At 42.3% G+C, this 517488-nt stretch overlaps 9 protein-coding genes across 24 annotated transcripts; 3 read left to right on the top strand and 6 right to left on the bottom strand.

Moving 5' to 3' along the window:
* The first annotated feature begins 8196 nt into the window (after positions 1-8196).
* On the top strand, positions 8197-36016 carry GATAD1 (GATA zinc finger domain containing 1). 5 transcript variants are annotated; one of them, XM_033931167.1, is made up of 7 exons: positions 8197-8276; positions 14574-14609; positions 20869-21103; positions 22401-22526; positions 29895-29954; positions 33398-33581; positions 34570-36016. In XM_033931167.1, exons 3-7 carry the CDS (start codon positions 20879-20881, stop codon positions 34758-34760), a joined length of 786 nt encoding a protein of 261 aa, XP_033787058.1. In that variant the 5' UTR covers positions 8197-8276; positions 14574-14609; positions 20869-20878; the 3' UTR covers positions 34761-36016. The 5 variants fall into 5 exon arrangements, with proteins under 5 accessions (XP_033787058.1, XP_033787059.1, XP_033787055.1 ...); XM_033931168.1 differs by lacking the exon at positions 8197-8276 and adding an exon at positions 8860-8878; XM_033931164.1 differs by lacking the exon at positions 8197-8276 and adding an exon at positions 9694-9911.
* A 3949-nt stretch (positions 36017-39965) lies between these two features.
* LOC117355505 (protein lifeguard 1-like) lies at positions 39966-92076 on the bottom strand. 2 transcript variants are annotated; one of them, XM_033934179.1, is made up of 11 exons: positions 91944-92076; positions 87026-87187; positions 86191-86597; positions 79617-79695; positions 73377-73430; positions 71973-72063; positions 59797-59834; positions 59615-59702; positions 56979-57068; positions 49085-49132; positions 39967-40418 (listed from the first exon to the last, which is right to left on the bottom strand). In XM_033934179.1, the coding sequence occupies exons 3-11, from the start codon at positions 86489-86491 to the stop codon at positions 40269-40271; spliced, it is 939 nt and encodes a 312-aa protein (XP_033790070.1). In that variant the 5' UTR covers positions 86492-86597; positions 87026-87187; positions 91944-92076; the 3' UTR covers positions 39967-40268. The 2 variants fall into 2 exon arrangements, with proteins under 2 accessions (XP_033790071.1, XP_033790070.1); XM_033934180.1 differs by lacking the exon at positions 87026-87187 and having other exon boundaries at positions 39966-40418; positions 91944-92052.
* A 12990-nt stretch (positions 92077-105066) lies between these two features.
* Positions 105067-169870, bottom strand: LOC117354165 (1-aminocyclopropane-1-carboxylate synthase-like protein 1). Of its 2 annotated transcripts, none has more exons than XM_033931145.1 (14): positions 169663-169870; positions 166857-166916; positions 158916-158986; positions 145841-145910; positions 145209-145275; positions 142153-142250; positions 136667-136744; positions 132418-132518; positions 128442-128531; positions 127667-127712; positions 123198-123339; positions 114469-114611; positions 110387-110540; positions 105067-105603 (listed from the first exon to the last, which is right to left on the bottom strand). In XM_033931145.1, exons 1-14 carry the CDS (start codon positions 169789-169791, stop codon positions 105416-105418), a joined length of 1437 nt encoding a protein of 478 aa, XP_033787036.1. In that variant the 5' UTR covers positions 169792-169870; the 3' UTR covers positions 105067-105415. The 2 variants fall into 2 exon arrangements, with proteins under 2 accessions (XP_033787036.1, XP_033787037.1); XM_033931146.1 differs by lacking the exon at positions 169663-169870 and adding an exon at positions 169338-169472.
* Positions 169871-180918: 11048 nt separating this feature from the next.
* PEX1 (peroxisomal biogenesis factor 1) lies at positions 180919-337989 on the bottom strand. 2 transcript variants are annotated; one of them, XM_033931139.1, is made up of 24 exons: positions 337819-337988; positions 336296-336439; positions 331308-331391; positions 326888-327002; positions 326027-326802; positions 310627-310746; positions 297537-297660; positions 288527-288633; positions 281797-281891; positions 281568-281700; positions 277878-277974; positions 262478-262648; positions 253829-253983; positions 246593-246782; positions 242619-242785; positions 239565-239699; positions 233507-233571; positions 227054-227196; positions 226866-226969; positions 216751-216927; positions 207960-208190; positions 198362-198553; positions 193488-193618; positions 180919-181252 (listed from the first exon to the last, which is right to left on the bottom strand). In XM_033931139.1, the coding sequence occupies exons 1-24, from the start codon at positions 337936-337938 to the stop codon at positions 181168-181170; spliced, it is 3861 nt and encodes a 1286-aa protein (XP_033787030.1). In that variant the 5' UTR covers positions 337939-337988; the 3' UTR covers positions 180919-181167. The 2 variants fall into 2 exon arrangements, with proteins under 2 accessions (XP_033787030.1, XP_033787031.1); XM_033931140.1 differs by lacking the exon at positions 239565-239699 and having other exon boundaries at positions 337819-337989.
* Positions 337990-338101: 112 nt separating this feature from the next.
* On the top strand, positions 338102-355712 carry RBM48 (RNA binding motif protein 48). The gene is made up of 5 exons (XM_033931142.1): positions 338102-338442; positions 342373-342563; positions 350531-350676; positions 353047-353576; positions 355518-355712. The coding sequence occupies exons 1-5, from the start codon at positions 338329-338331 to the stop codon at positions 355605-355607; spliced, it is 1071 nt and encodes a 356-aa protein (XP_033787033.1). The 5' UTR covers positions 338102-338328; the 3' UTR covers positions 355608-355712.
* Positions 355713-358185: 2473 nt separating this feature from the next.
* On the bottom strand, positions 358186-394117 carry EFCAB1 (EF-hand calcium binding domain 1). The gene is made up of 6 exons (XM_033931143.1): positions 393981-394117; positions 384906-385061; positions 382193-382297; positions 376604-376755; positions 372468-372572; positions 358186-358495 (listed from the first exon to the last, which is right to left on the bottom strand). Exons 1-6 carry the CDS (start codon positions 394060-394062, stop codon positions 358445-358447), a joined length of 651 nt encoding a protein of 216 aa, XP_033787034.1. The 5' UTR covers positions 394063-394117; the 3' UTR covers positions 358186-358444.
* LOC117354164 (translationally-controlled tumor protein homolog) lies at positions 389909-390560 on the top strand. The gene has a single exon (XM_033931144.1). The coding sequence runs from the start codon at positions 389924-389926 to the stop codon at positions 390353-390355; it is 432 nt and encodes a 143-aa protein (XP_033787035.1). The 5' UTR covers positions 389909-389923; the 3' UTR covers positions 390356-390560.
* Positions 394118-408145: 14028 nt separating the features above from the next.
* On the bottom strand, positions 408146-418839 carry LOC117355482. Of its 4 annotated transcripts, XR_004538382.1 has the most exons (6): positions 418719-418839; positions 411639-412222; positions 411456-411547; positions 411246-411314; positions 409448-411149; positions 408146-408502 (listed from the first exon to the last, which is right to left on the bottom strand). XR_004538382.1 is itself a non-coding variant. In XM_033934112.1 (5 exons), the coding sequence occupies exon 5, from the start codon at positions 410916-410918 to the stop codon at positions 409803-409805; it is 1116 nt and encodes a 371-aa protein (XP_033790003.1). In that variant the 5' UTR covers positions 410919-411149; positions 411246-411314; positions 411456-411547; positions 411639-412222; positions 418719-418839; the 3' UTR covers positions 408146-409802. The 4 variants fall into 4 exon arrangements, 1 of the variants encoding a protein (XP_033790003.1); XR_004538383.1 differs by lacking the exon at positions 418719-418839 and having other exon boundaries at positions 411639-412260; XM_033934112.1 differs by having other exon boundaries at positions 408146-411149.
* Positions 418840-428062: 9223 nt separating this feature from the next.
* Positions 428063-517108, bottom strand: FAM133B (family with sequence similarity 133 member B). Of its 6 annotated transcripts, none has more exons than XM_033931134.1 (12): positions 516931-517108; positions 516109-516206; positions 501326-501370; positions 500747-500825; positions 497699-497773; positions 497566-497598; positions 484788-484853; positions 476386-476478; positions 469796-469846; positions 450883-450975; positions 446728-446778; positions 428063-431482 (listed from the first exon to the last, which is right to left on the bottom strand). In XM_033931134.1, exons 1-12 carry the CDS (start codon positions 516952-516954, stop codon positions 431396-431398), a joined length of 795 nt encoding a protein of 264 aa, XP_033787025.1. In that variant the 5' UTR covers positions 516955-517108; the 3' UTR covers positions 428063-431395. The 6 variants fall into 6 exon arrangements, 5 of the variants coding, with proteins under 5 accessions (XP_033787025.1, XP_033787026.1, XP_033787028.1 ...); XM_033931135.1 differs by having other exon boundaries at positions 497566-497595; XR_004538129.1 differs by lacking the exon at positions 428063-431482 and adding an exon at positions 469528-469596 and having other exon boundaries at positions 446764-446778.
* Positions 517109-517488: the final 380 nt, after the last annotated feature.

Here is a 517488-nt window from a genome sequence, read left to right as displayed (position 1 = left end):
TCCAGGAACTCCTGCTGGTGTTTTTAATAATTAAATAGATGAAGAAGTGTTGTTTAAAAGGAGGGAGCTCAACTGTCAGCCAGCCACCATCCAGCCTCCAAGTTCTTAAGCTATCTTGTCTCGAGCTTAAGTTTTTCTATCTTCTCTTTCATCGCTTGTACTTCTTAATATCTTCTTTGTTATTTTTAAAGAAGATATAAAGGCTGTAGACTACAAAGTTGTTTTTGCTGTGTATGTAAAGCTATTCTTATGTCACTTTGAGACATAATGATCTGTAATTGAATGGAGGAGTAGCCTAATGGTTAATACTGCAGCCTGAGAACCAAGGGAACTGGGTTTAATTCCCATTGCAATTATTTGTGACTCTGGGCATGCCACTTCACTGCCCCAATACGAGAACTTCTATTTAGATTGGAGGAATAGCTCTCTAGTGGTTAATGTAATAGAATAGATTGTAAGCCAAAAGATCCAGGTTGAAATCCCATTTCAAGACTAAAGGAGTAGCCTAGTGGTGAGTGTAAACAAAAGGACACGGGTTTAAACTCCACAATTAATCTTTAGCCAATGCCGGATGGACTTCTACAGTCTGTTATATACAGCAAGATGGATCAGGAGTAAGTATGCATATTTTATACGACATTCCTATCATCTTAGTATAATTCTTGCCTATCTCAGTGGAGAGGGAAATACACCTTATATTGGAACTTAGCAAGTAAAATGAATAATTACTAGATTGTTGATTCAAAATAGCCTCACACCATTCACTGACACCTATGCCCCATGCTGAGATCTAGAAATTATCCATTGTAGTATTTCAGAATATATCAGCATACATGTAATGTTTTATGAAACTAATTGTATTAGTTATGATCCATTTATAAATAGGTGGCAGAAAGTGTTACATTGCTTATGCATAGGATCTAACTAGGCCTAGATTCACTAAACTATCTGATCCGTGGGTGGGAGACTGATTCACTACAAGTCCTTATGCAAATTGACACAATTGGAGGCATGCCCCATACCGACCCCACGGATCACTGCAGAGTGATCCAGACGCCTGTGCTGAAGAGCCCGGGGCAGGGAATAGGAGCGCAAGAGGTGCTAGAGCAGTGGTCTCAAACTCAAACCCTTTGCAGGGCCACATTTTGGATTTGTAGGTACTTGGAGGGCCTCAGAAAAAAAACAGTTAATCTCTTATTAAAGAATTGACAATTTTGCATTAGGTAAAATTATGTATAGTTTATAAATCTGTCCTTTTGGCTTAATAATAATATTTACAAACTTGCCCCGCTTGTAAGGCTGAGAGTATTAACGGAAGAAAAAGCCTCAGGTTTGTTCCGGCAGGGCATAAAAGCTCAAGCATCCTCCACCCACATCATCGGCATAAAAAACTTTTGTGGAGAATATACAATTGCCACTATGCTAATTTTAAGTGTGGGACTGAGATGTTATTTAGCAACATTGACAACTGTGTTGTAAAGGTGGAGTCTTGTCTACTAGCCAACGTTTCACGGTAAACAACTGTTTCTTCAGAGCTTCCTGACCTCCACTTTCATTACACACATCTGTAAAAATAAGGATATAAACTTCTCTCATCCTTTGTCATAACAACGTGGAGGAGAGTGATTGGTGTATCTCTCTATAAAACACTTTGAGAAGCTGCTATGAGAGGAGGACGTTGGTGAGATCGTGCAAGCAAACAATGCAGTGAGTACTATAGATTTATATCTCCTTAAGGGAATTTTTGTTATGACAAAGGATGAGAGAAGTTTATATCCTTATTTTTACAGATGTGTGTAATGAAAGTATAGGTCAGGAAGCCCTGAAGAAACGGTTGTTTACCGTGAAACGTTGGCTAGTAGAAAAGACGCCACCTGAAAGTTTTACAACACCGTTGTCCATGTTGCTAAATTCCATCTCAGTCCCACACTTACAATTGGCACAGTGACAATTGTATATTCTCCATGGAAGTTTTTTATGCCGATGATGTGGGTGGAGGAGGCTTGAGCATTTATGCCCTGCCGGAACAAACCTGAGGCTTTTTCTTCCGTTGAGTTAATACTCTCAGCCTTACGAGTGGAGCAAGTTTGTGATTCTTATTGATTTATCCACTTTCACTTTTTGTAGATTTAATAATAAAATTGTCATTTATAGCTAAAGAGCCATATGATCAAGAAACTGTTTTATTTTACTTTTGTGATTATGATAACATACCAAGGGCCTCAAAATAGTATCTGGCGGGCCGCGAGTTTGAGACCACTGTGCTAGAGGCATGCAACAGGCCAGGGCAGGATCCGAGTGCTGATTGACAGGCTGACTGGTTGGCTGAGCCCTGCTCTGCCCCTCAGACTCGATGGAGTCAGTCAGAGTACTTTGCACAGCAGACATTTTTATTAACACCATAGTGCAGCCCCGCTTTATACCCGCGGGTTAAAACAGCGGGATAAAAACATGGGCTTGCAGAGAAGCAGGGGGTTTTTTGCACAAGGGAAATGTTTGGTTTCAGAGCTGCAGGGCTTGGATTTTAGTGTGGCAGAGAGCAGGACAGTTGGCAAGGTTGTGAACGACTGGTCCTCAGCAGTCACTTCTTTTAGGATCGGTAAGCCCAGTCGGTGAATCACAGCCTTCTTACTTTGCATGCCATTTTCCCTCATTTGCATGGGTGGATCGGATCGGGTCAGAGGTTGCTCGGCCAGGTTAGTGAATTGGGTCGGGGTCAGGAAACACTTTCAAACTGGTCGGGACACGATTGGTGAGCTTAGTGAATCTAGGGCTATGTCGCTTGTCGACAATATAGTAGAACTTACAGTTTCTAAGGATGAAGCCCTATATTTTATGTAGAATGTAGAGATCAGCATTGATACCAAAAGAAAAATATCCCTGGGGTGGGGAGGGCTACTCTCATTGAACAATATTGAACAGTGTTGCCAAACAGTATATTTTTAATTAGTGTAGTGAGTCCTCAGTAGTAAGCTGTGAAGAGCAAGAACCTAAATAAGGAACAAGATCAATGCTGGCGTAAGGAGGTGGCAAATAGATCGGCTGCCCTAGGCCCCACAGCTCAAGGGGGCCCCGCGATCCAGGCAGCTCACTTAGCTGCCATCAGCCCTGCCTTCGGCTATGGTACAGCTAAAACGAAGACAGAAGCCGCGGGACTTTTCCTCTTGCCTGCATCGCTATAAGCTCTGCCGATCTTGATCCTGCCCCCCTCTGAAGTGACTTCCTGTTTTTGAGGGGCAGGATTGAGACCAGTGGAGCTTATAGGAAGAGCAATGCAGGCAAGCGGAAAGGTCCCACGGCTTCTCTCTTCGTTTTTTCTGGTTAACTACCTTGCACTCCTCATCTCTCTGCAGCCATTCGCCAATGTTAGGCCACGAGACCCAACCTTGCTCGTGGCTCAGAAGGCATGACAATCCTTAGTGGCAGGCTCGAGCCAGTGCATGCAATCGCCCTGCCCACCCTCCGGTGTAACTTCACGTTTCTGGCAGGCGCGCCGGTCAGAGGAAGCTACCAACAGGTAGCCCGGGGGAGGGAGTGAGAGAGGGAAGGATAGCCTCCCTCGGGACACGTGAAGGACAGGGTAGCGGTGCTGCTGCTGCTGCTGTCCCCAACCAAGGACAAAAAAAGAGATGCTGAAGGCACTGGGAACCACAGCCAGATACTATTTCCATGAAGATGATTAAAACAGAAACGACAAAAGGTAGAAAAAAGATTTTTTTGTTGCTTTAAAACAGCGATCTCAAAGTCCCTCCTTGAGGGCCGCAATCCAGTCGGGTTTTCAGGATTTCCCCAATGAATATGCATTGAAAGCAGTGCATGCAAATAGATCTTGTGCATATTCATTGGGGAAATCCTGAAAACCCGACTGGAATGCGGCCCTCAAGGAGGTACTTTGAAACCCCTGCTTTAGAATATAAGGTAATCTTTTTATTGGCTAATTTTTATATATTTTTTACTAACATTTAGAGACCAAAACCCCCTTTCTCAGGTCAGGACAGTATAATGTAACAGCAGTATACTATATTGACCTGAAGAAGGAGGCTATGGCCTCTGAAAGTTAATTGAAAAAGGGATTAGTCCAATAAAATGGTATATTCTTATTTTCAATTTTTGTTTTATTTCTATTTGTTAATTTGTAAACTGGTGATTGTTTATCAGTTTCTTCAAATGTACATCTGCTATATGTATATTTTGCTGAGTATTAGGGGGCTATGTGACATTGTTTCTGTGGTGTTTCACTGTATGTAGTTTGGCTTCTTGGTGGTTCAGTTTAACCTTTATCTACATATTTCTATTTTTAGTTTGTTATTACTTATTCCATACTGGGTGAGGGTGTATCTGTGTGTATGAAAGACATGGTTTTCTGTTAGCGTTGACTAGCTTTGTTTGGCTAAATGCATCGGGCATATGGTTCTTGGGAGCACCTGATTTGAATCTCCTTATTGTCTGCCGATCTTCTTTTGTTCCACGTTGGATTCTATGGACTGCTTGCTTTGTTGTTTCGTTACAAGTTAACATACATGGAGTGGAACATGCTAGAGGAGTTAGATTTGGTTATTTATGCATACATATGGGTTACAGTTGGTCGATACAGAGGCAATTGAGAGGCATTGTAAACTTGGTTATTAATATAGACATATTTCAGATAGTATTACTGCTTTACAAATATTTGAACACTTATGTATGCTTGGAAAGGGTTCAGAGTTAAAGCCCTGGGTAAGTAGGTGGGAAGGGAAGGAATGGGGATTTGTTCAGAGATGTTTGGGGGTTGCATAGAAGAAAAAATGTGCACTGGTATGCTAATCTTTGTTTGTTTTGAATTTAAAAAAAGAAATGCAAGTGGAAATAAAGAAGTAAATAAGAAAACAGATAAATGGAGGCAAGACATGGACGGGGCAGGGCCAGGGGGGCCCAGTGTACTTGGCTGCCTAGGGGCCCTCGTAGAATTAATCCTGCCCTGAGTGAGGTGATTAAATTTGTGGATACAAAATTATTCAGAGTAGTGAAGACACAGGGGGATTGCGAAGATCTGCAACTTGGCATAATCAGGCTCAAGGAATGGGCATCAACAAGGCAGATGAGGTTCAATGTGGGTAAGTGTAAAGTGTTGCATGTAGGTAACAAAAATCTCATTCATGAATACAGGATGTCCGGGGCGGTACTTGGAGAGATCTCCCAGGAAAGAGACTTGGGAGTTATGATCGACAAGTCAATGAAGCCGTCCATGCAATGTGCGGCGGCGGCAGCGGCAGCGAAAAGGGCGAACAGAATGTTAGGAATGATAAAGAAGGGGATCACAAACAGATCGAAGAAGGTTATCATGTCGCTCTACCGGGCCATGGTGTTCCCTCACCTGGAGTACTGCATCCAGCACTGGTCACCGTACAAGAAGAAGGACACGGTACTACTCGTAAGGGTCCAAAAAAGAGTGACTAAGATGGTTAGGGGGCTGGAGGAGTTGCCGTACAGTGAAAGATTAGAGAAACTGGGCCTTTTCTCCCTCGAACAGAGGAGATTGAGAGGGGACATGAGCGAAACATTCAAGGTACTGAAGGGAATAGACTTAGTAGATAAAGACAGGTTGTTCACCCTCTCTAAGGCAGGGAGAACGAGAGGGCACTCTCTAAAATTGAAAGGGGATAGATTCTGTACGAATGTAAGGAAGTTCTTCTTCACCCAGAGAGTGGTAGAAAACTGGAATGCTCTTCCGGAGTCTGGCATAGGGAAAACACCCTCCAGGTATTCATGACAAAGTTAGACAAGTTCCTGCTGAACCGGAACGTGCTCAGGTAGGGCTAGTCTCAGGGCACTGATCTTTGATCAGAAGGCCGCCGCGTGAGCGGACTGCTGGGCACGATGGACCACTGGTCTGACCCAGCAGCGGCAATTCTTATGTTCAGTCCATTTCTGGAACCTATTTTCCTTTCGTACTTTGTAGGTCCTGTTTCCTAAGAATTCTAAAAACCATTTTAGGACTAATCCATGTAAGCCTAATTCACTCAACTTTAAAAATAGTAGAGAGTGATCAAGTGCAGCAGAAATATCAAACTGCCATCCTGGGCTATCCTCCAGTACCTCCGTTCATACCAAAGCAGATAGTCAGCCATGGAGAGGAACTATAACAAATTAAAACAGATAAACAAAACTTAACTATTTGCAATATATAACAAGGTGAAAAACCAAACAAGTCACTAACTTGAGTGCAACTTTTGGCCTAAGGCCTTAAAAGTTGAAAGTAGAAGCAGGGAAAATGTTCATTATCCAAAGGAGTTTCTTTGTAATTGCAGTAATTTTTTTTTTGTATTAATACCGCTTAATACCCATGTCAATAACAGTATATCAAAATGAATACAATTTAAAAGGCCAGTTAGGGCTCCTGGCCATTTAAAATGCTTGTGTGAGGTTATCTGGGGATATTCAGCGGTATTTAACCAGATAGTGCCACTGAATATTCGCTGTAACTGCCTAATTTGTGGGCAGTTCAGGGGCAGAGTTAGGGCAGACAGATTTTCAGCCTGGTGACCGGCTAAGTAACTGCAAAAAGATAGGACAGCAAAACAGCTGCCCTACACCCCCCCCCCCTCTTTTAGAAAACTACGCAAAAGGTTTTTAGTGGCGGTTGGCACGCTGAATGTTCTGAACTGTTCTGATGCTCATAGGAACTCAGCATGCCGGCCAGCACTAAAAATCTCTTGCACAGTTTTGTAAAAGGGAGGGGGGGTTATGAGGTGAGCTAACCAGGCACTTGACTAAATATTAGCCAATGCTCAGTCATACCCTCATATTCAATGCTGGGAGTCAAGGGCTGAATACTTGACCCTAACGAATTCAAACATTCAAAAGTCACATTATCTGGTATTTTTATTGAAAATATTTCTGCCTTTAGTATTGCTTCTTTATTATACTGTTTTCGATTTCTCTTGTCTAACCTAGACAAACATACAAATTCCTATAACCAAGCCAACACCAAATTCCCTAGTGTCTCCCACCCACTCCTACCATCACTACTTACCCATGACTGATCCCCACTACCTCAATCTCTCCTTTACAAGCAACCCCAAGCCTTTTCTTCTTCATTTTCCACAAGACTTTGTTGAGGCTGAGAGGGGAGTTTGGAATTTGTGTGGGAAAGTAGTAAGGACTCGCATTAGGTTGGTCCCAGCCATTATTCAGCCAGGACTTACATAACTGTCTTATGCAGGTCCTGGCTCAATTTAGGCTAGGACCTGCCTAAGCTCTGGTGGCTATGATGTCTGGTCAGACTCAATTATTCAGTGTTAGTGCCCAGACATGGCCTGGCACTGAATATTTGGGTCTAATTTAGCTGATGATGGTCAACGCATTAAAAAAAAAAAAAATACCCCAACACTTTTTATTATCTATCAAACTAAGAATTTCCTATTTTTAAAACCCAAACAACTGTTAGAGTTTATTGAATCAAGAGAAGGAGGAGCATCTGTAGCAAATAATATACAGTTTACCCTACTGGCTGTAGGTAATGCAGAATATTGCCGCTTTCTTATTGTATGATATTTCATTTGAATTTTTATTTCCTATTGATTTTCTCAAAATATTGTGGACTAAATATCCAAATAATTTGTTTTTCCTGTTTTTAGGTGTTTCTATTATGTTTAGGTGTTTCTATTATGTTTAATTGATCTATTCAAGTTGTAATTATTCTGCTTGATTGTAATAAGAAAGTTGTTATAAATAAAAAAAAATTTAAAAATCCCAACCCAACATTAACTGCCTCTGGCTGAATATTGACCAGAGGAAAATTTATCTCCGTATGTGTTGCTGATAGAAACCAGTGAAAAGAAGAGAAAAGCAAAAGGTTGTGTTGAATAATTTTTGAAAAACAGAAGTAATTTTCAAAATTTCTTGATTTACAAAGCACTGAAACTTACCTGAAAGAATGTTATTGATAGAATCATTCTATTAAAGTTAATTGCAGTTTCAAATTCTTATAGTTCTCCTTTCCAAGACCCCCCCCTTCCCTTCGTCACCCTCAAAAATTCTCTTTACCTGTATGTTTTGAAAAATAACTATTTTTACATAACTGAAAGGTGCATAATTCTATCATAGCATTTTATTATTGATGCTATAACATCTGAGCATTTGTTAATATCTAACATTTTAACACCTGCTAACCTGTTATTTTTCTTCCCAACCTCCAGGGACACCATTGCTATAGTAAACAAAATAACATTATTTTGAAAGAATCTGAAACTTTTCATTTATAAAGATCCACTGGTTGTCCTGACCGTCTATTCAAGGTATCTGGCTACTGTGACATTAATAAAATTGACTGTACAGGCAACAAGAGGCTATTTAACACATTTTTAAGGTATACACTATTTAAAATTCCATTTCAGTTTTCTCTGTTACTATCAGTATAGTATATTTTTCTCAGAGCAGACTTTTCTTTCAATGTCACATACAAAATCAGTACAGCCATTCACTTAAACATAACACTCTATGGCTGCTGAAAATCCCCCACAGTAATATAGTAAATGACGGCAGATAAAAGACCCACGTGGTCCATCTGGTCTGCCCAAGTCTATTTTTTTCCTTTGATATTTCTGCTGTAGAAGTCGGACTGACACCATCATTAGGTTCCAACAATTGGAGTTGCTGTCCAAGCTCACTTCCAGCCTTTCTAAATCATCCCAAATTATTGTAGTTCCCGTTGAAGCCTCCCCAGCCCATCCGTATAGTCACATACGGTACACAAATCGAGCAAGTCTGCTCAGTTCTAGCCCTAGTTCTTCAATCTATATCTTTCACTTTCTGCTTAGAGATCCAGTGTTTATATCACGCTTTTTTAAATTCCGTCACCATTTTGCTCTCCACCACCTCCCTCGGGAGGACATTCCAGGTAACCCTCCCTCTCCGTGACAAAGAATTTCCTAACTTTGCTTTTAAGTCTACTGCCCTGTAACCTCAATTTATGCGCTCTAGTTTTACCATATTCCCTTCTCTGGGAAAGATTTGGTTCTGTATTAATACCTTTTAAATATGTCAACGTTTGTATCAAATCTCCGTCTTAGCTTCTTTCAGTCTTATCCGGTATTCCTTTCTACACACCCCTTCTTGAGTTGTTTTGGGTCCCCCCCCCCCCCAATGCCCACTATTTTGCTTTTATTTTCTTTGCCACTACTTTAGAGAACCATATTGGTTTCCTTTTTCTCTTACTTTATTTTAATTTACTTTTTCTTAATTTTATTTATTTCCCCCTCCCCCAACTTTTTCTCAGAGCCCAATAGGAATAAACTGGGAAAGCTCTCTTATATTTTGCCTAGTGCAAAGAAATCTCAGTGAAACAAAAACATAAACCGTAGAAAAAATGCCAATCATAACTGTAGAGTACAAAAAAAATCTCCCACTATTAAACACAATACAAAACATCGTCGGTCTGAATGTTGTGCGTGGCAGACTCAAGCGTAGAAATTTATGGGTTCGTCTACCACTTCCAGATCTTTGGGTGAAGATCGGCAAGTTGCAACTTTAGTACGTACAAATTAAAGTACAAAGAAAACTCGACTGTGGCGTAAAGCCTAATCGGATTTGTATTCCAAGCCTCATACTTGTGTTCCAATAGCCTCTCTCTGAGTATTTCAACCCTCATTTTGGTGCACCAATAGCTTTTCTCCGTGTTTCCCGAGTCTTAGTCTAGTACTCCAATAGCATGTCTTTTCAATGCGTTCCAAGTCTCATTCTGGTGCTCCTTATTTGGTTCTGTCTACTCTCAGAGATTTTGTGCTGATTCTTACCCTTCACAACGCGATGACGGCAAATAGCTGTTTTCGAGGCAGATTTTGGAGGTTAGAGAACAAGGTATCAAAATAAACTGTCTTTTCTGTGTGAAGGAAATCGGTTCCTGGGAGTTGGTGGTCCAGACTTCTAGAAAAGTAAGGAAAGCTGGATGTGTTTCTTCATATATAGATCTGTTTTATGCATGGGTTTAATTGGTTTTAGATAATTAAAAATCAGGATTTGGAAAGTGTAATGCTGGGCCTTTTGCAAAATAAACACAACTAAAAGACTAGGACGAGGTGGAGGGGGGAGGATTAGGTAAAAGGCGGATCCTCTGTAGTCCACCTTATGTTGGTCTGTGAATCATAGGATCTGGAGTAGAGAATGACACGGGGACAAATTGTCCCCCGTCCCTGCGGGATCTATCTTCATCCCGTCCCTGTGAGTTCTGTCCCAGTTCCATCCCTGCAAGCTCTGGCCTCATCTGCACAAGCCTTGAACACATGATTTTAATTCTGGAGGATACAGTTTTTAAGCTTCTGGAGACGTACTGGAGTCTCCCAGCGGAGCTATCCTAGAGGATCTGGCTCCCTTTTCTTATCTGTGCTGATCATGTAGCTCTCTTTTCTTGTATATCTCCAGCTGCTCAAAAGCCATATTCTCTGAATCCTCTGGATCTGCTGATGCACAGACTCAATTTGAGATGGAATACTTGCCACCTCTTCTATAAAAGATTTTCACACTGGCCTAGCATGAAGAGAGAGAAACTTGGCTGGGGAAGGGAAGTATAAGAGAGTTGAAAACTTGAGCATGCTTTACTTTTTTTTAATACCCAGGAAACAGGTTTTTGAGTATGTTGTGTTCCAGGAAAATAAGATCTCTGAGTTTCTAGAGCAGCACTGGATCATACCAGTAGAAAGTTTAAGATCCAGAGGATATGGCTCCCTCTTCTTGTCTGTGAGCAGTTTACCAAATCAACTTCCATGTCTCCCTTTGCTGCTTTTCATCAGGAGCATGGAGAAGAAAAGGAAGTCAGAATCTCTTTCCACTTTAGAAGTCACTGAAAGATCCAGAGGACATTTGGGCAAACTGAAGAAAAGGGAGCCAGATCCTTTGGATTCCACTTGAAGGATCCAGCACAGCTATAGCAGCTTGATTGAAATTCAAAGGATGCTTGGGTGGACTGTTTATTGACATTTTATGAATGAGAATAGTAAAAACTTCTAAGCTAGAAGGTCCTCATTTTTGATCTGGTGGAAAATCTCCATTTTGACTTCCAACTGGAGACCTTTGCAAAACTAAAAGCTACATGCTCTGGATCCATCTATACAGTATATGGACCCAATTTAAGGTGGAATGTATGAAATCTGGAGGATCTGGCTTATACCCAGCCCCCATTTCAGAGGAGTGCACTCAGTGACCACCTGGGGTGTCACAGTTTCATGTGATATGCCTTTCCTCTGGAATGTTGAGAGCAGGGCTGGCCCAACCGTTAGACCAGTGGCTCTTAAGAACATAAGAAATGCCTGCACCGGATCAGACCTGGGGTCCATCCAGTCCGGTGATCCGCACACTCGGAGGCTCAGCCAGGCGTACCCTGACACATACATTAGTCACTCGTATCCCTCAATGTGTCCTGCAAGAAGATGTGCGTCCAATTTTCCCTTAAATCCTAGAATGGTAGTTTTCTCCACCATCTCTTTCGGGAGAGAGTTCCAGGCGTTCACCACTCGCTGTGTGAAGCAGAACTTTCTGACATTTGTCCTGGCCGTGTCCCCTCTCAGCTTCAGGCCATGACCTCTGGTCCGAGTCTGGGTCACATTCGCCAATGTGAATAAAGCTATTTCTTGCTCTCCATCCTTTCCCCCTGCTGGTGAGTGAGCTTGCTCCATTTTATCGATTCCTTTTAGCAATTTAAAAGTCTCTATCAGATCCCCTCTCAGTCTTCTCTTCTCAAGGGTGAATAATCCCAGTTTTCTGAGGCGATCCTTGTAGCTCTTAAATCTGTTGGGTTTTCAAGATAATCACTAATAAATATGTGTGAGGCAGATTTGCATATAATAAAGGTGACAGGCATGCAGATTTGCCTGATTGGCTAGGAGTCCCCCAGGACAGATTCAATAACTACTGCATTAGACAAAACTAACAGTCACCTAGGGCAGCAGCTTCTGGGGGACAGCAAAGAGCAGTTGTAGTCAAGCACAGAAACTCAAAGATCCGTCCATGCATACTTTTACCTATGGAAAGAGTGGGTAATTTTCATGTAGCCTATTTACATGGATAACTGACTTTAGGAAACTGCTCACATTATTTGTGTGTGATATGTTTCTATTTATATAGATAGGTACACACAGACACCACAAAAGTTAACATTTAAATGCATGCCGTCTTGGTGGAGTGTTGATTAGAGTCCTGAAAGTTAAATGAAGGGGGCATGAGGTTGAAGGTTCGCCTAGGGCAGGGGTGAGTCCCCTCATACCTTAGGGTCATAACCTAGTTTGGTTTTCAGGATTTCTTCTTCGAATATGTATGAAATCTGTTTGCATACAAACCCATCCTCTCTCAAATTTGATCCTTTTTTTATTCCCCTTCCAGATCGCTTTGTTCTGTAGATGGAAATTGTTTGGTTCTCTGCTCTCTTCCCCCCCCCCCCCCCTTCAATGACCTTGCATTTCTTAGCATTAAATTTTAGCTGCCAAATTTCATTCTTCAAACTTCGCTAAGTCATTTTTCATATATACACACAATATAATCTTATTAACAGCACATAATGGTTAACCACAAAATTAAACTACACAAAGCACACTGTATGCTTCTCAACATTCATTCCTACCAGAGCACCTGGCCTTGGTCACACATGCAGAACACAGATTATAACCCCTATGCAAACACAGGACCACAGACTAAAAGTACTAATATACACAAATGAAACCCTAAGATACCAGACTCTGCATCCATTATAACACCAGAGAAATAGAAAGAAATTAATTTCTTCCTGAATTGCAAAATATAGACAGCAGATATAAATTCTCAAAACTGATACATTTTAATTAGTAAATAGAAAATAAAATCATATTCCCTACCTTTGTTGTCTGGTGATCTACTCATCTTTTCCCAGTCTCTGGTTGCACTTCCTTCTGTCTGTGATCTTGTATTTCCAGGGTCTTCTTATCCATTTGCTGTTTTTCTCTCCTTCTTCACTTTCTGCCCTACATTTGGCATTAACTTTTAACATTCAACTTTATTACTGCTTTCTTCTCAAAATCTACTTTTCCATGTCTTACCTTCCCTTCTATCCATGTGTACCATCATCTCTCTCTTTCTTCTCCCCTATTCTCAACTATCCTATAAGAAGCATTTCTTCAATCTCTCTTCCCTGCTATACCCATTGCTGTGCACCATCTAATCCCCCTCTCTCCTGTGCTCTGACATCTCTGTCTTCCCCTTTACCCCCTCATATGGTCTGGCATCTCTCTCCTCTCCCATGGCGAGATGCCTGGCAATGGGAGTGAGGGAAGAGAGTTGGAGAAAAGCTGGACCATTGGGGAGAATGCAACAGGGGACAGGCAGATGTCAGTCTACAGGGGTGGGGAGGGAAGGAAGAGGGGGCAGATGCTGAATTATAATGGTGGAGGAAGAATGGTAGAACCTTGAGGAAAAGGCAAGGAGGGGGGAGGAAGGGGTGGTAAGAAAATTGATGAAAGGGCAGTTAAAAGGGTAGAAATATTGACACGAGGAGTGCATTGAGTTTGAAAAGGAATGGATAATAATTAGTAAAACTATTGTTTAAATTTTGAAAAATCAACTTGCAGAATTTGCTTTTATTTGCACAGAATTCTGCCAGGAGTAAATGTATCTTCACATACTGGCATATATGTATTTAGCAGTATGAGGACTGCATGAAAGAGCATGGAGATACCAGGGCTCAAACCTACTGAACTCATCATGTAGTGATGGGAAAATCCTATGAAGGGATTGAAAGGGGGTCAGGAAGAGAATTTAAATAGGGAAGCAGTGTGAGGGCAGAGATTGGCTAGACTAGGGATGAAAGATCAGTATAAAGAACAAATGTGAAGGGCCTCTTGGGGACAGGAGAAACAAGCTAGACTGAGGGAAAGGTGTAGAGAGCGTTAAGAGTGGAGACAGGTATGTGGAGGGTAAATAAAGGAAAAGGAAGATAAAATGTTTGAATAGAGAAGTTATGAGGAGACCGAGAAAACAAAGATATGAGACCTGCTCGGATTATAAAGCAAACCAGAAACAGAAAAATATTAGAAAAGTTATATGTTTTTTTTGTGTGTGGGGGGGAGTTTTTAATTTATGGTGCTTATCTGTTTGACTTTTTCTCTGCTAATTCCAGTGGCATACCAAGTGGAGAGGGGGAGGCGGCTGTTGCTTTCCCCATGTGTCACAAATGCTAGGTACGCCACTGGCTAATTAATTTGATTTGGCTTGCATTTAGTTCTTAGAAACAAACTATATGAACCCCATCGGGTTCTTTTTAGGTTTTCCGACTTGCTTATCTTTAGGGGGTGTTAAAGACACAGGATTGATTCAGAGCTGTGTGTGTTAGTGTAGACTCATGGGGTGGAGAAAATTATGTTCCTTCTTCCTCAGAGTTGACAACCTGCATCCTGGGAAGTGTTCTATTTTTCAGAATAGAGAAGAGCTTAGTGTCTTTAATTCTCAAGTGAGTCCTATTTTTTTTAAAAACTAGCTTATTTCTGCAAAATGTCTTTGTTTATCTTGCATCCAAACTTCTATGTGCCCTTGGCATGGCACTCCATATTTTACTAATGACATTTTTTTCCCCACAGGTAGCCATCATTGTTCAAAGTGACTCTTAAGACAAGGTAGGAGAATGTTGCTGAAGATTGAGCTTTCTGCAGTAGTACACACATGGGTGAAATATGGTGATGGTGGTTACCTCCTAGGTCTCTTAAGAGGCTAAAACTTATTAGTGATGGTTTGTGCATAGATTCATCTGTCAATAATTGAAGAAGTGAGCTCCAAACCCTCTTAAGTATGAAAAGCTGTACTCTAGATAAAATGCAAGTTTTTATTTTCAAGAATAATAGCCATGTAATTAATTTATTTGATTGCAAGGTTGTTTATCTTGATCATTTGCATTATATTAAGTGTTTTTACACTTTTAGGAAGGGTGGATGGGGAGGGGGTTATGTATTTATTGTATCATTTGAAGGAATTGCGTGCTGTCTATTGTGTTAATTGATATGTTGCACTTTGTGCTGGTTTTAAAATGAATAAAAATTTAACAACAAAAAAAAGAACCATAGCCACCATATGAATAAATTCTATTTAGTGCAAATTTCACACATCTTTTCACTGTCAATAAAGGCACTCTTGTTTTCAGTATGAATGTTTTTTTATCAGGTTTTGGAATTCACTTTCCCAATTTCAATTCAGCGATATCCAGTCAATTCATTTTAAAATATTTTGGTTTACTCATAGCCATATTATTTTCTGACCTTTTCATTTATTTTAATAAGCTGTTCCTTTACATTGGGGTCCTTTTACTAAGGCGCTAGCCGTTTTAACGTGCGCTAAATGCTAATGCGTCCATTATAGTCTATAGAAACATAGAAAATGACGGCAGATAAGGGCCACGGCCCATCCAGTCTGCCCACCAATAACCCTCCCTTACCTTTCTCTGTGAAGAGATCCCACATGTCGATCCCATTTAATCTTAAAATCAGGCACGCTGCTGGCCTCAATTACCTGTAGTGGAAGACTATTCCATCGATCAACCACCCTCTCGGTGAAGAAGTATTTCCTGGTGTCGCTATGCAATTTCCCGCCCCTGATTTTCCACGGATGCCCAATTTGGCCCTGATGCAGTGGTTTTGAAGTGTCATCCATGAAACGCTGGCCACGTTGGCTCTTTTTGAAATACAAGCGCTGACAAGCTAAGTAACTCTCTAGCAGCATGTAACTATGATTTGCTGAATGCAAATGAAAATATGTATTGATTTAAAAGAGTAGTTTCAGTGCAGTCTTATGAAGTTGAACTAGTGCAAAGAAAAGAACAATGATAAGTTAAAAGAAAACATAAATTAGAGGAAGATATGGTATTATGGAATTTTTATAAAAAACTAAGAAAAATTTGAATAAGTTATTAGAAATCTTTTATAAATAAAATGGGTTGGATTAAGTGGTTTAGAATAAGAGATACTGGAGTGTGGCCGATGATTGGAGATAAAGGAGCTAAATAACTACGCTGAATACCTCAGTCATTGAATACGACTACGCGTAGGCCCCATTACTGAGGCCTCCCCCTGTATGTAGATTATACTATGCACTTTGTTATAAAAGTGGGAAGTGGTTGATATATATGATTTAGCCTAGTTAACAATAACATGTCTATTTCAAAATCTCTGCTGCTCGAGGGGTACTTGATTGAAAAAATTTTGTTCTACAGTGTGCTTGGCCTGAAGAAGTTGGGAAACACTGATCTAGAGGAGCAGAGCAGGTGGGACTTCCTTGATAAGAACTAGGTAGAAGTTTGCTAGCTGTGACCCCTCAGCTCACTTATCAGTAGTAATCATTTCTTAGTCTCTTCTTGGGTGGGCTGTGGTCTCAAGATGGTCTCTTGAACTTTTGGCTGAGCTTTAGTATGTATGCTAAAAAGGGTACCAATCTTATTTGGGATACGAAATTTGCAGCCTTGCCTAAAGCCGTGCGTCCCAACTTCTTCAAGCCAAGTACCGTCTAAGTCTAAATAATATCAACTGAGTACCCCCAACCAGCAACCGCCCAATCTCTGCCTCAGACCCTGCTCCATAATGGTACTAATTAAAATGCAATTTCTTCCATTTATTTTTCATATACACACAATATAATTCTTATTAACAATACATAATTGTAACCCCAAAATTAAACTATACAAAACACACTATGTAGAGAAAATTTTAATTATCATTTATATACTGTTCTTTTTCCGTGGTCTGACATCGCTCTCCTCTCCTTCTCGCCCTCCCCCTTTCCATGGCCTGACATCTCTCTCCTCCTCTCCTTCACGCCCTCACCCTTTCCTTGGCCTGACCTCTCTCTCCTCTCCTTCACACCCTCACCCTTTCTATGGCCCGACATCTCCTCTCCTTTACACCCTCACCCTTTCCATGGCCTGACATCTCTCTCCTCTCCTTCATGCCCTCACTCTTTCCGTGGCCTGATATCTCTCTCCTCTCCTTCCTGCCCTCTCCCTTTCTGTGGCCCACCATCTCTTTCCTCCCCGCCCTCCCCCTTTTCATGGCCCCCCATCTCTCTCCTCCCCGCCCTCCCCCTTTCCTTGGCCTGACATTTCTTTCATTCTGCCTCCTGCATACTTCCTCTCCTTCAATCCTTATTCCCTCCCCCAACCAAAATCTATCTCCCCCTCCATGAGTCCAACCTTTCACACTCTGCCCTCTCTCCCTTCCGCTGTCTCTGACATTTCTCCTTCTCTCCTTTCTGCCTTCCCCATCCAACATCTCTCCCTCTCTTTCTCCATGAGTCCAACACTTTCTGCCTCCTGCACACTTTTTCTCTCTCTCCTCACCCCATCCCTCAAGTGTGACATCCCTCCTTCCTGCCCCACCCCGGGTCCATCTCTCCCCAACCCCATTCACAACTAACATGCTCTCTCCCCATGCATCATCTCTCACTCCCCTCCACCCCATGTTCATTTCTACTTCTCTCTCCTCTGTCGCGTCTCACCTGCGCAGAAACAGGAAGTTCTGAGAGAGGGCAGGACCCAGCAGAAGAGAAGCTTCCGGGTTAGTGGCAAGCAGCGTATAGGAATTGCTACCAGAGTAGTGTGGGAGAAGCAGGGATAGCGGAATGCAACACTTCAAAATGAATTGCAGGGCGGCTGCAGTGGTGACAACAGAGGCTCCACCAGGGGTTGAGGAGGGTGGGAGACCCATGCAATGCTGCATACCCCTAGGAGTACGTGTACAATGAATTGAGAACCTCTGATCTAAAGCAGCAAATTAAACCCCTTAGTTATTTATGGTTTATTTAATTTGTTATAGCCCCTATAATAAAAGAAACATAAACAATATCAGATTTTTTCCTCTTTCATGATGCTAGTCAGTGAGAAGTAAAAGTACAGAGAAAATGAGAGGGTCAGCTCAAGATAGCATGGCACATCGGATCAGTTGTGCATGCATTCTTTTACTAAAAGAAACCAGAAATCACTCGGGAAGCTGTCTGACTATAATCTATATTGATTCTGCTTCTACTACTTCTGTTAATTCTTTTGCAATCCCACTTTTATTCTGGGACCAGAGGGTTATTTTCATCTACCTGCCAGGACTTTGTAGGAAGCCTCAATCTTCAGAGGCTTAAACCCCTCCCCCTCATACCTCATCACTGTAAACATCGATCTTCCTTCTTACAAGCTAAGCTGTAGGAACTTATTTTTTCTGCTTGTGTTTATTTTCGTTTAATTTCAGTATTTTGTGTTTGCGGTTTTGCTCTCATGCTGCGGGGATTTGGGAAAAGTCTGCTTGTCAGTAATCCCCCTGAATAGCCTGATCAGGCTCAGGGACCTTCCTTTGGGAGCTTGCTCACCCTAGGTTCGTCCACTAGTAGGTTGAGGGCCGGCTATGTGGTTCCATGGAGGTGCGCCCAGGATCAGAGCCAGACTGCATTCCTCTGCCAGGCGTGTTGCGTAGCGTGTCTGAAGGTGGTGAAGGTGACTGGCCATGGAAGTCAGGCCGGTGGGGCAGTCGGAAGATTCAAAGTTCAGCTTTCCAGCAAGTTGAGGCAGAGGATCTCCCCGTGAGCTGTTCAGCTCTTATCTGCAGTGTTTTCCTGTCAGCACATGTTTCTGTGAGTAGAAGCTAACAGCTTGAATCAGATATTTTTTTTGGGGGGAGGGGGGTTTAAAAAGGGGGTTTTAGGTGGTTTCCCTGCATGCTCTACTATGCTGCAGGGTCCAGACCCCTTTGGCTCTTACGCGCGCAGCCTTCACTAGCCGGGGCTATTCGGAGTTGATTGATACATTGCTTCACAGCACACGGAAGTCCACTGGGGCGGCCTGTGCAAAGGCTTGAAGTTGTTGCCATGCCTGGTGCACCCTGAGTCAAGTGGACCTGTCTGTTCCATCGATTCTTCATGTCCTGGATTTTCTGCAGGATGGTCTGATGAAGGACCTAGCAGTAGCTTCACAATGAGTGCAGATTGCTTGTCTTTCATGTATGAATTCTCCCTCTTTGAGGGGCTCACTGACAGCTCACCTGGATGTGGCTCTTTTTCTGTGGGGTGCTCTGCGACTTAGGCCTCCATTGCACCTACCCTGTCCCACTTGGAATCTTACTCTGGTTCTCTACTCTTTGGCTCGTCCACCATATGAGCCTTTTGAGCAGGGGCTCTTTATGGATCTTACGATCAAGGCAGTCTTCCTGGTGGCTATTACCTCAGCCTATGGAATTTCGGAACTTCAGGCTCTCTGCTGCCGGGATTCCTTTATGCATATTTTGAATTCTGGTGTGATGCTGCGGATTCCTTTCTTCCGAAAGCAATTTCCCCTTTTCACATGACTTGGGAAGTCCAACTTCCTGTTTTTTTGCTTCCTCTGGTTCAAGGGAGTAGGGCCGCGTGTTGCAGTCCTTGGACATGCACATGTTTTTGTTGCGGTATCTGGAAGTCGCCAACGAGTTTCTCCTCTCTGATCACTTGTCTGTTCTAGCGGATCCTGCCAGCAAGGATAAGTCTGCTTCTAAGGCCACCATTTCCAGGTGGATCCGTATGGCCGTTTCCGTGGCTTACATGGTGGCTGTAAAGAAACCTCCCTCCCCCCCCCCTCCGAGCGAGCTCATTCTACCAGAGGTGTTTTCTTTGCATATGTTCACCAAGTTTTACAAGTTTAATTTGGTGTCCAAGCAGGATGCTGCTTTTGGTGCCTCTGTTTTGGCAGCGGGCTCTTCAGTCCCACACTGATTCTCTAGGACTACTCTGTTACATCCCACTGGTCCCAGAATAAAGTGGGATTGTAGAAGAACGAAAGATTAGGTTCTTACCTTGGCTAATCTTCTTTCCTGTAAATTCTGGGAATCCGCCCTGTATTTTCCTGATTCGCCAATTGTCTGCCTTTCAAGTACTGATAAGCTGGATTTCTTTTTTCTGACAAGCCTTTATAGAATACCATCTGTTTGGGTTTCGCACTCAGTTTTTTTTTTTGGGGGGGGGGGTCCCTAGTTAGGGGGTCCCTTTTCTCAGTGCATGCTGTTTCTACTTATAGCACTACTGTTATCGTTCAGGTTACTAATGTTTGCTATACTGATTCAGTCGTTTACTTGTTGCTGTTTTGCATTTCTAATTGTGAACAGAATACACTTACTTGTCATGGAGTTTCCCCATTCCCCTCTCTCGTGTTATTATCCTCTACAAATGTCCCTGGCTGCTTTGCTACTGACTGATGTTTACAGAACCAGTGATAATGATGAGGTATGAGGGGGTAGGGTTTAAGTCTCTAAAATTTGAGGCTTCCTACAAAGTCTTGCTGGGTAGATGGAAATAACCCTCTGGTCCCAGAATAAAATGTGGATTTACAAGAAAGAAGATTAGCAAAGGTAAGAACCTAATATTTCATTATTTCTAGAGCGCTATCAGGCATATGTAGCGCTGTACAGACAGGATGCCAGGGTAGGGGTTAGCTGGAGAAGCAAGGTGTTTTTTATATGATATATATTGAATTTCCCTTGATATACAACCTAACAGAATTCATACTGTGACAAATATCAACCTTCAATACATCTGGCAATATAAAGTATCCGCGTTTGATATTTCACAGAAGCTTTAAATAATATAACTAGGAACAGGTGAAAATAAACAACCCACTTCCCCTTTTCCCTTCCCTTCAGCATCAAGAATTCAATAGTATACTACGTGCTGTATGTGACAAACCATCCCATATAGGTGACCGCATTTCTTTATACTGTTTCCATAGTCAAAGTGAGCCTCGCTTAACATCCAAATATTCCCTTTTCAACAATGTAACTATTTCATCTCTCCATAAGGTAAAAGTGGGGGTTTCAGATTGTCTCCAATGTACAAGAATGCATTTCCTTCTTGTTCTCTAGTGTTTAATTGTCTGTTTACCTTCAGTGCCGGAGTGATGCCGCTTGGTCTGAAGCCAACATGCACCATGTGCAAAACCAACTCTTCCTCTATGTGGAAGAAGGGCAGCCAGGGTGAGATCCTCTGCAACAACTGCACTGGCAAAGGCGGCAGCGGCGGTGGCTCGTACAGCAGTGGCAATAGTGGCGGCAACACTTCCGGTGGATCCGGCTTTACAGGCACGTCCTCCTCCTCTCAGCAAAGCAACGGTGGAAGCAAACAGGTGAGCTAATGGCATTCGCAGGCCATTGTGTCTCGCCAGCATGGTCTTCTTGGATTACCTATCTTCCCCCTCTAGTCACCAGCTGTGTACAGTTTCAGAAGCACCCAGTGAGCAGAATGGAGCATGCCTTAAATTTCTGTCTATTTAAGGACCCAGAACTGGGTTTAGATAAATAGATCCCAAGGCGTTTTATGCCCATTTAGTAAAGTTTGTTGTCCTCCTTCTGTGGCGGCTTTAAATTTTGCCCCATTTCCTTTCTGTGTTGATACTGTTTGTTCAGAGTCTAGAATCTAAACAGAGATGTGTGTGCAATACGTGAACAAGTCATTAACAGAACATATAGTGGTCCTTGAACGAAGCTGGGTTAAGCAGTAACACATGCTTATTGCACCTTTAAATGGCCTACTGCGGACATCCTACAGTAAGTTTTGCATGTGGACACGCTAACTACATGGGAATAAAATATTTGAGGGCAGAGAGTGGACATGACAATGCTAATCAGTGTGTGGGGGCATTTTTGTGCACCAGTTGGCACATGAGCCCTTGCTGCCTATCAAATAAGTGTCAGTAAGGGCTCATGCACTAATGGCAGCGTGCTAGCGGGAAAATTATGTAGCTTATGGCCATTATTGCAAAAATTTGCCATTTACCAGCAGCACTAAAAGTGGCCTTAGCACATGGGAAAGACCCGTGTTGGCGCCGTTTTTTTTTTATCCCTTAAGTAGCAGAAAGGTTTTGTCTTCTTTCGGTGTCCTGTGCCACTTTGCATACCTGCTCACCTCAGAACGTAAGTCTGGGCCAATGTTCTCTCTAATTTTTGCTGACCCTTGTTCACATAAAAAAAAATTTCTGTGCAAGTTTTCAGCCTTGACACTATGTGCACACTACTATATCCTATGTTTACAATAAAGAAAGCCAGCAAAACCTTTGTGTACACAGCTGCTAGGTGTGCTCGTAGCTCAACAGGGAATACTGGTCATGGCTCAGGATGCACTTTACATTGGAATAAAGTGCAGTCCCCTGCTATAGCACTCTCAGTATGAAAGACACTAGAAATACTTCCCTTTCACTAGTTACCATCAGTGAATTCCCCCTTTATTGGATTGTTGAGAAAAAAAAACCCTCTCCTCCTCCCTTGTAACTCCAGATTCACTTCAACCTCTTCCTTGTCAGGTTTATGGTCTTCCTGTTTTGCCTTTCCTCAAGAAACAGGCTTTTGCTGGCTATTTAGAGAATACGAGCTCTTTGACTCACCCAGTGCTTTTCCTAATGCTGACTCTGTATGTTTGCTATGCAGTCCAAGCAGGAGATGCACCGGCGCTCAGCACGCCTCCGCAACACAAAGTACAAGTCTGCTCCCACCGCTGAAAAGAAAGTCTCCACCAAAGGCAAGGGAAGAAGACACATATTCAAGCTGAAAAATGTATGTTTTCAAGTACTCCGGTGCAATGGAATTGTTGGTGCTGGGATCTGTGATAACATTTGGTCTTTCATACCCACTTTGGTACAGGGAAGGCCTTTGTGAGTTAAGATGTTTGGTAGCTAAAGTAGCAATTGAACATGTCCTTTTATATTTTGCCCCGGTCTTGGGAAGCTCTACCTCACATTCGAGGCTAGTTAGGTAAGTGCATGAAGATAAGGTATCGGCTAGTATGCCAAAGGATCACAAGTCTGCTGGTCAGGGAGATATGGAGATATTCTTCTACAGCAGTGGTCTCAAACTCAAACCCTTTGTGGGGGCCACATTTTGGATTTTTAGGTACTTGGAGGGCCTCAGAAAAAATAGTTAATGTCTTATTAAAGAAATGACAATTTTGCATGAGGTAAAACTCTTTATAGTTTATAAATCTTTCATTTTGGCTAAGTCTTAATAATAATATTGCAATTTATAACTAAAGAGACATATGATCAAGAAACTGTTTTATTTTACTTTTGTGATTATGATAAATATACCGAGGGCCTCAAAATAGTACCTGGCGAGCCGCATGTGGACCCCGAGCTGCGAGTTTGAGACCACTGTTCTACAGGAACCTACTGCTGTTTACTAAGACACCAAGGTTATTTTGTGTTTTACTGTTCTTTGTATACGGGGGAGGGCAGTATGAAAGGAATAAAAGCTGGGAGGAAAGCCTTAATTAGTTACGAATGAAAACTCATAGCACCAAATTTTAACTTTGTGAAATTAAAGCTCAAGTGAGCCGAAGGGAAGTTGTTGGGATACCAAAAAAAAAAAAAAAAAAGAAGGCCCTGATTTTATAAATTACGCCTAGCTAATCTAGGCACCTAGCTTAACTTTTTTAATTGGCTTAATCGGCGCTGATAATTGAAAGCACCATTCAAAAAGCTTAAAAATCGATTAATCAATACTATCTCCCTGCTTAATTGTGATATGTACAACTAGTCTGTTTCATGTTTGAGTTATCTTTTATAAATTTGTATATTTATAATAATTACCTGTATACTTTATATATTTATTTTGAAAAATGAAAATGATTCTAACAAAAAACAAACAAACAATTAGCTGGTAGGTGCCCACCATTTCGAGGTAGGCATTTACACTGAGGTGCCTACCAGCAAGTAGGCGTGGTTGGGGGTGGATTTGGGGCAAATTTTAGGCGTGATTTGACTTAGTCACAAATAGGTATCTAACTTAGGCGCACTCATTTAGGTCAAGGAATTCCTGGCCTAAATAGCAGTACGCCTTAGCTTTCAATGCCTATCGGAGCCTAAGACCATAATTCTTATAAGCAGCGCCTAGCAGATGATTGACAACTGTGCTGAACGATGCCTAGGAGTAAAGCACCCTTTATAGAATTGGGCCCAAAATGCCCAGAAAGGGATGATTTAAATATATCTGCATATGTCTGCTATCGTGCCCAGTGCTTCCTCCTAAGGAGTGGCCAAGTGCAGGCAGATTTTTTTTGTCTTGTGAGCAACGAGTTCTAAAAACCAAACTTTTTGATCTCCATATTAGCAATGCATTTCTTTAAATCGCACACAAAACCATCACACATATGGTAATTGATTTAGTTTAGTTAATTTTTTATAGTTTTAATTTTGCTTGACAGTCTGGTCCAGTCAGTGTTTTTGTGAATAACCATGTAAAATGTATGAGCGATGGCTCACGCATTCTGCTTAGTGAGAACATAGGTCATGCCAGCTGTGTATTTTACAATAATTCAGGACCTTCTTAGTCTCCAAGCTCTACTTTTCCGATATCGTTCACAAGGCTCCTGGCCAAGGGTTTATGCGTATTTTGTACAGTAGTCTTTTTTGGGTGCCCATTTTTAAATGTGGTTCCTTTTATCATCTTGCTAGACCAGCCTAGACTTATGGTTGTATCTCCTTATTAGCAGATGGATGCAGAGACAGAGTCTGACATCATCATTAGAACAGGTGGTGCAGCCAGAAAATTTCCAGTACTTCTCTGTCTCCAGCAGATATGCAGGTGGACTGGTACTGCAATTTCACTCTTCTTGTGTTTTTATCAGCTTGTGGGCTAGATTCCCTGAGTCTCGGGCTTCAACCTTTGGTTCTCTGGTTTGAAGTCTCACCAGGAGATTCTCTGGTAGGATCTAAGCCAGTCCACTGGTTGAGGTTAAGAAAGAGTTCCTTCTCTGCAGCCTGGAGTTTTGATCTACTGGCTTTAGCTCTGTATGCAGGGCCATGCTGGGCCCTATGGGGCCAAGCAGCTGGAATAAATCACCCTCCTTCCCTTTCCCCTCCCCCAACCTTCAGAAAAAAGGCATTGGTTGCTGTTGTTTCTTATCTTAACAAGCAGGTTGCTTTTTGACAAATAAAAAGACAAGAATGAGGGACAGAATGGCAGGCTGAAGCACAGCTTTCTTGCCCAGCAGGTAGCAGGCTTGTTATAGTTGGATACATGACAGCCAATTCTGCTTTTTCTGGAGCTGGAGGAGAGCTGCATGTCTGCGTTTGGGCATGTGCAGCGCTTCCAGAGCTTCTGTTTTGCTGATTCTGTTGTAGGGCCTGCAGGTCCCACTGCTGAAGCACAACAGACAGTTCCTTTTGCATTGTGTGCGATGAGGATAGTGCTGCATTGCATGTGGAAACCAGAGAATGCCTAGGACTCTTCCCAGGGCAGGAGCACACTTGAGGAAATCTGTTTTTTCACTGCATCTGAACTCATTTCTATGGTAATGCCAGCCATCATATTCCTGCATTGTGTTTTGCACACTTGCAGTCCAAAATGAAGTTTTCCCCAGCCTTGGGGGAGGGGTTGCCTGGTGGCTTCCCCCACTGTTAGACCTAGTGTTGAAGGAGAGGGGCATTTTTTTTGGCCTTTCTAATGGAGTGTCTTGGGCAGGTACTCTTGGAGCTACTAGGGCATTGCCAGTGGTCAAGCCCTCCCAAGGGTCACGTCCTGGGTGTCCCCAGGAATCTATAGTCACCAATGCAGTCATGGTCCTCCAGAGGTGGCAGGAGTGGCTGATCCACCTAGTTTTCTTCATTCTCCTTTTGTGAATGATGTTTGGGAACTGAATGAATTCCTAGAAGGGGTTCTTCTCTGGGGGCTTCTCTCCAGACTCTGGAGTCTATTTCATCAAGAAGGGTTGACTTCGCTCATTGATCAGATGTTAGCAGTCCTTATGGTTCTCTCTGTGTTTGCAGAGTTTTAGAGGGCTCCCTAATTTTGGAGAGCCTGAAGAGGCCTCCAAAAGCCTTCTTTTGTACAATGATCTATTGAAGTTGATACTAGCAAAGTGGGGGATCCCAGGTCTGATTCTTAAGGTGACTTTGAGTGTTCTGATTTTTAAAATATATTTTATTATTTGTTTACTTAATCTTCCAAGAAATGTGGATTATGCAGGGATATAAGTATTTTAAATAATTTATTTTTTATTTATGTTGCTTTCTTTGTTAGTCAATGGCATTAGCTCATTGGCACATTTCCTGGTTGTACCACCTGTTGCATTGATGACATCAGAATCTTCAATTCTCTATCTCCATCTGTGGAACAACTTAGTTGGACAGCTAAGGATAATGGGTAACATATAGCACTTTAAAAAGCTTTTGAAGACATCTCTGTTTGTAGAATCTTTTTTTAAATAGATGAGTACTTTTTAATGGGAAGTAGTAAATGCAGGTTGAGAAATTCTTATGTTTTGTTATTACTTTTTATTTTATGCCAGGCAAATCCACTAGGTAGATCACGAAGGAATCAGAGGTAGATCACCAACCCCAATTGGATCCATCTCTCCAGCAGTTTGCCCCGTCGCTAGGAGAGAGTTCGTGCTGGCAGGTCATCTGCCGAGGGCTTACCGCCACTGCTGATCCTTTGCCTGTCTTTTTTCCCTGCCTGTGGGAATCTTGCCTGCAGGTGCTTTGGGGGCGCTTGTTGATTTCGTGCCAATAGTTTGTGGGTACCCCAAGGAGCCGCTACCCACGCCTTGCGACGATACCCCACAGGCTCGGCTTCATACCTGGTCTTCTGCCTCTCAGAATCACCAATTCCTGCCCCCGCCCCCAACACCCCTTAGAGGTGTGTTAGATACCAGTTGATATTCATTCACCGGGGCTTTACCTGAATACACTTACCATATTAGTTGTGTCATGTGCTGGTCGTTGGTCGCTTTATAGTTCGCTTTCATTAAACGTTTTTGGGCAGACACAACAAAGTGTCAAGAATTTGGTGATTTTGGCGGGCTTTTCTAATTTTGTTCTAACTTGCCTTCGAATTGGTTCAAACCACTGTGACTTTTGCTTGCCTCTGAAATTTATTTTTGCCTAGCCTTTGTGTTGATTCTACACTGCAATTTTATTTTGCCTTTGCTTTGATTCTACACTGTGCAGAATTTATTAAATCGCTTGTGGTGGTATTTGAACTTGTTTGGCGGTATTTGATTTCATCTGGTTTGCTGGACAGGTGTTTGAGTTTTTTGATGATTGTTTGGTGGTATTTGATTATGAGTGCCAGTATGATGAATTCTTATTTTTACTTTTAGAACTGCATGAGTGGTTTTGGCATCTCCAGTCCTTGTATTGCACAACATCCAGAGGTCTTCAGTTCCTATTGATCTTTAATATTTTGGGACAGTGACAATTTTGGACCAGATTCAGCCAGTGTTTATACTAATTTAACAGATTTGGCTTTCTTACATCCAGTCACCCTAGTATAACAAAGATGAGTGTTCAAAGAAGATCAAAACCTACCACTTTCATGATGAATGGGAAATGGACTACTTCATCATGGTGAAGACAAGTGTTGTTGTCTAATTAGTAATGTCCCAGTATCCTTGCCCAAAAAAGGGTAATCTGGAATGTCATTATAAGGCTCTGCATAGCAATAAGGTTGATGCTGATTGTCTACCCAAAAATGAAATTCGTAAACTGAAGCTCAAAGAACTTAAAGCGAAATTGGCTACTCAACAACTGTTGATGGCGAAGCCAAGGTCACATTCGGTCAATGCAACCATAGCATCCTTCAAGGTCAGCAACCTGATTGCAAAGAAATGTAAACCTTTCACTGAAGGGGAATTTGTAAAAGATTGTTTTTCTTGAAGCAGCTGACAATCTTTTTGAAGGATTTAAAAATAAGAAAGAGATCATAGCTGCTATTCAAGATGTACAATTGTCAAGAAACACCATCGTGCGGCGAATAGAAAAGATGTGTGGAGATACAACTGAACAATTGTTGGAGGATGTTTCAAATTGTGTTGCTTTCTCACTCCAACTGGATGAATCTACAGACATAAGAGACATATCCCAGTTACTAGTGTTTATCTGGATGGTTTTTGAAGACTTCATTGCTAAAGAAGAACTACTTGGAATGATTTCTTTAAAAGGGAGAACTACCAGTCAGGAAATATTCTGTTCTTTCCATTCTTTTGTGACAAAGTGTAATCTTCCATTTCATAGACTTGTTTCCATCATTACTGATGGAGCAAGAGCAATGACAGGTGAGGTTAAGAGTTTCATAGCCCTCTATAAACAGCATGACGACTTCCCAGATTTCCTTTCTTACCACTGCATCATTCACCAGCAAGTTTTGGCAAGCAAGAGACTCAATGCAAAGACTGTCATGGACATCACTTTCAAAATTGTAAATTCAGTTCGTGGAAGATCACTTCAAAGATGGCTTTTCAGTCTTACTCTTGATGAAGGGGCAGCAGAAATCATTTTGCACATGTATTGTGGCTAAGTAGGCATAAATTTCTGCAAAGATTTTGTGATTTGCTGAATGAAATCCTAAAGTTTTTTGAAGGAGAGGGGAGATGACCAGGCAGAGTTGGAAGATGAGGAGTGGTTATGTGATCTGGCATTTCTTGCTGACTTTATAGACAAACTAAGTGATATGAACCTTAAACTACAAGGTAAAAACAAATGCATTGGTGAGATGATGAGTACAGTTTCATCCTACAAGAGCTAATTTGAGCTAATGATGACTGACCTTGCAAACAACACTTTTGATCATTTTCCTAATATGCAGGACCATCTGGAACAATATCCAAATTTTGTTTTTCAGAATGGGAAATATGTGACAGAAATCTGTTCTGTTATCCAGGAATTTGAAAATAGGTTCTATGACTTCCAAAAATATTGGGACAGTTGTGGAGTACGTGTCATACCCATTCAAAGTAGATGTGAACATTAAAGAAACTACAGCTGCTATCATTGAACAAGAGTACACAATGTTTCAAAATGACAGATGAACATCTCCAGGATTCCCTGAGACTAGCCCTCATGCAATATTCACCCAATTTCAAAAAGCTGATGGATGAAATGCAGGCTCAGACGTCTCACTAATGAGAAATATTAAAGATTGTGCAAGATCAGCCTAGATCAATACTCGACCTAAATTTAACACAAATTACTTGATAAAAGTTAAAGAAAGTTATTACTCAATAAAACTTTAAGAAAAAATGTACTTTCCATTTCCCCTCACAGTTCTTAGTGGATCTTTGTCTCTCTGTTTTGTTTTTGCTTAATTTGTTTAACAGCTGATCACATCCAAGTAAATGACAGAAGGTTCATTAAAAAGGGGGGGGGGAGAATCCTCCAACTTTATTGGGTTAAAATTTAATTTGAAACTCATTTGAAACTTAATTTTCATGGTGGTAGATCACTGGCAGTTTGGGCCGGAAAAAGTAGATCATGACCTGTTCAAAGTTGGGCATGCCTGTTTTATGCTATTGATTTTATTTTGTATTTTATGTATGTATTTTGTAACCAGCTTAGGTTTTAGGTGGGCTTTAAGTTTTTTTTTAAATAAATAAACGCATTGGTCTAGCAGGACTCAAAAAAAAGGAAATTAACAGATAAGAACAAATTTCAACTTATAGTTAAGAGAAATCTTAAAATGATATTTATTGCATTCTGTGTTTCCTAGGTGTGTAACTGCTCCACCTAGCCTTAAGTCCAACCTGCATGTTTGTGTTTATCGGGTGTTTGGTTTTGTTCTTTTTCTTCACAGTTCAGTATATACATTTTTTCTAGAAAGGCTCTTTGACCTGTTGTTTTCAAACATCCTTTCTTCATAGAAAAGGTAGAGGTTATATAAAGCCATCTCCTGAGAGAAATGGTAACATCCAAAACAGTAGCAGACCTCAAGAAAGTGTAGGATAAGTACAGAGGATCATTACCTGTGAAGAAGTGAACTCCTACAGAGATCAGGTAGGGTCTGTAGAAGGAGACAGGTTTAGCAGACTAGATGAATCTTAGTTTTTGGTTTTACCTAAAAGCACCCACATTGGCAGGATTAAAAACTTGAAACATGCTCTTGTTTCACTCTCTACTTGTACCACAATAACCTTTTTTGTTTGTCTTTTAGCCTATTAAGGCTCCAGAAGTTGTGTCCACCATAATCACAGCTGAATCCATCTTCCACAAGGTATGTTCTTTCTGTCTGAGTGATTTTCATTCTGCATCTGACAGGTGTGCAGTCACGTGGTGGGAAGGAGATAAGTCTTGTCAGACAAATCTGAACAATTTCTTTGCCTGGGTGACCAGAGAATTGGATAGAGGGAGAGTGCCACTGTAGATGTGGTGTATTTAGATTTTAGCAATACCTTTGACACAGGCATCTAATAAATAAACTGAGCATCCTCAGTAAGGACCCCAAAGTGGAAGGCGACAGAGGGTAGTAGTCAGTGGAGATCGCTCTGAGGAAAGGGATGCTATTAGTGGTGTGCCTCAAGGGTTCGGTTCTAGGGCCTGTTCTTCTTAACATTTTTGTAAGTGATATTGCTGAAAGGCTATCAGGTAAGATTTGCCTCTTTGCGGATGATATCAAAATCTTCAATGGAATAGACACCTCTGATGGTGTGGAAAACATGAAGAAGGACCTAACAAAGCTTGAGGAGTGGTCTAATGCTAAGAGGGCCATGCATTTGGGCTGCAAAAACCCGAGGGAACGCTACAGTTTAGGGGGTAAAGAACTTTTGTGCACGAAAGAGGAGCGAGACTTGGGTGTGATAGTGATGATCTTAAGGTGGCCAAACAGGTTGAAAAGGTGATGGTGAAAACTAGAAGTATGCTTGGGTGCATAGGAAGAGGTATGTTCAGTAGGAAAAAGGAGGTATAGATGCCCCTGTATAAGACTTTGGTAAGACCTCATTTTGAATATTGTGTACAATTCTGAAGACCGTACCTTCAAAAACGTATAAACAGGATGGAGTCGGTTCAGAGGAAGGCTACTAAAATGGTCTTCAACCGCCGGTCTGCGGACTGGTGCCGGTCCGTTTTCAGACCTCCTGTCCCGTTGTCTCCAGACACAGTTTTGGGACAGCGTTCCGAAGCTATGCTCGGGGACAACGGGACAGGCGATCATTTCCTGTCCCTCCCTCCTTCCTTTCCCCGGGTCCCCTTCTCTTACCACCCTGCCGCTGCTGCTAAAGCCGACAGGAAGTCTTCTTTCTGACGACAATTCTGACGTCGGAGAGGACGTTCTGGGCCAGCCAATCACTGCCTGGCTGGCCCAGAACATCCTCTCCGACGTCAGAATTGACTTTGGAAAGAAGACTTCCTGTCAGCTTTAGCAGTTGCAGCAGGGCGGTAAGAGCAGGGGAAAGGAAGGAGGGAGGCTTTTTTTTTTTTTTTGCAGGGCAGGGAGGGAAGGAGGTAGGCAGGCAAGCAGGCTGGCTTTGGCCAGGGAGGGAGAGAGAGAGGTAGACAGGAAGGCAGGCTGCCTTCGGGGGTGGGCGTGGGACAAAGTGTGGAAGGCAGTGAGAGGGACATAGGAAGGAGGCACTGGGTGCACTAAAGACATGGGAAGGATGCACTGGGGACAATAAAGACAGGAAGGGGCACTAAGGACATGAAAAGGAGGCACTGGGGGCACTAAAGACAGGAAGGGGCACAAAGGACATGAGAAGGAGGCATTGGGGGCACTAAGGACATGGGAAGGAGGCACTAAAGACATGGGAAGAAGGCACCGGGGGCACTAAGGACATAGGAAGGAAAGAGGGAGGGAATAGAAAGGGACAATTCTTGGGCCTGAGTGCAGAAAGAAAGAAATGAAAGAAAGGATACACAGACAGAAGGAAAAGCAACCAGAGACTCATTAAATCACCAGACAGCAAAGGTAGGAAAATGATTTTATTTTCAATTTAGTGATCAAAATGTGTAAGTTTTGAGAATTTATATCTGCTGTCTATATTTTGCACTATACAGTGGAACCTTGGTTTACGAGCATAATTTGTTCCAGAAGCATGCTCGTAAATCAAGTTACTCATATATCAAAGCGAGTTTCCCCATAGGAATGAATGGAAACTAGCTTTGATTCGTTCTACCTCCTCCTCCTCCCCACCCCCACCCCCGAGGCTACCAGCGCTGCTCCATCACCCCCTCCCCCCCACTCTAACCGGCATCGCACCCCCCCTCCCCCGAGAACGCAACCCCGCGAGAACTGCATCGCAACCCCGTGCTGAAAGCGGCATCCGCCTGCCCTTTCTCGCAAACATGCTCCTTATCCCATCTGCCGGTTGTGCCACTGAAAGAAATCTCCCGCCTCTTGCCTGGGCTGGGCCTTGAGCATCTGTGCATGCTCAAGGCCTTCTGGCTCTCGTTCTCTCCGAGATTCAAGTACATTTATTTTTTTATCCATTGTAGTCAATCTATCTTGGGGTTTTTTAATTTATTCCTTGGAAGTTCAGGACATGATGGTGGTAGCACTTCGATCTCTTATGAGAAGAGACTACATCTCTCTAATAGCAATTTTTTTTTTATTTTTTTTTTTATTATTTTATTTATAACATTTTACAATATTACCAAGCATATACATCTTGTACAGAAAAGTGAGATCAAACTACATATTAAACTATAATTCCAAACTTAATATTGCTACAAGGAAATACCAAACTAGCTGTTCTCACACTAATCCTCAATATTATTGAATCCATTATTAAGAGCAGAACTTATATACTTCAAATTAATTAAGCAAGAAAAATCCTTGTCTAACTGAAGTGCAGGGAGCTAATTTCACATAGGCGTTATTACGTTGTTATTCCTTTTTCAAGACGTTTCATTGAGAGAAAACTAATCAATTGAGATGGCTCTGTAAATATATATTTCAATGATAAATATCTCACTACACATTTACATGGATATCTCAAGAAAAAACTACCCCCTATTTGAGTCACTCCAGGTTTTAAAATTAAAAATTCTTTCCTTCTTTTTTGAGTCTCTCTGGAGACATCTGGGAAAATCTGAATATGTTGCCCCAGGAAGTCTTTAGACCTATTTTTAAAGAAAAGTTTCAATATCCAATCCTTGTCTGGAGCCAAAGCCACAGACAACAAGAGAGTAGCTGGAACCGCCAACTCTCTATCTGATTGTTCCAATATTGCTGAAATGTCCAATGACCTCTCCCGGGGTTCCTCCATGTTTTCTTCTTTGAATTGGGGCTTAGCAGGTAAGTAATACACTCTTGTAAGAGGAGGTAAGGAATTTTCAGGAATTTTCAGGAATTTCCATAAAATATCTTTTCACCATTTCTCTGGGAGAAGTTGACAGGATCTTTGGAAAATTTATAAATCTCAAATTATTTATTCGACCATTATTCTCCTGCATTTCCAACTTCTTCCTGAGTAATATATTATCTTTTACCATAGCAATTTTATCACTAATGTATGAAGATGGATATTAGGATTAGGATTGGGTTTGGGAAAGCTGGGGTTTGTGTGCCACTATCAAGGCAGCCTGCTGAGACTGTGTGCTCAGGGAATAGGCTCAGAATTCTCATATTCTGCCATCTCTGAATGTCTGCAATCTTTGACTAGAAATATACTTACCCTTTGTCTGGAATGCCAGAGGTAAAATTGTATTTTGTTTCAGGGAGTGTATTATCAGATTGGAGATGTTGTCTCGGTGGTTGATGAGCAGGATGGCAAAGCATACTATGCTCAGATCAGAGGCTTTATTCAGGATCAGTACTGTGAGAAAAGTGCAGCCTTAACCTGGCTAATTCCTACTTTACACAGCCCCAAGGAAGAGTTTGATCCAGCATCATACATCATAGGTAAGTTCTAGCACTTTGCTGTCTCCTGCTTGCAATCTCTTATGGTAAGCTTATACTACCATTACCAGGGCTGGACCTTGGATCTCCAGAGATTTAATACCCCTAAAATGTGTACCTTTTTGTTACAAAATTACTTTATGATAATTGAGGATTCTGGATTAAGGCTATACCAGGCTCCAGAGGGCATTGTGGTCTGAGGCTCCTGACTAAGGTCCTTTCTTGTGCTGACTTGGATTACTGAACATTATAAAAATAGGACAGTTGCACCATTGTCCCTTAGAGGCCAGGTCGGATTAAACTAGAATCTCAAACAAGCAAAAAGAAACTTCCAGACCAAAACATACAATAAAAAGAAAGAAAACATTCTCTTTAGTTGTGCTTCTTTAAAAATGTTTTTATTTCATTTTGAGTTCTAAACTTTGATAGTTTAAATTGTGAGATGGTCAGGACTGTCCACTCTGGGATCAGTCTGCTTACCCCTTATTTTGAAACCTTATGTACTATGCCTGTGAGCATTTGTAGGCTATACGAACAGTGGGGCAGGAAAAACAAACAGCCCAGTGTGAGCACAGCTTCTTGCTGGATTTCTGCAGTCCCAGATACTCTTCTAGCTATGATGGCATAGCTGACAGAGCTGATGAGAGAAGTTCTTAATGGCTTCACAGCGTATACAGTTCTTTGCAGTTTGACTTCTGTGTTTATTTTATTTGTGGACTTGACACATTTATGCAGCTGTCTCTTAATTTTAGGATATTTTCCTTATAGTATAAATCATATTTTTTTATTATTATTATGAGAAGAATCATTTCTGGAAATTCCAGTGGCCCCTAAGGAATATTTACAAATAGAGCAACACACATTACCCATCTAAAGGCAGTTTTGGATTGGATAATGCTGTCATAATGTCTCTGCAGATCTACTAGACCCTAACCCATGATTTTCCCCAGAATTTCCTGAGTTTAATACTCTTATGTGGTTCTCTTCTTAGGGCCGGATGAAGATCTCCCCAGGAAAATGGAGTACGTGGAGTTTGTCTGTCATGCACCTTCTGAATACTTTAAGTCTCGATCATCTCCCTTCCCTACGATTCCTACTCGACCAGAGAAAGGCTATATCTGGACTCACATTGGGCCTACGCCTGCAATAACAATCAAAGAAACAGTTGCCAATAGCTTGTAGCTATTCTGTTTTGTTTCATGTTTTCAGATGGTCAAGTAATTTATTCCTATTTTTCTACTGGTAGGCATCCCAGTGGCATGCTGGAAAATGCAGACCTAAGATATATAGACTGTTACACCAGGAAAAAAATTTTAAAGCCATTGCATAGCTGCTTTACTTTTTTTCTCAAACAGATAAACAGAGAAAATCTTGCCTTGTTTTGAATCCAGAACAATGAAAAAGGCAAGAGAGATGTCCTTTCAACCAACAGTGTCTTTATTTTCTAGTTGCTTTGTCCCAACAAGAATCCAGGTTTCGGCACATATATATGCCTTCCTCAGGGGACACTGGTTATAACTGCTGGTAACAAATAGCCAGATGAAAAAAATCAGAGTATGCTGCTTTGTGTTTCCTTGAAGCGTACTCAGATTTTTTTTTCATCTAGCTATTTGTTACCAGCAGTTATACCCATGGCTCCTTTTACTAAGGTGCGTTAGGGCCTTAATGTGCTGAATAGTGCATGCTAGACTTTAATGCCAGCATTGAGCTAGTATTATTCTAGAAGCATAATGCGCAGTTTAGCGCGTGGTAATTTTGTGCATGCACTAAAAATGCTAGCGCATCTTAGTAAAAGGAGCCCCCAGTGTCCCCTGAGGAAGGTATATATACATGCCGAAACCTGGATCCTCGTTGGGACAAAGCAACTAGAAAATAAAAATACTGTTGGTTGACAGGACATCGGTCTTGCCTTTTTCGTTCATACTTTTTTTCTCATCACCAAACATTTTTTTGGGACTTCAGCGTTATTCAAGCTTTTGTAACTTGTGATCTAGGTGCACATTATCTGTAAAAACAAAAATCTATTTTTTTTAAATCACTAGGATTAAAGGTTCTTTTAGTTTAATTACCATATATACTCAAATATAAACCAATCCGAATATAAACCAAGGTGACCCTGTTCTCTCCAAAAAAGGAAGAAAAAAGGTTAACTCAAATATAAACTGACATTAGAAACTTGGGTGATCCTGGTGAGCCATTCTACAAAGACCAGACATCCTTGCCATATGTTTTAACACAATTTATTTTAGCATTAAATATTTTTATTACGGAAAACCCTTGAGGAGGGGGATTTTGGATCTCCAAAAGTTGGTATAAAATGTATTAAAATTAGTCCAATAAAAACATTACTTTATTTCCATTTTCTATTTATAAATGTTTATCAATACATCTACAATACTACTTTATTCTAAAGCAACAAAATAAAAATCTTTTCTCTACCTTTTTGTAAGCTCTGGTTTCTGCTTTCCTCATCTTCTCTTCACTCTCCATTCCAGCCAGCATCCACCCTCTTTCTCTGTTCCTTCCATTTTTCTCTGTCTCCATTCCCTCCCCCATGTGCTGATATCTCTTCCTTCTCCTTTCCTTCCTTCCCACCCTTCCCTTCCCTCTCCCTCCCTCCCTCAAAGTTTAGCATCTCAGTCTCCTTCCCTCCCATGCCCTGGCATCTTTCTCCTCTCCTTCTCTTCCACCTTTCCCTCCCCTTCCATGCTTTGGTATCTCCTTTCTCCCTAGTCTAGCATCTGTGTCTCCTTTCCTTCCTTCCCCTCATGCCCTGGCATCTCTTCCTCCCCTTCCTTTCTCTCCATCCTTTCTGTCTGGCATCTCTCTTTTGTCTCCTCTCCCTTCCCTTCCCTGGTCTTCTCTCACCCTCCAACGCTGCCTTCACAATTTACTACTCTTGGCTTCGGGCCTCCCTCTCTGCTGGGTCCTGTCTACTTCTTGTTTCCACAGAAACAGGACCCAGCACAGAGGAAGTCCCAACACCAAGAGTAGTGAATTGAGAACAGTGCTGCTGCCCGGAAGAGGTTCTTGGCGCCGGTCATCAGAGCACCGGTCACTATCCTGCCTATGGGGGTGAGGGGGACGCCGCTATCCACAACACACACACCGGAGCTGCTATCCACAATGCATGCCCCCACCCTCTGAGTCACTGACCTCCAAAAACCCGTTGGTGGTGCTGCTGCTGCCAATCCACTGTATGTTGAACCGGGTGGGGCCTTGAGCATCTGCGAATGCTCAAGATCTGCCAGCTCCTGCCCCCTTCGAGATTCTCTGAGAAGGCGAGAATCAGCAGGCCTTGATCATGCGCAGATGCTCAAGGCCACACCCAGTTCAACATACAACAGATCGGCGGCAGCATAATCCACGAGTGTATGGAGGTCAGCGGCTCTGGGGGGTGCATGGAGATCAGCGAATCTGCTGCATCAGAAACAATGGGTATATGGGGATCAGTGACTAAGGGGTGGGGGCATGTATGTGGATAGCAGCTCTGGGGACAGTACATGTATTGTGGATAGTGACTGGGAGGGGAGGACACCCCTGTAGTTCAGGAAGAGGACAGCTGTACCATGTGGTCAGGTGGTGGCTTGAATATTAACCGAGATCCCCATTTTTGGGTGATTTTTCTGACCCAGAAATCTTGGTTTATATTCAAGTATATACAGTATTTAAGTACAGACTTCATCAGGATAAATTCTGATCTTGTCAGCAGACCCTTGCAACCCAGGTCTCATCTGCAAGCTATGTTTGATTCACCTTTATTAGTTTCTTTGACTCCTATATCATATAGAGGGGCATTTTCAAAAGGACATCCAAGTCAGAATAGAGAGCTCATAATGTCCAAATCCACCTTATATGTATTTTCCAACAGGAAATATGTCATGATTTCTGTTCTAAAATACATGAGATGGACATCCAGTATGAACAGCCATTTTATAAAGTGGAACATCTAACATGCACAACAATAAAACAGGGGCAAGGACCAGGTCCAGTTTTAGACATTGAGGTGCCCAGGCAGAAATTAAAGGGGAGTCCCCTGATCCCCTCTCTTCCTTGACCTCCACCCCCCCCACCCCCACATGCTGCTATTTTTATATTTTCCATCGAACACTGTGGTGGTGTAGTGTCTAGCTTCTTAAGAGTTCCATTTTGTCTAAATAAAGAGAAAAAAGTTAAATAAGTACCTTCAGTGTCATTTTGATTTATACCGATGGTTTTGCAAAAAAAATTATATATAATTGATAGTTACCATCAGGTTTTCTCTATTTATTGTTGTATACTATCTTAAATTAAAAATAAAATTCTTTTTTTCTACCTGTATGGTCTGGTCATTTAATTTTTTTAATCATGTTGATTCCAGTCTCTGATTTCTGCCTTTCTCTCTCTTCTCTGAATTGCCAGGGTTTCCTATCCATTTGCCATTTTTTTTCTCTTCTCCTGTCTTCATTTCCTCCATTACATCCCTCTCCAGTACTGATCTTTTCCTTTCAATTTCTTCCATTTATTTTTCTGCCTCTCTATCTAGATTTCATTATTACTACCCATCCTTCAATTTCCTTCTTTTTACTATATCTTCCTAAAGGTTCTGTCTCTTTCCCTCATCCTGGCTCTCCCATTCACCTTCCTCCTGCCTCATATTTTTCAGACTTTACATTAACTGTGTCCTCTCTTCCATCTAATGTCTCTCCTCCTATTCCATCCAGCACCATCTCCTCTCTCCCTTCCAACCATCTTACCTTCTCTCTTTCCCCTTCCATCCACCGTTCCCCCCTTTTCTCCATTTACATTCAGTGTTGACCCTTTTTCCCCCTTCCATTCATAATCTCTTCTCTCTTCCCCCATCTTCTCCAATACAACCATCCAGGATCTCCTCTGACTCTCTTATATACCCACCAGCATCTTCTCTATTTCTTCTCCATCTAACATTCCCTTTTGTCTCTCATCCCCCAGCATTACCCCATCTGTCCCTCCCCCAGTACTCCTGCCCCACTCTTTTTTTTCTTTCCCCCATCATGCCGCATGATTCCATCTCTCTTCCCCTCATCCTACTATTGTCCCATTCTCTCCCCTTCTTCCTCCTAGTCACTCATCGAAGCCTCTTTCCTGGTTCCTTCCTTCTGGAGTACCTGTAGGAATTGGGAGCACAAGTCCCTGCCTGTCACCTGTGTTGCAGGGCTCTAACCCTACGCATGCCGTTGCCAGCTTCCCACCATTCCCTGCCTGTTGTTCACTTGCTTTCCCTCTCCCTGCCACCGCAATATGCAAACAAAGCTAACCCATTCTACAGGGCCCTAACACTGTGCGCACCTCTCATGATGCAACTTTTGTGGAGGGAAGAGGGAGGAAGCCAGCCAGCAGAGGCACAGACAGCTTTAGGACCCTGTGGCACAGGCTAGATTTGTTTGCGTAATGCCATAGCGGTGATGAGAGAGAGGGCAGCAAGTGACAGGGAAGGAAGCTCACCTCACCAGGCAGTCAGGGACCCCTTGTAGCCGTGAGGCCCAGGGCAACAGCCCTGTTTTCCTCCCCCCACGCCGGCCCTGACAAGAATGTCTGGCAACATTCATAGTAGAATGATCTCACAGATATCCCTGCTGAATAAAGGAGCAGCCTAGTGCATTAATCTTTAAACCAAGGGTCCCAGGTTTAAATCCCTCTTTAGTTATTTGAATTTGTTATTGTGAGACATCCAGGAACAGAAAAATACCTAGACCTTTACAGCTTCTGATGAACTCAGCTGCTACACTAATAGTGGGTATCCCTAGGATTGAACATATCACTCCAGTTCTAAGATCTCTACATTGGTTACCTATACAACAGCAGATATGCTATAAAATATTGTCAGTTGTTCACCAGACATTGTACTTTTCTGCTCCCACTTGTTTTCAAAACTTGTGGGATGTTTTATCAACCAGCGAGAGAGATTTTTTTTGGGGGGGATGTTTCTAACTAGCTTAAAGGAAGACGGGATTCGCTATCTGAAATCTAGAATGGCTATTTTTTTTGCATTGCTGGAAAAGTTAGCCCAACCAAGAAGCAAAACTTGGCTCTTTTCAAAAATCTAATCACCTCCCATTCTCTAGTATCTAGTATCCTGTCCCTCTCTATCTTCTTAGTCCCTCTCCTATATCCTTTCATTGTAGTTCCTTTCCTCTTAACTCTGTAAACCGTGCCGAGCTCTGCGCTTGCGGAGATGGCGCGGTATACAAACCCAAGGTTTAGATTAGTTTAGACATGGAGATGGTTTTTAATCAATGATCTGAAAATGTCAAAACAGAATTTCGTTTCTGCAAATTGGTACTTAACAAAATAAGATACTCGTTTCAGCTACAGTGGCAAAATAACATTCAGAATTTAAGAAGTTGGTTGGTTAGGCTGAGACCTTGTCAGCACCCTTTCCTATAGCTAGCCCCCAACACGAAGGTGAAGTGAATTATGTACGAGTAGAAGGCTGATGATGATTACTGCAGATGAACTCTTCTCGAAAATGTAAAGCTCTTCCTCTGGCTATGGAAAATAGGCAACTATTAGTTTTTGCTTCTAAATTCTTTATTTTTTCTCTGCATACAGTGCAATGACTTCTCTCATACATGAGTAGAAAAGGACAGCTCCCCCCAATCTTTTCTGACATTCAGCAGTATTCTTCAGTGCATAAAATTAGACAACTAGTGTCCAATCCTAATATATCATCTAGCGCGCAAGTCCTATTAGTTGTAGGATGAAGACAAATAGGTTTATAATATCCAGGTACAGGTTTAGTGCTCCAAAGACATATTCTTCCAGGTCTATGCTGTAGCGATGTTTCCCTCCAAGCATGAGCTGTGTGTCCACCACCAAGTACTTGCAGAAGAGAAGAACAAATGGGAAAACACAAGCCCTACATTAGAATTGAATTTTTACTTGAGTAATATGAACAGCAAATGCTCTTTAGCCTCCATCTGTCTAAGATTCAAGTGCAGGGTCTAACTTGTACACTTGGGCGTTTTGGATGCAGGGAGGATTAATATCATCTGATCATCAGGAGATCATGATGATGATATTGTTGTTAGGATGGGCCTTTCCATTTTGTGTGGTTTCCTTTCATTATAGAAAGCACTAAATAAACACCAATATGAAATTATATGCATAAAAAAATGAAACTGCAACAAACATTTTTCCCTTGCTACATCCTTTGCTAACATCAACTGCAAAAAACTTCCCCACATGCAGTGAATCGCTAGGGAGTCAGTTCCTGACTGGTGATCACATTAATTCAAATGTATAAAATTTTGTACATGGAAGGGGAGAACTATCAGTGTTTGAAAGTGCACGCCAGGCACCAGAGTTAAGACAAATATGATCCTCCTGCTATATTTTTTTTGTTTTGTTTTGTTATTTTTAAATTCTTTATTCATTTTCAGACTTACAATAAGTGTGACAATATGTCCAAACAAATTAACAATAAATTTATCACTTAATAATCATCAATGATACAAATAATATACCCTTATCACCCATCCTTCCCACCCATTCCTATCCTGTAATCAAATATCATATACAATATGTAATTATAAAATTACCCCCCCCCCCACTTACCATTGAACTTGTAAATTTAAGGGAAACAATAACATCTACTCAGTACAATACTTTGTTAATGGCTCCCACACATCTTGAAATTTCCCGAAACATCCACGCTGTATTGCAATAACTCTCCATTTTATAAACATGACATAAGGAATTCCACCAGAAATTATAATTTAACCTACTCCAGTTTTTCCAATTATACCTTATTTATTGAATGGCAACACCAGTCATTAGGAGTAATAATTTGTTATTATTTGTAGAAATCTGATTTTTTGCTCTCATTGCCATACCAAATAGCACAGTAACATATGACAATGCCACTGGGTTGTCCAACAAACAATTAATTTGGTCCCAAATTGATTTCCAAAAATTCATAATAAGTGGACAATAGAATAATAAATGATCTAAAGTCCCTTCTTCAAGATGACAGTGCCAACATTTATTAGACTTAGAGCTATCCAATTTTTGCAACCGAACAGGGGTCCATAATGCTCTATGTAACAGAAAAAACCAAGTTTGTCTCATAGATGCCGACACTGTACATCTCATCCTCCAAGTCCAAATTGAGATGCAGTAATTTGATGCTTAATCTCAATGCTCCAAATGTCCCTCAGACCCGTGTTTGGTTTTGTTTTTTTAAAATAAATCCAGTTAGTAATTTATACCACTGAGCGGCCTGGTGACCCAAGAAGTCCACCTGAAAGCATAAGAATTCTATACTATATTGATTATTAAGGTTTTTCCATTCAGGGAACCCTGCCTGATGGCATGCTTCAGTTGCAACCATCTAAAACTTTCTGATTTATTAAGGCCATATTTATGTTGCAACTATGAAAATTCAAGCATTTTACCATTAGAGATAACATCTTCTAATAAACGTATTCCTGCTATCATCCAATGCTTCCAGGCAAGCCTTTCTCCGCCAATTTGAATCTTGAAATTCAGCCATATAGATTGATTTGTAGATTTATGAATTGGAATAGTTGTTAAATTACTTACATACCGTAATGTTTTCCAAGTATCTAATATAATAAAACGCTAGGCCGCGCATGCGCACTTCCTAAGTGTGCGCCGGTTTTCCGTGAGCTGTAGCGACACATAGGAAGTGCGCATGCGCGGCTTATGCTCTGTCCTGCTCCCTGTTGAAAGACACAGCATCTCCCTTACACTAACTTTGCCGTCGCCGCCAGTCTCCGCTCTCTCTCTCTTCCTCCCCCCCAAGGCGGATGTCGACCGCGGCTGCCCGAGTCGGACAGAGGACAAGATGAAGGGGGTGCGGAGCAGCGCTGGTGGCAGCAGTAGGGAACACGTCCATGAGTCCCCCCTCCCGCATCAACTGCTGCTGCTCCTGTTTGAAGCGGCCTGCTGAGGTTTGCGGCCGACTGTAGTGAACCTCGCAGGCCGCTCTCCACATGGAGCACATTCCCTCTGACACGATTGCGTCAGAGGAAACATGCTACCATATGGAGAGTGGCCTGTGAGGTTCACTACAGCCGTTCGTGAACCTAAGCAGGCCACTTTGAACAGGAGCGGCAGCGGCGGCAGCAACCATGGGTGGATGGAGGGAGGGGAAGAACGGGAGGGGAAGCGAAAAAGAAGGGCTATGGAGCAGGCAGGAAAGAGGGCTGCTTTGGGGGAAGGGGTGTGCTGGGGCCAGACAGCAATCGGGGGGAGCAACAGATGGGGGGCCATGAAGCAGGCAGGCATTGCACAACAGGGGGAAAGGGGGCTGCTTTGGGGGGAGAGTTGTGCTGGGGGCAGACAGCAATCGGGGGGAGGGAGGAACAGAAGGGGGGCCACGAAGCAGGCAGGCATTGCACAACAGGGGGAGAGGTGAAAGGGGGCTGCTTTGGCAAGCAGGGGGGGCAGGGAGACAGACAGAAAGAAAGACGCACAGACAGGGGACCTGGGAGAGACACAGACACAAAGAATGACAGACAGACAGCGTCCAGGGAAAGAGACAAATAAAAAAAACAACACACCATACATACAGACATCTACTCTAGCACCCGTTAATGTAACGGGCTTAAAGACTAGTCAGCTAATATTCTGTTATCTTTACTATAACTAGGCAATTTGATACTGAGCACATGGCAAAAGCGTAATGGAGACATAAGTTACCATTCTAACCACAGCCAATCTGGAAGTTTTTCCATGAGCTCTGGAAGGACCCAATACATACCTTGGCGCAAAATATAGGCTTGATGATACCTATAAAAATTAGGAAAATTTACCCCTCCCTCTGAAATTGGCCTTTGCAAAGATACCAAAGCCATTCTAGGAGTTTTACGTCCTGCTATATTATGACAAAACAAAAGAAGAAAAGCAGCTGTCAGGACTACTGAAGCTATTTTTTTCAGGCCACGTCATTATTTGAGCCAACTTTGAATTCCTTGATGGAAGACTAAAACCCTACTTGCCTGACAAACCCATGCTGGGGGAAGGGGGTTTCTATGATCAGGCAATATTTGGGGGATAACAAAGGGGAAATGGGTGGTGGGTTTGTTTACCCATGATTGCTTTAAGAGCAGATGACATAAGTCCATATAGGAAAGAAATGTTGGTTAATATGGAAAAGTTACATTCAAGCTCATAGTTTGGTGCAGCAAAACTAGACCACCACCTCTCCAACCTGCTGACCACGACGCCCAAGTACAAAACCTTCAGGAAATGATTAAAAGCCAAGTTATTTAAGAAATTTGTCAAACGATCCCTGGAATTTGTCAATATATCCCCGGAACTTACCACTTCTGCTAACTATCTATCTTGTAATTTCTCTGGGTATGCCCAGAACAAATCTTTTGTAATCCACCATGAACTGAAAGGTAGCGACGGAATAGAAGATACTAATGTAATGTAATGTACATATGGGGACAGAAGAATTGGGCACATAAACTTATTGTTACGAGAGGTTTTGAGAGTCCAAATCTTTTTTGGTGCAGGATGAGAATTATGTATCATACAGTTTTGTTTTGGGGTAATGAGGGGACTAGGCTAGATAGAAATAGGGGGTGTATGTTTTAAGATTTTGTCAGGAGACTTTTATAGTTCAATAATTTTGTCAGTGTTTTCATAGTTATAACACTCAATGTAGAACAGTTACAAAAGGTATCACATTTAATTAATTGAGTATTTGTAGTCTTTTGGATAGGTAGAGGTTCTATGATTGTATTCATGCACTTTTTGTATTTTTGCACTGTTATGTTTGTCTCATAGGGCCTGTTTTACAAAGCCGCGCGGTAACAGCCCTGAAGCCCTTAAAATCTCTATGGGCTTCGGGGCCATTACCACGCTGTAGCGCCTAGCGCGGCTTTGTAAAACAGGCCTATAGTTGTTTTACCCTCCAGTATTTATTTGTTGATATGCTTCCTTTATTTATAATGCCAAGGGTAATGCCAAAACTCTCTGGGAGGTTGTTATAGAATAAAGCATACTATTGAATACTGGCACGTATATGTTGAATGATATTTTGAATTGGATGTTCAATTAAAAAAAAAACCTGTTTCAAATAAAAGCAGATGACAAGAATGCTGCAACTTGTGATGTTTGTGAAACTGGACAGAAAACTGATGCTTAATGGGCCAATCAATCGTTCCTTGGAATCGGATAGAATTTGCAAAATCTACTGGTACTCTTTCTCTGAGGGCTCTGTACCAAGAGAAAAAAAAAGTACACAGGAAGTAATTTTCTAAATCTTTTTCATAAAACGCTGAATTTATATGCAATTAAAGCTGCTCCTGGCTCATATTCAGACTGCGGACTGAAATTGCCAGTGATCTCCTGCAGTCCGCAGTAATACCGGAAATTCAATGTTGGCGCCATAGCCAGCCACAGGCATGGAATTTCCAGTCTATTTTTGGCTGACTGAGACTTAGCTGGCTATGTCAATATTCAGATGGTCAGGAATGGCTCTCAACGGCCAAAGGTATGCCATGCTTCTAGGCATTTGTCTTTGGCCGCTGAACGTAGCTGGCAAGCTGCTGAATATTGGTGACCAGTTACATTGCCCAACACAGCTGCTCACTGGCCAATCCAGAGACTGGAATATTCAGCATCCCTCACTGAATATTGGTGAATAGCCTGCTACGTGTTATTTAGACGTCCGGGAGCCATTCCTGACCATCTACATAGCGCTAAATATTGGACCCCCTAGGCACCTCGTTATAAAATTACCCTCAAAAAGCAGTGAAGGTTCAAGATATCCTCAATCTACCCCTAGAACACTTTCTGTGGATCGATTTTTCACTCTGTCAAAAATGACAAAGACTAGGGGACCCTCGATTAAGTTACAAATAAATACTTTTAAAACCAATAGGAGGATTTTTTTTCACTCAGAGAATAATTAAGCTCTGAAACGCATTGCCAGAGGATGTGGTCAGAGCGGATAGCGTAGCTGGTTTTAAGAAAGGTTTGGACAAGTTCCTGGAAGAAAAGTCCATAGTCTGTTATTGAGAAAGCCATGGGGGAAGCATAGAATATTTGAGCTTTCACTGAAGAAACAACTATCTGACAGTACCACATATACTTTGCTTGATGTAGATCCAACTGCACAGTTGAAAGCTCAAATATTGACTCTGACACAAGAGGGTTTTGACGAAGGGTATGTTACAAAAAAAGAATTTCAGTTTTTGAATAAAGATCATAGTGCTATCCCATGGATATATCTAATTCCAAAAATACATAAGAGACTGCACAAACCTCCTGGGAGACCAATTATTTCTTCTATTAATTCTATTCTAGAGCCTCTCTCTACATATGCGGATCATTTTTTGAAACCTATAGTGATGACAAGTAGCTCTTACATTAAGAATACGAGTCAGTTTTTGTTATGGCTACAAACTATTGAGCTAGCTGACAAACCTATAACGCTTGTGACTTTGGATATAGTATCACTCTATACGTCATTACCCCAGAACAATTGCCTAGAAATTGCATACGAGGCACTTCATTCTCGAAGTCGACCTCATCAAAGTCCGACTGCATTTATTATGGCACTGTTAGAATTGGCGTTAACAAAAAATTTTTTTACAGACGGCACAGATTTGTATCTGCAGATAAAAGGGGTAGCGATGGGCGCTACGTGCGCCCCGTCCATTGCCTGTCTGTACATGAAACATTATGAAGAAACCTTTTTAATAAGTCACCAGTGGAGTCAATACATTGCAGGCTGGAAGAGGTACATCGACAATGTTTTTATGATCTGGCAAGGTTCAACTACCCAATTATCTGAGTTTACCGAGTGGTTGAATACTAATGATACCAATATTCAATTTACCAAAAACCAATCCACTGAAGGTATCAACTTTTTGGACACATGGGTTAGCGTCAGGGATGATCATTTAGAAACTAAACTGTATATCAAACCTACAGATACCTCCAGCCTGCTTCATTATGACAGCTGTCACCCTATTCCTCTTAAGAATAGTTTACCGTTAGCTCAATTTTTGCGTTTTAGACGCATTTGTACCCACACAACTGACTTTAAGTCTTCAGCTAATAAGTTAGCAAAAAACTTAAGACATAAAGGGTATCCTGAAAAGACTTTAAAAAAATCATACCGTAGAGCTAAGTGTAATCACCAAGAATGGTTATTACAACCCTCTACTAGTGATAGTTTTCAAAAAAGATACCATATAGGGGAAGACAGCAATTTGGAGCATATTGAAGAATGTCAAACGTTTGTGCTAAGATACAATGCGGAATCTGAACATATAGCAGAGATTGTTCATAATCATTGGAGGATAGTTCAAAACAATTTGTGTTTCGAAAATTCAAAATTATGTTTAACATACTCCAGGTCACGCAATTTAAAAGAATATTTGAGATTGCAACCAGATTTAGTAACAATAGATACTGGTAATAAGACTGGGTCTCACTCAAGTTGCGGCAAATGTCAAGTTTGCCCTTTAAATATCCAGGGCAGGGTTTTCGTGAATCCTCTAGATCAGAGACAATATGAGTTAAAATATACCACTACTTGTAAATCAGATTTTGTGGTTTACTTAATTATATGCCCTTGCCAAAAAATTTATATTGGCAAAACCACCAGGCAGTTTAATATACGAATGGCAGAGCACAAATCTTGTCTAAAACTTAAAAGAAAAGAAGCTCCACTTGTAGCTCATTGTTTAGAACATCATCATACTTTTGAGGAATTAAAATGTATGATTATAGACAGAATACCGGCGTCTGTAAGAGGAGGGGATAGGGGGAAAAAACTGCTACAATCTGAACAAAGATGGATTGACCGCCTACACTGTTTACATCCGCAAGGTTTAAATATAGCTATTAACTGGCAGGTCTTTTTTTGAGTAAGGATCGGATGTGGGCTTAGGTTTAAGCTAACTGAAAAATATTTAAAACTACTTTGAGAAGCCAATTTAAGAACTTTTTGTGCTGCGTTTAAAGATGAAAATAAGCAACATTAAACTTAGCCAAAGTTCTTTGAGTTTGCTTTAGTAAAATCTTTTGTTCATTTCTATGGTTGGTGACCTATATTCTAAAAAACTTCCATTTTATATATAAAAAAAAAAATGTTGATTAACACATTTGCTGGAACGACACAGTGTAGCCATAAAGTAGGTGGAACCGGATGTGACATCAGACGCCCTCACATCTTTTAAAAACTAGAGTTGCACTGGGTGTTCTTGAAGACGGCGAGAAATACCGACAGGCACTTTGTGCCTCTGTGATTTGCAGTCTTTCTGCATGTTAACTTTATTATTCAGTTAACTTAAGCAAAGATGGTGAGTAGGCTTAACTTTTGATTATAATATACCCTTGCTTTATGTGTTTGGAAATAAGCATTGAAATAAATCTATAGATGATGTAAAAGTGATAAAAATGGTAGTAAAAACATAAGGTTAGTGTGTTGACACTAGCTGACTATGAACAGCGAAAAAAAGGCTTTGGAGGGGCTTTAAAACGATAAAGAGTTCCTTGGAACGTTTGAAAAGCAGTAGAACATTTAAAAGTGTTACCGGAAGGATCACCATATAGCTTTCTTTAATGCAAGCATTTAATATCAGTATTTATAGTAAAATATTTTATGCATTTGGAGTTTAAGTGCTGTTTTGTTTCATTTACAGCGGTAATGCTGGTGTTTTTCCTGATGAAGCTCTTATATAAAAAATAATGAGCGAAACGGAGATCTTCCGTCGTCATGAAGCTAAGTACTCTTTAAATACAATCTTGAATGAGAGAGTGCTATTTATTAATCAAAACCAGTATACTGAAGAAGTATCGTAATGCAACGTGTATGAAGCAAAATAGGATTTATATTACACTTTATAAAAAAATATATTTATGTATAAAAAGTTTGTAGATAAAAAAAGAAGAATTTAAAATAGGAGAATTTATGGGACCAATGATAGCTCACCTTTTGGTTATTAGCTTGAAAAATAAATCGAGCTTTTAGCTGTGAGCGCTTGAGATCCTTATGATAATTCTCCAATAGTTCCAGTTTGGACACTTGATCTTGTATGGTAGCCAAGCTTATAAGGATTTAGTGTGTTTCACATATTTTTGAGGATTTTTAAGCTGACAAGACTATTAACAAACGTAACAAAACTAAGAACATAAGGGAAGAGAGGGATAAGAACTACAAATTATTTAAAAGTTAAAGAGACATATAAGGGAGATACAGAAGGAAAGGGAAGTTAAAATTACTTCAATAAAATTAGAGAGAAAAAGTAAAATTGGTTGGAAGACTAAATGGCTAATTTTCAAAGGCGTCTTTAAAAAGGTAGATGGGGAAGGGGAGAGCCTGACCCAGCTGCATCAGAAGGTCTGTGAGAGGAGGAAGGTGGAAAGGCAGGGAAGAGACTCTGATGAACAGAGGCATTGGGGAAGAGCATGATATGATGCAACAATGGGCAGGAAGGTGACTAGGAAGCACTGTTCTTTTTTAAGATCATGAAGAGTAACAAGATGGAAACGCTTACCACGGCAAAGATGAGCACTCCCAGGGAAGCATAAACTATCTGCAGCCACTGCAAGGAAAAAGAGAAAAAGAGTATCAGAGGTAGAGGGATTAAAATAGTACAAAGCACTAAAGCAGACACCTGCAATGTGTATTCAAATAAAATTATCATTAAAAACAAGAACCTAAAATGCATTATTGCCCCTTTGTAATAGATGTTTTCTGATCAGCTGGGCTGTGCAAACAAAGTAACTGCCCTCTGCCCCCATGCTTACTTGAATATGAAGAAGGCATAGCCTATGAGTGGTCTTTAGAAACCCTCTTCATAATATCTGTCCTGGACGCCAGCATGTCTAACACTGGTCCTACCCATAAATGAGCGACATCATTACATGTTGCCAGGATGCCACTTTTCTCCCAGAGCTCAGAAATGTGTGTAACATTCTGAGCATGTGCAGTTCATCCCACATGCTGCATTATTCTCAGCTCTTCAGTTAATTCCATAGAACAAAATATTCTGGGAATCCATGAGGCGGTGGGAGGGATTGTGTTCTTGAGCAATCCTACTATCTATAGGAAGCACCTTTACAGGGAACAAAAATACATACTTCAGTCAACAAGCAGGACTGAGTGAGGCACACAGTCCCATGGAACAGGGGGCTTCTTGTGATTGTAGTTTGACACAGAGAAGCTGGACAACTATAAACTGGAACATGATTGGTGGAGAGGGAACTGAGATGCACGCTGATGGAAGACATGTGGGGAGTGTGTGGCACAGTGGTTAGAGATACAGCCTCATCACCCTGCTCCTTGTGACCCTGGACAAGTCACTTAATCCCCCTTTGCCCCAGGTATGTTAGATAGAGTGTGAGCCCACCAGGACAAACAGGGAAAAATGCTTGAGTACCTTAATGTAAACCACTTTTGCTATAAATGCAAAAAAAAAAAATAATAATAATAATAAATAAATCTGGGGTCTAAGATTATGTAAATGATAACAACACTGAAGTATGGTGGTAGTTGAGCACAAGGCAGGATTGTTACCATTTGCAAACATATGTATGCTTAGTGGATAGTTTTATTGCAGCTATTAGAATGTCTTGGATTGATGTTGGCAAACCCAGAGCCGAGACTAAATGCTGCTTGCAGTTACAGTCGCCTATATTTTACTAATTACCATATAAGTTCTAAATGGATCACATTAAGAGGACAGCAGGTCATATATCTAGGAAGTTTAACAACGTTTCAAAATATAAATGTAATGCAAATAAAGACAAAATATTTTCTTAAATAAAAAAGGTTTAAACTGTTTTCTTATAACAGTCAAAAATATACAAAGTTCTTATCGCCATAGGGAGTGATGATCAAAAAGAGTGACCTATGAAATGAAAAGAGGATTGGAAAATTGGCTTAAATCGTACATTCCTAAAACTTGGATAAGATAATAAATTCCAATAGTGAATTCATAAGATATAGGGCTTCTTTTATGAAGCTGCGCTATCGGCTGTGCTGCGCTAATGGCCCCGAAGCCCATAGAGATTTAAAGGGCTTCGGGGCCGTTGCCATGCAGCTATGTAAAAGAAGAAGATAATCTAGTAACAGTCAGCCTGCTAATTAACTCTGTTAAATATAACGGACTTAAGCCATGTAAGATCTTAAAAATCAAACATGCCAGCTTAAACAGAACACGCGCTTCTATTGGTAAAACATAGTAACATAGTAAATGATGCAGATAAAGACTCGAATGGTCCATCCAGTCTGCCCATCTGGTTGAGTGGAAGGCGACAGAGGGTAGTGATCAATGGAGATCGCTCTGAGGAAAGGGATGTTACCAGTGGTGTGCCTCAAGGTTCTGTTCTTGGGCCTATTCTTTTTAACATTTTTATAAATGATATTGCTGAAGGGTTGTTGGGTAAGATTTGCCTCTTTGCGGATGATACCAAAATCTGCAATAGAGTAGACATGCTGGATGATGTGAATAACTTGAAGAAAGACCTGGCGAAGCTTGAAGAATGATCTGAAATTTGGCAACTAAAATGTAATGCTAAGAAATGCAAGATCATGCATTTGGGCTGCAAAAACCCAAGAGAATGGTACAGTTTAGGGGATGAAGAACTTATGTTCACGACGGAAGAGCGGGACTTGGGTGTGATTGTATATGATGATCTTAAGGTGGCCAAGGTGACGTCAAAAGCTAGAAGGATGCTAGGTTGCATAGGGAGAGGTATGGCCAGTAGGAAAAAGGAGGTATTGATGCCTCTGTATAAGACTCTGGTGAGACCTCATTTAGAATATTGTGTACAATTTTGGAGGCCGCACCTTCAAAAAAATATAAAAAGGATGGAGTCAGTCCAGAGGAAGGCTACTAAAATGGTGTGTGGTCTTCATGATAAGGCGCATGGGGACAGACTTAAAGATCTCAATCTGTATACTTTGGAGGAAAGGCGCGAGAGGGGAGATACGATAGTGATGTTTAAATACCTACGTAATATAAATGTGCATGAATTGAGTCTCTTTCATTTGAAAGGAAACTCTGCAATGAGAGGGCATAGGATGAAGTTAAGAGGTGATAGACTCTGAAGTAATCTGAGGAAATACTTTTTTAAAGAAAGGGTGGATAGATGAGTGGAACAGTCTCCCAGAAGAGGTGGTGGAAATAGAGACTGTGTCTGAATTCAAGAGGGCCTTGGATAGGCATGTGGGATCTCTCAGAAAGAGAAAGAGATAATGGTTACTGTGGATGGGCAGACTAGAAGGGCCATTTGGCCTTTATCTGCCGTCATGTTTCTATGTTTAAATTGTCCTTTTTCTTAGATATTTCTGGGCCAGAAACCCAGAGCTGTGCTTAGGTTCTATCTACTGGAGTCTCCATTAAAGCTCATTCCAGCCCATCTAAAGTCCCATCCCAGTCATCAATACCCTCCCCAGTTCATCTTTAACTGAATGGCCATATACGGGACACAGACCATGCAAGTCTGCCCAGCACTGGCCTTAGTTGTGCAAAGTCACATAATATGGAGTGATTTCATCGGAAAATCTTAAAGAATAAATTAAACAAACAGTTGTATTCTGAGTAGTCTGTATCCATTTCAAAAGATCTTTAGATATACCCAAATACACCATATTAATCTAATTTACTTTATATAAGTGACTGCACTACCAGTCTGAGCTGATGGACATGTATATACTCAAGTTCATCTCAGTTTTTGTATAACCCAGAAACAATTTTTAAGCAATGTATTGACTTGATCAGGTTTCTCAAGCAGCAATCCCAAAGAAGATATCAATATATTGAACAGAAAAATAAAGAATTTCACACAAAAAAATGGTCTACAGGTTTTTTTTTATCTCAGGCTGCTACGATAAAAGCTCTGATGCTCATAGAATTCCTATGAGCATTGGAGCTTTTACCGCAGCAAACTGCAATAAAAACCCCTAACGCAGCTTGATAAAAGGGGGACAGTTTTACAAGTTTGAGGGTTTTTTTTAATATAAATTCCTTTATATTGAAAGTTTTCATATTACAAACTCACACATCAAACAGTACAACGAAACAAAATTCAACAGTAGACAACACAAGGCCCTTCATGTTAGTCCTTCACGGAGACCTAAAAGACCTAGACCCCCCCCCCCCACCCAAAAGACCCAGCCATCCCAAACCCCACCACTGCCCCCCTACCCTGCACTCTAGTGTCAAAAGTTCAGAAGAGAAATTCTAGCTCCCAAACCGGGGCCCAAATTTTCTTAAATTTCTTCTAGGGACCAGGGCCACCCCTATGTACATCCAAATATTCAAATTGTAATAATGTAAACAGTTCATTTCTTCATATCGTGACCGTAGGCACCTCAGGTTGGCGCCACAGTACAAGGATACATTTTCTGGCCAATAATGATGCTTTGTGTAACAGCAAACTACCCTCTCTAGACAAACCCAATATAGTAACTTGGGAAAAAAAGCAGAATATCCGCCCTCAGGGGGATCAGCTTACTCAATATAGTTTGTAAATACAGAGCAACAAAGGACCAAAAAGTCTGAAGTCGGTCACAAGACCAAAACATATGAAGCAAACCTGCCGGGGTGGACTGGCACTTGGGACATTGAGCATGAGAAGCAAACCCAGAAACATAGGTCCGGTAGGGAGATACATACAACCGCAGAAGAAACTTGTACTGCTGTTCCTGCAAAACTATGGAACGAGTCAGCCAAGGTAGATGTTTCATAAGCAGGCGAAGGCCATCCCCTGTGACTTGTTCAGAGGGAGACAAATCCTGGTTCCACACTGCTGCCACGACCTCAGAATCCCAAAGGGCACTAAAACTCCCAAACTGATTTGATGAAAAGACAAACTAATCCTGGTCAGGATTTTCACCATATCTGCCATATACTCATGCAAAGTAGCAGCATCCAAAGAAAGTAAGTAGTGAGACACTTGATGATAGTAAAGCCATTCAGTGGCCTCCAGGAAACCATCCACTTGCAAGTCCTGAAAGGAACGAGGCACTCCCTCCTCCGGCACCACATCACACACATAACAGAGTCCCCGAGCACTCCATTGCTGTAAATACCATTTAGAGGCATCAGGATCCAGATCTCGGTTACCCCAGAGGGGCAGCAGAACCGTGGAGGTAAAAGGCAGATGCATGCGCTTGCACAACCCTGCCAACATTGTCGCATGGATCACAACAATGGATGACTTCGAGTAGGAAAAATCCGATGAGGGTGCATCGCATGAAGATAATACAGCAAGTGGGTTGGCGCCATCAGTTGTTGCTCAAGGGTGGCAGGAGTATAATGTTGAGTGTTCTTTATCCAGTACACCAGGTGTCAGAGAAGGCAAGCAATGTTGTATCTCTGCAGATCCGGTAGTGCCAGTCCCCCACGCTCAACAGGGAGAGACAATTGAGTAAGCATCATGCGGAGCTTTCTATTATTCCACAGAAATTTGCATAATACAGAGTGATACACACCAATATCCTTGTTAGTAATATACATAGAAAAAGTCTGCATCACATAAACCCACTGGGGAAACAAAACCACTTTGAAGAGAGCAATACGCCCTTTCAACGACAGAGGAAAACGGGTCCACAGACCCAAGAGATCTTTAGTTCTCCCCAATAACACTGTAAAATTTTCTATATAAGCCTGAGCTAAATTACCTGTAATATAGACCCCCAAATATTTTAGTTTATGTGCTACCTTTTGCAGGGGGAAGGGAAAAGACTAAACAGTGTTACAAGTTTTAATCTAAGGTCAAAAAACTTGTCAGGAGAGCTCTGTTTATCATCTGTTTCAGTTGCCTGGAAGATCAAAACTAAGAAGTTGAGGAGACCACTGCCTGCGGGAAGAGCCATGCATACTTAGAAGTTTACACCATATTTTAAGCTCTAGGAGAGCCGATCCATCCCAGATGTCACCTACTTGTGTCCTTTAATGTAGGTCAGGACTCACATGATAAGTAGAATCAGCCTCAGTCCCCATAATACCTCCCTCTCCCCCTGATGCTCCCTCTAAGGATTAGCCGGGTGTGTGCAAATTTTTTCTCATGTGAGCGACAAGTTCCAAAACCAACAATTTTCCAGATTTGCAAGTATTTTTGTGAGCGGCCATGTAAAATCTGTAAGCAACACTTCTAGAATATATGAGCAATTGCTCATATGCTCAGCTTAGAGGGGACATAGCTCTCCCCCACCCATTACAATCCCCCTTCCCCCCTGAAGACAATAATATCCCCTGTCCAAGCCCCAATTCCTCCACTACTTCCATAGCCGCCTCCCTCCCCTCCTCCCCCCGGGTCTACTTGGAATCTCCCTGATGGTTTACAGGGTCCTATGGGCAGGAGTATGTATGCATGTATGTATGTATGCTTACTTAATTACTTATTGTCTTCCCAAAAGAGCTCAGCACGGTTACAAGTTTACATAGATAATAAAATATAAGTACTCATTCCTGCCCATTGTGAGTCCAGCCTCAGAAATGCCACTGCAATCCCTAGCAGCAGCCAAGCAGTACCCAAAACCTGTCTTGCCACTTCCTGGAAATTAATCAGGCATTGGTCAATATTCAGACTGGTGCCCAGTTAGCTCTGCAGTTAACTGCTTTGCTGAAGTTTATTTTATTTATATTTATTAGTTTTCAAATGTAACTACAAGCATTGTAATAATATATCAACGCAACAAAAACATATACATATTTTACAATAATATAATCATTATAAATGTAAACATTGTAACAATACAATACTAAAATATAATCAACCCCCCTCCCTTCATCATCTTCCCTCCCCTCTCCCAGAACTGTTAAAAAAAAAAAAAATCAATAACAATCAATCAAAACACGACTTCTTGCTGTTGGAGATAACGTGTTTAATAAAGGTTGCCAAAGCGTGAACAACACTCGTCCCTTCTTGGTCTCTCATTCAGAAAGAGACATACTTTCCATAATTAAAAGATGGAGCATATTGGAATGCCAATGACTATTATTAGGATGTAATGGTTTAATCCAAAGAGAAAGAATGACCCTCAAGCCTGAAAGTGTGGCTCTTTTCAGAAAACCCTTAAGTCCACTGGGAATAGGATGTTTAAAATAAGCTATAACTGTTACAAATGCCATTTAGTATTCCACATTTCACTCAACTCTAGAAAAAAACTATAGACCAAAATTTATACACCCAAGGACAGAACCAGAACATATGGGATACATTTGCTTTAGGGTGACCACATTTGGGGCAAGAGCCTTCAGAGACGAGTGTTGCATGATAAGCACGCCAAGGCGCTATATATAAATGACAAAGAAATTTATATCCCATTTCAAAATATTATATATAATAATTTTAAAAAACGATGTATGATTTGATGAATATCAAAGCTCCGTAAATATATACATAAAGTTACGTACCAGCTCTTCCCAGGCTCTGTCATAGCTCCAACCATAGACTGTGGCACTAACCAGACAGTGCAGGGGTTGTTAGTGGTGATAGCCAATGATACTGTCTGGTCAAGTGCAGCATTCAGGCATCCACAAACCTTTTAATTAAATTACTCTGAATATCGGGTGGAGTATTTTTCTAATCAGACTCAACCAGTTAACTTTAACCTTACTGTATAGTATTGAAGATCAATATTGTAGTTAAAATTTGACTCCATCCCTGGGATACCTCTGATTCCTTCCATATTTAACTGGATTAACTTTCAATTAAACAATAGTTAATTGGTGAACGGGGATAGAAGTTAAAAATTGAAGACTTAGCCAGGTAATTCCATATGTAATCCAGATATTTTGAATGATCACCTTCTTTAGTTTCATTAAGCCATTTAATATTTTTAACAGAATGTGTCCAGGATGCAGAGGCAGCTTAGATGTTGGGGGGGGGGGGGGGGGAGAGAGGAATATTCTGAAAATGTGCCACTTTGAAAAAGATTCCTTCTCCTTTGTCTTGCAACTTTTTCAAAAGTACCGCTTCATTTGGTTGGCATTGTCTTGCCTGATCCACCTCTTATAAGTGGAGGAGTGAGCCATTAACAGTTCTATTTTACTGCACTTTGGCACTTCTGGCTGAAGCTTCAAAGGCAAGACCATACTGTAAACTTCCTCAGAAGGTCAGCTATGCTATTTCTCTGGTGGAACACCTCTGGGTTCTAGTAGGATCAGCCATTGGTACCAGGACATTGGTGGCATCTAGGGTTGTCCAAATCCATGTGCAATCAGCAACCTTTTATAAATTGGAGATGGGATCGACAACAGTACAGCCAACTGTGAATCAATCAGTGGTCCACTCTGAAGATATTTTCTTATTTTTTTAATAATGAAGCAAAGTAAAACGAAATAAATTTCCAAAAAGCCTTTTATTAATCATTTCAAATTAGACTGGTATCAGCTATGTTAGTGTCATTTGAACCATATGAAGGGTAATACTCACAAATGATCTTATTATTGCACAAAGAAGTCCAAAGGCCAATAGCACCAAGAGAATGACGACCATAATCCCAGAGGCCATGGTGAAGTCCCACTAAAAAAACAATTACAAAATGCATGAAAAACGATTGCCTGGAATAAGACTACTCCTCCTTATGACTCTGGAGTAAAGCCACACTGACGTATATTTCTTTTGTATATTTATACATATTTGGTATTTGTTATGTTGCCTTTCCAGTAAAAAAAACAAAAAAAAACCCCAAGGTCATTCATTTGGGCTGCTAAAATCTAAAAGAATGATACAATATAGGGGGAGGGGGTCACTCCTCTGTATAGAAAACAAATGGAACCTAAGGGTGATTATATCTGATGATTTTAGAATGGCTAAACAGGTAGATAAAGTGATGGCAAAAGCAGGATTCTTGGGTGCAGGAAAAATAAGGTGATAGTGCTTCTCTATAAATTTCTAGTAACACCTCATTTGGAATACTGGAACGTCCGCCATATATAACAAATGGAGTTGGTCCAGAGGGTAGTTACTGCAATGGTCAATAGACAAATATAGGATTTACAAATATATAAACATGGAGGGGCATAATAAAAAAAAAACATGTAAGTCCCCTTTTGGCCTAAGCCCCTAAATGCTGAAAGTAGCAGCAGGGAAAATGTCCATTCTCATAAAAAACATTCAAAATGAGGGGTTTTTTTTGAGAATGGCCTGCCTCTATGTTCAGCAGTTTAATCAGCCAGACCACCATTATGTCTAACCTTAAAACACATTATCAACCCAAAAAATGCCCAAGTCCCAAACGCCCAAAACAAGACCTTTTAGGCAAAGGAGGGGCCAGTCCCTCGCCTAAAAGCTGAATTCTGTAACTGGCATCTGTCAAAAACAACACTGGTTACAGAATCTCCCCCCCCCCCGCAACGATCATGATCCCCCTCCACGAACTGTCATGAATCACGACAGGAGAAATGCTCAATTTCTCCTGCCATCACCCCAACCCTTCTGACAATACCGGCAGGAGAGAGCTCAAACCCTCCTGACGAGGCGCAGGCCCCCGAACCCCCGAACCCTGACCTTACCGGCAGGAGGAAGCCTAGGCCTTCCTGACCACAGCGCACCCCCGTGACCCACCCATTGAACCCCTGAACCCCCGAATGACCCCCCTAACCCCCAACCCTGACACCCCCCAACTTACTTTAAGGTTGGCCGGACGGATGGGTCCCAAGCCTGTCCGGCTGGCAGGCCCGACATCCTCCGAATGATGGGCCTAGGGCTTGATTGGGCCAGGCGCCTAAGGCCCCACCCATAGGAGGGGCCTTAGGTGCCTAGGCCAACTGGAATTGGCCCAGTTGCCTTAGGCCCCTCCTGTGGGCGAGGCCTTAGGCACATGGGATGAGTTGGTCCCATGTGTCTAAGGCCCCACCCACAGGAGGGACCTAAGGCAACTGGGCCAATTCCGGTTAGCCCAGATGCCCATGGCCCCTCCTATGGGCGAGGCCTTAGGCGCCTGGTCCAATCAGGCCCTAGGCCTGCCATTCGGAAGATGGCAGGCTGCCAGCCAGACAAGCTTGAGACGTCAGTCTGGCCAACCTTAAAGTAAGTTGGAAGGTGTTGGGGGTTGGGGGATTAGGGGGGACCATTCCGGAGTTTGGGGGGTAATCGGGGGTTCAGTGGGGTCAATTGGGGGGCATGTGGGAGTACACCATGGATCCCTCCTGCCGGTATTGTCGGGGTTCGGGGAATTCGGGAGGCCTGTGCCTTGGCAGGAGGGCTTGGGCTCTCTCCTGTCTGTATTATCGGGGTTTGGGGGTCTGTGCCTTGGTAGGAAGGCTTGGGATCTCTCCTGCCGGTTGCCAGCAGATACCGGAAGTTCATTGAAAGCTGAATTGCAAGCTAAACCAGAGACTGACACATTTTGGAAGACTTAAGAGTCTTTCGCTGTTACCATTTGGCTTCCTGAAGAAATTTTGAAATGTGGCACGTCGAGGCCAAAGAACTATACATAAAACATAAGTGCTTTTTAATAACACAATCTTTCAAGTCATGCACATAAAAATGTGTTAAGGTGGAAGTTTTGCAATGATTGGGTGGTGAGGTTTTTTGGGGACTTTCTGTCCCCTTTTTCCTCCATTTCTCTGAGCACAATCTATCCACTGATTAAAGTATAAGGAATATGGAGTTTCAAGAGGACTTTTAAGAAGTTACAGCAATTACACTAGCGTGTTTTTTGTTTATTTTTAGTAAAAAAAAAATATCAGCTTTTCTGTCTATATGAGGGGTGGGCAACCTTTATATATAGAGGGCCGCATGAATGTCAGTATTATCCTTAGGAGGTGGCACACAGAAAATTAACAAATGCACCATATAATTCACTGCCATCAAATCTCAGTGTGATGAGTGAACATAAACTACTAGCAGAATGGTCTGTTACTATATATTTCTGTCATTACATTACAAGTTTAATGAAATCTCTGCCTCTATTCTGAAAATATTTGTGAAATACAGTATTTAAAATCAGCAAAACTCTGACTAATGATGTTTGTCTGATGCTGTTTTCTGTGTATACTTCCCAAGGTCTCACAAGCCACTTTAAGTTCAATGATGTGTTTTATTGTTCATCAAGTGATACTTACTTTTGACTGCAGGGCAAATATGGACAAACCTAAAGTCACAAATGCCGTTGCTCCAACAGCCCACATCACCGCATCAGCTTCAAAGAAGCTAAAATCCCCAAACAGAAAACAAACCTTGAAACAACAGGGCACATTATGCCATGGCAAAACAAACTGCAACCAAACTTTTCTCAAAGACTTACGCTGAAACAGCTCCAAGCATTAGACCTTCTACAATTGTCTGAAAAACAAAGAGAATTGAGATAATAGTTACATCGAGTCTGTAGAATGTGAAAAGTTCTTGTACAGTGGGTCTTAAACTGTGGGCTAGGGGGACCAAGAAGGATTGTGGGGGGGGAGGAGATGCTACTTGTTTGGCTTGAAAGAGTTTAAAGATAATAGTTTTATCTTTCTTTTTTGAGGGGGGCAAAGGAAGGAAGCTGTATCAAAAACATAGAAAAATTACTACTACTATGAATTATTTCTATAGTGCTATTAGACGCACGCAGAGCTGTACAGTCATGATGGCAGATAAAGGCCAAATGGCCCATCTAGTCTGCCCATCTGCAGTAACCATTAACTTTCTCTCTCTCAGAGTGATCCCACATGCCTATCCCAAGCCCTTTTGAATTCAGACATAGTCTCTGTCTCCACCACCTCTTCCGGGAGACTGTTCCACACATCTACCACCCATCATATCAAAGCTGAGGTTTCTCTACTGTACAAATTCCAGCAAAAATTAAACTACAGACTATTCAGGAATTTTGGTTGACAGATTGTCTTATTAAGACTGGTGCCTGGTTAACTTGCCACATTACCCTCCACCCCCTATCCCTTTTACTGAGCTGGAGCGCTAAATACTCTGACACTGTTCTAATGCTCATAGAATCCTATGAGCGTTGGAGCATTTGAAGGTTCCCAATTCATCTGAAAAGGTTGATCCAATTCTGTGTTTATCACACTGCATGTAAGGTAATAAGTAGAAATTAAAAAAAAAACCAAAAACCACAGGACTGGCTTAATATATATTTATAAGCTGTTGAAGGCCAGAACCTTCTTCCTACTGTCCTGATCTGAGGAAGAAGTTTCTGATCTTTGAAAGCCAGCCAACAAATTTTTTAAGTTAGTCCAATAAAATATTATCATCTTATTTTCCTTGTTCATGTTTGTTTGTTTCATGCAATTGGGAAACCATAACTACATGTCCCTATGTCTAATGGGGTACTTGAGGACTATTGTGTAAATCCAGCCAATCAGCTATCCTGCCAGTAGCTACAACGAACCACAAAGCGCTCCATAGTAAAAGCCGCACAAAAACGAACCGCCACTTTTCCTATAACCTTCACAAAACCTATTCTCCCTCACCTAAACAGACTTGCTCCAATCCAAACAAAATAATATTTTAAAGCTGTAACTCAAAGACCAAAACAACAGAATTCTCCAGCATCATCTTCTCTCATCCCAGTGAGGGACCACTGAGGAGCAGAGACTCATCCAGTCACATTGGGGTAGAGTTCTTGAAGTCATTGTGAAGAACAGTCAAAGTCTCTGGCTTCTTATCTTATCTTGTACTTGCGTAGAAAGAAGTCAATTGTTTTCTTTTGGGGGGTTTAAATTTCAAAATCTTTATGTAGACTTTGTAATCTAAAGTTAGCACTATTACTCCATGTCTATAGGAAGAGGCCGAGCCAGTCTCTGATATTCAATAATGAAATAAAGGAGTCAATATTCAAAAGGCTTTAACTAGGCAGGAGAGCCTCCTGTCCAGTTAAACCCCACGGAGCAAGCCAAAGGCATATAACCATTCTCTCACCAGATAGGTTAGAGGCATGGCAGGGGCAAAGCAGCAACCTGGCTGGTTATTGGTCTGCTAACTGGCTAAGTGACCACATAAAGTTTGGATATCAAAACAGCTGTCTTAACTTTATTATTATTATTATTATTATTTTAAAGCCTAAGCAGATTACAGTAGATACATACTTCATAACAATAACAGCAGCACATCAGCTATCTCATCATCTTCTTCCTCCTTACAAATATCTAATTACACCAGTGTCACTTAAAAACATTCCACTCTAATAAAATGCTTGCACAAATAAACATAGAAACATAGAAGATGATGGCAGAAAAGGGCTACAGTCCATCAAGTCTGCCCACTCTGCTTACCCACCCCCTGTCTATGCCCTAATGACCCAATTTTCTTATCTTGACCCTCGTAGGGATCCCACATGGGTATCCCATTTATTCTTAAAGTCTGGCACGCTGTCTGCCTCGATCACCTGCACTGGAAGCTTGTTCCAATGATCAATAAACGAGTTTTCAATTCTTTCTTAAAATACCTCAGATCCTTACACAATCTCAAACAACCTGGCAAACAATTCCACAGTTGTGAACATGCTACTGAGATTGCCATTGCCAAATGCTCTGACGCTCATAGGAATTCTATGAGCATTAGAAAAACGTCAGAGTATTTAGCGCTTCAGCTCAGTAAAAGGGGTGGGGGAGGAGGGTAATGTGGCAAGTTAACCAGGCACCAGTCTGTCAACCAAAATTCCTGATTATTCTGTAGTTTAATACTTAACTTCAGAATTTTTGCTGGAATTTATAGCACATAAAAATGAGGGGGGAGGGGGGTTGCGTGTTTTTTGCTCTAAATCAGGGGTGTCAAAGTCCCTCCTCGAGGGCCACAATCCAGTCGGGTTTTCAGGATTTCCCCAATGAATATGGATGAAATCTATTAGCATACAATGGAAGCAGTACATGCAAATAGATCTCATGCATATTCATCGGGGAAATCCTGAAAACCCGACTGGATTGCGGCCCTCGAGGAGGGACTTTGACACCCCTGCTCTAAGTGAAAAGCAGAGACCTCTAATTACTCTGCTAAAATACTGGACGTGACTTGTAACCCCCCCCCCCCCCCCAACTTCCAGAACATTACCAGTGAGGTAATGGCAGGAGGAGAGCCCTTTCGAAGGAAACTGTGATTGGTATTAAAGCCCATCTCAGTGAATTCTTCATCCGTGGTCCTGCCTCCTCAAACATCACACCACAGATTAAGGGGAAGGTTCTTTGGCTTTGATACTCCAAGATCACTGCATCAGTCCAGCCATAGTGCCAGAAGGAGCAAAGAAGAGAAGTGACAGAGTTGCTGAGAATTTCTGCAATTTTCTCAGCCAGGGTGGGGAACCAGCCCACTGCTACTGGTACTTCTAAGCAGGAAGATGAAAGGATTGGAGTAGTTGAAGAAAAAGATAGATAACAGGGGATTCTGGTCCTGAGAAGCAGAAAGGGGCATGTCTCCCGGGAGCAAGAACGAAGGACGTCACCGACAGAATCGAGAGGATCCTGGAAGGGGCCGAGACGGAGGAGACAGCTGTAGTAATCCATGTTGGAACCAACGACGTCAGCAGGAGGGACTACAACAGGACTGCACTAACCAATCAGTTCAGGATCCTGGGGAGGAAACTGAAACTGAGGGCAAGGAAGATAGCCTTCTCAGAGATCCTGCCAGTACCTAGAGTGGATGCAAGGAGGCAGAGCGAACTACAAGCAATAAACGGTTGGCTCAGGAGATGGTGCGAGGAGGAGGGTTTCCTTTTTGCACGGAACTGGACAACCTTCCTGGGAAAGAATAAGCTCTACAGGAGAGACGGACTGCACCTGAGCACGACTGGGACTAGGATGCTGGCACGCAACGTCCAGAGCGTCATTGATCTGGCTTTAAACTGAGGAAGAGGGGAAAGCCGACAGTCGATCTGACACATCGGACAAAAGTATCAAGTAAGGATACTGAGCAGGGACATTGTAAAAGAGGGCTGGGGACTGAGTGGGAACTTTTGGGAAAAGGACCTAAGGATACAACACAGGGGCCCAGGGCCATGGACATAGAGCAAGGACATTGTAAAAAAGGGATCGGGACTGGGAGGGAACTTTTGGAAAAAGAACCTAAGGATACAACACAGGGGCCCAGGGCCATGGACATAGAGCAAGGACATTGTAAAAAAGGGATCGGGACTGGGAGGGAACTTTTGGAAAAAGAACCTAAGGACGCAATGCAGGGGACCCGGGCCAAAGATATTGAGCAAATACACTGTAAAAGAGGGCTCAGGTCTGAGTGGGAATTTTTTGAAAATGGACCTAAGGGAGAATTGCAGGGGTCTAGTGCACAAATAAAACTGGCAAGCAGCACTAATAGAGAACAATGGAATCCAGAGGGACAACCAAAAACAGGGGAACAGGCTGAGGACGAAACAGACACACCACAGGAGGAGGATGACCGAGACGAGGCTTGGGGTCTGGCAACTCACGAGGGGGCCAGGAGCACCAAACCACGAGGACATACAGCAAAAAAGGCAAACAAACGGGACTTACTTTGCCTATACACTAATGCTAGGAGCCTAAGGACTAAAATGGGAGAGCTGGAAATCCTAGCCAGCAAAAAGGGCATAGACATAATTGGAGTCACAGAAACATGGTGGACTAATGACAATGAATGGGATGTGGCTTTACCAGGATTCAAACTCTACAGGAGAGATAGGTCACATAAAAAGGGTGGAGGAAAAGCGCTATATATAAAAGATTCTATACCTTCAACCAGGATGGAAACAACAGTAAAGGCGGATGACTTGGAATCACTATGGGTTAAGCTACCAGGAGGAACTGGAGCAGACATAAAATTGGGTCTGTACTATCGCCCACCTGGACAAATGGAAGAAATCGACCAGGATCTGGAGGCTGAACTGAGGCAGGTATGCAAAAGCGGAATTGTGGTGGTGATGGGAGACTTCAACTACCCGGGAATAAACTGGAGTATTGGGCACTCAAACTGCATGAGGGAGACCAAATTCCTGGAGGTCACGAGGGACTGTTTCATGGAACAGCTGGTCACGGAACCAACACGGGGTGATGCCACCCTTGACCTGATCCTCAACGGACTAGGGGGACCCGCTAAGGAGGTGGCGGTACTATCCCCGCTAGGAAACAGCGATCACAACACGATCCAGTACAGGCTAGAAATTGGATCATCAAAGGTGAAAAGAACTACAATGACTGCACTTAACTTCAGAAAAGGGAATTATGATGCCATGAGGAAAATGGTGGGAAAGAAACTCAACGACAGCACAAGGAAGATGGAGTCCGTAGAAAATGCCTGGACCATACTCAAGGGCACAGTGCACGAAGCACAGAACCTGTGCATCCCCAAGTACAGGAAAGGGTGCAAAAAAAATAGAACAAAAAACCCAGTCTGGATAACAAATGCAGTGAAAAAGGCGATAAGTGACAAGAAAGCATCATTCAAAAAATGGAAAAAGGACAAAACAGAGGAGAACCAAAAGGAACACAAAAAACACCAAAAGGAGTGTCATCGAGTGGTTAGGAAAGCAAAGAAAGAATATGAAGAGAGACTGGCAGGGGAAGCAACAAACTTCAAATCATTCTTCAGGTACGTTAAGGGGAAGCAACCAGCAAGGGAGGAAGTGGGACCCTTGGATGATGGGGACAGAAAGGGAGTGGTAAAAGAGGAAAAGGAGATAGCTGACAGGCTAAATAAGTTCTTCACGTCAGTTTTCACGAGGGAGGACACAACCAACATTCCAGAGCCCGAGGAGATCGTAAAAGGAGAGCAGGATGAAAATCTGGTCCAGCTAGAGGTGATCAAGGTGGATGTCCTCAGGCAGATAGACAGGCTAAAGAGCGACAAATCGCCAGGTCCGGATGGCATTCACCCAAGGGTACTCAAGGAACTAAGGAACGAAATAGCTGAGCCACTTCGACAAATATGCAACCTATCCCTAAAGACTGGAGAGATTCCGGAAGACTGGAAAATAGCAAATATCACACCCATCTTCAAGAAAGGCTCAAGGGGAGACCCAGGAAACTACAGGCCGGTGAGCTTGACCTCGGTCCCGGGAAAGATGATGGAAGCGCTGATTAAAGACAGCATCTGGGAACACATCGACAACTATGGGCAGCTAAAGTCGAGCCAGCATGGCTTCTGCAAGGGTAGGTCATGCCTCACAAACTTATTGTACTTCTTTGAGGGGGTAAACAGCCAGGTGGATAAAGGGTAATCCATAGATATCATTTACCTCGACTTCCAAAAAGCCTTCGACAAGGTGCCACATGAAAGACTACTAAGGAAGCTATGGAACCATGGGGTGCAAGGGGAGGTCCACCGATGGATCAAAAACTGGCTGGCGGACAGGAAACAGAGGGTTGGAGTAAAGGGACATTACTCAGACAGGCAATGCGTCACGAGCAGAGTTCCACAGAGGTCGGTGCTGGGACCGCTCCTATTCAATATATTCATTAACGACCTGGAGGCAGGAACAAAGTGTGAGGTTATTAAATTTGCGGATGATACCAAACTATATTGCAAGGTCAATAACATGGAGGACTGCGAAGATCTCCAAAAAGATCTGACAACACTGGAAAAATGGGCCAAAATGTGGCAAATGAGTTTCAACATAGGGAAATGCAAGGTCATGCATATAGGGAAAAAAAAAAACGATGTTCACGTACAAAATGGGGGGATCAGTGCTAGGGGTGAGCGACCTTGAAAGAGACCTGGGAGTGATGGTAGACACAACATTGAAGGCGTCGGCGCAGTGTGCCACGGCCTCAAGGAAAGCAAACAGAATGTTGGGTATCATTAAGAAGGGTATTACGACCAGGACAAAGGAAGTCATCCTGCCACTGTATCGTGCTATGGTGCGCCCGCACCTGGAGTACTGTGTTCAGTTCTGGTCGCCGTACCTCAAGAAGGACATGGAGGTACTTGAGAGGGTCCAGAAAAGAGCAACTAAGCTAATAAAGGGCATGGAGGACCTCTCATATACTGACAGACTGAAAAAGCTAGGGCTTTTCTCCCTGGAAAAGCGGAGACTAAGAGGAGACATGATAGAAACCTTCAAGATCATGAAGGGCATAGAAAAAATAGACAGGGACAGATTTTTCAAATTAAGGGGATCAACAAGTACAAGGGGGCATTCAGAGAAACTGAATGGGGAGAGGTTTAGAACAAACGCCAGGAAGTTCTTTTTCACACAGAGGGTGGTAGATACATGGAACGCGCTATCAGAGGATGTGATAAACAGGAGCACGCTACAGGGGTTCAAAGAAGCTTTGGATAGGTACTTCGAAGACAAAGGGATTGAGGGGTACAGGTAAGAGTAGAGGTAGATTATAGGGATGGGATTAGAGGTAAGTTACAAAATTAATCAAGGACCACTGTTCAGGCACTAGGCCTGATGGGCCGCTGTGGGAGCGGACCACTGAGCAGGATGGACCTCTGGTCTGACTCAGCGGGGGCAACTTCTTATGTTCTTAGAAGATGCCCCTGGGATCCACAAAGAGAAGAGAATAACAAAAGAGTCTCTCAGGAGTCCTGAAGAAGGTACTTTGCATTATTATGTAGCAAACGTTCTGGTGAATTAACATATGTTAAGAGCAAATTTTCCTTTTAATACAGGCTGTGGCGCACTTTGATTCAAAAAAGTTTAAACCTGCTATATTAGAGACTTATATCCATGCACTGCTCTACTAACTCAAGAATAGTTGGGATCCAAAGATCACAGCACACCCATGATATTATAAGTATTTATCCAGGAAATTATCTCCTTCCAAAATTATTTTATTTCTGGATGAGACAAACAAATGCAGGAAAAGGTCCCTGCTTATCCTTGCCTTTTACAGCAGAATGGGGAGAAATTAAGCCACATTTCATTTCAGGTCTCAGGAGTCAAGTGCCATCTATAGATCATTTTATTTCATTCTCTAAGGCCACTGATCTGCATTTTGTAAGAACTCCACTATGACTTCCTCTACCCTACATTTCCAGCAGTCCTGCTATGATAAAGGGAGCTCTATCTTTATATATCCCACTCCTGCCTGTACCCTGTGGTTTCTACAATGCAACCATTCCTCATATTGACTGGCATTTTATCTTCAAAGCTAGGATGCCATCCCTACATTTTCCTTCCTGCCTGCCTGTTACCCCAAGAAGAGGAAAAATATTCAGCTTGATATTCATTCCACAGTGGCCGGCAATTTTTAAAGCTGCTGACAGTCGCAGGCTGAATTAAGCCCAGATATTCAGTCCTAGGCTATATCCGGGTTCTGGCATTGAATATCTAAGTAAGGGCAGTCACCAGCCAATATTTCGAACAATGCCTGGTTTGCTTGGCAGATAAAGTTTGAACATAAGAATATAACAATTGCCATACTGGGACAAACCAAAGGTCCATCAAACTCAGTATCCTATTTCTAACAGTAGCCAACTCAGGTCCTAAGAACCTAGATAGATCCCAAGTAGTAAAACAGACTTTATACTGCTTATCTAGGATTTCCCCAAGCCATCTCAATAATGGCCTATGGACTTCTCTTTTAGGAAATTATCTAAACTTTTTTTAAACCCTGTTAAGCTAACTGATTTCACCATAGCGCTGTACATAAAAGACTCCATACCATCAGCCAGAACGGAAACAACAGTACGGGCGGATGGCCTGGAATCACTATGGGTTAAGCTACAGGGAGGAGCAGGAGCAGACATTAAACTGGGTCTGTACTACCGCCCACCTGGACAACCGGAAGAAATCGACCAGGAGATGGAGGCTGAACTGAAGCAGGTATGCAGAAGCGGAAATGTGGTGGTGATGGGGGACTTCAACCATCCTGGGATAGACTGGAGTATTGGGCACTCAAACTGCGCAAGAGAGACAAAATTCATAGAAGTCACGAGGGACTGTTTCATGGAACAGCTGGTCACGGAACCAACAAGGGGCGATGCCACTCTTGACCTAATCTTCAACGGACTAGGGGGGACAGCAAAGGAGGTGGCGGTATTACCCCCACTAGGTAACAGCGATCACAACATGATCCAGTGCAGGCTTGAAATTGGATCATCAAAGGGGAAAAGAACCACAACGACGGCACTCAACTTCAAAAAAGGAAATTATGATGCCATGAGAAAAATGGTGGGAAAGAAGCTCAAAAGCAACATAGGGAAGACGGAATCCGTAGAAAAGGCCTGGACCTTATTCAAGGAGACTGTGCACGAAGCACAAAGCATATGCATCCCCAAGTTCAGAAAAGGGTGCAAAAAAAATAGAACAAAAAACCCAGTGTGGATAACAAGTGCAGTAAAGAAGGCGATAAGCGACAAGAAAGCATCGTTCAGAAAATGGAAAAAAGACCAAACAGAGGAGAACCAAAAAGGGCACAAAGAACACCAGAAAGAGTGTCACCGAGTGGTTAGAAAAGCAAAAAGAGAATACGAAGAGAGACTGGCAAAGGAAGCAACAAACTTCAAGTCGTTCTTCAGATACGTCAAGGGGAAGCAACCGGCGAGAGAAGAAGTGGGACCATTGGACGATGGAGACAGAAAGGGAGTTGTAAAAGAAGAGAAAGAGATAGCTGACAGGTTAAATGAGTTCTTCACGTCAGTCTTCACGATGGAGAATATAACCAACATTCCGGAACCCGAGGAGATCGTAATAGGAGACCAAGACGATAAGCTGGTCGATTTAGAGGTAAGCCAAGAGGATGTACTCAAGCAGATCGACAGACTAAAGAGCGACAAATCGCCGGGTCCGGATGGCATTCACCCAAGGGTACTCAAGGAACTAAAAGACGTAATAGCGGAACCACTTCGACAGATATGCAACCTATCCTTAAAAACCGGAGAGATCCCGGAGGATTGGAAAATAGCAAATGTCACGCCCATCTTTAAGAAGGGTGCAAGGGGGGACCCGGGAAACTACAGGCCGGTGAGCCTGACCTCAGTCCCGGGAAAGATGATGGAGGCACTGATTAAAGACAGCATCTATGAGCACATCGAAAAAAATGGGCAGCTAAAACCGAGTCAACATGGCTTCTGTAAGGGTAGGTCATGCCTCACAAACTTATTGTACTTCTTTGAGGGAGTGAACAGCCAGGTGGATAAAGGGGAATCTATAGACATTATTTACCTTGACTTCCAAAAAGCCTTCGACAAGGTGCCACACGAGAGACTGCTTAAAAAGATATGGAACCACGGGGTACAAGGGGAGGTCCACCGATGGATCAAAAACTGGCTGGCAAACAGGAAGCAGAGGGTTGGCGTAAAGGGCCACTACTCAGACTGGAAAGGGGTCACGAGCGGAGTTCCGCAGGGGTCGGTGCTGGGACCACTCTTGTTCAATATCTACATAAATGACCTAGAGGCGGGAACTAAGTGTGAAGTCATTAAATTTGCAGATGACACCAAACTATACAGCAGGGCTCAAACCAAGGAAGACTGTGAAGATCTCCAAAAGGATCTAACGCAGCTGGAAAAGTGGGCCGAAAAGTGGCAGATGAGCTTCAACGTGGGGAAATGCAAGGTCATGCACGTGGGGAAAAAGAACCCGATGTTCACATACAAAATGGGGGGAACACCACTAGGGGTTAGTAACCTGGAGAGAGACCTGGGAGTGATGGTAGACGCAACACTGAAGGCATCGGCGCAATGCGCCACAGCCTCTAGGAAAGCAAACAGAATGCTGGGTATCATTAAGAAGGGTATTACGACCAGGACGAAGGAAGTCATCATGCCGCTGTATCGTGCAATGGTACGGCCGCATCTGGAGTACTGTGTCCAGTACTGGTCGCCGTACCTCAAGAAAGACATGGCGTTACTTGAGGGAGTACAAAGAAGAGCAACCAAACTGATAAAGGGAATGGAAAATCTCCCATATTCTGACAGATTGAAGCAGTTGGGACTTTTCTCCCTGGAAAAGCGAAGACTTAGAGGAGACATGATAGAAACCTTCAAGATCCTGAAGGGCATAGAAAAAGTAGGCAGGGACAGATTTTTTAAATTAAGGGGCACCACAAGTACAAGGGGGCACTTGGAGAAATTGAAAGGGGATAGGTTTAGAACAAATGCTAGGAAGTTCTTTTTCACTCAGAGGGTAGTGGACACATGGAACGCGCTTCCAGAGGCTGTTGTAGACAAGAAAACATTAAATGGTTTCAAAGAAGGTTTGGATAGATTCCTAGAAGAAAAAGGGATTGGGGGGTATAGATAGGTATAGACCATTGCTCAGACAATGGGCCTGATGGGCCGCCGCGGGAGCGGACCGCTGAGCAGGATGGACCTATGGTCTGCCTCAGCGGAGGCAACTTCTTATGTTCTATGTTCTTATGTTCTTATATACTTCAGCAACAAATTCCAGAGTTTAATTACATATTACATATTTTCTCCAGTTTATTTTAAATTATGAACTCTCAAAATACAACAGCCTACCTTCTGTACCTACATTTAGGAGACACCATTAGGCTTGAAGGCTATTGTAGTGTTGTACAGTTAGATACAGTAGGTTTTATTCTGTTCCTGAAGGACTCACAATACAAAACAAAGGAGTTTTGGGTGCCATTGTGCACTAACCACTAGGCTGCCCCTCTGCTTTGTGGCCATTTTCTCTCAAAATGATGCCAGGCAGATGTTCTTGTGCCTGGATTTTTGGCATTGATAAGTTAGATGTGTCAGTTTGGAAAATGGCTCTTCTTTTTAGATGCCTTCTATGCAAAGATGTCCATCATTGAGTCATTTTCCAAACAGAAACCTAGATGTTTTTCCCAGTTTGAAAACAACTCTGAGATAGATTTTTTTTTTTGGGTGGGGAGGGGAATGTAATGAGCAGAAAGACCCAATTTGGATTTGGATGACTTATCAAAAATGCCTTTTTACGCATTATAAATGGTCACAAAATTAAAAGTGTCTTCTTCTCTTCCTACACCAGATATTCATATGTGGCTCCTCTTGCTCATAACAGTGTGACAGTGGGAAGCAGTGCGTTATGAGAGACAGAGGCTCTTGAATAAATTATCCTCTAATCTGAATCCATTTTCTCATTAAATTTAAAGTGTTTGGCAAACATGGCATTAACAAATTATTAAACTGTCTGAGAGACTTAAAACAGGTAATGATTTTTATTTTTATAATTTGTTAGATTTTCCCATTAAGAAAGAATGACATGGGCCAGTCCCATGGCTCATAGTGTAGCACAGGGGGGGGGGGGGGGTCTGTGCTTGGGATGGTCCACTTAGCCCCAGGGAGGGGAAGACGATAGATGCTGTTGCTATGGGAAACAATCAGCAGTGAGAGTGCCACTCTAACACAAAGCCAGCCAGAGCCTCCTGAATTCCCCTGGCATGTAGTGGGGATGAGGGGGTGGTGGAGGAAAGGCTAGATTTTAAAAGCACTCTAGATTAAATAAAGGCAGAGAAGTGAGTAAAATAAGGGCTATGTTGATTTCTAAAAGAAGCTGTCAGGCCAAAACAGGAAAGAAATATACTTACAAACAATCCCAGTAAAATGTAGTTGACTGGGAAAACAGGAAAGAAATATACTTACAAACAATCCCAGTAAAATGTAGTTGACTGGGAATTTTCTACGAGCATCATTGCAACAGGAAAGCACAATTACCAGAACAAAAATGATAGGGCTAGAAGGAAATCAAATGAGCTTTTATTGAACAACATTGCCAATAAATCTAGATCAAAACAACTGTGATTTTAGTCATTTCTCTGTCCTAGTGGGCTCACAAGCTCTGTTTTGTAAGTGGGGCAATAAAGGATTAAGGCCCTCTTGCACTAAGCCTTGGTAGAGGTTTCTACCGCGGCACTAAATGCTCTGACACTGCTCCGATGCTCGTAGAATTCCACAAGCATTAGAGCATTTAGCGCTCCGAGCATCGGTACAAACCTTTACCGCAGCTTAGTAAAAAAAAGGAGGGGGGGGGTAAGTTACTTGCCAGGTTCATACGGAGCTGCAGTGGAAACTGAATCCTGTTGTCCAGGATCTCAGCCCACTGCACTAACCACTAGGTTACTGCTCCACATCATGCAGTTATTCCAAGGGGGTGTGGTTTAGGCATGGCTCGAGCAGGACTAAATTCTGCACATATAGTCTCCATATGCAAGATGAAAAATATCCATAAATATAAACATTTGTTCTGCTCATCTTTTACACCAGCTCATAGAGATACGTGGGTTAAAAAAAAATGCTTTTAGAAGAGATGAAAATGACTAAATGAAAACATTTCACCTTCAAGAAACTGTAATCCAGGTGAACAGGCCCTGGCAGTTGATGGTGAATTTTCTCTTGTATGCACTTTCAAGAATGAAACTGCCTTGGAAGCAGCACAAAGGGGATAAAAGCCTACGATTGTTCTAACTAGGATGCGTCCGGGGAGGAGTTTGCCGGGTTCTGTAGATAATATAAGGCCCCAATTTTGGAGGACAAGTGCCTTTTGTCTGTTGGTCTCTTTTTGCCAACCCATTGCAGACTTTGGGGAGTCCTGTCAGCTCAGCTGATTGGGGAGTCCCCTGCCACAATCAGCTGATGGCAAGTTGTCTAGTTTTAGATCTCCCAGCAAAGATAGGCGGCTGAAATGTAGGGCAGGTTTTTCCAGCCTACATTTCAGCTGCCTATCTTTGTGTGAATCAGGTGTAATTCTCTAACCAGCGCTGCTGTGTGATTGACAAGAGATCAGCGGCCGCTTTTAAGATGGCTGCCAACATGGGCGCCGGTTAGAAAATCCAGGGGTTAGGGTCTATAATCTTAGTTGGAATAGGTTCCAGGATAAGGGGAAGTCCCCCCCCACCAAAAAAAAAGGAGGAGGCTGCCAATCCAAAATTTAAAAAGAAAGGATGTGAGAAGGTTTACTTTCTGACAAATATAGTTGATTGTTCATTAAAATAACTGAGTGAACTTAATGAAATATAGCATCTTAGCATGAAATAAAAGGATACTTACAAAAGTGCATAGGTAAACCATGAATTATATCTCACCCAGTCTTTTAGGGTAGGCCTAGAAAATTTAAAATGGAAGCACATTTTTGATCAATTCAATGCAACAAATCATTACACAAACCATCCATATTACATTTTTTACATGTAAAGTTATAATGTAAGAGTAATAGCTGGGACAGGAGTGTTTCTTTTTAAAGGTACAATGAAGGTTAGTGTTGGCTCAAGGGATTGCAGCGTCTAAGCCAATTGTTTAACTGGCACCTTTCTTCCTCCTCTATCAGCACCTCCTCACTGGCACTAGAGCTCTCCCTCCACCCCTTTTACAGAAGTGAGAGCAAGTCACTTTGTTCTCACCGCAGTGTTCTCCTCTGTGCTTGGCTGCCAGAACTGACCCAAGCAAAAATGTTTTTTGTGGCTTTTTATTTTGTTGACATGGTTCTGACTTTGGAAGCCCCCAGGCTTAAAAAGACCAGGGCCGGCTTAATCATTAGGTAGGCTATGCAGACACTTAGGGCAGCAGCTTTTGAGGGACAGCAAAGCATGGCTGCAGTCAGAGCAAAATCTAAGAACACAAACCCAAAGAACCTTCAAGTGTGTACTTTTACTTGCTAATAACAAAGGTGAAAATTTTTTAAATAGCCTTTTTAATCAGACCTTTTTGGGAAGAATGGTGGTAGGGTGATCATGACTGTTGAGTTTAATTATCAGAATCAAAGGGGGTGGGGTTAAGGGCCAGATAATTAACTTGTGGAGGAGGGGCTGCAAGGCTGAAAGTTTACCTGTTACCTAATGCAAGTTGCACTTACCCTGATAAATACTCCACATCTCAGCACCAAACTCCACTGAAAAGCTTTAGGAAAGTCATGGGCAGATAGCCAATGAAACATAACATTCAACAGCCAGAAGAAGAGAGAATTGTGACATGATCAGGAATAACGTCCAGGGAATTCCTAAAGGCGGATATGTATACTTTGGAGGAAAGGCGGGAGAGGGGAGATATTATAGAGACGTTTAAATACCTACGTAATATAAATGTGCATGAGTCGAGTCTCTTTCATTTGAAAGGAAACTCTGCAATGAGAGGGCATAGGATGAAGTTAAGAGGTGATAAGCTCCGGAGTAATCTGAGGAAATACGTTTTTACAGAAAGGGTGGTAGATGCGTGGAACAGTCTCCTGGAAGAGGTGGTGGAAACAGAGACTGTGTCTGAATTCAAGAGGGCCTGGGATAGGCACGTGGGATCTCTTGGAGAGGGAAAGAGATAATGGTTACTGCGGATGGGCAGACTAGATGGGCCATTTGGCCTTTATCTGTCATTATGTTTCTAGGATATTCCTAGATGAGGAGGACCTCAGTGTCTCACAGCCTGGCTGCTTTGTGCTGCCTTTTCCCATCTCACTGTGCATGGAACAGTCACAATATTGCAAGCCAAGTGGAGATCTTGGCTTAGAAGTAGAGAGTTGCGCGGGGACAGAAATCCCACCCGTCCCCACCCGTCCCCGCCAAAATCCCACCCATCCCCACCCGTCCCCGTGAGGAATCCCTCCGTCCCCACCCGTCCCCGTGAGGAATCCCTCCGTCCCCACCCGTCCCCGCGAGGAATCCCCTCCGTCCCCACCCGTCCCCGCGAGGAATCCCCTCCGTCCCCACCCGTCCCCGCGAGGAATCCCCTCCGTCACCATCCTTCCCTATAAACTTCAGAAATAGTTATTTTATTTAATTATGCTACTGAATTAAAGGCTCTGGTAGAGACCCATTTACAAATAAGCAAAGAGACTATTAATTTGGAAATATTAATTGGGAAGAATACATACTTTGTAAATGGGTTTCTACCAGAACCTCTAATGTAAATATAAAATATAAATACTCAGCTGATGAGAACCCACAAACTGTCAGCTGAGGACTTCCTTTGCAGTTGGCCTGGGGTCCCTTTTGCCAAGCTTGGCAGGCAGCAGTAGCGTCCCTGAGTCACAGATGCTGGCACCTCAGTGGCTCATGGATGCTGCCAGCGACTGCTGCGCTTGGTGGAGGGGAGTTCTGACCATCTCTAGAGGAGGTCCTCTGCTGGCGGTGCTTGGGGATCCCCACCAGTCACAGCAAGGGCCAACAAGTACTTCAACACTGTAGAAATAAAACCAGAAATGCATTTCCTTTTCTTTTGAACACAAAATAAAGATATCTGCCATATACATTTCCCAAGGCAGATGACTCTATGCAATGTCACCTCGGTAACAAAATACAAAAATAGACAAATACACCCCCTCCCTTTTTACTAAACCACAATAGTAGGTTTTAGCACAGGGAGTTACGCTGAATGCCTCGCGCTGCTCTCAATGCTCATAGGCTCCCTGCGCTAAAAAACAATATTGCGGTTTAGTAAAAGGGAGCCATAGTGCAAAATATAGACAGCAGATATAAATTCTCAAAACAGACACATTTTGATCACTAAATTGAAAATAAAATCATTTTTCCTACCTTTGCTGTTTGGTGATTTCATGAGTCTCTGGTTGCACTTTCTTCTTCTGACTGTGCATCCAATCTTTCTTCCTTTCTTTCAGCCTCCTGTATGTTTCCTCTCCTCCAGACCTCATTCTCTCCCCCAACTTTTTCTTTCTGTCTCCCTGTTCCCCCTTCTTTCTGTCTCTCTGTCTGCCCCCTTTCTTTCTTTCTCCGTGCCCTCCCCCAAGCCACTCGGTTTGCTGCCACAGCCATCGGAGAATAGCCCCTAAGCCACCGCCGTCCCAAGCTTTCCCTGCAGAAGCGTCGCGCTGACCAGCATTCCGCTCCCTGACGTCAATTCTGACGTAGGAGAGGAAGTTCCGGGCCAACAAGGCATTTCTCCTCATTCCATCCAGCCTGAGCCCCATCTCTCCTTGATCCAGCATTTCCCTTCTGTGTCTGTCAGAATTACCATTCCACCTATTTTCCAGCATCACCCTTCTTTGTGTCCATCTCACCTATATCCGTATCTCACCACTTTTTCAGAATCTTCATTTGTCTCTGTCCTTGTCTTTACCCCATATTCACCATTTGCCCTTTCAATGTCTTTATCTCCCCCCCCACACACACACTTTTTCAGCATTACTTCTATGTCTCTATTTCACCTCCTCTTCATGTCCCCTCTGTATCTCTATCCTTATTCAGAAGGTCCTGCTTACCCTTTCTCTTCTTTGTGTCACTATCTCCATTTTCAGCTTTCCCCCCTTTTCCTTTGTTAATGCACCCTGTAGCCAGAATCTTTCCACCCTCTCTCCACTCCGGCCCAGCCCAGTATGAAATATTTCCTTTTGTTTCTCTCCCCTCTCTCTTCTCCTCCCTCACCCACGAGTCCTGCATCTGGCCCTCTCCCTTCTACCTGCACCTGGCAACACCCCCCTGCTCCGCGGCTCTCTTAAGCAACTCGTCAGCAGCGGTGATCAAGACAAGCTGCCGACATCGAGGCCTTCCCTCTACGAGTCCCACCTTTGTGGAAAAAGGAAGTTGAAACAAGCGGGACTCGCAGAGGGTAGGCCCCGACGTCAGAAGCTGCTGCTGAGTTGCCGAAGAGAGCCGCAGGTAGAAGGGAGAGGGAGATAGGAAGGCTGTAGAAGCTCCGGAGCATGACACCGAACCCGGCCAGGATGATTTCTTTTTCAGGCTGCTGCTGCCGCTGCCATCCCCCACCCGAAATGACAAAAAACAGCCTAATGCCCGCGTCGGGAAATAGCCATGCTGAGCAGTGAGCTCAGCACGTACACAGATGAAAGCCTTGCTTGCTGATTGGTCCGGCGGCACGGTGGGGCGGGGCCACCGGACCAATCAGCAAGCAAGGCTTTCATCTGTGTACGTGCTGAGCTCACTGCTCAACATGGCTATTTCCCGACGCGACGCCGGCCAGACTTGTAAGCTGCATGCTTGCATCGCCAGAATTTAGGTAGGTTGTTTTCATCCCCGTGGGAGTCCCGTGGGCAAGGGGGCGTCCCCGTGGGAGTCCCGTGGGTCAGGGGGGCATCCCCGTGGGAGTCCCGTGGGCCAGGGGGCGTCCCCGTGGGAGTCCCGTGGGCCAGGGGGGGAACCCGCGGGATCCCCGCGGGACCCGCGGGATCCCCGCGATCCCCGTTCCCGTGCAGACCTCTACTTAGAAGATGGAAATGGGCAGGGACTTACAGCACAAAGTGAATCACAGATATTGTAGGTGAAAGGTCCTTGAATACCTTTCACCTGCAATATCGCACCTTGCAGATAATTTATCTCCTTGAGGGTATTTTCCATGTGAAAATAACTACAAGGTCAGCAGGTATAAAAATATCCATAAAACTTGTACCTTCACAACTAAGTGAAAACTGGCCCCTTCCTGTTGAATCATTATGTATTAGAACATAAGAATAGCCTTACTGGGTCAGCCCAATGGTCCATCAAGCCCAGTAGCCTGTTCTCACGGTGGTCAATCCAGGTCCCTAGTACCTGGCCAAAACCCAAGAAATAGCAATATTCCTTGCTACCGATCCAGGGCAAGCAGTGGCTTCCCCCATGTCTTTCTCAATAACAGAGTATGAACTTTTCCTCCAGACGATTGTCCAAACCTTTCTTAAAACCAGCTATGCTATCCACTCTTACCACAACCTCTGGCAATGTGTTCCAGAGCTTAACTATTCTCTGAGTGAAAAAAAATTTCCTCCTATTGGTTTTAAAAGTATTTTCCTGTAACTTCATCGAGTGTCACCCAGTCTTTGTAATTTTTGACGGAGTGAAAAATCGATCCACTTGTACCCGTTCTATTCCACTCAGGATTTTGTAAACTTCAATTATATCTTCCCCCAGCAGTCTTTTTTCCAAGCTGAAGAGCCCTAGCCTTTTTAGTCTTTCCTCATATGAAAAGAGGTTTGGTTTGCATGAGGATTAGCAGTTCTATTCTGCTCAGTTGCCATCCTGCTGAAATAGACCCTTCTTGATCTTTGGGGTTCTCTTCACACAGAGGGATCCTATCTTACTTATCAGATTTGCTTGAGTTTTGCTACTGCTTTACTTCTATCACTTTCACTGGGAAGCTGTTTCATGCATTCACTATTCTTTCAGTGAAGATAGGATTATCATATGGCTCCAGAAAAAGGAGGATGGATTGAGACATTCAGGTTTTACCTCCATTGCTCTCAATGGAAGTAAAACCAGATATCTCAATCCATCCTCTTTTTTCTGGAGCCATATGGTTACCCTAGGCGAAGAAATATTTCATTAGGTTTCTCCTGAGTCCACACCAGTGGAGGGCAACCTATTCTTGAGGGCTACATCTAGCAAACAGTGTCTCTTCATCTTCATTGTTCTTATAGAAGATGAAAAAGGCAGCATTAGCCAGTGTGGGCCTGATGGACATGGTAGTGTCAGCTCATGTAGACCTGAAGAAGGAGGAGATGTCACATTGACTGGAAGAAGGCAGCTGCAGCTGAACATGTGAGAAAAGTTAAAGATGAAGGGGTAAGGCCCAGGGAGGGACAAACCTTGCATCCCTTTCAATTAATTTTCAGGCCTCTAGGACTGCCCTAATGTGTAAGATATTGATATTTATTTTTATTGTATTTATTTACATACCACTCATATCCTAAGTGGTTACATTCAGGTACTTTATCATATTTACCTATCTGTCCCAGCGGGCTCAAACTCTATCTAGTGTATCTGGAACAATGATAAAACCAAAGCACCACCTCTACCAGAATGAGCCATTATTTTACATCATGCTTTTCAATATTAATTATTATTTTGTACATAATGAGGACAATTTCCAAATGCCATTTACCTGGGTATAAGGTCTATCTGAAAAGTGTCCACACTCTCTGCAAGGTACATGCTGATATCTTTGAGTTTGGCAGTCAGTTTGACTGAAGCTGTTGTTGGCATCCATCCCCTTCTCCCAGAAGCTGTCTCCTTATGGAACTGCCTAGAATGCTTAATGATTAACCTGCTCTAGTTGACCTGGAAATAGGAAGGGTGCTGAAGCTGGACCTGATGAATGTATGTGTTAGAGAAAGTGAGAAAGAAAGTTGTGCCCGATAACATTCACATGTACCTCCCTCCTCATACTAATCTCCAGAGGTGAACCCCAACCCTTTGAATCTCTACTGGGTCCAAAAGGTTTGCCCAACATTAGTCTACCCACTTTGAGTTTCATATCTTATTTTCTTCTTCTAGAACTTTCTTTCCACCCAAAAAATTAAATTGAAATAAGCTGTGATATACTGTATGAGATAATAATAATAATATAAAAACTTACCAGTAAATAAACATGCAAATAATAGAAACTGTAATAACCAGCTGAATTGCCAAGATGATGTAAACCTTCCTGATAAAAGCTGGAGACAGAAACATTTCATTCAGACTTATCCACAACATAGAAAAATGCGTTAATACCACATCCAAATAACACAGAGGGATTATAAGCACCAGTGGTAAGCAAGAAGTATCCTCCAGCAATTCAGAATATCTCGGGAGATAGCAAACACATCGGACATGTTAGTACCATGCTAACAATAAGTTCTAAACAATTATATTTAGGAACAACTTGCAGTTATTACAAATATTTTCCATTTTGGTCCAGCTGTTAACAATTTTGGTCCCAATATTCAAACAACACATACCTTCATCAGAGGTGGGTAAATGCATAATTTAATTATTTGTGAGTTTTGGGCTACTATATTATTTATTGAAAGCTTCTATACCGCTACTAATGATTGGGAAGTCAGTCCTGTAAAGGTGTTACAATACATGTTGGCATTTTCTGGGAAGGTTTTCAATACTGACATAATTAAACCATAACCAATCATCCTACTTCTTTGCGCCTATTGTTACCATAATCAATTTACCTGCTTATATACTGTATACACTTATATTAGTATTGTGTACTGTGTTCATACTAGAGAATGACACGGTGACAAAATTTATCACCGTTCTTGTCCCCGCGGATAACCGCGGGAAATAATCCCATGTCATTTTCTAGTGTCTATTTCAATCTCAATCCTTCTACACCAGCATTCTTCAAAGCAAAGCTTGCGGGTCAGTGGTTGTGGCCATTCATACTCTGATTCTTCCCTCTCTCCTTAAAGAATGACATGAAGATTGTTTACCGCGGTTATCCGCGGAGACGGGAACAGTGATGAATTTTGTCACCGTGTCATTCTCTAATTCATACTACTACTATTTCTTTGCACACTTTAGTATCTGTATTGCGCTCTATGTTCACACTATATGAATAGTATTGGGTTGAATATCCCTCTAATTGGCCCAATATTATCTGTATGGTAGAGGAGCAAAACAAGAACTGTACTGTGAAATTCTGCAGGGAGCAGTGATATTCAGACAGAGGTGGTGGTGGAGTCTTTGGTCAGTCTCCCATAATCTACTTGCAAGTCCATCTTTAAGACACATCAACACCTTACGTGATAATATCATCTCAGTAATGGCTCCGTCTCTGTGGAACTCTATTCCCATTTATGAGAAGCTTTCTCATTAAAGAATTTTAAATCCAACGTAAAAACATTCTTGTTTAAAGATGCCTTTGTGCTCTAATGGCCCTTATAAGGATGAGTTCTCTCTTTCTTCTCTTCTTTAAAGAATTTGATTCTTCTTTCTTTTAATGGACTTATGTTTCCCCTTCCTACTGTATTTCCCTTTTCTTGTTCTCTTTTTCCTATCAATAATGTAGTTCTCTCCATATTCCTCTTGCTCCTGTTGTTTTGTCCTGTTTTGAGTCTGCCGGTTTTATTTTATGTTTTTTGCTTTGTTGTTTATTTTATGTAATCCCTTTTTAATGCACTGTAAACCACTTAGAAGTTTTGATTTAGTGGTATAACAAAATTTTAATAAACTTGGAAACTTAGAAACACGATGGCAGCTAAAGGCCAAAGGGCCCATCTAGTCTGCCCATCCACAGCATCCACTATCTCCTCCTTTCCCTAAGAGATCCCACGTGCCTGTCCCATGCTTTTTGACATAAAGGGCAATTCTATAAAGTGCCCTCTAGGTAGGTGCCACTTAGCATATCAAAGGTGCCATGAATTGACAGCAAGGTACCCATGTGTACTAGCACCTAAATGCCATAGTACCTAACTGCACATGGGCAGAGCTCGTGCGAAACATGGGCATGTATCCCAGGTATGCATGTAGGTAATAGAATACTACTTGTATAAGATACTTGAATCACCTGGCGCACTTAGGCATGCCAACACCTACAATAGAGGGAACACCTACACTATGACAACCCAATGACAACCTTATGCTAGTATTAAAGAGCTAGCACTAAGCACACAGCATTGGGGATCCTTGTCTGAGGTGCCAATTTAAAGACTTGCTCCCGTGGAGGGGCAAAATCAAAACAAACGTCTAAATTTAAGTATCACTTAACTGGAACCTTCCTAAACTTGCTTTCTTTTTTCTCCATTGCAGTGGGAGCCCACCCCACCAGCCCTCCCCAGTACATTTCTTTTAAAAAATATCCCCACTGTAGACAATTTTGGTTATATCTGAGACTCCAGAGTGCTCACTTCATATTATCACATCCTCTCAAAACCAAAGGTCCATCAAGCCCAGTATCCTGTTTCCACAACAGTGGTCAATCCAGGTTACAAGTACCTGGCAAGATCCCAAAGAGTAAAACAGATATTATGCTGCTTATCCTAGAAATAAGCAGCAGATTTTCCCAAATCCATCTCAATAATGACTTATGAACTTTTCTTTTAGGAAACGATCCATATCTTTTTAAAACTCTGCTAAGCTAACTGCTTTCATCACATTCTCTAGCAATGAATTCCAGAGTTTAATTACATGTCGAGTGAAGAAATATTTTCTCCTGTTTGTTTGAAATCTACTACTTAGTAGCTTCATTGCATGCCTCCTGGTCCTAGTACTTTTTGAAAGAGTAAGCATTCAGGCCCTCATTTACTAAGCCACGGTGGAGGTATATCCTGCAGCCAGAGGTGCTAAATGCTTCGATACTCATATAATTCTATGAGTGTGTTACATATGCACAATATCTGCCCCATTTAACCAATCCCCCCCCCCCCCACGTAGCTGTGAAAATGGCAGGAGGTATGCCGATTTCCTCCTGCTATGCTGCTGCCCCCACCATGAAAGAAAATTGGCAGGAGGGATGCCCACTCACTCCTGCCAACAGAGGCTCCCCCCCAACCATCCTCTACCCTCCCTCCTTCCTCCTGGGAAAAAAAAAAGAAGGACAGGAGGGATGCCAACTCCCTCCTGCCATCAGATGCTCCCCTGAACCCCCACCACTTCCTTTCCCCCAAAAAGCAGGAGAGATGCCCACTTCCTCCTGTACTTTGAACCCTAGCGGCTTCCTGGGTTGTTTGTCATTCTTCCCCTTGGTTGTCACTGCTGCTTTCCTTTGTGTGAAAGAAATATGAATATTTTCTTGTATAGACAAAGCAATCTGGGTCTCAAGTGGTGATTTTCTAATTTAAATAAATAAATAAATAAAGCAAGCCACATTAGATAGATTGTGAGCCCACTGAGACAAATACTCGCGTACCTGAATAACTTCATGCAAACCGTTCTGAGCTCCTTTGGGAGAATGGTATAGAAAGCTGAATGAATGAATAAAAGTAAATATATATATATATATATATATATATATATATATATAGTTAAGTTTGTGAACTTGCCACCATGCGCTTATGTTGGCAGCACTGTACACACAGCTCAGTAAGCTTTCATAACCTTGGTGTATTAGTGTCTCACAGCTTTGTTTGTGTCGACTCGTGGCAATGTCTCGCTGAGTGGTGTTCATTATTGTTGTTGTGTGTTTTTGTGTGTCATCACAAGAATGTCAGAGTATGAATTTGAGCAACGAACAGACATTAATCCCCTCCTTTACTAACACGTAGTGCGTGTTTTGGCGCCGGCAGCGTTGGTAACTGCTCCGACGCTCATAGGAATTCTATGAGCATCGGAGCAGTTACCACTACTGCGGGCGCTAAAACCCACGCTATGTGCTAGTAAAGATGGGGGTAAATTTCTTGTTAAACTTGGCAAGAATGGAAATTAAATCAGGGACATGTTAGTCCAAGTGTATGGGGATAATGCCATGAAGAAAATGGCACTGTATAAATGGACAGAAATTTAAAAAAAAAACAAAAAAACCAAACAAACAACTGCAGATGGTGGATGATGAAATGCATGTTCGCTTGTCAACTATTGAGCCATGTTTTGAGTTAATTTGCACTCAAAAACAATCCATCGCATTGATTAGCAATTCTATTCTATCTATTTAGTTTCACCGTTGTTATATAGCTTTAAATAAATATTTCTCAAAATTTAATTTTTGTTGGTTTTGCAATTTTATAATTTCAATTATAAAGTGCCACGAAAAACATTTGCTCTGTTTAATGTGCAGGAGCTAAAAAAAAAAAAAGTTTGAGAAACACTGTCCTACTGTCTTAGATTGATTTAGATCTTTTCTGCAAAATAGAACTTATTCAGTTAAATGAGAAACATCTGTCTTAAGAAGATTTCACTTATTGTGTAGAGTACCTCAGGGTTCTGCATTGTCACCAGTACTATTTAATATTTTCATTGTACCCTTGATCACTATAATTCAGGAATTTGGACTTCGAGTTAAACTCTGGAACGCATTGCCAGAGAATGTGGTGAGAGTGGATAGCGTAGCTGGTTTTAAGAAAGGTTTGGACAAGTTCCTGGAGGAAAATTCCATAGTCTGTTATTGAGAAAGACATGGGGGAGCCACTGCTTGCCCTGGATCGGAAGCATGGAATGTTGCTACTCTTTGGGTTTTGGCCAGTAACCTGGATTGGCCACCGTGAGAATGGGCTACTGGGTTTGATGGACCATTGGTTTGACCCAGTAAGGCTATTCTTATGTTCTTATGAGTATATTGTTATGCTGACGATATACTTATTGTGGCTAAAATTGATCCAATTCGACTTGATTTAAAATCAATTGATGAAGGCCTTATAATTGTAGCAAAAACGCTTACAGATCATACATTAGTTCTTAATTAGAGAAGTGTACTTCTTGTTGGCTAACAGGCCACTATCTACAACCACGGGTAGATATAAATATCATTGGAAAGAAGATTCCATCAATACAGACTTTCAGATATCTCGGCGTGATTGTCGTTCAACTAAATTTCGAAGGACAAGTTTCGGCATTAGTGAAGTCATGTTTCCATTTATTAAGAACTTTACAGGCAGTGAGAGGGTACTTTCATGAACAAAATTTGCATACTCTAATTCATGCATTATTGATCTCTAAATAAGATTATTGTAACATCATATATATATGGGTCTTTCAAAGAATAACTTGAGGAGATTGCAAACGATTTAAAACACTGCTATATAATTATTGGGTTATAAAAAGAAATTTGATAGAGTCACCCCATTTTATTTGCAATTTCATTGGTTGCCAGGTTTTTTTTTGTTTTTTTAAAAAATAGAATCCAGTTTAAAGCAATGATTCTTACAAATAGAGCATTTTTTCTTCAACCACCCGGTTACTTAATTGCCTTACATTCCAACAAGAATTCTGAGATCAATTCAAGACAACCAGGCTGGTTCTTTCCTCAGCTAACAGAGCTAGATGGAGAAATAAAGCATTTTATTTTATTGCTCTGCAGTTATGGAATCACTTGCCACGGGAATTGAGATTAGATGGAAATATTAAAGCATTTAAAACCATACTGAAAACTTTTTACTTTTGTGAAGGATTTGGACAAGATATAAAATAATTCATATATATTAGGGAAATGGGTCTTTAAGTGGGAACCCTGTGATGTAGAATTTATACAGGAAGGTTAGAGTTTGCACATGGGGAAGAATGAGTTTATATCTTCTTTTTGTGATATGTATAGGTCTGTCCTATTTTCAGTTTCAACAGTTTATTAGTTTTATAACGTCATACAGAAAATGCTTATAATGTAATACAATAAAATCCATAAAAGCACTTCAGTTCTACATATGAAACATTAATGGCCTCTTTTACAAAGCCCTAGCAGTTGCCGCATGGAAACAGCCCCGAAGCCCTTTAATTCTCTATGGGCTTCGAGGCTGCTAGCGCAGCTTTGTAAAAGAGGCCGTAAATCCTTTTCCTCCCACCCACCCTCCCTCCCAATTCCACCTTTTCATTTTTACTCTAGATACGCTTTCAGAATTTGAAAGTTGACCTTATTTAAAGATCTTTTATGTAAAGTTCCAATGATCCCCAAATTTCCTTAAATTTCCTGGAATCACTTAGTTCCTCTGCTAATATTTTCTCATATCGATAGTACAAACAAAGAGTCTCCCACCAGAAAGGTAAATTTAATCGATCCCATTGTTTCCAATTCCTCATAATCATTTGTAAAGCAACTCCAGTCATAATAAGGAGAAGTTGATCCTTATGTTTTTTTAAGTGGATTCTTAGTCATGATTGAGGTTCCAAACAGTATATTTTTATAAGATAATGAAATGGGCACCTCAAGAATAGACATTATGTTACTCCATATTGATTTCCAGAAAGTTAGTATTAAGGGATATTGAAATAGAAGGTGATCTAAGGTACGCACCTCCAAATGACAATGCCAGTACCTGTTAGACTGCGTTTTATCATTGTTTTTTGCAGTTTCACTGGGGTCCTATTTTTAAAATGGAGTTCTTTTCTACATATTATATATTTGAAAACCACTTGGACCTGTCGTAAGAACAAACGGTATAACAAGTTTTAATAAAACATAAACACTGCAGTGAGAAAAAGGAAACAATTTGCCACGATTCAAAAAAGGTTCCAGATCAGCAACCTGGCAGAAATCAGCACCATGAAACTCCCTCCACCCTTCTCCTTACCTCTGCGGAGGACTTTCTCAGAGAACCGACTGTTTTCTTCCATAGGATTGCTGTATTCCGGTGCTGGATCATCTTGGCCCGCTTTCTCCACTTGGGGGAATCCTCCTTCCTGGAAAGATGGTTCTGACCAGGCCCTGGCTGGGGAAATGCTGTATGCAGGCAATGCTCCCGGCCCCTGTTGCAGTGAATCTGGCGCGGAGATCATGTCAGGGTGTGCTGAGGCATGGCTTCCTGGTGGCGGGGTTTGGTACTGATGAACTCCAAAATAATAATCTGGAGGAGGCTCAATAGTCTTCTCCATCTCGGGTGGCGGCTGCTCAAATCTGTCTTTTCTCAAACCCACAGACAGACCAGATGAGAAACTCTGCCGGTAATCACCCCAGCCACTTTCAGGAATTAAACAGCGTCTGCAAGAAACAAATACTCTGTCAGAAATCACTTCCCATATCAAGGGCTAGCACGTTGGCTAACACACTTACTCTAACACATTATTGATCACTAACATTGGGACAAAAGCACTAATAACACATCTAAACACTGCAACTAACGAAAACTCAGACTGTGAATCCACTAAGGACAGAGAAAGTACCTGCATACAATAAAACCACTTTGGTTATATCACAGAAAGGCAATATATCAAATCCACGACCCCCTCCAAACACATTAGCACCACATCTAAAATTGCTACTAACACTGCACCTGACACCCTAACAACACAATCCTGCATCTAACACAATAACATTAGCACTGCCCTCAGGAAAAAAAGATTATTTGACTGTAAGGCTGTGCTGACTGCAGAAACCAAAACCCAAACTCTGCCATCGGCAGACATTACCTGCCTCTAGAGCTTAGCACTATAGTGCGATTGGCAATTCAGTAGAGTGGAGAAGGGCCACTGGGTGTTTCAGTCTGACATCAGCTCACCGAGACTTCTGTCGGTGACTTTATTCCTCTAGTGAGACTTCCTCATATCTGACCAATTTATCTTCCTCTCAGCCTATAGAGGTCAAAAGTTTAGTTTACACACGGGGAAATGATTAAAGTACCCATAAAACATTAGCCTCAAAGTCAATGGCAATTGTTTTGTGTTTGTTTGGGGTTTTTTTTATACAGATGGAAGCTTTGCAAATGGTTTGGTTTCATTTCACACCCTGAAAATTATATTTAACCTCCCAGAGTTACTTTCTTGCTAAAAATGCAGGTGCAACACACACATTTTGGTATATTGCCATTGGTTAAAAAAAAAAAGGTCTCCCAAAACCCCCGTACCTTTTTAGAGAAGTCCATCTCGCTCATAAGTCCGCCAGATAAAAATGGCAGAAATTTCCCTCCCTGATGCATCATGTGATACCCCTTGGAAGGGCCCTTAGGCCTCTGAGTCAATCAGGGCCTTTTTGTATGCCCTTTGTTCCTCTGTTTGACTTCAATAAAAATGATTTACAAAAAAAAAAAAAAAAAAAGGTTCCTCCCCCTGTATCCCTTGATAAAAGGGAGAGGAAAAACCTATGAGTGGGATGGACTGAGCTTCCCTCCCGTTCCAATTTCTCTAAAAAGGTATGGGGGGGGGGGGGTTCGGAGGGTGGGAAGGGTTCAGAGGACCTCCAGTGGCAGGTGGGAGTGGGCAACCCTCCTGCCTTTTTTTAAGGGGGAAATGGGAGGGGAGGGTATGTTTGGGGGAGGGTGCCTAGCACGAGAGTGGGCTTTCGGTGGCAGGAGGGAGTGGGCATCCCTTCTGCCATTTTGCTGTCGCAGGGGGGGAGGAAGTAACCATGGCAGGGGGGAAGGGATGCCCACTCCCTCCTGCCACCGAAGGCCCAATCTCGTGCTAGGCACCCTCCCCCAAACATACCCTCCCCTCCCATTTCCCCCTTAAAAAAAGGCAGGAGGGTTGCCCACTCCCTCCTGCCACTGGAGGTCGTGTCCCCTTCTGCCATTTTTACGCGCTTGTGGGAGGTGGGGAAGGCATGGCAGGAGGAAGTGGGCATTCCTCCTGCTGTTTTTGCTGGCGAGGGGTTGGTTCCCAGTGCTGGTTTGTCAGAGAGGCCATCAACGGTGATGGTGGTGGGGGGAGTGCGTGTGCTTTTTTCTTTTTTTTCTAATGGGGCAGATATTGTGCATGTGTAACATTGCACAGCATCTGTGCCTATAAAAAAAATGTTAGACAGGTAAGTCACTAAAAGCGATTGGGAAGCCATGATAGAGCATCAATTGCTCTACTAATTTACATGCCATTTTAATATTAATTAGCTTATTTGTATGGTCAGATCTGGGAATGAGCGATCGTGCAGAAAACCAGGCGGGTCAGCAAATGTGATCGTCACTAAAGCTGTTAAAACAGGTTTAGCAACGATTACTGACTTTAGTGCATCTGGGCTTATGTGAGCAACTGCAAGGGAGGTGTGGACTTGGGCGGGGCAGGAGTGTGCCTTGCTCTTATGTTTTATTGATTATAGAATAATATCAGTTATGTGCCTAACTGAAAGCAGTGAGGAACAAGCATTTACACCAGCCTTTGAGCTATTGTAGGTGATCAAACTATAGTATAACTGCATACTTAGGCCATCCTTTATCAAACCGCGGTAGTGAGTGCCACAGGGCAAATGCATCAAATCCCATTCAATCCCTATGGACTTCAATGCGTTTACCACGCTGACCTGCACTATTCGGCTTGATAAGAGACCCGTGGAAGGGCATAATCGAAAGGGACATCTAAGTCCATTTACCTCCAACTTGCAAGTCATCCAAAGTAAAAAAAAAGCCTAAGACACATTTTCGAAAAATATGTCCAAATTTTTTTTTTTGTTTTGAAAATCGTCTAATTATACGTCCTGCTGAACTGATCGTCCAAGCTGCTAAATTGTCCATCTTTATACCATATTTTCGTCCAACTTATCGTCCAAGTCCAAAACGCCTAGAACAAGCCCTGTTGGATGTGGGAGGGGTCTGCAAAGTGATGGACTGCACACCCAGACATTTCAACTAAATAGTGGGGTACCTTACAGGGTACTGCTGTAAACTTCACAAAAAGGGTGCCATGTCTTCTCCTCCCTACATCTCCCTTATAGGTTATGGTGAGCCCCCAAACCACCTCCAGAATCCCCTAGACCCACTTATCTACCACCCCAATAGCCCTTATGGCTGCAGGAGCCACTTATATGCCAGTAAAAAAGGGTTTTGGGGGTGTATAGGGGAGTGCACATGTTTACATATCAATACAGTGATTACAGGGGCTTATAGGCATGGGTCCTCCTCTCTATGGGTCCCTAACCCACCCCCAAGACGACTTAAGCTGCCTCTGTGCTGGACGACTAGGCTTTCCTATGCCAGGCGGCCAGGTGATGATGGTCTGGAGGCTGAATTTTAAAGGTGTGATTAATATTTTTATGGGGGGGGAGGGTCGGTGATCACTAGGGTAGTGTGTGGGGGTTTGTGTTATGTGTTTTCAGTGCTTATCTGGTGAGTTTAGGTGGGTTTTTGTGACTAACATGGTCTAAGTCACAACGTCCAAGTTCTGTCAATCGTGGGCTGTATAACTTTCGGTTATACATGCTGTACGACTAAGTATAAACCGGCCCATGTCCCGCCCAATTCCTGCCCTCAACACTCCTTCCGAAATGCCCCATTTAACTTTGGTCGTTCAGCAGCACTATGAAGGCCTAGGTCATTTAGAAATACATCCAAAACCCGTTTTTAGTATCGGCACTTGGACGTTTTTGAGAAATGTTCGTCCAAGTGCCGACTTAGGCCGGTTTTTGTACGTATTTCTCTTTCAATATGAGCCCCTTAGGCTCTATTCCAATGATCTCCAACCTTTTTCATGTTCAGGGACGCAGTGTGACTATGAGAAAGCTCTGAGGGCCGCCAAAAGATGTCACGCTTACACATACTAATTTTGTAAACTGCCGTGACCTGCTTATTCAGACTGGGTATTAAACATTAAAAATTCATACTAATTTTGACTCTACAACACTTCAAGGATATATTTCTTAAACTTACTTTATTTTGGATGGTCAACAGTAGCAAATTCCATCATTGAGACACCTGAGTAACATACTTGCTTACAGTTACTATATCAAGTGGGCAAAATTGAAATTAACACAGTTTCAGGATTTAAAGAACTTTTTAGCAACTGTTTGAGGTCTGCAATGGAGAACTATGAGGGCTGCATGTTGGAACTACTGGTCTATTCCATAGGAACCAACTTTTCAAAATTATTGGGGGTGCCCAATATCCTTCCTCCCCTGGCCACCACAAAAAAAAGAAATACAGTAGTCTTACATTTTATTGAACTTGAAGGTGTGGAAAGCTCACTTCAAACTGGGATGATGCCACAGTATCCTGTATAAGCACACTTAGAGCGAGAGGGGGGATACTTAGGCAGGAATGTGTATCAAAGAGGACGGTTTTCAGTTTTATCCAGAATGTGATGTAGCTGGGTTCCGTTCTGGTCTTTTCGGTGAGGTCATTCCAGGTTTTCACTCCTAGGAAGGTTAGCATGGAGTGAAAAACACATTTGTATTGGAGGTTCTTTGCTGTAGGGAGGTTTAGTAATATCCTGTTGAGGGTTCTGTGAGAAGTAGATCATGCCTTTGAGAAGAGTTGGATAAGTGGAGCCGGTGAATTTCCATGAAGTATTTGGTAAATGATGCATGATGTTTTAAATTTGATTTGTGAAGGGATGGATAACCAGTGTAATTGCTTAATGAAGGCTGACACCAAGTCATATTCTTTCAGGTTGAAAATTAGTCTTATTGCTGTGTTTTGAATGAGTTGCATTTTATGGACCAGTGTGGAGTTAATTCCCATGTAGGCAGAGTTACAGTAGTCCAGCTGTGGTAGAATCATCAACACCACATTCAGAGCAAGGTGATGCTGATGGAAGTATGGTCTGATGAGTCTTAGTTGCCTCATGGTGAAGAGGGATTTTTTTTCGGATATTAGAGATTTGAGCTTCCATGGTTAGTGTGGAGTCAAGAATGCAGCCTAGGATTTTGGAGGTTTTATTGATAGCAAGGGTGTTGCCTGATCGAAGAGTGATGCTTGTAGGTGCTATCTGTTGGGCAGTGTGGAAGTATAGGACTTTGGTTTTAGCTGGGTTTAGTTTTAGCTTGTTGATTGTTGCCCAGTTTTGGATTCTTTCAATGTTGGTTAAGACTTTGTTGGTAACATCAGATTGGTTGTAGGAATGAGGAATAGAATGTCATCTGTGTAGGACATTATGCTTTCATCGTCAAATTTGATGTTTCCGAGAGAACTCATGAAAAGGTTAAACAGGATGGGAGAGCCTTGTGGGTTGGATACATTTTAGGATGGAAATAGTGCATGTTGGGGATAGGAAGGATAGAACTTTTTTTGTATTTTAAATTAATTTTATTTGAATTATAATTCACCTCTGGCTTATTTAGTGAGACATGGCATCAATTATTGTAACAGAAAAGAATGCTCCCCTCACATCCCCCTCACTCAACATATCATTTTGATCCTGCCGGATTAGACACAGTTAGAGACAGGATTCTGGGTTTGATGGACTTTTGACCTAATCCAGTATGGTACATCTTATCCCAGCATATATAGTCATAGTTACATTTTAAATTTATTTAATATAACACTATATATATAAAAAAAAAAATATACAGTACAGTGGTTTACAATTAAAATTAATTAAAAGGAAAAGAACTCCAAAATTTAAACAAGAGAAATAAAACAGCATCATTTGTATCAAGAAAACAACATTATATAAAGGAAAACATTACCAGCATTCAATCAGGACACAATGGAATTCTCACAGCACCGAACAGGATTCAGACTCCATTTTGACTGGCTATTTGGTTAGTAGGCACATTTCTTGCAATTCACATAGTCTTATGGTTAATTAGTATTGTAATCTCACCCCAATATCACTTCTACAGCTTATTGCTGATCAGATATACAATCCCAAAGTTAATATTTTCCTAGTTGAGCTTCAGAAACTGAACTTTGCTCTGTTGTCATAGCATTGAACTGGCAAACAACTGGTACGGGGATTTAATAAAATGCCTGAAATTTCTCATTAATAGAATGTTATCAGGCCTAACCCTACCCCAATATACTTCCAACTCAGTCTGAACCAGGGCTGAGATGTTTATATTTATTAGTATTTATAGACTGCTATTCAATACATCATAAGAACATAAGAATTGCCGCTGCTGGGTCAGACCAGTGGTCCATCGTGCCCAGCAGTCCGGCTCACACTGCGGCCCTTAGGTCAAAGTCCAGTGCCCTAACTGAGACTAGCCTTACCTGCATACGTTCTGGTTCAGCAGGAACTTGTCTAAATTTGTCTTTAATCCCTGGAGGGTGATTTCTCCTATAACAGCCTCCGGAAGAGCGTTTCAGTTTTCTACCACTCTCTAGGTGAAGAAGAACTTCCTTACATTTGTAAGGAATCGATCCCCTTTTAACTTTAGAGAATGCCCTCTCGTTCTCTCTACCTTGGAGAGGGTGAACAACCTATTTTTATCTACTAAGTCTATTCCCTTCATTGTCTTGAATGTTTCGATCATGTTCCCTTTCAGTCTCCTCTTTTCAAGGGAGAAGAGGCCCAATTTCTCTAATCTTTCACTGTACAGCAACTCCTCCAGCCCCTTAACCATTTTAGTCGCTCTTCTCTGGACCCTTTTGAGTAGTATCGTGTCCTTCTTCATGTACGGCGACCAGTGCTGGACGCAGTATTCCAGGTGAGGGCGTACCATGGCCCGGTACAGCAGCATGATAACCTTTTCTGATCTGTTCGTGATCCCCTTCTTAATCATTCCTAGCATTCTGTTCGCCCTTTTCGCTGCCGCTGCACATTGCGCGGACGGCTTCATTGACTTGTTGACCAGTACTCCCAAGTCTCTTTCCTGGGGGGTCTCTCCAAGTATTGCACCGGACATCCTGTATTAGTGTATAAGATTTTTGTTACTGACATGCATCACCGTATACTTATCCATGTTAAACCTCATTTACCATGTCATGGCCCATTTCTCAAGCGTGTTTATGTCACGTTGCAGGTCTTCGCAATCCTCCTGCATCTTCACTACTATGAATAACTTTGTATCGTCTGCAAATTTAATCACCTCACTCATTGTACCAATTTCCAGGACATTTATAAATATGTTGAAGAGCATGGGTCCAAGCACTGAACCTTACGAGACTCCACTCGTGACGCTTTTCCAATCCGAGTATTGACCATTTACCCCCACTCTCTGTTTCCTATCCGCCAGTCAGTTTTTAATCCACATATTTCACCCTCGATGCCATGGCTTGCAATTTTTCAAAGTAGTCGTTCAGGCGGAACCTTGTCGAACGCCTTCTGAAAATCCAGATATATGATGTTGACCGGGTCACCCTTGTCTATCTGCCTGTTTACTCCCTTGAAGAAGTGTAGCAAGTTCATCAAGCAAAATCTTCCTTTGCTGAAGCCGTGCTGGCTGGTCCTCATCAGATTGTGTCCGTTGTGATCAATGATGCGGTCCTTTATCATCATAGTGATTTACATTGTACTAAACATAAAAGAAAAGAACTCCATAATCAATAGGAAAATTAAATACAAAGAAAATAATAAATTACAAAGTAAATTCTAATTAAAATAGAAAAAAAAAAAGATAAAAAACTTAAAATCTGGTGCTATGAAACTTTATTTGCAACCGCCCAAAGATCTTCCTGAAATTATACATCCCTCTTGCTCAACATATCTACTCTGATCATTGTGATGATCGTTCTGGGCTGGGCAGGGTGCATTCACCAGAGCTTCTTCCAAAACTCTACAATCATGGGCTGTGACCACGTCTCCCTTGCATTTGTAATGGACTCATTTATATTAATTTGAGTTTGGTATTAAGGATCTTAAATGAAAATAAAAACAAAGTTCTGATCCTTTCCCCATTGTTTACTGTACGCAAGTCACATTCTTTATTTCTGGAAGCAAATTCTATTCCCTCCATCCAGAGAGGCTTAACATCAATCCTTCTTGATCCATAAGCAGAGAGATAACTGAGCTGCGTGTTGCAGATGCGTTTGTATAAGGCTTCCCATAGTTTCTTTAACAAGCGACATATGTCTCTGCGGAGATTTCGGACCTCATTAAGGAGAAGAAAAAAGCATTCATTTCTTACAAACAATCAGGGAAACAGGACTCTAGGGAAGTTTATCTGGCCAAGTCAAAAGCCGTCAAAACATCAGTTAGGGAGGCCAAATTCCGCATGGAGGAGTCTCTAGTGAAGAACATCAAGAAAGGAGATAAATCCTTCTTCAGGTATATCAGTGACAGAAATAAGAACTCAGGCGGGATAGTACGTCTTAGGAAACCAGACGGAGACTATGTAGAAGCGGACTCGGAAAAAGCTCAACTGTTAAATGAATACTTCTGCTCAGTCTTCACCAGCGAGGCGCCAGGACTCGGCACTCAGCTACAGACAAGGGTTGATGCAGATGACCCGTTTAGTAATTTTGAGTTTACACCCAGCGGTGTCTACTGCGAGCTGTCAAAGCTTAAGGTTAACAAGGCAATGAGGCCTGACAACCTACACCCCAGGGTGCTCAGGGAGTTGTCTGATGTCTTGGCGGAACCGCTATCCGCGCTCTTCAATCTCTCCCTTAGTACGGGTAACGTCATTCCACTCCACAAGAAAGGCTCCAAGATGGAGACAGCAAACTACAGATCGGTGAGTCTCACATCAATAGTGTGCAAACTAATGGAAACTCTAATCAAACGCCAATTGGATACGATCCTGAACGAGGAGAATCTAAGGGATCCCCGTCAACATGGATTTACTAAGGGGAGGTCCTGCCAATCCAACCTGATCAGCTTTTTTGACTGGGTGACGAGGAAGCTGGATGTTGGGGAGTCCCTGGACATCGTATACCTGGACTTCAGTAAAGCATTCGATAGCGTACCACACCGCATGAAGACTGCCAATCAAGTGGAGCAAGCTTCATCCAAGGCAAGGCAAATCATAGGTTGTATACGCAGGAGTTTCGTCAGCCTGAAGTCATTATGCCATTGTATAGATCCATGGTGAGGCCCCACCTGGAATACTGTGTGCAATTCTGGAGGCCGTATTGCCGTCTATTTCTATGTTTCTATGTCTCCACCAGGAGGCATACATGACTGAAGTTAGAGGAGAAATGTAGTGCATTTTAGACACACCCCAGGGTGGTACTTGAGGATTTGGATCTCAGGAGCTGTCTGAGATATTAGGACAGGAGAGCATGTCTGAAGCAGCCCAGGAGGAGCTTCAGAAAGGAACCTGGAGAGGATTCCTGGGGTGAGGATGTCAGTGGTGATTTTATACCAGGTCTGATCATGTCTGACTTTTTTTTTTTTTTTTAACCTTTCATTTAACAGGTTTTTAGCAAACCACCTACAGCATAAACCAGATTGTTATGGTCAGGGAAAGGATAGTAACAGTAAAGAACAAGAAACAGGGGGGAGCAGAAGGCCTGTATGTAGGCCAATCACTATCACTGCCCTCTGTCCCATCACCTCCAGTAGCAGTTGCAGGTCTTTTCATACCTGTCCAAACATCCCTTTCAGACTTGCAGTGATCATAAGGGTAGCCATCTAGAGACAAGGCTTAGTCTTCTAAAAGGAAGCGATAGTAAGTCTGGTTGCATGTACCAGGTGTACAAATTTCTTAGTCACGGCTAGAAGCATGCAGAAGAGGTCAGCTTAATTGACACAAGTAATTTTAGCAATTTCACATGAAAATAAAGACCGAAAGTCCTGTATCGACACTGCCACCAAATGTACATAAATGCCCTTCCATGCCCACATCCTTGCCAACATTCACCACTGGTAGTTCCAAACTTCATGAACCAGGCTGGTTATTTATATGCATGGTGCAGAGTATATAGCCTCAGTTCCTTCTGCCACATACAAATAGATATGTCATGTGCTGCCTTCCAAAGCTTAGTCCATGTTTGAGACTGGCCATTATTGTGATTTGGTTCGACCTAAGCAGTGCCTTTGATTTAGTTGATTTTGATCAAATGATAGAGATTCTTGACCAATTCAGGCTATATCATGTTTTATCATGGTTCCAAGATATTCTTTTTTATTAAACATCATTATATGGTGGACAAGGATTAAACATTTTCAGATAGCTGGTGCCCTTTGAGTGGTGTTTCTCAGGGTTCCCTACTCTCTCCTGCATTGTTTAATGGGCTTATGCAGTCTTTAGGTTATTACTCTGGATCCAGAAGGGATACAACATTACATAAAAGCAGATGATATTACAGTGATATTGCAAGTATCTTTACTTTCAGTAAATACTATTTATATTAAAATATATGCTTCAATATCAGAAAAATGGATTGCCACTCATCATCTTAAACTTAAGAACAAAACTAAATTTTTGTGGTTAGGTTCTCAAAAGGATCCAAGATATATTACAACTATTTCTGTAGATGAGAATGATTTTCCTCTGGAGTTACAATCATGAATTCTGAATTCGAGGGGTAGAAATAGATAATTTATTTGTGTGTCACCACGTACAACTTGTGGTTAAAAAACAATATTTTCTGATAATGAGAAAACTTAGATCTAGAAGGAAATATTTTGAGATTGAATCTTTTAAGATTCTGGTGTGAACCAGCTTCCTCTATGACTGCATTTTTGTGGGTATTACTTTCAGTTTATAAAACTTTTAAAATCTTGTCTGTTTCAGCATAACTTAATTTAATTAGGTACAATCAATCATAGTAATATGGGTTCTTGCTGATTAATTTTGTAATTCCTAGACAAACTGGTCCAGTTTTTCATTTTTGTAATCTGTCCCTGAACTAGATAGGTAAAGGCAGAATAGAAGTAACATAGAAACATGATGGCCGATAAAGGCCAAATGGCCCATCTAGTCTGCCCATCCTCAGTAACCATTCTCTTTTCCTCTCTCTAAGAGATCCCACGTGCTTATCCCAGGCCCTCTTGAATTCAGACACAGTCTCTGTCTCCTCCACCTCTTCTAGGAGAATATTCCATGCAAATACCACCCTTTCTGTAAAAAAAGTATTTCCTTAGATTACTCCAGAGCCTATTACCTCTTAACTTCATCCTATGCCCTCTCATGGCAGAGTTTCTTTTTAAATGAAAGAGACTCAACTCATGCGCATTTAAATGTCTCTATCATATCTCCCCTCTCCTGCCTTTCCTCCAAAGTATACAGTTTAAGAACTTTTGGTGGGAATCTCTATGCCATATTTCTAAAATGGAACATATGATGGCCATACAAAAGGGACATTTTAGGAAATTTTTGGATGTTTGGGAACCATTAACAAAATTCTATAAGGAATGATAATTGAACTGATCTTATTTTTGGCCCTTTCATTATACACCTCCAGGGTAGGGTGGGGAAAGGGGGGAGGTTGTTGTAATATTTTAATTGGGGAAAAATATTGAAATGTATTTGTTTTTCTTGATTATTTATTAGGTGGGTGGGAGGGTTAAAATGATTGCTCATATATATCTTTATGATCAATGTGAGTTTTTTTTGTACTACTATATGTATATATGTGTATATATATATATATATATCTAATATAATAAAACGCTAGGCTGCGCATGCGCACTCCCTATGCATGCGCCGGTTTTCCGTGAGCTGTAGCGACCCGCATGTAGGAGTGCGCATGCGCGCGAATTTCCCAAGGCGGCTGTTGGCTTAGCGGCGGGTTGGAGACAGCGTCATTCCTCGGGTCCCCCTCCCCCCTTCTCTCCCTCCCAACCCAGGCAGAGGCGCAGCTGACAAACATACCCGGGGCCGAAGGACCAAGGCTTTAACTGAGAGTTACGGGTGTCTTGAACCAGCACTTCCGCTCCTCTTTCTCTGGCCATGAGGTGCAGGGATCAGATTAAATACATTACGGCAAGGCAAACAGGCCCATATCGAAGCTCCGACTTGAACTGCCAGTTGCCCGGCTCCCTTGCCGGAGTTATTTTTTCAGTTTAAAGGTGCCGCGGCGGCTCCTGTCACAAGCCGCATCTGCTTCAAAGAAGACTTCTAATGCAGGCGGGGATCATTAGAGGAGCCGCCGCGGCACCTTTAAACTGAAAAATAGCTCCGGCAAGGGAGTCAGCCAGATCACCACGGAAGCCACTCCCCCCCTCCCGCCCTCTCTCTGTCTGCAAAAAAAACAAACTACAACCCCAACAATCGCTGGCATGTAGGGGGAAAGGGAAGCTTGCAACAATAAAAACTCCCGATGCCCGCGACTGTGACCCCCCCCCCAAAGTAAACTCCCCTGGAGCAAGGGGGGAGAGGGAGATCATTCCCATCTGTCCGAAGAAGGAACCGGCAGATTAGACGGTCAGCTGAGGGTAGGAGCAAGGGAATCAATCATGAGATGAGGGTGGAGGACAAGGAGGAGAATGATAGTTGGGTGGGGGCGGAAAGAGATGCCTGATTGGAAGTTGGGGCCTGGATTGGTGAGCAGAAGAGAGACATGGGATAGCCACTAGAGAGGCTTTGGGCAGGTGAGAGAAGCAGGCATTTGGAGTACAGGTAGGAGAGAGAGAGTGCATGGATGGGGTGGCCCACCCCCACCTCAGCGAACGAGAGCTAAAGGAACCCCTCCCCTCCCCCACCAGGAGTGTGCGGGCAACTGACCACAGCTGGATTGAGGAAAGGGCAAGGGATCCCTTAGCTGGCACCACTGGAAGGCAGCTTCAGTGAGGGTCTGGGCAGGGAGAGCGACATAAAGAAAAAAAGATAGAAAGAAAGAAATAAAGATAGCGGGAGGGAGAAAGAAAGATAGAAATAAATAAAGAAACATAGGGCAGGGAGAGAGACAGAAAGAAAAAAGATAGACGGGGCAGGGAGAGAGACAGAAAGAAAGGAAGAAAGAGACAGGGGGGGCAGGAGAAAGACAGACAGACATCTATTCTAGCAACCGTTAATGTAACGGGCTTAAACACTAGTATATATATATTTGTTTTGCAGAGTTGTTTGAAAATCAATAAACATTTAAAAAAAAAAATTACTCCTGAGCCTATCATCTCTTAACTATGCCTATGCCCTCTTATTCCAGAGCTTCCTTTCAAATGAAAGGATCAACTCATGCACATTTACGCCATATAGATATTTAAACGTCTCTATAAGAATATAAGCAGTGCCTCTGCCGGGTCAGACCAGAGGTCCATCCCGCCCAGCAGTCCGCCCCCGCGGCGGCCCAACAGGTCATAACCTGCCTTAATCACCAGAAGGGGCCCCCTTGCCCCCTAGGTTTCTCATCGAAGTCCTATCTTCCCATCAATGTCCTAACCCTCCGGCCTTGCACCTGCACGACCTGGTGAGCTGTCTATACTTATGCAACACCCCAGTACCTCCCTCAGTACCCCACGATCCCCTTTTCCCTCAGGAATCTGTCCAATCCCTGTTTGAATCCCTGTACTGTACTCTGCCAGATCACTTCCTCCGGGAGCGCATTCCATTTGTCCACGACCCTTTGGGTGAAGAAAAACTTCCTTGCATTTGATTTGAACCTATCTCCCTTCAGTTTCTCTGAGTGCCCCCTCGTACCTGTCGTCCCTTTTAGTCTGAAGAACCTGTCCCTGTCCACCCTCTCTATGCCCCTAAGTATTTTGAAGGTCTCTATCATATCCCCCGAGCCTCCTCTTTTCCAGAGAGAAGAGCCCCAGTTTATCCAGCCTCTCGGCATATGGGCAGTTTTCCAGCCCTCTTACCAGTTTCGTTGCCCTCCTTTGGACTCTCTCAAGAACTGCCATGTCCTTCTTGAGGTGCGGCGACCAATATTGAACGCAGTATTCCAGATGTGGGCGCACCATCGCTCGATACAGCGGCATGATGACTTCCCGCGTCCTGGTTGATATGCCCCTCTTGATGATGCCCAGCATCCTGTTGGCTTTCTTCGAGGCTGCTGCACACTGTGCGGATGGTTTCATGGATGGATCCACTAGCACACCCAAGTCTCTCTCAAGTCCGGTGTCTTCCAGCAATCTCCCCCCCATTTTATACTCGAACAACGGGTTCTTTTTCCCTATGTGCATGACCTTGCATTTATCTACGTTAAAGCGCATTTGCCATTTGTTTGCCCAGTCCTCCAGCTTATCGAGGTCCCTTTGCAGTTCCTCACACTCCTCCCTGGTCCTAACTCTGACGCAGAGTTTGGTATCGTCTGCAAATTTTATAACCTCACACTTTGCCTCCGTTTCCAGGTCATTGATAAATATGTTGAAGAGTAGCGGCCCCAGCACCGATCCCTGCGGCACACCGCTCGTGACTCCCCGCCAGTCAGAATATTGGCCCTTTACTCCGACCCTCTGTAGTCTACCTGACAGCCAGTGCTTGATCCATCTGTGTACATCCCCGCCCACCCCGTGGTTCCACAGCTTCCTAAGCAGCCTTTCATGTGGCACCTTGTCAAAGGCCTTTTAAAAATCAAGGTAAATGATGTCTATGGGTTCCCCTTTGTCCACCTGACTGCTTATTCCCTCAAAGAAGTACAGAAGGTTTGTCAGGCACGACCTTCCCTTACAGAATCCGTGCTGGCTTGTCCGCAGTAGGCCATTTTTCTCTATGTGCTCGCAAATGCTGTCCTTGATCATTGCTTCCACCATCTTCCCTATAACTGAAGTCAGGCTCACCGGCCTGTAGTTCCCGGGGTCACCTCTCGATCCCTTCTTAAAGATAGGTGTGACATTCGCCAGTTTCCAGTCCTCTGGTACCTCTCCATTTTTCAAGGATAGGATATCTCCCCTCTCCTGCCTTATTTTGGGTAAGCATTTCTCCTCCCCACAAGTTCATACATGACTCTATGCAGACAAAATTTTTCTCCTCTGTATTGCCAAAGATTCCTTCACCGACACATATCAAAGTTGGTTGAGGATCTGAGTGCATAGTCACAAAGAAACTAAACTACCTTAAACTAAACAAACAGAAGACAAAGGTGTTCTGGTTTGGGGACTACAACTCAATACCACATTCTGAATCAACACTGACTACAGGTGAGAAACTAACAAAAGACAAAACCATCAAAAAGTACTAAGTGTTATCCTCGACTCCAGTCTTACATTTGGAGGTAGAATGACTCACTGATCAGGAAATTTTTTCTTCAGGCTGGGACAATTAAGAATGATAAGACCAGCCGAGTCCGACCAGTTTCAGAATAGTAGCTCAGGCAGTCTTACTCTCATATCTAGATTATTATAACTCTCTATACCTGGGGTACCCAATACGTCGATCGCTCAGGCAAACCCAGTCGATCGCAGAGACATGCGGTTTCCCTTCTGTGCTGTGGTGTCCTGCTTCCCCCCTGGCCTCCCGCGAATCCCTTTACCTAATTTTAGCAGGGAGCAGCCTGCAGAAAGGATTGCTGATACTTTAGCAATCCTTGCAGGTTGCCATAGGCCTCAGGAACTGTCTTCTCTCTGCCGTGAACCTGCCTATGATGTCAGAGGAGGGGCGGGACCGTGGCAGAGGGACGACAGCTTCTGAGGCCTATGGCAACCTGCAAGGATTGCTAAAGTACTGGCGATCCTCTCTGCAGGCTGCTCCCTGCTGGAATTAGGTAAATGGATGTGCAGGTCTGGGAGGAACATGCAGGCCTTCTGAAGGGGGAGGGGTAGTACAGATCTTTGGGGGGGGGGACAGTGCAGGCCTTCGGGGGGGGAGGGCCCTGGTGTAGAAGGGAGGGAGAGAGGGAAAGGGGGTTCAAAGAGACGTGCATATGCCGAACTTTGGGGGGAAGAAATAATGGATCTAAAAACAGGAGTAGGAGTGAGATGGTGGACAATGGGATTTAGGGAGGGAAGGAACAGAAAAGGAGATAAGTTGGCCACAAGGGATGGTGTGGAGGGGGGATAGAGATACTGGATAGGAGGGTAGTTGGTAAAAGAAAGGGAAAGATGGGGTGGTGGGGAAGGAGGGAGAGATGCTGAATGAAAGCGTAGTTGAGAAAATGTGGATGTGGTTGGAGACGAAAAAAGGAAAGATGTCAGACTTCCAAGGGAGGGAAGGGAAATGGAAGGGGAGGACAGAGATAGAAGATGGATGGTTAGCACGGAGAAAGGAGACCCTGGCAAGCAAGTTATCAGAAGACAACCAGAGCCTGGGATCAACAAGATTTGAATAATGACCAGACATCAAAGGTAGGAAAAATGATTTTATTTTCAATTTAATGATCAAAATGTGTCCTTTTTGAGAATGTATATCTGCTGTATATATTTTGCACTATGGCCCCCTTTTACTAAACCGCAATAGCGGTTTTTAGCGCAGGGAGCCTATGAGCATCGAGAGCAGCGCAGGGCATTTAGCGTAGCTCCCTGCGTTTAAAACCGCTATTGTGGTTTAGTAAAAAGGGAGGGGGTATATTTGTCTATTTTTGCATAGTTGTTACTGAAGTGACATTGCATAGTTATCTGCTTTGATCTCTTTGAAAAAAACCACCCAGAATATAAATAATTAACATTTTTTATGCATACAGTGTGCTTTGTGTTTTTTAAAATTTTATTGTTGGTAGATCATTTTGACTTGGTCATTTTAAAAGTAGCTTGCAAGCCCCAAAAGTGTGGGCACCCCTGCTCTATACTGTAATATCCCAATGAAAGGTCTTAAGACTGAAATTGCTCCACAAGACCCGGTTTGAGAGGGCCAGTCTGCTACTGGCAGAGCTACATTGGTTGCCCATTAAGAGCAGAATCCAATTTAAAATCATATGTATGGTCTACAAGGCTATATATGGGGACAATTTGACTGGACTATCATCAACCATTCAGGTCACACATTTCTTCTACAACTCGAGAATGACCTGCTTCAAACCCTTTTCCCTCTCCATGTCATATCTGGAGACCACTCTTCAAGTCTACCTTTGAATTCCAAGGCTCTAAGATTTGGAACTGCCTTCCAGCCTGCATGCGACAGAACTCTTTCTACCTTCAATTCAGGAAATTGCTAACGACATATCTATACTCACTGGAACCTAGGACTAACCTCAATATAACTATGATCCTGGAAGTAATAAGAAACTTAAAATTACACAGGCTACTGGGCAAATAAAATCATTTATCTCAAGGCTAAAGGAACCTTTTCCTATATTAATATTCAGAGAAGAGCAAATACTTTCCCAAGTGTAATATAATAAAACTTGACATTTCAGCTATTTTGCAGCTGTCTATGCACTGGTGCCACCACTGAACATATTCATCCTGTTTCTAGAAAGGGTCTTAATGTATTTGATTCTCTCCCAATATGATAACTCATTGAAGTAGTATGACAAAAAAAAAAAAAAAGACAGCCCTGCTCTAAACATGTAAGAGCATAAAACAGCCCTTTCATATCCACTTCTGAAGTTTTGAAAGTTGTCAGCAGAAACTTAAGACAGGTAAGGAAGAGGTGCAAATAAACACTTTCCATTAGAAGGGCTTTTAACACAACCAAGAAAATTTTTTTAAAAAAATTAATGGTTTTTGGATTTCATATTCAATTGCATACATCTCTCTCTCTCTCTCGTCAGTCTTACTAAACTACAGTGGAACCTTGGTTTATGAGCATAATTCGTTCCAGAAGTATGCTCGTAAACCAAATTGCTCGTATATCAAAGCAAGTTTCCCCATAGGAAGGGAAACTTGCGTTGATCCGTTCCACCTCCTCTTCCTCCCCCCCCCCCCCCCGAGGCTACCGGCACTGCTCCATTCCCCCCCCTTGAGGCCACCAATGCTGCTCCATATCCCCCTCTCTGCGATCCGGCATCCCCCCGCTCACGTGACTCAGCTCCCCCATGATCCTACATTCCCCCCCCCTCCCAAGCACCGAAACGACATCCCTCGGCACCAGCACCAAGGCACAGGACGTGTCGGTGCCTAAATATCCTCCCTTTTCTGTGCTAGGCTGGGCAGTGCGTCGGAGGTCCTCCCTCTTGCCTGTGCTGGGCTGGGCTTTGAGCATTTGTGCATGCTCAAAGCCTTCTGGTCTTGCTCTCTCCGAGATTCTCAGATTTAGAATGTCCTGTGCATTGGTGCTGGTGCCCAATCGGGGTAAGGGATGTCGTTTCAGTGCTTGGGGGGGGGGGGGGATGCCGGATCGTGAGGGGTGGCGCTCGTAAATCGAGTCAAACTCTTTCCGAGGCACCGATTTTGCAAATGTTTTGCTCGTCTTGCAAAACACTCGCAAACCGGTGCACTCGTAAACCGAGGTTTGACTGTATAAGTCTGTCATGCTTCTGTTCATTTCTGTCAGTGCATCCCTTATCCTTATTGCTCAACCTCTGGATTCCCTTATGTAGCCAAACCCCTTCTTTATCACTTGCATTTTATGAAAAAAAAATATTTTAAATTGAACTGAAGTGGTATAGCTGCAGCATGGCTCTTGTCATATGCAAGAGCCTTCCTCCAGCCAGACCTGCTGCTTCCACAGCTCCCAACCACCCACTTCCTTCATCGGCCCCGAGTTAGAGAATTGAGTGTTATGTGACCAAGTAAACACAGGCCCATGTTGAAGTACTGCTTTATTCTGGTCAGAGGAGGATAATACAACCAGCATTTCAGCATAGGCCTGTACTTCTAGGGCCCACATAGTGCATAGCGCTCAGTCCTTTAAATCAGGGCCAGTATAGGAGAAGGTAAGGAGGATAGCAGTGGCCCAAAAGCAGGGAAGGGAGAAGGGGAGATGAAATGATAGGCCTTGAGGCAAGGAGTATAGAGGGGAATGGAATATTGGCTGATGCTAGCAAACTGGTGGGGAGGGGATCATAAGGAGGAAGAAGGGAGATTAGAGATGAAGGGGACACATAGTTGAAGATTTGCCCAAGGCATCTGCTACCCTTGATTTGGGCCCTGGGTCATCAGCATTTCTAGGTAGTGGTATTGATAACACTTAGAAAACACTGAACCAAAATAAGAGCATACAATGATATAAATCCACATATTTTATTTTAAAAAAGTCAAATACATGTATACACAAGAGAACTATACTTATTAAATATAAAACATAAGGGATTCTACAAACTGAACCAAAGCTACAACTTAACAGTCAACACACAGATCAGTTGTAAGATGCATAATTTTTTTGGTAAACAAAATATACTGACTCTTGGCTGTTAAACGGAGGGTCACAAATTGGCCTGTTACATCCTTAAATATGCATGAAAGTATTTGCATATAATTAAGATAGTGCATGCAAATATATTTCATGCATATCCACTATGGATAGTCTGAATAATAAATTAGATATAGTCCCAACTTTAAGACACAAATGTGTCAATATACGACAATCTTCTCTGACAGTAAACATGTTTCTGTGACTTCACTATGAGGTGATTCTGCATCACTGCCCACAAGTTCACATTCTGGACTGGATAATGGCAGTTCACTGAATGCAGTGGGCATGTTATTCTGAAGCAGCTCACAACTCTCTTTTTCCAGTACTTTCTGTAGTCGCTGAAGGCCTGCAGGAAGAAAAAAAGGCATTTTTGCACTTGAAATACATGAATGCAAGCCTTTATTCCCAACTATTATCTGCTGAAATGTAAAGACCAACCAACAAGCTCTTCTCAGACTATTTTCTTGCCCTGGTGTGCAGTACTAAAAGCACACTGTTGTACACAATTAGGAGAATGTATGCTAAATTAAATATTTGGGATATTGAAACATGAAGGCAGTTGAAGGCCAAATGACCCATCCAGAATATTTTTCTTACTGCCCCTGATGGGAATAAGAGAGCAGCTGAGTCCTAGGAGAAATATCTACAAGTTACAGAGTTCAGGGCACAGGAAAGGGTTAGAGCAGGGCTGTCCAACACCGGTCCTCGAGGGACACAATGCAGTTGGGTTTTCAGGATCTCTCTAATTAATTTGCATGCACTGCTTCCATTGTATGCAAATAGATTTCATACATATTCATTTGGGAAATCCTTTTTTTTTTTTTTAAATTCTTTATTCATTTTTAAATTTTCTTCAAGTGTACAAAAATTCATAATAAACACAATTAATTTGAGCACTTGAACATCTTATCATTATAACTTATAAGTACAAATGTAACCCTCTCCCCACCTTCCCTCAAAGCCCCTTAATCATTATAAGATCATATACTTGAAACCCTCCCCCCACCCCCTACTAAATGGTGTATAACTAATAGAAAAATGGCATTCAATCATGACAAAAAGATGTTAATGGCTCCCATATTTTAATAAAATTTTTATATTTTCCATTCTGTACCGCTAATGATCTTTCCATTCTATATATGTGACAAACTGAGTTCCACCAAAAATTAAAATTAAGTTTACTATGATCTTTCCAATTATTAGTAATATGTTGGATGGCAATTCCAGTCATAATCATTAAAAGTTTATTATTACACAATGATATCTGACTCCTGAAAGCCTGACCTAGCGAGGGCCGAGGTTGAACATCCCTGGTCTACATCAAGACAAGCAGGGAATTCCTGTCAATAGGGAAGCCTCTTCTTTTCAAAATTACTGAGCTTTGGAATAATTTTCCTGTCCAGTTGCGTGATCTGGGCTTTCTCCAATTATTCCTTCTATATTATCCATAATTCCTATTGTATTTATTCTTTTTAATTTCTGTAAAGCATGCCAAGCTCTATTTTTATAGAGAAGATGTGGTATATAAGCCTAAGTTTTAGTTTAAAAATTGTATTCTGTTGAAAATGTAGTTCTCCTATAACTTAACAGATACAAAGGCCACTGTTTATAAATGTCCACCCCCTGTAGAATGGTTCTTCATAGACTTCTCACCCCATACAGCTGTACTTATGTTATCACCCTCTCCATCCTAGTAAAATCCTTTCACATGACCCTGTCTTTGGCTGTAGCAATAGTTAAGAGTAGATTTTCCAAAAGGTATGGCATAGAGAATGACACGGGGATAATTTTTTCCCTGTCCCCGCAGGAACTCATTTTCCCATCCCGTCCCACGAGTTCTTTGCCTGTCCCTGCCCCATTCCTGCAAACTCTGTCCTAATCTGCACAAGCCTCAAGCACTTTAAAATCATAAGTGTTTGAGGTTTGTGTGGTTAAGACTGAGCTTACAGGAATGGGACAGAGGCAGGGATAGGGACATTAAGTTCCTGTAGGGATGAGGACACATTTGTCCTCGTGTCATTCTCTAGTATGGCATATATTCTTGTTTAAAAAATTATTTATCTTGAAATTTATCATCATCATCATCACCTTATTTAATATCTACATTTCATCTTTAAGTCATCTATTACAAAAGTTAAACCTAAAATACTACATATATGCTGATATCCCTATTTTAATTCCGCTGAATAACGTTACCAACAAAACTTTAGAACACATTACCCATATCATGACTGAAACTGAACATTGGACAATCAATTTTAAATTGAAATTAAACACAGAAAAGACAAAAATTTTCCTGGCAAGCCCAAAGGATAAAATTACCAGAATATCTTTACACCTAAATGGTCACGATTACCCAATAACAAAAACCATAAAAATACTAGGAGTCACATTAGACACCCACCTGACCATGATCGAACACACAAACCTGGTGGCAAAAAAGTGCTTTTATGCACTATGGAAATTGAAGACCATTAAAAAATATTTCGACCCTCTAGCTTTTCGACTTCTGGTTCAGTCATTGGTCCTTTCCACATTGGACTAGTGCAACATCATCTATGTGGGTATGCCTAAAAAAACTATTTAAAAAAATTAAGAATAGTGCAGAACACGGCCGTCCGCTTAATATTCGGACTAAAGAAAAGCGAGCACGTTAGCCCCTACTATAAACTACTACACTGGTTACCAATAGAGGCGCGAATAATTTTCAAGTTCTCTTGCTTATGCTTTAAACTGGTGTGGGGAATGGCCTCTACCTATCTCTTACCACATTTCGAGCTACACATTCCCAATAGGACAACCAGAAAGTCCAATCTTTTTGCCTACCCAAGGATCACTGATTGCAAATACAGGTCCTTTATGGACAGAACTTTAAAGTCTCAAGCTAGCAAACAGCAGACCTGGCTAGGCAATTACCTCAAAAGAGCTAGGCTGACCTATGTCGCATTTCGGAAAAAAATTAAGACAGCACTATTCAACAGATTTATCTCCTAATCAGTTACCAGTTCTAAACGATTAACTCCATGCTGATACCTTGAGAAATACATGTACTGTACTAATTGTTTTGTATCGTATTGTATTTTACTAATTGTAATCTGTAATTCACCGATTGTACTGTATCATCCTCGCCATTTGTATTCTGTAATTCGCTGACTGTCCAGCTCTCTAAACTGTGAACCGCCTAGAAGTCGTAAGATTATGGCGATATAGAAGAAATAAAGTTATTATTATTAATGTTCTTTTTGAATATTTGTCATTGTTTTAGGTTCAACTGGGTTTGTTCCTAGTAATAGAAATACAGTCAAACCTCGGTTTACAAGTGCACTAGTTTGCGAGTGTTTTGCGACGAGCAAAACATTCACAAAATCGGTGCCTCGGAAACCAAGTTTGACTCGATTTACGAGCGCCATCCCCAGCGATCCGGCATCCCCCCCAGCGATCCGGCATCCCCCCTCCACGATTCTGCATCCCCCTGAGCACCAAAACGAAATCCTTTACCCAATTGGACACCGGCACCAGCACCAATGCATAGGACATGCCGGTGCCCGAAGATCCTCCCTCTTCTAGGCTGGGCGTCAAAGGAGATCCTCCCTGTTGCCTGCGCTGGGCTGGACTGGGCTGGGCTTTGAGCATTTGCGCATGCTCAAAGCCTTCTGATCTCGCTCTCTCCGAGATTCTAAATCTGAGAATTTCGGAGAGAGCGAGATCAGAAAGTTTTGAGCATGCGGCATGTCCTATGCGTTGGTGCTGGTGCCGGTGCCTAATCGGGGTAAGGGATTTCGGTTTGGTGCTCGGGAGGGGGGGGGGGGATGGATGCCAGTTCGCAGAGGGGGATGCCAGATCGCGGGAGGGGAGTATGGAGCAGCATCGGTGGCCTTAAGAGGGGGGGAAATGGAGCAGCGCCGGTAGCCTCGGGGGGGAGGGGGGATAGCTTCGAGGTGGAACGGATCAAAGCACCAGAATGGAGCAGCGCCGGTAGCTTCGAGGTGGAACGGATCAAAGCGAGTTTCCCTAACTTCCTATGGGGAAACTCGCTTTGATATACGAGCAATTTGGTTTACGAGCATACTTCTGGAACAAATTATGCTCGTAAACCAAGGTTCCACTGTATATTGGTATCCACCATGAGCTCGTAAGGGCTTTGGTGGAATATAAATAGAATGTAATGGAATATATATCTAAAAAATCTTCAAAATTACGGTGAAGGACATCAGCAGAGTCACATTTCCACTAAAGGTAAAAGCTAAATCCAATCGTTTACAAAAATTAAACAGTTCTAAGTCCAATAGATACTGGCACTGTAATCTGGAACTGGGACACTTGATCATCTACTTTATTATTGTCCCTATATTAAGAAATTTTGGAATTCAATTTGGTCTCAAGTAAATGCATTAATGGAAAATCATGTGGCACTCTCTTATGATACAGTGTTATTTGGCATGATGATGAGGAAAAAAAAGTCAAATATCATCAGAAAACAACAAGCTTTTATTAGTTATGACAGGGGTTACCATCCAACACATAACCAATAATGGAAGAATCACAGTAACCTTAGTTATACATTTTGGTGGAATACATTATGTCATATATTTAAAATGGAACGAGCAATAGCAATACAAAGAGGGACATATACTAAATTTATAAAAATATGGGGGCCATTGACAAAATATTGTAGTGAATAGTCATCACTTCTTCTTTTCTTTTTCTTCTTTTGGCACATCAAAGGGGGGAGGGTGTTGGGTACAATTTTACATAATATGTTATAATATATTCTATAATATGTGTATATTCTGATTGAAAATATGATGAAGGTTGGGAGGTAGGGGGGTAAACGTATCACTAGATTTTTATGTAGTAGATATCAAAGTGCTATTGTGTAATAACTTGTTGAAATATATTATTTTGTGCACTTATTGTCAAATTTGAAAATGAATAAAGAAGGAAAAAAAAAAAAAAAGAAATATTTACATTTTAAATGACATCAAAATCACAGCTTGTTTAAAAAGAACCCATGAGGGAAGTCACCTTGCTTTTATTTGTGGGTGCATCTAGACTCCATCAGGGTTTTGACACACTATTTGAGGCCATACATTTTTGTTCATTATTGTGAATATTTAAGATGTACATACACAACTTTATCTTGTCTCTGGAATCCGAGAAGACCAATCTAAACCACCCTGGCTCATAACAATAGAAAGCACTCCCAGGGCTAATGTAGAGTTTCTCTTTAATCAGCTTCCACCACAATGCCAGTTCAGCCTCAACTGTCAGGGATGTTAGAAACTAAAAGGAGGGAAAAATAAATTATTGCCTGAAATATCACAAATCTGTAATCATAATGGTAGCTTTATTTATAAGATTTATCTGGATATCTTGGAGATCAGCAAAGTTGAGTGCAAAAAAAATCCATCAGTATGTAGTGATGAAAACACAGAAGAGCCGTTTTTTCTTTTCAGAGTACTAAAACTAGAAAACACGTCATGAAACTAACAGGCAGCTCTTTTAAGATTACAACAATACACAATCACACTGTGGAATTTGTTTTCCTCACATCTTATCAGTCAATTTACAGTTGTGTAAAAAAGTTCATGCGTCACTAGAAACATAGGATGCTTTAAATGAATTATCGTCACCTGACTTACAAGGGGCCTAATGAGTTAAATCAGCTATTTGGGTCTTTTAAAAAGTAATGATTCAATTAAAAGGGTTTGCAAGATCTTTTCCTGTCCCTTGCCCCATCCCTGCAAGTTCCATCTTCATCTTTGCAAGTCTCAACACTTTAAAATCATAAGTATTCAAGGTTCATGCGGATAAGGCTAAGCTTATAGGAATAGGGCGGTGACAATGACAAAACTCGCAGGGACGGGGACAAAAGAAGATATGTTTATAACTGCATCTTGGTTGTGTCAGCTTTGAATTGTTAAGGGGTCTGTAGAAACATACAAAATTTGATTAGATGTATCTGAAGTTTTACACAACTTAAAAAAACATTATTAGCCAGGTAGACTTGGGAAAGCTGCATCTTATCCTTGGATATAATTTACAAGGAATGATCTATTTTTTGAATCTTGTCAGGTATTTGGAAGCTGGATTAGCCACTGTTGGAAAGGGATTAAAAATATCATTTTATCTATCTGATTCAGTAGGGAAGATTAGGTACTTACCTTAATAATCTTCTTTCTAGTAAATTGGCACATCATTCTGGAACCTGTGGGTGGTCACTCTCTGATCGCAAGATCCTGCATAGAGAGCATTATTTATACTTTTCTGCTCTGCCTCCCCTCACTGTAGGCTGCCCTGTAAATCCCAAGCTCATATCAAAGCAGATGGTCAGCCCTAGAGAAGACAATACTGTGAAAAAAGCACAAAGGTGCCTCAATGAACAGGGACTTGTTCTGTCCCTCTCTGTGCTGGTCAGCCCTAGAGAAGAAATATAATAGGGAGGAATATAGAGAGACTCCCCAAGAAACAAGTCTGCTCATATCACAATATGTAACACAAAATAATCATGAAACATTTAACCATACTATGAGGTGGAACAAACAGGCCACCTACCTGAGTACTTCAAAATAATAGTGGTTTCCCCTGTTCCTTGACAGTGCTGGACAGGGGAAAGAAATAAGTCATCCAGTAATACACACGTCTGCGACAGCAAGCAGGCTAATGAACATCTGACAAGATGAGTTTCCAGAATGATGTGCCTATTTAATAGAAAGATTATCAAGGTAAGTACCTAATCTTCCCTTCTAGTGAAATAGGCACATCATTCTGGAACCTGTGGGACATATTAAAGCAGTCCCCCAGAATCTAGGGCAGGACAGATGAGCCTGCTGAAAGTCCTGAAGATCTGAACACAGTATCCAATTTAGCTGCTACATCCACCCTATAAAACTTCATGAAGTATGAAGGGAAGACGATGTGGCCACTCTACAAATTTCCTCAGGGGAAACTGCTCTGGATTCCACCTAGGAAGAAGCTATGCTCCAAGTGGAATGGGCCTTTACGTTTGCTAGAGGTTGCTTTCAACTGCCGATATAATCTGAAGAAATGGCCTTATGAATACATCTAGAAATGGTCACTTTTGAAGCCAGCCTGCTCCAGTGGTTAGTACCTGACTGCACAAAGATGACCTAACTGTAATGATTATTTAAAGATTTCCATTTAGGGAACCCCGCCTGAATAGCCTGCTTCAATAGCAACCATCTAAAACTTTGCGATTTATTAAGTCCAAATTTGTGTTGCAACTGTGAAAATTTAAGCAGCTTACCATTAGATATAACATCATCTAAAATATGTATTCCTGCTATCATCCAATGCTTCCAGATGAGCTTAAATCCGCCAATTTGAATCTTGGGAGTTTAGCCATATAGTTCGATTTGTAGATTTATATATTGGAATAGGTGTTAAATTATTGATATATCTTAAGGTTTTCCATGTATCCACTAATATTCTGTTTTCTTTATATAATCTAGACATTTTGATACTGAGAACATGGCACAATCTCAGAGGAAACATGAGTCGCCATTCCAACCATAACCAATCCGGGACATTTTCAATGAGTTCTGAGAGGACTCAATACATACCCTGGCGCAAAATATAGGATTGATGATACCTATAAAAATTGGGAAAATTTACCCCACCCTCTGTAATTGACTTTTGTAAAGACATTAAAGCAATTCTAGCAATTTTACCCAGCCAAATAAATTTTGTAAGAATATTGTTTAACTTTTTGTAAAAAGACCCCTGAAAAAAAACTGGTATCATACCCATTTAGTAACAAACCACAGGCAAAATCATCATTTTAATCGTTTGCACTCTCCCCCACCAAGACAGATGTAAAGGATTCCATTGCTCACACATTTCTGTCACCTTCTGTAATAAAAGTTTTTCATTCACTTTCATTGTGTCTTCCAGTGTGTTTTTTATCCAAATGTCTAAATATTTTATTCCATCTTCTTTCCATAAAAAGGGGAATGTTTCAAAATAAACCTTTTGTACAATGAACATTAAGTGGAAGACCTTCTGATTTACTCCAATTTATCTTGTATCCTGAAAACTTTCCAAATTTTTCTATTAAGTCAAGTAAGCATGGCATGGTTGTTTCAGGATTTCTCAAATGAAGCAGTATATCATCTGCATAAGCAGAGACCTTATATTCCCGATCTGAATAAGGAATACCCTGTATCTCCTTCGCCTGTTGAATAGCTAATAACAAGGGTTCTAATACAATATCAAAAAGCAAAGGAGACAAGGGACATCCTTGTCTAACCCCCCTCTGCAAACTAAAACTCTCTGAGAGATTATTATTAATATACAATCTAGCCACAGGGGAGCTTGCCTTAAAAACAGATTAGAATTGTGGAAAATATGTTTTAAATATTTTACATAAATAAATTAAACAAGAGAACCAATCACTGGTGTCTATCAAGAGATGGACTCATAACCACACCTAAATATAACAAAAGGTGGGCTAGGACTGAAAACTAATATGGACTTCATATAATTGCAGCAGAACAGCTTAATTTGCACTTATTGACAGAAAATTTGCCTGAACGATGAACCTTACTGTACTGAGTAAAACAAAGGGAAAAATGGTAACCCAAAAGTCCACAGCACCACAGATGGAACAAGGCGGCAGAGTCATGTTCACAGGGAAGCAACTTTATTTCAAGACCTGACACGGCTCGTGTTTTAGCAAATGCTTGCGTTAGGGAGTCTACAAGTCCTCAACATATGAAACACACTTAAAGAAAATAATAATAGCTCAATGCAATTTGACTTGTTGTGCAATTATGGGAAGCTGCAATCAGCTATTTGTTATTTTATGTATCTTTGATAGAAGATCTTTGGAAGTGTGTTTCATATGTTGGGGACTTGTAGACCCCTAACGCAGGCATTCGCAGAAACACGGGCCTTGTCAGGTCTTGAAATAAAGTTGCTTCCCTGTGAACGTGACTACCTTGCTGTTTCATCTGCAGCCTTCTACGCTTTTATTGTGTCAAGTCTTACTTTATAGTAGTTGCTACAAGTGTCTTGGAGCCTTCATAAGACTCTGAAGCTTGCTATATAGTTCACAAAAACACACAGTTTAAGGTTTTTATGGAGAGAGTCAACTTTTGGTCAATTAGCACCTGTACTGTATACTGAAACTTTTCTCAACTGGTTACTGTCTGGAGACATGCATGTATTTCTCAATATACAGCACACTTACTTTTCTGAAGTCTGCCCATACAAATAAACCCCCAAAACTCCTGAGAACAGGGATGCCAATCTCTGCTAGTCCACCAACAAGCAGGCTGTGGGCTTCGTGCAGTCTCAGTTTGTTGGTAGGAAAATATTCGTTGTCCAGCCAGTCTGCAGGGAGAAACACCCCCCCACACACACAGAGTTAATTAGATCTTTTAATCCATTGTTTATATTATATAAAAATAGAAAACATAAGAACATAGCTTTACTGGGTCAGACCCATGGTCCATCAAGACCAGTAGTCTGTTCTTATGGTGGCTAAGCCAGGTCACCAGTACCTGGCCAAAACCTAAGGAGTAGCAACATTTCATGCTACTGATAAGAGGGCAAGCAGTGGCTTCCACCATGTCTTGCTCAATAACAGATGGACTTTTCCTCCAGGAACTTGTCCAAACCTTTGTTAAAACCAGCTACGCTATCCACTCTTACCCCATCCTCTGGCAACGCATTCCAAAGCTTAACTATTCTCTGAGTGAAAAAAAATTTCCTCCTATTGGTTTTATTTTATTTTTATTTTTTTTTCCTTATTATTTTTTATTTTCAAGTTTTACATAAAGTGTACAAAATATTAAAATACAATTGATGAATACACAATATCACTTTTATATCTAATACATCATATTTTAAATATATTTTTATCCCCTCTCCCACCCCCCACCCTTCTATTACTTTTCTATCATATATTACATATTATATATTATATTAAATCATATTATGTAAAAATTATTTTCACTATCCCCCCTCTATGTGTGTCTCATAAAAGATATTGAAAAGAAGAAAAGAAGAAGAAAAATCTAATTATTTATTCATTACAATATTTTGTCAATGGCCCCCATATTTTTATAAATTTAGTATATGTCCCTCTTTGTATTGCTATTGCTCTTTCCATTTTGAATATATGACATATTGTATTCCACCAAAATGTATAATTTAGGTTATTATAATTTTTCCAATTGTTGGTTATATGTTGAATGGCAACCCCTGTCATAATTAATAAAAGCTTGTTATTTTCTGGTGAAATTTGACTTTTTTTTCTCATCATCATTCCAAATAACACTGTATCATAAGATATTGCTATATAATTTTCCATCAATTTATTAATTTGTGGCCAAATTGTATTCCAAAAACTTTTAATGTAGGGACAATGATACAGTAAGTGATCTAACGTCCCTGGTTCCAGATTACAGTGCCAGCATTTATTGGACTTAGAACTATCTAATTTTTGTAAACGTGTAGGGGTCCAAAAAGCTCTGTGTAATAGAAAGAACCAAGTTTGTCTCATAGATGCTGACACTGTACATCTCATTCTCCAAGACCAAATTAGTGGCCATTGAGATGCATTAATTTGATGCTTAATCTCAATGCTCCAAATATCTCTTAGAATATTTTTTGGTTTTTTATTCAAATATCCAGATATTTTTTTTTTTTTTAAATTTTTATTTATAAAATTTTCATTCTTACAATAAATAAATAGCATAATATTTAGTTTATAATAATTATAGTTGTATGTACAATATCATATCATATATATTGAATCCCTTTCCCCTGTTATTTGTTTTTTCATTTTTCCTCATATTAATTTCTATATTTCCCTCCCTAACCCTATATTATTATTATCAATGTGTTAAGATATCTGATCTTTAGAATATTTTGTCAATGGATCCCATATTTTCTTAAAATTTTTTATATTTCCTTGTTGTAATGCTAATATTTTCTCCATTTTGTATATGTGACACACCGAGTTCCACCAGAATGTATAATTTAGCTTGGTATAATCCTTCCAATTTTGTGTGATTTGCTGCATGGCAACTCCTGTCAATATTAAAAGCAATTTGTTATTGTTTGCTGATATTGGACTTTGTGTTCTCATTGCAGTACCAAATAATATGGTATCATATGAGAGACCAATATGATTTTCTAGTAATATGTTAATTTGGGGCCAAATTAAATTCCAATAGGCTTTTATGCAAGGACAAAAAAAAATTAAATGATCTAATGTCCCTACTTCTATTTTACAATGCCAGCATCTATTAGATCTAGTATTATCTATTTTTTGCAAGCGCGTCGGGGTCCATAACACTCTATGTAATAAAAATATCCATGTTTGACTCATAGATGCTGACTTTGTTAATCTTAATCTCCAGGACCAGAATCTTGGCCATTGAGATGCAGAAATTGTCTGTCCAATCTCAATGCTCCAAATATCCCTAAGTCCAGTTTTCTTTTTTTAATTTAGAAATCCATATATTAATTTATACCATTTTGCGGCTTGGTGTCCCAAGAAATCCGCCTGGAAACATAAAACTTGCAAACTATATTGGGTATTAAGATCTTTCCATTCAGGGAACCCTACCTGAATGGCTTGCTTCAATTGCATCCATTTAAAATATTGTGTTTTATTTAGTCCAAATTTATTTTGCAATTGTGAAAAACTAAGCAAGGAACCTTCTGATATGACATCATTCAATGTTCTTATTCCTGCATTTATCCATTGTTTCCAGACGATTTTAAATCCGCCAATTCTGATCCTGGAGTTTACCCATATTGATTGATTTAGAGATTTAGCTATTGGTTCTGGTGATAGGTTACTTATGTATCTCAATGTTTTCCAAGTATCTAAAAAGATTCTGTTATCTTTATATCTCCTAGGCATTGTTATGGTAATTAGATGTTCTGGATATAAAGGGAACAGGAGCTGCCATTCTAAATACAGCCAATCTGGTACATTTTCCATGAGATCTGGGAGGATCCAATACATACCCTGTCTTAAAATATAGGCTTGATGATACCTATAAAAATTTGGAAAATTTACCTCCCCTTCCACAATTGGTCTTTGTAATGATACTAAAGCGATTCTTGGTCTTTTCCCAAACCAAACAAATTTTGTAAGAATATTGTTAAGTTTTTTATAAAATGACCCCTGAAAAAATATTGGTATCATACTCATTTGATAACAAACCACAGGCAATACCATCATTTTAATTGTTTGAATTCTTCCCCACCAAGAAAGATGTAATGGATTCCATTGCTCACACATTTGTTATTTTTTTCAATAAAAGTTTTTCATTCTCTTTGACTGTGTCTTCTATTGTATTTTTGATCATAATTCCTAAGTATTTTATTCCATCTTCTTTCCAAATAAATGAATATGGGTCAAATAGTCCTTTCGTACAATGAACATTAATTGGGAGGACTTCAGATTTGCTCCAATTAATTTTATATCCAGAAAAAGTGCCGAATTTCTCTAATAAATTAAGTATACATGGAATAGTAGTATCCGGTTCTCTTAAATATAATAAAATATCATCTGCATATGCAGAAAGTTTAAATTCCCAGTTGGAAAACGTGATTCCCTTTATCTCCTTAGTCTTATTTATTGCAATTAATAAAGGTTCTAAGACAATATCAAAAAGTAATGGAGACAAAGGGCATCCTTGTCTAACTCCCCTATGCAAATTAAATCTAGTTGATAAATTATTATTAATATATAATCTTGCACCAGGAGAGCTATACAATGTCTGGATCATTTTAATAAAACCGGAGCCTATACCAAACCATTGTAAAGCTTGATACATAAAATTCCATTCCACTCTATCAAAAGCTTTTTCTGCATCTAAAGATATTAGAAAAGCTGGATCATTTATATTTTTTGCTAAATTTAATGAGTGGAATGCTAGTCTAGTATTATTTGATGAATGTCTTTTAGCAATAAATCCTGTTTGATGTACATCTATAATGAAAGGAAGAGCTTTTGCCAATCTAAGTGCTAATACTTTAGCCATTAATTTATTATCCACATTTAATAACGAAATTGGCCTGTAATTTGAAACCAGAGTAGGATCTTTGTTTGGTTTTGGTAAGACTATAATTATCGATTCTGCCATAGTACCTGAAATATTTTCATTCTTTATTTGATATTGATATAAATTTAACAGATGTGGTAAAATGATATTTTGAAATGATTTATAAAATTCAACAGTATACCCATCTCCACCTGGAGCGGATCCAACTCTAAGAAACTTCAATGCTGTTTCTATTTCTTTTAAAGATATAGGATCTTCTAAACTTCCTTTTATATGATCCGGAATATTAGGTCCAAGAAAGGAATTTAAGAATGTTAATCCTTCTTGTTCTTTATTTTTATAAGAATTAGAAGTGTATAATTCTTTATAAAAATCAAGAAATTGTGTTATAATATCTTTTGTGCTGGTATGTGTGTTACCTTGTATATCTTTTATTGCAATAATCTTAGATTTTCTTTTCTTTGCTTTAAGAAAATTTGCTAATAATTTTCCCGCTTTATTTGAATTGCCATAATATTGTACTTGTTTATTGAAAATGTCTTTTCTCACATATTGAGAAGAAATCTCATTATATTTAACTTTTACTTTTAACAACTCTTGTAATGTATTGTTTTCCCATTTTTTAATTAATTTATTTTCTAATAATTTAATTTGTTTTTCCATATCTTCATATTGTTTTTTAAGTTGTTTTTTAATAAAAGCTGAATAAGAAATAATATTTCCTCTCATTGTTGCTTTAAAAGCATCCCATAAAATTTCTATATTAATGTCATCTGAAGAATTAAGTTGAAAGAATTCTTGCATTTTTACTTTAAGATCTTCTAAGAATTTCGAATCTGCTAATAAATCATTATTAAATCTCCATATTGAATTAAATTGATCAATATTATAATTCTTAAGGTTAATCCACACACCAGCATGATCTGAAATTATAATAGGATCTATAACTGCTTTTGATACACGCTGCGCTATGTTATTAGTTACAAAAATATAATCAATTCTTGAAAAAGATTTATGGACCTGAGAACAAAAAGAATATTCCCGATCATTAAAATGAAGGATACGCCATATATCTATTAAATTACAAGATTGTATTAAATTATCTAATCCTAAAGATTTTATGATTTTACTTGGTTTCTTGTCCACAATTGGATCCATTACAGCATTGAAATCTCCAGCTACTACTAAGTTAGAAGTAGCCAGTGGTAGTAATATCTGTTGAATTTGATTAAAAAACTCCATTTGGTTCGAATTAGGAGCATAAAGATTAAATAAATCCAGGGTTGTATTTCCCAGATCCATTTTAATATGTATCCATCTTCCTGAAGAGTCAGAATTTATTAATTTAAAATCAGCTTTGCATTTCTTATTTATTATTATCGCTACCCCTGCTTTCTTCCCTATTGCCGGTGAATAAAAACATTTTGATATCCATCCTTCTGTTAGCTTCCTAGATTCAGTGTCCGAAAGGTGTGTCTCTTGTAGGAAATAAATATCTGCGTTTTGCTTATGGAGAAAACCTAATAATTTTTTTCTTTTTATAGGATGATTTAAGCCATTGACATTAATTGAAAAAATTTTAATATCCATTTACTTTTGTAATTAAAATTTGACATGAAATCATATGATTATTATTTTCAGATATCCACACATTGTAATAATATATTTTCCCCATTCTCTTTCTTCCCCTCTTCCCTCCCTCCCCTCCCTTCCCCCCCAATATTATCTGTGTATGCTTGGCAACACGCATCTTAGGTCAGGTATCAAAACACTCCACAAAAGTCCATTTCCTGTTAAGATTCAGATATAAGTCACAAATATATCATATATTACTAAATAACATTAACAATCCATATAATATTTAAACATTTTGCCTTTTTTTTTCCCCCAATGTTAAATTTAATCTTTTCAATTATTATTTTCTGTATCATTTTCATATTTTATAACTATTAGTATATCTTATTTTTTTTTTTTTTTTTTTAAATAAAACCACAAATCTTTATTTGAACACAGCACAAATAGTGATGTCTCTAAAACATGAGTTTTCAACAGAGATAATATGAAAAATATTGTAAATTTTTTTTTTTTTTTTAAATTCATATATATCACCTTTATATTTTCTAATTCTATTTCTTTATAATATTTTTAAGTAATATATAAGTTTATGAATATATTCTAGATCCTTATAATTCTTTTAAACTTATATATTATATAATGAGATGTTTCATTTCTTTGGAAAATAAACAATGTTTCACATATGTGTGCTACTTGTACTATGTGATTTTTTTTTTTTTTCCCGTTCCAGAGCTTCCTTCCTTCATTATACAGAGTCATACCTCATTCATATAACATACTTCCTAGTTTCATTTTTAAGATATATCAAAGTTAAAGATGTGTCATTCCATTATCTTTATTCATCCAAGTAAATATTATTTTTTCTTCCTTTCTTCTTCTTCGTATTTTTTATATCCAGAGTATTATTCATTTCTTTTCAATAGTTTGTTAATTCCGAATAAGTTCCGGTTCCAGCGACGATCTAATTTTAGTTTATTTTGTGATCTTTCATCCGATGTAATCCTTTATCTTTTATTGTCAAGTCTAGTAGTTTATTTATTCATATTTGTTCATAGTTCATCCGGTTTTAAGAGTTATTCTTTACATGTATTTCCTTTTGCAAGGACTTCTGGGATTTGTAGTTCCATTGAATCCGAGAAAGGATTTTTAATAGGTTTATTCTTCCTGTATTGTCTTCTGAGAAGTGGGTTATATATACATACATAGATCTTCATTCATTCTTACATACATTCCATAGGAAGAAAGCTCTGGACCATGATTCAATCACATAATAGTATTTAGGATCTGCTCATTACAGCATCTGTTATTATTAATATCAATAGTTAATTTATTTATTAACTTTCTAAAACCAATTAAGGGCTTATATCTCGTTTTTATATTCAAGTTCTTATTTATTATCTAATAAATATTATATTCTTCCTTGTTTAAAAACTATATTACTTTTATCTAAGATCTTGTATACTTATATGTTAATTTATCATTTAAAGAATCATTCCATTCTAGAATGTAGGAATTTTTTGAACAGAGTCAAAAACATTCTATACCGTTTTTCATCTGCTAAATACTTATTATATTCAATCAATAATTTCAAAAAATACAAGGTGATATTAGCTCTTCTTAATACATATCATTTCCCCTACCTGTTTATATTATAAGACATTCAAACTTGACATTCATTATAATAAAATAAAGAAAATTAAGATGACATTGGCATTTCCTGGTTTAGTATATATTTTTGTAGCTCTTCAGGATTATCAAAGGTTAAAGTTTTGTTTGCTATGGTTACTTTCATATTTGCTGGGTATACAAGACCAAATTTTGCTCCCAGTTCACGTAGTTGTGGTCTCAAATCCAGCAGTTTCTTTCTTTTAATTGCTGTGCTTTTTGCAAAATCCGGGACAAAGTGAATACGGGCATCTTGATATTGTAAACCTTTATTCTGTTTTGCAAGATGAAAAATTTCCATGACCTGTTGGTGGCGTAGTAGTTTAAATATCAGTGGCCTCGGTCCTTGATGCTTTTCTGACCTCTTTGTTGGCACTCTATGTGCTCTTTCAATCTCTATGGGATATTTAGTTTGTAGAGGAAGTAGTTTTGGTAATAAGTTTTCTATAAAGGTCACCGGATTCCCCTTTTCTGCTCCTTCCGGTAAACCTATCAGACGAACATTGCTTCTTCTCTCACGATTCGAGTAATCCTCCAGTTCTTTAGTAAGTGTTTCAATTTTCTTTTTTTCAGTTTTTGTGTTTAAAATTTCTTCTTCAACAGTTATCATTCTTTCTTCTAAATCGTTAGATTTTAATTCGATTAGATCCATCTTTTTATTTAATGTTGAAACATCATCTGTTAATTCTGTAACTTTTTTTGTGAGAATTGAAAGCATTTGTTTGATTTCTTTAAGTTCTTTCATTACTTCTGGATCTGCGGTTTTGGATCCTGTCTCTTGTTCGGGCTTTGCTCTCTTGCTGCTTCCAGAGACTGCGAAGTCGTTTTTATTTTGCTTTCCTGACGCCATCGAGTTTATTTTTATCATAAATTTAATCTTAATTCTTCAAATTTTTGCGACTTTTTTATTCTTTCAAGGACTTTTTATATGGAGCTCTTCTGCTAACCGACCTCCTTCATGCGTGTCCAAGCCACGCATGTAAATAATATCCAGATATTAATTTATACCACAATGCGGCTTGATGTCCTAGGAAGTCTGCTTGAAAACATAAGAACTTTAAACTATATTGATTATTCAATGTTTTCCATTCAGGGAACCCAACCTGAATGGCCTGCTTCAATTGCAACCATTTAAAGCTTTGTGTTTTACTTAGACCAAATCTATGTTGCAATTGTGAAAAATCCAGCAGTTTATTTTCTGAAATAACATCATCTAGAGATCTAATGCCTGCAATAATCCAGTTCTTCCAAAGGATTTGAGCTCCGCCAATTTTGATCTTGGAGTTTATCCATAGAGATTGATTAGTTGATTTATTTATTGGGATAGGTGTTAATTTACTAATAAATCTCAACGTTTTCCAAGTATCCATTAATATTTTATTTTCTTTGTATCTTCTAGGCATGTTAATACTTGGAAGGTGAACTAAATTTAGGGGAAACATAAGGCGCCATTCCAAATACAACCAATCTGGTGCATTATCTATAAGTTCTGGGAGAATCCAATACATACCCTGACGTAGAATATAGGCTTGATGGTACCTATAAAAATTTGGAAAATTTACCCCTCCCTCCTTAATTGATTTTTGCAAAGTTACTAAAGCTATACTAAACCTCCTATTGGTTTTAAAAGTCACAGGCCAAAATTACTAACCTCTGTCACTAAGCAATTGACTAAGAACATATTGAACCGGTCCTGGGCACCCATGAAATGTAGCAAGCTGGCCAACAGCTTTAAAGATTTCTTGATTCTTGGTGTATAATATACCAACACGAATGCCAGCCATTGCAAAATCCTTGAAAAGAAAGAAAGAAAAAAATTAATTCCGATTATGCTGGTCTTAAACATGCACATTTACAAGGCAGCGCCTTGGGCAATTCCTGTGTCTTGGGAAAAATCAAAGCAATTACATTTAAGAGTAAAATGGAAATCAAGGAAAACACAACTTCAGATAGGACATATGGGTTAAAAAAAAAAAAAAGAAACAGAAGGGGGAGTTGTAGTGTAGAGAGAAAGAAAAGAAGTACAATGTTCTAGTCCCTCAGGAAAGCCACAGAAAATAGGTGGGTCTTTACCGCTGTCCTAAATTTATGGTAGGACTGCTCAATACAGAGACCCACAATGCGGGAGTGATGTAAAAGAAAGCTGAATGACAGGTAGACTCAAGATGGGAACAACAGACATAGTAAAAGCTTAGAGGCATTTACCACCAGGCACCTACTAAAATTCACCTGTGAAGGGGGTGTTAGGAGGATTCCCTGTAATCAAAAGAGTTTGAAGGCCAGAAGAACCTATTCACTAAAGGGTGAAAATGATCAAGCTGCATTAGGACACCAACTCACATTATTTGCTCCTTAATGCATGTCAAAAAGCTCTATCAGGGCTTTAGGCTCCTCCCTAGATAACCTGGATACAGAGGGAGGTGCCTAAGGCCTGATTGACTCAGATGCCTAAGGCCCCACTGTATATTCTATGGAGTTTCCCTGATTCATTCCAGCTTCCTCAAAAACTATCACTGTAACTAAATGACCAGCAGCTATTGTGCCATGCTAATCACCATTGATTTTGATGCAGAACTTCGATGAGTAGCATAAGATCCAATGAGCAACGATTTAATATTGTTCCATTTATCTATAAATTCAGGGTCATTTTGGAAGATCTGTGGGCCTGAATTCATTCTTAATCCACCAGAATTTGTTCTTTCCTACAATATGAAACCCCCCTGGCCCCGTTCATTCACTTATATCTTAATGTGTTTAAATCTTCCCATGGTATCCAAACAATCTTGGGAAGTAGATGTATTGGTTACTGTGTCCGAGACTAAACATTTCTACATTTTGTCACTTCCAGACAAAATTTAAAAAAAGGTATCTAGAATGGTCTTTGTTAAATCTTCAAGTACAAGACTACAGGTAGTTTAGCACAGTGGTTCCCAATCCTGTCCTGGTGGCCCACCAGGCCAATCGTGTTTTCAGGCTAGCCCTAATGAATATGCATGGAGAAGATTTGTATGCCTGTCACTTCCATTATATGTAAATCTATCTCATGCATATTCATTAGGGCTAGCTTAAAAACTCGATTGGCTTGGTGGTCCTCCAGGATAGGGTTGGGAACCACTGGTTTAGCAGGTTGTAATGTTATAAAAGAAAGACTCAAACAAGTGGGGATGGTCAGACGTCAGGCTAAGGCAGGAGTAGGCAATTCCGGTCCTCGAGAGCCACAGGCAGGTCAGGTTTTCAGGATATCCTATATAATAAAACCCTACCTCACGCATGCACACTCCTATCTGCATGCTTCCATGATCGGTAGGTCTGGACGCCAGCACTGGACTCCCTGCTCTCCGTGTCGGCTCCTCTCACAAGCCGCACCAGCGTTGGAGAAGGCTTCCAACACTGGCGGGATCGAGAGGAGCCGCGGCGACACCTCGTGGGAAGGGAAACCCAAAACACTCCAGCCGCGAAGGGATGCCCTGGTCCCGACTCCAAATCAGCTGATTCCAGCAGCGTGTGCAGCACTCTACACACACTGCTTCGGGGCCTTTTACTGCCCTGATTTGCTCTGCCGCGTCTCTGATGATGTCATCAGGGACGTGTCAGAGTAAATCAGGGCAGTAAAAGGGCCTGAAGCAGCGTGTGTAGCATGCTGCACACGATGCTGGAATCGGCAGATTTGTCGGACCGCGGGAAGGTAAGGGTGGGGGCGGCAAGGGACTAAGGGAGCAGGCAAGACCGAGGGAAGGGAAGGGGGGGGTAAGGGAAACGCCGCTGCTTCTGCGGCTGCTGCACATGGAAGGGAGGGATCTAAATGCTGCTGTACAGGGAAGTTATGAAGGGGGAGGGAATGCTGCTGCACAGGGACATGGAGGGGGAGGGAATGCTGCTGTGGCTGCTGCACAGGGAAGTGGGGGGGGGGAGAGAGACAGATAGATAGAAAGAAAGCCAGACAGCGAGAGGAAGGGAGACAGAAAGAAAAGAAGAAAGGCAAAGGGACAGAAAGACAGACAGACAAAGGGGGCCAGGGAGAGAGACAGAGAGAAAGAAAGACAGACAGCGGGAGGGAGAGAGACACAGAAAGAAAGACAAACAGACATATATTCTAGCACCCGTTAATGTAACGGGCTAAAATACTCCTGCCCCGTGCAGAGCTGTCATCGAAAATAGCTACTGTGAGTTCCCGTGGTCTAATGAGACTACAAAAGGAACTCACGGCAGCCATTTTCGAAGACGGCTCTGCACGGGGCAGGAGTGTAGGAAGATCGCTCCTGCCCCGTGTCACCGCTAGACCACCAGGTAAGGTCCGGGAGGCAGGAGGGAGGCGGGGGTGGGTCAGAACCGGCCCAAAAGTTATTCGCAAATTTCAATATTTGCGGGCCGGCTCTGCCTCTGACCACTGCGGATATGGAGAGGGGGGAAGGTAGTCGAGAAAAGATAGCATTGATGATATGAACAAAAGAATCGCAACAGGCAAAAGTAGGAACAACTCAATATCCAAGAAACACACACTACTTTACTTCAGGAGATGTGGGAATGATCCTGCCAATACAACCTCAATAATGTGGAGAGAAAAAAAAAGACCTCAATGCTCACAGCATACCTCCTAAAAAGGACAAGCCAATATAGTCAAGAGGGTGCACACTAATCAAAGGTCAGGAAAAAAACTTCACACATCATCAATATTGTAAACAGTCAATCCCCACGAACTTCTGGACTTGGTAAAGGAATGAAAAATTTCTGGTGCAAAATCCAAACCTCTATAGTATCCAACATGCATGGGAACTATAAAGTCACTAATACACCCCCTCAATTGGTGTTAATCTTCCCATAAAGCACAGGAACATCAATAGCTAAACAGTGTACCGATCGGTTTGCGACCCGATTTTCCTCTGACCCGATTCACTAAGCTTGTGGCCGATTATCCTCTGATCCGATCCTGCTCTCCCCGACTATCTGCAGCGATTCTCCTATTCTCTTGCCGCCTGCTCTGCCCCGATTCTCCTGCTCAATTCTCTCTGACTCTCCTGCGCTTCCCCGCAGTGCAAGCCGGTGGTTTTAACCAGTGGGTTTAAAGCGGGTTAAAACCACAGGCTCACAAAAAAGTAGGCCTTGCAAAAAAAGTGTTTCCTAAAGTTAAAAAAAAAAAGTTTTGTTTCCTGCTGCCGGGAATAGATCCATGGCCTTAGTGAATCTAGCCCTCAGTTGCTAGACGCTGCTTCCAGTAGCTGTTAAACTCCTTTCTCCAGTGCTGCAGATACACCCACTGCAACTTGATCTTGCTGCTTTTCACACAGTTCACAAACACTAATCTCAGGGGCAGTTTCTCCTCCATTGTGGTAGCAGAAATCCTCTCACCCATGCTGAAATCCCAAAAGGCGTACCCCATTTCGCTCACTAGCGTCTTCAGGGGGGAAAAAACCCAAGAGACACACAGCTTGCCCTTTTTAGGAAGTGTGCTGTGAAAACCGAGGTCTTTTTATTCTCTACTTTATTGAGGTTGTGTTGGCAGATCATTCCCATGTCTCCTGATGAAAGTACTGTGTGTTTCTTGGATACTAATTTTCCTCACAAAATGTTTTACAGGTATCTGCTAGTAAGTTAACACTTTCAATGTATCCAAGTCAAAGAAAAAAAACCCTGATTTGTGCATCTTGTGTGTAAATTGACAGCAATGTGTCAGATGTGCATGGGACCCTACCAGAAAATATGGAATAGCTATGTAGCTTGGCAGGCGTCTTCATTGGGGGGAGCTGGGAAAATAGGGTGGAGTTAGGGGACTGGGCTAGGGGGGATTGGTTATTGGGGGAGGGGGGATTAATGCTCTTGGAGGTGGTGGGATGTGACTGTATAAGGGGGTGTTTTGCTTAGTCAGTGATTCCTTCTTAGGCGAGGTGATCATTGTTAGTAGCTAGGATGGGGTTTCATGACTTCTGAGTGCAATTGAGTGTTATTTCTTGATCTGTATCTCAGTTTGTATTTTCTATTCAAAAATTTTCAATAAACAATTTTTGGAAAAAAAAAGAAAAAGAAACAAAACAAAATACCTACAAACCATATGAAGTACATGTTCACCGATTTAAAAAAAAAAAAAAGAAAACACAAACAGAACAAGCAACGTTTTAAACATACCTTACTAAATCCCCACATTAGATGTGTCCGTTCTGGGTCTGGTAAACTAAACAAAGAAAAAAGAATCCTAATCAGATCTCTTCTCCAGCAACAAAGCTTATACACTTCTCCCTTCGTATTTGCTGTAACAGGGGATTAACAGACCCGCGAATACAGAAAAACCATGAATAACTTTTTCATATGTTATTCGTTGTTTTCTATTAAAAACCATCGTGAATATGGTGAAACCGTGAATAACATGGTGGGAGACCTGGCCTGTTACTGAAGGAGAGGCAAAACACGGTGAAGAAAGTGCTGGGAATTGGCAATTTTATCTGTAAACGCTTGGAATCTGCGATTTCTCTATGCAAGCTGATGTAATATGGGGGGAGGAGCCAGCAAGCTAAAAACCGCGAATAACTGAAACCGTGATTGCTGAGATCACGAATACGGAGGGAGAAGTGTATACTTACATTATATTTATATGCATTTAATATACTAAGCTTACTATGAAAAGAAAAAACTAGCCAGTATATAAATGTGAATAAAGGAGACAAAGACAACTAGAATTTCATTCACAATTACCTGGGGATATTTCCTTTCTTTCCTAAATGGCTCGCTTTGCCCAGTCATTTTAGTGACCGTCCTCAGCCAGGGCTCCTTCTGGAATTTCACAATCCGAACCCCTAAATCTAGCCACTAAGCATCACAATGAGAGACTCTCTTATCCCTTTCCCAGACCCAGGGAGCAAAAGACCCGACCCAGAAATCAAAACTAGGTTTTCATTCTACTTACTTGTCTAAGGCAAGGATACTGGTGAATGTTTTATCTTCTGCATAAACGGAAAGCATGTAAATTTCATCCATTATTACATGCAATTTATACCTACATTAGAGAAAGTTATAATTAGATACATACAGTAAAATACATATTTCCACAATCATAGCTGGCCACATTAATAGGGTTACCATATGGCTCCAGAAAAAGGAGGACGGATTAAAACATCTAGGTTTTACTTCCACTGAAGGTAATGGAAGTAAGAAACACAGATTGAGGCATCTGGGTTTTACTTTCTTTGAAAGCAATGGAAGTAAAACCTGAATGTCTCAATCAGTCCTCCTATTTCTGGAGCCATATGATAACCCTACACATCAAGCTACTGTGCACACCTACTAATTCTATACTTATCCTATTCATTTCCAAATGTACAAGGATTCTCAAAGTCTAATCACTTGCACACAATTTAGAATTTTTATTATTACCAAATCAGAACATCCTATTTTCATTACTGAAATGCCCAAAGTTACCCAATTGTGCTGCACAAAATTCTGTAATATATTTTCATTATTCGTTGGCCGTTTTTACATCTGAAACACTGGCTAAAGAATGACATGGTGACAGAATTTGTCACCGTCTCCGTCCCCACGGATATCTGCGGGAAATCATTCCCATGTCACTCTTTAAGAAGAGAGGGTAGAATCAGAGTATGAATGGGCACAACCACTGACCCTCAAGTCTTGCATTAAAGAATGCTGGTGTAGAAGGACCAAGGTTGAAATAGAGACTAAAAGAATGACATGAGGATGGAGACGGTGACAAAGTCTGTCACTGGGTCATTCTCTACAAACTATTCAGGATTACAACTTACATCCAGAATAAAATAAAAGGTTTCTACAAGAAATGGCCCTAACCAAGAAAGCAAAACAGTCCAAAAAATAAAACCCCACCACACATACATTATGTTCTTGTACAGTTATTAAATAAATTTAACTGTCTGCTCTTTTAGGGGGTTAAAGCCTCAGTGGTCTTCCTTTTTATTCAAGCTTCTAGCTCAGTGAAACTGGGTGTCAGGTCAAAAGCGCGCCGGGACAAAGGCGCGCCCAGACAATTGAGCGCAGCACGGAGGTGCGCGCCGCTCAAAATTACTGTTTTTAGGGCTCCGACGGGGGGGCATGGGGGGAACCCCCCCACTTTACTTAATAGACATCGCGCTGCGTTGTGGGGGGTTGTAACCCCCCACATTTTATTGAAAACTTCACTTTTTCCCTGTTTTTAGGGAAAAAGTTAAATTTACAATAAAATGTGGAGGGTTACAACCCCCCAAACCCCCCATAATGCCGGTGCGATGTCTATTAAGTAAAGTGGGGAGGTTCCCCAACAAAAACCCCCGTCGGAGCCCCTAAAAACTGTAATTTTCTTCGGTGCGCGCCTCCATCTTGCGCTCAGTTGTCGGCGCGCGCCTTTGTCTTTCGCGCCGTTGTCTATGAACCGTGAAACTGGCCTCTGGAGGTTACATCATCACAAACCTTTATTCTCAGCTATCCAGCATCTACCCTCTCCCCATTTTATTGCCATTCCCTCTAGATCAGGGATGTCAAAGTCCCTCCTCGAGGGCCGCAATCCAGTCGGGTTTTCAGGATTTCCCCAATGAATATGCACGAGATCTGTTAGCACACAATGAAAGCAATGCATGCAAATAGATCTCATGCATAGTCATTGCGGAAATCCTGAAAACCCAACTGGATTGCGGCCCTCGAGGAGGGACTTTGACACACCTGCTCTAGATAGTTCAGCCACGACTGTGACAGCCCAGGGCTCCCTGTAAACTGCAGTACATGAGTGCTCAACTCTGACCACTAACCCCCTCTTTTACGAACACACAGCGTGGGTTTTAGTGCCGGCAGTGGCGGAAACTGCTCTGACATTCATAGGAATTCTTTAAGCGTTGGAGCAGTTATTGCCGCTGCCGGCGTTAAAACCCGTGTTATGTGTTCGTAAAAGAGGGGGTAAGTGTTAAATGTTATGCAATAGCTGGAAAACCTCTCCTCCCCCCCAAAGGTTTGTGAATGCTGTCTCCATAGACAACTCAGCCAGTTCAAGAACACAAGCAAAACCCAGGAATCAAACCCAGCTCTTCCAACCTACACTAGTTTTAAAGATAGCCCGATAACATCTTATCTCCTTTTGCATACATTTTTTAGTATAGCAAAATATAAAACTTCTCCTGGCAGTCCTTCAAAATCCTCAAATTCCCACTTAAATTCTTCCCTTCTATTAAATCAATAAGTAAATTAACTGTGAGCATCCATATCTTAAAACTGTTAAAATATTTTAGCTACAGCCAGCTATTGTTTTGGTAATCACCCATGTTCATATAGTGCACATGAGCACTGGTTTAGGATCTAAATGAAAAAAAAAAAAAATATTCTTAAAATGTTCAAACAACACTTTCTTTTAACTGGCTCCTCAGAAACCAGGAGAAAGGTGAAATTATCCTTACCCATTAAATTTCCTTTCCTCGAGTCCTGCTAGACTAGTCCAGATTTATGCTTTATGTCTCCCTGCCAAATCAGCATATGGGGGCAAATTCTGATGTCATGATCAGTATAACGGGTGTTACAATTAGGAAAGTTTCAGTATGCTAATACCAAAGTGCTACTCAACAAAGAGAGCAACACAATTAAGAGGGCTAACTTTGCAGACAAGCAGCAGGACCAGTCATTTACTATGTTACTAAGACCCAGGAATCTACCAAATTCCTCATTTTCAGGGACTGGCCTAGCACGACTCAGGGAAGGGAAATTAAGCAGGCAAGAACCAAAATTTCACCTTCCTCATCTTGCAAGACTAGTCCAAACCAATGAAATGTACCAGAGCTTTTTATCCTGCAGGCAGGCTGGGAAAATGACAATACCTTCCAGAACTGTCCTAATCTGTCTCACCTAGCTCAGATATCAAGCTTATAGTCCAAACATTTTATTCACAAGATTCACCCCAAGTTCTCATCCAGGACACCTTCCCCTCACCCCCCCCCCTTCCAGCTGTCCATTCTGCCAGCCTCCCTTCAACCCATACCACCTTTTTTGAAATTACTGTAGAGGAAACTGCACATCTCTCCTCCTCCAAACCCACTACCTGCTCCTCTGATCATATTCCCTCCCACTTACTCAGCACTCTCTCTCCTACTGTCATCCCCCTCCTCCCTTCCCCAGCTGACATCCTCAACCTATCACTCACTACTGTCAACTGTTCTTGATGCCTTCAAATATGCTATAGTTATTCCTCTCCTCAAAAAACCCTCCCTAGACCCCACATCCCTCTCCAACTATCATCTCATCTCCCTCCTTCCCTTCCTATCCAAGCTACTTGAGCATGCTGTATACCGCCATTGCCTGAACTTTCTTTATCTCAAATTATTCTTGACCCACTTAATCAGGCTTTTGCGCACTTCATTCTAAGTAGCTAGCTTGAAGATATTGTATAACTAGAACCTTTAGTCTCAATTTACATACTATCTTTAAAGCCATTGTCTTAGCGAATATATTAAAGAGATGATCTGCTTCCTCTACTTAAAAAAATTCAACCACCCTAAAGTGGGGGTCGAGAGGGGAGGAAAAAGGAGCCCTCTCTCTACACCCCCCAACCCATCCCTCCCTCCACCAACCCATCCCCAGGAAAAGGTGATAGTATACAGAAACAAAAAAAAAACCTCAAGGTTTTTAATGAATTCTGTTACAGCAAACAATTTGTAATCAACATCCTTTTATGTGAAAAAATTAAAAAGTTAGAGAGGTTCAAACATGGCCTATGGATTCATGACAAAATGTAGAGAATGGCCAATTTTCAGACTCAGACTTTAGTCACCTTTTCCTAGAGATGGTCACATATTGTGCTCACCATGAAGAAAAAATGGGAGATTACCAAAACTCATCGTTACACTTATGTGACTAATGGAAAACGAAGCCCAAACAAAGAGTGCTCGGACTCAAACCTGTGCGCAAACTCTAGACATTCTTTCAGTAAGTGTGCAGGGTAAATGTCCCCTAATGGATTGTGAGGGTTGATCAGGATTAAAGCTCTGATTCTGATGCCCTGAAAAAAGAAAAACTGATAGTCGGAGACGCCAAGAGGACGTCAAACAACGGTGCAGCATGGACAGGTGGTCTCTAGTCCTTTCATACAATGCTGGTATTAGAACTGCTTCAATTGTACGTTAACTTTTGCAATTCTGCACCAATGACAGCTGCTAAATGGCCACTAGCGGTAGATCTTTCCCCAGATTTAACCCATGCCAAAACAAGAAAACAAATTAAGCAGCTGATCAGTTTTTGTACGACTTTCAAGGCCTTAAGTGCAACTCTTGGATCCCAATCAAATTTAGGGAAGGAAAATGCAGTAACATTCAGTTCAAAGTTTCCTTACTTGCTCCAGAGCACAACTGTGCAGAATTATGGTGCAGTACAACCAAAGCAGTCTAAAGGGTAAATACTTTAGCAGGTTTTTAGCTTACAGCCAGCCTTCTCCATAGCATTAGGACCAAGAAGAGAGAGATGTTTGCTGAAATATGTAGTACAAGTTTTTGCTGGTGAATGCACGTCTTTAAGGCAGGGGTGTCGAACATATAGAAAATGGGATTCGTTATGTTAAATCTAGAAGCTCTAGAATTCAATTCCAGGTGTAAAGAGATTATGCAAAGATCGTATGTCTTTTAAGAAAATGTTAAACACAATTATTTGTGGACGCCTTTCTCTAACGCTGTGGTTATTATTTGTTTTAGATTTAAAGAATTCTGTATTGAGGAAATTTGTGGAGAAGCCTTTGTTTACTGCATTTTATAATGTTTGTGTTTGAAATGTGAATATAAATGTTTTTATACATTGCTTAGAATTAAGTGATTCATAAATTTTTAAATTAAATAAATATAGCGTGGTAAGTTTCATTAAGTACCCAGCACAACTTTCCTCCTACTTTAGCTGTGCCACATAACATCAAGCCCAGAAGCACCCTGAAATTAAACCTGCACAGGAAGCGAGCAAGCACAGTGGTTAGCAAATACTCCATGAATCTGAGAAACAGACTCAGATATGGCAGTGCTGCCCATCATAGTGGGGGCTCAGGCTAGTGCTTTTGAAAAAGTTACATCTTCTCTCTAGTACCCTTCATTCCCCCATGTAATTTCCTTCTACCAAATTAGGCCTCTCCACATTCTGGCCCTGGATAGCCATAATCAGGAGACCAACTTCTGGTACAGTTTGTCCAACATGACAAGCTGAAATGAGTGACTGCTAAAATGAGATCTCTGTCAAGCATAGGTGCCACTCACTTTTCCCCCACCTCACACTTGTTTTTGAAATAAAATTGTTGGCTTTATGCACCCTGATGCTACTCTGAAACTAACACACCTGCAACGGTCATTCTGTGTACAGCAGGTTTAGAAACTTTAGTTTTAGCAAACAAAGATGCTAATAATCTGAACCGGTTTGCAAAGACCTAAAATCTATGTTGTAACTATTCTTAACAAGCAAAGGGGGAGTGGAAAAGAATCTCAGCAAAACATATTTCTGCAAACAATCTTGACTTCTTTGTTACCTTTTATTACATCAATATAACAATTATCCATTTTATCACTTTTGTAAAACTCTTTAGGTTGGCCCAATTTTGGCCACAGTACAGTGAAAGCTATGTTAAAATGTACTGTAGCGTTCTTTCATTAAAGATTTTCCCACAAGCACAAAATGGTAAAAATGCAACATGTCTAAACACATGTTTTCTCATTTTACAATAATGGTAAATATCAACACAGCCAACAAGGTGTAGAGAAGTGCTTCACTTACATTATGAATAGCATTAAAGAAGTTTATTCTGATTAAAAGTAGTCAGTCACTGAACTCAAACTAAGGCAAATATCTGCCTGTGTCATCCCGAACTAAACCATGAATTTACCCATACCTTGTTTGGCCCAAGGCTTTCTCTCATTTAGATCTTTAAAAATGTCCCTACTTACAGAAAAAGGGAAAGAACCAGGTTTAAAATATAACTCAAAATAAAGCTGAGAGGTGAGCATTTTATTATTGATCTAATCAGAGGCCAAATATGGTTCTAAAATTTTTTAAAAAATCTTTTCTTTAATGTGCCAAAAACTCCATGCGAAAGGTAATTCTATAACAAGCCACCTACCAAAGGTACCAGCCTAGACAGCTATTTCCGGTATATTCTACAAAGAAAAGTAAGTATCTACTTCTTTATGGAACACTGAAAATGCACATAAATTTAAGGTGCACTCATTTAAAAGCTGGTATAAATGACAGTGCCTAGGCGTATAAAAGAATATATGTAAATTATAGTATTCTCTACTTATGCACAAAACTCTTTCCATGTGCACATCTGCCAGCAAAGGGATTCTAGGCAGCATTCTATTTAAAAAATGTTTACTTGTGCAAATGACTAGAATTTTGCCAAGTATGTGCTTTCTTGCTGTCTACAATTAAGTGGCTCTTTATAGAATTACCTGCAAAGTATACAGATCATTTATCATTAAGTCAGTTAGAGACAGATGTACTAAGCATTACAAAATGGGAAAAACTTTGTACTGCATCTGGCACTTTATACATGAAAGAAAAGGAAACACGTGCATTAGCATAGTTATTATTGAAGATGCTTGATGAACTCTCAAAGCCCAAAAGTCCAGAAAGAGACAGCTAATTTACCCTTCCCCCCACCCTTTTTACAAATCCGTGAAAGCAGTAAATTTTTAGCACAGGTCGGCACGCTGAATGCTCTGTGCTGCTCCTGATGCTCATAAGAACTCCATAAGTGTCTGGAGTAGTGTAGAGCATTCAGTGTGCCAGCCTGCGCTAATAACCCACTTTTGTGGTTTTGTAAAAGGGGGGGGTTATAGCACTGAAATACTTTATAATGTCTTTCTCATTTTCTTAATTTTCATTTTAGATCAACCAAAAACATTAGGAAACATACGTTAGTTTTGGGAAGTAGAAATAGTAAAAATGAGGGTATATATTTAGCAAATAAGTACCATTAAGGGATTAGAGCCTACGTACATGAATATATAGCAAGCGACTTCTATGCTGTAGAATTCTACAATAAAAAACTCACAGAATCAATATGAGGAATGTTGGCTCCTCAGTTAAATCCTACACTTCTACCTAAGAGGTGGTTTTTGGTTATAACTAGGGCTGTACCGACTATTCATATTTGATTTGGCCAGAAATAGTGCCCCAAATATATTATTGATGTTTGGCCGAATAGTGATTTAAATTTATATACAAATAATCTGGGGCTTTACCGAGCTAATAAAACATTTGATCTCAGATTTCACACTGCTTCTTTGGATTTATGATGTTAAAGTTCAATGCCCATTATTCGCATCTGGTTGAATAGTAAAATATGCCGTTTGGTACAGCTCTTATTTTTATAAACCATCCAAAGCACAGCAATTCATGCGCTATGTCAAGTAACGCCCTTTAAACAGGGAGGCCTCTGTGCAGCTGCCACAGTATAGTCTACTTTACTTCTTAGAAAGCAGTTTCTTGAAATCTTAAATCAGCGTCCCCCAAACTTTTCAGCCGAAAGGTAAACTAAGCCCAGTGCCCCGGCCGAAAGGCACCTGGAAGTGCGGACACACCCATCTGACCACAACCTTGAACCCATCACTTTGGTGGGGGATCCTGGAGGAGGAGAGATACAGGGGTGGAGACATGCCAGTGAGAAGAGTCGTCAGCGCCACGAGAGGCATGTACTATAAGCAGTCAGCCCACGCCAGCACCTCTCCTCCTTACCAGCGTCTCGTCGGGGAACACCTGGAATCTGCTGCTGCTGCACACAGTTTATGATGATACACTGTCTTAAATGATTCAAGCACTGCATCAAATGTCTATGTTAAAATAATTACATAATAAATATGAATGCTCCACTTGTTAATTTTAAGAGCACTATCTCAACGGAAGAAAAAGCGTTTTTCTTCCGTTGAGATAGTGCTCTTAAAATTAACAAGTGGAGCATTCATATTTATTAATATTTATTTGCCCACTTCCATCTTTTTAAATAAAATAATTAGGTATACATTTTGAAGATCATTTGGATATCACAAGTGCAAAGAACAAGTTGAAAATTAACTCTCAAAGTCAGCGGTAGCTTATTTGTCATACACCCATCCTTTTGAAAGCATCTATGAAAAGAGGGTTACAGCAGCTGGTTTGACTGCAATGCAAATCTTTTCTTACCTTCTCGATGGCTCCCTGCATGGCAGTTTCTAGTTTTTCAACTGTTAACTGAAAAGGGTGCATGTCTCCACAAGTTATCTATGCAAAAAGGAAAAGAGATGGCAGAGCTTTACATTGGTGTGCTTTTTTCATTCATTTATTTTTTTATGTGTGTGTTGGCAGTTTCCTTCTGCTTCTTTTGGGCTCAAACAGAACCAGCCTCTACTGCGCTATAGTGCCATGAGCATTTGTTTGCAACTATCTAGAGTTTTTCCTGTATTTATGGAGAAGTGCCATACTTGCTAAATTTCTTTCTTCGAGTCTCACTTCACCAGTCCAGAAACTATGGGTTATATCCATCTACCAAGCAGATGGAGACAGAGAAATTAAGTCTTGTGTATAGTGTGTGTCAGGTGTTTATAGTCAAGAACAAAACAAAAAAAGGGACCAAAAACAAAATTTTAAATACTTTTGAACCAAGAAGGTACTCAGAACTAATACATGGTAAGAAAATCACCAAACCGGGGACAAACCCCTGTAAGGACTTTCAAAGAGTCTATCATTGCACCATCCACAATCGGTAGAAAGGTGTTTTGATTTTGTTTAAATAAATATATCCTTTAAAGCCTGACAAACTTATTGCACTTCTTCGAAGTGCAAACGAACGAATGGACAAAGGGGACCCCATAGACATTGTATACTTAGACTTCCAAAAAGCCATTGACAAGGTACCCCATGAACACCTACTTCGGAAACTGAAGAACCATGGGCTGGAAGGAGACATACACAGATGGATCAGGAATTGGTTGGCGGGCAGGAAGCAGATGGTAGGAGTGAAGGGCCACTACTCGGACTGGAGGAGGGTCACGAGTGTTCCGCAGGGGATGGTGCTTGGACTGCTGCATTCAATGTATTTATAAATGATCTAGAAACAGGGACGAAGAGCAAAGTAATAAAATTTGCAGATGACACCAAGCTATTTAATGGGGCTAGGACTAAAGAGGACTGCAAAGATTTACAAAGGGATCTGAACAAACTAGGGGAGTGGGCGATGAGATGGCAGATGAAGTTCAATGTAGAGAAATGTAAAGTCTTACACTTAGGAAACAGAAACCTGAGGTACAGCTACACGATGGGAGGGCTGTTATTGAGTGAGAGTACCCAAGAAAGGGACTTGTGGGTAATAGTGGACATGACAATGAAGCCGTCGGCACAATGCGCAGTGGCCGCTAAGAAAGCGAATAGAATGCTGGGAATAATCAAGAAGGATATTACAAGCAGAATGAAAGAAGTTATCCTGCCGTTGTATCAGGCGATGGTGTGCCCCCATCTGGAGTACTGCGTCCAATATTTGTTGCCATACCTAAAGAAGGATATGGCGATACTCGAGAGGTTCAGAAGAGAGCGACACGTTTGATAAAAGGTATGGAAAACCTTTCATATGCTGAAAGATTAGAGAGACTGGGGCTATTTTCGCTGGAAAAGCGGAGACTTAGAGGGGATGTGATAGAGACTTACAAGATCACGAAAGGCATAGAGAAACTTTCGACAACTACAAGAACGAGAGGGCATTCAGAAAAATTAAAAGGGGACAGATTTAGAACCAATGCTAGGAAGTTCTTCTTCACTCAACGGGTGGTGAACACCTGGAATGCGCTTCCAGAGGGCGTGACAGGACAGGGTACGGAGTTTGGAGTCCTGTAATTATGGGTGAAGAGTGAGGAAGGAATTGAACTCGATGTTACAACCAGCATGAGGGGGTTCTCTGAAGAAGCCTACCGGCGAAACGCGTTAGAACCCGCGAGTACCCACTGTATCGAGACTACTTCCAAACCACCCAAAGTTAAGTGCTTAAAAAACGTTCACAGTTTATTATTTAGAAGACAACAGTTTCACTACAGAATTGGACACTTCAAATGGACACATTAAAGGATATATTTATTTAAACAAAATCAAAACATCTTTCTACCGATTGTGGATGGTGCAATGATAGACTCTTTGAAAGTCCTTACAGGGGTTTGTCCCCGGTTTGGTGATTTTCTTACCATGTATTAGTTCTGAGCACCTTCTTGGTTCAAAGGTATTTTAAATTTTGTTTTTGGTCCCTTTTTTGTTTTGTTCTTGTTCTAGGCTCTTTGGGGACATTTTTTGTTTGAGTTTCACCCAGTTGTTATATTGAGGTGTTTATAGTCACCTGTATCTTGCATTGCTTGGTTAGTAAACAAAAAAATGAGGTTCTAATGAATTCTGTTAGAGCAAACAATTTCTATTGTCATGTCTACTTATTTACCTAAAGAAACAATGGAAAACCCAAAAAGAGGAGTACTGACAAGTATCCAAAAAAAATGTAATCTCCCCTGACCCAAAAACACGGGGTGAAGGGAAGAGATATCTCTTCCCTTCACCCCGTGTTTTTGGGTCAGGGGAGACTTAATTTTTTAGGATACTTAATTACCTAAGCAGGAAGAGTTCTTTGGGGAGGGGCGGCAGTTTTAGGACCTGTGGAAGATTCCCAAGATACTATTGCCTCTCGAGATACTTTGCTTGTAACTCTAGCTTCAGAAAAATGCTACTGGTGTCAATTTAAATATAAAAAGAAACCACTTTACAGATAGCCCAATTCAGATTTTTCCAGATGTGTAGGAAACAGTGTTTCATAACAGCATAATAGCAACCATACTGGGTCAGACCAGTGGTCCATCTAGCACAGTATAAGGCTTTTAACAGTGGCCAAACCAGGTCTTAAGTGCCTGGCAGAAACCCAAATAGTATCAACATTCTATGCTACTAATCCCTAAACAAGCAGTGACTTCTTCCATGTTTGTCAATAGCAGACTATGGATTTTTCCTCCAGAACATGTCCAAATCTCTTTTTAAACCCAGCTATGCTAACCACTGCTACCACATCCTCTGGCAATCAGTTCCAAAGCTTAACTATTCATTGAGTGAAGAAATAAATATCGTTCTTGTTTTAAACATGTAAATTCATTGTGTGCCCTCAGTGTTTTGGTCCTTGGAGCAACTTTTTTCTCCACAGATTCCTTGTAGATGCAATGTTTATCTGCAGGGAAAGCAGTATATTTTCTTTACATCTTGATAAATCTGTCTTGGAACATAAGAACGTTAAAATTAGGAGGTTTAAAGTTACTAGACTCAAGATAGTTGGGGGGGGGGGGTAAGTTTCCCTTATAATTGCCTCATTTTATTTTCCAATTGTTTTCAATTTCTTTTCTTGGTGTAGACTTTAGCATTAATTTCTGTTCATCTGATTATTATTTAGAAAAATATTGTTAATGTTTTCTTTCATAGACACCTGCATATGAAAAAAAAAAAAAAAGGTATGAATCTTTGAATAAAAATTGAACTGGCTGCATATAAGAGCTCATTTACAATTCAAATTATTAATGCTGAACCTGTCCCTTTGCTGGTGGGGGAGAGGAAGAGAGGCATAGGTGCCAGCTGACAGCCTATAGGACGTGCCTCTCACCGCGAGAGGTATGTCCTGTAAGCAGTCAGCCGGCGCCTCTCGGCACACTTGGCATCTGCCACAGCACACAATTTGTGATACACTGCTTTAGAGGAAAGACGGGAGAGGGGAGATATGATAGAGACGTTTAAATATCTTTGTGGCATAAATGTGCATGAGGCAAGTCTCACTTGAAAGGAAACTCCAGAAAGAGAGGGCATAAGATGAAGTTAAGAGGTGATAGGCTCAGAAGTAATCTAAGGAAATACTTTTTTTTTTTTTTTTACACAGAAGGGTAGTAAGGTAGAGGTGGTGGAGACAGACTGAATTCAAGAAAGCATGGGACAAGTTCTCTTAGGGAGAGGAGGAGTTACTAGATGCTGTGGATGGGCAGACTGGATGGGCCAATTTACTTTATCTGCCATCATGTTTCCATATTTAGTTATTTGAAGTTGCTAAGAGAATAGAGATACTTAAAACTAAAATAAAGTTCCTTAAATTTGTTAAGTATATTCTATACTATTTTAGATTTGCTTCTCAATGAATGTGACAGACCTAAAATTCATCTATTGTTCAGGAAAATCTTCAATTAAACCTTGTAAATAAAAAATTCTTCCTATCTTAATTGGTTTAAAAGCCTATAAATAAATCACAAAATTTCAAGTGGTTGCAATTGAAGTAGGCTATTCAGGAAGGGTTCCCTGAATGGAAAGTTCTTAATTCTCAGTATAGTTTGGAATTCCTATGCTTTCAGGCGGATTTCTTGGGTCACCAAGCCCCACAATGGTATAAATTATTGTATGGGTATTTGAATAAAAAACAGAAAACTGGTCTTAGGGATATTTGGAGCATTGAGATTGGGCATCAAATTTCTGCCTCTCAATGGCCACGTTTTTGGTCTTGGAGAATAAGAACTACAAGGTCGGCATTTATGAGACAGACCTGGTTCTTTTTGTTGCATAGAGCTTTATGGACCCCAGTTCGTTTACAGAAGTTGGATAGCTCTAGGTCCAATAGATGCTGGCATTGTAGTTTAGAAGCTGGGACTTTAGATCATTTAATTTTTTTCTGTCTCTATGTAAATGCCTTTTGGAAGTTAATTTGGTCCCAAATTAATTCATTGTTAGAAAATCATGTTGCCCTTTCATATGACACTATATTATTTGGTACATCTATGAGATTTAAGAGTCCAATCTCAGCAAATAATAATAAACTTTTATTGATACTGACGGGGTTCGCCATGCAACATATTACTAGAAATTGGAAGGATTATACTAAACTTAATTATACTTTTTGGTGGAATTCAGTCTGTCATATTTATAAAATGGAGAGGATGCTTGCTATACAGCAAGGGAATTATCATAATTTTAAAAAGATTTGGGGGCCATTGATTATATATTCTAATGATCAGACACCTTAAACACCTTGTTATTATATAAGATATAGGTGGGGTGGGATAGGGAAATGTGATATTTGCTAATTGATTTATTGTTAATGGATAGGGGTATATTTCTTTTATACTTTAATGATTATAAGTAAGATTGTCAAAAATTTTTTTGTGATTGATTATTTTACACTTCTTGTAAGATATGAAAATGAATAAAGATTTACAAAAAAAAAAAAAAAAAAAAGCCTATAAATAAAAGGCCAATTCCCATCCACTCCCGAGTCAGAGCGCTTTTACCTACCCTTGCTGCTTCACCTTCTTTAAATAAATACACAAAAAGCCAAATTCAGTGTCTTTCCCCCTCAAGTTTTAGACGATTTCCTTATTCACAAGGGAAGAGTCCCTACAAGCAGTAGCAGGTCCTGTCTCTGCATTACTTCAGGAGCATTATAATTAACCAAATTAATGCTGCATCATTACTTAAATGATGATCAAAAACTACCCAAGCCAAATCACATGGCAAATTTTCAGTCAAATAAGATTCAGACTACTTTAAGAATCCATATTATTGAAACAGACAGCCACCTTTGAAGTCAGAACAAGACTCATAACATACAGTATATTCATTAAAATTCTTGATTCATAATGTCTTACCTCACTTAATAGCGGTACATGAACTGGCTGAATTTCTCCATACAGTCCAGTATGAGTGTTTATACTACCATAGTAAGGGGTGGGAATGAGGTAGCCATCTAAACAGAAACAGTCAAAATTAAAAAAAATAAATAAAAAAATAATTACCCCAAATAAATTCCACACAAAAGCAAGCACCAGTGCTCGTTATGAGGGTGCAAGGTGATAACACTATCTATGTAGTAATAGTGAACGATGGCAGAAATGAACAAATTTGCACAACACATCTTCCAAGTGGCAATCTTATAGTTTTTTTGTGGGGGATTTCCCCGCTCCCCAATGCTTTTGGTAGAGAAGCATATAAAGCAAGTCATTTACTTGTAACAAAATGACCTCTCCACAGATGGCAGGATAAAATCAGCCACATAAGTGAGCATCATCATCTGACAATGCCAATGATGAACCACCACTCTCGGAGCTGAGAATCAGTTAGAAAATTTTTGAATGACATTTTTTATTAAAGAAACACAAGGAACAGAACAAAATATACAGGTTGAAATTTTGCATAACAAAACAAAGAATAACAATCCCTCCCTCCTCCCCAGCACAGAAATCCCAGCTGCCCCAACATGTCAAGAAACTACAATCAAAAGAACACAGTTGGAAACAGGTGCCAAAAGGCAGTGAGAAGTCAAGTGATGCAGCAGAGGGAAGGTCCTGGCGGGGAAGGACGTGAAGCAGCCTGATCAGAGTGCTACAACCTGTTTTGAGGCTTTGGAGGTATGTAAAGCGGTCGGTGAGGTTCCGTTACACAAAGGGATGGGAGGGATAGGTATAGCATGGCAAGTGTCAAGGGTAGATACCGTGTTTCCCCCAAAAGTAAGACATTCCTCGAAAATAAGCCCTAGTGCATTTTTTGGAGCACAAATTATTTTTGGGGAAACATGGTATGTTACAGGCAAATAACAGTCTGGGAATGCAAAATACTGGAATGGATCCTTCTCTTAACAAAAAGCATGGCTATTTAATTAAACACCTCCCTGAGGGTCTGCCTAATTATTTCCCAAAACTCCTGGGTTTTTGGGCAGCTCTATCTTAAGTAGTCTGAAGGCCCACACTAGAGTCTTCCCTCCAACAAGGGAGAGATCCGAGGGTCCCACTTGTTATTTGGCATAGACATCGACAAAACCCCCCAGCTTTATCAGTTTTGGCGGAAACCAAAACTGCCATTGAAATGGTCTGAAAGCTTTCAGCCGAAACCAAAACTGTAGCTGAAAATCACCTGGTCTCAGCTGAAGTCAAAACCTCAAGTTTAGTTGTATGAATGTGAACTAGTGATGGCACTGGAGACTGCAGTCTGTACCTCTTTTATTTATTACATATTAGAACATTGGAAAACATGATGGACTTCAGGAAAGCAGTTAAAACCTTCCTCTTCCAACACTCTAACCATAGCCCTACCACCCGTTAACGTAGACTAAAGAAACAAGCACGCTCTCATCCACACTGCAGCACATAAGCTATGGCGTCAGAAAAATGAAGGACTACAAGTCCTGACATTTTAATCTTTTTCTGTAGTATCCCCTTGCCCCCAAATTGTTACCCTACCATGTTCTGTTACTTTCCCAGCATTTAATCCGGACTCCCTCACCCCAAAATTGTTAACACAATATATGCTCCGTTACTTCTCCAGCTTGTAACCGTACTCCCTCCTGCCTGTTTAATGCTTTGTATGCTTACTTGTAACTCGTTCTGAGCTTTCTGATAGGACGGGATATAAATCCCCCTACTAAACCCACAGTATCAAAACCAGAAAATAACCATTTTGGCTACTTTGCTTGGAGGTAAAATGCAGTCTCCACATATATGGACTGCAATTAGTGAAAAACTAAAAGCCATGGTGCTTTTACAATGGCCGACTTCACGCCAGAGTGATAGCTTATGTCATAACTCCAGAGAGACCAACTCCTAAAGAGATTATGCCAAATTTACAGACTTGAATTCCTGCTAAAATTTTGTACCCAAAGCATTTATTTGGAGAACTATTTACCACATAAACTATTGTGCAAAATAGTAAGTGCATTACAAAAAAAAAAATACTAAGCTGTCCCCCCCATGAATGCCTTACAATCCCTGGTGGTCTAGTGATAGTCGGGACAGCAGTGATGCCCCAATCACTGCAGACATTTTGAGAGCAGAGCTGGAATGGGCAGGAGTAAGTGAGGATTGCTTCTGCCCTAACTACACCCCTAGACCACCAGGGATTGTAAACTAGCTTCAGGGCAGACTTTTGGAATGACTCCTTGCAGCAACTTTAAAATGTTTGGATTGATTTAGTCCTGAAGTACTTTTTTTTTTCAAATTCTTTATTCATTTTTCATCTTACATCAAGTACACAATATTACATCATTTGAAACTTTTACACATTACTTGAAATTCATTCAATTATGATTTTACATACATAAATTTATTCCCTCCCCACATAAGACCAATAAAGGAACTTTCTACCCTCCCCCCTCCCACTACGTATAAATGTACTTTCAGTGGAAAATGAGGTCTATTCATTACAATAATTTGTTGTCCTGAAGTACTTCTACGCTTGAGAAAATTATTCTGCAATCCTGATTGAATGGTATTTTGAATATATGAACATTGTGGAGTTTTTTGAGAGACCAATGACTGTATTGTGCCCCAGTTTGCACGATTTGATGTGCTGAATTATGTGGGGTCTTTTCTTCCGAGAACTCTTTCTCCACTTATGTTAGTGATTGCAGTAGTTTTATCATAGGGAGTATATACTATATAAATTGATTTGACACCTATAGTAATGACATACTCAAGAGGCTGCTGAAACAGAATTCCTGAAAAGATTGAACAGTACACCTTTTAGTTAAATATTGCAGAAAATATTCCTAACATCTATAGCGCAGACTCTTGGCAGCCTTTACAAGTAGTTGGCAAAATTAACAATTACATATTGTTAAGGCAGAAGGAACACTCTATGAAAATGACAAAACAATGAAAAGAAATACACAACCAAACTTATGCATTTCTAACTGAACATTATTTTTACTTACCTCCAGGATCAAATAATACAGTTGAAAGAGAAGCAAAAATGGAACAGCAACCATTCATAACAATAATCTAGAAAGAGACCAAATTGAATCACTTCCGTAATAAAAGACGGCAGTTTGACAGAAGTAGCAGGTACAGAAATCTGCCTCCCAATTTGCCTCGGGTCGGTGGCTTGGGGCGCCGCCTCAGGGTGGAGGGCATGGCATGGGGGGCTTTTTTTTAATGGGACAAGTTGTGTTTAACACAGCACATCTGTGCCATTAAAAAAACAAAACCAGAATCCCTAACAGCAATGTCACTGCGGTTAGGGCTTTGCGCATGTGTCAATCGCTCAATGAGTGATTGAATTGGTTGCGTTTGCGAGCAAATCATTTGCATGCAAACTTGTTTGTGCTTCGATCGCTGTTGGGGAATCGGCCAGCAAATTGGTAATACTGACTGACTTTTGTGCATCTAGGCCAAACTCAGTAAAATCATTAGTAAATCTGATAAACAGAGCTGTGGGTTGTACAATTGTAGAAGAAACATGCCTCCTTTCATCTACCTGTTACACCCAGTACAAGCTGTTGAACCAGTACTGAAGTGAAAACATCACAAAGATCTATAGACAACAGACTAAACAAATTATTTTTACCTGCTCTGGATTCACTGGTGTTGCTGCTTTCCCATAAGATGTAAGGAAGTTTGCAATTGCCTCCCTGAAACTGAATCATCATAGAAATAAGTGGGTATTATAAATCAAATAAAATAACTCCTCCAAAACTCTCATCGATAAAAAATAAATGTATTTTCTTTAATACACAACTGCCATTTAAGTATTGCTATTTAGCTGCCATTGAAACACTATATATAAGAAGAGAATATTAATTTCTATACTGTTAAATATATCAGATGAAAGGAACTGAAGCATGATATCAGCAGGGCACATTTCTTGCAACCTTTTGCTGTCTAGTAACTTGATAAACTGATTAACAAGGTGGTTTAAAGGCATTTCATTTCTGCTAACATTTTTCATGTGTGGTTTTCTATACATATATGTATAATATCTGAAACAGGCAGTACACAAAGTCGGAGCAGTTAGGAGAATCTCTAGGTCCACGGAAAAGTTCCAATTGTTCAATGGCTGGTCCCCGACTTCAACCACCCTCCTTCCCTGCCCTGAATACATGGACAAAAGATCTGCTTAACTAAGAACTGTATTTCAGTCAAATAAATGGACACAGATTTCATTTATGTATATACCATCTTCCCAGTCAAATTGGCTAACTAAGATGCAGATACCCCTCCTGCAAAAAGGTATCGATAGCTGCGAGAATAAGGCACAACTGCTTTTATAGAATAGCTTAGAAAGATGGATGATATATAAGGGCTTTGAAACACTATGGGGCTCATAATCGAAAGAGAAAAAAATATCCAAAAACCGGCCTAAGTCGGCACTTGGACAAACATTTCTCAAACACGTCCAAGCGCCGATAATAAAACCGGGTTTTGGACGTATTTAAAAACGACCTAGGCCTTCATAGTGCTGCTCAACATCCAAAGCTAAATGGGGCATTTCGGGAGGCGTGTCAAGGGTGGGATGTGGGCTGGCTTAGATTTAGTCGTACAGCATATATAACCAAAAGTTTAACAACAGAGCCTAGATGGAACTTGGATGTTGTGACTTAGACAATATAAAACATGGGCTAAGTCACAAAAACCCACCTAAACTCACCAGATAAGCACTGCAAACACATAACACAGACCCCCACACACTACCCCAGTGATCACCAACCCCCCACCCCCATAAAAATTTTATTCACAACTTTAAAATTTCAGCTTCCAGACCATCATCACCTGGCCGCCTAGCATAGGAAAGCCTAGTCGTCCAGCCCAGAGGCAGCTTAAGTCGTCTTGGGGGTGGGTTAGGGACCCATAGAGAGGAGGACCCATGCCCATAAGCCCCTGTAATCACTGCATTGATACTGAAACATGTGCACTGCCCTATACACCCTCAAAACCCTTTTTTACTGGCATATAAGTGGCTCCTGCAGCCATACGGGCTATTGGGGTGGTAGATAAGTGGGTCTAGGGGATTCTTGAGGTGGTTTGGGGGGCTTACCATCACCTATAAGGGAGCTATAGTGAGGAGAAGCCATGGCACCCTTTTTGTGAAGTTCACAGCAGTGCCCTGTAAGGTACCCCACTATTTAGGTGGCATGTCTGGGTGTGTAGTCCATCACTTTGCAGACCCCTCCCACGTCCAACAGGGCTTGTTCTAGGCGTTTTGGACTTGGACAGAATGTTGGACGGAAATGTGGTAAAAAGATAGACGATTTAGTGTCTTGGACGATCAGATCGGCAGGACGTATAATTAGACGATTTTCAAAAGTAAAAAAAAGTTGGACGTATCTTTTGAAAATGTGTCTTAGGCTCTTTTTAACTTTGGACGACTTGTGAGATGGACGTAAACGGACTTAGACGTCCCTTTCGATTATGCCCCTCATAGTGTCTGACTTTGCAAGAGCTACTGCCAGGGCCGCCATCAGGGCAGTACTACCAGTCCTGCATTCAGGGGCCCGGAGCTGACAGGGGGCCCGGGCTCCCCCAGGGTCCTAGGCAGTGTTCTAAGGCAGGGGCGCCAGTAGCTCGCCAAGGCAAAGTGAGTCGATCACCCAGGACTCACTTTGTCTTGGCGATCTAATCTATCGGACGATCAGTCTTCCTCTCCCCGACGTCAATTCTGCAGTCGGAGAGGAAGTTCGGGCCAGCCAATCGCTGCCTGGCTGGGCAGAACTTCCTCTCCGACGGCAGAATTGACGTCGGGGAGAGGAAGACTGATCGGCCTGAAGCAGGGAGAGCATGCGTTGGCGTCGGCTTTGGGGCCTGTTATCCATTGGTGGGTCCTGTTCCCCGATGGCAGCGGCAGTGGCTTGGGGAACGGCAGAGAGAAAGAAAGAAAGGGGGCAGGCAGGGAAACAGAAGGAAAGAAGAGAAACAGAAAAAAAGAAAGAAAGGTCAGGGAGAGAGGAAGAAAAAGTTGGGGGAGGGAATGAGGTGTGGAGGAGAGAAAGCATATAGGCTGATAGAAGGGAAGAAAGATTGGATGCACAGTCAGAAGAAGAAAGTGCAACCAGAAATCACCAGACAAGGTAGGAAAAATGATTTTATTTTAAATTTAGCAAAGTGGAGGCAGTATTACCACAGTTTTCAAAGGAATTTGCCCAAATAACTTAATAGTTAACTGGGTAAATTCCCAGAGATGAAAACTTCCCTTCACTTACTATGCACAGTTCTGAATTTATATCTGCTGTCTATATTTTACAATATGGTCCCCTTTTACTAAACCACAATAGTGGTTTTTAGCGCAGGGAGCCTATGAGCGTCAAGAGCAGCACTGGGCATTCAGCGCAGCTCCCTGCGCTAAAAACTGCTATTGTGGTTTAATAAAAAGGATGGAGGGTATATTTGTCTATTTTTGTATGGTTGTTACTGAGGTGACAATGCATAGAGTCATCTGCCTTGACCTCTTTGAAAAAAACCCAGAATAGGAATGATAATTAACATTTTCTCAGCTTATAGTGTGCTTTGTGTTTTTTAATTTTATTGTTGGTAGATCATTTTGACTTGGTCATTTTAAAGTAGCTCACAAGCTCAAAAAGTTTGGGCACCTCTGAGCTAGAGCGTTGAAACTGTGTATTTCTATTTTATCCCCCCTTTTACAAAACTGTGGAGCGTTTTTTAGCGCCAGCCGTGGTGGTAGCAGCTCTGATGCTCAGAATTCTATGAGCGTCAAGGCTGTTACCACTGTGGCTAAAATCCACACTACAGTTTTGTAAAAGAGTGAGGGGTTAGTTTGTGATGACATATTCCATACTAGGCGAAGGTGTTTTCTGTGTTCTGTGTGTTCGAAGGACATGGTTTTCTGTTAGGATTGACGGTGTAGGATTGATCTGTGCTGGTCTGGCTTGTTTAGTTTTACAATGGGTGTATTGATGTACTGCTCACTGCAATATGTAAGATGCTGCCTTTTCCTAGGTACTCATGTGTGACGTGTGGTTTGTTACTAAAAATCATGTTTTTCATACAGATGGGGGGGGGTGCCAAAAAATGATGGGCCCCGGATGTTACATATGCTACGTACGCCACTGTATGTAAAGATACCAGAAAGCTGGCGTAGCAAAACTTTAAGTAAATTGTTATTCTTCTAAGTTTTGAGTATTTAACCCTCCCACAATCTCACGGGCACTCGTTTCAAGTTTATTGAGATTTTGATTTAAACACAATATCAAATATTTTCAATGCGTATAACAAAAATAAATTTGGGGAAATAAATAAAACCATTTGAACAATAAACATACAAACATATCCATAGATGATTAAAATTACATAAGGAGTACAAGGATAAACTACATTTGTTTAAAAATGCATTCTCCGCGCCTGCTCATAAATTTGTTGACTGGAAGGATCCAACAATGTGGCCAGATGTCATTCAGGACAAAGACAGAGAAAGAATTGTTGAATTTGGATTAATGATGGAAGATGATTTAAAGCAAATGGCACAGTCTATGAGTAAAGATCTTGACGGACGTTCTTTTAATGAATATCTCCTCTATGCCAAATCACCCAATGGACGTGAGAAGATTTTACGGGACTGGCTTAGGTGGAGCATTAGCAGAAAAGTATGTGTGTATTCGGCCCATGGAAGAAGGGGGGGGGCGTCGGGGGGGAAGGGGTGCGTGGGGGGCCCAATAGGATTGCTCAGTAAGGGGCCCAGAAATTTCTGATGGCGGCCCTGGCTACTGCTAATGAGGAAAAGATTTTTAGAATTAAGACCTCAACTAAGAAATATTGGAGCAAAATATGGGTTAATATACCCCGCTATTATGAAGGTAACTCAAGGAAATAAAACACTTAATTTTGATGAGCCAGGAAAATTACAAGAATTTTTAAATCAACGTGTGCAGCCAATGTCTTTATAAAACTCATGCTGGATATATTTGAATTATTTAAGATCTTTTGGAAGTTATTTCAATTCAATTTGATTAGTGATGTTTTGAAATTGGAAAGTTACAAAAATGTGTGTAAATACTTGAAGTTTGATTTTATAAACAATTGGTAATAAACGTTTGAGAGAATTCTGGTGACATTTAAAATGTATGGTCTAACAACTACAACCACGAGATATAGAATGGCTGAGTGTCATGCTCTGTAGATGGACAAATGATCTCCTGCCTTAAATACAGAAGTTTAATACCTACAAGAGATTGTTCTTTAAAATTTTATTCATCTTTCCCTGTTATTAGAGACAGCTTCATTTGGAAGTAAAATCTTACCAAATGCACTAGCAAAATAAAGTGATTATGGATAGGCTCTTTGGCTACTGAAAAGCATTTGAGATCACAGCTGTTCCAGCGTGCCTGGTTTGTTCCGGCTCTAGGTTTGATAGTAAGTCTCTTCTGGGATAGGCTTTACCTCAGCTCAGGCGAAAAAGCACCAGTGACCCTTTCCATATCCCTGACAAACTGTAACAAACGCAGAAGGAGGTGAACGAGGCTTTGCTAACTGGAGGGACGCAGATTGCAAATAGAATAGCAGCAGCAATATGGATATATCTCTGAACCTTGTATTTCTTTTTGAAATCATTAATATAAGCAACCTGGAAAGACACTTTATCCTGAAGTCCACGAAATGCCACCTGAAATTGATTATCCTCGAATATGAGGCTATGGAACTGATGATGCAGTATATTTATAGGCTTCAGAAAACGCCTGCTGCCCAGCCCCTCACTCTATGAATGTACAAAGAATTAAACAGGACCTTAGCACCAGATGCTTGAAAAAGAATGAAATACACAGTTAAGCTAAGGTCCTACTTTATAAAAGACAACTCAAACAGTGAGCAAAAAAGGAAGAAAGTAAAATAATCTGATCCAAAATACAAGTAGTACCTAGCTTTTTCTACCAGCTAGATGAGCTGTGAAATTTGGGCTAAATGTTTATGCTGGACCCACGTGGTGATCTCTAGTTTGGTATTAAAAATATATTGATAAGGTACCAGACAAACCGGAAGAGTCTACTCCTGTATTGACGCTAATAATTGGAATATTAACAAGGAAAATTCTATTACATCTGAAAGAGATCTACAATCAACAAACTTGCCAGATTCTTCTAAAGGGAGAGATCTCTCTTAACATGTTCTTCGGAGTCAGACTTTATACTATAAAAATATGCATTGAAAAGATATTTTGATTCTGGAGATGGAGAAGAAATTGGAGTTAAAAAATAGAACATTACTATGGAAGTTCACATTTAAGAATAATCCGGAGGTCTGCTGGGAGAAACGGTCATAAAGCCGATAAGAACAATTGAGCATGTCTGATTAGGATATTGACAAAAATCTTAATAAACAGTGATGTGCCATACATAGAGAGATAAGGGAATTAACTAAAAATGAAAGAATTATCTTAAATATGGATTAATTGATTATTAAGTAAGGGGATTTTAGTTATTAATAAGACAAATTAAATAATGTATATTGTCCTTATTATATATGCTGATTCTGTTAGATCAATTATATTTAACTGAATTTTTTTTTCTTTATATTGAGACTCTTAAGATACTTCAATGGTTAATTTAATTACCATATGGATAGTATTTATTAGATATTGTTAAATAATATAAATATAACAAAATAATATTAAAATATGAAGATGATAAATAAGTATTTTTTAAAAAACAGAATTTACGTATAAGATAAAATGATAGGAAACTAGTAGGAGTCTAATTTGAATTATTTAATTGAATAGAATTGGGTAAATTAGTTTAATGCTCCAATATACTTTTACTTTTCTACTCTTTGTAAAGATTATAATGGTTGTTAAGAAAATATCAATTTAATGATTAGATAATATGATAAAATTAATAAGATGCGAGATGTATTAAGAGATTTTATGTATAATTGTAGTCTGTTAGGGGTTTTTTGTTACTTGGTCTATGTGCGTTCCCAAGTTTTCACGATTAAAAATTATATGGGAGAGGGGAGGGAGGAGGAGGGAAGGAGGAGTTGGGTTAGAGGGAGATATCTTATGTTCAGAGTTTAAAATTTTGGAAAATGGTATATGTTCATAAAAATAAATTCAAATTTTTCTGTTGGTTCATATATTTTAAGGATAAAATTTATAATGGAGATTAAAATCTTTTCATTAAATGTTAATGGCCTCAACCATCAAATTAAAAGGAAAAAACTGCTCACCTTTTTGAAACAACAAAATGCAGATGTATATTATATACAGGAGACACATCTATCAGCTGTGGAGTCAAAAAAATTAGAAGGGGGTTGGGTGAAACATTGTTATTTTGCCCCTGTGGTGGGGAAAAAAAACAGGGGTAGCTATCCTAATAAATAAAAAATGTACAGCTAATTTTCAGTTGATTGATTCAGATCCCTTGGGAAGGTGGTTACATGTGGATATGAGCATGGGAAATAATACCCTGGCATTGTTTAATGTGTATGTCCCTAATTCGAACCAAATTGAATTTTTCAAAACGTTACAACAATTGATACTCCCACTGGCAGCTTCTAATATAGTAGTAGTGGCTGGAGATTTTAGTGCTGTGATGGATCCATTGATGGATAAAAAAAACCTAGTAAATTTATGAAATCATTAGGTTTAGATAATTTGGTGCAATCTTGTTTTTTGAAAGATATGGCGGATACTTCATTTTAATGATCGGGAATTTTCTTTTTGTTCACATGTTCATAAATCCTTTTCAAGAATAGATTATATTTTTGTCTCAAATCAAATAGTTCAGCAGGTGACACAAGCCTCCATAAATCCAATCATTTTGTCTGATCATGGTAGAGTGTGGATTGAATTTAAAATTGCTGAACAGGGTAATAGTAGATCTGTATGGAGATTCGATAATACATTGATTGCGGATTCAAATTTCCTTGAAGAATTTCAGTTAAAGATAAAGGAATTTTTTCAAATTAATACCTCAGAAGAAATTTCCATGGAAATATTATGGGATGCCTTTAAGGCTACCATGAGAGGTCAAATTATTTCATATTCAGCATATATTAGAAAACAACTTAAAAAACAATTTTCTAATTTGGAAAATGAAATCAAGAATCTGGAGTCTAAATTGAATTAAAAAATGGGATCAAAATACTTTGCAGGCTCTTTTAAAGCAAAAGGTAAATATAATGAGATATCTTCAAAGTTGATAAGGAAAGATTTGTTTTCTCAGCAGACTCTGTATTATGGAAACTCAAATAAGGCGGGAAGATTATTGGCAAATTATCTTAAAGCAAATTATTGCAATTAAGGATGAGAAAGGAGATACACATTCTCAAATTGGAACTATTTTAAATCAATTTTTTAGAATTTTTGAATCTAATTAATGGACCGAAAGTTCATATTCAAATTAAAAATAGTCTAGAAGAGCCTATATCATTAAAAGAATTACAAACAGCGTCGAAATCTCTTAGAGTTGGATCCGCTCCAGGTGATGATGGTTTTACGGTAGAATTCTATAAATAATTTCAAATTACCCTATTACCTCATTTATTAAATTTATATCAGACTCAACTAAGGGTTGCATTACAGGTACTATGGCAGAATCTTTAACTATAGTTTTGCCAAAGCCAAATAGAGATCCCACTTTGGTTTCAAATTACAGGCCTATCTCGTTAATCAATGTAGATTGTAAACTTTTAGCTAAGGCATTAGTTTTACGCTTAGCTACGGCTCTCCCCTTTATTATTGATATGCACCAAACTGGGTTTGTTGCTAAGAGACACTCATCTAATAACACCAAATTGGCTTTTCATATGTTGAATTTAACAAAAGCCATGAAAGATCTGGCTTTTTCTGTGTCCTTGGATGCAGAAAAGGCCTTTGATCGGGTGGAATGGACCTTCATGTATCAATCTATGGAATGGTTTGGCATAGGTTCAAGATTTGTACAAATGATTCAAACATGTATAGCTCCCCTGCTGCTAGATTGTATATCAATAATTTCTCAGAGCATTTTAATCTGCAGAGGGGAGTTAGACAAGGCTGCTCCCTATCTCCTTTGCTTTTTGATATTGTATTAGAACCCTTGTTATTATCTATTCAGCAAGTAAAGGAGATACAGGGTATTCCTTATTCAGATCTGGAATACAAGGTCTCTGCATATGCAGATGATATACTGCTTCATTTAAGAAATCCAGAAACAACCATTCAATGCTTACTTGATTTGATAGAGAAATTTGGAAAATTTTCAGGATATAAGTTAAATTGGAGCAAATCAGAAGTTCTTCCACTTAATGTGTATTGTACAAAAGGCTTATTTGATTCATTTCCTTTGTATGGAAGGAGGATGGATTAAAATATTTAGGAATCTGGATAAAAAATACACTGGAAGACACAATGAAAGAGAATGAAAAATCTTTTATTACAGAAGGTAACAGAAATGTGTGAGCAATGGAATCCTTTACATCTTTCTTGGGGGGGGGGGGGGAAGAGTTCAAACTATCAAAATGATGATATTGCCTGTGGTTTGTTATCAAATGGGTATGATAGCAGTTTTTTTTTTCAGGGGTCCTTTTATAAAAAATTGACACTGGACCGGGAAGACAATTTAGAAACATAGAAAAATGACGGCAGAAAAGGGCCAAAGCCCATCAAGTCTGCCCACTCTAGTGACCCTTCGCCTTGAATTTGTTCACCACCCCCAGCCTTTACATCATTAGAGATCCCACATGAATATCCCATTTATTTTTAAAATCTGCCACGCTGTTGGCCTCAATCACCTGCAGTGGGAGTTCGTTCCAATGATCAACCACCCTCTCGGTGAAGAAATACTTTCTGAAGTCACCATGAAATTTTCCTCCCCTAATTTTCAGCGGATGCCCTCTGGTGGACGAAGGTCCTATAAGACGGAAGATATCATCTTCCACCTCGATACGGCCCGTGATATATTTAAATGTCTCAATCATGTCCCCTCTCTGTCTTCGTTCCTCAAGTGAGTACAGCTGCAATTTATTCAGCCTTACTTCATACGGGAGATCCTTGAGCCCCGAGACCATCCTGGTGGCTATCCGCTTAACTAACTCAATTCTCAGCACATCTTTCCGGTAATGTGGTCTCCAGAATTGAACACAATATTCCAAATGAGGTCTCACCATGGATCTGTACAGTGGCATTATGAATTCTGGCATCCTGCTGATAAAACCTCTACGAATGCAACCCATCATTTGCCTTGCCTTGGAGGAAGCCTTTTCCACTTGATTGGCAGTTTTCATGTCATCACTAATGATTACTCCTAAATCCCGTTCTTCCGTGGTCCTAGCTAAGGTCTCACCATTTAACATGTAAGTCCTGCATAGATTTCTTTTACCCAGGTGCATCACTTTACATTTTTTGCATTGAAGTTGAGCTGCCAAGTCAATGATCATTGTTCCAATAGTAGTAGGTCCTGCGTCATACTGTCAGGCATAGTGCTTTTACCTACTATGTTGCACAGTTTGGAGTTGTCGGCGAACAATGATATTTTTCCTCTGAGCCCTTGGGTCATATTACTTATGAATATGTTGAATAGGACTGGACTCAAGACCGAGCCCTGTGGCAATCCATTGGTCACATCTGAGGTTTTGGATTGGGTACCATTTACCATCACCTTCTGAAGTCTACCGCTCAGCCAATACTTAACCCATGCAGCTAGTGTTTCCCCTAATCCCAGCGATTTCAGCTTGTTCAATAACCTGCGGTGTGGGACGCTATCAAAAGCTTTGCTGAAGTCCAAATACACCACGTCCAGGGATTCCCCGACATCTAGTTGTCTTGTTACCCAGTCAAAGAAGCTAATCAGATTTGATTGGCAGGACCTGACCTTGGTAAATCCATGTTGATGGGGATCACGTAGATCTTCTTCATCCAGGATTGTATCAAGTTTCTGTTTGATCAGTGTTTCCATGAGTTTGCATACTATGGATGTGAGACTCACCGGTCTGTAATTCGCTATCTCTGTCCTGCAGCCCTTTTTGTGGAGTGGAATAACGTTAGCTGTTTTCCAGTCCAAGGGGACTCTTCCTGTGCTTAGGGAGAGATTGAAGAGCACGGATAATGGTTCCGCCAGGACTTCACTCAACTCTCTGAGCACTCTGGAGTGTAGGTTATCTGGTCCCATGGCTTTGTTTACTTCGAGTCTTGAAAGTTCGCAGTAGACGCTACTGGCCGTAAACTTGAAGTCTTGAAACGGGTCTTTCTGGCTTTCCCTTGTCCGTAAATGTGGACCGGATCCCGGCGCCTCACAGGTGAAGACCGAGCAGAAGTATTCATTTAGTAGTTCGGCCTTAGAGGAATCCGATTCTGCATAATTCCCGTCCAATTTCCTGAGTCATTCTATCCCATCTTTGTTTCTTTTCATGTCACTAATATACCTAAAGAAGGATTTATCCCCTTTCTTAATGTTCCGCGCTAGATTCTCCTCTATTCAGAGCTTAGCCTCTCTGACTGCCTTCTTGACAGCTTTAGACCTATCCAGATAGTCTTCTTTTGCCTCCTGCTTTCCTAAATGTTTGTATGCAATAAATGCTTTTTTCTTCTCTTTAACGAGGTCCGAAATTTCAGTACTGAACCACTGGGGTCTTTTGTTTCTCCGACTTTTGCTGACCGTTTTTACATAGCGATTTGTTGCTTCATGCAGGGTGGATTTCAGAGTCGACCACATATTCTCCACGTTGTCAGTTTGTGCTTGGTTTTGCAGCTCCCAATGGACAAAATCTCCCATGCGTTCGAAGTCTGTGCCTCTAAAGTTGAGGACTCTCATCAATGTATTCGATCTAGAGAAACCCCACCTGAGGTTAAGCCATACCATGTTATGGTCGCTGGAGGCCAGCGTATCTCCTACCGATACCTCTGTGACGCTGTCTCCGTTGGTGAATACCAGGTCCAGTATCGCCTGGTTTCTAGTGGGCTCCAGTACCATTTGTTTAAGTCGTGCACCCTTTATGGAGGTTAATATTCTTCTGCTGCCAAAGGTAGTCGCAGAGAGTGTGTTCCAATCTGCATCGGGCATGTTGAAATCCCCTAGCAGAACTGTGTCCCCATGCAAAGTGATGTTCTCTCTATCCTCGATCAGTTCTATATCCTTGTCTTCCTGTTGTCTAGGAGGTCTATATACCACACCAAGGTATAAGCATTTTTCGTTCCCTCTGGCCAGGTTCACCCAGAGGGATTCCCCGGAGTATCTAACATCTGTGATTCTGGTAGTCTTGATATTTTCTTTAATGTATAGTGCTACCCCTCCTCCTAACTTGCCCTCTCTGTCATGACGAAGCAGGTTGTAGCCCGGTATAACCATATCCCACCCGTGCGAGTCTGTGAACCAGGTCTCAGATATTGCCACCACATCTAGGTCTGTGATTTGGGAGCGATTTTGGCTGACCCTTACTCCTATGGCGGTTAAAGAAATATGACCACGCGACACCCCTTTACCGGACGTTGCATTGGTTACCAGTGGAGGTGCGTGTGAAATTCAAACTCGGTTGCTTTTGTTTTAAGGCTCTATTTGATTTATTTCCAAATATATAAAAGAGCTTTTGTCTTTTACAACTAATAGACATAAAAGAAGCTCACATTTGAATTTTGTTCCCCTGCCTGTTAAAGGATGTAAACTTAAAAAACATCATCAGCATCTTCTTTCATACCAAGCAGCAGCATGGGGCAAAGAGTTAGATCAGCTGCTTATGCTTTCTGAAATTTATGGGGAATTTAGAAAACATTTAAAAACATTGAAATATTTAGGTGGTTAATTTGTGAAATTTTATTATGCAATAATCAGATCTTTTAGGGTTTTTTACTCATTGGTTTTAACTTTCTAATTCTCTTCAGTTCTATTGTATTTTAAACAATGTATTTGTAAATGATGTAAACCGCATAGAACTTCACGGCTTTGCAGTATATAAATAAATTGTTATTATTATTATTAAATATATACTGGACAACACACAAGAAATAAAAATTCCAGAGTGCAAACTCACTTTTTTTTTTTTAAATGTTGCCATATATTCAATATCTGCTTATGCTCAACTAAACGTATGTATACTAAGTAAATGGGTTCTACTTTTTCCCCCTGAAGGCAATAAGTTTGCTGCAAATCTTCCAAAATGTTCTTTCATTTGAAGGAACAAATTTCTCAGTTGGTTAATTCAATAACAGGAGATTAAGGCTCCAGGCAGCATCAGTAACACCGATTCTTCCTTTATTTTACTGGGTAAATACTCCCAGGCTAGCTTCCTAGCTACTAAAAAAACATTTTTTTTCCTTACCTCTAAGTTTCGCTTCTAGAATCTTCTCTGAAAATACCAGAGTAATCTTATATAATCCCCTCCTTTTAATAAGCCATGGTAGAGCTTTCTACTGTGGCCCGGAGTGCTACATACTTAGACATTCATAGAATTCCTAGGCATTGGAGCATTTAGCCCCCTGGTCTTGGTAAAAACTTCTACTGCGGCTTAGTAAAAGAAGGCCAATATTAGAAACTATTTCCTGACCTCTTATCAGGCAAAGCTCCTGCTGTAAATCATGAGGAAACAAGTGATTCATGAAAGTTTTCAAAAGATGTACAGTAGCTAAGACTTACGCTGCAACATTTGTTAGCTGTAGAACCAAAATTTAACAAACTAAACATTGAAAATTCCATTTTATGATCATAACATTGCAGGTATTTTTCTCTTACCTTTTAATGCCCACTGTATCAGAATATTGCAACAGATGGGACTCCACATAGTTCATGCCAGGTCTTGTGAGCTGTTCACAACCAAATATCATTGTTGGTAAAAAAGTTATGATTAATTTTCTTCTAGAATTGTTATTACTTCAAGTAAGAGCAAAGATCATCTGTATAAATCTGAACTGGCAAAAACAAACAAAGGGGCCTCTCCACTGGTGTTTTTGATGGATTTAATTGCTGTTTAAATCTTTTATTAATTTTTCAAAGGGGTTATTCCATGTCAAGTGATCAAGGGCTCCCTGCATGACCATCACGGATTTTGATAAAACTTTATGCACAAAGTCCCACATGTATCAAACGAACTTTGGTAAAGTTTTAGTTTCGCCTGTGGAATATTCGTGGAGATATAGCCATTTGTTTGACCCCATACTGCAATGACATACAGTACGACAGTGACATTCTGACAACTTTGAGACACAATATCTCACGAGCTATGTTTCCAAAAAAACTGAAACTTAGCTACCCTGCACAACTTTTGGAGCTCTATTCAGTGCTACCAATAATAATTTTTGTCGTGAATGGCTGAATTACAGTAAACTTGGCCGAAAAAATTAGTGCTCCAAAAAAAGTCAAAGTTTGACATTACTTAGCTCCCACAATAATTGAGTAATAAATGCGAAATTTGGCGCATAATGTCTCAGTACAACGTTGTTTTCAAAAGTACAATTTCAACCTCCAAGCTCTTTCCATTAGTTTACAAATTAAGTGTAAAGTTGCTAATTTGTGTAAAAAGGCCAAAAATAGGGTATTTTCAGCCTGCTTTTACAGAAAAATACCTTTCAGAAACTCTTTCAAATCAGTCTCATTAGAAAGAGCATATTTCAAACCCCCTAGAAAAGTGGGCTTCATTTTTCAACGCAGGTTAACAATGCCCGAAAAAGGGGGACAAAGTTGGGAGATGTCACCATGGCAACGGCCTACGTTTCAACTTACAATTATGTCACTTTTCACACTGTTTTTCCCTGTTTATTTTTACTCAAGCTTTGGGTACAATTATAGTGTTCTTAATTAATGATTATTCCTAACTAGAAATTGAGGTGATAATTTTGTTGCATGCAGATCACAAATTACAATCTCTACTTTCTTGGAAACTAAATCTCTCAATATCTTAATTCACTCTCTCATCATTTCTAAACTGGACTATTGTAACGCGCTTCTTATTAACATAACCCAAAAAGAAAATAGACGTCTCCAAATTATCCAAAATACAGCAGTTAAATTAATATTTAATGCAAAGAAATTTGACCACGTTTCACCTTTACTAATTAAATTACACTGGCTGCCCATAACCCATCGAATTACCTTTAAAATATTATTTTTAGTCTATAAAACATTAAGCACCAATGAACCTCAATTTATCTCAAAAATGATTGTCCCACATAATTCTGCTCGTTCTCTAAGATCTTCTTCATCTAATTTGCTTTCAGTCCCATCACTAAGAATCATAGGTACTAGACGCAATGACATTTTTTCAGTAAAAGCTCCCACACTATGGAATGCCCTCCCAAATTTTATTAAAAATGAAACCGACCTTGTAGTATTTAAGAAAAACTTGAAAACATATTTATTCCAGGACGCTTTTGACCTATAAAACACCGTCCTTCTAGATTTCTGTATTCTTCTTTCTTTTTTCTCTTAACCCATTATTACCTAATTTGTTTTTATCCTTTGATGTCAAACTCTAACAAATAATAAGATTGTAATTTCTCCCCTCCCTTCCCACCCTTTCTTGTTTGTCAATCTTCGTTTGTCCTAAAAATGAATTTAGTATATTAAATGTATGTCTGTCTTTTAAGTGACCTTGTAACCTAAATTGTATTACCACACTCTGATGGTTTTTTAACTGTACATCGCTTAGATATCTTGATAAGCGATTCATCAAATAAAGGTAAACTTGAAACTTGAAACTTTTCTTTTTCAGATCCACATTATTATTAATTCAGTTTAAAATGGATGCCAATGAATCGACTAATAATAATCCTTTTCTGCCAGACTGTGCCATTGGGCAAAAATTGTTGTCAAAGTGTCATGACGGCACATTTTATTCTAAAAAATGTGGGCTCATTTTTTTACATAATTTGTCAACCGATGAAAAATTGCTTATCACTCGGCGCTCTGAAGTTGAACTGATGGATAAAGACCAAATCTGCCTCCACCACAAAGCAAAGTATCTCGACAAATACGAATTAAAGCAAACATCGTGTTGTAATCCATTTGAAAAGAAAAATCACATTGTTCAAAGTGGATTGTTAAAAGTCGATCTTGCCATGTCTAATGATTTTAGAAAAGTGGCAAAAATAAATATCAAGCCAGGTCAGAAACTTTGCAGTAGGTGCAAAGCCCAATACGTTTCAATGAGTGAAGCTACTGCAGCATCTTCATCTTCAGACGATTTTGATATCAGCATCTCCGATGCAGTTGATCAAAGCTTGACTGCTTTAGGAACCTCTCCATTGAAAATTCGAAGGTTAACTAGTAGAGATAAAGCCGGCTATGTGATACGAAAAATTGAACGTGTGCAGAATGTGATAGCCAAGAAGATTACATCTGCTGCTGGAGTTTCAGCTGAAGAAGTTGGGCCGTCTCGTCAGTCTGTAGAATGCAAGTTATGTGAAGATTACACTGACCTCATTGAAGAAATGAAAATGAAAATTGCAATATCCAACAGGTCAATGAAAGTTCAATTATTGACGATGGCCCCAAAAAGTTGGTCAATAAAGGAAACAGCAATGAAGTTTGGCGTTTCAGAGCGCATGGTCAGAACAGCCCAAAAAGTAAAGAAAGAGAAAGGCATTTGTTCTATACCTGATGCAAAAATTGGCAAGTCCCTTCCAAAAGAAATTGCAAATAGAGTTCAACATTTTTACGAAGACGATGAATTCAGCAGAATATGTCCTGGCAAAAAAGATTGCATTTCAGTCCGCCTTAATGGTTTAAAAGTACAAAAGCAAAAGCGGCTGCTGTTGTGTAATTTAAAAGAGCTGTACGTGGCATACTGTAACAAATACGGAACTGAAATTGGTTTTTCCAAATTCTGTGAGCTCAGGCCAAAGTGGTGTGTAACCGTTGGTGCATCAGGTGCACACTTCGTGTGTGTCTGCACGATACATCAAAATGTAAAGCTCATGCTACAAGGCGCCAATGTCAAAGAGAACTACAAAGTTCTTATGGAAAAAACTGTGTGCGACCTAAATGTCAAGGACTGTATGCTACAACGATGTCAAAACTGCCCTGGTGAAGAAGCACTAACAGCATACCTGGAAGAAATATTCAAGGATTTAGATCCAGAAGAATCAATAGAATTTAAGCAATGGGTTCACGCTGACCGTGAAACATTAGAAACAAGCGTACTAACCATGGACAACTTTATTGAAAGACTTGCAAGCAAGATTTAGAAGTTGACAAGCCACCATTTCATTTCAAAACATCAAAGTGAATATTTGAAGATGTTGAAGACAGGCTTAAAAGAAACGGAAATGATCGTTTTGATGGATTTCGCTGAAAATTACTCATTTGTTGTACAGGATGCCGCCCAAGGCTTTCACTGGGAAAATTCACAAGCTACGGTACATCCTTTTGTTGCATATTACCTCAATGAAGTGGGCACATTGCAAGTTGTAAACTGTTGCATTATTTCTGATCATATGCAACATGATACAATATCTGTACATGTGTTTATTCAAAAGTTGATCGAATTTTTGGTAACTCAAACAAACATTACCAAAATATACTACTTCAGTGACGGCTCAGCTGCACAATATAAAAACTACAAGAACTTTGTGAATTTGTGCAATCACAGAAATGATTTCAACATTGAGGCTGAATGGAATTTTTTTGGAACTAGCCACGGAAAATCACCCCTGCGATGGAGTTGGTGGAACAACTAAACGACTGGCTGCCCGGGCTAGCCTCCAACGGATCAACGGATCAAATATTGACGCCAAAGGATCTATTTAACTTTTGTGACCAAAATATACACGGAGTTAAATACATTTATGTTCCAAAAGAAGAAATTGAAGAAAGCAAAAAGTTTCAAGAAGAAAGATGGCATGAAAGCAGCACAGTAGCCGGTACCAGAGAGCACCACCAATTTGTACCAGTCGACTCAAACTCGGTTCGTGTCAGCAAAGTTTCAAATGACACAATAAATTTTGTTGCCAAAATTTCTGATACTGCCATTCCAAATTTGAAAGTGTCCGAAATCTTTCCTGGTTGCTACGTTGCCTGTACTTACGATAATCAATGGTGGATAGGCAACGTTGTTGAAGTCTCAATTGAACAAAATGATGCATTGATAAAATTTATGCATCCTCATGGTCCAGCTCATTCGTTTTATTGGCCAGAAAGGCAAGACGTTTGTTGGGTTCCAGAGCAACACCTCATCTGCATGCTTTGTGCCCCTTCAGTTACATCATCCGGCCGCCAATATCAATTTCCAGAAACTGCATTGAAGAAAGTGGCTCAAAAATTTAACAGAATGTTATAAAGATTGCTGGCAATTAAAATCAAAGTGGACTTCACTTCGGCTTGGGAACCATATAAGATACCCAATTTAGGCTTGGGAACCTAGGATAAGAACATAAGAACATAAGAAATTGCCTCCGCTGAGGCAGACCAGAGGTCCATCTCGCCCAGCGGTCCGCTCCCGCGGCAGCCCATCAGGCCCATTGCCTGAGCAGTGGTCTCAGACTATCCCTTAACCTACCTCTACTCCTATCTGTACCCCTCAATTCCTTTATCCTCCAGGAACCTATCCAAACCTTCTTTGAAGCCTTGTAATGTGCTCCGGCCTATCACAGCCTCCGGAAGCGCATTCCATGTATCCACCACCCTCTGGGTGAAAAAGAACTTTCTGGCATTTGTTCTAAACCTGTCCCCTTTTAATTTCTCCGAGTGCCCCCTTGTACTTGTGGTTCCCCATAATCTGAAAAATCTGTCCCTGTCTACCTTTTCTATACCCTTCAGGATCTTGAAGGTTTCTATCATGTCTCCTCTAAGTCTCCGCTTTTCCAGGGAGAACAGTCCCAGCTTTTTCAGTCTGTCAGTATATGGGAGGTTTTCCATACCCTTTATCAGTTTAGTTGCTCTTCTCTGGACTCCCTCAAGTACCGCCATGTCCTTCTTGGACACCCTAATCATTGGCTTTGGAACCAGAAAGATACCAACAAAAGGCTTTGGAACCTTGACAAAGAAACCAAATGCGAGGCTTGGGAACCTGGATGAAGTGGCCCACCCGTGGCTGGTATTGCACAGCTATCGGGCGTGACCCCTATGGCGATGGGGTTGCCAGTTCAAACTCTTGAACTGGTAGTGACAATGTCACCATGGACCAACGCAATAGAGTAGTAGTAATACTACGTCAATACAAAACTGTAACTTTAAAAATGACAGAACTATGTTGAAATAGAGGTTGTTGCCGTGGCAACGTCTCCCAACTTTGTCCCCCTTTTTCAGCCATTGTTAACCTGCGTTGAAAAATGAAGTCCACTTTTCTAGGGGGTTTGAAATATGCTCTTTCTAATGAGACTGATTTGAAAGAGTTTCTAAAAGGTATTTTTCTGTAAAAGCAGGCTGAAAATACCCTATTTTTGGCCTTTTTGCACAAATTAGCAACTTTACACTTAATTTGTAAACTAATGGAAAGAGCTTGGAGGTTGAAATTGTACTTTTGAAAACAACGTTGTACTGAGACATTATGCGCCAAATTTCGCATTTATTACTCAATTATTGTGGGAGCTAAGTAATGTCAAACTTTGACTTTTTTTGGAGCACTAATTTTTTCGGCCAAGTTTACTGTAATTCAGGCATTCAATCAGTGCTCGGCAAAAATTGTTATTGGTAGCAATGAACAGAGCTCAAAAAGTTGTGCAGGGTAGCTAAGTTTCAGTTTTTTTGGAAACACAGCTCGGGAGATATTGTGTCTCAAAGTTGTCAGAATGTCATTGTCGTACTGTATTTCATTGTGGTATGGGGTCAAACAAATGGCTATATCTCCACAAATATTCCACAGGCGAAACTAAAACTTTACCAAAGTTCGTTTGAGACATGGTGGACTCTGCATATGAAGTTTCATCAAAATCCGTGATGGTCATGCAGGGCACTTTCCAAGAATCTGATCACTTGACATGGAATGACCCAAAGTTAACAAAAATGCAGTACAGTATTTACACAAACAGCATTATTCATATATGCATTTATAATCAATCAAAATCCCCATAGCATGATAACCCCCCCACCCCACCCAACCAATATCTTGCAAGAGAATAAAACCATGACATAAATATCTCTCTCCCACCCTCCCTCCCCCTGGGAGTGTGTGCAATATACCAACAGGATCACAGGGAAACCCCTCCCCCCAACAAAACCAATTACAACGCATCCATAAAAGATATCAAAATTGCTAACATATTATAAAACACACTTCAGGCACTGTCAAGACACTTGGAAGCAGCATAATTTAAAAAAAAATAAAATAAAATAAAACCAGTCTTAAGTCCGTTTTGGGCCTGGGGCACTAGTTGTCCAAAACTGGCAGTGTCTAAAGTCCATTGTCGAAAAATACGTCCAAAATATATATTTTTTTCAAGAATCATCTACTTCTACATCCAGCCATTTGATCGTCCAGACCACTAAGTTGTCTATCTTTATACCACATTCTCGTCCAAAAAATCTTCTATGTCCCAAATGCCTAGAAAAAGACCTTTTGGATGTGGGAGGTAGTAGCAAAGTGATTGACTGGCCACCCAGACATGGCAAAACAGTAAAGGGCACTGTTGTGAAATTCACAAAAAGGGTGCCACAAACATTTCACCACAACTCCCTTATAGGTCATGGTGAGCTCCCCTAAAACACCCCCAAAACCTACTATACCCACCTGTCTACCACCCCAATAGCCCTTATGGCTGCAGGTGCCACCTATATGGTAGTAGAGTAGGGTTTGGTGGGCTCACATTTTTCACCATGAATGCAGTGGTTAGAGTGGCTTATGGGCCTGGGTCCTCCTTTCTATGGTTCACTAGCTCACCCCCCCCCCCCCCAGACTACTTAAGTCACCTCTATGCAGCTCTACTAGGCTTTCCTATGCCAGGTGCATAGGTTCTGGAGGCAGGTATGTACGGGGTTTTTTTTATTCACCATGTACGTTTGTACATTTTTATTCCGATTTTTATGGCAGGGTGTGTGTGTGTTTGAGGGGGTTCAGTGATCACTGGGGGAGTGTATAGGGGTCTGTACTTTGTCCCTACAGTTGTTATTTGGTCACTTTGGATACCTTCTGGGCACTTATCTATTTTTAGATTGCCTAAGTCACAACATATAAGTTCCATCTAGGCAGTCTTATTAAAAACTTTCGATTATCACTGAAGGGCGACTAAGTCTAGGTCGGCCTAAATCCAGTCTACCTCCCACTTTAACCACTCCTTGAAAAATGCCCCTTTTTACTCTGGGCGCACAGTAGCAGTCAAAAGGCCTAAGTTGCTTTTAGATACGTCTAAAACCTGTTTTGATTATCAACACTTGAACGACCTGCCATGTCGTCCAAGTACCTCTTTAAATCTTTGCCAAGTCGTCCAAGTACCTATTTAGGAGGGTTTTAAGACTTATTTCTGTTTCAATTATGAACCTCTTAGTCTGCAAGTGGTAGATTATCAGACATCGTACAACTCTGCCAAGGCATCTATTATTATTAAAAGGCCGCTGTGTCATGAGGGACAAAATCTTATTTTTATTCAGAAAACTATTTGCTTGGTTGACATTTAACATCATACTGCATTTATAGAACTGAAATCTTAGTTGTCAACTCACTTGCTAAAGTATCAGAACTATTCAACTTTTGATCAACATTTTCATCAGAAAGGAAACAATATTTACATGTACAAGAATACTTACCCTTTCTTGCAATAAATCAAAACAAAGTTTGTTTTCACTGGTACCAAAATTCAGAATGCCCTAAAAAACAGATCATTTAATTACAGACCAGTAACAAAGAGCATATAAATCCTCCTGTGCATTCATCTTCAGACTCTGATAAAAGCTATTAAAGTTAAAAAAAAGGCCCCATTTAAAAGTTCTACTAAGGGGTCCTTTTATCAAGCTGCGCTAGCGGGGTTAGCGCGGACATTTCATCACACGTTAACCCCTGCGGCAAGCAAAAAAACTAACGCCTGGTCAATGGAGGCGTTAGCGACTAGTGCGGCAGGCGGTTTAACGCGCGGTATTCTGCGCATTAAACCCCTACTGCGCCTTGATAAAAGGACCCCTAAATGTATATACATGTTTATTTAGGCTATTTAAACTATAGGATTAGTTGCCAGCTATGACAGATTTGGGACTAGAAAATGAATTTTTCAGTATTCTTGCTCGCCAGCTGTTAAAGATGCCACTTCTTGACGCTCACTCTGTACAACTGACACCAGTAAACAAGTCAGCAAGATTTTGCTAAAGGATTAGGGGCCTCCATAGATACCATCCAGCACAGCTCCCCAAACATCGTTTTCTCATAGGCTATCACTCAAAGAACAAAATCAGTTTAACTTATCCCACTATTAACAAAATTACAATGACACAAGCAATTTCAGGTTTCTGTGTACAGTTGTAGCTCAGCAACAAAAAAGTGGCTTGTGTACTACCAAAATCATATTTTCTACTTAATGGCTTTAATAGCTTTTGCAATCACTAAACTCACACAGGAACTGAATTGGTCTGAACAATGTGTTCAATATCTGCATATAAGTTTTTTTGTATAGACAGTACAAGGATAATATAAAGTGTGCCAAGCAGTTAAGGCAAAAATACGTAAACACATTGCATTTGCCACCTAGTATATAAAAAGATATTACTTGTGCTCAAATAGACGTGTAAACTTTTAGCACAATGGGGCGCTGAGACCTTTCATTCTTTCTTTGCTTCCTGCTCCCCCTGTCCAGCAGTACCCCTTCCCTGCTCCCATGTCCAGCAGTAGCCCTTCTCCCTTCCTTTTACTGCCCCCTATCCAGCAGTACCCCTTCCCTGCTCCCCCCTGTCCAGCAGTAGCCCTTCTCCCTTACTTTTACCTTCCCTGACGCCAGGCCAGGTGCGTACAAGCGCTGGGACCACAAGCCTTCTCCCCCTTGCAATCAATACTGATGTCTGAGAGGAAATTCCAGGCCAGACAATCGCTGCATGGCTGGCCCGGAACTTCCTCTCTGATGTCAGAATTGACGGCAGGGGGAGAAGGCTTGTGGGCCCAGCGCTTGTATGCATCTGGCCTGGCGTCAGGGAAAGCAGGGAGAAATCGGTGGAGGGAGAGAGAAATTAAGACAGAAAGAAAGAAAAAGGGGGCAGGGAGAGAGAAAGACAGAAAGAAAGAAAAAGGAGGCAGGGAGAGAGAAAAAAAGAAAGAAAAAGGGGGCAGGGAGAAAGAAAAAGTTGGACTCATGGATGGACAGAGATTCTGGTTAGGGAATGGAATGAGATCTGGAGGACAGGCAGAAATAAATAAATATTGGATTTACAATCAGAAGGAAGTGCAACCAAAGACTTATGAAATCAGACAGCAAAGATAGGAAAAATGATTTTATTTTAAGTTTAGTGATCAAAATGTGTCCGAATTTATATCTGCTGTCTATATTTTGCACTATGGCCCCCCTTTTACTAAAGTGCGCAGGGAGCCTATGAACGTCGGGAGCAGCGCTGGGCATTCAGTGCAGCTCCCTAAAACCTGCTATCGCGGTTTAGTAAAAGGGGAGGGAGTATATTTGTCTATTTTTGTATAGTTGTTACTGAGGTGACATTGCATATTTCAAAGTCATCTGCCTTGACCTCTTTGAAAAAACCCCAGAATATAAATAATTAACATTTTCTTCAGTACAGCATGCTTTGTGTTTTTTGAAATTTCTATTGTTGGTAGATCATTTTGACTTGGTCATTTAAAAAGTAGCTGGCAAGCCAAAAGAGTGTGGGCACCCCTGACCTAGAAGTTAAGTCTTTGTCTCAAGAGCCTGCTTTCAAAACCGAGGTAACCAGATTTGCAGGGGGAGATATTGTAGTCTGTTAAGTTTATTTAATTAATTCGTTTTCTATCTCGTTTTCCCCAAAGAGCTCAGAACGGGTCAGATGGTGGTCTCTGCAGGAGGGATGGGAGAAAATTGTAACCTGAAACCACAATTGTCAAAGCTTCGGGAAGCGGATTTTTAAGGGCGTGTGGTTGAGGTCCCCGAGATCCGTATATTACCCAGTCCCTTATAATCCTACGCAATCACACCCAAGGCCGGCGCTACGGGGTTGCAGAACAGGGAAACGTGTCTTTTTGACTTCCATACCACAAGCAGCCTTTCTTGTTTACGTTCTGACCCTCTACGTATCTTAACATCTGCCCTAGTCCTATCTCACCGTTTTAGGGCTGCGGACACGGTTACAAGGATGCTCTAAACACAGGCATAAAATTACGATAACAAAACAACCTTTCCTGAATTTGTTTCTACAGTTCCCGGAAAATGCAGTACTACGCATAGGCAGCGCAAGAGGCGCCACCCTTCCGAGATACGGGGTAGAACCAGGACACGCAATGACGTCACAGCCCAGCCGCTGGAACCTGTTCCAGCTGGTAAACGAGTACCAGGCAATCTACCGCAAGTACCAGTAGGGATGCGCTCAGCCCGTTTAACATCCACCCCCCCCCTCTTCCTCCTCCTCCTCCATACCTCTCCCTTCATACCTGTGGATTACAGTCCGAATGGAACGGGTCCTGGATATACATATCAAAGCCTTTACTTGCGGCACCGGTTCCGGGGCTGCCAGTAACGCGAGCGCCTCGAGCTGACAGATAGCTCCCATGGCTGCACATTTATCACAAATGCGCTTTTCAACTGAAAACACGATCAACAAACCGGGGGGCAGCAATAGCGGCCGCCTCGCCTGCCTCGCACGTTTTAAAGAACGGTCATTACGTCACAAAGGCTTTTGCTCATCCATTGGTTGAGCTCCCGGCAAAAGCTGACCAACCACTTGATGCCGGCCTACTCAGTCTCCGCCTCCTTTCTTCTCCTAATGGTAGAATGGTTAAATTTTTTTGGAAGGGATTGAGACTTATGTACCACCTTTTTGTAATTTTGCAGCCCCTTTCAAAGTGATTTTTACAGACAGGCACTTCAAGTCCCTGTGGGCTCACAATCTATCTAATGTACCTGGGGCAGTGGAGGATAAATGACTTGCCCCAGGTCACAAGGAGCAATGTGGTGCTGAAGCTGTAGCTCTAACCACTCGCCTCCACCTGTACAAACTTGATTACAGGTACATGCCGGTCGAGAAAGCTTTCTTAGACGCCAGAAAAAGGGAACCTTATAATGTTTGCTCATTCAATTACAATCCCAAACAAACCTTACCATGTCCTAATTGATGATGCGAGTTAGGCAGAATATACTGTGGTAGGGCCACCACTAGTGCTGTCCGATTCAGGAAAAAAATTTGATTCGATTCAGCCTATTGAATTGATTTTTTGGTTCGATTCGATTTTCCTGCCCAAGTGGATGTTTTTTTCAAATATCCTGGTGGGTTTATTTTATAACCTCTTCACCCACTTTGCCCTCTCCTGGCGCTGTGGTGTAAACAAAATAAACAAACAAAAAACACTTTTCCTCTCTCTCTTAAATCCTAGCTCACATTTGTGGTCTAACACCATAAAATAGAAAATAAAATTATTTTTTCTACCTTTTGTTGTCTGATCATTATTCAGATCTTATCGGTCCCAGGCTTCAGTTGTCTTCTGCTAACTTGCTTCTTCCTTCTTTCTCCATGCTAACCATCTATCTTCTGTCTCTGTTCTCCCCTGGCGGTCTGAAATCTTTCCTTTTTTTCATCTCCATCCACAGATCCACCTTTTCTGAATTACCCTTTCATCCTTCATCTCTCTCTCCTTTCCCACCACCCCAGGGTCCACCATTTCTCCCTTTATCTTCCCAACTACCCTCCTATCCAGTATCTCTATCCCCCCTCCACACCATTCCTTATGTCCAACTTCTCTCCCTTTTTGTTCCTTCCCTCCCTAAATCCCATTGTCCACCATCTATCTCCTTCTCCTGTTTTTTAGCTCCTTATTTCTTCTATCCTTTCCCCCATCTCCCCTCTAGTCCATCTACCCCCCTCCACCACGTTCATTTCTCCCATCTCCCCATCTCTCCTCCAGTCCACCAACTCCCCATCTCACCTCTCCCTCCATCTACCTTTTTTATATTTTTTTATGGCACTCCTAAGCCCCCACCCCCACCACACCCTTCCCAAAGAGGTTTGCCGGTGGCGGTAGCGATCCACTCCTGCCACTACTCCTAGAGTCTTCTCTCCACTGCAGCCCACCCTCAGTGAAAACTTCCCATTTCTGCTTGGGCAGCAGAATGGAGAGAAGACGCCCAGAGTAGCAGCAGGATAGTGAATTGAATTCGCTACCACCGCTTTTGCCTGGCCAGGGAGGAGAGGAGAAAGCCTTGCTTGCGGGAAGGAGAGCACCTTGCTGTCCCGATCTGCACCAGAGATCCGTTCGGGCTTCCCCTCTACTATCGGAGTCCTTGCTTCGATGTAACTTCTGGTTACTTCCGCCAGCAGGGAAGTCTAATAAATATCAACCCACCCAAGCTTTACTAAAAATTGTAATACAATTTTTTTTCCCATTCATTTTTCATATACACACAATATACACAGCAAATATAAATCTCAAAAATGACACTTCTCAATCCCTACATTGAAAATAAAATCATTTCCCTACCTTTGTCTGGTGACTATTTTTCTGAACTTTTAACTATGTTTCCTGAGCCTTCTTATCTATTGACTGTTTTTCTCTCTGTCTTGCATCCATCTTTGGAATTAACATTCAGTATTTCCATTTTTCTGCTTTCTTCTCAAAATCTACTTTTCCATGTCTTACCTTCCCATCTCTCTCTCTCCTTCCCTCCTTATTTCCATGGTCTGACATCTCTCTCCTCTCCTTCCCATAATATGGCATCTCTCTTTACTACTACTATTATTATTGCTATAGCGCTACCAGACACCCTTTCCCTTCCATTCCCTGGTCTGGCATCTCTACCTTCCTTTAGTCATCTCTCCTCCCACCCCTCCCAGTGTAACATTTCTCTTTCCCTTCCTCCTTTCTGCCCCCTGCAGTCCATCTCCCTTCCCCCTTTCTGGCCCCCCCTTCCAGGCCAACATTTCTCCCTCCTTTCCACCAGTCCAACATTTTTTTTCTCTCTTCCTCCTGCACGCTTCTCCTCTGGTCCTCCTTGCCTCCCCCAACCAACATTTCTCTCTTCCTCCATGAGTCCAACTTTTCACTCTCTGCCCCTCCCCCTTCCCCAGAGTGTAACATTTCTCCTTCCTGTCTTTCTGTCCTCCCCATCCATCGCGCCCTCTCCATGAGTCCAACACTTTCTGCCTCCTGCACGCTTTCTCTCTGTCCTTGCCTCCTTCCCACCTTCCAACCCAACATGCTCTCTCCCCATGCACCATCTCACCTTCCCCTCCAGTGTGTAGCACCTTTCCCTCCCTTTCTGCCAGGTCCAGCAACACCTCTTCTCCCTTCCTTTTATCTCCTCCCTATCCAGAAGTACCTCTTCCTTCATCCCCCTGTCCAGCAGTAAAACTTCCCCCTTCCCCATGTTCAGCAGTACCCCTTCTCCCTTCCCTGTCGAGCCTAGCAGCAGCTCACTATATACTTTTAACTTTGGCACACAGCTGCCGCTAAGCAGTAGTTTACCCCCGGTTTCATTAGGCAGCCTCGGGCTTTTGATAAGCCGGCACACTTCAATGATGTGATGCAGGCTCACCTAGCAAAGGCCCAGAGGCTGCCTGATGAAACCGGGGGTAAACTACTGCTTAGCGGCAGCTGTGTGCCAAAGTTAAAAGTACACAGAGCTGCTGCTGCTGCTGCTGGTCAGGGGTTGTGGAGTCAAGGAAGGTATTGCCCAGTGAGCCGCGGCACACTTAAAATCTCAAAAGGCACACTAGTGTGCTGTGGCACACAGTTTGCGATACACTGCTCTAATCTAATTTTGTAGCTGCTTTATAGACAAGGCACTGCAGACAGCAGTATTTTGCTCCTTTAAATCTAAAAGGGCATTAAGTAAAACTAAGGGCCTGTTTTACAAATCCACACACCAACAGCCCTGAAGCCCTTTAAATCTCCATGGGCCGCTAGTGCGGCTTTGTAAAACAGGCCCTAAATATCTAAGAGCAAGGGCAGGCAGGAAAGGTAAACAGCAGGTATAATGAAAGCATAAACCAATCCTACTAACTCAAAGAACCATCCACACATACTTGGAGAAATAGTGGGAAATTTTCAAATATCATGTACCTGGTTAAAAGCAGTCTGAAAATTGCTTTGGAGATGTTATTACACACATAGTTTAATATTCAAAAGCATGAAGTCTTTTACTGTTGCTCAAAGTAGTAGATCAAAAATAAATTTTAATTTTAATACCTAAGTACAGTGAACACATGAAAAAATTATTTAAATAAAAGGTAAAAGAAAGCCAATGCTAATGTTCAGTTGCTATTTATCATATATTGCCTCACCAGGGCTGCTCAATTCCAGTCCTCGAGCTCTACTGGCAGGCCAGGTTTTCTGGATATTCGCAATGAATATGCATGAGAGAGATTTGCCTGCACTGCCTTCTTGGTATGCAAATCTCTCATGCATGTTCATTGTGGATATCCTGAAAACCTGGCCTGCCAGTAGATCTCGAGGACTGGAATTGGACAGCCCTGTCTCAGACTGTATGAATAATTTGGTAAAAAGAATTATACATGCTAAATAATGTTAACATATTTAACTCTATACAAAATTCTATACTGTATAACAATATGTTGCCTATAACCCACTTAGAACTCTCGAGATTACACACAATACAGGGGTCTCCACCCAGTCCAGTTTTAAGGATATACACACTGAATACGCAAATTTCTCTCATGCATATTCTTTGTGGATATCTTGAAAACTAGATGGACTTGGTGTGGCCTGAGGACTGGGTTGAGAACTCCTGGACAAATATACTTTTTGAGTAAAAAATAAAAATACTACAAGGAATGTAACTTTTGCTAATGTGTTTTTTTAAAAAATCCCAACAACTTTATTGCACTACAATTAATCCACTTTGCTTTTAGTGAAGCTAAATTTTGAAAATGATCATCTCGCATGTGAGTACACTTGTGAGTCATTAATTCAGCACAGCTAAAAAGGTGTTCGATTACTACACTAGCAGGAAGTGGAATGTCCAGTCTCATTTTAAAATAAAGGTCTTTCAAATGAGGACAGGCTAGGAAACAGTGATGGAAATATGATCCTCTTAGCTCTTGTGTATTTTGTATTGTATGACTACTTAACTTTTATTATATATGTGATTCAATGGTAAACAACCTGTGCAGTATAAAATTTTTAAAATAAAATATTACTGATATCTTGTAATTGGATTTGTAGGTATTGGTCAGAGGAATCTCTGTAAAACATTTGATTTCCTTTTAGCAAAGAATATACTGTTCTCATAATCAGTATCTGCATTAGCAGTAGTGCTTTCTAATTCATCACTTGCATCTTCATTGTTGTAATCACTGTCATAAAATTAGAAGCATTGTCTATTGTTCTAATGAATTTTCATTTGATGGAAAACTTTAAATATCTTTAAGAACTGAGGCAAGAATGTCAAATATATGGGAACTTTTAAACCAAGACAAGGAGACTTCCTCTTTAGAGACTTGTCATTCCACTGTAGCATTTTCCATGGGATTACCAGCCATCGGTTTTGATAGAGACATAGATAGATGTCTGTTCACCAAGAACTGGAACCAGCTTTGGCTCCGCTTCAAAGTGACCCAACTCAGCACTGTTCTGTGTGGATGGAGACCAAAACCAGTTCATCCAACATAGGCTACTCCACTATTCTCATGGCCTATATTCACTGAACAGCAACATTTAAGATCAGATGATCCACTGTTTGTGTGACTAGGTTTACAATAGCAAAATCCTGTTCCAGGTTTTGATGTTTTACTGGGTTTACTGAAGAATCATCATTTGCATTGAACTTTTTACTGCATACATCAGATGTAACTGAGTACTCATACAGTAACTAGTTACATTTACTTACTAAACAAAACAGTCTTGCAGGAGTGTAGATGAAAGCTATTGGATTTGAATGGGGTGGGTGTTCTCCTAGGGCAGGGGTGCCAAATTTGGCTTGCAGGGTAATTAAATTTGGCCCGAGATTTGGCCCGCCGTTCTTTCCCTCCCTCCATCCTGGCTTCCCGGTCTTATCTTCTAAGCAGCCTGCCAAGGATCGCTGGTCGGCTGTTAACGAACCTAGCAGGCTACTCTTCGCTTCTGGTAACCATGGAAGCAGTTGCTTGAGCAATGTCTGAGGAGACCAGCGAGAAAGGAGGTAACTGGAGGGGTCTCATGCACTCTCACACAAGGGACTACCTCTATGGCTGCCGCCATTGATCCCAGGACCTGCATATAGCACCATGCCATGGGAGTTGGCCTCTGAAGCAGATCTAAAATCTGCTTCTGGATCTTCAGTCTGTATGGCTCTGGAAGAAAAATCTAGGGATCTTTTCCAGATAAGCCCCGCCACCCAAAAAAGATTATAAAAAGAGACGCGATCTGTATAAAGTAAAGTGGGGGGGGGGTTCCCCCCCCACGCCCCCTGTTGGAGCCCTGTCGACAGTTTATCCTATTTTTTATAATGTTAAGTTTCATATCCTCTTTTTTATAATCTTTTTTAATATTGTTAAGTTTCATATCCTCTTTTTTATAATCTTTTTTTGGGTGCTCCGATGGGGGGGCGTGTGGGGGGAACCCCCCACTTTACTTTATACACATCGCGCCGCGTTGTGGGGGCATTGTGCTGAGAACTTCACTGGTTAAGGTTGCGTGCGCTGGCAAAAGGTGGCGGGGCTTAACTTTCGGCGCGTGCACTTTTTCCATTAGTGGCGGGGCTTATCTGGAAAAGATCCAAATCTAGTTCAAGGTCATGTCGAACAAAATTCCCAGGTACTCCAGGTGCTAGGTCAGCTCCAGCTGACCCTTCTTGAAGTTGACAATCCATCTCAAGATCTGGAGGAGTTGGACCACTCTCAAAACTGTCAGTTCGCCTTCCTCCTTGGACGGAATTCTGATGAACCAGTCATTCAAATATGGGTGCGTTTGGATCCCAACCTTCCGGAGGTGTGCTGCCACCATTACCACCACCTTGGTAAAGGTGCGAGGTTCTGCTGCTAGGCCAAAGGGGAATGCCAAGAACTGGAAGTGCTTGCTCTAACACATGAAACTGCAAGTACATCCTGTGGCTGGGAAAATGGGAATATGGAGATAAGCCTCTGTCAAATTGAAGGAGGCCAGAAATTCCCCCGGCGTCACTGCCGCTATGACCATTTGAACATTAACCAACTTGAGGTCTAGAATTGACTGACCATCCTCCCAGTCTACATCAGACTGAACTTCCTGGTCCAAGCCTGTGTCTTTGATTGGTTGGGGTGCATGCTAGAACTACTCTGTGCCACTGCCTCTGGTGTGCTGCAAGGATATGCTAAGGACCCTTGGCAGTTCAAATAGGCATTCCACATAAGGCTCACAAAATTTGACAGTTTACTGCAAGCAATTTGTGAGTTCAGATGCAAAACCCTATGGGTTCAGGACCGCTAGACACATTGCTCTAGATAATATGCCATACTTTGTAACATTTTTACTGCTATAAATGTCTATCACCTATGTTTGACTTATTCTTGCTGTACATTGCTTTGATTAATTTTCTTCAAGACATTGGTAAATAAATCTCAATAAATAAACTATTTCAAACTACATTGAATTTGGTACAGGACATTGGGAAAAATCACCATAAGCATGCAAATGCAGCAAGGCATAGACTCTCTAGCTCTTGTTATGCTGTAATGTAAACACTGGAGGTTCAGCTCAATAAGGATGTAAGATTTCCAAACTCCAGATATCATTGGACAAATATTCACAACACTGAATCTGCTGTCAGGTTTCCTCTGAATTCTGCTATATAGCTCATTCATTAAATGGCACTAGCCATGAAAAATCAACTTTCCTCTCCAAAAGCAAGATTTCTAAGCACTCCTTTGCTGTGTGCGTCTGAAACAGATCTACAGCAATATTTTACAGGCAAGTGTTCCTTATATTTTAATATTATACAACATTAGGCCTATTAGTGAGTTGTGGAATTTGTAGTGAGATGTCCTCTTACCACATTCCTGTTAAGATTACCCTCATTTCCTCTGGTTAAGAGTGAGGGCTGGGGTCAGATCCAGAACTCCATCGAATCTTTCTCTTCGGCGCCTTTCTTGCCTGGAGCCAGCCATCTTCAGCCCTCTAAAGGGCTCTGTTACCCTGCACGTGGCTGATCTATCTGTGGCTTCTTCAGCACAGTGAGGGGAAAGGAACCCAGTTGTTCCCCTCACTGCACCGAGCAGAACAGAACAGAATGGATCCACTGGAAACTTTTTGTTCGGCAGGAAGCCTGCCCTTTTCTTGCCCAGAGCCAGTACCAAGCAGATCAATTGGAAACTTTCTTTGGCGTGAAGCCCGACCCTTTCTTCCTAGAGCCAGCCATCTTTTCCAGCTTTAAAGGACTGCTAAGCAAGGGCCCTTGGTGAGTTCCTTTCGTGTGGGCCAAGCAGGACAAGGCCCAAACCATGCCAAAACCCCTCAAGACCCCTAGCCAATCAAATACACCAAGCCCTATCTCAGCTGTCACACTTATACTTCCCATAATGGCTCTCCACATCCCTGTCATCACAGGCTAGGGACGCTATGGAGACCTGATAAACCGCTCTCACATGAGGCAAATGACAGTCAGAACCCCCAACCTCATAAAAATCCCAACAAATACAGAACTACCCAAAACAAACTCCATCGCAGCAGCTCTAGTAAAAGTCAGATCTGTTAACGGCAAAGACTTCATCCTTCTAGATGCCAAAAAAGACAACAGATGGGATCTCCTTCTAGTGACTGAAACATGGCAAAAAGACAACAATGGGGCCACCCTGGGTGCACTATGCCCTCAAGGCTACCAAGCACTGGCATGTTCCTGACCCCCCCAAAAAAGGGGGTAGGGTTGCAGCTATCGCAAAACTCCATCTCACTAGAAGGTCTGGATGGTCTCATTTTCTCTATAGGCCATGACAAAAAAACATATTTGTATTAATCTACAGATCCCCCTCCTCCCCTATGTCTGTATTAGACGAACTAATAACCATTATAAGTGACCTCTCAGTCAACCACAAACAAATTATTATCTTAGGAGACTTTAGCTTTGCTGAATACCCAGACATCACCGGTGCACCAAGGGAATTCACAAAGACACTGTCTGACCTAGGTTTCATCCAACAAGTCAACTCTCCCACCCACTCCTCCGGGAACACTCTAGATCTCATCTTCATCTCTAAAATACCACGAATGACCGAGACCGCAAATTGCTGACCGTGAATTTGTGGGGGAGCACTGTATATTTATACTGGAAATGCTGCAATTTAAACCACCCTATGTCCACTAAGTCTGTATTTGTAAGTCTGCATGTTATGTCTATATTGTAATTGCTATAATCTAAACCCCTTGTCCATGCTGCAAATGCTGAAGAGTCTATGTTTCGCTAACGTTTGTCCTACCCATACTATGAATGTACTTTTGTAACCCGTTTTGGGCTCCTTTGGGAGGACGTGCTAAATAAATGTCTAAATAAATAAAAAATAACTGGTGCTTTCTATGAGATCTCATGTCCTCTTCAGTCCCTTCATTATGTGTCCTTTGGTTTTACTGGCCCTTGTCCCTTTAGTGTGGTTACTTTTCTAAGTGCTAACCCCCAACAGCCAAGTCCTTTTAATTGTACAATCAAACAAAAGTTAAAGATTAGGTGGACCTAATGTTAGTTGTCAACCCTAAAGATACTATCCATTCCTGGATTTACATAATTACATACATGGAGATATAGTCCTAGTTTTCTTAGGAATATTAGCACTAGGACTCTTGGGACTAAAAGATCTCAATATGTGAATTTCGGAAAAATGGCAGGAGAAGGGAGATATGGATATATTTGTCTCTAGCATAACAAATGCACAGGAGGCAGGTCTCTTTCAACTGAAAACAAATTCTAGAATGAGAGGTGAAAGGGGACAGACTCAGAAGTAAGGAATTTATTTTTACAGAAAGGATGATAGATGCATGGAGATGACAGAGATGGTGGAAATCAAGACTATCTGAATTCAAGAAAGAATGGGACATGCACAGAGGATCTCTTAGGGAGAGGAAGGGATAGTAGAAATTATGGAAGAGTAGACTGGATACACCATATGGTCTTTATCTGCTGTCATTTTCTATGTATGAAACAAACAGGACTGGATCGGCATCATCAGGAAGTTACTGGGGAAGTTAGCAATCGTATTATGTAAGGTTGCTCTTCCTTGTGCTACATAGCTAGAAAATACTTCTGTAAAAAGATCATTTAATAATTAATCCCAACATTTCACAAAATACCCCCAGCACAAAACTCTGAAGTGTACAAGCATTGTACCCAGACTGATGTTATCAAAATCAAAAGCATGTACCTTATTTATTTAAAATACTTGTAACCCATACTACCAAACAATTTCACAATAAAATCTTAAAACAGAACAAAAAATTGAGTAATCCACTAACTCGTTCTCATACTCAAGTTTACACTGGAACAGTTAAGAGACGTTTTCTAAATATAAAACAATTGCACAAGTTTGAATGCAATTTACATTGCTCAGTATAAATAAAATATCTGCTTCTTTTCTCCTGATTGTTCCTCATTTCCCTTTTTTTTTTTTTTTTTTTAACAGCTCTCTTTTGCCTCTTCCCATTACATAAGAGAAATCAATGGAGAAAACCTGGGGTTTGGTGGGAGGGAAACAGGTTAATAAAACCCAAACTAAAAAGAAGGGACATGTAGCTCATCTCCCATACATACTTGTATGTTTATGTTGCTGTTTTCAGATTTATCAAGGTCATCACTCCCCTTCCCTTCCTTTGTTTAATCCTTTCAGTTTGTTCACGGTCAAAGAAGATTCGTATTCCAGTATGGTCAGACACAAGTTTCAGCCAAAAATGGATCTTTCCATAGTTCATGATTCAGAACTTACCTTTGATGTTGTTCAGAGAGATTTGAGGGTTCCATCTAGAGTCCACAAACCTTCACTGCATAAAAATCTATTATAGGACAGTATATTGTAGTGTTTCAGAATCCATATTGGATTGGACAAATCTGGAGTTTTCAGTATGAGCAACAAAGGCTGGTACAAGGTCTGAGATCTCACAACAAACAAATGGCTTAAAAGATGCAATAGGGGATGCCGAGATGGAATAGCATTTTGAACAAGTTACAGAACTTAAAACAAACTGCATTCATACACTTCTTAGTGAATCAAAGCATGTTTGGTGCATTTACAGTATATGTAAAAAAACAAACAAACCCTGAAATGACCAATTATATGAATTCATTTTGTAAAAATAATTCTCAGATTTACAGCTTCCACTGAAACATTACACAGTCCAGTATTCTTAAGGACTACTATATACTTTCAATATTGCATCCAAGCCACTTTATTTCAGTACTAGACATGAAATCCATAGCTGCTGTCCATGATTATCCTTGAACTGTAATTTCTGAGAAATAAGCAGTTTCTAGAATTTATGTTTGTCTTCCTTAGTATGAGACAAATATCCTTCATTATGCAGTCTTCTTTCATTCACTTATTTATACTCTCCCAAAAGTTCTCTGCAGTAAGCATCGGATCATAGATTTTCAGGCAAGGCTGTAATCCAATGGACATTTAACTTGCTAGTTTAAGAATTATTTTTTCTCAGCAAAAGCAAGACACTTTTTTTTAGAAATAATACTGTCCAATAAACTCAAACTATGATAGCTCTTGGGAAACAAAATGGTGAATCACAAAATAATTAGTATTAATATTAGAAATTTAATTAATATACACCACACATACTTTACACAAAATAAATTGATACAAAGCTTAAATAATTTATGCTACTCAAAAAACATTTCCAAAATTCTTCAACCAATTTGTACATGAAATCAATTTATGTAAAAATAAAAGAAGACTAGAATTTTTCTTTTAAAAATCTGACAGTCTATAATTCACATCAGCAGCAACCCAGTACATAAGGGGGGTGGAATACAAAAACAAGACATTATGCTAAAGTGACTTTCTGCCCTGCTCTTACAGTGCCTCTGCTCTGACCTTTCGTCTTGCCAGGATTCTGGAAATTATCATAGCTGGAAACAAAGAAAAGAATGTGTTACTGGGGCTATGATTGCTGGAGGTCCTGCTCAGAAAAAGCTTTCCAGCTAGAAGATAGACTGGAAAGGCAACATGGTTACCGACAGCCCTAGGTTTTATCTTTTGCTTTAAACACATAGCAACAATCCAACAGTTGTTTTTTGTTTTGCTTTTTTACTATAAACTTAATATTCTGTCAATCTGACATTTTTTAATAGAAAATATGGCTATAGTTAACAATGTATTTGTTGCAGGTCTGTTGGGTCAGATTAATTAATCTGTGGAGTGAAGTGGGCTCTTCTCTGCTGAACTGGGAGAGAAATAACTATAGTTGCAAACCACTGATACTTAACTTATGGACAAGTTAATTTTGGCCTCTTTATTATTATGGGCAATTGGCAATTCTAGTTAACTTTTTTTTAATAGAGCTGCAGTTTGACTAAAAAATTTAATCACAATTAACCACACAATCAAAAGTATTTTTCTGTTTTAATTATTGATTTTTTTGTTTATTTTCCACTGAAGCTCTCTGTAACTCTGGGCAAACCACTTAACCCTCCACTTCCCCAGGTACAAAGTATACACAGAAAAGTAGTATATTAAATCACATCTCCCTTTCCCATCATAAAGGAATGATAATCTTCCTTCTTCTGACCCCCAGATACAACATCTCTCCCTTTATCTTTCTTCCCTCCTTCTCTTCTTTCCCCTGGTCAATTATCGTATTTTTCGCTCCATAAGACGCACCGGACAATAAGACGCACCCTAGATGTAGAGTAGGAAAACCAGAAAAAAAAAAATTCTGAGCCAAACTGTGTACTAATATACACCAGGCTCTGCACCCAGCCCCGCTCACTCCCTGCTAGGCTCTGCACCCTTTCTCCCCTTCCCTGCCAGGCTGTTCCTTTCATTTTTCATATACACACAGCAGATATAAATTATCAAAACTGACACATTTTGATCACTAAATTGAAAATAAAATCATTTTCCTACCTTTGTTGTCTGGTGATTTCATGAGTCTCCTTCCTTCCTTTCTTCACTCAGGCTCAACAATTGTCCCTTTCTATTTCCTCCCTCCCATGTCCTGAGTTTGTGCCTCCTACCCCTCACTGCCTTCCAAACCTTTGTCCTTCCTGCCGCGTAAGACACTGCTTTCCTCCCTCCCTGCCATGTTGAAGCCTGCCTACCCTTCGCCGATTCCTCTTCCTCTGTCCCGGGTCCGCCGCCGCTGCGCCGCCACTCAAAGAAGGGAAGGGCCAGCGTGCGATTGCATGTCGCCATCCCACAAGCTTTCTCCCGACATCGGGAGAAGGCTTGTGGGCCAGCGATGTGCAATCGCTGAATGCTGGCCCTTCCCTTCTTTGAGTGGCGGTGCGGCGGAGGCGTCCTGGACCAGAGGAGGAGGAATCGGCGGAGGGTAGGCAGGCTTCATCAGCGCAGCAGGGAGGGAGGAAGGCAGTGTCCGACGCAGCACGCTGGCCCTTACCTTCCCTTCCTGGAGTTGCAGCGCAGTGGCGGCCAGCATGGAGCAGCAGCAGCGGCAGGCAGGCGGGCGGCAGTCAGCCCGCGTACCCCCGAGTGGGACATTTTGAAAAGGTACAACGGGGTGGGTGGGGGTGTTTAAAAAAAAAGAAGTTACCTTCGCTTTATAAGACGCACCAAAATTTCCACATTTCCAATTTTGGGTGGGGGAAAAAATTGCTTCTTATGAAGTGAAAAATACGGTATCTCTTTCTTCCTCCTCCCACTGTCCAGCACCTCTCCCTCTACCCACATAAGCAAAACACAAACTTGGTGGTAAGTAGCACCAAGCTTTCTCATGGCTGCTGGAGCTCACCGCCTCAGCCATATTTTCAAACAGTGGCCCCTCTAGTTCTGCTTACAGGTCTGCAGTTTGCTCCCCTTCCCCCACCCAATATTCACCATCTGTCCCTTCCCTCTGATCTACCTTAAAAGGTGGCCTTCTGCTGGTCCCCAGGATTAGCACGGTTGCACATATGCTGCTTCCTGACTACTATGAAGCTCTCCCTCTGTCTCATCCTGCCTCCTCTGACATCACTTCCTGTTTAATATTTACATGTCATCTCCTGGACAGGTTTTTCAAAGCTTAGGGGTGCAATACAGGATTTATGCAGATGATATTCTTTTTCCCTCCCTATCAACGGCCGCTGGAATGATGTTGAGATGCGCCTGAACCAATATATGATGAAAGTATGTGAGTGGATGGTCTTTATTTAAATGTTATGAAAACTGAAGTGATGATTGTGGGGAAGGAGAATGAGGTTGATTTGATTGAGGCTTTGAATGTTATGGGTAAGCAGATACAGTTAAAAGAAGAGATTACTGCTAGGTGTCTGTCTTGGTATGTTTTTGACTATGGGAAAACAAGTTCTGAATGTGATTCAGAAGGGCTACGCTTTGTTTCGTGTACTGTATAGGTTAAAACCCTTCTTGACAACATGACTTCAAAACGGTTGCCCAATCATTACTCTTGAACAAGTTAGATTACTGCAATTTGCTATTTCTGGGTTTGACAAAAACCAAGTTGAAGCATTGCAAGTATTGATGAATTCAGCAGCTAGGTTGATTAGCGGGGTTTCGAGGACAGCACATATAACTCCTATACTTAAGAGACTTCACTGGCTGCCAATGGAAAAACATACAGTGGAACCTTGGTTTACGAGCATAATTCGTTCCAGAAGCATGCTCATAAACCAAATTGCTCGTATATCAAAGCAAGTTTCCCCATAGGAAGTAAGGGAAACTGATTGGTTCCACCTCCTCCCCCCCCCCACGAGGCTACCGGCGCTGCTCCATTCTCCCTCCCCCCCCCTTGAGGAATCCGACGCTGTTCCAAACCTCTCCCCGCGATCCAGCTTCCCCCCCGTTCGCGTTGCCCCCTTCCACCGTGATCCTACTTTCCCCCCTCCCGAGCAGTCAATGACACCTTTTACCCGACTTGGCACCAGTGCTGGTGCCCGAAGATCCTCCCTCTTCTGGCGCGGCTGGGCAGTGCGTCGGAGATCCTCCTTCTTCTGGTCTGGGCTGGGCTGGACTGACTTTGAGCATTTGCGCATGCTCAAAGCCTTCTGGTCTCGCTCTCTTCGAGATTGAGAGCGAGACCAGAAGGCTTTGAGCATGCGCAAATGCTCAAAGCCAGTCCAGCCCAGCCCAGCCCAGAATAAGGAGGATCTCCGATGCACCACCCAGCCCAGGCCGCGCCAGAAGAGGGAGGATCTTCGGGCACCGGCACTGGTGCCAAGTCGGGTAAAGGGTGTCATTGACTGCTCGGGGGAGGGGGAAGTAGGATCGCGGTGGAGGGGGGCAACGCGAGCGGAGGGGGGGCGCTCGTACAGCGAGGCAAGCTCGGTTTACGAGACACCAAGTTTGCGAATGTTTTGCTCGTCTTGCAAAACACTCGCAAACTGGTGCACTCGTAAACCGAGGTACCACTGTATTCATTTTAAGATTTTATCTTTAGTACATCAGTCTGTGTTCTGTGCCTAACTGGTTTCAGGATCTTTGGGAGGTCTATAGACCATCGTGAGCTTTGAGATCAGATGGTAGTATGCGATTGATATCTCAATCGGCTGTGAACATAAGGTACGTGGCCATACAACTAAAAATGTTCTCATGCATGGGTGTTTCTTTATGGAATAAACTATGGGGTCAACTCAGACTATCCGGATCGTCTTAGCTTTAAGAGATTGCTTAAAACAAAGCTTTTTGTCGATGCATATGTGTGAACTGCTCCCTAGGATTTTGTTCAACATTTAACTATAATGATAGCGAGTCCTTAGGTTGCACTTTTTAAGTTGTTTTGATTTACTGTATAATGTTATGCATGCACTATTTTTATGTATGTTATCCTGGAAATCACTGAGACTCCAGGCAGTATATAAATTTTTTAAATAAATAAACAAACTGTACCATTCCCTGAGTTTTTGCAGCCCAAATGCATGACCTTGCGTTTCTTAGCATTAAATTTTAGCTGCCAAATTTCAGACCATTCTTCAAGCTTCCACAGGTCTTTCTTCATGTTATTCACACTATCCTGGATGACTACTCTATTGCAGATTTTGGTATCATCCGCAAAGAGGCAAATCTTACCCGACAGCCCTTCAGCAATATCGTTTATAAAAATGTTAAAAAGAACAATCCCAAGAACAGAACCTTAAGGCACACCACTGGTAACATCCCTTTCCTCAGAGCGATCTCCATTGATCACTACCCTCTGTCACCTTCTATTCAGTCTTTAAGAATTGCCAACTAGGGTGAATAAGCACAAACAACTCCACATTCACATGGAGAAGACAATGGAAGAGTCCAAAATCGGACCAGTAAACACTGTTGGATACTGATTAGAACAAGACTTTTCAGAACACCCCACAATTTGCCAGTTAAACCAGGTGAACCAAATGCTGTTGCTCTTTAAACTCCCCCAACAAGCTAACACAATCAAAAAACCTGCAGAAAATAAACCATACTCTTCGCAAAAAACACCAAACAAAATTACAGGGTGGGGGGTCTGTGCCGGTCTGGAGGGACTAAAAAGAAAATTAGCAGGTAAGGCCTTAACTTCTTCTTCTTTAGCATCTCTCCAGACCGGCACAGAAACGGATGGGATATACTAAAGCAGTACCCATCATGGGTGGGACTCCTGAAGGGCCACCACAAGAACATGCTCACCGAATACTGCGTCCCGCAATGCCTGAATGTCCACCCGGTAGTGTCGAACAAAGGAATGGAGAGAAGGCCAAACCGCAGCTTTACAGATATCCACCGGAGGTACAAGCGAAGATTCAGCCCACGAAGCGGAAATGAGCTTTGAGAAATTCCGGAAAAGGCTTCTTTTGGAGAAAGTATGCCGAAATGATAGCCTCCTTGATCCAGCGTGCAATGGTAACCTTGGAAGCACCGTCCTCCTTACGACAACCTGCTAAGAGGACAAAAAGATGGACCAACTTACGAAACTCTTGGGTCCACTGAATATAAGAGCGAAGGACCCTACAGGTATCCAACTTACGAAACTGCCTCTGCTCCAACGAGCTCTTTCAACCACCCAAGACTGGGAGGACTATGGAATGATTAACATGAAATGGCGAGACCACCTTCGGGAGAAAGGAGGGAACAAGCCGCAGCAAGACCCGCTCCATAGAGAACTCCAGGAAGGAAGGCCTACCCGAAAAGGCCTGCAGTTCCAAAACTCATCTCACGGAAGTAATGGCCACCAAGAAAACTGTCTTAAGTGTACAGGCGCTGAGAGGCTCAAACAGAGGACAAACGAGCACGGAGAGAACCAGATTGGTATGCCAGGCAGGAACTGACAACTGAACTGGTGGCTGGAGCAACTTCACAGCTCTCAAGAACCAAATTACATCCAGAGAAGAGGCCAAATGCTTACCACGCAAAAGACCGTGAAAGGAAGATAAAGCGGCAATCTGCATCTGAAGGCAAAATCAGGCAAGACCTCACTCCAGGCCATCCTGAAGAAACTCCAAGATGTGAAGAAAAGCAGCTCCAAGGGGAACTACGCCATGCGTGGAACACCAAAAAGTCGCCAAATGTGAGCCCTTCCAAGAACCAAGTCGTAAGACAAAAGGGACCCGGATCGAACATTAGAATGGGAGCCTGAATCAGAAGATCAGACGAGAGGGGCAACAGGAGAGGATCTGGCACTAGCAGATGATCCTGATCCACATACCATGTGCTCCTGGGCCAGTCTGGAGCCTCAAGAATCATGTGGCCTGTGTGCTGGGCAATCTGAAGAAGAGCTACCCACAAGAGGCCAAGGAGGAAAGACGTACAGCAGGCTGCTGTCAGTCAAGCCTGCACCAGCGCATCCAGCCCTTTGGCCTGGTAATCCCTGCGGTGACTGAAAAACCTTGGTGCTTTGTCATTGACACTCATAGACATAAGATCCATGATCGGCCAACCCCAGGACTGAAAATCAACTCGAAGGCTTTCAGCCCAAGACACCATTTGACAGGATCCAGCGCAAAATGACTGAGAAAATCCACCTGGACATTGTCCACACTGGCAATGTGGGAAGCTGAGATGTCCTGAAGATGAGCCTCCATGAGCAGAGAGGTCTCCAGCGCCACCAGACGACTCTTGGTGCCCCCCTGACTGACATAGGTCACCGCTGTGGCATTGTCTGAGAGAACTCTAACTGATTTGCCCTCCAGCAAGGACTGGAATTCCACCAACGCTAGCTGAATGGCTTTGGTCTCCAGAACATTGATTGACCAGGATGCCTCCACTGGTGTCCTGCTGCCCTGAGCCAAGAGACATTGAGCTCCTCAACTGAGGAGGCTGGTGTCCATAAAAAGCACCATCTACTGGGGCTGATCGAGACTCACTCCCTGAACCAGGTTGGAAATCTGGAGCCACCAGCTTAGGTTGCACCAAACTAAGCCCCTGAGCAGGATTGGAGAGTCCAGATCATGAATCTGTGGCAACCACTGCCGAAGAAGCACATACTAAAGAGGATGCATGTGAGCCTGAGCTCACTGGACCACCTCCAAGGAGGCCACCATGGACCCCAAGACCTGCAGAAAGTCCTGCGCCAGAGGACATTGGCAATCCATCAAAGAGTGAACCTGCATCTGCAATTTGCACACCCTGGCCTCCGGAAGGAAAACTCTCCCCAAACTGGTGTCGAAAAGCATGCCAAGATACTCCAAGTGCTGAGACGGAGTCAACCGACTCTTGGCCAAGTTGACCACCCAAGCCCAAGGACTGGAGAAACTCCACAACTTGAGCCATGATCTGGGAACTCTCCTGCAACGATTTCGCTTAAATCAACCAATCGTCCAGATAGGGGTGCACCAGAATGCCCTCCTTGCACAAGGCAGCTGTCACCACAACCATAATCTTGGTAAAAGTGCGCAGCGCCTTAGCTATTCCAAATGGAAGCGCACAAAACTGATAATGCTCTCCCAAAATCGCAAAATGTAGGAAGCGTTTATGAGAGGCATAAATGGGAACATGCAGATAGACTTCTGTCAGGTCGAGAGAAGTCAAAATTTCCCCAGGCTGAAAGGCCAGAATTACCGATTTCAGGGTTTCCATGCGAAAAGACAGAACTTGAAGAGCTCTGTTGACACCTTTGAAATCCAAAATGGGCCAAAAAGACCCCTCTTTCTTTGGCACCATGAAGTGCGAATCTCCTGAGGAGGCACTGGGACTACCTCTTTGAGGTCCAGCAACCTGAGCAGTGTCTGCCGAAAAGCCCTTCTCTTCCAAGTTAACTGATAAGGAGAGGAGAGGAAACGATCTGGCAAAGGATGTGAAAACTCCAGAGCTTAACTGTCCCGACTCACCTCCAGGACCCACTGATCCATTATGATCTCAGCCCATCCCTGGTAAAACTCCCGCAACCGGGCTACGACTGGAACCCTGGGAAGGACCCACAATGAATTATTGGGCTGGATAGGCGACAGAGGAGACACTGGAGGAGTTATGACCCCCACACCCCGGCGGGCCTCCCAAAAGTACTGCATGCATTGGAAGAAACGTCCTCTAGAAGGAAAAGAGGTTGCACCCCGGCCAGGTGGTACCTTCAAAACTCATTCAAATGTCCCTGAGCAGAACCATAAGACCATAAGAACATAAGAAGCGCCATCTCCGGAACAGACCCTAGGCCCATCAAGTCCGGCGATCTGCACACGCGGAGGCCTCGCCAGGTGTACCCTGGCATAGTTTTGGTCCCCATATCGCTCCAAGCTTCTCGTAAAGAGAAATGCATCTAGCCTACCCCTACCCATGTCACTTCATGCCACTCATAAGGAGATGTACATCTAACTTACACTTAAATCCTAGAATGGTGGATTCCGCAATTACCTCTTCTGGGAGAGCATTCCCGGTGTCCACCACTCGTTGTGTGAAGCAGAACTTCCTGATATTTGTCTTGAACTTGTCCCCCCTTAGCTTCAGCCCATGTCCTCTTGTCCGTGCCACATTGGACATTGTAAATAACGTTTTTTCCTGCTCTATTTTGTCGATTCCTTTCAGTATTTTGAATGTCTCGATCATATCCCCTTGTAGTCTCCTTTTCTCAAGGGAGAACAACCCCAGTCTCTTAAGTCTTTCCTCGTAATCCAGGTTCTCCATACCTTTCACCAGCTTTGTTGCTCGTCTCTGCACCCTCTCTAGCAGTATGATATCCTTCTTTAGGTATGGAGACCAATGCTGGACGCAGTATTCCAAGTGTGGTCTGACCATCGCTCTATAAAGCGGCATTATGACTTTCGCCGATCTACTCGTGATTCCCTTCTTTATCATGCCTAGCATTCTATTCGCGTTCTTCGCTGCCGCTGCACATTGCACCGACGGCTTCAGTGTCCTATCGATTAATACTCCCAGGTCCTTTTCCTGTTCAGATTTTCCCAGAGTTGCACCTGACATACTATACTTGTGTTCCTTATTTTTTCTGCCTAAGTGCATCACTTTGCATTTTTCTACATTAAACTTCATCTGCCATTTATCTGCCCAATTCTCCAATCGGCTCAAGTCAATCTGGAGTTCTTCACTGTCCTTCTGCGATTTGATGGCCCGGCATAGCTTTGTGTCATCTGCAAACTTGATGATCTCACTGGATGTTCCATCCTCTAGGTCATTGATGAAGATATTAAATAAGATGGGCCCAAGTACCGAGCCCTGGGGCACACCACTAGTCACATTTTCCCAGTCCGAGAACTTCCCATTTATGCCCACTCTCTGCCTTCTGTTCTCCAGCCATTTGCCTATCCATCTTAGTATATCTCCTTCTATTCCATGGCCCTGCAGTTTCCTGAGGAGTCTTACATGTGGAACTTTGTCGAACGCTTTCTGAAAATCCAAGTATATAATATCCACCGGTTCTCCATTATCAATTTGTCTGTTCACTGTCTCAAAAAATTGAAGTAGGTTCGTCAAGCATGACTTCCCTTTCCTGAATCCATGTTGGCTGGCTTTCATCAGGTCGTGTGTGTCTAGGTGCCGGGTTATGCTATCCTTGATCAGCGCCTCAACCATCTTCCCAGGGACCGACGTGAGACTCACAGGTCTATAGTTGCCCGGTACTCCTCTTGATCCTTTTTTGAATATCGGCGTGACGTTCGCTATCTTCCAGTCGTCTGGTATCTGCCCTGTTTTGATTGACAGATTGGCAAGTTTTTGGAATAGTTCTCCGATTTCCACTTTTAGCTCTTTCAAGACTCTCGGATGAATTCCATCCGGTCCAGGGGATTTGTCGCTTTTGAGTTTGTCGATCTGGCGGTATATCTGGTCCAAGTCCACGTCTACTGTGGTAAGGCTGTCCTCTGTTACTCCTTTGAACACTTTCACTGCTTCTGGAATTGTTGCAGTGTCTTCCTTTGTAAAGACAGACGCAAAGAATGAATTTAGTCTGTCTGCGATTTGTTTGTCTTCCTTGATGTACCCTTTCCTTCCCTGGTCATCCAGCGGTCCCACAGCCTCATTTGCGGGTTTTCTCCCTTTCACGTACTTGAAGAAGGGCTTGAAGTTTTTGGCCTCCTGCGCTATTTTCTCCTCATAGTCCTTTTTGGCATCCCTCACTGCCCTGTGACACTTCTTCTGATCACCCTTGTGTTTGTTCCAAGTTTCGATTGTTTTCGTGCGCTTCCATGCTTTGAAGGAGTCCTTCTTTTCTTTTATGGCTTCCTTCACCTCTTTAGTAAGCCACGCCGGCTCTCTTTTGCCTTTGGTTTTCTTTGCTTTGGATATCCTCGGAATCCTCCATCTTGTGAAGCCTAGCGAGGTCGGTCCTCTGGCAACCGAGGCACCTTAGATTCATTCAAGGTCTGAACCAGTTTATCCAACTCCTCTCCAAAGAGAAAGGAGCCCCGAAAGGGAAACTTACTGAGCTTAGTCTTAGATGTCGCATCCACCGACCAACCCTGAAGCCACAGGGTACAGCGGGCCGCTACACCCAGAGCCATGGACTTGACTGAGGCATGCAAAAGATCATAAATGGCATCAGAAAAATAGAAGCTTCCAGCTCAATTGTAGCTACTTCCTGATCCACTAAGGACCAGTCAGCTGACTCAGTCATGAACTTTCTCAGACCACCGGAAATAAGCCTAGGCTACCAGACCACCACAAATCGCCATCTAGACAGCCAGGGTAGTCACATCAAAACTGCATTTAGGAAGAGCGTCCATCTTACGGTCCTGATGGATGGGGAAAGAGCGGGATACTGACCGGATCCCTCTAAGAAGAGGGTCCACCATACGAGGGGGATCCTTAGCTTCCTTTTCAAAGTGTAAACAGAAGACACTTGAATTATGAGCTCCTGCAACTCTTCCCAGTGAAAAATGCACACAACAGATGCGTCCTCGCCAATCGGTGCCTCTGAAAAATCTCCATCCAAAACATACGAACCCCTTAACAAATCTGAAAAATCCTCCCCGAGATCCAAGTCCTCATCCAAAGAAAACGGATCAGCCAAAAAGAATCCTTGTCCCAAGATACCTGTGGCCGCTTGGATGATGGCTGAGGGGGCTGGAAAGAGGCAACCATAGCAGAAGACTATGGAAGACAACCATAGCAGGGCAGCAGTGGAAGGGGAACCCTCCCAGATGCCCCTGACCCAGGACCTTCAGCTCCCTGTAAATAAACCTTGTACATGCCAACAAAAAAATCAGGGCTAAACAACCCCAGGGGCAAGCCAAAAATCATTGTAGGAGCCAAAAACACATTTAAGACCTGTTCTTATTGTTCTAAGACAGGTGGAAGGTTGCCTGAGGCTGTGGGCAAAATGGACACGCTTCCCGCCAAAACTGAGGGAAGCGCCATTGCTAAACTGTTACCTGAAAGCAAACATGACACTGAAGCCAAACTCGACCACGCTACTACAGAAACACCGCTAGAAGCCCCAGCCGCAGTGACAGGGGCATCCCTAGCCACTTTGGCAGTTCGCAATCCCACATCTGCTAGACTGCCAGCCGCCGAGGAAGCCCCAGGCATGGGCGGCAGGTGAGGCTCGGACGTCACTAGCACCTCCCGCTGACGAGTGGTACACGCACAAAGGGGAGCCTGACATGCCAACACCCACCAGCCATATCCACCGCTTGGCGCCCACTTAAAACACACTTGTGTTGCTTATTTGAAGTGCTCATACTGAATGCACCAAAAACCCATGTACAACACCACCATACAAAAATGGCAGCCTCAGGACCACTTTATGCTCTGTTTATTTCTTGGGGTTTTTTGGGTTTTTTTTTTAACTTCTCACAGCTCACCAACTGTCAAGTTAGAGCAGACCCCACATGGCATTCTAAATTGTAGTCAGTGCCGGTATAAGTGGCAAAGTGTACAGTTGAGGCTCCTCTAAACACAGAAATCCTGGGAGGTGGGGGAAATGGGGGGGGAGGGGAAGGACTCAACCCTTTCAAATGTGGCACCCCCGAGGTCGTAGGACCCCCAAGAGGGTTCCTCAAGCTCTATCCAGACAGCAAAAGGGACCAGAAAAATTCCCTAACCAGATCCAACAGACCCAAAACAAACCTCAGCAAAGACTGCACAATCTTACCACTCCACATGCTGGAGACTGAGAGAAGACTGAGTGTAAGAAGGACTGCACAGCCCACTTGTACTGTAGCCAAAAGTTAGTGTGTCAGTCTCCACCTGCTGGCAAAGGAGCATAAACCATCCGTTTCTGTGTTGGCCTAAAGAGACGCTAAAGAACAACTCTTTGCCAATCTCTACAAAGAGGCATGTCAACCAACCAAATAACCTCAATGGCTGATGGCCCCGCACACTATAAAAGCTAAAATGTAACAGCCTTACTACGATAGCATCAGTTCACTCAAGTGCATGTTTTAGCTGACTATTAAAGAATTCAGGTGGTTGCTTTCTATTTCACATTTCTTTTATTATTTATTAATTTCATACTCCTAACATTCCCTCTCTTCCCTCAAGAGTTTTAGTGGGGAATAGTGTGGGGATTAGGAGATATGGAACACATGTATAAAACACATCACTTACAATATTCCAGTTTTCTGTCTCACACTTTAGAAACTTCAAACAATTTGTTATTGAAAAAATACAAATGAAAAAAAAAAAATTATATATATACACACACATATACACACACACACACACATATATATATATATATATATATATATATATATATATATATATATACACACACACACACATATATACACACATAAACACATACATATACACATACATATATACACACATACTTGGTATACTTACAGCTCTATAAAACTCTTCCAGTCTTTTTGACTGATTGACGGTCTTGTGTTGCCAAGTGCAATTAATAGATGGGACTGGCAAACGAACACATTATTTTTGGCTGGCCCAGCTTGACCATGGGACACATCCTCCTTCAAAAAATAACAAGGAAACTAGGTAAATGAGAAAATACAGATCAGACTCAGCAGGAAGAAAACAGTTAGTTAACCTTAAGGAGAGCAAAAACATGTTGTTTCTACTACTACTAATCATTTCCATAGCGCTGTACATTTTAAAACATTCAAGAGACAGTCCCTGCTCAGTAGAGTTTACAATCTAAACAATGGGAAGATTAGGTTCTTACCTCGATAATATTCTTTTTGGTAACAGGGCATACGAGTCCTGATGAGTGGGATGTATCAAAGCAATCCCTTGAATCTAAGGCAGGACAGTTGAGCCTTCCATTAATACTGAGGACCCCAAAAGCGATGTCCTTTTGTGCTGTCACATCCATTCAATAAAACTTTATAAAGGTATGAAGTGTGGACCATGAAGCTGCTCTACAAATCTCCTCGGGTGGGATCACCCAGGCCTCTGCCCATGAAGAAGCTACACTTCTCGTGGAATGTGCTTTCAAAGATATTGGTGGCTGTTTACCACAGCCAATATATGCTGACAAAAATCGCCATGTGAATCCGTCTGGAAACAGATGCCTTAGAAGCTGACTTGTCCACTCTGGCCATACTAGTTAGGCCAAAAAAATGATTGGAGATTCAAAAGTCATTAGTCACTTTGAGATAACAGAACTCTTCACACATCCATTAACTTCAACACTTTGTCCTGTTTCTTCAAACCCATGGACTGGAACGCAGGCAGTCGGACCTTTTGATTGACATGAAAAACCAAAACTACTTTCTGCACAAATAAAGGAACCATGCACAGAAAGACCCCAGATTCTTGAGGAACGGCTCTCTGCATGAAAGTGTCCGCCACTCCAAGACTCAACTTGCTGATAAGACACCAGAAAACTGTCTTAACCATACAATACAGCAAAGGTTCATAAGGAGTGTACTGACACCCTGCAAAACAACTTTCCACTCTCGACCCGCTAGTGCATACCTGCACCACATTCTCCATATGCCCTATGCTGTGCATCTATAATCTCTCTTTCTTCTCCAAATTTCAACACTGGTTACAGAAGGATCAAGATGGTACTAAGAGGTTTTTATGAAGTTGACTCCAACCCAGATTCTGCAATAGTTGGACCACTTTTGCCACTGCTTTTCCCCCTATTTGGCAAAGCTTTAGGGCAACAATCTGCCAAACTGGCCATAAGATTGTACAATTCCTTATCAAATAGCATTCATTCCTTAAAAGAGAGCCTGGCTTCATGTTGCTTTAGAAGCTGAATCTCCCGCCCATTGTCTGATTAAAACATTCTACAAACAGAGACAGCAAAAGCAGAAACTGCTCATAACTCTGATTATACCATATAGAGCAGGGGTGCCCAACCTTAGTCTTCTCCAGGCTGGGTTTTCAGGATTTACTAAATGAGTATGCATGAGATTTATTTGTGTACAATGGAAGCAGTGCATGCAAATAGATCTCATGCAAATTCATTGGGAAAATCCTGAAAACCCAAATGAATCACAGCATTGAGCAACCCCGATACAGAGCATTTGCTACATAGTCAACCCCCGCCATTACCAGCTGGGGGTAAATGGTGTCATCTGTTGTATCTGGTATGTCAAATGTGTACCATGAATGAGGTTGCTACTGCTGCCTTAATTCCCAAGGCCAAGGTTTCATATTGCCTTTGGAGGGCAACATCTACCCTTTGATACTGTATATAATTTAAAATGACACCTTCTTCACTAGGCAGGAAAGTATGCTTGGTAATCTGCGCTACCAATGAATCCCCTTGGCTAAACAGCTGATGAAATTTGGGAGCCATGTGATACAGCTTTGACATCATCCTAATAACCCTTAAGGAGCTCTCTGGGGACTCCCAATGCTCCGTGACTAGCATTGCAATGTCAAGATACAAGGGGAAAATGTAGTCCAAGTCTAAACAGAGCAGTGTAGCCAAGTCTATGGGACTTCCATATTTAATTCCTGCAATGAAACCATAATAATCTCCAGCTAGGCTGTCTGCTTTAAAAAGCGGCATACAATTGGGCCCTCCCCTTGATCAAGAGACAGTTTCTTGACTAATGGCTTCTGCCCGAGGCCCCAAATCTCTTAAGGGGCAGTAAAGGCATGGACTCTGACCACAGTCTTTCTCTGAGTGGTCTTCTGGTTCCTGATTGGAAACCTTCTCGGTGGGGGGGGGGGGGGAGTATAGTTTGAGGACAGACCTCCTTGAGTAGCTACAGGCATGCCTTCAGAGAGTGCAGTAGGACTCTAACAATCTACTTAAGCTTTCCACATGAGACTCACAAAAGCAGGGGTAAAGCCCTGAGTAGGAAGCCCAGAGGACCCCTTCAGGGACTCACCTTGTCAACTCTTGGGCTCTGCAGCCATCTACACATCTGCATTTCACAAAATCACTCTCCAAAGATTCCAGAAGAGATTTTCTCCCTGAAAACTGAGCCCCTTGCAATTTCCCAACCCTAGAGGTACAAGAGAAAACTAAGCCCAAGGCCCCTCCTCACGTGTTCTGTGGTACATAGAAACATAATGGTAGATAAAGACCAAATTGCCCATTCAGTCTGCCCATCCACAGTAACCATTATCTCTTCCTCTAAGAGATCCTACATGTCTATCCCATGCCCCTCAGCTGACCATCCAATGCAAATCTGGCATGATATAAAGGTAGAAGAGTCTGAGGAGTCCATTATAATTGATTTTAAGCAAAATTGAGACAGATAAATGCTTTTAAATATCGGGAAATTCAGGATGGCCACTATGGCAGCATTTTGGTGTCAAAATATGGCCTGGGGAAGCTGCAGCAAAGTCTAAAAAATTTGGGGAAAGGGTTTTTGGAGTTAGGAGATCTTATAGCTAGCCTGAGAAACCACCAAAACTGCAATCCTGAGACCTCCCCGATTTTCCCATAGGCTATAATAGCCTGTACTCACTGTGCTGTGCTGTGCTGTGAGAGATGCTATTGCCTGAATCAGCTCACACTGCAGTTGGATAGTAGAGAAGACCACTGTCTCAAACAAGCATATCCCAAGTTCAAGATGCTGCAATCTTCAGACTGCCAGTCGGTCAGACCCCCATGGATCTGGACACAGCGGGGGGGGGGGGGGGGGAGGGTAGGAAAACGCAGCCAGCACATGTCAAAGTTCTTCTGGACCATTGTGGGGTCAAACAGTCTGCATTCAAGCACATGATAAATCAAAAGCGAGCCTTGCTCCCAGGAGAACCGTCCCTGAGCTCTTTAAGTGCTAGTGCAGGCTGTCTGGACAGTTTCTTTCAAAGGGTTGCTCTGTTAGCTGAAGACTGCTACTCAGGTCTGCATCTAGGGTCCTCTTGAGCACTGAAAGCATCAGAATTTGGATAAAACCCCCAAATGTAACAAAACTTCTCAAAGCAGAACAGAAATACACCTTCCAGCTCACTGAGTTGAGGAAGGAGGTAGAGCTAAAGAAAAAGTATATGATTCCTTCTGCATAGCTCACTGTTAGGGGAAGTTAGCCCATCCGCCAGGACTCGTATGCTCTGTGTACTAGAAATATATTTGTTTCAACCAGATGGCCCAATAAATCTGTGTATAAGACCATACCACCTCAATCATTCTTGCAGGTTCTACATTAATACATTCCTTTGGCATCTCACAATATAGTAAAGAAAAAACTGTTACCGTGAAATGTACTGAACCTTTATATCTGTGTCTCAGGAGCATATGATCAGTTATTTTCAAAGCACAAAACAAAACTAGTTTTCCTTGCTGTCCCCCCTTTTTTTTTTTGTAAATTCTTTTGTGCATAACAAGATTTTTTGTTCATCTTTTTACACAGCTGGAGAATGATAGCAAGCTTTAACTTAAGGGGCATGAATTCTAGCTGAAGGTTCACCTTGAATCACAGCTCTACTGCACTTAGAATGCAATGAAGAGGGATGTACAAGACACTCGTTTTCTTAATAGTATATAGGTGATCTCCATGTCAAAGAATTCACTACTACCATAGAGCGACTAGTCTGGCTCTCTCTCAACATGAGTGTAAATAGTTGGTATGACACATTTAATTAAATGTTTATTAGAAATGAGTATGAGGATATATCATCAACAATATCATGCATTCAGGTACCACATAACAATGGAAAAGGAGTGCCACAGGTTTCATTATTTTTCCATCTTTTGAGGATATATCATACCAGTTAATGCCCTGGTGGGAAGAGTGTCATTGGACCCTAATCCAACAGGGCAGTAAAAGGGAAATATTGTTCTTGGATATCACCATTACTACTGTACATCTCACATCAGCTTAAAATCAGGGGCGTAGCCATAGGCCAGTCATGGCCCACCCAGTTTGGGCACAGGCCTGCCCAACCAGCAACAGAGGATATTGACTTCACAGGCTGTCGGCAGCAGTTCTTACACACTGCCACTGGCTGACCCAGAAGCCTTCCCTCTGACACATTAACATTTTGCATCAAAGGGAAGGCTTCTGGGTCAGTCACTGGCAGCGTGTAAGAACCGCTGCTGGCGACCTGAAGAGAAATGCTGTAAGAAGCAATGATGCATAGGTTGGGGGTTCAGGGTCTGCCCAAAATTGGCTGTCTGGCTATCCCTCTACTTAAAAGGATTGTATTTACCTCAGAACAGCCACAAACGTAGCTATCAGTAATTTCCTTGCATACCATTGAATGTCTAAATGTACTATATACACACAAAAAAACACTATAAACCAAAAACACAGTAGAAATCATTTTGAAAATTGTTATACCCCATTCTTGTAGTTGGCTTTGATGACACTGATTTCAGTCCTGAGTTGTTCTATTTGCTCCTGATTAAGCGCCTGGTATCCTTCTTGCGAAGATGTTATGAATGCTAAAGGCTGTGAGGAAACGAGATCTCTTATAATCAACCCAGAAAAATCGTGTGTTATAGAGTTTGGTCCAGAAAGGCACTGAGAATTCTGTAAAGACAGAAAGCATATCTATATTATTCAAAGAGACACTCATGTATTGCAGCAAATGAAGCATTGATTTCATAAAAAGCAAAGTTGTTCACCTGTAGCAGGTATTCTCCAAGGACAGCAGGACATTCTCTCATATGGGTCATGTCATCCAATGGAATCTGGTGTGGAGAACTTCCTAGTCATTGATGAAGTCATGTTTGGAAGTCTGCACTACACAAGCCCACAGGATCAGACAGTCTAATATAAAAGCTATTACAACACAAAACCTAGGGGTAGTGGGTATGTGAGAATGTGTGTCATCTTGTCCTTGGAGAATATTCAAGTTTTATTTAAAATTTGATTAATCGCTTAATCTTACTTCTAAGTGATGTACAAAAAATAAAAGGTTTAAAAACATTCAGGGAGATACAATATACGAAACATGGACTTAACATACTAATACTTACATTGCCAATGGGGAAGAGAGGTAAGAAATACAATATAAAATAGGAAAGAAATGACTATGGGAAAAACATAAAGGTAGGGATTTGATTTAATTTGTGTAATTATTGGATTGTTATTCACTTACCCCCTTTTCTACGAAACTGCGCTAGCAGTTTCTAGCATGGGTAGCCGCGCTGAATGGCCCCCACTGCTCCCAACGCTCATAGGAACTCTATGAGCCTCAGGAGCAGCGCGGGCCATTCAGTGCGGCTCCCCATAAGAACATAAGCAATGCCTCTGCTGGGTCAGACCCGAGGTCCATCGTGCCCAGCAGTCTGCTCACGTGGCGGCCCAACAGGTCCAGGACCTGTGCAGTAATCCTCTATCTATACCCCTCTATCTCCTTTTCCAGCAGCAAATTGTCCAATCCTTTCTTGAACCCCAGTACCATGCTCTGCTCTATTATTCTCTCTGGAAGTGCATTCCAGGTGTCCACCACACGTTGGGTAAAGAACTTCCTAGCATTTGTTTTGAATCTGTCCCCTTTCAACTTTTATGAATGCCCTCTTGTTCTTTTATTTTTCAAAAGTTTGAATAATCTGTCCCTCTCCACTCTCTCTATGCCCTTCATGATCTTGTAAGTCTCTATCATATCCTCTCTAAGTCTCCTCTTCTCCAGGGAAGAGAGTCCCAATTTCTCCAATCTCTCAGTGTATGAAAGATTTTCCATACCTTTTATCAGACGTGTCGCTCTCATCTGAACCCTCTCGAGTAACGCCATATCCTTCTTAAGGTACGGCGACACAATATTGGACGCAGTACTCCAGATGCGGACGCACCATCGCCCGATACAATGGCAGGATAACTTCTTTCGTTCTGGTAGTAATACCCTTCTTGATTATACCTAGCATTCTTTTCGCTCTCTTAGCGGCCGCTACGCACTGTGCCGTCGGCTTCATTGTCATGTCCACCATTACCCCTAAGTCCCTTTCTTGGGTACTCTCCTTCAATAACATCCCTCCCATCGTATAGCTGTACCTCGGGGGGTTTCTGCGTCCCACATGTAGTACTTTACATTTCTCAACGTTGAACTTCATCTGCCATCTTGTCGCTCATTCCCCTAGTTTGTTCAAATCCCTTTGCAATTCTTCGCAGTCCTCTTTAGTCCGAGCTCCACTAAATAGTTTGGTGTCGTTCGCGAATTTTGTTATCTCGCACTTCGTCCCTGTTTCTAGATCATTTATAAATATATTAAATAGCAGCGGTCTGAGCACTGAGCTCTGTGGAACACCACTCGTGACCCTCCTCCAGTCCAAGTTGTGGTCCTTCACTCCTACCCTCCGTTTCCTACCTGCCTAGCGCAGTTTCGTAGAAGAGGGGGTTAGTAATGCCAGATAAGCGATTATCAAAATTTTATTAAACTTGAAATGAGAAAAAAAAGAAAAGGGTTATGAAATAGTTAAGATCGGAAAGGAGCTTATCCTAGCTTAAAGAGTCAGAGATTGAAGGCATCCCTAAAAAGAAAACATTTAAAATTGCTCTTGAACCTGTCAAGAAGACACTCCTCTCTTAAATAAGAGGGAAGAGAGTTCCATCTTTGAGGTGAAAAAATAAATTGTCATCTTGTATTAATGACTTTGAGAGGGGACTATTAAAAAAATGTTGATCATTTGATCTGAGCGATCGAATGGGGGCGTAGGGTATCAGAAGTCTGTCAATGAAAGATGGGGCCTTGGCGAGAAGCATTTTAAAAGTTAATAAACAGATTTTATACGTTATCCAGTAGGATACTGGAAGCCAATGTAACTGTTTTCTCCAAGGACAAGCAGTGCACACTATACTCACATATGGTAATCCTTTGCTACCAGATTGAAATAAAAAAGGAGAATAAATAAGGTCCAAGTCCCCTGCTGTCTTGGGCAGAAGCAAGAGCTCTAGGCTGATTGGGGAGAGCAGGATGCAGGAGGGTCCCTATGCCTTTGAGAGTAGTTGGGTCTCTTCTCTCTTGCACCTGAATATCTGTTGGAATAAGGTCACAACAGGAATGGACCAGAAGAGTGATTTCATATCAGCCTGTTTTTTTGATGAGGCTGGAAATGTTCTCCACCTTATGACCAAAAAGATTAACCTGGCAAGGGATACCCACCAACTTCTCCTGAACTGCTAGTTCTAGGTTTGATAAATCCTTTAAACGTGGTCACAATTCTTCATAATTGGCTCATTATAACACGTTAATTAACTGCATCAGCCAGAGATCCACCTTTCAAATAAGCCCAACGTTTTAGTTTCAAATGACCTTCAGAAGCAGCACTCAACCATAAAACTTTAAGATTGAGTATATGGATCCAAGATGGTGTTGAGGACAGACTCTTGACGTGGAGTTCTCCACCAGCGTTGGTCTTTTTGACCTTCTTTCCTTACCTGGGATTTTCTTTTTGGCTGACTATCTGCTGCTAGAGTTGCATATTTTCCTTGGCGGGTTGCTCGCAGCCACACTAGAATGGGGAAGAGGAAGGGAGCTTCCCGGCCAAATCCTCCTATGACCGGGACCTCCATCAGGTTTCTCTTAGCCTGATCCAAGGGCAGGCTCCTCTCCAACCTGGAAGAGTGAGCCCTGTGGAGAGAGAGACAATTCAGTTCACCAAAGAAGAGGTGCAACTGTTGAGCCCTGGAGGAGCAGTGGGAGGAGAGTTATCGGTGGAGAAGGTCACTGCTGGAGCCCAGACAACAGCACTCAATAACAGAGGCTGATGAGAACTCATCTTCTGTAATAACAAATATTTTGGAGAACTGGTCAAGCCTGCAGTGGTAAATATGGATGAACTGTGGAGAGCTATTATAATCATGTACTTCAGTCTCAAAAAGGCAGTATCTATGGTAATATTGTCTTATTCTTTGTGACTGTGCAGCGCTGCGTGCATCTGGTAGTGCTATAGAAAAAATTAATAGTAGTAGTAGTTCTGACTGTGCCTCTATTAGCTCCCAGGTAGATGTCCATGGGGTACTGTTAAAAGAACAAAGTGAGAATATAAAGAGATATGAAGAACAGATTAGTCAAATACAAACTTTAGAAGTGGAGATTGTTAAAGAAAGATCTTTTATTCAGAAAAGGCTGGAGTATATGGAAAATAAGGAGAGAAGAAATAACTTGAGGCTGTTAAATTTTCCTAAATCTCCAATAATATCAGCAGTGGAAATGGTTCGGAGATATCTGAAGAGAGACTTTGTCAATACTAACAAAAAGTTTACCACCAATAGTTGGGGCCCAATATATTTCCTTGGGGAAGAAACAAGATAGTTCAACCCCTACTGAAAGTAGTGGGGATGGAAAAAGGTGGAACAAATTCGACAAATTTTTGGAAAACTCACTAGAAGTAATAACGGAAAGATCTACTCTCATAGTTACATTTACCTTGGAGTTTGATAGAGATCTAATTTTTTGAACTTACTTTAGACATATGAATGACATATTTTTCAGTTCGACAATTCGTGTGTTTCCAGATATATCTCAAATGACACAGAAGAGAAGAAAGTATTTTTGGTCTATAGATCCAGGGTTCAAGCTTTGAGTGCATCTTTTGTTTTGAAATTTCCTGTGGAGTGCTTCACTAGAGGGGAAAAGTTTTCTGTTTTTTGAACCGAAACAATTGTTGGAATTCATTGTGGCTAAGGAAGGAGGGGTGGGGGTGGGAGTGATGATTGGTCCAATAATGTCGTCTGCAGTGTAACGAACTGGCTGTTGGGGAGTCTTCTTTTTGTCTTCCTAAGCTGTCCTTAAGATTTATATATATTTCTTCATTTGTTATGTTCTGTTCTTGGATCACCTCAATTTGTGGACTAAATAATTATGATTTCTTATGATGCTTTGTGCTATATAGTGGAACTCTTTATTTCTAATCTGTATTCAAGTAATATTTACTTGTTCGTATTTTGAAATTTGAATAAATAAAAAGTAAAAAAAAAAAAGACTGAGTATATACCACTAAGCTTCTTCACTAGTTGAACTATTTGTAGATTCTTCACAATTTATAATCATAATCTCAAATTTAACAAATTGAGTGAGGCATGATCTTCTATAACAAAAACAAAAATGTTATACAATGAGGAAAACCTTTCAAATGTCATTTTCAACCAAAGGATTCAAAAATATGTTTTAATTTTATAATATTACTCACTTGCAAAGTAATTCTCACTTAGTCATTATCACTATTTTCTTCAAAATCTCAGGAGCTCTGTAACATGGCTACTTGGTGATCGAGCTGCCGTTCAAGTCATCTGATCATCGATGTCACTACAGATGTGGCACTCACTAAATTGTCGCTTTGTGTTAAAAATATCCAGTCTAATGATTTAATACTTTCAAGAGTCTGAAGCTCAAAAATTCATCGTTAATTAAGAAACGTTTCCATATCTCTGCCTCCAAAATACACCATCTAAGAACTACCAATGTGTCCAGTTTGCTCCCAATGAAATACCAGCTAGGGACCCCCAAAGTAAATTGCTTAACATATTTGGATGGTACTCTTAGAAAGGCTGGTCAAGAAACCATAAGTTCAGCTTACCAGTACTTATCAAGGCAGACAATTGGTGAATCAGCAACTCCAGGAATAGAGCGTAGATTTATAAGAAACAAGATTAGCAAAGGTAAGAACCTAATATTTCATTCTTGTACAATCCTGCTCTATTCCTGGAGAAGTGGGACATAACAAAGTATTCCTTTAGAGTCAGGGTGGGACTGATGAATCTGCTGCCAAAACAGAGGAACCAAAAGCAGCATCATGCTTGACTGCCACATCGATCCTGTAAAATTTGGTAAACACAAGCAGAAAAGACTAGCTCCTACTGTCTCGCTTGTAGAAAAGCAACTGGATTCCTGAGGGCAGTCCTGAGATAAGAGGGATGGGTCTAAAAGGTTATATAAATGAGGTTTCCTACAAGCAGTCTCATGACATGGGATGCATAACCCACTTGTCCAGGAATAGAGCAGGATTGTACAATAAATTGCAATTAGTATTCTATGAATTTAGCTATATAAAAAATTCTTGTAGATGTTCTTCTGTGTCCAGTGGCGTAGTAAGAGGGAGGGGGGGGGTGCGGTCTGCCACAGGTGTGGTCTTCCTAAGAACGGGGCAGCACCCCTCCTCCTCTCTGTCTGTGTCGTCCCACCCCACCCCCCTGCTGTCCCTTGCTTTCCCAAGTACCTTTTTGGTGCTCTCTCTGATGTCACTTCCAGGACCTGCGCCTAGGAAGTGACCTCAAAGTGGATATGGGTAAAGAGAAAGGGGTGGGGGCTCGTGGTGCCACCATCCCGTGCGCCCCTCACCCTTACTATGCCACTGTCTGTGTCTATCCAAATAAAAAATATGTTATCCCAAAATCTTTTTTGAAATGCAGATTATAATGTTCTGATAGCTATATATATATATATATATATATATATATATATATATATATGTTTCTTCAAATTCAGCCATAAATGAAAAGGTATCTCTATAGTGCAATGAAGAACATATGAGTCCAAAATTTAACAGTAGAGAATTAATATTAACAGTTTTTAGTGGGACTCAAACTGATGATACATCATTAACATGTGTCATAAAATATTGTGCTCTTGGGAATTTTGCTGTGAAATACATCTGAAACAACTGGGATATTGTTCATTTGCATTCAGTGTTTGCTAATAAAGATTTAAGGATTATGTTCAGCAGAGGTAAAAATTTAAAAGAGGTCTTCAGTCAACAATCACAAACTGGAAGTGGAAAAGTTTGTGTTTCAAAGATCAATGGTCACTATTATTATGGGATGTGTAATATATGTGATGTTACCAATGTCAATGTCAGTTTGGTCTACTGGTGCCAAATCTCTGGAAGAGAGGAGGTGGAAATTGACCCTTCTGGTGAAGATGCTTCTTGGGTACCAGCATTGCCAATGCCATGGTGACATGCCTCGAAGGGGACTGATGTTGATACTTCTTGGCCTCCGCCCAACCTTGGTATCCCTCAGGACTGACAAGGATGGGGTGTGGAAATTATCGATCCCAACAGGTAACTTTGATGCTCAATAAGGCAGATGTAGACCTCCTTGATGCCCATGCATCCTCAGTGTCCAATGCAGCTCCAGGGGCTATTGGGATCATACCATACCATACCATACATTTTCTTCTATATCGTAAGTTTTGACAAGGATTCAATGTGGTTGTTGACAGACTGGACTTTTTGGCATCAAAAATATTTCTGAACTGTTCCTCATAACTCCTAATGGTTCTTTGAGATCTTCCAACAGAATTTAGAAAAAGAAACATTATGATTAAGCCCAGACATGACAGGTACTAATTGTGTGTCAGTAAGCGACATGGTCCTGGCACAACCGGAACACTTATCAAAATTCTTGGAAGATTTTTGAGACATATTGGGGAAGACAGAAAGCGAAATCAAATGGCCCAACTATGAAGAAAGTAGGAAAAAAAAGGTCTACCCCGATCAGAGTGCTCAGGTCTAAGGGGGCTGATGCGCCACAAAAAAATAAAGAAAACCTGAAAGTGGCAAAAACGCTATGAAAACAGAGAAAAATAAGAGGAAAAAATGGTTCCACACAGCACTTACACACACAAAGAATTAAAGCCAAAGAATGAAGGCCACAAACTGAGTCAGACGTGAGCTACAAAAAAATGACAGGAGAGCACATACTCACTACTTTGCAGATGAAGAGAGATAGTCTGGTTCTGCATTACGGCAGCAGTGGAGTGCGGGAATGTGCATGCATGTGCGATGTGATCTTCCAAAGGCTTCTAAAACAGTGGCTGGAAGTGCTCCATCAGATGATATCACCCATTTGTGAGTATTTTGTGTTCTGCTTGTCCTCAGAGAAATACATTATATGCATGCAGGAAAGTGCATTTGAATACAAGACCAGTAATATTTTATATTGCTTGTAATCCTTCAATAGCAAGTATTTAGGGCTGGTGTGCCATAACTCAACATAATAAAAGCTAGTGTTACCTGGTGAAACTTTTACCATCATCCCCCAGGTGCACTAGACGTCTCTCCAGTCAGCATGGCTCTTCCCTTCCACTGGATGGCATATACAAAAGCAAACATGATTGATGAATGAATGAGAAAGGAAAATATATTTTTAATCCTGATTTTACAATAAAGTTTTCTTTATCATCCATCAATCGTGGTCTGCTTCTACGTATTCCATCCTTTTGGGACTCGTAGACTGCTTGCCCATCTGTTTCCTGGGATATTTCTTTCACTGTATAGGGTCTTCATCTAGCCTATAGATTTGCAGGCAAGAGCACATGCACACCAATAGCTCCTACAAATATTACCTTCCAGGAGCTTTATTTTATATAAGATGAAGGTAGCGTTTGTTAAAGCCACTGGTGTGAACATGTGCTTGCTTGCACCAGCTTATACCCAAACAAATTCCCCAGCAGGCTAAGGTACTCTCCCTGAGCCTGCAAAGTCTCATTGACTGGATGCGTACTGCATCATCACTGCAGTGTAGTGGGCTTTATATGCTGGTCTTCTTTGTGATAACACAAATCTTTTAGTCTTCTTCCAGTTTCTCATACTTCTCCTGCTTTACTTTTGAACCAACCAATGAATAACTTCTGCATTCTTTGAATAACTTCTGCATTCTTGCTGCCTGTATACCTCAAGAGCACAATAAGGGCTCTAGTTATACTTAACAGATAAGAATAATCTATATATTCATGAGACTTACTTATAAATGGAAATGAAGTTCAGCAGGTTACAGTGCACATTCAGATAGAAGAGATACAATAGACAAGTTTTAATAGCAAGAAAACTGCAATAGCTGCAAGTTTCTTGTGTAGTTACATTGACATCTTTACAACAGTAGCAGACTGATTAAAGGGCTACATTTACTCAAATGTGCTAAAATGTCAGCACTGCCTAATGCTGATAATGTAGGATTAGGTTCTTTCCTCGATAATCTTCTTTTCATTAGAAAAGCACATGACTCCTGAACCTGTGAGTAATGCATCTTCACTTGCAAAGGATGAAGAAGGTATCATCTTACATTTTCAACTCTGCCTCCCTGCATCACCGGGCACTGCCCTTTCTCCTCAGTTCGTACCAAAGCAGAGATAACCCCTGAAAGAGAGAGAGAAAAAAAAAACAACAACCCAAGGAGAGGCATGGGGAAACTCCCCGATCATATACTTTTTATCTGCTCTGCAAGAAAACAGAATTCATTAACAAATGCAACAAAGCCACTGCTGTGACATTGTCTGAGAAGACTCTGACTGCTTTCCCTTCCAGGGTCTTTTGAAAGGCCCATAACGCCATCGAATGGCTCTCAGCTCCAATCTGTTGATGGACCATGTTTCTCTGTGAAGGTTCCCAGTGGCCTTGGGAAGGATGACCCTCACTTTTCCCTCCCTTCAAGTCTAGAAAGTATTGCTCCCTCTTCCCCTCTCCTATTCCCTTCCTTTCAGGTCCAGCATCTCTTTCTCCCTCCTCCTTATCCACACCACCCAGGGCTATCCTTTAAACTTAATTTTGTGGCCAGCAACAGCAGTGCTAAAAACAGCCTGCCTCTGACCCATTTTGGAACACTTCCTTTGCTGTGCCTCCCTACCCACTGGAAACATTAAGTTATATCAGAGAAAAGTCAATGGATGGCCAGAAGCAGAAAGTCTTAGTACTGCTGCTGCTGGCCACAAAGTTAAGTTTAAAGGAGTTACCAGGAATGGTTCTCTTCATGACAGGGGGAGGGGGAAGAAAAGGGAGATGCTGGACCTATGTGGGGGGAGGGGGGAAGAAAAGGGAGATGTTGGACCCTTGGGGGAAAGAGGAAGAGGGACAGAGATTGCAACAAGGAATTTAAGAAAAGTTGCGTGGTCATGCAGTTGTGCAGCTTAGCAGGAACAGTGCTCAGCAGGCCTGAGGGGGTGGGGGGAATAGTAAAGTTATATTTACAAAAATACTGAGCAAATACTTATGAAAGTTACCAGTTCTGATGGTGTTCCATTTCCTAGTTCGGATTCATAGGAGCTTCCAAAATAAAGGCGCCATATATTGGAGCGAGGATCTTCAGGGACTGGCTCTGAAGATTCCGTGGATAACAAAGAAGGTTCTATACTGCCTTCTGCATCCCCTGTTGAATCATCAGATCCACTGCTGTGATTTAGGAAAATCATGGACGACAGACTGATGTCACTGTCAGAACTAGAACCTGTCTCCTGAATCAAAATAAAAAAAATTTAAAGAAAAATAATCTGTTAATGATTAAATATATAAATAAATAAAAATATATTACACATACATAAATAGTACATAAATCCAATGCAAAACCAAGGACATTATTTTAGAAACTTCCATGTGTAAATAGTAGCCTTTACACACATGTAAATACAGATTTATTTATCAGTTTGTTTTTATTGAAAAATTTTTCTAAACCATCCAAAACATACAAGTACGTCATAAAACAGTTGTAATATGACTCTTTGAAACAATGCAACCAACTCAGCAGCAGAAAGTACTAGAAACTCCCCCTCCCACCCCCGAGGTTCTGAAAATGACACTAATAGCCTGTAGGTGTCCCTATACAGAAAGCCCCCCTTTGTTCACACCAGGCAATATAGGATTTCCACCGTAGCAGAAACCATCCCAGTCTATGGTGCTTCATAGCTGTCAACTTGACAAAGATATAGTCCATTTTTTTCACTACTTGTGCCTGAAATGGAGTCGACTCCTGACGCCATACTGCAGCCAGTACCAAGCGAGCTGCTATAACAAGAGTCGCAATGATGGCAGAGAAATTAGAAAGCCACTATTTACATGTGGATAAACACACCATGTAGAGATTTCAAGAGGGTGTGATCTAGGTGGGACTAAAATCTACATGCATATTCCCCATTTTAAAAATGGAATACATGTGTATAGGGAAAAAGTCCCACATCAGGACTTATACCAGCTCAAAGGCATGTTTCTTTTTTAAAAAGTGGGGGGTTTTTTTTTTTTGGAAAGGGATTTAAGGGAATCATTCTCCTTACTCCCACATAATTCATGTCTATCTCCAAAATGAAACATCACTACATAATTGGTAACATTTATACATGTAGGTTTATGAAATGAAATACAGTATAACATTGGTTTGCGAGCATAATTCGTTCCAGAAGCATGCTTGTAATCCAAAGCACTCGTATATCAAAGTGAATTTCCCCATAGGAATAATGGAAACTCAGATGATTTGTTCCACAACCCAAAAACTTTAATACAAAATACTATACGCACTTATTGCAAGACCTCGCTCATTTAGAACAGTCACTACACTTCTGCAGTGTCAGAGAGAGAACCATCAGCTCAGCTGTGATGATGTGACGCGTATATACTGTATTTACTCGTATTGCCAGACTTTGCTTGTTTAGAACAGTCATTAAACTCTTGCAGTGTCAGAGAGAGAAGAACCATCAGCTCAGTTGTGATGTGTGTATACCAGGGGTGTCCAATGTCGGTCCTCGAGGGCCGCAATCCAGTCAGGTTTTCAGGATTTCCCCAATGAATATGCATTGAAAGCAGTGCATGCACATAGATCTCATGTACTTGTATGTACTTGTATTGCAAGACATTGCTTGTATATCAAGTTAAAATTTAATAAAATGTTTTGCTTGTCTTGCAAAACACTTGCAAACCAAGTTACTTGCAATCCAAGGTTTTACTGTAGTTCAATTTAGAAGTGGCACCACTTGCATATGAAATCATCCCTATATGTTGGTGCCAATACTTCCATGTGGAAGCTGCTATATCCAAGCCATTCATTTTTTCCCAGCATATAAAATGGCTGAACCTGCGGCACATGCCAGCATCTACTTATGTATTCTTGCAGGTATTTTAGAAAAGACTTCGCATCAACATATCCTTTTGTAAAATACTAGCAGAATTGAGCACATCCTGACCTGGTCACCTTAATTCTGGATCTCCACATTCCATTTAAAATGGGGTGCAAAATATCATCAATATGTACTGGTTTACATTTAATAAATAAATTGCAGCAATTAAAATATGTAACATAGCTTTTACAACAAACCCAAGTCATACCTTTAATGTGAACCCTCTGCAGTATTTTCTTTACAAAAAAAGAAAATATCAAAGGGGATCTTTATTAAAGTGCAGTAAAGTTTGCTGTTACTGCTTTGTAATTGCCAAAATTAACATGTGGTAACTTGTCAGGAGCATTCACAGAATCTGCCCATGCAAGCAACACAGACAAAACACATTTAGCTTGCATTAATGCAGATAATACAGATGGACTTATCACCTACCGAGGGCTCTGCATAATCAATTAATATATATTACCATACTGCATATTGTGAGGCGCAGCCCTCACTCTTTCCATTTCTTCTTTCTCATCTTCTTTTCCTTCTCTACATCTGTATGCCACTGATCTTTATTATGGGCTTTTTTCCCCACTTCTCTTCTCTGAATTTATGTCCATATCAGCTTTTCCCAACTTCCATTCATTCCCTCTCCAGGACTCTCATTGTTCTGTCTCCTTTTCCTCCCTTCCAATCTTTTACCCATTTTCTTGTCCTCTATTTCCATCCTCTGTATGTACCCTCTTGGCCTTCACCTACCCTCCACTATCTCTCAACCCCTCACTAGTCCAGCGTCATTCCTCTCTCTCCTTCCTTTCCTTGTCTTCAGGATGCTATCTCTCTTACCCTTTACCCCATCTTCTATTGCCCCTATTTCCCTATCTTTTAACCCCATTTCCACCCTCCTCAACCCCTGCAAAGACCCATCTCCTTCCTCTCATCCCTTTCCTCAGTACCCTCATTCCTTTTCAATACGTTTTATTCTCTCTTTAGTCTTCCAGGTTATGTCTCAACCTTTCCCCATACTTTATCCCCTTTCTCTTATCCCCATAAGAACATAAGAATAGCTTTACTGGGTCAGACCAATGGTCCATCAAGCCCAGTAGCCCGTTCTCACTGTGGTAAATCCAGGTCACTAGTACCTAGCCAAAACCCAAGGTGTAACAATATTCCATGCTACCGATACATACCCTCACTCATTCTCCCAAAATATTAACACATCCCATCATACTTATCAATTGTCAGGTCTTCCCTAGTCCCTCAAAATTCTATCTCCATCTCTCCAATCAATAACTCCTTTCTCCATCCCTGCCCCCAGCATTCTCCTATTCAATCACTAAGTCCCATCTATCTTCTGGTCTGTTGCTCCATCTGAGTCCCATCTATCTTCTGCTCTTTCCAGGGTTTCAGTCCATTTACTATTACTTCTATTATTTCTAGAGTGCCACCAGACATTTGCAGAGCTGTACATAGTCATGAGGGAGACAGTCCCTGCTCGAATGAGCTCACAATCTAATCAATCAAGAAACATGATGCAAAGGTAGAGGTTACAGTTAGTTGGGGATGGTTAAACTGTTGGCTAGGGCAATGAGCAGAGGGAGAAAGTTATGCTTGAAGGCAATCTCAAAAAGATGGGCTTTCAGTCTATTTTTGAACAAGGGAAGGGGCATGACGCATGGACTCAGGTAGAGTATTCCAGGCATATAGGCAGCGAGCTGAAAGGAACAAAGTCTGGAATTGGCAGTGGAGGAGAAGTGTTCAGATAAAAATAACTTATTTGAAGAACAGAGTTCTTGGGGAGGCGTATAAGGAGAGACAAGAGAGGACTGTTAAGAGGTAGACCTGGGAATCAGCATATAGGTGATACTGGATGCCATGGGAGAAATTTCCAGATCTACTTCTTGACAACTGAGATTTCACCAAAAATCCAAGGAAGAATGTCCAGCCACCACCTGAAACTAAACATGTTCAAGACTGAGCTGCTCCTCTTTCTTCCTAAGCCCTCCTTCCCCTCTTTATCCATTCTCCATCTCTGTAAATAATACTGTATCATTCCCGTCTCCTCTGCTCATAATCTCGGAGTCATTTTCAACTCCCACCTCTCATTTTGTATGTACATTCAACAGACTGCTAAAGCCGGTCACTTCTATCTCTACAACATCACCAAAATTCGCCCCTTCCTCTCTCAGCTCACTACCTAGACCCTTGTCCACACCCTCTTAACCTCACGCTTAGACTACTGAAATGTACTTCTAACAGGTCTCCTGCTGAGCCTCTCCCCTTGCAATCTGTACAATTCTGTAAAACTCATCTTCTGACAACCTTACACTCATGTTACCCCCTCCTCAAATCACTTTACTGGCTCCCTATCTGCCTTCACATACAGTTCAAACTCCTATTACTAACGTAGAAGTGTGCTCATTCTGCAGCCTCTCAGTATTTCTTCTCTCTCCTTATATGCCTCCCCAAGAACTCTGTTGGCAGATAGCAGGGATAACAACATGTGAGATGGAGTCAAGTAGAGGGGTGGGAATGGGGTCAGAGGGGCATGTAGTGGGCTTGGCTGAGAACAGAAGTTGTGCAGTTTCTTCCTCATTGATTTCAGAGAAGAAAGAAAAGTCAGCAGGAGTTGAAGGATGGTCAAGATGGTGGGATTGAGCGAGAGGAGGTGGGTCTGGAGAGGGAGGATTTACGGGTTCCTCCTGGGTTGTTTGGGCGAAGGAAGAAGGGATGATGGACCTGGAAGGTCAGAAGAGTGGATGGGAGATAGGTGAGAAGGATGTGAATTTACAGCTAATTCAAGGGCTATTTATGAGCCTTGTTGTGAAGTATTCAGCCATAATCTGGGGAGAGAGGGAAGGAGGAGTCCAAGGAGGGGGTGCTTTGAGGAAGGAGTGGCAAAGAGACTACGGGGTTTGGAAGAAAGATAGTTAACTGGGTGTCGTAGTCCTACTTAGCCAGTGTAAGAGCAGAATAGTAGGTGGTCAGCAAAAGTTTAAGTCATCAAGTGTGAGATTTAAGCCAAAGGCATTTGGTGGAGTGGGTACAAGAACATTAAGTAATGGATACTGGGAGTGAGCCAAGGCTGAGGTTTGGTGCCCCTGGGAAACAGGAGGAACAAGGGTATCCAGGGCAGAGGAGAGAATAGTGGATGAAAGGAGACGTGAAACAGTGGTGGAGAGCATGGAAGGATTGAGGGTTTGAGGATTTTGAAACCTGTTGGTGATGAATGGGCATGACTGAAGGGGAGGGTAAGTGTGAGGGTTATCAGATAATGCTCAGAGATGAGGAGCAGTGAAGTGGAGAAGTTGGAGAGAAAGCTGTTAGAGAAGACAAGATCGAGGCAGTGGCCATGCCTGTGAGTAGGGATGGTGAAGCATAACTGGAGGTCAAATTAGGAGGTTAAAGCAAGAAACATAGAAGCATAAGTGTCAGAGGGATCATCAGTATGAATGTTAAAATACCCAAGAAGGAGGGAGGGAGAAGATGAATCAAGGAAGATGGAAAGCCAGGAATCAAACTCAGTGAGCAAAGTGGAAGGATTCAGGAAGACAATAAATGACCGCTACCTGAATAGGTAGAGAAGTGAATAGGCAGACAGTGTGATTTAGGTGAGAGAAGAGGTTGAAATCTGCAAGAAGGTGAGAGAAGAAGCCCAACACCACCCCCTTGACCAGCAGGGCACGGTGTATGGGAGGACTGGTAGCCTCCGTGGGAAAGGGCAGCAGCTGAAAGTGGAATCCTCGGGGTGAATCCATGTCTCAAGTAGAGCAAGTAGAGGGACTGGGAGATAAAGAGGTTGTGACTACAGGTCACTTTGTTGGAGGCAGAATGAGAAAGGGAGAGAGGAGGACAGAATGAGAGGAACAGGAATAAGGCTGGAGCAGTTATACATGTAGGGAGGCAGATGGCGTGGAGGACCTGGATTGGGACCGATATCACCTACAGTGAGTTGGAGGAGTAGAAGAGCACATGTTTTTGGTTTTATATCCCGTTTTCTCCAAAGAGCTCAGAACGGGTTACAGTTTTACATTCAAAGTGATATAATGTACCATAACACAAGTTACAGCTTATCTGCAAAGGTTATGGCTTTACAAAATTACAAGATTACAAATTTACATAAGTATAATCGTCAAACAGCGCACTGGGTTGTCCTGCATAGGGTATAACTTTAGAGTCGAGTGGAAGATACAGTTGAGGTAAGTAGAAAAGGAGACTGTCTAATAATACAGTTTACAATTTAACAAGCCTGGCATGTGAAAAATATGCTTTGGAAGACTTGTTTCCCGGTGTGTGGGCATCGATTGTACATAAATGATCAACATCTTCTAGTATCAGATACCTCAGTCATGATCTGTTGAGTAATCCGCAGAGATAAGTTTGGGGAGATAGGGTAGGTTTGAGTATGAGGGATGAGGCTAGGTAAAGAGATAAGATCTCATAGTTTTCCTGAAGTTTAGAAGTCTCTCAAGGGATCTGATGTGTGGTGGTAGGTTGTTCCAAAGGTTTGGCAGGAAATAGGAGTAAGATTGTTTTTGAGCTGTTTGGTGCTGGAGGGCGAGTCCTGGGGGTGGGGTGGGTATATAGGTGTATCTCACTCAGGGAGTGTAGCGCTCTCCTTGGAGTGTAGAGAGGAAGTTTGTGTGAGAAGTATCTGGGTACCATGTTGTGGAAAGATTAGTATGCTAGTACTAGGCCTTTGAAGATGCAACGTTTAGTTATGGGCAACCAGTTGGCTTGTGAGATCTCTCCCTATGTCCATCATTATTCTCTCTGTGTCCCTATCTGTCCTAACATCTCTCCTGTATCCCTGTCCCTATCTTGCCCCCATATTCAGCACCTGCCCTCTTGTCTCCCTTAAACCTCTGTCTCTGACTCTCCCCATGTCCAGCTTCTCTCTTTCTCCTGCATAAACCCTCCCAAGACCAGTATCTCTCACGCTCTCACTCTCCTGCCCCCTCCCCACAGTCCAGCATTTTTGACCTTCTCTCCATCTTTGGGCCCAGAGTCTCTCCAACTCTTCCTCCCTCCCTCCCATCCTTCTACTCACCTTCTCCATCCCAGAATACTCTTTCTCTTCCTCCAGTATTTCTCTCCCTCTCTTTCCCACTTTCCCATTTGATCTCTCTCCTCTCCATTCCAGCCCCTACTCCATTTCTCTTCCTCCATACAACCCATGTGGTCAGGCATCTCCATTTCCCTCCACCCCCTCCTTGTCCAGTATCACTAATACCTTCCTTTGCCCCCCCCACTCCCCTTTCAGTCCTCCAACCTTTTAGTAGATTGCCAGCCATGTCAGGAACTTTGGGGGAAAGGCAGAAGAGCAGATAGGATAGAGAGGTTTAAATACCTACATGATGTAAATACACATGAGGTGAGTCTCTTTCATTTGAAAGGAAGCTCTGAAATGAGAGGGCATAGAATGAAGTTAAGAGATGATAGGCTCAGGAATAATCTAATGAAATACTTTTTTACAGAAAGGGTGGTAGATGCATGGAACAATCTCCCGAAAGAGGTGGTGGAGACAGAGACTGTGTCTGAATTCAAGAAAGCGTGGGATAGGCATGTGGGATCTCTTACAGAGAGGAAAAGATAATGGTTAGTGCAGATGGGCAGTCTAGATGGGCCATTTGGCCTTTATCTGCCATCATATTTCTATGAGTTTTCTGCAAGCAACTTGCAAGTTGAGATACAGAACCCTATCATTTTAGGATCACCAGACACATTGCACTAGAAAGGTAGTTTTGGTTTAGCAATTTGAAAATGTCAAGTTTTGCAAATCTGAATGTGATGTATCTCCGATATCTTTGTATTTTGCACTAGAGAATGACATGGAGACAAATTTTTCCCCATCCCCGTGGGAACTCATTTTCCAGCAAGTTCTGTCCTCATCTGCACAAGTCTCAAACACTAAAATCATAAGTGTTTGAGGCTTGTGCAGTTAAGGCACAGCTTACGAGAATGGGGCTGGGGCTGGGGCAGGGGCAGTGAAAAAACTTGCTGGGACAGGATGGGGAAATTGAGTTCCTGCAGGGACAGGTCAAATTTGTCCCAGTGTCATTCTCTATTTTACACACTGCAGAAGGAAAATGATTTCTGTTTCTATTTCTCTAATTGAACTGTGCAGGTAACATCCATTTTCTTGAGGGTTTCCAGTTCGGTCTGCAAATCTCTATTTCTACTACTATTATGTGGATATTTATTCTCTAATTTGGTCAAGCTTTAGAATATTTAGGTTCTGTATATGTGCCCAAGGTGAGATATTTTATGAACATGTAGTTTCTGTGTAGGGATTTACAGCAGTCCAGCTCTTTCACTTTTCCCAGCAAGACGTGTATTCTAAGGACTGCTGCAATAGTTGCAATATTGTCTCTGCTGCTGGTTGCAGTGGACATGACTATTGTGAGGCAATTCCATCAGTAGTCACACCATTCCTAGCCCCCAACAATGAAAACTCTGTTTAAAAATTTAAGTATGATTTAGGAGAAAATCAAAAGCAAATGGTTGAAAACCTATTTTTAAATATCACCTAAATCATATTAAAATAATCCATAATTAGGATACAGGTCAATATTTCTGGGTGCATCATCTGCAGCATTAACTCTTACCCTCAAACATTTGGTAAACAGATACTGTCTTTCAAAGACATCGATATGCTCTGTCATGTCATTTTTTTATGATATTCCACCCTTGGTTGTAGAGATAAAAACACAAAGTAGGAAGCAACAATATATTATTTTCTAACAGGTGGAAAGTGCTGCTTTCATCACCAAAAGTCCAGAGCACCACATGCCTGGGATAAGAACAAAATCTTCTTATAACACTGCCTTAACCACTGTCAGGGAAGATTCTTATTAAAACTGAAGTATCAAACACTGTTTTTTAATTTTATAACTGACACAAACACAACCATGTATAAACATACTTGTGGTAAATTTGATAGCAGGTTGACATGTACCGCCTCTAACTGGGCATTGTAAAGCAAAGCTTTCAGATCAGCTCCAGTAAAATGCTCCGTCACTGCTGCCAAATACTGAAGGTCCACATCCTCTGTCAGATGCAAGGAATGACTCAATGCTTTTAGGATTTCAAGCCGAGCGGCCTACAGGGAAGGACAACAGCAGTTTACACAAACTCAAAAGTTGAATTTTTGTTTTTTAAACAATTATTTTCTATTGTTAAAGCCATAGACACGGCAAATGTAGTGACAGTAACAGGTAAAGGCCCTTGCTGCAATTTCAATGACCTACTCCATGCTGCAAACTCTGAACCAATACTATCATTGCTGGCTGTTTGAGGTCGTACACATTAGTTGAAAATACAAACTGTAGATTTATGAAAATGGCTTAGAATACAGAGCCTAGGAATAAACCACTGTCCTTCCTAATTTTATAAAGTTGGGCACCCAACCATATGCTTAGTGTGCAAAATTGTGAAAGCAATTCATATTATAACGGCAGTTGTGTGCAAAACTTAATTCAATAATTGGCCTTAACTGATGCTAATTGGCACCAATTAGTTACACACAATTGCCCTTACTCAGTATTCTATAAGTTGTACACTCAAATTCCAGAATGTGCAACATGGGGCTCCTTTTACTAAGCTGCGCTAGCAGTTTTAGCACGCACTTAGCATGCACTTAGCACACGCTACAATGCCGCGTGCTAGATGCTAACGCCTCCATAGAGCTGGCGTTAGTTTTTCCGCATAGCGCAGGAGTTAGCGCACGCTAAAAACGCTACCACAGCTTAGTAAAAGGAGCCCATAAAAGGGAGGCATGGATATGGGAGAGACCATGGGTAAGTTGGGAGTGCCAATAAAACATAGTGAAGGCGACCTCTGAGTTCTAGAATATTTTATTCTTTAATAACAAAGGCTCGACATGTCCGTGTTTCAGCTTGAACAGCCTGCATCAGGAGTCTCAGTATTCGTTAGAAAATTTTGAATCGGCCCTCTGTAAACTTGTGGTTGATGAACTCAACGTGACGTTACATTCACGAATAGCATGAGTGAATCAAAACCAAATGAAGCGCCTCTGGTTGCTGCCACTCTGAAAAATCCATTCTAGAACCCCGAGGTCGCTTTCACTGCGTTTTGTTGATTCTCCTGCATGAGAAGGAACTCTCTCCTGTGTTAGTTACCTAAGTTGGGGGTGCGCCACTTATGCAAGCTCACACCTAATGTTAGGCACTCAGATGCAGAATTATGCTCATATATAAGTTGTACTTAGTGCACCTCATCCTGGATGCCTAAATTTTGGCACCATTTCTTGAAATTTACCCCTTTATCTACAGTTCATCTTCGTCTTACAAAGATTATGTTAAGAGTCATAAATGAATCAGTAAGCTAAGTGTGAAAATTATTGAGCTCAGTAAATCACAAGGTACTATTTCTGCAGATTTCTGCAATATGTAGTTTAGTTTTTTTTCTCACATTCAGTATACTGCCCTTTGACAAGCAGACTTCAAAGCAGGTTACAATTTTAACAATAAAAATAAACAAGTAAAAGCAGCAGAAAGAGATGGAGAGAAAAAGCAGGCGATTCAATATGCTCCATTTAAAACTCTATTTTCTAATATCTTTGGATTTGATGTCCCTTTCTTTATAAAATGTAGATAATGTTTTCAAATAAAGATGTTTCATAATTTCATTTATATTCTTTTACTCCATTTTTAGCCTATGACATGGAATGTTCATATGTCAGAACGGAAATCTTTATTGTCTATATTACTGAACTATTTCTGTTTTGTGTTATGTTAAACGAAAATTCAAATTTAAAAAAAAAACAACAAAAAATCTTATGATTACATACAAGAGAGAAAGTAATCTCAGTTCTACCCCAAACAACAGGAACTTGGTCATTATAAGTTTGTGGAGCCGATATGAATACTAAGATTTTTAAACATCTGAGAACAGGGAAGAAGCTCCTTCTGAATACTTCTCCAATTGCAAAACTGAGGGCATTATTTATGCTACCGTTTGCCCTTGTAAATTTATATACATCAGTAAGACAAAAGACATTTGAATATTCGCATCATGGAACACAAGAGTGCCATCAAGAGCCAAGCGAAAGGAAAGCCACTTGTGGAGAATACTTTTGAGGCTGGGCATCATTTTGAGGATTATACATTTTGTGCAATAGCTGTTCTAAGAAAAACATGGAGAGGATGAGATATGGAAACTCTTATTTAGAAATGAGCAGAGGTTCATCTTTAAGTTTGGTACATTAACTCTTGGGAGGACAGTAGTGTTTCAGTCTGGATGACAACCATCCATAAATTTTTCAACGTTATTTCTTTATCTGAAATTTGAGACACAGGAACTAAATCTTTAGGATATCACTTCCTTAGGCAACAACATAAGAACATAACAATATCCCTACTGGGTCAGATCATTGTCCATCTAGCCCAGTAGCCCGTCTTCACAGTACCAATCTAGGTTACTAGTACCTGGCAAAAACCCAAAGAGTAGCAACATTCCATACTATTGATCCAGGGCACCAACTTCGATACAGGAGTAGCTATCCCTTCTATAGAGTTTTGCCAATTCTGTATCTCTGGAATAATCATTGGCTGAGGCTGAGGGGAAGGAGTTCTAAGAGGGAGAGATAGTGATATTCCATTTGAGAAAGAGCTATCTGGAAGCTGTTTCTTAAGAGAAGCAACCACTAATTGTTTGTCCATAGACCTACCACTTTGGGTGTTGATGTAACAGTCTCAGTTTTTGGTTTCCTCTTGCGTCCTCCCATACCACAAAATTAGTCTTAACAGCGTAGAGAATAAAAATTACCTTCTGACCCTTGCTCCACTCAGTATTGCTAAAAAGAACACCCCCTCAGATAAACCTTTTACTCCTCTCGGCTCCTCTTGAAACCTTGTGGCTCCAAAGGGGCCTGGCATGCCCCTTTGGTCAAGCCCTGTGACCACGCCGTAGCAGCAGCTTGATTTTTTCAGGAGATGAGAGAGGTGGTACCCAAATTACATCAGACTTCGACAATCACAGGTGGCAGCCAATGGAACTTTCAAGCAGTGGCGTGACAAGGGGGGGGGGACGGTCTGCCCCGAGTGCACGCACCAAGGGGTTGCACAGCTGGCCACCCTCCAGTGTTCTCCCTAGGCCGGCAAACTGCATCTCACGAGCCACATGCGGCTCTTTAGCCACTTGAGTGCCATCGCCACCATCGGGAATAGGCCAGCGCCGAGTTCGCCCTGCTTCTCTTCCCCGCGGGGCCGACCAACTCTCGCTGCCCGACGTCAATTCTGACATCGGAGAGGAAGTTCCAGGCCAGCCAATCGCTGCATAACTCGGGAGACCCGTTTCAGAACCACGAGTTTACACCCAGTAATGTCTACGGCGAGCTATCAAAACTCAAGATGAACAAAGCCATGGGACCGGACAATCTGCACCCCAGGGTGCTCAGAGAACTGTGTGACGTCCTAGCGGAGCCATTAGCCATACTCTTCAATCTCTCCCTGAGTACGGGAAAAGTCCCTTTGGACTGGAAAACAGCTAACGTCGTTCCTCTACACAAAAAGGGTTGCAGGGCAGAGGCTGCGAATTACAGACCGGTGAGTCTCACTTCAATGGTGAGTAAGCTCATGGAAACGCTAATCAAACGCAAATTAGACACTATCCTGAATGAGGAGAATCTACGCAATCCCCACCAACACGGTTTCACCAAGGGTAGGTCATGCCAATCCAATCTTATCATCTTCTTCGACTGGGTAACTAGAAAGCTAGACCAGGGAGAGTCCCTGGACGTTGTGTACTTGGACTTCAGTAAAGCTTTTGACAGCGTCCCCCACCATAGATTATTGAACAAAATGAAATCAATGGGACTAGGTGTAACACTAACTGCATGGGTCAACGACTGGCTAAGTGGTAGACTTCAGAGGGTGTTGGTTAATGGTACCCTCTCTAAAACATCGAAGGTGACCAGTGGAGTGCCGCAGGGCTCGGTCCTGGGTCCAATCTTTTTCAACATATTCATAGGAGACCTGACGCAGGGGCTTCAAGGTAAAATAGCATTATTCGCCGACGATGCCAAATTATGTAACACTGTAAGTAAAAATGATTTGTCAGACAGCATGAAGCAAGACCTGCTTTTACTGGAACATTGGTCCACGACCTGGCAGCTGGGCTTCAACGCAAAAAAATGCAAGATCATGCACCTTGGCAACAATAATCCGTGCAGAACATACACACTGAATGGCGAGACCTTGGCTAGGACTACAGCAGAGAGGGATTTAGGGGTGATCATTAGTGGAGACATGAAAACAGCCATTCAAGTGGAAAAGGCTTCATCCAAGGCTAGACAAATGCTGGGTTGTATCCGTAGAAGCTTTGTTAGCCGGAGGCCGGAGGTCATAATGCCATTGTACAGAACCATGGTGAGACCTCATCTGGAGTACTGTGTGCAATTCTGGAGGCCACACTACCATAAAGATGTCGGTTCAGCGCATGGCCACCAGGATGATCTTGGGGCTCAAAGATTTCTCATACGAAGACAGGCTGCATAAATTGCGGCTATACTCTCTCGAAGAGCGCAGGGAGAGGGGAGACATGATTGAGACATTTAAGTACATCACTGGTCGCATAGAGGTGGAAGACGACATTTTCTTTCTCAAAGGTCCCTCGGCCACAAGAGGACATCCGCTGAAAATCAGGGGTGGGAAATTTCACGGGGATACCAGGAAGGACTTCTTCACAGAAAGAGTGGTAGACCATTGGAACGAACTCCCGGAGCAGGTGATCGTGGCCAGCAGCATACAAAATTTTAAGAAAAAATGGGATGCCCATGTCGGATCTCTACGAGGGTAGTGTAGAGATGATGCCACCTGTGCGTGACCCCTTGGAGGGTAGTTTGAGGAGGGATAATAGAGTGGGCAGACTTGATGGGCTATGGCCCCTTTCTACCGTCATCTTTCTATGTTTCTATGATAATTAACATTTTCTCTGCGTACAGTGTGCTTTGTGTTTTTAAAATTTTATTGTTGGTAGATCATTTGACTTGGGCACGATGGTAAAAGGGAGGGAGGGAAGCTGCTGAAAGACATCTAGTAATCCTTGTAGGCTTGACTGTGCAGGGAATTATTTTTGTAAAATCATGTTTTGTTATGTGACTAGCATTATTTAGACTTTAATTTCTATGAATGAATAGAATGAATATTATATAAAATTACTTGCTTGTTTTTATGTGCGTGCGCTGAAGGAAAGTGGAGAGAGAGTGGGGAGAAGACACTGATTTATAAATTGACAATTGTACAGAATATTGTTTCTTTTTATACTTTAATATAATAAGTTCAATATAAAACAATTCAAGGCTTGTGTGGATGGAATCAGGTGGTTTGCGGGGATGGGGACCGAGCTGACTGGGAGGGGACGGAGACATATTTTTCCCCCTGTCATTCTCTATGCTCTGCCACGAATCGATTTTGACTATGTGCGGATGGGTGGGGTGTCAGTCGGGTTGACATAGCCATCGTAGCGCAAGCGGGCACGGAGTATGGCTCTCAAAAAAAATCTTAATCGTTGTACTGCTGATTTTGGCTCTTTTGACTACCACTGCCCTAGGGCCTTTTAGCTGGGCGCTGCACCCGGCTAATTTAGATGATCGCCCAGCTGCCATCTATTGCGAATCCTGCAGCTGCTCAACATTTTTTTAAAAAACAATCCCCACCTCTCACTGGCTTGGCGATTTCCCACCTTAGCCTGTAGTGAACTCATGCTTCGGGGCTTTAAGGTGTGCGTGCCAGCTTCCCTCCGAAACCGGAAGTTATTTTCCAGGGGGGGGGAGGGGGGAGGTCAGCACGCACACGTTTGAGCCCCGGAACATGAGTTCGCTAGGGCTAAGGTCAGCGACGGAGGGAAGCTAAGGGAGACAGGTCAGCAACGGAGGGAAGTTAAAACTTGTCTTGCTGCACTTCCTTGCTTCGGGCCTTCCTGGCTGCCAGGTCCTGCCTACTTTCTGTTTCTGCGAAGACAGGACCCGGCAACGAGGAAGGCCCAAAGCAAGGAAGAGCAGCAAGAGGTCAGCGATGGAGGGAAGCTTGTGACACCGCCGATGGGAAGAGAAATGCTGCTGCTGCTGCACCCAAGGGGGGAGAGAGAGGGGAGAAGGAACACCAGGGAAGGGAGAGGAAATAGATGCCAAGGCCATGGAAGTAAAGGAAAGGAAAGGAACTACCAGACCATGGAGGGGGGGAGAGATGTCAGGGAGGGAGGGGGAGGAGGCAGATGTCAGACCAGGTGGAAGAAAGGAGAGAAAGGAAGAATAGATGCTAGATAATGGAATGGGAGGGGGAGACGGAAGGAGAGGAGAGAGATGCCAGGGCATGGGGGGAAGGAAGGGAAACTAAAGGAGACAAAATGCCAGACCAGAGGGAAAGAAAGGAGAGGAGGTGCCAGAGGGAGAGATAGGAGGGAGATGCCAGGGCATGGGGGGAGAGAAGGGAAGGAGATAGAAATGCCAGACCATGGGGTGGAGTGGGAAGGAAGGAAAGGAGGAGAAGAAAGAGATGCCAGAGCATAGGGGAGGGGGTGAAGCCAAAATTAATCATGTACAAAGGAGAGAAAGGGCACAGGATATACAGTTTATTGAAGGGACATAGAAAGAGGGAAGATGCCATATGGGTCAGAGAGAGGGTGGACAGTGGATGCAAGGGGCAGAGAGAAGGTGAACAGTAGATGGAAGGGGTAGAGAGAGAGAGAGGGCACAAGCTGGGTGGAAGGGGCAAAGAGAGGGCAGATGTTGCATGGAAGGGAGAGAGGACAAACGCTGTATAAAAAGAAGAGAGCAAAGAGAAGATGATTAAAGCAGAAACGACAAAATGTAGAAAGATTTTTTTGTTGCTTTACTTAGAATCAAGTAGTATTGTAACTGTATTGATAAAATTTTATAAATAGGAAATGGAAATAAGGCAATTTTTTGGACTAAACCCTTTTCCTCAGGTCAGGACAGAATACCATAACAATACTGTTCTGAAGAAAGATTTGGCCTCTGAAAGCTAATTGAAAAATGGATTAGTCCAATAAAATGGTATTTTCTTATTTCTCATTATTTGTTTTATTTTTATTTGTTAATTTGTAAAGTGGTGATTGTTATGTATCAGTTTTTTCAAATTTACATCTACTGTCTTTATATTTTGCACAGTATTAGAGGACATGTGTTACTGTTTTTGTGGTGTTGTATTGTATGCAGAGTCTGGTTTCTTGGCGGTTCAGTTTAACTTTTGTCTACATATTTCTATTTTAAGTTTGTGATTATTCCATATTGGGCGAGGGTGTATCTCTGTTCTGTGTGTATGAAAAGAACATAGTTTTCAGTTGGCATTGACTGCAGGATCAATTGACTGTGCGGGATCTGGCTTGTTTAGTTTTACAATGTATGTGTTGGTGTTCTAGTGCTCACTGCAGTGTTCAAGATGCTGCCTTTTCCTAGGTACACTCTTGTTGTGCGATATGTGGATTGTTACTTAAAATCATATTTTTCATATAGATGGGGGGATGTCAAAAAATGATGGGCCCCAGGTGTCGCATATGCTAGGTACGCCACTGCTTTCAAGCACTATTCCTGCTTTTCTGATAAGCCCAATCACTGCTTTCTCTGACGATGAAACTGCAGCAGCAGCCCGATTTAATGGAGAGATGAGCGAAGCAGCGCCCAAATGATGTCAGACGCTGATAATCACATGTGGCAGCCAATGGAGTCTTCAAGCTATTCCCGCTCCTCTGGTAAGCCCAATCACTGTTTTCTCTCAGCCCCTAAAATAAAACTTGACAGATGTGGTGAGTGAAATATGATGCAAATAATTGTAGATAGTGTCAATGATACCAATTTGACAGTCTGTAGAGCATAAGCGAATAGTTGATTGTGTCAAAGGCAGCGGTGAGGTCAAGAGAGAGGAGAAGTAATGGCTTGTGGTGGTCTGGATGGTAAAGAACAAAGGTAATGAGACCAACAACTGAAAATTCAGTTGAATAATGTCATCTAAATCCCATTTGATTTGGTTGAAGAATATTACCGTGTTTCCCCGATGGTAAGACACTGTCTTATTTTTTTTGGAAGGCCAAAATATGCTCTAGGGCTTATTTTCGGGGGGATGCCTTATTTACCCTTTCATGTCCCCTCTGTATCTCTATCCTTATTCAGTAGGTCCTGCTTACCCTTTCTCTTCTTTGTGTCACTATCTCCATTTTCAGCTTTCCCCCCTTTTCCTTTGTTACTGCACCCTGTAGCTAGAATCTTTCCACCCTCCCTCCACTCCGGCCCAGCCCAGTATGAAATATTTCCTTTTGTTTCCCTCCCCTCTCTCTTTCTCTCTCTCTTCTGCTCCCTCACCCACGAGTCCTGCATCTGGCCCTCTCCCTTCTACCTGCACCTGGCAACACCCCCCTGCTCCGCGGCTCTCTTCAGCAACTCGTCAGCAGCAGTGATCAAGACAAGCTGCCGACATCGAGGCCTTCCCTCTACGAGTCCCGCCTTTGTGGAAAAAGGAAGTTGAAACAAGCGGGACTCGCAGAGGGTAGGCCCCGACGTCAGAAGCTTGTGTCGATCGCTGCTGCTGAGTTGCCGAAGAGAGCCGCGGAGCAGGGGATGTGGCCGGAAGCAGGTAGAAGGGAGAGGGAGATAGGAAGGCTGTAGATCTCCGGAGCATGACACCGACCCCGGCCAGGATGATTTCTTTTTCAGGCGTGCATCTTACAAGTCCGGCGTCGCGGCGGGAAATAGCCATGCTGAGCAGTGAGCTCAGCACTACACAGATGAAAGCCTTGCTTGCTGATTGGTCCGGCGGCATGGCCGCCGGACCAATCAGCAAGCAAGGTTTTCATCTGTGTACGTGCTGAGCTCACTGCTCAGCATGGCTATTTCCCGCCGCGACGCCGGACTTGTAAGTTGCATGCCTGCGTGACACACTACCGGAGCCACGGCAAAGGTGGAAAAGAGCCGCATGCAGCTCTGGAGCCGCGGGTTGCCGACCCCCGCAGTAGACGGAGGGACCACACGGAGTCACCCACCGTACCACCCGATTCGGGTAAGCGCAGGTATCGGTGGGTGGCTTATTTGCGGGGGGGGGGTGCCTTATTTTACAATTTTTTCTAAAAAGGGGGGGCTGTCTTATTTGATGGCCCTGCCTTATCATCGGGGAAACACGGTAGTTTTATCAAGAAAATCAGAAACATGGGAGACCATCTGTTTTGGCGATTTTAGCCATAACCTTGCAATCTAAATACTCAGGATATTCCAAATGTTTATGAATTTAATGTTGCACCACCTGCTGTGGTTTTCTAAATACTCCAGTTTATTAAGGACAATGATTCCACATTCTTATAATCCCGCCTCCGAGTATCAAGAGTAGCAACGGCTTCCACCTGCTCATTCATATGTGTCTCAACTTCCTTGAGCCTATGGCCTAAATCAGCAATTTCTCCCCGTAATCTGTAGCTAGGGCAGTAAGTTTTGTATGTACTGCTTTTATTTCCTGTAGTAAATCTCGAAGTTTCAGTCCCCTGCCCCCGTGCTGGTTAGGTTGATATGCACAAGCTTTTAAATTCCAGTGATGTAGTTAGTGGTGCTTTCAACTTAGAAAAATTACTCTGAATGCTCAGCCAACTTAGCTTAAAAGGCGGCAACAGCAGATGAAAATCCCTTAGATTGATCTTCTTGAAAAAAAAAAAAAAAAAAATTGCTGACGTCACTTCCTCCTCAAGGCATTCTTGACAAATTTTGAGCATTTAACCACCTAGAGATCATACTGACTATGACTCTTGACAACCATAGGAGATGAATTGCATAAGGGCCTACTTTGAGCTCACATCCACTGTACCAAATCCAGGATTGCTACCAGCACCTATATATAATTTCAGCCCCAGGGAGTTTCAGTTTTAAAGGGCACAAATCTGAGCCTGATGTTTTTGGATATTTTCTTTCAGCACACTTTGCCTAAGCTCCCAAATATTCTATGCACCGAGAAGGCTCCAACTTGTAATTAAGCTTGACCTATGATTTTAACCAGTTTATTTCCTAATGTATTCCTTTACCTCATCTGGAGGTGAGCAATATAGGCATTTATCCAGTCGACCAGGCCTCAACAGAGCAGGGTCAATTAAATCAGGGCGACTGGTAGCTGCTAATACATAAACTCCTGCAAAAAACAAGGAAACAAATGATATGTACTTGCTGAATTCTTGGTAGTAATATGATGATGAAATTCACTAAAGCAAATTACCCTGTAAGCCTTCTACACCATCCAGTTGAGTCAGCAGTTGATTAACTACTCTGTCTGTCACACCAGTATTATCATGACCTCGGCGAGGAGCAATTGAGTCAAATTCATCAAAAAACAGAATGCAGGGCTTAGCTGCTTGTGCTCTGGAATAGAAGACAATTCAATCAATGCAAGGCACAATCTGCTTACCTTTTTTTCTCAAGTAAAATCAAATCAATTCATAATCATTAATATTTTTGGTTAGCAAACTACAATATTTGACAATTCATTATGTTCAGCTATTAAGTATAATTTTAAAAACACTGTTCTTTATGATATAACTCTGCACATAACAGCTACCATATTCTTGTCTTTGGGTTCATACTAAGTAACAAATTTCTTAGTTACTGCATATACTCGAAAATAAACTAAGGTCTTGGTTTATATTTGAGTCTTCCCCCCTCTGCAGCTGCCAACCCCTCCTGAACTGGCAGACTTCAGCATGTGCCCATACCCCTACACCGACTGGACGGCAGCTAGCATTACCTCCCTCCCACCTTCCAAGCAAGAGAACAACCCCCCCAGGCCTACTATGATTTCCTGGTGGTCTAAGAGCGCTTTGGGGCAGGAGTGATTCCCAATTGCTCCTGCCCATTCTTTCTCTGTAGTAAAAAATGGCCACCAAGACTTCTATGTGAGACTACCACTGGAAACATCGGCGGCCATTTAGACAAGAATCACATAAAGGCCTTAGGCTCCTTCCAGGTGCCCCTAAGGCCCCTAGGGAGAGGGGGTCTTAGGTGCCTGGGCCAATCAGGGCCTTAGCCCCTCCCAGAGCATCCCAGGATGCACCAGTAAGGGGAAAGCCTGCCATTTTGAAGAGGTGGGCCTACCGGCAGGAGGGAGTAAGCATCCCTCCTGCTGGTCTTCTAAAAAAGATATTGAGGGGGCGCAGTCCACTAGACCATCAGAGTTTTGTCTTAGGGGCTTGTGTAGCAGAAGGTTGTCAGGGAGGAGCTTGCTGTCAGAGGTGGAACCTAAGGCAGGAGAAAGTGGGCATCCCTCCTGTCGATCTTTCAAACAAATAAACAACCCCCCTCCCCCCGATATTGGGGCTCTAAGAGTCTTTCTTTTTTTTTTTTTTAATAGGTGCAGATCTTATGTGTGTGTGTTGTGCACACACAACAGCTGCATCCATTAAAAAAGCAGCTCTTTCTCTCCCTGCTTGCCAGTTAAGGCAGGCAGGAGCTGTGCTAGCGATTGCTCTTCTGAGCAAGCGCCCGGCACAGTTCCTCCCCCACTATATTGGTGATTCTCCGCACAAATTTGTATGCTACCCTGAATGTAATTATACCAGAAGATAAAGACCTCTGATAATTGCCCCAGTGCTAACAAGATCTGTCTCTTAGGGCTAGATTCACTAACCTGTCTTCCGGGGGCGATCCGTGGCCGATCCCAGAAGTCTGACGAATTCACAAATTGAAAAAATTCAAATGAGGGCAATCAGAGGAATGTCCTCTTTTGCCGACATGGATCGCTAGTATGCAATCCCACACATGCGCAGACCATCAGTAGATGGTTTGCACATGCGTCTAATACCCCAATGATCCGTGACTTTTTTTAAAAAAAATTTTAAACTTTTTTTTTAGCCCAGCGAGCCCATGGTTTTAACCTGTTTTAAATCCGCGGATTAAAAACCACAGACTCGCAGTGTGGGGGAAGGGCAGGAGAGATTTGGGACAGAACAGGGTGGTGATTCGGGGCAGAACAAGCAGGAGAGATCCGGGGAAGAGTATCACAGCGGCAGACAGGAGAGATTCGGGGCAGCAGAGAGCAGGGCTTCAATGGAGCTGGAGAGTCAGAAAGATGTTTTTGACTGGTCCCCAGCAGTCACTTCTTGAGTCGCTTCTTGAGTTGATCGGTCAACCCAGTCAGTTTCAAAAATTTGTTTGGTGAATCACGTCCCTGTCTACTTTGCATGCGTTTTCCCCTCATTTGCATGCACGGATTGGAAGCGGATCGCAGGAGAGGTTAGTGAATTAGGCCGGAGGGAAATCTGGTCGCAAAGGGGTCGTAAACTGATCAGTACACAATCGGTTTGCTTAGTGAATTTAGCCTTAAGCTCCTTTCTTAGGCCATATGCTCAAAACTCACTGTGTGTTTAATGACTGATGCTAAACCAGTTTAGCATCAAAAGTACTGTATTTCAGCTATCTGTGCCCAAAATGGCTAATTGTTTTCTTTTCTGTGGGGAGTGGTTAAAGCTACAACCTCAGCACTCTGAGGTTGTGGGTTCAAATGCACGCTGCTCCTTGTGCCCTAGGCAAATCACTTAATTCCCCCCATTGCCCCAGGTACATTAGACAGATTGTGAGCCCACCAGGAGAGTGAGGGAAAAATGCTTGAGTAACTGAATAAATTCATGTAAACCATTCTGAGGTCCCCTAGGAGAATGGTATAGAAAACTGAATGAATTTATTTTTTTTTTTAATTCTTTATTCATTTTCAGACTTACAATACAATAAGTGTGACAATATGTCCAAACAAATTAATAATAAATACATCACTTAATAATCATCAATGATACAAATAATATGCCCTTATCACCCATCCTTCCCCCCATTCCCATCCTATAGTCAAATATCATGTACAGTATGTAATCATAAAATTACCCCCTCCCCCCTTACCATTGAACTTGTAAATTTAAGGGAAACAAAGTCATCTATTCAGTACAAAACTTTGTCAATGGCTCCCACACAACTTGAAATTTTCTGAAACATCCCCGCTGTATTGCAATAACTCTCTCCATTTTATATACCCGACATAATGAATTCCACCAAAACTTATAATTTAATCGACTCCAGTTTTTCCAATTATACGTTATTTGTTGAATGGCAACACCAGTCATTAAGAGCAATAATTTGTTATTATTTGCAGAAATCTGACTTTTTGCTCTCATTGCCATACCAAATAGCACAGTATCATATGATAATGCCACTGGGTTGTCCAATAAACAGTTAATTTGGTCCCAAATTGATTTCCAAAAATTCATAATAAATGGACAATAGAATAGTAAATGATCTAAAGTCCCTGCTTCAAGATGACAGTGCCAACATTTATTAGACATAGAGCTATCAGGAGCCCATAATGCTCTATGTTACAGAAAAAAACAAGTTTGTCTCATAGATGCCGACACTGTACATCTCATCCTCCAAGACCAAATTCGTGGCCATTGAGATGCATTAATTTGATGCTTAATCTCAATGCTCCAAATGTCTTTCAGACCCGTTTTTGGTTTCTTTTTAATAAGTCCATTAAGTAATTTATACCACTGGGCAGCATGGTGACCCAAGAAGTCCACCTGAAAGCATAAGAATTCCATACTATATTGATTATGAAGGTTTTTCCAGTCAGGGAACCTCGCCTGAATGGCATGCTTCAGTTGCAACCATCTAAAACTTTCTGATTTATTAAGGCCATATTTATGTTGCAACTGTGAAAATTCAAGCATTTTACCATTAGAAATAACATCTTCTAATAAGCGTATTCCCGCTATCATCCAATGCTTCTAGGCAAGCCTTTCTCCGCCTATTTGAACCTTGGAGTTCAGCCAAATAGATTGATTTGTAGATTTATGAATTAGAATAGTTGTTAAATTGCTTACATATCGCAATGTTTTCCATGTATCAGCTAATATTCTATTATCTTTACTATAACAAGGCAATTTGATAATGAGCACATGGCAAAGGCGTAACGGAGACATGAGTTGCCATTCTAACCATAACCAATCTGGGAGTTTTTCCATGAGCTCTGGGAGGACCCAATACATACCTTGGTGCAAAATATAGGCTTGATGGTACCTATAAAAATTAGGAAAATTTACCCTTCCCTCTGAAATTGGCCTTTGTAAAGATACCAAAGCCACTCTAGGAGCTTTACCCAGCCAAATAAATTTTATAAGAATACTATTTAATTTTTTATAAAAGGACCCTTGAAAATAAACCGGCAACATGTCCATCTGATAACAAACCACAGGCAAAATCATCATCTTGATAGTTTGTACTCTCCCTCACCACGAAAGATGTAAAGGATTCCATTGCTCACACATTTCTGTTACCTTCTTTAATAAATATTTTTCATTTATTTTCATTGTTTCTTCCAACGTATTTTTAATCCAAATGCCTAAATACTTTATTCCATCCTCTTTCCAAAGAAAGGTAAATGAATCAAACAGACCCTTTGCACAATGAACATTAAGAGGAAGAATTTCCGATTTACTCCAGTTTATCTTGTATCCTGAAAATTTTCCAAATTTCTCAATCAGTTTAAGTAAGCAAGGAATAGTTGTCTCAGGATTTCTCAAATAGAGCAAAATATCATCTGCATAAGCAGAGACCTTATATTCTCGATCTTTATGGGGAATACCCTGAATCTCCTCTGTCTGTTGAATAGCTAATAATAAGGGTTCCAATACAATGTCAAAAAGCAGAGGAGATAAAGGACAGCCTTGTCTAACCCCCTCTGCAACTTAAAACCTTCTGAAAAATTATTATTAATGAATTACTGAATGAATTTAATTGAATTATACACAGTGATACCACAGAATGAAGCACTGAAGGTTCTCACCGATTGCTCTCTTAGGATTCCGCGGTTGGCATTATGATTGTAGTAGGTTTACGGGTCTTGCTGCGTCTGGGTAGAAAGAACAGATGTTTCAGCCACAGGTCTGCAAACCCTAAGAAAGCCACAGCATAATGGCTGAAACGTCGGGTCTTTCTACACAGTTACAGCGAGACCCGGAAACCTGCTACAGTTCTCACTGATTGATTAGATGATGATGCTCCTGGTAGGAGGATTCCTACATCCTTCATTATTAAACTAGCAGACCTAGCAATGAAAAGTAATTTTTTTAGGTTCGGTGATTTTTTTCCAGCAGTCGTTAGCAATGGTAGCCACTGAGGTTCCATCGATAGCCAATTTATTTATGGTGGCTTTTGAGAAGCAATGGATACTTAATAACCCCTCTGTATTTCGTATTATGTGGGTCAGATATATTGATAACATTTTTTGTCTATGGACTGGCACCGGTACATAACTATACTAGTTTTGTCACTGGCTTAATGGACATCATTTGAAGATTCAATTCACCTTAACTATGGATCCTTTGGAAATATCTTTTTTAGATATTAAAATTATGAAACGCGGTAATTCATTTTACACCACCGAATTCAAGAAAAGCACAGTCAAGAATACATTCCTTGAGTTCAGTAGCTGCCATCCTTAAGCACTAGTAAGATACCGTATATACTTGAATATAAACTGACCCACATATAAACTGAGGTAACCTTTTTTTCCCTAAAAAAAAGGAGGAAAAAGGTTCATTAATATAAACCAGGGAGTTAATATTCAAGTGCAGTACCCTGCTAGGCTCTGCACCCAGCCCACCCTCCCTGACTCATTCCCCTGTCAGATTCTGCACCCATCTCCTCTCCCTCCCTGCAAGGCTCTGCACCATGTTTCCCATCCCTCTCTGCTTTGCCAGTCTCTGTACTAGGCCCCCTCCCTCCCTGCCTAAGAACTTTTACCTCACTCCCACCTCTCCAGTGTACCTTTTAAATGCCTGGTGGTCCAGCAGTGGGCTGGGACAGGAGGGATCCCTCCCGCCTTCTGTCCCGGCCGACTCTTGAAAACTTTTTACCTCCTTCCTGCCTTTCCGGTGTACCTTTTGAATCCCTGGTGATCCAGCAGTTATCTTCTTTTGCTTCTGCCCCAAGAAAAACTGCTAGCTTTTTAAAAATCAGCGTTACACTGGCCTCTAATCTTCAGGCACTAAGGCCATTTTAGAAAGAGGTTGCAGATCAGCAATTTCATGTTTGATTTCTTTCAGTACTCTGGGATGTATACCATCCGGTCCAGGTGATTTATCACGCTAACTTATCAATTTGGTTCAGTACATCTTCCAGGTTCATCAAGATTTCTTTCAGTCCTTCCACATTGTCACCGTTGAAAACCATTTTCAGTATAGGTAGATTCTCTTACATCTTCCAAAAAGACCGAAACAAAGAATTCATTCAGTTTCTCCACTATGGCCTTGTTCTCCCTCAGTACCCCTGTTGCTCCTTGATGATCTAGCAGTCCCACAGATTCCATCACAGGCTTTCTGCTTTTGATGTAGTTGAAAAAGCTGTTATTGTGAGTTTTTGCCTCTGTGACAAGTTTCTGTTCATGCTCTCTTTTAGCCTTCTTTATCAATGCTATGCCTAAAATTTATGCCTAAACTAAACGTGATGCCAAGAGAGAAACCCACATGCATCTCATTAACACTGTGAAGTCACCAAGGTATGTTGGATAAGCAAGGCTCTCATGTATGTTAATTTTTAAATCATGCACTAATATATTAACAATATATTTCATCTTTTAGCACCAGAAATGAGCAAGTCATTTGCTATTTACGGATTGCAGATCTGTACTCACCTATTAAAGACATCTCGCACAGCTTGTTCACTAGCTCCAATATATTTATTAAGCAGCTCTGGGCCCTGTTAAAAAGTAATGAAGTTTTGGGTTAGTTACAGGTTCAGTAAAGTCCAAGTGGCAGTCCTATCATATAGCAGTTTCAGTAGGATCCTGCAGTCCAGCTGGTAACATAGCAAGAAATGTCTGAGCAGCCACAATCTCATCGAAGTGGATGGTGTGGCCATCATTGATCATTTGCAGCTTTGTAGGATACAATAAAGCAAATTTAATCCATTTTTGTACCAAAGTAGAACGAATAGGGGCAAATGTTCTATGGCCTGCCTACACCTACACAGAGTAGTCTCAAAAGCAGAGAACAGTGTGATTCTCACAGGACAAAATTTTTCCTTCACAGATAATCTGTAATATTAATTGCTTATGAACAAAATTTAAGATCTTAAAGATGACTGCACGTGGCTTAACTTGCTCTGGTTTCTTGGCACCTAGGCCCCCATTCACTAAAGTCAGTGATCGTTGCTAAACCCGTTTTCACAGGTTTAGCGACGATCACTGCAACTGACCTAGTTCACAAAATGGCCCACTGTGTGTTTTTCCCCTTGATTGCCCATTTTCCAATCCGGCAATGCAAATTTGTAAAACCCCATGCATAATAGCCAAGCAATTGATTCACTAACAGTTGCTTGGCTATTTTGCATTGGGTTTTACGATCCTAAAACCCAACTGCGGTAGACAGGTCTGCCTATTTTTGTTTTTTCCTATGGCACAGATTATTTTGCATGTATTACATACGCAAATATCTGCACCCCCCCCCAAAAATGAAAAAAATCCCCCTGCCACTCGCAACAACCCCCCAACAATCGCGCCCCCCCGACACATGGCGACCCACAAATGGAAAGAGGAATGCCCAGTCCCTCCTGCCATGCTTCCCCGAAAAAAACCAGCAGGAGGGATGTCCAAACCAAATGGCCAATCAGGTACTTCATTAGGCTCCTTCCTAAGGAAGTCCCTGATTGGCTCAGATGCCTCAGGCCCCTCCCAATGGAGGAGCATGAGGCGTCTGAGCCAATCAGGGCCTTAGGCCACTCCCCATGCATCACATGATGCACCGGGGAGGGGCCTAAGGCCCAGTGGCATAGCAGGCTGGACGGAGGAGCAGGAGGTGTTTGCAGTTCCTCCTACTCCCAACGCAAGGTATAGACACCGGGGAGGGGGCATTGTGGTGCAACCACTATTTTGGACAAATATCTATCATAGGCAAAAATCTTCTTCCTTCTTCTTGCATACAAATAACTTTATGGAAAATTATATGTAGAACAATAGTCCATTGCTGTAAGCAAACAACATATGTCAAAAAATCAAAAGGCAGACACTTAGCTTAATATATATACAGTACATAAAGTGGAAACAAATGTGTTGGGGTTTGGCTCTATTCAAGGGATGGGAGGCCAAAAGAACACAGGCCTTCTATCTTAACACTGCTGTTTATCAACGAGTATTTTTGTGAGAGCAATGGTAAGAAAAAAACTTAGAAACAGCTCAAGGAAAACAGAAACTGTAGAGCAAGCCTGGTCTCTATTCAAGGGCACAGTGCAAGAAGCACAACATATGTACATCCCCAGATTTAGAAAAGGGTGCAAAAAAAAAACAAACCAAACAAAAGACCCCGCATGGATAAACAATGAGGTGAAGAAAGCGATAGGAGACAAGAAAAAATAATTCCGGAAATGGAAAAAGGACCAAACTGGGGAAAACTGGAATGAACACAGGAAACGCCAAAGAGAATGTCATCAAGTGGTTAGGAGAGCGAAAAGAGAATATGAAGAGAGACTGGCCAGGGAGGCAAAAAACTTCAAATCATTCTTCAGATATATTATGGGGAAGAAACCGGCGAGGGAGGAAGTAGGACCATTGGATGATGGAGACAAAAAGGGAGTGATAAAGGCGCAAAAAGAGGTAGCTGACAGGTTAAACAAATTCTTCTCGTCAGTCTTCACAAGCGAGGACACATCCAGTGTACCAGAACCCGAAGTGATCTTCCATGGTGATCAAGAAGAAAAACTGTCAGCAATAGAGGTGAGCCATGAGGATGTCCTCCAACAGATAGATAGATTGAAAAGCGACAAATCACCAGGCCCGGACGGAATCCACCCTAGGGTACTAAAAGAACTAAGAAATGAGATAGCGGGAATACTCCAACGAGTTTGCAACCTATCCTTGAAAACTGGAGAGATTCCGGAGGACTGGAAGATAGCAAATGTTACACCTATCTTTAAAAAGGGGTCAAGAGGAGACCCGGGAAACTATAGGCCGGTAAGTTTGACATCGGTTCCAGGAAAGATGGTAGAAGCACTGATAAAGGACAGCATCTGTGAGCACATCGAAAAAAATGGGCTGATGAAAGCGAGCCAACATGGCTTCTGCAAGGGAAGATCGTGCCAAACAAACTTACTGCACTTCTTTGAGGGGGTAAACAGCCAGTTGGACAAAGGGGAACCTGTAGACATCATTTACCTTGACTTCCAAAAGGCCTTTGACAAGGTACCCCATGAGCGGCTACTTAGGAAGCTGTGGAACCACGGGGTGGAAGGGGACGTACACAGATGGGTCAAACACTGGTTGGCAGGCAGGAGACAGAGGGATGGAGTGAAGGGTCACTACTCGGGCTGGAGGAAAGTCACGAGCGGAGTTCGAAAGGGGTCTGTACTTGGACCGCTGCTGTTCAATGACCTGGAAATGGGGATGAAATGTGAAGTTATAAAATTTGCGGATGACACTAAACTCTGTAGAAGGGTTAGAACTACGGAAGAGTGTGAGGACCTACAAAGGGACCTAAACAAACTGGAGGAGTGGGCGAATAAATGGCAGATGAAATTCAATGTAGGGAAATGCAAGGTCATGCATATAGGGAGAAAGAACCCGATGTTCAGCTACCAAATGGGGGGATTAGTATTAGAGGGAAATAACCTTGAAAAAGATTTGGGTGTACTGGTGGATACAACAATGAAGTCAACGGCGCAATGCGCAGCAGCCGCAAAGAAGGCAAACAGAATGTTGGGTATTATTAAAAATGGTATTACGACCAGAACAAAAGAAGTCATCCTGCCGTTGTATCAGGCAATGGTGCGCCCGCACCTGGAGTACTGTGTTCAGTATTGGTCACCGTACCTTAAGAAGGATATGGCAATACTTGAGAGGGTCCAGAGGAGAGCGACACGAATGATTAAGGGCATGGAAAACCTTTCATACACTGAAAGATTGGAGAGGCTGGAGCTCTTCTCCCTGGAAAAGCAGAGACTCAGAGGAGACATGATAGAGACCTACAAGATCATGAAGGGCATAGAGAAAGTAGAGAGAGATAGATTCTTCAAATTTTCAAAACATATAAGAACAAGAGGGAATTCGGAAAAATTGGAAGGGGATAGATTCAAAACAAATGCTAGGAAGTTTTTCTTTACTCAGCGGGTGGTGGACACCTGGAATGCGCTTCCATAGGATGTAATAGGGCAGAGTACGGTACTGGGGTTTAAGAAAGGATTGGACAATTTCCTGTTGGAAAAGGGGATAGAGGGGTATAGATAGAGGATTACTGCACAGGTCCTGGACCTGTTGGGCCTCCGCGTGAGCGGACTGCTGGGCACGATAGACCTCAGGTCTGACCCAGCAGAGGCATTGCTTATGTTCTTATGTTTATTGCCTTGTATATGGTTATCTACCAGTATGTGGAGAAAGAGTGGGAAATTTTCAAATGTCATGTACCTGGTTAAAAGCAATCTGAAAATTGCTTTGGAGGTATTATTACACATATACCATGTTTCCCTGAAAATAAGACCTTCCCCAAAAATAAGCCCTAGCATGATTTTCAGGGTAGTTATCAGCAGCCGCTCTTCCCCCGCCGCGCAGCCAAACTGCTGAACCCCCGCTGACCCTCCATCCTTCTCCCCCCATCTGAACTCTGCCGACCGTGACCATAAATACCTTCCTGCAGAGTAGAGTCAGGCCAGCAGCACTCTAAACAGGTTGCTTCGGGGCCTTCTCACTGGGGAATTCCCTCTGCCGCATCACTGATGATGTTATCAGTAACACGGCACACAGAAGACCCCGGCGAGAAGGCCACGAAGCAGCCTGTTTAGAGTGCTGCTGGCCCAACGCTGCTCTGCAGGAAGCTATTTATGGTCGTGGTCAGTGAGGGGTTCGGTGGTTCGGCTGCATGGCGGGTGCTCAAGGGTTCTGCTGCACAAGGGATGGGAGGGAAGGATGGAGTTGGGTAAGGGTTCTGCTGCATGAGGGAAGGAGGAAGGGAAGGAAGGATGGAAGCTGAGCAAGGGTTCTGCTGCACAAGGGATGGGAGGAAGGGAAACAGGGCAAGGGTTCTGCTGCACAGGGGGATGGGAGGGATGAAGGGATACAAAGATGCTGCAGAGGGAAGGCACAAGGGGATGGGCGAGAGGGGAGAAAAAATGTACATGTGGGGGAGAGAAAGGAAAGAGGAAGAATTGGGGTGAAGGAGAGGAAGGGAGAGATGATGATGTATATGAAAAAAATAAGCTCTACCTGAAAATAAGACCTTTTTTGGGCCCCAAATGAATATAAGACACTGTCTTATTTTCGGGGAAACATGGTACTATACTCATTGAGTTGTTCAATAAAAAATTTCAACTAAAGCAAATCAAAAAATATTTTTTTTACTTTTTTACTCAATGCATACTTAGGCTCTGGAACTCATTGCCATATGCTGTGGTTAAAACAGTTAGTGAGCTGGGTTTGAAAAAACATTTGGACAAATCCTAGAATAAAAAGTCCATAAACTTAAGTAGAGCTAGGGAAAGCTATTGCTTACCCCTGGGGATAAGTAACACAGAAAATATTTACTTTCTGGGATGCTGCCAGGAACTTGTGATCTGGATCAGCCACAGTTGGAATGAGGACACTGGGTTTGATGGACCTTTCATGAGGCCTAATATAGCAATTCTTACATTCTTAAGGCACAGCTGGTATAAAACTTATGTGACAGCATGCTGTATATATCTTCCCCAGTAACATTTAAAAAAGGACTTCCATTTCAACACAGTAGTATTTAAACATGGAAACTTTTTAAGAAGGCATAGATTCAGTTTTGGCTGGAAAGAATTCAGCCACACAGTTTATGATCACTGAATATTTAAACTGATTAGGATGAAATGCTTATGAAGATTCATGAATAACTTTTTTTTAAAATTTAGTATCATCACACAGAGTACTTTCCACTGAATTAAAAATGTAGACAATTGCATTTTGTTTTCAACAGATTGAGTACAAAACATCCCGTGGAGCTGCAGTATTAGCTTTTTCTTCCACAATCTTCCCATGGAGTTCCATGCACATCTCTAGACTTGAAAGGGAGCATCATTGTCTTGTGTCAGTTACTTCTTATCTTGAGCACCCTGTCAATAGTGTCAAACAGTGTGCTGATACTATACCTCCTGCTTACAGAGTCCTAAGCCCAGTGTCCTAAGCCAAGTCATTTCCATTCAGTGTCTTTTGGTTTTAAAAGTTTCCCATTCCAATATGTTCTACTTAAAATATTCTTAAACCTCTCGTTTAAGGATTTGTGATTATTTTTCTGGGGGAAAAAGACCTCAAGGGCTTGCAGCTGCCCGATTTTAGAACTTGTCTTAACAGGTTAGCCCCTTGCAAGCTATCATTAGTCAAACAAACCCCTTCACTAATGATAGCTCGCAAGGGGCTGACCTGTTAAGACAAGTTCTAAAATCAGGCAGCTGCGAGCCCTTGAGGTCTTTTCCCCCAGAAAAATAATCACAAATCTTAAATGAGAGGTTTAAGAAGTACGGTTGATGTTTAGGAAGACATTTCCACTCATAATCATCATTATTTTTGTGGGTTATTAGTCTATGACAGTTTTTTTTAGGAAGATTGTCTACTTAAAATATTACTACCAATCTTATGCAAAATCTGACCACTATTAGTCATGCAGACTTACATTAACAGATGCACAAAGGACCTGCTCATTAAGGCTTTGTATGTCTGTAGGTAAAAAGATTAATTGGACTTAGCTTACCTTAATGCTGATAAAATTCATTCCACTTTCCCGAGCAATTACACTTGCCAAAAGAGTTTTCCCAGTCCCAGGAGCTCCATATAGCAAAATGCCTGATCGTTGGCGTATAGGTAAATTTGCAAATAATTCTGGATACTTTGGGGGGGGGGGGGAAGAGTACATACATTTAGATAAAGAGGGAAAAGTTGTATTATCTGATTTATCAATTCAACCAAAGATTATCTTATCAATATGGTTGATTCCTGTTAATATGGCCTCCTGACCACTCCTTTCTTAGAATAATACTTATATTCCGCAACTACCAACAGTTAATTCTGTGTAGATTACAAAAAGATATCGCTGATTTGACATTAGGATAAGTTTTTAAATCTTACAAACTACATCAACTGTACTTAAGGGTAAGATGTGATGAATGATAGCATAAGCAAAAAATTGACCCTTATGATTCCACAGAAAATGCAGATCCAGAAAAAAAAAACCCAAAAAAACTCTGTGGAGATGGTGATGTTCAAGATGCAGGCTTTATTTGAAAGTACAGTTTAATAATCCACATAAAATATATCTAGGACCCAAAACGTTGGGAGCTATGGACCCAACACTAAAAATGAAACTGAGTCGTGGCTCTGCACAGTAGAGGATTCCTCAAGAACGGGAACCCCTCCAAACAAACAAACAAAAAAAGTGGAATCCTCCACTGCACAGAGCTACACTCAGTTTCGTTTTTAGTTATTAATCCACCAGCTTTTATATCTGGACCTTTAGGGACCTCTGAGGAAGACAGCATTGTTGAAACACGGACTGTGTTGGGTCCATAGCTCACAACGTTTTGGGTCCTAGATATATTTTATGTGGATTATTAAATTGTACTTTCAAATAAAACCTGCATCATGAACATCACCATCTCTACAGAGTTTTTTGTTTTTGTTGAATGTACTGATAGCAGCACATATGGACAGAAAGCAATTATTTCAGTTTCAAATTATAGTGCTGGTTCACTCTCTGATTAGAGTATATTAATACCTTTTTATATAATTCAGATTTTATGTTTTGGGCCCAGTAGTTCTTCTGGGATCCTTGTGTTGTAAAGCCTTAACTTGTAGCTCCCCTAGTTCTGAATGGAGCCTCTTGGTTGACAGTGCTGTGAACAAATGAATATTAAGTGCCAGCCTACTCAGAGGTGTCAATGTATACCTGACGAAGAAACAGTTCTCCTCTTGATTTTGTACTGTGTGTGTGGGGGGGGGGGGGGGGGGGGCGGTCAGAGATGAGGGCCCCAGCTCAGTTTTCAATCAGAATGCTGGGAAGAGAATTCCAATGTGTAGTGTTTGTTCTTTTTCAATTGACCAGGAGAGCTTAAGAGCCTAGAGCAGGGGTAGGGAACTCCGGTCCTCGAGAGCCATACCAGTCGGGTTTTCAGGATTTCCCCAATGACTATGCATGAGATCTATTTGCATGCACTGCTTTCAATGCATATTCATTGGGGAAATCCTGAAAACCCGACTAGAATACGGCTCTCGAGGACCGGAGTTCCCTACCCCTGGCCTAGTTTGTGCTGTGCACTCGGCAGTTAAGATTAGATACCCAATGATGAGAGCTCTAAACCCAGATTGCCAAGTTTTAAATGCTTAGATTTAGTATGATTTTCAAATGAAAACTTAGCCAGCTAATTAAATCAGACAAACCTTTTAGGAAAATCTATTTAAACAGTTATTTTATATTGCTTTTACTATACTACATTGTTCTTGACTGGATTTTGTTTAAACATTCTAGGTAAAGATATTACAGTAATACAATGCTTATATTGCCCAATTCCCACACTTGCCAGTAACACATACAATAAAATACCAAGTCTTGCAGATATACAGCTGATGCCTTAGGCCAGGGGTAGGCAATTCCAGTCCTTGAGAGCCGGAGCCAGGTCAGGTTTTCAGAATATCCACAATGAATATGTATGAGATGGATTTGCATGCACTGCCTCCTTGAGATGCAAATCTATCTCATGCATATTTATTGTGGATATCCTGAAAACCTGACCTGGTTCCGGCTCTCGAGGACTGGAATTGCCTACCCCTGCCTTAGGCTTTTTAAAGGAGGTTATTACTTAGATTTATGGTACCATTTCAGAAGGCTACACCAGTGCATCTCAAACTGTGTGCAGAGGCACACTTGTGTGCCTCCTGAGATTCCAAGTGTGCCACGGCACACTGAGGAGGAAGAGAGATGCCTGCCAGCTGACTTCCCTTTGCGGTACAGCGCCAGTGCTGCCCGATTTGCCGAAGGCCTGCATGTTTCCCCCTTCTCTCTAGCATCCTCTGGCTTCCCCCCTGGCCGCTTGGTCTCACCTTTAAAGCTAATTACAACAACCTGCAGAGGATCGCCGGTAGATAAAATGATTTTATTTTCAATATAGTGATTGAATATAGGGTCAGTTTTGAGAATTTATATCTGCTGTGTATATGAAAAATGAATGGAAAAAATTGTATTACAATTAGCAAAGGTGATGGGATCTGGGGCAGAGCTTTGGTGGGTCTAGGGAGGTCTGTGGTTGGGATAATCAGTTGATATTTGTTAGACAGGGGGTATTTAGCTCGAAGTAGTTGAAAAACACTGCTGTAGGCAATCAGCTGGCGCCAGTGCCTCTCCTTCTCTCCAGCCCTCTTCCCTGCTTGCACCTCCTACTGGCGTCTCAGGGCCCATCTGAAGGGCCTCTGCATATGCACGGACGTTGACGTGATGATGTCATCACAGTGATATCTGCGCACTTCTGGGTGCCTCAAGCCATGGCCACTACCTTTAGTGTGCCCCGGCTCGAGAAAGTTTGAGACACACTGGGCTACACCATTTATGTAATTACATTCCTAGGGAGGAATACTTTGGTACACATCTAAGATCTAGCCACGCAAGTTGATTACAAGACATGACCATCTCTGGATCTGAATATTACTATAGATCACAGAGAACATATATGGAATAATATGTATTGAAAAAAATATTTTAATCTAAAAGATTAATAGTGCATAAAGTGGATCTGGTTGTTCAAAGAAGAGGGGATACCTTTGCTGGCAGCTGGATTGTATCCAGAAGTATCTGCTGAACATCATGCAAGCCACCAACCTTTTCCCAGCCTAAGTCTTTTGGTTTATGAAGGATAATATTTCTCATAGATGTAGGAGTAAAGCCTTGCAATGCTTTTTGGAAATCCGCGGTTGATAACACCAGTTCTGTAAAGTTGAAAAGTAAGCTAGGTTTCATTCATTCTTTTTTTTTTTTTTTTATTTTTATTTATAAAATTTTCATTCTTACAATAATGAATATCATAATATTTAGTTTATAATAATTATAGTTGTATGTACAATATCATATCATATATATTGAATCCCTTTCCCCTGTTATTTGTTTTTTCATTTTTCCTCATATTAATTTCTATATTTCCCTCCCTAACCCTATATTATTATTATCAATGTGTTAAGATATCTGATCTTTAGAATATTTTGTCAATGGATCCCATATTTTCTTAAAATTTTTTATATTTCCTTGTTTATTTTCTTTAAAATCTTCTAACTTGGTTTATCTACACTTCTGTGATGAGTACAAAAATATACATAATAAAATAAACAGCGTAATACTGCAACATGCTGGACAATATCAGCTCTCTATGTAACACCATATCAGGAACCTGAGATAAAATTAAGAAAATTTTAGGGCACATTACAATCATTATACTTTTCTGGTTTTAATAAGCAAATACATAACTTCCTAGCTAAACACCTAAAAGGTATGATAAATAGGGAATTCAATTCAGATTAAACATTATCATCACTTAATCGATAAAACAAAAAAATTAATTAAATTAATAAGATAGATGATCATCAAAACCTAACAGAAGCATAAAGTTTCAATAAAAACATGTAAAAGGTAACACTCTCAAAAGCCTATTTAACCCTTTAATTGGCAGATAGTGAAATGGCTGCTTTACGTAACTTGATATTGAACGAGAGCAACAGTGCCAAGTAACAGGCATTTGGAGATGCAGATCTCCCATAAGAGCCACAGAAGATACATGTTGCTTCTGAGCAACAATGCCAAATAAAGGGTTAAAAAAGTTACTCATTATGGAATTCTGTACAAATTCTGCATTGTGCAGAAGTCCTTGCTCTTTTCCCACTCCCATTGCTTGGCAAGAAGGGGAGGTAAACAGCTGCAAATTGAGTCATGTCATCCTACTCCGCTGTCCAGAGCCAAGCTGTTCATCTGAACCAGTGGTCTCAAACTCGCAGCCCGGGGGCCACATGCGGCCCGCCAAGTACTATTTTGAGGCCCTCGGTATGTTTATCATAATCACAAAAATAAAATAAAACAGTTTCTTTATCATATGTCTCTTTAGCTATAAATTACAATATTATTATTAAGACTTAGCCAAAAGGAAAGATTTATAAACTATAAAGAGTTTTACCTAATGCAAAATTGTCATTTTTTTAATACGGTAACATAACTTTATTCTTCTATACCGCCACAATCATACGATTTCTAGGCAGTTTACACTGAAGAGAACTGGACAATCAGCGAAAAACATTATTTTTCTGAGGCCCTCCAAGTACCTACAAATCCAAAATGTGGCTCTGCAAAGGGTTTGAGTTTGAGACCACTGATCTGAACTGTGTGTGGCTGTATTGAGGCCCACATAGTTTAAAAAGACCAATTAGAGCTAGAAGAGCAGAAGATGTTATTTTGATGTGTAGCCATTCACCACTACCACCTCTTACCAAGTAATTGTGGGCAGGGAGGAAAAACAAAGCAAGCTAGATATGTGGCAGACAGAGGAGAAATAAGGCAAGATGTGAGTATGTGGCTAGGAGAGGGGCATTGAAACCTTGCGAGCGCATATAGGACTGGGCATCTAGCTGGAAATTAGATGGAGAGCAGAGGGTAGTAAGGATGTGGCCCTCTGGCTCAAATAAACAACAGTGTGGCAAACCTTTCTAGGATGGACAGTATAAAAATATTTGGTTGATATTTGCAAACATAAAAAGCAAAAGAAACAGTCACTTACTTTCGTATTGTTCTTGGGTTTACTAGCTAGAGATATAAAAAAAATTATAGAGAAGGAAACACCCATATTAAAGAGCATGTAAGAAAGTTCTATATCACTTACAAAAAAGTGGATATATGAGGGATACAAAACCAGATAAACAAATATTGTAATAAATGCTGAGAAATTTGTAAGAATAAATATATGGTTTTTGCTGAGTTACAGAGGGAACACAGGAAAAGAATTAAAATATATTAGGAATCCATTTTGGTATTACAACTAAAAGATTCTTTTCCCTGCCCTGCTGTTTAGGATAGAGTAGACCAGACTTCCGCCTTTTAGTTTTTTCTTTGTTCAGTGTTTAACTGGTATGCCCAGAGATTAGCTGGTAGACTTGGGTTGCCCTTTGACCTTGTTGCTAAAGAAATGTACCTTTTGACTTTGGGCTGCTTGAGCCACATTCCAGTGTGAGGCCTCTTTTGAGGACAGGGTTACATATACAGTAATCAGATACATAGATAGATATTAGTAAGCTGTTGAAATATAAGTCAATACTTAAATACTTAAGGGCTTTCTTTTGACTAAAACATATATACAGTGCTCCCCTGTGAATTCATGGTTCGCGAATCATGGACTCACTAATTTGCGGTATGCTCCAACCGCCTCTTCCTGTACTAAAGTCAGGCTACACCAATCAGGAGCTGCGTGTCTAAGCAGTTCCCGATTGGTATAGACTGACTTTAGTAACAGGAAGAGGTGGTCGGAGCATACTACAAATGATTTTCTGCACCCACCGGCATCCCAGCTGCCCTCTCCTGCCTCTTGACAGGCACAAAACCGTATTTGTGGTTTTTTGGAATTCACAGGTGTTTCTGGAACGGAACCACTGCAAATTTCAGGGGAGTACTGTACCTCAAATTGTAGTAGGTGACTTACATAGAACTTAGAGGAATGTATATCATGATTTTTTTCAGAACTATTCAACCCCTCCCCTTCTCAACACTGAAGACAGGGAATTTCAGACTGCTAAAGATAAGTGGTTCTGAATTTTAAAGTGCTGTGATCAAAAGAGGGACAGTTTCCGTCTTTTCACCTGAATATTTGAGTAAGTAATATTTTAGGAAAATATACATTAGAGCTGGTTTTCTGTTCTTTCCTTTTCTCTACTTTCTCTTTAATTTCAGTATTCTGAATTGTAAATTTAGGAATGTCTTTGTTAGTGATAGCTACACCTTCTTACTATGCATGGAATATATGAAAAAATGCATTATATGGAAAGAAAAATGTTTTAACCAATTATATGAAGGTAGTAAAAAATGATGCCACAATTATTTTAGGTATATAGGTAAAAGAATTGGTACAGCAGACGGGATCTCTCTCCAGAAAGATGAAGTTACACTTCTGCTGAGACGTCTCCATTGCATAAATAAACTGTTGTGAGCCTTTTGATACAAGATCATTCTGTCATTAAATGACTTCTAATAAACACATTTGGTTGAAAATAACCATATTTGTGCAATTATTGACTCAGGAGCTCAGTTTAAACAGGATAAAAAGAGATCCTGTTTAGTGGGCAGGAAAGGTTGAAGGGTAGAAAGATAGCACAAGCTGGGGAGGATGGAGTTTGAGGAGGGAAAGGGCAGGGGGATGTCAGGCCTTATGATGGGGGATTTCTGCAGAAAAAAAAGTTACAAAAACTTTGATGAAATATCAGAGCTTTGTCTTTGGTTTTCTGTGATGCAATCCCAGCAATACTGACTCATGAAAATCAAACAACATCTGGGGAACTATCAGTTTTCTTTTCAAGAGAACCTCTAGAAGCAGACACATCCTAAATTAAGCTAAAATACAAAACAGCTTAACTAAACCAAGCATGGCTTAACAGGAAAAAAGTTTTCCAACTGAAAAGAGTGCTTATCTGAAATGCTGAACAGTACTAGAAGATAGGAGTTTCTTTTGTACAGATATATTGTGTTTCTTAATATGCTAAAATACATACCTTCTTTCACATACGCTCTTCTCTTTGAAACATAAGCATGAATAGCACGATCCACTAGCATTGTGAAATCTCCTGCCACGTACCCTTCTGTTTCCTTTGCAACAAACTGAAGATCAAGCTCCTCCAACCTTTTTATATCAATACCAAGTTTATTTTGTATCACAGAACACAAAATTTCACCTCTTTGCTCCTAATTCAAACACAAAGGAAGAGATTTTGCATATTACATCAGAGAAATAAAAATACTGAAATGTAGTCTGAAAATTATATTTAAGCTCTTTAAATCCTCCTGGATATCCAGCCCTTGTGTATATCAAAGTGTTCTCAGCCTTAGTGATGGTACAAAGGATTTAAAACAGATAAAAATAAAATCAATATAAAATCAAGCCAAGCCCAATTAATTAATCTTTTTACCTACAGACATACAATATAATAAAATTATTTAAAGAACATTAGTTCTGAAGGAAACAACTAAATTTTCAGTATCCCCAAACAATTTGCAGTACAAATGCACCCTTAGATTTTGTTGGAATATTTTATATTTCATACTAAAGCATTCCACTCAGCTGTCACCCTATACTGTACAAATCTTTCAAAGTTAGATTTCAGAAAAGGCATATACAGTATGAAGACATTTTATAAAATTGGGTCAAACTTCGATCTTACAACAACAACAACAACAACAAAAAAGAGAGAGACAAGTGACAGGGAAAGGGGGGCACAAGAAAGCAGAGACAAGTAAGCAGGCAGTATGGCTAATATGAGAACTAGCAAAAGGGACAGGTGACGACCATCATGAGGGGTAGGGAGAATGAGACAATGGAGCATGGGATGACAGGTGGCTAAAGAATAAGGTGGTGGCAGACAGGCCAGCCAAGGTGATAGCCTTCCACCTTGGGCAGAGAGAGGTAGGGAGATTGGAGTGGCAGGCTTGATGGGGTGACGAGGAAGGGAGAGAATCTGGTGACAGGAACAGGCATAAGGGGTACAGATATGATGGTGACAGCCAGGCAGGCCTGTTAGGATCAGGGGTAGGGAGAATGTGGTGATGGTGACAAGGAAGCAAGTGGTCCAGTGTGATGAGTAGGGAGGTTGTGTTCTGTATGTATGAAAAAGATTGTTTTCTTTTAGCATTGACTGTGCAGGATCGATCTGTATGAATCTGGCTTCAGTTTAACAATGGGTATATTGATGTTCTAATGCTCACTACAGTGTTTATGATGCTCCCTTTTCCTAGGTGCACCCTTGCTGTGTGACTCATGGGTTATTATTAAAAATATTTTTTATAGAGAGAAGGGGGTATTAAAAAAGGAGGGGGGTGTTAAAAATATGATTGTATTTTATTGTTGGTTTAAATAAACTAAGACTTTAAAAAAAAAAAAAAATCAAAACTTTCTGAAGTAATTGCTGCTTTTTATAGGGACAGGTAACTTTTATGATGGGACGGGTGGGGACAAAAGAGATTCCTTGCAGGAACGGAGGGGATTTTGGCGGGGATGGGTGGGATTTCTGTCCCCATGCAACTCTCTATTGCCCAGTCAGGGAAGCTTCAGAGTACCTGACAGAAGAACAAAATCAAGATGATGACCACTGATGAACATGTGATGATGGCAGTAAACACAAATTGAAAGCTTTAACCAAAGTAACAAAAGCTATTTTTCTAGAATCTATAGCAAATGCTAAATGAATAGCTAGATCACTCAATTTTCAAAACCTAATGAAAAGTTAATACATGTTGAGTAAATAAGAGACAAAGGGCTCTTTTTACTAAAGTGCATTAACAATCAACACGCGCTAAATGCTAATAAGCCCATTGGAATAAAATGGGATCTACCTTCTTCTCTCTGTAAGTCACCTTGAGCCTGCATAGGTATGTGCGAAGCACAAGTAGAAGATTAGACTAGATTTAAAAATCGATCCACTTGTACCCCTTCTACTCCACTCAGGATTTTATAGACTTCAATTATATCTCCCTTCAGCCTTCTCTTTTCCAAGCTGAAGAGTCCTAACCTTTTTAGTCTTTCCTCATACAAGAGGAGTTCCATCCCCTGTAACATCTTGGTCAATCTTCTTTGAACCTTTTCTAGTGCCACTATATCTTTTTTGAAATAAGGAGATCAGAATTCAACGCAGTACTCCAGGTGAGGTCGTACCATGGAGTGATACAGGGGCATTATAACATTCTTAGTTATGTTAACCATTCGCATCCTGTTTGCTTTTTTGGCTGCCGCCACACATTGGGTGGAAGGTTTCATCATATTGTCTACAATGACACCCAGATTCTTTTCTTGGGTGCTAACCTCCAAGTAGGACCCTAGCATCCGGTAACTGTGATTTGGATTATTCTTCCCAATGCGCATCACTTTGCATTTGTTTACATTAAATTTCATCTGCCACTGTTTTGAATAGGTTGAGCCTGTGATTTATTTCTTGAGTAGTGGCGCTGGCTGGCTGGTAAGGGGCGCTATAATGCTGTAATGGATTGGATAGTATACAAGACGTGTTTGTGGAGTATGTTTGTAGACTTTTCTACAAATGACACCTGCTTTTCATATGGTTCTGGGTAAATCTAGTTAGAAGTACATGTGAAAGTTAAGGCCACGCCCAACAGAAACTTATGAAAAGTTGGTGCATAAATACAAAAATAAAAATCTGAATATGGATTGCAGCCAAGGCCGTAAAAACACTACAGATTAATATTAAGGAAAATCATAATAATATTCTATTTATGCATTTTGCTGGATTAAGCCAGATCATAGAGGAAACTAGGTAGAGGTATAGAGGTATTAATGACTCCATTTTGTATTAATCTGATTCCATTTTGTTTTCTGTTTGTTGTTCTTTGTGTAAAACATACTGAAGTTTTCCTGCTTAGAAAAGGCCTGGGATTCTAGTGTTCTTTGTGTGGACGGCTATGCCCAGGGGGACTAGGAGAAACCTCATGGCCTGAGTGAAAACAGACGTGCCTTGCATTCCATTGCTGGGTAAATAAGAAAGCCTAAAGTTTAAAAATATGCTCTAAAGAAGTATTGAATAGGACTGAAATATGACATGTGGCTATATGGGATCCCATATTTGTGTGTGATTGGATGGATGAGAATTGTATGAGTATTTAAATATGGAAATGTTTTGAAAATTTTATTTTTATCCTGAAGAAATCTTGAGAACATCTGCAGTTTAACCTATCTGACCTTTCAGCTAGCCTACCATAGAAACACTCTTCAGTCTATAGCTGTGAAGGGAGAGGTCTTTTGGCCCACTTAGGAATGTGCAAACACAGAAAGGCTGGTTGATTTAAACTTTTTGAGAACTACAAAGTGTTCATTGGGTATGTTTTTTTTTTTTTTGTAAATTCTTTATTCATTTTCAAAACTTTCATTAAGTGCAACTGAAATACAATCACTTTACACTTTAACTTCACTTACTGACCCATCAATGAATAGATTACATCAAATATCCCCCTCCCCTAAATCTATCATTAGAACTTTAGCATAAGATAACATTAAGTATCTCCCCCATGGATGTTTATGAATAAAAGGGAAAAGAAAAATTAAAATTTAATCTGTACAATATTTTGCTAATGGCTCCCAAACATCATTAAACTTCTTAAAGTGCCCCTGCTGTATGGCAATTACTCGTTCCATTTTAAAAATATGGCATAATGAATTCCACCAAAAACTATAGCTTAATTGATCACAGTTTTTCAAATTTTTCATAATGTGCTGAATGGCAACACCTGTCACTATGAGTAAAAGTTTATTATTATTGGAGGAAATTTGGCTCTTAGCCCTCTTTAATGTACCAAATAACACCGTATCATAATATAATGCCACCAGATTTTTAAGTAAATTATTTACTTGACCCCAAATAGATTTCCAAAAGCTAAGTATCAGAGGACAATAAAACAACAAATGATCTAATGCTCCAGCTTCAAAATGGCAATGCCAGCATTTATTAGATTTAGATCTTGTTTCTGTAAGCAAACTGGGGTTCAAAACGTTCTGTGCAACAAAAAAAACCAAGTTTGTCTCATAGATGCTGACCTTGTACATTTCATCCTCCAAGCCCAAATTTGTGGCCACTGAGATGCAGAAATCTGATACTTAATCTCAATACTCCAAATATCCCAAAGACTAGTTTTTGGTTTCTTATTCAAAAGTCCCAATATTAATTTATACCACTGGGCGGCCTGGTGTCCCAGAAAGTCCACCTGAAAACTTAAGACCAGCAGGCTTAAGATCTTTCCATTCAGTGAACCCCTCCTGAATGGCCTGCTTCAACTGTAACCATCTATAATTTTGTGATTTATGAAGACCAAATTTATGTTGCAATTGTGCAAAGTCAAGCAGTTTACCACCTGAAATAACATCATCCAAAGTGCATATACCTGCCTTCATCCAATATTTCCAGATGACCTTAAATCCACCAATTTGAATCTTGGAGTTCAACCATAGGGACTGACAGAATGATTTATTAATTGGGTATGCTATAATGTGTTGCGCATTCAGAAATTGATGAAAACAAAGATGTGATTTGTAAAACTTGTCTTTGAGCCTGGCAACTATGTTAAAAGGAATTTCTTTATTCAAACCTAAAGACAGCCTCTATTGGCTGATTGGTTGACAAGTGTGATGTCATACTAAGCATTGTAAAAGTATATAAGTGAACCTTGTGGCAGGGGTTCTTCGAGATCATATTTGCCAGAAGAGATGTACTTTGACATGCCTGACTTTATATGATGTCCTGCACAAATTACCTAATGAAAGATGCTTATTACATTACATTACAGATTTCTATTCCGCCATTACCTTTCGGTTCAAAGCGGATTACAAAAAGAGTTATGGAAGAAGGGTTACAACGTTAGATCAGAGAAGGTTTCCAAGAGAGGGAAAAGCAGGATCTGGGGTTAGGGAGGGGATGGTAAGAGGGGGGTTAAGCTTTATCATGGTATTAAGCTTTATTAAGGGATTTCTTGAAGAGTATAGTTTTTATTTCCTTTCTGAACATCTTGTAGTCTGGGGTTGTTGTCTATCTTCGCTGCCTGAGTGGCCAGTAGTCCGTTGTATAGTTTTTTCCATTTTACTTCTTTGATTGGGGGGTAAGTGAATGGGGTGTGTGTTTTTCTATGCCTGGTAGAGGTGGTTTGGATGAGGCGGTCGTTTAGGTAGGTTGGGCTGTCTCCATTTATAGTTTTAAATAGTATACAGTAGAATTTAAATTGTATTCTTTCCTGGATTAGAAGCCAATGAGAATTGATGAATGCCTCAGTAATGTGATCATGTTTTTTCAATGAATTGACGAGTCTCAGAGCTGTATTCTGAATTGTCTGTAGTTGTTTAATCATTATTGCAGGGCAGGGGAGGTAGAGGATGTTGCAATAGTCTAGGATACTTAGGATTAGAGATTGTACTAGGAGCTGAAATTGTGTTTTTTCGAAGAATTTTCGGACTTGTCTAAGGTTTCTTATAACTGCAAAAGATTTCTGTATTGTTTTGTTAATTTGTGGTTGCATGGTGCAGCCTCTGTCAATAGTCATACCTAGAAGTTTTAGGGTGATTTGCAAAGGGTAGTTGATAGAGTTGATTTCTAAGTTGGTTATGGTTGGGATTTTATTTTCTAGGAGGGTGAATTGTCAAAGCTAATAAAAAATAACCGATTGAAAAAGATGTGTGCAATTGTCATTATTCCCGGGCAACTAAGGGCAGGATTTGGTAAGTTACCCTGCTCATTTCTGCTGATTAGTAACAAATAGTTTTGTTTTTTGACTTGTGCCACTTATTCCCAGTTATGAGTTCATTTAAGAACCAAAGTGGGTGAAGAGTAGTGGGGTACTGATGGTGTTAGGTAAATGATGGAAAAAGTTAGTTAGGGATATTGTAATTGGTTTGGAGGAAGAGAACTACACTTCTCCCTCTGTATTCGCGATGGATGCGGGCGGAACATAGTCGCGAATATGGAAAAACCAGGAATAACTTTTTATGTTATTCGCATTTTTTTTGTAAACAGCCACTATTATTACTATCAAAATTCGCAATTTGGGGGGGGAATAACAATATTTATTGCACAATACAGTTGTGTACGTACAGTACAGTAATAATCTCAGGGTTTAGGGCAGGCAAGCAGCGATTCCCAGTGATCCACAGTGATTTTAAGCCTTATAGCAGGCAAGCAGCAATTCCCAGATAATTTTTGGGCTTATGGCAGGTAAGCAGCGATTCCCACAGCTTTTTGGGCTTATTGCAAGCAAGCAGCAATTCTCAGTGATTTTCAGGTTACAGTAATAGCGATTTTCTCCAGGCATGCTGGGATGCAGCATTTCTCTCTATGGATGCTGGGAAGCAGCGTTTTTCTCTGCACACTGGAAAGCAGTGATTTTCAGGGTGAAAAATTTGAACCAGCGATTTTGTGGGAGAAAGCATGTAAGCAGCGATTTTCAGAGTGAATGTTGGTAAGCGCTAAATTTTTTTATCGGTATAGTAAAAAAAAAAAAAAAGGAACTTTATTCATGATGTAATTTTTGGGGGGCGGAGTCAGAATGCGAAAAATTATGAATAGGCGAAACCGCGAGTGCCGAAACCGTGAATACGGAGGGGGAAGTGTATAAGAAACAAGGCCTTCTTTCTCAACCTACAGTTATATATTACAGATTGCAGTCCACTGCACTAACCACTACGCTGACCCGATTGCTGTTTTGTTCAGAATGGCCACAATACCTGCAGCTGACAGAGTCTGGTTTTCCTTCATGGTTTTCCTTTCAGGGAAGAAGGAGGGTACAGCAACCACTGTGGAATTAAGGAGGGGGTCACGCCTTAACCCCTCCAGTGGTCACATCCTCAATCAGAACCCCTTTTTGTAACTTGGACATGACTGAAAAAGGTCGATAAAAAATGTCCTATAGACAGACATTTCTTCCCATTTGAAAATCACTGTTGAACATCCTAATGTTGGGCCCTCCCCAGTCCCAGCCAAAAATTGCCTCAAACACTCCCCCTTGCTATTTGGACAAACTGTAGTGCAAAACGTCCAAATTCTGATTTTCCAAAATTAGGATTTAGATGTTTTTAGCATTTAGATTTAAGCCATTTTGAAGCATCCATCTGCTTTGAAACAAGCACCATAGTGTTTTGAAAATTTTAAAACTTAAAAATTTTTTTTTGTAATAGCAAGGTCCCTTCCCTTTCTGTTTGCTGCCAATTTATTGACTGTTTACATAAAGGAATATAGAAAACTATTTACCTGTGTTGGCGATGGGATATGTTTGTAGCACTGGAACAGGTGGGTCCCCTGAGTGGAAACAAGTGAAGGATGCAGGGAATGTTCAGACTGGCTAGTGGCAATCACTGCAATTAGACTGCCTTGGAAAATCACATCCTTCATCTTGTCTTTCAAAGCTAAAGAGTAAAAGACACACCTTTAGCCTTACAAATGAGAAGTACAGTTCAACAAGAAATAAATTCTACATATCTAACCACCACAAGATAATGCAGTTCCATTCAAGGATAACAGTATTTGAAATACAAATATTTGGGTTATAAAATTTATCCTTCTGAATAATCTAGCTCAGTGTTCTTTAACCTTTTTACACCAATGGACCGGCGGAAATAAAAAATTATTTTATGGACCGGCAAACTACTAAGACTAAAATAACCCCCCCCCCCCCCCGTCTTCGCAGCTCGGCCCCAGTCCCATCCCCATGAACTCAGTCCCCATCTCCATCCCGTGTACAGAGAGTGGGAAAAGAAAGAGAGATTCATAGTGCATCTCTCCAACTCCCTCTATTGCCATATCCAATATTTTTCCCTCTCTCATCCCCCAGATCATGTGCAGCATTTTTCACTACTGCCCACTAGCCCCATGCACAACTTTTCTCCTCTCACACCTCTCCAGCACCATGCCACATCTCTCCCTCTGTCACTCTGTTGACCCGGTTCTGGTTCAGCCATGTGCAGCATGCAAGAGCCACTGTGCGCTGTCCCAGCAAACAAGTGCAGCTGGCGCTGAAGATAAGGAGCAGCCAAGCTAGAAGGAAGACAGTATACAACGGTCGAGGTAATTACCTGGAAGGGACCGCTTGCAGGGGATACAAATTCTTCAAAGACTAGCAGGAAATTTTTGCGGCCTGGTACCAGTCCACGGACCACCGGTTGAAGAACACTGATCTAGCCAATGCAACTACTTTGAGTCATGAAACATGCAGCACCGATACTGAAGCTTTATGTTTAGAGAACTTATCTGTGTACCCTGGAAATCTTTAACACCCAATGTTATATGCTACACTAGAATCCAGGGAAATTATTTTTTTCAAATAAATCTGGTTTATTATTTATTTAAAACATTTATAGTCCGCTTTAAACCAAAGAGGTTCACAATAAACATACAACAGTAAAAATAGGTGTTCTGTCTTAGTCTCGGTGTACTGGTGGGTCCTTTGTGCTCATGAGGTTTGACATTACTCTGGGACATGACTTTTTGCCTAATATTCACTTTGGTGGGTGGGTGGCATTTATTGTTTATCTTCATACTGGATGTGGACATTGAGTTTGTATGCAGACTATATAGCTGAGTATTTTGTACTCTGTTGTATAGGAGATTGTCCTATTGATGTTTCCTTTTCTTTGTGGTTTGCTTTGCTCTTTCAATAAAAATAAGTTTTTTAAGTTAAAAAACACAACACACAGTAAAAATACATAACAATAGCAATAGTGATTAAGAAACAAAACTGTGGAAAGCGAATGAAAAGAACATTTTCATTAAGGCTTTGCAAGACATAGAGGTATCAAAAATACATCAGCCGAAATAAATCTAATCTCTTCATACCAAGATAAAAGCTTGGGCAAAAAAATGGATCTTCAATAATCTTCTAGCCTGTAATAAGTTCCCACAGAATATCAAAATGCCAAAAAAACCAATCCATAGATCAGGTCCAGCAGTAGAGAAGCACAAATTTCAAGTACTTATATATTTTACTGTATACCTTTTGCTGGTATCAAGCAACAAACAGTTCTCAGATCTCTCATTGGTTTGTACACTGTCAAAGATTTAACCAAATAATGTGGCAGAGTATTATAAATACCCTTCTGGACAAGTGTCAAAATTTTAAATTGTATCTGAAAATGTATCGGTAACCAATGTAATTTTTTTCAAAATTGGAGAAATGTGCTCATATAGGGGCACATCCATCAAGACCCGAGCTGCTGAGTTCTGAACAGATCATAAAAGGACCTACCACAGCTGGTGCAAGGGTGATACATGCCCTAGGGCCTAGGCAAATCTTAAAAGCCTTACACCCCTTCAACAGAACAAGTCACGATCATCACACAAACATTCTATAAAAATGCAGGCCAAAATTACTAGTGCTACTAATCATTTCTATAGCACTACTAGACATATGCAGATACAGTGGTACCTCGGTTTACGAGTGCACCAGTTTGCGAGTGTTTTGCAAGACGAGCAAAACATTTGCAAACTTGGTGCCTCGTAAACCGAGCTTGCCTCACTGTACGAGCGCCCTCCCCCCGCGATCCGGCATCCCCCCCCCCCGCTCGCATTGCCCCCCTCCACCGTGATCCTACTTCCCCCCCCCGAGCAGTCAATGACACCCTTTACCCGACTTGACACCAGTGCAGGTGCCCGAAGATCCTCCCTCTTCTGGCGCAGCCTGGGCTGGGCGGTGCGTCGGAGATCCTCCTTCTTCTGGTCTGGGCTGGCTTTGAGCATTTGCGCATGCTCAAAGCCTTCTGGTCTCGCTCTCTCCGAGATTGAGAGCGAGACCAGAAGGCTTTGAGCATGCGCAAATGCTCAAAGCAAGTACAGCCCAGCCCAGACCAGAAGAAGGAGGATCTCCGACGCACCGGCACTGGTGCCAAGTCGGGTAAAGGGCGTCATTGACTGCTCGGGGGGGGGGGGGGGGGGGAAGTAGGATCGCAGTGGAGGGGGGCAACGCGAGCCGGGGGGGATGCAACAGCGTTGGATTCCTCAAGGGGGGGAGGGAGAATGGAGCAGCGCCGGTAGCCTCGGGGGGGGGGGGGAGGAGGTGGAACCAATCAAAGCAGTTTCCTTTACTTCCTATGGGGAAACTTGCTTTGATATACGAGCAATTTGGTTTACGAGCATGCTTCTGGAACGAATTATGCTCGTAAACCAAGGTTCCACTGTACTTCCTTTATCCCTAGTGGGCTCAAAGTTTATTTTTGTACCTTGGGCAATGGAGGGTTAAATGATTTGCTTTAATATATCATATAGTGTAGTTAGTAATAGAAAGAGGAGGTAAACTAGGACTTTGGATTTCCCGCTTTGAGTCATTACAAATTTATTAAACAGAGGCATTAGTGCCACTACCCTTCTGTGTCAATTCCACTTGCTTCCAGTAGGAGAAAGTGCAAAATTCAGGTAATCATACTTGGGCCTATTCCCCACAGTATTCAGAAAGTTAAAGCATCTAGCAGGCATGTTGGAATGGTATGTCCCAGTACAGGAATTATACTTCAGCCAGGGGAATCTCTTGAGGTATGAGTTGCACCTAATTTAATATATAGCATAAGCATATGTGGTTGCAGTTCCAATCTGGTGGAATAGTCTATTGTTAGAAATTTATATAGAAACATGATGGCAGATAAAAGACCAAATGGCCCATCTAGTCTGCCCATCCGCAGTAACCATTATCTCTTTCTCTCTCCTAGAGAACCCACATGCCTATCCCAGGCCCTTTTGAATTCAGACACAGACGCTGTCTCCACCACCTCTTCTGGGAGACTGTTCCATGGATCTACCACCCTTTCTGTAAAAAAGTATTTCCTTAGATTACTCTGGAGCCTATCACCTCTTAACTTCATCCTATGCCCTCTCATTGCAGAGTTTCCTTTCAAATTAAAGAGACTCAACTCATGCGCATTTACATTATATAGGTATTTAAATGTCTATCATATTTTCCCTCTCCCGCCTTTCTTCCAAAATATACAGATTGAGATCTGCTTGAACTGAACTGCTTGTGGTATTGCGGTATACAAAAATAAAGTTATTATTATTATCATTAAGTCTGTCCCTATATGCCTTATGATGAAGACCACATACCATTTTAGTAGCAATGATTTAACCTTATAAAACAAGGGTGAAAATCTGGCTGTCCCCCCCTTGGTAAACTAATTGGCTGGGTGGTTTCTGTGGGGAAGGAGCTGAAGTAGAGAATGACACAGGGACATGTCCCCGCAGTGTGTGGAACAGTGGTTAGAGCCACAACCTCAACACCCTGAGGCTGTGGGTTCAAATTCCATGCTACTCCTTGTGACCCTGAGCAAGTCACTTAATCCCCCCCATTGCCCCAGGTACATTAGATATATTGAGAGCCTGCCAGGACAGGTAAGGAATAATGCTTGAGTACCTGAATGTAGAATAAACCACATGCTATAAGTGGTATATAAATACTTAAAATAAATAAATAAATAAAATAAACTTAATTTCCCCGTCCTGTCCTTGCGATTTTTGTTGCTGTCCCTGTCCAATTCTTGTAAGCTCTGCCTTAACCACACGAGCCTCAAACACATATGATTTTAAAGTATTTGAGGACTGTGCAGATGAGGACAGAGCTTGCAGGAATGGGACAGGGACAGAAAAAGAACTCTCCGGGACGGGAAGGGACAATAAGTTCCCGTGGAGATGGGGAAAAATTTATCCCCGTGTCATTCTCTAAGTTGAACCAAGATGGATCGTTAAGGTAAGTTGGGCTCCTAGTATTACCACTTTGGTTTGCAGTTTCTGCTATGAATAATAGAGTATATTTCGGTAGTAAATGGAAGGCATTATATGGGTCATTGGCAACAGTAATCTGGTCTGTTGTCATTCATTATTTTTTTTTCCACTTTTTTTGTGCTTGGGTTGGTGTGTTTAATGATTGTTTTCACTGATATAAACTAATCTGAATGGAATATTCACAACAGCAATACAAAGAAATTGTTAAATACAGTACTGTAATTCTGATTTAGCAGACAAATATCAGCTAACTTGAAATGCTCTCTGTATTGGCGAATACACTATGAAAAAATTATTAAATAGTTATTTTCTGTTCAGTTCAGATCTTTCAGTAACACAAAAAAGGTCTCATTTTCTCATGGACATGAGAACGTAAACACCACTACATTTTAGCCTTTTACAACCATAGGAAAAGAAAGCACTGAACCTTGTTAAGTTGAGGCACCATGAGCTTCAATGAAAGCATATTTAGTTACCTGTAAAAAGGAGAATCTCCATAGATAGCAGAGGAATGCATTCGCACACACAAATGGGTGATGTCATCCTGATGGCTCCCAGTGGCAGTGCTCTCCAATTGCCCAAGGAAGGCTTTGCAGAGGCTCCCTTGAGCATACATCGGAATTCCCACGCTGTCTCTATGCTCAAGGGAGCCTCCTCTCTCAGTGCATATGCTACTGCCAAAGTGTAAGGAAGGCAGGTGGGAAAGAGTGTCTGCATTCCCTTACTGTCTACAGAGAACCACCATTATAGGTAGGCAACTCTACTTTCGCTACTGACAGTCTGGGGAATGCAGCCACATGAATGGATGAGTCCATCGCTTAGGGTTGCTCAGACCAGATGTGGAAAGCTGATTGATTTATTTACACAGTTATATCCTGCATATCCGAAATCTATGCGGGTATCATCACACTCATAAAATAAAACCAATATAATTACTCAATAACACAACACAAACACAATACATGTGCCTTTCAACTTATTATCAACAATCCACAACGCCACTGGAGGGGCCTGCTGAAAAGACTGCAGACCTGGAAACAGAGGCAATAGACCAGGCTTTCACAAAGAACCAAGAGATATCCACAAAGCACACAACATGGAGCCAGTTCCTGGACACAGGAGTTTAAGAGTTCAAATGCTTTATTTAAAATAAAAACTACACCAATGATCACTGGAATCTAGACCCAACACGGGCCGTGTTTTGGCAATTTTAGCCTTTCTCAGGGGTCCTCAGCAGGCTCTTACGGAAGATGACAACCATCAGTGAGGTCTTCATATCTTGGTTATCCCTTTGTACTGTCAAATCAAAAGTACTTTGTAGAGTAATAAAATTTCACAGAAATTTCAAAGAAAACAGGCCGTTGTTAAATCTTCAAATTTCCCTTCTAAGTCTATCCCACCACAACTGAATAACGGCTGCAGATTCTTTGTTTTAAAATTCTCTGTCTAGTTTACAAGGTTTATTATATGGGCACTCCACTTTTATCTGTCCTCCCTATCCCCTATACTTCAATATGTTCATTAAAGTACTTTGATTACCATCATCTTGGTCTTCCAAACCCTAAATAGGTACACAATCTACTAGACATCTGTCTTTTTTGCCCTTAGTACCTAGAGTCTGGAATAATCTTCCATCTCTCCTTCTGAACTTCAAGGTCTTTTTAAAAAATATATATATTTTTTTTACTTTGGCTTGACAATCAATCAGTTAGTGGGTTCAGTTGTGTAGTTTAGTGCTGGTTCTCTTTTCTTTGTGTGTATTTATAACTTCAGTTCTATCAATTTAATGGCATTTCTTCCATTTATATTTTATTTTTGAATTGTACACTACTTTGAGCTGTATACCATCTAAGCCGGTATAGAAAGCATTCAATAAACAAACTCCTGGTAATAAGGAATGGCAGAAAGGGATATAACAGATTCTGATTCCATGGGAACGCAAGGCATTGTGTGCTAGCCTGTTGTGAGCCAGATATAGGGAGAAGTTGCTGCATTTTTCTTTGTATGGTGTTGTGAATAGATCTATGTCTGGCAATCTCCATTTGTAAAAAAGTTGTCATACCATCAAATGTTAAGTGATCATGCGTGAGGGTTGGTTGATTCTGTGATGGAGGGCAGATTTTGTTCTCCAGGAAAATACGTGGCTAGAGTGTTGTCCTGAAAGAAAGTAACGTTGTTGTTGCAAGACATAGCGACTCGAATGTTGGTTCAACCAGACAACCAGAATATCCTCATATGATGTGGAAAGACTGCTCCTGGGACATCTAAATTCCACAGATTTGCATGCATGGGCTCCCATCTTACCAGCAAGGCATAAGTCATGAGAGTGATGATGCAAGGCAGCATGTAAAATGGGCAGCCACTGGAAAGAGCTGCATTATCCTGTCATAAAACCAGTCATTTCCTAACTTCTTATGACAGGGGTATTTTGGTGAATATGTGTTGATCCCAATGCAGCTCAAGATGTCACTGAAGTTGACAGACTCTGCATGTAGTCAACAGAATTATATGAACTGTGAAAGCCATGTGGCCTAGGACCTGCATATCTTGAGCAGTTGAGATTATTTCCTGTTGTCTGGAAGACAGAACTTAAAACTGCACATTGGGAGCTATATTTCTGGAGGGGACACATTTTCTTAGCTGACTTTGTATGTTCCCATTCAGAAGATGGTGCCTCTAAGAGAAATCAGCACTTCTACCATGAAGGCTTGTCACTTTGAAGCCAACAGACTACTTATTTTGATTGAGTGCCCCTTGGTTTGCTATAATGTGGACTACTACAGGAGCAGGTGGAAACTGGGGGGGGGGGCATTATGCAAGATAACAGGCTTGGTTTTTCCTGAGCTGCCTAGAACTGTGGCTTTGGCGGGAGCATGGCAGGATCAGGATCAGGATGAAAACATGACTGCCTGTACATGAGCTGAAGCACTTGTTTCCTGTATGCGCCAGGAGCTGATGTGATATTAGCATCTGGTTTGTTGGCAAGCATAGAAACTGCCAATTAAGTTGTTGCTCCCATGTGTTCCAATTTCAGGTCCTTTGAAAGGAAAGAGTGCCATGGGGTCTTGTGCTTGGGAACTTGTGGATACCTGGCTTGGTCCTGGTGGAGTTCTGTTGTCAGCCATCACTTTCTTTCCATTTTTTTCTCTCTCTTTTTAATTTTTCTGGAAGTTCCAATGTCTTTATATATAATGGAGGAGGATTTTAGTTCAATTGATTTGGTTGTTGGTCAGCATTTGATGAATGTGAGGAAGAGCAAAACACGCTGCCATTCGTCAAAGTGGTAGAATTAAACAGAGAAGAAAGAAGAGAAACTAGTTAAGGGGAGGTTCTTCAAAGGATTCCCTGGCTATGGGAGAACACTGCCACCAGGTATCATCATGATGACATAACCAATCCCCCTGACTATAGATCGAGAAAGCTCATAATGCTTTCTATAGAAACACTGTCTACTCACTTATGTAAATCTTAGGTTTAGAACTGTTGTCTTTCCTACCATAGATTTTAATGAGTATCATTTCAGTTATCAACAGCAGCTGTAAACACATGCTCTGCTTATATGTATGCACTTAACTGGTACTCCATTTATGTGCAGAGTTAGGTTCTTCAAATACCTAGTCTACCTGGTATTCCTTTATTGGCATGCTGCTACTACTGCTGTCCTATTAATTAATAAATGGTGCTACGCCATCTTGACTACATCTATGATTGTTTAGTCTGATTATTGTTTTTACAAAATTGCTACTGCCTTGTTAATAAATCAACAATGCTACACTGGCTATATAAGTACTAATTTGTATGGTAAAAGCCACAGTTCAGAAATGGTAATGCTGATTATGTGAAAGTTCAACTTTGGTCCTGAGGTCATGTACTTAACGGGAGTCCACTGTATGCCATAATGCCTTTAGACTAACACTTCAGAGGATGCCTATGAAAAATCAGCTTATCAGAACAGTTAGTTTCACAAACTAGGATTCTTTCTAAATAACAAAAAAATCTGACCTTCAAACGGTAATAAAATAAATCTAAAAACATCACAAGACCTCTTCCATTGAATTTTTTTCCTTATAATCAAAGGGATTTCAAACCAAAGAGAAAAATGCTTTATGAAATAGTGTATCTGGGATAAGCGTGTCTTACCTTGTGCTACACGTCTATTCTGAAGAGCTTCAGGAGTTTGCTCTTGCTCTGGTGAAGGAGGAACTCCTGCAATATGATCCATGTCATCTAACAGGATGACTGATGGTTGTCTCCACACTGCCTCTGCTATGGTCTCCTCCAATTTATGTTGAATAGTTTTAAATCTTTTACCTGAAACATGAGCAGTGTGGATAAAAATTGATGATTTGTTGTTTTTTTTAAATCATATATTTTTTTATTTCAATCAGATTTTGTTGATTTAAATTGGATTTTTTTAAAAATAAAATGCTTTTTTGAGGAAAAAAATCTATCTAGTTTTCTATTTAAGATACATTATAGTCCAACAATTATTCATCATGAAATAAGGATTAGTTTTTAATTATGCAGCATGAGGCTGCATATTCATGCAATGTTTACATTTTTTGGTAAATGAATTACATTAATCCATTCATAATGTCATAGATAATTTTTCTTTCTAGAAGACATTGTCACAGATGTTTGGTTTTGCATTTCTCAAAACTGTGAATGTGTGTCTGCAGAGATAACATGCTCCTTCTTCACAGCAAAAATGTTATAAAATATACAGAGTTCAGAAAAAGACCTTAACCCCATTGTTCCTTTGCAAATTGATGTACACTTCTCCCTCCGTATTCACGGTTTCTGTACTCGCGGTTTTGCTTATTCACGATTTTTTGGATGCTGACTCCGCTCCCCAAAATTACATCATGAGTAAAGTTCCTTTTCTTTTACTGTACCGATAAAAAAGTTTAGCGCTTACCAACATTCACTCTGAAAATCGCTGCTTAAAATCTTTCATCCTCAAAATCGCTGCTTCCCAGCAACTCCAACACAGGCAGACACCCAGGTGTATAGCGGGTGCAAGTGGTGGGGCCCTGCCATCCCCTTGCCCCCACTTCCTGATCATCCAACATCCTTTCAGACTTGGGGTTGGGGGGGTAGTTATGTTTTTTGCTGTGCTAACAACCCTTGCCTTTACGCTTCCCAGCACTGTAAGTGATTCAGCGTGACAAAGAGGAAAATACACATTTCTCGTCTTCTCGTGCAGCCGCCAAACTGCGGAGAGCATGCTTTGGCACGCAGCACTACAGGGGGGTGGGCAAGAGAGCTAGAAACTTAGCGAGAGCTGTTCTCTCCAGCTTTCAGCATTCACAACCTTTAGGTTTGGGAACTGTTGTCTTTGGTTCTTTTTTTTCGTTGTTTAATATAGAAACAGAGTATGACGGCAGAAAAGGGCCGATAGCCCAAGTCTGCCCACTCGAATAACCCACCCCCCTAAGCACTTCCTCAAAGTGAACCCACATGTTTATCCCATTTATTCTTAAAATCTAGCACGTTGCTGGCCTCTACTATCTGGAGTGGAAGATTATTCCATTGATCAACCACCCTTTCGGTGAAGAAATACTTCCTAATGTCCCCATGAAATCTCCCACCCCCTGATTTTTAGTGGATGCCCTCTTGTCGCTGTAGGTCCTGTAAGGAAAAAGATGTCTTCTTCCATCTCCATACGGCCAGTAACATATTTGAACGTCTCTATCATGTCTCCCCTCTCTCTGCGTTCCTCGAGAGAGTATAGCTGCAACCTACCTAGCCGTTCTTCATATGGGAGATCCTTGAGTCCCAAGACCATCCTAGTGGCCAATCTCTGAACCGACTCTATTCTCAGCACATCCTTTCGATAATGTGGCCTCCAAAATTGAACACAGTATTCCAGATGTGGTCTCAACATTGACCTGTAAAGTAGAGTTGCGTGGGGACAAAAATCCCACCCGTCCCCATCCATCCCCGCCAAAGTCCCACCCGTCCCCACCCGTCCCTGCGAGGAATCCCACCTGTCCCCGCGAGGAATCCCTCCGTCCCCACCCGTCCCCGCGAGGAATCCCCTCCGTCCCCACAAACTACAGAAATAGTTATTTCATTTAATTATGCTACTGAATTAAAGGCTCTGGTAGAAACCCATTTACAAATAAGCAAAAAGACTTTATTAATTTGGAAATATTAATTGGGAAGAATACATACTTTGTAAACGGGTTTCTACCAGAGCCTCTAATGTTTATAAATTTTTATCAACACAACTAATATACTACTTTATCCTAAAGAAAAAAAAAAAGAAATAGAATTTTTTTCCTACCTTTGTTGCCTGGTTTCTGCTTTCCTCATGTTCTCATTCAATTCATTCCATCCACTGTCTCTCTTCTCTCTGCATCTTCCATTTGCTCTGTTACTGTGCATCTCCCTTTCTCCCCCCTTCCAAATTGGTCTGGCACCCATCTTCTTCCCTCTGCTCCCCCCATAGTCTGGCATCTCGGTCTTCTTCCCTGCCAGCGTCTTCTCCCCACTCTCTCTTCCCCATTTCCTTTCAGCGTCCTTCTCCCCCCCTCCATCTTCCCCCTGTCCTGTCAGCATCCTTCTCCCCCCTGTCTTCCCCATGTGTATTGAAGTATTGAAGCTGCTGTAAGAAAGTAATTTAGATTCACGGCTACAGGGCAGGGAGGTTTGTCGGACCGGGCCTGTTGTCGGTCGGTCGGGGGAAGCGCCACAAAGGTAAGGAGACCTGGATGGCTGTGTTGCACCCGGGGCGGACCGTCCTCCCCGCCCCCCCCCCCCCTTGGTACACCACTGCTTTTTCCCTACCTGCCCTGCCGCAGCAGACAACCGACCGGAAGTCTTCCCGATGTCAGCGCTGACATCGGAAGGAGGGAGGGCTTTGTTTAAGCCCTCCCTCCGACGTCAGTGCTGACATCGGGAAGACTTCCGTTCGGCTGTGTGCTGCGGCAGGGCAGGTAGGGAGAAGACGAGCCTCGCGGCTGAGTACATCCAGCCCCGCAGGAACCCCGCGACCCTCGGAGGCATCCCCACAGGATTCCTGTGACCCTAGGGGGCATCCCCATGGGATCCCCGTGACCCGAAAGGGGAACCCCTGGGATTCCCGTCGTTCCCGTTTCCATGCAGCTCTCTATTGTAAAGCGGCATCACCACTTTGGGCTTACGGCTGATGAAACTTCTCCGGATGCAACTCAGCATCTGTCTAGCCTTGGATGAAGCTTTCTCCACTTGATTGGCAGCCTTCATATCTTCACTAATGATTACTCCCAGGTCCCGTTCTGTAACAGTTCTAGTTAAGGTCTCACCGTTCAGAGTGTAGGTTCTGCAAGGGTTTCCGCTACCAAGGTGCATAACTTTACACTTCTTGGTATTAAAGCTCAGCAGCCAAATAGTAGACCATTTCTCCAGTAAAAGTAGGTCCTGTGTCATACTGTCGGGTACGGTACCTCAGCCTACCACATTACATAATTTAGCATCATCGGCAAATAATGCAATTTTACCCTAAAGTCCCTGAGGTAGATCCCGTACGAAGATATTAAATAGGATTGGACCCAGGACCGAGCCCTGCGGTACTCCACTGAACACGTCCGATGTTTCGGAAGGAGTGCTGTTTACCACCACCCTTTGAAGTCTGCCACTGAGCCAGTCTTTAACCCATGCAGTTAATGTTTTTCCAAGTCCCAGCGAGCTCATCTTGTTCAATAATCTATGGTGTGGGACACTATCAAAAGCCTTACTGAAGTCCAGATACACTACATCCAGGGACTTTCCCTTATCCAGTTTTTTTGTTACCCAGTAAAAGAAGCTGATTAGATTGGATTGGCAGGACCTTCCCTTTGTAAATCCATGCTGATAGGGATCCATCAGCCTCTCATCGTCCAGAACCATATCTAATTTGTGTTTAATCAACGTTTCCATAAGTTTACACACTATTGATGTAAGACTTACCGGCCTGTAATTTGCAGTCTCTGACCTGCATCCCTTTTAGTGAAGCGGAATGACGTTAGCTGTTTTCCAGTCTAATGGAATTTTTCCCGTGCTTAGGGAAAGATTGAAGAGCGCGGCTAACGGCTCTCCCAGGACATCTCTCAATTCCCTATGCACTCTGGGGTACAATTTATCTGGTTCCATGGCTTTGTTCACTTTTAGCCTTGATAATTCTTGGTAGATGCTGCTGGTAGTAAATTTAAAATTCCTGAATGGGTCTTCTGAGCTCTCCCTTGTTTGCAGCTGTGGACCGGATCCCGGCGCCTCACAGGTAAAGACTGAGCAAAAGTATTTGTTTAGCAGTTTGGCTTTATCGGAGTCCAATTCTGCATAGGTACCGTCGGGTTTCCTTAGGCGCACTATCCTGTCTGTATTCCTCTTTCTATCATTAACATACCTGAAAAAGGATTTATCCCCTTTTTTTAATATTCATAGCCAACTTTTTTTCCATCCGGAGTTTGGTTTAATGGGGTATATAAATTTGGATTTAAACTCTTGCTCCCCCTTTCTTTTTCGATCCAAGTAATTCTGTACTGTATTGGGGAGTGGGTGCATCATCATTCTCCTCAGCCTTGCAAGCTTTTCTCCCCCTTCCACCACCACAAATAGTAATAATAGTGCCTTTTTTCAAAAAATTGCGAACAGTTGAAAAGTTATTTGTGGTTTCAATAGTAAAAACGATGGCGTTTACACAAAACCGCAAACAACATATAAAAAGTTATTTGCGGTTTTTCTGTATTCGTGGCTATGTTCCGCCCGCATCCACCGCAAATACGGAGGGTGAAGTGTACACAGAATCAACCCCTTACCTCTTAAGTGCTAAGTTTACAATATGTATCTGCACAGGGAGCTAAGAATAAGGAGGGAGGGGCAAGCAGTAAAAATGAAAGTGAAACCTTTGGAGTGAATATGTCTGTGGAGACTAGTGCTGCCCGATTCAGGGGAAAAAAATTTCGATTCGATTCAGCCAACTGAATCAATTTTTCGATTTGATTTTCCTGCCCAATTGGGTGTTTTTTTCAAACATCCTGGTGGGTTTATTTTATAGCCTCTTCACTCCCTTTGCCTTCTCCTAACCACACTGGCGCTGTGGTGTAAACAAAATAAAGAAACAAACAAGACTTTTCCTCTCTCTGTTAAATCCTAGCTCACGTTTGTGGTCTAACAAAAGCTCTGGCAGGATACACGTTTCAAATCTGACATATTGTAATCACAAAACAGAAAATAAAATTATTTTTTCTACCTTTTGTTGTCTGGTCATTGTTCAAATCTTGTTGGTCCCAGGCTCTGGTTGTCTTCTGATAGCTTGCTTGCCAGGATCTCCTTCTTTCTCCATGCTAACCATCCATCTATTATCTCTTTCCTCCCCTTCCGTTTCCCTTCGCTCCCCTGGAGGTCTGGCATCTTTCCTTTTTTTTCATCTCCATCTACAGATCCACCTTTTCTCAACTACCCTTTCATCCAGCATCTCTCCCTTTCTGTAACTTTCATCCCTAAATCCCATTGTCCACCATCTCGCTCCCTCTCCTCTGTTTTTAAGACCCCTTATTTCTTTCCCCCCCCCCAAAAGTCCGGCATATGCACGTCTCTTTGAACCCCCCCCCTTCTCTCCCTCCCTCCGTGTACTTCTACACCAGGGCCCCCTCTCCTGAATGTCTGCACCCTCCTGAAGGCCTGCGTATTCAATTTACCTAATTTCAGCAGCCTGCCCTGCAGAAGATCGCTGGCTCTAGCAATCTTTGCAAGCTGTCATACGTCGTCCGAGTTGTTTTCTCTCTGCCGCGGTCCCGCCCCTCCTCTGATGTCAGAGAAGGGGCGGGATCGCGGCAGAGAGAAGACAACTCGGATGATGTATGGCAACTTGCAAAGATCGCTAGAGTCAGCGATCTTCTGCAGGGCAGGCTGCTGAAATTAGGTAAATTGATGCAGGGAAGCCGGATATCAGCGGGGAAGCCACTTCCCCGACTGACCCTCCCCACTCGCCCTCTAAAGCAGGAGTGGCAGGCCAGCAAGAGGCAGCGCTGCCGCTCCTGTTTTAGGTGCGAGGGTCAGTCAACGAATCGGGAGGCCGATTTTTTGTCATGGTAAATCAATTCAAATCGTGAATCGGGTAGCCCGATTCTCAGCTTCCCCAGCCCAATTCTAATTTTCCCCAGCCCCCCTGCCCAATTCTCAGCTTCCCCAGCCCTCCTGCTGATTCCCAGCTTCCATCCCCAGCCCCCAAGCCGATTCCCAGCTTCCATCCCCAGCCCCCAAGACTCACTAGCCCTCCTGCTGATTCCCAGCTTCCATCCCCAGCCCCCAAGACTCACTAGCCCCCCTGCCGAGTCTCAGTCCTCAGCCCCCCCCCCCGCTGATTCTCAGCCCTCCTGCTGGTTACCCTTTGCTTCCGAGGTCTGCTCGCTCCCCCCTCGACGCTCCCACGTCCTTTTGTTTCTTCTGATGTAACTTCCGGTTTCGCAAAACCAGAAGTTACATTAGATGGGAATGAATCCAGCGGCCGGTGGTGAAAAAGCACAGTTACTTACCGTAACAGGTGTTATCCAGGGACAGCAGGCAGATATTCTTGACTGATGGGTGACGGCACCGACGGAGCCCCGGTACGGACAATTTTAGAGTGATTGCACTCTAAGAACTTGGAAAGTTCTAGTAGGCCGCACCGCGCACGCGCGAGTGCCTTCCCGCCCGACAGAGGCGCGCGGTCCCCAGTTAGGATAAGCCAGCTAAGAAGCCAACCCGGGGAGGTGGGTGGGACACAAGAATATCTGCCTGCTGTCCCTGGATAACACCTGTTACGGTAAGTAACTGTGCTTTATCCCAGGACAAGCAGGCAGCATATTCTTGACTGATGGGTGACCTCCAAGCTAACAAAAAGAGGGATGGTGGGAAGGTTGGCCATTAGGAAAACTAATTTTGCAAAACAGATTGGCCGAAGTGTCCATCCCGTCTGGAGAAAGCATCCAGACAATAATGAGATGTAAAAGTATGAACTGAGGACCAAGTAGCAGCCTTGCAGATTTCCTCAATAGGCGTGGAGCGGAGGAAAGCCACAGATGCTGCCATAGCTCGAACTCTATGGGCCGTGGCAGAACCTTCCAGTGTCAGTCCGGTCTGAGCATAACAGAAAGAAATGCATGCTGCCAGCCAATTAGACCACGTACGTTTAGAAACAGGACGTCCCAATTTATTCGGATCAAAGGACAGAAAGAGTTGGGGAGCTGATCTGTGGGGCTTAGTACGCTCTAAATAGTAAGCCAGAGCCCGCTTACAGTCCAAAGTATGCAGAGCTTGTTCTCCAGAATGAGAGTGAGGTTTCGGAAAAAAGACAGGCAGAACAATGGATTGGTTGAGATGGAATTCCGAGACAACCTTAGGGAGAAACTTTGGATGTGTACGCAGAACCACCTTGTCATGATGAAAGACTGTAAAAGGTGGATCAGCAACTAGTGCATGTAGCTCACTGACCCTCCTGGCAGAGGTAAGAGCAATAAGGAAAAGTACCTTCCAAGTGAGAAACTTGAAAGGAGCGGTAGCCAAAGGTTCAAAAGGAGGCTTCATTAAGGCGGAAAGAACCACATTGAGATCCCAGATTACCGGAGGGGCTTTGAGAGGTGGTTTCACATTGAAAAGACCCCGCATGAATCTGGACACCAAGGGATGAGCCGAGAGAAGTTTTCCATGAACTGGCTCATGAAAAGCAGCAATAGCACCGAGGTGGACTCTGATGGAAGTAGACTTGAGGCCAGAGTCAGACAAAGAAAGAAGATAATCCAATAAGGTCTCCACTGCAAGGGAAGTGGGATCATGATGATGAAGAAGACACCAGGAAGAAAACCGTGTCCACTTCTGATGGTAACATTGCAGAGTGGCCGGTTTCCTGGAGGCATCCAGAATGGAACGAACGGGCTGAGACAAAAGAGTATCATGAGAAGTCAGCCCGAGAGAAACCAAGCTGTCAGGTGCAGAGACAGAAGGTTGGGATGCAAAAGGGTCTCCTGATGTTGAGTAAGCAGAGAAGGAAACAGTGGAAGAAGGAAAGGCTCCCTGGAACTGAGTTGAAGTAGAAGGGAGAACCAATGTTGCCTGGGCCACCGTGGAGCAATCAGAATCATGGTGGCTCGTTCCCTCTTGAGCTTGAACAAGGTTCGTAACATGAGAGGCAGAGGAGGGAAAGCGTACAGGAACAGATTGGACCAATCGAGGAGAAATGCATCCGCTGCCAGACGGTGAGGGGAGTAGAGTCTGGAGCAGAATAGGGGCAGCTGGTGATTGTGAGGAGCTGCAAAGAGGTCTATCTGAGGAGTACCCCACTGAGCGAAGATGGACTGAAGAGTTAAAGGATCGAATGTCCACTCGTGAGGCTGGAGAATTCTGCTGAGCTTGTCTGCTAAGGAATTCTGTTCTCCCTGAATGTAGATAGCTTTCAGGAATAGTTGGTGATCTGTGGCCCAAGCCCAAATCTTCTGGGCTTCCTGGCACAAGAGGCGAGAGCCTGTCCCACCCTGCTTGTTGATGTAGTACATCGCAACTTGATTGTCTGTGCACAGCAGGAGGACCCGAGGAAAGAGAAGATGTTGGAAGGCCTTGAGGGCATAAAACATCGCTCTGAGTTCCAGGAAATTGATGTGATGTTTCATTTCCTGGGCTGTCCAAAGTCCTTGAGTTTGGAATTCGTTCAAATGAGCTCCCCAGGCATAAGGGGAGACGTCGGTGGTGATGACAAGTTGATGAGGAGGTAGATGAAACAGAAGACCTCTGGAAAGATTTGAGGATATCAACCACCATTGTAGAGACTGACGAAGAGATGATGTCACAGATATGTGTCGTGAGCAAGGATCCGTCGCTTGGGACCACTGGGTAGCTAGGGTCCATTGAGGAGTGCGCAGGTGAAGACGTGCGAGGGGTGTGACATGAACTGTGGAGGCCATGTGACCCAAGAGTATCATCATTTGCTTGGCAGAGATGGAACGTTGTGGAAGAACCTGCTGACAGAGATTGAAGAGTTTGAAGACGGTTGGACGGCAGGAATGATCTCATGAGGACTGTGTCCAGCACCGCTCCAATGAATTGAAGACTCTGAGTGGGGATGAGATGAGATTTGGGTAGATTGATCTCGAACCCCAGAAGCTGTAGAAACAGGATGGTTTGGTTGGTGGCCAGGAGCACTGTTTGAGATGAATTGGCCTTGATTAACCAATCGTCCAGATAAGGAAAGACTTGAAGGTGGTGAGAGCGTAGAAAGGCAGCCACCACAATCAGATATTTGGTGAACACTCTTGGAGAGGAGGCAAGACCGAAGGGCAGCACCTTGTATTGGTAATGACAATGATTGATCATGAAGCGGGGGTACTGTCTGGAGGCCAGATTGACCGGAATGTGAGTGTATGCCTCTTTGAGATCGAGGGAGCATAGCCAGTCGCTTTGATGGAGAAGAGGATAAAGAGTTGCCAGAGAAAGCATCTTGAATTTCTCCTTGACCAAGCATTTGTTGAGATCGCGAAGATCTAGGATGGGTCTGAGATCCCCTGTTTTTTTGGGGACCAGAAAATAACAGGAGTAGAATCCCTGCCCCTTCTGATCTAGAGGAACTTCCTCTATGGCGTTCAGGAGGAGGAGGGATTGAACTTCCTGAAGAAGGAGAGAAGACTGAGAGGTGTTCAAAGCAGACTCTCTTGGCAGACTTTGTGCAGGACGTGTCTGAAAGTTGAGAGAGTAGCCGTGGCGGATGATGTTGAGGACCCACTGATCCGATGTGATGTTCTCCCAACGGCTGGTGTAACAAGAAAGACGTCCTCCTATGGGTCGAGGGAGATTGGCAGATAGTGGAATACTGGCTATGCTTTGGAGAACCACGTCAAAAGGGTTGGGTAGACTTTTGTGGTGGAGGAGGCTTCACCTGTTGCTGCTGGGCTGGCCTAGGTGGTTGTCGCTGTTGCTGACATTGACGTCTAGGCTGTTGAGTAGCCGGTGGCAAGGGACGGGCAGCATAGCGGCGCTGGTAGGCAGATTGTTGGCGAAAAGGCCGAGCAGGTGGAGTCTTTTTCTTAGTCTTCAGGAGAGTATCCCACCGAGTCTCATGGGCAGACAGCTGTTGTGTAGTGGAATCCATGGACTCTCCGAAGAGCTCATCACCCAAGCAGGGAGCATTTGCTAGGCGGTCCTGATGATTTACATCGAGCTCTGAGACTCTGAGCCATGCCAACCGACGCATGGCAACAGACATAGCCGTGGCCCTAGAAGTCAATTCAAATGTGTCATAAATTGACCGAACTAGGAACTTGCGTAACTGGAGAAGAGAAGAAGAGCAGGCATGAAATGCAGATTTCTTGCGGTCAGGGAGGTACTTTTCAAAAGCAGCCATGTTTTGAATGAGGTGCTTTAAATAAAATGAAAAATGAAAAGCGTAGTTCCCTGACCTATTGGCTAACATGGCATTCTGATATAAACGTTTGCCAAATTTGTCCATGGCTTTTCCTTCTCTGCCAGGAGGGACTGAGGCATACACACTAGCTCCCGCTGATTTCTTAAGTGTGGATTCCACCAAAAGAGACTCATGCGGGAGCTGAGGTTTGTCAAAACCAGGGATAGGGATAACCTTGTATAAGGAGTCCAATTTACGAGGAGCTCCCGGTACAGTCAGGGGAGTCTCTAAATTTTTATAAAAAGTCTCTCTTAAGATGTCATGGAGAGGAAGTTTGAGAAATTCCCTTGGAGGCTGGTCAAAGTCCAGAGCATCAAGGAATGCCTTGGATTTCTTCGACTCAGCCTCCAAGGGAATAGAAAGAGATTCACACATCTCTTTTAAGAAAGAGGTAAAAGATGTGGAATCCTGCTTAGAAGAGGGATCAGCAACAAGATGATCCTCTTCATCAGAGGAACACTCACCCTCAGACAGAAAGGGCTCTTCAGAGTCACCCCACAAATCAGGGTCCCGAATCTGAGAGCCACGGTCTCGAGACTCCGGGGTGGAGGGTTCCAGGTGTCGGGTTTTGCGCACCGACTTACCCAACCTCATAGACACGGTACCAGGAGATGTGACATGCTGCGTCGGTACCGAAGTCTGCACCGCCTGGTGTTGAGCTCTCGGTTCCGGTGCTAAGATTGGCATCGAAGTCGAGGAAGCAGTGTGAACCGGTACCAACAAAGTGGATGCCGATAAAGGAGGGCGCTCCACTGTCGGTACCGGTGGCTCAGACCGGACCGGGACTGGAAGGCTCGGTGTCAAAAGTGCGGGAAGGAGTTGTTGCAACTGCTCCTTAAGTTGCACTTGCTGGACAGCAGCAATCCGCTCGTCCAGCAAAGGCACCGGTACCGCCTTTTTCTTCTGCGGTACCTGTGGTGCCGCTCTACGCTCCGAGGATGAGGAACCCGATGTCGAGGGGCTCACCTCAATAGGAGCGGAGCACTTCCGTGGGCGCCTCGAGGTCGGCAGGATTGGACTCGCTGCTACTGAGACCGGAGGACGCTCCAACGGAGATGGCTTCTTAGCCGGCTTACCTGAGTGTTGCGACGCCGGCGCGGTGTTGCGCGGCATCGACGAAGTGGGTGCCGACTGAGGTGGTGCCGATGCCGGTGTCAATGTCGCAGGGTCAGACATATCGGCACCGAAAAGCAAACTTTGTTGGATTTGTCGGTTTTTTAATGTACGTTTTTTCAAAGTGGCACAGCGGGTGCAGGTAGAAGCCTGATGCTCTGGACCCAAGCACTGTAAGCACCAATTGTGCGGGTCCGTAAGAGAGATAGGCCGTGCACACCGCTGGCACTTTTTAAAACCTGGCTGGGGGGGCATGAAAGGAAAAATGGCTTCTGCCAAATCGAAGGCCGAGGCTTCGATGGCGGCAGTAGGCCCCGCTGGGGCAAAACAGACGAAATGAAGAAAAAAAAAAAAAAACTGTTGTTTTTTTTTTTTAAAGAAAATAATAAAAGAAAAAAAGGAAATATAATTTCCAAAAAGATTTCGCGAGCGGGAAGGCGACAGAAAAAAATCTTTTCAACAGCTGTTGAAAAGTGCGACTTCTTAGCTCCGCGGAAACTAAGAAACTGGGGACCGCGTGCCTCTGTCGGGCGGGAAGGCGCGTGCGCGGTGCGGCCTACTAGAACTTTCCAAGTTCTTAGAGTGCAATCACTCTAAAATTGTCCGTACCGGGGCTCCGTCGGTGCTGTCACCCATCAGTCAAGAATATGCTGCCTGCTTGTCCTGGGATAATAAGAATTAACTTGAATCGGGGCTGAATCGGCAAGTCTGGTTTTTTACCAAAACGAACCAATTCGAATCGGTGAACCGATTTGAATCGTGAATCGGGCAGCACTAGTGGAGACCAGCGGGATAGTAGGGTGTCCTGAAGAGGGCGTATTTGAGCTTTGATCCAAGGAACCACCTCTATGGCTGCCAAGTCATAGGAGCTGGCATCACTGGGAGGCCTGGAATTTGGCATGTGAGCTTCAGTTTGCATGGCTTGGGAAGAAAAATATAGCCCTTCACTATGTTGTAATGGACTCCCTAGTATGCCAGGGACTGAGTTGACTCCAGGTGGCTTTTCCCCAAAATTGATAATCTAACATTGGACTTGGATGGAGCACCAATCATCCAATTGTCCAGGTACTTGGAGATGCACTGCTACCACTACCATCCCTTTGGTGAAGGTGCAAGGAACCGTCACCAGACCAAAGGAGAGAGCTGAAAACGGGAAATATTTCCCCAGCACATAGAATCTGAAGAACATCCTGTGATCCAGAAATATGGGAATGTGCAAGTAGGCCTCTGTCAAATCCAAAGAGACTAGAAATTCCCCCGGTGCCACTGCTGCAATGACCAAATAGTCTCCATGTGGAATCGGGCCGGCACTTTCAGTGCTATGTAGACCGACTTCTGATCTAGGATTGGTCTCCAGTCATCCGAGTCTTTCTTGGGCACATTAAAGTATATAGAGCAAGGATACCCACACTTTTTTGACTTGCGAGCTACTTTTAAAATGACCAAGTCAAAATGATCTACCAACAATAAAATTAAAAAAAAAAAACAACACACTGTACGCAGAGAAAATGTTAATTATCATTTGTATTCAGATTTTTTTTCCAGAGGTCAAGGCAGATGACTTTAAAACATGCAATGTCACCTCAGTAACTATACAAAAATAGACAAATATACCCTCTCCCCTTTTACTAAACCGCAATAGCAGTTTTTAGCGCAGGTTAGCGCAGGGAGCTGCGCTGAATGCCCCTCGCAGCTCCCAACGCTCATAGGCTCCCTGCGCTAAAAACCACTATCACGGTTTAGTAAAAGGGGGCCATAGTGTAAAATATAGACAGCAGATATAAATTCTCAAAAACGGACACATTTTGATCACTAAATTTAAAATAAAATCATTTTTACTACCTTTTTGTCTGGTGATTTCATGAGTCTCTGGTTGCACTTCCTTCTTATGTAAAGCCAATATTTCTTTCTTTCTCCCTTTCTTTTTCTCTCCCCCTGCACCCATCTTTCTGCTTTTCTTTCTCTCTCCCCCTGCCTGCCTGTCTTTTTCTCCTTCCCTGCCCCCCCCAAGCCATCGCGCCGATTTCTCCACTTCCCCGATTCTTTCCCTACTCACCCCCCTAAGCCACCATGCCGATTTCTCCCTGCTGCATCCCCGAGCCAGGACTGGTGCGTACAAGCGCCGGGCCCACAAGATTTCACCTCCGACGTCAATTCTAATGTCGGGGAGAAAGTTCCAGGCCAGCCAGCAGTGATTGGCTGGCCCAGAACTTCCTCTCCGATGTCAGAATTGATGTCAGAGGTGAAGTCTTGCGAGTCCGGTGCTTGTATGTGCCAGGCCTGACTCAGGGAAGCAGCAGGGAGAAAAAGATCGCAAAGGCAACACAATTGACTCGCGTTGCTTTTGCTATCTACTAGTCGATCGCGATCGACCATTTGGGCACCCCTGATATAGAGTTTCTGCCCAAGTCTGATTCTTCAGGTGGTACAGACTCTATAGGTTCACTACTACTTGGACCTTGACCACTTTCTCTGGTCATCCAGTCTGAGAATCCACAAACAAGTCCACCAGAGGAAGAAAAAATTTGAGCTTGTAACCCTCTCAGATGATAGCCAGCACCCAATGATCCTGCAAAATCTGTGCCTAAGCATCCCAATAAGCCAATAACCATCCCCCCTATCATCAGGGTGAGGGCTACTAAACTGACATCACTGGGTCTTCTTGAGGCTGCTGTGGTGTGAGAACTGGAGATTTGGGGTTGTTTGCTGCTGCCAGAACTCTCTCGAGAGCCTTGATATGATCTCTGAGCAGAAGATCCACCAGAGTACTGACAAAATCACTGAGAGCCTCAAAAGGTACCACGACCAGACCTCTGAGGGGCATGTGGTCTGGTATCTGATAAGGATTTAGGGCAATAATCTGTCACACTGGTCATAAGATTATCCAACCCCTTACCAAAGAGCAATTGGCCTTGAAAGGAAGCCTGCTCAAAGTGGCTTTGGAAGATGAATCTCCCACCCATTGCCTGATCTAAAGCATTCTGTAGGTGGAAAAAGAATAAGCCAAAACTTTCCTCATGATCCTGTATACGTCATACAGCACATCGACCATATAATACAGCGCCGTCAACCACCCATCTCCCAGACCCCTCCACACCTTACCTTAAAGTCCTGGTATTCTAGCAGTGAAGTGGGGCAGGAACAATCTTCTTATGCTGCTATCCCATGAAAACTGCAATCGAACTCACAAGATAGCTGCAGGAACTTGCAGCAACCATTTTTGATCATGACTTTCAAGGGACATGGGGCGTAAGAAGATCACTCTTGTCCTGCTTTACTGCTAGGATGCTGTGCTGCTATTTCCACCTACGGGTCGGAGAGCTGGTCGCAAGTCCGGGCGGTCATTAACTGGTAAGTCGGTAAGTGAGAAGTAGTTGCAATCAAATCTCCTGGCTAGCTAAATAGCTCTGAATATCAGAATGTTCTGTCTTGTGGCAACATACACCTGGAACAGCTTTTAAGTTGGTGCTTCTTGCTCCCTCTAAGGTCATATTCAAGGCTCACTTAAAATTCCACTATGAAAGGCTGCTGCTTGCAACTGCTCTGGACCACTATCAGAACCCTGTGACCACCATACCCCTGCCTGGTGATTGCAGTAACCATCTTTATTCCAGTCTGTTACTTCAGTTACAACATCTGGCAATTCAAATATCCAAATCAAATACAGCAGTGGTATGCAGCTCCAACTCTTGCTTCTATTATCAGTTCACAACTTTATGACCTGCTACTTTCAAGAATTTCATTGGACCTCTGACCTTTTAGTATATCAGTAAGCCATAAACCCAGGAACCAACATGTTCAATTCCAAACTCTCGAGATTTATTTCCATATTCCAGGGCTGAAGTTACTATTCAAGAATTTCATTGGACCTCTGACCTTTTAGTATATCAGTAGGCCATAAACCCAGGAACCAACATGTTCAATTCCAAACTCTCGAGATTTATTTCCATACTCCAGGGCTGAAGTTACTATTCATCCTTTACTAACAGTCAAAATACTTGTTATCTATTTATTTATATTTATACGTGTTCTTACCTCTTAAGGATTTACAGTCAATTTCTTCCACATGGGCTTCTAGCCTGTCAAATGCTTCTTTGCAAATAGCCCTTGCCAAAGTTGATTTCCCACTGCCCTAGAAAAATAGAATTTTGTGATTAGCAGTTGTTCAAATACTAATTCTGTACCCCCCTCCTAAAATCAGATTAGCACACTGATGGACAAAGGAAACTAACATTTATAGTATGATATAATCAAAGCAAAACATACTTCTATTTAATAGCAGTTATATGTATGTCACCTTTCAATTAATATCAAATTGGCTTACAACACTTTGTGACAATCATAAAATCAAGAATATGGGGGTGGTGTGATGCTCATTGCCTCAGGAAGGAGTTTTGGGCCAGTGATTCTTAAACCTATCCTGGGGTGTAATGGGATGATTCATTGTGGGACATTTCATCACAGCTGTGCTGAAATGGCCACAATGAATCGTTCCATTCTGGCAGCAGATTACAAACATTGGACAGCAGTTGCAGGCTCAGCCTGTTTTGATCATGGCACTAGCATGTGTTGATTTCATGCCTATGACCCTTGTTCTCTGGCTCCTGCTGCTATTGAGTCTCCCACCATCTTCCAGCTCCTGAGACAATGGCTTAGGAGGGTTTCCTCTAGTCTTGGACTTGTAGTTTGTGATGTGCAGCTTAGGAGGGTTTGCTCTGGTCCCGGCCTTGTGAAATCCCAAGAGTTGTGGCAAGCAGGAGAGGGTGTAGGGAAGAATTTTTTTTTTTTGGGGGGGGAGGGGACATCACCCCCCCACCAAAAATCTGCTGCGGCCAGATCGTGAATTTTGGGAGGGGGGGTTGGTCCATTGCCCCTGGATGATTCATTGTGGCTGTTCATTTCATGGGATGATTCAGTGCTGAAATGGCCATGCTAAATAGTCCTAGACTATCCTGGGGGACCCAAGTTTCCAAGTTTTATTAAAATTTGTTTAAACGCCTATCAGAAATTCTATGCGTTTTACAATAATTTAAAAAAAGGGAGACAAACTATGACTCATTAGACAAGACATAATATTGACGTACAATAAAACGAAAGGTAAGTAGTGAGAACTACAATATTTAAAAGTAAAGCAGAGAGAGAGGAAAAAAACAAGAGGAAGGGGGGAAGAGGCCAATTTAATGTTGGAACCAAAAAAAAGCATTAAAGAAAGAGGTCATTATTCAAAGGCATCTTTGAAAAGGATGCATTTTAATTCTCCTTTGAATTTGTCCAGGTTTTGCTCTGCCCTAAGATTAATTGGCAGTAAATTCCAGATCATGGGGGCTGTAACAGAAAAAGTAATAGCCTGATGAATGCTGATAATCTTTAATGAGGGCACGTGAAATAGGTGTTGGGTAGTGGATCTTAGGGCTCTAGGTGGATAGTGTGGGATAAGTAGTCTATTGATAAAAGCGGGTTCGTTGGTCTTTTGGGTTTTGAATGTTAGAACAGCAATTTTATAAGTTATTCTATGAAGACTTAGAAGCCAATGAGCTTTTTTTAAGAGGGGGGGGTGTGTGACATGATCGTATTTTTTAGAATGTTATGCTTTTAATGGTAGTATTTTGAATTACTCTTCTCCCTCCGAATCCACGGTTATTCGCAATTTTTTTTTTTGGGGGGGGGGGACGATTTTAATTTTTTGCCTATTTTTATGCCTTACCTGGTGGTCTAGCGGGTTTTTGGGGTAGGAACGATCTTCCTATGAAATGACTGCCATAAGCACCCGTAGTCCAGGTAAGGTCCGGGATGCCAGGGGGAAGGCAGGAGGGAGGTGGGGGTGGGTTCAGAGCTGGCCGAGAAGTTATTCACGGTTTTTCAAACTTCACGGTCTGGCTCTGCACCTAACCCCCGTGGATACGGAGGGAGAAGTGTAGTTGAAGGCATCTAATACCTTTATGGCATATACCTTTGTATAGTGAGTTGCAGTAGTCAATTTTAGAAATGATGAGAGAGTGGATCAAAATATTTAGAGATTGAGGGTCCAGATTGCTAGCCAAACACCTTATCATTCAAAGTTTATAGAAACAATTTTTGACTACTGCACTGATTTGAGGGTGATAAGTTAACTTATTATCGATGACAACAACACCCAAGATTATGACTGTATTGGCTGATTCAACTGGAGTGTTGTCGATGGATAAAGGTGCTAGAAGTTGAATACTATCTTTCCATGGAAAAAGAAGATAATTTGTTTTAGAAATACCGAGAGAGAACATGTTTTCACTTAGCAATAGTCTGATACTATCTAATTTTGAGTTGGTGATGTTGATGTCAGTAGTGTTGGTGGGATCGATAGGGTGAATGATCTGTATATCATTGGCATTTGCGAAGGCAGTAAAGCCGATTGATTGGCAAAGAGTCAATAAAGGAGCCAGGTAGATATTAAAAAGTAAAGGAGAAAGTATAGAACCTTGGGGAATGCCAAAGTTATTTTGAAAAGTAGTAAACGTGGAGTTATTGATAGTCACTGTAGAAATGCGGTCTGTAAAATAAGAGATGAACCATTCATGAATTTGGTTAGAGATAACAACTGAGGCAAGCTTTTTAAGTAAAAGTTGATGATCTATTGCGTCAAAAAGCCGCTGAAAGGTCCAGGCAGTCAGGTTTTCAAGACATCCCTAATGAATGTGAATGAGGCAGATTTGCACATAATAGAGGTTATCTGGGGACAGCAGGAAGATATTCTCACATGTTGGGTGATGTCATCCACGGAACCCAGTATAGACAGAGCCATGTGCCTAAGGCTCCGCCCACAGGAGGGGCCTAAGGCTACTGGGCCGATTCCGGTTGATCCAGGTGCCTCAGGCCCCACCTGTGGGTGGGGTTTGAACCACCTAGGCCAATCAGGCCCTAAGGCCAGCCATTTGAGGGATGGCTGGCCTGCCGGATGGACAGGCTTGGGACCTGTTTGTCTGGCCGATGTTTCTCAGGTACGGGAGGTGTTGTGGGTGGGGTCAGCAGGGGGGAGTGTCTCGCGAGTCGGCGGATGGGGGAAGATTTTCGGCGGGCTGATCAGGGGTTCGGGGGGCATTTGGGGAGGGGTGGTTGCGTCGGGGCAGGAGGGCCTGGGATCTCTCCTGCCCGGATCTTAGTGGGAGTGGGGGGTGGGAGGGGTCGCCTGGCCAGGAGGGCTTGGGGTTCCTCCTGGCCCGATCGTCATCGGCGGGGGGATCACGGCTCGGGCAAGAGGGCTTGGGCTCCTTCTTGCCCCGATGTTGTCGGGGAGGGTCACGGCTGACGGGGCAAGAGGGCTTGGGTTCCCTCTTGCCCCGATGTTGTCGGCGGGAGAGGGTGGATTCTGTAACTGGTGTTGATTTTAACAGACACCGGTTACAGGATCCAGTTTTTAGGCGAAGGACTGGCTCCTCCTATGCCTAAAAGCTCTTGTTTTGGGCATTTGGAGTTAGGCTTTTTTTAGGTTTATTATACATTGTTAGTGTAGACGTAGTGGTGGTCTGTTTTTTTTTATAATGGACATTTTCCCCGCTTCTACTTTCAAAGTTTAAGGCCTTAGGTCAAAAGGTGACTTAGACTTTTTTTTTTAAATTATGCCCCTCCACGTACCTATAGGATCCATTCCACAAAATAGGCATTGAGACAAATAGCAAACATTAAAGGTGTTGGCCTACATTAACTGTTAGTAAGTGATCCCCTAGGTACGGAGCTTATGACATCAGATACCTTTATTCCTGTGAGCAGAAGCGCTCCACTGCGGAGTCCCACAACTGTAGTGGCTAGTTGCCGAGATACAGCACTTCCCAAGAGACTATAGGTGATGTGCTCAAATGATGATTTTCCCAATTTAGCAACTCCTCTGCAAAGAAAGAAAATCAAACATTACATGGAGCTACATTTTAATTTGTTCCTCTCTTCGTTAAAATATAGAAAATCTTTAAATTTCAGGGCTTACCCCAAGCAGCTTAGGTCATAAAATGGCAAATTCTGGTCAATATCATCTGCTGAATTTTGGTGGTCTACTTCTGCTTTTATGGGTTGCATGATAACCTATATTGGTCAAAAAAAAAGAATAAACTTTAAACTAAAATCTTTATTCTGTTTTATTTCAATATTCATTCCGATTTTCTGATGTAAGATACAGCAATTTTTCAACTCTACAACATGGCCTTGATGTTACAAAGTACTATTTGACAGAAATGCCATCAATGTGATTCATCAGAATATTTTAAATATGAACTGAAAACACTGGTGCAATGTCACAAAACTTTGTAATCAAGATAACTTTACCTATTACAAATATATTAACCTCTTTCAAACCATTGAATGCTGCTACTTAGTCACAGATGACCTGATTCTCTGTAAAAGTGATACTAAGGCGGAAATTCATCAAGCAGCATTAGAGCTTTAAGTCATGTTATTTGGCCCTTAACGTGTCTTAAATAGCCCTAATGCCACCTAACTAAAATTACCATGGTGATATCTAAGTTGCTCTAGGTTAAGTACTAATGAGAATCTTGATTACTATGGCGTGTAGGAGTAGCCTACTAGTTAGTGCAGTGGCTTGAGAACCTGGGAACTGCAGCTACTTGTGACTTTGGGCAAACCTTCCACTGTCCCAGGTACAAAATAAGTACCTGTATATAATACATAAACCGCTTTGACAAACCACAGAAAGGCAGTATATTGAGTCCCATCTTTTTTCCAATATGACTTTTTGCTGGGGTTATTTCACCACCCAAGAGCATCAGGCCACAAAGCCTCGACCTGAATGTTCATGGGCTGACAGAACATCCCCTCCCTCAAAGATTCCAGGCTCCTCATTTCCCCTCCCAGGCATAGCCCACTAGAGGTTACATTTGAAAGCACTGGTGGTTTGAGGGGGGGAGTGTGAGGCTTTTGGCAGGATTAAGACCTAGTTGCTTCTGTCCAGTCTGGCGCCTTCAGTAAAATGGTGTGATTTACTGATGCTGGAACAACATTGCTTGCATGGTGGCTCACAAGCTGCATTATTCTTTTAAAATGGAATTCAGCAAACTGTATTACCAAAATCTCATAGTTGCTGAAACCAGTGATGAACTGAGGTGCAGTAAAAAGCAATCTTTTACCACACCTTGATGAATTTCCCTTCCAAGTATTTATTAGAATGAGTAATGAGACATTCTACCACCAAATTTTCATCGGTTTAATCTCATGAACTTGGATACTATCAGATGTGAGACAGCAAGAACCTCAAAGGAGAGGTCAGCATTAACAGCAAATTTGAGAGACTGAGCTCATACTCCGCATATCCTAGCTTGGGAGTGAGATTCATTCCTGTTATGCTATGTGTAAAACAAACAAAGTCCAGTGTCCAAAGGCACCAGAATAGTGGAGTATATTTATTTATTTATTTAATTTTATATACCGTTCTCCCAGGGGAGTTCAGAACGGTTTACATTAATTTATTCAGGTACTCAAGCATTTTCCCTTTCTGTCCCGGTGGGCTCACAATCTATCTAATGTACCTGGGGCAAAGGGGGGATTAAGTTACTTGCCCAGGGTCACAAGGAAGGTGCGGTTTGAACCCACAACTTCAGGGTGCTGAGGCTGTAGCTTTAACCACTGCACCACACTCTCTCCCAGCAGGTCCCAAATAAAAATCATAAAAACAAATACATAAATAATAATAAAAGTATTTAATAAAAACAATGCAAACAATAATAAAAATATACAAATCCACAGTAAAAAAGGCACTGGCTCTAAAACATAAAACGAAGAGTCTCAAATACTGTGTAAAACTAATCCACTTGGAGAAATTTCCCACGGGATGTCAAAATATTACCAATTAAGAATATCCTATTACATTTTAGGGGTAATTCTACAAAGGGAACCACATCCAATGTATGCATGTATACATTTTGGGGCTGATTCTGTATAGGACGCCGGTCACCTAAGAAGCGGCCAAGAAGTGCACACCGGCGTTCTACACAGATTTGTGTGTCTGTCTTAAAAAACAGACACCTTACCCCTTCGGTAAGGGGGCCAATTGGAGCTTGGGTCAATCTGAGTCTTAAGCCATATCCACTGTATCCTAGGATGCACCAGGAAGGAGGCCTAAGGCCCTGATTGGCTCAGATGCCTAAGGCTGCAGTTAAAGACCTGAACGGTCTATCCAGTCTACCCATTAGTTATACCCTTTAAAAATACATGATTAAATTGTTTCTTCTTTGATATTTCTGGGTCATGACTGTAAAGTCCACCTGGTATTGTCCACATATGGGACACAGACCGTGTAAGTCTGTCCAGTATTGCTTTTTTGAATTCCATTACAGTTTTCCTCTCACCCCTCAGGAGGGCATTCCAGGCATCAACCACCCTCTCCATGAAAAAAAATTTCCTAACATTGCTCCCGAGTCTTCCCCACTGCAACCTCAAATTATGCCCTCTAGTTTTAGGACACCGGTCACCTAAGAAGCGGCCGAGAAGTGCACACCGGCGTTCTACACAGATTTGTGTGTCTGTCTTAAAAAACAGACACCTTACCCCTTCGGTAAGGGGGCCAATTGGAGCCTTGGGTCAATCTGAGTCTTAAGCCATATCCATTGTATCCTAGGATGCACCAGGAAGGAGGCCTAAGGCCTTGATTGGCTCAGATGCCTAAGGCTGCAGTTAAAGACCTGAACGGTCCATCCAGTCTGCCCATTAGTTATACCCTTTAAAAATACATGATTAAATTGTTTCTTCTTTGATATTTCTGGGTCATGACTGTAAAGTCCACCTGGTATTGTCCACATATGGGACACAGACCGTGCAAGTCTGTCCAATATTGCTTTTTTGAATTCCATTACAGTTTTCCTCTCCACCCCTCAGGAGGGCATTCCAGGCATCAACCACCCTCTCCATGAAAAAGAATTTCCTAACATTGCTCCCGAGTCTTCCCCACTGCAACCTCAAATTATGCCCTCTAGTTTTACTACGTTTCATAGTTTATTAAAATTTGATTGAACGTTAATGATAAAACTCGAAGCATTGTACATTAAAAATAATATAAATATAAATGGGGAATGAACAAGAAGTAATAAACATAACCCAAACAAACCAGACAAACTTGACTTGGAAAGGGAAGTGGAACATGAGGAAAAGAGGGATAACTACAATTTGTAGAGAAAAGGAACATAAAGGGTTAAAAGAGAAGAGGAGACTGCGAGGGGATCTGATCGAGACTTTCAAAATACTGAAAGGAATCGACAAAATAGAGCGGGGGAAACAGTTATTTACAATGTCCAATGTAACACGTACTAGAGGGCACGGACTGAAGCTGAGGGGGGACAAGTTCAGGACAAATAACAGGAAGTTCTGTTTCACGCAGCGAGTGGTGGACACCTGGAATGCTCTCCCAGAAGAGGTAATTGCGGAATCCACTGTTCTAGGATTTAAGGGTAAACTAGATTCGCATCTCCTTATGAGAAGCGTAGAGTGATATGGGGACCTAAACTATGCCAGTTTCACCTGATGGGGCCTCCGCTTGTGCGGATCGCTGGACTTGATGGACCTAGGGTCTGATTCAGAGATGGCAATTCTTATATGTTCTTATAAGATATGAAAGAGTAGGGATTGGTGCTGGGGTGAAATTTTTAAAAAAGATAGAAAGAAAGGATGAATCGATCGTAGGCATCTTTAAAAAGAAAGCATTTTAGACTACTCTTGAATTTATCCAGATTTGTTCTGCTCTGATATATAATGGGAAGGAATTCCAGATTGAAGGAGCAATGACAGAAAAGATGGAAGCACAGCGGGTGCCAATAATTTTAAGTGGAAAAGATTTGGTTCTACATTAATACCTTTCAAGTATTTCAACGTATGTATCATATCTCCCCCTGTCCCTCTTCTCCTCCAGAGTATACATATTTAGGTCTTCCAGTCTCTTCTCATACTTCTTTTTGTTCAAACCCCTTACTATTTTCGTTGTCTTCCTCTAGACCGCTTCAAGGTTTTTTTATATCCTTCACCAGATACAGCCTCCAAAACTGAATACAATACTCCAAGTGTGGGCTCATCAATGACCTATATAGGAGCATCAACACCTCCCTTCTTCTGCTGATTATTCCTCTTTCTATACAGTCTAGCATCCTTCTGGCTAAAGCCACCGCCTTATCACTCTGTTTAGCTGCTTTTAGATCCTCAGACACAATCACCCTAAGGTCCCTCTCTCCGTCAGTGCTTATCAGCCTCTCACCTCCCAGCACATACAGTTTCCTCAGATTTAGAAACATAGAAACATGATGGCAGATAAAGACCAAATGGCCCATCTAGTCTGCCCATCCGCAGTAACCCATCTAAGTCTGCCAATCCACAATAACCATTATCTCTACCCATAAATGCATCACTCTGCACTTCTTCACATTGAATTTTAGTTGTCAGATGTTGGACCATTCTTCTAATTTTTGCAGATCCTTTTTCCTGTTTTCCACTCCCTCCGGGGTGTCTACTCTGTTATAAATCTTGGTATCATCTGCAAAAAAGGCTAACCTTACCTTCTAACCCTTCAGCAATATCGCTTGCAAACATATTGAACAGAATCAGTCCCAGCACCGATCCCCGAGGTACTTCACTACTCACCTTTCCTTCCTCCGAATGGATTCCATTAACCACCACCCTCTGGTGTCTGTCTGCCAACTAGCTTCTAATCCAGTTCACTACTTTGGGTCCTAACTTCAGCCCATGGAGTTTGTTTAATAGCCTCATATGAGGAACCGTGTCAAATGTTTTGCTGAAATCTAAGTAAATTACATCTAGCACATGTCCTTGATCCAATTCTCTGGTCACCCAGTCAAAGAATTCAATCAGATTCGTTTGGCATAATTTATTTTTAGTAAACCCATGTTGCCGCGGGTCTTGTAATCCATTAGATTTTAAGAATTTCACTATCCTTTCCTTCAGCAACATTTCCATTATTTTTCTAATAACTGAAGTGAGGCTTACTGGCCTGTAGTTTCCCACTTTATCTTTGCAACCACTTTTGTGAAGAGAGACCACGTCTGCTCTTCTCCAGTTCTGTGGAACCTCTAGACAAAGCCCAGAAAACTGGACTCTGAGGAAGATAATATTTTGTAGATAAACATAAAACACAATACAGATACGTGTATACAGATTATATTTAGTTGATTTGACCAACCTCCTTAGCTGCAATACTAAACCTAGTATTATATGTGAATATACGTAGGATGATTGATTTGGTATAAACATATGCATATAAGTAGAATGATCAATGTGTCAATAAGGTAAGTAGGATGATTGATTATGACATAATTATGACAGTATTAATAGCTCTGTATTGTAACACCTCTACAGAAGCCCCTATAACTCTGTATAGAGCCCATGTACTGTAACACCTCGCAGAAGCTCTTTGTAACTATATTTTAACACCTCTACTGAAGCTCATGTATTGTAACACATTTACAGAAGCTCATGCAGACCACTCTGAATTGACTGTCTAGTCATTAGTAGTGGTATAGAAGCTCTCAATAAACAATAAATAGCTCCAAAGAAAACAAAAGACTAGCATGGTCCTGTGTGACAGCATCAGTCAACAGATGGTACACACTCACAGTCAGCTGAGCTACCTCAAAAAAGTTCTGTAATTCAGTACTAGAGGAAAAGTTCAATATGCAGGACTGTGTCAGATGAAATCGCCCATGTGTGAAGTAATTAAATCTACTTGACTGCAGCAGCTAAAGGACAGGAGGTGCTTACTATATATGAAGCTGTTATTATTGTACTTGTTAAATCAATGTTAGTATAGAGCTTTGCTTAGAAACTTAAACAGTTGATAGTTTATAAACAAAAGCTTGGAAATTGGAAGATACTGCTATTTTGTTCTTCTATTCTTTTACTTCTACCACTACTAATCATTTCTTTATCACCTCATTTTTCTGCTTTAGTGATGGGTTACAGATCACTAACAGCAGATCAGGAATTTCATGTTTGAGTTTTCTTTACCCTGGGATGTATACCACCCGATCAAGGTGATTTATCACTCTAACTTGACAATTTGGTTTAGTATGTTTTCCAGGTTCACAAAGATTTGTTTCAGTTCCTCCGAATCATCACCCTTGAAAACCATTTCCGATTCAGGTAGATCTCTTACATCTTCATCTGTAAAGACTGAAGCAAAAATTTGTTCAGTCTCTCTGCTATGGCCTTAACCTCCCTGAGAGACAAAAATATCTAGTGTGTTTATGTAAAACAAAGTTCCTATTATATCTGTGTGTGCTTATGTATGTGTATATCTATTTATATTAATGCTGTTGATTAATCACTACTAACAGTAGAGAATGACACGGGGACAAATTTGTCCCTACGGGAACTCATTTTCCCATCCTCTCCCAGAGAGTTTTCCTGTCCCTGCCCTGTTCCTGCAAGTTCCGTACTCATTTGCATAAGCTTCAAACACTTTAAAACCATAAGGGTTCGAGGCTTATGTGGTTAAGCAGAACTTACAGGAATGGGGCAGGGACAGCGACAAACAGGTTCTACAGCAACCTGTCTGTCGGGCACCATCCCAAGAATAATGGGAGGGCAAGAGAAGTGTGTCAATATCAGCATCTCTGTTATGTCTGATAAACAAATACAAATTCATAATCTACAGTTCAATAGCCAAACAAGTTCATGGTATACAATACCTGATATTACTTGATATTTACTTTTATACTGGTCTTCTGGAGAAAGCTGGGACTCAGCATAAAAATATTCGCTGAACTGTTCTCTTCAAAGGTAGGATGTATTACAGTAAGAACAAACTCCTTCACTCCTAGAAAAAAAAAAGAAAAGCTAATATTGATACCTGATCGTGTTCGCGCGCATGTGTGTGTATATATTTATTTATATATTTATAAGGGAGGGAAATTGAGATCAGAGGGTCCTGAAACTATGGGCCTGTTTTACAAAGCCACGTGGCAACAGCCCTGAAGCCCTTTAAATCTCAATGGGCTTCGGGGCCATTATCTCGCTGCAGCCGCTAGCGCAGCTTTGTAAAACAGGCCCTATTGTCTCCTCTCCCAAGACTGGATATCATGACTCCTATTCCCCATCCTCTCTCTCCCCACACTTAATCTGCATTAATTCTCCATCTGGACCCCATGAATCCTCATAGCTCTCTTCCAAGGTAAGCCATACTGAAATGATCTTACCTTTATGACTTTTTAGGCATGGCAGCAAGTAATTAACTCACAGGTACTTTTTCCAGGCTTCTATCCAAAGAGGAGACATGCGAGCACTTGTGGGTGCAGTGAGCCACCATTATCCTTGGGAAGACATAGGAGCCATGGTGCAGAGTTTTTGTTGTTGTTGACATGGTCACCTAGCCCTCTCCTGCTCCAGAATCACTGCAACTCTAGTTGGTGTTAAGTGCTAGCGACTCGTGTTCGAGTCCTAGTAACTTGATAATGATATCAAGTTTTCAAGGCAGAATACAGAAGTAGATTGCCAGGCCTTTTTAAAAAAATGTTTTTTTAGTATAAACTGTTTATTCAAGGTAATCATCTTAAAGCATACAGAACAGATACAAGTTATTCAAATTTCAGGAGTACAACTAAATCAATCACGGCCGATGGCCATACAAAAGATAAAAGAATCCGGATCTTCACTCTTATGGCCCAGATCAAGCGATCAGAACAATATCCCTACAGTGTTCCCCCCCTCACACCCCTTATTTCTGCTCCTCCTTCTCCCCTCAGTAACTAGGCTTTGGTAACAAGGGAAGCGCTGGCTTCTGCAATGTTAAATATTTGGCTCCTCAACGTGGGAGAAAGAGTGGATAAGTAGGAAGACCACACTGAAAGGAAGATTTTACTCCAGCTCCTGGAGAAAATGTGCAGATTCCCATAACATCAATGTATGGAATTTATTCCTCCAGTACCATCCAGGGAGGGGGAAGTTTGCAGCCAACATTTAAGAATACACTTCTTCTCCAGGATATAAAATAGAACTTTGGCAAGACTAATATTTATGTTCCCATTCCTTCTTATAAATCCAATTACAAGCATAAGAAGTGATAATGTCACAAGTTCATTGCCCTTTTTTTCTCCATACAGATCAGCGTTTTAAAATTCAGATTTGACCCTGCCACATGCAGACTGGTTAAAGTGGCACTGCACATTGGAATAAAATTACAGCAATAGATGGATGAGAGCACAAAAGATTACAAAGGTCCCCCCCCCTCTGCCTTTTTTGTACTTCATGAAATCAGTAAAACCTCAAAAATAATCTTTAAATTTACTCATTTATACACCACCTTTCTAAACTCATGGAAATGGTCAAAGTACAATATACATATAGAACACATCAACTTATTCAATCAATGTGTTCATTTTTTTAGGGACCATCAGAGGTGAGATATTCACTTAAGCAATAAAGTTGCTGCTTACTTACAATTCATCAGTCCTGGCTTCTTAATTAACAAAACTCCTATTGTTGCATATTGCATCCATAAATAAGGGTACAACAATAACCAAAATCTTCATTCTATCAAATGAATGGCTATATTCTGAATCACTTAGCAGTTCCTCTGTTAAAAGCATCTATTGGAACCAACTTGTGGTAACACAGTCATAAAGGTGGCCAGGGTTCCAAACATATACCTAGCTCTTGCTCCTCAGGCTGGCTGGAAATGCCATATTTACAGTTTTCCAATTAAGAAGGGGGTATTCCGTCACTGCTGAACAGTGATATCTACTGGCTGGCTAAAGTGCACTTTTACCAGATTTCAAAAATGAGTCAAGATTTATGCCTGTCAGCTATAGGTCTGTCCTTGGGCTAGTTTATAAAGTCAGTAAGAAAATGTGCAGAAAGTCCACATCAGAGGAGAAACCTTTCAGGAAAAATAAAAATAAAAGAAAATGCCCCAGCTTTGAGTACTGTTTCCCAACCTTGTCCTTGAAGCACACCTAACCGATCTGGATTTCAGAATATCCAAAATGAATACTTTTGATACCATACCTTATAAAACTAAAATTCACACCCTTGTACAAGTTTCATATTCCATTGGTTAAAAATACAGTTCAAAGTCTATTATGAGGAATGTGTTTTCCTGATCTATAGAACATGCTGTACACTTTCAACATGAAAGAGCACTTATAAAAAACATTCAAAAAGCATTTATGATAAGAAATTTAAGTCTTGATTGCACCAGTCTTCACATCCCTTGACATAATACTTGGTAGAAACTCCTGCAGAAACAATGGCCATGAGAAATTTAAATCAAAGTCTATCAACTTTACACAGTGGAAGACATGGGTTTGGCTCATTATTCATGGCTCAAGCTCTTTCAGATTGGTTGTGGATCATGTGTGGAATTTCGATTGGATTCAGGCCGAACCACTTGACATTCACTTTTTTCTTGCTGAGTATTGTTGTCTTAGGTTTGTGCTTAGAATCGTAGTCCCTACTATAAGGTAAAATCTTTTCCCCAGTCCTAGATCTAAGACAGACAACTATTCCTTCAGGATTTGCCTACACCTAGCAAGATTCATCTCTCTCAATTTTCAAAAGCCTCCCTGTCCCACTGCTGCAACCACCAAGCTTTATGTTAGGGATGGTGTTAGCAGACTAATGTGTTCTGTTAGTTTTTTATAACAAAACAAAACAAAATCCACAGTCAAACAAAACAAAACAAGTTTCCAGTATAAATACACACTGGTGAAACCCCTCTTAAACATATAGCTACAACCTTACCCCGCAGACTCGATGTGTTGCTAACACTTCAGAGCCCTGAAGAAATGATCAGCAGATACTGAAACTGCTGGCCACTGTCAGCTCATTGACTCAGAAGAGAAAATAGCAGTGGTTTATTGACTCAGTAGAGAAGATAACAGTCAACGCAGCTAAAAGATAAGTACTGCTTTGTTTTTTCAAGCAAACCTTAGGAGGTTTTTTTCGCCTATGATAGAATGCTGAAAGGGAGCTAATTAATTATTTAAGCTCTCCTTTCTAGTTACAAAGCTAGTTAGCTTTGCAACATCTGAGGCGTTTCCCCACTGTGCTATACTGGCTTGAAGTTAGCTTGTAGCTATATATTTAAGAGGGATGAAGGTATTGAGCATGTTTCACCAGTGGAAACTTTGTTTTATTTTATGTTAGTTTTATACATATTGCTTAGGACCGAGACCAAATATTCCACTCTGGTTTCATCAGACAACAAAATCATCTTGTGTATACATGTAGGCATGCTTCTTGCCACCTTTCCGCACAAATTATATTGTGAAGTAACCTTGAAACTGCCAAACAGTCAAGATTTGCCCCAGTCTCAACCATAATCTCTGCAGTTCTTTTAAAGTAATCTCAATTAAAATGATGGCCTGATTGAGGCAGAACCTTAGTAATGCCAAACTGTTTCTGCTTTATAATGACAAATATGACAGTGCCCCAAGAACACTCAAACATTTACAATTTCTCATATGGCCTCTTTTACAAAGCCACACAGCAACAGCCCCGAAGCCCTTTAAATCTCTATGGGCTTCAGGGCCACTAGCACGGCTTTGTAAAAGAGGCCGATAATCTCCCTCAGCCTATACATAAGTAACTTTATCCTCGAGATCTTTTGGCATATCTGTATACATAGAACTTAGAAATATGATGGCAGATAAAGGCCAAATGGCCCATCCAGTTTGTCTCTCCACAGCATTCACTATCTTCTCTTCTCCCTAAGAGATCCTCATGTGCCTGTCCCACACAGTCTTTGTTTTCACCACCTCTACCGGGAGCCTAATCTACACATCTACTACCCTTTCTGTAAAAAAGTATTTTCTTAGATTATTCCTATCACCTTTTACCTTCATCCTATACTCTCATTTTGAAGCCTCATGTGCATTTATGCCACACAGGTATTTAAATGTCTCCATCATATCTCACCTCTCCCACCTTTCCTCCAAAGTATACATATTGAGATCTTTAAGTCTGTCTGACTAGGCCTTATGATGAAGACCACTGACCATTTTAGTAGCCTTCCTCTGGACTGACATCCTATCTGTATCTTTTTGAAGGTATATGTTTTAAATTTTTGTTCATATTCACTTTATACAACAGAAATCGGTTATTTCTTTATCCAGGAATTTTCAAATGAGCTGAACTACTGTGATAAGAGATATGTGGATTCTATTTAACCTTAGTACAACACAGAGTATTGGTATACATCTACTGGATTCTCTATTCATCTCACCTTTTTGCTTTACCTTGGTTATTGCTCTATGTTCAACTCTCCAGCCCAACAACTTGATTCTTGCTCCTCAACTGGTTTACTGGTTCGTGCTCTGACAAGTTTTGAATCATTTAAAAGAAAAATCAAAACTGTGCTATTTATGCATGTATCTGGCATTTCTTCTTCAGAAGTTTTGACTTTATGTTTTTAATGTCAGATTTATTTTATAATTGATATTTTATTACTTTTTTCATATTTTTAATGATTTGTTCTATAATATTCTTTTTTTTTTCTTTTTGTATGTACACCCTGTTAACTCACCTAGAACTTTAGATAGTGCAGGCTAGAAATACTGTAAATAAAAAAATAAATAATACCTCAACATGTATACTCTAGAGGAGAGAAGGGACATGGGTGATATGATAGACATTTAAATATTTGAAAGGTATTAATATAGGACCAAATCTTTTCCAGAGAAGGGAAATTGGTAAAACTAGAGGACATACTGTACATTGAAGTTGAGCAGTAGTAGACTTAAGAGTAATATTCATGTTTTAGACGATTACTTGTATTCCCCTCATTTTAATTGAATATCGCTTAGAATTTTATGTAAAGCGATTAATCAAATTTTAATAAACTTGAAACTTAAACTTGAAATTCTTTTTCACAGAGAGGGTGGTGGATGCCTGGAATGCCCTCCCGAGGGAGATGGTAGAGAGGAAAACTGTGATGGAATTAAAAAAAGCATGGAATGAATACAGACGTTCGCTATTTAGAATATGAATGGGCTAACTTTCACCATAAAGGAGATGGTTTGGATAGGCTGAAGTGAGCGTCAATGGCAACTCCAGTAGTTGGAAACCAAGGTCAGTACCCAGTAGACCTCTAAGGCAGTGTTCTTCAACCTTTTTACACCTATGGACTGGCAGAAATAAAATAATTATTTTGTGGACCAGCTAAGAACACTGGGCTAAGTCATGGGCCAGACCCTGCCCATCTCTACCCAATCTCTACCCTAGACCCTGCCCCCATAGTCCTAATTGTAACACTATTTTTTCCATTCATTTTAATCTTATTAACAATGCATCGATCACACCGCGGACCGGCAGTTAAAGAACACAGTTTTGAGCCTGATGCACATGCCAGCCCTGTGGACCAGCACCGGTCCATGGACTGGTTGTTGAAGAACACTGCTCTAAGGTCTATGGCCCAGAAATAAGAAAAACACGCCATTTTAATCATGAAATTGTGATTACAGGGCAGACTGGATGGACCATTCATGTATTTATCTGTTATCATTTACTATGCTACTGCTTCAGTGTTCCTATTCCATGCCGTTCCTGGTCTTCTTGGTCATCCAAGATTCCACCAATACAGTTTTCCTGGGCTTGGCCATATGAAATCAGTGTAAGCTGCCACTGCAAGACTGAGTAGTTTGGCAGGATGTGCATGTTTGATTCTGCCCCTAACTGGTGACATCATTACTTTCTACCTGAACAACCCCAAAGAGGCACCACTATTTAAAAGCTGCAACTTTGTTGTGTGTTGTTTCTATGTGCCTGAATGCTGCTCTTTTATTCAGAGCAGGGGGTTCTTAATCTGGAGTCCATGGATGGGTTTCAGGGTGCCCATGAGGGTCAGATAAAAATTAACATTTATATTCACTATAAAACCCGGTACTGTTGATTTTTCTCACAGATAGCAAGAGAGTGGATATTGCAGTACCGTAGTAATGATAGTAGAAAATACTAGTAGTAGATCTGTTTTATTTTGCACAAGAGGATTGTATTTCATAATTATAAATGAGTGGCCATTATGTTTTGCATAATTTTTTAAAAAATATTGTTTACTTTAAAGTTTAATAATACTTTGTGTATATCATATATGTATGAGACAATAAAATCTTGATAAATAAAGCTTTCATCAGATTCTTAAAGGGATCCATTTCTCAAAAAAGGTTAAGAATCACTGATTTAGAGGCTTGCCTAAGAATCAGCGTCAGCTGCTGCTGCAGGTGTAACTCTGGTCTCACTCATACTCTTCTGGGGCACCAGCTAGCTCTTCAGGTCTGGTATCCGCAACCAGGATCTACAAAACAAGTTCAGGGGTTTATTTTGAGCTAGGCACAGGCCAGAGTCGAACTTACTCCGGTAGACCTAAGGATACCGTCCCCTGGGGTCCAATCACTTCATACAGTCTTTCACATGTAAATCAAGCTGAGACTGATGAAATATTAATAGACGTACTTTACTTGAAAAATCTGAATTGTAATTCCAAACTTTTAAACTATTTACAAGGAGTGTATTTTAAATCCAGTTTCAGTTCACAAATCCTTTATAGCAGTCTCCATATTATTTGCAAGGAGGTTTGTGGTAATCCCCATCCAATCAATCACTCTGATAGCAACTGACATGCGCAAGGCCAATTTGGGGAAGCTCCTCAGCTGTTGGGGCTTTTTTCTTTTTTTAATGGCACAGATGTTGTGCATGTGTTACACACGAACAAAATCTGACCCATTAAAAAAGCCTCCCCCAGGCCAATGATGGCTCTCCCCAGCACCAGGAGACCCCCCCCCCCCACAGCAGCAAAAATTGTCAGGAGGGATGTCCATTCCCTCCTGCCATGGCGACCCCCCCATGTGAGACAAAATTGTCAGGAGGGATGCCCATTCTTCCCTGCCAATGGAAGCCCCCCCATGCAAATGAAAAATGGCAAGAGGAATGCCCACTCCCTCCTACCACCAGATGCTCCCCCGAACCTCCCCCCCTCCAGTACCATTGTAAGAAGTTGAGAGCAGGAGAGATGCTCGGTCCCTCCTGCTCCAAGGCCCGCTATTACAAAATGGTGGGCCTTCCCCATCATGTAATGCATAGAGAGGGGCCTAAGGCCATGATTGGCTCAGATGTCTAAGGCTCCAGCTGGGACACAGAGGGAGGAGCCTATCGGGCTTTAGATACAGAGGGAGGGGCCTAAGGCTTGATTGGCTCAGAAGCCTAAGGCCTCTCCCCTTGTGTCTGAACCTATCAGGCCTTAGGCTCTTCCCCGTGCTTCAATACCTTAGATCCCTTTTAGCATCTCCAGATTTTCCGACCATTTTGCAAACTATTTTAGTTTCCCCTGTTTTAATTATGCAAATGCCATATTGGTAAGGTTACTGGGGTCAATCATTAAGCTTTACACATAGCTCATTACCCGCTCATTATTTATTATAAAATTTTGTTTTAAGTTTTTTAATTCTATTAAGGGATAAGATGACCCTACTGTTTTAGTATGGACACTGTACTTTTCTGTCAGATCCTCTCATGCTTGTCTTTGTGATTTTTTGATTTCCCCAATGTAAGGATCATTTTAAAAATGAAATCATGTGACAAGAATATTTTCAGTGATTGCATCTACTTGTATCTTATGGAACAGCATGTCTGATAAGGGATTTTTGTTTATGCTGCCTTTCATAAAAGATAATGGCATTTTCATTTGAAAATGTTTTTAATGGTTCCTAAATAGGATGATATTTGTAAATGAATACTATGTGTACACCACTTTGGAATAAGGCAGTCTGTACATTTTTAATAAATGCAGTTTATGTTTTCCTAATTCATGTGTGTACCATGTACAATATCTTTATTCAATTTTATTTTTTTAACCTACTCAGAACATTGCTGACAGGCAGGATTTAAATATAATACTGTATATTTTTTTAAACCCACAAAAAATCCATAATGTCTTAAAGCAACATTTTTTGGAACCAGAGCAAATCTGGGTTTGCTATAGCAAAGGGTGTGGAAGACTTATGCAATCAAGACTTTTTGGTTTCTTACTTTTAACTCTTTTTTTTTTTTTAGTATTTCTATAAAATTGTTCTTTCCAGTTTAAAGTATACAGTATGCTGTATCGATTGAGGAACATTCTTATGTTAATTCTGCCAGCAGAATACAACTTTGTACAAACTTTTACAATGAACAGTAGATCTATATTCAACAAAGACCCAATCTATGCATATTTACTGTGACAATCCTGAAAATCTACCTGGCTAGGTATGCCTCTACAAGAGGGCTAAGAAACTCTGACCTAGAATAGAGAAAGAACAAGGAGAACTCTGATACTTCTTAGTACCCAGTTATTTAAGTGGATACTATACCCAATTTGAAGGACAACCTAAAAAACACTAATTAATGGTTTTCAAACCTTTCCTCAGTTGTTTCGACAAATGACTAGGAACTGCTTATTTATAAGCTCCTTTCATTCTCATCCTGCAAATGAAATGTTGCAACAATTAGGAGAGACACATAATTCTCCAGAGAGCCCATCAGACTCAGAGAAACAAATCCTACTATGCACGGGTTCTCATGAACAGCCCTCAGAGCACCCTACACCAAATATATTTAACACTTGAGCTGCATAATGGCAACAGAATATTAATTTATAAATATTTTTTTGCACATATTTTAAAATCTATAGAGCTTTTAACCTAATAAAAATGAATTATTGAAACTCCATGCACATATAAAGCACAAAATTACCTTCTTTAAGGGGCAGCTGAATACTGTCTGTAGATGCCACAACCCAAGGGAAAGCCACAGAACTCCCTAACTGTACCCAGGTACTGAAGGAAGATTTTATTTCTTCTTCATTTGTATTTTTATCCTGAACAGGAAAAAGAAACACAAACTACCTGAATACCACAGATAAAAAAAAATGCAGTAGACTGTTTATATCCTTCCATTTGTCATTAAGCTGTCCAACTCACCCCTCACTAGTGTAATTTGAAACATGTGCCTTAAACATGATTGCCTAAAACCTCTATACAAGGCCAGTGCAAGGAAGTTGAGAGACTATATCTATGACTGATCCCTCTCCTTCCTTGCTAACAAAAGCTCCTAAATATGAGGAAACAATTGGAAGCCCAGCCAGTTGGCTGCTAGAGGTTTTTATTGGGCTCAAAATACAACTTATCACCTATATTATATACTAGCATTCAACAGCTGAGCTCCTTATAAGATCAGTGGAAAATTAAAGATGATGTTGCCCAAAGTTACAAGTTAATTACAGAAGGAAGAGATTGAGGAAAGAAGGGTAATATAGAGAGGGCCGAGAAAGGTGAAAGATATTATAAGACTTATTCAAGAACTTCCTCATTCTCAAAATGGCATAGCGAGGCTCAAGGGTGAAGGGGACAAATATGCACACACCGATAAGGATTAAGGCTGAACTGCTTAATTATTTCTGTCCTGTGTTCATGGTTGAAAATAGATGTGTAGTAGATCCAGAAAGATTCTCAGAAGACCGTGTTTGTGAGGAGCTAGCTAAATTAAAAATATACAAAGTCATGGGGTCTGACGGGATGCATCCCAGGATACTCAAGGAACTCAAAGAAGTTCTGGTGGTTTCGTCGTCTCACCTTTTCAATGCTTCCTTAGAGTCTGGTGTGGTCCCGGAGGACTGAAGAAGGTAGATGTGGTCCTTCTGCACAAGAGCAGAAGTAAGGAGGAGGTTAAGAATTAATCTGAGCTCAGTAGTGAGTAAACTAATGGAAACGCTTCTGAAGCGGAGGATAATGAGATTTCTAGAATCAAACAGATTGAGGACCCGAGGAAGAATGGTTTTACAAGAGAAAGGTCTTGTTAGACGAATCCGATTGATTTCTTTGACTGGGTGACCAAACAGTTGGATATGGGAGGGGTACTAGATGTAGTGTATTTGGATTTTAGCAAAGCTTTCAACATGGTGCCACATAGGAGATTGATAAATAAAATGAATGCATGTGATCCTAAAGTGACAAACTGTATTAAAAGCTGGTTAAGAGAAAGGAGACAAAGGGTAGTGCTAAATGGAGTTTGCTCGGAGGAAAAGGTTGTTGTTAGTGGAGTGACATAGGGATCTGTCTTTGGGCCGGTTCTATTTAATATCTTCGTGCGAGTGATATTGCGGAAGGACTGTCCGGCAAAGTTTGTCTTTTTGTGGACAATATTGCTCTGGCCTACATAGCTGAAAACAGTGTACAATCTATTGACCTCATCTGCCTAAAATGTATGTCCCTGCCTTACCACATTGTAAGCTGAATAGATAAGAGTTTGAGCCATGATGTACCCTGCCCTTCTGTACATGTAACATTTAGAGCTGTAAGATTTAGATAAGCAGAGAAATGAGCTAGTTTCCTATAGGACTATAAGTTGTATCCCTGAACCTATCATAAGTGCTGGCTTAGGACCAATAATAATTGTAGAAAAGTTATAGAAGTAACAAATGAAAATTGTAGTTTTTGCATATATTAGTTTGCGAAAAGGGCATAAAAGTCCGTGTATTTCCTGATTCTAACACTCTAGTAGGCAGACTGTTAACTGCACTAGAGTCCGGTATGCTGTAATAAACCTCTTGTACTTTCTTCACACCTCTGACTTTGTGTGTCCAAGTGACCTTTCAGTCAAAGCCAGGAAGATGCTTGGGTGCATAAGAAGAATGGCCATTAGGAAAAGGGAGGTGATAATGCCTTTGTATACATCTCTGGTGAGGCCCCATTTGGAATACTGTGTGCAATTTTGGAGACATCTTCAAAAAGATATAAATAGGATGGAGTTGGTACAGAGGGCTGCTACAAAACTGGTTAGTGGCCTTTGTCATAAATCGTATGGGGACAGACTTAAAGAACTTAATGTATACACTGGAAGAAAGACAGGAAAGAGGGGATATGATAGACATTTAAATATCTCTGTGGTGTTAATATACAGGAGTTGAGTCTTTTTCAAGTGAAGGAAAACTCCGGAAGGAGATGGCATAGAATGAAGTTAAGAGGCGATAGGCTCAGGAGTAATGTAAGAAAAGGAGAAATTAGGTTCTTACCTGCTAATTTACTTTCTTTTAGCTTCTCCAGACCAGTAGAGGTTAATCTTTACGAATGGGTATATATCCAATCATGACCAGCAGGTGGAGACTGAAAACAAAACTGTGGGACAGTATATAATATACTCCCTAGAGAATGACACGGTGAAAAAATTGGTCCCCGTCACCGCCCCGTCCCCGTCTCACCATCCCCGTCACCGCCCCGTCCCCGTCTCACCATCCCCGTCACCGCCCCGTCCCCGTCTCACCATCCTCTTCACCGCCCCGTCACCGCCACTGCCACCCCATTCACCGCCCCGTCACCGCCACTGCAATCCCATTCACTTTTCTTTATTTACGTATAAAGGAAACATTCTTTAAAACTTTAAAACTTAGTTAAATATTAGTTAATAACTATACAAAAACAAAACACGCAGAGAAAAAATTAATTAATATAAATTCTCAAAACTGACACATTTTGATCACTAAATTTAAAATAGTTATTTTTCATACAGTTTTTCAATCACTAATCTTCCACCACCCCTGGGGCTAGCAATGCAAAAACAAACACGACATGTACTTTAAATGCTTACAATGTTAGCCTATATGGTAAGTAGACGCGGCCGCTGTACGGACCTCACGGACCTGACGGACCTCGCGGATCTAAACCCGTACGGCCTTAAAAAGCTGAGGTCCGTGTTGGTCCGTGTCCGTGCCGCTTGTAGTTTCTGTCGCTGACAGACCTTGATGAGATTTTTGCACTGACGGATCCGTCTCAGCATAGGGAGGGAAAAGTGTTAGGATCCGTCAGCGCTAAAAATCTCTTCGAGGTTTGTCAGAGCCAGAGACTCGTGCTGGAGTTTGGAGACTTCTTTTCCATAACACACGTCCAAAACCTATGTCCCCGCTCTCTTGGCTTCTGCTTTGCTACTCCAGCACGAGTCTCTGGCTCTGACAGACCTCGAAGAGATTTTTAGCGCTGACGGATCCTAACACTTTTCCCTCCCTATGCTGAGACTGATCCGTCAGCGCTAAAATCTCATCAAGGTCTGTCAGCGACAGACAGTACAAGCTGCACGGACACGGACCGACACAGACGGACCTCAGCTTTTTAAGGCCGTACGGGTTTAGATCCGCGAGGTCCGTCAGGTCCGTGAGGTCCGCGTTTTACCCCTTCCCCGCTGTACCTAATCGCGGCAAAGATCTCCCTGCCGTGATTAGCATAGTGACCGCGGCTACGGCTGCAAGTCTCCCCTCCCCCCAGCGATCACGGCAGGAGGGCACCCAACCCCTCCTGTAGACCCCCCCAACGGCCCTCCCGACAATCGCAGCAGAAGGGTACCCAACCCCTCCTGCCGGTCCTCCCAATGGCCTCCCCTAAGATCGCCGGCAGGAGGGTACCCAACCCCTCCTGCTGGACCCCCCCCCCAACGAACCCTCCCACCCCGGAACCCCCTTAGTCTTACTTTCCAAGTTGGACCGGACGGCTCCTCACACGTATGGCCAGCAGGCTTGCCTCCGTCCAAATGAGGCGGGCCCGCCCCTACCCTGCCCAACCCACAGGATCCTAGGGCCTGATTGGTCTAGGCACCTAAAGCCACTCCCGCTATAGGAGGGGCCTTAGGTGCTTGGGCCAATCAGGCCCTAGGATCCTGTGGGTTAGGCAGGGGGGGGGAGGGGCGGGCCCGCCTCATTTGGACGGAGGCAGGCCTGCTGGCCAGACGAGCGAGGAGCTGTCCGGTCCAACTTGGAAAGTAAGACTAAGGGGGTTCCGGGGTGGGAGGGTTCGTTGGGGGGGGGGGTCCAGCAGGAGGGGTTGGGTACCCTCCTGCCGGCGATCTTAGGGGAGGCCATTGGGAGGACCGGCAGGAGGGGTTGGGTACCCTTCTGCTGCGATTGGCAGGAAGGGTTGATCTGACAAATGAGGAGCACGGTGAAACACAGGTAAATAGCGGTTCCTAGAAGGGGGTACATTGGCCCGCGGGGACAAACCTGTTCACCGTTTCCGCGGTCGGTGAATGGCCTTGTCCCCGTCACCGCAGCGACTGCTAGTTTTCTTCCCCGTTTTCGGCGGTGACCCGCGGCTTAAATGCGGTGGCCGCGGGTAAACCGCCACCGTGTCATTCTCTAATACTCCCTTCTCTATTTACATCAGTCTGCCGAATAGCCAAGCAGAAGAACTGGAAACAGAAATAAACAATACTCCGAACAGGAGTAGCAACTAATATACCCAAATGCTGTTGGAAAATGCAGAGGAGAAATACCAGAAGGAAAATGTCCCCACAGCTCGCCAGCTAAGCCAGCCGAGCCACAGCCGCTGTTCTTTAATTCTCCCCGGCCCTAGAAAAATACTAGAACCCGCAGCAAAAAACAAAAACTGCCCGCGAAACAGCCCCAACAACAACAGACAGGGTGGGGACCTCTACTGGTCTGGAGAAGCTAAAAGAAAGTAAATTAGCAGGTAAGAACCTAATTTCTCCTTCTTTAGCACTCTCCAGACCAGTAGAGGTTAATCTTTATGAATGGGACGTACCAAAGCAGTCCCTCACACGGGCGGGACCCCCGAAGGGCTGACACCAGAACACACACACCGAACACCGCGTCCTGACGCGCCAGAACATCTACCTGAAAGAGTCTGACAAAGGAATACAAGGAAGACCAAACCGCAGCCTTACAAATGTCCACTGGAGGCACGAGCGACGACTCAGCCCAAGAAGCCGCCTGACCCCGAGTAGAATGAGCTTTGAGAAACTCCGGAACGGGCTGCTGCCCCAGAAGAGAAGCGGAAGCAATAGTCTCCTTGATCTAGCATGCAATAGTAGCCTTAGAAGCGCCAGCCCCCCTAAGAGGACCAGTCAGAAGGACAAAGAGATGATTTTATTTCCTGATCTCCTGGGTCCACTGCACATAAGAGCGAAGGACCCGACCAACATCCAACTTGCGCAGCTGTCTTTGCTCAGAAGAGCCCTCCCAACTACCCAAGACCGGGAGGATCACAGATTGATTGACATGAAAAGGAAAAACTACTTTCGGCAGAAAAAGAAGGAACAGGCCTCAAGACAACCTGCTCCCTAGAAAACTCCAAGAAGGGAGCCCTACAAGAGAAAACCTGTAGCTCAGAAACATGCCTAGCGGAAGAAATGTCCACCAAAAAGACCGTCTTCAGAGTAAGGTCCTTCAAAGAGCAGCCGCCCAACGGTTCGAAGGGCGGGTGCATCAGAATAGAGAGAACCAGACTGAGATTCCAAGAGGGAACAGAGGGCCGCACGGGAGGCCTGAGCACCTTGGCCGCCCGCAAAAAGCGAATCACATCTGGAATGGCTGTCAAACGTTGTCCTGTCACAAACCCCCGAAAGGCTGACAAGGCAACAAGCTGAACCCAGAGAGAAGCCGAAGCCAGGCCTCTATCCAGGCCATCTTGCAAGAACTCTAGGATGTTAGGCACAGAAATGCGAAGAGAGACCACTCCCCGCGCCAGGCACCACCCCTCAAAGAAGTGCCAAATCCACACAGAAGCCTGAGAGGTAGAAAGCCTCCAGGACCCCAAGAGTGTAGAAATCACCCTATCTGAATACCCCTTCTTACCAAGGCGACCCCTATCAAAAGCCAAGCCGTAAGACAGAAGGGAGACGGGTCGAACATGGGAATGGGACCCTGCATCAGAAGGTCGTCCAAGGGAGGCAGAGGAAGAGGATCCGCCACCAGAGTGTCACCAGATCTGCGTATCACAGATGTCGAGGCCAATCTGGAGCCACCAGAACCACCAGACCCGGATGGCGAACAATGCGGAGAAGAACTCTGCCCACTAATGGCCACGGAGGGAACATGCACAACAGCCCCTCTGTTGGCCATGGTTGAACCAGAGCATCCAGACCCTCAGCCAGTCCATCCCTGCGACGACTGAAGAAGCGGAACACCTCGGCATTGCCACTTGTGGCCATCAGGTCCATCAGGGACTGACCCCAAGCCTGCTCTATCAACTGAAAAGCCACGTGGCTGAGACACCACTCTCTGGGATCTAAGATGTGACTGAGGAAGTTCGCCTGAATATTCTCCACCCCAGCCATGTGAGAGGCAGAGAGGTCCAGAAGGCGTGACTCCGCCCCAAAGCATGAGCCGAGCCGCCTCCTCCACCACCTGAGCGCTCTTGGTGCCTCAATGATTGACATAAGCCACCGCTGTGGCATTGTCAGACAGGACTCTGACCGACTTGCCCATCAAGAGGGAGTGGAAGGCTAACAGCGCCAGAGGGACGGCTCTGGTCTCCAACACGTTGATCGACCAGGACGCCTCCTCCATGGACCAGGTGCCCTGAGCTGAGTGACCTAGACACTGAGCCCCCCCAACCGAGGAGACTGGCATCCGTGAGAAGCACCGTCCACTGCGATAGATCCAGACTCATCCTCTGGACCAGATGAGAGGTCTGGAGCCACCAATGAAGACTGCAGCGCGCCAAGCCTCACAGAGGGACAGGGACCTCCAAACTGTGCTCTGGGGTGACCATCTACGGAGCAGAGCATACTGAAGAGACACATGTGGGCCCACGCCCACCTCACAACATCCAGGAACGCTGCCATCGACCCCAAGACTTGGAGGAAATACTGTGCCCGAGGACACCGGGACGCCAAAACAAGGCGAATCTGAGATTGCAATTTGCTTACCCGGGCCTCTGGAAGGAAGACCTTCCCCAAGGAGGTGTCAAACAGAACCCCGAGGTACTCCAGATGCTGAGCGGGGACCAACCGACTCTTGGAAAGGTTGACCACCCAGCCCAGTGACCGGAGAAACTCAACCACCCGAGCCGTAACTCGGGCGCTCTCCTGCAACGACTTCGCCCGAATCAACCAGTCATCCCAGTAGGGTTGCACCAGAATGCCCTCTGACTGCAATGCCGCCGTGACGACCACCATCAACTTGGTGAACGTCCGGGGAGTCGTGGCCAGGCCCAAGGGAAGCACACAGAACTGAAAGTGCAGACCCAACATCGCAAAGCAAAGAAAGAGCTGAGGAGAGGTCCGAATGGAAACAGGCAAGTAGGCCTCCGCCAGAGCGAGAGAAGTCAGGAACTCCCCCGGCTGAACCGCCAGAAGGACAGACTGCAGTGTGTCATGCGAATAAAAGGGAATTCTGAGAGTCCTGTTGACCTTGGTTTAAACCAAGGATGGGCCGAAAGGTCCCCTCCCTTTAGGGCCCCACAAAGGAAATGGCGTACCAGCCGATACCACACTCCTGAGGGGACACTGGACAACTGCTTTGAGATCTAGCAAGCGCTGAAGGGTCTGGCGAAAGGCTAGCGTCTCCCATGCCACCTGACATGGAGAGCCTAGATATGATCCGGCAGAGAGCGGGCAAAATTCAAGTACATAACCGTCCCGCACTACCACCAGGACCCACTGATCGTACGTGATCTCGGCCCACTTGGGAAACAAGTTACGAAGCCGGGCACCCACGGGAACCAAAGGGGGTGCCGGCAAAGAGCCATCGCGCAGGACAGGCAGCAGGGGAACCGGGGGGGGGGGGGGGGGAACTCCCAGCCCCCCGACGGGCCCCCTGAAAGGACTGCATGCGCTAAGCCAACCGACCCCGGGGAAAAACCGAAGCCTGGAAAGAAGCAGTCCCATGCCCCAGGTGAAACTTGCGAAATTCCCGCAGACGCCCCCCGGCAATGTCAACCCGAGACGCCGGGCGGGCACGGTCCTCAGACAGACGGGGCACATCAGAGTCTGTCAGAGTCTGAACCACCGGATCTAAGTCCTCTCCAAACAAAAACAACCCCCGAAAGGGAAATTTTGGGAAGTTCAGTTCTGGACGCGGCAACCGCCGACCAAGCGCGAAGCCACAAGGTACAGCGTGCGGCCACCAAAAGTCCCAGACTTAGCCGTACCAAGTCACAAAGAACAACCGAGAGGAACGAGGCAGTCATCTCAATCTTCACCACCTCCTGATCCACCAAGGACCAGTCATCAGACTCACGATCCAGGACACGCTCAGACCACCGAAACACGGTGCGAGCCACCAGCCCCACACAAATAGCCGCCTGGACCCCCAAGGCAGAGACATCAAAATTATACTTAAGAAGTGTCTCTAACGTACGCTCCTCAGAGACCCTAAGAGCAGAACCGTCCATAACAGGCACAGTATGCCGCTTAGTAAGTGCCGAGACCACCGCGTCCCCCATTGGCGAAATTAAGGTAGCCCTATCCCTCTCCGGGATGGGATACCCATGAGCCAAGGCGCACACCAAACGAAACGGCGCCCGTAGGCCACTGCGCCAGCACAAAATCCCGAAAATCCTGACGCACAGGAAAAGAGCGGGAAACAGGACAGACCTCCTGAAGCAGAGGGGCCCCCATACGCGGGGTCTCCGTTGGCGCAACTTCAAAAATGCAGCACCAAGGAGACCTGCTACATCAGGTCTAAAAACTCATCCCTCTGAATAAAAAGCGCACCACGGACGCATCTGCTCTGGAAGACGGGAAACCCGCCGCCCCGCTGCCAGCGGGCGTCCCCTCTAGAGGATCCTGGAAGCCCGCCAAAGCGGCCAGGTCCTCAATCATGCCAACACGCTCCTCCGACCACCAATTTGCAATCCAAGCCCCCCCGCGGGCGCTTAGATGAGGAAGGAGGAAGAGGGGACGCCAAACGAAAAGAGGGAGGCAAAGCCATAGGGGGCGCGGAGGGAAACCACCCCCGAAACCCCCCAGGTGCACGTGGGACCCCCAATTATCTGCACAAAGAAAGAAATTAAATTGGGGGCAAAAAAACCCCTGGGGGTCCCCAGGGACTCCCTGCCCCAGCAGGGGTCCTTGCTGAAACCTGCCCCTGTGTTTGCAATACAGGGGGAAGGTCACCTGAGGTTTCAGACAAAATGGAGGGGCCAGACAGAGAAAATGGCGAAGTTCCCGCCAAAAATGCTCCCTCCATGGCCTGTAGCGGCTGAGAAGCCTGAACAGTCCCAGCCGCTAAAACAGGCAAGTCGGCATCAGCTGTCAAAAAATCAGCTGAGAGGGAATCCTTCGGGGAATCCCTCCGTGGGCGGTTGGGGAAGACCGGGCTTCCCCACTGCTCCCAGCTGACTCGCGAGGCACCATCGGTGGGGAGCTCTGGGCGCCTGCAGCCGCTGCCGACAGAGCTCCACCACCTCACCGGCCCAAACTACCGAGATCAGTCCGGCCGCGAGTGCCTCGCGGCTGGACCGAATTGTGTCCCACTCCCCCGGAGAAGGGCACAATTGCTCCATACGCGACCTAGCTAGAAACAAAGTGCCAGTTAGATGAAAAAATACTGTAAAAAACAGTAAACTGACAGGGAAGCAACCCTGCAGACCGGCACTATCTCAGGATTTTTTTTTTTTTTTACAGAACAGACTCCACAGGCTCTCGAAGCAATATGCCTTGCTTGATTTAGGGGGCAAGGCTTACTGCTGAGGCTCCTCTAAAAAAATGTGGGGAGGTGGAGGAAGTGGGGGGAGGGACCCCGCTCGAGACCCGCCGGGTTTGACACCCACGAGGTCGGACGGACCCCCAAACAGGGCCCGCCCAAGCTCCGTCCGGCCAAAAACAGGGATTAGAAACCCCCTAAACAAATTCCAACAGCCCTACCAAGGGAGATGGGCACAGATCACTCAACACCTGCTGGAGACTGAAAGAAGACTGATGTAAATAGAGAAGGGAGTATATTATATACTGTCCCACAGTTTTGTTTTCAGTCTCCACCTGCTGGTCATGATTGGATATATACCCATTCGTAAAGATTAACCTCTACTGGTCTGGAGAGTGCTAAAGAATATGTTTTTACAGAAAGGGTGGTAGATGCGTGGAATAGTCTCCAGGTGGAGGAGGTGGAAATGAAGACTGTATTGATCTCTTAGGTAGAAGAGGAGATAATGGATGGTGTGGATGGACCGACTGGATGGACCATTTGGCCTTTATCTGCCATCATGTTTCTATGTTGGAACAACTCTATAAAAAATAAGGAATGTCTGGTAACAAATGAACAAATCAAAGTCCCTGTCAAGTCTATATTTCAAAATTTTAGGATCATTTTAAATTGTGAATGTCTCAAATTCTTGGATAGCTCTAAAGTTTCCTTTTAGCATCCTGATAAAAATCATACTGATGCAGTGATATGACCTACAAATTTGTTTCTCCCCTAGGAATGTTACAATGCAAATGGCACAAAGAACAGCAAAGGTGTCTGAAAGGGGATAGATTCCGTACGAACATAAGGAAGTTCTTCTTCACCCAAAGAGTGGTAGAAAACTGGAACACTCTTCCGGAGTCTGTCATAGGGGAAAACACCCTCCAGGGATTCAAGACAAAGTTAGACAAGTTCCTGCTGTACCAGAACATACGCAGGTAGGACTAGTCTCAGTTAGGGCGCTGGTTTTTGACCAGAGGGCTGCCGCGTGAGTGGACTGCTGAGCACGATGGATCACCCAGCAGTGGCAATTCTTATGTTCTTATGACTTTATTCCTAACATTTTAGTTATTTGATAACATTCAGATATCGACTTCCTGCTGAGTAACCTGTTCCAGTATACTTGAATATAAATCAAGGTAACATTTTTTCCCCCAAAAAGGAGGCAACCAGGTTGACTTGAATATAAACTTGAGGTTAGAAATTTGAGTCATTGTGGTGAGCTACTCTACAAAGCTTAGATATCCTTGTCATGTTTTTACATGCTTATTTACTACTCTCCTGCTTTCCCCTCTCCCACTGACTAATACAGCTGCTATCCTTCCCCCTCCCGATTATTGATTCTGTCTTTCCCTTTCCTTCCTCCATGACTGATGCTACTGCTGTCCTTCTCTACCCCCACCCAATGATTGATGCTACAGCTGTCTTTTCCTTCTCCCCATGACTTAACTGGAATGACTGGATAGGCCAATTGGTTATTATCTGCCATAACTTCATGACTAGGCAATACAAGTTTGTTCTTTATGAAGCTATTCTGGAGGAGATATTCAAGGAAAATTGTGCATTTAACCCTCATAGGTGGTATGGAGGACAAAGCCTCCCATATACTGACGTACTTGTAGAAGACAATGAATTGGTATAGTTACAACTTCTTTAGACACAGAATACAATTGAAAAATAGATCTAAATTTTTTCTTGCTTCCCGATGCATGGGTATAGTAATAGAGGATTTTAGAGATCATCTGCACAAATTTGCATATGAAAATTCCACTGGTCAACAGGCATTTTGCTACTGGAATTCTGTCACCTGTACCTTAATAAGGACTACATGCTGACTCTAAATCTGAAAACAGTTTTCGTCTATCAAATGCTGTTTTTAATTATGCGTCAGTTTGTTTACACTTCTCCCTCCCCATTCGCAGTTTCTCCATTTGCGGTTTCATATAATCGCGATTTTTTTCTGGGGAGGGGAAAAATAAAAAAAGCAGTCTTAATTTTAAAATAACCCATATTTTTTTCCTCCCTGCCGCCTTCCCGGCCTTACCTGGTGGTCTAGAGGGCTTTCGGGGCAGGAGCGATTTTCCTACGCTCCTTCCCCGTGCAGATCACCATGAGGAAATGGCTGCTGTGAGTTCCCGTAGTCTCTTGAGACTACGTCGGGAACTCCCTACAGTCATTTCCTCATGGCGATCTGCATGGGGCAGGAGCGTAGGAAGATCGCTCCTGCCCCGAAAGCCCTCTAGACCACCAGGTAAGGCCGGGAAGGCGGCAGGGAGGTGGGGGTGGGTCAGAGCCGGATAATCGCGGTTTTTCGCCATTCGCAGTCTGGCTCTGCCTGTATCCCCCGTGATTCAAAAGCAACAAACCACACTGTTTCAATTAACAATATAATTCAACAATAAACAGAACCCAACTGACATTGTTGCCTTGTTTCTCAAGTAAGCATACACTAAGACTTTGTACCTTTTCTTAGATTGTGACACAAATATATACAAGTTTGGTAACCTTCACGGTTGCAGGTAGCTTATATATTTATTTAGGTACAGTAGGTATATTTCCATTTCTGGAGGGCTCACAATTTAAAGGAAAAACTGAATTAAAGTGGGATTTGAACCAGGGTCCGTTGGTTTCAAGTCCACCGCTTTAACCACTAGGCTACTACTCACACTTGTTTCCTACTTTTGTCAGAATGCCTTAATCCCCAAGATGGTCAGCTGCCTAATCAGAGCATCTTTTTTCACCCTGGACATAATTGAAACAGGTCTAACAAACTTAGGATGTTCTAAATCTAAGACTTGGATATTTCTTCCTGTTCGATTACCCTTGTTGGACGTCCTTTTCTGGACCCTCCCTAGTCTTGCCCAAAACATGTTCCCTATCCATCCCCAATACGCTCCTTTACTATTTGTATGAACTGCTGTGTTGGATATTTTTTCCTTTCTTTCCAAAATTGCTAGTTGGACATTTTTGGCAGATAGATGTCTCAAAATGTCCAAAAAAATGTCTATGTGCTTTGAAAATGAGCAACTTAGTTTTGCAAGTATGATTTAAAATATACTAAAAACACTGATTTTACCATATTGTTTATTTTTCTGAATTTCTGTTGATGTAACCAACAAAAATTAAATAGACCCCAATTGTTTTAGTAAGAAATTCACTCTCATTTGGTATGCTTATTAAATTTGCTGGCTAATGTCTTATTCTTTTACTAAATCTTAGCATACGGTAAATTCTAGGAAACCCCTAGGTATATAAGTAATGGGCTTCTTAGCACTTAGTGTATGGTAATGTCTGTCAGCACATGCTAAGCTTTAGTAAAGGGGCCCCAAAAGCAAATAAGCTCTCACTAACCAGACTAACAATTAAAAAACTTACCAAAATCAGTTTGGGTTGTAGCTTAAGTGAGGTGGGAATTTTAGGGGCCAAACAAGATGATTTTACTAGGACAGCTGCAGAAGGCTCTATATTCAGCCTCTTCCTCAGGCATCTGGGAATCTGAAATGATTAACATGATTTGTTGTTTATTATATGTGATACATTGGAAATAATAAATATCGAAGCAGTTTACAAATTTATGCATTCAAATAATTTTTAAAAATAGTAACAGCAAAATAAAATAGTAAGTATACAAGTATATCAATTGTTTTATCTAATTTAGTTAACATATGTAGCATATTGAAAATGAAAAAAATTCTTAAAAAATATACTGATCTACAGTTATTCATAACACAAAGAAATATGCTTCAAAAGTAATACATTTTAACAAATACTTCTATTCTGTGTTCATGGAATTAAATCATAGAGATTGTCTGGCAAAGTTACACACGAAAATGTAGAGTAGATTCCGTGCCATTCACGGAGGAAAGTGTTTATGAACAACTTGAAAAATTGAAGGTGGACAAAGCAATGGGTCTGGACGGGATCTATTCCAGGAAATTGAGGGAGCTCAGAGAGGTTCTGAGGGGTCCTATTAAAGATTTGTTCGACACATCTCTGGAAACAGGAGTGGTTCCTGGGGATTGGATAAGAGCAGATGTGGCCCCTATTCACAAAAGTGGTCGCAGAGATGAAGCCTCACTTTGGTTTTTGGAAAAATAATGGAAGCATTGCTAAAAGAAAGGATAGTGAAATTCCTAGAATATAATGGGTTACAGCAGGGGTGCCCAATACGTCGATCGCGATCGACCGGTAGCTCAGGAAGGCAACGTGAGTCGATCGCGGAGCCTAACCCGGGCTCCGTGATAGACTAGTGTTGTCGTCCTGATCTACCGGGCCGATCAGCCTTCCTCGGTGTTCTCCCTAGGGCCTTTTAGCTGCTGCCGCCGCTGTTGAACATTAAAAAAAAAAAACCGGCTTGGAGATTTCAGCCCGTAGCGAACTTATGCTCCGGCTCTAAAGTGTGCGTGCCGGCTTCTCTTCTCTTCCCTCCGAAACCGGAAGTTATGTCGGGGGGGGGGGGGCGGGGGAGAAGGGAAGCCGGCATGCACATGTTGAGAGCCCTGAAGCAAGCGTTCGCTACGGGCTAAGGCGGGAGACATGTTAGTGAAGCATTTCCTCTTCTTGCTGCCGGGTCCTGCCTACTTTCTGTTTCCGCAAAGGCAGGACCCGGCAGCATTTCTCCCAACAGCTCGGTCGCGATGCTGGTCGACCGAAGCAGGGAGAGGTTGGGGCGGTGTCGGTTTTCGGGCCTGTTATTGGTGGCGGTTTGGGTCCTGGTCCCCGGTGGCAGTTTGGGTCCTGGTCCCCGGTGGCAGTTTGGGTCCTGGTCCCTGGTGGCAGTTTGGGTCCTGGTCCCCGATGGCAGTTTGGGTCCTGGTCCCCGATGGCAGTGGCAGTGGCTTGGGGGAGGGCAGGGAGAAAGAAAGTAAAAGGGCAGGCAGGGAGACAGAAGCAAAGAAGAGAAACAGAAAAAAAAAGAAAGGGAGGCAGAGAGAAAGAAAGGGCAGGGAGAGAAGAAGAAAAAGTTGGGGGAGGGAATGAGGTCTGGAGGAGAGGAAGCATACAGGCTGAAAGAAGGGAAGAAAGATTGGATGCACAGTCATAAGAAGAAAGTGCAACCAAAGACTCATGAAATCACCAGTCAACAAGGTAGGAAAAATGATTTGATTTTAAATTTAGTGATCAAAATGTGTCTGAATTTATATCTGCTGTCTATATCTGCTGTCTATATTTTACTAAACCGCAATAGCGGTTTTTAGCACAGGGAGCCTATGAGCATTGAGAGCAGCGCTGGGCATTCAGCGCAGCTCCCTGCGGTAAAAACTGCTATCGTGGTTTAGTAAAAAGGGAGGGGGTATATTTGACTATTTTTGTATGGTTGTTACTGAGGTGATAATGCATAGAGTCATCTGCTTTGACCTCTTTGAAAAACCCTGGAATAGGAATGATAATTAACATTTTCTATGTGTACAGTGTGCGTTGTGTTTTTTTAAAATTTTATTGTTGGTAGATCATTTTGACTTGGTCATTTTAAAAGTAGCTCGCAGGCCCAAAAAGTGTGGGCACCCCTGGGTTACAGGATCCAAGGCAACATGGTTAAAGGTAAATCATGCCAAATAAAGTTGATTGAATTTTTTGATTGGGTGACTAAAGAATTGGATCGACATATGTTAGATGTAATTTACTTGGATTTCAGCAAAGCCTTTGACACGATTCCTCAAAGGAGGCTCTTGAAAAAAACTTGAAGGGCTGATGTTAGGACCCAAAAGTGGTGAACTGGATTAGAAACTGGTTGACGGACAGATGCCAGAGGGTGGTGGTTAATGGAATTTGCTCAGAGGAGAGAAAGGCGAATAGTGGAGTCCCTCAAGGTTTGGTGCTGGGGCCAATCATGTTCAATATGTTTGTGAGCGAAGGGTTAGAAGGAAAGGTTTGCCTTTTTGTGGATGATACCAAGATTTGTAACAGAGTAGACACCAAGGAGGGAGTGGAAAACATGAAAAAGGATCTGCAAAAGTTAGAATGGTCTAATATCTGGCAACTAAAATTCAATGCAAAGAAGTGCAGAGTAATGTAATGCATTTGGGGATTAAAAATCAGAAGAAGCCATACGTGCTGGGAGGTGAGAGGCCGATATGCACAGATGAGGAGAGGGACCTTGGGGTGATAGTATCCAAAGATCTAAAGGCAAGGAAACAATATGACAAGGTGGTGGCTGTTGCCAGTAGGATGCTAGAGGCTCTATAGAGAGAGGTGTAACCAGTAAAAGAAAGAAGGTGTTGATGCCCCTGTACAGGTCATTGGTGATGCCCCACTTGAAGTACTGTGTCAATTTTGGAGACCATATCTGGCAAAGGACATAAGAAGACTTAAAGTGGTCCAGAGAAAAGTGACGAAAATGATAGGAGATTTGCACCAAAAGATGTATGAGGAAAGACTGAAAGCCATGAATATATATACCCTAGAAGAAAGAGGGACAGGGAAGATATGATTCAGACGTTCAAATACTTGAAAGGTATTAACATAGAACAAAAATATATTCTAGAGAAAGGAAAATAGTAAAACCATAGGGCATAATTTGAGGTTGAGGGATGTTAGACTCAAAAGTAATGTTAGGAAATTCTTCTTTACGGAAAGGGCGATTGATGCCTGGAATGCGCACCTGAGGGAAGTGGTGGACAGGAAAACGGTGAGAGTTTTCAAAAAGCGTGGGATGAACACAGAGGATCTCTAATTAGAAAATAATGGTACTGTATATATTGAAGAACTAAAGCCAGTACTGGGTAGACTTGCATGATCTGTGTCCTGTATATGACTGGGGAGAACTTCGACAGCTGGTATGGTTTAGAGCAGGGGTGTCAAACTCAATCACATTAAGGGGCCAAAACCTAAAACACAGGCTAAGTCAAGGGCCAGACCCCATCCCCATAATAGTATCAATTGTAATACCATTTTTTCCCATTCATTTTTCATATATACACACAATATAATCTTATTAACACCACATAATGATTAACCACAAAATTAAACTACATAAAGTACATCGTATGCTTCTCAACATTCATTCCTACCAGAACACAGATAACTCCTATGCAAATATGGGACCACAAACTAAAAGTACTAATACATACAAACAAAAAAACTAAGATTCAAGATTCTGCATTAAGTACAACTCTGGAGAAATAGAAACAAATGCATTTCTTTCTCAACAGTGCAAAATATAAACAGCAGATGTAAATTCTCAAAACAGACACAATTCAATCACCTTTAAATTACTGCTTTTGGTGTTTAAAGCTTTAAACTTTAATGAACCCCAATTTATTAACAGATGGCTTATCCCTTATAGTATAACACGATCACTTCGTTCAACTTCATTTAATCTTCTTTCCGTGCCTTCAATTAAAATGATAGGAACTAGAAGACACGACATGTTCTCAGTTATGACCCCGCATTCATGGAATCTTTTACCACAATACATTAGAGAACTAAAAGATCTAACACTGTTTAAAAAAACGTTAAAAACCTTTCTTTTTAAAGATGCGTATGGATCTTAGGACACTAAAAAAATCGATTATTTTTCAACTGCAACCTGGAGTTTTCTTTTTTTTTAAAACAGCTATTATTACCCCTCTACTTGTTCTTCCCTTTTATGTTTTTTCTTCTCTTCTATCAAAAATTGTAACTATTCCCCTTCTTAACCACACATGTCTTGTAAGTCTTACCCACAAAATTATTTAAAGTTATGTCTACACTCAGTCTGTTAAGTTTGTTAAATTTTAACTAACAACAAATTTGTTTTTATGTCAACATTAACATTTATTTGTTTAATTTTATTCATTTATGTTATTATTATTGTACATCGCCTAGTAATTTAAATAGGCGATTCATCAAGAATAAATAAACTTGAATTTGAACTTGAACTAAATTGAAAATAAAATCATTTCCTCTACCTTTGTCTGGCGATTCTGGTTTTCAAACAGATTCTTGTCCTTCTGTAGCCAAACTAGGTCTGTGTACTAAGGCCTGTCGTCCCAGTCCAGTACCACCAAGCCTGGGTGATTCATAATCCTGCGAATGACCCGCCCTATCATGGGCCATGGGGGAAAACATAAGGACATAAGAATTGCCACTGCTGGGTCAGACCAGTGGTCTAACGTGCCCAGCAGTCCACTCACGTGGAGGCCCTTAGGTCAAAGACCAGTGCCCTATTAGAGCCTAGCCTTACCTGAATATGTTCTCTTCCAGTAGGAACTTATCCAACCTTGTCTTGAATCCCTGAAGGGTGTTTTCCCCTATAACAGCCTCCGGATGAGAATTCCAGGTTTCTACCACTCTCTGGCTGAAGAAAAACTTCCTTACATTTGTACGGAATCTTTTCCCTTCTAACTTCAGCGAGCGCCCTCTCGTTCTCTTCACCTTGGAGAGGGTGAACAGTCTCTCTTTCTCTACTGACAATTCCCTTCAATATTTTGAATGTTTCGATCATGTTCCCTTAGTCTTCTCTTCTCAAGGGAGAAGAGGCCCAGTTTCTCTAGTCTCTCAATGTACGGCAACTCCCCCAGTCCCTTAACCATTTTTGTTGCTCTTCTCTGGACCCTTTCCAGTAGTGCTATGTCCTTTTTCATGTACGGCGACCAGTGCTGGACGCAGTATTCCAGGTGGGGGCGTACCATGGCCCGGTATAATGACATGATAACCTTTTCAGATCTGTTTGTGATCCCCTTCTTAATCATTCCTAGCATTCTGTTTGCCCTTTTCGCCGCCGCAGCACATTGTGCTGACGGTTTCATTGACTTGTCTACAAGTTCTCCCAAGTCTCTTTCCTGGGGGCTCTCTCCGAGTATAGCTCTGGACATCCTGTATTCGTGCAAAAGATTTTTGTTACCGACATGCATCACCTTGCACTTATCCACGTTGAACCTCATTTGCCATTTCGCGGCCCATTCCTCGAGTGTATTTATGTCTCTTTGTAGGTCTTTGCAATCCTTCTGTGTCTTCACTACTCTGAATAACTTTGTATCGTCCGAAAATTTAATCACCTCACTCGTTGTGCCAAGTTCTAGGTTGTTTATAAATATGTTGAAGAGCACAGGTCTGAGCACTGAACCCTGCAGCACTCCACTTGTGATGCTTCTTCAGTCCGAGTATTGTTCATTCACCCTCACTCTCTGCTTCCTATCCGCCAACCAGTTTTTAATCCTCATGAGTATATCACCCTCGATTCCATGGCTCGCAATTTTCTGAAGTAGGCGTTCATGCGGAACCTTGTTGAACGCCTTCTGAAAGTATACATACAAGAGCCCTGTCCTAGGTTGAACTAATGCACTTAATCCTGTGCTCCCGGGCTCAAATCATCGGCTATAGAAGCAATCTGCCTTTTTGTTCACTGAGGTCATGAGGTCCATCCGCAGCTGACCCCAGCACAGATCAATGCAGTCAAACACCTATGGAGACAACAACCACTCCCCCAGTTCCAGGGTTGGCTGACTGAGGAAGTTGGCTTGAATGTTCTCCACTCCCACATGGACTGTGGAGATTGCCTGTAGATGGGTCTCCACCCATCAAAACAGGAGATGAGCCTCTAGCCATAACGGAGCAGTTGATGCTCCCTTATCAGTTGACAAGCCACTGCATTAGTATTGTCTGAAAAGACTCTGACCGCTTTCGTAAGAACATAAGAATTGCTGCTGCTGCATCAGACCAGTGGTCTATCATGCCCAGCAGTCCGCTACCGCAACAGCCCTCTGGTCAAAGACCAATGCCCTAACTGAGATTAGCCTTACCTGCGTACGTTCCGGTTCAGCAGGAACTTGTCTTTGTCTTGAATCCCTGGTGGGTGTTTTCCCCTATAACAGCCTCCGGAAGAGCGTTCCAGTTTTCTACCACTGTCTGGGTGAAGAACTTCTTTACGTTTGTACGGAATCTATCCCCTTTTAGCTTTAGAGAATGCCCTCTCGCTCTCTCTACTTTGGAGAGGGTGAACAACCTGTCTTTATCTACCAAGTCTATTCCCTTCATTATTTTGAATGTTTCGATCATGTCCCCTCTCAGTCTCCTCTTTTCAAGGGAGAAGAGGCCCAGTTTCTCTAATCTCTCGCTGTACGGCAACTCCTCCAGCCCCTTAACCATTTTAGTCACTCTTCTCTGGACCCTTTCAAGTAGTACTATGTCTTTCTTCATGTACAGCGACCAGTGCTGGACGCAATATTCCAGGTGAGGGCGTACCATGGCCCGGTACGGCGGCATGATAACATTCTCCGATCTGTTCGCGATTCCCTTTTTAATCATTTCTAGCATTCTGTTTGCCCTTTTCACCACCGCCGCGCATTGCACGGACGGCTTCATCAACTTGTCGACCAGTACTCCCAAGTCTCTTTCCTGGGAGGGTCTCTCGAAGTACAGCACCGTACATCCTGTATTCGTATATAAGATTTTTGTTACCGATATGCATCATCTTACACTTATCCACGTTGAACCTCATTTGCCATGTCGCTGCCAATTTCTCGAGCACGTTTTGTCTCTTCAGTTTATGTCATGTTGCAGGTCTTCGCAATCCTCCTGCATTTTCTCTACTCTGAATAACTCCGTGTCGTCTGCAAATTTAATCACCTCACTTGTCGTACCAATTTCCAGAATGTTTATAAATATGTTGAAGAGCACGGGTCCAAGCACCGAACCCTGTGGCACTCCACTCGTGACGCTTTTCCAGTACAAGTATCGTCCATTTACCCCACTCTCTGTTTCCTATCCGCCAGCCAGTTTTTAATCCACGTGAGTATTTCACCCTTGATTCCATGGCCCGCAATTTTCGAAGTATTCATTCATGAGGAACCTTGTTGAACGACTTCTGAAAATCCAGATATACAATGTCGACTGGGTCACCCTTGTCTATCTGCCTGTTTACTCCCTCCAAGAAGTGCAGCAAGTTCATCAAGCAAGATCTTTCTTTGCTGAAGCTGTGCTGGCTGGTCCTCATCAGATTGTGTCCGTCAAGGTGATCAATGATACGGACCTTTATCAATGCCTCTATCATCTTTCCCGGTACTGAGGTCAGACTCACCTGTCTGTAGTTTCCCGGATCACCCCTCGAACCTTTCTTGAAGATCGGAGTAACATTCACCACCTTCCAGCCTTCCAGAATCCTTCCCGATTTGATTGACAGATTGGCTATTAGTTGAAGCAGTTCAGCTAAAGCCCCTTTCAGTTCCTTGATTATCCTCGGATGGATGCCATCCGGTCCCAGGATTTATCGTTTTTAAGCCTATCAATCTGCCTGCATACCTCTTCTAGACTGACAGTCAACCCTCTTAGGTTCCCGTCTTCGTTTCCTGCGTATAGCCTGTCGGCTTCCGGTATGTTGTGTATATCCTCTTCGGTAAATGTGTTCAGTTTGTCGGTGATGGCTTTGTCCTCCTTTAGCACTCCCTTTATTCCATGTTCATCCAACGGTCCCACCGCTTCCTTCACAGGTTGTTTCCCCTTAATATATCAAAAGAACGGCTTGAAGTTTTATGCCTCCTTGGTTATTTTTTCCTCGCAGTCTCTTTTGGCCCCTCTTACCGCCTTATGGCACCTGCTTTGATGATGTTTGTGCTTTTTCCAGTTTTCGTCCTTTTTTGACCTTTTCCATTCCTTAAATGAGGTCTTCTTGTCTCTCTGATCACTTCCTTCATCGCTACAGTGAGCCACGCCGGTTCCTTGGTCTTTTTCCTCTTGGATCCCTTGTTGATACGTGATATATATAGATTTTACACCTCGGTGACTGTGTCCTTAAAAAGGGACCATGCTTGCTCTAGCGATCTTACAGTGCTTATCCTCTTCTTAATCTTCTTCCCCACCATGAGTCTCATCCCTTCATAATTCCCTTTTCGGAAGTTCAGTGCCGTGGCCGTTGTTTTGGATTGATGTTTTGCCCCTGTGTCTAGGTTGAAATGGATCATAGTGATCACTAGTGCTGCCCGATTTCTGATTCGAATCAATTCACCGATTCACTTTGGGTGAATCGATTCGAATCGATTTGTATTTTTAAAAAATCGGCATCGCTGATTCGGGGCCCAACTCTCCTTCCCGCGCCATTAACCTAAAGCTGCCGCTCCGGCTCTTGGACAGTTTCTGTCTCTGAGGCAGGAGACTGTGTTTCAGCACTATAAGTAGTAGTAGTAGTAGTAGTAGTAGAGATGCGGTGAAATCCACACCAACCATCCATCCCACTCACCAGACTCAGACGCCTACCGACGGGAAGTTGTGGAAAGCTCAGATCCTATCACAGACGAGCTTCAGCTTCTGCTCTGTACTCCTTCCGCTCATGTCTGTGCGCGAGGAAACGCCTGCACTGCCGCGAAGGAAGCTAGAGCCCGGGGCTGCAAGCGCGTAGACAAGATCAAAGGGAAGGGGCAGTGCACAGACAAATGTAGGCTCTAGCCAGGCCGTGACGTTAAAGCTAAAAGCCTGAAGAGCAAGGAGGAGGGATGTCTAAAACCGAGCATCCAAATCACTCAAATGCAGCAAGCAGAGGCTTTCTGACCTCTTTACGTCCCAAAGCAATGTGTGATTTGGTCCTTTGACATCAGTGCGCCCAATCCTATAATGCATCAGAAAGACAGGATTGGTTTACAATCTCCCTCCTGCAGCTGGGTAACTTGGAAGCTCTGATACTTTCTTATTATATACCATAAGAACATAAGAGTTGCCATACTGGGACAGATCGCAGGTCCCACAATCCCAGTATCCTGTTGCCAATAATGGCCAACTCAGGTTACAAGTACCTGGCAACATAGGCACCAGCTCTGTGGGTGCATAAGCACCCCCAATAATTTGGGGACCTCACGTGACCAGGGATAATGTGCAGTCCATCCGGACATCTCTTCCCCCTTCTGTCCCTCTCCCTCCCTTCCCTTCTCTCTTGATGTTACTTGCAAGTAGCGTCGTTCTGTCTCTGCTGAGGTGGAGTCCATCCTTCCTGAATAGCTTGCTCTTTCCCCAGAACGTCATCTAGTTGCGCACGAAGTGGAATCCTTCTTCCTCACACCAGCGCCTCATCCACGTGTTGACTGCTTACAGCTCCATCTGCCTCTTCTCATCGGCCCTAGGTAGCAGCAGGATCTCTGAGAATGCTACCTTTGGTGTTCTAGTCTTCAGCTTCCTTCCTAGCATCTGGAACTGGTCTTTCAGTCCTTCCCTGCTGTAGTTCCTGTTGCTCACATTGTTTGTCCCCAAATGGATCACCATTGCCGTATCTTCCTCTTCCACGCTGTTGATGATCCTGTCGATGCGGCTCACTATGTCTTCTATCTTGGCTACTGGTAGGCAATTGATGAACCATTTTCTCTGAAAGAGAGAGACCAATGGCCCCACATCAGATGCCTGTTGTAATGACCACCCCAGCTATAAAGGCTGGTGTCTGTCATTAGGATGACCTAGAAGTCTATGTGGAGAGGCATGCCCTTCGAGAGGCAGGCTAAAGCAACCACCACAAGCTGCTCTGCGCCGTCGCCTGCCATTGATGTGACTGCTAGAGTGAGTCCAACTGAGGTGACCAGCGGGACAAAAGGGAATCCTGCAGGGGACACATATGAGCCTTCACCCATAGTACTACTTCTGTGATCACCACCATTGACCCCAGAACCTGGAGGCAATGCCAAGCAGTAGGCATCTGCCTTGTCAGTAGCTCCATCTCAAGCAGAAAAACATGGCCCACTGCTGTATCGAACCAAACTCCCAGGTACTCCAGTTGTTGGGTTGGGGCCAAATGACTTCTTGAAATTGATTATCCAGCCCAGGTTCTTCAAAAGATGGACCACTCGCATCACAGCCTGCTCTCCTTCCTCTTTGGACAGGACTCAGATCAGCCAGTCTTCCCTAGACTTTGATAAGGTGGTATATCAAAATTTACAAATAAACGAGTAAACATTAGGCCTCTCCCCTGAACCCAGGTACTTCCTCACTGCCCTGCTCTTCTGCTACTGCCATCGAGTCACCTTCTCCATCCTTGGGCTCCTGTTTCCATGTCTCCTACTGCTAAATTAGGGCTAGTATTAGGCTGTGGAGATTCTAGTGGCCTGCTGTGCACAGAGAGGACCCATAGAGGGGAGGGGCAGATAAAACACAAGGCAGTAGGAATCAAGGGTCTAAGCCTCCTTTTCTTTATTTGCAGCTTGTTGTTCTAGCTGCCCTTCAGAGGGCTTGCTGCTGTGCCTCACCTGGTCAGCTGAATTCACTTATTACTGCTCAAACTGGGGCTTGGCCAGAGCCTTCTGCTACTGGTATCTTGTCTTTGGATCTTGACCTCTTTGCAAACAAGCTAGCAAATACAGAGCTCCCCAGTGCCCTGCAATTTAAGACAGAAGGGATCTCATTGCAACAGATATTTAAAAGGCCAGCTCCCTGGGGAAGAATATCAATCCTATCTATTTTTCACTCCTGGCCTTGACTTCCACTGTGAAAGTAAACCCATCAGAGCCTCTGCCACAGAAGCCACTCTTTTTCTGTACCAATATTATCTGTCAATCTGCTAGAGACAGAATATTTGTTTCAGCATGCTATATAAAGAAGTCAAACAGTTTTGCCCCCGTCTACACAGGGGCGGCTCAAGGCAATCTGCTGCCTGAGGCGAGGGATGAGCTGCCCTCCCCTCCCTGAGCATCCAAAATGGGATGGGGGCAAGGGCCGCTCCAATTATTAGGCAAGACTGGCCAGCTATTTATGGCAGCAGCTTCTTAAGAAGGTAGTAGCTTCAGTAAAACAGCAAATCAAAGCAGAGCCTCACACACCACTCCTTTTAGGCCCAGGTCACTCATGTTTACAGCAAAACAATAAATCCAGCCAAACAAACTCAAAGAACCATAGTTCTCATCACACATACTTTAACCTGCTTTTCTGCAAAAGCACAATGGTGAAACAAGGAGCAAAATGAAAAAGAAAGCAAAAGAAAAGCTCAGTTTAACACATCATAATAAAATTAGTTATATGGGAGCTGATATTCTACCTCCCCACAACATGCAGAACATTTCTCCATGGAAGTTACCATAACATGAATATCCAATGGTCTTGACCTTGGGGCCGCTGCGTGAGCGGACTGCTGGGCAGGATGGACCATTGGTCTGACCCAGCAGCGACAATTCTTATGTTCTTATCCAGATTTTTTTTTTTTTTTTGTATCAGAGCAATATCAACACAAAACTCTCCACTACCAGGCACACTGTGAAATACAAAATCTGAACAGGTGCTCCATATTTTGTACTGAATATATTTGCAATTAATATTTACCAAAGCCAACATATTTAAATTAAAAAATTCCAAATAAAACACTTTATTCTACCTTTGTTTTCAGGACGGTTTCATGTTCTATTATGCTGGTTCCAATTGTCTACTTTCCTGTCTTTCTTCTGTTTCCAGTGGCTGTTGTCTCTTTTTCAATTCTCTTCTCTCCTCCTGCCTTATTCCCTGAATATACAGTATCTGTCTGATACTGATTTTTCCTTTTTAGTTCCTTTTTTTGCCCCTGCCTACTTAAATTTCTGCCTCTTTCTACTTTTCACCTACCTACCCTTTATCTCCTTCTCTCAGCCCCTAGCTCTTCCATTTCCTATCTTGCCCCTTTCCCAGCCTCCTAGTCCCATTTATCTTTCACCTATTTCCAGTTACTACATGTCTATCCTCTGTACTAGTGCTGCCCAGTTCAGGGAAAATTTTTTCTATTCGATTTACCCTGTTGAATCAATTTTGATTCAATTCGATTCACTGTCAATGACACAGCTTTTTAAGTTTAAACATTTTATTTAACCAAGGCAATATCATGTCAAAGATAGGAACATCCAATCTAAAACAGTGTCTATATTGGTCTGACCCAGTGTGGCTGTTCTTGTGTTCTTATCTTTCTCTTAAAGTGATCTCTTTCATTTTTCTCTTTTCTGCCTCTATCTACTCAAATGTAACTCTTGCTTTATTCCTTTTCACTTTTAATATAAATCGGCTTTCTATCACCTTCTCTTATCCCCTAGCTTTCACATTTCCCATCTTCCTATTCCCTTTTATCTGTTCCCCATAACCACATTTTTGCCCTCTGTACTCATTATCCTCCTCTCACTCATCTTCACAACTCTCCCACACAGATCCACCATTTTTAGACTCACCCTCCTCGTAACCCAGCATTTTTTTCCTCTTTTCCTCCCTCCCACAAGTCCAATATCTCTTCTTTCTGCCCTTCTACCCCCTCCTCCCAAATCTGACATTTCTACCTCTCCCTGCTAGCCCCGAGTACATATTCTTTCCGCCTTTCCCTGTCTATCTCTCCTCCCCCTCTTCTATCTCCGAGTTTTCATCTCTCCCTCTCCCCATTTTGCCCTCCTCCACCAAGTCCATCTCTCTTCCCCTTTTCCCCCTCCACCAAGTCCATCTCTCCCCCTTTTCCCCCCATCCTCCAAGTCTGTCTCTCCCTGACCCCATTTCACTCCTTTGCCATCTCTTTCCCTCTCCTACCTCCTCCATCCTCCCCAAAGTCCCCTTCTACCCCCTCTGCCATCTCTCCCTGTCCTTCTGTCGCCTCTGTCCCCCCATCCACTTCCAAATCTGACATCTCTCCCTCCCTCACCCCATCCCCGAGTATCTTTCCTTCCTTTCCTCACTTGAGTCCAACATCTCTCCCTTCTCCCACTCCCTCCCCAGAGTCCAATATCTATCTTCAGGTGACACTGTTGAGGGAGAGGCATCTTGCTGCCAGCCAGCCTACCTGCTGGTCAGATCTCTGTGCTGCTCCCCTACCTGGCATCTAATCCTTTCATCTTTCTCCCCCCAATCAGCATTTTTCCCATTTTCTCTCTCCACCCCACCTCTAATTTGCTGTAAAAGGTGCCAGGTGGCAGTAGTGATTCACAGAGCTACCCTGCCACCAGTCCTGGAGTTCTCTTCACTGCAACCCACCCTTTCTGACAACTTCCTATTTCCGTTAGGGCAGGCTGCAGTGGAGAGAAGACTCCAGGACCAGAGGCAGGGTAGCTCTGCGAATCGCTACCCTGCAACGTTTACAACAAATTAAAAGTAGGTGCGTGGGGGGAGGGGATGGGCAGAATAGGGAAAAAAACTAATTGGGGGAGAAGGGTGAAAGGATTAGATGTCGGGAAGGGGAGCAGCAGAGTGAGCCGACCAGCAGATAGGCTAGCCAGCAGCAAGATGCCGCTGCCTCAGTTAGCCTCATTATAGGGCTGCCCCTGTATCTACAGGTGGGAGATGTAACCCATTCATCTGGACTAGTCTAGCAAGGACAAAGAATATAATCATTTTAATCAAGAAAAGTAAATTTTCCATTTTTTCCCCAGTACTCGAGCACTCTAACTAGCTTACAGCTTAGTATGCATCACCTTCCCGTCTCTCCCAGGTCTTCAGAAGGTATTGCTTTTCACTCAGCAATTCAGCAGAAATATTTCAAGGACTCAATTACTCAGCTCAGAAAGTTTGTAACTGTTAATCTTTGTTGTGGTTATCTAGTTCAATATAAATTTCAGAAATTAAGAAGCGAGTCTGCCTTATATGTAAAGCTGAATCTAGATTTAAGTCTCTGTTACCTGTATACACTATTACAGGCAGTTCAGACATAATATTTATTCATTCCCAATTTACTAGCAGAGCAAAGCTGTTCACAAACTAAACAAAATCAGACGAAAGGAACTCCAAAGAAAATATAAAATGGACATATCCATACCAGATTTACAATCTGAATTTCTAAGGAGGTGAAGTCAGCAGATCGTCAACCCAAGACTAGAATCAGAAATCAAAGGCCTTTTCAAATAGCCAGGTCTTTAATAAGCATTTAGGCCTAGATTCACTAAACTCGCCCATCGTGTCCCGACCAGTTTGCGATCGTTCCCCAACACAATTCACTAACGTTCTGCCCGATCAATCTCCCACCTGATCTGATCACGCAAATGAGGGGAAATGGTATGCATAATTAGGAAGCCATCAATTCACTAAGCAGAAGAAGAAACACCGATTGGGTTTGCCAATCCGAAATGAGGCGACTGCTGAGGACCAGTTGTTTACTGTCCTTGCTGACTTCTGCTCTCTGCCACCCTGAAATCCCAGTATCAGGGTTATAAACCCCAACCATCAAAATAAAAAATATAAAACTGTACAACTGCAAAACTATAAAATATCTATACATATGCATATGAACTCCCTTTCTGCAAAAAGCGAAGTGCTAGCCTGCGGGTTTAAAGAGTGTTCTGTTCCATAATCTGGCTGCACAAAAATCATTCCTTTTAAAATGTCCACTCGTAGGGCCAGCAAGTAAACTGCAACCACCCCTCCCCCTTTATTTTGAGCTCACTTGTGCGAAGTGCAAGCGCATGCGCAAATGGCATCTATAACCAATAAGGATAATCTGCGCATGCGTCTCAATTGCTCTACAGCGATCCATAGGATCGCTTGTGGGCGTGCGTCCAATCAGATCATATGCATCCTGAATCTGTAGTGAATCGGTCACTCGGCAAAACTTGGCCACGAATCATCCAACAATGATCCAGATCGGTGAGTTTAGTGAATCTAGGCCAAAAAATGTTTTCACGGACCACTTGCAACATAATGCTAAAAACACTGAGTTCCATAATGCAAGGTCATGAAGAATACTGTGACTAGCAATAGATTGTTATATCTTAAAGCCTAAAACCGACCTGACGGGGACAAGGAGGGGGAAGGCAGGAGGGAGGGCAAAGAAAGGGTCACATAACATTTGTTGTATTTTTGTGGTCTAGCACATTAATATATAAACACCTTCAAAATTCTAAGAACATATTTTAGACATTCATCCATATGCAATTTTTTTTGATACCAGATTTAGACTAACCCAGATTTTTCCAACATGCATACGCTCATCCCTGGTTTTAAACTTTATGGCATTTTTCAGGTCCTCAAACTTGTGCCAAACAATTTTCACCATGGAAGCCTCAGAAACATTTCTGCCAATGTTCAACTTGGAATTTTCAGTGCTCTGAGGAGCACCATCTTGTTTTTGCTCGTCAAGGGACAGCAAACTCTGTCTTGTCTCTTCTTGGCGCTGTCTTGGAGAGGGCAATTTAATGAGTTCCCCACAGGTTACAACGATATCTGGTAGTAAAGCATCTGGTTCGAAATTCCATGGAAATACATGGACAGAGTTCTCATCGCTGTGACTGGGATGAGCAGATGATGTCTTTGGGACTTTGTGGGGCCAGTTTTTGCACGTTCTGAAAACAGCCTTAAGCTGAATGAAGATTAACAAAGAATCTTTGGATGCTGTTATCTCACTAGCACGTAAAGGTGTTTGCTGATTCTCTAAGCGTAGAGAGAAAACCCTGCCCAGAAGGCTCCACAGATTTGTAAATTTACTAGAGAAAAATGTCTCTCTTGTATCAGGCATATCCTGCCCGTTGCCTCCTATATTCAACACAGCTTCTCTGGCACTCTGCTTGTTCAGAATTTCTTTAGATGTCGACTCATTTTCTCTGAATCTTTCAGGTATGACACGAGTCGTCGAGGAGGGCAAATACGAGATATCCCCTTCAGGTTGGCGTGGTTTGGGGCAGACAACAAGCTCTGTGAGATGTTCTAGTCTTCCATAGGTAGCTAGTGGTGTTAGTGCACCTGCAATTACAGGAAAGTGTCAGCAGGATTCTTTCTTAGCCTAAGGAAATCAGTAGTTGCCCTACATTTCCATCACTATCCTTACCAATTCTGATATAAATACAGGTATGCTGCTCAACCCAAACTGGGAAAATGGCTCCAGGAAACACAATTCGAATCTGATCAAGAAGATGTTTTTCAAGAGAGGAAGCATGTAGCTCCTAAATAATAAAAGTAAACATTGTCAAAAAAATGTAGACAGTAAGGCTACATTAAGTACATTGCTTTTTATGTGCTTTCAGGGCTGGCTCAAGGGACTCTGGTGCCCTGAGTTTAACTTTTGATTCAGTACACACCTTTTTCCCTCGACACTCCCCCACATCGGCTCCCTTCTAGCTTGCCAGTCAGCAAGCCTGCATGCATAACCCCAAATCACTCCATTCCCACTCATTCCTGCACTAGTGGCTGCCTTCTTCAAAGCAGCACTACCAGGGGGTTTAAACTGCCATATAAAACTTTTTTAAAAGCCCTTATACGGCAACTTGAACCCCTTAGCAGTAATACTCCAAGACTGTCACTAGGGATCAGACGCACCATTTTGAAAAAGGCTCTAAACAGGAGTAGGCAAGCTTTATAAACATAAGGCCGCATGAATACCATTCCTATCACACTGGAAATGCAAAGAGCTCCACAGACCTTCTATATAATAAATAAGTAAAAATTTAATTTAAAGCAGTGGAGACAAACTGTTAGAGCTTTCTGAAAATATGGTATTTTAAAATTGCCAAAATTCGGATTGACATTTTCTGTGTCTACTTCCCATGGCCACCTCCTGCATCTGTGCCGTCTTTCCTTATCCTTTCCAATGTCCAGCATCACCTATCAATTTTCTTATACCTTGTGTCAAACATTTCTACTACTATTACTAATTTCTACTAAACAGTCCCCTCCATGTCCAGCATCTCCCCTCTATTCTATCTTCCTATATTTCCCTCCCTCCCCAGTGTCTAATTAATATCTCCAGTCCATCTCTCTACTATTATTTCTATGGCGCTACCATATGCACGCAGCGCTGTACAGAGTCAAAGAGTAATAAAACAGTCCCTGCTCGAAAGAGCTTACAATCTATGTACCCCTGTTTTCTTTGCCCCATGTTTAACATCTCCCTATGCCCCCTTATAACCAGCATTTCCCCTCCATCCTCATATGTACCCCCCACTATTTTCAGTATCTTCCTTCCATCTAATATCTAATATTCAGAACCTCCTCTCTATCTTCCAATACCTATTTCTCACATGTCTACCACCAGCACTCTCCTGATCTCTCCCCATATCCAGCATCTGCACTCTCTTCCCATCACTCCTTATGTTCAACTTCTCCCCATTTACTGCTCTAAATCTAAAATCTTCCCTCCACTTCCCCATGACCTCATGTAATTTCAAGTTTAAGTCTTGATATACCCCTTTATAGTCAAAGCGGTTTCCAATTATACAAAGCATTAAAAAGTTTAAAATATAAAAATATAACATAAAGGGAGCGAATACACAATTACAATACAGATGCAACATGATACACATGGGCAAATAGGGAGGATACATTGCTTAAAAGAAAAGGGAGGAAAAAACCAAAAGGTAAAAAGGAATCTTTAATATAAGGCCTGTTGTCTGAGTTTTTTGAACAAAAAAAATGAAGTATAGATCTGAAAAGAGATGTTTTAAGATTAGATTTAAAATTATTGAGATTCTTTTCTTGTCTCAGGGTAAGAGGTAAAGTATTCCACAATGTTGGAGCGGTTACAGAAAAAGATTGTTTTACATGTTGTATCATAAAACAATTGGCAGACTGAGGGGACCGCTAAAAAATATTGTTGGGAGGAGCGTAGCATCCTATGTGGGTCATATGGCATTAACATCCTATCTATAAAGGATGGAATGTGATTAGATTGAACTTTAAAGTAAGAAGTAGTATTTTGAAAGTAATCCTATGTGAAATGGGTAGCCAGTGAGCTTTCCTGAGAAATGGTGTTACATGATCGAATTTTTAGCGTCAAAAATGATTTTTACTGCAGTGTTCTGAATGATTTCTAATCTCCTGATCTCCTTTTGAGTGATGCCCTGGTAAAATGAGTTACAATAATCTAAAGTTGAAATTACTAAAGAATGAACAAGGATATTGACTGAATTTGGACTGAGTAGCGATTTGAGAGATCCGATCATTTTTAGTTTGAAGAAACATTTTTGTACCACAGAGTTGATCTGAGTTTGGAAAGATAGCGTGCTGTCCAGGATCACTCCTAGAATTTTAATAGTTGGTACAAATTCTATTGGTATTGAAGAAATACATATTGCGGATACGAGGGTTTCATGTCAGCCTCAGGAGAAAAGCATACATTTGGTTTTTGCTATATTAAGAGAGAAGATTTTGACAGAGTCATTCAGACACAAGATTTAATTTCTTATTAATAATCTGGATTTTAGCATTATTGTAGTTCTGAACTGGGTGGATTAGTTGAATGTCATCCGCATAGGCATAGACTGTGAATCCTATAGACTGAGCGACAGTTAACAATGGCGCAAGAAACAAGTTAAAAAGCATAGGCAAAAGAAAGGACCCTTGAGGTACACCCTGAATCTTGGGAATATGGCTTTGAAGAAGAGTTTTGAAAATAGATTTGATATTGTCTGTCAGAAAGGTAAGAGTTGAACCATTTAAGAGCAACACCAGAGATTCCTAATGTTTCAACACAATTTAAGAGAAGTGTATGGTCGATTGTGTCGAAAGCTGCCTTCAATAAAGTGAAATCAGGAGAACCGATTTTCTTTGATCCAAATAATTTCTGACCGCTGTGACTAAGCCCAAGAGAGATAGTTCTGTTAAGTAATGTGGTCTAAAACTAGTTTGATTGGGATGGAGTGCATTTGTTTGCTCGAGGAATGATGTTAATTGTTAATTGATTAAAGACAATCTTTTCTGTTAGTTTGGCAAGATAGGGAATATTGGCTATAGGGCAGTAGTTATTACAATCATCAATATCTCCAGAAGTAAGTTTGGGAATGGGTCTTATTTTTGCTAATTTCCAGTGAACCGGCATGGTACCTGATGAAAGTCTATTAGCAATCATGGATTGAATGAACGGACCAAAGATAGAAAAATATTTCTTAATTAGGAAAGGTGGTAGAGAATGTCCTAGGTTTCCTGTGTTATTGATGGAGTGCATTGTTTTATCTATTTCCAGCAAAGATGGTTTTTAAAGTTAGAAAATGTGTTGAAGGAAATGGGAGTGGAAATTGTCTAATGGTGTGGTTGGAGGCACTGAATTTGTGGGAATTATGTTGTTACGTATTGTAGTAATTTTATTTGAAAAATAATTTGCCAAGTCTTGTGCTGAGAGAGCGGTAGAGGAAAGGGATGAATTACCATTTCCTTTCATTGTAAGTGGCTTCACTATAGCATATAAAGTAGAAAAGTTTTTTGCTGCAGCAATTTTTTTGTTATACTACCTATGCAATCCCCCTCCAATGCAGCATCTGCCCTTCAAGTACCTTGGTTTCACCTCCCCAATTCAAGTCCAATATCTCCCTTTAGATTTCCCTATATTACCCACAGGTCCAGCTTCTTTGATCCCTCTCCCTCAGGTCTCCAACATCTCTTCTCACTCTTCCCTCCATCTATTCACAGGTCCAACAACTCTCTTGCATGCAACATCTCTTCTCTCTTCCTGTCTTCCCTCCAACAGGTATCCCCCTTCTCTCTCAACCCCCTCTCACCTCTTCCCCCCAACAGTCCAGTAGTTAGCCCCTCTTTCTCATCTGCCCCCCTGTGTTCCAGCAACTTTCCCTTTTTCTCTCTCACCCCAAATCCAGCATCTCCTCTCCTCTTACATCCCCCCAATCTTGTAGCTCACCCTCTTTCAACAACTCCTCTTTCAATCCTCTTTGGTCTGGCAGCTTTCCTCTTACTACTCCTAGCCCTTACTATCCAGCAGCTGCCCCTCTCTCACACCCTTCCTCATGATTCGGTAGCTCCTCCCTCTCCCCACCTCCCCCAAGCTACCTTTAAACATTGTTACTCTTCTCTAGAGGCAGCTAGCAGTCTTAGTGATTCACCTAAGGCTGCCTGTGCCATGCTCATTTTCCCTTTGCTGCATCCCACCCCCTCTAACATAATTTTCAGCTGATCACAGCAAAGGGAAAGCTCCAGGAACAGCACAGGCAGCCTTAAGTGAATAACTAATACTGCCAGTAGAGAAGCACTGGTTGAAGGCAGATGTGAAGGGGGGAGGGGGAGCATAGATGATGTGCTGAACTCAAGTAGATGGAAGATTGCTTCTAGTTGGGAACAAGGAGATGGCCATTGCAGGGAAACAGATGAGCCCTGAGCCAGTGCTCACCTGGTCTATGCCTTGAACCAACCCTGTGTGCATTTGTGCTCCATGAGAATTTTAGTGGTGCAAGATAGAAATAGTAACAGAGACAGAAAGCACACTACAAAGTACATAATCAATGTCATCAAAATGTTCCCGTTACCAATATCTCCCAGTCATCAGCTGAAAGGGGTTCAACTTCTACATGTTCACAAGATAGGACCTGGGAGCAAGGCTTGAGGAACACCTGGGAAATAAAAATGACAAAACATTTTTTATTCAAGTTCAAATGTGGTATGCTATTTCTACTTTAACTTCCCTTTCTGAGGTTATAACACAGAATATTCAATAAAATGGAATATCTTTTTGCAATTTTTTATCCCATGTTTTTCCCTAATTTATTATATGTCCCATCCCTCTATTGACAAGTCATTCCAACAACAGATCCTTTGGTCCTCAAAATCCAGTGCACATATACACTGGGAGGCTATTGTGCGAATGCTGGAACTCCTTCCCACCTAGGAGCTACGATTATGATCTTTGCATCCTTCCCAATAGTTTCCAGGTCCAGGAATCATGCTCAGTCTTTCCTATGTAGAAACCATGTAAATACTGAGCATGGCTTCATGGGTGAGCTGAAGCCTACTGATAAGCAGTTCTAGGTTAGCCAAATAGTGATCAAAAAACTGAAGACAAAGTACTATATATAAAGCCTAAAGAAAATAAGGTGGGAGAGTTATAAAGTACATAGCACTGAATGAAAAGGTAGATTAATATACATCGCAGAGACTGGTGGAAAGAGAATAGCCAAGGATACACTATGATACAAGTAATATCACAATAACACAGTAAATCAAAATGTTGGAGGGGAGGCACTATATATTAAGGAGAGTACTAAATCAATCCCAACACAAGATCTATAGGAAACAGAATACACTGTGGAATCTTTATGGATTGAAAATTCACAAATACAGGAAAAGAAAATAGTGGTGGTAAAGCTACCATGCAGGCTTAAGACATTTTAAAATACCATCTTAGAAGCCTAGACCTGATGCATCCCATGTATTAAAAAGAAAGAAAGAAAGATAACTAAATGGCCAAAATGGTTAAGAGAGGGGGGTGAAAACTATTACAGGCAGTCCCCGGGTTAAGAACGAGTTCCATTTTTAAAACTGTTTTTAAGTTGAGTTTGTATGTAACTCAGATCCTAGTATTCTTTCCCCCTTCTCCACCTCAAGGCTCCTCTTGCATCCCTTACAGTCCATCCCACTATTCCCTCTCCACCACCATATCCAACATTTCTTCTTCTCAACTCTCTCTTCCCCATGCATCTCCAACATGTCCAATAATTCTCTCACCCTCCCTATGCGCAAGAATTTTCCTCTTTCTTCATTTCCCCATGTGAACCATCTTTCCTTCCCTCTCACTCAGACACCCAGTTCTCCCTTTCTATTCCCTCCCCCACCTCAGCATCTCTTCCCCTCCCTCCTTCTATTCTGAGTCCCAAGTTCATGCCCCTTCCCTCCTTCCTTCCTTTGTCCGAAGTTTGTGCTCCCTTCCTCCCGAGTCCCAACGCGCCTCTCCTTCCCTACAATCTGTATCTGAAGTTTGTGCCTCCTTCCCATGGATGTTTACCTTTTGACCAGCTCCCTCCTTCCAGACTCAGTCATTTCTCTTCACAAAGCCACAGGCAGTGACTCCTAAGCGCAGCCCATGGCTGATCTGGAAGCCTTCCTTCTGACATCAGAGGAAGCTTCCGACTTTAGAAGAAAGGCTTCTGGGTCCACTGCAGGCTGCACATAGGAGCCACAGCCTGCAGCTTTGTGAAGAGAAGCAACTGCGGCCGAAGGAGGAGGGAGCCAGCCAGAAATTAAACACCCAGGAAGGAGGTTTGAATTTTGGACATAGAAGGGAGGGAGGGAGAGGGGCATGATTGGACTCGGGAGGGAGAGGGGTGCATTGGGACTTGGGAGGGAGAGAATGGGACATGTTGTTACACCGAAGGTAGAACAAGGACCCCCGTTCCTAAGTACAAGTCTGATGTAAGTCAGACATTTGTAAGACAGGGACCGCCTGTATAGCCAAAAAAAACAACACATCGTTCATAAAATGGAAAAAGGGTCCAAATGAAAAAAACAGAAAATGGCATAAGCTAGATGCAAAGCACTGATAAGGAAGGCTAAACGAGAAACTGAAAAGAAACTTTCCAGAGGCAAAAAAAACTTATAATTAAAAAAAAAAAAACCGCCAACCTTTCAGGTACATTTCATGGAGCCTGTGAGGGAGTCAATTGGCCCATTAGATAGATCAGTGTCCCGCAAACCTTTTGGCTGGCAGCACACTAAATCTGGAAGTGAGTGGACGTTGACACAATGACATTACATGCATGAGTGGAGACTCTCCAGCTGCGACCCTGAACCTATCACTTCGCTGGTGGGGGATTCTGGAGGAGGAGAGAGGCCAGCAAGGAGAGTCGTCAGCGCCGGCTGACTGCCTGTGGAACATGCCTCTCGCCATGAGGCATGTCCTATAAGTAGTCAGCCTGCACCTCTCCCTCCTTACTGGTGTCTCATCAGGGCACACGGGCACACCTGTAATCTGCTGTGGCACACTAGTGTACTGTGGCACAGTTTGCAATACACTGGGATAGATGATCATGGGATAAAAGGGGCATTCGGGGAGTGGAGACACTAAAATTCTTTGCTTCAGTCCTTACCAAGGAAGATGTAAAGGAACCACCCATGTCTGACATGTTACTTAATGGTGACAATTCAGAAGAACCAAAACATATCTCTAAACCTGGAAGGTTTAATAAGCCAAATTGATAAACTACCAGAAAAGCGAAGAAAATCATCTGGACTGGATGATATACACCCGAGTACTGAAAGACCTCAAAAATGAAACTGCAGATCCTATAACCTATCATTGAATCATTCACAATACCCAAAGACTGGAGGGTGATCAATGTAATGCCAATTTTTAAGAGGAGGTCCAGGACTGATCCAGGAACCACAGACTGGCGAGACTGACATCAGTGCCAAGCTAAACAGTAGAAACTATTACAAAAGGTCAAAATTACTGAACATATAAATAAAACATGGTTTAATGGTACATCCACATGAAGCCAAGACAAGTCTTACTTTTTTGAAGGTGTAAATAACCATGTGGATAAAGGAGAGCCAGTTGTTATAGGATATCATTCAAACACTTTCTGAAAACCCAAAGTTCTTCATAAGAGGCTCCTGAGGAAACTAAAAGGCATGGAATAGAAGGCAATGTTCTCTTATGGACTGGGAATGGGAAAAGATAGAAAAAGAATAGTGTTAAATAACTATTATTCTGCAAGGAGGATAGTAAATAGTGGAGTACCATGGAGATCTGTACTGGACCTAGTAAGTTTGTTGGGATTTTTTGTTTTCTTTTTAAATGTATATATAAATGATCTGGAAATGTGACCAGTAAGTGACCTTGGGAGACGAAGACTGGGTATCCAAATGGCAGATGGTAAATGCAAAGTTTTGCACAGAGAATAACTGCACATTTGGAGTATCACCCAGAAAAATGATCTAGGCATCATAGTGGTTACTATGTTGAGATCTACTTAGTGTGGGGCAAAGGGGGATAAAAGCATACAGGATATTAGGCATTAAGAAAGGAACAGAGAATAAAAGAAAGGATACCATAATACCTCTGTATAGATCCATGGTGTGACTGTACCTTGAGAGGCTAGTTCAAGGGATAGTAACACCCTGAGCCAACTTGCTTTGGTGGCACCCCCAACACCCCAAGGGTTTGGCATTTTACTTGCCCTTGGGATGGGATCTCTCTCCTCCTCCTCTCAACAGGTCTGGGAGTTCCCTCCCCTTCTCTCACTTCCCTGATATGTTGCAGTCTGTGACAGAGTATGAATAATAATCCACTGAAAATCCAGAAGATGCTCTAAAGGAATGTATTGCTCGAAGTCGGTCAACCATTGAACATGTTGTTGAAGATACATAGACATGTAGAAAGTGTAATTAAGGATTCTACTCAACAGCATAGAGTTTTGATAAAGGCAACATCCAAACTTGTCCATAGTACAACCTTCACGTTCCAATTATGTAAGTCAGTTATGGAAATAGGCCTCTGGCACCTGCAGCACTTTATAAACCCCATCGTAGGTTTCGACATGGGAAAAATCTCATCGGTGAGATTGAACTCAATGGTGATCGAAGTCCTGCTGGGAAAATCACCTCAAGGCAGAAGCCTGAGGTTGAACAAAAGAAAAGAAATATATCTATTTTTTTTAAACAAAAGTAAAACTAGAAACTATGAAAAAAGAAACTCAAAGCTCCATGGAAAACAAAGAACTGAGGTACCACAAGCGGGCATCGAGCTGGAAGGCACTCGCATGTGCGTGGTGTGGGTAGTCGCAAAGTGTCATAAAAATTAATGTGAAAGTACACTTTTTATGCTGTTCGTACTGGGCTCCATGGATGACATCACCCATATGTGAGAATATGCTGCCTGCTTGTCCTAGGATAAATACTTTTTCCACTCAATGCATAATTAGTTTTGTTGGCAGATGATATGGCAAAAGCAGTTAGAGCAGAAGGATTAAAAAAAAAAAAAAAAAAAAAGATTTGGATTAATTCCTAAGTGAACCGTTATTATAAAAAAAAAAAAAAACTAAGAAAAATCATCCTGCCAGGTACTTGTTACATAGTGGTCAATCCAGGTCACAGGATAATGGGCTTTGGTAATACTTTGATCTGACCCAGTAAGGCTATTCAAATGTACTTATATTCTTCTTTATTATTTATGAGCCAAATCATGTATTTGTTTTTTTTCTGCTATCAGTAGGTAGAATGGCAAAATATATTCATTATGAAACCTTTATAATTATCTTTTAATTCAAGAGTAGAAGTGTACCTAGGAAACCTGTGTACCTATGTACCTGAGAAAGCAAGAGTGAAAGGGGACAGACTCATGCAACTCTTTCTCCACAATTTTTTTTTTTTAACTGATGGTGTTATAAGACTGCCCCTCCACATGCTCCCTTCATTCATACAGTATATGCCTAAAGTTGGTAGAAGAGATCTAAGGTCTAGAAGACTCATATAGATGGTATTTCATTCTAGTTTATTTGACAGAAATGCCATGCTTTCTCACTTGTTCTCCATCTTTCAAGCCAAATTTCTCCCCAAGACATCGATTAATTTCTACAATATTTTCCCCATGGTAATCAAAGTGATGGAGCTCCACCCAGCTCAGGAATATAGGTTCTTCACCCCAGGACACTTCTATGGCTTGGTTCTGTTAAAAGAAAACAAAAACACATACAATTTAGAAAGCAAAACAATAATTTAAAAAAAAAAACTTCCAACACAAATTGTTTTATTGTTACAAGCTGAAATGCAACTCAATCTAAAATCCAGACAAATTGAATACTCCAATAAAGATTTTCATGAAGGAAATGCATCTAACAGAAGACTCAATTAAACTAAACTAAACTAAACCTTAAGTTCATCTCCACAAAAGTAGAGCTTGACAATTACAGAAAACCCACCTCAAAATCCTTCATACAGCATATATACAGTACACCTAAAAGAGTACATAAAGTATGATCCAAGAGAACCTAATTTTGAACAAATGTAGGAACTTGGAAGGTGGGCACTTATTTCCACATGTTTTGAAGTTGCCAGTGCATTCAACAATCTATCTATTGGGAGCTCCCACAAGTGTATGGTTTATTTTCAGTCTAGAGCACAAGTACTATTCATTAGAAAAGCCTGTGTAATAGTGAAATATTGTATTTTGAGAAAATGGATTAAGGAAAAGCCACTAGATAGAGGTTTAAAACAAATGCATGAGCTAATGTGTATAGAATGTTTGTCTGCAAGTAAAGAAGGGAGGGAGAACTCTCTTTGAATTCACCTACTATGAGAATGCATAAACAAATACAGAGATGCAAAGATATATTAAAACCTTTCTAAGGCAATACAGAAAATCCAATGACTGGGTAACCATGAGCAGACATGCATTTCCTTTCAATCCCAAAATCCTATTATAATTTTGTAATTCTCAGGTAATACCATAAAGATATAATAGGAAAACATACAAAGGTGTGCTGAAAAGTTCTCAGCCCAACCAACTTCCTAAATTCCGAGTGTTATTTTCAGGGCTGTGGAGCTGGTATATAAAACCTTTAACTCAAGACTCCTTTATTATGATATCTCCACTTCGACTGACTCCAACTCGTTTATATAAAGGTGTTTTCCTACAAGCAAGGTGTGGTGTCTTGGGATTTGGGAGTTTAATTTATGTTTCTCATTTTTAGTCAGCTGGATTTCACAATCCTCCCCCTCCCCCTCAAAAAAGAGCGAGAAAATGATAAGTAGTAAAACTGAGTGGGAGTAATGGGAAGAGAAACAGCAGCAAATTGCATTACATCCTACCAGCCAGCAAGAAAACCTAATCAGATCAGGAACCCAAGGACGACTGCCTGAACCTAAGAATTGTCCTTTCCGTATTTTTACCCCCAAATTACTACATGTTCTCAAGCCAGCATGCGACTCATAAAGGCAGAGTTCCCGCACCCAGTGCAAAGTTCAGCCTCCCGACCTCGGACTGTCAAAAAACAGCCAGACTCTAATTGGGCCACACGACCTCCCTTCCTCCTTCGTGTTCATTACCTGCTGCAAACGCAGCTGCGCCACCAATCGCCTGGAAAGGTGCAGAAAACAATTCCGCAAATTCCTGAATCTTAAGGAGACCGCAGAGCCGCCGCGAGACCCACTCCCCTCTCCTAGCATTCCGAACCCGCGCCTGCCACAGGCTGTTCCGGATTGTGCGCACGCCCTGCGTCTTACCAACCGTCTGTGTTCCGACGCTACCATCTCTGATCAGGGGGAAGAAGGAAGGGACGTGGTTGAAAACAATTACCCGCGAAGACCAGCAATATACAGCTGACAGGCTTTCTTCAGTAGCACATGTTTTCTAGTCAGCGCGTTTGCTAGCGAGCAAGTTATGGGCCTTACAAACGCGATTGATTTGTTATAAATGACATCGTTCCCTCTCCCAGATCCTTGTCAACATTGTTTGGAATTGCCTTTGTGAAAGAGACCAATCAGAGCAGCGCTGAGGCGGAGTCTAGGAGTTCTACAGTGTCTGGTTGGCTGGCAGAAGGGGAAACCGGTAGGGAGATGGCGATGGCGGTTCAAGCGACGGAGCTCGCACAGCTTAGACATCATGAGCAGCGAGAGATCTGCTACTCTAGGCCTAAATATCGCGAGGGGCGGCGGCCGCGAGCAGTGAAGGTAAGCAAAGCAGGACTTTTCAGAGAATTACCTCAAGATGTTAAGTGCGTTGGCTTGCTGAAGCAGGTAGTATATCGCTTGGCAACGTGCATCTTATTGGGGGCCCCGCCTCGATATTTGAAAATTAATTTGAAAGTTTAATTAAATGTTACAGAATCTGATGAGAAACATCCAAGGAGCTTCAGGATATGTATGTGTACGGTTGTAATTTTAGCATATTTGGCGTCATAATGAGGCCCACCTCTCTCTGAGGAGGGGTTGTTGCGATGTGAGGAGGGCTGTGTTTCTCAATGATTCGAGCACCTGGAATACCCAGTCAGTGTAGTAGTGTTTAGTGAACGTGCGGAAGGAGGACCAGATTGCGGGAAGGGGTAAAAAAACACGGACCTCGCGGATCTTAAACATCCGAGGTCCGTGCCACTTGTAGTTTCTGGCTCTGACAGACCTCTGTGACAATTTAGCTCTGACGGATCCTAACCTATGCTGAGACTAAAAGTGGGACGGACCTCAGATTTTTAAGAATGTGCAGTTCAGATCTGCGAGGTCAGATGCACTGCAGACCTTTGCACACATTTTGTAACCCCCCCAAAACCCTCCCCCAAACAAACAAACCCCAGCTATTTGCCATCCAGTGTCATATTGCGGGGGCTCTCGGAATCAGCGCAGAGGGATGCTGCGTTACAAATGTCCTCCGAGGGCATGGAGTGCGGGTAATGGTGGCCATGGGTCACATTTGGTGGGTGGGTGCTGTCCTTGTTGACTCCATGCCCGTGTTGTGGTAAACAAAGAGAATGGCATAGAGCTTTCCAGAAGGGTAGCATCCGCTTCGTGACCAGTTGAGTGGGGCTATAGCTTCTCAAGCTGTTTATATCCTAATTGGGCTTGTCTCATTCAGTGCAGAAGACCCACGGTCGGCAGTTGTCTCTGTTCTGATATGGTGTGCAGTTCCGGGAAGAGTGTAGGTAGCACTATGGATTGGTTCTTGTGGATAGCAGAGACCAATTTGGGTAAAAATGTAGGGTGCAGTTAGTCCTTATGGTTTAGTTTTCCAGCACTAGTGTATAGGAGGAATAGTCCACAAGCTCGTGTAGCTTCACTGTTGCTCCAGCTCAGTGCACTCACTGATAGTGAGGAAAAGGGTTTTCTAGGTTAGGAATTTCATGGCAGAATCTGCAAGAAATTCAGAGTGGTAATGTGAGCTGCTGCAGCACAATATTGAAGTCCTACGGTATGGGGGTGGCAGCTGACTGGTGATTTGAGGTTAGAGGCTTTTCATAAACCAGGTCATTGGGGATGAGCAGAGGTTGGTTTGTTCTTCAGTTGGTCATGATAGAACATAATAATGGTCTTAGGTTCATCAAGCCCAGTAGCCCGTTCTAATGATGGCCAATCCAGTTCACTAGGCTGCAGTGCTGCTCCGATAAATTTTAATAGCGAATGACCTGAGCTTCTACCCACCCACCCACCTTTAGTTGGGGTGAGCAGGTACTAGAAGAGGGAGGATATTGGGTAAGAGTAGGGGATAAGGTACAAGGAGGAACACCAGATATGAAACCTTTTCCATTTGAAAGAGTGAGAGATTTTTGTTGATGGCCTTCTTGAGCAGTTAGTGCAAGGGTGTGAAAACTGTATCATCCTGGGAAATTAGATCCACTGAGATGGATAACTGAACTGGTGTTTCAGGTACAGGAACCAAACCAGTAAGGCGTGATCAGGATCACAGAGGCCCTGATACACAGTAACAGTTGAAGGGTCTTGGTGATCAAAGGTGTGGGGGATATGCATAGAGCAGTCCCTGAGCCTAAGGAGTAGCAAAAACATCTGAGGCATGTCCGTGTTGAGCAAGTCGCTTGGAGCAGAAGATGAAACATTTCACACCTAATTCACTGGCAAACAGGTCCATGTTGGGCATTCTCTCACTGGAATAACTTCCTTGTGATTGCGGAGGGCTACTGCTCTTCTTTGTAATGTTTGGCACTTTTGGTAGGTGCCCTCAAAGGGTCAAGGGAAGAGGTGGGTTTTTATTGCCTTCCTGAACTTCATGCATGAATACAGGATGTCCGGGGCGGTACTTGGAGAGACCTCCCAGGAAAGAGACTTGGGAGTTATGATTGACAAGTCGATGAAGCCATCCACGCAATGTGTGGTGGCGGCAAAAAGGGCAAACAGAATGCTAGGATTGATAAAGAAGGGGATCACGAACAGATCGGAGAAGGTTATGATGCCGTTGTACTAGGCCATGGTGCGCCCTCACCTGGGGTACTGCATTCAGCACTGGTCGCCGTACATGAAGAAGGACACAGTACTACTCGAAAGGGTCCAGAGAAGAGCGACTAAGATGATTAAGGGGCTGGAGGAATTGCCGTACAATGAAAGATTAGAGAGACTGGGCCTTTTCTCCCTCGAACAGAGGAGATTGAAAGGGGACATGATCGAAACATTCAAGATACTGAAGGGAATAGACTTAATAGATAAGGACAGGTTGTTCACCCTCTCCAAGGTAGGGAGAATGAGAGGGCACACTCTAAAATGGAAAGGGGATAGATTCCGTACGAACGTAAGGAAGTTCTTCACCCAGAGAGTGGTAAAAAACTGGAACACTCTTCTGGAGTCTGTTATAGGGGAAAATACCCTCCAGGGATTCAAGACAAGGTTAAACAAGTTCCTGCTGAACCAGAATGTACTCAGGTAGGGCTAGTCTCAGTTAGGGCGCTGATGTTTAACCAGAGGGCCACCGTGTGAGCGGACTGCTAGACACGATGGACCACTGGTCTGACCCAGCAGCAGCAATTCTTATGTTCTTATGTTATGTGAGTAGGTAGCTTGTTCCAGAGGCGTGGTAGGTAGTGCGTGTAAGAATACTTTTAAAACAAATAGGAGGAAAGTTTTTTTTACTCAAAGGATAGTTAAGCTTTGGAATTCGTTGCCAGAGGAGGTGATAATATAGGTTACTGTAGCTAGTTTTAAGAAAGGTTTGGACAAGTTCCTGGAGGAAATGTCCATAATCTCCTATTGAAGCAGACATGAGGGAAGCCTATGCTTTCTCTGGATTGGTGGCATTGAATGTTGCTATTATTTCTGTTTCTGCTAAGTACTGTGACCTGTATTGGCCACTGTAGGAAACAGGAGACTGGGCTAGAACGACCATTGGTCTGATCCAGTGTGGCTATTCTTATGTTTCTTCTTCAGCAAGGGACTATAGCATTGGATAATTGTCTTTGAAGGGGTAAATCTCCTGGATCTAGACACCCAAATGGTTTCTCTAGAGCAGGAGGCATCTTCCAAATGCTCGTGCATGTTCTTTCACAGCACTGACAGACTAAGCTAAGCTATGCTAAATGGCATGGTGCAGTGTGAGGGATATATTGACAATATCAGAGGCTGATTTGATGAGGTGCTTTTCCACATTCCTGTAGTTCACAGACAAGTGGGAAGAGAGAGTATTTCATGTCTTTGGAAAGTGATAGAGGCTGCTATTGATCTTGTTCAAGATAGATTTCTGGTAGAAGAATAGCTGGAACCGAAGTGCAGCAACGCAGAGTTGAGTAGCAATGCCTAGTAGAGACCCTCTTGCCTATCATATTCAAGGTTTTTGGATTTTTACCGAGAGGCACATTGGAATGATGTCTGAGAAAATTTGCTCCATTTCTTGGGGGGAAGCCAGTACAAAGATGAGCAATGCTTTTATGTATTGCCCTTAGCTCCAGTCAGTTGATCATCTAAGAGGTACAGCAATAAAATGTAGGTGGAAAAAAAAGATTGAAAAGGAAATCCATAAAAAGCTTCATCCAGAAACTGGACTGAAAATCCAAACCTTCAAGTATTTTATGAAATCTTAAATAAGACTTCAGGTTTTACTTTGCATGTGGTGATGGATGTACATACCATGTTCTGTTTGTTTGAATTAATTTACCTTTTTTTTTCACCTAGGTGTACACTATCAACTTAGAGTCTCGTTATTTGCTTGTACAAGGTGTTCCAGCTGTGGGGGTCATGAAGGAGTTGATTGAACATTTTGCACTGTATGGTACCATTGAAGAGTACCATGCTCTAGATGAATATCCAGCAGAACAGTTTACAGAAGTTTATTTAATCAAATTTCAGCGCTTACAGAGTGCCAGGTAAACTATATAACATTCTGCAGTGATGATAACCTTCTGAGAACAGCCTCTCTATAGCAAGTCAGTGTGAAGCATCTGTTTAGACATACTAAAATCCCATAGTACTTTGCCTCCTATCTGATCCTTCCTGTTCATGTCCAGTGATGTAATGTACTAAATACAAAGCTGATTTCATAAGTGCTTTAGCAAGTTTAGGGCTAGATTTACTGCCATGTGTTAACATATAATTTCCCTATCTCACCAGAACAATCCAGACATTTGGGTTTGTGCTCTCCTGCCAGCAGGTGGAGACTGAGAACTACTGAGCCGAGATGTGATGTTCTCGCTTAAGAATTCTGTGCAGTCCATTGTTCAGTCAGTATTTTAGTTTCCAGGAGATAGTACATCTGGCATCCTGTGCAGTGGGAGTGGTCTAGTAGGACTTTTATTTCTTTGGTCAATTAAAGAAAGAAAATAAAATAAAACAAGAGATAAGCAAAGTACCTAAAGAGCAGTCAAAGGAAGTTTTTAAAGCAGGCTAAGCCATCTGTAGCTTGGCTTTTCTTTAGCCTTGTTGGGTCCCAGGTATTTCCTTCCTCCCCCCATCCCCCACACACCTTTTTCCCATACTTCCCTTGTATCTAATAAAGGGACAGGTTATGTTTGTGCCTTAGACCTTTCATATTTGGAAATCCCAGAGTGCCTGAACTGATTAGCTTTTCAACAGACATGTATGTAATTATAAGCACTTAAGATATTAAACTGCTTTTATGGTACTGCAATTTATGATTGTAATGGATGGGGAGAAGACTGCACTAGGAGTGGCCAGCTGCCTCAGCAACCTGAGGTTGTGAATTCGATTCCCACTGTAGCTCCTTGTGACTCTGGGCAAGTCATTTAACACTTAATTACCCCAGGTACAAAATAGTATTTGTCTAAAAAATATGTGAATCGCTTTGATTGTGTAAACACAGAAAAAGTGGTATAGAAGTCTTTATCCCTTTTACAAAATGGTTTTCAATGCTGATAAAGAACTTAATTGTTCTTGCAGCTCTGGGTCAGCCAAACATGGTGGTATTCTCTTTACCTATGACATCGTTGCCAGAGAAAAGTAAATACTGTTCCATGTATGGTACTCAATGGCACACTGGTTCAGTGCCAAGTTTGTGAGAAAAAAGCCGTTGCTTCTTCTGTTCTTAAGCTATAATGCCTTTGGAAGAGCAGCACACTAGCATATTAAGCTAGATGGCAGCAAGAGTGAGTTTAGCCAACAAAGTGCTGACTCCTTTTTTGGAGAGAACAACCACCATGTTTATTGCCCCTGTGGCGGTTGCCACCAGAGAGGATCTGCCATAAATGTCTCTTCCCCATGGGATTTTGATTGCCACACAGTTGTGTAAAGTCTCAGGACTTTACTCAGACTTTCTCAAGAATTTTATCCTTCTTTTGCATCATTCTTTTTGTATAGGTTAATCTTCTTTCTGCTTTCTTATTTTTACCTCGCGTACCAAGATCTACAGGAGGCTTCCGAGGACACTTGGTTGAATGTGGGAGAGAAAGAGATAATGGTTACTGCGGATGGGCAGACTAGATGGGCCATTTGGCCTTTATCTGCCATCATGTTTCTATGAGTTGAAAGAAGGGTTTCTTTCTGAGGAACAGCGAAGTCCTGCCTAGTCAGGACCTTTCTAAAAGTTCATATTTTTTTGTAAGCATGACTTGCAAACCCTAATTTCTTAGATGTTATGTTCTGGAGTTCCTGCATCCTCTTCAGAGACACATCTTGAATCACCTTGCTGTTCTTACCCAAAGGTGAAAGCAATTTGGCAGATCTTAAACAGGTTACTTCAGCTGAAAGTGGTATGTCTCTCTTTTTATACCCCAAAATTTTAACCTTTTTTATTGTAACCTTGTACACCACTTAAACAGCTATTGTAAGCGGTATATCAAATTTTAATAAATTTGGAAACTTGGAAGAAAGAACCAGGACACTAGTCAATTTTATTTTGTAGTGCTGGTTAAAGAAAGCACTTTTTGGCCTGTTGTAGAGCTCAAGTCAGTCAAATTTCTCAAAGTTCCAGCTTTTTGAATGGAAACAAGTCTGATAGTGGTAGCTTAGCAAAAAGAGTTTCTTACTGCCTTAGATCTTTCAAAAGCATATTTGCACATTCCTATCAGAGATTCTCATCTTCATCTGCTGAGATTCATGATCTTAGGCCAACAATTCCAAGTCTGTGCTCTGTTTGGTATGGTCTTAGCACCTAGAACTTTCACTAAGATTATGATGGTAGTTGCAACTGCCTCACTCAACGAGGACATCAGAGGAGAAATTTTTACTACCAAACATCTTTTATGAAAAAGCAGCAGAATGTGCAACAAAAGTGCTTCTATTATGCCCTTGCCAGGGCCATGAGCCTCCGATGCCTTGGGCATGTGGTGAAATCCTTTGATGTACATTGTGGAATGCGTTGCTGCCTGAGACAAAAACCCATGTTTTGTTTTGAAAATAAAGTTAAATGTTAAGTTTTAAAAAAGAGTACGTCTTTGTTCATCCTTATTTGGATGATTGGTTAATAAGAGCAAATTCCTTCAAGGAGAGCAAGTTAGCCACAGCAAGGGCGGTACAGCTGTTGCAGGAATTAGGATGGATAATCAACATTTTCCAAGAGCAATCTTACACTGTTACAGTAGATAGAGTACCTGGACCAAATTTGACACCAGATGAGGCAAAGTTTTTCTCCTGCCAAAGACTGCAAAAGTTGTAAGCTCGGATTTAGAGCCTCCTCACACAGACAACGACAGTGTGGTATCTTCATGTACTGGGTTTAATGATTGCAATGTTGGAATTAGTGCTGTAGGTCAGGATGCATATGCTTCCTTTGCAGAGCTCTCTACTCTCATATAGGTCCCCTCATAGAGAATTTCAGTCTGGTTTTGCCACTACCATTGGAGGTTAGGAAGAGCCTTTGGGGGTGAAAGAGCCTTTGGGGGTGGAAAAGAGTCTGGAGACCCACCAGAGTAGATAATGGTCATGATGGATGCCAGTCATATTGGATAAGGAGCATATTGTTTTGATAGATGGGCACTAGGCCAATGGTCTCAGAAGAAAGTCCAGTGGTCCATCAGTCACATGGAAGTGTGAACAAATCAGTTTGGTTCTCTTGGAGTTCTGACATTATATAAGAAGGTGAGAATTCTTTCTGACAATGCTACAACGGTAGTGTATGTCAACAAGCAATATGGAACAAGAAGGCTTCATGTAGCAGAAGAGGCGCAAATAGTAATGGCATAGACAGCCAGAAATCTTGAAGACATCCCAGCAGCATATGTAGCTAGGGTACACAATGTCTAGGTGAATTACCTCAGCTGGAATATCTTGAATCCAGGAGAGTGGAGTCTGGTGGAAGAAGCTATCTTGGATATGGTGCTCTGCTGAGATTTTCCAGAAATGGACTTGATGGCAACAAGCTAGAAGTGATGAGCATCTTGAGTTGTAGAAAAAACAGCAAGTCAGTGGGCAAAGATGCTTTAATTCGACCTTGGCCTTGGGTTGGACTTCTGTTTTGTGCTTCCACCGTAGCCACTTATTGGCAGAATCATTCAAAGGATACAAAAACATGTGGGGCTAGAGGTCCTGATAATAATAATAATAATAATTTAACTGGAGATTCTTGGCACAGAGCTTGATATGTCTAAAAGTGGAAGACCCTCTAGTAACAAGTATTAGTGCAGGAGCAGTCTCCACACTGGACATGTCTCCATTTTTGTCTTATGGCTTGGTTCTTCAGAGGGCATGTTTGACAAAGAAGGGCTATTTAGTGGAGTGATTTCTTCCTTTTTGCATTCTAAAAGAGATCTATATCTTAGTCCTCTGCAAGAGTTTGGAGAATTTTTGAGGACTGGTGTTGGTAAAAACAAATTATTCCCTTCCATGTCTGAGTGCACCTTTAATTCCATCTCATGAAACTTGTACAGCAGCTAATTTGGGCCCCTGTGCATTCATTCATCTGTCATTATAAATTGGATGTTCAAGCTGGAACCGACCTTTAGATCAAAGTCTTGACAGCAGGGCTTACTTTGTCCCACCTAGATGGATTGGTCTGGTGGAATAAAAAAGAAGGGTAATGTTTAGTTCTTGCCTACTAATTTTCTTCCCTTGAGTTCCTCCAGATCAGTCTGGAAACCACCCAATCCTGCTAGATTCAGTTTTTATGTATTAAGTTCTAAATCTTTATGCTTTTTGGATGGTCTCTTTGTGGCTTTGCCCCAGCTTTATATATATGAAGGTTTCTGCACTTTTATTTATTAAACACTATTAAATATCTCAAAAGCAAATTACATCACTTTTCCACATAGTCACATGACATTCTACGACATGCCCTCTTACCACTTCTCCCGTCCCAACAGTTTCCCACGAAAATATGAAAGTGCAGAAACTTTTTGAAGAACACTCATATATTTATGGATTCTTTATATAGTAGTTAATACTTAGTTGTTTGTTGGGTAGTCTTTTAGTTCTTGGGAGAGTTCTATTTGATAATCTTTGTTACTGTTTTGTTATAATCTATACTGGCTGGCCAACAGATTGCACAGGATTCTAAAGGGATATCATCACAGCTCATCTAAGTACAGTGGAACCTTGGTTTGCAAGCATAATTCGTTCCAGAAACATGCTTGTAATCCACAGCACTCATGTATCAAAGCAAATTTCCCCATAGGAAATAATGAAAACTTGAAGTATTCATCTCACATCACAAAAACTTTAATAGAAAATACAGTACTGTAATAATAATAATAACAGTTTATATACCGCAATACTGTTAAGTTCTATGCGGTTTACAGAAGATTAATGGGGTACAAGTTGAGTTAACTTAAGGGATGTGGGAACAATGGGGAGAAAGGGCAAGAGAGGGGAAGGAGGGAAGTATTACAAGATCTCACTCGTTTCGAACAGTCACTCCACTGCGGGTAAATTGGGCATGATGCTTTTATTAAGTTCAGCCGCGCTCAGCGTGAGATGTGCATGTGTTGTGCGCACTTGAACTGCAGGTGCATGTATTACGTTCAGCCGTGATCAGTGATGCGATGTGCGTATATTGTGCGTACATAAGAATAGCCTTACTGGGTCAGACCAATGATCCATCAAGCCCAGTAGCCCGTTCTCAAGGTGGCCAATCCAGGTCACTAGTGCCTGACCAAAACCCAAGGAGTAGCAGTATTCCATGCTTCTGATAGGGGGCAAGTAATGGCTTCCCCCATGTCTTTCTCAATAATGTATATGTGCTCGTACTGCTAGACAACACTTGTTTATTGAGTTAAAATTTAAGAAAAAATGTTTTGCAAACATTCGTAAACCACGTTACTCGCTATCCAAGGTATGATAATAGTTCCTAGTACAAACTCAGCATCTGAACTGGTGTGGAGAAACTCAGGGAAAGAAAATTAGCCAGCAAGAACTAATTTACTTTTTATCTGAATGTTTAGTGCAAAGACTGCATTGTTAATAAGGGAACCTGCGTTAAATAATTAGCAAACGGTGGTAAATCTAGCCCTTATGTACAGTATTTCCAGATTCACAGATTGATAACAATGAAGTCTATTCAGTCTGCCAATTTTCACTACTTACTAGAATACCACACACTCTACATAATCTAAATTAACCCAGCCATTCTTACAACTTCTCATCTCCCCATTAATGCACTTTCATAGTTGAAAGGTAGAAACAAATTTTCCACTTATAGAATTCAGTAGTCTTTGGAGCAAGTTCATGTAGAAATATGAAGTAAATAGTTGAATTTGACCTTTAGTAAGTTCCTTTATTCAAGTTTATTAGGTTATTCTAGGGCTATGTATCAAATACAGTAGTATGCAAAAAGTCTGGAACCACTTGTGAATTTTACATTCTTTCACCTTTCTAACTTTTTTGTTACAATTTTTTTGTTGACCCAATAGTTTGTCTGTGTACCACATAAGGAATACATCTGGCTATTAGAATCAACTTTTTATTCTAGCTTGGCCTTAACATTTCTGAGTTAAAGTTGCCATGTTAATTGTTTTTCTGCATAAATTGAGCAATGTACCTCACTGGCCAAAAAAGTACACATGAGACCCTAACCCCAAAATGAGTTCTTCTATTGACTGGATCCTAGGGATGTTTTGAGATCTTTTTCCTCTGTTTTAACAAAAGTGTGCATTTTACATAATTGGAGCACTCTATATTGTTGATGTTAATCTGAGGATTTTGTTTTTGGAACACTCCACTAAGGTCTTCACTTTAGCTGTTCAGTTTGCTCAGTATTTGGTGGGACAACCTCTGTTCTTGATCACCTTTCTGCACCATGTCGACATTGAGTGAACCAGTTTGATGAGGTGATCATAGGTAACTAGACGGTTCCAGGCTGCAATGAGTGACTCAATCAACTCATATTTTTATGGTGGATGTCTCTTGGATATCTCCCAGGCTACCTTGTGCCACAAATTCTCAATCAGATTCAGATCTGGAGATTGGGAAGGCCAGTCAATTGACTCGATGTTCTGAAGTTTCCAGTTGATCATCTATTTGGAGTGATGGCAAGGTACGTTGTTATCTTGGAACAGGAACTGGCCTGGAAACAGCTACTTAGCTGATGGCATCATGCATTTTTGCAGTATTATGATGTACTTGATCCCACTAACTATTCCATCAATGATGTGCAGACGTCCGACGCCACAGGCAGCTATTCAGCCCCAGACCATGACCTTCAAAGTATGCTTCATACTGAGTTTGAGGCACTCAGGCTTGAACTCCTTTCCAGGAAACCTCTTCACATAGGTGTGGGCTTGGTTACTAAACAAGCAGGAAGTGCTTTCATTGCTGAAAGCACCTTTTCCCGCATGTCACATGTCCAGCTTGAGTGCTGCTGCACCCACTCAAATCCGGTTGTGCCTTTGGATGTCAGTCATCAGTGGCTTACTGCATGCTTTGCAATCCTGCAGACCAAACTGGAGGCACCAGCAACAAACTATTGATGAGCTGAGGTGAGGTCGACTTGTGATTGGTCATTGAAGTGCACAGTCTTAGGGTGATGTTGATGCATGTGGACGACTGAACCAAGGTTTGTTTACCACTGAACCTGTCGCTTTCTTCCTTTGTACAATCTTTGCTATCACAGTATGACTGCAGCAGACTGCTGGCGATCTGGTGGCACAAAAATCCTTCCTCACTCATCACTGATACATGAACACATTCCTCCAGTATCAAGTTCTGAGTCTTGTTCATGGTTGATACAGAAAACAGAGAATGACACGGGGACAAATTTTTCCCCGTCCCTGCAGCAACTCATTTTCCCGTCCCCATGAGTTCTTTTCCTGTCCCTTCCCCTTTCCTGTAAGCTCCATCCTCATCAGCACAAGCCTCAAACAGTTTAAAATTATAAGTGAATGAAGCTTGTGCGGTTAAGGCACAGCTTACAGGAATGGGGCAGAGATAGGGTTAGTGACAAAACTCGCAGGGGCAGGGAAATTGAGTTCTTGCAGGGACGGGGAAAAATTTGTCCCCCATGTCATTCTTTAGCAGAAAGTGTATGAATCCCAAAAAGTCTGTGCTTTTTATAGCTGCCCTGTTACCTAGATATCTGGATTGTGATTGGCTGACAAAAGCAGCCACCTGATTGGTCAGAAATAATGCATGCTGATTGGACAGTCTCAATCTAGTTTAAGCATGAGCTGTAAAAATTATAGTAGCTATGTTCCATTATCAACAAAATTGTAAAATTAGAAACAAGTAATCTTAAAAAGTTGATTCTAATGGCCAGATGTATCCCTTATAATGTGGTACACAAACAAATCTATTGGGTCAACAAAGAAATGAAAAGGTCAGAAAGTTGAATTAATGCAAAATTCACAAGTGGTTCCAGACTTTTGCATACCATTGTATCTTCCTTGAAACTTCTGTGAAATACAGTGCCATTAATGTCCTGCTTATGGATATTTATTTCTTTTTTTTATAGAATAGCAAAAAGAAAACTAGATGAAAGGAGTTTCTTTGGTGGTTTGCTTCATGTGTGTTATGCCCCAGAATTTGAAACTGTCCAAGAAACAAGAGAGAAACTGCAGGAACGCAGAAAGTTTATAGCCAAAGCAACGTCTAAAAGAGGTGATTCTGAGCCTTCATTTGGTTTTACTTGCTCATATAAGTGAGATGCCAAAGCAAGATCTATGTTTTCCCTTACTGTAGATTTAATTATTCAGTGTTACATTACTGTATATAAGATTTAATGGCTGAAGAATAAACATACTCAGATGCAGCATAATGTATTAAAGTTGCACAGTTTGCTAATATCAGTTCACGCAGTAGTTAACATTTGGAATTGCTCTGCATTTTTGTTGAGCTTTTTGTTACTCTTATGGAATTTATCCATATATTTATTGTCATTGTGGGGTGATGCAGAAGTGTGGATAACGTTTAAAGGAAGCTATTTATGCCATAGTTAATGCCTCAAATAAATAAATATTTGTATGTCGCATAAAAAACAGAATATCTGAGACTGGAGTGCTAAGAATATGCTCCCATTTTTTTTTTAATTATTTTTACTGAAATTTGAAATGAAATGTAAATATAAGTTAATACAAGAGTCAAGTTTGCTGTTTTAAACAAGAACTTTCCAAACCCGAGCTCCCATTTTTTAAATGTTTTAAAGTAGACCAACAAGGAAAGTGTTTCTTATCCATGGGAGATTTTCTGCTGTGCATTACTGTAGTTTGTGTGCACTTTCTGAAGTTCACTAACTTTGCAAGCAAAATGATATAATCTAATTAATATGAAAAATATCAGTGCTGAAATGAAGGTAATTTTATAATAGGTTGTCTGTGTGTCTTCATAAAGTACTGGGGATAAACCAGCTAGATTGAAGCCACAGATATTTGCACCTGCTGATAAACGAGCATATTTGTTAGCACACACAATGTGCAGGTTGCATAAAGGCATGTGCAATTTTGACACTGCATGTATTTTTATGTGCATAATCCCTGGGGTAATTTTTACTAAAGTCCTTTATATGGCCCTCTAAATGTTAATTTAATGTTGAGACATGAACACATTCATTGTGCTGTGTTTAATAGAACCAGTGTCTCCCTCAAGTTTAAAATGTGAAGGAACTAGAACAGTGTTTTTCAACCTTTTTACACCTATGGACCGGCAGAAATAAAAGAATTATTCTGTGGACCAGCATCGGTCCTTGGACCGGCGGTTGAGGAACACTGGGCTAAGTCGTGGGCCAGACCCCGCCCCCATAATAGTACTAATTGCACTTTGCACATCCCGTGCCTCATCTGGAAGCCTTCCCTCTAACGTTGCAACGTCAGAGAGAAGGCTTCTGGTTCATGCGCAGGATGCCCGTAGGAGCCACTGCCCATGGCTTTGTGCACTGAATCAGTTAGGAAGAGGGAGCTGGCTCGAAGATAACGCCGCATCGATCGCACCATGGACCGGCGGTTGAAGAACACTTTTTGGACCTGATGCACGTGCTGGCCCTGTGGACTGGCAGGAAATTTCTGTGGACCGGCACTGATCCATGGACCGGTGGTTGAAGAACACTGAACTAGAAAATCTCTCTTTAATCAGTATTCAAACGCTGCTTAGGAGTGTTTCAACAGACTAAAATGCTTCTTCCATCCTGTAATTTGATTGTTGAAAGGGAAGTCACAGCTGTTAGTGGGACAAAAATTATGTTGCAGTTTTATATTTTTTAATGGCTGTTTAGGTTAAATGTTCATACCAACTAAAAAATAATGCAGCTGTACAGGGAGAATCATCAAAGATCATTGTCAGGAATGCATATCATTTTATATCTAGCATTTTTATGTAAGCTGTCTGAAGCAGTGTACAGATAGCTTCATGTGGTATATGAGCATATATTAGATGTCCTTATACTAAATACAGTGTAAATATAGTTGGTTAAACTTGTTGCCAAACTGTTTTTTATTTTTGTCAATATTGTGAATTATTTAATGCATCTGGCCAAAGGCCCAGTATTTTTAGATGGCCCCATGAGTCAGTGCTGAGCCTTTTGACCAAGTCTAGTAATCTTACCTGGCTCTTAAAAAGTATGTACTCTTTTTTTAATTATTATTAGTGGGGAAAGATGTCAGATGATTTAGCAATCCACAGTGCTAGTAATAAATATCTTTGTGATTTTTTAAAAGCATTGTTTAGCATTGTTAGTAAGCTGTGGAGTTTGATGAGGAACGTGTGTTGGATTGTAGGGTGAAGCTCTACTTTTTGTTTTTGCTCAGCAGATTAATTTTTGGATTATCTATAGCTAAAACCAAGCAGAAAGACACTACATTATTTAACACAAGTTCTATGTTTTTATGCTGTTGACTTCAGTGGCATGGAGTTTCTTATGGAATAAGGAAGCAAAAGTGTGAATGTTTTGTAAACCATTGAAGTCTGTCACAAATCATTTCTACAAAATGATTTAAATACTATTAGTAAGTTATATGCTTTTGTGTTTGTTTTTTTAAGAGTGGCTTGTAACAGAGAAGGACCAGGGCCAGAACCTGACAGCTTCAGAATATTCAGAGCCCAGTTCACAGCCTGGAAGAAGTAATACAAGCATTTCCAGTGAGACTCCATACTCATGTTTTGCCCACTCTTTTGAGTTACCTTCCTCTTGTTCTATATCCCAAAACCCAGTGACGGCAATACCAGCCTATGTTGGAAACTGGCCATCTGAATCTACTGCAAACAATAGCCAAGCAGCTTCATCAGCTGATATAGACCAGTGGAAAGAACATAATATGATTGCACCCACTCCAGGGCCACAGAGAAAAGAGCCCTCTAACAAGGGAATTGGTAGATTTATACCGCGAACTACACTACTAGAAGAGAGAAAGAGAAGGCGAGACCAAGACACTGCATTTCATCTTACTGGGGCCAGTATGGATAATACTGAAGTAATTATTGGGCCGTTGCTGCCAGAAATACCCAACGTAGACATGGATGATGAATCCTTAAATGTGTCGGCAAATGCAATTCGAAACAAGCTGAAAGAGGTGAGTCTTTCATATAATGTACTTCTGCCAGCAGAATCAAATGTACTAAACTTGTATTTATTTATTTATTTTCCATTTTTAGAGAAGACAGCTGTGCCCAGAAATCTGCACAGATTCTGAAATTTGGGCTCTGTGTTTTCACATGTTGCAGCCATATGAAAAAAAATTTTCAAAATTTGGTCCGTCCATAAAATAAACTTTTGCTTAGTTCACACAAATTCATACATAATGCAAAAACATGCAAAGCAGCTCATTTTGACTTCTTTTTTCTTTTTACATCTTTGCATAGTGAGGGGGTAGTGGAACTGAAATCTTATTGTCGACAGTGAGGGATCAGATTTATGTTTACTTGGAAAATAAGTGTACCTGTACTTCTGTCATTAGCTCTGTCAGCAGCATTTGGACACATTAGAACCAACCATATTATTAAACAGATCCTCGGTGCTTGGTTTAAGAGGTGGGTCTGGAAATTACCTTCCTCTTTTGGAAGGATGTAGCCTATAAAGAAATGTTGAAATGTTTATTCCTACAACAAACACCATTATGGTTCTGTCCTCCCTTATGATCAGAAGAGACTCCATTATCATATGTGAAAGAACAATCCTTCCCTCTAAAAAGCAAGCAGTGTTTTGTTTGAAAATATCATTTTCAGCTTATTGTAGAACACCTCAATATCTCTTTAAAAATAGAGCCAAAATTAACCTTAGAACATGTGCATTGCAAAAGGTCCATTCCCTAGGGTCAAGCCGTTCCAGCATCTAGAGCACGTGTCAAACACAAGGCCTGCCTGCCATTTTATGTGGCCTGTGGTGACTGTGTGCCTGACACTACACACTAGGAACCTCCTTGAGTCCTGACTCCCCCACCTACCACCTCCCCACCGCTGAAATTTTAAATCTTCAGGCAGCCAACGTGAAGCCAGCCTCCCCGTTGTTGCCCTGTGTTCTGTTCCTAGTCACAGCCTAATGATGTAGGTTGCCTTGTAGACTGCATTATCCTGGAGCCAAATTTGATTTGTGTTTAGACATGCATCATTTCTGATTCACTCCCTATACCTCTTTAAACTGTGGAGCTCCCATTCTATCTTACTGTTGGCTAGTTCTCATTTTTGATGTTCTGAGTGTAGTTTGGATTCTGATCCTTGACTGCCTTCTCCATATGAGCCTGTTCTGCCAGCCTTGATCTTAGCCTGTTCCTCTATTTTGGTGATGGTCTTGCTTGCTAATACTGCCCTGTTGGATCTGATCATGTTGTTTTTGACCCAGCCCATTTGCTGCCTCTTTTCGTCTGGTGACTGGGGTTGTGGGGAGCAACTTATGCCTGAGCTCCAAGTCCTGGCAGGGAAAGAGGACTGTTACAGGTGAAAATACAGGTCCCTGGCGATTCTCATGGTGTTTAACGTTGCTATGAGGCACTTTTGTTGAATTTAATTTTCTTTTTGAGTGAAACAACATATTTTTCTTAGCTTTTGTCTCTGTTAGCTGCCTTTGCTTGTGACTAATGGAAGCAAGACAAAAACAGAAAATATCTCTACTATTCCTGTCACCTGCATCCATAATCAGTATCATTCAAGCTTTATTTTTAATTATGTATATGTATACCCTTGATGTAGGCTTCATGCTGATACACAGCTGGGTTGGCTTTTTATTTGTGGAACTGTCATTGACATTTTTTATCTGATGTACATTTTGGGTCGGAGAATGGTTAGATGTGTATTTGTTACATAGGATTTCCTTTCTGTCTTTACTCACTGATATATTATTTTTCAAGCCCTACTGTTGCTGCTGTCTTCATGTCTTATTTTGACCAAAATCTTTTCTGGCTGGGGCATGCTTTGAGGACTCCTAGATGTGGAGCAGAAAGGAAGTGTTTCATCTTTTACAAGAAAGAATCGAAAAGTCTCCTTTTTAAAATTTTGTAATTTTCCTGTTTTGTTACCAGGTTTCTTCTATTCCAGTATTGAAATCGGAAAGAGCTGAAGAGGAAAACAGCCAGAGGGCCCCACCACTAAAGCAGAGGAGGAGAATATAAGTGAAAGATTTCAGTTAGAAATGTTTAAGCAGAAATAGAATATTAACAATGTATCATCTGCAAGCTATACAAACCAAATTTATAATAAAGAGAGGTGTAAGTGTGTATGATTTGTATTAAATAATGAAAAATATTAAGCTTCCAGATATAAAATAGAATATTCCATTTGCTGAATTGGTTAGAAACAGAGTGAGCCTAGTCTGTCTTCATGGGCTATTTTCAGACAAAACGTAATAGAAATGCTTTCCCCATGTTGGTTCTAACATTGGCTGGGTGGCCACCTGAGCAGAGCTGATCATCTAGTATGATTTCATATAATAGCTAATGCAGAAAGGAGTCACACACGTCTGATATTTCAAAAATACCAACTGTGATAAAATGGGGAAATATATGTGAGGAGGAAGAAGATCAGTGGACTAAAATGAGTTTCAGGAAACGTGACAAATTTTAGGATTGGGGGCTGGATTTTTTGAGGTTTCTTCTGATTTTAGAACCCTTAGCAACTCGCAAATTGCTTGCAGAAAACTATCAATCAACTTTTCAACTCCACCTCCTTCCCAGGGAGCTGCTCCTGCCCCCTCAGTTTCTTTTCTGCAAGCAAGTTGCTCAAAAGTGTTTCTGATCTGCGGTTTTATTAACCTAAAGAAAAACAGTGCATATTATAAATATACAAAATGCCACAGTTGTGTGAATGCAAACTACACCATGGCAGTTTTTATTACTTTCATGTATGTACTTAACTATGGCAGTAATATTAATTGTATGGTCCTTGAGAGCCATAGAAGGTTTGAGTCTTCAGGCATGGGATGTAGTATGCATGCAAACTCTCATGCATCATTAGAAACACACAGTAACACATCAAGACTCACATGGCCCATCCAGTCTGCCCAACAACATGGCCAGAGATGCAGCAGCCACTCTGCACAGGACCCAGTCTCCCATGCTTAAATGCTGGTTGTCAAGTCTCCACCATGCCAACTATATAAGCAACCAAACATGGTGGGGAAGATAGGTGATTATAACCAAGGATTGTTAACAGTATTCAACTTACCAGTCAAGATGTGTAGCTCAGGTAGGAGGGGAAGACAGCACCCTCACATGCAGCACGTAGCAACAAACTGATCTACAATACTGGACTTGGTGAACTTCGCCTGTTTTTTGTCATTTGTAGGATGCAGACCATAGAAGCCTGTCTGAAATAGAAGAAACCATGCTGGATTTGGCAAATCTTTTAGTTTTTGCCATTTAACATAAGAACATAAAAATAGCCATACTGGGTCAGACCAATGTTTCATCTAGCCCAGTATCCTGTTTCGATCAGTGGCCAATCCAGGTCACAAGTACCTGGCAGAAACCCAAATAGTAGCAACATTCCTTGCTACCATTCCCAGGGCAAGCAATAGCTTCTCCCATGTCCATCTCAACAGAAGACTATAGAATTTTTCTCCATGAACTTGTCCAAACCTTTTTTAAACTTGGATATGCTAACCACTGTTATCACATCCTCTGGCAACAAGTTCCACAGCTTAACTATTCGTTGAGTGAAAACATATTTCCTCCTATTTGTTTCAAAGGTTTTTGCAGGGAGTAGGCATCCCTCCAGCCAGCCTTCATGAACAAGGTGTGACGGGCAGGGGGGGGCACGATGGCAGTGGCAGGAGGGAGTGGGCATCTCTTTCCCTGTGGGGGGGAGGGGATGCTGCTTGACTGTGGTGGTGTGATGGAATGGGCATCCCTCTTGCTGCCAGGGAAGTGTGTGTTGGGAGGGTTGCTTTACAGCAGTAGCAGGAGGGAGTGGGCATCCCTCCTGCCGTGGGTGTTGGGGGCAAAATTTTCTGGTAAATCTGAGCTTTATCAAGCCTTGCTTTCCTGTCAATGCCTAAGCCAATCAGTGCTCCTGAAATGACTAGGCAGTAAGGCTACGACAGCTTAGACCTGCCGGAAAATTTTGCCTGCAAATGTAGGACAGCAAGGTTAGGGAATTGCCCGGCGTGCTCGTTTAAATATTAATAACTTCATTGTAATACATTTGCATGGCACAGTCTGCCAGAAAGCTTGGAAAAGACTCAGCAATGGGAGAGATGCCCTCTCCCTCCTGCCACTGCCCTCAAGCAACCCACCCAACACACCCCCAGCAGTGGAGGGATGCCCACTCCTTCCCACCACCGCCATAAGCAACTGCTCTGACACATGCCCCCCCCCCAGCAGGAGGGATGCCCAATTCCTCCTACCACTGTCAAGCAACCCACTGACACACACCCTGACAGTGGGAGGGATGCCCACTCCCATTTGAGAATTGGCTAATAGAATACTTCCATGCTAAACCGTCTGGAACCGGTTTAGTGACCATCATTAAAGGCACAGTGGTTTTGAGAGTCTTCCCCTTTATGTAGGTTATGATTAGCTTTCGAAAGTAACCCTTCCTCAGATCAGAAATAAGCAAATGTTGGCAAAATCAGTATATATAAGGGAAATACGAAAGCATTTCAGAGGTAGTTGGAGACAAGGGTGACAAAAACAGTTTGAATTTCTTTGTAGCATGAAAGAAAGCCAAGGTCTTTGTTAAGTAGGCGACAAAGCAAATTCAATTCCTTTATAGTGGGAAAGAACCCCTCAATAAACTGATAATATCCATTGTCTTCTGACATAGCTTTTTATTGTTACATCACTAAATGCATTGCTTACCAGCTAGCACTGATGATGACAAGTTAAGACCATTGCAAACATAGTAATAAAAGGTGTGTGAAGCCTCATAAAAAAGTTTTAAGGTTATCAAATGGAACAGTTAGCACAAGTGAAATAAATCTGTCAGTCTACCATCCTTCGGCTTTTCTGTCCTAGGGTTCGTTGACTTGAACAAAGGCTTGTCTTTCAAATGCCAGGATGTTCTGTGAGCAAGGGCAGAAAAGCAATTGATTAAACATAAAAATATGATATTGCAAGAACACTTCTCTGATCTATTTCCGAATTACAAGAGCGTGTAGTTTATAAGGAATGTAATTACTGGGATTCAAGCGCAAGTTGGATGCACACCTTCTTGCATATCATATTGAGGGACACGGTAAAGTCAGGTCTCCAAAAAGGAGTACCTAATTTGGCCGCCGCATGTGCGGAGCACCGGACTAGATGGACCTCGGTCTGATCCGGTGGGGGCATTTCTTATGTTCTTATGTTAATTCATATGAGTGATATTCTTAAATTGCAGTTGCTTAAGCAGCAAACTTTTTGCAATGATTGGATGTTCTATTTCTACTAGCCAACGTGCTACACAGTGTCCTCTCTAGCAAGCCAGGGTAGATGAATACCGCTGAGTGTGTAGGGCATCTCTTTGTACATGACAAAAATAGTATAAAACATCTTTGTGAGGTGTATAATGTACCATAATAACAGCAACAACTGGTTCACTCTAGCCAGAATCCCCTTACAAAATGTGCCTTTCACAGTAAGAGAAGCACACTCTGTCCACTCCCCCTCCCTTTTTTTTTTAACATTTCTTCAGTTTTTATGTACTACATCTATTCCCAATGGAGTTCAATGCAGTTTACAGATCAAGAGAGGCATTTCTAGGATCATTCAAATATTTCTTCTGCTGCTGGATAAAACATGTGTTTTTTGAATAAGAGAGTTTTTAACATCTTTAGAATAATAGGACACTATTCAGTTTACTAAATTAGCCAGACTCAACTGAGGTACAGCCACAATAAGGTACAGAGACAAGGAAAATGGCATATTCTAGACATGGGAGGAATAGATTTCAGGTTAGAAAACAGAGATTATTAGGTGCATTTTGCTCATGTGATAGTGCCTTTTGGGGATGGTCTGTACATATGATTATGTTAGACCACTTCTGAAGGAAGCCCACTAGTTGCCATGTAATTTATCGCATGAAATGCAAAATGGTAATTCTGACACTTAAACCTCCAGATGCTATATGTGGCTGCCAACATTGGGTGCTAATTCAAGATATGCAGCCAATTAGTGCCAATAACGGGGTACTAATTGACACTAGTTGCACCAATTGGGAACTGGGCCCACATTTTGCTATGCACTATTCTGTAATAATGTGCAACCCAGTGTGTTCAAGATGTTAGAATCCATCATATCCACTCAACTCTCATCCTACCTAGAAAGATTTTCTATTCTCCTACCCTACCAATTCGGCTTCAGACCCAACTTCAGCACCGAATCCCTATTAGCCTCACTAATCTGTAAGGTACAACAACTTCATTCTCGCAACAAATTCGCTGTACTTCTACAATTTGACCTCTCCGCAGCTTTCGACGTCGTCCATCATGATATCTTAATCTTCCAACTCTCTGAAATAGGCATAAGTTCCACAGTCCTAGACTGGTTCTCGAAATTCCTACGCCTACGCTCCTACACCATTAACATAAACGGTACCTCATCCCCTCCCTGGAAGCCGATATGTGGAGTCCCGCAAGGCTCACCCCTATCTCCTATCCTTTTCAATATTTACATGTCCTCTCTGAAACTTCTTCACCTATCCCCCCTGGAAACTCTCTACACCTATGCCGACGATATCCTCATCCTCCTCGAGACCGACTCGAACCTCACTAATCTCGCTGAGAACATATCCACATGTATAATGAACCTCCATTCCTGGGCACATTTTGTACAAATGAAATTGAATGAGTCCAAAACAAAATTACTTTGGCTCGGCCCAATATTAGATCATTAACCCACCTCCATCCCATTATATTCCGGCTCCACTCTTCAGCTTGAGTTTTCAAGCAAAGTCCTTGGCATCATCATAGACTCTTCTCTCTCCTTCAATGACCACCTCAACTTCTTGGTAAAAAAATGCTTCTGTAGTCTTCATATGCTGAGGAAAGTGAGATCGTACTTTCATCATTCAAACTTCATCGTCCTTGTTCAATCCACCATCCTCTCTAGACTGGATTATTGCAACTCCATCTATTTAAGCCTAACTAAAAAAATACTCCATAGACTTTAGCTAATCCAGAACGCCGCAGCCAAGCTTATTTTCGCAAAAGGCAAGTTCGACCACGTCTCCCCACTCCTGTCCAAACTTCACTGGCTCCCAGTTCACTCCAGAGTCCTCTTTAAATGTGCCTGTTTAGCCTTCAAGATCCTACATGGCATCCTCCCTCCCGTTATCCCACTCTTCTGGAATTCCTCTAACCCTAATTCCACTAGATCCTCCCAAAAACTGAAACTATCATTCCCCTCTACAAAAGGTATATCCCGCGTAGGATAACTAGGAACATCCCTCCCCTTTAGAACCACAGAACTCTGGAATAACCTCACATCCCCACTCAGAGTTTCAAGTTCCCTCCAATCCTTCCGCAAACACCTGAAAACTTGGCTTTTTTCAAAAATCTAACACTTCCCGCTTTTTGGTTCCCTGTCCCTCTTTATCTTCCTAGCTCCTTTCCTATAACCCTTCATTGTAGCTCCTTTTCAACCTAACCCTGTAAACCGTGCCGAGCTCTACGCTTGTGCAGATGGCGCGGTATACAAACCTAAGGTTTAGTTTAGTTTCATGGGAGGTGCAGGGGTGTTCCTATAATTTGTACATTGTGTTATAGAATAACAGGATGTGCACCAAATTACAGCTGGTTTCACCAGGTCTGAATCCTGGTGCCCAAATCTGGATACTAAAACTGGCACTCTGCTATTCTATAATGGACTCTGCTATTACAGAATAACACTGAGTGCCAATTTTGTTTGGTGCTCATTTTTTAACACCATTAAAGAATTTTCCCCAAAGCTTTTTATTAGGTCATCTTCAGTATTTGGCTAATCTACTGATTTCATATGCTTATGGCCTGGTTGCCCTGGGTAGGCCTGTTCTTGCCATTGGAAGCTAAGCAGGATCAGGCCTGGCTAGTACCTGGATGGGGGACCACGAGGGAATACCAGGTGCTGTAAACTACAGGGCCTTATGTTGTGCAGCAGTAACATAGTGGAGCAACACACTGCCCAGGAGAAGGCAATGGGAAAGCACCCCTGTACTCTGCCTTGAAACATCACAGAAAGGATTCTTCACGGTGCATGCAGCCATGGGTCAGTGGTTGACTCACCAATTTCATATAGCCCAACATGTACCCTAAGGTTTCAGGATCAGAGCAATCTTGTTATTCCATGTCTTTCACATGCCAGATTAAATTCTACTACAGAATTTACATTTTTTTAGCTGTCAGGTTTGAAACTCTCTGCCATAACATTTAGAAAGTATCTTTTAGAAATATCTTAAAACATGATTTTTTCATTAGTATTCTTGGAATCTTAAATTATCAGGAAAGACTAACTGCTGTTCTTTAGCACTCTCCAGACCAGTAGAGGTTAACTTTACGAATGGGTATATATCTAATCATGACCAGCAGGTGGAGACTGAAAACAAAACTTTGGGACAGTATATCCTAGCCCCTCCTCTCTATTTCCCTCAGTCTTCTTTCAGTCTCCAGCAGGTGTTGAGTGATCTGTACCCATCTCCCTTGGTAGGGCTGTTGGAATTTGTTTAGGGGGTTTATTGTCCCTGTTTTTAGCCGGACGGAGCTTGGACGGACTCTGTTTGGGGGTTCGTCCGACCTCGGGGGTGTCAAACCCGGCGGGTCACGAGCGGGGTCCCTCCCCCCACTTCCTCCACCTCCCCACATTTTTTTAGAGGAGCCTCAGCAGTAAGCCTTGCCCCCTAAGTCAAGCAAGGCATATTGCTTCGAGAGCCTGTGGAGTCTGTTCTGTAAAAAAAAAAAAAAATCCTGAGGTAGTGCTGGTCTGAAGGGTTGTTTCCCTTTAAGAAAACTGTATTTTACTGTATTTTTTCATGTAACCAGCACTTTTTTATAGCTAGGTCGCGTATGGAGCAATTGTGCCCTTCTCCGGGGGAGTAGGACACAATTTTAGTCCAGCCGCGAGGCACTCGCGGCCGGCCTGAACTCGGCGGTTTGGGTCGGTGAGGTGGTGGAGCTCCGTCGGCAGCGGCTGCAGGCGCCCAGAGCTCCCCGCCGATGGTGCCTCGCGAGTCGGCTTGGAGCAGTGGGGAAGCCCGGTCTTCCACAACCGCCCACGGAGGGATTCCCCGAAGGATTCCCTCTCAGCTGATTTTTTGACAGCTGATGCCGGCTTGCCTGCTTTAGCGGCTGAGACTATTCAGGTTTCTCAGCCGCTTCAGGCTATGGAGGGAGCTTTTTTGGCGGGAAAACCGCCATCTTCTCTGTCTGGCCCCTCCATTTTGTCTTCCACCTCAGGTGACCTTCCCCCTGTTTTGACTATGCAGGGGCAAGGTTCTGCTGGGTCCCCTGCTGTGGCAGGGAGTCCCTTGGGACCCTCGGGGGGTTTTTCTCCTGAATTTTTCTTTTCTTTATGCAGAGCCTATTTTCAGGCGGCTGGGGGTCCCGGTTGCGCCCAGGGGGTTTCGGGGGGTGGGTTTTCCTCCGCGCTCCCTGCGGCTTTGCCTCTTTCGTCTGGCGTGACGTCCCCTCCGCCGCCTCCCTTGTCCAAGCGTCCGCGGGTGTCGTGGGACGAGAATTTGTGGTCGGAGGAACGGGTCGGTCTGGAGGAGGACCTGGACCCTTCTGAGGAGTTCCAGGACTCTCTGGAGGGGACGGAAGCTGGCGGCGGGTTGTCGGATTTCCCGTTCTCCAGTGACGAGGCGTCCGTGGTGCGCCTTTTTCAGAAAGATGAGCTGCCTGACCTTATTCAACAGGTTTCTTCGGTTTTGCGTTTTGAGGACGCGCCGCCGGAGACTCCGCGTGTGGGGGACCCCCTGTTACGGGGGATCCGTTCCGTTTCCCGCTCTTTTCCTATGCATCAGGATATTCGGGATATTATTCTGGAGCAGTGGAAAACGCCGGAGACGCCGTTTCGGCTGGCGCGCAGCATGGCTCGCCTGTATCCCATTCCTGAAGGGGATCGGGCTACGTTAGCTTCGCCAGTTGTGGATGCGGTGGTCTCGGCAATTTCCAAGCGGCATACCGTGCCTGTTGAGGGCGGTTCTGCCTTGCGGGACCCTGAGGAGCGCAAATTGGAGAGCATCCTTAAGCAAAATTTTCAGGTCTCTGCCTTTGGGGTCCAGGCGGCTATTTGTGGGGGACTGGTCGCTCGCGCCGTTTTTCGGTGGGCGGAGCGGGTCTTGGATCGAGAGTCTGACGACTGGTCTCTGGTGGATCAGGAGGTTGCGAAGATTGAGATGGCGGCCTCATTCCTCTCATATGCTCTATATGACTTGGTGCGGATATCGGCTAAGTCTATGGCTTTTGGCGTGGCCGCAAGGCGTGTGTTGTGGCTGCGCGCTTGGGCGGCGGATGCTGCGTCCAAAGCTAAGCTTACTAAATTTCCCTTTCGGGGGTCGTTTTTGTTTGGAGAGGACTTGGATAAGTTGATTCAGACTCTGTCGGACTCGAAAGTTCCCCGTCTGCCGGAGGACCGTGCCCGCCCGGCGTCTCGGGGGGGTGCGGCCAGGGGGCGTTTGCGGGATTTTCGCAAGTATCGCCCTGGGCGTGGGGCTGCTTCTTTCCAGTCTCCGGGATTTTCCCGGGGTCGGTTCTTCCAGCGCATGCAGCCCTTTCGGGGGGCCCGTCGGGGGGCAGGGAATCCCTCCGCCGGTTCCCCCGCTTCCCGTCCTGCACAATGACGCCTTGCCGGCGCCCCCTTTGGTTCCGGTGGGGGCTCAGCTGCGCGAATTTTTCCCCAAATGGGCCGAGATCACGTCCGATCGGTGGGTCCTGGAGGTGGTGCGGGACGGTTATGCCCTGGAGTTCGCCCGCTCTCTGCCGGATTTTTTCCTCGCTTCTCCGTGTCAGACTCCGGGGAAGACGCAGGCTTTTCGCCAGACCCTTCAGCGCTTGCTAGATCTCAGGGCAGTTGTTCCGGTGCCCCCTCCGGAGTGGGGCACGGGCAGGTACTCCATTTACTTTGTGGTGCCCAAAAAGGAGGGGACCTTTCGGCCCATCCTCGATTTTAAAAGGGGTCAACAGGGCTCTCAAGATTCCCTCTTTCCGTATGGAAACTCTGCGGTCGGTCATTCTGGCGGTTCAGCCGGGGGAGTTTCTCACTTCTCTCGATCTGACGGAGGCCTACTTGCATGTTCCCATTCGGGCCTCTCATCAGCGTTTCCTGCGCTTTGCGATCTTGGGTCGGCACTTTCAGTTCTGTGCGCTTCCCTTTGGGCTGGCCACGGCTCCTTGGACGTTCACCAAGGTGATGGTGGTCGTCGCGGCAGCCTTGCGGTCGGAGGGCATCCTGGTACACCCCTACCTGGACGACTGGTTAATTCGGGCAAAGTCGTTGCAAGAAAGCTCCCGGGTTACTGCTCGGGTGGTGGAGTTTCTCCGGTCGCTGGGCTGGGTGGTCAACCTTTCCAAGAGTCGGTTGGTCCCGGCTCAGCGTCTGGAGTACCTAGGGGTGCTGTTCGACACCTCCTTGGGGAAGGTCTTCCTCCCAGAGGGCCGGGTGAGCAAATTGCAATCTCAGATTCGCCTGCTTTTGGCGTCCCGGTGTCCTCGGGCGCGAGATTTCCTCCAGGTCTTGGGGTCGATGGCGGCGTCCCTGGACGTGGTGAGGTGGGCGCGGGCCCACATGCGTCCTCTCCAGTATGCTCTGCTCCGGAGGTGGTCTCCCCAGAGGCACGGGATGGATGTTCCGGTTCCCCTGCGAGGCTTGGCGCGCTGCAGTCTGCGTTGGTGGCTCCAGACCCCTCACCTTGTTCAGGGGGTGGGTCTGGATCTCCCGCAGTGGACGGTGCTCCTGACGGATGCGAGTCTCTTGGGTTGGGGGGCTCAGTGTTTGGGTCACTCGGCTCAGGGCACCTGGTCCGCGGAGGAGGCCGCCTGGTCGATCAACGTGTTGGAGACCAGAGCGGTCCGTCTGGCGCTGTTGGCTTTCCACTCCCTGTTGATGGGCAAGTCGGTCAGAGTGCTGTCGGACAATGCCACGGCGGTGGCTTATGTCAATCGTCAGGGGGGCACCAAGAGCACTCAGGTGGCGCAGGAGGCGGCTCTGCTCATGGTTTGGGCGGAATCCCATCTGCTGGACCTCTCGGCCTCTCATATAGCCGGAGTAGAAAATGTTCAGGCAGACTTCCTCAGTCGTCACTTCCTAGATCCAGGAGAGTGGTGTCTCGGCGCCGAGGCGTTTCAGTTGATAGTGCAGGCTTGGGGGCAGCCCCTGATGGACCTGATGGCCACGGGTGGCAACGCCAAAGTGCCCCGCTTCTTCAGTCGTCGCAGGGACGGTCTGGCCGAGGGTCTGGATGCTCTGGTCCAGCAGTGGCCAACGGAGGGGCTGTTGTATGTGTTCCCTCCTTGGCCGCTGGTGGGCAGAGTGCTTCTTCGCATTGTTCACCATCCGGGTTTGGTGGTGCTGGTGGCGCCGGATTGGCCTCGCCGTCCGTGGTATGCGGATCTGGTGAGGCACCTGGTAGCGGATCCTCTTCCTCTGCCTCTCTCGGACGACCTTCTGATGCAGGGTCCCATTCCCATGTTCGACCCGTCTCCCTTCTGTCTTACGGCGTGGCTCTTGAAAGGGGTCGCCTTAGCAAGAAGGGATATTCAGACAAGGTGATCTCTACACTGTTGGGGTCCCGGAGGCTTTCTACCTCTCGGGCTTATGTGCGGGTTTGGCGTCTCTTTGAGGAATGGTGTCGGGCGCGGGGAGTGACCTCGTTTCGCGCTTCTCTGCCTAACATTCTAGAGTTCTTGCAGGATGGCCTGGATAGAGGCCTGGCTTGGTCTTCTCTCCGGGTTCATCTTGCGCCCCTGTCGGCTTTTCGAGGGTTGGTGTCAGGTCAGCGTTTATCGGCTCTTCCTGATGTGATTCGGTTTTTGCGGGCGGCCAAGTTGCTTAGGCCTCCCCTACGGCCCTCGGTTCCCTCTTGGGATCTTAATCTGGTTCTCTCTGTTTTGGTGCGTCCGCCTTTCGAGCCCTTGGACGTCTGTTCTTTGAAGGACCTTACTTTGAAGGCGGTCTTTTTGGTGGCCATTACTTCTGCTAGGCGTGTTTCTGAGCTGCAGGGTTTCTCTTGTAGGGCTCCCTTCTTGGAGTTTTCTAGGGAGCGGGTCGTCTTGCGGCCTGTTCCTTCCTTTCTGCCGAAGGTTGTTTCTCCTTTTCATGTCAATCAATCGGTGGTTCTCCCGGTCTTGGGTGGTCGGGAGGGCTCTTCTGAGCAACGGCAGCTGCGCAAGTTGGATGTCGGTCGGGTCCTTCGCTCTTATGTGCAGCGGACCCAGGAATTCCGGAAGTCCGATCATCTCTTTGTCCTCCTGGCGGGTCCTCGTCGGGGAGCTGGCGCTTCTAAGGCTTCTATTGCGCGCTGGATCAAGGAGACGATTGCTTCCGCTTATCTTCTGAAACAGCAGCCTGTTCCGGAGTTTCTCAAGGCTCATTCCACTCGGGGTCAGGCGGCTTCTTGGGCTGAGTCGTCGCTCGTGCCTCCAGTGGATATTTGTAAGGCTGCGGTTTGGTCTTCCTTGCATTCCTTTGTTCGTCATTATCGGGTTGATGTGCAGGCGCGTCGGGACGCGGTGTTCGGTGAGCGTGTATTGGTATCGGCCCTTCGGGGGTCCCGCCCGTGAGAGGGACTGCTTTGGTACGTCCCATTCGTAAAGTTAACCTCTACTGGTCTGGAGAGTGCTAAAGAAGGAGAAATTAGGTTCTTACCTGCTAATTTACTTTCTTTTAGCTTCTCCAGACCAGTAGAGGTCCCCACCCTGTCTGTTGTTGTTGTTGTTGGGGCTGTTGCGCGGGCAGTTTTTGGTTTTTGCTGCGGGTTCTAGTATTTTTCTAGGGCCGGGGAGAATTGAAGAACAGCGGCTGTGGCTCGGCTGGCTTAGCTGGCGAGCTGTGGGGACATTCTTCCTTCGGGAATTTCTCCTCTGCATTTTCCAACAGCATTTTGGGTATGTTATTTGTTACTCCTTTCGGAGTATTGTTTTTTCTCTCTGTTGTTTTCCAGTTCTTGGTTCTGCTTGGCTATTCGGCAGACTGAGGGAAATAGAGAGGAGGGGCTAGGATATACTGTCCCAAAGTTTTGTTTTCAGTCTCCACCTGCTGGTCATGATTAGATATATACCCATTCGTAAAGTTAACCTCTACTGGTCTGGAGAAGCTAAAAGAAAGTAAATTAGCAGGTAAGAACCTAATTTCTCCTTGTGTAATGTCTACTTCCTTAACATGTCAAATATCTAGTTGCTTTTTTTAGGTTTAAACATTTTTATTGATAATAATAATAACAGCTTATATACCGCAATACCGTGAAGTTCTATGCGGTTTACAAAGATTAAGCAAAGGTACAAATTGATTGACTTTAAGAGGGGAGGAAGAAAGAGGGTTAATAGGACAGGAAATCCATTTTTGAGGAGAGAGTGATCAATAGAACAAGTTAATCGCTATAGAGGGGAGAGAGAAGAGAGAATCAGTTGTCTAGATATTTTAGGAACAGGTGTGTTTTCAGACATTTCCTAAATTCCTCATAAGTAGTGGGCGAAAGCAATTGTTCTAGGTCTTTACCCCATGATGACAATAAAAAGGAAACACACAATATTAATGCGGCCATCCATACAATGGTAACTGCTACATAAACAGATTTGTACAGACCCAATAAGAAAGTATTATCATTTTTACAAACAAAGTATCTAACAGGTCACAACTATTCCCAATCCCAACTATCAAAAGTAATTCAAGCATATCCGTCTCAGGGCCCTGAACTCTTACGAGCCCTGAGAAACAACCCCCCCCCCCCCCCATTCCGTAACTTTACATCAGTGAAAAAGAAAACCCCCCATCAAAAAACATATGTGACTGATGACATGTAACAACAAAAACAAGAAACTCAAGTACTGCCATTCAGGCATCCGCATAGAAACCAACAAGAGCCAATCCATCAAAGTTTATACAATTACAAGTGCCAACATCCTTCCCACCCCCCTGGGTTGTGTTATATGTAAACATAAAATGGTATATTCAAACATATGCCGAAGCTCATTGAACCGGCAGTCTTCATTCTGAGCTAAGTTCTGTGTTTAACAGCTATTAATTATTAAGAAAAATTAATTTAAAAAATTTTGAAAAATTCTTAAATCTTAAAAAAATCAAAATATAATGCCAAGTTAAAAAAAAAAAATAAGATTAATGATAGCTCACATGCTAAGGTCTACACTAAATTCATTCTAATTGTGTAGTACTCAAGAGCGCTTGAAGTCTTTCCCATCCAAGAGTAAAATTGTCATAGATACTGCAAAATCTAATAATGGAACATGTTCAAAAGTAAACTACAGCCTCTGGGGGACAGCGATTGCAAATATGGATCCCAAATGAGTGGAAATTGCAATTTACATTTTCTGCTCCCCCCCCAAGCATCCCTAGCTTCCCAGCTCACCAATTGGTGAAGTAAGTTGCGCCAATGCCAGTATGCTGGGGGTTCTGCCACAGTCCAATTCTGCAAAATACATTTGCGAGCAATCAAACACATTTTCTGGTAGAGCAAACGCTGGCCCTTACTAAGGCACCCAAATGCTTCTGGGACATCCAAAACTAACGAGAGCACCATGCAGGACATAGGCTTTTGCAGAAGCACTGAAATATATAGGCCACCACTCTATTGGGACCGGGGGATAATTGCTGTATAGTTCTTGAATAAATGTATCTTCTACTGTATTCATTGTCCTTTTTTCGGGCTTATTTCTAAAGCTTCAGAAGCCATAAACGTGATGGGGCACTGGATGACAAACTTAATTCAGAAAAGACAACTTTCTTCGTTGCTTTGCCACATCCGCTTGACACCAAATCACCACTATGTATCAATAATCTTAATTACCCTATCCAACCTACCATAAAGATACTAGGTATAACTTTGGATCAGTGCCTAACAATGAGAGACCAGGTGGACTCCTTGATCAGAAAGGGATTTTTCACTCTCTGGAAACTTAGATCCATTAAAGCTTATTTCGATACAGCGGCATTCAGAACCCTAGTCCAATCCCTCGTACTGAGTCTACTTGACTACTGTAACATCGCCTATTTAGCAATTTCCCAAAAGAACATGCAGCGTTTACAATTGATGCAAAATGCAGCGGTCAAACTGATCTTTGGGCTGAGGAAGTTTGATCACGTGACACCCTATTACCAGCAGTTGCATAGGCTGCCAATGGAGGCGCGCGTAAAGTTTAAATTTGCCTGCTTCTGCTTCAAAGCACTACACGGACTTGCCCCTAAATATATAACTGACCTTTTTGTCTTCTAAGCCAACAGACACAAGAGAAGCTCACATTCCAACTTCGTTTCCCTCCCAGTGAGAGGTTGTAAACTGAAAAAACACCATGAACATCTTCTCTCGCACCAAGCAGCATCAAGGGGTAAAGACCTAGAACAATTGCTTTCGCCCACTGCTTATGAGGAATTTAGGAAACGTCTGAAAACACACCTGTTCCTAAAGTATCTAGACAACTGATCCTCTCTTCTCTCTCCCCTCTATAGCGATTAACTTGTTCTATTGATCACTCCTCAAAAATGGATTTCCTGTCCTATTAACCCTCTTTCTTCCTCCCCTCTTAAAGTCAATCAATTTGTACCTTTGCTTAATCTTTGTAAACCGCATAGAACTTCACGGTATTGCGGTATATAAGCTGTTATTATTATTAAATAAAATATTTTCAACTTAAAACTCATTTTTCTACAGGCATTTATGATTGGATAAACTGTATGTATCCAATAATAAACTGCATATGATGAAAATGGGTTTGTGTACAGAATGATTTTATGTTTTTGTGTTAAATGGTTAATATTCTCAATGGAGAAGGGTAAATAGTGGGGTTCACGCAGCGAAAAATACTGAGCAGGTAAGAAAGTTCAACTTATTATATAAATTCCAAAGCTTCCTCTTCAAACTGTGCAGGACAGCAGTCCACAGAATATAAATTTAAAACTTAATCTTCAGAAGGAGGACCGGACATTTTCTCATCAGTATTTCAACTCCATGCTCAATGGCATCAGTCAGCATAAGTTGAAGTGCTAATAAGAAAATGCTTATTCCCCGTTACAAAACCATAGCGCAGACTTTAGTGCTGCCCACAGCGGTAACAGCTCCGACGCTCATTGGAATTCTTTGAACATTGGATCTGTTACTGCCTTGGCTGGTGCTAAAAACTGCACTATGGTTTTGTGTAAAAAAAAAGGGGGTGGGGTGTTAGTTCTTTGCCCTGATGCAGCGCTAGGCGAAACACTGGCTGGCCACTATCGTTTGAACTGATTTACAGATAAGTGAATGTTGTACATTGTTGAACTGAAGAGTTTTTTATGATATAAGTTTCCTATACGTCCAGTATATAATTTTGCTATTCACTATTTTTTTTTAGCTTTTTTTATACTTTTGGCGCATTTTATCTAAACCTCTTATTTATTTAGTTTTATATATCGTAATATGCTCACCGATTTTATTTATGATAATCAATATGATGGATGCAATTACAATGATCATCATATACTTTCTTCACATAAAGAGTAGGCAATTTCATACATGTGCTGAGGTATTTTTAAAGGACAAAAGTCCACTATCACATCTCATCACTTGTACAAGGTATTGATTTGGGTATAAGTTATTATTTCACTAATCATTTAGGCCAGGATTCTCTAACCGGCGCCCATGTTGATGGCTGCCTTAAAAGCGGCCGCTAATTGCGTGTCAATCAAGCGCTGGTTAGAGAATCACACCTGATTCACGCAGATAGGCAGGTGAAATGTAGGCTGGAAGCCCTGGCCTACATTTCAGCCGCCTATCTTTGTGACTAGACCACAGCTTGCCATCAGCTGATCGCAACAGGGGAATTTCCCCTGTTGCAATCAGCTCAGCCAGCTGAGGTGGGCAAAAGACCCCCAACATCAGCAGGAGAGATGCTACCCCCTTCTGCATGAATGACTTCACCCGACATCGGCCTTAGGCCCCTCCCAGTTCATCCCAGGGACGCACAGATAAGGGGGGCCTTAGGTGTCTGAACCAATCAGGGCCTTTGGCCCCTCCCCCTGCATCACATTATGCAGCAGGGAGTGGAAGGCCCGTCAATTAGATAGGCAGGTCCAAAGCAGTAGCCAGAGAGTGGGCTTCCTGCTTCCAATGTTTTAAAAAGGTACGGGAGGGAGGGAGTGGGCATCCTTCCTGTCATTTTTTTTGGTTCGGGGGTGGGGGGGGGGGCAGTGGTTTGAGGGGTTTCTTTATTTTTTTTTTTTTTAATGGCACAGATGTTGGGTGTGTGTTATATATGCACACACAACATCTGTGCCATTAAAAAAGAAGCCCTAACAGCAGTGACAGGAGGCTGTTTCCCCTGTCACTGCTGTTAGGGCTCTGTGCATGTGTCAGTCGTATTTGCATGCAAATGTGATAGCGCACCATTCACTGCTGGAGAATCAGCCAACAGCAATCAAGTCGGTATTTTTAGTGCATCTAGCCTTAAAAGTCTCACTATCCTATTTATGTTAATTCCTACTATAATACCATAGCTGTATCATCTTAAACTCAAACAGCAAGGTAAAATATTTCACAAAAGAAAAACATCTCAATACAAATTTAAAATGTAGCACAGAAGATTTGCTGTTGGACATTAACCTTTTCCTATCGTAATAAATTTTACGTTACGCTGGTTCAAATCGTAATTATTTTAGCAAAGTTTTGTATTATTCACTGTTATCATTTATGGCTATTGTAAACATAATGTAAATAAGTCATAAGTTTGTAAATTCAAATATTTTGTGTTCCTGGCTCTTTATTAGTCCATACAGACTGTTTATCCACTGTCTATGTCATTTTTGGAATGTCCCGTCATCCGGGACACACGATAGGAAAAGGTTAAAGATTGTTGTACAAGTCTTTAGTTCAGAAAAACATACCTTAGTATCTGGTAAACATGGGCCAAATGCTTCCAGAAGAAGAGTTTCCTCCTTAACAGATTTTTGAAAGTCATCATACGATACCTTGCTATCGTGGTCGTGGTCCTGAAAAAAGTGATGCACATGCTGCCTTTACTTCTGTACAGCTATATTACCTTCATGCCATATATATATATTTTAAAATTAGGTCATAAATGGCTTTCATGATAGGATTTTATGTGTTTGAATTCTGTGCAAGACTTGATTAATTACACCATTCTCATCTCAGTGGGTCAAATATAAATAGCAGTAAGCATTCAGTCTAGTGGCTATAATCTAGTCAAACTGATACATATTATATAAATATGTAGAAATTACCTTTGTATGTTGATTCCTAGAATAAACACTGAATGTAAGTGCTACAAAGGTGAACATGTTAGGAAAAGATCCTTTCTTTATTACTTTTAAGTACTATAGGGAGACTGAGTATAAATCTCGCTGTAGAACCAAAAGGATTAACTGAAGCTGGAAATGAAAAATAAATGGCATGCACCCATAGTGGCGTTAGGAGACAGTAGGCGCTCCTGGAGGCATGATTCCAGTGCCTTTTCTGTAGGCGCTGGTAGTTGCTTTAAATTTAAAGCTATTTTCCTTTCAAACTGTATTTCCCTATTAACTAAGGTGCCGGTAGGGTGCCATTTGTAGAATTGCCCCCTGTCTGCTCAAGAGAAACAATGATTATCTCATATTCAGTTAATTTTTGAGAGGCTCTCTCTGAAAATTTAGACAGCAGCAATAAATTATCATGCAAAACTTTTTCCATCTTCAGTACTGCAGTTCCAGTACCTTTTAAAGAATACTTCAGAATTAAGCTATGTTAGCTGAACCAACATTAGTTATAAATTCAGAGAAAAAGTGTCACAGGATAACTTAACAGAGACTGGTATAGGTAACATCCTTCAAAGATAAAATAGAGCAGTGGTCTTCATTAATTTTTAAGTCAGGCCATTTTGGATCCAAATGAGCTGAAGGAGGGCCACTAAGGGCTCCTTTTACGAAGCCACATTAGCAGCTTTATCGCACACACCTTTTAAGTGCATGCTAACTCCCGCGCTAGCCGAAAAACTACCACCTGCTCAAGAGGAGGCGGTAGCGGCTAGCGCAGCCGGCAAATTAGCATGTGGATTGTCCAGCTACACATCTCTTTTTTTTTTTGCCATTATTGAAAAAAAGTCCAAATTAATAACATTCAAAACATGCCATTTGCATGTAGAAGTGATGGGAATAATAGTATTAAGCAGGGTATAGGGGAGCCCAAACCCCAATATGTATAAGACACCCTTTTGCCCAGGATATATAGTTAATAAAAGATGAAGTTGAATGATATAGAAATGCTTTAGAGTTACAGTAAAAAAAGAATATTGCTTAGTTAGCATTACTAGCAAACTATTACGTAAAGTTTTTAAATAGATGTTTTGTCCCAGCTGCTACTTTCTGTAAGATTGGGCAATCTGACCAAAGTCCTAGAACAGGTCCTGTACCCTAAGCTAACACGTTGTTATAAGATGTCAATACATAGAAATAGATTATAGTCTAGATTCAGTGGCATAGTAAGGTGGGGGCTGACCACCCTAGGCGCTATCTTCTTGGGATGCTGGCACCTCTCCTCCCCCCCATATCATGCTTGCACCCTCCCTTCCCCTATACCTCTTTAAATCTTTGCCACTGTGAGCATCTTCTCCAGCCTGCTGCTCACACTGGCCTTGGCTTTCCCTCCAATGTCACTTCCTGGCCCCACAAACAGGAAGTGATTTCAGAGGGGAGCCAGGATGGCATTAGCAGCAGGCCAGAGAAGCTGCTCATGCTGGCGAAGATTTAAGGGAGGGTAAGAGCGTTATGTGGGGGTGGGATAGGAGTAGGGAGGGCAGAGAAGAGGGCATGGGGAGGTGCAACCACCCTGTGCACTTCCTACCTTCACTAAGCCACTCTCTAGATGCAATCCCCTCTATTGTTGACAGGAATAAAACTATGAGTGTGTGATTTATAAGTCATTATAGAGATGCTGACGCTAGGGAAAATTGCTAATGAGGTAAGGTTGACAAGGAATCACATGACCAATGAACCAAATATGGACCTAGTGGCAAAATGCAGTCATATGCAATTTATAATTTGATATTTTAAAACACAAAAGTTGATACTACCTACCTATAAATTATAATAAATGAAATGATATAATATGAAGAAGTTAATAAAATGGCTTGAGGCCCAGGGCTCAGAGAGACTCTTTGGTTAGGATTCTGCCAGTTAGCAGGTCTCCAAGACTCCCATTAGGGCCCTGATGTTTTTTAACTACAATTTAAGTCTGGCTGTTATTCCTTGGCCTCCCTAAGAAATAGAAGCAAGGGCTGGATGAAAGGGTAGGGGGAGTAAGAAATCTGTCCATGTAGTTATTCAGAGCATTCAGCAGGGGCCAATAATTTTAATGGTCTGGCCTCACAGATATGCCAGTGGCTAGTAACAGTGGGGTACCCTAAGGGGAATTGCTGTGAACTTCACATTAAGGGTACCAAATACACATCTCATGATAACCCCTGTACATTATATGGTAAGCTCTCCAAAACTTCTTTATGGGTAATATAGCCATCATCATTCAGATCATAAACCTCAAAACAATCCTATGGTACCCACCTGTCTACCACTCCAATAGCCCTTATGCTTGCAGGTGCCATCTATATGGCAGTACAGTGGGTTTTGGTGGGCTCACACTTTCCACCACAAGTATACTAGTTAGGGTGGCATATTCTCCACAATCCACTGCACTGCCCACCAGGCTACTCAATAGATCTGCTTGCAGCTCTACTAGGACTGACCATAAAATCTTCACCTGTCATAGAGACAGATATGTACTGTTTTATGCAGATATCTGGGGGTGGGAGGGGTCAGATACAACTAGGGCAGTGTGTTTGGGGCCATATTTTCATCCCTCCAGTGGTCATCTGGTCAATTTGGGTAGCTTTTGGCCCTTATTCATTTTAAAAACAGGTCTAGTCTAAAACATCCAAATTGTGCCCTGGACATTTTGTAAAATGTTTATCGCTGCAAAATGCTCAAGTGCCAAGTCTGCTCTAACCCCACCCCCTACGATTTAGACAAACTGGAGACAAAATGACCAGAACAATGTCTAGCAAGTCAGCTTTGAAAATGTCCACTTGGACATCTATCTTTTTGGAAAATAAGCCTCATAGTGTCAGTTGAATGAGGCTATGCAAATGCCTAAAGTGGGATACATGATTTGGGTTAATTACTTTTGTATTAATAAAAATATTTCTCATACTTTAAACGGTACAGAAGGAAAGACAAGGGAGATGCCCTTCCAACCAAGCAAAATCTTTATTATTTTAAAAGCAGGAAGGATCCAAGTTTCCACATATCTAAATGTCTTTCCCTCTGATGCAACTTCCTGTGTCTGCCTGGATGGATCACGTCAGAGGAAAAGCTTTAGGCCGGGCAGCTGCCTACAACTTATGAAAACGGCTGCCATGTCGGGGCCCCGCTGAAAAAGGAAACTGTGATTTGGAAAGGCGACCGCAAAGAGTGCTAGAGTTCATGAGGAGGGATGGACCTAAGCTCTGGGGAATGAGTCCCTAGAGAGAGCAGGTCTACCTGTGAGAACAGTGATGTTAGAGTTGCCAAACAGCAAGTCCTGGGAGCAGTGATTTGAGGAGCCAAAAAGAAAGGAGGATGGCTGGAGTGTCCCCTGAGGAAGGCATTTAGATATGCCAAAACTTGGATCCTTGTTGGGACTGTGCTTTTAAAAGAATAAAGTTTTTGCTTGGTTGGAAGGATCTCTCCCTTGCCTTTCCTTCTGTACTGTTGCTATTACATGGCGAGGCTTTCTGTTTGTTTAGTCTTCTCATTTTTTAAAGACGTAATTAGTCCATATCTGAGGCTGACATTTGGCAGGATTATGAAGTTGATATCTCTATGTTGTGGGTAACAAGTTACATATCCCACAGTTGGTACCTTTTCACTCAGCAGGTCACATATAGCAGAATGTACTTTCCATTAAAAGCTTTGTTCTCTGATTTCCATTTAATTTTGCGATATTAATAATGTGTTTTGACTTTCTCTTGCTTACTTCAAGGGCAGGTACTTACCATCTTTTTCAGGGTTATTTCCACCAGATCTTTTACTCCTTCATCAGGATCTTCCTCCGTTGGCTGTTTAAGAAGGCTGTTCTTGAGCAAGTGAAACATTTCTTCACGGGTAATATAGCCATCATTATTCAGATCATAAACCTCAAAGCAATCTTTTCAAAAACAAAAAAAAACAAACTGTAACATACCTAAATCTCACCTGAAATAACTTAAAAATAATGAAGTTTTAAGGAAAACTGACTTTTCTCCTGTAGCACTTTAAATCTGCACTGGGATATGTTAACATACACCATTATCAATTAAATTATTTATTTTTACATTGTTATAAAGTGTATTTATTTTAAATGGTTTATTGATAATAAACAGAACAGACAAACAATACCAAAATAAAAGTACATATAATCAATTCTGTTACAAGATGCTTCACTCAGCCTTTACAACACAACTTTTGTCTATTTATTCTCCCATAGTCAACTCAATCCCACAACAAACTCTTGAAAGGGGAGAACTTGATTTTTAACCTCCCCTCTCTAGAAGTTTCCTACCTTACTTTCCACAGCCCCTCCCCAATCCCCCCACCCCCTAAATAGAAACTCACAGTACTCTAAGGAGTCCCAAAGGTATAGTTATTCTCACTCATTTACTGGTTCTTACAGTTTATTTAAAAATCAGACTCCTCACCCTCTGCGGGAGAGCTTGCAAGTATAGCTCTCATTTCAACAAGAACCATTTGGTCTATTTACAGATGAGGCAAACTTCTCATCTCCCATTCTACCAGCCGATAAATCTGTGATATCCATTGCCAAAAAGCAGGAGAATTAGATGATGTCCAAGCTTGCACCACACATTTCCTTCCCACCAGGCTTAGCTTTCTAGTTAATCATTTCAGGCCTCTGCTCGTTATATTCAATGTACTAGGAATGTCCAATACCAATACTTCTAGGGAAACATTAATTCACTGCCCAAGCAACTTAAATATTCACACACACCTCACTCCAAAGCCTTTGAACCATCAAACAATTCTACAAAAACCACTCCTAAACGCACTGTATTTTGAGCATAAGACGTCTGACAATTAAATTCACCACCGTGCCACCGTGGCGCCACTTGCCACCGTGCGCTTACGTTGGCAGCACTGTACAAACAGCTCAGTAAGGTTTCATAACCTTGGTATATCAGTGTCTCACATCTGTGTTCATGTCAATGTGTGGTGGTGTCTTGCTGAGTAGCGTTCATTATTGGTGTTGCATGTTTTTGTGTGCCGTTGCCAACATGTTTTTGTGTGCCAACATTACATTTATTGTTAAACTTGGCAAGAGTGGAAGCCACGAAGCAGCCTGTTTAGCGTGCTGCGGCTGCCAACACTGGAGGGAGGTTAGTTGTTAAGGTTATCTCGCTGGGAGGGTCGCATGGGAGGGAGAGATAGCAGGGTCAGCGGAGGTTGGGCTGGGAGGGGAGAGAAGCGGTCTGCCTCGGGTGCTTCATGGCCTGGCTTCTTCGGGCAGCAGCAGCGTTTACAATTCGCTGCTGTTGCCGGCTTCAGGCCTTCCTCTCTGGTGGGTCCTGCCTACTTCCTGTTTTCATGAAGACAGGACCCGATAGAGAGGAAGGCTTGAAGCCGGCAACAGCAATGAATTGTGAATGCTGCTGCCTGATGAAGTTCAAGGAGGAAAAGGAGCAGAGGGGGAGAGAATGGCTTGGAGGGAAGAAGAGATGGCAGGGCATGGAGGGAAGGAGGAAGGTATGCCAGACCAAGGGAAAAAGGAAGAGGGAAAGGAAGGAGGACATGCCATATGGAACAGAGAGAGAGAGGACAGACACTGGATGGAAAGAGAAGAGAGGGCAGTGAATGGAAGGGGCAAGACAGAGGATGAACAGTACACGGAAGGGGTAGAGAAAGAGAGAGGGAGAGAGACACTGAATGGAAGTCTGAGGGACAGGGGGAGCAGACATTGGAAGGAAGTGGGGAGGAGAAAGAAAAAAGGGCACATGCAGGATTGAGGGAAGAGGATAGAGATAGAAATAAAGATAGACAGACGGGGCCAGGGAGAGACACAGACAGAAAGAATGACAGACAGACAGCGTCCAAGGAGAGAGAGACAAATTTAAAAAAAACCCAGACAGATATCTACGCTAGCACCCGTTATTGTAACGGGCTAAAACACTAGGTGCTACTGGGCCAGGGGAGCAGGGAAGAGGTGCTACTGGGCCGAGGGAGCAATGAAGAGGGATAGGGGGAGCAGGGAAGAGGTGCTACTGGACCGGGGGAGCAGGGAAGAGGTGCTACTGGGCCATGGGAGCAATGAAGAGGGACAGGGGGAGCAGGGAAGAGGTGCTGCTGGACAGGGAAGTGGAGTGGGGAGGGAAATCTTGCTGGTGAGAAAAGGGGGCTCGGGCTGAAAGGGAACAGATGGGAGAAGGGGGCTGCAGGGGGTAAAAATGAGTTTGGAGCTGGGGCTGAAAATAGGGGACATGTGAGGGAAGGAGGCTTTACTAGCACCCGTTAATGTAACGGGTTTAAACACTAGTAGTAAAATATTTCCTTAGATCACCTCTAAATCTAGTTCCCTTTTGCTTTCGTTCTAGGCCCCCTTGTTCAAGAGCACTGAAAGAGGATAACCTCTTGTGTATTTATACCACAAAAATATGTATTTATTATAAGTCTCCCCTCTCGCCTTTCTTCCAAAGTATACTTATTGATATCTTTTAGAAGCCATCTTCTGGACTGACTCCATCCAATTAATATCTTTTTGAAGGTGACATCTCCAGAATTGTACACAGTACTCTAAATAAGGTCTCTCCAGAGACTTAACCAGAGGCATTCTCACATCCTTTTTCCTGCTGGCCATTCCTCTCCATATGCATCCAAGTATCCTTCTAGCTTTCACCATTGCCTTTTCTGCCTGTTTGGCTACCTTAAGGTCATATCATGGGATCACACCAAAGTCAGGATCCTCTGCCATGTAGAAAAAGTACTTTACTCCCCTACACTACTTCAAAATACAGCAGCTAGACTAATTTTCCAACTAAGCCAGTTCGAGAGGTTAGTCTACTGCTGAAAGAATTACATTGGTTACCTGTAAAAGAGAGGATTCAATTTAAAATTGCCTGTATGATTTATAAAGCAATACATGGAGAGAATTTAAATGGACTAGTCTCTTGTTATCAGTTTTACAAATTCCAGATCGACACAGCGTTCAAGCTGACCTTCCCTATCCCTTCACATGTTCACTAGGAAAAGTTGTATGGATCTACCTTTGAATTCCATGGTCCAAATTTTGGAATAGTGTACCATAGTACCTGTGTCAATCAAACTCATATTACCACTTTAAGAAAATGCTGAAGATATATCTCTTCTCTCGTTAAGCCTGTAAATTGCTGTTCATATTTATTGTTCAGTAATTTTATTTTAAACATTGAGTTCTTGTTGAAATTTAGCAGGTTATAAGAAACTATATGGTATTGTAAATTGTATTGGTCGCTTGGGTTTTTGTAGCCTAAATGGGTTACCTTAAATTTTCTAGAATAAATCTTAGCTGCCAAAATCTGGACCATTCAGTCTTTACTAGATCCCTATTCATGTTATCCGCACCATCAGGAGTATCTATTCAATTACAGATTAGGCGTTATCCATAAAGAGGCAAACCTTACCAGACAGCCCTTCAGAAATATTGCTTACAAAATGTTAAAAGGAATCAGACCAAAAACCAAAGCTTCCAGCACACCATTGGTAACATCCCTTTCCTCACAGTGAATTCCATTTACCATTACCCTTATCACCTTCCACTCAACCAGTTTCTAATCCAGTTAGTCACTTTAGAGTCCATACCAAGGGCACTCAGTTTATTTATAGGTCATCTATATGGAACAGTGTTAAAAATTTTACTAAAATCAAAGTACACCACATCTAGCAATACAGTTTTACAAGATTGTTCTGGAAAGGATAGTTTGGAGATAATCATAATAGTTTAATCACCAAAATTTCAAATGATCTCATAGTTAATTAATGTTTATGTTTATTAATATTTGATATACCGCTTAAACATATTACAGATCTAAGCGGTTAGAATAAAATACAGGTACTTAAAACTTCCTTATCTGTCCCAAAGGCTCACAATCTAGCTAAAGTACCCAAACAATTAGTAATATAAAGAAAAAAAATGGAATCACAAAGCTGAATGTTTACCTAGATTGCCTAACACCCTTGCACTGGCCCTACCTCTTCCAACTTCTCTCTCCTAATCTTCATCTTACATTCCCAGTCCTGTCTTGCCTCTCCCTCCCCACTCACTGCTCTACCCAATTGCTCAGTTGATCCTGTCCTTCTCCCATCAAACCCAGTCTTTGCTTTTCTAGTCCCTCCCCAGTCTTAAAGAGCCCATTATCCCACTATCCCTGAGACTCCACTCTGCCTAGCCCCTTAGCTTCCAATCTCCCAAGTCCCCACTCAATTCCCCAGTCCTTTCTCATCCCCTAGCCCTGTGAATTGCAAACTGTGTCCCGCGGTGAGATTGCAAGTGTGCCACGAGGTGCGGCGCCCTGATGGACCTCAGGTCTGACCCAGCAGAGGCACGGCTTATGTTCTTATGTTCTCTCACGGAGAGAGGCATGTCCTGTAGACAGTGAGCCGGTGCCAGCAACTCTCCTCCTCTCCGCGCTTCTCCTGTTGAGCACCCCCCATTCCTCACTGGCAGCCTAGGGCCTGTCTGCAGGGCCTTTGCGCATTCGCAGACATCGGTGTGATATCATCAACGTCCACGCACTTCCGGGTGCCCTCCAGCTACAGCCTGCTGTTTAGCATGCTGCAGCTCCGGATAGTTTGCAAGACATTCCCCTAGCCCAGGGGTCTCAAAGTCCCTCCTCGAAGGCTGCAATCCAGTCAGGTTTTCAGGATTTCCCCCATGAATATGCATGAGATCTATGTGCATACACTGCTTCCAATGCTTATTCATGGGGGAAATCCTGAAAACCCGACTGGATTGCGGCCCTCAAGGAGGGACTTTGAGATCCCTGCCCTAACCCTAGAGTCCCCAGTGTATTCCTGCTCCCAACTCTTTTCTCTCTCATTTCCCTGCTTATACCACCAATTCAATTAAGTCTCTGCTTTCTTGAGATTGCACTGTCCCCAGTCCCTGGTCAGCCCCAAGTCTCCTCTGTACCTGTCATTCCAACCCACACACTCCCTTCCTGATCCGAGTCCTCATTTTCTCCTCTCTCATACCTCTGTCTCCTCCCAATATCTGATTACCACTCTTTCCCCTTCCCTCATACAATCCCCAAATCTACTCCTTCTATATTTACCACAGGACTTTATATATTGAAGAAAGTAACTTCTCTATAAAATTGCATAAAATATTTCTTTTAGGCTCTCAGGCAAGTTGCCCTATTTTTTGTGTTAAAAGTGCATAGGTACAGATCTTTGTGGCTAGCATGACACAGACTTGCACACTGGAAAAAGTAGAATTTTCTGGTACCTAAATCTCTACATATGAGAAAATAGCTGGCCAGAGGTATTGCAAAGGCTCCCTTGGAACTATTTATATTGTTAATATTTTCATTTTATTAGCAAGCTTTACAATAAGAACTTACATTTGATCTTTTCATCCAAATTCCCACGAAGAAATACTGCCAGCCCTTCAATCCATTCTGTCACACTGATGTAACTGTCATTATCTTTGTCAAAGGCACGGAAAACTGGAATAAAAAAATATCTATTCCCAGTATAGCCTATTCAGAAATATGGATTTGGTATTTTTCAAGAAAGAAATACTGTTCTAAATGAATTAAGAAAAACAGAGATGAGAAATCCTTCAGAGAGTCCATAGTCTGTTATTGAGAAAGACATGGGAGAAGCCACTGCTTGCCCTGGATCGGTAGCTTGGGTTTTGGCCAGGTACTAGGGACCTGGATTGGCCACCGTGAAAACAGGCTACTAGGCTTGATGGACCATTAGTCTGACCCAGTAAGGCTATTCTTATGTTCTTTAATCCTATCAATGGGTCAACCATGGAAAAAGGGAGTCAACAAGGTTGAACTCAACAGCTATAACAATCCCATGTAATTACAAAAATAAAAGGGAGAAAAGAGAGTGTGAAAGAGTGCAAAAAAGGAAAATTGCAAAAGCTCAAGAGGAAGAAAAACTGGGGACTCAAAGAGGCTGCCACCATATGGATCTTTTGTGCATACTCAGGACACAAAAAGATCCATAGAAGGGCAGGCTAACCATCAGGATGCCCAGATCTGTAGTTCAGAAGAGCACTGTTTTGTGACAATGAGTAACTGCTATATACAGTGGAATAGTAAGGGGGGCGGACTGCCCCGGGCACTGTCTTTGCGAGGGGTGCCAGCAGCTCTCCTCATCTCCATCCCCCTGCGTGCCTCTTGAAATGTTCACCAGTCCGAGCAGCATCTTCCACTTGCAGCTCGCGTTGGTCTTGCCTCACATCAGTCTTGGCTCACTTCCGTCACTTCCTTGTCGCGGGACCAGACCATGATGTCAGAAGGGAGCCAAGGCCGGCCTAAGCAGCAGGTGGAAGATGCTGCTTGCACCAGAGAACATTTCAAGAGGTACGTGGGGGGGGGGGGCGCATGACATGGCGATGCTGAGCGCCACCGCGCTGGGCATCAACCTTCCTCGCTACACCACAGGCTATACATATCTTATATAGTTTCTGCCCCACTGTGTTGCCCATTGTTCACATAACTCAGTTTTTACCCTTAGTCCTGCATTGTGTTTCTGCATTACATATGGCACAAGTGCCTCTGTGCTTGGAAGTTATAGCTCTGGTAAAGGAAATTATTAGACTCCTGCTAATACCAGAACAGGTGGAAGTGACAATTACGATTCTCGCCATAAGAAGCGGCAGTGGGTTTACTCACTCAAGGTCAAAGCATCTCTAACCTATGAATGATGATTTAGCAGATTATCAACTGGAAAAACCAATGAAAAATTACCTCAAGCTCCTGATAACTCTTACATTTTCTATAATCAAAACCTCAAGGTTATTCAAAAGTGTAGAAGAGAAGGATGAGAGGAGAGGGAGACAAAAGAGAGGGGGTGACTCGCATATCATACTTACACACAGCCTTAAACCTAGTCACTCAGTCACATACATAACTGCATTTACACACTCACCATAGGTGTATGCACATGTAAATATTTACTCACTTGTAGATACCCTCCCCTCCTCCCTATCCATAGCCCCCACATCAAAACTTGCTCTCCACCCATATATTTCACCCATTCCAATTCACTCATGTGTATGTTTAAATATACTGACCCCACCACATACCTTTAGAAACCCCTCAACTTTCCCAGTCACTTAAAGCAACATCCAGTCAGTGGCATGGTAAGGGGGAACTAGCACCATGTTGGTGGGGGCGTTGGCACCCCTCCTCCTCTCCCCCCCTGCTTCTTCCCATTCCTCCCCTCCGTGGACATGCCCCCTTCCCTTCCCCCATACCTCTAGTTGAAGTTATTGTTCGTGATGGTCAACAACGCATTCTTCACGACCCCATCGGCTCTCCCGCTGTCATTTCTGGGTGCCGCACATAGGAAGCAATGTCAGAGGGAGAGCCGCGGGGTCGTGAGGAGCACGTTGTTGACTTCCGCGAGCAACAACTTCAACTAGAGGTTTGGGGGAAGGGAAGGGGGATGCGTATGGCAGGCAGAATCAGGGAAGGAGTGTGTGTGTGGGGGGGGGGGGTGGCACGCGTGGAAGGCAGGATCAGGGAAGGAGAGAGGGTGGAGTGCCACCACTCCAGGCCTCTCACTCTTGCTATGCCACTACATCCAGTCACACATAAAAACTCACCTAATCTATACTCAGTCACCTGTACACACACCCCTTGTACTCACAGATACACACTTGTAAATACCCTTCCTTGAAACCACAACCTGTCTCCAACCTCATTCCACCTGCACCCCCTCCTATTGCTAAAATATCTAATCTTATAAAGAGAAATGCTTCTTTATGTTGTGGTTTTAGCATGAACTTTCCAACTTGAGTATTTCCATCTGGCTGACACAGAGGAGGAGGTAGTTGATTCCTTTGGGATCAGTAGAACAAAAGTTAAAAACAAACAAACCTCAACCCTTAAATCAAATACAACCCTTAAATCAAGGCTCAGCAGTTTGGGAAAGCTCTGCATTCACTACAGCAGGTATTAAAAGCCTTCACATCTAGGATTTTCGAGACCAGGTTTAAGGCATAGTTTGAGGCCTTAACACAGCTAGGAGAGGAACTTTATCTATGTTCACCTGGTTACATGTGCTTTGAATTGTTATTTCTGTTAGGCTTACCTCTGTCCATAATCATGTCGTCTGTCATTTCAAATGTGTTATGCAGTATATTTCTAAACTTGTTCCGATCCAGACCATTCCTAGAAGGCCTTTCACTGGGCTCTCCCATTAGTAGATAAAAAAGCCTGATCAGAGCTTCCATTTCATTTTTATTAACTGTAAAAATAAAGGAAGTTCAAATTGAACTTGGTCTTAAAATTTTATCCTTAGGTTAGCACTTAAATAGGTTAGCACTTAAATTATAACTAGAGACCACAGAAGACCCCAGACAGCAGTTTTTCACAAAGATCTTTTTCTTAAATTTATTTTAAATTATTTGTATACAACTAAGTGGAACAAATATCAACATCTGAAATACTCAGAACAAAACAGTAGACAGTTCAGTAAAGCGGATTCATTTCCCACATTTGCTGAAGATACAGGTGAATTTGCTTACCTAGAGAATGACATGGGGAGAAAATTTGTCCCCGCCCCCACAGATAACCATGTCATTCTTTAGTGTCTATCTCAACCTCAGTCCTTCTACATCAGCATTCGTCAATGCAAAGCTTGAGGGTCAGTGGTTGTGCTCATTCATACTCTGATTCTTATTTGAGCCAAGTATAGGATAATTAAGCCATTGTGACATCACTGATGAGGTTAGACATTGGTGGAGTGAGGCATTATGACATCACAATCTCAGCTCTGGAATATTGCTACTCTTTGGGTTTCTGCCAGGTACTTGGGACCTAGATTGTTGGAAACAGGATACTGGGCTTGATGAACCTTCAGTCTGTCCCAGTATGGCAATGCTTACGGTCTTATGTTCTAACCATCTGGTGTCATTCTTTAGTGTCTATCTCAACCTCAGTCCTTCTAAACCAGCATTCTTCAATTCAAGGCTTGAGGGTCAGTGGCTGTGCCCATTCATATTCTGATTCTTATTTGAGCCATGTATAGGATAATGAAGCCATTGTGACATCACTGAGGTTGGCTCTTAGGCATTTGTGGAATGAGATATTATGACATCACAATATCTGCTCTGGATACCAGAGACTGTCATTCTTTAGTGTCTATCTCAACCTCAGTCCTTCTACACCAGCATTCTTCAAAGCAAGGCTTGAGTGTCAGTGGCTGTGCCCATTCATACTCTGATTCTTCCCTCTCTCCTTAAAGAATGACATGGGGATAGCTTCCCACGGTTAACTGCAGGGACAGATTCTGTCCTTGTGTCATGAAACAGAGGTTCTCTATTGACAGCAGAGCCCCCCCCCCAAGAAATGTATGTCATGATGGTGCCACCTCAGACCTGCTCCTTTCTAGAACTCAGAAAAGTCTGCAAGACTTTCTGAGCATATCCTTCTGTGTGCTCTGCTCTCCTACTTGAAACTGCTACCTTTGTTAGATGCAGGTGTCTCTGGGCCTCCCCTGACTCACTTCAAGAGTTCTCAGTCCCAACCCACAACATACAGAAGCCTTGGCCTTCCCCTGTGATGCTGGCTGATTCTCTTTTTATGTCACTCCCAAAAGCCCACAAGGGATACCAGCACCACTATGGGGCAGAAGTCTCTTTCAACATTGCCAGTCCAATTGCAAATATTCCACCCCTCAGTGCAGACAGCTTCATGCACAGCATAGCCCTGCTTTGCATGACACAGACATTATGGGGCTCATAATCAAAACTTAAATATGTCTAAAAACCTGTCCAAGTTGGCACTTGGACGATCTAAACGACAGGTCGTCCAAGTGCTGATAATTGAAACGGTTTTTTAGACGTATCCAGGGACTTTTTAGGCCTCTGAATCCCGCTGTGCACCCAGAGCTGAAAGGGGCGTTTATGGAGGAGTGGTTAGGGCGGGATGTGGATGGGATGTGGGCTGACCTAAACTTAGTTGTCCTGCAGGGATAATCGAATGTTTGACGAGACTGCCTAGATGGAACTTATACGTTGTGAGTTAGATGATGTAAAGACAGGTATAAGTGCCCAAAAAGAATCCAAAGTGACCAGATAACCACTGCAGGGACAAATTAAAGGCCCACACACACTCCCCCCATGTTCACTGACCCTGTCGCACTCCCCAAAGTTCAGAATAAAAATGTACATACCTGCCTCCAGAACATCAGCACCTGAAATAGGAAAGGCTAGTGGAGCTGCACAGAGGTGGCTTAAGTAGTCTGGAGGGGGGGGGGAGGGGGGCTAGTGAACCAATGAGAGGAGGACCCAGGCCCATAAGCCACTCTAACCACTACATTCATGGTGGAAAATGTGAGCCCACAAAACAACCCAAACCCTACTCTATTGCCATAAAGGTGCCACCTGCAGCCATAAGGCCTATTGGGGGTTGTAAATGGGTGGGTATAGTTGGTTTTGGGGGTATTTTTTTTTGGGGGGGAGGGCTCACCATTACCTATAAGGGAGTTCTGGTGAGATGCTTATGTGGCACACTTTTTGTGAAGTTCACAGCAGTGCTTTGTAAGGTGCCCCACTGCTCTCTTGCCATGTCTGAGTGGCCAGTCCATCACAATGCTGGCGCTTCCCACGTCTAAAAGGTCTTGTTCTGGACGTTTTGGGCTTGGATTGGTCAAGAATATGGTAAAAAGATAGACATAGTGGCAGTCTGGATGATCAAACACCCAGACGTAGATGATTTTCGGGAAAAAAAAAATTTTGGGACATACTTTTTGAGAATGAACATTTTTGCACTGCCGACTTTGGGCGACTAGTGCCCTACGTCTAAATCGGACTTAGAGACATATTTTTTTATTATGCCCCTCTATGCCTCTGGTGCTCTCTGCTGCACACACTCCTCCTGGCACAGATACAAATCTACCTTTTTCTTTACAATACCTCACATCACAGAGAAGAACCCAACACACTCTCTGCATCTCTCCAACTTCAACCCTGCAGCATTTAAATCCAAGCAAGATACTCTCATCTTCCTGAACAAACTAGTACTCCAGAATGTGGGAGAGTGTGGCGCAGTGGTTAAAGCACAGCCTTAGCACCTTGAGGTTGTGGGTTCAAACCTATGCTGTTCCTTGTGACCCTGGGCAAGTCACTTAGTCCCACCATTGCTCCAAGTACATTAGATAGATTATGAGCCCGCTGGAACAGACAGGGGAAAATATTTGAGTACCTGAATAACAATGTAAACTGTTCTGAGCTCCCCTGGGAGAATGATATAGAAAATTGAACAAATAAATGTCCAAAAATCCAACAGTATTGTAATTTCTCCTCAACCTCAGTATAGCTCTGAACACACATACTACTACTTATTTCTATAACACTACTAGACATGTGCACACATCCCTTTCACATAACCCATACCATTCTCCTCCTCAACTTTGTCAGTCAATTCCGCACTACAAAAAAGCCTGGGGCCAGTGACTCTTGGGACTAAGCAGACTCTCCAAAAGCTATGGACTTCTTCTGGTCTACCTTCTGGGCCATCCTCACCAAAATCACAAGTAGATTCTCCACCAAAAGGCTCCTCTTATCTGAAGCTCATAGAAAAGGCTTCTAGAGTCCTCAACATATCTGTATAAGCCCAACCGGGTCCAAGAAATTAGGACACGGTATTCTGAAGCTCCTGGATTCCCCTAGAAACACTGTCATCTTATCTTGAGTATCCACAAAAGCATTGACTTGCAAATGAAAATCTAGCAGATTCCTCTCACAAGAGCTCCAGCCTCTAAAAAGCTTTAAATTAAATATAAAAGTTCAGCCTTCACCTGGCCATAATAAACCCCAGCTCCTTCACCAGTCAGTGATAGTCAAGTGAGCAAAGTTCCCACAATCATTGTCCCAGCTGGAAAAGAACAACAACTTCCTGATTCAGTTAGTTGATGAGGTTTTCAAGCTGCTTTCTTCAAAACATATCACCAGTTCCAGTTAGTACATCTGTGCTCATTTGTACAACAGAAGTATGCTGCCATGAATATTCTCTAAAATAAGGTCAAATTCACCATGTCATGCTTGATCTAGGACATAGTAACATACATAGACAGTGGAACACTTTTTTGTTTGGGGGTGCCAAAAGCTCCACCCCAGAACCCACCCAAGCTCTACCCCAGATCCCACACCCATAATAGCATTAATTGTAATACCATTTTTCCATTAATTTTTAATATATACACACATATAATCTTATTAACAACACATAATGGTTAACCACAAAATTAAACTACAAAAAGCACACTGTATGCTTCTCAACATTCATTCCTACCAGAACACTTGGCCCTGGTCACACATTCAGAACATAGATATCCCCTATGCAAATACAGGACCACAAACTAAAAGTACTAATATATACAAACTAAACCCTAAGATTCAAGACTCTGCATGCAGTACAACCCCAGAGAAACAGAAACAAATGCATTTCTTACTGAACAGTGCAAAATATAGACAGCAAATGTAAATTCTCAAAACTGATACATTTCAATCACTAAATTGAAAATAAAATAATTTCCCCTACCTTTGTTGTCTGGTAATTTTATTTTTCTAACGATCTTTTCCCAATCTCTGACTGTACTTCCTTCTGTCTGTGCTCTTAACTCTGTTTCCAGGGCCTTCTTATCCATTTGCTGTTTTTCTCTCCTTCTTCACTTTTTGCCCTCCATTCATCTTTAGCATTAATTTTTAACATTAAACTTCTTCCATTTTTCTGCTTTCTTCTCAAAATCTATCTACTTTTCCATGTCTTCCCTTCCCATCTATCCATGTGTACTATTTCCTCCCGCTTTCTTCTCCCTTATTCCCATCTATTCATAAGAAGCATTTCTTCTTATATCTTCCCTGCCGCACCCATTGCTGTGCACCATCTCCTCCCTCTGTCTCCCCTTCCCCTCCATCCCTGTGCACCATCTCATCCCTCTCCCATGGTCAGACAACTCTATCTTCTCCCTTCCCCCCTCATATGGTCTGGCATCCTGACTCCCCCACCTACTACCTCCCAGCCGCTGTAATTTAAAATCTTTGGCTCTTCCTGTGTGCCCTCTGTGCTGTGTGAGCATGGTTGCTTCCTACGCCATCCACCACCATGCATCTCTTCAAGGACATCATCATCAACGATGAAATGTTTTCGGACATTTATCCGTGCAAGCTGACCAACGGTGGCCTGTGCTATGAAGTAGAAGGCAAGATTGTCAACAGACAAGAGAGTGATATTGACGATGCTTTAATTGGTGGCAATGTCTCTGCTGAGATCCAAGATGAGTGCACAGAATCGACAGTTGTTACTAGTGTTGATGTAATCCTGAACCATCATCTTCAAGAAACCGCATATTCAAAAGACGCTTACAAACAGTATATCAAGAATTACATGAAAGCAATCAAAGCCAAACTTGAAAAGACAAATCCAGACAGAGTAAAACCTTTCATGATGGGAGCTGCAGATAAAGTCAAAGAGATTCTTTCAAACTTCAAAAACTTCCAATTCTTCACAGATGGACTGGAAGCTGAAAAATGTTAATAAACTTGAGGAAGACTACTCTGGATTACCAATTATAACTGGCTGCTGCTGTTCCTCATCCACATACCACCAGGACTGAGCAATGTCTTCAAGTGGACTGATATTTGAGCTTTTATTTTGACCCTGACTGCAATGAGTGGAGGCATTGTTTTAAAGTGTCATTTAGGATGGTAATAAAATGTGTATAAGCCTAAAAAAAAATAAATCTTTGGGCAGCCAGCAACACAACGAAGCGAGTCTCCTACTGTCAGCCTTCCCCGGAAGTGTTCTTTCTGCAGCACTTCCTCTTCCCACATAGGCAGGATGCTGGGAAGATAGGCTACAAAACCAAATAAACCTAAAACTAAACCTAAACAAATTCATGTTAATAATAGCTTATAGACTTTTGTTTTAGAAAATTATTTAAATATTTTTTAAACTTTGCTAAGCTAACTACTTTCACCGTATTCTCCAATAACAAATTCCAGAGTTTAATTACACACTGAGTGAAGAAATATTTTATCTGGTTTGTTTTAAATGTACTACTTAGTAGCTTTATTGTGCACTCCCTGGCCCTTGTATTTTTGGAAAGCATAAACAAGTGATTCACATTTATCTGTTCCACTTCACTCAGTATTTTATAGACCTCTATCGTATCTTCTCTCTTCTCAAAGCTGAAAACCTCTGGCCTCTTTACCCTTTCCTTATAGGAAAGTTGTCTCATCCCCTTCTCATCACCCTTCTCTGTAGCTTTTCTAATTCCGCTATGGGGCTTATTTTCAAAAAAGAAAAACATCCAAAAAGTGGCACAAAGGGGCAGATGGACATTTTTCTCAACAAACCTTTCCAATTCACTGTTTTCAGAACCTATTTTACATAGTCTAGTTTCTATGCTGTTCATCTGCAGTTCGTCTAAATTAGAGAATGACATGGTGACTGTTTCCTGCAGTAAGCTGAGGAAAACTGCAGCAAACCCGCAGGAACGGGGAAAGATTTGGCTTGTTTGCTGCGAGTTTGGGAACAAGGCTTTTCACTGCCCTGTGGGAGCAGTAAAGGGCCTTATTCTTGCAGTATAGGATGACTGCCGCAAGTCGCCTCCCTCCATATCTGGCCAGCAAGCCCCTCCTTACGATCACGGGCCAAACAGAACCCTCCCCTCCAACAAACCTGTGGCTCCCTTACCTGGTTAGTCCCTTTGTGCCTCCAGCCCTGGCTCTACCAGTATCTTAGAAGCTTCATCGACCGAATAGGCAACATCACAGGCTTGCTCTGGGACCTTCCTCCAGCTGAGTCCCTCCTTCCAATGTAACTTCCGGTGAAACCAGGGAGGGCTGATGACTTGGACATTTATTTTTTTTTTTTTACATATTTGAACATTTAAGAATATGCCCATGCAATGTTCCCTCTAAGGACTGAGTTTATATGAGCAAAAAAAATTTTTTGTGTGTGAGCAAGTTTAGGCATCTTTATAGAATCAGCCCCATTGTGCCTAAGGGGAAATGGGTTGGGATTTATCTAGTCTTTTTGTGGTTAAACATTCAAAGCAGGTTCCATATACTGTATACAGCAGGTACTTTATTTTTTTTTTTGTACCTAGGACAATGAAGGACTTGGCCAGAGTCACAAGGAACAGCACTGGGATTTGATCCCACAACCTCAGGATGCTGAGGCAATAGTTCTACCACTAGGCCATGCCTAAGAGGCATCCCAATAGACAAGTACAATAGTATTTAGATGATCATATAAACTTGGACACAAGTTGATATGATTTTTACACTGGGTCACAATACAGTCTCTGTCAGTCTCCTTGGTGGATGAAATTCTACCAGTTACCAGTTATGGAAAAAATAAACACTGCAGTATTGATCTTTTTAGAAGCTGGCACAAATTCTTATCAAATTGACCATGGATTTTTATAAAGATGATTATCTAAGATTAGAATCAAGAACAGGGTATACTTGTAATTGGTTGTATTCACTTTGTACAACCATTAAAAACTACACAATAGAGAAATTTGCACCCCCAAAAATGGCAAAATTTGGATAAAAAAGTGATATCACATCTTTATGTCATTATATCTTTGCTTCCAGTTGGCCACAAAGGGCGCACCGACACCGATGTGGGCAGCATCCCCAGCTAAGAAGAAGCTAAGAAGGTACGGAGAAAGGGAATGGGCGCCTGCAAGGCAGGAGGTGGGGATGGGAAGAGGGCAGGGGAGGAGCGCCACCGCCCCTGGCACTGCTCGCCCTACGCCACCGAGTCCTGGTCCACTTGATATGGAATGACCCACAAGTGTAAAGGCTCACTTTGGAAAGAATGTGTATTTTTATCAGCAAAATAAAAATCTTTATGTTTGTTTTTAATGTTAATTTTTGGGTTATAACAATCTAGGATATGACATTGAGACATTTCCCATGTCATCACATTATAGTTGTAATAAAACTTAATTATTAATTATAAGTAAAGTGCTCAGACCCTTCAACCAAACTGTTTAATGATGACACTAAACTATGGCTGCCGTTGGAACCATCACCGCCTTTACTGTTCCAATGCCTACTCTCTTATGTCACACCGATATTCACAGTGGACTGAAACGAGGTATGAAAAGCTCTGAGTTAGAAAGTGCCATGACTTGTGACCCCTCCTGAGGAAGAGTGCAAAACTCAAGTCGGGGGGCCATTTTACTCAAATGGCTTTTTGCTGCATTCACTTATGAGCAGTAGCACCTACAAAAGTTTCATTATATGGCTGCCGAAAGTGTATTCTTTAAGCCTCCCCAACATCATATAAGGATAAGTTTGTTCCAGCTTTTCTTATCTTGTTTCAGTCCACTGTGAATATTGGTGTGGCATAAGAGGGTAGGCATTGGGACAGTAAAGGCAGTGATGGTCCCAACGGCAGCCATAGTTTAGTAACATCACTAAACAGTTTGGTTGAAGGGTCTGAAAACTTTACTTATAATTAGTAATTAAATTTTATTAGAGCTGTGATAACAGTGGTACATTGTTATATCATCACAGAATTTAAATATATCTCCCTAGAAGGCAGAACAATCACATTATAGCTGACAGACCATCCCTTGAAATTATAAAGCCACTTGGTTGTCTGTGGCTTATATTTCATCACAACAGAAGATATTGAAATATTTAAGACTTTTGAATCAACTTGTTGACAACTTTTATCAAGAGATTGTATGAAGATAAATGACTGTAATTGTATAATCATATAGTTAATGGTCTGCTTCATGTAACGTCTGGCTCACTTTCTTTATTAGTTACTGTAATTGACATTGAGTTCTGTAATGAGATTTTACATGATAAAGCTGATATTGTTGAGCACAATTTTTCTTGTTTTACAGCTAACCTATTGGAGACTATTTGAAATTATAGAACTATTGCAGCTAGTTCATGCTAAAAGGATAATCCAGTTTCGGTTTTGCTCCATTACATGCATAGGGTTGTAATGCAGTCTAAGAGAAATCAATAGCACAAGCAGAATGACAACTCTGCCTGCAACCGAGTGGAACCAGAACTGAATTAGGCTGTTTGGTCTACTTGGGTAACTCCTATAATACATCGAGAGGAGGCATTCAAAATAAAACCAATAATAATAATAACCCGTGGATGAGCGGGCAGCCAGTACTCACAGTGCCTGACCGTTCTGTGCAAAGAATCCGTCAGCTTCTGCATATTCTTTCTGCTCATGCGGAACGTTTGCGGCTGAAACATGGTGGCGCCGGAGAATCCCTGATCTGCTCCAAATCCTCTCCATTCCCCTCGGTGCCCGCCCACAAGCACAACAAGCTGTAACCACAGCAACTCGCCTACGTCACAGAACACCTATCGGAAGCCGCTCTGCTTGATGGGGCTCCCGCAGCCTATGACATTCCAGCCAAATTGACCTCATTCATGGGCAGGGTCCAGAGTTGCCAATTGCGCGGATTTTCAGCGCAATTTTTGGCGTTAGCGGGTTGAAGATTTTTTTTTTTTGGGGGGTGGGGGCTATTTTGTTGCAGTATGTGCGGTATTCATGATGCTCCAAACTTCAGTCAGATAGATGTTCCCTACTGTATTTTGGACTTTCAAGTTTCATTGTAATGATCCAATAGCTTCTCTCAGTACTACTACTACCACTAAAGTATTTATAATTTCTATAGCGCTGAAAGGCCTACGCAGCGTTGTACATTTAACATTCAGTAGACGGTCCCTGCTCAGAAGAGCTTACAATCTAATTTTGACGGTTCATAGACAATTGCGCGCAAGACAATCGTGCAGACAACTCAGCGTGAGACAACTTAGCGCGAGACAAATGAGCGGAAGACAATTGAGCGTTAAGACAAGTGAGCGCAAAGACAACCGAGCGTGAGACAACTCGGCGCAAGCAACTGAGTGCAAGACAACTGAGCGCAAGACAACTTGGCGCAAGCAACTCAGCACAAGACAACTCAGCGCAAGACAACTCAGCGCCAGCAACTGAGCGCAAGACAACTGAGCGCAGGACAACTCGGCGCAAGCAACTGAGTGCAAGACAACTGAGCGCAAGACAACTCAGCGCCAGCAACTGAGCGCAAGACAACTCAGCGCAAGACAACTCAGCGTCAGCAACTGAGTGCAAGACAAATCAGCGCCAGCAACTGAGCGCCAGACAACTGAGCGCAAGACAACTCAGCGCCAGCAACTGAGCGCAAGACAAATCAGCGCCAGCAACTGAGCGCAAGACAACTCAGCGCCAGCAACTCAGCGCAAGACGGAAGCACGCGCCAAAGAAAAAGGGGGTTTTGTTGGGGAAGCCCCACAGTTTACTTAATACATATCACAGCAGCGTTGTGGGGTGTTTGGAGGGTTGTAACTTCCCTCATTATATTGGAAACTTAACTGTTTCCCTGTTTTTTAGGGAAAAAGTGAAGTTTTCAGTAATATGTGTGGAGTTACATTCCCCCAAACACCCCACAATGCCCCCACAACGAGGCGCAATCTGTATAAAGTAAAGTGGGGGGTTTCCCCCTCCACACCCCCGTTGACCTTAAAAATATTAATTTTGTTCGGCATGTGCCTCCGAGCTGCGCTCAGTTGTCTGCGCGTGGCCTTTGTCCTGGCGTGGTCTTGACCTGATACTGTTAAAGCAGAGATGATAGGAATGGGAGAGGGACAAGGACAGCAACATAACTCAAAGGGACAGGATGGTGAAATTTAGTTCCTGTGTCCCTGTGTCATTCTCTATTTGGAAAAAGAGTTTAATAAATCAAAGTAACAGGGTGGCCAGGTTACCCAGTTCCAGGCTGCAGATTTTGGGATAGTTCTAAGTTTTTGACCCATGTGTTTTTGTCCCGTTACCAGACACATTCATTGGGGACTGTGAGACCTGTAATAGTGGAAGGTAAATGGGCATAGTGGGTGTTTGCATTGGGGTCATAATGAAATGCCCATAGTCTGATGCCTGCAGTGTCTATTCATCTGATCCATCTGTCAAATGCAAAGTTTCATTATTTCTGTTTGTCTTGCATGATATGTTTGTTGTATGAATTGTTAAAATTTTGTAAAGCTGAATTTGCTTAATGATCTTTACATGACAGAATATATGTTTAAAGTGTTTATGAAGATCATTATCTCGTTTTCTTTGTTTAAATCGTTATTCATGTTCAAACTTACAAGTGTCTTCACGCTCAGTTGTCTTCAGGCCCAACAGATTTCAAAGATTAAATACAAGCTTCACTGCCCCCCCCTCCCCCCCCCCGAATAAAACCCAAACAAAACTGTCCACAATTTGTTTGCAGCCTTCTAGTTATTGATTTTATGAAGTGTTTTAATATGTTAAAAGATAATAATAACCAATTTGTTAAATGGCAACCGTAGTCATTATAAGTCATTATAAGTTCATAATGTCATTGGACTTTGTGAGTTTAAAATAAATTCTGGAATCAATAGTTGTATTATAATGTTTTTATTTCTGGGTAACTGCATTATTGAAGAAAGCATAATACAGTGAACATATAGAATGGATAACATAGGTCCCCCAGGGCAAAGTTAAATGCAAAGTAAGTATTATTGAACACAAGTAAACATGATGTGAACAGCAAATAATAACATTGAATGATAAAGATCATTATAAGAAGTTTGAAATTGAAAAGACAATTACATGGTCTAAAAATAGGATGATGATGAGGGCGAAAGCATAAATTCACAGAAAGAGAAGTATTCTGTATGCTTGAGATTCAGTGTTTGAACTGGAGGATGTAAAAGATTATATACATACAAAAGTATAGTACATATACACATATAGAGTACTTTTCTGTCAATGAGAAAGTATTTTTCCTCATCAAGGGCAAGCACAGGAATATTGGAGAATTGAACATTAAAAGCAGTCGTAAATTGAAAAGACAATTATTGTTACACATCCTCACTCTTATCTGAAGAAATAAATGCATGTTGTGTCAGAAGTATATGAAGACCTGTTAATGCTTAAAAAAATTCTTAGTCAACAGAGATATTATGACTGCAAGGGTAAGCACAGGAACATTGTAGAAATTGATAGGGAGTGGATGAAACTCCAGTGCGAAAGCCTAAAGTCACAGAAAGGGAAGTATCCTGTATGCTTTAGTTATAAAATAGTTAAGCCTTGAGCTTCAGTGTTTGAACTGGAGGATGTAAAAGGCTATGAACTTTAAAAGATCATATATAGAGATACATACATAAATCTAGTCCATATATACATATTGAGTACTTCTTGTTCAATGCTAAAGTATTGTTCCCCATCAAGTATAGGAACATTTGAAAAATGGACAGTGTGGAGAAAACTGACTCTTTGGCTCTCATTTAGTCAGTGTGTGAGTGTTTGTGTGCAGTGTGAGCCACAGTGTGAGCCACAATAGTGGTTGCTGAAACAGGGGTGGTTGGTGGTGAGGTACTTAGATTAACTGAGTACTTTGCAAAAATGTCATAGATTCAGAGAAGATGGCTTTGTGCACAAGCACAAATTCTCCAAGCGTGAAGTACTCTGATTAACTGAGTACATGTCGCTCAATGCTAAACTGCTGTTCCCCATCAAGGGGAAAGATAGAAATATAGGTGAAATGGACTGGGCCTGTGGGAAACTGGCGCACCTGTTCAATTCTAGTGCCTTGACACTGCACTCAGGAAGTACTTAGATTAACTGAGTACTTTGCACAAATGTCATAGATTCAGAGAAGATGGCTTCCTATTATGGATTTTGTGTGCACAAGAACACATTCTCCAAGCGTGAAGTACTCTGATTAACTGAGTACATGTCGCTCATTGCTAAACTGCTGTTTCCCATCAAGGGGAAAGGTAGAAATATAGGTGAAATGGACTGGGCCTGTGGGAAACTGGCGCACCTGTTCATTGCTAGTGCCTTGACACTGCACTCAGGAAGTACATATTAAATACATGCTATTACTTCAGGAGACCAGAGACCCTGTTTTATTAATGGTAAGTAGTTCTGGATTTAAAGCAAACTAAATGCGCATCTCCTTACAAGAGGCATACAGGAATATGGGTGACTAAAATTACGCCCGGTGTACACCTTATACAGCAATCACATTGTGTGTGCACGAAAGGAAAGATGTTAACATATCACCTCTATGCATTTCATCTAATTTATACTTAAAGGATTAAGAATGATAAGTGTTCTACTCTATTAAAAACATCTCTAAACAAGATAACCTGTCAATCTTCTAGCGTTACAAATTCTAGTTGACACAGCCATGTAAATTTAAACTTATGTTTGATAAGGTTTTGCATTTATCCTGTACGCAGTTGTGCTTTATTTTCAATAAACTGTATATTAAAATGCCTTTTTAAAAGTATCAAAGATATGATGTCACATTTTTCTGATCATCAAAGGAGATCTGGCAAGCCAAGTCCAGACATGGGAGCTGAGACGGTAGGAGGCAGGCGAGTCATGATGCTGGAGACATGAATTGTGAAGTTGTAGTCACAGCTGCTGCAACACAGGAGGCTGGAGGGCAAAGAAAACACTGTTGTCAGAGAGGAGAGAGAGAGGGAGGGTGAGAGAGGGAGGGAGGGAGAGAGAGCCACTCACAGGAGGATTGAAGATCCCACGAGACGGTAGGAGGCAGGCGAGTCGAGTCATGATGCTGGAGACTGTAGGTGGAGTGGGGTGGGTAAGTTGGGAACGGATGTGAAGGGGTGGGAGTGTGGAGGGGGGTGGATGAAAAGGGGAGGAAGAAAGGGAGGGAGTTGTTTTATTACTTTTTTTGTATTTTTTTCTGGGAGTGCTAAGGGCAGGAGGGGGAGGGAGTGAGGCAGGGGGAGGAAGAAGGGGAGGGAGTTGTTTTTTTTCTTTTTTTGTATTTTTTTCTGGGAGGGCTAAGGGCAGGAGGGGGAGGGAGTGAGGCAGGGGGAGGGAGTTGTTTTTTTTCTTTTTTTGTATTTTTTTCTGGGAGGGCTAAGGGCAGGAGGGGGAGGGAGTGAGGCAGGGGGAGGAAGAAGGGGAGGGAGGAGTGGTGACAAGAGGGTGCAGCTCCCTCGGTAACAGCGGGAGCCATTCACGGGGTGGGCGGGGTGGGAGAGGCACCACGAAGTGCTGCAAGCAAGACCTGTAGTGCCCCTGTCACGTCACGGATGTTTCTGACGGACTCCTCTGCAAAGTCATAGAAACATAGAAATAGACGGCAGATAAGGGCCACGGCCCATCTAGTCTGCCCACCCCAATGACCCTCCCCTACCTTTCTCTGTGAATATATCCCACGTGTCTATCCCATTTGGCCTTAAAATCAGGCACGCTGCTGGCCTCAATAACCTGACTATTCCAGCGATCAACCACCCTTTCAGTGAAAAAGAATTTCCTGGTGTCCCCGTGCAGTTTCCCGCCCCTGATTTTCTATGGATGCCCCCTTGTTGCTGCGGGACCCTTGAAAAAGAAGATATCTTCTTCCACCTCGATGCGGCCCGTGAGATACTTGAAAGTCTCGATCATGTAACCCCTCTCTCTGCGTTCCTCAAGTGAGTACAGCTGCAACTTATCCAGCCGTTCCTCGTACGGGAGATCCTTGAGTCCCGAGACCATCCGGGTGGCCATTCTCTGGACCGACTCCAGTCTCAGCATCCTTACGGTAATGCGGCCTCCAGAATTGCACACAGTATTCCAGGTGGGGCCTCACCATGGATCTATACAATGGCATAATGACTTCAGGCTTACGGTTGACGAAACTCCTGCGTATGCAACCTATGATTTGCCTTGCCTTGGATAAAGCTTGCTCCACTTGATTGGCAGTCTTCATGTTCTCACTGACGATCACCCCTAAGTCTCGTTCTGCTTCAGTTCTTGTTAGGATCTCTCCATTAAGGGTGTAAGTCTTGCATGGATTTTGGCTGCCCAGGTGCATGACTTTGCATTTTTTGGCATTGAAGCTGAGTTGCCAGGACCTAGACCAGCGCTCCAGTAGGAGTAGGTCGTGCATCATGTTGTCGGACATTGAATTTATGCCTGTTGTGCTTTTGCCCACTACATTGCTTAGTTTGGCGTCATTGTCGAATAATGTTATTTTACCTCTCAGCCCTTCTGCCAAGTCTCTTATAAAGATATTGAATAGGATCGGGCCCAGGACCGAGCCCTGCGGCACTCCACTGATTACCTCCGTCATTTCAGAGGGGGTGCCATTCACCACTACCCTCTGAAGCTTACCTCCAAGCCAGTTCCCAACCCATTTCGTCAATGTGTCGCCCAATCCTATAGAACTCATCTTGCTCAGCAACCTGCGGTGTGGTACGCTATCGAATGCTTTACTGAAGTCCAGGTATATGATGTCCAGGGACTCCCCAACATCCAGCTTCCTCGTCACCCAGTCAAAGAAACTGATCAGGTTGGATTGGCAGGATCTCCCCTTAGTAAATCCATGTTGACGGGGATCCCGTAGATTCTCCTCATTCAGGATCGTATCCAATTGGCGTTTGATTAGAGTTTTCATTAGTTTGCACACTATTGATGTGAGACTCACCGGTCTGTAGTTTGCTGTCTCCATCTTGGAGCCTTTCTTGTGGAGTGGAATGACGTTAGCCGTCTTCCAGTCCAACGGGACGTTACCCGTACTAAGGGAGAGATTGAAGAGCGCGGATAGCACAACTCCCTGAGCACCCTGGGGTGTAGGTTGTCAGGCCCCATTGCCTTGTTAACCTTAAGCTTTGACAGCTCGCAGTAGACACCGCTGGGTGTAAACTCAAAATTACTAAACGGGTCACCTGCGTCAACCCTTGTCTATAGCTGAGGGCCGAGTCCTGGCACCTCGCGGGTGAAGACTGAGCAGAAGTATTCATTTAACAGTTGGGCTTTTTCCGAGTCCGCTTCTACATAGTCTCCGTCTGGTTTCCTAAGAAGTACTATCCCGCCTGAGTTCTTATTTCTGTCACTGATATACCTGAAGAAGGATTTATCTCCTTTCTGGATGTTCTTCGCTAGAGACTCCTCCATGCGGAATTTGGCCTCCCTAACTGCTGTTTTGACGGCTTTTGACTTGGCCAGATAGACTTCCCTAGAGTCCTGTTTCCCTGATTGTTTGTAAGAGATGAATGCTTTTTTCTTCTCCTTGATGAGGTCCGAAATCTCCGCAGAGAACCACTGTGGCTTATTGTTCCTTCGCCGTTTACTTACTGATTTAATATAGCGGTTTGTTGCTTCTTGTATGGTGGCTTTCAAAGTCAACCACATTTCTTCCACGTTATCAGTTTCTGCTTGGCTTTGTAGCGCCTGGTGAATAAAGTCTCCATTTCTTTGAAGTTTGTGTCCTTGAATTTGAGGACCTTGGTCAGTGTGGTAGATTTAGTGAAACCTTTCCTGAGATTGAACCATACCATGTTGTGGTCACTGGAGGCCAATGTGTCACCCACCGTGACCTCTGTGACACTTTCTCCATTGGTAAGTATCAGGTCCAGAATTGCCTGATCCCTTGTTGGTTCCAACACTAGTTGCCTGAGTCTTGCTCCCTTCATAGAGTTTAATAGCCTCCTGCTGCTGCCGGAAGCAGAGGAAAGCATGTCCCAATCCACATCAGGCATGTTGAAGTCACCTAACAATACTGTGTCCCCACGCAAGGTGATATTCTCTATATCTCCAACTAATTCCATATCTAGGTCATCCTGTTGTCTTGGGGGTCTGTATATTACGCCAAGATACAGGCATTTGTCCTTCCCTCTGGCCAAATTTACCCAAAGGAATTCCCCAGTGTAGTGGACATCTGTGATTCTGGTGACCTTAATGTCATCTTTAGTATATAATGCTACACCTCCTCCCATTTTGCCCTCCCTGTCCCGGCGAAGCAAGTTGTAACCCGGTATGACTATGTCCCACCCGTGGGAATCCGTGAGCCAGGTCTCAGATATCGCCACCACATCCAGGTCAGCATTCCTCATTTCTGTTTCTAATTCCAGGATCTTGTTTCCCAGACTGTGGGCGTTTACGTACATAGCCCTCCATGTTGTATGTTTGTTATGTCTCAGTGGGGATGTTCCCGCTTGAGCTACTTGGACACCTTTAGCATTATTCGCATGTTTTGTACTTTCCCTAGACCCAGAGTTACAACATGCACCTATCCTGGACTCCCCAGACCCAGAACTACAGTGTGTTCCTATCCCAGACTTGGAAATGTGTGTACCCTGGGGGGGTATTCCTGCTTGGGCTACTTGAACTCCTTTAGTACAATTTGCAATGTGTGTTCTCTCACTGGACCCAGAATTACAATGTGTACTCCCCCTAGACCCAGAATTACAATGTGTACTCCCCTTAGACCCAGAATTACAATGTGACCCAGAATTATGTGAGCCAACCCCAGACTCAAAAGTGTGTATACTCTCCCCTGACCCAGATCGGTGTTTACTTATCTTAGTCTCAAAAAAGTATTGGCAGCTTAGCTCGCCAGGTAGGTTGTTTGTGCCCGTACCCTCCCCTAACTTACCTAGTTTAAAGCCCTGTGTAGTAGGCGGGCTAGACGGTGTCCAAGGACGTTCTTCCCTCTTCTGGTCAGGTGTAACCCGTCTGGTCCCTGTAGTCTTGCATGTGCTGCACCTCTGCTAAGATGGTAGCCACCGCCGTGTAAATGTTCTCCGCTGTTACTGATCTGGGCGGAGGATCTGTGTTTGTGGCAGCATGAGCCACAATAGTGGTCGCTGCAACAGGGGTGGTGGCCGGTGCAGGGTTGGTCCCACAATCTCTGATGGAGGGTCGGAGGGAGGCAAAACAGGTGGGACAACGGTTGGGGCTTTGAATGGGGAGGGGGGATGTTGACATAGGCGGGGAGGAGGAGGGGGATGCCAATATATCTGCAATGAAAAAGAGCATTAAAAGCAGGTGGACATGGTCTTGGCAGATAAAGTGTACAGTGGAAGCATCTATGAGACAAACTTGGTTCTTTTTGTTACATATGAATAAACCTAAGCATTTGATATTATATTAAGAAAATTCAATTGATATCTTAAATCTTAAATGTGTTTATTAATTGTACACTTGATGTACGTTTTAAAAATGAATAAAATATTTTAAAATAAAAAATTACAGAATCAAAATATCGGAACACTTACCGGACTGGATAGAGAGGTCGCTAAATCTGTCCAGGATGGGGGTTGAGGGAGGACTCATGGAGATACGTGGGAGGGCTGGGGGAGAGGTGATGACAGAGGGTCGATTTTCAGGGAAAAGTTGAAGGCAGAACTGGGGTTTAGGGGGTGGGAGGGAGGGGGAACTGGGCATTGGGAATGAAGGGACAGGGCAGGGTTTGGGCCGTTTTCGTAGGGGGATCCTAGAGGGTGGTCTAGGGCGTCGGTGGGGGAAGTGGGACGTGACTGGGCGGAGGTGGAAGGGGGTTGGGAAGTTGGACGGGGCCAGGCAGAGGTGGAAGGGGGTTGGGACGTTGGACGGGGCTGGGCAGAGGTGGAAGGGGGTTGGGACATTGGACGGGGCTAGGCAGAGGTGGAAGGGGGTTGGGACATTGGACGGGGCTGGGCAGAGGTGGAAGGGGGTTGGGACGTTGGACGGGGCTGGGCAGAGGTGGAAGGGGGTTGGGAAGTGGGGCGTCTGCGTGGGATAAGGAACAGCCGGTCAGGGATAGGGGTATCTTCCTCTTCCTCCTTCTCCTCCTCCTCCTCCTCACTCGCATCTGAAGACATAAATGCATGTAGTGTCAGAAGTATATGAAGAACTGTTAATGTTTAAAATACATTATTAGTCAACACAGATATTATGACTGCACACCTTATACCCACCCAATATTTTACTGTAACATACCTGGGGTGTTGTCCAGATTCCGCCGGACAGCCCGCACCCATGCAGGGTGATGTAGCCTGAGCTCTCGGGCTTTTTTCTTCAAATCCTCAACCTATTATATAATGGAGAGACATGAGTGAGCCATGATATATATATGGGATATGTTAAAGCAAGGTTAGGCAACTTCAGTCCTCGAGCCCCGTATTCCAGTCCGGGTTTCAGGATTTCACCAATAAATATGCATTGAAAGCAGTGCATGGAAATAGATTCCAAGCATATTCATTGTGGAAATTCTGAAAACACGACTGGAATACAGCTATTTAACTCAAACAAGTAAATGAGAGACACCATTATCAACTGCGCAATTTTTCAGCAGATGCATGATGACGCAGTGCGCGATTTCATGAGATGCGTATCCATTATTTCCTTCCGCACCAAAAAAAAAAAATTTCTCCGCGCCAATTCGTCAGCGCGCAATTGTCTATGAACAACATGTATTTAATAAATACTTATGGAGCGCGGTGTTATAGCGCGGGCGTTGAACAGGTGTGCCAGTTTACCCCAGGCCCTGTCCATTTCACCGATATTTCACCGTTTCCCCTTGACGGGGAACAGCAGTTTCGCATTGAGCGTGAAGTACTCAGTTAATGTGAGTATTTCACGCTCGGAGAAGTTGGGCTTCCGCCCACGAAAACCTGAATAGGATGCCATCTTCTCTGTGAATCTATGACGTTTTTGCAAAGCTTATATACCAGTCACATGATCAATGGTGTGTGAATATCATGAGATTTCCCTTTTTCAGCGCTGCTATTGGTTATCTAAAACACGTATTATATGGTTAATCGTCAAACAGATTTTACTACATTGTAGTGATGAAATGCGCATATTAATTGAGTATGTGTGAATTTTATAGTATATAGTTTTGTAGTACTTGATTGAAACACAATTAGCATTAGCATGGCGCGCATATGTGTTGAAACGCATGATGACATCAGCATGTCTCCATTAGTGCATAGTGTGTCATATTAAAGTTATAGTACATTTTCGCGCAATTGACGGGTTAGTTTCCCAGCGCGCAATTGACGGGTTTTAGTATAATGAGCGCAAGTGAAAACCGCGCGGACGAACAGAGTTAATGGGAAATCTGAATAAATGGTGACATTTGTAAATGTGGGTGGGGGGGCCTAATTGCGCATGCGCATATGTTGTTCAATGTATGCATGTGCTGACCTATTGATCCTAAATATTCAGATGTGAGTCGCGCCGATATGAAAGTGCAGCGTACATGAGAAAAGGCTTTATCAAATACTGGCAATAATCTTTTATTTATTGTATACGAAAAGGATTGGGTGCAAGTCAAATGCGTGAGAGATTGACGCATCCGCGCATACGCAGCTATAACAGTGTTTACATATGGGAAACACATAAGAACAATAAAATTATATTAATTTTAAAAAGATCAGGAAGAGTCATGAGCAAATTATTTTAATGATTACACATCATTTTCCACTCATAATATATTAATACAGTCATACATCACATATTTTAGGGAAGAGGAATGCGGAGGAAATACATTACTGCTCAATGCAGTAAGTAAGATGCTGCCTTTTCTATTTACACTTATGTTGATTACTAAACATCATGTTTTCCATAATGATCGTTGTTGTCAATAAATGGATAGAGGTTTAATGGGATGTGCACAGCTGTTATGGGATGCATTTCTTTAACTGGTCTTTTATAAATAATTGCATTAAAGTATGGGGTATATTTTACAACCTTAAATAGGTATCATCACACTAAGGTGTGTATTGGGTCGTTCGTTAATTCTTAGCTTTGTCCTAAAGTTAACTGACCTAATGTTAACTGAAAATGGAATCTAAGTCACTCTGCACAGATAATATTCTACCAGGTCAATTGTACAGGAGATGATTTAACCTACATAAAGCATTGAATTGAAAATTCTTATTTTTCTATTGGAATTGTGAACTTATTTTCTCTGCTAATGTCTTAGACGTTTCAAGCATCAAATAGTATATTCCTTTTTTGCCTTCTGATGCATTCAATTGGACTTTAAACTAGAGTTTGATGTGGCCTAATGGTTAGAGCTACAGCCTCAACATCCTGAGGTTGTGTTTCAGACTCTGCAGTGCTCCTTTTGACCCTTGCCAAGTCACTCAATCCTACACTGTCCCAGGTATGTCAGATAGATTGTAAGCCTACCGGAACAGATAGGAAAAATTCATGAGTATCCATTTGAAAACCACTTAGATAACCTTGAAAGGCGATATATAGAAACTGGGATGAAGAGCGAAGTAATAAAATTTGTAGATGACACCAAGCTATTCAATGAGGCTAGGACTAAAGAGGACTGTGAAGATTTACAAAGGGATATTTGGAGCATTGATTTTCAGCATCTCAATGGCCACGAATTTGTTGTTGGATGAAGAGATGATCAATGTTTGCAACTATGAGACAAACGTGGGTTGTTATTTAACATAGAGCACCTTGGACACCAGTTATATATTATTATTAATTCTAGGATAAAATAGCATTTGAAATGATGGGAGGGAAGGGAGGTAATTCAATGTATCCTAAAATGAAATGGAAATACTGGCCAATCATATATTTCATGATGTCAGAATAAATATGATTTGAAGAAATGTTATTCATTTTTTAATCTTACATCAAGTGTTCCAATAATAAAACATTTTAATTTAAATGCATCACTTGCAATTCTTTCTAACAGTTAATTGTTTCCATTGTGTCCTTACTTGTTACTTAGTGGGATAGTACAATAAAAACTTACATTTAATGGCAAGGATATTAATGTCATACTAACATAAAGAAAACAACAAAATGTTTAACCATTGGTAAATGTTTATTAAAATATTGCATATGTGATAAACATGTAATACACATATGTTCAAATGCAGTGTCAAGAACACAAAATCTTTCAGTTCACCATTCATGATTTTTTATGTACAACATGCTGAATTGTTTATAAATTCTTTATTCATTTTAAATCATAAACAAGTGTGCAATAATATATCCATTAAAGGTTGGCACAGCAGTTAAACATCAGTGAGAGTGAGAACGATGTTGGCAGAGCAGGTAACCAACATCAGTGGGAGAGAGTAAGTGAGGAGGATGTGGTTATAGCAGTTAAACAACATCAGGAGCAAATTAACAGACAGTTTAAGTGAAACAGTTGAAACATCAGTTAGAAGGCCTCTGGCTGTCTGGCACACCAAAAGGAGTAGGGGACATAGACAATTTAAAGTGTCTCATCTGTTCATGCACCATGTGTGGAAAACAAACATTTTGCTATCAGACCCTTGAAAAAGAAAGACCACACACACCCTTCAAATTAAATGAGCAACATTTAAAGGGTAGAAAGAGGGAAGGAGCTTAACAATGGCTATCCCTGAAGCTGCTCCATCCAATACACCATCTGACCTTCCCTATGTGAAGGAAAAAGCCTATGAACACCACCCACAACACCTTGAAAATGTCAAAGCGAGTACAGTATGCTTGAGTGGGTAATCTTGGCCGGCATAAAAAACCTTCACGCTTGGCACATGTCAGAGCAGTAGAGGAGGGCTTCAGGGAAACTCCTGGGGGATAGCTCCTGGATGCAAGAGTTAGCAAGCCTCTGGCTGTCTGGCACACCAAAAAGAGAGAAGGACATAAACAATTTAAAGATTCTCATCTGTACCTGCACCATGTGTGCTTGGGAAGACATTCCTGCTTGGGGGACTCTGCTTCTAGGTTCTATAAAGGCCAACACCTGACTGCCACAATCAGGTTTGCACCTCTATTATGTACAACAGGCTAACGTTGGCAGAACAGTTAACCAACAGTAGTGGCAGTGAGTGAGAAAGATATTGGAAGAGCAGGTAACCAACATCAGTGGGAGTGAGAGCAACAGTTGGCAGAGCAGTTAACCAACCAGTGGGAGTGAGAAAGATATTGGCAGAGCAGGTAACCAACATCACTGGGAGTGAGAGCAACAGTTGGCAGAGCAGTTAACCAACCAGTGGGAGAGAGAAAGATATTGGCAGAGCAGGTAACCAACATCAGTGGGAGTGAGAGCAACAGTTGGCAGAGCAGTTAACGAACCAGTGGGAGAGAGAAAGATATTGGCAGAGCAGGTAACCAACATCTGTGGGTCTGAGAGCAACAGTTGGCAGAGCAGTTAACCAACAGTAGTGGGAGTAAGTGAGAAAGATATTGGCAGAGCAGGTAACCAACATCAGTGGGAGTGAGAGCAACAGTTGGCACAGCAGTTAACCAACCAGTGGGAGTGAGAAAGATATTGGCAGAGCAGGTAACCAACATCAGTGGGAGTGAGAGCACCAGTTGGCAGAGCAGTTAACCAACCAGTGGGAGTGAGAAAGATAATGGCAGAGCAGGTAACCAACATCAGTGGGAGTGAGAGCAACAGTTGGCAGAGCAGTTAACCAACAAGTGGGAGTGAGAAAGATATTGGCAGAGCAGGTAACCAACATCGGTGGGAGTGAGAGCAACAGTTGGCAGAGTAGTTAACCAACCAGTGGGAGTGAGAAAGATATTGGCAGAGCAGGTAACCAACATCAGTGGGAGTGAGAGCAACAGTTGGCAGAGCAGTTAACCAACAGTAGTGGGAGTGAGTGAGGAAGATATTGGCAGAGCAGGTAACCAATATCTGTTCCTGCACCATGTGTGGAAAACAAAGATTTAGCTTGCAGACCCTTGAAAAAGAAAGACAACACACCCTTCAAATTAAATGAGCAACATTTAAAGGGTAGAAAGAGTGAAGAAGCTTAATACTGGCTATCCCTGAAGCCACTCCATCCAAGACACTATCTGACCTGCCCTACATGAAGGAAAATGCCTTTGAACACCACCCACAACACCTTGAAAATGTCAAAGCGAGTACAGTATGCTTGAGTGGGTTACCTTGTTCGGCATAAAAAAACCTTCACGCTTGGCACATGTCAGATCAGTAGAGGAGGGCTTCAGGGAAACTCCTGGGGGATAGCTCCTGGACGCAAGAGTTAGCAAGCCTCTGGCTGTCTGGCACACCAAAAGGAGAGGGGGACATAGACAATTTAAAGTGTCTCATCTGTTCCTGCACCATGTGTGTTTGGGAAGACATTCTTGTTTGGGGAACTCTGCTTCTGGGTTCTAGAAAGGCCAACACCTGACTGCCACCATCACGTTTGCACCCTTGTCAACCCATTCTGGGTCCTGCAAAGGCCAACACCTGACTGCCACCATCACGTTTGCACCCTTGTCAACCCATTCTGGGTCCTGCAAAGGCCAACACATGACTGCCACCATCAGGTTTGCACCCTTGTCAACCCATTCTGGGTCCTTGTCTTTTTCTACATCTCATGGTTTCAGAGACAGCCCCGGACTGACATTCCTGCTGGGGGGGATTCTGCTTCTGGGTCCTGCAACGGCCAACACTTGACTGCCACCATCACGTTTGCACACTTGTCAACCCATTCTGGGTCCTGCAAAGGCCAACACCTGACTGCCACCATCACGTTTGCACCCTTGTCAACCCATTCTGGGTCCTGCAAAGGCCAACACATGACTGCCACCATCAGGTTTGCACCCTTGTCAACCCATTCTGGATCCTTGTCTTTTTCTACATCTCATGGTTTCAGAGACAGCACCTGACTAACATTCCTGCTTGTGTACTTTCTGGGCCACCAAAAACAAGGGAGGAAATGTACAATTTCAAGTTTTTCAAATTTTCCTTAACACTGGCTATCCCTGAAGCCGCTCTATCCAAGACACCATCTGACCTGCCCTACGTGAAGGAAAAAGCCTTTGAACACCACCCACAACTCCTTGAAAATGTCAAAGCGAGTACAGTATGCTTGAGTGGGTTACCTTGGTCGGCATAAAAAACCTTCACGCTTGGCACATGTCAGAGCAGTGGATACTAGGATAGGTAGGGGCCAGAGGAGGGCTTCAGGGAAACTCCTGGGGGAGAGATCATGAGCGCAACAGTTTGCAGGCCTCTAGCTTTCGGGCCACCAAAAGGAGAGGGGGGACATAGACATTTCAAAGTGTCTCATCTGTTCCTGCAGTGCTTGGGAAGACCATATGGACATGTCAAAGCAAAGTTCAGATCACTGAGTGAACACAATTGTAGTATAGCAAGAGGAAAACCTGAACTTCAATAACAAACTCTAAAGTCCAGATTATGTGCTATACCACGGAGATATTGAAAGAGAGGTCTTTGTCAATATGTTGGCAGCAGCGTTGTTAGTCTTTGCGTCACTCTCACATACGTGCTCTTACTGCTGGGTGGTGCGCGGTTACCAGCCTGGAATCGAGCAAGCAGCTGTTCTGTGTGATCTTGCTCATGCTGTATATGTTCAAGGAGTTTAAATATAGTCGGATGGTGGCATGCAACAGAGGATTGAAATGCATGGTGCCAACCTTCAACTGAATTATTGGTCCGAGGCAGTCCATCTTCCACACGGGAGCGCATATTCCACAGAGGAATAGGAAACGGTGGGACACGTCTCCCATTATGCCGCATTCTACCGATGTAATTGTCTTCCCAATAGTCATACACCGGGGTCAGTTCATCTGGTCGACTCTCCTCCAAGGTCTGGAAACACTCAGCAACATCATCCACAGGAACAAAACTTAATGCTAACAGCATTTTGGTGAACAATCTTACTCTCTCCTCATCTCTATAGTTGGCGGTCAGTCCCTCATGTTGAATTCTGCGCCACAATGATTGACCCAGATGGAACAGGCAGCCAGAAACTGTAGCATTGGGAAATACTGTATGGGCAGCTTGCAGACTTGCTCTCTCAAAGTCTATCAAGATAGTCAATGGTGCCAACGTGTTTCTGGTTTCTAGCAGTTTCCTTAACACACGTTCATAGTCCTCCTCCCTTTTACTGTTCAACAACACGTAGACCATGGGAAGTGCACGATTGTCTACAAATGCATGGATGGTAAACACTTGGACAAACAAATGGGGGGCAACTTTGAATGTCCCATCCATGAACCAATGTCCATGTTGCTCCAACACCTCAAGATTTGATTGTGTTGTGAAAATGAAAATGTGTCTTTCATCATTTTCACCAGAATCCCACAACAGTAATTGTTCACCACGTATGCTTCTTTGGAGCGGCTCAGGAATTTGTATCTCTCTTATGCACCTGGGATTACCCATTGCTAGATGGCCTGCATTTCTCTTTCTATTAATTGTTCTCTGCATGGAGGTGTATGCAGGCAATAATGTAGCTACTTCTAAACTTGTACCAGCTGTTGTGCCATGAATGATCTGTCGTGGCTTTTCAACTGTAGCCACAGCTCTTTCACGTATCTCTCCCATCATTCGATCAGCTTCAATTCTGGCGTTGTTGGGTGCATGCACATGCGCCGTTATCTCGACAGAAGATCCATCGATGTGCCTCTTTCTTCTTCAGACACAGTCACGGCGCACACACCTCCAGGACGTGGATCCGTCTGCCATCACTCGGTCACGACGATAACGATAGCCCTCATGAACCCAGTGCTCTCACCCACGCTGTGAAGTTATTACTTCCATGTCTATGTCAAATCACTCCTGAAACCATACAATTAATAACATTATCCTATTTTGACTTCCAATTGATATACAATTCCCTATATCATGAGTGCACTACTCAAAAGAACATCATACCTGTAAGACTGGAAGTATATCGATGAAACCCTCAGGAACTGTAGTCGACCTTCGACCCTGAACCAGTACCTGCAAGAGTTATAACATGCATGTAAACTTCATGTTCGCCCCCCACCAACCTCCAGCACACAAAAAAACCTGCAAAGGTCAAATAGGTGAGGTTAGGCCATACATATGTAGAGTTCAGCACTCTGTCACAACACCATATACCTGCAAGGGTGCGATCCCTGGCAGGAAACACTGAAGATGTCTGTCCTCTGTTGACTGTGGTCTCTTGATTGTAGTCTGTTGATTGCAGTCACCTTCAATAATAGATTATATGAGGTTATTACATACATATGACATACAAATCCCTATATGTAAAGTTCAGCGCTATGGCACAACACCATATACCTGCAAGGGTGCGATCCCTGGCAGGAAAACACTGAAGATGTCTGTCCTCTGTTGATTGTGGTCTCTTGATTGTCCTCTGTTGATTGTAGTCACCTTCAATAGTAGATTATATTAAGGTTATTACATACATAGGACATACAAATCCCTATACCTCTGTACTTACCTTGCCTCCAAGACTGAACTTCTAGACAACACTAGGGTTTCAGCAAATTCATATCCCTCAGCACATGACTGCAAGACTAAAATTTATAAGGTTAGCACATAGATATAACAAACAGGACCCACTATGTCTGTACTTACCTTTGCAATCATACCTCTAATAGTGGAAATCTGGCTTGCCAACCATCATGGATTAAGAACGTCATTATACCTAAGCACAGACAGAAGGAAGGCAGAGAGGCCCAAAAAAAGGACCCACAACAATGGTATACAATCACCCTCACTACACACCCAAGGCTAAAAGTTTACACCAATAAGCCCTACCATCAGACTACTTATCCTATCCTATTGTTCCGATTTAGCAAAACCAAAAAATGAAGCTATGCATATACCTGTAAATGTGAATATCCTCTTATGTATGATACCTGCAAAAGAAAATGGTACCCAATGCCTTTATAAAACTATAAACCATGAGCACACTCTTATTTTTTTTTTTAAATCTTTATTCATTTTCAATGACACATCATGTGTACAAGAATCAAAACATTAAAATGAAATACATCACATGTCAATCTTATATTATCACATAACAGATATAAGTACCTCCCTTCCCACCCCCCCTTCCCCACTCTTACTTTTCCCAATATGAATGATAATAGTATAATTTAGACCCCCCCTCCCAACTATAAGACGGTGTATCTTTAAATAGGAAATAGTGTATTCATTACAGTAAGATGTTAATGGCTCCCAAATTTTATTAAAATTATTACAATTTCCCTTTTTTATTGTTACTGTTCTTTCCATTTTGATAATGTGACATAATGAATTGCAACCAAAACTATATACTTGAGTCTACTATGATCTTTCAAATTATTACTTATATGTTGAATGGTGACTCCAGTGCTGATATTTTAATTTTTTTTTCTCATGGACTTACCAAATAATATTGTATGATTAGATAATGCAACACTCAAATTAAACATATTCAGATACTAGTGTTGCTGGCATAAGAGTTTTTACCTCATGTTTTACCACAATGTTTCTTTACATCTTTATTACTTTTCAATTCTATAACTCCATCCAATTATGCTTCCAATTAATATCAATCATCACATTACACATAATCTTAATACCTAACTCAGCATAACTTAATACATAACTCAGCCTTCTCGCTCTTTTAACATGCGGGAAAACTAAGTGCAAGACGGGTGCAAAACCCGCACATCCTTAAAAATCCGATGTCCATGCCACTTTTCAGGTCCGTGCCACTTTTAGTCTCTGGCTCTGACAGAGCTGTATGAGAATTTAACTCTGACGGATCCTAGCATGGGGAGGGAAAAGCATTAGGATCCGTCAGAGTTAAATTCTCATACAGCTCTGTCAGAGCCAGAGACTAAAAGTGGCACGGACCTGAAAAGTGGCGCGGACCTCGGATTTTTAAGGACGTGCGGGTTTAGATCCGCGAGGTCCGTGAGGGCCGCGTTTTACGGTTACGGGACAAAATCGTGCGAGACAACAGCACGGACAACTGAGCGCAAGGTTGATGGCATGCCGAAGAAAAGCACTATTTTAAAGGGCTCCGATGGGGGGTGTGGGGGGGGAACCCCCCCACTTTACTTAACAGACATCGCGCTGCCGTTGTGAGGGTTTGGGGGGTTGTAACCCCCCACATTATACTTAAAACTGAACTTTTTCCCTAAAAAACAGGCAAAAAGTTTGGTTTCAAGTATAATGAGGGGGGTTACAACCCCCCAAACCCTCCACAACGCCAGTGCGATGTCTGTTAATTAAAGTAGGGGGGTTCCCCTCCAACACTCCGTCGGAACCCTTTAAAATAGTGCTTTTCTTCGGTGCGCCGTCAACCTTGCGCTCAGTTGTCGGCGCGCCGTTGTCTCATGCGATTTTGTCTACCCCTTCCCATGCAAGAATGACTATTGATGCGCGCATGTGCGATGAGCATTCCATGATATATAAACATACCCATATAAATATAAACATACCCAATATAAACAATTCATAGTGAATTTGGCTGATTTTTAAACTTCTACCCTCGCTTTTGTTGCGATTGTGTAGCACGCATCTGGTATCGCTTGCAAAGGCAGCGACATTTACAAACACAGTTGGTGCACGCGTGAGAACCGGAAATGTAAATATCAACATACCCTATATAAACTTCATAATCAATGGCGCTGAGTTTTATGATCATACCCTCGCTTTTCTTGCGTGTGAACCGGAAATATAAATATCAACACACCCAATATAAACAGTTCATAGTCTGTTCATAGACAATTGCGCGCACGCAAGACACAGCCCTGAGTTTTATGATCATACCCTCCCTTTTCTTGTGCGTAAACCGGAATAATAAACATACCTGTAAATGAAGAAATGTGGACGTAAGTTTGCTCTCACCAGAGGCGAGAAAAATCCGCGAAAGACAAATATTCTTTATAGATCAAGTACTAGCAAAACCAGATCTTTACCTATAACGGACACGGTCAGGCAGCGAAAGGAAGGCGGGCTGTTCGGAGGACATATATAATGTGGAAACGTAACCATAGTAACGAAAATGCATTCACGTGACTTCTATTTAAATGCTGTTAGGAGAATATATATAATGAGGTAACGTAACCATAGTAACGAAAATGCATTCACGTGACTTATATTGAAAACGCAAAGAGTCAAGGGAATCATACTGAACACGCGTTGACGTAATCACGTGTAACATGACATGTTAACGTGCTGTACGTGTGCGTGTCCTTCGATCGGCAAGCGGCCTCTAGTGGCGCGCTGAATTGTCATTGCGCTGAGTTGTCTTGCGCTGAGTTGTCGCTGCGCTCAATTGTCTTGCGCGGAGATATCGTGGCGCACAATTGTCTTTAGCGCAATTGTCTGTGAGTGCCATTGTCTTAGTGCTGATTTGTCTGCGCGATTTTGTCCGTGCGCTTTTGACCTGTCACCAATTTTGATAGGCAAGACATCTCAGGGCATAGGCATCGGAACTGAGGTAGCCACAGGGGCCATGGCCTCTCCTAAAATTGGTGGTCTGGATTGGTGGTATCCATCTCCCACCCACTTCTCAGTGTTGTACTTTAAAATCTTCAGGCAGTGCCAGGAGGAGGTAGGTGAGGCAGTCGGGAGCTGGTGAGAGGCCGTACCATGCTTCCTATGCCACACATAGGAAGTGACATCAGAGAGACAGCCGATGGGGTTGCGAGGAGCACGTTGTTGACTGCCGTGAGCAACAACTTCAACTAGAGGTACAGGGGAAGGGAAGGGGGATTGGGGAAGGAGCTGGAGGGGGGCACCTCTCACCCTCGAACTGTCCATAGTATCAAAGGCAGGAAACATAGAAACATGATGGCAGATAAAAGCCAAATGGCCCATCTAGTCTGCCCATCTGCAGTAACCATTATCTCTTTCTCTCTCTGAGAAGGATGAGGATAGAGTAGGTGCCATTGGATTTGGCCAGGAACATGTTGTTTAGAGACTTTTAGCAAGGGCAGTTTCCATAGACTAGAAAGGGCAAAAGCCTGATTGAATCAGGTCAAGAATATCTTGAGAAGAAAGCAATTCCAGGCAATGGTGATGAACAACACACGTTCAAGTAGTTTGTATAGGAAGGGGAGGAAGGAGATGGTGCGATAGTTGGAGGGGGATGTGGGGGGGGGTCTAGTGAAGGGTTTTTGAGGAGAAGTGTAACTACGGTATGTTTGAGGACATGAGGAACTGTTACAGTGGAGAGTGATAGGTTGAGGATGTGACAGATGGGAGGGATGACAATGGGAGTGATAGCTCTGAGTAGGCGGGTAGGAATCAGATCAGATAAACAGGTTGTGAGTTTGGAGGAGAGAAGGTGAGCAGTTTCCTCTTCGGTGACTTCAGAAAAGAAGGAAAAAGTGGCACTGGTTGAAGGGAGGTTGACAGAGTGGACAGTGGGAAGGGGGTGGTGGGGGAGGTGACTTGGTTGAGAATTCAAATTGGATCTTTTGAATCTTGTCATAGAAGAACTCTGCTATTATCTGGGAGGAAAGTGAGGAGGGGATAGGAGGTGGGGGGTACTTTGAGTAGAGAGTTGTGTGTGGTAAAGAGACGGTGAGTGATGGTACTGTTAGTTAAACAGTTGTATTTTTGTTTGGCAAGTGAGAGGGAAGGACGTCAGCATGAATTTGAAGTGTATGAAGTTGGCATGTGTGTGGGATTTAAAAGATGTTCAACAGCTCTGGTACAGGAGTGCAAGTAACAGAGGTTGGGAGTCAGCCAGGGCTGGGGTTTGGCCCGTCTTACAGAACGTGAAATGGGAGGTGCGAGGGTATCAATAGCAGAAAAGAGAATGGAGTTATAAGAGAAGACAGCTTGTGTGACATAGTTAAAAGGAAGGATGAAACAGTGGCGGAGAGCGTGTTAGGGTCAATAGCCTGAAGGTTCCTAAATGTATGATTGGCCGGGTTTGAGGGAATTTGGCTGGGTTTGAAGGGGGGGGAGGGTGATGAGTTGTGAAGGTTAGCAGATGATGGTCACAGAGGGGAAGAGTCGAGGTGCAGAATTCAGTGGTAGAGCAGCTGAAGGAGATGAGATCAAGACAGTGGCCTTTCTGTAGCGTATGGGTGGTGGGGCACAGCTGAAGATTGAATGAAGATGTAAGAGTGAGAAAACTGGACATATAGGAGTAAGAGGGGTCATGGGCATGGATGTTGAAGTCGCTGAGGATGAGGGAGGGAGATGAGGGTTCAAGAAAAAAGGAGAGCCAGGAGTCAAAGTCAGTGAGGAAGGAGGAGAAGAACTTATTAGGGGGTCGGTAAATGACTGCTACTCTGAAAGGTAGAGGAGCAAATAGATTGATGGAGTGGACTTTAAAGGAAGGAAAACAGAAGCAAGATGGCGCCTTGAGCAGTCTGCTGTGTAGAGAGCTTCCGCTCTTAGGGTGTATTATTCTAAATTAATACTGTTTAAAAACTTTTTTCTTATGCCTAAAAGAAGGGGGAAACAGAGGGTTTTCCCTCCACCTACCTCTGGCCGCAACAGACTTTAATAACAGCTTTTACAGTCCAACCTTCTACATTGAGCATATCTACTGCTGTGATTGGGGAAGCTCACAGCTTGGATGGCGAGCTTTTGCTCTCACTGAGCCCGCAAGGATCGCATGCGCCCCCAACACCCATAGAAATTTCAGCAGGGCAGATGATGCAGGAGGGCTTACCGAGTACATCAAGTGAGGCATGTTCTGCAGCCCAAATAGACCCAGAAGTGATTTCAACAACGTCGACTCCTGGGTTGGAGCCGTTGCTTCCTGGAAGCATGGAGCCAGTGGGAACCAGCGGTAGTGAGGTCAATGGAGTCCGGGGAGTTTGCTCTCCGGGGAAGTACCCAAAGAAAATCCGGCAATTATCTCTTCCCTCAATCCGCTTGTGAGACCACAGGCAGTAACACTGGATTCTCCGGAGACAGGTAGGGGATACGCAGCCCCATTTGATGGTGAAGTCTCTGACTGAGCCTAATGACGTCGGTACTCTCCCCTAGTTATAGAAAGCTTTTGAGCTTACTGAGCATAAGAACAGCCTTACTAGTTCAGACCAATGGTCCATCAAGCCCAGTAGCCCATTCTCACGGTAGCCAATCCAGGTCACTAGTACCTGGCCAAAATCCAAGGTGTAGCAATATTCCATGCTACCGACACAGGGCAAGCAGTGGCTTCCCCCATGCCTTCCTCAACAATAGACTTTTCCTTCAGGAACTTGTCCAAACCTTTCTTAAAACCAGCTACGCTATCCGCTCTCTGGCAAGGCGTTCCAGAGCTTAACTATTCTCTGAATGAAAAAAATTTCATCATACTGGTTTTAAAAGCATTTCCCTGTAACTTCATCAAGTGTCCCCTAGTCTTTGTAATTTTTGACAGAGCGAAAAATTGATCCACTTGTACCTGTTCTACTCCACTCAGGATTTTGTAGACTTCAATCATATCTCCCCTCAGTTGTCTCTTTTCCAAGCTGAAAAGCCCTAACTGTTTTAGTCTTTCCTCATATGAGAGGAGTTCCATCTCCTTTACCATCTTGGTTGCTCTTCTTTGAACCTTTTCTAGTGCCACAATTCCTAGCAACCTATTTGCTTTTTTGGAAGCCGCCACACATTGGGCAGAAGATTTCATCGTATTGTCTACGATGACACGCAGATCCTTTTCTTGGAGGGCTAATCCCCAAGGTGGACCCTAGCATCCGGTAACTGTGATTCAGGTTGTTCTTCCCAATGTGCATCACTTTGCATTTGTCCACATTACATTTCATCTGCCTTTAGAATGGCCAGTCTTCCAATTTCCTAAGGTCCGCCTGCAATTTTTCTCAATCCACATGCGTTTTAACAACTTTGAACAATTTAGTGTCACCTCCCTCTTTGTTCCAATTTCCAGATCATTTATAAATAAGTTAAATAGCACCAGTCCCAGTATAGACCCCTGCGGCACTCCACTGTTTACTCTCCTCCATTGAGAAAAATGACCATTTAATCCTATCCTCTGTTTTCTATCCGATAACCAATTCCTAATCCACAACTGAACTTTATCACCTATCCCATGACACTTTAATTTTCTCAGGAGCCTCTCGTGAGGAACTTTATCAAAAGCTTTCTGAAAATCTAGATACACTATATCAACCGGCTCATCTTTATCCATATGTTTATTCACACTTTCAAAGAAGTCAAGCAAATTTGTGAGGTAGTATAACCCAACCTTTATATTCCTTCCCTTCACACATGGAATTTCTGTCCATAAAGATTGCCCTACTACTCGAGTCCTCTCAGTTTTTTTCTGACCCATTCCTGTACAATCACAGCTCTTCCCTTTCTCAGAGAAAAATATTAATTGGGAAAAGAAAGAGTAGTTTTTCTAGCCCTTAGGGCAGTAATAAAAAAAAAAAAAAGTGATATTCTAACCTGTTTCACACAGTTCTTCAGTGACAGGGAAACTGATTTCTTCAAACGCCAGTTTTTTGACTTTGACAACTAATTTGCAAGTATTTTAGGCTATAACAATCGCAAAAAAAAAAAAAAAAAGAGACAGAACGAAAACCTAACAAGCCGTTCTTCAGAGCAAGCATGAGTTTGTCTGTCTGTTGCCCTTGCCAGCCCCGCTTTCTCACATAGCTGCTGCTAAGACTGCGGGGGCTTTGGCAGTTAAGATGTCTATGCCTCCAATGTTGCTACAAATTGGTACGGAGAAAATGCCGGTGAAGAAACAGCTGATTTTTATGGCTCCCTCCCCAGGGCCCTGCTTCAGTCTGGCGGGGGAGGGCAGCGTACATCCACCAATGTTGACAAAAAAGTTTCAGCACCAGCAAGACAGCTGAAGATTCCTTTGGCTCCCTCCCCTCAGGGCTCTGACTCTTTCTGGAGGGGAAGGGCAGCGTACATCTGCCAATGTTGACAAAAAAGTTTCAGCACCGGCGAGGCAGCAGAAGATTCCTTTGGCTCCTTCTCCTCAGGGCTCTGACTCAGTCCAGTGGGGGAGGGAAGTGCCGTTCTGCCTATCTGGGTTGATAACAAGATCTCAGCACCGGGTGCAACTTATATGAAGAAGCTTCGCGCCAGAATGGAGAGCACACCAGCAAAGCAAAAGGTATTTTTGGTACCCTCCCCTCAGGGCTCTGCTTTGGTCCGATAACAACACAGAACGAAAACCTAACAATCTGTTCTTCAGAACAAGCATGGGTCTATTGCCCCACTTTCTCACATAGCAGCCGCAGGGACTTTGGCAGTTAAGATGTCTACTCCTCCGATGTTGCTACAAACTGGCAAGGAGAAAATGCCGGCGAAGAAACAGCTGATTTTGGTCCAGTGGGGGAGGGTAGCATACATCCGCCAATGCTGACAAAAAAGTTTCAGCACCGGCGAGGCAGCAGAAGATTCCTTTGGCTTCTTCCCCTCAGGGCTCTAATTCGGTCCGGCAGGGGAGGGAAGTGTCGTTTCACCTCAATTGGCTGCACCCCAGCATTGGCGGCAATCAATAATATGAGGCAGCTCCCGGATCTCCCAGGAGCACCAAGGTAAGTGTTGGGACCGTGGGTGCTTTCAGCGGCTAATAGGAAAGCCGCACTGGGACGGTGGTTCCTGCGCAGGGACTCTACAGGCTGTGTTCTTCTTCTTCACTTGTTCCCTCCCCTCCAGGCCCTATTTTGACTCCACAAGGGGAGAGAAACCTATCGCTGCAGAAGCTCCTGCCACTGAATTGCTTTATTATTTTCATTTCGGTTGCAGCTTATTAGACACAGAGTTCTAATTCATGAGTGGCAGTGGCTCTCTCTCTCTCTCTCTTTTATCTCATTGGGGAGATGCTACTGAAGAAGCTGGTGGGTTCTAAATGTGAATGGAAATTTTTTTAAAAAAATTATTATTATTTACAAGTCTTGACGGAGTAACTGCCCTCCTACACAAAGTTGCGCTGATGGTGGCGGAGAGCTCGTGGTGGGCTATGTCTCCAGTTTCAGAACTGCTGCCCTCCCACTTGGATATGGAGGAATCTGACAGCAAACCGGTATCCTGCAGTATGGCACCTGGACATTCTGCTCCCTCCCCTCAAGGTCCTGTTTCAGCCTGCCAGGGGAGGTGAATTATCCACAGTGACCCTGACTCAGCAGAGGTAGTCTCGGTTTCGTGGTCCTCCCCCAATTCAAGTAGGTATTGCCTCAATCTACATCCTTGTCACGACCCTCATCAATGTGACTACCTCCCCCTACTCAGGACTGAGAGTAGGTACTGCAGGGGAAGCTCAAATCAGCTCTTCAGCTCCTACCACCCTACCTTCCGTGGTTCCGGTAGCATAGGAGGTGCTGTATCACAGTTCAGGAAAAGCCAGGTCACAGCACACAACACAACACACATAACCTGATTTATTTACTAGTATTCTTCAGAGTCCAGATCTCTGGACTATCTCTTGGTGCTTTTTATCTTGCCATTTTCGAAACAGCAAGGACTATCTCTTGCGTTTTAATGTACAGCGCAGCATGCGTCTGGTAGAAATGATAAGTAGTTGTAGTGCAAAAGGCATGCATATGCGTCTTGATCCAATGGGTTATTCACTTCTAGACACGAGTTGTTTAGAATTATCTACATTTTTTCTCTCGGCTCCGCCTCCTGGCTCATAGGGTTCTGCTGTAGCTCCTCAGTTGTTAACTTCTACACACGAGTGGGTAGTGTCTTTCTGATATGCTCTGATTCTGGATTTATTATTTTCAGGACTTTTTAATCCAGGTTTTGAGGCTTCTCAGTGCTTCAGAGTTCCCCAGGGTTATTGGGGCAGCTCTCTCTGGGAGAAGATACAGCCTCACTGGATAAAAAGTCTGTAGCTGGGAGGCCAGCCCTTTTACAGGGCAACTCCTGGCCAGCTTGCTTTAATACTTTTGGTGGCTCAGGGATCGTTCCCTTGGTAGCAAGGCTTGCTTGTGGTTGTTATCAGAGCTTGAACGCAAGCTGTGTGGCCCCCTGTCGATCCTGAGGACTTTATTGTGTGCCAGCTACAATTCCCCACCCTAAGATGCATGTTGAGCTGTCGGGGTCTGGGTTTTCAGGCTCTCTCTCAGGGTCTGACTAGCAGCCCAGAGACACAAACATGTGGATTATGTTTACATTCTTGTCTGAGGCAGGATTCTTCTTCATATCTCACTTGCTGTTTCAGCAGATGCAGGCACAGCACCAATATTAACTCTGAATACAGTACAGACTATTGAAGTGTAAGTGAGAAATCGGCTATCTCACTTGCTGTTTCAGCTGATGCAGGCACAGCACCAATATTAACTCTGAATACAATACAGACTATTGAAGTGTAAGTGAGAAATCGGGGGTAGGGTTACCAGATATCCGGATTTACCCGAACATGTCTTCTTTTTAGAGGACTGTCCAGGCATCTGGACGGCTTTTCAAAATCCGGCACTTTGTCTGGGTTTTGAAAAACTTCAAGCTCAGAACTGTGTCGGGAGGGCATCTGCACATGCGTGGATGCAATGTAGTGGGGTCATGCACATGCGTGTGATATTATCGTGTCACATATGTTCATGCACAGATGCCCTCCAGCTGTGGCTCTGAGTACGAGAAGAGGTTGGTAGGCGGGGCTGGGGCAGAATGGGGCATTACTTGGGTGGGGCAAGGTGGAACTGGGTGGACCTGTGGTGGGGTCATGGGTCCAGATTTTACGATCGTAAAATCTGTTAACCCTAATCGAGGGGAGGTCTTAAAATTACAGTCTTGGTGTTTTCTGGGGTTTTATATAGGTCTCCAACCTCCAAAAACTCCTTCCCTGAATTTTTATTCAGCTCTCCTGGGCCATTTTTTTGTGCCAAAATGCTACCATGGTGGCCATCTTGGATTTCCCGATATAATTTTAAAAGCCTCTTATCTGCCTCAGAAACACCTCAATTTAGATTAAAATCAATTGAGAAGGACTCCTCGGTCTGTTTTATCCCTGATTCATGCTAGATTTGCGCTGGATGGCCAGATGAGAAGAATTCCTATTCCATGGGGCATGTGAGGGAGGCAAGAATGTCTCTAGGGTGATGCAGTCACAGATGGCTCATTCTGAAGGATCAAAATTCCCTCCAAGAGCCCCCGAATAGTGACTCAGCGTCTTCGGCACAATGCACCAACACCTCTGGACCCATGAGGAGACAAGAAGAGTCCCTGCATCCTCTTCAGGGCTTTACCCCTGATTTTGTTCATATTGTCTGAAGCCTATATGACATCGTGGTATAGCTACACCCTCTGGGGTCATGCCAGCTATTGCACATGGGGGTTTGCGCTGACAGAGCATAACGCCACCTTGGAAGATTCACCTTCTGGAATTAGAGGTACATTCAGAGAAAGATTGGGGATTGCATTCACTCCCTCAAAATGAATCTTCAGTTTTGAAACATGAGATCTTCGAACATGAGAACAACTCATATGTATAAGCTCTCTTTTCCATTATTAAGAGGAATCAAGTCCATTTGTAAAATTTCACACTCCTTTCCATACTTACTAATGATGATATGGAATGGACTACCTCCTCAAATTAGATTGTATTTATCTCTTCAGATCTTTAATAAAACCTTATAAACCACCATGTTTCATTGCTATTTAGGCTATAGCTCCAATGAATGCTAATGGATCCTTCTTTGTGATCTAATTATGTAAACCGAATCGAGCAACTATTTATAGGAGATGATTCGGTATATAAGACTAAGAATTAGATTAGTTAAGCAACAAATACTCACATTGTGGCTGACAGTGAAGTTTACTTTTCTCTATTGCTACTACCATGCACATAAACTGGGGTGGTCAATGCAATGGTGTACCCAAAGGTAGGTGATGAAGTTTTAAAATTTTATTTCAAGATTAAAACAACATTTTCTTCTCTTGGAGCAATAAGAGCTTGAAACCTTAGAGATCCTTGAGTACTTATGTTTCAAGCATCTGAGTGTTCTTGTTAAATCTATTTTTTTTTTTTCTTTTATTGTGTTTCTTCAACTTCCCTGTTTTTACAGGGCTGGAGAAAGATGTGGCTTAGTTATGCCAAAAAGAAGGGTAAAAGTGCTGCTGAAATTTCCTGACAGCCAATACCAACCATTTGTGGGTCAGATAATTTTTTAACAAGACTCCAGAATGTTATGGCATTAGAGAGGGGCCCACTGGAGACACCGCTCATGAGCAGAGAAGCGATAAGATAACCTTGGGCTTGAAACCACCTTAAGTCCTGATGTCAGAGTTCCTCCTTCTTAGCCTCAAATTACTAGTTCTCTGAAGCAGGATCAGGAGGAGCCAAGTTCTAAATCTCCTCTTGACCCTGAGCTACCTATAGTGACAGCCGCAAAATTGGACTGCCCTATAGAAGACGAGATATCAACTGAAGAATTGTAAACTTATCATCACCTCAATTGGAGCAAGCTCCTAGTGGAGATGCTCAGGAAGACAGTGTAGTGAGAAATTAACTATACAAATTCAAAAATTTCCTTTGTAAAAACCTTCTCAAGTTACTAAAGAAGCTTTGTGGGACTTGGTGGTTAATCTGGAGAAATCTTTGTCCCCACAAATTCAGTCTTGAGGGAAGAATAAGAAAACAAGAAGATGAAGTAAAATAATTAAATGTTGAAATGATATTATTAAATCCTTGACTGGATAAATTGGATAAGGATTTAATTGAATTGTGTTCAATCCAAACTGCTGAGATTAAAGATACTAGGTGGTAGATACGAGAGGGCAGGGAGGAGCTTACCTAAGATGTTGGCCTGAGGATTCAGCAGAGACGCCACCGCGTTGTTGAAAGGAACTTTTTCCACTTAATTTCTTGTTTGCCGGATGGTGAAGAGAAAATCTAAAGTTCGGGTTTTCCCGGACGAATCTGTTTCGTCAACGGGCACAATGGATGCCTTTGTAGATCATGGCACAAGAACGCCATAATCGGAGGTTTCCCCGTCTGGAGGGAACGCGCAAACTGAGGCGCGTGATCCCTCCTTTGAGGATGTCACTCTGTCCTCTGAAGAACGAAGTCCGCCTGACTGTCCTGGTGCGTCGGGGGAGTCGTTTTTGGACGCCACGGCCCAGAGTACCCTCTTGCTGGTTTCTCGGTGCGGGAGGACTGGCTCTGAGAAAGAGCAGGAGGAGCAGATAACATCTAACCAGCAGGCGACTAGAGGAATACAGTCAACTCCTTTAGATTCCCATACAGCTGAAGAAGTTTCAGAAGTGCTGGGAGCTACAGGGATCTCTGGCTCAAGGATTGCTCCCTTACAGAAGCCCAGGGTCTTTACAATGGAATCTATTTGGAATGCTATTGCAGATATGCAAACTTCTCTTGGTAATCAAATTTAACTGACTACTCGGTGTACGACTGTTCTTTCAGAGAACCTGGAACTTAAAACCAAGGTAACGAGTTTGGAGAATAAATCAAGTGACTTTGAGACTGGAAGTTCAAGCTCTAACTAAGGACAGTGCTAGTTTACACTTTAAACAAGAAATGATGGAAAACTCTATTAGGAGATGTAATCTCCGGGTACTTAATTTTCCTAAAGTTCAACCTATATCTGCCCTGGCAATGTTTAAAAGATATATGTCTGAAATTCTGAAAGTTCCAGAATCATCATATCCACCTATATCTAAAATATATTACCTTCCAAAGTCAATTAAATCGCAAAAGTCTGACCAGCAGAATCTTTCTGCTGAGAGTCTGGACTTGACTAATTTTCTGGAAAGGTCGGATACTGAGGTGGCTATTTCAGCAACATTAATTGTTCAGTTTGCTATTGACTCTGACAGGGAATGGATGCTTAAAATGTTTTTTAAATATAAAGATGTTCCCTTTTTGAATAATATCATAAGGATGTATTCAGATGTCTCTCGTTCCACTCAGAAGAGAAGGAAACAATTTCTCATTTTGAGACCCCAGGCAGTTCAATTAGGAGCAACTTTTGCACTTAGATTTTCCTGTAAGTGCGTTTTGACATATAAAGATATGTATTCTTCGAACCACAGCAGCTGTCTAAGTTTATTTCTGATAGAGAGCAGTTAGTACCTTATATATGAGTTGTCTTGTTTTCAAGTTTAAGATAGTTCAAGTGCAATCAGGTCACCATTTTCAGTTCCTTTGATTAAATTGCCTAGATTTAATTCAGTTTAACTAAAGCTCCCTCCCCAAGAGGTATTGTGGACTAACTATACTCTGTAATAATTTGATACCTTTTAAATAATTGGCTATTATATTTGCACTTTACATTGTATTTTCTTTCTTTTGATCTGTACAGATTGTCAAAGTTGAAATTCATAAATAAATAATAATAATAAAAAAAGGAGATTAAAGATACTATAGATCTAAGAAGAAAGAGAAATATTGGAAAATAATGCACAAAATAATTTTTTTAAAAAATTTCCCTCAAGTACCTACAGTAACACAGAGGGCACTGTTAAAAAGGTATTTCCTAGATATTTTATCAATTCCAGAGACATCAGTTTCCCCTTAAGTCTATTATTTACCACACAAAAAATTTCAAGATCAGCAAACTAATGATCAAAGTCCAAAAGTAGATTTATTAGACATTTCAACCATATTAGAGATATCCGATAAAGAAGTTGTTAAACCATCTACTTTAGTAGCTTCGGTTGCCTTCTACCTGATAAATTTTAGACAATGAAGATTTTCTTCCAAAATAGACACAGAGGGGGCATAATCAAAAGAAACGACTAAGTCCATTTTAGGCCTAAGTCGGGAAAAGGTCCATTTTCGAAAAATACATCCAACTTTTTTTTTTTTTAAATCATCCAACTGAACGTCCAGCTGTCTGATCGCCCAGACCGCTAAGTCGTCCATCTTTATACCCCCATTTTTGTCCAAAAATTTGTCCAAGTCACAACTGCTTTGAAAAAGACCTTTTGGGAGCGGGAGGGGCCAGAAAAGTGATGGACTGGACACCCAGAGTAGTGGGGTACCTTACAGGGCACTGCTGTAAACTTCACAAAAAGGGTCCCTCATAAACATCTCACTACAGCTCCCTTATAGGTCATGGTAAGCCCCCCCAAAACACCCCCAGAATCTACTAGACCAGTGATCTCAAACTCAAACCCTTTGCAGGGCCACATTTTGGATTTGTAGGTCCTTGGAGGGCCTCAGGAAAAAATAGTTGATATCTTATTAAAGAAATCACAATTTTGCATGAGGTAAAAATCTTTATAGTTTATAAATCTTTCCTTTTGGCTAAGTCTTAATAATAATATTGTATTTTATAGCTAAAGAGACATATGATCAAGAAACTTTTATTTTACTTTTGTGATTATGATAAACATACCAAGGGCCTCAAAATAGTACCTGTCGGGCCACATGTGGCCCCCGGGCCATGAGTTTGAGACCACTGTACTAGACCCACCTACCACCCAAATAACCCTTATGGCTGCAGGAGCCACTTATATGGCAGTACAAAATGGTTAGGTTTTTTTTTTTTTTTGGGGGGGTGCACATTTTTCACCATGAATGCAGTGATTAGAGTGGCTTATGAGCCTGGGTCCTCCTCTCCATGGTTCACTAACCCACCCCCAAGACCACTTAAGCCACCTCTGTGCAACGCTACTAGGCTTTCCTATGCTAGGCTGCCAAGTGCTGATGTTATGGAGGCAGATATGTAAAGTAGTTATTACAATTTTTATGGGGGTGGGGGTGAGTGATGACTGGGGCAGTGTGTGTGGGTCTGTACTTTGTGTCTGCAGTGCTTATCTGGTCACTTTGGATACCTTCTTGTGACTTAAACCTGGTTTTAGATGGCTTAAGTCACAACATCCAGGTTCCATCTAGGCACTGTTGTAAAACTTTTGGTTATACATGCAGTACGACTAAGTCTAGGACAGCCCACGTCCCGCCCTTGATGCCCCTTTTAGCTCTGGTCGTTCAGCAGCACTGTGAAGGCCTAGATCGTTTTTAAATACGTCTAAAACCCGGTTCGATTATTGGCATTTGGATGACCTGTCTCACTGATCGTCTAAGTACTGATTTAAGCTGGTTTTTAGACGTTTTTCCATTTTTATTATGAGCCCCAAAGAGTTTTTGGGTTTAAGAACTCAGATTTTCTTAGATATTTTGCATAAGATTCAAAAGCGAAGAAAATTATTGACGTTAAAACCTGGAGTTATGCTTCTAGGGGGTACCTTTTATTTAAGATACCCTTGTAAAAGTGTAGTTAAATATAAATCCCTGAAATATGTATTTTTTGAACTTTCACACTTAACTGCATTTCTGTCCCTAAAGCATTCGAAGGGGTTTGAAGTTTTTGAACTCTTAGAAATTAAATTCTGGCTCAGATGTTGGAACTTAGGGCCTGTTTTACAAAGCCATGTTAGCAGCTGCTGCGCGGTAACGGCCCCGAAGCCCATAGAGATTTAAAGGGCTTTGGGGCTGTTGCCGCGCTGCTTTGTTAGTGCTGTGATAGTTTTCCTAAGATTTTTGCAAGTTTTTGTTTTTCTTCGTTCTAGCAATCAAGGATCTCAATTATTATGTGGACTTGAGATGGATTAGCTTATGTATTTTCTTTCTAGATATAAATTGTATTATTTGTTCTTAGCTAATACTTTCTTTTCTATACAAGATTAATTCTTGATACTGTATGTTTAAAATTGATTATAAATTAAAAAAAAAAAAAGATTAAAACATTTAAAGGCCAGAGGTGTGCTTAGGAAGAGCATTTCTTTAATTCCACTGTGAATGGAACAGAGAGCAAGGGACAGGTAAGGTACTTGCAGCCACTCTTATGAAAGCAAACTCTCAAACTCTATTCTAAACTTTCACCAATACCTTTATTTATAGTAGTAGTTTTATGTAACAAGACATCCACAAAGCAAGTCTGACACTGAATTTGTCTTTACCGTAAATCAGCTTCAATATGAAGCTGTAAAATATCAAAACCCACCTTTTTACATGCAAGCTATTTTCAGCAAATATACATTTTAGACACATTGAGGGTAATGAATTACATACCAGCAATAGTTTAGGCTGGACATATTTTAAAAGCGACATAAAAGATCTATTGGTTGCTACAGTAGACAGTTTAAAATTATTAGAAATATAAATCATGCAGAACGTTTCAAGACAGTGCTAAGTATTTCCATAGGACATTGCAAAATAGTACCAGCATGTGCGCTTAATATGGCTCTCTTCCATCTGGACATTCTTGTGCCTTTAGAAGAAAATGCTATGCAGGAGCTTCGGGGAGCATCTTGAAAGAGGTACACGACTTCATTTTCTGAAAATGCTTTAAAATTCCAGTGGCATTTCCTGTTGTGGGTTACTGACTTGTTTATAAACTGCTGAAAGACCAGATGAGTCTTGTCCTAGGCTTTGTAACACATACAGTAGAAACATGTATACAATTAGACTTTCCTGATAGCATCTTTGCCTTTTCTTTCATAGAAAAAAGGACCTGTTTTAATCAGCTTTTCTACTATAGAGACAGAAGAAGACAATATATCTGCAGTAAGGCTTAAAGTGGAGTCCAGTTAGAGCAGAAAGATGCTGTAAACCATTTGCATGTTATTTTTCCCCAATTAAATTCACTGATGCAAGAAACCATGAGAAAATGTACATGGATTAGGTATCACAATATGGAAAATAGTAACATTTAAAAATGTCTTTGGCTGGATTTAAAGGATGCTGTAGAGTGAAACCATTGCTCCTTTTGGATGGGATGCGACTACAGAAGTACAGGCTGGGTACAGGTGAGCATGAGGAAGGTTTATAAACTTCTGTCCTTGGTGCCCTGGGGGTAAAAGCTGACCAAAGGCAAGAGTAAGGTGGTTTGGGTAGAGGGCAGCACCAGAGTAAAAAAGGACAAATCAAAAGGTAAAGGAGTAGCTTTTTTTTTTTTTAACAAGGGTGCATTCATTCAGAAAGAAGGTGCAGGAAGTTGTACTTTGTGGTAGAATAGCCGCAATCTTGGCCGTGTTGTTACTGTGACTGTAAAGTAAGTAATGTAATTTTTTGATGTTTGAGATTATAAAGCTTGTTAAGCTAATAATTATTTTTAATATAAACTGCTCTTAAACACTAGAGTAATGGGCAATATATTAAGATGATAAATCAAATTTCATGCCACCAGGAAGTTGGGCTGTGCCAGTATTCAACAACACCGTATTTTCTATGTACTGTACCAAAATTATGAGAGATTCTAAAATGAAATATTTTATAACCGTTTTAGGAAGGAAAGGAAATGGAGATTTTTTAAAGGAATTTTATTTTGGAATGGTAAGAATTCACCTCAAGAATACAACATAAAGGAAGTTATAAGATGATGTTCAAAGTCATCTCTCATGTCCCCTTTACTTAGAAAATAGATTTCAGTACTTTCCCCAGCTCCTGTATATATTTGGGCCACTTTTTCAACCCTTGCTTTATTTAAGGGGACAGCAGCCGGACTGTAGCAATTGGAAAGAAACATTTTGGAAAGATGAATCCTAGTACCTAGTAGTTAATCTCTAAGTAGTGATGCCCTGCATTCTCTAAGGCCTGGATTTTTTAAATGGCGCTGCGATCAGCAGCCAAGCACAAAAGCAGTGCCAATTGCATGTCAATCATGCAACTGCACCATTTATAGAATTGCGGCTACGGCACAGATGCCGGAAATGTAGGTCAGGGTTTTCAAGACAAGGTGAAAAGAATTGTGTCTTTGGAGACGCCTACTGATGCCTAAGGGTACTTCCAGCATTAATCACATCTATTTTGCCTATGGAGGCACTATCTTTTTTTTTTTTCAAATGAGATTTTAATTGCTTTTAAACGATGCCATCAATTATCGTGTCGATTAAAGGCAATTAAACAAATTAAAAATGGCGCTGTTAGGGTGCCTAATTAGTGGCGGTCTTTTATAGAATTTGAGTTTAAGTGCCTTTCACAGCTTTTCAATAAACATTTGAAAATGTTAGCAGCTTACTGTGCCACAATACAACAAAAAATAGTGAAGGACTGTCAGTGGTACTCAAATGAGCTAATTGTATCACTGCTTCGTTTTCAATCTGTTCCACATTAATTTTCCTCTTTGATGCAGAGCACAACTACACAACATTCAATCGATCTTAACCAGTTTCCAATGAACTGGGCCACTACAAAATATGTTTACAGAATCTGTGGCTATTTAAAGCAACTTCTTGCATCAATTCCAAAAATTTTCTGCCTCAGGGCTAGGATTCTTCTGTCTCTTCACAGCTTGTTAATCCAACTTAGATAAATACTGTGTATCTTCCAAAAGAAAACTATACAGCAATAAATAAGCCTAGAAACTGCAAGAAAAGCAGGAAAGAGTGACTTCTGCCTACTCTACCTATTTCCTGCACATGTGCCTGTGCACAATGGCCATAAACATATACTGGCTTTCTTCATTTATCAACCCTGATGCTGGTTCCTGACTTTGTGGTTGTTCTGTCAGGGCATATTGCATTAACAATGATTTTAACTTACTCTTTCCAAGCTAGGAGCATCTTATAACCACATCTTAGTTATTGGTAAATCTATATCTTTCCTTAACCCCAGACAATAACTGTCAAATCTAGCATGCTCCTCCAACTTGTTCCTTATAGAACAAGTCTATGGCCTGAGTGGCTGGGTTGTGGAAGAATCCCCACACTGAGGGAAAACTTCAGCAGGTAATTACAGCACGGCTTCAGTAATTTTTTTTACAAGATTACAGGCTGTTTACTCAGATTTCAAGACTGCTATGAGCTGAAACTTGAAATTAGTTGGCCCAATTTCTCAAAGACAACCAAGGCTATTAAAGCAAAGCCAGGACTGGATCTAGCCTACGAAAGCTGATCTTCCTCAGAATGCGTCAGTCTATCCCTGCGGGTTCTAAATTTACCTGCCAAATCAAAATCCAGCCTGGCTCTGACATATACAATAAAAGCCTTTCATTCCAGAATTGGGTCATTAGTTGCACTGTAAGGTCCGATAATTCAGAGATAACATGAACTGCACATGGTATGAAGCAGCTGGAAACTGCCTTGGTTTATGCTGGCTGCTGAACACAATAGGATGATGCATGCAGTTGATTGGTTGTCACTGTCTGAGTTTTCTTTCCTCACTGCACCAGCTCTGAAAGTTGTGCCTCGCATTCTTACTAATATTACTCCGAGTCGCTGCATGAGTCAGCGGCCTTCTTTTTCTTCTTTTTGCTGTGTTTCTTGTGCTTTTTCTTCTTTTTTGACTTGTCCTTCAAAACAATTACAATAGGAAGATTAATCTCAGAGCAAAAGCAAACATTCAAAGAAAATGCAGTATAACAAAATCTATATATTCTAAAATTATATCTGCAAATAAATGAAAATCACCCCTGCGCCCTCCCACTATCAAAAAATAAAAATATAGAACACACCTCTCCCATACTTGCAAGGAATCTGAACCTTAGACCTTAGACAGACACCTGAACATCACTGGCAGGCTGGGGGTGCTTAGTGCCATTTAAAACTGCCTTATGCAGGAACAGGAATTAGAACTGCAATACGAATGAAGCTATTCTTCAACACTGAATTATACTGAGCTTATTTCTAACCCCTGACTCAGAGCCAGTCCTCATGAAGCAGTACGGGAAAGGTTAGCATTTTACACAATCCTTTAGCTTGAGAAGGATTTACTCACAATCAGATTGGTTTGAGAAGCAAAGGTTTATAAAGAGGTTCCCCCCAAAAAAATAAGTTGTTGAGGAGGGATACAGAAAGATCACAAGGAAAGAAAGAGAAGTATTGTTGAAAATGAACAAAATAAATGATGAGAAGTTTGTTTGCACTATGAAGTACAACCATTTGTCTAGGGATAGAATGAAGGCTTTGAAAAAACAGATAAACTGTCCAGAATCTCAAACATTTTGCAAATATAAATATTACTATACTCTATGAAAGAGGGAAGAAATCTATAAGATCTTTTGATACTTTGAGCATTGGCAGGCTGTGAGCCCAAAGGAATGCCATCCAAGGAGACACAATAAATGTGTGTTTTTTTTTCTGTAATACCTCGTTGGAGACTAAGGAATTTGTACATCATTATTTATTTAAAAAAAACCAAAAACATGCTACATCCACCAGTACAATACAATAAAACACACACAATAAAGCCACATAACATAATAACTGACACAAAAGAGACAACTTTAAATCATAAAATCCACTAATACATTCAAAGAGGATTGTTTTCAAATGTTTTCTAAACTGCAAAATCCCAGGTAGGGTTCTAACTTCTACTTGCAGGGCACTGCATAAGCAAGCACCCTGAATTGAGAACATCAAGTGCCGATTAGTCAAAAGTTTCAGATTTAAATGATTTTACTTTTAACTTTGCCCCAGACCGCAAGGAGTGTGAAGAATGGTATAGTTTAAATAAAATAGTCAACATAAGTGGAGTGTTGCAATTCAATACCGAAGGTAAAGGACTGGGAAGTCTATTCACACTTGTACTGGCAACCAACGCAAGTCCTGAATGATAGGTATTAACATGTTCTGACTTAGACACGTTAGCAATCAACCTTGCGGCAGCATTCTGTGTTAACTGTAAAGCCTATACTGCACAGTTTGGCAAACCAAGATACAGGAAATTGCAGTAATACAAAATTGGCAGCAGTATCGCAAACACCACAAACAAAAATTAGCTGCAGAAAAAGAATCTTTTAGCTTCCTCAAAGTCTCAAGTGGAAGAAGGCTTTAGATATCACTGCTCTTATCTGCGGTTTAAAAGATAATGTAGAGTTGAGAAATATTCCTAAATACTTGCAATGATCAAGTATAGGAATCTGAACATTACAAAAGAAAATCTGCCAATTCTTTGCTACATTCTAGGTGTGAAATCTGTGTCTTGCTGATATTAAGCTTTAAATGATTAGCTAACATCCAATCACGAACTGCCTGTAAGCAGACTGTCAAACAAGCAAAAGTCTCTACTACTACTATTAATTATTTCTATAGTGCTACCAGATGCATGCAGCACTGTACAGAGTCACAAAGAATAAGAAAACAGTCTCTGCTCGAAAGAGCTTACAATCTAAACAGGCAAGACAGACAAATAAGATATCATGAATATAGTTAAGGGGAATAGTTAATCAGCTGGCTGGGTTGGAGGGCAGAGGAGTAGGGTTAAGGATTGAAAGCTATATCAAAAAGGTAGGTTTTCAGTCTGCTTTTAAACAAGGGAAGATAAGGGGCTTGACGGACAAAAGTCTCTGAAGATGATTTTCCAATTGGAATTATAAACTATGTTATCAGCATAAAGCCGATAGCTGACACCCAACTGAGAAAGCACAGTTACTTACCGTAACAGGTGTTATCCAGGGACAGCAGGCAGATATTCTCACATATGGGGTGACATCAACCATGGAGTCCCAATGCAGACAGCTTCACAAGCAGACTTGCTTGAAGAATTTTTTATAAAGTTTGAGACTGCCGCACAGCGCATGCCCGTAGGGTGCGCGTCTCTTCAGTTCAGATAGCTAGCTAAGAAGCCAACCAGGGGAGGTGGGTGGATTGTGAGAATATCTGCGTGCTGTACCTGGATAACACCTGTTACGGTAAGGCAGGACAAGCAGGCAGCATATTCTCACATATGGGTGACCTCCAAGCTAACCAGAATGGGATGGTGGGAGTGCTGGCAATTCAGGAGAATAAATTTTGTAATACTGCCTGGCAAAAAGTGGCCATCCCGTCTGGAAAAAGAATCCAGACAATAATGAGAGCTGAATGTATGAACCGAGGACCAAGTGGTAGCTTTGCAGATTTCCTCAATAAAAGTAGATCTAAGGAAAGCTACAGATGCTGCCATGGCTCTAACTTTATGGGCTGTGACTTGACCCTCTAGATGCAGTCCAGCCTGAGCATAGCAGAAAAAGATACAAGCAACCAACCAGTTGGAGATGGCTCTTTTGGAAACTGGATGTCCCAACTTGTCTGGATCAAAGGAGACAAAAAGTTGAGGAGAAGATCTGTATGGCTTAGTCCTTTGTAAGTAGAAAGCCAAAGCCCGCTTGCAGTCCAGAGTATGAAGAGCTATTTCTCCAGGGTGAGAATGAGGCTTTGGAAAAAACACTGGAAGAACAATTGATTGATTGAGATGAAATTCTGAAACAACTTTTGGTAAGAATTTAGGATGAGCACAGAGGACCACCTTGTCATGATGGAATATTGTAAAAGGTGGGTCCGCTACTAAAGCTTGTAGTTCACTGACTGCAAGCAGACGTCAAAGCAATGAGAAAGACCCACTTTCCAAGTGAGATATTTCAGATGAGCCAAAGACATTGGTTCAAATGGAGGCTTCATCAATTTAGCAAGAACCACATTGAGATCCCAAACCACTGAAGACAGTTTGAGAGGTGGTTTGACATTTCATAATTCCTTTCATAAATCTGGAAAACACAGGATGAGAAGATAAGGGTTTCTCTTCCAACAGCTGATGGAAAGCAGCAATTGCACTGAAATGGACTCTAATGCAGTGGTTCTCAAACCTGTCCTGGAGGACCACCAGGCCAATCGGGTTTTCAGGATAGCCCTAATGAATATGCATGAAGCAGATTTGCATGCCTGTCACTTCCATTATATGCAAATCTCTCTCATGCATATTCATTAGGGCTAGCCTGAAAACCCGATTGGCCTGGTGGTCCTCCAGGACAGGGTTGGGAACCACTGCTCTAATGGATGTTGATTTGAGGCCTGATTGAGATAAATGAAACAGGTAATCCAGAACTGAAGACAAGGAGAAGACTGAGGCTCCTTGTGATGAAGAGCACACCAAGCAGAAATCCTAGTCCATTTCTGGTTGTAGCATTGTCTAGTAGTAGGCTTCCTAGAAGCCTCTAAAATGTCCTTGACAGATTGAAAGAACTGTAGATTGGCAGTTACATTGAAAGGTACCAAGCTGTCAGATGCAGAGACTGCAGGTTGGGATGAAATAGAGAACCCTGACTCTGTGTAAGCAGAAATGGAAAAAACTGGTAGAAGTAGTGGCTCCCTGCTGCTGAGTTGAAGTAGAAGGGAGAACCAAGGATGTCTGGGCCACCAAAGAGCTATGAGAATCATGGTGGCATGTTCGTGTTTGACGAGAATCAGAGGGAATGGAGGAAATGCAAAGAGAAACTTGTTTGTCCATTCCAGGAGAAAAGCATCTGCCTCCAGGCGGAGAGGAGAATAGATCCTGGAGCAAAACTGAATTCAAGCTTAAAAACAAAGATTGCTAAAAATCCAAGATGGCCACTGCCAGCAAATTTGTGCCAAAAATGGCAAAAATAAACTATTTTCATATACAAAAAATAGCAATTTAGGGTCTGGGGAGTGGAAGACCTGAATCCTATTCTCAGAAAGCCTTAAAAATGCATTTTTCAGACCACCTTCGATGTTCCCATAGGAAATAATGGAGATGTACTCAAAGCCACTGAAGTGCCTTGCCTGTCAGCTCTTTTTACTGCAGCTTGATGGAGGAAAATAATTTTCTGCTTCAGAAATACTTCAAAAGGACCTAACTTCAAGATCTTCGGACTGCCAGTCGAGTGCACCCCGACTGAAACCTCTGCCACCTTGGAATCAGTCCATGCAACCAGGGGCGGGAAAAGCAGCCTGCATCCTGAAACCTCAAGGGGCTTTTACTCAGGACGTACCCAGCCTGCACTTAAAACTTTGAAAAGGTCAGAAGGTAAACTAGCACTCCCAGGGGGCCAGACCATGGTGGCACATAGCAGGCTAGGTCCTCAGGTTCATCAAAGTTTCTCTGTGAAGCTACAGGCTGGCTCTGTGGAAACTGCTTCCTTTCCTCTGGCAGAAGACCTCTACAAGGGGTCTCATGGCATCCAAGCCACCAAAAACAAACTTTAATTAAAAAATAAATAAATATATATATATATATTTAAGAAAAAGATGCAGTGCAGATCAGAAAGACTTCTGTACGAATTGCTTGCAGAAATCAAAACTGCAGGGGACTCTGTCTCTCTCTAGCAGTAGGAGCATATAGTGAGAAAAGTGTGTGGATTTCTGCAAGTGCCAGATCTCGGGAATGTATTGGCCCCTTGCGTATGGAATCCAGAAGGGATATACTAGAACCAATCTTAAACAATACACTGCCTAATAACAGTTTTAATGCAGATCATACAGCCTCTGTAGCTCCTCCTACTCCACAGTCTCAATGTTAGCTCAAGAGCTGATATTTGAAGCTTTAGAAAACAGGGTAGCACTAGCAACTCTCAGATTCATAATCAGTGTCGCTCTCTTGATGTGCAGTAATAGGGCTAGGAGCTTATGTCATCAATTGCTGCTTGAGCACAGCTTCTGTAGCTCTGCCCAGTCCACAGTCTCAATATTAGCTCAAGAGATGATGTTAGAACAGGCTGCTTCATGTTTGAAGCTGTAGAAAACAGATCAGCACTAGCAGCTCTCAGATTCAGGAATCAGTGTTTGCTGCCGGCATCTTATGACTGACTGGTTAAGCTTATCATTTAGAGAAGTGTCGCAAACTTTTTAAGTAGCGGCACACTAATCTCAGGGCCACAGCTAGAAGGCACCTGGAAATGACATCACACACATTCTCTTTAACATCTACATGTCCTCCCTGAAACTCTTTCAACTATCCCCCCTGGAAACAATCTACACTTATGCAGATGACATCCTTGTCCTCCTTGAGACTGACCAGAACCTCATCAACCTCCACGAAAACATTACAGCTTGCATAATGAGACTCCGTGCCTGGTCCCTCTCGGTACAGATGAAACTAAACGAATCTAAAACAAAACTACTCTGGCTCGGCCCAAAATTCGAACACTTGCCCACACTTTTCACACTACCCACAGGCGATACGCTCGAGTTCTCATGTAAAGTCCTTGGTATCACTATTGATTCCTCTCTCTCCCTCAATGACCCCCTCAACTCCTTGGCAAAATCATGCTTTTTCAGCCTTCACATGCTGAGGAAAGCTAGATCCTACTTCAGCCAACAACACTTTGCCATCCTTGTCCAATCCATCATCCTCTCCAAACTAGATTACTGCAACGCCATCTACTTAAATCTATCAAAAAAAAGTATTCTAAGACTCCAGCTAATCCAGAATACTGCAGCCAAACTGATCTTCTCAAAACGCAAGTCTGACCATGCCTCTCCACTACTTGCCAAACTTCATTGGCTCCCAATAATCTCCAGAATCCATTTCAAATGTTCCTGCCTGGCTTTCAAGATCATTCACGGAATCCTGCCTCCTCTTAAACCCACTGTCTTTCAACTCCTCCAGTCCCGACTCCTCCAGAACTGCCCAAAGGCTTAAACTAGCCTTCCCCTCTCCACGCGGCATCCACTATTCAGGCAAACTGGGAAAATCCCTTCTCTTCAAAATCACAGGTCTTTGGAACGACCTCACCACCCCGCTGCGGAACCTGAGTTCCCTTCAGTTATTCCGCAAACAACTGAAAACCTGGCTTTTCAGCAAATTGTAGCTCTATCCTTCCCCCCTTTCTCTCCCCCCTTCTACACACAAGTTCATGTAATCCTTTTTCTTCTTCTCTACCCACTATTTTAAGTTCTTGTAAACCGTGTCAAGCTCCATTCTCATGGAGATGATGCGGTATATAAACTTAAGGTTTAGATTAGATTAGATGTCTGTGCGTGCGCGGATGTCCTCCAGCCGCAGCCCTGAGCCTCCTATTATCACCGGGGGGTGGGGGTGGGGGGGGTGTTGTGCTGCAGAAGGAGAGGTGAGGAGAAGGAGCAGAGGTGCAGGCTGACTGAGTACAAAACATACTGTGAGAGGCATGTCCTATAAGCAGTCAGCTGGCGCCTCTCCTCCTCACTGGCATCTCGCAGCTGGAATCTGCCACGGCACACAGTTTGTGATACACTGATTTAGAGCATTTGGATAACTGTAAATACTATGCTGGGGCAGGAGAGAGAGACCTGGGACAGTGGAACATGGTTTAAGAGGGACAGGCTTGAGAAGGCAGTCCAGAGGAAGGTGATAAAAATGGTAGGAGGTTTGCACCAAAAATGTATGAGAGACTGGAAGCTCTGAATATGTATACCCTAGAGCAGGGGTAGGCAATTCCGATCATCGAGAACCACATGCAGGCCAGATTTCAGGATATCAACAATAAATATGCATGCCTGTGGCTCGCGAGGACCGGAATTGCCTACCCCTGCCGTAGAGGAAAGGAGGGACATTAGAGATATGATTCAAACATTTAGAAATTTGAAAAGGTACTAACAAAATCTTTTCCAGAGAAAGGAAAATGGTAAAACTAGAGGGCTTAATTTGAGGTTGAGGGATAGTAGACTCAAGAGAAATGTTAAGAAATTCTTCTTTACGGAGAAGGTAGGTAGATGACGCCTGGAATGTGCTCCCAAGGGAAGTGGTGGAGAAAAATATGGTGACCAGAGTTCAAAAAAGCATGGGATAAACACAGAGGATCTCTAATCAGAAAAAAATGGTATATATTGAAGGTCAATACTGAGCAAATTTGCATGGTCTGTGGCTGGGATGGTTTAGATGAGTTGGAGTGAACTTTGACAGAGACTTTAGTAGATAGCACCTAAGAATAGTACCAGACAGAGCTCTGGGTTTCTGGCCCAGAAATATCTAGGAAAAAGGACAATTTAAATTAAATCAGTAATTTAAAGAGAGGGCACGGTTGGGCAGACTGGATGGACCATTTTGGTCTTTATCTGCCGCCATTTACTATGTTACTAAGATAACTGATAAAGTAATCTGTTTTATAATCTGCCCCTGCAGGCAGCTAGCTATATGTTAGCAGAACAAGGAGAAAATTTAAAGTAAGACTCATTGAATACAAAGATAATTTAAAGAGAAAATTGGAACTGGAACATAAACATTAGTCAAACATTCTCTAGAAAAGGATCACAAGTTCAATGGTCTCATAGTTTTTGGTGTTCGCAGCACCTTGCCTCTCTTGGAGGGGTAGAGACAAGAGAGAAATTTCTCTTGCAGTTTAATTTTAATACAGCATTTCAGCTTGGGTTCAACCAATGGAGTTTTTATTGGAAATTAATTTCATTACAAAAAGACAGATTTTTAAAAAGTCAGTTGTTTGAATATATTTTCCCCTCCAAATCTACAAACAATTGAACTTTTTCATCCTCTGGAATATTATAAGAGATATGCAACATTTTGACTATTTTACACCTTATATAATACAAGATATGTACATAAAAAGATGTTTGCACTTTCAAAATTAGGAGTGACTTCATCAAGGGGCACTAACCGTGATAGCATGTGCTATACATTTAGATGCTCATAGGACTATAATGAGCATCTCAGCGTTTAACAAACGCTAAATTGGTTAGCTTCCCTTGATGAATCCCTCCTAAATCTGTATTCTGAACGAAAAAAACTTTTAAAATTATTTAGCTGGGATATCATGATATCAATGGATTGTCTCTATGTAAGATTGTTTTCTTTAAAAGAAAACACTGAGTGTATTCCATTAAGATTACCAAAAATATTGGACATAATAAAGTAAATGATTAATTAATCAAAATTTTTTAGCAGTGAATCACAGAGTATGAGAGGCTAACTGTTTTAGAGGTGTTTGCAACTTATATACACAGTTGAGTCACATTATTATGACCACTTGCTAAGACAGACACCATAGGAGTGACTCAATAAGATGCTGGATGATTGCTAGTGATATCTGGAGCCATGCAGATTGCAGTGTGTCTGACAGTTGCTGATGGGTGCATGGTGGTGGATCCAGTTGTCAAATATATCAACTGAGGTGGTCACTGCACATCTGTGAGTGCCTTTCCATCTGAAGCTGGCTCACAGTACCTCAGTTCCGTAAGTAAGCTAAGAAGCCAACCGGGGGGGGGGGGGGGGGGAGAGGGGAGGGTTGTGAGAATATCTGACTGTTGTCCCCGGATAACACCTGTTTTGGTAAGTAACTGTGCTTTATCCTAGGACAAGCAGGCAGCATATTCTCACATGTGGGACTCCCTAGCTTACTGTAATGGGATGGAGGAAGAGTTGGCCATTAAGAAAAAAATAAATTCTGTAATACTACTTGGCTGAAACGACCATCTCGTCTGGAATGTGATTCTAGACTGTAGTGAGATGTGAATGTGTGAATTGAGGACTAAGTAGCTGCTTTGCACATCTCATCAATGGGAATGGAAAGTAAGAATGTTACTGATGCTGCTCACTGAGTTGTTCCCTGAAGATCTGCACTGGTACATTTGGCTCAACAGCCGGTATGATTGGTACACAAAGGTGTCATGGGGTGGGAGACCTCAATGAGGATGCGCGCCCTGAATGAGACACTGCACTAAAGGAGAACAATGGCGCTGATGTTTGGCCTGCATCGAGAGACTTGATGCCATAGAGGTCTGCGACACTTGCTGGGAAGAGAATGGCTTCTTAGTGATCTTGCCCAATTCAGGAATCACGTCCGATGTCAATGCCGGTACCAAAGGCTCGGATTTATCATTGGAGTCCATGGTCGAGCTTCTCCTGCTGGATACAACGAGCCTTTAATGAGCGTTTCTGCAAGGTAGAACAAGTACAGCTGTCTACTTGATGCTCAGGGTCCAAACACCAACTATGTGGGTCAGTGATTGAGATAGGGCGCTGGCACCGACAGCACTTTTTAAAACCGTTCGAAGGTTTAGCCATTGATGGAAAAATCTCAGCGTCAAACTCAATGATGACAAATGAAGAGGAAAAAACGCCGAGGGAGCAAAAAAGGGAAAATATTTTTTTTAAATGTTTTTACACAGACCGAAGAAGGATATAGAAGAAAAGAAAGAAAGCCAAAGGGCCAAAAATAGAAGAATGCCGACGGGAAGACAACGTGCATTGGACAGAATCCAGAAAAAAAAGCACTTCTTCGCTCCATGGAAAAGAACCAAGGGTGGGAAGGCACTCACGCATGAATGGTGTGGGTAGTCGCGAAGTTTCTAAAAAACTTAAGTGCAAGTATACTTTTACCACAGTCCATAATGGGCTCTGTGGATGACGTCACTCCCCTACATGTGAGAATATGCTACCTGCTTTACAAACGAAGACACATCCAACATACCGGATGTTGATGAGAAATTCTTCAATGGAAATCAAGCAGAAAAATTAATATCCATGGAAGTGAGCCTTGAAGATGTACGCAGGCAGATAGAAAAACTAAAAACTGACAAATCCCCGGGTCCGGACAGAATCCAACCAAGGGTTCTGAAGGAATTAAAGGAAGAGATATCGGAACTACTACAGCAAATTTGCAATCTATCCCTGAAAACAGGCATGATCACGGAGGACTGGAAGATAGCCAACGTTATGCCCATCTTTAAAAAGGGATCAAGAGGTGACCCGGGAAACTACAGACCGGTGAGTCTGACCTCGGTTCCGGGGAAAATGGCGGAAGCACTGATAAAAGAAAACACCGATGAACCAGCCAACATGGTTTCTGCAAGGGGAGATTGTGCCTAACGAACTTATTGAACTTCTTCGAAGGAATTAACAAACGGATGGACAAAGGAGAACCCATAGACATCGTATATTTAGATTTCCAAAAAGCCTTTGACAAGGTGCCCCATGAATGCCTACTCCGGAAACTGAAGAACCATGGGATGGAAGGAGACATACATAGACAGATCAGAAACTGGTTGGCAGGTAGTAAATAGAGGGTAGGAGTGAAGGGCCACTACTTGGACTTGAGGAGGGTCACGAGTGAGGTCCCGCAGGGCTCGGTGCTCAGGCCGCTGCTATTTAATATATTCATACATGATCTAGAAACAGGGACGAAGTGTGAGATAATAAAATTTGTGGATGACACCAAACTATTTAGTGGAGCTTGGACTAAAGAGGACTGCGAAGAATTGCAAAGGGACTTGAACAAACCAGGGGAATGGGCAACGAGATGGCAGATGAAATGTAAAGTATTACATGTGGGAAACAGAAACCCGAGGTACAACTATACGATGGGAGGGATGTTATTAAATGAGAGTACCCAAGAAAGGGACTTTGGGGTAATGGTGGACATGACAATGAAACCGACGGCACAGTGCGCAGCGGCCGCTAAGAAGGCAATCAGAATGCTAGGCATAATCAAGAAGGGTATTACAACCAGAACGAAAGAAGTTATCCTGCTATTGTATCTGACGATGGTGCATCCGCATCTGGAGTGCTGCGTCCAATATTGGTCCCCGTACCTTAAGAAGGACATGGCGTTACTCAAGAGGGTTCAGAGGAGAGCAATGCATCTGATAAAGGGGATGGAAAACCTTTCATATTCTGAGAGATTGGAGAAACTGGGTCTCTTTTCCCTGGAGAAGAGGAGACTTAGAGGGGATATGATAGAGACTTACAAGATCATGAAGGGCATAGAGAGAGTAGAGAGGGACAGATTCTTCAATAAAAGAACAAGAGGGCATTCAGAAAAGTTGAAAGGGGACAGATTCAAAACTAATGCTAGGAAGTTCTTCTTTACCCAACATGTGGTGGACACCTGGAATGCGCTTCCAGAGGGCATAATAGGGCAAAGTACGGTACTAGGGTTCAAGAAAGGATTGGACAATTTCCTGCTAAAAAAGGAGATAAAGGGGTATAGATAGAGGATTACTGCACAGGTCCTGGACCTGTTGGGCCGCCGCGTGAGCGGACTGCTGGGCATGATGGACCTCAGGTCTGACCCAGCAGAGGCATTGCTTATGTTCTTATGAATGCTGCCACTACCAGCTTGCGTATGTCCAATAATGGTTGCTCAGTGTTTATTATTGGCAGTTTCATGCCTCACACGCGAATGCCCATCCATTTGATGGAACTCAAAGCATGACTCTTCGGAGAAGGTAACACTCTGCCAGTTGGTACTCCTGTGCAAATTATAGCAGTTTTTTTTGTGATGAACCCTCATAAGCATGGGTGCAGTCAACAGCCATCTGCTCCGGAGCCCTATTCACATCAGGGTTCACTGCAGCCATTTTGGGCTCACATCTGGAAGCCCCCCTGGTTTGTTTGGACGGTGAGTTGCTCTGCGGTAGCGTGCAGATTGGTCCACACCAAACTGTGCAGCTGATGTTTACCTCTTGCATTGTTGGTTTGTGCTGCCCTACAGTTGCCCTGTTGGGTCTTGGAAAAGGTTCCATTTGTCCACTTTAAACCACAGCAGCCCATGAACAGTTCATATACTCCATCGTTTCCGAAATACTGCCACCCTTGGCCCAGTGGTAAATTGCGCCCTTGGCCCAGTGATAAATTGTGCTTTTTTCCCCATGATAGCCATGGTTACTATATTGGCAACTTGCTGACATCCCACCTTATATACCCACAAAGTCTGCACGCGGCATGTGCAATCGTTCATTGGCTGTGTGTCTCTGATGTCAGAAGTAGGCGGTGATCATAATAATATGACTCAACCGTTTAATTGTAAGAACACATGAGCTAATATGTCCCAACAAGCTGTCAAATTAAAGCTCCTCTGAATAAAAAGGTGAAATTAGTTTTTATCTGCTAATTTTCTTTCTTTTAGTCCCTCTAGATTGGCACAGACAAATGGATTATGCACCTCTACCAGCAGGTGAAGACTGAGAACCACTGACTTCATTTTTTTTTTTTTGTTGTTGTTCAATAATTTTTATTGAAGTTTTCATCAATAAAACAATACAACAGAAGGGAAATAAAAGTATAATCTCAATACACAACAACTTGCAGATTTGGAGTGATAATTGAACATACGGCATGTTACATTTGGGTTACATATGGCAAGATACATAGCAATAGCACTAATACTTTAAAAAAAGAAAAAGAATAACATTCAATCGATTCTCGCAGCCCATACTTTTTTTGGGGGAGGGGGAGGACGCTAGTGAGCACTAATTGGGATGGACGCGTGATGAGCAAGCTCCAGCGATTCAAGATTTAAAATCAAGATAAAAATCCTTAAATTCAAATAGGGGGGGGGGCGCTAGTGAGCACTGATTGGGATGGATGCGTGGTGAGTGAGCTCCAGAGATTCAAGATTTAAAATCAAGATAAACACTTTTAAATCCAAATAGAACTTATTTTTGCAAACACTATTTGGTTCATGAATATGCCATCTAGCTGACTCATTCAAATATATGTACAAAAATTTCCTGCCAGTCTGTGCAGAGCTGGCGAGATCAGGGGGGGAGCTCAATTCAGTACTTGCTTGCAGCAGCACGATTCACTTAGGTAGCCTTGGGGCTTTTGCTGAGTCACAGCCTGCCTCTGATAATGAAATTTCCTCTTTCCTCAGAGGCCGGCGCAACCCATCAAAGGACCCAAAGCTGCCTAAGTGAATCGCTGCCGGGAGGGGAGTGGAGGGAAGGTGAGGAAGCCACTGATGGAGGCTGGAAAGCTGCTGGACAAGGGAAAATAAAGGGAGAGCTGCTACTGGACCTGAAGGGAGGGAGAAGGAGAGATGCTGCTGGAGGGGAGGAGGGAAAGGGAAAGGAAGAGAGTTACTGCTGGTCAAGAGAGGAGGGAAAAAAAAGGAAACAGTAGGGAGATTAGAGGAGGGGAAGGAGTCAAGGTGGAATTGAGAGATCAGATGAGGGAAAGGGGAGAGACTGAGAAATGAGAAAGTAGAGAGACTGAGAAATGAGAAAGTAGAGAGAGATTGATGCTGGGAAGGGGGTCAGCAGAGAACTAAAGACAGAGGGAAAAAGATGCTAGATCTGGTGTAGGAGAGATAAAAATGAAGAGAGAAGTGAAGCTGGAACTAATCATGTAAAAAGGAGAGAGGGTGTACAGGCTGGATGGAAAGGGGAGAGGGGCATAGAAAGAAGGCAGATACAATATGGAAGGAGGAGAGGGCAGACAGTGGATGGAAGGGGCAGAAGCTGGATTGAAGAGAGTGAAAAGAAGATGAAAGCAGAAACCAGAGACAACAAAAGGGAGAAAAAATAATTTTATTTTTATTTTGTGATTAGAATATATCAGATTTAAAATATGTATCCTGTTAGACATAACTTGGGGCTGCAAAGCCCAGGCAGTGCTTCTTTAGCTTCCAGCTGGCTTAGGGGGCAGTTGCCCTTGTTGCACTCCCCTAACACTATTCCTGTCATGTGTGACTGCGGTATTCTGTTAGCATGATATTTCTGTGTAGCATTCTGTAATAATTTGGTTTATTCAGTTTTCTTGATAGTAGAGGGGATATATGTGAAGGGGAGGAGAGACAGGGGTTTTGTTGATCCTTGCTCTGTATTATTTGTATTTATAAAATGACAATTGTACAGAATATTGTTTCTTTTTATAATTTAATAAAATACGTTCAATATAAAATCATAACTATTTGAGGCTTGTGCGGATGGTATCCAGATGGTTTGCGAGGACTGAGCTCGTGGGGACGGGGCAGAGATGGGGTTTTTTATTTCAATTTTAGTAGTTTGCCGGTCCACAAAATAATTTTTTTATTTCCGCTGGTCCATAGGTATAAAAAGGTTGAAGAACACTGGTCTAGCAAACCTAGCAAGCGCAAATCTGTGGAACCATCCTTTCCACATAAAAACATTGCTCGAAAGCCGGATGAAATAACGACGGCCTCCATCATGGAGGAACTGCTCTCAATGTGAGAGCTGATTCTGGAAAAGAAACAAGATATTGCTGAAATGAAGGATATGGCAAATATAACGGAAGAATTTGCCAGTATAAAACAACGCATGGATGTGTTAGAACTTAAAGCGAAGTCGTCGTCAAGATTCCTTTAAACAACTCTTCAAAGAGGCCCCGGAACAAGCCCTCGAGGACGCCAATAACTGCGCGAGGCGTAACAATTTTCATCTCCTCAGGCTGCCGGAGGGCCGTGAAGCCTGTGATTTATCTTATTTTCTGGCAGCCCTGTTACCGCAAGTCCTTAAAGTCAATGACGAGGTGAAGATTGAATCTGATAACTGAATCTGATAACGCCTTTAGAGTCCCTTTACAAAGTGCGTGCCATAATAGATACCTGAGGCCTATAATAGTATCTTTACTGAGACACAGAACCACTGACTTCTATGTAACCTATAAGTGGTCTGTGCAGTCACAGCATATGGAAAACTGTACACATTCTAATGCATCCTCTCAGTGTTGACAGTCCCCCAGTTAACCAGAGAATCAAATATTGCTGTCCCTAACAACCAATAGAACTCATTGTATTCCATCTGCCCTACAGAACTAACTTAGTTCAGAATTTGTCAAAATCTCAGTAGTGCAAACAAATTACAAAAATCTCTTCATTTCAAAATTAGTGCACTTATCTTAATGATGTCCTTTGCATTTATTGACAAGGCCATCACATTAAGCTAAGTACACTAATTTTGAAGTGAGGAGAAAAAATGAAGGATCCCTTCCCCAGGTAGTTCAGATGCAGGCTCATGACACTGTACTTAATAGATGATGGCTGTGATTAAGCTGGAAATCAAAGGAAGCAGGAAGAAACTGCATGGTCAATAAGCTTGATCTTCCTGAATAGATTAGCTCCTATCAGCTTCAGTGACACTTTCTACTTACTGTAATTTTCTCTCTTTCCTCACTGCTTCTTTTTTTCTTTTTCATATGAATCTAAAGATACAAAATGTAAAACAGTAAGGATAAGATTTCAAATAAACATACCTTCCTGCTTGTCCCAAGATAGCATGAAATAGTAGGAACTCATTTTATTGCATATGTAGATTTATCATGCCTCCTCTTGAGATGCAGGTTATATTTCAATCAGCAGGAAGATTATTTGTGTGTCATGCTTCTAACATCAGTGATGCCCTGGGATTGCGTTCATCCATGCAGCTAAATGTGAGCACAGTTTATTGAATTTAGATGTCAAAATATTAAAATTGTCAATGTGGGGAACTTTCAAAGAATAATGCAATAAAAATAGAAGATTAGGTTTTTACCTTTGTTAATCTTTTCTGTTATTCTTCTCCGTACGTATGATGTTCAATCCAAACCCATGAACCGGATCTTGCAGAATGTGATACTCACAGCTTTCAGCACCTCCCATATATTGCCAGTGGGGTATAGTTCTCCCTTCAGTTTTGTCCCAAAGCAATCGATCACCACTGGAATAAAACACAAAGAAGGGGTATGGGAAACATCCCCACCGGCATCATACAGTTCTGTTCTGCAGCTTATAAGAGAACAATTAATAATAAACATGAAAACATGTAAAAATACATAGCAGCAATAATAACCAACCTGCTGTGTGCAACAGGCACTAACATCAAAGGAGCCAGAGGCTGAATAATGCATTTACATATACAGGACAATCTCATACATGGCTATCTGGCTGGCATGAGAAGAATTTCAGGCCAGGAAATGAGAAAAATCTGAGGCAGACAAGCAGGCATTATTGAGGGCGGGTTGCACGGACTCCAGCGAAGATTAACAGAAAGAAGATTAACAAAGGTAAGTACCTAATCTTCTATTCTATTACATCTCCTCTTGAATCCATATGCATAGCAAAGTAACAGAGCAATGGCAATGTCTAGGGTAGGATAGAAGAGTCTGCCTGCAATATTGAGGCCCCAAAGGCGGCGTCTTTTCGAGACCCCACATCTACTCTGTAAAACCTCATAAAGGTATGAAGAGAAGACCAAGTAGCTGCCCTACAAGTTTCAGCTGGAGGGACTGATCGAGACAGCCTATGAAGCTCTAACACTCCTGGTTGAATGCACCTTGAAAGAAACTGGCGGCTGCTTTCCACAGGTGAAGTATGTCGACGAGATGACCATGCGAATCCATCAGTCAATATAGAGGCCTTGGACACTGGCTTATCATGCCTGGACTAGTTAGTACAGGTGGTTAGAAAGATGAAAATCATTGGTCCTTTCTAAGTAGTGAAGTAAGACTCTTTGCACACCCAGTTTCTGTTATATTTTAACCTGCTTATCAAACCCCGTGGATTGAAAAGCAGGCAGACGAACCTCCTGGTTGACGTGGAAACCGGAAACAACTTTTGGAAGGAAAGAAGGAATAGCACAGAGATTTAGCGGTATATAAGACACCACATTAGATTAAATTACTCCTGCCTCCGTGATCCTGAGAATTGCATCTTCCCAAGACAATCGCCACTAGGAACACTGTCTTGACCGTAAGGTCCAAAAGGGATTCATCTTTGAGCAGCTTAAAAGGGGGCTTTAGTAAGGCCCTTCAAAACAGTTAAGATTCCACATCGGAAAAGGATGATGCAGTGATGACCTTAAATGGAGCACACCTCTTAGAAATTTAGTCAAATTAGCTGTAACCGAAACTGAACCACTTTGGGCTCTGAAGCATGAGAGGCCTGCCACTTGTATCTTGAGGGAAGCCACTGCCAAGCCTTTCTTCAGACTGGCTTGCAGAAAGGCAAGAACCACTGGAATAGGTGTACATAGTGGCTCCACCTGGTCTCTGTCACACCATTTCTGAAAAGCCTTCCGAGTCTTGGCAAAGGCTCCACAGGTCCACCAAAATTTCTCTTTGAAGAAGCAGTAGAGAATGACACGGTGGCTGTTATATGCAACCCGCCAAAACAGTGAGGGGGGAAGTTGCATCAGAGGAGAAGCTTCTGCCCAAAGACGCACACAACTGCAGGCAGATTCTGGTGGCTTGAGCAAGTTGCTCTCTAAACAAAACACGCTGCGAAGGTAAGGGGAAGGGAGGGAGATGCTTGTACTGCGCGAGAGGTGCTGAAGGGCGGTGAGGTGACGAGAGGGAAGGGTGGTGGTGGAAAGGAACAGATGCTGAAAGGAAATGGGGAACAGAGCGTGGGAGAAGACGCTGAAGGGAAATGGGGAACAGAGAGTGGGGAGAAGATGCTGGAATGGAAGACAGAGATGCCAGACTATGGGGGGAGCAGAGGGAAGAAGATGGGTGCCAGACCAATTGGGGGGGTGAAGGGAGAGGCACAGTAACAGAGCAAATGGAAGATGCAGAGAGAAGACAGACAGTGGATGGAAGGAATTGAATGAGAAGATGAGGAAAGCAGAAACCAGACAACAAATTTAGAAAAAAAAATTCTATTTATTTTTTGCTTTAGGATAAAGTAGTATATTAATTGTGTTGATAAAAATTTATAAACAAAGCCCTGCCAGCAGCCAGAACTTTGATTTATAAGGAAGAAATAAGCTAAATATTGCAGTACTGAGGCTTGTATGGATGCTGTGGGGATAGTAGTCGCGGGGGCGGGGACGGGGATAGTGGTCGCAGGGCAGGGACAGGGCGGTGACAGGGACGGTGGTTGCAGTGATGGGATAAATTTTTTCCCCATGTTATTCTCTAAGCAGCAGTCCAGCTCCACACTCTTTCATCCAACAGAGGACCACCACAAAGGGATCTCACGGCACTCAAGCCACCAAAAAAGACGAGTTTCAAGCGTAAAAAAAATAAAACTAAGAAAAAGATGCAGAGCAGAAGACTTCTGCACGGATTGCTTGCAGAAACTGAAACTGCAGGGGGCTCTAACTCTCTCTAAGGTAGGAGGAGCACATGCTCAGAAAAGTGTTTTGATTTCTGCAACTCCCAAAATTGTGGGGGGGATTGAATACCTAGCATACTGAATCCGGAAGGAATTAACAGAACTAGAATTGCTTCACCTCTTGTTGGTTCCTGAACTAGCTGCTTGATAAAGCAGTCCTTGATTTCAACAAGGAATTTTTTCTCCCTAGCATGCCCTGTTACATTTATCCAGTCAATATTGGGGTAGTTGAAATCATCCATTATTTTTGTATTATCCAGTTTGTTAGCTTCCCTAATTTCTGATAACATTTTAGCATCTGTCCGTTCATCTTGGTCGGGTGGATAGTAGTACACCCCTATCATTATCTTTTTCCCCCTTACACATGGAATTTCTACCTATAGGGATTCCAAGGTGTGTTTCTGCTCCTGTAGAATTTTCAGTCCATTCGATTCAAAGCCCTCCTTAACATATAACACTACACCTCCATTGATTCGATCCACCCTATCACTACGGTATAGCTTGTACCCCAGAATGACAGTGTCCCATTGGTTGTCTTCCTTCCACCAGGTTTCACCTGACATCTTTTAACCATACCTTGTTCCGAGCCATGCTCTTTTAATTGACTGTTGGCCTTCTCCCATTTTCTAGTATGTGCTGATTGGAGTATTTAAATAATCTGGCTCTAGTCTAGTGGTTAGAGCACCAGAATGACAACTAGTTAAAGCCAGGTTGAAATCCCATTGCTATTCCTTGTGACTCTGGCAAGTCACTTAACACCCCCCCCCCAAATTGCACCAAGTACAAAACAGGGGACAGGGGAATACCTATTGTACCTGAAAGTAACTCACCAAGATCTATTAATAAGAAAGGTACGCACTAAATCCAAATAAATAAATAAAATATAAAATTAAATTAATATTATGGTGCAATTTTCCCTACAACTCCTCCAGATTAAACAAGTGTGCCGGCAGGAGACTAGAAAGAAACCTGGAGCATCTCTTTCTGCTAAAGAGCTTTTTGATAAATCCTTTAGCTTCACTTCAGAAATTTTATTCTTCTTAAAAATCAAGGACACCAAAATTAAAGCTCTGACTTTTGAAAACTTAAATTACATAAACAGGCAAAAGAAAAACTTTTGAGTTGGGCATATCTGGGGCTTTAATCTGAGGGCAACAATGTCAAACTTTGCAAAAGTTTGATACACAGTTCACATGCTCAATGCTTCCACTGACCTCCTCAGTATCAGATTCCGATTCTGATTCAGAAGACGAATGCCTATCTCCATGATCAAGCTTCTTTCTTTTCCTGCTCAGATTTTTCTTGTCCTGTACAAAATAGAAATAAACAAGCAATTGGTGTATTTGTACACATTTACTACCTGATCCAGTTCTACTACAGCTTTCCTCTTCCCCCAAAACACTGTGTAGAATGCTGTTCTCGTTTATTGCATGATTCTTGTTATGCAGACCTATATTGGACTTGATTTGCTCCTCTAGTTTGAGTAAAGATTCCTACACAGAGATCAAGGTATATGCATTTGTCTTGCTATTTAGACTCTTGTTCTTCTAAAATATTTGAAACAAGTACTTTTCAATTTCATAGAGCCTCTTTAATTGGTTACAAGAAATGTTATATTTCATCAGGTTCCCTGTTGATCATGGACATATTGTTATTACCCTTATTGTAAAGGATCGCAAGGAACCAATTGATTTGTTAACCAATTACAGGTCCATAGCTTCAATACCATTTTTTGTTAAATTGATGGAGGGGTTGTATATGTCCAACTGTTGGATTATTTGGGTTGGTTTAATCTTTTGCATTCTTCAGTCTGGTTTCAGACCAATGAATAGTACAGAGACCGCTTTGGCTTCACTTCTGGATCACTTACGTAGTCTTTATTGCAAGGGTCAGCATTCTCTGCTTCTACAATTTAATCTAGGTTGCGCATTCGATCTGGTAGATCACAACATACTGCTTGGCTATCTTGATTCTATAGGAGTCTCTGGGCAAGTCTATCAATGGTTTCAAGATTTTTTGTATTCCAGGTCTTACTAGGTACAATCAAGTGGTGTTCGCTCTCATTCTTGGAGTAATCCCTGCAGTGTACTTCAGGGTTCACCACTCTCCCCATTGATCTTTAATCTCTTTGGGAACAAAATTGTCTACTATGGGCATTAAATTATATAGTTATGCAGATGACATTACAGTTGTCTTGTCATTGGATTTGGTACCATCAAATAATATTAATCAGATTGCTTCAGTGGTATTGATAACCGAGAATTGGATGCAATCTTTTAAGTTAAAACTCAACTCCAAAAAAACTAAATTTTTCTTTGCAACTCCATCTAAATTTACCCACGATTGTCTCCATTTGAATCGTATGATATATATTATAGAACCTGTGTTGAAACTTTTGGGGGTATTTTTAGATCAAAATCCAGCAATGCAAAATCAAGTGAATGTTGTAGTTCATAAATGCTTTTATACTCTATGAACTTACATTCCATTTGGAGTTGTTTTGAAAGATCAGCTTTTGGTGCAGTCTTTAGTACTAGCCGTACTTGATTATTGTAATATAGTCTATCTAGCAGGTTGTAAGAAGCATTTTAAAAGGCTCATTTTGATTCAAAACACAGCTGTTCACTTGATTTTTAATTTGGGCAGAACTGAACATGTAACGCCTTACCTACGCAAATTACACTGGCTCCCAGTAGAAGCATGGGTTATTTTTAAATTTGTTTAGAAACACGGGACTCCTTTTACTAAGCTGCATTAGCATTTTTAGCGCACGCATCTTAGCACGTGCTAAACCCGCGCTACGCGGCTAGAACTAACGCAAGCTCAATGCTGGCGTTAAGGTCTAGCGTGCGCTATTCTGCGCATTAAAGCACTAACACGGCTTAGTAAAAGGAGCCCATAGAAATATGATGGCAGATAAAGGCCAAATGGCCCATCCAGTTTGCCCATCCGCAGCAACCATTATCTCTAAGAGATCCCACATGACTATCCCAGGCTTTATTGAAATCAGACACAGTTGTTTTTGTTACAAAGAGTTGTATGGTTTACTATCAAATTATCTAATGGATTATTTTATTTTATTTCTTTAACTTGTACGTTCACAGTGTAATTTGGTCTTTTTTTTACATTTCCCCAACCCAAAGGCTATGTTTACAAAACACATCATGGGAGATTACTTTCTATCAGACTGCTAGCTGGGAATCTGAGTTTCATCCATTAATATTTACCTCTGTTTCATATTTTCATTTTAGAAAGTTACTGAAGACTTATTTGTTTCAAAAATTTCTTGGAAAGTAATGATGGCTTGTTGATATGTTTTATTGATTATGATTTTGTAGATTACTGTGCGCAGTTTTTCTTATTTTGTTTTCTACATAGAACTGGAAGATTTTGCAGAATAGAAATAAAGTGTTACGTTATGTTCTGTTCAAATATACTCATTTCCTTAAATGAATACTTTCAAGAGGCAAGCTGTAAGTCAACATGGAGACAGGTCTGGTATCAAGACCGGCTCCTAAACCAGCGGTTGGAAGGATGATCTATCACCAGATGCACCAGGTCACCGTACTAGGGCTGCCTAGGCCAATCTGGAGACACCAATACCACCAAGCTCAAATGACGCTCAATTTTCTTAAAGATCCTGCCTATCAGAGGTCACAGAGGAAATAAATAGAACAGAACTGATGAGGGCCACTCCTGAGTGAGGGCATCTATGCCCTCCACCTTGCCATCCTTTCTTCAACTGAAGAACTGGGGAGCCTGGGTACTGAAGGAAGATGCTAACAAATCTATCACCAGACCACCCAACCTTCCACAAGGTAGGCTGCAGTTTTGTCTGCAGAGAAAGTCTGTCTGTATGTTTTGGGCCCCCACAATGCGTGTGATGGACAGGTCTTTAAAATAGTTCTCAACCCAAACCAGAAGCAGAATCGCCACCTCTGCCAATGGACAACTCTTGGTCCTGCCCTGTTAACTGACATATGCTACCAACATGGCACTATCCAACAGGATCTGAACAGTCTTCCCCTGAATCAAATTCTAGAATGCAAGAAGAGCTAAACGAATTGTCTTTGTTTCTAAATGATTGATTGTGGCTAGACACAGAGTTTCCTCCAGTGTCCAAAAGACCCCAAGTGACGAGGCCTAGATAATGAGTACCTCAGCCCTTGAGACTGTGAGATGGTACTGTCTGGCATGAACAGTGCAGGTGTGGCAGAGACCTTTCCATGGACAAAGTATGTATATTTATATAAGCACAAATTTTCAAAATATAAAGTCAAAGACCAATAACCCTGCTATTACCTAATATAATAAAATGGTAAGCTGCGCATGCGCACTCCCACTGCGTGCATCCGTTTTCCGTGAGATGTAGGGCACTTCAGGTAGGAGTGCGCATGCGCGCGAATCTCTGGCTGGTCGTTGGCGTCTTCTTCGCTCCTCTCCCCGGCACACCCGAACCCCCATTCAACCTCCCATCCGACCCTCCCTTCGGCTCCCTTAGTCCCTTGCCGCCGCTCCTCTTCTCTTCCCGCCCCGACAAACGTCCTTACTCCAGCAGGGGCCGCAGCACTCTAAACACGCTGCTTCGTGGCCTGCTACTGCCCTGATTTGCTCTGCCCGACACGGCAGAGCAAATCAGGCCAGTAGAAGGCCGCGAAGCAGCGTGTTTAGAGTGCTGCAGCCCCTGCTGGAATAAGGACGTTTGTCGGGACCGCAGGAAGGGGGCGGCAAGGGACTAAGGGAGCAGAAGGTTGAAATATATTTCTTTCAGGTACCATTTGACGACAGGTTGTTCTGTAGAAAATGAACTGTCACTTACTGGGACAAGCCACTGATTTTCTTTAAATGGTGAGAACAGGACCCGATATGGGGGCAGCTTTGGGGGAGGGGTGTGCTGCGAGGCAGACAGCTTTGCTTGGGGGGGGGAGAAAGAAGGGGGGCCATGGAGACACAGTCAGGGACGAACTGGAAAGGGAGAGGCAAAGGGGGCTACTTTGGGGGAGGGGCGTGCTGGGAGGCAGACAGCTTTGCTTGGGGGAAAACAGAAGAGGGGCCACGGAGAGACAGTCAGGGAGGAACTGGAGGGGGAGAGGGAAAGGGAAAGGGGGCTGCTTTGGGGGAGTGGTAAGCTGGGAGACAGACAGCTTTGCTTGGGGGAGAGAACACAGAAGGGGGGCCACGGAGACACAGTCAGGGAGGAACTGGAGAGGGAGAGGGGGCTGCTTTGGGGGAGGGATGTTCTGGGAGACAGGCCGCTTTGCTTGGGGGGAAGACAGAAGAGGGGCCACGGAGAGACAGTCAGGGAGGAACTGGAGGGGGAGAGGGAAAGGGGGCTGCTTTGGGGGAGGGATGTGCTGGGAGGCAGACAGCTTTGCTTGGGGGAGACAGAAAGGGGCCCACGGAGAGACAGTCAGGGAGGAACTGGAGGGGGAAAGGGAAAGGGGGCTGCTTTGGGGGAGGGGTGTACTGGGAGGCAGACAGCTTTGCTTGGTGGGGGAAGACAGAAGGGGGGACACGGAGAGACAGTCAGGGAGGAACTGGAGGGGGAGAGAGAAAGGGGGCTGCTTTGGGGGAAGGGGTGTGTTGGGAGGCAGACAGCTTTGCTTGGGGGAGGGGAGACAGAAGGGGGCCACAGAGAGACAGTTAGGGAGGAACTGGAGGGGGAGAGGGAAAGAGGGCTGCTTTCTAGCACCCGTTAATGTAACAGGCTTTAACACTAGTGATGAATATAAGAAGGAATTCTTTTCAAGATCTTCTTAGTTATAGAAAAGTATAATTATATATTTAATGTATTTAGAGGCTAAGAGACCTCAAGTGTTCACATCCATCTGTCTTTGGAACAAATCCTGTCAGATAGCCTTTAGTTTCGATAGGAGTCTCTTAAGGTTGCTTTAACTTTTAGTAACCAGTTTAGGTGGATTTGAAATCAGCTGTTAGTCTGAGTTCCCCCGTTGTAGTGTTTGACAGTGGATACTGTTATGGTAAATTATTGTGGATCCATTTTGTTTAAGCCAGCTTACTTTTTACAATAGATGGTTCCTTCTTTTCCGACAGTGTTGGCCAGATAAGAACGAGCAACTATCGCTAATAATTCAACATCTCCTGAGGAAGCTCCTATTGGAGCGAAACAGAGACAATCTGTTGCGCAGAGCAGAGTGTTTATTGAACAGTTACTCTATACAGCTAAGAGCTGCCCTCGGGTCTAAACAAAAGCTAAGTACTATAGGCTTTATAAGCTAATAAACCTGAATATTGAGTAATATTACTCCAGGTGCAGTACTTGATATGTTGCTATGCTTATAGCCATATAATAATAAGCTTGAAAAAGTATTTAATTGGAAAAATATTTAATTGATATAAAAAGCTAGAGAGATAAAAGGAAAGGCATATGAGACCAATGATAGTTCACAAAGAGTCTATCTGACAGGATTTGTTCCAAAGACAGATGAATGTGAACACTTGAGGTCTCTTAGCCTCTAAATACATTAAATATATAATTATACTTTTCTATAACTAAGAAGATCTTGAAAAGAATCCCTTTTTATATTCATCATAATAGCAGGGTTATTTATATAAGCAAACATAATTAAAAAAAAAAAAAAAACCTAAAAAGATAATTAACAAAAGATCTGGAAATTATATAGAGAGGGAAAAAGGGAACTAATAGTAAGAAAATCATAGGAATAATATATATAATTGTGTAACTTGCTGGTTAAGCAGGATTTAGGAAAAGATTAAGTGCATAGACATCTGTAGAGGTAAAGACTTAAAATTATAAGAGTTCTTTCTCCCTTTTGTTTAGCTTAGAACAAACTTCAGATTCCCGCATTTTCTGTGTTTCTTTATTCAATATTTATCTGGTAAAAGACTGGTAGAAGGGCCTCTGACTTTTGGCCTAGTTGTAATGGTGATATATGATTTCACATTCCTCAGCGAAGGAAGCTTGTGTGTTAAAATCTTCTCTATGTGCTTTATTATTCAATATGTGAAATATGAATGTATACATGTATGTCTTGGATCCAAGAAAAACATGAAAGGTGACCAATTGCATGACTGTGTGATATTCAAATAGGAAAATGTCTTAGAAATTGTTGCAAAAGAAATCTACTTTTATATCTTATAAAACTTTTTTTAAGCCTGTTTAAAACCTAAAGAATTTCTTTGTCTGAGATAGTCCCGCCTTCTAAGAAAATGTGTTAGCAGTATTGGAAGCTAAAGTGACATGTCACTAGTCATTGTAATAGTATATAATCAAAGTCCCCAGCTTGGGTTTGAGGGAGAAGCTCTCTCCATAGGGGCCACTTAGTTCCTGGGATAGAATCCTCCCTCACACACAAAATAATTATGGGGTTATGGTTTATGGAAATACATGTAATGCATATAATTGGCATTTTAATTCTAATTTTAACCTCAAGTTAATTTTGATATAAATTGAATAAATATTTTTTATGAAAATACATATCTGTGTGAGTTATTGGCGTCAAAAGGTACTCTATGTTGAACCGAATCCCAAACTGACCACAATGTTCATGCAGACCAGCTAAGTAGGTTCTCTAAAGGAAGAGTTCCCCCCCAACCAAGCTACAGACCTCCGATTACAGAGTCTGTATCTTCTCCCAAGTAGAGAGTTGTGCGAGGACAGAAATCAAGCCCATTCCCGTTGGAATCAAACCCATCCCTGCTGGAATCAAATATATCCCTGCCCATCCCTATAAACTTCAGAAGTAGTTTTATTTATTTTTTACAATTTCTATACTATTTTTATCCAAAACGGTTCACAAGGGGTTACATTCATAAAATGTTAAGTCTATACAAAAAAATAAAATTGACATATTCAGTGTAGCATAAATTCAATGTACTATAAATCAATTACTCGGAAAAATGCATTAACAAATAGTTGTTTCGAGGGAGGAAGTGACGTCACCGAGAAGCATGGCTGGTTAATTCTCGAGCTCCGGAGGGGCTCGATACAGGCAGTGTTATACTACATCTCTACGGAGCGGTGGGAATTCAGTGGCCGGTGATTTGCAATCGTGAATGGATGGCGAGTAGGAAAAAACTGGCAAAGTTTCAATACTCAGCAACGGGGAGCGTGAAAACGAGATCGCACGCTGTGGAGTCCCCGACCGCCTCGATTAACATGGCGTTGCAGGCGGGGCCTAAACAAGCAGGATTTCAGAAGGCCAGTACTGCACAGGGAGACATCTCGATGGAAGCGACTTTGGAACGATGGTTTCGGGACCTTAAGGAGGAGATGGTGGGGCTCCGCGCTGACGTACGAGTGGCCTTAGCAGAAATAAGGTCGGAGGTGAGCGAGCTGGGCACTCGGGTGACGGTGACTGAGGAACGTCTAAATCAGATGGAACCTACAATACAGGCCTGTTCCTCGGAACTGCACGTGGCGGTATCCCAGCTAGATGAACTGCGGAGTCAAGTGGAGGACTTAGAAAATCGCTCGAGACGACATAATTTACGCTTTAAAGGAGTTCCGGATACAGACCAATACAAAGATGCGAAGACTGTAGTTAAGGATTTTTGTAAAGATCTGCTTCGGGAAGAAGACAGGGAAGACATGAGCCTTATAGTTCTGCAACGGGCTCATCGGAGCTTAGGCCCAGCGAGGGGCGAGGGCAATAGAGACATCATTGCCTGTTTTGGTGATTTCCCGCTTAAAGAACGGATTCTTCAAGCAGCCCGGCGCCATCCTAACTTTACATGGCAGGGGATAGCGGTGGGGGTCTATCAGGACTTAGCGGCGGTGACCCTCCAAAAACGTCACGCATTCAAAGACGTGACCCAATTCATGAGAGCCGAGGGCTACCGTTACCGCTGGTTATTCCCATTTGGCCTGCTAGTTACAGTAAATGGGAAACATCGCCGGGTGGATTCCTCAGGGGATGCTTGGATTGCACTGAAGGAGCTGGGATGCAGACTGACGGGGGACAGAAACGATCGGGGCCCAGCAGGAGAGGAGGAAGAACAGAGACCTGGGAATGTGGAAGTCCCCTTGGCGAGCCCACAGCCGTCTACATCTGGCACTTGAGCAGCTTCACTGTACCAGGACTGGACAGTTCTTGATTTGTTTCCATACAGTGGGGGGGTTCCGGGGAGCAGAATGTTGGGGTTTGGATTCTCTATTATATTGATAATCCTCCTGGGTATACTTTCAGAAGGGTGATATGGTTATATAAGGGGGAGGGCAGATGTTGCTATTGTTTGTACTTCCATAAGGGAGTGAGTTGACCTTTCCCTTATTCATTGTTAATGCTTTGGGCGTAGAAATACTAGACTGTTGGGAGTATAGAGTGTGGTGACGGTATGAGGGTAGGGGAGTATGTGAAGATTGTCTGGGAGTGAGAGCTTATTGGGAATATGTATGATTTCATAGTAGGTTAGAGTAGTAGTGATTTATTCTTGCTGAGCGGGTTGCTTGCTTATACAGCTCTCCTCCCCCCTGTATGGTACTAATGATTTTAATTGGTCATATAAGTGGGGGAGACGGGGAAATCTGATTATAGTTTTCAGATGTATCACTCTGGGCTTTGTTGGGGGAATTAGTTAATGATAGTTGGTTCAATATGGGGCTATTTCCTCCCATAGGAGTTACTTAAGATTTATGTTATAGAGAGATTGCAATGTATGTAGAGATGTCTTATAATAATTATTTCTGAAGGGAGGAAGCATGATTGATCATAGTTGACACATTGGGGAGAGGGGGGGAAGGGGACAATTGCATGGACAGTTGGTGGGCTTGTAGAGATAAGAATGTGATAAAAGCTGAGCCTCTTGGCTACGACGTACATTTCTCATATGGCTGATTCCAAAATAGACGGATCAGCTATTAGGAGGGGGGGGGGGGGCGGGAGGGGAATGGCTGTTGGGAGGGAGCAGACCAGGCAGCAGATGGATGGGAGTGGGGAGCCGGAGATTCTCATTGGATCTTGGAATGTTAATGGGTTAAATAGTCCCGGTAAAAGGAGCTTGGTGTTTCGGGAATTGACACGTATGAAATGGGATATATGTTTGTTACAGGAGACCCATCTGAGACCCCGGGATGTAGGCCTCCTCCGAAGACCACAATTTGATTTGATTTGGACTCATCAGGGAGAGGGGGCTACCAAAAGAGCGGGAGGGCTAGCAATATTGATACGAAAAGGGTTGGGTTTTCAGGTGGAACATATATTCCGGGACAAGGATGGGCGATGTTTGGCTCTGCAAGGAGGGCTGCAGGGTCACCAACTGACAATCATTAATATATACGGCCCTTGTTCAGCTCAGGTTGCCTATTACAAGGGCCTTAAGAATGAGTTAAGATCATTTGTCAAAGGGGCTGTCTACCTTGGAGGGGATTTCAATGTTCCCCCGGATCCAGTCTTGGACCATTCGGGTGGGGGGCGTAGATCCCTAAACAAGCCAGCAAAGGCATTATGTAATTTAATGCACTCACTGGGGTTGGTGGATTGCTGGCGCTTGCTTCATGGTACTCAGAAATCGTTCACATTTTACTCTCATGCACAACATACTTATACTAGACTTGATGGACTGTGGATCCATAGAAATCAGATGGGTGGGATCAGCAGGGCTGAAATAGAGCCGATGCATATTTCTGATCATGCCCCAGTTTGGGTGGCCTGCACTGGTATGTTGGAACAAGGTGGGCGTAAATACTGGAGGCTCAATGAGTCGCTATTGGGCTCCACGGAGGTAAGCGCAGCAGTGGAACGCACTATCATTGAATATTTGGAACAAAATGATAATGGGGAGGTAACTGATGCGGTTTTATGGGATGCTCTGAAAGCAGTCGTCCGGGGAGAACTTATTAAATGGGGGGCTAGATACAAACGAGCCAGAACCCGAAGATTTTTACAGCTACGTCAAACATTGATAGGGTTGGAACGGGTACATCAGGACACAAAGGAGACCGAGGTTTTGATTCAATTGCAGAGGGTAAGAGATGAATTATATCAATTCCAGGTTGATGAACTGGATAGGATGCGATCCAGTTTTCGTATTCAAATTTATGAACACAGCAATAAGGCTGGTGCTCATTTGGCTAGATATATTAAAATTAAGCAGAACAGGGCTACAATAACATCGATACGGGGGGTCAGGAGGGGCGATCTAAAAGTGACGGACTCAGAGATTAGGGGTGAGTTTCTATCATTTTACTCTTCCCTATATAGTGCTCCGGACATGGCACATCGAGATGATCAGGCTGCTTTTCTTGATTCCCTTCCGTTACCGAGATTATCGGACTTAGATAAAGCATATTTACAAGAACCGATCGCTGTGGCGGAAATTTCGAGAGTGATTAATCAGTTGAAAAATGGGAAGTCACCGGGACTTGATGGATATACTGGATGTTTCTATAAACGGTTTTCCGGGCAGTTGGGACCTTTATTGGCACGGGTAGCGAATGGAGTAACACAGGGAGCACCCCTGCCGACTACTATGGGGGAGGCGGGAGTTACCATACTTTTAAAACCGGGGAGGGATCCCTTGAATTGCGGGGCCTATCGTCCCATCTCGCTATTGAACATAGATGCAAAAATATTGGCTAAGGTACTCGCTTTGCGTTTGGGGAAAGTCTTGCCATCTATAATCCACCAAGACCAGGCGGGATTTATACAACGTAGACAGGTGAGCGATAATATTCGGAGGACGCTTAATCTACTCTGGGGTGTTGGTCAACGGGATGATAAAGCGGTCTTGGTGTCGGTGGATGCGGACAAAGCCTTCGATAGGGTTCTTTGGGGATTTCTCTGGGACGTCTTGGATCGTATGGGACTGGGTCGGACTTTCATTGCATGGATCCAGGCTTTTTATGCAAAACCACGGGCTTGTCTACGCATAAATCAATCTTATACCGATTTTTTTCCCATTTTTCGAGGGACCAGACAGGGGTGTCCGCTCTCACCGCTATTATTTGCTCTTTCTATAGAACCATTGGCACTGAGTATTCGGAACCATCCTTCTTTGAGTGGGTTTGAGCTCAATGGGGTTGAACATCGGGTAGCGTTGTTTGCGGACGACATTTTACTTTATGTGGGGCAGCCAGAGGTCTCTTTTCCGCATCTTCTGCAGCTTTTTGAGAGGTATGGAAGCCTCTCAGGGTTCAAAATTAATCTGGATAAAACAGAAGTTTTGAATTTGACACTTACGCCTTCTGAGGTTGAGAATATTCGGGGGACCTTTCCTTTCCGATGGGTGCACCAAGGACTTAAATATCTAGGCATATACATCCCTAAGGATCTAACCCTGATCCATGAGAAGAATTACCTGCCACTTTATCAGCGCATTAGGACTGACATTCAACGGTGGCATGGACTTTGGTTATCCTGGTGGGGTAGGATAGCTTTAGTAAAGATGAATGTGCTACCAAGGTTGCTGTTCCTGTTCCAGACATTACCAGTGCAGGTCCCAGCTCGGGAGCTGAGGGGGATTGGGAAAACATTACGTAATTTTATCTGGCAACGTAAATCCCCAAGGTTAGCCCAATCTCTGTTGTGGGCGGATAGATCGGCTGGGGGGAGGGGACTGCCGAATTTGGAATGGTATTACCAATCGGCCCAATTGAAATTGATTTTGGATTGGGAACTGGGGGAACATAAAAGTGGGGTTCAGTTAGAACAGGACCAGGGGGACAGTATGAGGTTGAACCATAGGTTGTGGATCTCTGGATCCAGCCGTTCTTGGATTTCAAATATTGCTAATCCATTTGTAAAACATTTGGCCACGGTGTGGACCAGAGCCCGAGCCCAGTTGGGTACTGGAGCATTGGTCTCATCGCTGGCTTCAATACAATTTGAGCCCCAATTCCAAGCAGGGAGTGATAACAGGGTTTTTCATCGGTGGGCCCAAAGGGGATTAAGGGTCTTTAGAGACTTGATAGGGACTACAGGGATCTTTCCGTTTGGGATGCTCCAGAAGAAATTTGATTTGCCAAACCGGGACTATTTGGCTTATTTTCAGATAAGACACTTTTTGCAGTCCCAGGGATGGGGAAAATCTTTCAGCGTCGAACGGGAATCTTTTGAGAATCTTTGGTTGCTGCTTAGGCAAGTGCCCCGGCCTTTATCAGTGTTGTATCAATATTGGAGAGGCCATTCGCCACTTATACCATCCTTTCAGAAACAATGGGAACGGGATATAGAGTTTTCCTTTTCTACTACGAACTGGGAAGTTATATGCAGGGAGGTGTCCAGGGCTTCGACTTGTGCTTTGATTCAGGAGAATGCGTACAAAGTGCTCACTAGATGGTACTATACTCCTGAGCGTTTACACAAAATGTTTCCCGGGACGCCAGCTCTTTGTTGGCGTTGTGGGAAACAGGTGGGTACTTTTTTACATATTTGGTGGGACTGTGATTCTATTGGACTGTTCTGGAAGGCTGTTGCCAATACCCTGTCCACCCTGTTGGGGGTTCAGGTGGGGGTTACGCCGCAATCGTGTCTTTTGGGACTCTATAATGAGAAAGAACACCTCTGGCAAACTAAATTGTTGCGCTGGGGTCTAGCTGCAGCTAAATGTCTTATAGCGAATCACTGGAAAAATACTGCAGCTCCATCTACATCGGCATGGATAACGAGATTCCTGTCTATTGGACGCATGGAGATATCGGTGGCTTCTCGGCGTCACAAATTCCAGTCCAGGTCTTTTACCTGGGATAAAATTAGAGATACACTGAACACTCTGTAGAGTCTTGATAGTTATTTCTGCCTGGTCTGCTCCTTGGATGGAGCGAGGGTCGGGGAGGGGGGATTTCAGCGGGGAAAGCGTAGACGGGTAGCTGTGCATTGTAAGGGGATGGGGGGGGATTTGGGGGGGTGAATTGGTGAGCGGTAGGGGCATTATTTACTTTTGAGCATCTCTTGCAGCTGTTGATTTTGATGTTATTGTGTCTGCAGTTTGAGATTCATTGTGCGTTGTATAATTTGAAAAACTTGAAATAAAAATTTAAATATTGAAAAAAACAAATAGTTGTTTCATTTAATTATGCTACTGAATTAAAAGCTCTGGTAGAGACCCATTTACAAATAAACAAAGACACTTTATTAATTTTGAAATATTAATTGGGAAGAATACATACTTTGTAAACAGGTCTCTGCCAGAGCTTCTAATGTAAATATAAATACTCCAGCTAATGAGGACCTCCCAAGCTATGTCAGCTGAGGACTTTCTCTGGTTGGGGGTCCTTTTTGCCAAACTTTGCAGGCAGCAGTAGCATCCCTGAGCCACAGATGCTGGCACCTCAGTGGCTCTGGGATGCTGCCAGCGACTGCTGTGCTTGGTGAGAGTTCTGGTCATCTTTAAAGGAGGTCCTCAGCTGGCGGTGCTTGGGGATCCCCACCAGCTAACGCAAGGGTCAGCAAGTACTGCAGCACTGTAGAAATAAAACAATAAATGCATTTTCTTGTCTTTTGAACACAATACAAAGACATCTGCTATATACATTTCCCAAAGCTAGCATATTTCAGTCAATAAATTCCTTTTTTATCTTTGTTGTCTGGAGATTTATTTTTCCATCAAGTTGGTCCCAGTTTCTCTTTTTTTCCGCTCTCCAGTCTTCTGCTGCTGTCCATTGGTTCCTTCTACCATAGTTCAGCATTTCTCCCTCTCGCTTCCCTTTCCATTGTACAGCATCCTTACTCCCTACTGTCCTGGATCAATCTTCCTTTTTTCCCCTCTCCATTCCTACACAGCATTTTTTTCTCTCCCCTCCACCCCCATGTGCAATATGTCTTCCTCTCTCTCTTACTGTCCAACATCTCTTTCTCTCATTCCCTCCCTTGCTGCAAAAGGGAACTGGGAAATATAGAGATTGATTTAGGGTGTATCTCTCTCATCCCCTCTACTGCCACATCTAACATTTTTCCCTCTCCAGCACCATATCACATTCCTCCCTCTTGCATCCTTTTCAATCTGTGCCACTGTTCCCTCTCCACCACCATATCCAAAATTTCTCCCTCTCATCTTTCTACCGCATTCTTCTCCCTCTCTATGCCCAATTCTACTCTTTCTTCCTTTCCCATGTGTACCATCTCTTTCCCTCTCACTCACACACTCATGTCCAACAATTCTCCCTTTCTATTTCCTTCCCCACCTCAGCGTCTCTTTCCCTCCCTCCCTTCATTCTATGTCCCAAGTTTGTACCCTTCCTCTCTCTCCTTTCTCTGTCTCAAGTTTGTGTTCCAGGTTTGGGTTCCTCCCATGTTCTAACGTACTCCTTCCTTTATCCCAAGTTCATGTCCCCCTCTCTCCTTTCCTTGGTCCAACGCGCGCGCTCCCTCCCTCTTTCTGTGGCCCAACTACTTCAGTGTCACCCTCCCATAAAAGACCGTACCAGAGCCATCCAGGTCGGCTGCCTCCTTCATACTTTCCAGCTGCACTTCTTCATAGGGCCTGCACACTGCAGGTGGCTGACCCAAATCCTTCCCTTTAACGTCAGCTCTGACATCAGAGGGAAGGCTTTCAGATTGGCTACGGGTGGTGTGATGGGAACACTACATGCTGCTTTGTAGAGGAGCAAGTGTGGATGGAGGGCAGGAAAAGGAGGCGCACTAAGTTATTTGAGCTCCTTAAGGTGCTTCCAAACCCGCAGGATCCCCACAACCCCGAGGGTGGTCTCTGCAGGATCCCTGTGACCCCAGAGTGCGTCCCCCGATGGGATCCCTGTCATCCCTATTCCCATGCAGCTCTACTACTTATCACTTATATAGTGCTAAAAGGCATACACAGCGCTGTACTTTTTGATATTTATAGACAGTCCCTGCTCAGAAGAGCTTACAATCTAACTTGGACAGACTGACAGACACGACATACAGAGTTGGGGATGCAGAACCCAAGGTGAAAGGAGTTAGGAGTTGAACGCATGTGGGCTTTTAACTGGGCCTTGAACACTGTCAGAGACGGAGCCCACCGTAGGGATTCGGGAAGCTTGTTCCAAGCATATGGCGCAACAAGGTAGAAAGATGGAGTCTGAAGTTGGCAGTTGAAGAGAAGGGCACAGATAGGAGGGACTTAGCAGCTGAGCGGAACTCATGGGGGGAAGAGAGAATAAGGGGCAGCTGAGTGAGTGCATTTGTAGGTAAGTAGAGGAGTTTGAATTGTAATCTGATACGGATGGGAAGCCAATGAAGTGACTTTAGGAGAGGGGTAACGTGAGTATAGCGGCTCTCTCAGAATATAAGTCGTGCAGCCAAATTCTGGACAGATTGGAGGGGAGTGAGATGGCTAAGTGGAAGGCCTGAGAGTAGCGAGTTGCAGTAATCTAAGCATGAGGTGATAAGAGCGTGGATAAGTGTTTTGATAGTATGCTCAGAAAGGAAGGGTCAGATTTTGGCAATATTATAAAGGAAGAAGCGGCAGATTTTAGCAATATGTTGTATATGGGCAGTGAAGGAGAGAGAGGAGTCAAAGATGAAACAGGAAGAATGAGAGTGTTGTCCACGGAGACTGAGAACGAGGGAAGCAGAGAGGTGGGCTTAGGTGGGAAAATGAGCAGCTCTGTTTTAGCCATATTAAATTTTAGATGGCGGCCAGACATCCAGGTGGCAATGTCGGACAGGCAAGCTGAGACTCTAGTCTGGGTTTCAGTAGAGATATTTGGTACAGAGGTAGATCTAGAAGTCGTCAGCATAGAGATGATAATGGAAGCCATGTGAAGAGATCAGCGCTCCAAGTGAGCAAGTGTAGATTGAGAAAAGGAGCGGTCACAGAACAGAGCCTTAAGGTACAACAATCGATAGCGGGACGGTTGTGGAGGAGGTGCGATGGGAGAGATAGGAAGAAACCCAGGAGAGGCAAGAACCCTGAAATCCCAACAAGGACAGCATATCAAGGAGTATGATGATCAACAATATCAAAGGCAACAAACAGATCAAGAAGGATGAGGATAGAGTAGAGGCCTTTGGATCTCTAGTAGAGAGGCTCCCAGGAACACTGGGAATCCCTTGAGCACTAGAAAACCTCAAATAAATGAATAAAAATAATCAAAAATAACAAATCATATGCAGAACAGAAAAAACACACCTTCACAACCCACTTACAAAAGGAGAAACTGGGTGAGAAGAGAACTGCCCAGTGACACAAGGAGGTGGAGCTGAAGAAATTGTGTTTGAAACCTTCTGCAAGTGGGGGAAAAACCTATGGTCCAGACTACTGTACCCTTTGCACTGGTAGTGTTTTGTTTTCAAATGATTTTTTTTTCGCACCAATTTAGCTAATTACCTTCCATTGTTCCAGGTACCATAGTTAGATTATGAGCCCACTGGGACAGATAGGGAAATGCTTAAGAGTACCTGATTACTATTCAATGCATTGTATATTTGCTAATGATTTACAGATTATTATTTTGGTAGGAGCTTTTTGTGGGAGGGAGGCAATTTCTTAAGGCCAAAGCACAAAATGCAAGACATTTAGTCAATATACAAAAGCTCCATCATGTCACTCCTTTTGAAGTACAGTGGTACCTTGGTTTGCAAGCATAATTAGTTCCAAAAGCATGCTTGTAAACCAAAGCGCTTGTATATCAAAGCAACTCGACAGTGGCCTCGGAGGGTTCTGCTGTTTTTGTAATGTGCCGCGGGGGGAGAGAAGCTGGTTCCCGGGGTGGGGTGAAACTCTCCCCATAGAAAATAAGGGAAACTCAGATGATTCGTTCTACATCCCAAAAAGACTGGCGCTGCTGGCTTTACCTCACCCTGGGAATCGGCTCCTCTCCCCCTGTGGCACATTGCAAAAACAGCCCCCCCCCACTGGCGCTGCTTGCTTCACCTCCTCGCTTCACCCCCTCCCCGCTCAAGGCCATTGGCTTCACCCCACCCCAGGAAACGGCTTCACTCCCCCGCCAAACTCATACCTGCAGTGGACACCGGCACACACCAACCCACAGGACATATGCATGCTGGTGCCGAAAGAGGCTGCCGATGATCCATGCTCGGCTGCTGCGGGGCCTTGAGCATCTACCAATGCTCAAGGCTTTCTGGCTCCCACCCTCTCTGAGATTCTCTATACATTGCCTCCTATTCCATGACTCTTTAATTTTCTCAGGAGTCTCTCATAGGGAACATTTTTTAACGCTTTCTGAAAATCTAGATACACTACATCCACTGGCTTACCTTTATCCACGTTTATTAACACTTTCAAATAAATTAAGCAAGTTGGTAAGGCAAGACATCCCTTGGCTGAACTCATGCTAACTCTGACCCATTAAACCATGTCTGTCTATCTGTTCCATAATTTTTTTTTTTTAATAATAGTTTCCACTACCTTGCTCAGAACTTAAGTCAGGCTTACCAGTCTATAATTTCCTGGATCTCCACTGGAACACTGGCACCCTCTAATCTTCAGATTAGACTATGGACAATTTTAATGACAGGTTAGATCACTAACAGAAGATCAGCAATTTCACATCTGAGTCCTTTCAGTATCCTGGGGTGTATACCATTCGAACCAGGTGATTTCTCTCTCTTTAACTTATCGATTTGGCTCAGTAAGTCTTCTAGGTTGACTGAGATTTCTTTCAGTTCCTCCACATTGTCACCTTTGAAAACCATCTTACATCTTCTTCCGTAAAGATCGAAACATAGAATTCATTCAGTCCATTTGCAATAAGAACATAATAGCAGCCTTACTGGGTCAGACCAAAGGTCCATCAAACCGATTAGTCTGTTCTCACGGTGGCCAATCCAGGTCACAAGTACCTGGCCAAAACCCAAAGAGTAGCAACATTCCATGTTACCAATTCAGGGCAAGCAGTGGCTTCCCTAATGCCTTTTTCAATAACAGACTATGGACTTTTCCTCTAGGAAATTGTCCAAACAAAACCAGCTACGCTATCTGCTCTTACCACAACCTTTGGCAATGCATTCCCCTTTTGCAACTTGATGATCTAACGGACTCATGAATTCCCTCATGGTCTTTCTGCTTCTGATGTACCTGAAAAAGTTGTTACTGTGAATTTTTGCCTGTGGCAAGTTTTTCTTCATATTCTTTTTTAGCCTTCTTTATCAATAATTTGCATCTAATATGCCAGTGCTTATGTTGCTTCACCTTCACAAATGTTGCTACGCTTATGAACTTCATCCCCAGGTAATAGAATGATGAGAAAACAAAAGCTACTTGTGAGAAAAGATAGCTCTGTGAATATACTACCAGCTAGACAATGAAAGTAAGGTGTTCCAGATAACCAGAACCTAAACTAAACTAAAGCTTAACTTTGTATACTGAGTCATCATTCTGAGAAGGCTCAACTCGGTTTACAGCAATTAAATAAACAGGGAATGATTTACAAATGATAAATAGAAGATAATAGCAAAACTTCAAAAGAATTAATTTTCAAAATGTTTGGCAAACATATTAAGTAGTTTTTAAAGATTTACAGAAAAATTGAAAAAAACTGAAACTCCTTGAAAAAAAAAAAGGGGAGATAATTCCAGTTGAGAGAATTTAAAAACCAAAGATTGACTGAAGATCTTGACTCCTTTAATCCCTTTTTTGAAGGAAGGGAGAGTTTAAATTGTTGGTATACCTTTTGCAAAGGAGAATCGGTAAACATTCCAAAATAAAGGAATAAGAGGATTAAAGATACCATATAGAATTTTAAAAGAAATACAAGTGCATTTAAATTGAATTCTAAAATAAACCAGGAGCCAATGAAGACTCTGAAGCAAAGGGGTCACATAGTCAAATTTACGTTTTCCAAAGATCAGCTTCACAGCAGTATTCTGAATTAATTGTAATCTATAAAGACAAATTTTTGTAATGCCTAGGTAGATAGCGTTACAGTAATCAAGATGAGATAATATAATTGATTGAACTAAGATAGAAAAATGACAGTGATGAAAAAGATGTCTAACCTTCTTCAGCATGTGAAATCACACATTAGAAAGTCCCACTTCAGACAACAGCCACTGCCCAGAGAGGAACTGAAATCAACAAAAATTTTTCCAAACAAGTTTTCAAAAAAGCTACCAGGAAGAGAGAGTCATGAGTTATTTTAATATCAGTTAAAAGAATGGTATGTTTACTTAAAAGATACAGGCAGATGAAACTGCTTATCTGTGTATATTTTATTCTTGGACTCAAAATTGCTGTGTATCATAGAAACAGGCACAAGTACAATACCTTTGCTCTGTCTTGTTCTTCTTTTGGCTTCTTTTTCTTTCTGGAACTGTCCTAAATAAAATGGAATGTCAAAACACACTCCAAACTTTCAACACAGATATGAGATGCAGCACTGAATGACTGCCAAGATAACTATTCATTGCTAATTCACCTTCTCTCTATAACTTTCCATCTTCTTCTAGAACAGTGGTTCTCAACACTATCCTAGGGGACTCCCAGCCAGCTGGGTTTTCAAGATATCCCTAATGAATATGCATGAGAGAGATTTGCATATAACAGAGGAGACAGGCATGCAAATATGTTTTATGCATATTCATTAGGGATATCTTGAAAACCCAACTGGCTGGGGGTCCCCTAGGATAGGGTTGAGAACCAATTTTCTAGATGCTTCCTGTCCCGAGATCCTAATAAATATGCAACCTCAAATAGTAGGTCTAGTTAAACTAAGGACTGTTTCAAAAGCAATATCTTATCAGTCCAGGGAAGGATTTTCATAGCAGCAAATCCCTGCTCCAGCAGGAAGCACCTAACTGGTCTGGTTTTTAAGATTCAAAAATGAATAGCCCTGAGATAGTTGAATATATTGGAGCGAGCACACATAAATTTACTTTATGCATATTCATTGTGCCTAGTCAACAAGCAAAAGAAAATCAAACACAGGAAAATGCCAGAAAAGAACACAGTTGGCCACAAGAAGAGAAGTAAGATGTATAAACAAATATAAAGCCCCTGACACAGGTAAGGTTACTAAAACACAGTCCGTGTCAGGTCCTTGAATAAATTTGTTTCCTCATCACATAAGCTTTATAGTTGTTTATGCCTCTGGCTTCCCTTCTTGTGGCATAACACACAGTTTATAATATTCATTTTGCCTATTCAGAAAACCAGACTGGTTGAAAAACATAGGCATTTAAAATGCTAACCAGACCTCAACAAATCCCAGGACAGACAGGTAATATTCCACTCCATCTTTTGACTCCCTCCTCCTTCACTAGAAGGCTCTGCTTGCCCCCTTCTGTTTGTACTTGACACAGAGCTTCTTTTTTTTTTTATTTAGCACAAACTTCCAAAGGATATATATCTTGAGCTGAATTTTAAAACTTAAGACCCTTTTAAAAACATTTTTTTTTTCATTTAGCTTTTGGTTTTGACATTCCTCAGAATGATCATATATATTAATAAGATATTTTTCTTTATATTATGTAGGTTAAAATAGAGATACATGAGGGGCTTTTTCCCCCACTCTCTTTTCTTGAGTGATAGAATAGGTCTTTCCTGTATTTTATGGAGTTCCTTTTTTTTCCCATGTATTTGATTTTAATTGTTAGCTGCTGAGAACTGTTGTAAGCTTCGGCAGGATATCAAAATTTTAATTAACAAACATACCAAAGCTGGCGATAGCCCCATATAGAAAAGGGAAAACTATAATTCTGTTCTGCACTGAAAACACAATAAACGCTAAACATTACTGCGATTGGCATCATGATTGTTGCTGTTGTCTGGGTCTTGCTGCATCTGGGTAAAAAGGATTTTCTTTGTTCAAACCTAAGGACGGCCTCTGTTGGCTGATTGGTTGATGAGAAGCGATGTCATACTAGTCACTGCAAAAGTATATAAGTGAACCGAGTGGAAGTGGTTCTCTGAGCCCATATTGTTTCAAGAGAGGTGCATGTTTCATGCTTGATTGTATGTGGCTCCATTGTACAAATGCCTTTTGAATCAAGATTTCTGTTAAATTTTAATGAATATGTGACTGGAAATATTTGTACAATTATCATTATTCCTGGGCACCTAAGGCGGGGTTAGCGCATTACACTGCTTACCACCTGAACAGTAAGCGAGCTTTCAGATTCAGTTGGGCACTCTTGATGTATCTCTAGCAATTGACATATGCTACCGTTGTAGCATTGTCTGAGAAGACTCAAACTGCTTGTCCCTCCAGACTTTTCTGTAGTCTCGATGTTAGTCCATTACTGAAATCAGCACACTGGTTGCCTATAAAATACCGTATAACATATAAGATCCTACTTTTAGTCTATAAAACACGAGTTAATCGATCCCTTCTTATATACAAAACTATCTAATTCCCTATTCACAATCTCGTACACGTCATTCTCTTCAACAGAATCTTCTTATAATTCCATTTAATAGACATATTACATACGCATCTATCCGTGTCCGTATCTTTTCAGTCAATGGTCCATAACTCTAGCATGCTCTTACAAATGACATTCAAATGGAATCTAATCTTGAATGATTTAAAATTCTTTTAAAAGCGTATTCCGTGAAAAAACACCGAAAAAATGATAGGGCGGGCTCTGTGCTGGTCTGGGGATTTAAAAGAAAGAAAATTAGCAGGTAAGGACCTAATTTCTCCTTCTTTAGTGTCCCTCCAGACTGGCACAGAAGCGTATGGGATGTACCAAAACAGGCCGCCACAAGAACACACTCACCGAACACTGCACCCCGGCGTGCCTGAATGTCCACACGGTAGTGACGAACAAAGGAATGAAGAGAAGACCAAACCGCAGCTTTACAGATATCCTCTGGAGGTATAAGAGAAGACTCAGCCCAAGAAGCTGCTTGACTCCAAGTAGAATGAGTTTTGAGAAATTCCAGAACAGATTTCTCTTAAAGGAGGTACGCCGAAGTGATAGCCTTCTTGATCCTTTGCGCAATGGTAGCCTTGGAAGCACCATCCCCCTTAAGCGGGCTCGCTAAGAGGACAAAAAAAATGATCATGCCCTCCCTGACGATTGACATAGGTGACCAATGTGGCATCGTGTGAGAGAACTTGAACTGACTTGCCCTCCAGCAAGGACTGGAATTCCACTAATCGTAGCAGGAAAGGCTCTTGTCTCCAGAATACTGATCGTCAGGATGCCTCCACTGGCAACTAGCTGCCCTGAGCCACTGAGCTCCCCCACTAAGGAGACTGGTGTCTGTGAGAAGCACTGTCCACTGGGGCTCATCGACACTCACTACCTGAGTCAGATTGGAAGAATGAAGCCACCAGCGCAGGCTGTGACGAACTGATCCCCGAAGAGGGACAGGAGAATCCAGATCGTGAATCTGTGGTGACAACTTCCAGGGAGGCCGCTAAGACCTGCAGAAAGTCCTGTGCCCGTGGACATCAGCAATCCATCAAGGAGCGAATCTAAATCTGCAATTTGCACACCTGGGCCTCTGGAAGGAAAATCCGTAAGCGGGTTGTCGAAAAGAATGCCAAGATACTCCAAGTGCTGAGACAGAGCCAACTGGTTCTTGAACAGACTGACCACCTAGCCCAGGGACTGCAGAAACTCCACAATCCGAATCGTAAATCGGGAGCTCTCCTGAAACGACTTTGCTCGAACCAACCAGTCTTCCAAATAAGGGTGTACCAATAATCTTGGTGAAAGTCCGTGGCTAGACCAAAAGGAAGTGCACAAAACTGATAATGCTCTCCCAAAATCACAAAGCAAAGGAATCGTTGATGGGAGGCCCGAATCAGACATGCAAATAGGCCTCCATCAGGTCGGAAAGAAGTCAGAAATTCCCAAGACTGGACAGCAAGAATTACGGATTTCAAAGTTTCCATGCAAAAAGATGGAATCCGGAGAACTCTGTTGACACCTTTTAGATCCAAAATGGGCAGAAAAGACCCCTCTTTTTTGGGCACCATGAAGCAAATGGAGTACCTGCTAATGTGAATCTCCTGAGGCGGTACTGGTACTATTGCCTTGAGGTCCAACACAACCTGAGCAGCGTTTGTCGAAAAGCCCTCTTCTTCCAAGTTGCCTGACAAGGAGAGGAGAGGAAATGATCTGGCCAAGGTCAGGAAAATTCCAGAGCATAACCTTTCCAAATCTGTGATCTCGGCCCATTCCCGGTAAAACTCCCGCAACTGGGCTCTGACTGGAACTGGGGGAAGGACCCGCAACGAGTCATTGGGCTGGACGGGCAGAGGAGGAGCCTCTGGAGGAGTCGCGACCCCCACCCTGGCAGGCCCCCCCAAAAGGACTGAATGTGCTGAAACATCCTCTTGATTGCAGGGGGAAGTAAAAATATCCACTTCTGCAAAAGATTCCCCAATCTGCAAATATCTGATGTAAGGTGGTGGCGTTGAGTGACCCCTCATGTGGCTATAGAATTCTGCTCAGCTTTTCTGCTAAGATATTCTGGTTTCCTGCTAGATAAACTGATTTCCGGAAAATGTTGTGAGGTATCACCCAGGAGAAGATTTTGACTGTTTCTTGATGGAGCGAGATCCTGTTTCACCCTTCTTGTTCACTTAGTACATGGCTACCTTGTTAATCTACCGTATGTGAATGGGTACTACTTGACTGAGGAGATGATTCTGGAATGTGCACAAAGCATTGCGAATGCCTGAAACTCAAAGAGACTGATATGGAAAGCTTTTGGGGGAGGAGTCCAGAAGCCTTGGGTATGGAGACCATCGAGATGGGTTCCCTATCCGAGCATGGAAGCATCTGTTAATATATTTTGATGCAGAGGTGCTTGGAATAGAAGGCCCCTAGAGAGGGGATCACCACTATTGAAGAGACTGTCGAAGAGGAGAGGCTACTCTGATCTATTGGGACAGCAGACTAGTGGCTTGAGACCAGTGGGTTGAAAGTGCCCATTGAGGTTCCCTGAGATGTAAGCGAGCAAATGAAGTTACAGAGGCCATGTGACTGAAGGGGAGTAGCATTTGATGTGCTGTTATGTGACGGTGAGGAGGACATATTTGAAGTAGAGTATCGAGTCTCTGCTGAGGCAGAAAGGTACACGTTTTGGTTGTGTCTAAGATGGCTCCAATGAACTACAGTCTGAGTGTGTTCTAGATGTGATTTATCATAGTTGACTGCAAATCCTAGGAGTTCTAGTAGACAACTGTTGCATTCATGGCCAGATGCGCCTTTTGAGGTGTTGGGGGCCTTGATCAATCAATCATCTAGGTAGGGGAAGGGGAACATGTGAAAACTGTGTGAGCGGAGGATTGCAGGCACTACTAGTAAGCATTTTGTGAATACTCTGGTTGCCAATGCTAGTCCAAATGGGAGTACTTTGAACCAAAAGTGGCATGCTCCCATTTGAAAGCAAAGACATTTCCTGTGGGATGGGAATGTGTGTGTAAGCTTCTTTGAGATAGAGAACAGAGTCAGTCATTCTTCTCTAATAGTGGTAACAGGATTCCCAGAGAAATCATGCAAAATTTCTCCTTCACCAAGACTTTTTTGGTAGGAGAAAATACTTGAGTAAAACTCTCGTCCCCTCTCTTTCAAAGTTACTTGTTCTGTGGCAATGAGCTGGAGATGGGCCGAGAGCTCTTGGTGAAGGAGAGTCTTCTGGTGGGAGTTGAAAGAGGACTCTTTTGGAGTATGGTTTGAAGGTGTTTTAGCAAAACAAAGGGCATAGCCCTGAATTACCACTCATAGAACAACAAACAAGAAAAAAGGCAAGCGAGATGCCCAAATCCACCAACAGTTAGGTTTATTGATGATAAATGACACAATGGCATTAAAAAGTCCCAACTAGGATCCCACCTCAGGGGACTGATAGCACTAGAAAGAATAAAAAATAATAACATAAAAAACCATTTAAAAACCCCATATAAATCAATGTAAATAAATGAACCATCTTGTAGTGCATACATCAAGATACATAAAATGTTTTAACTATAGATAATGCATTAAACCAACATAAAATATGGAACATTATCTGTGGTTATAACGTTTTATGCATCTTGATGCATGTTTTTTATTTTTTTAATTCTTTCCAGTGCTATTAGTCATCTGGATGCCGAAGCTGAGATCCTAGTCAGGACTTTTTAATGACATTGTGTCTTTTATCATTAATAAACGAAACTGTTGGTGGATTTCAACATCTCGCTTGCCTTTTCTCTTGTTTGTTGGTTACATATTGAGGCAAGTTTCTTCTCTCAAACTCTGTTTGGTCCATTACCATTCATAGGACCCATTGATCAGATATTATCAGATACCACCAATGAGCATAGTGGGTGACGACCTCCTATGGAAAGAGTCTGAGGTAAAGGTTCAGAAATACTGACAATGCTCTCTAGTATGAAGTCAAAAAGGCTGTTGTTTGGGTTGAGGCTGTGATTGGATTTGTTGCTGCCTCTGCTGTCTGGGTCACCTCCGATTTGTAGAACAAGTGGATATGGAAGGCTGGCTACAATTTCATTTGGCATAATAAGTTGAACATCTGGAGGTAGCAGAATATCTCCCTGGTGTTTGAGACCGGGTTGGCTTCAGCGGTGACACTTAAGTGCTCAAATACTCTCATTGCATTAAGATTTAAACACCCACCTCCTCAATAGCCTTCAACCTTTCTATATAAATAAATTTTCTAACAATAATTTATAGATACCATTAACTGCTTAAGCAAGTTTTAACTTAGTTTAAACTTATCTTAAAGCTTTTTTGTCCATTGGCCAGGGGATTCATATGTCCAGCTTGTTTTGCCAAAATGACGGCTTCCTCAAGGACTTCCCCTTCTCAGCTGCCAGCTGGGGCAGTTAATGGCATATGGTGGGAATAATGACAGTGTATTTGCTGCCACTATGCAACAGAAGCAAGAAACCTTACCTTGCTGTCTGAGTCAGAAGCAGAAGTGGGGCTTTCTGAGGATTTCTGGGAATGCTTTTTTTTCCTTCTCTTTTTTCCTTGTTTCTTCTTGTCCTATTTGACATATTTATAAGAAAAAATAATTACAAGTGTAAAACACTCAGTATAGTAAAATTCACTTACTTGCTTGCACTGACTTACCTTATCCTCAATGGAGAACCTGGGGAATTTTGATATTTTTGCAAGTTAGGGCAAAACAGAAGAGGACATCTGCACTTTAAGATGTGCTCACTGCAACCAGGCCACATCTCCAGCAAGTGAAAAAGGTCATAGTGCAAAGCCACATTAATAGCTGTAATCAGACCATGGAATACTAGGGTTTTGCCTCCACAGAGATCTGTTTCCCGCCCCAGGATAGTCATTACAACAGAGCTCAGTACAGGAAGGTAGCACAATACAAAATAATGTAATTTTCTTTTTGTGTAAGAAGACTTGTGCCTTTTTTAATTTTTACAATACTTTTTAAAGTATTACAAGATCAAGGTCTAGGGGATAGTTCCTACTTTCCTGGAATCAAGGAGTTCTGAATTCCTACTATATCGGTCATAATTAGACTGACTTCTCAGTTGCACTCAACAGTAATTATTAGATGTAATTTTGTTTATTGACCCTTATATCCCACATTATCTTCCCTCAGTTACAATCAGTATCAAGAAAAACAACACAATTATACTCAGAGTAGAATTAAACAGAGAAATTATATTATGGTAAAAAGTGGAAAACTAAGACAATTCAGTCAGTAGACAGAAACTTCCTAAAAAAATAAGAGTGAGGTCAAACGTAAAGGAGAAGAGAATGGATAGCACACAGGATTGTGTCTAATCAAATGGGAAAGACATCCAGTCGGCTTCTTTTCCTACAGAACTGCCTTGGCAAGAAAGCAACCAGGTAGTGTTGAGGAGGAAGAAGGGAGGAATGGGCAAGCTCCTGCTTACTTCATGATCCTCAGAAATGAACTGAACTAACACTCTTCCATTTTATAGATTCACTGCGAGACAGACCTAGAGATCTTCAATGGAAGGAAATCTAATAAAGCAACAGGCTACAACTGTGACTGCACTTTATACCTCTTGTTGTGCAAGAATGCTTGGTAAACAACCATCGTTAGAGAACAGTATCCAAATATTCTGAAACTGGGACTTTTATACCCCCAGCAAAGAAAACCCTCTAGACTTTTCTCCCAACAATGTACTCTTGAACTGAAATAGAATATGCCTTATTTTGGACAAAATGTCTGCATCTGCAATACCCAACTGAGAACCTACTGAAACAGAAGTGGTTTCCCCTTAAGCTCCGCTGACTTACAGCCCAAAAGAGCAACTGGAGTTCACCACCAGGGCCTCTCCTGAAGATGCATATGGCATCACCTCAGGCCTGTTAGCCACTATAAAAATTTAGGTCAATGCTGTGTTGTAAAGAGGATAACCCTTCCCCCACAGAAATGACAGCTGTGTACTTGACTGCTCTCATTGACAGCGGAGCCTTCAACAGACATCTGAAGCTGTTAGCTAGTGCCAATAAATGCCCCTCACTATATTTTTATGGTAAGGTCAATATTCAAAATTACAGAGTCTGTGATACATATCATAGACACAAGTTTCTAAGGCAGGACCTGTGGAACCAGCTAAAATATTTGATCCTTACTACATACCCACAGTAAGAGGTCAACTTTCAAAATAACAGAGGCTGCAAGATCCATAGTAGACAGAGGCTTCTAAGGTAGGCTGCATATCTGCTATTTAGTGTAAGTATGTAGCCCTTACTGTACCCCTCCCATGATATAATAACAGAGGCTTACTATGTGGTGCACGTGCAGTCATTTTGTCCAAATTAAGGCATATTATATTTCAGTTTAAGAGCACATTGTTGGAAGAAAAGTCTGAGAGCTACCATTTTATTACTCACTAGTCTTTAAGCCCGTTACATTAACGGGTGCTAGAATAGATGTGTCTGTCTGTCTGTCTGTGTTTCTTTATCTCTCTCTCTCCTTGGCTGCTGTCTGTATCCTTCTGTCTCCCCCCCCCCCCCCGAGCAAAGCTGTCTGCCCCCAGGACACACCTCCCCCCCAAAGCAGGCCCCTTTCCCTCTCCCTAACTGTCTCTCCATGGCCCTCTTCTGTCTCCCTCCCCCTCCCAAGAGCAAAGCTGTCTGTCCCTAGCACACCTCCCGCCAAAGCAGCCCCCTTTCCCTCTCCCTATCTCTCCATGGCCCCTTCTGTCTCCCCCCCAGCACACCCCTCCCCCCAAATCAGCTCCCTTTCCCTCTCCCTATCCATGGCCCCTTTTGTCTCCCCCCAGCACACCCCTCCCCCAAAGCAGTCCCCTTTCCCTTTCCCCCTGGCTCCTAGTATTGATTCCCTTCTTACCCTCCCAACATCCAGGCGTCTTCTGGCCTGCTCCTCTTCACCAAAGCAGCCTGCGATCGTAGTGGCCGGCTTTAGCGAACCTCGCAGGCTGCTCTCCAACTCGGTAGCACGTTCCCTCTGAAGCGATCCTGTGCGTCAGAGGGAACGTGCTACTGAAGAGGAGGATCAGCGGCAGCAGCGGCGAGTGAGGGCGGGAGGTGACACGGCGACTCCTTCTTCTGCACGGAGGTGGAGAGCGGCTTGCGAGGATCGCTACAGCGGCTGGCGAACCTCAGCAGGCCGCTTTGAAGAGGGGCAGGAGGGAGGAGTCGCTGGTGTCTTCTGCACAGTGACGCGCAGGCACCGTGAGGACTGGCACAGAAGCACACCTCATGGCGCCACCGCTCACGAATTTTCAAGAGCGCATGCGCCTCTAGCATTTTATTATTATTGGTGATAGTCTGTTGGTGGGGGTGGGATCTTAGATTCCTCTGAGATATTCCCTTTGCTTTACCAGAAAAGTCTAAAATGTCCATTTTTTCTTTTTTAAATTAGAGCGAGGTTCGAATAACCTATTCAGCATCCCTATTCAGCTGTGGTCCATTCCTCCAGCTGGCTCAGGAGCTAAATGGTCTGCCAGCCTCCCTCTGCTGGAGACACTAAAGACCTAAGGCTGTACAGTGCCCTTACAGAGAAGAGTTTCAGTCTTTAGTCTCTGTCTCCATCTGCTGGTTGATGAGCATAACCTAAAGGTTCCAGACTGGTCTGGCAAAGATGCTAAGGAAATTTAGTTTGTTTTCACCTGGAATGGGATCTGATCAGTCTAGGAAATGCATGCGATATTGCAATTAACATGGACTTTGATAATATTTTTGTTAGTGCTGATTTTAAGAGGGAAGATGAAAATATGTGTGTTATGTTAGTTTATTTCTTTTTCTTTCATTTATTAATTTTTATATATCATAAATATAAAACCATTCTCTAGAATGACACATTTTAGAAAAATTATCTGATGTTTTTGTAGATTTTTATGATGTTGAATGTATTAGATTACTGTTTTAATAATGTTTTATTGTGAATATTTAGATAATGTGGACTATAAATAGCTAAATAAATACACAAGCGAGTCACATTATTATGACCACCCACTTATATTCAGAATAACTGCACCAGGCAGCATGGTGGCAGCCAGACGCTGTGAGAGTGACACAATAAGATGCTGGATGGTTTCTAGAAGTATCTGGAGTCATGCAGACTGTAGTGCATCTGATAGTTGTGACGGGTGTGTGGTGGTGAATTCAGTTGTCAAACATGTCAATCGAGGTGGTCCCAAATGTCTAATTTCAACCTCAACTTAGAAGACATGTCCAGCCTTACTATCGATGACAAAATCTCTGTATGGAATCAGGATAATACCAAACTTTTAGATTCTTTAGTTACTGTTACAATTCTCACGATTCCCCCTCGTAAACTTAAAAATCCTTGGTATTCAGCAAACTTGACCCTAATTAAAAAACAACTGCGCTCTCTTGAGCAAAAATGGAGGCACAACAAAACGCTCACCAATCTCAATAAATTTAACGAACATGCCGCATACTATAGGTCCAAAATCATAAGAACATAAGCAGTGCCTCCGCCGGGTCAGACCATAGGTCCATCCTGCCCAGCAGTCCGCTCCCGCGGCGGCCCCAAACAGGTCCGACCTGTCTGAATACTTCAACATTATATGCAATAGTCAAATCTCTTACAACAAAGAAAAAAGAAAGAAATAAGATCAACCAAACACCATCGGCTCAAACTCTCACCACTTACTTTATTGATAAAGTCCAAAGAATTACCGAGATTCTTTCCTGCAGATAGGCCACAGCAATAATAATCTTACTTCTTTCAATCCAAAAGATTTCATTGATACAAACACTTTAACAAATCTGTACTTCTCTAAATGCTCTAGGTTCATTCTCTCAATTTTGCAGGAAATTCAAAGATGCCTTAACTCACTTAATATAAAAGGGACTAGCACGGAAGTTATTCCACCTTTCTTCCTGAAACGATTCTTTTCTATTTTTGGTCCCTACATTAGATCCAGTTTAATATCTGGATTCCTACCCAAAATCTGGAAACAATCAATCATTTATCCAATCATCAAGGACAACAAAATTAGCATCCAAGACATTTCAAACTATCGGCCTATAGCTAACATACCTTTCCTGGCTAAGCTTACTGAAAAAATTGTCTTGCATCAAATCTCTGATTTCACGGAAAAAACAAAGGTTTTACATCCTAACCAAACTGGCTTCCATCACCACCATTCTACTGAACTTTCACTCATAGGCCTAACTATAAAAATATTCTACCATCTTGATCATCATCAGTCATGTCTGCTCATTTCCTTAGATCTCTCCTCTTCATTTGATACCATTGATCATAATCTGCTATTAACATGTCTTCATGAAATTGGTATAACAGGTCAAGTTATGGACTGCTTCATTTCTTTTTTTCTCAAAAAGATCATCTAAGGTCATTTTTAACGGTACATCATCTGAGTCTTTCACACATAAGCATGGAATTCCACAAGGTTCCATCTTATTGCTGTTGCTTTTTAATATCTTCATGTCCCCTCTTCTAACTGTGGGCCAGTCCATTGGCTTTACACATTTGCATACGCTGACAATATGCAGTTAATCCACCCCATCGATCTTAATAACCCAGAGAAGTAGTATCCATTAACCAGAAACTAGAAAAAATCAAAACATGGTTGGACACAAATAGGTTGTCCCTTAATATCAATAAATCAAAATTAATGATCTTTCCTTTCAAAGATGGATTAACCCTTCAGGCCCCCTTGAAACTTGAATCTCTACCAATTAAAATTGTACCCACTTTAAAGTTTTTAGGAGTCACCTTTGACAGTAAATTTTCCTACCACTATCATATTAGCACAGTTGTCCAGAAATGCTTTCATCATCTTAGAATGATTTGTTCTCTTTCAAAACTACTGGAACCAGCCTCCTTGAATACATTGATCCACTCTCTGGTAAGTTTCCTGCATAGATTACTGTAACGCCCTTTATAAGGGCATAACAAAAAAGGAAATAAGACGCCTTCAGATCGTGCAGAACACAGCCATCAAAATTATCTTAAATGCAAAAAAAATACGATTATGTCTCACCTCTTTTATTCAATGCATACTGGTTACCCATTGAACATAGAATCAGCTACAAAATCCTACTTTTAACTTTTAAAATATGCTCGAGCAATCAACCAAAGTTCATTGACAGACTCTTAATCCCTTATAGTCATTCTAAATTGCTTCATTCTGTCACAGAATCTCCTTGCTGTACCATCTTTAAAGTCAATCAACATATTGAGATCTAATAATTTCACTGTCACTGCACCCTCTCTCTGGAATTCGTTGCCCAATCACTAACCCATCGAATCCGCATTAAATCAATTTAAATCATGTTAAAAACATTCTTGTTCCAGGATGCTTTTGGACAATAACTGTCCTTTTAAGGACTAAAACAAGGCTTTGTAGTTTTTATCCTCACCTATTGTTTTTTCCTTTTTTGTGCTTTTTTCTCCAAAGATTGTAGTTCTTGCTCTCTTTTTCCCATTTTTTTTTAAGTATGTCTATATGTCACGTCATGTGTTCTACTAATATACCCTAGTATTGTTTAGTATCTCTAATCTTTAATTTGTTTTTATGGTATTTTTTATTGTACACCGCCTAGAAGTTTGATTAAACAGTATAAAAAATTTTAAATAAACTTGAAACTTAATGTGACTTAACAGTGTAAAATCCTGATAGTTACTTCCTCACTCTTATTGAAGTCACATGAGATATTTAATTACAATGTTACTTTAAACATTTTAAATTAACACTATGTGATCATACATGAAATATCATCTACTTTTCCAGATTTTTAGTATAAGACAGTTTTGATATATTGCAAATACAGTAAAACCTTGACTTGCAAGTAACTTGGTTTACAAGTGTTTTGCAAGACAAGCAAAACATTTTAATAAATTTTAACTTGATATACAAGCAATGTCTTGTAATACAAGTACATATAGTATACATGCATCACAACTGAGTCGATGGTTCTTCTCTCTCTGACACTGCAAGAGTGTAGTGACTGTTCTAAACAAGCAAAGTCTTGCAATACAAGTACATACAGTATACACGCATCACAACTGATCCGATGGTTCTTCTCTCTCTGACGCTGTTCTAAATGAGTGAGGTCTTGCAATACAAGTATGTATAGTATTTTGTATTAAAATTTTGGGGTTGTTGAACGAATCATCTGAATGTCTATTATTTCCTATGGGGAAATTTGCTTTGATATACGAGTGCTTTGGATTACAAGCATGCTTCTGGAACGAATTATGCTCGCAAACCAAGGTTTTACTGTATACAGAATACACATATTTCAAGTATTTTTGATAATGAAATGTCATCAATGTCTATTTTTTCTTTTGGTGACCTCTAGAAGCCCCTTATTCATCAGTCATAAGCCCAATATCCTTTTCTAAAGGTCAGATTCAATCATCCTTTCTAAATTCGTACCTAGAGGAGGGCCCTCTGAAGTACTTAGGGAGCATCCTCACTCCATAGGAGCATCAGACCAGATTTCATCACTTTCACAGTATAACTGAGCTCTGGGAAGATGATCCCAATACATGAAATGCCACAATGGCTTAGGCCCAGATTCACTTAAGATAGCGACTCGATCGCTGTTGGTTGATTCTCTGGCCGATTTTCAAACAGCGAATGATTCATTACCAAGTTTGCATGCAAATCATTTGCATACAAACTCACCGACTCAATCATTCAGTGAGCGATTGAGTCGACGAAGAGCCCTGGCAGTAGTGACAGAAGCAGCCTCCTGTGACAAGACTTCTGCTTTTTTTTTAATGGGACAGATGTTCTGTGCGACTTAAATGCGCACCATCTGTCTCATTAAAAAAAGCTGACAATCACCCACCCGCTTCCCCAAAAAAACCAGCAGAAGGGATGCCCACTCCATCCTGCCACAACACGCTCCCCCCCGTGCCAAACTTAAATATGGCAGGAGGGATGCCAACTCCCCTCCTGCCTTCGGCCTCATCGAAACCCCTCCTCGCGCTGAAATGGCAGGAGGGATGCACACTCCCTCCTGCCACCACAATGCCCCCTCCCCGGTGTCCATACCTTGCGTTGGGAGCAGGAGGAACCGCAAACACCTCCTGTTCCTCTGCCTGGCCTGTTATGCCACTGGGCTTTAGGCCCCTCCCCGGTGCATCATGTGATGCATGGGGCAGGGCCTAGTGCCCTGACTGGCTCAGATGCCTCATGCTCCTCCCTTGGGAGGGGCCTGAGACATTTGAGCCAATCAGGGCAGGGCACTAGGCCCCTCCCCGTGCATCACATGTTAGTGATTCAATCGCTTGGCAATTTTGCTTGGGGTTTTACAAATTTGCATAGCCAGATAAGAAAATGGGCGATCGAGGGGAAAAACACACGCTAGGCTGTTTGTGAATTGGTCAGTTAGCGACGATTGTGGACTTTAGTGAATCGGAGCCTTAGTCAGAACAATTGCACTTTTCAACTTTAGATTACTCACACTACTGAAATAATCCTCAAAGCTCTTTATCCCCCATCTATTAAATATCTCAAAAATTAACAACTGGATTATCAATCCAATTGCCTTGAAATCCAATAACTCATCTCTATATCTTGCATACTATATACCTATAATTCAGAGATTCCCCAACCAGTGTGGGGGGGGGAGAGGAGAACCCCAGCCAGTCAGTTTTTCAGAATATCCACAATGAATACCTATGAAATCAATTTGCATACATTGCCTCTTTGGTATGTAAATCTATATCATGCATATTCATTGTGGACATCCTGAAAGTTTGACTGGCTGAGCTTGAATAAAATAGAGTGAAAGCTTGGACCCATATGCTGTGCTATGGAAGTAGAAAATCTCAATTAGGTTCTGATTTGAGTACAGCTGGGTGCTAGAGATATGCTTACCTCACTCATAGAGTCTTCAGAGCTGCTGGAAGAATCAGAGCTTGATGAAGAGGAAGATGGAGACAACTTGACCAAAGACAACAAAAAGTAAACCTTGTGAGATGCAGCATTTTAGAGGTGTTGTTCTGCATGTTCTAATCTCTAGTACACATGGGAAGGGGTATCCTAATCACATAAAGGATACCACAAGAGAATGACATGGGGACAAATTTTCCCCCGTCCCCACGGGAACTCATTTTCCTGTCCCTGCCCCACTCCTGCAAACTCTGTCCTCACCTGCACAAGCCTCAAACACTTATCATAAGTGTTCAAAGCTTGTGCAGTTAAGGCAAAGCTTACAGGAATGGGGCAGGGACAGGCTCAGTGACAAAACTTGCGGGGACGGGGTGGGGAAATTGAGTTCCTACGGAGATGGGGACAAATTTGTCCCTGTGTCATTCTCTAGGTACCACCACAGAGAAAAGTAACAGAATGTATGCTACAAGTACAAGGCTTGCTGGCATTGAGATATGCATCTGCAATTAGCTCAGCATTTTTCTGACTGTTTTGGAAGGACTTTCCCCATTAGATCATCACACAAAATTACATCTCCAAAACAAAGTGACTCCTGATGCCAAATAAAAACCAGTATCCTCTTTCCAAGAACTGCTACTTACTGCAGTGCTTCCCCCAACCTTTTGAAGCTCAAGGCACAGTCTCAGAAATGTTGTGTAGCACACCAGCCTCCAAAGAGCAAGTAGTATGGACATGGGAGAAAAGCAAACCAAAAAAAGGTGCTGTGCGCGTTTGTACTGCACAAAGCTGGACCCAGCTATCCATGCTCTAAATGCCAACTATTAATTCTCAAACTCGGGTTTATGCTCGGACTACATATGTGCTGAGAATGGAGCTCCTGCATATCTCTTGTTGTTGCAAGAAGTGTTGGTCTAGTCCTGGGCATCAAGCAGCAGTGGAGTACTGAAGGCACACTGGCTGAGAAACAATGACTTAAAGATGTTTATTCATTGTCGAATAACAAGTTTTGTGACATTTTCTAAAGCATTCAGGGCAACAGATATTCTGTCTAGCCCAAGAGTCTCTTCCTGCTCTATATGAAACCAATCAATCCCACTATTTTGTCTTAAATGTGATTTAAAAAATTGCTTCCTTAAACTGTATCCTTCCCAACTCTTGCCCAGTCTACAAACAGGAGTGACAATTCTCTACCTGATATGGCCTTTAAAAGCTTATATACAAACCTCACATGAAAACCAAAATCATATTATTATAACTTGTAAGTATTGCATAAAACACTTGTTTGAACAAATTAAAGGTATTACTTATTTGAAAACATTTCCATACTCTAATATTCCTCAAAAGATATTTATCAGATATGAAATTCACTATTATTTTCAAAACAAATCTCAAATTAGTACTTTTCTTAGCAAACTCACAGAAATGCTCACTTAGGGTTCCAATGTATAAGTCTTGTATTGGTTTTTGCAGTAGTGCACACTCTCACTTCCTTGTTGTTTTAGTTGGCAGTCAGCCACTATAGCAGGGATACCCAAAAGGTCGATCGCGATCGACCAGTAGATCGTAAGGGCAACGTGAGTCGATCGCGGAGCCATTGCCTTTGCGCTCTCCCTGCTTCCCCGATGCCGCATGCAGCCACTGCATAAGCGCCGGGCCCACAAGCATTCCCCCCTCCCCCCTACCCGATGTCAATGAGGAAGTTCCGGACCAGCCAATAGCGTGTTTGCTGGGCTCCAAATTTAAGAAATCCCCAGTGAGTGGTAAATAAAAGCCTGGGTGCTTCAAAACCTCTTGTCACAAACAGCAATGATGGAAGATTAGGTTTATACCTTCAATAATCTTTCTGTTAGCCCCTGGAGGATTCCATATGCTAGGTGTTCAATCCAACCCACAGTCCGGGTGTTGCAGAAATCCACAACTTTTCTGAACACATGCTCCACTCCCTTAGACTGAGAGTTAGTAAACAATCTCAGTTAAGTCCCAAAGCCAAACACATACCTGCAAATCCAAGATAAGGGGGGTACAGAGGAGAATCCCCATCAACACAAATAAATCATGAACTGGCTTGCTCTGCAAAATATTAACAGGTGATAAAACAGGCACAAAGGCAACTCAGAAAAAACATTTAGGAACAATGCAGAACTAACCTGCTGTGTGCAACGAGTACTCCAAGAAAGGCCTTCAGTAATGTGCATACTCACAGAAACTCCCCACAGGATCTGGCAGCTGGCTGGAAAATCTTCAAGCTTGTAAGGAGAGTAACCGAGGCAGAAAGGAGCAGGCTAAGTCAAAATAACTGAGTGTATACAGAGAGGGCGGGTCGTATGGAATCCTCCAAAGACTAACAGAAAGAAGATTATCGAAGGTATACACCTAATCTTCCATTCTGTTATGTCCCTTCTGGATTCCTTACACTAGGTGACTTACTAAAGCCACGGTAGCTAGGGAGGGACAGAAGAGCCTGCCCTCAAAACTGAGGTCTCGAAAATGGCATCAGAACGTGCCACCACATCCACTAGGTAAAACCGGGTAAAAGGATGAAGAGAGGACCAAGTAGCCACCCTACAAATTTCATCAGGATGAATCGCGCAGGATTCCGCCCATGACGCAGCCACACCTCTCGAATGTGTTTTAAGTGAAATCGGTGGCTGCTTGCCGTGGGCAATGTAAGGGTTCCATGCATGAAAGAGCCTGAAGCTCTGAAATACGTAGCATTCTTCAGTGGTTTGAAAGGTGCTTCAGCAAGGCCCTGCAAAATGATATTAAGATTCCATGAAGGGAAAGGAATACGCAAGGGAGGATGCAGACGAAGCGCCCCCCTCATAAACCTAGTCACATCTGGATGAGCAGTAAGCGAACTAGTGCCTTTGAGTGCTCGAAAACACAAAAGGCCTGCCACTGAACTTTCAGGAAGGCCACTGCCAGACTTTTGTCTAAACCTTCCTGGAGGAAAGCCAGGACCAACGAAATGGGGGCCTTTTCAGGCTCCACCTGATCCTTAGCATACCACTGTTGGAAAGCCTTCCAGGCCTTAGAATAAGAAGCCATTGTAGAGGGTTTCTTTGAGTGCAAAAAAGTTGAGATGATGACCTCTGAATAAATGCGCTTCATCAAGCCTGAGCGCTCAAGTCATGTTGTAAGGCCAAAGCGCTGTGGGTTCTTCATGGGCACCGGACCCCGACTGAGAAGATAACGATAAACAGGGAGCTGGAGCTTCTCTTCCCACTGACGACGTACAATATCTGCATACCACGGGCGGCGAGGCCAATCCGGAGCTACTAGAATCACCAAACCGGGATGCATCAATATCCAGCGGATTGCCCGACCAACCAGAGGCCACGGAGGGAACACATATAGGGCTACAATAGCGCATCCAGCCCTACTTCCACGATGTGTTCTTCAACTGAAAAAGCATCTGGCCTTCAAGTTCTCTGCTGAAGCCATCAAGTCCAGTTGAAGCTGGAACCAGTGTTGAACAGACTGAATGCATTCTGCAAAAAGGACCATTCTCCCGGATCCAGAATCTGTCGGCTGAGGAAATCTGGTTGAATGTTGTCGATACTAGCCACGTGGGCCGCTGAGAGCAACAGAAGATGAGCTTCTGCTCAACGAAACAGCAAGCGAGTTTTTTGGCTCAATGAAGCGCTTCTCATACCCCCTTGACGATTTATGTACACCAATGCCGTGCATTGTCTGAGAAGACTTGAACCACTTTTCCTTACAGAAGGGGCTGGAGAGCGAGTAGTGTCAGCCGAATTGCCCGAAGGGCGAACAGAATGCTAGGAATGATTAAGAAGGGGATCATGAACAGATCGGAAAAGGTTATCATGCTGCTGTACCGAGCTATGGTATGCCCCCACCTAGAATACTGCATCTAGCACTAGTTACCATACTTAAAGAAGGACACGGTACTACTCGAAAGGGTTCAAAGAAGAGCGCCTAAAATGATTAAGGGGACGGAGGAGTTGCCGTACAGTGAGAGATTAGAGAAACTGGGCCTCTTCTCCCTTGAAAAGAGGAGACTAAGAGGGGACATGATTGAAACGTTCAAGATAATGAAGGGAATAGACTTAAGAACATAAGCAGTGCCTCTGCTGGGTCAGACCGGAGGTCCATCGTGCCCAGCAGTCTGCTCATGCGGCGGCCCATCAGGTCCAGGACCTGTATAATCCTCTATCTATACCTTTCTAACCCCTTTTCCTTCAGGAAATCATCTAATCCCTTCTTGAAACCCAATAGCGTACTCTGACCTATCACACCCTCTGGAAGTGCATTCCAGGTGTCCATCACCCTTTGGATGATGAAGAACTTCCTAGCATTGGTTCTGAATCTGTCCCCTTTTAATTTTTCCGAATGCCCTCTTGTACTTGTAGTTTCCGAAAGTTTGAAGAATCTGTCCCTCTCCACTTTCTCTATACCCTTCATGATCTTGTAAGTCTCTATCATGTCCCCTCTAAGTCTCCGCTTTTCTGGGGAAAAGAGCCCCAGTTTCTCCAATCTTTCAGCGTATGAAAGGTTTTCCATACCTTTTATCAAACGTGTCGCTCTTTTCTGAACTCTCTCTAGCATCGCCATATCTTTCTTAAGGTACAGCGACCAATATTGGACCCAGTACTCCAGATGCGGGCACACCATTGCCCGATAGAACGGCAGGATAACGTCCTTCGTTCTGGTTGTAATACCTTTCTTGATAATACCTAACATTCTGTTCGCCTTCTTAGAGGCTGCTGCGCACTGTGCCGACGGATTCATTGTTTTGTCCACCAGTACCCCTAAGTCCTTCTCTAGGCTACTTTCACCCATTACAAGCCCTCCCATCGTACAGCTGTACATCAGGTTTCTGTTTCCTACATGCAAGACTTTACATTTCTCTACATTAACGTTCATCTGCCATTTATTTGCCCACTCTCCCAGTTTGTTCAGGTCCCTTTGTAAATCTTCACAATCCTCCTTAGTCCTAACCCCACTAAAAAGTTTTGTGTCGTCTGCAAATTTTATAACTTCGCACTTCATCCCTGTATCTAGGTCATTAATAAATATATTGAACAGCAGTGGTCCGAGTACCGACCCCTGCAGAACACCACTCGTGACCCTTCTCCAGTCCGAGAAGTGGCCCTTCACTCCTACCCTTTGCTTCCTGCCCGCCAACCATTTTTGATCCATCTATGTACATCTCCTTCCACCCCATGGTTCTCCAGTTTCCATAGTAGGCATTCATGGAGTACCTTGTCGAAGGCTTTTTGGAAATCCAAGTACACGACTTAGTAGATAAAGACAGGTTGTTCACCCTCTCTAAGGCAGGGAGAACGAGAGAGCACTCTCTAAAGTTGAAAGGGAATAGATTCTGTACAAATGTAAGGAAGTTCTTCTTCACCCAGAGTGGTGGAAAACTGGAACGCTCTTCCGGAGGCTGTTATAGGGGTAAACACCCTCCAGGGATTCAAGACAAAGTTAGACAAGTTTCTGCTGAACCAGAAAGTACGCAGGTAAGGCTACTCAGTCAGTGCACTGGTCTTTGACTTACGGGCAACCGTAGGAGGGGACTGCTGGGCACGATAGACCACTGATCTAACCCAGAAGCAGCAATTCTTATGTTCTTATGTTCTAACCAATGTTTCTGATGAGAAGTCCATTTCCTGCAGTGAGCACCCCAACCCGACAGGCTGGCACCCATCATGATAGTTATCCACTCTGCTATCCAAAGAAGCCTACTCTGACGGATAGCCTCCCCCTGAAGCCATCAGCTCAGGCTGCTGCAAGCTGGCTCCATCCAGGGAAGCAGCAGCTGAAGGGAATGATGCTGCAGAGACCACCAATAGGCAATAGGCACATGTGCACTCGGGCCCAGGGAACTGCCTCCAAAGAGGCCACCATGGACTCCAGAACCTGAAGATAATCAGGCCCTGGGAGCCAGGCAGTACAGAAGAGCTCTGATCTGCTGTTGAGGTTTCTGTCTGTGTGCCTCGGGAAGAAGCACACGACCCATCTTGGTATCAAAGAGGAGCCCCAGATACTCCAAGGACTGGGAGAGTGTCAAATTACTCTTCTTGAAGTTGACAATCCACCCCAACGCCTGCAACTGAGACACTACCATCTCCACCGCTCTGAACGAGATGAAGTTCGAATCAACCACTTGTCCAGGTAAGGATGGACCTAGATCCCCTGTCGGTGGAGAAGGGCCACCACAACTACCATCACGTTGGTGAAAAAGTGCAGGGCGCCATTGCAAGGCCAAAGGGTAGAGCAGTGAACTGAAAATGCTGTTGCAGAACATGGAAACGCAGAAACGTTCGATGCTCCAGGTAGATCAGAATATGGAGGTAAGCCACTGTGAGATCCAAGGTCAGCAGAAACTCTCCTAAAGAGACAGCTGCTATGACTGTGTGCACAGTTCCCGTATGGAAAAGGGGAATCTGCAAAAAGCAGTTGACAGACTTTAGATCCAGAATGGGCCTCCAGTCTTCCGAGCCTTTCTTTGGCACAATGAATTATAAGGAGTATCTGCCTAAGTCCAATTATTGCTCTGAAATGGGTTCTATCGCTGCAATGTCTAATAGACGTTGCACGGTAGCTCAGACTTGGGCCTCCTTTTCTGGTCGACCCACCAGAGAGAGTCCACAAACAGATCCTGAGGCAGGCAAAAGAAGTCTATCTTCTGCCCTTCCCGAATGATGTCCAACACCCATTGATCCAATGAAACACTAGACCACTCCTGATAAAACTGAGAAAGGCTCCCTCCGATGCAAGGAAGATCCGACTGATTCCTGGCATCATTGGGTTTTCTTAGGAGCAGCAGCTGCTCAGGAGAGGCCTGAGGCTGCCTGGAATTGGAACTGCTATACCGAGGGCAGTAGCCCTGGGAATATCTCTGAGAGGAAGATCCTGCAGAACTCTGATGAAACCTGTGGGAGGAACAAAAATTACTACGATCTCTGGCTGAAAGCCAACGAGACCTGCTCACAGGAAGAGACTTAGGGCAACGTTTAGCCACACTGGACATAAGGTCATCCAGGCCTTTATCAAATAGTAGCTGGCTCTTGAAAGGAAGTCTGCTCAGAGTGATCTTGGAGGAGATCATAAAGGGTGTCTACTACATAATCCACCACATCCATTATCAGCAGGACAGGGAGGAAGTGCCGCAGAGGATGCATCGCGTAATCTGGAATGACATGCACAAGCTGTAAAGGAAGCGGCCACCGCTGCTTTGAGACCCAAATAAGCCACTTCAAAGATCTTCTTTAACATAATGTCCATTCTGTGATCCTGAGAATCCCTAAGCATCACACACCCTTCACTAGGAAGGGCTGTGCACCTGATCACCTGTGCCACAGCAGAATCCACTTTAGGTTGTTCAAAAACTTGCTGAAATTCAGGCGCCAGCAAATAAAGCTTCAATATAGCTATAGAGGACCCAAGAAAGCTTTCTGGAGAGTACCACTGTGCTTGAATCAGCCCAAGAAGCTGCAGATGAGATGGAAAAAAGGAAGACAGCACTTTAGAGTGGTCCAGGACTGAAGACTGAGAAGTGGAAGGAAGAGGATCCAGCAAGCTCTTTTAGAACATCATCAATGAAAAAAGGGACAGAACTATACTAAAAGAGCCTGCGTACTGCAGGGTCATCCCCTAATTTTGGACTCTCAGGATGACTGAGGCACCTAGTCCCAGCAATAGTATCAGCCTGATCCAAATTAGAAGCAGTGTCAAGAGATATTATGGGCATAATATCAAAATGGCAGCTGATGCAATCAAGGTCCGCTACAGCAGGACAAGAGGGATCCTGAACAGGAAGCTTCGACACTGGCATAACATGCCAAGATGACTTAGTCATACCCGCCGGCTGCACCAAACGCACTAGGTCTATAGAAAAAGCTTTCCAGAGAAGCCAAATAAATTCTGCTGAAAATTCACACTCTGCGACCATGGCAGGGAGCTATTGAAACACACGTGCTCCACTACAAGAGTCTCCAGATTCTGAACGCTGATGTTTTGCGCCAGAAACCAATAGAACTGCTGGACAATATTCTTTTCCAAATTCACAGACTCAGGTCAGCTCCCCAGCCCAAGAGAACACGGAGGAGGCCAAATCCGAAGTTCCTGGTTCCCCCCCCCCCCCACCTTGTGTGCTAAGGCACTTTTTACACGGACACTGATCCAGTGTTAAATCCGGTGCAATCAATAGATTGGGGGCTAGGAAGTCCACTGCAAATGATTTTTTAATCAAATTGAGGTGTTTTGAGGCAGAAAATAAACTTTGAAAAAATAGATAAAATCCAAGATGGCTGCCGCCAGCAAATTTGCGCCCAAAACTGCAAAAATAACAAAAATCCGAAAACAAAAAATAGTGATTTGGGTTCTAAGGAGGTGGGGGACCTGAAACCTACCCACAAAAACTGTGAAAAATGAAATTTAAATCGCTCCACAAGCCACCCCCTAAGTTCCCATTAGGAAATAATGGAGGTACTCACAGTTCTGTAGTTCCTATGCCTGTTAGCGTTTTTAAAAGAATTTGAGTGTAGTAACATAGTAAATGAGGGCAGATAAAGACCTGAACGGTCTATCCAGTCTGCCCATTAGTTATACCCAATACAAATACATGATTAAATTAACTTGTCTCTTCTTTGATATTTCTTGGTCATAAGACTGTAAAGTTCACCTTGTATTGTCCTAGGTTCCAAATGCTGAAGTTGCCATCCAAGCTCACTCCAGCCTATCCAACCATCCTGTTTGCAGGATATCTACCATAAAGTCTGGCCAGTAACATTTTCATGTTCCAAGATAGTAGAATTCCCATCGATGCCCACACCAGCCTAATCCTACAGGAAAGGGTGCAAAAAAAATAGAGCAAAAAACCCAGTGTGGATAACAAATGCAGTGAAAAAGGCGATAAGTGACAAGAAGGCATCATTCAAAAAATGGAAAAAGGACCAGTCAGAGGTCAACCAAAAGGAGCACAAAAAACACCAAAAGGAGTGTCACCGAGTGGTTAGGAAAGCAAAAAGAGAGTATGAAGAGAGATTGGCGGGGGAAGCAACAAACTTCAAATCATTCTTCAGGTACGTTAAGGGGAAGCAACCGGCGAGGGAGGAAGTGGGACCCTTGGATGATGGAGACAGAAAGGGAGTGGTAAAAGAGGAAAAGGAGATAGCTGACAGGTTAAACGAGTTCTTCACTTCAGTTTTCACGAGGGAGGACACAACCAACATTCCGGAACCGGAAGGGATCGTAAAAGGAGATCAGGATGAAAATCTGGTCCAACTAGAGGTGAGTAAGGTGGATGTCCTCAGGCAGATAGACAGGCTAAAGAGCGACAAATCGCCGGGACCGGACGGCATTCACCCAAGGGTACTCAAGGAACTAAGGAACGAAATAGCTGAGCCACTTCGACAAATATGCAACCTATCCTTGAAAACAGGAGAGATTCCGGAAGACTGGAAAATAGCAAATGTCACGCCTATCTTCAAGAAAGGCTCAAGGGGAGACCCAGGAAACTACAGGCCGGTGAGCTTGACATCGGTACCGGGAAAGATGATGGAAGCGCTGATCAAGGACAGCATCTGGAAACACATCGAAAGCACTGGACAGCTAAAGCCGAGCCAGCATGGCTTCTGCAAGGGCAGGTCATGCCTCACAAACTTATTATACTTCTTTGAAGGGGTAAACAGCCAGGTGGATAAAGGGGAATCTATAGACATCATTTACCTTGACTTCCAAAAAGCCTTCGACAAGGTACCACACGAAAGACTGCTAAGGAAGATATGGAACCACGGGGTGCAAGGGGAGGTCCACAGATGGATCAAAAACTGGCTGGCGGACAGGAAATAGAGGGTTGGAGTAAAGGGCCATTACTCAGACTGGCAATGGGTCACGAGCGGAGTTCCGCAGGGGTCGGTGCTGGGACCGCTCCTGTTCAATATATTTATTAACGACCTGGAGGCAGGAACAAAATGTGAGGTTATTAAATTTGCAGATGACACCAAACTATACAGCAGGGTTGAAAACATGGAGGACTGCAAAAATCTCCAAAAAGACCTGACAGCGCTGGAAGAGTGGGCCAAAAAGTGGCAAATGAGCTTTAACATAGGGAAATGCAAGGTCATGCATGTAGGGAAAAAGAACCCAATGTTTACTTACAAAATGGGGGGATCACCGCTAGGGGTGAGAAAGAGACCTGGGAGTGATGGTAGACACATCATTGAAGGCGTCGGCGCAGTGCGCCACAGCCTCAAGGAAGGCAAACAAAATGTTGGGCATCATTAAGAAGGGTATCACGTCCAGGACGAAGGAAGTCATCCTGCCACTGTACCGTGCAATGGTGCGCCCGCACCTGGAGTACTGCATCCAGTACTGGTCGCCGTACCTCAAGAAGGACATGGCGGTACTTGAGAGAGTCCAGAGAAGAGCAACTAAGCTAATAAAGGGTATGGAGGACCTCTCATACACTGACAGACTGAAAAAGCTGGGGCTTTTCTCCCTGGAAAAGCGGAGACTTAGAGGAGACATGATAGAAACCTTCAAGATCATGAAGGGCATAGAAAGAGTAGACAGGGACAGATTTTTTAAATTATGGGGAACCACAAGTACAAGGGGGCACTCAGAGAAATTGAAAGGGGGAAGGTTTAGAACAAACGCCAGGAAGTTCTTTTTCACCCAGAGGGTGGTGGATACATGGAACACGCTACCGGAGGATGTGATAAGCAGGAGCACGCTACAGGGCTTCAAAGAAGGTTTGGATAGATACCTGGAGGACAAAGGGATTGAGGGGTACAGATAGGAGTAGAGGTAAATTATAGAGATAGGAGTAGAGGTAAGTTATAGGGAGAGGATTAGAGGCAGTAGAAAAATTAGACAGGGGCACTGTTCGGACAATTAGGCCTGATGGGCCGCCGCGGGTGCGGACTGCTAGGCAAGATGGACCTCTGGTCTGCCTCAGCGGAGGCAACTTCTTATGTTCTTATGTACACCAAATCACCATATATGGGACACAGACAGTGCAAGTCTGTCCAGTACCCACCTTAACTCTTTAATTTACATTCTTCATTTTCTAATTAGAGATCCTATATTTTTATCCCATGCTTTTTTTAATTCCATCACTGTTTTCCTCTCCACCACTGCAAAAGGCTAACCTTACCTTCTAACTCTTCAGCAATGTTGCTCACAAACATATTAAACAGAATCGGCCCCAGTATCGATCCCAGAGCACTCCACTAGTCACCTTTCCCTCCTCCGAGCGAATTTCATTAACCACCACCCTCTGGCGTCTGTCCATCAACCAGCTTCTAAACCAGTTCACAACTTTGGGCCCATGGAGTTTATTTAAGAGCCTCCTATGAGGAACTATGTCAAAGACTTTGCTGAAATTTAAGTAAATTGCATCTAGCGCATGTCCTTGATCCAATTCTCTGGTCACCCAGTCAAAGAATTCAATCAGATTCATTTGGCAAGATTTACCTCTAGTAAATCCATGTTGCCTCAGATCTTGTAATCCATTAGATTCTAAGAATTTCACTATCCTTTCCTTCAGCAACATTTCCATTATTTTTCCAATAATCGAAGTGAGGCTTACCAGTCTGTAATTTTCCACTTCATCCCCTGCAACCACTTTTGTGAAGAGGGACTGCATCTGCTCTTCTCCAGTCCCGCGGAACCTCTCCTGTCTCTAGAGATATATTGAACAAATCCTTAAGTGGACCCGCCAGAACTTCTTGGTGCTCCCTCAATATCCTTGGATGGATCCCATCAGGTCCCATAGCTCTGTCCACTTTCAGTTTTTCAAGTTGTTCATAAACACTTTATTCCGTGAACAGTGCGGAATCCACTCCATTCTCAAGTGTAACTTTGCTATCCAATCAAGGTCCTTCTCCATGTTTTTCTTCTGCGAATACTGAACAGAAGTATTTGTTTAGCATATTTGCTTTGTCCTCATCACTCTCCACATAGCGGTTCATAACTTCTTTCAGTCTCTTAATTCCATTTTTTGTCTTTCTGCTTTCACTAATATACCTGAAAAAATTTTTGTCTTCCTTTTTTATATTTAGTGCCTTTTACTCTTCTGCTTGCGCTTTCGCCAGATGTATCTCTCTTCTTTCAGTTTCATGCGATATTCCTTTCTGTACTCTTTTTCTTGAGGTTTTTAAAAAAATATTTCATGAACGCCAATTTTTTGCCTTTATTTTTTCCGCCACTAGTTTGGAGAACCATATTGTTTTCCTTTCTCTTATTTTTATTTATTTTCTTCACATAAAGGTCAGTAGCTCTTTTTATTGCATCTTTCAACTTGGACCACTGTTTTTCTACTTCCCTAATGTTTTCCCATCCAATCAGCTCTTTCTTCAGGTACTCCCCCATGCTACTGCATGTTTGAAATCCAGGACTTTGAGTTTTGTGTGGCCATCCTCCACTTTGGCTGCTATATCGAACCAAACTACTTCTCAGGTTAGAAACATAGAATATGATGGCAGAAAAGGGCCTTTGGCCCAACAAGTCTGTCCACTCAAATAACCCTCCCCTCTAAGTTCTTCTTTGAAGTGAGCCCACGTGTTGATCCCATTTGTTGTTAAAGTCAGTCACGTTACTGGCCTCAACTACCTGAAGTAGAAGATCATTCCAACGGTCAACCACCCTTTCGGTGAAGAAGTACTTCCTAGTGTCACTATGAAATTTCCCACCCCTGATTTTAGCGGATACCTATCCTATGTTTAAATATGACTTTCTCCATCCCAGAAAATCAGACATATTTTACTGGAAGAAAGAAAACTTTGCTCACCCCAGCAGATTTCTTCTTGTCTTTTCTCTTCTTCTAAAGAAAAAGGAAATTATTAGCCTTTCTACCCTTTCCAGGTCCCAGAGGCAAAAAGCTGATGGCTCACATAGCAGAACAATGATGACATGTACTGTACCTCTTTCTTTCTTGAAGAGCTCTCACTCCCACCCAACACTTTTTCTCTGTGCTTTTCCAGCTCTTTCTTCCAGCTCTAAAAAAAAAAAAAAAAAAAAGTCTAAATTACAATTTCTGATTCAGCAGGCCCAGACAAAGCCCTCACTTTCAAGCCCCCACACATAGCAGTCCCCAAATCCTCCATTTCATTCCCTTTACTTTCCCAGACTGGCATGATGAAAAACTGTTAAGGATGAATCTGCTAGTAAAGCATGAAACTCACCGACCCTCCTGGCAGAGGTGAGAGATAAGGAAAAAACACTTTCCAGGTAAGAAACTCAAGTTGAGCTGATGCCATTGTTACAAATGGTAGCATCAACAAACAGGAAAGAACTACAAGAAGAGTCCAAACAACAGGAGGAGACTGTGCAGATGGTTTCACAGGGAAAAAGAAATTCCATCAATAAACCTGGAAACTCAGTAGAAAAGGCTATAGCCCAAATGACAGGTGTGGTTATACACAGTAAAAAAAAAACCCTGACATGAATCTAGAAACCAGAGGATAAGCAGAAAAAACGTGGACCCTTGACTGACAAAGGGAAAAAATGCAATAGCATTGAAAAGAAGTCTGAGAGATATAGACTCGAGACTACAATCAAACAAAAGAAAAAATAAGCCAAGATCAATACCATCGGCTAGGAAGGTGGAACAGGCAGATTAAAAAAAGACACCAGGAAAAAAACGAAATCACTTTTGATAAGGTTGAGTGGCTGGTGTCCTGGAGACATCCAGAAATCAACAAACGGGCCGAGAAAGATGTAAATGAAAATGATGCAGCCCAAGGAAAAAACCAATGGAGATTGGAATAAATCAAAGATTCCCGAGTTGGAGTGAACCGAGTCGGAAAATTAGAAGAAGAAAGGGCTCCCTAAAAATAAGTTGAAGAACAAGGGAGAATCTATGTTGCCTGGGCCACTATGAAGTAAAGAGAAGCATGGTGGTTACATCTCTCTTGAGCTTGAATAAAATGCTCAACAGGAGAAGTGGAGGGAATGCATATAGAAACATGCCTGTCCAATCCAGGAGAAAAATATTTGTTGCCACTGGTGATTGTGAGGAGTTGCCAACAAATCCACTTTTAGAACGCCCCCTGGAGCAAAAATGGACTAGAGAGTTGTAAAATGGAAAGTCCATGCGGGAGATTAAAGAATCCTACTGAAATTGTCTGCTAGGAAATTCAGCTCCCCATGAATAGCAGCAAGAGCAGATAGCAAGTTGCCTCTCAAGTCCATAAAAATAAGGCCTCCTGAAATAACAGGAGAAAGCCCTAGCCTCCTTGCTCAATTATATGTAGTGTATAACCACTGGATTGACTGTGCAAGGGAGGAGGACTTGAGGACAGAGTAGATGATGAAAAAACAATGAGGGCCTAAAAACATCACTGGAAAAGTTAGGAAATGGATGGGAAAGTTCCGTTCCCTGGCAGTCGAAAGAGCCTGATGCTGCAGATAGCCCATATGAACCCTCCATGCAGAAAAAGATGCAACAGGCATGATGACCATGCAAGGAGGGGACAAATAAAAAAGGGGATTCTCCGAAAAGAGTATAGAAGATCAGCCCTAATTGGAGTACCTGCAGAGGGAAGATAGACATGCTTTGAGAGACGAGCCCTCGTCAGACACCACAGGAAAACAAAAGACCACTGAGGAGTACAAAAACGTAGTGCGACCCATGGCATAATAGAAACAGGAGAAGCCCTGTTGCTCAACAGCACCATCATGTCACTGGTAGGAATGGATTGAAAAAAGAAACAACTGCTGACCCAGACGAATGAGAGAGAAAGTAATCTTAAAGAAGAAACACTCACACAAGAGTGTTGGCAAGGAGTACCCCAATGAAACACAGACATGAATTCGGGTATGTAAACTCAAAAGCTAAAGAAAATGAGATAGTTTGAGAAGGTGTTTGTACCATTTCCCAAGAAAAAACAGCCGGGGAAAAAAACAGAGGTGGGAAAAAAGTATAAGGCCCTGTAATCGAATAGATGTGGCCAGCACAATCAGACAGTTCCTGAAGAATCTGGGAGCAAATACCAGTCGAAAGGAAAAAAACCTATACTGGTAAGGAGAACGGCAGAGTAAAACTGAAAAGTATAGCCCAAAAGCCGTATGAATGGGAGCGTGTGGCGGCTGCCTTGAAAACCAGGAAGCAGAGCCATGCTGAATAATGCGAAAACTAGTCCTGAAGAACTTCTGGACTAGAAAAAATAGATCTGAGATCCAGAAAAACACAATCTTCCCATGCACTTGAAAATCAATAGATAGAAGAGATGAGAATCCCTAACTCCACCAATCGAAGAGAACCTTCAAGGAGAATCAGCAGGAGATACAAGGAAGGATACAAGATCCCACAGAGACTCTCTTAGAGAAAACAGTGTCTGAGAACAGGGTGAAAACATTAAATGTATAAAACCTGCCATATGAAGAAAACTCAGAGAGCTAAGGCTCTTAGTAGTACATGAAGAACTGAAAAAACAGCCTCCGTGAAGGTGAAGACTGCCACTCAGATGGGACCAGAGAATCTCACCTGGTCCTTTGTGCGGAGGAAACATGCACTTCCACTGTTGTTGAGACCTCAGCTAAACTTTGCTCCCAGTAACACCATGCATTGCTCTCCTGATCTTGCTGCATAGCAACTCCTCCTGTCTATATTCACATTGCTGCTGAGGCCTCACCTAAGCTCTGTACCAGTGTCACAAGCATTATTCTCCTGTCCTCAATGCAAGCTGCTCCTTTTTGCCTGTACTTCCTGATGCTCTGCCTAAGCAAAGCCTTCAGCATTGCCAACACATTGACCAACATTTCTTATTTAAGTTAACCCCACAGTGGCATCGCACCAAAGCAGCATGACCAAGGAGCAGATCCTACTCCTTGTTGCATCCTATATTATCTCTTTCATACCTCTCAAGTAAACCTTAATTTGAGAAGTTACCCATTAATCTCTCCTAGATGTCCCCTCTTTACCTAATGCCATGCTTATTTAGTCCCACTGCAAAGAGAAGACCACAAACCTCATTCATTTTTTCCTCAAATTCTGCCAAGGCTCTGGAGCCTTTCTTTTTCTTTTCTAGTTGTTCCTTTACTTCTTCCCTAAAAAACAAAATAGGACCAAATTAGAAAGATGTTCAAGCAAATCAAAAATCTCAGCCACCTACTGACATCACTGTTTAATTTGTAGGAAATGAATATCTAATTTCCACTGCTTTCAATTCCTATTCCTTATAGTGGAACAGAAGAACAATTATTCTAAAAAAGCAGTTGTATTTGACAATTCAGTAATCTCAAGGACAACCACAACGGCACTGCCACTTATGTCACCAAATTTGTTTACTAATCCAAAGGCCAGGGGTGGCAGGAAGACTTCAAACAATGAGACTGAGATGCAAAAGCCTGAATTATAAAACTCCAGCTGGAATTAGGCCAGCGCTGGCCAAGCAACGCTCATTGTACAAGGAGGTGCATTGCAGAATTTATGGCAGGACAAAAATGTACATTTTAAAATAAAATATGACTCAAAGAGGCTAAGGAGACAGAGATCAAGTTACTTAGGGGTTTTTAATTTAATTCTCAAAGAAGAAATTAGATCTTACCTGCTAATTTGTTTTCCTTTAGTCCTTCTACACCTGCACAGACTCCTACCAGAAGATTGAGACACAGAACCACTGAGTGTTTCAAGTAAGCCTATAAGTGAGTTGTACAGTCACATAAAACCAGTCAATTAATGGCCAAGCAAATATCCCAAAGGGGGTGGGGGCAGGGAAAGAGGAAACAAACCACATGAATACACCTCTCAACATGCAGAGTCCTTGGCCACAAAGCGTAGACAAGACAGTCCCAAATAAGCAACCATGCAATGTCACACCGAATCTGCCCAATTAGCCTCAATCCTCTCTTGGGCCCTTTATGTTGTCATTTTCCTTTGCAAATAAACAAGATTATACAAAAAAGAACAAGCAATAGCTCTTCGCATCAACACCCCTGACACTCTCAAGAAAACCCAGCAACAACCACTTCAGCTCTTGACGGTAAACAACACAACAGGTAAGAATATGGGTGAGGTCTGTATTCATCTAGAACAGTGTTTCTCAACCCTTGGGGGATACACGGGCCGCTTGTTGGTGGCGGGCCTAGCTGCTTTTGGCGGGGATCCCTCCCTGCCTGCCCCCCCCACTGCTGAAGCCGCTGCCGGGGATCCCTCCCTCCCTGCCCACCCCACCCCCCCACACTCCTGAAGCCGACCCTGTTACTTCGTTGGAGCTGGAGAGGTTCCCTCCTTCCTCAGCAGCACTCCATGAAGGGATGCAGGAAGCGACCACACGCTGCATAGCTGATCTGGAACCTTCTCTCCGATGTCAGAATTGATAACAGAGGGAAGGCTTATGGGCCAGCCACGTGCAGCGTGTGAATCACTGCACATGCTGTCCCTGCATGGAGTTGGTGCTGTGGAAGGATGGAGCGAGTCCATCTCCAACAAAGTAACAGGGTCAGACTCAGGGGAGAGGGGGGTGTGAGCAAGGCAGGCAGGGATCCGTTTCTGTGGACAGGTTGGGTTGGCTTTGGGAGAGATGGGTGGAGGCTTCTTTGGACAGGTTGGCTTCAGGAAGGGGAGATGCAGGTGGGGCAGGCAGGGAGCAGCTTCTGTGGATGGGTCAGGTAGGCTTCGGAAGAGGGAGGGTGCGGGCAAGGCAGGCAGGGATCAGCTTCTGTGGATGGGTCGGCTTCGGGAGAGGGGGGCAGGCAGGAATTGGCTTCTGTGGTTGGGTCAGTTTCAAGAGGGGGGGTGCGGGCGGGTGAGGCAGGCAGTACAGGCTGGGATACCCAGCGTGCATCTTAATGTTGGAAGGCAGGGAGGGGGAACGAACTCAACACAGAAAGCAGGGCATGAACATGGGACAAAGAAGTGAAGGAGGAACTAACTTGGGTCAGGAGGGAGAGAATAGAAAGGAAGAATTGTTGTGCATTAGTGTGTGAATGAGTGAGTGAGAAAGAGGAAAATTTGCCATAGAAAGAAAGAGGAGAGAGGTAAAGATGCATGGGGAGAGAAGGATGAGAGGAGAAATGTTGGATATGGAGGTGGAGAGGGACAGTTTGAAGGAGATGTAAGTGGGAGGAATGTCAGACATAGTGATGGAGGGAGAAATGTGACATTGTGCTGGAGAAATTTTCATGGGGATGGTGGGCAGTGGTGAAAAATGCTGCACATGATCTGGGGAATGAGAAAAGGAGAAATGTTGGATGTGGCAGTAGAGGGGGGCTGGGAGAGATGCCTCGATCTCTCAAAACAGATGAACAGTGAGAGAGAGAGGGGACGGCATATTGCCAATAGGGGTGGAGGAGAGAGGAAGAAAAGATGGACTCATGGAGGGACAGAAAGAGAGAGATGTTACTTGGGAAAGGAATGGGGTCCAGAGGAGAGGAAGCGTACAGGAGGCAGAAAGAAAGAAATATTGAATGCAACCAGAGACTCAAGAAATCACCAGACAACAAAGGTAGGAAAAATAATTTTATTTTCAATTTAGTGATCAAAATGTGTCAGTTTTGTGAATTTATATCTGCTGTCTATTTATATCTGCTCTATATTTGTCTATTTTTCTATAGTTGTTACTGATTGCATATTTTAAAGTCATCTGCCTTGACCTCTTTGGAAAAAAAACAAATATAAATTATAATTAACATTTTCTCTGCGTAGAGGGCGTGGCTTGGACGCGAACTCAGATGGTTGGGTGAGTGAATAGCTCCGTGTGCACACAAGCCAAATTATAGAAATACTACAAAATAACTAAACTCTAACAGAAAAAAAGACTAAATAACATCTAAATATGGCATCTAGCAAACAAAATAAAGGAGAACCGAAGGCTGGAGGGTCCGGTACAGGAAGCAACAAAAGATCAAAACTGGAGCCCTGCACTCCTCCTTCAAATGTACCGTTACCAACAGACGAAAGCCCCGATGTTATGGAAGAATTACGGCAAATAAAAGAGATTGTTTTAGACAGCAATAAAAAATTACAAAAGGCAATGGATGATGCTGCATTACTCACTAAAAGAGTGGAGGTGACAGAAAATAGAATAACTATTTTGGAGGAAAACTCTGAACAAATAAATATGGAAATGAGACACAATAAAACAATATGGAAAGAGGTCACAGAAATGAAAAGAGATCTTGAAGACAGCAGGAATCGTGAACGAAGAAATAATTTAAGAATTATCGGGATGCCGGAAGGAGTAGAAAGAAATGACCCTATTACATTCTTGGAACAGTTTTTGCCTAAAGTGCTCCCATTGAAATTTAAAACTGCATTAGAAATCGAAAGAGCACACCGGATTCCAATCCAAAGAAAAAATTCACAAATGGGCCCAAGAAATTTTTAAACTCCTGAGACATCAACAAGCAGTAGAAATTTGCCAATTAGCCAAAGAAAATAAAAACCTCAAATGTCAGGATGCAAAAATACACATTGTCCCTGACTTTGCAAGAGAAACGGCATTGAAAAGAAAACAATTTCTAGACATGAGACCCCAATTAAGATCCATGGGGGCTAGATATGGACTATTATATCCGGCAGTAATGAAAATTACAATTAATAATACTACTCAAAACTTCTCGGACCCCAAAAAACTACAGGAATTTATTGAGCAACATGAACAACCAATGTCTTCTTAAGTACATCTAAAAAGATCTTATCAAATTTTATTATCTACATAATTATAACTTTTGACTTTAGATAATAAGATAAACAGGAATTTTTCAGTTAAAACTCAAATCTCAAAACTTCTAAAACAACGGATAAAATTGCACGTGGATGGAACTATAATTTGAAATACATGCAACGTTCTTAATAAGAAGCAAGAAGAGAACATCATATTCATGCCAGCTTAAAGACATAATTCTTATCTAATCTTCATAATAAGATTCTGGAATTTATAATAAAAACAGACTTACATGAGGCATCGTGGAACTAGAGGAATTCCGTTTAAGATCCTGACGCAGAGCCCTGATTATAGCTCATAGACATTGAATTAACATAATTGCTGATTGGCTAAAGAAACGCAAGGGGCGTTACTTACGGAAAAAGAGGAAACTACTTCAATCATAACAACGAATATAAAGTCAAAAATGAAAACTAAATGTGATTGGCTGAATTGAAAGATTTCCTGTTGGAGGATGTACTTCCGGATAGATATGCGTTTCAAATGATCGAGGAAATATATATACTTCTTTATAACTTAGCCTCTCAACGTAAACACAATTTAGCCTTTTACAAACTGGCATAGATACACAACACTGATACAAGATAGGAAAGATCCTGTTACAATGCAGTGGATTAACTTAAGAATATTTTTAACAAGATCACGAAGAGAAATTAAGCATATCCATGAGCCTTGATGCATTGGAACAGAACTACGTAAGAGGGTCGAATAATGACAAGAGTTGTTCTTGACACCAAACAACATTTAATCTGGAACTAATCCACAAAATAAAAACAAGACATCAAATAAGACATTAATCTAACCAAACATCGATAAGACATGACAACTGAAATCATATAGATGCTCAAGTTCCCGTCTTCTGGCAATGTGTAAACTTAAAATTATTCACTTTAAACAATATAATACTAAAGTGAAAGATGTTTCTCTCAAATTGATATTTCAAGATGATAGCAATGTTATTAATTTGATATGATGGCATTATTAGTTTTCAGCTACGAGTACTGCAAACCTATTTATCTTGCCTTATCGTAGATAAACATTACAACTTTGCATCTTATCACTCATGCAATTTTATACTACACAGATAATTAATTAATATTTCAGGATAATAGTAATGTTATTATTTTGATTTGATGGCATTCTTGGTTTTCTTCTTAAGATTTCTCCTATATTTATGATTCATATATTCATATATAAATATAAATAAATAAATAAAACAATATTTATAAATCTTAACTCATCTAGATGCAAGGACTTATACAATATTAAAGATAGAAAACAAATTATAAATAAATAAATATAGATAAAATTCCCTTACAAATCCTATACAATACTGATATAGATCCTGAGATTTTATATTTAGGTTTAATAGAAGGGAAAAATAATTGTAGTAATTATAGTTAAATCAAGAAATAGCTTGTGGGAGTTATTTATACCTAACCTCAATCTGCGTATCCAAGTTTTCGTATATATAAGGGGGAGGAAGGGAGGGTAATATTTAATAAAGGGATGGGTGAGGGTAGGGATGGGGACATTATAAAACATTTAATACACTGGGATAAGTTAATAAAAACAAATATTCATTGTTCATATTTGGAAAAAATATATTTTAACAATTTAAATGGATATTAAGATTCTATCTTTGAATGTTAATGGTCTAAATCATATAATAAAAAGGAAAAAAGCTTTGTTATTTTTAAAAAGGCAAGATGCGGATATATACTTTATACAAGAGACCCACCTCTCAAATATTGAATCGAACAAGTTGGAAGGAGGTTGGGTCAAACATTGTTTTTATTCACCAGCAATAGGGAAAAAAGCGGGTGTTGCTATTCTAGTAAATAAAAAATGCTCTGCTTCATTTAAATTAAAAGCATCAGATATTCATGGAAGATGGGTAAATGTGGAAATGAACATGGGAAATACTACCATGACGTTGTTTAATATATACGCCCCTAATTCGAACCAAAATGAATTTTTTAAGACTCTTCAACAACTGATATTACCACTGGCTACTTCAAATTTAATAGTAGCTGGGGATTTTAATGCTGTTATGGATCCTCTATTGGATAAAAACCCAAGTAGATATATGAAATCTATGGGACTAGATAATTTGATACAATCTTGCGATTTGATAGATATTTGGCGAATACTTCATTTTGATGGACGGGAATTTTCTTTCTGTTCTCATGTTCATAATTCTTTTTCAAGAATAGATTATATTTTTATTTCAAATAATTTGGCACATCAGGTGTCAAAAGCTGCCATTGATCCAATAATTTTATCTGATCATGGTGGGGTCTGGATTGAAATTAAGATTACAGATCAAAATACCAATAGACCAATCTGGAAGTTTGATAATACCTTGCTTGCTGATCCAAAATATTTGAAAATCTTCAAATAAAAATGAATGATTATTTTCAATTGAATGATAAAGATGAAATCTCTAGAGAAATATTATGGGATGCTTTTAAGGCATCAATAAGAGGACAAATAATTTCTTATTCGGCTTATCTTAAAAAACAAATTAAAAAAGAATTTTTAAATTTAGAAAAAGAGATTAAAATTTTAGAATTAAAACTTATAGAAAAATGGGAATATTCTACTCAACAAGAATTGTTAAAACTTAAAGGGAAATATAATGAGATGTCATCAAAATTGATCAGAAAAGATATATTTTCTCAACAAGCTTTCTATTATGGTAACTCAAATAAGGCGGGAAGAATATTGGCAAATTATCTTAAAGCGAAAAAAAGGAAACCAAAAATAATTGCCATTAAAGATGAAAATGGTGAAACATTAACACATATCAAGCCTATTTTAAAACAATTCCTAAGGTTTTATAGATCTCTTTATTCTTCCGAGACTTATTTAGATAAAGAAAAAGATGGTTTAGAATTTTTGAAAATGTTAAAGGGTCCAAAAGTTCCTGAACATGTAAAACGAAGTTTGGAAGAACCAATATCACTAAAAGAATTAGGAACAGCTTTGAAATCCCTTAGAGTTGGATCCGCTCCAGGTGGTGATGGATATACAATAGAATTCTATAAAACATTTCAAAATTTTCTATTACCCTATTTATTAAATCTATATCAATACCAACTTAATAAAGGTTCTATTAAAGGCACTATAGCAGAATCTTTAACTATTGTTTTGCCAAAGCCAAATAAAGATCCCACTTTGATTTCAAACTATAGACCAATATCTTTAATAAATGTAGATGGTAAAATACTAGCAAAAATATTAGCATTAAGATTGGCTAAAGCTCTCCCTCATATTATAGGTATGCATCAAACAGGATTCGTTGCTCAAAGACATTCATCTCATAATACCAGATTGGCATTCCATAAGTTATACTTAACAAAAAAAATGAATGAGCCTACTTTTGCTGTTTCTTTAGATTAGATGCAGAAAAGGCTTTTGATAGAGTAGAATGGACCTTTATGTATCAGGCACTGGAATGGTTTGGTATAGGTCCTGGATTCATACAAATAATACAAACATTGTATAGCTCCCCTTCTGCTAGATTATATATTAATAATACTTTTTCAGAAAAATTTAATTTACAGAGGGGAGTTAGACAAGGTTGTCCCTTATCTCCTTTACTGTTTGATATTGTTTTAGAACCCTTAATATTAGCTATCCAACAAGTAAAGGAAATACAAGGTATACCACATTCAGATAGAGAATATAAAGTATCTGCATATGCAGATGATTTACTATTATATTTGAGGAATCCAGAATCTACCATTCCACATTTACTTGAGTTGATTGAGAAATTTGGAAAGTTCTCAGGATATAAGATAAATTGGAATAAATCAGAAGTTCTTCCATTAAATGTACACTGTACAAAAGGATTATTTGATGCATTCTCTTTTGTTTGGAAGGAGGAGGCTATTTAATATCTGGGAATTTGGATTACAAAAACAGTGGATGAAATAATGAAAAGTAATGAAAAAAAAATATTACAAAAGGTGACAGAAATGTGTGAGCAATGGAATCCTTTGCATTTATCTTGGTGGGGAAGAGTACAAACTGTTAAAATGATGATTTTGCCTGTAGTTTGTTACCAAATGGGGATGATACCAGTTTTCTTTCATGAATCTTTTTATAAAAAGTTAAATAGGATATTGACAAAATTTATTTTGCTTGGAAAAAACCCCAGAATTGCTTTAGTGTCGTTACAAAGACCAATTGTGAAGGGCGGGGTAAATTTTCCCAATTTTTATAGGTACCATCAAGCCTATATTTTACGTCAAGGTATGTATTGGATCCTCCCAGAACCCACTGATAATATTCCAGACTGGTTCTGGTTAGAGTGGAGACTTATGTTTCCCTTGCGTCTTAGTCATGTAATTAGTATCAAAATGCCAAGGTTATATAAAGAGCATAAAATATTTATGGATACTTGGAAAACTCTAAGATATATAAGTAATCTAACTCCTATTCCAATAAGTAAATCAACAACACAAACAATTTGGTTAAACCCCAAGATCAAGGTTGGCGGTTTTAAAATCATCTGGAAACATTGGATGATAGCAGGTATTTGTATTTTGGATGATGTAATACAAAATGGTAAGTTGCTGGAGTTTTCACAATTGCAACATAAATTTGATCTTAATAAGTCACAATATTTTAGATGGTTGCAATTGAAGCAATCCATTCAGGCAGGGTTCCCTGAATGGAAAAATCTTACTAATTATCATAGTTTGGAATTCTTATGTTTCCAGATGGATTCAACAGATCATAAAGCCGCACAATGGTATAAATTAATATCTGGATTTATAAATAAAAAACCAAAAAATGGTCTTAGAGACATTTGGAGCATTGAGATAAAGCACCAAATTACTGCATCTCAATGGCCACGACTTTGGTCTTGGAGGTTAAAATGTACAGTGTCAGCATCCATGAGACAAACTTGGTTTTTTATATTGCATAGAGCTTTTTGGACCCCTGTTCGTTTACAAAAGATAGATAGTTCCAGGTCTAATAGATGCTGGCACTGTCACGTTGAAGTCGGAACATTAGACCACCTTTTATTTTATTGTCCATTCATCTTAACATTCTGGAAGTCAATTTGGCCTCAAATCAATAGGATGTTAGAAAATCCGGTAGCCTTAACATATGATACTATTTTATTTGGCACAACTATGAGAGCAAGAAGTCAAATTTCGGCAAGCAACAACAAATTACTGTTTATTTTAACTGGAATAGCAATACAGCAAATAACATATAATTGGAAAAAACATGACATGTTTAAACTACAATTTCTGGTGGAATTCTGTATGCCATATATACAAAATGGAACTCACCATTGCAACACAAAAAGGCTATGTGAGTAAATTTCAAAAAGTCTGGGGACCGTTAACAGATTTCTGTAATGAATGATTAACTTTTCCCATGATAAGATATTTGAATAGAGGGGAATGGGGTGGGATTTTATTTCTGATTATTACATACTATATGAATGAATTTACAATAAAATTGATTTTATGTATTATTGATTGGGAGGGAGGGGTGACGGATTATTATATTCAATAAGAATTATATAAATTTAGATTTCTTGCATAATATTATAACTTTATATAATATTAATTTTCTAAAGAAATGTTAAATTTGATGTTAATATATGAGTTAATCAAGTGTATACAGTGGTGCCTCGCATAACGGACGCCTCGCACAGCGAACGCTGCGCACAACGAACTTTATGTCTTGATTCGTACAACGAACTTCGTTTCACACAACGAAGTCGCCCGAGCTGCATCCTTCCGCGCAGGCACTGCGCTTAACTGCCCTCTCTCCGCCTGGCTCCCTCTTGCCCCCCCCCGACTCCCCGACACGATCGGGGCAAGAGGGAGCCCAAGCCCTCTTGCCCCCCCGACTCCCCGACACGATCGGGGCAAGAGGGAGCCCAAGCCCTCTTGCCCCCCCGACTCCCCGACACGATCGGGGCAAGAGGGAGCCCAAGCCCTCTTGCCCCCCCGACTCCCCGACACGATCGGGGCAAGAGGGAGCTCAAGCCCTCTTGCCCCCCCGACTCCCCGACACGATCGGGGCAAGAGGGAGCCCAAGCCCTCTTGCCCCCCCGACTCCCCGACACGATCGGGCCAGGAGGGAGCCCAAGTCCTCCTGGCCACGGCGACCCCCTAACCCCACCCTGCACTACATTACGGGCAGGAGGGATCCCAGGCCCTCCTGCCCTCGACGCAAACCCCCCCTCCCCCCAACGACCGCCCCCCCCCAAGAACCTCCGACCGCCACCCAGCCGACCCGCGACCCCCCTGGCCGACCCCCACGACACCCCCAACCCCCTTCCCCGTACCTTTCTGTAGTTGGCCGGACAGACGGGAGCCAAACCCGCCTGTCCGGCAGGCAGCCAACGACGGAATGAGGCCGGATTGGCCCATCCGTCCCAAAGCTCCGCCTACTGGTGGGGCCTAAGGCGCCTGGGCCAATCAGAATAGGCCCGGGAGCCTTAGGTCCCTCCTGGGGGCGGGGCCTGAGGCACATGGGCCCAACCCGACCATGTGCCTCAGGCCCTGCCCCCAGGAGGGACCTAAGGCTCCCGGGCCCATTCTGATTGGCCCAGGCGCCTTAGGCCCCACCAGGCGGAGCTTTGGGACGGATGGGCCAATCCGGCCTCATTCCGTCGTTGGCTGCCTGCCGGACAGGCGGGTTTGGCTCCCGTCTGTCCGGCCAACTACAGAAAGGTACGGGGAAGGGGGTTGGGGGTGTCGTGGGGGTCGGCCAGGGGGGTCGCGGGTCGGCTGGGGGGGCGGTCGGAGGTTCTTGGGGGGGGCGGTCGTTGGGGGGAGGGGGGGTTTGCGTCGAGGGCAGGAGGGCCTGGGATCCCTCCTGCCCGTAATGTAGTGCAGGGTGGGGTTAGTGGGTCGCCGTGGCCAGGAGGACTTGGGCTCCCTCCTGGCCCGATATTGTCGGGGAGTTGGGGAATCGGCGGGGCAAGAGGGCTTGGGCTCCCTCTTGCCCCGATCGTGTCGGGGAGTCGGGGGGGCAAGAGGGCTTGGGCTCCCTCTTGCCCCGATCGTGTCGGGGAGTCGGGGGGGCAAGAGGGCTTGGGCTCCCTCTTGCCCCGATCGTGTCGGGGAGTCGGGGGGCAAGAGGGCTTGGGCTCCCTCTTGCCCCGATCGTGTCGGGGAGTCGGGGGGGGGGCAAGAGGGCTTGGGCTCCCTCTTGCCCCGATCGTGTCGGGGAGTCGGGGGGGCAAGAGGGCTTGGGCTCCCTCTTGCCCCGATCGTGTCGGGGAGGCGGGGGGCAAGAGGGCTTGGGCTCCCTCTTGCCCCGATCGTGTCGGGGAGTCGGGGGGGCAAGAGGGCTTGAGCTCCCTCTTGCCCCGATCGTGTCGGGGGTGCCAGGGACCACACGGAGTCACCCACCGTACCACCCGATTCGGGTAAGCGCAGGTATCGGTGGGTGGCTTATTTGCGGGGGGGTGCCTTATTTTACATTTTTTTTTCTAAAAAGGGGGGGCTGTCTTATTTGATGGCCCTGCCTTATCATCGGGGAAACACGGTAGAAAAAAAAAAATGAACAGTTAAGTCCCAGTTTTTGCCGCTGAGACTCTGCCCTCTCTCACTGTAAAATTAGACTCTACTTAGTCTGTCTTTAAATTTAAAAAATGTGTGTTGTTTTAAAAAACAATTATGTTTTTAGATGTATCTAAATAAAAATAATAACCAAAAATTTATCTTTTTTTATGTCATCTTAGCATATTTTATGCTGCAGAACGAATTATTTTTTTTTACATGTATTCTTATGGGAAAACGCGTTTCACATAACGAACGTTTCGCATAACAAACTTGCTCCTGGAACCAATTAAGTTCGTTGTGTGAGGCACCACTGTATATTCAAGTGTATATATTCAAGTGTATATATATTGAGGTCGCCGTACCTCAAGAAAGACATGGCAGTACTTGAGGGGGTCCAGAGAAGAGCGACTAAATTGATAAAAGGTATGGAAAACTTTTCATACACTGACAGGTTGAAAATGCTGGGGCTTTTCTCCCTAGAGAAGAGGAGACTTAGAGGAGACATGATAGAAACCTTCAAAATCCTGAAGGGCATAGAGAAGGTAGACAGGGACAGATTCTTCAGACTGTGGGGAACCACAAGTACTAGGGGTCACTCGGAGAAATTGAAAGGGGACAGGTTTAGGACAAATGCTAGGAAGTTCTTTTTTACCTAGAGAGTGGTGGACACATGGAACGCGCTTCCGGAGGTTGTGATAGGCCAGAGCACAGTACGGGGGTTCAAGGAAGGTTTGGATAAGTTCCTGAAGGATAAGGGGATTGAGGGGTACAGATAGAAGCAGAGGTAGGTTATATAAATGGTCAGGAACCACTTCACAGGTCATAGACCTGTTGGGCCGCCGCGGGAGCGGACCGCTGGGCGCGATGGACCTCTGGTCTGACCCAGCGGAGGCAACTTCTTATGTTCTTAAGTTTCTAATGAGTTTATTTGGAACACTTGTTGTAACATAAGAAAATGAATAAAGATTTATAAAAAAAACAAAACATTTTCTCTGCGTACAGTGTGCTTTGTGTTTTTTTATTTTTGTGGTTACCATTATGTATTAATAAGATTATATTGTGTGCGCATATGAAAAATGGATGGAAGAAATTGCATTACAATTAGTACTATTATTATGGGGGTGGAGTCTGGGGCGTAGCTTAGGCGGGGGTACTCGGTTGGTATTTGTTAGGCTTAGGGAGTACTTGGCTTGAAGAAGTTGGGAAACACTGGTCTAGAAGGATCAAAGGAAAGAAAATTAGCATGTAAAGACCCAATTTCTTCTTTAATAGCGTCTCTCTAGACCAGCACAGATGGGAAGTACTAAAGCAGTTACCATCAAAGCCCTGCCTACAGATTCCCATCCTGTTGAACCTACATATCCAGACAGTAATGACAAGTAAAGGAATGCAGCAACTACTACATTGCTGCCTTGCAAACATCTATCTGAGAAACCAAAGTGTGTCCCGCCCCATCACCTGAGCCCTAACAGAATGAGCCTTCTGGAATGAAAAGACCAGCTTGCCTTTGAGCAAATAAGTCAAAGCCATTGTCTCTTTAATCCACTTTGCAATTGTGGCCTTGAAAGCCACTTCACCCTTCCTATGACCACCAACGAGAATGAACAAACGCTCCAACTGGTAAAATTTTGCAATATCTCCAAAGCACTCTCCAAAACATCCAAGCAGTGCAGACACTGCTGCTGCTCCAAGCCCCCTAAGCTCTTAGCACTGGCAGGGACACTGATTGGTTTACATGAAACACTATACAGACCAAACAAGTGGAAATCCAACAAGATACTTCCAAATGTGATCTTTATTGACAGGGAATCATTTAAAGACTTAACGCTGCAGGTGTTTCGATACAAAGTACCTTCTTCAGGAGTATACAAATAAATCAAACAATCTATTTACATATAAAAACACATAGAAACTATAATAAACTCTAAAAACAGATAAAAATATAAAACATAAATACCTAAAAATAAATCAATACTTGCTCAGAGGTGATCAATACCTTCACATGTGCAAACAGAACATCGATTCGCAGACCCATTTTTTTTTTTAAAGTTTGCTATCATATAAAAAAAGAAAACAAATAAGAGTCAATGATTCATGTAGCGTTAATAAAAAACATAAAATACAGGCATTCAAGTTGGACATTTCATGAATCAATTAGACAAAAATCAATGAATCATGATGCACTAACAATAGAAACACGAAACACAGATATTCAGATTAAACACTTGATGAAAAGCCAGAGACAGTAAGAGGAGCAAACCAAGGCAAAAAGAAAGGAGAAGTGAAGAAGAATTCATAAGCAATATGTACAAAACCAACAAAAGAGGCAAGTTACTAAAACAAAACATTTCTTGGCTGTTGTACTGCAAAAAAAAAAAAAAAGAAAAGTGAAAGTCATTAGAAAGAGAGAGTATGTTTCTACCTTTGTCCATGACAAGAATATATTTAGACATTGTTTTAAGAAGATTAGCGGAGCTTGTGGATATTGCAAAACCCACTATGCAAGTAGGACAAGAATCAGCAAGGTTAAATAAAAATGCAATTATTCACTGTATGGAAGGAGCCACACTAGCAACTAGCAACAAAACGTGTTGAAAATGAAACTTAGCGCATGCTCACTGGAGTATTAAAAACAATGTTTCATAAATATGTGATGCGAGAATGCTCGTCACCATTTAACCAGATACTATACCATAGGGAGATTCATAGCAGTGAAAAAAAAAATCACCAAAACAAATTGTTTGATTATTTGTAAATTCCTGAAGATGGTATTTCTTTGTACCAAAACGCTTGCAGCGATGAATCTTTTTGAATCTAAACTAAACCTTAAGTTTATATACCGCATCATCTCTATAAAGATTGAGCTCGGCATGGTTTACAGGAACTTTAATATAAGGAAGGAAAATATAATAAGAATTAGTGATTATAAAGAGGGTAGCGAGATTTACATTTTTGAGAATAGCAATGATTCTCTGTCAAGAAAGATTCCATCTAGAAGCATCTCGCCTATTCCCACTTGTTTGGTCTGTATTTTGTATCTTCGTGGGGACCTTGTGTCACTTTTTCTGGTGGATTACATGAAACACTGACACCACCTAGAGAAGAAAGGAGGGAACTAGTCCAAGCTCCATCTTATCTTTGAAAAACAAAAGACTGCAGTTTGGAAATTCTCCACAACAAAGACATGGCCACAAGAAACATCGCTTTCAAAATAAGATCCTTTGGACACCAGCTCAAAGGGCACAGACACCAAGGCCATCAAAAAACCAAGTTAAGATCCCAAGGGGGAACAGAAGGATGCAGGGGAAGATTTAAAAAAAAAGCTTCACTCCTCAAAGGAAGCAAGCCACATCCTGATGAGAGGTTAAGAACTTGCTTTTAATTGGACGCCAAACACACACCAAGACTGCAATCTGAATTTTAAGGGAAAACATGGCAAGGGCTCTGTCTAGCCTTGTCTTCTGAAAATCCAAAATTTACAGTGGCCCTCCACTTCGACCCCAGGAGACACCAAAAGGAAGACAGAGACAAAGGAAACACATAGGCTTACCACTCCTACCATTTGCTGAGACCGAGAACAGATTGGTTTCCATGGGACTGCACATCTCACTTAAAGGCTTACTTGAAACTTGGTGGTTCTCAGTCTCCAACTGCTGATAGGAGTGCAAAACTCAGCTCTGCCAGTCTAGAGGGACATTATAGAAGTTTAATGGGCATCTACATTTAGTAAGGTCACATATAATAAAAACTAGTATTTTATGTGCTTTAATTGCTGGAGATAACATGAGCTCACATATCCTAACAACAATAAGACTAGGAATGAGTGGAGGAAAAATGAAAGTAGTGCAAATTAAACAAACACAGATTCCATATTCAAAGAAGAGGACTATAGGCAAAGAAATCTACCATTTATACACACGAGAGGCAAGCAAGGGAAGTATCAAACTTTTAGAGACTTTTGTTGCTCAGGTGCTTGTAATGGAATAATGTTGCTGGATAAAATCACATTCTTCTCAGCAAACAAAAATAAGAAAGCAAAGACTACAAAACAGAATCTATATGGGAGAAGTCACCTCTGCAGACTGGTACAAATACCAAGAATTACCCAGAACTTACCATGTAGGCCTTGGTCTGTTCAGGTAGTCCTGGATAGTTGGTCCCCCTGATGAAGGTGGACCCCGTGCACGAGCCATGGCTATGGGATTCATGTAAGCCTGAAATGCAAAAAAAAGATCTTATAACAGTGGTTCTTACACCTATCATAGGGGACCACCTCCAGCCAGTGGGTTTTCAAGATATCCCTAATGAATATGCATGAGACACCCTTGACTGTACATCCTCTCAGTCAGAAGTAGAAGAGTATGGATTCAGGCTGATCTTAAGACTTGGAAATCCATCCCAGCCCTTCTTCTTCTAGTTAACTTTTTAAGAAATAACTTATATGAGAATGTATCTTTTTTGTCCAAAAAACTGTAGCTCTTTTCTTAAACTTCATTGGATGTTTTAGTGCTGTAAAGGGGCCTGTCAATTAGAAAAAGGCAGTATTAAATTAATACATGCTCTTCTTTTTATAAAGAGTGGGTTAGCATTCCCACCAGATAATAAAGGCTCTCTCTCCCCCTCTGCAAACCCCCCCCTCAAAAAAAAAAAAAAGAGAAAATCAGAATTTAGTAAAATTGAGCAGTTCCACAAATGAAACTTTCTATTCATCTGTGTTTTTCTGTCACTGATGAAAGCCCACTGCTACTCAAGCTCTGAAGGTCACAGCAGCACAGCAACCTTCCAGACACAGGGCAATGGGCTGCAGTAGCACCAACCCCTTCCTCCACCCCGAAGGATGATTAGAACTGATCCAACGTCCATCCCAAGGCTCATGGGAGCATTACAGTGGCCGAGCGAACCCCCGCTTAGGAGTCCGGGGACGCTGCCGACACTCACCACACGATTGTCTCTCTTGCCCATGTTGCTCTTAACGGAAAGAACGGAGACCAAAACGGGCCAGAAGCAACGGCTGCGGTACCACCGCCTCCTCCTCCTCCTCCGCTCCTACCGCGCGCGCGCGCGCGTACTACACGGGTCCGGGACAAGCTTAGCGCCGGATCGCACAGGCTCACGGCCCGCCACCCTGCAGCGCCACCTGCAGTCCCGGGGTCGCAGCGCTGCGCCACACAGTCATCCACAAACAGAGCCACCGGCGCCTCCTACAGCACATATCGGACGGTTGGGAAGAGCAGAAGAAATAATAAGTGAGAATTCAAGGGTCGGACCTCCCCCCCTTACTACACCACTGACAGAAAGGTACAGCAAGATGCTACATATCTAAAGTGCCAAACAATAATGCTTCAAATACATTTCAAATTCGAGTGGTGCTCAGAATCCAAGATGGATGAAAAAACTCGATGTGGGGACGAGCCCCTAAAGAGCTTCTTACAGAATCTATCATTGCACCATAGTAAAGTAAAAGATGATTCAAAGTACTTATTGAAGATACTTATA

Source organism: Geotrypetes seraphini, chromosome 2, assembly GCF_902459505.1.
Source record: "Geotrypetes seraphini chromosome 2, aGeoSer1.1, whole genome shotgun sequence".
NCBI classification, from domain to species: Eukaryota; Metazoa; Chordata; class Amphibia; order Gymnophiona; family Dermophiidae; genus Geotrypetes; species Geotrypetes seraphini.
This window is presented reverse-complemented; position numbering and strand designations above follow the sequence as displayed.

Bases quoted from the DNA above. Each gene is read 5' to 3' on its own strand.
- EFCAB1 (XM_033931143.1), bottom strand. From the start codon at position 394,062: ATGTTTCAGCCGCAAACGTTCCGCATGAGCAGAAAGAATATGCAGAAG. The intron at 372,573-376,603 runs GTAAGTACCTGC...CACTTTTTTCAG, and splicing joins AAATAACCCTGAAAAAGATG to GACCACGACCACGATAGCAA. The intron at 358,496-372,467 runs GTATGTTTTTCT...CCTTGCTCACAG, and splicing joins CATGTTTACCAGATACTAAG to AACATCCTGGCATTTGAAAG.
- PEX1 (XM_033931139.1), bottom strand. From the start codon at position 337,938: ATGCTAGGAGAGGGGAGTGGGTCTCGCGGCGGCTCTGCGGTCTCCTTA. The intron at 281,892-288,526 runs GTAAATATCAAG...TGACCAATATAG, and splicing joins TCCAGAAGACCAGTATAAAA to GTTATCATGCAACCCATAAA. The intron at 227,197-233,506 runs GTGAGTACAGAT...CTTCTATTCCAG, and splicing joins GTGCGAGATGTCTTTAATAG to AGCACAAGCAGCTAAGCCCT.
- LOC117354165 (XM_033931145.1), bottom strand. From the start codon at position 169,791: ATGTGCAGCCATGGGAGCTATCTGTCAGCTCGAGGCGCTCGCGTTACT. The intron at 136,745-142,152 runs GTAAGACATTAT...CTTTTTGCATAG, and splicing joins ATGTACCGCTATTAAGTGAG to ATAACTTGTGGAGACATGCA. The intron at 114,612-123,197 runs GTTAGTAATTTT...TTCTCCCTGCAG, and splicing joins TCAATTGCTTAGTGACAGAG to ACTGGCTGGACAACGAATAT.
- LOC117354164 (XM_033931144.1), top strand. From the start codon at position 389,924: ATGCATCTCTTCAAGGACATCATCATCAACGATGAAATGTTTTCGGAC.
- LOC117355482 (XM_033934112.1), bottom strand. From the start codon at position 410,918: ATGATGGGAGAGATACGTGAAAGAGCTGTGGCTACAGTTGAAAAGCCA.
- LOC117355505 (XM_033934179.1), bottom strand. From the start codon at position 86,491: ATGGAGAAGACTATTGAGCCTCCTCCAGATTATTATTTTGGAGTTCAT. The intron at 72,064-73,376 runs GTAAGTATCCTT...ATTTCCTTCTAG, and splicing joins TGGTTTACCTATGCACTTTT to CCCTATCATTTTTGTTCTGG. The intron at 40,419-49,084 runs GTAAGCGTTTCC...CTCTTCTGCAAG, and splicing joins GAGTGCTCATCTTTGCCGTG to TACTTGGTGGTGGACACACA.
- FAM133B (XM_033931134.1), bottom strand. From the start codon at position 516,954: ATGGGCAAGAGAGACAATCGTGTG. The intron at 500,826-501,325 runs GTAAGATCTAAT...TTTGTTTTTTAG, and splicing joins AAAGGAAAACAAATTAGCAG to GGAAGAAGTAAAGGAACAAC. The intron at 469,847-476,385 runs GTAAGGTTTCTT...CATTTTATTTAG, and splicing joins CTTCTGACTCAGACAGCAAG to GACAGTTCCAGAAAGAAAAA.
- RBM48 (XM_033931142.1), top strand. From the start codon at position 338,329: ATGGCGATGGCGGTTCAAGCGACGGAGCTCGCACAGCTTAGACATCAT. The intron at 338,443-342,372 runs GTAAGCAAAGCA...TTTTTCACCTAG, and splicing joins GGCGGCCGCGAGCAGTGAAG to GTGTACACTATCAACTTAGA. The intron at 353,577-355,517 runs GTGAGTCTTTCA...TTTTGTTACCAG, and splicing joins TTCGAAACAAGCTGAAAGAG to GTTTCTTCTATTCCAGTATT.
- GATAD1 (XM_033931167.1), top strand. From the start codon at position 20,879: ATGCCGCTTGGTCTGAAGCCAACATGCACCATGTGCAAAACCAACTCT. The intron at 21,104-22,400 runs GTGAGCTAATGG...TTTGCTATGCAG, and splicing joins GCAACGGTGGAAGCAAACAG to TCCAAGCAGGAGATGCACCG. The intron at 29,955-33,397 runs GTATGTTCTTTC...ATTTTGTTTCAG, and splicing joins CTGAATCCATCTTCCACAAG to GGAGTGTATTATCAGATTGG.